Here is a 541,415-nt window from a genome sequence, read left to right on the forward strand (position 1 = left end):
CGGGGCCTCGGAGCGGAGCAACGGATGTGGACAGCACAGGGAGTGCTGTCCGCATCTTTTGCGGCCCCATTGAAGTGAATGGGTCAGCACCCGAGCTTCAAAAACTGCGGCTCGGATGCGGACCCGAAAAACGGTTGTGTGCATGAGGCCATAGGTCCATGAAAATCACTGACACAACACTGATGGCGGCCATGTTCTATCAGTAATTTTCACTGACCATTGCTAGGAGATGCTCTGGAAATTAATTTCAGCCTAGCAGTGTCCGTGGAACACGGATGACACATGAAGGGCGAAAAAAGGGACAGATGGACCAAACATGGATCCTTCATGGACATCTTCACAGAAGCAACACTGACTGACTTGTCGCGGATATTATCACTGACACGGACATGTGAATAAGGCCTCATGCACACGACCGTTTTATTCCGTGTCCGTTGCGCCGTTTCTCGTGATTTTCTGCGGACCCATTGACTTTCAATGGGTCCGTTGAAAACTCGGCTAATGCACCGTTTGTCATCCGCGTCCGTGATCCGTGGTTTCAGTCCGTCCAAAAAATATAACCTGTCCTATTATTTTCGCGGAAAATGGTTCGCAGACCCATTCAAGTCAATAGGACCACAAAAAAACACGGAGGCACGCAAAAAAAAAACGGATGACGTCCATATGGCATCAGTTTTTTTGCGGATCCGTTTTTTTTAGCGGATCAATTGTAATAATGCCTATCCTTGACATGCACTATTTTTCTTGCGGGGCAATGGAACGGACATACTGATGCGGACAGCACATGGTGTGCTGTCCGCGTTTTTTTTGCTAGAGTGGAAGCGGCTGCTACGGGGCCCAAACCGAGAAGGGGCCAATCCGAGAGGAGGGCTGAAAGATTTTCTTGTCAGGGCCCTCTTAACAGTATTATACATTTCTTACAGTCGTTTTGCGCCATTAGCCTGAGGAAGCGAATAGCGCAAAACAGCCGTTGCTGCTGTTTGTTTTTGCCTGTGTGGCGTTGCCCGCCTATGCCATGTAACTTGCCCTCTTTTCTTTTGATGGAATAAAAGAAGATGTTGAACTACAATGGTGAGTGCCGTCCTCCTATTTCTTTATGGATTACAAGACATCTTGTTTGAGGCTGAGCACCGCCAGTAGTGACAAGGAGGCCCGCTACCGTAGTGTAGGAGACAGGGGAGATAGCTAGCAGGGCCCCCCCCCTTCTACTCTATATATATATACATATATATATGTATAGGAAAAGGATGGGGCGGCTGCTGGGCCTGGTCTGAGAGAGCTATCTTGACTAGCCGCAGGAGTGAGGGTTGCACACGAGGAGGGGGTTTGCTGGGGGGGGGGGGGATCGGCATTCAAAAATTTGTTGTTGGACCCAGTGAGTTCTAGTTACAAGACTTCTATAGGCACTGCCCTACAATGTAAATGCTGATGGCTGCTTATAGCTACTCTTCTTTCATTGCTGGTATTTTCCCGAGAGAGCTAAACTTGTACTGTGGAAGAGATAACCAAAATCCGCACCCTTCTGCCGGCCATACCTGTTGAGCTTCTGTGGCACTGGTCAACCCTCTAGTATATATGGGGGTATCCCAGAAGCAGATGTCAAGGTAAAGAAGAATCGGGCAGCTGGATTTCAACATGCCTGATCATTTGTTCTCAAGATCAGTCTGGAGAGGACAGATCATTAGGAAGGAGCCAGAGAAGTCTGGAGAGGACAGAGGACTCTGGAGGGGACAGCTGGGTCTTTGTAGAGAGAACAGAGGGGCCTGGAGAGGACAGAAGATTTTAGAGGAATAGATCACTGTGGAGGGAAGCAAGGAGTGTAAAGGATATAGAGGAGCCTGGAAGGGACAGAGGATTCTGGAGTGCACAGATGAGTCTGAAGGGAAGGGAAGAGAGGAGTCTGGAGGGAAGAGAGGAGTCTGAAGGGAAGAGAAGAGTCTGGAGGGAAGAGAGGAGTCTGGAGGGGAGAGAGGAGTCTGGAGGGAAGAGAGGAGTCTGGAGGGGAGAGGAGAGGGAAGAGAGGAGTCTGGAGGGAAGAGAGGAGTCTGGAGGGAAGAGAGGAGTCTGGAGGGAAGAGAGGAGTCTGGAGGGGAGGGGAGAGGGAAGAGAGGAGTCTGGAGGGAAGAGAGGAGTCTGGAGGGAAGAGAGGAGTCTGGAGGGAAGAGAGGAGTCTGGAGGGGAGAGGAGTCTGGAGGGAAGAGAGGAGTCTGGAGGGGAGAGGAGCCTGTAGGGGACAGAGGAGTCTGAAGGGGACAGAGGAGTCTGAAGGGGACAGAGGAGTCTGAAGGGGACAGAGGAGTCTGGAGGGGACAGAGGAGTCTGGAGGGAAGAGAGGAGAGGGAAGAGAGGAGAGGGAAGAGAGGAGTCTGGAGGGGAGAGGAGCCTGTAGGGGACAGAGGAGTCTGAAGGGGACAGAGGAGTCTGGAGGGAAGAGAGGAGTCTGGAGGGAAGAGAGGAGTCTGGAGGGGAGAGGAGCCTGTAGGGGACAGAGGAGTCTGAAGGGGACAGAGGAGTCTGAAGGGGACAGAGGAGTCTGTAGGGGACAGAGGAGTCTGGAGGGAAGAGAGGAGTCTGGAGGGAAGAGAGGAGTCTGGAGGGGAGAGGAGCCTGTAGGGGACAGAGGAGTCTGGAGGGAAGAGAGGAGTCTGGAGGGAAGAGAGGAGTCTGGAGGGGAGAGAGGAGTCTGGAGGGGAGAGGAGCCTGTAGGGGACAGAGGAGTCTAAAGGGGACAGAGGAGTCTGGAGGGAAGAGAGGAGTCTGGAGGGGAGAGAGGAGTCTGGAGAGGTCTGGAGGGACAGATCACTCTGGGGGAGAGAGGAGCCTGGAGGGAGGGCAGCGGGGTCTAAAGGATATAGAGGAGCCTGGAGGGGACAGATCCATCTGGAGAGGACTGAGTTGTCTGGGTTGTGTAGAAGACAGAGGGGTCTAAAGAGGGCAGAGGAGCCTGGAGGGGACAGGGGAGTTTGGGGAAGACAGAATCTGGGGGGGATAGAGGCGTCTGGCAGTGGCTTACTCCCTCTCTCGCTATATAAGGCAGTTTTAGAAGCGAAATCCCCGTACCACCTGAATGTTATCTGCGCCGGTTATAACACGGCTGCATTATTAATAGTTGCCCATTGTAGGGTAACCCTCATGGCCCTCATGGATGAAAAGGTATAAAAGCAGAATCTGTTCTGTGGGGGCAGGGTGCCCGGATGTGAAGGACAACAGTAGTAAAGAACGGGCTCTAACACCCAATGTAAAGAATACAAATTTAGAGACTGAAAAGATATTTACCGTAACTCTCAAATATCATGGCAGCCATCGCTGGAGATTTGTTTTGCAACTAAGCTGCAGAACCGGAGCATGAGAATTTTTTTTAAAAAGGGGCCAAAAGGAAAAAAAAACAAAAAAACGGGAAGTTGTGAGCGAGCAAAATACATGGAGTCTGCTCTGCAAAAACCAGTCAGAGCAGGCAGCTGTGTCTCAGCACGCAGGCCCGGCCGTGCCAACTTCCCTCTATAGAGTCCTGAAATATCTTCAGTTTCATTTCACTACCTGTATATCCCTATACTGTGACCACATCGAAACCCAGGTTGGGTGAGCAGCACCTCAGTGCAGACATTTGTTGGAAGTTCATCTTCTGCTCGCTTCCATCCGAGCTAATTTTGCTCCATTCTGAACCTGAAAGTATGAAGGAGAAGCCTGTGGGGTCTTTGGATCCTGTTTTTGCAGTTTCTTTATGATGGGTCTCCAAGCCACAAAAGCCATGTTTACCTTGGCACATGGTGGGGACAGGTGTGAACTGTGCTGACGCAAGGCTCCTTCCTGATCTCAGAGTAAACCCTAAGCTTTAACCCCAGCCTCCTCTGGCCCCTGATCTAATTATGGCCGAAATGAGAAAACCGCATTAAGAAGGGGCTGCAAGAGCGGAATTGTAGCCGCTGACACCCTGCATCAAGGAGACATATTACAGCCTTAAAGGGAACCGGTCACGTTGAACATGGTGTCTGAGCTGCAGGCGGTATGTTATAGAGCAGGAGGAGCTGAGCAGATCGATATATAGATTTATAGGAAAAGATTCAGTAAAACTTGTAATTTATACATTGTAGCAGGGCGCGGCCAGAGGTGGGAGAACGGAGCCTCTAGGAGCAGGAACAACGCCCCCCCTGCACCTAGAGGCTAATTAGCATATTATAAAAGTTAGATTTCTGGAGTAACGGGGGCATAGATAAAAGTAGGAATGGGCTAGTTAGGTTCAGCTGATATTAACACATCGCTAATGTCAGCTAGTTTAATAGGGTTAATTCTGGTGACAGAAACCCTTTAACTTCCTGCTCATTCTGGGCTTTGAAGTCCCGGAGGCGGTCCTATCAGTGATTGACAGATACCTCTGAATACACCGCCATAGAGGGAAGGATGTCAATCACTGATAGGACCGCCTCCTGGACTTCAAAGCCCAGAATGAGCACAAATTTAAATGTATAAATTACAAGTTTTACAGAATTTTTTCCATAAAACTATACATCAATCTGCTCAGCTCCTCCTGCTCTATACCATGGTGTCTGTAGCTTACATTGCATTTTCATGTTGACAGTTTCCCCTTAAGAGCATTGTGAGGAGAACCACCCTGGCCACCGTCGGCAGTGCCCCTGTTGTTGGGACCGCACCCCCCCCCCCCCCCGCATCTTTCTTACAGACTGCTTGATTGGCGTCTGAAGAAACATCAGCCGTATGGACCAGCTGTAGTGAGGAATGGGCTGGTTTTGGAGATATATGGTCCCCAGAGCACATGACTTTATATAGGGAATGCAGTATATCGGAACGTCCATCTAGAGTCCTGCAGTGTGGATCCAGAAGAAGATAGCCTAGCTGACTAGTGACACTCCAGCTCTGCTATATGGGGAGCTCCGGGCAGCTCCTAATTACACAAAAACAGTTACTTCTGAAACTAAAAGAGATTTCACTGAAAAACATTTACTCCAAATTAATGTCATTTCCAAGAAAAGGGAAGTACAATGTGGACGATACAACATGGAGGAAGGGGTCAGTGACGCAGCATTAGAGGGTCCAGGGCTGCACCTGCTGGTCAGTGGCATCTCCACCCAGGACCATCAGACACCGTGCTTGGCGGATGTGACCCTTCAACACCCCCCGGTAAACCACACCCACCATTTAAAACAGGTACAAACTGGTTAATGAATATGAGCTTTTGTGTTTCAATTCCTCAGCGTTTCCAAGATTTCTGCTTGCTGTCAATGAATGGATGCATTCTTGTTTACATTCAGAGGCTGGGGCTACACTGCGATCTTTGGCAATGGAATATGTCACTGTGTATCCTCCCCAGCCATAGCCCTGCTCATTCAGCTCAGGATCTGTTATAATGTATCAGTGCATGCAATAGATATCAGCCTGGAGTCCAGCTGAGGATTAAAACATAACTTTTATTTTATTTATTAAGAGTAGTATAACATAAAACGGGAGAACAAAGGAAAACTCTAGCAGGATAGCAATCTATAGCAGGATTCTATGGGCAGAGATAGGGGTTACCTCACCCATATATTCTGCCTCCATAACATCCATCCATCTGCTTTTGTTTTATGTTTTGGCGACACACTTTATCCGCCTTGATGGAATTTATGTTAGGAGGTCGCCTATTCAGTCGCTTTCGATCGTTTGTTTTCCGTCTTTGTCTATCTTTAGCGCGACTCTCCGCCACTTATGGTCATGGTTTAGAGGGGTCTGCAGTTACTCCTCGCCGTGACAGAAGTCCTACCTAACCTAATCTAAAATCTCAAGGCTAGAGCTCCCCCAACATGTTTCACCACTGAACGTGGCTTCTTCAGGGGAATGGAGCTACTATCAACAAGAATGATCTTCAAAAGTGCTCTTTTAACCTCTGTGGGTGTACTGCAGCCAAACGCTGCTAAAGCATCTTGATTGACAGTCTAGTGGCCTAATCTGAGCATTAATTGCTATGTTTTCGTCATATAATCGCGTCTTGCGTTCAAACCTGCACACTGCGCATGCGCAGGAACTTATAGTTTTATAATCGGAGGTATGACAGTACTGAGCATGCGCCTATACTTAGGCATTTCAGCTATGTTTTCGTCATATAATCGCGTCTTGCGTTCAAAACTGTACACTGCGCATGCGCAGGAACTTATAATTTTATAATCGGGAGATGACAGTACTGAGCATGCGCCTATACTTAGGCATTTCGGCTCACATTCATACTTATATATTCGAGGTTGCGCATGCGCGGAAACTCTGAATTTATTTTCATAAAACCTTCGGAGATGTGATGATACAGCGCATGCGCCTAGACTTAGATTTCTAGTTGCATTAATCCTTCACTAGTATATACAGCGCATGCGTAAATACTTTAACATTTTTAATCAGAGATCTAGTTATACTGGGCATGCGTCTGAAGTTGCGCATGCGCAGGAACTTATAATTTTATAATCGGAAAATAACAGTACTGAGCATGCGCCTATACTTAAGCATTTCGGCTCACGTTCATACTTATATATTCGAAGCCTAGACCTAGATTTCTAGTTGCATTAATCATTCAGTAATATGTACAGCGCATGTGTAAATACTTTGACGTTTTTAGTCAGAGGTCTAGTTATACTGAGCATGCGTCTGAACTTTAGGTTTTTAGTCTCTCCTAGAAATCTCTTTTCAGATATGTACTGCTTATGCATGAAGACTTTAGTATTTTGATCAGAAGTATAACTATACTGGGCATGCGTCTATGTTTTAAGTTGACCGGAAACGGGAGTCTACTAGTCTAGGAAACGAGGCTATTTGAACTATATATAATTTGAATTTCCTGGGTCCAAAGGGTCTTTGAAATATTAAAACAGCTGAGGATTAGCTACACTGATACAATGTAACAAACCCTCAGCATGATAAGCATTAGGTCAGGACTTCCATCTCTGAATATAAATAAGAATGATCCTGTTCACTGACAGTAAGCAGAGATCATGAGAGATTGAAACACGGCATGCATTATACGGTTGGAGGACATTTTCTTGTACTATGGTGTCGTTCTTTGTAGCTTCCACTACACGCCGTCCATGGTCCTCTTGTCCCCTATACGTCGCTCCACCTGTCGCCGTAGGCTTTGTAAGGCAGCGAGTAGTCCGTCTGGGGCCGATTGATCCAGCGGGTTTGGGTTTGCCTCAGTTGCTCTTTCTGCTCTTGTTCAGACAGTAACTTGAGGACTTTTTCCTGATCTTTGAAGGGGCTTCTCCCATATTCCTGCAGCAGCCACATTCTGTACTGTAGGGGCGAAAAACAGGGACATAATCTGAGATTATAACAGGGACTGGAGAGGCGTCAGGATTCACAGCCCTGACGGCTTTGTGATAGAGGTCCAAGAGGGTCCACCAGCCCAGGGCCACGATGTCCATTCATACCACTGGTTTCTCTGATCTCTCCTTCACTTTTACTCTGAAGTGTGGGGAAAAAACCTGCTTCTTCTTGGAAACCATCAGCAGGAAAGCTAGCTGCTGACGGATCTCGGCGTCTTACCGAGGATGGGCTACCACTAACCTATACCCGTCTATAAAACAACCAAATCCTATAGTAATTGTGTATGACGCTACATAATGAGATAGAAGACACTTCTGATTCTTGGCGTCCTTGGGACAGCCTGCTTTGTGAAACTTTGGGTCATTTCTCAGCTGAACACTTTGAACCTCCAGATCCCGGACGTCCCTGTGAATTAGGTGCCGATCACAGGAGACATTTATACTTGGGGGATGTGGTCACTACCCCAGTACACATCATGCCTCGTGCTGGGTCATCATGGTATAAGCTGGGCTGGACAGGACTTTCCCCACGAGTATCACACCCAGAGCCGGTAATGTGCACCTACCATTATTAGTTCACAATAATCCCCATCCTGACACCTCCTTCTGGCTCTTGCTTTGATGGACCGCTGGCCTCCATGCATTAATGCTGGATTCATGCAAACCATCATTTTAGGCCACAGGTAAATCTGCAACCAAATTCATGTCCTATATGCAGATTTAGATGTGGATTTGCTGCAGATAACTTTGCAATGCGTCAAATCTGCAGCAGTTCTGTAGCAAACTCACATCCAAATCAGCATCAATATCTGAATGCAAGACATGCAAACCTGGCAGCAGCAGGAGAAGTCAGTCTCCTCACTACTGTAGCATCCCTGCCGCTCTCCTGTCTGGCTATCGCAGCCCCTTACTTCTAAGTAATTCCAATAAGATTCCTGCCTTAGATGACATTTGGTCCAGGCGGTGAGCTGAATCCTGCAGATAGGAGATGGCTAGGTAGGTGTAGCTAAAGGCTCATGGGACCCAGTGCAGAAGTTCAGTTTCAGCCCCCCTAACCTCAGTGCTTTGGGGCACCGGTGCAACCAGCCTTTCTACTGCCTGAGGCAAAAACTGAAATGGCACTCTACAACTCTCCCCCCCCCCCCCCTTCATGCCAAATTCTTAACATACAGGTTAATACTGCGCCACATACCTCTTACATCCAGTGACGTCTCCTCTGACCAGACCACCATGATGATTTCTTCAGCCATTTCTTGTCTTTGCAGAGTTTGACAAACAGACATCTTAGTTTCCTACTTTTCCCATCATCATCCCATTTACCACCTTCTGAACTCTTCATCCTGCCCCCCAATACTGTGCCCACTGTGCTCCCCAATCCTATGCTGCAGAAACAGTCCCCCTGAAACAATAGTAACATGCAGATAGTTCCCCTTCAATAATTATTGCCCTAAAAAAATAACTGTGCCCAGAAAATAGTGTCCCTGACACTAAGAGCTCATTCAGACGGCCGTATGCTGTCCGCAAAAATGCAGATCTGGTTTTTTGCTGACCCATAGACTTCAATGGGGCCATGTCCATGTACAGGACATGTTTCATTTGTTTTTGCTGAGCCGTGCAATGGAAGAAAAAGCCCCATAGATGTGAATGGGACAGCATCTAATCTGCAAAAAAACAGATCCGCATTTTTGCGGACAGCATACGGCCGTCTGAATGAGCCCTAATAGTGTAAACATGATGTCCCCCAAAAATAATTCTGCTAAGCTGATACTGTGCCAGGGAGGCCCCCACATAATAGTGCTCCCCAAGGACTCACCAATAGAAATGATTATCTCCCAGAATGCACTTTGTGTTAACAGTGCCCAAATATTAATAATGCCCCCATTGTGCCCATACTAGTAATCATGTTCCCCATAGTCCCCCAGTAGTAATAATTCTCCTTATAATGTGTGCTATTAGAAAAATGAACCCTAATGTGTGCCAGTACAAAAAATACCCCCTTACAATGTGCGCCAGTACATTAAAAACCCCATTGTAATGTGTGCCAGTGCAAAAAAAAATACTCCTTTACAATGTGTGCTAGTACAAAAAAAAACAACTTACAATGTGCCCCAGTAAAAACAACACCTCTTATAATGTGTGCCAGTACAAAAATACCCCCTTATAATGTGTGCCAATATAAAAAAGACCCCTTTATAATGCGCAACAGCACAAAAAATGCCCCCTTATAATGCGTGTCACCACAAAATGCCCCAAATTTAGTGCCCGTCATCAAGCCGCCTGTGCCGGCCTCTGATAGGCTACAAACACTAGGCCTGAAGCCTTTCATAGGTAACGGTGGGGCACCACAGTATCTAACTGTATTCCTATCCTCAGGACAGTGACACCTAATTGGCGGTGCGCTACTGGCAAAGGGGCCAAGAGCCCCCGAGCTTAGGGGCCCGGTCACAATTGTGACCGCTGCAAACCCTAACTACACCTCTACTGTCAGGACCTTCCACCTGAATGACATCACCAGAGAACTACAGGTTCCAGAGATTCCATAGACTGAAGACTTCTTGGTATTTGGCTCCATGTTCCAGTGTGCGGTGGTGGTACCACAAGTCAACTGGTTACCATCATTCAGCGTCTTCCTTTTCTAGGCGCACTGTATGTTGTGGTTTCTTCCCCCTTCCTGTCTACTCAGCTAGCCATTTTGCTGGTGTTTAGCTCAGCCACAGTCTTGGTATTTCTCTTTGCTCATCCTCAGAGCCTCTGACACGCGATGCTTCTCCCAGCAAAGGGTGGAGACACCAAGCAACTGCGGATCTTGAGGTAACCGTGATTAGAATGCAAACCCTACACTTCAGTGATTATATATATATCTGAGGGGTTAAATGGCCAGGTTCGGATGTATCCCTAATCCTTGCCATTACAGACAGTGAGGGTACAGCTCTTGTGCCCGTGCCATCCAATGGACATGCAGTAAGGAGAATTCCATCATAAAGGGAAACTCCTCATTTGAGCTACAGTTTATAACGTTTCATAGTTAGGGAGTGTGAGACGGCACCATTCAGACAGTCTCTTTTCCCAGGGCTTATTGGGCATACACAGCAAAACGATGAAGGCTTCAGCAAACAAAATAACAGTTCATGGAAATATAAGCTTCTCACCAGCTTGTAGGTTTTCACCTAGAGATTCCACTTTGCATAGTGGTCTTTTCCGTGGGTCTTCCTCTCAGACCAGCACACACACACTGCTCTCTGGCCACGTGGTCTTGTCCGTGGGTCTTTCTCTCAGACCAGCACACACACACTGCTCTCTGGCCACGTGGTCTTGTCCGTGGGTCTTTCTCTCAGACCAGCACACACACACTGCTCTCTGGCCGCGTGGTCTTGTCCGTGGGTCTTCCTCTCAGACCAGCACACACACACACTGCTCTCTGGCCATGTGGTCTTGTCCGTGGGTCTTCCTCTCAGACCAGCACACACACTGCTCTTTGGCCGCGTGGTCTTGTCCGTGGGTCTTTCTCTCAGACCAGCACACACACACATTGCTCTCTGGCCATGTGGTCTTGTCCGTGGGTCTTCCTCTCAGACCAGCACACACACACTGCTCTCTGGCCGCATGGTCTTGTCCGTGGGTCTTCCTCTCAGACCAGCACACACACTGCTCTCTGGCCGCGTGGTCTTGTCCGTGGGTCTTCCTCTCAGACCAGCACACACACACTGCTCTCTGGCCGCATGGTCTTGTCCGTGGATCTTCCTCTCAGACCAGCACACACACTGCTCTCTGGCCACGTAGTCTTGTCCGTGGATCTTCCTCTCAGACCAGCACACACACACTGCTCTCTGGCCGCGTGGTCTTGTCCATGGGTCTTCCTCTCAGACCAGTACACACACTGCTCTTTGGCCGCGTGGTCTTGTCCGTGGGTCTTCCTCTCAGACCAGCACACACACTGCTCTTTGGCCGCGTGGTCTTGTCCGTGGATCTTCCTCTCAGACCAGCACACACACTGCTCTTTGGCCGCGTGGTCTTGTCCGCGGGTCTTTCTCTCAGACCAGCACACACACACACTGCTCTCTGGCAGCCTTTTAATTAGTTTTCCACCTGGTTGAGGTAGGAACACCCGGAATGGAGTATGGGAGTGACCTTCCCACCCAGGCTCTTCAGTCACTCCGAAATCCTGGACCCAAACTCCAGCTACCACAAACTCAGTGATCTTCACGGTGGCATCACTGGTCACAACCTACCTCCAGGACTTATATCACTGAGAGTAGCAGCCTCAGTGATACATGCCTGCCTTCTATCACCTCACCCATTGAATGCTTACAGGAGTTACAGAGATAGTCTACCATAGAGAGGTCTACCATAGACCAGTGGTCAGCTGTAATTGTGGATAAACCTGTCAGTAAGTGCTCAATCTTCCTGCAGCGCCCCCAGAGGGGAAATGAAGGATTTCACAGTGTCCATTCACATCTAGGTATTGGCTGTGCAATGATATGTTAGTGGTACTCTCCCTTTTAATCTTCATATAGTGAGCTTGCACTGGAAGGTGTAATCTTTCTCATTTCTCTCATCAAAATCTAATTATTTATGGTCAGGGGCCACGTTTCTTATGCTATCATGGGCCCCCGCTGCTCTGTTTTTCTCTCACTTGTTACTTTGTTTCAATCTGGTCTGTAATGCGGCAACACAAAGCAGGCCATGAGGAACAGATACTGTCCGGACCTCGTACACAATATATACAGGTAGCAAAAGAGAAACAGAAGGACAACAGCAAAAGCTTCATCTCACCCGGACTGCGACATTGCGAAATGCTGCAGAGCGGGATTCCTGGGAAGACATCTGACAACCGCTGTGATGCTGTGGTCACACTAATCATGAGCTGCTATCTTCTCCGTCGGTGTAACTGTATACACTGTATGCCATGTCACTGTATATAATGTCATTGTCTAATACTGTAGAGGGGGCCTTGACAATAAAATCTTTTACTCCTCTTCCCGGTTGAGTTTGGGCCCAAAAGCAACCGCTTCGCTCATAGCTACGCCCCTGCGCCGATTTTTCGACAGATGATCACTAATGAACATTCGTAGTAACACTCCTTAACGATCATCTGGCGGTCTAATACTGCTGCCAACTGCCCCATGAACAAGCAAACGTTCGATCATTGGGCAATCCAAATCTTTTGACAGATTAAAAAAAAAAATGCATCGTTTGCAGGCGGCAGATCGTGGTGTCTACTCACGATCTGCTGCCGCCTGCCAGCAAACAATGATTCAGTATAGAAAAGAGCGATGATATATACATCACTCCTCCCCATTCCCCATACTGTGGAGGAGATCGCTGCATGTAATAGCAGCAGTCTCCTCCGCTAGCAAGCAGAAGATTGCCAGGAAGGAACGCTTCCTTCCCGACAATCGTCTGCCGCACCGGGCTCTTTAATACACCCTTAAGAATTAGGCTTGTTTCACACTGTCAGTATTTGCTCAGTTTTTTGTAAGCCACAACATTGCCAATGCCATCGCTCGTCCCCAAACTGAGTTCTTGTTTGCTGACAGCCGATCGTTGATTTTTAAGCCTGCCTAAAAATCTAGATTGTCCAATGAATGAGTGTTTGCTTGTTCATCAGGTATCAGCTGCATGTTTAGGGCTGTATTACAACACCAGATCATCGCCCGTTTATTGTCCTGTGGTTTGTGCAGGCCCCTAAATTATCATTTCTGGGCAGCAGATTGTGGTGTTTAAACAGCCTCTACTGCACAGAAACAATGCAGCTGTATGAGGACGAGCGATAGCAATAGCGACTGCTCCTCCGCATACTGTGGAGGGGATTGCTGCATGTAAATGGAAAGCGTTACCCTCACTGAGCGAGCAGCTGAACACTTCCTTCCCGACAATCTGCTGCTCATCTGCGCGTGTAAATACGCCTTTAGGCCTATTGCACACGACTGTGGGGCTTTTTCAGTATTTTGCGGTCCGCAAAAAACGGATCCGCAAAAAATACGGATGACGTCCGTGTGCATTCCGTATTTTGCGGAACGGAACAGCTGGCCCCTGATAGAACAGTCCTATCCTTGTCTGTTATGAGGACAATAATAGGACATGTTCTATCTCTGACCAGAACATAAAAACGGAAATACAGAAACGGAAGGCATACGGAGTAACTTCCGTTTTTTTTTGCGGATCCATTGAAATGAATGGTTCCGTATACGGAACGCAAAAATCAGGAACGTAAACAGAAAAAAAAAACGTTTGTGTGCATGAGGCCTTAGTCCTAGGACTGGTGGGAGATATTCCCCTTGGTCAGGTGACTGGTTGGCAATTGGAGATGTTCCCCTTAGACCTATCACTGTATGACAGGTTGGAGATGTCTCTTGGTCATATGACTATTTGGAGATGTCCATCTTAATCCTATGACTGGTTGAAAACGTTATCCTTGGTCATATGACTGGTTGGAAACGTCCCCACTGGTCATATGTCTGGTTGGAGGTTTTCCCCTAAGTCCTATGACCAGATGGAGATGTCCCCTTTCTACTATGACCAGTAGTGTTGAGCGCGAATATTCGAATTGCGAATTTTTTTCTCGAATATCGCAATTTCGAGATTTTGCGAATATTTAGAATATCGTTCTATATATTCGCGAAATAGAATATTCGTTTTTTTTCTTTTTTTTTTTTTATTATATTTTTTTCTTTCCCACTTCCCTAAAGTTGTTCTTACCTGTCCTTTGGATTCCTGGCTTACTGGCTGCTCCAGTCAGTGGCGTTTTCAACTTACTGCTATATTCCATATTAGCTAAATTACAATCTAATCTATATGTGTATTTTACGAAATTTCGCAATAGTCGCAATTGCGATGCGAGTAATATAACACGAAATATTCGCATGAAGATTTCAACTTAGCACTGCTATACTCCATATTAGGCTAGAATATGGAGTATAGCAGTGCTAAGTTGAAATCTTCATGCGAATATTTCGTGTTATATTAGTCGCATCGCAATTTCGACTTTTTCAAATGTTCTTAATATTGCTCTAACTTCGTCTTTTAGAAATTTCGTAATATTGCTCTAACTTCGTCTCTTAGAATATTACGAATATTCTAAAAGACGAAGTTAGAGCAATATTACGAAATTTCGTAAAATACACATATAGATTGTAATTTAGCTAATATAGTGCTATAATCCCTTTTTTTTCCTGTAATTTTTTTTGCCTCTTCTGAACTTAAGTTTTGTAAAATATGTACACTATTAAAAATTATTACTATAGCAGTATATTAGCTTAAATACAATCTATGTGTATTTTACGAAATTTCGTAATATTGCTCTAACTTCATCTTTTAGAATATTACGAATATTCTAAAAGACGAAGTTAGAGCAATATTAAGAACATTTGCAAAAGTCGAAATTGCGATGCGAGTAATATAACACGAAATAGTCGCATGAAGATTTAAACTTAGCACTGCTATATTCCATATTAGGCTAGAATATGGAATATAGCAGTGCTAAGTTTAAATCTTCATGCGACTATTTCGTGTTATATTACTCGCATCGCAATTTCGACTTTTGCAAATGTTCTTAATATTGCTCTAACTTCGTCTTTTAGAATATTCGTAATATTCTAAGAGACGAAGTTAGAGCAATATTACGAAATTTCGTAATATACACATATTAGCCTAGCCATAGTCATTAGCATAGGAACGTTGCCTTATACTATCAAGATAAATTTTCGCAATATGCGAAAAATAATTTCGCGATAATTGGAATAATTGCGAATATTCGATTTCGACGAATATAACACGAATATTCATGCGAATATTCGCGAAATATCGCGAAACCGAATATGGCACCTCCCGCTCATCACTAATGACCAGTTGGAGGTGTCTTGGGCCTATAACTATTTGTAGATGTCCCTTGGGTTATATTACTGGTCGGGGATGTCCCTCTTGAGGTTTATGTCCAGTTGTAGATGTCCCTCTTGATCCTATGACTGGTTGGAGGTGCCCCCTTGGTTGTTATGACCATTTGGCAGTGTCCCCCTTAGTCTTATGACTGGATGTAGATGTCTTATTCTGACTACAGCATGCACAGTACAGGACATGGGGCCCCTGGAGCAGCTCTCACACTGTGTGACTTGGGATGCAGGGACAGCGCTGTGTGTGGTCTGCGGGGACATCCACAAGTGTCACAATGACAGCAGGGGTTAATTTAAATGGTGTTGCAATCTAAGTCAGCAGTTCCTTCTGCATGTGATGTGTTCAGTTGTTGATGGACACATCATGACCTGGGAGAATTTCTAGGTGATGACCAAAGCTTGTGTGAATGAGAAAAGTGCGGTGTCAGAGTCCTGTGACCCATCACCCTGCCCGACGTGTGACCTGCCAACACAGAACGGCAGGAATACAGCCACCAATGTCACTCAGCACAATCAGGACACACATGACTCAGCACGCAGTGTATGTAAGGTGTGAACGAGGCGCTGTGCAGCCAACAGAGGCCCCCATAAGTATTAGTCCTGGATTCATTACACGCTGCTCTTACTACTGCCCCCAGCACCCCTGACTGGATATGGCAGAGCGGGACGGGGGCATGTGGAGGACATGGGATAGACGGGCATGTATTCTGGTCACTTCTAGTGAGCCCCATAGTATCAGCCTCATCATAGTCCCCATAGTATCAACCTCATCATAGTCCCCATAGTATCACCCTCATAGTAGTCCCTATAGTATCACCATCATAGTAGTCCCTATAGTATCAGCCTCATCATAGTCCCTATAGTATCACCCTAATAGTAGTCCGCATAGTATCAACCTCATAGTAGTCCCTATAGTATCAGCCTCATCATAGTCCCTATAGTATCACCCTCATAGTAGTCCCCATAGTATCAACCTCATAGTAGTCCCTATAGAATCACCCTCATCATAGTCCCTATAGTATCAACCTCAGGGGGTTCCTCCCGGCCATTATCACATTATTACGTTACCTCTTTCACTAGGGTCATTTCATATTCCTGCAGCTGCTGCTGAAACCCGAGGTTCGGCCCCACATAAGACCTCGCGGCTCTCACAGCCGACAGACATTCCTCCCAGCCAAACGTTGTCACCGTCATGAGATAGGCAACCAAGATGGTGGTGCTGCGAGACACCCCTGCCAAACTGAGAGAAGACAATTCAGTGCACCCCGATACCCACAGCACACCAGTACCCAGATTATATACATCCACTGGCCTCGTCAGTGTCCGAGCCGCCACCTCAGGGGTTACACAAACAGCATTGTTTCTGTGCAAACTATCAAATATAAACCGTCTCCTAATAGGCTCCTGCTGAGAGTCCATCGCATCCAATATCCCCCCCTACAAATAGTGCCGTTGGTTCGTGATATAAATCACTCCTACCGGCCTGTTCCTTGGATAGTCCAGCCGTGGTAGAAGCTCCAATGGCGTGGCTCAATCCCACAATTTAGTTCTTTTTTTCAGATGGGAGCGTGCCCCGGCCGGGGTAGGTAGGAGTGATCTATGTTACGAACCAACTGCACTATTCGTAGAGGGGAATATTGGATGCGGTGAAATCTCAGCAGGAGCCGATTAGGAGACGCTTTATATTTCATCGTTTGTGCAGAAACAATACTGATTTTATATTATTTTAGTCGGTTGCGGTACCGGCAGTTTCTGCAGCACTATCAGTCTGCGTTGCAGAATAGAGCCAGTGATTACTATTCTTGTTGATAAGTTACACAAACGTTTTGGAATCGTCTAATAGACTCTGTGTCCCAAATGTCATCATTGACAAGATCTCTGCTACATGTAAGTGAATGGGAACATTCACAGGGTAAAGAGATCTAATGCAGGAGAGAGATTTGTGCAGCTGATGGATTTATCACAGAGGATTGTCTAGACTGGATACAATTGTAACAAACCTTCAGTATTAGGTATGGCTTTATATAGATATGCTCCCATTCACTGACTGCAAGCAGAGATCTTGAAATAGTGATGAAGCGAAACACAAAATCAATCAGAAAGTTACAGAACTTTTCATTATACACTGATAAAACTGGACACCGGCCCTTTAATATTCTCCTGCATTTTCACTGGATGTTATATTTCCAATAAATCCTGGTCTGAAACTAAAATTTAAACTGGTTTATGAATGAGGCACTGCCCAGTGTATGAGGCACTGCCCAGTGTATGAGGCACTGCCCAGTGTATGAGGCCCTGCCCAGTGTATGAGGCACTGACCAGTGTATGAGGCACTGCCCAGTGTATGAGGCCCTGCCCAGTGTATGAGGCACTGACCAGTGTATGAGGCACTGACCAGTGTATGAGGCACTGACCAGTGTATGAGGCACTGACCAGTGTATGAGGCCCTGCCCAGTGTATGAGGCCCTGCCCAGTGTATGAGGCCCTGCCCAGTGTATGAGGCACTGCCCAGTGTATGAGGCATTGCCCAGTGTATGAGGCACTGCCCAGTGTATGAGGCACTGACCAGTGTATGAGGCACTGACCAGTGTATGAGGCATTGCCCAGTGTATGAGGCCCTGCCCAGTGTATGAGGCACTGACCAGTGTATGAGGCACTGACCAGTGTATGAGGCACTGCCCAGTGTATGAGGCCCTGCCCAGTGTATGAGGCACTGCCCAGTGTATGAGGCATTGCCCAGTGTATGAGGCACTGCCCAGTGTATGAGGCACTGCCCAGTGTATGAGGCACTGACCAGTGTATGAGGCACTGCCCAGTGTATGAGGCACTGCCCAGTGTATGAGGCCCTGACCAGTGTATGAGGCCCTGCCCAGTGTATGAGGCACTGACCAGTGTATGAGGCCCTGCCCAGTGTATGAGGCACTGACCAGTGTATGAGGCACTGACCAGTGTATGAGGCCCTGCCCAGTGTATGAGGCACTGACCAGTGTATGAGGCACTGACCAGTGTATGAGGCACTGCCCAGTGTATGAGGCATTGCCCAGTGTATGAGGCCCTGCCCAGTGTATGAGGCACTGACCAGTGTATGAGGCCCTGCCCAGTGTATGAGGCCCTGCCCAGTGTATGAGGCACTGACCAGTGTATGAGGCATTGCCCAGTGTATGAGGCCCTGCCCAGTGTATGAGGCACTGACCAGTGTATGAGGCACTGACCAGTGTATGAGGCACTGCCCAGTGTATGAGGCATTGCCCAGTGTATGAGGCACTGCCCAGTGTATGAGGCACTGACCAGTGTATGAGGCACTGCCCAGTGTATGAGGCCCTGCCCAGTGTATGAGGCACTGCCCAGTGTATGAGGCACTGACCAGTGTATGAGGCACTGCCCAGTGTATGAGGCCCTGCCCAGTGTATGAGGCCCTGCCCAGTGTATGAGGCACTGACCAGTGTATGAGGCATTGCCCAGTGTATGAGGCACTGCCCAGTGTATGAGGCACTGCCCAGTGTATGAGGCACTGACCAGTGTATGAGGCACTGACCAGTGTATGAGGCACTGACCAGTGTATGAGGCACTGCCCAGTGTATGAGGCACTGCCCAGTGTATGAGGCCCTGCCCAGTGTATGAGGCCCTGCCCAGTGTATGAGGCACTGCCCAGTGTATGAGGCATTGCCCAGTGTATGAGGCACTGCCCAGTGTATGAGGCACTGACCAGTGTATGAGGCACTGACCAGTGTATGAGGCATTGCCCAGTGTATGAGGCCCTGCCCAGTGTATGAGGCACTGACCAGTGTATGAGGCACTGACCAGTGTATGAGGCACTGCCCAGTGTATGAGGCCCTGCCCAGTGTATGAGGCACTGCCCAGTGTATGAGGCATTGCCCAGTGTATGAGGCACTGCCCAGTGTATGAGGCACTGCCCAGTGTATGAGGCACTGCCCAGTGTATGAGGCACTGCCCAGTGTATGAGGCACTGCCCAGTGTATGAGGCCCTGACCACTGTATGAGGCCCTGCCCAGTGTATGAGGCACTGACCAGTGTATGAGGCCCTGCCCAGTGTATGAGGCACTGACCAGTGTATGAGGCCCTGCCCAGTGTATGAGGCACTGACCAGTGTATGAGGCACTGACCAGTGTATGAGGCACTGCCCAGTGTATGAGGCATTGCCCAGTGTATGAGGCCCTGCCCAGTGTATGAGGCACTGACCAGTGTATGAGGCCCTGCCCAGTGTATGAGGCCCTGCCCAGTGTATGAGGCACTGACCAGTGTATGAGGCATTGCCCAGTGTATGAGGCCCTGCCCAGTGTATGAGGCACTGACCAGTGTATGAGGCACTGACCAGTGTATGAGGCACTGCCCAGTGTATGAGGCATTGCCCAGTGTATGAGGCACTGCCCAGTGTATGAGGCACTGACCAGTGTATGAGGCACTGCCCAGTGTATGAGGCCCTGCCCAGTGTATGAGGCACTGCCCAGTGTATGAGGCACTGACCAGTGTATGAGGCACTGACCAGTGTATGAGGCACTGCCCAGTGTATGAGGCCCTGCCCAGTGTATGAGGCCCTGCCCAGTGTATGAGGCACTGACCAGTGTATGAGGCATTGCCCAGTGTATGAGGCACTGCCCAGTGTATGAGGCACTGCCCAGTGTATGAGGCACTGACCAGTGTATGAGGCACTGACCAGTGTATGAGGCAGCCACCGCCATGTAAACGACATTCATGGATAAACTGGATGCTCTTCTTAAAATGCTGGATCCTGGAGAAGAAAAAATACATTATAATAATGACACATGGTTGTCACAGCTCCGCCCCCTGTTGATGACATCACTGATATAATGACATTAGGGATGAGCGAATCGACTTCGGATGAAACATCCAAAGTCAATTCCAAGTGGTACCTTGGAACCGAACCCGAGTTCGGGAAATGGTTTTTTACAGTACAAATAAATTTAGGAAGTTTTTACGCGAAGTCATAACTTCTGCTCATAGGAGCCAATACATTCTAATACTGTACGGAGCGCTTGCTCCATACAGTAGTAAAACAAAGTATTATGCAAATCGACTTCGGATGTTTCATCTGAAGTCGATTCACTCATCCCTAAATGATATCCACACACCTTATACCACAGTGACATCTATTCATCTATTACTGCTGACAACCTGCCTGTATATCCTGTCTGAGAGGTTGTCACAGCCCCGCCCCCCTGTTATGAATAAGAGAATAAGGCCGCTTTCACACGAGCGAGTTGTACACTCTGGACTCGGAGCGTGAGTATAAGACAGCTCCTGTCCTGAACCTCCAGCACTGCCAGGGTCGCATAGCATTATATTGATTTATGATGCTATTTAACCCTTACAGTTCTGAAAAGTATTGTATAACACTGACAGCATTATTTCAATGTTATCCAATACATTTCAGACCTCTAAGGGTTAAATAGCATCATAAATCAATATAATGCTATGCGACTCCGGCAGTGCTGGAAGTTCAGGACGGGTGCTGCGCTGCAAATCCGCAGAGTGACACTCACTCATCTGAAAGGGGCCTAGGAATATACACTGTATCTTTCTAATTAAGTTTTGTTTCAGTTTCTCACTGCTTTCAAGATCTATGCTTGCTGTCAGTAAACACAAACATTCTTGTTCCCACCAGTGCTCCTGAGTATAAGTGAGTGCTGTTGCAGTGTAGGTGAGTGCTTCAAAATTAAGGGGAGTGCTCCTGAGTGTAGGGGAGGGCTGCTGAGTGTAGGGGGGTGCTGCTGAGTGTAGGGTTGTGCTGCTGAGTGTAGGGGAGTGCTGCTGAGTGTAGGGGAGTGCTGCTGAGTGTGGGGGAGTACTGCTGAGTGTGGGGGAGTGCTGCTGAGTGTGGGGGAGTGCTGCTGAGTGTGGGGGAGTGCTGCTGAGTGTAGGGGAGTGCTGCTGAGTGTAGGGGAGTGCTGCTGAGTGTAGGGGAGTGCTGCTGAGTGTAGGGGAGTGCTGCTGAGTGTAGGGGAGTGCTGCTGAGTGCTGCTGAGTGTAGGGGAGTGCTGCTGAGTGTAGGGGAGTGCTGCTGAGTGTAGGGGAGTGCTGCTGAGTGTAGGGGAGTGCTGCTGAGTGTGGGGGAGTGCTGCTGAGTGTAGGGGAGTGCTGCTGAGTGTAGGGGAGTGCTGCTGAGTGTAGGGGAGTGCTGCTGAGTGTAGGGGAGTGCTGCTGAGTGTAGGGGAGTGCTGCTGAGTCTAGGGGAGTGCTGCTGAGTGTGGGGGAGTGCTGCTGAGTGTGGGGGAGTGCTGCTGAGTGTAGGGGAGTGCTGCTGAGTGTAGGGGAGTGCTGCTGAGTGTAGGGGAGTGCTGCTGAGTGTAGGGGAGTGCTGCTGAGTGTAGGGGAGTGCTGCTGAGTGTAGGGGAGTGCTGCTGAGTGCTGCTGAGTGTAGAGGAGTGCTGCTGAGTGTAGAGGAGTGCTGCTGAGTGTAGGGGAGTGCTGCTGAGTGTAGGGGAGTGCTGCTGAGTGTAGAGGAGTGCTGCTGAGTGTAGGGGAGTGCTGCTGAGTGTAGGGGAGTGCTGCTGAGTGTAGGGGAGTGCTGCTGAGTGTAGGGGAGTGCTGCTGAGTGCTGCTGAGTGTAGAGGAGTGCTGCTGAGTGTAGAGGAGTGCTGCTGAGTGTAGGGGAGTGCTGCTGAGTGTAGGGGAGTGCTGCTGAGTGTAGGGGAGTGCTGCTGAGTGTAGGGGAGTGCTGCTGAGTGTAGGGGAGTGCTGCTGAGTGTAGGGGAGTGCTGCTGAGTGTAGGGGAGTGCTGCTGAGTGTAGGGGAGTGCTGCTGAGTATACTTGAGTGCTGTTGCAGCTTAGGTAAGTGATGCTGAGTGATCGTGCAGCGTTTAGCCCACAGTTGCAGATAAGGCCACTTTCACACTCGCGTTTGGTGCGGATCTGTCTTGTATCTGCACAGATGGATCCGCACCAATAATGCAAACGCTTGTATGCGTTCATAACGGATCCGTTTTCAATATTCATCAATAAAATGTCTAAGTCAATACAGATCCGTCTTGACTTACATTGAAAGTCAATGGGGGACGGATCCGTTTTCAATTGCACCATATTGTGTCAGTGAAAAACGGTTCCGTCCCCATTGACTTACATTGTGTGTCAGGACGGATCCGTTTGGCTCCGCATAGTCAGACGGTCACCAAAACGCTGAAAGCTGCGTTTTAGTGACCGTCTAAAAAACGCAACGGAGACCAAACGCAGCCAAATTGATGCATTCTGAACGGATCCTCATCCATTCAGAATGCATTGATCCGTTCTGGGACGCTTGTGAGAGCCCTGAAACGGATCTCAGAAGCGGACCCAGAAACGGCAGTGTGAAAGTAGCCTAAGCCATGGTTTTAACCCTGGGATGTCAACAATGAATGATCCTATTCAGTGACAGGATGCACATATCTTAAAAATGGTGAGAAACTGAAACACAAAAGTTTATTAGAAAGTCGCAGTTTTATTTCCAGTATCTTCAGTCAGGAAGCTGAGCTTTTCTTCTGCTGTCTCTGTGGTTTCAGATCATATGGCAGGAGGCAGCCGTGCTGGCTGTGAAATGCTGAATGTAAGGGCTCGTTCACACGAACGTGCGATGCCTGTTGCTGTATTGCGGACCGCATTTGCAGATCCGCAATACATGGGCACCGTTCCATGTGCATTCCGCATCACGGATGCGGACCCATTCACTTCAATGGGTCCGCAAATCCGGAGATGCGGAACGGAAGCACGAAACAGAACACTACGGAAGCACTACAGAGTGCAATACCCTGGGGTTTGGTTACGTGCCTCCGCACCGCAAAAAGATAGAACATGCTCTATCTTTTTGCGGAACCATTCAAGTGAACGGGTCCACGATCCCCATGCGGCTAGGCAATTTGCAGTCCACGGTTCGGGCTTCACACGGTCGTGTTAACGAGCCCTAAGCTGTGCATGGAGGCGAGATGAGGGGGCACGGACAGAAAGTCATATTCCAAAAAGAAAGAAAAAACTAGTGCCCTCTGACCCCTGAGTGTCCAATCTACCTATCATACAATGCTTCGGGCACACAGATAACCAGCAGCAGAAATCTGTCTGTCCTGATTGTTACAATGTATCAGTCTGGAGTTCAGGCTGTCTGTATCACAGGGGATTGTCTAGACTAGATACATTGTAACAGACCCTAATAGGACATGAGCTGGGCTGGGTCTGTGCAGGTTTTCAGCCCCTGGATGTGAACACATTTAGTGACTGCAAGCAAAGATTTTGAAAATCATGAGGAAATTAAATATAAAGTCAGAAAAAGGGGCAGAACTTTTCACTAGATGATGATATGGCTTCAGTCACATAGGACCCAGCTGCAGTGTTCATGAAGGGGGGCTTGAGGATCGTTAGGGGATATTATTTTACGCCTCATACATCGCACAGCAGCCTTAACGCCCACGTATACCGGTGTGTAAACCCCCTGTGCGTTTCGCTTACTACTCCTGTACACACTATTACTGCTCGATGTTTCGCAGTTTTAAGATCAATTAATTTCCTGTACTAAAGGAAAAAGTCTGAAGATTGAGGCCTCGTCTCAGAGAGGTGATAAACCCACTTCCTCCTCAAGGGTCCGCAGAATGGACGATGTACCGGCAGTGAAGACTGTACAAACTGCCAGCGCATGAGAACATGCAAAGGGGCTCACCAGAAACCTGCACTGACTCATTGTAACAAACTATCAGGACAGGAGAGAAATTTGTGCTGCTGATGGGATCAGCAGCGAGTTCCTGTGGATTCAATTGTAGCAAACTCCGCTATAATGAGTAATTATTGTTTATTTTGGAGAAGTTTTATCAAAAACATAAAAAAATATTTGCAGAGATCTATCAATGTCACTGCGCCTGGAAAGTCTCTTGATTGGCAGCAGAATGTGTGGCGGACGCTAACCGCTAATATATGAAGTGTATGCAGCGCAATTTATTTCTTTTGCAACATACTAGACACAAGTACAAGTTGTTTTTTTTACACAACTTTTGCGCCATATTTTTGTCTGTGCCTATTTCCCTGTGTTAAATCCGCAGCACAGTTTCCAATATGGCAGGACTAGCAGGGAGGCTGGAAGACATAAGGGCGCCTTTTGTAGCAGAAAAACCGCGACGGATAATCAGTTCCATTCAGAAACCCTTGTGCTTGCCGCCCCATTCAAATGAATGGAATTTATTGCCACAAAATCTGCCGCGTGTGAAGGCACTATAAGATCTGAAGGTGGAGAGAGGCTTCTACACGTCACAGAGCGTTGTAATGGTCTGCAGATCTGAAGCGAGGTCAGGGGTGTAATAATCTGCAGGATGTATCACTGTATCAGCAGGTAGAGAGGACAGAGCGATGTTCTGCAGATCTCTAGAGAGGTCAGAGATGTAATAATCTGCAGAATCTATCTCTATGTATCTGTCAGGAGGTAGAGAGGACAGAGCGATGTTCTGCAGATGTCTAGGGAGGTCAGAGATGTAATAATCTGCAGGGTATATCATTATGTATCTATCAGGAGGTAGAGAGGACAGAGCGATGTTCTGCAGATCTCTAGAGAGGTCAGAGGTGTAATAATCTGCAGGGTCTATCTCTATGTATCTGTCAGGAGGTAGAGAGGACAGAGCGATGTTCTGCAGATCTCTAGAGGTCAGTGGTGTAATAATCTGCAGGGTCTATCTCTATGTATCTGTCAGGAGGTAGAGAGGAAAGCGATGTTCTGCAGATCTATAGAGAGGTCAGAGGTGTAATAATCTGCAGGGTATATCATTATGTATCTATCAGGAGGTAGAGAGGACAGAGTGATGTTCTGCAGCTCTCTAGAGAGGTCAGAGGTGTAATAATCTGCAGGGTCTATCTCTATGTATCTGTCAGGAGGTAGAGAGGACAGAGCGATGTTCTGCAGAGCTCTAGATGTCAGTGGTGTAATAATCTGCAGGGTCTATCTCTATGTATCTGTCAGGAGGTAGAGAGGACAGCGATGTTCTGCAGATCTCTAGGGAGGTCAGAGATGTAATAATCTGCAGGGTATATCATTATGTATCTGTCAGGAGGTAGAGAGGACAGAGCAATGTACTGCAGATCTCTAGGGAGGTCAGAGATGTAATAATCTGCAGGGTATATCATTATGTATCTGTCAGGAGGTAGAGAGGACAGAGCAATGTACTGCAGATCTCTAGAGAGGTCAGGGGTGTAATAATCTGCAGAGTTAACCATGGCAGGGGTGGCCCAGATTTGCAGGCGGCAGGGGGGGTTGTTTTGGAGAAGCGGAAGTGGTTGGAGGGTCAGACAGTGAGGCTGAGGAGCAGCAGATTCGGAGGAAAGGCGAGGAAGTGTTTGTTCTTGGAAGCAGAGCCACTTATTGGGTAACCGTTTCTCTGCCGTCACCTGCAGCCCCCACAGAGCCATAGAAATACTGACAAAGGGGGGGTTCGGGCCGCGTCCTGTGAGGTCTTAAAGGGATTGTCTGATTAAGATACCCCAATGTCCTATTAGGAGTGTATATATGATGGGGTGACTGCCCCTTTAAAAAGTGTCCAGAACAGGATAATGGTCAGGTGTCTGGTGTGTGGCCCCTGCTGGTCACCGTAGGCCTCCAGCCTGCAGCCATATATACAGATGCAGCAGGTCTTCACTTAACCCATTAAATACTCCACAAAATGCATTGAAAGTCAAGTTAATGTTTACCACATTGGGGGCCCCTACTTGGCCCCGGATCACAGATAGGAGAGAATCGCTATATTGGAATTTCCTGCATATTGCGGCATCACAGTAACATTAGATTACAAGCTCTTGAGGCCAGAAGCTGCCCCAGCACTCTCAGCCTGTCATACTGATACTGCAGGAAACACCAGTTCAGATTTCCACTGAAACTGACAACCTTCCTCCAGCAAGTGGCTGCGACAACCGCAGTGACTACAGGCTGAAGAAATGAAACTTATCTGCAGTGACATGAGGAGGCGCAGGGGGTCCTTACAGGTTCTGCCGCTCGGAGTCCGAGGCCGCTATACACAGATAGGTCATGTCCTGCAAGACAGAAGGGACACATCATGGAGATCTATGTGGGGTCACCTGCCCCCCACAGTAAACAGACACAAAGCTATACAGACCATAGAATTCCTGTAATCCGGCACAGGGACGGACCCAGAGCATCACACATCCCAGATTATCAGACCCCCCCCCTCTGGTAACACAATGAGCATGAAGCACAGACAGACCGATACTGATCACCAAAAAATAGGGGGCTGCCTCCGCTCTCAGAGCAGTCCTCTGCTACCCATCTTCTGGAATATAGCTGCCGGATTAAAGGAATTGTACTAGAGGGTAAAACACCGATATATAAAATTCTCCATCAGCACAAGCCGAGTATCGGATGATGTCTGCCTGATGTAGAAAGCGAAAAGCTGCAAAATAACATGATTGTCACTGTTATGGGGGCGCTGTGGATGTCACTGTTATGGGGGCTGTGGATGTCACTGTTATGGGGGCACTGTGGATGTCACTGTTATGGGGACACTGTGGATGTCACTGTTATGGGGACACTGTGGATGTCACTGTTATGGGGACACTGTGGATGTCACTGTTATGGGGGCGCTGTGGATGTCACTGTTATGGGGGCGCTGTGGATGTCACTGTTATGGGGGGGGCTGTGGATGTCACTGTTATGGAGGCACTGTGGATGTCACTGTTATGGGGACACTGTGGATGTCACTGTTATGGGGGAACTGTGGATGTCACTGTTATGGGGGCACTGTGGATGTCACTGTATGGGGGCACTGTGGATGTCACTGTTATGGGGGAACTGTGGATGTCACTGTTATGGGGGCACTGTGGATGTCACTGTTATGGGGGCACTGTGGATGTCATTGTTATGGGGGGGCTGTGGATGTCACTGTTATGGGGGGGCTGTGGATGTCACTGTTATGGGGGGGCTGTGGATGTCACTGTTATGGGGGGGCTGTGGATGTCACTTTTAGGGGGGCACTGTGGAGGTCACTGTTATGGGGCATGTGGAGGTCACTGTTATGGGGGCACTGTGGATGACACTGTTATGGGGGCACTGTGGATGTCACTGTTATGGGGGCACTGTGGAGGTCACTGTTATGGGGCATGTGGATGTCACTGTTATGGGGGCACTGTGGATGTCACTGTTATGGGGGCACTGTGGATGACACTTATGGAGGCACTGTGGATGACACTTATGGAGGCACTGTGGATGTCACTGTTATAGGGGGCTGTGGATGTCACTGTTATGGGGGGGCTGTGGATGTCACTGTTATGGGGGGGCTGTGGATGTCACTTTTAGGGGGGCACTGTGGAGGTCACTGTTATGGGGCATGTGGAGGTCACTGTTATGGGGGCACTGTGGATGACACTGTTATGGGGGCACTGTGGATGTCACTGTTATGGGGCACTGTGGAGGTCACTGTTATGGGGCATGTGGAGGTCACTGTTATGGGGGCACTGTGGATGTCACTGTTATGGGGCACTGTGGATGTCACTGTTATAGGGGGCTGTGGATGACTGTTATGGGGGGCACTGTGGATGTCACTGTTATGGGGGCACTGTGGATGTCACTGTTATGGGGGCACTGTGGATGTCACTGTTATGGGGGCACTGTGGATGTCACTGTTATGGGGGGCTGTGAATGACTCTGTTATGGGGGCGCTGTGGATGTCACTGTTATAGGGGCACTGTGGGTGTCACTGTTATGGGGGCACTGTGGATGTCACTGTTATGGGGGCACTGTGGATGTCACTGTTATGGGGGCACTGTGGATGTCACTGTTATGGGGGCACTGTGGATGTCACTGTTATGGGGGGGGCACTGTGGATGTCACTGTTATGGGGGGGCACTGTGGATGTCACTGTTATGGGGGGCACTGTGGATGTCACTGTTATGGGGGCACTGTGGATGTCACTGTTATGGGGGGCTGTGGATGTCACTGTTATAGGGGCCTGTGGATGACTCTGTTATGGGGGCTGTGGATGTCACTGTTATAGGGGCCTGTGGATGACTCTGTTATGGGGGCTGTGGATGTCACTGTTATAGGGGGGCTGTGGATGTCACTGCTATGGGGGGGGGGCTGTGGATGTCACTGTTATAGGGGGCTGTGGATGACTCTGTTATGGAGGCACTGTGGATGACACTGTTATAGGGGGCTGTGGATGACTCTGTTATGGAGGCACTGTGGATGACACTGTTATAGGGGGCTGTGGATGACACTGTTATGGGGGATCTGTGGATGTCACTGTTATGGGGGGGCTGTGGATGTCACTGTTATGGGGGGCTGTGGATATCACTGTTATGGGGGGGCTGTGGATGTCACTGTTATGGGGGGGCTGTGGATGTCACTGTTATGGAGGGGCTGTGGATGAATCTGTTATGGAGGCACTGTGGATGACACTGTTATAGGGGGCTGTGGATGACTCTGTTATGGGGGCTCTGTGGATGTCACTGTTATGGGGGGGCTGTGGATGTCACTGTTATAGGGGGCTGTGGATATCACTGTTATGGGGGGGGCTGTGGATGTCACTGTTATGGGGGGGCTGTGGATGTCACTGTTATGGAGGGGCTGTGGATGACTCTGTTATGGAGGCACTGTGGATGACACTGTTATAGGGGGCTGTGGATGACTCTGTTATGGGGGCTCTGTGGATGTCACTGTTATGGGGGGGCTGTGGATGTCACTGTTATAGGGGGCTGTGGATGTCACTGTTATGGGGGGGCTGTGGATGTCACTGTTATGGAGGGGCTGTGGATGACTCTGTTATGGAGGCACTGTGGATGACACTGTTATAGGGGGCTGTGGATGACTCTGTTATGGGGGCTCTGTGGATGTCACTGTTATGGGGGGGCTGTGGATGTCACTGCTATGGGGCGCTGTGGATGTCACTGTTATAGGGGCGCTGTAGGTAACTCGCTCATGGATAGTATCTCATTCAGCTGTAGTTTTGCATTGTTCTGTTATTCCTTTCTTACAGTTTTCAATAGCTCTGCTTGCTGTTGCTGAATATGAATCGATCCTAGCCATGTGGTAATCACCCAGGAGCTCAGCATATTATAAGACACAGTTCTGACACACTGTAACGAGCCCTGCCCCTGTGTGTCCATCACAATTCAGTGCTCAGGGAATTGCTGCAGAAGTATTAATAACCTGCCCCGAGCTGCCGCATCTTACATCATGCCCCCGGTGTGTGGCAGGAGAAATAGGAACAGGAAGGGGTGGCTGGTTGAGTAACACATCGAGCAGAGATTGAGGGCAGGGACCGCAGAATCGTGGTCGTGAGGATGAGACGCAGCATCCTCTCCAGATGTCTCTGCTTCTCCCAGAGACAGGAGGGAAGGAAACAGCTGCAGGGGCTGAGAGCAGAGGAGATGCTCCGGGGAGGACCGCAGGACACTGACCCCAATCACAACTAACTGAGCTCCCCAAAATAATCGTCCTACAGCTGTCCCCCAAATACAGCAGCAGGTATTTGGGGGGACACCTGAGGGATGTTCAAGGAGAGCAGACATTCCTGATAGTCACTGCCACCCAACCATTCATCTCTGGATCTAGTTAGATGGAACAGCTTAAAGGGGTCGTCCTATTTCACATCCCCTTTGATCAGGGGCACGTTTTGTGGGATGTTTAGCAGGAGAGGAGAATGGCTACACTGAGCAGAGCCTGGCACCTCAGAGTGCTCGTCTTAATGAGAACTGGGTGATACTCCCTTTCTCCTGCAGGGGCGCTGCTCAGCTACACATGGTCACTGGGATCCCGGCAGTAGAATATCCTGTGCTCAGCCCTTAAAATGGTGATTTCTTCATATAACATCTTTCCATTGAAATAATCCTCATCAGTCGCACCATCAAGAAATCAAAGATCGGCGACTGAAAGGATATGACCCTGCGCTGCCTGCTCCATGACACTTGTGTCTGAACGTCTCTATGCTTCTGCCTATAGTTCTTATCTGCAGCTTGTGCCGGGACTTCTCCATTGAAATCATATTCTATGTCTGTTATTGCAGAGGATTACTGCCCCGTAGTGGCTGGAAAGCACTCTGCAGTAATACCGCCTTCTAGCGTCCTGAAAACAGTACTATTGTGCTGTAATACCATCTAGTGCACAAAAAACACTCTGCAGTAATATTGTGCTGTAATACCGCCCTCTAGTGTCCAGAAAACACTCTGCAGTAATATTGTGCTGTAATACCGCCCTCTAGTGTCCAGAAAACACTCTGCAGTAATATTGTGCTGTAATACCGCCCTCTAGTGTCCAAAAAACACTCTGCAGTAATATTGAGCTGTAATACCGCCCTCTAGTGTCCTGAAAACACTCTGCAGTAATATTGTGCTGTAATACCGCCCTCCAGGGCCGTCTTTTACAAGGGGCAGCTGCCCTGGGCCCAGTTGCTCCTGGGGGGCCCAAGGCAGCTGCCTCTTGAGCCCTGCTAGCCACTGCCCCGGGTGTCAGGCTGTCAGCTACACAGGGGGTGCTGCCATGCCTGCCGGCACTCCAGGCAGCGTACTGTGAGAGCTGTGATTCTCTAGGACCTTAGATGACATCATCACCGTGTGACCAGTAACCTAGCAATATTACTGGTCACATGGCTATGAGGTCATCAAGGTCCTTTCTACTTGGAGTGTTGCTGTAGAAGTTTGCCTTAACTGTGGAGCTTTTTTTGTGAAGATTACATCAGAAAAAGGTGACAGGGGCTGTTATGCTAATATACTATAAACTACTGTATAGTGGCGGGCTGTATACTGTGGGGGCCTGTATAGTGAGGGGGGCTGTATAGTGTATACTGTGGGTGCTTTATATTGTGGAGTGCTATACTGCTGTACTGTATACTGTGGGGGGCTGTATACTGTGGGGGGGGGGGGGGGCTGTATACTGTGGGGGGCTATATACTGTATACTGTGGGTGCTGTATATTGTGGAGTGCCACCCAACCATTCATCTCTGGATCTAGTTAGATGGAACAGCTTAAAGGGTCGTCCTATTTCACATCCCCTTTGATCAGGGGCACGTTTTGTGGGATGTTTAGCAGGAGAGGAGAATGGCTACACTGAGCAGAGCCTGGCACCTCAGAGTGCTCGTCTTAATGAGAACTGGGTGATACTCCCTTTCTCCTGCAGGGGCGCTGCTCAGCTACACATGGTCACTGGGATCCCGGCAGTAGAATATCCTGTGCTCAGCCCTTAAAATGGTGATTTCTTCATATAACATCTTTCCATTGAAATAATCCTCATCAGTCGCACCATCAAGAAATCAAAGATCGGCGACTGAAAGGATATGACCCTGCGCTGCCTGCTCCATGACACTTGTGTCTGAACGTCTCTATGCTTCTGCCTATAGTTCTTATCTGCAGCTTGTGCCGGATCTTCTCCATTGAAATCATATTCTATGTCTGTTATTGCAGAGGATTACTGCCCCGTAGTGGCTGGAAAGCACTCTGCAGTAATGCCGCCTTCTAGTGTCCTGAAAACAGTACTATTGTGCTGTAATACCATCTAGTGCACAAAAAACACTCTGCAGTAATATTGTGCTGTAATACCGCCCTCTAGTGTCCAGAAAACACTCTGCAGTAATATTGTGCTGTAATACCGCCCTCTAGTGTCCAGAAAACACTCTGCAGTAATATTGTGCTGTAATACCGCCCTCTAGTGTCCAAAAAAACACTCTGCAGTAATATTGAGCTGTAATACCGCCCTCTAGTGTCCTGAAAACACTCTGCAGTAATATTGTGCTGTAATACCGCCCTCCAGGGCCGTCTTTTACAAGGGGCAGCTGCCCTGGGCCCAGTTGCTCCTGGGGGGCCCAAGGCAGCTGCCTCTTGAGCCCTGCTAGCCACTGCCCCGGGTGTCAGGCTGTCAGCTACACAGGGGGTGCTGCCATGCCTGCCGGCACTCCAGGCAGCGTACTGTGAGAGCTGTGATTCTCTAGGACCTTAGATGACATCATCACCGTGTGACCAGTAACCTAGCAATATTACTGGTCACATGGCTATGAGGTCATCAAGGTCCTTTCTACTTGGAGTGTGGCTGTAGAAGTTTGCCTTAACTGTGGAGCTTTTTTTGTGAAGATTACATCAGAAAAAGGTGACAGGGGCTGTTATGCTAATATACTATAAACTACTGTATAGTGGCGGGCTGTATACTGTGGGGGCCTGTATAGTGAGGGGGGCTGTATAGTGTATACTGTGGGTGCTTTATATTGTGGAGTGCTATACTGCTGTACTGTATACTGTGGGGGGCTGTATACTGTGGGGGGGGGGGGGCTGTATACTGTGGGGGGCTATATACTGTATACTGTGGGTGCTGTATATTGTGGAGTGCTATATTGCTGTACTGTATACTGTGGGGGGCTGTATACTGTATACTGTGGGTGCTGTATATTGTGGAGTGCTATACTGCTGTACTGTATACTGTGGGGGGCTGTATACTGTAGGTGCTGTATATTGTGGAGTGCTATACTGCTGTACTGTATACTGTGGGGGGCTGTATACTGTATACTCTGGGTGCTGTATATTGTGGAGTGCTATACTGCTGTACTGTATACTGTGGGGGGCTGTATACTGTGGGGGCTGTATACTGTATACTGTGGGTGCTGTATATTGTGGAGTGCTATACTGCTGTACTGTATACTGTGGGGGGCTGTATACTGTGGGGGGCTGTATACTGTGGGGGGCTGTATATTGTGGAGTGCTATACTGCTGTACTGTATAGTGTGGGGTGCTGTATCGTGTATAGTTTGGGGTGCTGTATACGGTGAGATGCTATACTGCTCTACTGTATACTGTGAGGTGTTGTATACTGTGGGGTGCTGTATACTGTGGGCTGCTATACTGCTCTACTATATACTGTGGGGTACTGTATAGTGTGGGGTGCTATACTGCATACTGTGAGGTGCTGTATACAATAGGGTGCTATACTGCATACTGTGGGTTGCTGTATACTATAGGGTGCTATACTGCATACTATAGGGTGCTATACTGCATACTGTGGGGTGCTGGGGTGCACTGTAACACTAGGGTGAGCCGAGCCCTGGTCTCCTTCCTGCAGAGCGGTGCCCACTTCCAGCCTGAGCCCAGCTGCCCAGAGCACTGATCCTGAGCCGCTGGAGTCTTCAGAACTGGAAGTATTTACAGTCATTCACTGTACTCTACCAGGTGTGTGGATTTTTCGTGTGTGTGTTGTGGTGGAGGGCGTGATTGCCTGCTAAGGTGTGGGAAGGCGAGATCCAGGGGGCCCAAGTAAATTTTTGCCCAGGGTCCAATCAATATTAAAGACGGCCCTGCCGCCCCCCTAGTGTCCTGAAGGAACTCTGCAGTAATATTGTGCTGTAATACCACCCTCTAGTGTCCAGAAAACACTCTGCAGTAATATTGTGCTGTAATACCGCCCTCTAGTGTCCAAAAAACACTCTGCAGTAATATTGTGCTGTAATACCACCCTCTAGTGTCCAGAAAACACTCTGCAGTAATATTGTACTGCAATACCACCCTCTAGAGTCCTGAAAACAGTCTGCAGTTATATTGTACTGTAATACCGCTCTCTAGTGTCCAGAAAACACTCTGCAGTAATATTGTGATGTAATACCGCCCTCTAGTGTCCAGAAAACACTCTGCAGTAATATTGTGCTGTAATACCGTCCTCTAGTGTCCAAAAAACACTCTGCAGTAATATTATCATTAATTTCTAACGATAATTTGTTTTCCCTTAGTCCTAACAGCAGCACAGCTGGGGTATTACTGCCCCTGTGGACAATCAGGACAGGTGGAACTTTTATTAATTAAATCTAAATAAAGTGATAATTAACCAATTAGGCACCTATAAAGGCCTCCCCAAACACACACACCGTGCGAAATGTTAAGTAATAAACAAACAAAAAATTAGAGGGAGGGATATACGTGTGCTGCTGTTAGGACTAAGGGAAAACAAATTATCGTTAGAAATTAAGAATTCCCTTACATCCCAACAGCAGCACAACTGGGGACTTAGGCAGTGTGTTCTGAACTCCTTAAGTCAAGCCTATAATGGCTTACAAATGTAGAGTGGGAACTCCCTGAGGCCGCAGCACAAATGTGCTCCAAAGGTACTGGGCTCCTCTCAGCCGCAGAGGCAGCTATCGCTCGGGTAGAATGAGCGTGGATAAAAGCCGGGGGCGCCAATCCCTGAGCGACAAAAGCTTCTCTGACGGCTTCTTTGATCCAACGGCTTAATGTCGGTTTAGACGTTTTAAGACCTTTATTCCTTCCGGAAAAAAGAATGAAAAAATTCTCGGATCTTCGAAAGTCTTTAGTTCTTTCTAGGTATATTCTCATACTTCTGGCAACGTCTAGGGTCTGTAGGACCTCCTCTTCTTCCGACACTGGAGACGGATAAAAAAACAGGTAAAGAAATTACCTAGTTTAAATTGCGGAAATAAGGTACCTTAGGAACAAAGGTAGGGAGAAACCGCAGGAGGACTCTATCTGGTAAGAATAGAGTACATGGCTCCACAGCAGCCAAGGCCTGCAATTCTCAGATTCTTTTTGGTGAAGTAATGGCCACCAAAAAACTGGTTTTCCAAGACACACTCTGAAGGGGCTCAAAAGGGGGAGAGCATAACCCACTGAGCACGACTGACAGATCCCACTGAGGTATAGGGCTCAGGATCCTAGGTTGCAGTCTTTTGGCTCCTTTAAGGAACTTTTTGATTAGACGGCCTGAGAAAAAGGCTTGCCCAAAACTGCAGACAAAGCTGAGGTATGTACCCTTAAGGTTGAAGGTTTGAGACCTTTGTCTAATCCATCCTGTAGGAACTGAAGAACGGAAGAAAGAGTGGGAACCAATGAGGACACCTCATTTAGGGCACACCACTGCAGAAAATCTTTCTGATTTTGGAATAGGCCTTGTTGGTAGATACCGATCTGTAATGAGATAAAGTCCACAGGACGCTTGCAGAAAACCCTCTAGACTCTAGAAGGGGGTGATCAACCTCCAGGCTGTCAGGTTGAGACTCTTCAAGTCTAGGCAGGACCCTGCCAGATGTACTAGGTCCTGCCTCAGGGGAAGCTTCCAATATTGCCCCTGGCTCATGTGCCTGAGCTGGGTGAACCAAGACCTCTTCGGCCAGAAGGGTATTATGGCAATCACTGAGGTCTGGTCTTGCCTGGGTTTCATCAATACTGTTGGTATCATGGAAACTGGAGGGAATACATAGGCCAGCCTGAACCTCCATGGAATGGACAGAGCATCCACCGCCCAAGGATTGTCCTCCCTGTATAGGGAGCAGAATCTGTCCACCTTGGCGTTGAACCTTGTCGGCATAAGATCGATCTCTGGCATTCCCCACCGTTGTGTAATCTGATGGAAGACTTCTTAGTTTAGGGACCACTCGCCTGGTACCGGAAGATCTGCCACCACATTAAGAGTTCCTCTGATGTGAACTGCGGCTAGGTGGGTAAGGTTCTTCTCTGCCCAAGACAGGATTCATCCCACTTCCTGGAGGAGAGGTTAAAATCTCGTTCCTCCCTGTCTGTTTATGTAAAATACTGTCGTCATATTGTCTGAGTGAACTCTCACTGCCTTGCCCTGGACTTGAGGTGCGAAGTGTAGGAGCGCCAACCGGACCGCTCTTAATTTTCTTAATTTTGACGACATAGAAACATAGAAACATAGAATGTGTCGGCAGATAAGAACCATTTGGCCCATCTAGTCTGCCCAATATACTGAATACTATGGATAGCCCCCGGCCCTATCTTATATGAAGGATGGCCTTATGCCTATCCCATGCATGCTTAAACCCCTTCACTGTATTTGCAGCTACCACTTCTGCAGGAAGGCTATTCCATGCATCCACTACTCTCTCAGTAAAGTAATACTTCCTTATATTACTTTTAAACCTTTGCCCCTCTAATTTAAAACTGTGTCCTCTTGTGGTAGTTTTTCTTCTTTTAAATATGCTCTCCTCCTTTACCGAGTTGATTCCCTTTATGTATTTAAAAGTTTCTATCATATCCCCTCTGTCTCTTCTTTCTTCCAAGCTATACATATTAAGGTCCTTTAACCTTTCCTGGTAAGTTTTATCCTGCAATCCGTGTACTAGTTTAGTAGCTCTTCTCTGAACTCTCTCTAGAGTATCTATATCCTTCTGGAGATATGGCCTCCAGTACTGCGCACAATACTCCAAGTGAGGTCTCACCAGTGTTCTGTACAGCGGCATAAGCACTTCACTCTTTCTACTGCTTATACCTCTCCTATACATCCAAGCATTCTGCTGGCATTTCGTGCTGCTCTATTACATTGTCTTCCCACCTTTAAGTCTTCTGAAATAATTACTCCTAAATCCCTTTCCTCAGATACTGAGGTCAGGACTGTGTCAAATATTCTATATTCTGCCCTTGGGTTTTTACGCCCCAGGTGCATTATCTTGCACTTATCCACATTAAATTTCAGTTTCCAGAGTTCTGACCATTCTTCTAGTTTTCCTAAATCCTTTTCCATTTGGCGTTTCCCTCAGGAACATCAACCCTGTTACATATCTTTGTGTCATCAGCAAAAAGACAAACCTTACCAGCGAGGCCTTTTGCAATATCACTTATGAAGATATTAAACAAAATCGGTCCCAGTACAGATCCCTGTGGAACCCCACTGGTAACATGACCTTGTTTTGAATGTTCTCCATTGACTACCACCCTCTGTTGTCTGTCACTCAGCCACTGCCTAATCCACTCAACAATATGGGAGTCCATGCTCAATGACTGCAGTTTATTGATAAGTCTTCTATGTGGGACAGTGTCAAAAGCCTTACTAAAATCTAGATATGCGATGTCTACTGCACCTCCACCGTCTATTATTTTATTCACCCAGTCAAAAAAATCTATAAGATTTGTTTGACATGATCTCCCTGAAGTAAACCCATGTTGTTTTTCATCTTGCAATCCATGTGATTTTAGATGTTCCACAATCCTATCCTTTAATAGGGTTTCCATTAATTTGCCTACTATTGATGTCAGACTCACTGGTCTATAGTTGCTCGATTCCTCCCTACTACCTTTCTTGGCTCTCTTGGGGAGTCCAAGTACCGTGTACTGGAACTTCTTCCAGATGGGCTACCCAACCTAGAAGGGATGCATCTGTGGTCAACATGATCCACCGGGGTGGAATCAAGGACCTTCCATCTTTCAGCTGCTTCCACCACCTGAGGGAGCGGCGAACCCGAAGAGACAGGAAGCATTTCTTGTCTAACCCAGTAGGGTTGCGGTACCACAGGCCCAACACTTCTGACTGAAGAGGGCGCAAGTGTGCTAGGGCCCAAGGGACTGCCTCTGCAGTTGCTGACATGTGGCCCAACATCTTCATCAAGGTTCTGATGGAAACCACACTGGGGACCATTAGAAACACTGCGGCTCTGATTACCTTCTGGCGTCTCTCCAGAGTGAGGGAGAGAGTCATCCAAGAGGAGTCTATTATGAACCCCAAGAATCTTTTTGATGTTGCCGGTATGATTTCAGATTTTTCCCAATTTATTATCCAGCCTAAATGCTGGAGAAAAGTAAGAGCCCGATGAAGATGGTTCTGCAACATATCTAGAGACTCGGCTTTTAGTAGCCAGTCGTCTATATAAGGAATAATCTCTAAACCCTCTAGCCTCAAGGCTGCCACTATAGGGACCATAACCTTTGTAAAGGTGTGGGGGGGGGGGGGGGGGGGGGCAGAAGAGATTCCAAAAGGCAGGACAGCAAACTGAAAATGTCTGACAGTGCCCCTGAGAGAGACAGCAATCTGTAGGTATCTTCTGTGATCCCAATGAAGGGGTACATGAAGATAAGCATCTTTGAGGTCTATGGTGACCATGAGTTCCCCTGGTTGTAGAGCTTCTATGACCGAGCGAATGGTCTCCATTCTGAACCGCTTTTGGGTTATAAAACTGTTCAGGTAACGAAGATCTATTATCATTCGCCAGCTCCCGTCCGACTTGGGTACAAGAAACACGGGGGGAGTACACTCCGGATCCTTTCTCTGCAGAGGGCACCTCCTCTAGCGCTTCCTTTTGTAGGTAAGAAGGATGGATTGTTCTAAGCACGCCTGTTTACAAGAGAGAGGAGTGAGGTCCTCATGAACATTGAAGGAGGAGGAGCTGAAAAACTTATTCTGTACCCTTCTCTTATAACTTGAAGGACCCACTGGTCCGAAATTCTGTGTTCCCAATTTTTTGTGAAATGGCGGAGACGTCCGCCTATAGGAGTGAGCAAGCCGGGGGGAATAAGAGGGTCTACAATAAGATCTGCTAGAGGAGTAGAGATGGCGTCAAAGGCTCGACTTCTTTTCCTTAGGGTCCTGGGTGCGAGGATTTCCTCTGCCACGAGAGCTTTGTCACCTGCGGGATCTATGGTAGGGTTGTGATCTGGATCCCCTAAATTGCCTACCTCTCCCTGTAGAGAATTGCTGAGGGTGACACATTCCTTTTTTTATCAGAGAGTCCCTCCATAATCCTATCTAGCTCAGACCCAAATAGTCTCCCTGGTTCGTAAGGGAGGCCACAGAGATTGTACTTAGAGGCATTGTCTGCCTTTCAGGGTCTGAGCCAGAGGGGTCTTCTACTGGCCACAGAAAGATCCATCGACTTTGAAGCCAACCTAAGCTGTTGAGAAGCTGCCTCACTCAAGAAATCAGCTCCCAAAAGAGCAGACCTGAACTGAGAACTGATATCAGTTCTAGCCATACCAGAGTCTACATCTGTTTGAATTTCCAGGAGCTTCTTCCTGAGAAAGTTAGCAACCTCCGAAGATGCAACTGCAACTGAGGCGGAAGACTAGCTTCTTCTTAAAGTGCATTCCACTCTTCTATCCAGTGGATCCTGGAGATTAGAACCATCTTCAGAGGGAACCACAGTGTGTCTTGACAGCTTGGATATGGCTAAATCCACCTTGGGAGGAGGACCCCATTGGTCCAGTTGACTTTGGACTAGGGGGTATAAGGTTCTGAACCCTTTAGATATTACCGGTCCCTTCTCTGGATGCTTCCATTTAGTTATCATCAAACATTTGAGCTTCCCCTTTAAAGGCCCTAGGCCCCCTAGAGGTGGATGTAGAAGCTTCCCCGCGATCAACATCCTGGTCCCTTGACCTGATGGATCTCAATAGTCACTCAACCTTTTCCACCGGGAATATCTGGGTGGTAGAGTCCTCATCTTCTTCACTATCTGAAGCCGAGGAATGGGCTTCATCAACAATCATCAGGTCTTCTCCAAAAGACGAAGATCTCCTAGGAGAACTATGTCTAGGTCTTTTCTGGGTTAATGCGTCAGTTATGGACTTGCCCACGAATTCTTTTACCCAGTTTATCATGTCCAGAGAATGGGCCACAGGATCTGGAGGGGGGGGCGACAACTCTGACATTTGTTATACAGTAGATATAGTCGTCAGGCAGCAGCCCCGACACGACAGGTGCCTGCGTTTGGAAGAGGCCTTCCGTCCCGAAGAGGGCATCTTCCCTGAGCCCGGACAAGACATTAGAAACAATTCAGAAAAAACTACTGAGGAAAATAGCGGATAGCAGCAGCAGCCGCTGCGGCTGGAGAATTAGCAGGTAGCGTCAGCTAGGAGTGTTTCTCAGAAGCGTCAGCATAGTATCGTGCGTGAGCACAACCGTGTCAGCACTACGGCATCAGCAACTCTCAGAACAAGGAGTGAACGGAGGGACAACTGAAGGAGAATGAGCTTCTTAAATAGTAGAGAGGGGAGGAGACAATCTTACTCCACAGAGTAAAAAGGAGAAAAGAAAAAACTCTGCAGGGAAAGATACACTGAGTGTAATAGAGGTAGATAAGATGGTGAACTCCAGGGGTCAGGGATGATAGGAGTGATGATACACTGTGTGTAATAGAGATAGATAAGAAGGTGAACTCCTGGGGTCAGGGATGATGGGAGTGATACACTGTGTGCGAGATAGGAAAATTAGATTGTGAGCTCCTGGGGTTGGGGATGATGGGAGGAATACATTTAGCTTGCAATTAGAATGTGCACTCCTGGATAGAGGAATAATAGGAGTGATCACAGCTTGTGTATGGTTGGGCACAATTTAAACTGCAGGAAATACAAATGAAATGCCGCCATTGCGGATGGCGGCGGATACTCACCGGCAGGAGGGGCTTGGCGTTGTTGTGGACAGACACGATGTGTGTGACCCCGTGTCTGCTCAGAGACGCCTTGTCCTCGGCATCTAGAATGAGAAATGACCCAGATAAGATAAAGCAGCGCAGTGATCACTTCACAAGAGAAAACCCACCTAATGGTGCCCAGTGCACTCCACCTATACAGAGTGCTCCGTTTGACATGGTATATGTTTCCAATGGAGGTATTATTGGAGGGCACTATATATACTGTATATATGCCCATCATTGGGGTGGAGTTATTATTGGAGGACACTATATATACTGTATATACACCCATCATTGGGGTGGAGTTATTATTGGAGGGCACTATATATACTGTATATACACCCATCATTGGGGTGGAGTTATTATTGGAGGGCACTATATATACTGTATATACGCCCATCATTGGGGTGCAGTTATTATTGGAGGGCACTATATATACTGTATATACACCCATCATTGGGGTGCAGTTATTATTGGAGGGCACTATATATACTGTATATACACCCATCATTGGGGTGGAGATATTATTGGAGGGCACTATATATACTGTATATACACATCATTGGGGAGGAGTTATTATTGGAGGGCACTATATATACTGTATATACACCCATCATTGGGGTGGAGTTATTATTGGAGGGCACTATATATACTGTATATACGCTCATCATTGGGGTGGAGTTATTATTGGAGGGCACTATATATACTGTATATACACCCATCATTGGGGTGGAGTTATTATTGGAGGGCACTATATATACTGTATATACACCCATCATTGGGGTGGAGTTATTATTGGAGGGCACTATATATACTGTATATATATACCCATCATTAGGGTAGAGTTATTATTGGAGGGCACTATATATACTGTACATATACACAGCATTAGGGTGGAGCTATTATTGGAGGACACTATATATACTGTATATACACATCATTGGGGTGGAGTTATTATTGGAGGACACTATATATACTGTATATATACACCCATCATTGGGGTGGAGTTATTATTAGAGGGCACTATATATACTGTATATACACCCATCATTGGGGTGGAGTTATTATTGGAGGGCACTATATATACTGTATATACACCCATCATTGGGGTGGAGTTATTATTGGAGGGCACTATATATACTGTATATACACCCATCATTGGGGTGGAGTTATTATTGGAGGGCACTATATATACTGTATATATATACCCATCATTAGGGTAGAGTTATTATTGGAGGGCACTATATATACTGTACATATACACAGCATTAGGGTGGAGCTATTATTGGAGGACACTATATATACTGTATATACACATCATTGGGGTGGAGTTATTATTGGAGGGCACTATATATACTGTATATACACAGCATTAGGGTGGAGTTATTATTGGAGGACACTATATATACTGTATATACACACATCATTGGGGTGGAGTTATTATTGGAGGGCACTATATATACTTTATATACACCCATCATTGGGGTGGAGTTATTATTGGAGTGCACTATATATACTGTATATACACCCATCATTGGGGTGGAGTTATTATTGGAGGGCACTATATATACTGTATATACACAGCATTAGGGTGGAGTTATTATTGGAGGACACTATATATACTGTATATACACACATCATTGGGGTGGAGTTATTATTGGAGGGCACTATATATACTGTATATACGCCCATCATTGGGGTGGAGTTATTATTGGAGGGCACTATATATACTGTATATACGCCCATCATTGGGGTGGAGTTATTATTGGAGGGCACTATATATACTGTATATACACCCATCATTGGGGTGGAGGTATTATTGGAGGGCACTATATATACTGTATATACACCCATCATTGGGGTGGAGGTATTATTGGAGGGCACTATATATACTGTATATACACCCATCATTGGGGTGGAGTTATTATTGGAGGGCACTATATATACTGTATATACACCCATCATTAGGGTGGAGTTATTATTGGAGGGCACTATATATACTGTATATACACCCATCATTAGGGTGGAGTTATTATTGGAAAACACTATATATACTGTATATAAGCTCATCATTGGGGTGGAGTTATTATTGGAGGACACTATATATACTGTATATACGCCCATCATTGGGGTGGAGTTATTATTGGAGGACACTATATATACTGTATATATACACCCATCATTAGGGTGGAGTTATTATTGGAGGGCACTATATATACTGTATATACACCCATCATTGGGGTGGAGTTATTATTGGAGGGCACTATATATACTGTATATACACCCATCATTAGGGTGGAGTTATTATTGGAGGGCACTATATATACTGTATATACACCCATCATTAGGGTGGAGTTATTATTGGAGGGCACTATATATACTGTATATACACCCATCATTGGGGTGGAGTTATTATTGGAGGGCACTATATATACTGTATATACACCCATCATTAGGGTGGAGTTATTATTGGAGGGCACTATATATACTGTATATACACCTATCATTAGGGTGGAGTTATTATTGGAGGGCACTATATATACTGTATATACACCCATCATTAGGGTGGACTTATTATTGGAAAACACTATATATACTGTATATACACCCATCATTGGGGTGGAGTTATTATTGGAGGGCGCTATATATACTGTATATACACCTATCATTGGGGTGGACTTATTATTGGAGGACACTATATATACTGTATATACACCCATCATTGGGGTGGAGTTATTATTGGAGGACACTATATATACTGTATATACACCCATCATTGGGGTGGAGTTATTATTGGAGGACACTATATATACTGTATATATACACCCATCATTAGGGTGGAGTTATTATTGGAGGACACTATATATACTGTATATACGCCCATCATTGGGGTGGAGTTATTATTGGAGGGCACTATATATACTGTATATACACCCATCATTGGGGTGGAGTTATTATTGGAGGGCACTATATATACTGTATATACACCTATCATTGGGGTGGAGTGATTATTGGAGGACACTATATATACTGTATATACACCCATCATTGGGGTGGAGTTATTATTGGAGGACACTATATATACTGTATATACACCCATCATTGGGGTGGAGTTATTATTGGAGGGCACTATATATACTGTATATACACCCATCATTGGGGTGGAGTTATTATTGGAGGACACTATATATACTGTGTATATACGCCCATCATTGGGGTGGAGTTATTATTGGAGGGCACTATATATACTGTATATATGCCCATCATTGGGGTGGAGTTATTATTGGAGGACACTATATATACTGTATATACACCCATCATTGGGGTGGAGTTATTATTGGAGGACACTATATATACTGTATATACACCTATCATTGGGGTGGAGTTATTATTGGAGGGCACTATATATACTGTATATATGCCCATCATTGGGGTGGAGTTATTATTGGAGGACACTATATATACTGTATATACACCTATCATTGGGGTGGAGTTATTATTGGAGGACACTATATATACTGTATATACACCCATCATTGGGGTGGAGTTATTATTGGAGGACACTATATATACTGTATATACACCCATCATTGGGGTGGAGTTATTATTGGAGGGCACTATATATACTGTATATACACCCATCATTGGGGTGCAGTTATTATTGGAGGACACTATATATACTGTATATACACCTATCATTGGGGTGGAGTTTTTATTGGAGGGCACTATATATACTGTATATACACCCATCATTGGGGTGGAGTTATTATTGGAGGGCACTATATATACTGTATATAAGCTCATCATTGGGGTGGAGTTATTATTGGAGGGCACTATATATACTGTATATATGCCCATCATTGGGGTGGAGTTATTATTGGAGGACACTATATATACTGTATATACACCCATCATTGGGGTGGAGTTATTATTGGAGGACACTATATATACTGTATATATACACCCATCATTGGGGTGGAGTTATTATTGGAGGGCACTATATATACTGTATATACACCCATCATTGGGGTGGAGTTATTATTGGAGGGCACTATATATACTGTATATACACCCATCATTAGGGTGGAGTTATTATTGGAGGGCACTATATATACTGTATATACACCCATCATTAGGGTGGAGTTATTATTGGAGGGCACTATATATACTGTATATACACCCATCATTGGGGTGGAGTTATTATTGGAGGGCACTATATATACTGTATATACACCCATCATTGGGGTGGAGTTATTATTGGAGGGCACTATATATACTGTATATACACCCATCATTGGGGTGGAGTTATTATTGGAGGACACTATATATACTGTGTATATACGCCCATCATTGGGGTGGAGTTATTATTGGAGGGCACTATATATACTGTATATACACCCATCATTGGGGTGGAGTTATTATTGGAGGGCACTATATATACTGTATATACACCCATCATTGAGGTGGAGTTATTATTGGAGAACACTATATATACTGTATATACACCCATCATTGGGGTGGAGTTATTATTGGAGGGCACTATATATACTGTATATACACCCATCATTGGGGTGGAGTTATTATTGGAGGGCACTATATATACTGTATATACACAGCATTAGGGTGGAGTTATTATTGGAGGACACTATATATACTGTATATACACCCATCATTGGGGTGGAGTTATTATTGGAGGGCACTATATATACTGTATACACCCATCATTGGGGTGCAGTTATTATTGCAGGGCACTATATATACTGTATATAAGCCCATCATTGGGGTGGAGTTATTATTGCAGGGCACTATATATACTGTATATACTCCCATCATTGGGGTGGAGTTATTATTGGAGGGCACTATATATACTGTATATACACAGCATTAGGGTGGAGTTATTATTGGAGGACACTATATATACTGTATATACACCCATCATTGGGGTGGAGTTATTATTGGAGGGCACTATATATACTGTATATATACACCCATCATTGGGGTGGAGTTATTATTGGAGGACACTATATATACTGTATATATACACCCATCATTGGGGTGGAGTTATTATTGGAGGGCACTATATATACTGTATATACACCCATCATTGGGGTGGAGTTATTATTGGAGGGCACTATATATACTGTATATACACAGCATTAGGGTGGAGTTATTATTGGAGGACACTATATATACTGTATATACACCCATCATTGGGGGGGAGTTATTATTGGAGGACACTATATATACTGTATATACACCCATCATTGGGGTGGAGTTATTATTGGAGGGCACTATATATACTGTATATATATACACATCATTAGGGTGGAGTTATTATTGGAGAACACTATATATACTGTTTCCCTTACGTCCTAACCAGCAGCACATGTTGGGGTTTATCCGCCCCAGTGAAACTGGTAGGACAGACAGAATATTTAATGAAGTAAAGTAATCAAATAAATCCACGCCCCCACTACCTCACTATAAGAGGCCAAACCCCCCATACATCAGTGTGTTTTTTTCTGTCCTTGGGACTGCAGGACAGGCAGGGGCAGCCATTTGGCTGCCGTACTCTTAGATTACAGGCTAACCTTGTGTTTTTCTTTCAGGGTTGCAGCTTATCTGATGGAAGCTGGTTCTGCTGTGCAGCGTGGTGGTGGCAGGCAAGCTCCTGTCCTAGGCACGGAGCTCCTGTATTCAGCTTCCTGTTTGGCTTCCTCTCCTCACCTGCGGTAGCTGGTGTGCCAGCGCCCTCTGGTGGTCTGTCGGTGAACAGCAATGATTAAAGTTTGTTCAAACCTGGCGTCTGACGTCACTTTTGGGCGCCAAATTTGAATATATAAAGCCTCCAGTCCTTCCAGGCTGTGCTGTTTGCAGCTTTGGGTTAGTTACTGAGGCAAACTACTTTAGTTACCAGCTTTCCTGTTCCTGGTAGGTTTGCTGCTTCTTTGTTTATCTAATAAATAGACCTTGTTCATTCATTATAACTTTTTCTCTGCAGATAATGTCCTCTGCCGGTGATGGAGATCGGTCTGGGCGCAAGACGTCATCCAAGCGCAAGCATTTGGCGTGTAGGGATTGTGACACCCCTCTAGCAGACTCCTATGAGTTTAATAGGTGTCCCTCTTGCCGTCCTCCTCCTCTGCCTCCTGATACGGAGCCTACCATACGGGACGTAGTAGTCTGGGTAAAGGACTTTGTGGAGTCCTCAATGAACACCCTAAGGGATTCCGTGTCATCCAGAAGACCCAGTGTCCGATCTCCTCTGAGACCCACTCCTATGCAGGAGGAAGCCTACCATACCGTGGACGAAGTCCATTCCTCTGAGTCTAGCGGGGAGGAAGAAGAGGCTGTAAGGTACTTCTTTCCTGTAGAGAAGACCCAGAGGTTACTTAGATCCATCCGGTCGGGGGACCAGGATGTTGATCCCGGGGAAGCTTCAGAGTCCACCTCTAGGGGGCCAAGGGCCTTCAAAGTGGACGAGACTCTGTCTCGGTTAATGAAGCTAGAATGGAAGCATCCTGAGAAAGCGCCGGTCATCTCAAAGCGCTTCAAATCCATGTACCCGATTGTGACATCCCAATTAGACCAGTGGGGCACTGTGCCCAAAGTTGATTTGGCAATTGCAAAATTGTCTAAGAGGACTCTGGTCCCGGCTGATGACGGCTCCAACTTACAGGACCCGATGGACAGGCGGGTAGAATGCACCTTGAGAAGGTCTTACTCCACCGCTGCTGCATCTGTGGCTATATCCTCTACGGAGGTAGCCGTCTTCCTCCAAAGACGCCTCCGACAGGTGCAGTCGGATATCGACTCTGGCATATCCCGTGATGACATCCTGGCGCAGTTTAAGTTCATTCTACTGGCCGTGGAATTTCTGTGTGACTCCGGCCCACAGCAGTTAAAATTAGCCTCTAAGGCTATGGCCCTCTCTTCAGCGGGTAGGAGACCACTATGGCTAAAACCTTGGGTGGCAGATAATGCCTCCAAGTATAATTTATGCAGCCTCCCTTACGAGCAGGAAGGCTTTTTGGGGCTGAACTAGACCGCATTATGGAGGGTCTTGCCGATAAAAAAGGTAAATGCATCCCTCAAACCCCTAGGGGTAGGGGTAGGCAGGGTAGAGGGTCCAGACCCTTTCAGGGCAAATCCAGGCCTCAGCGAGGCCGTGGGTCCAGAAGGGGAGGATCATATCGTTCCGGTGGGAACAAAAACAATAAAGCCGACCAGTGACGGCCCTCCCCTTCCGTCAGATCCAGTCATAAATTTGACTCCTATTCTTTCAGACCTCCCAGTCGGAGGCCGTCTAACTTTTTTTCTAAATACCTGGACAGAGTTTGTTCCAGATCCCTGGGTCCTGAATATAATAAGGACAGGGTACAGGATAGAATTTTTATCTGTTCCCCCAGAAAAATTTGTTTTGACAAGATTACTTCCGCGCGAGAAGCAAGCGGTGTTGGAGGAGTCTATACTGGAATACAGGCGGAAAGGAGCCTTGGAGGAGGTTCCTCCAGAAGAGATTGGATCCGGCGTTTATTCGCCAGTTTTCCTTGTTCCCAAAGCCACAGGAGGTTGGCGCATGATCATAGATCTCCGCTACCTCAACCGATTCATAAAGAAAAGGCGGTTCCGGATGGAAACCATCAAATCGGTAATCAGCATCCTGAACCCAGGGGACCTGATGGTTACACTGGATCTAAGGGATGCCTATCTCCACATCCCTGTGTGCCAGGCCCACAGGAAGTATCTACGAGTGGCAGTGAGTCTCAGGGGGACGGTGAAACATTTTCAGTTTGCCGCGCTTCCCTTCGGCATCACAACCGCGCCCTACATCTTCACCAAAGTGGTAATAGCTGTAGTAGCTCCCCTCAGATTGAGAGGCCTGGAGATCATTCCATATCTGGACGATTGGCTTCTAAAAGCCCACTCGGTAGAGACGCTTCATCTTCATCTGCTGCAGGCTCAGTCCTTCCTCCAGCGCTTGGGCTGGATTATCAATTGGCAGAAGTCAGAGATTTCTCCCTCCACCACCAGGAGGTTTCTAGGGTTCATAATAGATTCTGCCAACATGACGCTCTACCTTTCTCCGGAAAGGAAGTTACGCATTTCCAAGACTGCAGATCAACTCATGGTTCCCCGCCGGGTAACTATCAGAGTATTGATGAGGATGTTAGGCCTAATGTCAGCAGCCGTGGATGCGGTTCCTTGGGCCTTGTGGCATATTCGCCCTCTTCAAGCGGAAGTTCTGAGTCTATGGGATCGAACTCCCAGAGGGCTAGAGACAAAGTGCTCCCTGTCATCTCAAGCTCGCCGCTCACTGAAGTGGTGGAAACAGGTCAAAGATGGGAGGTCCTTGATCCAACCTTGTTGGATCCTGTTGACGACAGATGCATCCCTTCTAGGCTGGGGTGCCCATCTAGAGGAACTTCAAGTTCAAGGATCCTGGAGCCCTCAAGAGCGTTTGATGTCATCCAATCTGAGAGAACTCAGAGCAATCCGGATGGCTCTCTTTCATTTTTTCCCCCTTATCAGAAACAAGGCTGTAAGGGTTCGCTCGGACAATTCTACTGCGGTATCCTACATCAACAAACAGGGAGGCACCAGGTCTCAGAGTCTACTCTCAGAAGTAGGTCTAATTCTGTCTTGGGCAGAGCAGAATCTTTCCCACCTTTCAGCAGTCCACATTCGGGGGTCCCTGAATGTGGTTGCGGACCAGCTCAGCAGAGGAGTCCCAGCTCTGGGAGAAATGTCTCTGAACCAGGAGATCTTTCATCAGATCACTCTCCGGTGGGGTCGCCCAGACATAGATCTCATGGCGACAAGATTCAATGCCAAAGTGGAAACGTTCTGTTCCCTGTATCGGGAGGACAATCCCTTGGCAGTAGATGCTCTGTCAATTCCATGGGAGTTCAGGCTGGCCTACATCTTTCCTCCCATCGCCATGATACCCAGGGTATTGATGAAGATTCGGCAGGACCAAGCCTCAGTAATAGCCGTGATTCCATTCTGGCCCAGGAGGTCTTGGTTTACCCTGCTCATGCAGATGAGCCGAGGGCAATATTGGAAGCTTCCCCCAATGCAGAACCTGGTGTCCCGGGGCACTCAGCTCTGCCTGGATCCATCCAGACTCAATCTGACAGCCTGGAGATTGATGAGTCCATTCTAGAGCCTGAAGGGCTATCAGCAGCGGTCTTAAGAATGATGTCTCATTCCAGAGCTCCTGCGACTATCAAGGCCTACGCCAGGGTAAAGCGCATTTTTCTTCTATGGTGTGCATCTCATCAAGTACCATCTCAGGATCCTCCAGTATCTGCTATTCTCCAGTTCATGCAGGATGGACTAGATAAGGGCCTCAGCCCTTCTACACTTAAGGTACAGATCTCTGCTCTGTCAGCCGCCTTTGGCAGATCTTTACATCAAGACCCTCTGATTAAGAGGTTCCTTAAAGGAGCCGTACGTCTTAAGCCTAGCATTTCAAGACCTATACCGCAGTGGGATCTCTCAGTGGTGCTTAAAGGGTTGAGTGGTCCCCCCTTTGAACCCTTGGAGGAAGTGGACTTTAAGTTTTTATCCTGGAAGGTAACCTTTTTGTTGGCCGTAACTTCAGCCAAACGCATTTCAGAGCTTCAGGCTTTTTCGGCGTATGAGCCATACACTTTATTTTTACCGGACAAAGTCCTCTTACGTTTTTTACCCACCTTTTTGCCTAAGGTGCCCTCTGTGCACAACATTAATCAAGTTGTGTCTTTGCCTGTGTTATGTTCCTCTTCTTCCTCTGCAGAAGAAAGTTCTCTCCATACTCTGGATGTGGCCAGATGTTTGAGAATCTACATTGAGAGATCCCAGGAGTTCAGAAGGTCAGAGAATCTTCTTATCCTGTTCTTTGTCAGGAATAAAGGGAAGAAGGCCTCTAAGCCTACTCTAAGTAGATGGATCAGAGAGGCCATCAGAGAATCTTTCGCTTCCCAGAATAGACCTCCTCCTGCCTTTGTCACTGCTCACTCCACCCGAGCAGTCTCTACTAGTTGGGCCGAAAGGTCTCTTATTCCACTGAAACAGATTTGTTCCGCGGCCTCCTGGAGCTCACATTCTACCTTTGTGAGCCATTATAGACTCAACCTCAGGGGTTCAGAAGACACTGCCTTTGGGCGGTCTGTTTTGAGTTCCATTCAGCATTGAAGTCCCTACCCTTTAGGCTAACTTCTTGCTAAGTCCCCACATGTGCTGCTGGTTAGGACGTAAGGGAAGCGTTAATTTCTTAACGTTAATTTGTTTTCCCTTAGTCCTAACAGCAGCACACAAATATCCCTCCCTTTGTTTTTTGAGAGTTTCTTGTTATGACACACTGATGTATGGGGGGTTTGGCCTCTTATAGTGAGGTAGTGGGGGCGTGGATTTATTTGATTACTTTACTTCATTAAATATTCTGTCTGTCCTACCAGTTTCACTGGGGCGGATAAACCCCCACATGTGCTGCTGTTAGGACTAAGGGAAAACAAATTAACGTTAAGAAATTAACGCATATACACCCATCATTGGGGTGGAGTTATTATTGGAGGGCACTATATATACTGTATATACACCCATCATTGGGGTGGAGTTATTATTGGAGAACACTATATATACTGTATATACACATCATTAGGGTGGAGGTATTATTGGAGGGCACTATATATACTGTATATACACAGCATTAGGGTGGAGTTATTATTGGAGGACACTATATATACTGTATATACGCCCATCATTGGGGTGGAGTTATTATTGGAGGGCACTATATATACTGTATAGACACCCATCATTGGGGTGGAGTTATTATTGGAGGGCACTATATATACTGTATATACACAGCATTAGGGTGCAGTTATTATTGCAGGGCACTATATATACTGTATATATGCCCATCATTGGGGTGGAGTTATTATTGGAGGACACTATATATACTGTATATACACCCATCATTGGGGTGGAGTTATTATTGGAGGGCACTATATATACTGTATACACCCATCATTAGGGTGGAGGTTTTATTGGAGGGCACTATATATACTGTATATAAGCTCATCATTGGGGTGGAGTTATTATTGGAGGGCACTATATATACTGTATATATGCCCATCATTGGGGTGGAGTTATTATTGGAGGGCACTATATATACTGTATATACGCCCATCATTGGGGTGGAGTTATTATTGGAGGACACTATATATACTGTATATACACCCATCATTGGGGTGGAGTTATTATTGGAGGGCACTGTATATACTGTATATACACCCATCATTGGGGTGGAGTTATTATTGGAGGACACTATATATACTGTATATACACCCATCATTGGGGTGGAGTTATTATTGGAGGGCACTATATATACTGTATATACACCTATCATTGGGGTGCAGTTATTATTGGAGGGCACTATATATACTGTATATACACCCATCATTGGGGTAGAGTTATTATTGGAGGGCACTATATATACTGTATATACACATCATTAGGGTGGAGGTATTATTGGAGGGCACTATATATACTGTATATACACAGCATTAGGGTGGAGTTATTATTGGAGGACACTATATATACTGTATATACGCCCATCATTGGGGTGGAGTTATTATTGGAGGGCACTATATATACTGTATATACGCCCATCATTGGGGTGGAGTTATTATTGGAGGGCACTATATATACTGTATATACACAGCATTAGGGTGGAGTTATTATTGGAGGACACTATATATACTGTATATACGCCCATCATTGGGGTGGAGTTATTATTGGAGGACACTATATATACTGTATATACGCCCATCATTGGGGTGGAGTTATTATTGGAGGGCACTATATATACTGTATATACGCCCATCATTGGGGTGGAGTTATTATTGGAGGGCACTATATATACTGTATATACGCCCATCATTGGGGTGGAGTTATTATTGGAGGACACTATATATACTGTATATACGCCCATCATTGGGGTGGAGTTATTATTGGAGGACACTATATATACTGTATATACGCCCATCGTTGGGGTGGAGTTATTATTGGAGGACACTATATATACTGTATATACACCCATCATTAGGGTGGAGGTTTTATTGGAGGGCACTATATATACTGTATATAAGCTCATCATTGGGGTGGAGTTATTATTGGAGGGCACTATATATACTGTATATACACCCATCATTGGGGTGGAGTTATTATTGGAGGACACTATATATACTGTATATATGCCCATCATTGGGGTGGAGTTATTATTGGAGGGCACTATATATACTGTATATACACCCATCATTGGGGTGGAGTTATTATTGGAGGACACTATATATACTGTATATACACATCATTGGGGTGGAGTTATTATTGGAGGGCACTATATATACTGTATATACACCCATCATTGGGGTGGAGTTATTATTGGAGGGCACTATATATACTGTATATACACCCATCATTAGGGTAGAGTTATTATTGGAGGGCACTATATATACTGTATATACGCCCATCATTGGGGTGGAGTTATTATTGGAGGACACTATATATACTGTATATACACCCATCATTGGGGTGCAGTTATTATTGGAGGGCACTATATACAGTCTTGTGAAAAAATTAGGACACCCTTTGAAAGCATGTGGTTTTTTGTAACATTTTTAATAAATGGTTATTTCATCTCCGTTTCAACAATACAGAGAGATTAAAGTAATCCGACTAAACAAAGAAAACTGAAGAAAAGTCTTTTCAAGATCTTCTGTAAATGTCATTCTACAAAAATGCCTATTCTAACTGAGGAAAAAGATAGGACACCCTTGCCCCTAATAGCGAGTGTTACCTCCTTTGGCTGAAATAACTGCATTGAGACGGTTCTTATAGCCATCTACCAGTCTTCGACATCGGTCTGAGGAAATTTTACCCCACTCCTCAATGCAGAACTTTTTCAGCTGTGAGATGTTTGAGGGGTTTCTTGCACGTACAGCCCTTTTCAAGTCACCCCACAGCATCTCAATAGGATTCAAATCTGGACTTTGACTTGGCCATTCCAGGACTCTCCATTTCTTCTTTTTCAGCCAATCTTTGGTTGATTTACTAGTATGTTTTGGGTCATTGTCATGTTGCATGGTCCAGTTCCGCTTCAGCTTTAATTTTCTAACTGATGGTCTCACATGTTCTTCAAGCACCTTCTGATACACAGTAGAATTCATCGTGGATTCTATGATGGTGAGCTGACCAGGTCCTGCTGCAGCAAAGCAGCCCCAAACCATGACACTTCCACCTCCATGCTTCACAGTTGGTATGAGGTTCTTTTCTTGGAATGCTGTGTTTGGTTTACGCCAAACATGTCCTCTGCTGTTGTGTCCAAATAATTCAATTTTGGACTCATCTGTCCAAAGAACATTATTCCAGAAGTCCTGGTCTTTGTCAACTTTATCGCTGGCAAATGTCAGTCTGGCCTCGATGTTTCTCTTGGAAAGCAAAGGTTTCCTCCTTGCACACCTCCCATGCAAGTTAAACTTGTACAGTCTCTTTCTGATTGTAGAGGCATGTACTTCTACATCAACAGTAGCCAGAGCCTGCTGTAGTTCTCGAGATGACACTTTAGGGTTTTTGGATACCTCTTTTAGCATCTTGCGGTCTGCTCTTGGGGTGAACTTGCTGGGGCGACCAGTCCTGGGCATGTTGGCAGTTGTTTTGAAAGCCCTCCACTTGTAGACTATCTTCCGGACAGTGGAATGGCTGATTTCAAAATCTTTTGAGATCTTTTTAAATCCCTTCCCAGACTCATAGGCTGCTACAATCTTTTTTCTTAAGTCCTCTGACAGCTCTTTTGCTCTCACCATGGTGCTCACTCTCACTTCAACAGTCAGGAGCACACCAAACTAAATGTCTGAGGTTTAAATAGGGCAAGCCTCATTCAACATGCAGAGTAACGATCTACTAATTATGTGCACCTGGTGTGATATACCTGTGTGAGATCTGAGCCAATTTAAGAGGGAATACATGTGAGGGTGTCCTATCTTTTTCCTCAGTTAGAATAGCCATTTTTGTAGAATGACATTTACAGAAGATCTTGAAAAGACTTTTCTTCAGTTTTCTTTGTTTAGTTGGATTACTTTAATCTCTCTGTATTGTTGAAACGGAGATGAAATAACCATTTATTAAAAATGTTACAAAAAACCACATGCTTTCAAAGGGTGTCCTAATTTTTTCACATGACTGTATACTGTATATAAGCTCATCATTGGGGTGGAGTTATTATTGGAGGACACTATATATACTGTATATACACCTATCATTGGGGTGGAGTTATTATTGGAGGACACTATATATACTGTATATACACCCATCATTGGGGTGGAGTTATTATTGGAGGGCACTATATATACTGTATATACACCCATCATTGGGGTGGAGTTATTATTGGAGGGCACTATATATACTGTATATACACCCATCATTGGGGTGGAGTTATTATTGGAGGGCACTATATATACTGTATATACACCCATCATTGGGGTGGAGTTATTATTGGAGGGCACTATATATACTGTATATATACACCCATCATTGGGGTGCAGTTATTATTGGAGGGCACTATATATACTGTATATACACCCATCATTGGGGTGGAGTTATTATTGGAGGGCACTATATATACTGTATATACGCCCATCATTGGGGTGGAGTTATTATTGGAGGGCACTATATATACTGTATATACACCCATCATTGGGGTGGAGTTATTATTGGAGGGCACTATATATACTGTATATACACAGCATTAGGGTGGAGTTATTATTGGAGGGCACTATATATACTGTATATACGCCCATCATTGGGGTGGAGTTATTATTGGAGGACACTATATATACTGTATATAAGCTCATCATTGGGGTGGAGTTATTATTGGAGGGCACTATATATACTGTATATACGCCCATCATTGGGGTGGAGTTATTATTGGAGGACACTATATATACTGTATATAAGCTCATCATTGGGGTGGAGTTATTATTGGAGGGCACTATATATACTGTATATACGCCCATCGTTGGGGTGGAGTTATTATTGGAGGACACTATATATACTGTATATACACCCATCATTAGGGTGGAGGTTTTATTGGAGGGCACTATATATACTGTATATAAGCTCATCATTGGGGTGGAGTTATTATTGGAGGGCACTATATATACTGTATATATGCCCATCATTGGGGTGGAGTTATTATTGGAGGGCACTATATATACTGTATATACACCCATCATTGGGGTGGAGTTATTATTGGAGGACACTATATATACTGTATATATACCCATCATTGGGGTGCAGTTATTATTGGAGGACACTATATATACTGTATATAAGCTCATCATTGGGGTGGAGTTATTATTGGAGGACACTATATATACTGTATATACGCCCATCATTGGGGTGGAGTTATTATTGGAGGACACTATATATACTGTATATACACCCATCATTGGGGTGGAGTTATTATTGGAGGACACTATATATACTGTATATACGCCCATCATTGGGGTGGAGTTATTATTGGAGGACACTATATATACTGTATATACACCCATCATTGGGGTGGAGTTATTATTGGAGGACACTATATATACTGTATATACACCTATCATTGGGGTGGAGTTATTATTGGAGGACACTATATATACTGTATATACACCCATCATTGGGGTGGAGTTATTATTGGAGGGCACTATATATACTGTATATACACCCATCATTGGGGTGGAGTTATTATTGGAGGGCACTATATATACTGTATATACACCCATCATTGGGGTGGAGTTATTATTGGAGGGCACTATATATACTGTATATACACCCATCATTGGGGTGGAGTTATTATTGGAGGGCACTATATATACTGTATATATACACCCATCATTGGGGTGCAGTTATTATTGGAGGGCACTATATATACTGTATATACACCCATCATTGGGGTGGAGTTATTATTGGAGGGCACTATATATACTGTATATACGCCCATCATTGGGGTGGAGTTATTATTGGAGGGCACTATATATACTGTATATACACCCATCATTGGGGTGGAGTTATTATTGGAGGGCACTATATATACTGTATATACACAGCATTAGGGTGGAGTTATTATTGGAGGGCACTATATATACTGTATATACGCCCATCATTGGGGTGGAGTTATTATTGGAGGACACTATATATACTGTATATAAGCTCATCATTGGGGTGGAGTTATTATTGGAGGGCACTATATATACTGTATATACGCCCATCATTGGGGTGGAGTTATTATTGGAGGACACTATATATACTGTATATAAGCTCATCATTGGGGTGGAGTTATTATTGGAGGGCACTATATATACTGTATATACGCCCATCGTTGGGGTGGAGTTATTATTGGAGGACACTATATATACTGTATATACACCCATCATTAGGGTGGAGGTTTTATTGGAGGGCACTATATATACTGTATATAAGCTCATCATTGGGGTGGAGTTATTATTGGAGGGCACTATATATACTGTATATATGCCCATCATTGGGGTGGAGTTATTATTGGAGGGCACTATATATACTGTATATACACCCATCATTGGGGTGGAGTTATTATTGGAGGACACTATATATACTGTATATATACCCATCATTGGGGTGCAGTTATTATTGGAGGACACTATATATACTGTATATAAGCTCATCATTGGGGTGGAGTTATTATTGGAGGACACTATATATACTGTATATACGCCCATCATTGGGGTGGAGTTATTATTGGAGGACACTATATATACTGTATATACACCCATCATTGGGGTGGAGTTATTATTGGAGGACACTATATATACTGTATATACGCCCATCATTGGGGTGGAGTTATTATTGGAGGACACTATATATACTGTATATACACCCATCATTGGGGTGGAGTTATTATTGGAGGACACTATATATACTGTATATACACCCATCATTGGGGTGGAGTTATTATTGGAGGGCACTATATATACTGTATATATACACCCATCATTGGGGTGCAGTTATTATTGGAGGACACTATATATACTGTATATACACAGCATTGGGGTGCAGTTATTATTGGAGGGCACTATATATACTGTATATACACCCATCATTGGGGTGGAGTTATTATTGGAGGGCACTATATATACTGTATATACACCCATCATTGGGGTGGAGTTATTATTGGAGGGCACTATATATACTGTATATATGCCCATCGTTGGGGTGGAGTTATTATTGGAGGGCACTATATATACTGTATATACAGTTGCAAGAAAAAGTGAACCCTTTGGAATGATATGGATTTCTGCACAAATTGGTCATAAAATGTGATCTGATCTTCATCTAAGTCACAACAATAGACAATCACAGTCGGCTTAATCTAATAACAGACTAATACATGGTGTGTTCAATAAAAACATGGTAACATTTAACTCTTTGTGTGTTATTACTTTAAGCCGACTGTGATTGTCTATTGTTGTGACTTAGATGAAGATCAGATCACATTTTATGACCAATTTGTGCAGAAATCCATATCATTCCAAAGGGGTTCACATACTTTTTCTTGCAACTGTAAGCCCATCATTGGGGTGCAGTTATTATTGGAGGGCACTATATATACTGTATATACACCCATCATTGGGGTGGAGTTATTATTGGAGGACACTATATATACTGTATATAAGCTCATCATTAGGGTGGAGTTATTATTGGAGGGCACTATATATACTGTATATATGCCCATCATTGGGGTGGAGTTATTATTGGAGGACACTATATATACTGTATATACACCTATCATTGGGGTGGAGTTATTATTGGAGGACACTATATATACTGTATATACACCCATCATTGGGGTGGAGTTATTATTGGAGGGCACTATATATACTGTATATATACACCCATCATTGGGGTGCAGTTATTATTGGAGGACACTATATATACTGTATATACACAGCATTGGGGTGCAGTTATTATTGGAGGGCACTATATATACTGTATATACACCCATCATTGGGGTGGAGTTATTATTGGAGGGCACTATATATACTGTATATACACCCATCATTGGGGTGGAGATATTATTGGAGGGCACTATATATACTGTATATACACATCATTGGTGAGGAGTTATTATTGGAGGGCACTATATATACTGTATATACGCCCATCATTAGGGTGGAGTTATTATTGGAGGGCACTATATATACTGTATATACGCCCATCATTAGGGTGGAGTTATTATTGGAGGACACTATATATACTGTATATACACCCATCATTGGGGTGGAGATATTATTGGAGGACACTATATATACTGTATATATACACCCATCATTGGGGTGAAGTTATTATTGGAGGACACTATATATACTGTATATACACCCATCATTGGGGTGGAGATATTATTGGAGGGCACTATATATACTGTATATACACATCATTGGTGAGGAGTTATTATTGGAGGGCACTATATATACTGTATATACGCCCATCATTAGGGTGGAGTTATTATTGGAGGGCACTATATATACTGTATATACACCCATCATTGGGGTGGAGTTATTATTGGAGGACACTATATATACTGTATATACACCCATCATTGGGGTGGAGTTATTATTGGAGGACACTATATATACTGTATATACGCCCATCATTGGGGTGGAGTTATTATTGGAGGACACTATATATACTGTATATACGGTGCAGTTATTAGTGGAGGACACTATATATACTGTATATACACAGCATTAGGGTGGAGTTATTATTGGAGGGCACTATATATACTGTATATACACATCATTGGGGTGGAGTTATTATTGGAGGGCACTATATATACTGTATATACACCCATCATTGGGGTGGAGTTATTATTGGAGGACACTATATATACTGTATATACGCCCATCATTGGGGTGGAGTTATTATTGGAGGACACTATATATACTGTATATACGGTGCAGTTATTAGTGGAGGACACTATATATACTGTATATACGCCCATCATTGGGGTGGAGTTTACACGGCTGTGACAGCTCCAGGTATATTGGACCCGAGTGGTTTTTTAGTTCTCACTTTTGGGTTATACTCACCCCGTATGTTCCCCAGATATAACCCGTCCAGGATCTGCAAGACACAAAAGTTACGCTGATTCCAGATTAAAGGGCTTTCCTGGGACGTTCACCTGAGGTAGTGGGGGTCCGACCACAGGGAACCCCACCACATAGCAGAATGAAGGAGCCCCATCATTGTACAGCACAATGTCATTCATAAGAGCGCAGCCGCACCGAGCACTGCAGCTCAGTCCATTCATGTGAACAGATCCCAAACTGATGGCTGAACCTAGTGCTCCGCCATTAAGTGCACTGACACCCATTACACATGTATTCAGGGTGACACCCAGTGTATATAGAGCTCTGTCTGATCACTATGGCAGCGCTGACAACACCTGGACCACCCAGACCGTGATAGATGTCCCATGTCCACACACAGCGCACTCTTAATCCGTGTGGGGGCGACGCTCTTCACTTTACTGAGGCTATTTTTATGTCTTGTTTATCTGAGGAAGAAGCTATTAATAAAGCTCCAGAGCTGAGATTCACCCGGGCCCATTACACAACACTATCCAATACCATTTTGTCTCTTAAAGGGGCCTAACAACTGTAATGTGCTCATTTACCTCAATGTCAGGCATTCCACAGATATAATGTCCCTAAATAATGAAGTCACCAGGTCCAAATAATCCTGTACTGAGCCTGAGTTACATCCTGTATTATACTCCAGAGCTGCACTCACTATTCTGCTGGTGCAGTCACTGTATACATACATTACTTATCCTGTACTAATACCGAGTTACATCCTGTATTATACTCCAGAGCTGCGCTCACTGTTCTGCTGGTGCAGTCACTGTGTACATACATTACTTATCCTGTACTGATCCCGAGTTACATCCTGTATTATACTCCAGAGCTGCACTCACTATTCTGCTGGTGCAGTCACTGTGTACATACATTACTTATCCTGTACTGATCCTGAGTTACATCCTGTATTATACTCCAGAGCTGCACTCACTATTCTGCTGGTGGAGTCACTGTGTACATACATTACTTATCCTGTACTGATCCTGAGTTACATCCTGTATTATACCCCAGAGCTGCACTCACTATTCTGCTGGTGCAGTCACTGTGTACATACATTACTTATCCTGTACTGATCCTGAGTTACATCCTGTATTATACTCCAGAGCTGCACTCACTATTCTGCTGGTGGAGTCACCGTGTACATACATTATTTATCCTGTACTGATCCTGAGTTACATCCTGTATTATACTCCAGAGCTGCACTCTCTATTCTGCTGGTGCAGTCACTGTGTACATACATTACTGATCCTGAGTTACATCCTGTATTATACTCCAGAGCTGCACTCACTATTCTGCTGGTGGAGTCACCGTGTACATACATTACTTATCCTGTACTGATCCTGAGTTACATCCTGTATTATACTCCAGAGCTGCACTCACTATTCTGCTGGTGCAGTCACTGTGTACATACATTACTTATCTTGTACTGATCCTGAGTTACATCCTGTATTATACTCCAGAGCTGCACTCACTGTTCTGCTGGTGCAGTCACTGTGTACATACATTACTTATCCTGTACTGATCCTGAGTTACATCCTGTATTATACTCCAGAGCTGCACTCACTATTCTGCTGGTGCAGTCACTGTGTACATACATTACTTATCCTGTACTGATCCTGAATTACATCCTGTATTATACTCCAGAGCTGCACTCACTATTCTGCTGGTGCAGTCACTGTGTACATACATTACTTATCCTGTACTGACCCTGAGTTACATCCTGTATTATACTCCAGAGCTGCACTCCCTATTCTGCTGGTGCAGTCACTGTGTACATACATTACTTATCCTGTACTGATCCTGAGTTACATCCTGTATTATACTCCAGAGCTGCACTCCCTATTCTGCTGGTGCAGTCACTGTGTACATACATTACTTATCCTGTACTGATCCTGAGTTACATCCTGTATTATACTCCAGAGCTGCACTCCCTATTCTGCTGGTGCAGTCACTGTGTACATACATTACTTATCCTGTACTGATCCTGAGTTACATCCTGTATTATACTCCAGAGCTGCACTCACTATTCTGCTGGTGCAGTCACTGTATACATACATTACTTATCCTGTACTAATACCGAGTTACATCCTGTATTATACTCCAGAGCTGCGCTCACTGTTCTGCTGGTGCAGTCACTGTGTACATACATTACTTATCCTGTACTGATCCCGAGTTACATCCTGTATTATACTCCAGAGCTGCACTCACTATTCTGCTGGTGCAGTCACTGTGTACATACATTACTTATCCTGTACTGATCCTGAGTTACATCCTGTATTATACTCCAGAGCTGCACTCACTATTCTGCTGGTGGAGTCACTGTGTACATACATTACTTATCCTGTACTGATCCTGAGTTACATCCTGTATTATACCCCAGAGCTGCACTCACTATTCTGCTGGTGCAGTCACTGTGTACATACATTACTTATCCTGTACTGATCCTGAGTTACATCCTGTATTATACTCCAGAGCTGCACTCACTATTCTGCTGGTGGAGTCACCGTGTACATACATTATTTATCCTGTACTGATCCTGAGTTACATCCTGTATTATACTCCAGAGCTGCACTCTCTATTCTGCTGGTGCAGTCACTGTGTACATACATTACTGATCCTGAGTTACATCCTGTATTATACTCCAGAGCTGCACTCACTATTCTGCTGGTGGAGTCACCGTGTACATACATTACTTATCCTGTACTGATCCTGAGTTACATCCTGTATTATACTCCAGAGCTGCACTCACTATTCTGCTGGTGCAGTCACTGTGTACATACATTACTTATCTTGTACTGATCCTGAGTTACATCCTGTATTATACTCCAGAGCTGCACTCACTGTTCTGCTGGTGCAGTCACTGTGTACATACATTACTTATCCTGTACTGATCCTGAGTTACATCCTGTATTATACTCCAGAGCTGCACTCACTATTCTGCTGGTGCAGTCACTGTGTACATACATTACTTATCCTGTACTGATCCTGAATTACATCCTGTATTATACTCCAGAGCTGCACTCACTATTCTGCTGGTGCAGTCACTGTGTACATACATTACTTATCCTGTACTGACCCTGAGTTACATCCTGTATTATACTCCAGAGCTGCACTCCCTATTCTGCTGGTGCAGTCACTGTGTACATACATTACTTATCCTGTACTGATCCTGAGTTACATCCTGTATTATACTCCAGAGCTGCACTCCCTATTCTGCTGGTGCAGTCACTGTGTACATACATTACTTATCCTGTACTGATCCTGAGTTACATCCTGTATTATACTCCAGAGCTGCACTCCCTATTCTGCTGGTGCAGTCACTGTGTACATACATTACTTATCCTGTACTGATCCTGAGTTACATCCTGTATTATACTCCAGAGCTGCACTCACTATTCTGCTGGTGCAGTCACTGTGTACATACATTACTTATCCTGTACTGACCCTGAGTTACATCCTGTATTATACTCCAGAGCTGCACTCACTATTCTGCTGGTGGAGTCACTGTGTACATACATTACTTATCCTGTACTGATCCTGAGTTACATCCTGTATTATACTCCAGAGCTGCACTCACTATTCTGCTGGTGCAGTCACTGTGTACATACATTACTTATCCTGTACTGATCCTGAATTACATCCTGTATTATACTCCAGAGCTGCACTCACTATTCTGCTGGTGCAGTCACTGTGTACATACATTACTTATCCTGTACTGATTCTGAGTTACATCCTGTATTATACTCCAGAGCTGCACTCACTATTCTGCTGGTGCAGTCACTGTGTACATACATTACTTATCCTGTACTGATCCTGTGTTACATCCTGTATTATACTCCAGAGCTGCACTCACTATTCTGCTGGTGCAGTCACTGTGTACATACATTACTTATCCTGTACTGATCCTGAGTTACATCCTGTATTATACTCCAGAGCTGCACTCACTATTCTGCTGGTGCAGTCACTGTGTACATACATTACTTATCCTGTACTGATCCTGAGTTACATCCTGTATTATACTCCAGAGCTGCACTCACTATTCTGCTGGTGCAGTCACTGTGTACATACATTACTCATCCTGTACTGATCCTGAGTTACATCCTGTATTATACTCCAGAGCTGCACTCACTATTCTGCTGGTGCAGTCACTGTGTATATACATTACTTATCCTGTTCTGATCCTGAGTTACATCCTGTATTATACTCCAGAGCTGCACTCACTATTCTGCTGGTGCAGTCACTGTGTACACACATTACTTATCCTGTACTGATCCTGAGTTACATCCTGTATTATACTCCAGAGCTGCACTCACTATTCTGCTGGTGCAGTCACTGTGTACATACATTACTTATCCTGTACTGATCCTGAGTTACATCCTGTATTATACTCCAGAGCTGCACTCACTATTCTGCTGGTGCAGTCACTGTGTACATACATTACTTATCCTGTACTGATCCTGAGTTACATCCTGTATTATACTCCAGAGCTGCACTCACTATTCTGCTGGTGCAGTCACTGTGTACATACATTACTTATCCTGTACTGATCCTGAGTTACATCATGTATTATACTCCAGAGCTGCACTCACTATTCTGCTGGTGCAGTCACTGTGTACATACATTACTTATCCTGTACTGATCCTGAGTTACATCCTGTATTATACTCCAGAGCTGCACTCACTATTCTGCTGGTGCAGTCACTGTGTACATACATTACTTATCCTGTACTGATCCTGAGTTACATCCTGTATTATACTCCAGAGCTGCACTCACTATTCTGCTGGTGCAGTCACTGTGTACATACATTACTCATCCTGTACTGATCCTGAGTTACATCCTGTATTATACTCCAGAGCTGCACTCACTATTCTGCTGGTGCAGTCACTGTGTATATACATTACTTATCCTGTTCTGATCCTGAGTTACATCCTGTATTATACTCCAGAGCTGCACTCACTATTCTGCTGGTGCAGTCACTGTGTACATACATTACTTATCCTGTACTGATCCTGAGTTACATCCTGTATTATACTCCAGAGCTGCACTCACTATTCTGCTGGTGCAGTCACTGTGTACATACATTACTTATCCTGTACTGATCCTGAGTTACATCCTGTATTATACTCCAGAGCTGCACTCACTATTCTGCTGGTGCAGTCACTGTGTACATACATTACTTATCCTGTACTGATCCTGAGTTACATCCTGTATTATACTCCAGAGCTGCACTCACTATTCTGCTGGTGCAGTCACTGTGTACATACATTACTTATCCTGTACTGATCCTGAGTTACATCATGTATTATACTCCAGAGCTGCACTCACTATTCTGCTGGTGCAGTCACTGTGTACATACATTACTTATCCTGTACTGATCCTGAGTTACATCCTGTATTATACTCCAGAGCTGCACTCACTATTCTGCTGGTGCAGTCACTGTGTACATACATTACTTATCCTGTACTGATCCTGAGTTACATCCTGTATTATACTCCAGAGCTGCACTCACTATTCTGCTGGTGCAGTCACTGTGTACATACATTACTCATCCTGTACTGATCCTGAGTTACATCCTGTATTATACTCCAGAGCTGCACTCACTATTCTGCTGGTGCAGTCACTGTGTATATACATTACTTATCCTGTTCTGATCCTGAGTTACATCCTGTATTATACTCCAGAGCTGCACTCACTATTCTGCTGGTGCAGTCACTGTGTACATACATTACTTATCCTGTACTGATCCTGAGTTACATCCTGTATTATACTCCAGAGCTGCACTCACTATTCTGCTGGTGCAGTCACTGTGTACATACATTACTTATCCTGTACTGATCCTGAGTTACATCCTGTATTATACTCCAGAGCTGCACTCACTATTCTGCTGGTGCAGTCACTGTGTACATACATTACTTATCCTGTGTTCCTTACTCTGCTTCCTATATCTGGTATGTATACAGTGCAGCTTGCCGCCCTCTAGTGGATGTGTCCTGTATACACAGCTGCTCCATCCTTCCATGTGACTCAGCTCCTTGGATGGATTCTCCTGCAGAAAGCACAGGCACCTGTAATACACGAGCGCCGTCCCGTCCCAGACGTACTACATGCAGTCATCATCCAGTTCAGAGAATGGTCTGAGAGCTGAGCCTATGCTGATACACTGCTGCAAACTTTCATCCTCTAGATATTAACATATGTTTCCATTCACTGACAGCAAGCAGAATTCTAGACAATGTCCTGGTTGTACATTAGTAAGCTGCAGAACTTTTCGTTCATCTGATATAAACACAGTTGAGTCTATCTGTAGCCCCCTCCACCCCAGTACCTGGCTCATTCCTCCACCCATGGCTCTCAGAAGACGCCGGCTGCCAGAATCAGCAAGTAATCACAGAACGGGGGGCGCCTGCAGGGAACACGGGGTACAGAGGACTTGGAGTATTATGGGTCAGCGATGACGATGCAGAGCAACACTGTTGTCACAAACAGCACAGGACTGAGGCATCAGGTTACGCTGCGCCTCACATCTCCCAGCCAATGTGAAGTGACAGGAGGAGGGACTGAGGACAGATCCCAGGCAGCCAGGTGACAGGCTCTAGCTATTATTTCCCTCACTCATATAGCGCTGACATATTCTGCATCATCAGCACTAGCTGTCCCCAGGAGCTCACAATCTAAGGTCCCATCAGTTTATAAGGAATATATCGCACGTCACGTGACAGAAGTGAACGGAACGGCGGTCAGGCTGAGCACCAGATTTACACCCCCGCCCCCGCTGTGGTGAAGCGTCCGGAAAAGGGGACGAGGACTTTATGGTGCATGAGGGTGCAATGGCAGGAGTTTGGTTCTGTTGGAAAAAGTCGTAAATTTTGGCGCATGTGACAAACATTCTGTGACTTTCTGCATTTTTCTGCTATGTTTGAAAAGTAGGAGGGCGTGGCTAGCTATGTAAATGAGGCGTTCCGCGGATCCATCTACGACTTTTCAGTCACAACCTCCCTCCGGTGGGGGAGGGGGATCATCCTCCAGCACTTTGGCGGCATATCCCAGTTTTGCAGCTTTTTAAATGCCATTGTGACTTAGGCTCCTTTCACACTAGCGTTTCTATTTTCCGGTATTGAGATCTGCCATAGGGTCTCAATACCGGAGAAAAACGCTTCCGTTTTGTCCTCATTCATTGTCAATGGAGACAAAATGTAACTAAACAAAACAGAATGCACCTAAATGCATTACGTTCTGTTTGGGTGCGTTCCCATACCGGAGAGAAAACCGCAGCAAGCAAAACGGATCCGGCATGATCCACAATGCAAGTCAATGGGGACGGACACAATAGAAAACGGATCCGTCTTGGCTGTTACAGATAACACAACCGGATCCGTTCATAACGGATGCAGACGGTTGTATGATCAGTAATGGAAGCGTTTTTGCTGAGCCCTGCCAGATCCGGTAAAAAACGCGGGTGTGAAAGTAGCCTAAATTGCGTCACAGCTGCTGTTTTTACGCCCCAGCCAGTTCCTATAAAGGGAACATTGTGAGGACGGGACCACAAGGTGTGGACATAGCACACGCCGGCCGTGATAAATCACAGGGCGCCTTCACACACTGGAGATTTTGTTGCAGAATTTTCTGTGACTGGAATTCCGTTCCATTCATTTAAATAAGGAGGCGCAAGCACGCGGATTCTGCAAGCCTCATTCCGGCGAATAGAACGGATTTTCAGTTGCCGAGATTTCTGTAACAAAATCTTCCGCGTGTGAAGCCTTTAATAAATATTCCTTTCATTCTGAAATTCCTTTCGTTCCATTTTTCCGCAGTTGAGATCAGGTAGGGGGCGCCGCAGGCCATGGGGCACGTGGGGAAAGAAATCCAAGTAGTGTTGAGCGAAGTGAGCGTCAGATGCTTCATCCGAAGTCGCTTCGTTTAAACCTTCGGAATAATACTGTACGGATATCCGTCTCCATACAGTATTAGAATGTATGGGCTCCGATGAGATGAAGTCAGGCTACTTTCACACTGGCGTTTGGGCTTTCCGTTTCTGCGATCCGTTCAGGGCTCAGCGGTCCAAAACGGATCAGCTTTGCTCTAATGCATTCTGAATGGAAAAGACTGGAAAACCACTTTAAAACCGCACTCGGCTTCAGAACGGAAGTGGTTTGCCACTTTAAAAATCAATTACCGAAGTTATTCAACGGAGTCACACAGAGCCCATACATTCTAATACCGTACAGAGTTGGATCTCCGTGTGGTATTATTCTGAAGTTTCGGATGAAGCACCTGAAGCTCGCTTCGCTCAACACTAATCACCCTCCTGATATAAAGTCCCACCGGCGAGACTCCTGGGCATCTGCAGGACACTCCGGACCTACGCGTCTGGTCAGAGGTGGACCCCCGGCCCGTGAGGTTTAGACCCAGCGTATCACCACCTACACCGTCAGAATATTCTATCCTGGATCTTATTTCATTTTAGCGGTGTTGGATCTTCTCCATCCCTGTGAGCCTCACCAAGGCAGGAGACAGATTACTCAGGGTCACCTTTTTCTGGACGGCAGGCACATTGATGAAGTTCTCCTCCTATGGCGGGGAGCTGTACCCGCCCTATCTCCTTCATACAACAACCAAAATCATTTGCTTTGCATCTCCTCCCGCTCTTTCCCCAGCAATCAAATCCCACTCTTTGCATTTAGTGAGGTAAGTCGCTGTCTGCGCACATCCCATTATAGGAGACCGCAGGTAACGCCATTCTTCATGCGATCCACACATGGTGCAATCCATTCCAGCTGGAGAACCGGCGGATCCGCACCTGGAGAGTGCGCTGCGGAGCCAGATTTCCAACAGGAAAAAAATAAATAAATCAGTTAATGAAGAGTCCACCCCATGCAGATGCCAAACCGGGGAGATCATGGCTCTACTAACCGATCTAAACCGCACCTGCGACTGTCTCTGCGCACGCACCGTCTCATTAGAGAGCTGTTTAATCAAATAATCAGGAAATATTTGCCTATTTTATACGCAGCCCAAGTTTTGGAAGAACCTTTGAACGGCAGCGTAAATTTCGATGCATTAGTGCACCGACTGTTGCTCGTCATTTCCCCTACTAACAATACAGCTTGGTTACACTGCCCTGGTTTTTTATGAACGTGGCTCTCATCCTTAACCACCTCAGCCCCCAGTGCTTAAACACCCTGAAAGACCAGGCCACTTTTTACACTTCTGACCTACACTACTTTCACCGTTTATTGCTCGGTCATGCAATTTACCACCCAAATGAATTTTACCTCCTTTTCTTCTCACTAATAGAGCTTTCATTTGGTGGTATTTCATTGCTGCTGACATTTTTACTTTTTTTGTTATTAATCGAAATTTAACGATTTTTTTGCAAAAAAATGACATTTTTCACTTTCAGTTGTAAAATTTTGCAAAAAAAACGACATCCATATAGAAATTTTGCTCTAAATTTATAGTTCTACATGTCTTTGATAAAAAAAAAATGTTTGGGTAAAAAAAAAATGGTTTGGGTAAAAGTTATAGCGTTTACAAACTATGGTACAAAAATGTGAATTTCCGCTTTTTGAAGCAGCTCTGACTTTCTGAGCACCTGTCATGTTTCCTGAGGTTCTACAATGGCCAGACAGTACAAACACCCCACAAATGACCCCATTTCTGAAAGTACACACCCTAAGGTATTCGCTGATGGGCATAGTGAGTTCATAGAACTTTTTATTTTTTGTCACAAGTTAGCGGAAAATGATGATTTTTTTTTTTTTTTTTTTTTTCCTTACAAAGTCTCATATTCCACTAACTTGTGACAAAAAATAAAAAGTTCTATGAACTCACTATGCCCATCAGCGAATACCTTGGGGTCTCTTCTTTCCAAAATGGGGTCACTTGTGGGGTAGTTATACTGCCCTGGCATTCTAGGGGCCCAAATGTGTGGTAAGGAGTTTGAAATCAAATTCTGTAAAAAATGACCTGTGAAATCCGAAAGGTGCTCTTTGGAATATGGGCCCCTTTGCCCACCTAGGCTGCAAAAAAGTGTCACACATCTGGTATCTCCGTACTCAGGAGAAGGTGGGGAATGTGTTTTGGGGTGTCATTTTATATATACCCATGCTGGGTGAGAGAAATATCTTGGCAAAAGACAACTTTTCCCATTTTTTTATACAAAGTTGTCATTTGACCAAGATATTTATCTCACCCAGCATGGGTATATGTAAAAAGACACCCCAAAACACATTCCTCAACTTCTCCTGAGTACGGGGATACCAGATGTGTGACACTTTTTTGCAGCCTAGGTGGGCAAAGGGGCCCATATTCCAAAGAGCACCTTTCGGATTTCACTCCTCATTTTTTCCTGAATTTGATTTCAAACTCCTTACCACACATTTGGGCCCCTAGAATACCAGGGCAGTATAACTACCCCACAAGTGACCCCATTTTGGAAAGAAGACACCCCAAGGTATTCCGTGAGGGGCATGGCGAGTTCCTAGAATTTTTTATTTTTTGTCACAAGTTAGTGGAAAATGATGATTTTTTTTTTTTTTTTTTTTTTTCATACAAAGTCTCATATTCCACAAACTTGTGACAAAAAATAAAAACTTCCATGAACTCACTATGCCCATCAGCGAATACCTTGGGGTCTCTTCTTTCCAAAATGGGGTCACTTGTGGGGTAGTTATACTGCCCTGGCATTCTAGGGGCCCAAATGTGTGGTAAGTAGGTAAATGACCTGTGAAATCCGAAAGGTGCTCTTTGGAATGTGGGCCCCTTTGCCCACCTAGGCTGCAAAAAAGTGTCACACATCTGGTATCTCTGTATTCAGGAGAAGTTGAGGAATGTGTTTTGGGGTGTCTTTTTACATATACCCATGCTGGGTGAGATAAATATCTTGGTCAAATGCCAACTTTGTATAAAAAAATGGGAAAAGTTGTCTTTTGCCAAGATATTTCTCTCACCCAGCATGGGTATATGTAAAATGACACCCCAAAACACATTCCCCAACTTCTCCCGATTACGGAGATACCAGATGTGTGACACTTTTTTGCAGCCGAGGTGGGCAAAGGGGCCCATATTCAAAAGAGCACCTTTCGGATTTCACAGGTCATTTTTTACAGAATTTGATTTCAAACTCCTTACCACACATTTGGGCCCCTAGAATGCCAGGGCAGTATAACTACCCCACAAGTGACCCCATTTTGGAAAGAAGAGACCCCAAGGTATTCGCTGATGGGCAAAGTGAGTTCATGGAAGTTTTTATTTTTTGTCACAAGTTAGTGGAATATGAGACTTTGTATGAAAAAAATAAAAAAAAAATAAAAAATAAGCATTTTCCACTAACTTGTGACAAAAAATAAAAAATTCTAGGAACTCGCCATGCCCCTCACGGAATACCTTGGGGTGTCTTCTTTCCAAAATGGGGTCACTTGTGGGGTAGTTATACTGCCCTGGCATTTTCCAGGGGCCCTAATGTGTGGTAAGTAGGTAAATGACCTGTGAAATCCTAAAGGTGCTCTTTGGAATATGGGCCCCTTTGCCCACCTAGGCTGCAAAAAAGTGTCACACATGTGGTATCGCCGTATTCAGGAGAAGTTGGGGAATGTGTTTTGGGGTGTCATTTTACATATGCCCATGCTGGGTGAGAGAAATATCTTGGCAAAAGACAACTTTTCCCATTTTTTTTATACAAAGTTGGCATTTGACCAAGATATTTCTCTCACCCAGCATGGGTATATGTAAAATGACACCCCAAAACACATTCCCCAACTTCTCCTGAGTACGGCGATACCAGATGTGTGACACTTTTTTGCAGCCTAGATGCGCAAAGGTGCCCAAATTCCTTTTAGGAGGGCATTTTTAGACATTTGGATACCAGACTTCTTCTCACGCTTTGGGGCCCCTAGAATGCCAGGGCAGTATAAATACCCCACATGTGACCCCATTTTGGAAAGAAGACACCCCAAGGTATTCAATGAGGGGCATGGCGAGTTCATAGAAATTTTTTTTTTTTGGCACAAGTTAGCGGAAATTGATATTATTAATTTTTTTCTCACAAAGTCTCCCGTTCCGCTAACTTGGGACAAAAATTTCAATCTTTCATGGACTCAATATGCCCCTCACGGAATACCTGGGGGTGTCTTCTTTCCGAAATGGGGTCACATGTGGGGTATTTATACTGCCCTGGCATTCTAGGGGCCCTAAAGCGTGAGAAGAAGTCTGGAATATAAATGTCTAAAAAATTTTACGCATTTGGATTCCGTGAGGGGTATGGTGAGTTCATGTGAGATTTTATTTTTTGACACAAGTTAGTGGAATATGAGACTTTGTAAGAAAAAAAAAAAAAAATTCCGCTAACTTGGGCCAAAAAAATATCTGAATGGAGCCTTACAGAGGGGTGATCAATGACAGGGGGGGGTGATCAATGACAGGGGGGTGATCAATGACAGGGGGGTGATCAATGACAGGGGGGTGATCAATGACAGGGGGGTGATCAGGGAGTCTATATGGGGTGATCACCACAGTCATTGATCATGCCCCTGTAAGGCTTCATTCAGACGTCCGGATGCGTTTTGCGGATCCGATCCATCTATCAGTGCATCCGTAAAAATCATGCGGACATCTGAATGGAGCTTTACAGGGGGGTAATCAATGACAGGGGGGTGATCAATGACAGGGGGGTGATCAGGGAGTCTATATGGGGTGATCACCACAGTCATTGATCATGCCCCTGTAAGGCTTCATTCAGACGTCCGGATGCGTTTTGCGGATCGGATCCATCTATCAGTGCATCCGTAAAAATCATGCGGACATCTGAATGGAGCTTTACAGGGGGGTAATCAATGACAGGGGGGTAATCAATGACAGGGGGGTGATCAGGGAGTCTATATGGGGTGATCACCACAGTCATTGATCATGCCCCTGTAAGGATTCATTCAGACGACCGGATGCGTTTTGCGGATCCGATCCATGTATCAGTGCATCCGTAAAAATCATGCGGACATCTGAATGGAGCTTTACAGGGGGGTGATCAGGGAGTCTATATGGGGTGATCACCACAGTCATTGATCATGCCCCTGTAAGGCTTCATTCAGACGTCCGGATGCGTTTTGCGGATCCGATCCATCTATCAGTGCATCCGTAAAAATCATGCGGACATCTGAATGGAGCTTTACAGGGGGGTAATCAATGACAGGGGGGTGATCAGGGAGTCTATATGGGGTGATCACCACAGTCATTGATCATGCCCCTGTAAGGCTTCATTCAGACGTCCGGATGCGTTTTGCGGATCCGATCCATCTATCAGTGCATCCGTAAAAATCATGCGGACATCTGAATGGAGCTTTACAGGGGGGTAATCAATGACAGGGGGGTGATCACCACAGTCATTGATCATGCCCCTGTAAGGCTTCATTCAGACGACCGGATGCGTTTTGCGGATCCGATCCATGTATCAGTGCATCCGTAAAAATCATGCGGACATCTGAATGGAGCTTTACAGGGGGGTAATCAATGACAGGGGGGTGATCAATGACAGGGGGGTGATCAGGGAGTCTATATGGGGTGATCACCACAGTCATTGATCACGCCCATGTAAGGCTTCATTCAGACGTCCGGATGCGTTTTGCGGATCCGATCCATCTATCAGTGGATCCGTAAAAATCATGCGGACGTCTGAATGGAGCTTTACAGGGGGTTGATCAATGACAGGGGGGTAATCAATGACAGGGGGGTGATCAGGGAGTCTATATGGGGTGATCAGGGGTGATTAGGGGTGATCAGGGGCTAATAAGTGACGGGGGGGGGGTGTAGTGTAGTGTAGTGGTGCTTGGTGCTACTTTACTGAGCTACCTGTGTCCTCTGGTGGTCGATCCAAACAAAGGGGACCACCAGAGGACCAGGTAGCAGGTATATTAGACGCTGTTATCAAAACAGCGTCTAATATACCTGTTAGGGGTTAAAAAAAACACATCTCCAGCCTGCCAGCGAACGATCGCCGCTGGCAGGCTGGAGATCAACTCTCTTACCTTCCGTTCCTGTGAGCGCGCGCGCCTGTGTGCGCGCGTTCACAGGAAATCTCGCGTCTCGCGAGATGACGCGTATATGCGTGACTGTGCGCAGCGCTGCCACCTCCGGAACGCGATCCTGCGTTAGGCGGTCCGGAGGTGGTTAAAATACACAGTGCCACTCCAGGGCTCTAAAACACGTGGCCCAAGGCAGGTATGGTTTGGTCCCTTAACCAATGGTCCTTTTACACAGACGATATAACCACTCGTTCCCGATGATCTGCCAGTGTAAAAGGTGCCGGTAATCACCCGATGAACGAGCAATCGGCTCCAGTCACTTCTACGTGCTAGAATATTAGTACCAAGAAATAAATTCATTTAAATGTATCCGCGCCATACACAAGCGTGAACGCAACATAAAGGCTTATTCAGACAAACGTATGGCCACCGTGCTTGTGTGAAACGCCGTGCTGCAGACCCATTGACTTGAAAGGGTCCGTGATCTGCAAAATACAGCAAAAGAACGCACATGTCCCACCTTTTGCAGTGCGGAGACACAGACCAGAAAGTCCGCGGAAGGGCTTCCGATCCGTAAAATATAGGACACATCCTATCTTTTGCTGTATCTTGCGGATCGCGGACCCACTCAAGTTCAGAGTTCACACAGCAGGTGCCCATGTTCTGTGCACCACTGTTCGAGGTCCTCAACATGGGCATGACCGCCAGTCGTGTGAATGGGGCCTGTTATATAATGTAGGAGGAGGAGGATACAGCCTCTACGTATCTCATCAGACGGGGGATACACGACCCACATTCCTTCACTCTCAGGGTGGAATAAATGACGGGAGGAGTCAAGTAAACGGCAATTTATTATGAGACAAGCGGAGACTTTCCAGTAGCGATGAGGTATTTGTGTGAATGGACCACAGCAACATACAGGGAGCGGCGGCAGCTTACTTCTTCCACTCGCCCTTTTCATAGTCCCATTTGGAGGAGAAGCCTTCGATGGGGTTGATCCTCATGTCCAGCATCCTCTTGGTCTGCATGGCGATCCAGTCGTCCGACAGAGTGTGAGGAATTTCACCGAACACTACGAGAGGGAGAGACGTTAATGCAGGCGAGACGGCGGCGGCAGCACCACAGCACCCTGGGCCCACCCGCAACGCTGGGCGGCTCTTATTCTCTGTCCATGCAGCCATTTGAGGCCTTGTTTTTTGTGGCCGATTTGAATTCTTAGTGACACGGTTTTGGGGTACAAATAACTTAACTTACATTACCTTTTTCATGGTGGTAATGGGGGGGGGGGGGGCTAAGCAGTCCCACCATTGTTTTTCCGCACTTTTTATTTCGCTGTTAACTGTGCGCCATATTTAGCACGTTACCATTTCAGGGTTCGGTATGATATTGCCGATACCAAATGTGTAGCTTTGTGCGTTTCCTACTTTAGCACAATCATTGCTCATCGAAACCTCGCTCTGTAACATCACGTTGCAGATCTTTTGGATGCACTGACCCTGCGGCACCCACAGGTCCCACCTCTTCAGGTAATGCAGTGCTGCTCTGCCGCGATGTCGCCAGAACCTGTTCATTTCTACTATTTTTTTTATTTGCACGCGGTGCGACATGGTCTTCATTGATACCACTTTTTGGGGGTACGTGGGACTTAACATTTACTCTTTTTTTTGGAACAGGGTGAATAGGAAAAACAATTCCATATCTTTTGCATTTTTACCTTCTTCACGGGGCAGTTTAAACAACGTTCTCTTTATCCTGTGGCTTTCAGCAAACACGGGAAATCATTTGTGTCTGCAGATTTTTAAAACACTTTTACAAAATAAAATCACCTTATGGATTTTTTTTTTACTTAAACTTTATTAACCTTTATTTTTTCTTCACTAGTGAACATCGCCTTTATAATGCAGCAGTGGTACACCTTGTATACCAGTGACAGACATACAGCCATGGTAGACCCCCAGAGACCCTGCAGACCACGGCATCTCTGACCCTGCCCATTACAGCAGGAGCCCAGCGTCAGTCAGAGCCGCGCACCTGAGGGGATTGAGGCTTGTTCAGGTCCTGATGCCTGCACCAGAAACTGAAAAGGCTACACACGCTGCAGCCATTCACTGGCCTCTGCTGCGGCAGACGTGACCCGGTCTGGAAGTTTACACACCGTGGGGCCTGAAGGAGCCAGACCGGAACAACGAGGAGCAGGCATTTATGTACAGTGAGGTCCTGGCCAAATTACAAACTAGAGTTAAAGCTGGACAACCCCTTTAAGTGCAAGACCTGAAATCTTATGTCATTTGACTACAAGTTGCTGAGTAGCCCCTATTACACTGGAGAGGCGGACATCAGCGATGATGAAACCCCTCCGCGTGCATCATGGCGCCAATGAGATGTTATGGCCATAGTAGCATCTATACAGCTGCAGTCACTGTGGCCCCTGGGCTCTAGACCTTACAGGGGGGCGGGTGCCAGCCTGGACGACAAGGAGGATGCCAGGCTCAGGTTATTCTGCCCTTTTACTTCAGGGGCAGTGGCCTGAACACCAAGAACGCAGCAGCCATAACGGAGCACGTCCGGTCCCTTCCTAACCTGGTTTGACAATAAAGGGAGATTCTATAAAAAGAATTAGGATCCTACAAGTGGCTTATTGCAGGCCTCGCAGGGGATGATGCAGTCCAGATGTCTCCACTGTAAACGTCTCCTATTCCAGCTTCATCACCATGTAAGGTCTGGGCGATTAAAGCAATGCCTTAAATATGTGATGTCATTAGAAGGGGTGTGGTCATCACGAGGGAGGAGGGGCTCAAGTAGAACTCCGATTCTCAGGAGATCCTAATCCTGTAGATCTAATAGTGACCTGCACACGTTTAACCCTTCCGGGGCAGCAGCTACAGTAGAGTGCGGAAAATCAGCTTGCTATCAGACTTGGGGCTCATACCCACGAATGTAAGGGCTCCGTGCTACGGTCCGCAAGGCACGGGCACTGGCCGTGAGGCATGCGCAGTGGATCGCGGACCCATTCACTTGAATGGGGTCCGCGATCTGCATCGCAAAAAAGTAGTGCATGCACACCGTAGTGCTTCCGATCCGTGCTTCCACACAGCTTCTCCCGGATTGCGGACCCATTGAAGTGAATGGGTCCGTGATCCGGCTGCACACGGCCGGTGCCCCGTGTATTGCAGACCCGCCGTATGCAGGCCGCAATACGGCCACGGGCAGCACATGGTCGTGTGCATGAGCCCTTAGGATGATCAGAAATTCTGCACTGTAATGTTACCTTCAGTGGTGAAACCCCCCCCAGTGGCCTACAAAGGGTTACTATGAGGTCAGAGATGTTCATGTGCATAAGTGTGAAGAGGACCATGTACAGCTCTTTAATATGGAACTCCCCGCAGGTCCACGGGATGATTTATGATGGCGGCCTGTGTCTGCCACCTGAGAGTCATCACCCACTTCTGCCTCCCTTACCGTATTTCCTCTGCCACGTGATAATGAGGGCAGTGAGGCCGATTACGATGAGTGTGCCACCGACGACCGTCTTCCACTCGCTTGATCCCCGGTTCATATCAGCGTATGTCAGGTCGAACTTGATGCGGTACACTAGAGGAGAACAAGGCGGCAATCTTAAAGCAGCCAACAACGGCGCCATTCCTGCCCATGTGTCCCCTCTAATCTCATTAACCATTAAACCCAGTCACATGAGGCCATCATGGCCGCAGCCACTCACATTGCACCTTCTCCTGTGCGCTCAGAGACGCCCACGCTCCCTTCTCTTTTTCCTTCAGAGCCTTCAGGTCGGGGGTGAGGTTTTCCTGGTAGGGGATGTCAGGCAGGGGGACGGAGCGGATGTCATGGTATTTGGGGAGGGTGTACTCGGGGACGGCAATGGTGGCTGTGGATACAAGAAACAGAGCAATGTAAATCCCAGCACGACTTACCAGCCTGAACCTACCCTAAGACAACACCCGCTTTTATCACTGAATCTTCTAGTCTTGAGAAATTCATGTTCTTCACACTGTTCTGGATTACAGGACGCTGCCGTATCCGACGCACGTTCATCGAGCTTCAGGACTGCGACGTCTCCCTGTTCTCTGACCTCTTACCACTCATGGCCTTCAGTGACCTACTGGATCTCCAACCCGAACAGCACACGGCCCACTGCACTTACCCCCTACATAGCCTGGCCAATGGACCACCGCAAAAGAGGCGCAACCTCTGTCCTGAGGCACTGCAGCCCTGTGGCCACCCTCCTGCTTCCTGTCACACAGCTGACAGACGGTACCTACCATGACTCTGCAGGCAAGCAGAGGTAGACAGCGCCCTCCTCCCAACCAAGCCAAGCACTCGTGAAGACAGCATTCTGCAGGAGAGGAGGCAATTATTACACACGGGACGGAAGCATTAGCCGACACTGAACTATTATAATGATATTACAGATACAGGACTCCAACTCCCATCATCAGGACGGAAGAGGGGTTGTCAGAGGAAATAGGAGGAGCAAAGAGTGTCCTGGACCTGCCCGCGGTGCACTTAACTGCTCATCTGCATATTGATTAAAAGCATTCTTTGCTCCAAAGCCGTAGATAGATGTCATCGGTGTCATTACATTCAGCTGATCTGGCAGCGTGCCCGGTGCCGCAGAACTCAGACGCCCCCTAATAAGGACAATCCACAGGCACCACGGCAGGTTTGACCCCTCACACCCACCGTTAAAGGGACACTCACATATTAATAATAACCTATATGTGAACATTCAATGTAATTTGTTTTTATAAATAAAGGGCGGACGGTTTCTGGATACGATTTTCTGAGATCGCTCCGTGTTTTCTACATCCTGCTCCAACGTCCTCTTTGCTTAGGCATTTAGCACAGCAGGCAGTCTCCATTAACCCTCGGTCAGACAATCACTGGGACCAGAGAGCGCCCCCTGTAGTAGGTGTGTGTAAGGATACTTTCACACTAGCGTGTGTTTTTTTCTTTTCCGGCACCGAGTTCCGTCCTAGGGGCTCAATACTGGAAAAGAACTCATCAGTTTTATCCCCATGCATTCTGAATGGAGAAAAACCCGTTCAGGATGCATCAGGGCGTCTTCAGTTCAGTCACTGAACGGAGTTTTGGACGGAGGAAATACCGCAGCGTGCTGCGGTATTATCTCCAACCAAAATTCCAGATTAGTTGACATTAATTTACATTGAAATGCATTAAAAATACTGCAATGCCGGATCTGTGCTGCATGCGCAGACCGGTAAAAATATATATATTTAACTGATCTGTTTCTCCGGATGACATCTGGAGAGACGGATCCGCTCTTGCAATGCATTTGTAAGACGGATCCACATCAGTCTACAAATGCTGTCCGACTGCCGGATCACTCTGCCACAAGTGTGAAAGTAGCCTAACAGCATTACAATAGAGCAGTCATACTGTCATCCCAATTCTACACCTACTATTACTGAAGAGGATTACCCTTCAAATGACATCTTCCCCTCACAGCAGCAGTAAACTGACAATGGATAACCTATCAGTTTCATCTTTCTGTGCCGATTGCTACAGGAGGGCAAGATTTTGCACTTAAAGGTGTATTCCGATAATATAAAGTTATCCCCTATGCACAGGAGAAGTGAACACTTAGATTAATGGGGGTCCTACAATCATGAGAACAAAGGCCCATTATATAACTGGAAGACCCCATTAATTCTCATTTACATAGTGATAGAGATTATATATATATATAGTTTTTTTCTATGAATATTAATAAAATAAAAAACCCAGTCTCAAGTGTCCCTTTAAGGTCACCCACTCAGGAAGGTCACAGCGCCTTTCACGGCTCAGGGAGACCCTCCGAGGCATCAGCCTCCGCACATCGATGCGGTGACTTCCCCTTTAAGGCGGTGTGCAGGCTCCATAGGGCTGGATGCCTCTCTACAACATGTCCACACACAAGAGACACCAGGAACCCATCCTGTGCCCCCAACTACATAAACTGGGGGTATTCACCGCTCCTGGGCGCCGCAGTAACACGAAGGTGACAGACGGGACAGGGTCTTCTAATCAATACTTATCCAATGAAGAATAACCTGATCTGAGGCCAAAACATGCATCTCAACAGAGAACTACAACCCCCAGCAGAACTACATGTATGTGTATGCTGGGGTGGTGGCAGCTCACCATGTGATGATAACCCCCAGCATTGTGGATATATATATATATATATGGGGCTGATACAGATGCAGTTATAGGGAGATGTCACCCGTGCAGACAGACTGCGGGGTGTACGGGAGTCACACAGACCGGCATGGCCGCCTCCCTGTACCGGGCAGTCACACCCAGGACACCCCCGGGCTCAGCCCTGCCCGCCCCGAGCCGTCAGCCAGCGCTCACCTCACCAGCGGCCGCCTGCCAAGAACAGAGAGAGGACACCGGAACCAGCGAGAGGACGATTGTGGACAGAGAGGAGGCCCCGCCCAGCGCCGCACTGCACGCCGGACCTTCCCCGGAGGACTCTGTAGATAGAGATCGCTGTAGCCCCGCCCTTAGCTGATGTCGCCTGGAGTGCGGACACGAGTGGAGCTTTCCTCGGATATCACTGAGAAGTGACGGTCCTAGAGACAAAGCTACACCAGCGAACTAGTATACTGTGAAAACATGATGTGCCCTCAGTAAAAATGGCCGCCGGTGGTCTGCTCCGTACCATGTGACCTGAGCTTGCTTTACGCCTGTGCTGCGTGTACGACGCTTTACGGCTGTGTGTAAGACTGCTCGCGGTGACAGACGGTTCATTCCCTGGCAGAAAGCACCGGGAGCAACCAGGAGGTGAGGGACTGGGACACTGAGGGGAGGACCGGTGTGATAAGATCTTTGCTACCTGTCACTGAACGCCCCCTCCCCAGCACAGCATGACCGGAGATTCATTGTTCTATCAATTTATACCGAATGATTGTTTTCTGGATGGATAAAGGGTTAATTCTTAAAGAGGCCCCCAATATTTATAAATCAGGGTCCATTAGAAATAACCAGATATGTCTGCGCCCCCCCCGAACTGCCTCCGCGCCTGCGTCTGTCCCCCCCCCTACCGAGCTGCCTCCGTGCCTGCGTCTGTCCCCCCCCCCCCGAGCTGCCTCTGCGCCTGCGTCTGTCCCCCCCCGAGCTGCCTCTGCGCCTGCGTCTGTCCCCCCCCGAGCTGCCTCCGCGCCTGCGTCTGTCCCCCCCCGAGCTGCCTCCGCGCCTGCGTCTGTCCCCCCCCCTGAGCTGCCTCCGCGCCTACGTCTGTCCCCCCCCTGAGCTGCCTCCGCGCCTGCGTCTGTCCCCCCCCCCTGAGCTGCCTCCGCGCCTGCGTCTGTCCCCCCCCCCTGAGCTGCCTCCGCGCCTACGTCTGTCCCCCCCCCCGAGCTGCCTCCGCGCCTGCATCTGCCCCCCCCCGAGCTGCCTCCGCGCCTACGTCTGTCCCCCCCCCCCCCCCGAGCTGCCTCTGCGCCTACGTCTGTCCCCCCCCCCCGAGCTGCCTCCGCGCCTGCGTCTGTCCCCCCCCAAGCTGCCTCCGCGCCTACGTCTGTCGTCCCCCCCCCGAGCTGCCTCCGCGCCTGCATCTTTCCCCCCCCGAGCTGCCTCCGCACCTGCGTCTGTCCCCCCCCGAGCTGCCTCTGAGTCTGTCCCTCTGCCTCCGCGCCTGCGTCTGTCCCCCCTGTGCTGCCTCCGCGCCTGCGTCTTTCCCCACCGTGCTGCCTCCGCGCCTGCGTCTTCCCCCCCCCTGTGGCCTTCGCACCTGCGTCTGTCCCCCCCCTGCGGCCTCTGCACCTGCGTCTGCCCCCCCCCCCTCCCTGCGGCCTCTGCACCTGCATCTGTCCCCCCCCCCCCCCACACACACAAACATGCTGCCTCCGAGATATTTTTGACCAATGACATATCCTCTGGATAGGCTATCACTATCTGATCGGTGGGGGTCTGACATCTAGGACCCCCGCTGATCAGCTGTTTGAGAAGGCACTAGAGCTCGCGGTATTGCTGTGGCCGTCACACAGCCATTCCTAGGCGGGTGACGTCACGTTCATCGGTCACATGACCCAGGAGCAGCTCAGCCCCATAGAAGTGAATGGAACTGAGCGCGATACATCTGCTATACAATGTGCGGTGCTTGTAAGTGCGGAGAAGGCCGTGGTGCTCACAGGAGGGCCGCTGCCTTCTCAAAACTGCTGATCGGCGGGGGGGCCGGGTGTCGGACCCCCATCGATCAGATACTGATGACCTGTTCTGACGACAGGTGATCAGTATGAAAATTTGGAAAAACCACTTTAAACTATATTTATTGGAATACAATTTCTGAATTCCTGAAACCTTCTAATTTTCTGTAGGTTAATATTTAATAACTGGAAAATACTGTTCTACACTTCATATTTAGTATGATAATAAGACATTAGGAATTTGTCCTCAGAAGACATTAGAAAAGCTGTGCATGTCTGTCCTGGAGATGCAGAGACTCATGTGCAAGTCTAAATGGGAATGAAGGAACCTGTAAGAAGTGCGGCTGCTGTATTCAGCGCTGCCATAAAGGGTTGTCTGGGAATAAATAATTCTTCACAGGAGACAAAGCCTCCGCTAGGGGAAGACCTCTATCCGCAGGTCCGCTCCTGCACACCGGCTCCATGAATCTATATTCCAGTTCACAGCTTGCTTATTTCCTCCCCGACATGGGCATGATCATGTGCTCCACTGCAGCCAATGACTGGTGTTCACAAGAGACACATCACCGATGAAGCCAGTCATTGGCTGCAGCAGAGCAGGTGATCTTGTCCATGCCAGGGACAAATTAACCAAGCCATAGAGTGGAAGATGGACATACGGGAGCCAGCACGCAGGACCAGAGCGACTGGGAGCAGGTAAGTATGAATCCACAGCAGATGCTGCAGGCTCCTGTGAAAAGTTACCTATTCCCAGTAATAGTTATTAGATAAAGGTTACAAAACAGAAAAAAAACAAAATAAGGATAGAACACATCAAAACCCCTCAACAACGAGCCGACTCCATATAAACAGAACAACCTGAGTCTCTCTAGCTCAAAAAATATAATAATCTTTATTGAATAAATATACATAACATGATAAAAAGAGATGAATAACATCAGTATAAGGTGCGCTACCACCTGAGGGACAATATAAAAATGCAGTCACAATAGAGGGTGGGTATGAATAGTAATTATTAAATTGTCCAATATATGGCAAATAATGAATTCACTAATGTTACAGTGAGTCAATAGCAAATGCTAAGACATGCGTCAATCATGTCCTATACATAAACCCCTCCCTCTATGGTAAACAGTACATGAGCCAAGATGGTCGTTACCTACCCATAATAAGTAATCACCTCAGGAGAGCCGCACACCCCAACACGCATTTCGGCAAAACCTTCATCTGGGGGCCATCATCACTAGAACACCCTGCTTATCACTGTGTATAGTATATGGACAGGAGAGGTGAGAACTGATCATCTATCATCACTAGAACACCCTGCTTATCACTGTGTATAGTATAAGGAAAGGAGAGAACACAGGAGAGGTGAGAACTGATTATCTATCATCACTAGAACACCCTGCTTATCACTGTGTATAGTATAAGGACAGGGAGAACACAGGAGAGGTGAGAACTGATTATCTATCATCACTGGAACACCCTGCTTATCGCTGTGTATAGTATAAGGACAGGAGAGAACACAGGAGAGGTGAGAACTGATTATCATCACTGGAACACCCTGCTTATCACTGTGTATAGTATAAGGACAGGAGAGGTGAGAACTGATCATCTATCATCACTAAAACACCCTGCTTATCACTGTGTATAGTATAAGGAAAGGAGAGAACACAGGAGAGGTGAGAACTGATTATCTATCATCACTGGAACACCCTGCTTATCACTGTGTATAGTATAAGGACAGGAGAGGTGAGAACTGATAATCTATCATCACTAGAACACCCTGCTTATCACTGTGTATAGTATAAGGACAGGAGAGGTGAGAACTGATCATCTATCATCACTAAAACACCCTGCTTATCACTGTGTATAGTATAAGGAAAGGAGAGAGCACAGGAGAGGTGATAACTGATTATCTATCATCACTGGAACACCCTGCTTATCGCTGTGTATAGTATAAGGACAGGAGAGGTGAGAACTGATTATCATTACTGGAACACCCTGCTTATCGCTGTGTATAGTAAAAGTAGAGGCGAGAACTGATTATCTATCACCATTGGTACCCCCTGCTTACCAGTATTTTTGATAAATAGCAGCCTTATGGCAGATTCACACTGCAGAATTGTGCTGCCAATTATCGGGAACAAACATTCCTTCATTTGATCTAATGTGTTTCATCACATATAATAAATATGGAAGGGGGCGTGGACCATTATAATTGTGAGGTGGTAAAGAATGATCCCCGTTATCTTCCGACCCATAATAACTGTCTTCCCTTCTTCCTGCACAGAAGATGCCTGTCTTTAAGTTGACGACACAAGCGTACTGCAAGATGATGCTGCATGGCGCCAAGCACCCAGCCTGCTCCGTGAACGGCATCCTGGTGGCCGAGAAGCAGAAGCGTAAAGAGGCTTCGCAGCAGCCGGTCCTATTTGTGGACTGCATCCCGCTGTTCCATGGCACAATTGCCCTGTCACCGGTGTTAGAGGTGGCGCTGACGCTGGTAAGAGGGGATGTGACGCTCTGCTGTGGTCAGACACGGCAGTTATTAATAATGGCGCAGTCACCAGGGCGTCTGGTGATACGTGAACACCGCTGCCTTCACACGAGTGGAGTATTCTGATACAGAGCTAATTTTAATTCTATAAAATGTGTGCGTATGCGAAGAATGCATTGGGAAAGCCCATTGAGGTTTATTTGATTGATGCGTCTGCGCGTGATCCGTGCTCTGGTGAGGCTGTCACCCATGTGAATGTTTCCGCTGTCCCGGACAGTCCACGTTTATCTATCCAAGGACATTCCTGAATGTCCTTGCAGAGATGGCAGCTGCATGCTAAAAGTGCAGGAGGCCATGGCTCCCCATAGAGAAGGCAGAGGCGCTTTATTACTGTCCCTGATTCCCCATTGCTGGGTCCAGGTCAAGCAGCGGTCAGTGCCGCTTCCTGTTTCGACCCAAGTGATCACTTGATGATCGGGTCCCAGGTAACTACAGGAGCCGCTGGGTCTTGGGGGACACCGGTCGGCTCTGCAGTACATATCAGGGGGCTGTATTCCCCCCTGTAACTGGGCTCAATATGTTATCCCCAATTATAGGAGAAATCTGCAATAAAAACGAAACAATGTAATGCTAAATGCACGTGTGGGAAATAAAAAAAAAAATAGAAATAAAGAACGTCACTGCTAGCCACACCTCCAGCTTCTAGCCCCGCCCCTCCCCCGTATTTTGTTTGTCCCCAGATCAGAAAAAGGGCACAATTTAAATGTTTATAAAATTGGGAAAAACAGAAAATTCCCCCCCCCCCCCCCAGGAATAAAGATAAAAAAATAGACTTCTAGAATGTATAGGTGCTCACCCGTCTACGTGCTCAAGGTCTGGCTGATGTATGTAGGAATAGGTTTTGTTAATAGACCGGCACACTATATCCGGTAGCAAGTAGAGAGACAATAAGTGTTGTAAAATAAGTGATATTTATTATCTCAATTACAGTTAAAAGTATGGAAAATAGGGATATCTAAGTAAATGGGGAAAAGGTTAAAATTAAGAAAAAAAAATATACAGTTAAAAGGTAACAAAGTCAAAATAGAAGTAAAAATTTAAATTAAAAAAATTGGCTAAATCCGCTTGCACAAAAAGAAGTTCCTTGTTAGGGATCTCTCTGTTACTGGTGACACAGTCGCTGTATATCCACAGTGTAGTAACAACACAATATGTTCTGCTGGGTGGTTCTTTGTTGGGTATTTAAATACTGCAGATATTGTATATTAGTTATATGGCGCCAAATCAAATTCACAAGTATCGCAGAGTAGAAAACTTTTCAGCCAATAATTGTCAGATTTTTATAGTACAGCTCTCTGTTTCATTAAACAATGCAGCCGCTACATCAACTAATAAATGATCTAAGTGAAGCAGCCGGAAAGTGCCGTTTATATTCCTCCCGTGGCGTCCCACAAGGAGAAAATGTGCTGCCGGCAATAGAGTCTTCCCGTGAGTTCACTCCTGTTCTCCGTGCGTCCTCCTCTCTCAGCGTTCACGGCAGGTTCGGCGTCTCACGTGATATTTTGTTGTATGTACCCGGCGTCCCACGTGGTGTAGAGTCCCACGTGGCTGTATATACCGGGGAGGTTGGGGCTGGTATAGTTTAATGGAAGCGCTTCCAGGGCTCCAGATGGCGACCAAAACGGTCGCCAATGCGCCTTAAAATTTGCAGATGGCGACAAGACTTTTTAGTCTTGTCGCCATTTGCGACTGTACCGCCGCGATCCTGTGCAGCCTAAGTTCTCTTCACTAGCACCTGGCACAGTGGAGAAGGAAGGAGTCCCTCCCTCGCCACTGTGACGCGGCTGCCACTACCACCAATGGGGAGAGAGCAGGGAGGAGGAGGGGAGGAGCTGTCGCCACTGCGCCACCAATGAATGTAAAACATAAGTGTCTGCAGCGGTATCACAGACCCAGCACCCGGCCTCAATAACAGGGCATGCAATCCGCGGCCATTAACCCCTCAGGTGCCCCAGATCGCATGCCCTGTTATTGAGGCCGGGTGCTGGGTCTGTGATACCGCTGCAGACAATTGTAGGACCTTTCGTGGGGCCAAAGAATATGAACTTAGTAGCAGGCTGCATAGAGCGGCGCCCAGGGATCTAAGTGCACTTACTATTATTCCTGGGCGCCGCTCCGTTCGTCCGCTGTGGCCCCCGGTATTTTCAGCATTCAGAGGAAGGAGGAGGAGACGCCAGTGTGTCTCCGTCTCCATAACAGCAGCGCTGTCCAATCACAGCTCAGAACTCAGAGCCAGGGAGAAAAAAAACCTCCCTGGCTCTGAGCTCTGCGCTGTGATTGGACAGCGCTGCTGTCAGGGAGAAGGACAGACACTGGCGTCTCCTCCTCCTTCCTCTGAATGCTGAAAATACCGGGGGCCACAGCGGACGAACGGAGCGGCGCCCAGGAATAATAGTAAGTGCACTTAGATCCCTGGGCGCCGCTCTATGCAGCCTGCTACTAAGTTCATATTCTTTGGACCCACGAAAGGTCCTCTTTAAACATTGATTGGTGGTGCAATGCGCCCCCCCCAAAGCCTCTTCCCCCCCCCCCCCCCATTATCACTGGCCACAAATCGTCGTTGTCCCCCCCCCCCCCCCCCATTGTTATATGGTGGCCACAGGGTCCCATCCCCTTCATTGGTGGCAGTGGCAGATTACACTGCTGGGGCTCAGATCGTTACCATGGCAGCCAGGACGCTTCTGAAGCCCTGGCTGCCATGTTCAGCTCCCTGCTGCTGTGTGCACAGAGCCCAGGGCAGCAGGGAGATGTGTGAGGTCCTATTCACCCTGATAGAGCTCTATCAGGGTGAATAGCACAAGGGATGACACGATCCAGGTTCTAGTCCCTAAGGGAAGAAATGGTTATTAAATAAAAAGTTTAAAAAAAACAAACAAAAAAAACACCAATATACTAAAAGTTTAAATGGCCCCCTGCCCAGTTTTACATATAAAATTTACAAACAATAAAGAATAAACATATTACATATCGCCACGTCCCAAAAAGTGTGAGCTATTAGAATATTTAAAAATATTTCCGCTCGGTAAAGGCTGTAACAGAAAAAAAACCTCTAAACCACGCAATTCGCCATTTTTAGTCACCTTGTCCCCCAGAAGATGTCCCTGGATGTGAGAGGCATGTGGTGCTGTTTTCTCCTATATGTAGTGCACCTGCGTCTCATCTTCTCAAAGTCCTTTTTTTTAAATTATATGCATTTTAAATTTGGCGACTAAAAAATGTAATTTGGCTCCTAAATTTTTTCATTTAAGGGCCAATGGCTCCTGGTCATTTTTTTTTGTCTGGAGCACTGGCTTCCAAAGCAGTTGATATGTTATCCTTTAATGTCTGAACAGGCGGGTAACGTTGAATCACCAGACGCGTTTCGGGGTCTCATCTGACCCCATCCTCAGTGGTGACCCGCCACTGGTTGTAACGCCCTTTTTATCCACTTCCTCCAAATTAAAGGGTGATTATTTCTCATCGGGCGCAGCTGGGTTCATCGATACAATCGGGATGAGTATGTCCCTTGTTGTCCGTGGTCGAGCTTATCCTGCATGTCATCGCTGAGAGGCCCATGATGTGTCTCTTATCTTTCAATACATTAATTGAGAAAAAAACAATAAAAAAAACATAAAAATGCATCAAATATATATGTAAAATGGAAACAAAAAATGTATAAAAATAGAAAGTATATTTATATGTAGACTGTATAGATGTGTAACACGGGGGTATATTTGGGGAGGACTATACAAATGAGCTGTATAAGTGGACTATATGAAAGGGCAGGGTATTTGGGGAAAACGATACAAATATGTATCAAGTTTAAGGATATACTATATGTAAAGAGGCCCTCATAGGATTAATGTCTATTAAAGGGGTTGTCCAGGTTAAGAGCTGAACAGGGACAAGCCTCCATTTTCACCCCGGCAGCCCCCCCGGCTTGAGCATTGGAGCAGTTCATGCTCCGATACTCTCCTTTGCTCTGCGCTAAATCGTGCAGGGCAGAGGCATTTTTAGGAGTTCCGGTGACGTACCGGGCTCTCCATGTGACCTCACCGGCACTGATGGGCCAGTAAAACAGCTAGGGCAGCGCTAAAGCCCGCCAATCAAAGCCGGTGACGTCACCAAACACACTGCCGGGCGGAAGCTTCCGCCCGGCAGTGTGTTATGATAAACAAAAGAGCCCGTGCCCTGCGCGATGTAGCGTAGGGCAAGGGAGCGCATCAGAGCATGAGATACTCCGATGCTAGCCTCAGGGGGGCTGCCTGGGTGAAAAATAAGGGTATGTCCAGGTTCAGCTCTGAACCCGGACAACCCCTTTAATGAATGGCGTTTTCACAATTAACTAGGGGTCTCCTGGATAGGTCTTTGATGGTAGGACTTGTGGACAAGTTTTCTACTCTGCGATACTTGTGAATTTGATTTGACGCCATACAACTAATATACAATATCTGCAGTATTTAAATACCCAACAAAGAACCACCCAGCAGAACATATTGTGTTGTTACTACACTGTGGATATACAGCGACTGTGTCACCAGTAACAGAGAGATCCCTCACAAGGACACTTACTGGTACCACGTGTGGGCCAAACCAACTTCTTTTTGTGCAAGTGGACTTTGCAAATTTATTTTAATTTTTATTTTTACTTCTATTTTGACTTTAACCTTTTAACTGTATTTTTTTTTTCTTAATTTTAACCTTTTCCCCATTTACTTAGATATCCCTATTTTCCACACTTTTAACTGTAATTAGGATAAATATCACTTATTTTACAACACTTATTGTCTCTCTACTTGCTACCGGATATAGTGTGCCGGTCTATTAACAAGACCTAAAAACAAAAAATACTATAAGAAAAACGGTAAAAGAATAACTCCCAGCACGTCACCGATAAACGATGCAAAAATAGTTAACTCAAAAAAAAGTTACGGTTTTTAAAGCTACATGAACTGAAAAGAATCCGTGTCTGTTATCAGGACCCCGCCGGGGAATGGACTTCAGATGCAGCAGTGCTTAGTGAGTACATCCAGCGCCACCTCCTCTTCTCTCCGCTGGGCTTCGTGTGCCGCTGCAGTGGTCATGCGCGTGGATGTGATGTCACCGCTGCAGCCGGGCGAGTGGAGGGAACAGGATCGGTGTCGCTGGATGCATTGTGAACGTCATTGAGAGTAAATAAAACCGCCCCAGAATATGTTTTCTGCTCAACCCCTAAAACGGTGCGATGGCAGCAAGTCCTCGGTAAGTCCTGCGGCTGTGATCCGATGAGTGCTGCGGGGCTCCGGGGTGTCCCTGTGCCGCACCTGACACCTGCTGTTCTGTCTTCTCAGATTGACACGTGGTGTAAAGAGAACAGTTACGTGATCGCCGGCTACTACCAGGGGAACGAGCGGCTCAAAGACAACAGGTCAGTGCTGCGCCCTATTCTTCACACCGCAGATTCACGCAGGCTGAGGTCATGTGACTGCTGCGCGACAACCACGTCCGATTACATGGCGGTGCAGAGCAATCCATTCCTGTGACCGCCCCGCAGCTGTAAACCGTGTCTTGTGCATCCAGTATAGACAGGATTTGTGTATCGGATGGAACCTGGACAATCCGAATGAAAACCTCCGTTCTTTATGTATTTTTATTTGTTTTTCAGTCTTAACACGGTCGCTGAGAGAATCGCCTCCCGGATCGCAGAGGGCTACAGTGACGCAGCTTTAATAATGGTACAGAAATCCATGATATCCTCCAGGGGGCAGGTCATAATGATGGAGTGTGGGGGATGGAGTATTACATGGTGGGGTGGTGGAGTATTACAGTGGATATAAAAAGTCTACACGCCCCTGTATGTGTCCTCTATATACACAGTGGATATAAAAAGTCTACACGCCCCTGTATGTGTCCTCTATATACACAGTGGATATAAAAAGTCTACACACCCCTGTATGTGTCCTCTATATATACAGTGGATATAAAAAGTCTACACGCCCCTGTATGTGTCCTCTATATACACAGTGGATATAAAAAGTCTACACGCCCCTGTATGTGTCCTCTATATATACAGTGGATATAAAAAGTCTACACGCCCCTGTATGTGTCCTCTATATACACAGTGGATATAAAAAGTCTACACGCCCCTGTATGTGTCCTCTATATATACAGTGGATAGAAAAAGTCTACACGCCCCTGTATGTGTCCTCTATATATACAGTGGATATAAAAAGTCTACACGCCCCTGTATGTGTCCTCTATATATACAGTGGATATAAAAAGTCTACACGCCCCTGTATGTGTCCTCTATATATACAGTGGATATAAAAAGTCTTCACGCCCCTGTATGTGTCCTCTATATATACAGTGGATATAAAAAGTCTACACGCCCCTGTATGTGTCCTCTATATACACAGTGGATATAAAAAGTCTACACGCCCCTGTATGTGTCCTCTATATATACAGTGGATATACAAAGTCTACACGCCCCTGTATGTGTCCTCTATATATACAGTGGATATACAAAGTCTACACACCCCTGTATGTGTCCTCTATATATACAGTGGATATAAAAAGTCTACACGCCCCTGTTAAAATCTCAGGTTTCTGTGTTGTAAAAAAAAATGAGACAAAGATAAATCAGAACTAATCAGAACTTTTCCCACCTTTAATGTGACCTATAAACTGTACAACTCAACGGAAAAACAAACAGAAATCTTTTAGGTGGAGGGAAGAAAACAAAGCACTAAAATAATGTGGTTGCATAGGTGTGCACACCCTCTTATAACTGGGGATGTGGCTGTGTCCAGAATGAAGCAATCACATTCAGAATCCTGTTAGATAGCAGTCGGCATACACCGGCCGTCATGTAAAGGGCCTCTGATCTAAAGCTGCTCTAGTTGGTCTCATACTTTAACAGGGGCGTGTAGACTTTTTATATCCACTCTATATGGAGGGGGATCATCCTATCAGTGTGGGGGGTGAAGTATTATATGGAGGGGGATCATCCTATCAGTGTGGGGGGTGGAGTATTATATGGAGGGGGATCATCCTATCAGTGTGGGGGGTGAAGTATTATATGGAGGGGGATCATCCTATCAGTGTGGGGGGTGGTGTATTATATGGAGGGGGATCAGACTATCAGTGGGAGGGGTGAAGTATTATACGGAGGGGGATCATCTTGTCATTGTGGGGGTGGAGTATTATATGGAGGGGGATCATCCTGTCAGTGTGGGGGGTGGAGTATTATATGGAGGGGGATCATCCTATCAGTGTGGGGGGTGGAGTATTATATGGAGGGGGATCAGACTATCAGTGGGAGGGGTGAAGTATTATACGGAGGGGGATCATCTTGTCATTGTGGGGGTGGAGTATTATATGGAGGGGGATCATCCTGTCAGTGTGGGGGGTGAAGTATTATATGGAGGGGGATCATCCTATCAGTGTGGGGGGTGGAGTATTATATGGAGGGGGATCATCCTATCAGTGTGGGGGGTGGAGTATTATATGGAGGGGGATCATCCTGTCAGTGTGGGGGGTGAAGTATTATATGGAGGGGGATCATCCTATCAGTGTGGGGGGTGGAGTATTATATGGAGGGGGATCATCCTATCAGTGTGGGGGGTGGAGTATTATATGGAGGGGGATCAGACTATCAGTGGGAGGGGTGAAGTATTATACGGAGGGGGATCATCTTGTCATTGTGGGGGTGGAGTATTATATGGAGGGGGATCATCCTGTCAGTGTGGGGGGTGAAGTATTATATGGAGGGGCATCATCCTGTCAATGTGGCGGATGGAGCATTTTCTGGGTGGATCAGCCTGTTAGTGCAGGGGTGGAGTATTATATGGAGGGGGATCATCCTATTGGTGTGGGTAGTGGAGTATTATATGGAGGGGGATCATCCTGTCAATGTGGGGGGTGGAGTATTATATGGAGGGGGATCATCCTGTCAATGTGGGGGGTGGAGTATTATATGGAGGGGGATCATCCTGTCAATGTGGCGGGTGGAGCATTATCTGGGTGGATCAGCCTGTTAGTGCAGGGGTGGAGTATTTTATGGAGGGGGACCAGCCTGTCTGCATGAGGGGGGTGGAACATTATATGAAGGGGGTGTCCTCCTGTCATTGCGTGGGTGGAGTATTATATGGAGTATTTATCCTGTCATTGTGTGGAGTGTTATATGGAGGGGGATCAGCCTGTCAGTTGTAAAGTGGGACTCCCCAGCAACAGCTGAAATACATGGTTTAGGTAAGATTCTGGGAGCCGGGTCCAGTTCTGAGCAGCGCCCCCGGTGGCAGCAGTTATCAGTCAGAGATGGGTGTCCGTTATGTTCTGGCCGTAACGCTGCGTCTTCTGCTCTGTGTCCTCAGGTGGACAACTCTAAATTCTCCATGGACTGTATAATCCCTTCCATCCACGTGTACGAGTCCCATGATAATAGATGGAAAGCCAAAGACCCTCACGAGTGAGTACCCGTACAGACGTCCGCATCCTGGAAAGCTGGGTAAAATCCCATATAGTTGCTGTTACAGCTCCCACAGTCACCCAGCTTTCTTGGGGTCTGGAATATATTGCTACACACCTAAGCAATCTCTCCTCTCCGTAGTCTGAGAAAGCTGGGTGACAACTTTCCTGGGAGCCATATTGTCCACCACCCAGCTTTCCCAGAAATGGATACATGTAAGGATGGGGGTGTTGTGGTTTTGGGGTCCGGGCACTGAGGGCTTCTCATGTTCCCCTCCAGAGATGTCTTTGAAGACTGGCCAGAGGCTCAGAGGATCACGGCGTCTCTCATGGACGGCCGCTCGTACGAAACCCTCGTGGATTTTGACAGCCACCTAGACGACTTGCGTAACGACTGGGCCAATCCTGAGATCAACAAGTCCATCATTCATCTATGCTAAGGTCAGGGGGCCGCCGCCAGCCCGCACTATGCAAGATGACCGCCGAATGTAGAAGGAGTCAATGACAGCCATTTCTACTGCCGGGCAGATGTCTATCTGTGAACAGACCACATTTTTATGGGGGCCCCTCGTACATCCAGACGGGACCTGTTGAGGGAGTGTCCCCCCGGGTGATGCCCGTCCACGTCTACAGAGCGCTCTGTGTTTTCTAGAACGGCGTGGAGATGATTTATACGGAGAATCTCCCGCTTTGTGTTGTTTTTCAGATGATTTTCATAGAGAATTAATAATGAGACATTTTATCGACCGAAACTCTACAGAAATGTACCCAAAATTTAACCTGAGTCACAGACCAATGCCGACCCCTGCCGTCTCAAACGCGGACGCACAATTACTTAGTTTTTTTTTATTTTTGGTGCTGGGACAGAGACTAGAGATAACCTTTTTATAATGTGATTACGGTTCCATCCCTGCTGCCTGTCAGTGAATAGAAGAGCTGTTCCCTCCTCTTCACCACTACTATATCTTTTATATCTTGTTCGCAGTCTGCCACCCTGGGTTCCCGCGTAGCAGTAGTGCACCATCTGGCGAAACCATGCCCACGGCGCTGTGAATCGCCGTGGTTTTGTGATGCGTTTTTTTTGCCACGCAGTTTTCACACGCGACAAATGCTCATGTGCGTTTGACACGCTGCACTCTGTGTGAACCCGGCTTCGTCGTCCGGAGCCCCCCCGCAACGTCTTATGCTCACTTCCCCGTTTCTCGCCTTCTCCTTGCGGTCCAGGACTTTGCACGGTATTTTGAAGAGACACAGAATATATTTTAATTTTTTTGTTCCGGTGTTTGTTTCATGAAAATAATAAAAAAAAATAGAATTCTGACGTTTCTGCAGTTTTCTCTCGGCCTCGTCTCATTTTACAGCTTGCTGTAAGGAATCCGACCTCGTAGGAGTCTAAAGGGGTCGCCCGCAAAAAGCGTTTGTGATCTGTCCACGGAATAAGTGTGAATGTGTAATAGGCGGGACCCCCGGCAGTCCCCAGAACAGAGGCCGCAGTGAGTGTCACTTCTATGGGACGACTCCACTCCATAGCCTTCCCCAGGACCTCCGTTCTCATCGCTGGGGGGTCTCAGTATTGCACGTTTATCACTTATCTCATGGACAGGTCATAGAAGTTGTTCATCGGACGACCCCCTTTAATATAATGTTGGAAAAAATGAACTTACTTTATTCTGATGTCCATTACTCCAGTCACATCTAAAGCTAAATCCTGGATTCTGCAGGTTTCCTGTTCCCACAATGCACTGCTCTCCGGAACTCAGGTGAACCGATTGTAGGTCACATGACTGATACAAGGGTGGAGTGGGACCCCTATGGGTTAGCCTTTACCCCCTGACACTGCCCAGACATCTGATGTAGAGAATGGGGAGCTGCCCACAGGCTGTTTCCAATAGCAGCCAGCAGGATGTAACTGCCACTTTGGTGTATCATGCAGGCGCTGATGGAATCCAGGCTACATGTGGCAGAACTGGGAATGCAGCTCTGGGTGTGAGTGGAGTATATTAGTAGAAAATAGTATTTAGAGATTCTGAACATCTCCTCTGCTCTGGATACTGCTCAAGAGCGGAGAAGTCATGTCAAGGAAATCTGCAGGCCGCATTCTGTGCATGGACTGTCAGCTATTGCTCCCTGTTATCAGGCCGTCTGTAGTGTCCTATAAACGGCAGGAAGTAAAAGACAAAGGCATGGATGCAGCCTGCAGTGTAAAGAATAGAGAATTGCACAGAATACTGTATCTGGTAGACATAGACAGAATGTTGGGCATAGTTATGACAACTAGAGCAAAAACCTCCATTCTTTACACTGCAGGCTGCATTCAGAGTAATGGAAAATGCTACGAAACAGAATTGCATTTGTCAGAAGGGCTCCCTGGCCATGTGTTGTCAGCATCCTTCCCCCCTCCTCCCCTCCGCGAGCTGCTGTAAAGTGTTCGGATCCTCTGCAGCGCCTTCACAGTGGGTGAAAAGCCCCTCTGGGGGGGGGGGGGGGTCGCTCAGGGGGAGTTCCCTAACATTGCAGTGTGCTATAAGCCGGACCCCTCCCTGGTAGTGCACCTCAGGACATCGCTGCAGTCACATGAATCTTATCTCCTGTTTAATTTTCCAGTAAGTGATCTCCTGGCAGAAGCTGCCGCCTCCGACGCCGCTGCGGAGATTAGCTGCACAGTTAATACGTCCGCCGAGGAAGGAATGCATTGTGGGTGCGCTGCTCTACAGGCTCCTCCCACTTATTGGGGGCCATTGCCTCAATGGTGGTTTAGCTACTTGTAGGTTATAGCCTTCGATAGTCTCTCCATGTCCTGCTGAGATTGCACTTATACACAGGACTGCAGTGTAAAGCATGGAAGAAGGGCAGAGCCACATCTTGGGCCTCTGATGATACAGGGGATGGATAACCTCATACTCCAGACACCATGCAGCTGAGCTCTAGTCACGGATCAGAATTATGTCCTAATGGAGCAGAACTACAGTGTAAAGCATGGGAGGTGATCGAAAAACATAAACAAAGAAATATACATAAATATGAGAGATAGTAATGGTGTCCCTGAAAACTAGACAATATAAATTGCAAATAAAGGACCCTTAAAACGTTAATTTTATTAGGATGGAGTTAAAATCACCCCGTTAAACCCACATAGGAAAGATAGTTACCATGGGCAAAAAGTGGCCCCACAAATACTGTGCATGTAGTATCCAATTGATGGCAAAAATAGTGACAATAAATTAATAAAGGGGGGACAGTGCGAGTAGGTAGTAACGAGCGGGGAGCACTTTCCCCATGGAGGCCCTAATTCAACCTCAGCCCAGGGGCAGCCCCTAATGGTGGGGTTTCCCTGTCCTATAAGACCCTGGAATGTCCTAGATCAGGCATGGCCAACCTGCGGCTCTCCAGCTGTTGCAAAACTACAACTCCCAGCATGCCCAGACTGTCTACAGCTATCAGCCTGCAGCAGGGCATGGTGGGAGTTGTAGTTTTACAACAGCTGGAGGGCCGCAGGTTGGCCATGCCTGCCCTAGATGGTTTGGATTATTAGTAACACCCGGCGCGTTTCCCCCGGATGGGTTCCTCAGGGGGTCGGTACTAGGGATCGACCGATTATCGGTTTGGCCGATATTATCGGCCGATATTGAGGATTTTGAACGTTATCGGTATCGGCATCTATTTTGCCGATATACCGATAACGTATGGGGAACACAGAACGCGCTGCTCTCAGCGCTCTCTGTGTTCCCTCTGCAGCACAGGGGAGAAGGAAGCAGTGTCTCCTCCCCCTGTGCTGCCGCTGCTGCCACTGCCGCCAATGACAGGACAGAAGACAAGAGGAGGGGAGGGGCTGTGGCCGCTGCGCCACCAATGAAGATAAGCCTTTCATTCATTCATATACAGGAGGCGGGAGCTGGCTGCAGAATCACATAGCCGGCTCCCGGCCTCTATGAGCGATAGCTGCGATCCGCGGTAGTTAACTCCTCAGGTGCCGCGGATCGCAGCTACCGCTCATAGAGGTCGGGAGCCGGCTATGTGATTCTGCAGCCAGCTCCCGCCTCCTGTATATGAATGATTGAGAGACTTATCTTCATTGGTGGCGCAGTGCGCCCAAGCCCCCCAGTATTACTCATTGGTGGCAGTGGCCACAGGATCCCCTCTCCCCTGCTCCTCCGATCGGAGCCCCAGCTGTGTAAGCCTGGGGCTCCGATCGGTTACCATGGCAGCCAGGACGCTATTGAAGCCCTGGCTGCCATGGTAAGCAGGGACAGTGTGAGATCCTATTCACCCTGATAGAGATCTATCAGGGGGAATAGGACAAGGGTTCTAGTCCCTAAGGGGGCTAAAAGTTAGTAAAAAAAAAAAAACACAAAAATATTAAGTATAAATGAAAAAGACTTATAAAAAAAAAATACACATTAACAATAAACAAAAAATACACATTAACAATAAACATATTAATTTTCAGCAGATTTGTGTAGGAATTTTTTTTTTTTCTCAAAAATGAAAATTCCCAGAATATCGGTATAAATTATCGGCTATCGGCCTGAAAGTTCACAAATTATCGGTATCGGCATCGGCCCTAAAAAAATCAATATCGGTCGATCCCTAGTCGGTACGCTTGATATAGTAAACTGGAACAATTTCTGCGCACCCGTAGGTACTGGCCCCTCGGGATACCCCTTATCTGCGAGACTGGATGATGACTATCCCAATGTTTCCTGAACATAGTAGTGCTGAGTCTTTCCCTTTATAGACCTTCACGTCCAGGAAAGTCATACATTCTGTCTGTATTTCGGAAGTGAATTTGAGGCCGACCTCCTTGTTACCAGAGCACAGGGCTACCCTTAGACAAGTCCGCCTAATCTGTCGCATTTTGTGTTCATCTTACTATATCAAGCGTATTATCAATAGATATGGGACTATTTCTAACGGTTCCCTGAGGAACCCATCCGGGGGAAATGCAACGGGGTGTTACTAATAATCCAAACCATCTAGGGCATCCAGGGTCTTATAGGACAGGGACACCCCACCATTAGGGGCTGTCCCTGGGCTGAGGCTGAATTAGGGCCTCCATGGGGAAAGTGCTCCCTGCTCGTTACTACCTACTCGCACTGTCCCTTAACCCTTTCCCCCCCTTTTTTATTAATTTATTGTCACTATTTTTGCCATCAATTGGATACTACATGTAGAATATTTGTGGGGCCACTTTTTGCCCATGGTAACTATCTTTAACAGGGTGATTTTAACTCAATACTTAATGTTTTAAGGGTCCTTTTTTTGCAGTTTATATAGTGATATACTGACAGAGGCTCGGGCTGTTTTTCTATCTGCCTTGGCACCAATAGACAGTGCAGCGAAGTGGAGTCACGGATCTGGTGGAGGCGCATATACTGATCAGAATGTATATCAGGTAAGTACCCCTCAGAAGGTGAGTGCCGGTAATGACCATCTGCTGAGTGTTTGCCGTTTTATACTATAGGACATGCACAGAAGAGCGGGGAAATGGAGATGATCTGCAGGAGCCACGCTGTCTGCAGGACACGTCCTTGATGCCTCCATGTACAGCAGCGCAGACTCGGCCGGCAGGTACTGATCCCATAGTCATATAAAAGGTAATAGAAACAGAAAACTGGATGGGGTGCAACTCTCTAATATGCACCCGATTCTGCTGCTCTACACCATTTTCCTGATATAGTTCTCAATCCACTGCCTCCTATTGTACAGCCACTGAAGCACATGAGAAAATTCTGACTACCTCTACCTACCACTAGGAGGAGCTGGCTGCTCGATAAGCTCCCCCTAGTGGTGGGTGCAGATATTCAGTCTCTTGAGATTCCGCTAATGCAGTCTCATGTGCAGCTCCGCAGGCTACATTGCCCGTCACACCTTTGGCTGTAAAGAGGCAGAGGGGGCAGAGTCTTATAACACTGTACGTGTTCTGCACTGAGATAAATCCATGGGCTGCACGTGATAGATCAGTGACATTGAACTGCTGTCCCCTGCGTCATAGGATACAATGGAGATTCTGCAGACAGTACTCAAAGTATAGACGGGAGGTGTGGTGTGAGCCAGGGGAGAACAGCGAGAAGCATTGTCTCATATAATGCACTGGAGACCCCACACAGCACCAACAGGTGAAAGGGAGGAGCAGTGTGAAGCTTTCATCTTATAGGATACACTGGAGATCCTGTCCTATACATAGCATACACAGTATAGAGTCTATACTATAGACAGTGTGAGTCAGGGAAGATCAGTGTAAAGCTGAATCCTATAGGACACACTGGAGATTCTGCACACAGCATACACAGACAATATACAAAGGGAGAGGAAAGCAGTGTAAAGCTGCATCTCAGGAGATGCTGGAGATTCTGCACACAGCAGACACAGATAGTGTGAGTCAGAGGAGAGCAGTGTGAAGCTGCATCTTATAGGATACACTGGAAATTCAGCACACAGCACTGATGGATACATACAGGCAGTGTGCGTTATGGCAGTTTTATAGCTTCTATGGATTGTATGGACCCTCGTATTATATCTTTAGCAATACTCTGTGCCGCGGGAACAAGCAGGACTGCGCTTGGAGGGGAGGTGTCTGATTGCTGCCAGGAGAGATTTGATGATGATGTCATCCTGTATTTTACAGGAGAGGCTGACAACCTGCCTGCACAGAAGAGCAAGCTCTGGACCGGTGGTCAGACTCAGCTGTCCGTATTGGAAGGGTCTGAAATGGACGGATTTGATTACGCTGCTGGGATATTCCTGGTGAGTCGTCATTATATGTGCAAAATCCTCGTGAACATGACCTGATGACACAAGGCGGACACTGAAGTCCGGCAGTATAACCCCCAGTAATGTAAACGATGAGGGTGGTGGTGATGATGTCATGCTGTTTGCCTTCGGTGACAGATATTTGGAGCCTGGCTCGATGCCTGTTATCAGTCACCCTCCGGAGACCTTCAGGTTGTTAAAATTTAACTACGTATTTTGCTCTCTGTTCCTCAGAGTCGGGGGTTATGTGTGAAGCTCGCACCGGGGGAGGGGCATTACCGTAAAACACCCCGGTACACGGCGAGGGGCGCTCAGACAACGGAAACCTGCGGAGTCTCGTCCTCATTGTGGATTGTTATTGCCATCAACTAAGATTTTGCTGACACTTTGGTATCTGCAGCCTCTGTGAAATGGAGAGTACTACAACCCCCAGCATGGCAGCATAACATAATACAAGACTGGCTACAACTGTAACAAAACCTCAGCGGTGAGCAGCATTAGGGAGTGGTTTCAGGGTGATATCATGCGTTACTCCCCCCCCCAATGTGCTGACAGAAGTAGTGGTGTTTAGTGCCACACACATTCCCATCATCCTGGCTCTCTTCTTACACATCCCATTAATGTAAAGTATATATGTCTGTCAAGTTTCCTGTAATGCGCTGTATGAGTGATGAGCGGATGGGAGCGGAGGGTAATAGGATTACTGCAGCTGAATGGGAGAAAAAACTTCCCCGTGTTCCCTGCAGTCGTGGGGAGGAGGCAGCTGATTGGTCAGAGGTGGTCGCCCCGCGCTGCGCTCCGAGGACTAAAGCTGTGCTGCCAGGTGAAGTCAGCAGACCGGGAGCAGGACATGCGGGATCCACACCGCCCAGGTGAGACGCCCCCCACACTGTACACACCGTCCAGGTGAGACGCCCCCCACACTGTACACAGCACCCAGGTGAGACGCCCCCCACACTGTACACACCGTCCAGGTGAGACGCCCCCCACTCTGTACACAGCACCCAGGTGAGACGCCCCCCACACTGTACACAGCACCCAGGTGAGACGCCCCCTACACTGTACACACCGCCCAGGTGAGACGCCCCCCACACTGTACACACCGCCCAGGTGAGACGCCCCCCACACTGTACACACCGCCCAGGTGAGACGCCCCCCACTCTGTACACACCGTCCAGGTGAGACGCCCCCCACTCTGTACACAGCACCCAGGTGAGACGCCCCCCACTCTGTACACAGCACCCAGGTGAGACGCCCCCCACACTGTACACAGCACCCAGGTGAGACCCCCCCACACTGTACACACCGCCCAGGTGAGACGCCCCCCACACTGTACACACCGCCCAGGTGAGACGCCCCCCACTCTGTACACACCGTCCAGGTGAGACGCCCCCCACTCTGTACACAGCACCCAGGTGAGACGCCCCCCACTCTGTACACAGCACCCAGGTGAGACGCCCCCCACACTGTACACAGCACCCAGGTGAGACCCCCCCACTCTGTACACACCGCCCAGGTGAGACGCCCCCCACACTGTACACAGCACCCAGGTGAGACCCCCCCACACTGTACACACCGCCCAGGTGAGACGCCCCCCACACTGTACACAGCACCCAGGTGAGACCCCCCCACACTGTACACAGCACCCAGGTGAGACGCCCCCCACACTGTACACAGCACCCAGGTGAGACGCCCCCCACACTGTACACAGCACCCAGGTGAGACGCCCCCCACACTGTACACACCGCCCAGGTGAGACGCCCCCCACACTGTCTGCTGAGCTGTGTATCTAATCCTGTCCTGTGTGATACTGTCTGCTGAGCTGTGTATCTAATCCTGTCCCGTGTGATACTCCTTGCTGAGCTGTGTATCTAATCCTGTCCTGTGTGATACTGTCTGCTGAGCTGTGTATCTAATCCTGTCCTGTGTGATACTGTCTGCTGAGCTGTGTATCTAATCCTATCATGTGTGATACTGTCTGCTGAGCTGTGTATCTAATCCTGTCCTGTGTGATACTGTCTGCTGAGCTGTGTATCTAATCCTATCATGTGTGATACTGTCTGCTGAGCTGTGTATCTAATCCTTCCCTGTGTGATACTGTCTGCTGAGCTGTGTATCTAATCCTGTCCTGTGTGATACTGTCTGCTGAGCTGTGTATCTAATCCTTCCCTGTGTGATACTGTCTGCTGAGCTGTGTATCTAATCCTGTCCCATGTGATACTCCTTGCTGAGCTGTGTATCTAATCCTATCCTGTGTGATACTGTCTGCTGAGCTGTGTATCTAATCCTATCCTGTGTGATACAGTCTGCTGAGCTGTGTATCTAATCCTGTCCTGTGTGATACTGTCTGCTGAGCTGTGTATCTAATCCTATCATGTGTGATACTGTCTGCTGAGCTGTGTATCTAATCCTCCCCTGTGTGATACTGTCTGCTGAGCTGTGTATCTAATCCTATCCTGTGTGATACTGTCTGTTGAGCTGTGTATCTAATCCTATCCTGTGTGATACCGTCTGCTGAGCTGTGTATCTAATCCTATCCTGTGTGATACTGTCTGCTGAGCTGTGTATCTAATCCTCTCCTGTGTGATACTGTCTGCTGAGCTATGTATCTAATCCTATCCTGTGTGATACTGTCTGCTGAGCTGTGTATCTAATCCTATCCTGTGTGATACTGCCTGCTGAGCGGTGTATCTAATCCTATCCTGTGTGATACTGCCTGCTGAGCGGTGTATCTAATCCTCTCCTGTGTGATACTGTCTGCTGAGCTGTGTATCTAATCCTATCCTGTGTGATACTGTCTGCTGAGCTGTGTATCTAATCCTCTCCTGTGTGATACTGTCTGCTGAGCTGTGTATCTAATCCTATCCTGTGTGATACTGTCTGTTGAGCTGTGTATCTAATCCTATCCTGTGTGATACTGTCTGCTGAGCTGTGTATCTAATCCTATCCTGTGTGATAATGTCTGCTGAGCTGTGTATCTAATCCTATCCTATGTGATACAGCCTGCTGAGCGGTGTATCTAATCCTATCCTGTGTGATACTGTCTGCTGAGCTGTGTATCTAATCCTATCCTGTGTGATACAGTCTGCTGAACTGTGTATCTAATCCTCTCCTGTGTGATACTGTCTGCTGAGCTGTGTATCTAATCCTATCCTGTATTATACTGTCTGCTGAGCTGTGTATCTAATCCTATCCTGTGTGATACAGTCTGCTGAGCTGTGTATCTAATCCTCTCCTGTGTGATACTGTCTGCTGAGCTGTGTATCTAATCCTAGCATGTGTGATACTGTCTGCTGAGCTGTGTATCTAATCCTATCCTGTGTGATACTGCCTGCTGAGCTGTGTATCTAATCCTATCCTGTGTGATACTGTCTGCTGAGCTGTGTATCTAATCCTATCCTGTGTGATACTGTCTGCTGAGCTGTGTATCTAATCCTATCCTGTGTGATACTGTCTGCTGAGCTGTGTATCTAATCCTCTCCTGTGTGATACAGTCTGCTGAGCTGTGTATCTAATCCTATCCTGTGTGATACTGTCTGCTGAGCTGTGTATCTAATCCTCTCCTGTGTGATACTGTCTGCTGAGCTGTGTATCTAATCCTCTCCTGTGTGATACTGTCTGCTGAGCTGTGTATCTAATCCTGTCCTGTGTGATACTGTCTGCTGAGCTGTGTATCTAATCCTATCCTGTGTGATACTGTCTGCTGAGCTGTGTATCTAATCCTCTCCGGTGTGATACTGTCTGCTGAGCTGTGTATCTAATCCTCTCCTGTGTGATACTGCCTGCTGAGCTGTGTATCTAATCCTCTCCGGTGTGATACTGTCTGCTGAGCTGTGTATCTAATCCTCTCCTGTGTGATACTGCCTGCTGAGCTGTGTATCTAATCCTCTCCGGTGTGATACTGTCTGCTGAGCTGTGTATCTAATCCTCTCCTGTGTGATACTGTCTGCTGAGCTGTGTATCTAATCCTATCCTGTATTATACTGTCTGCTGAGCTGTGTATCTAATCCCATCCTGTGTCATACTGCCTGCTGAGCGGTGTATCTAATCCTATCCTGTGTGATACTGTCTGCTGAGCTGTGTATCTAATCCCATCCTGTGTCATACTGCCTGCTGAGCTGTGTATCTAATCATATCCTGTGTGATACTGCCTGCTGAGCTGTGTATCTAATCCCATCCTGTGTCATACTGTCTGCTGAGCTGTGTATCTAATCCTATCCTGTGTGATACAGTCTGCTGAGCTGTGTATCTAATCCTCTCCTGTGTGATACTGCCTGCTGAGCTGTGTATCTAATCCTCTCCGGTGTGATACTGTCTGCTGAGCGGTGTATCTAATCCTATCCTGTGTGATACTGTCTGCTGAGCTGTGTATCTAATCCTATCCTGTGTGATACTGTCTGCTGAGCTGTGTATCTAATCCTATCCTGTGTTATACTGCCTGCTGAGCTGTGTATCTAATCCTCTCCGGTGTGATACTGTCTTCTGAGCTGTGTATCTAATCCTCTCCTGTGTGATACTGCCTGCTGAGCTGTGTATCTAATCCTCTCCGGTGTGATACTGCCTGCTGATCCGTGTATCTAATCCTCTCCGGTGTGATACTGTCTTCTGAGCTGTGTATCTAATCCTATCCTGTGATACTGTCTGCTGAGCTGTGTATCTAATCCTATCCTGTGTGATACTGTCTGCTGAGCTGTGTATCTAATCCTATCCTGTGTGATACTGTCTGCTGAGCTGTGTATCTAATCCTATCCTGTGTGATACTGCCTGCTGAGCTGTGTATCTAATCCTATCCTATGTGATACTGTCTGCTGTGCTGTGTATCTAATCCTATCCTGTGTGATACAGTCTGCTGTGCTGTGTATCTAATCCTCTCCGGTGTGATACTGTCTGCTGTGTATCTAATCCTCTCCTGTGTGATACAGTCTGCTGAGCCTCTGTATCTAATCCTATCCTGTGTGATACTGCCTGCTGAGCTGTGTATCTAATCCTCTCCGGTGTGATACTGCCTGCTGAGCTGTGTATCTAATCCTCTCCTGTGTGATACTGCCTGCTGAGCTGTGTATCTAATCCTCTCCTGTGTGATACTGCCTGCTGAGCTGTGTATCTAATCCTCTCCTGTGTGATACTGTCTGCTGAGCTGTGTATCTAATCCTATCCTGTGGGATACTGTCTGCTGAGCTGTGTATCTAATCCTCTCCGGTGTGATACTGCCTGCTGAGCTGTGTATCTAATCCTCTCCTGTGTGATACAGTCTGCTGAGCCGTGTATCTAATCCTCTCCTGTGTGATACAGTCTGCTGAGCCGTGTATCTAATCCTCTCCGGTGTGATACTGTCTGCTGAGCTGTGTATCTAATCCTATCCTGTGTGATACAGTCTGCTGTGCTGTGTATCTAATCCTCTCCGGTGTGATACTGTCTGCTGTGTATCTAATCCTCTCCTGTGTGATACAGTCTGCTGAGCCTCTGTATCTAATCCTATCCTGTGTGATACTGCCTGCTGAGCTGTGTATCTAATCCTCTCCGGTGTGATACTGCCTGCTGAGCTGTGTATCTAATCCTCTCCGGTGTGATACTGCCTGCTGAGCTGTGTATCTAATCCTCTCCTGTGTGATACTGCCTGCTGAGCTGTGTATCTAATCCTCTCCTGTGTGATACTGTCTGCTGAGCTGTGTATCTAATCCTATCCTGTGTGATACTGTCTGCTGAGCTGTGTATCTAATCCTCTCCGGTGTGATACTGCCTGCTGAGCTGTGTATCTAATCCTCTCCTGTGTGATACAGTCTGCTGAGCCGTGTATCTAATCCTCTCCTGTGTGATACAGTCTGCTGAGCCGTGTATCTAATCCTCTCCGGTGTGATACTGTCTACACCGCGGCCCGCTCCTCCTATTTATTATAGAGGGGCCTTTTCCGATGCGACTGCTAGCTGCATGTTTGTATCGAAGATTAGTAGGAAATACAACCCTCATCTTCCGCATGATCTGCTAGGAGTCCTCCCCGGCACTGAGGATTGGGACATGTATTTTGCTGTAGATTTCATTCTCTCTATTACAAAGTGCAAAATCCAGTGTGAAGCTGCGAGACACGAGGCGCTCAGGTCAGTCCTGACTGTGTCCATATGACCCGTGGTGGGGCGTGTTTGTTACAGTGTATCAGAACTCTCGTGTCACGAGCCGTGGACTTGATTAGAGCCGTGCATCAGGGTATGAACCAGTGGCTGTGGCTCTTCAGCTGCTGCACAACTACAACTCCCACCATTGCCCTCACAGCATGCAGCTATCAGCACATGGGGGGAGTTGCAGTTCACAAGAAAGGGTCTGGGCATAAAAAAAACTGTGATACGAATGGATTTGGTTTATTTCATGTCGCATGCATCTTTTATGGCATGTTTTTAGTGGAGTTTTTTTTCTTCATGTTTGAATGGAGTTTTTTTTTTTTTTTTCTCCCTATAAAGGAGGTAAAAAAAAAATCGCCATTACTACAACGTGCTGCATATTAAAAAAACAAGTGCCATGGAGACAAATGAAAGCACCGCAATGAAAAAAAACGACACTAACAAAAAAAAATCATGTGCCAAAGAAACCAAAAAGGTCTCAAAAACGCCATGAAAACCTATTTCTTGTACATTTGTGGCTTTCGCTCTCCAGCCTTTTGGTGACGGTATTTACTTGACAATACTTTTTTGAAAGATCTTTTTTTTCTATTTTGGAGGAAAAAGTGCAAAAAAAATTATAATTTAAACTTATAGCAGAATCCGTAATAAACCGTTTCTCCTTGGCACAAAATACGCAAACTAATAGGTGGTCTAAACATAGGGGGGAAGTTATCAAGTGGTTTTGGCCAGGATTGTGTTGCAGACAGCGGCGCACGCCATTTAAGCACAAACTACTTTTTTGTGCTTTTGCGCCTCACTTGCCGCTGTTCCAGAAAGTGGACAAGGCTCAGGAAGCAGGGCTGTGGCCCCCAGCACCTCGGTCTGAGGGGCTGTTCACATAAGCAGATTCCGGGCGCAGTATCCGTCAGACTCCCAGCATCATGGAAACAGTGGTTGGAGGCACGGGATCGGCGCTACCAGGTAAGTCTGGATACAGATCGGTATTCTTTATTAATTAGATTTCTCTTAAAGGCAACACGCTTCAGCGCCGAACAGGCCCCTTCTTCAGACCAAAAGCTCTCGGTCTGAAGAAGGGGACCCAGAAATGCGTTACCTTTAAGAGAAACATAATAAGAATACCGATCTGTATCCTGACTTACCTAGTTGCGCCACGCCGATCCCATTCCTATGACCACTGTATCCTGACTGCAGAGAGAAGCCTGGCGGTACCAGCTACTGGTATCTTGCATGCCATATTGGGTGTTGCGCTGGGAGATGAGCCTCTGTGACCAAGCACGCTTGCCCCTTCTGTAAAGCGGTCCTACCTATGAGCGCTGCTCTCCTCTCTTTCAGCTTCATAGACACAGCAGTGCAGGGTAATCCCTGCTACGTGCCATTTATGTGACAAGGATGAAGCTGCATTGTCAAGTAATTTGGTGAGAACCGAGACCGAGCCTGGAATCTGCCTCTTCAGGCAGCAAGAAACTGACTTCTATGAACACATCTGTTTGCAGAAAGCCAGGTGAATGAGAAGTTCTTTGGTGAGCACAGAGACTGCGCCCGGAATCTGCTTCTTCATGCAGCAGAAGACCGACTGTGAAAAGATTAGTGGGTGAGTGCAGAAACCAAGCCCAGCATCTGCCTCTTTCCGAAGCACAGGTCATCTGATCTTGATGTAGTGGCCATTATGTCATCACCTTCTGCTGGTCTTGGGAGCTCACACAATTTTGACAGCATCTGAGTCTGGGTCGGATGGACAATTCAAGCTCTCATTGGTGCTGAGGACCAATACTTCCATAGGCTACTTTCACACTTGCGTTCGATGCGGATCCATCTGGTATCTGCACAGACGGATCCGCACTTATAATGCATACACTTGCATCCGTTCAGAACGGATCTGTCTGCATAAACAGCTTTTTCAGATCTGAGTTTTCACATCGTGAAAACTCAGATCCGACAGTATATTCTAACACAGAGGCGTTCCCATGGTGATGGGGACGCTTCAAGTTAGAATATACTAAGAACTGTGTGCATAACTGCCCCCTGCTGCCTGGCAGCCCCCGATCTCTTACAGGGGGCTGTGATCCGCACAATTAACCCTTCAGGTGCCGCACCTGAGGGGTTAATTGTGCGTATCATAGCCCCCTGTAAGAGATCGGGTGCTGCCAGGCAGCAGGGGGCCAGAACCCCCTCCCTCCCCAGTTTTAAATTCATTGGTGGCCAGTGCGGCCCCCCCTCCCTCCCCAGTATTAAATTCATTGGTGGCCAGTGTGGCCTCCCCTCTCCCCCCCCTCCCCCCATCATTGGTGGCAGCGGAGAGTTCCGATCGGTGTCCCAGTTTAATCACTGGGGCTCCGATCGGTTACCATGGCAGCTAAGACGCTACTGCAGTCCTGGCTGCCATAGTTACTTAGCAATTTTAGAAGCATTATACTTACCTGCGCTGTCTGTGGCCGGCCGGTCGCTCCTCTTACTGGTAAGTGAAAGGTCTGTGCGGCGCATTGCTTATAGCACAGACCTGTCACTTACCAGTAGGAGGAGCGCCCGGCCGGCCACAGACATCGCAGGTAAGTATAATGCTTCTAAAATTGCTAAATAAGTAGTACTGCAGTAGCGTCTTGGCTGCCATGGTAACCGACCGGAGCCCCAGCGATTAAACTGGGACTCCGATCGGAACTCTCCACTGCCACCAATGATGGGGGAGGGGGAGATGGGAGGACGCACTGGCCACCAATGAATTTAATACTGGGGAGGGAGGGCCGCACTGGCCACCAATGAATTTAATACTGGGGAGGGAGGGGGGGCCACACTGGCCACCAATGAATTTAATTCTGGGGAGGGGGGGGGGGCCACACTGGCCACCAATGAATTTAATACTGGGGAGGGAGGGGGGCCGCACTGGCCACCAATGAATTTAATACTGGGGAGGGAGGGCCGCACTGGCCACCAATGAATTTAATACTGGGGAGGGAGGGAGGGGGGGGGGGGCCACACTGGCCACCAATGAATTTAATTCTGGGGAGGGATGGGGGGCCGCACTGGCCACCAATGAATTTAATACTGGGGAGGGAGGGGGGGCCACACTGGCCACCAATGAATTTAATTCTGGGGAGGGATGGGGGGCCGCACTGGCCACCAATGAATTTAATACTGGGGAGGGAGGGAGGGGGGGACGGACTGGCCACCAATGAATTTAATACTGGGGAGGGAGGGCCGCACTGGCCCACCAATGAATTTAATACTGGGGAGGGAGGGGGGGCCACACTGGCAACCAATGAATTTAATTCTGGGGAGGGAGGGGGGGGGGGGCGGCCGCACTGGCCACCAATGAATTTAATACTGGGGAGGGAGGGGGGTCTGGCCCCCTGCTGCCTGGCAGCACCTGATCTCTTACAGGGGGCTGTGATACGCACAATTAACCCCTCAGGTGCTGCCAGGCAGCAGTTATGTACACAGTTCTCAGTATTTTCTAACTTGAAGCATCCCTATCACTATGGGAACGCCTCTGTGTTAGAATATACTGTCGGATCTGAGTTTTCACGATCTAACTCAAATCTGATGGGAACGCTTCAAGTTAAAATATACCATCGGATTGGAGAAAACTCTGATCTGATGGTATATTAATAGGGACTCCTGACTTTACATTGAAAGTCAATGGGGGACGGATCCGTTTGCAATTGCACCATATTGTGTCAACGTCAAACGGATCCGTCCCCATTGACTTGCATTGTAATTCAGGACGGATCCGTTTGGCTCCGCACGGCCAGGCGGACACCAAAACGCTGCAAGCTGAGCTGAGCGGAACGGAGGCAAACTGATGCATTCTGAGCGGATCCTTATCCACTCAGAATGCATTGGGGCTGAACGGATCCGTTCGGGGCCGCTTGTAAGAGCCCTCAAACGGAACTTACAAGCAGAACCCCGAACGCAAGTGTGAAAGAAGCCTTACAGGGGTCACTGGTGAGATCAGGTGGTTGGACTCTGCACCTCAATTCTCTAGTACAGGATCCAATCTGCTGCCATGTTCTTCATAACCCCAGGCTATTCTTCTCCAGGAACGGTGACTGGTGGATGATACATACTGGGGCCCAAGCTAGTTATATAGATCAGAAGACAATTGTACCAGGGTCAGTATTGGTAATCTGGACTTGTGTAGGGTCTGCAGTTCTGGTGACACAGAGGATCCTAGGTCTGTCTTGGGTCATGTCAGACTGTATGTTAGGGCAATCTATTGACCCATCGTAGACCTAAATGTCTTCCTTGAAAGCATGGAGTCACTAACTGATCTTTATGGGAAAGCCTATGATCATGCTGTTCTGCAGGCAAGATATTAGGTGGTCTCTCATCATCTGTGGGTTCACCGCCATCTTCCAGAAACACTTAATCAAGTGCCACGGCGACCACCTCACAGTTGTAAGTGTTCCAGAAGCTCATGGACCACTGCACTGTACATGTTCTTAATCTGCTCACGGATGGATGAAGATAGATTGATTGTTGGTCTTGATGCCACCAGGATGTCTCCACTTTTGAAGCACGTTGTCAGTGCACTCTGTCCTTATCGTAAGCATGACCTTCTTTAGTACACTGTAACCTGGCACCAGACGAGTAGTGGTGGGCTGCAGGCCATCAAAGCCCCTAAACGGCCTCTGCAGGGACTCCTGGGCTTTGTTGATAAAGTCATTGTCCAGCATGCCTTCAAGATGTAGACGTGTCCTGGAGACATGTTCTATAGCAGGCATGGCCAACCCGAGGCTCTCCAGCTGTTGCAAAACTACAACTCCCAGCATGCAAAGACTACCTACAGCTGTCAGCCTACAGCAGGGCACGGTGGGAGTTATAGTTTTACAACAGCTGGAGGGCTGCAGGTTGGCCATGCCTGTTCTATAGTGTCCAGGAATAGGCCGTCTCCACTTGTGGTGTTCCTGACTTTGGACTTCTTGTTGATGGAGCAGAAATGTTTTCTGCCGCAGTTCTTTCGGCTGGTGGGAATCTCCCAGGCGGACCGTCCACGGAGGCTGTTCTTCAGTTACCAGCTATAACTTTCTCTCTGAACTTTGAAAATAAATCTGTCTTGTTAGACCAAGATGGACTGCCTGCTCACTAAGGGATCAGGTTACATAATGCCATAGAAGTCTATGGAGAGGGAAAAGGGAGGAGGGTGGAAGTTCAGAGAGAAACAGAGGGACTGACACGAGACAGACATGATTCAGCAACTAATAGTAAGTGTTATATGTCACCTCAAGTGCTTAATTCACATTTATATTGCTCTTTCCACCTCTTGCTCTTGCCCGTGTTCCCCTCTTGCCCTCACTCCCGTCCTCCCCCTCCTTGCTTATGCCCCAGTATTCCCCCCTTGCTCTCACCCCTTTATTCTCCCCGTTGCTCTCGCCCGTGTCCCCACGCTTGCTCTCGCCCCTGTGTGTCCCCCCCCTGTTGCTCTCGCCCCTGTGTGTCCCCCCCTTGCTCTCGCCCCTGTGTGTCCCCACGCTTGCTCTCGCCCCTGTGGTTCCCCCCCTTTGCTCTCGCCCCTGTGTTGCCCTTTGCTCGATGGGTAAACATTTGGCAAAGGATGAAAGCAGAATAACTGTCTGCAGGAAGCTGAGCTACATCGTGCACCCTGCCGACAGAGAACGCGGTGGCGGTGGAACAGTACGAAGGTGGAGAGATGAGCGAGCGCTGGGGTTTCCTGGCTGTAACTTTATTTTTGTCAGAATTTGTGGTTTTCTGTGTCACAAGATTCTGCTGTCAGATGAGTGTCTGATATCACCAGAGCCGCTCATCACTGCTCCGGCCTGACCCGCTGCATTGTCTTACAGGATCTGAGGAGCCGAGGGCAGAATGATAGCATGGGCCTCCACGTCTCCTGTCTGAAAGGTAAGAAATGCTGGGTCCCCAGCAGCACAGAGGATTTCAGGAGAGGAGCTTGCTGATCTTGTGGAGATTGCAGGCCGAGAGTTACATAGTGGAAGGAGCAGGGTCCCAGCAGCACAGAGGATTTCAGGAGAGGAGCTTGCTGATCTTGTAGAGGTCAAAGGGGGAGAGTTAGACCTCTACAGTCGAGCGTAAGCGGATGCGTTCAGTGACAAATGCGCAATTTCACGAGCAAGTTCATTCAGTAGTTCAGTTTTTTCTGTGCGGGTGCAATGCGATTTAATGCGTTTTGCACAAAGACTGAAGGTTTACAAACAACATCTCTTAGCAACCATCAGTGAAAAACGCAAGTGCAAATGCGGATGTGATTTTCACGCAGCCCATTCACTTCTATGGGGCCAGTGTTGCGTGAAAAATGCAGGATATAGAACCTGCTGCGATTTTCACGCACAAGTAATGTGTGACAAACAACACTCATGTACACAGACCTATTGAAATGAATGGGTCCGGATTCAGTGCGGGCGCTATGCGTTCTCGCGGAATACTCTCTTGTCTGCAAGGGGCCTTACATAGTAGAAGGAGCAGGGGCCCCAGAAAGCAGTAATGGTGGTTGCCCGTTGATAGGATCCTGCGCTCTATACATTGGGCAGACTTCTAATCCTGTGTAATATTTGGACATTGTACATGTAGCAGGAATAGATCATTTAATTTGCACCAGAATTCTGGACAAAAAGTTGCAGATTTTGGCACATTCTATTTTTTGCAAAAAATGTTGCTTTTTTTCTGATATAATGCTACTCCTGCCTTAATTTTTGAAATGTGTGACAAGCAGTGATGGTCAGTTCGCAGTGTTCGCCATCGAACACATGCGAGCTGCCATCTTTAGTAAGGTAGACTCACCCCGTCCGGCGATGCACAGGTAAGCCCTTACCTGTGCCGGGAGCCGGCCTGAAATCAAATGCGGTCACCGGGAGCAGGCAGTTCCGAGAACAGCCCGATGAAGGCCCCCGGTGACTGTTCTCGGAACTGCCTGCTCCCGGTGACCGCATTTGATTTTAGACAGGCACAGGTAAGGGCTTATCTGTGCATCGCCAGACGGGTGAGTCTACCTTACTAAAGATGGCAGCTCGCATGTGTTGCGAACTGACCATCACTGGTGCCCAGTGGGCGTGGCTAGCTACGTTAATTGGATTTAAGAAGTTAACAAAAAAGCACAATCTTGTGAATGGTGCGTAAGAAGGTGCAGTAACCTCAAAGGTGTTAGGGCTCTTTCACACGAGCAGATGCCGTGCGGGTAATCCCCGGTCCGGACAGCAGAGACACGGAGCATGGACATGACTGAGAACGCTCCGCGCCCCTCCGTGATCTGAGATAAAGTTGTCACCGTGATTTTGTAGTAAAAAGATCACAGAGAGGCGCGGAGTGTCATCAGTCATGTCCATGCTCCGTGTCTCTGCTGTCTGGAGCGGGGCTTGGCTCGCTTTCACGCAGCGGATTACCCGCACCGCATCCGCTCATGTGAAAGAGCCCTTATGATAAAAGATGCGCCAGATTTGTCAAACATTGTGCAATGCTTGATGTGGCAGAAATGACAGCGGCACCGGCTGGATGATGGGTTTGGAGCATCTTCAGACACTTTTGTCTATTTTTACACCCCCTGTTGTTTTTTGGTACATCTTAACCACCTCAGCCCCCAGTGCTTAAACACCCTGAAAGACCAGGCCACTTTTTACACTTCTGACCTACACTACTTTCACCGTTTATTGCTCGGTCATGCAACTTACCACCCAAATGAATTTTACCTCCTTTTCTTCTCACTAATAGAGCTTTCATTTGGTGGTATTTCATTGCTGCTGACATTTTTACTTTTTTTGTTATTAATCGAAATTTAACGATTTTTTTGCAAAAAAATGACATTTTTCACTTTCAGTTGTAAAATTTTGCAAAAAAAACGACATCCATATATAAATTTTGCTCTAAATTTATTGTTCTACATGTCTTTGATAAAAAAAAAATGTTTGGGTAAAAAAAAAATGGTTTGGGTAAAAGTTATAGCGTTTACAAACTATGGTACAAAAATGTGAATTTCCGCTTTTTGAAGCAGCTCTGACTTTCTGAGCACCTGTCATGTTTCCTGAGGTTCTACAATGCCCAGACAGTACAAACACCCCACAAATGACCCCATTTCGGAAAGTACACACCCTAAGGTATTCGCTGATGGGCATAGTGAGTTCATCGAACTTTTTATTTTTTGTCACAAGTTAGCGGAAAATGATGATTTTTTTTTTTTTTTTTCTTACAAAGTCTCATATTCCACTAACTTGTGACAAAAAATAAAAAGTTCTATGAACTCTCTATGCCCATCAGCGAATACCTTGGGGTCTCTTCTTTCCAAAATGGGGTCACTTGTGGGGTAGTTATACTGCCCTGGCATTCTAGGGGCCCAAATGTGTGGTAAGGAGTTTGAAATCAAATTCTGTAAAAAAATGACCAGTGAAATCCGAAAGGTGCTCTTTGGAATATGGGCCCCTTTGCCCACCTAGGCTGCAAAAAAGTGTCACACATCTGGTATCTCCGTACTCAGGAGAAGTTGGGGAATGTGTTTTGGGGTGTCATTTTACATATACCCATGCTGGGTGAGAGAAATATCTTGGCAAAAGACAACTTTTCCCATTTTTTTATACAAAGTTGGCATTTGACCAAGATATTTATCTCACCCAGCATGGGTATATGTAAAAAGACACCCCAAAACACATTCCTCAACTTCTCCTGAGTACGGAGATACCAGATGTGTGACACTTTTTTGCAGCCTAGGTGGGCAAAGGGGCCCATATTCCAAAGAGCACCTTTCGGATTTCACAGGTCATTTTTTACAGAATTTGATTTCAAACTCCTTACCACACATTTGGGCCCCTAGAATGCCAGGGCAGTATAACTACCCCACAAGTGACCCCATTTTGGAAAGAAGACACCCCAAGGTATTCCGTGAGGGGCATGGCGAGTTCCTAGAATTTTTTATTTTTTGTCACAAATTAGTGGAAAATGATGATTTTTTTTTTTTTTTTTTTTTTTTCATACAAAGTCTCATATTCCACTAACTTGTGACAAAAAATAAAAACTTCCATGAACTCACTATGCCCATCAGCGAATACCTTGGGGTCTCTTCTTTCCAAAATGGGGTCACTTGTGGGGTAGTTATACTGCCCTGGCATTCTAGGGGCCCAAATGTGTGGTAAGGAGTTTGAAATCAAATTCTGTAAAAAATGACGAGTGAAATCCGAAAGGTGCTCTTTGGAATATGGGCCCCTTTGCCCACCTAGGCTGCAAAAAAGTGTCACACATCTGGTATCTCCGTACTCAGGAGAAGTTGGGGAATGTGTTTTGAGGTGTCATTTTACATATACCCATGCTGGGTGAGATAAATATCTTGGTCAAATGCCAACTTTGTATAAAAAAAATGGGAAAAGTTGTCTTTTGCCAAGATATTTCTCTCACCCAGCATGGGTATATGTAAAATGACACCCCAAAACACATTCCCCAACTTCTACTGAATACGGAGATACCAGATGTGTGACACTTTTTTGCAGCCTAGGTGGGCAAAGGGGCCCATATTCCAAAGAGCACCTTTCGGATTTCACTCGTCATTTTTTACAGAATTTGATTTCAAACTCCTTACCACACATTTGGGCCCCTAGAATGCCAGGGCAGTATAACTACCCCACAAGTGACCCCATTTTGGAAAGAATAGACCCCAAGGTATTCGCTGATGGGCATAGTGAGTTCATGGAAGTTTTTATTTTTTGTCACAAGTTAGTGGAATATGAGACTTTGTATGAAAAAAAAAAAAAAAAAATCATCATTTTCCACTAACTTGTGACAAAAAATAAAAAATTCTAGGAACTCGCCATGCCCCTCACGGAATACCTTGGGGTGTCTTCTTTCCAAAATGGGGTCACTTGTGGGGTAGTTATACTGCCCTGGCATTTTCCAGGGGCCCTAATGTGTGGTAAGTAGGTAAATGACCTGTGAAATCCTAAAGGTGCTCTTTGGAATGTGGGCCCCTTTGCCCACCTAGGCTGCAAAAAAGTGTCACACATGTGGTATCGCCGTATTCAGGAGAAGTTGGGGAATGTGTTTTGGGGTGTCATTTTACATATACCCATGCTGGGTGAGAGAAATATCTTGGCAAAAGACAACTTTTCCCATTTTTTTATACAAAGTTGTCTTTTGCCAAGATATTTCTCTCACCCAGCATGGGTATATGTAAAATGACACCCCAAAACACATTCCCCACCTTCTCCTGAGTACGGCGATACCAGATGTGTGACACTTTTTTGCAGCCTAGATGCGCAAAGGGGCCCAAATTCCTTTTAGGAGGGCATTTTTAGACATTTGGATACCAGACTTCTTCTCACGCTTTGGGGCCCCTAGAATGCCAGGGCAGTATAAATACCCCACATGTGACCCCATTTTGGAAAGAAGACACCCCAAGGTATTCAATGAGGGGCATGGCGAGTTCATAGAAATTTTTTTTTTTTGGCACAAGTTAGCGGAAATTGATATTTTTAATTTTTTTCTCACAAAGTCTCCCGTTCCGCTAACTTGGGACAAAAATTTCAATCTTTCATGGACTCAATATGCCCCTCACGGAATACCTGGGGGTGTCTTCTTTCCGAAATGGGGTCACATGTGGGGTATTTATACTGCCCTGGCATTCTAGGGGCCCTAAAGCGTGAGAAGAAGTCTGGAATATAAATGTCTAAAAAATTTTACGCATTTGGATTCCGTGAGGGGTATGGGGAGTTCATGTGAGATTTAATTTTTTGACACAAGTTAGTGGAATATGAGACTTTGTAAGAAAAAAAAATAAAAAATTCCGCTAACTTGGGCCAAAAAAATGTCTGAATGCAGCCTTACAGAGGGGGGGGGATCAATGACAGGGGGGTGATCAATGACAGGGGGGGGTGAATCAATGACAGGGGGGGGGTGATCAATGACAGGGGGGGGTGATCAATGACAGGGGGGGGTGATCAATGACAGGGGGGTAATCAATGACAGGGGGGTGATCAGGGAGTCTATATGGGGTGATCACCACAGTCATTGATCACGCCCCTGTAAGGCTTCATTCAGACGTCCGGATGCGTTTTGCGGATCCGATCCATCTATCAGTGCATCCGTAAAAATCATGCGGACATCTGAATGGAGCTTTACAGGGGGGTAATCAATGACAGGGGGGTGATCAGGGAGTCTATATGGGGTGATAACCACAGTCATTGATCACGCCCCTGTAAAACTTCATTCAGACGTCCGGATGCGTTTTGCGGATCCGATCCATCTATCAGTGCATCCGTAAAAATCATGCGGACATCTGAATGGAGCTTTACAGGGGGTTGATCAATGACAGGGGGGTGATCAGGGAGTCTATATGGGGTGATCAGGGGCTAATAAGGGGTTAATAAGTGACGGGGGGGGGGTGTAGTGTAGTGTAGTGGTGCTTGGTGGGACTTTACTGAGCTACCTGTGTCCTCTGGTGGTCGATCCAAACAAAGGGGACCACCAGAGGACCAGGTAGCAGGTATATTAGACGCTGTTATCAAAACAGCGTCTAATATACCTGTTAGGGGTTAAAAAAAACACATCTCCAGCCTGCCAGCGAACGATCGCCGCTGGCAGGCTGGAGATCAACTCTTTTACCTTCCGTTCCTGTGAGCGCGCGCGCCTGTGTGCGCGCGTTCACAGGAAATCCCGGCTCACGCGAGATGACGCGTATATGCGTCGCTGAGCGCAGGGCTGCCACCTCCGGAACGCGAATCTGCGTACAGCGGTCCGGAGGTGGTTAAAAGGGGTTGTCCAATGACCAGGCACCTCATATAGGTTATACTTACCCCACTCCTGGTCCCCGCCGCGTGGATCCAAACATCCGGTAGGGGACGGAGAGTGTCAGCCAATAGCAGGCCGCGAAGGGAACGAACCTCCCTAACAGCCGTGCGGGGATCAGGAGCGACATGGGTGCCAGTGAGCGGGGAAAGTATAACTTGATGAGGTGCCCGGGCATTGTGGCGGGTCATGATAGGGGTTGGATGACCCCTTTAAGCCATGCCCACTCCTGCCCCTTGGTCCGGGGAGGCACAAAAAGTGTATAAAACCTATAATAAATATCATGTGTTGCCAGAATTCCAACGTTTTTTCTGAAAATCTCTGCCGTTTGTGTTTTTTTTTTACGGCAGGTTTATCGGAGATCTGGGGTCATGTGACATCACACAGATCTGGCCCCGCCTCCCTGTCCCTCTGGGATTCGGAGCTTGTGACTAATGGGAGGAAACTTCCGGTCGGTGCTTTTCTGTGGGCGGCGGATGTCACATGGCGTCAGAAAGCCTCTGTATACATATATATTACAGTGCCAGATCCGCCCGCCCTGCATGACTTTACCCACAGATAATGCTCATCAGGGCGGCGGTGTCCACCATAAACTGTCAGAGAATGTTTTGTTCACTTTTTGTTTAGACCTCTGCTTGCTGTCAGCAAATAATAACATTAAATGGGTTGAGCCCACATGTAGAATTCTTACAGCTGAGGGTTTGTTACAATTGTATCCAGTCTGGACAATCCTCCTCCTGGACTCCCAACGGATACAATGTGACTCTCAGAGCAGGAGGTCTGTGCTGCTGGATAGAGGATTGATTGGATACAACTGTAACAAACCCTCAGCTGTGATATCAGGAGAGGTTTTTAGCCTCTGTAAACAAAAAAGTTTCTATTCAGTGACAGCAAGCAGAAAATCTATGTAGCCGTTAATGACATGATGCTCATCACTATGATGTATAGCAGATGTCAGCCAACCCTGTGAAACCACAACTCTTCTAAGGAGTGCATGCTGGGAGTTGTAGTTTTCCACTGGCTGTTGTGTGGAGATATATACGTTCTCTATAATGTCTCCTCAGCGCTGCAGATGTGTAACAGCAGCGACGAAGCTTCCAGAAGATTCCCGGACAGACACCTGAACGTCCCAGACATCATCATCACCCCTCCCACCCCGACTGGGACCTTGAATGCCAAAACAGCAGTCCAACATGGCCGCCCGGCCTCCCCCGCGAAGAGACGCAGATGATGGGGGAGGGGCGTTAACCCTCAGAGAAGGCGAACGTCTTGTGCAGACAGCACAGGGTGACTGCTGCGTAATACAAACGATAAAACTTTATTGTCCAAGTGCTGAGACAAACACATTTTATATATTTTTATTATAACGTTCCCCCCCCCCCCCCCAGGACATTTATCTAAGTGATGGAGCACCGCCATCATCCTGTCCTTCCTCGTTACTGAGATCTCTAGAACGGGAAGAACCTGCACTAACGAACAATAAAAATGTGAAAACCGTCTGTTAATCTCTTCCTTCTGATCCCTCTATGTTCCAGGCCCAAAACCTGAGGCTGCACTACTGAGGGCATCTGATACGGCAGTGTGGTCATAGAGACCTGTGTGGATCCAGGTCACCGCGCACATGCATCTGTCCAGCCGATGCTGACCCTGACATAACCCAGCATGGCGCCGCTCCAGTGCGCCTGAGGCTTTGGTGTACGGATGTATACGGCCGCGCAGATGCCACTAGAGCACACTATAGGTGTGTGTCAGGAAGGCGGACCCTACAGAGATTTCCCAGGGGCTCATCATGGCCGCCAGTATATAATCGATAATTTGTTTTCCCTTAGTCCTAACAGTGGCACAGATGGGGTATTCTGCCCCTGTGGACTGGTTAGGACAGGTGGAAGTTTTAATGAATTAAAAGAACTGAACATATACACGCCCTCCCTGCCCCCCAATAAAGAGGGGCATGACCCTCAGGACATCATGTAATTACAAGTAGACAAAAATAACCAAAATTACGATAAAACTAAAAAAAGGGGGGGAAATTTGTGTGCCACTGTTAGGACTAAGGGAAAACAAATTGTTAGAAATTAACGATTCCCTTACGTCCTAACCAGTGGCACAGATGGGGATTTAGCAAGTAGAAACCCCCATGGGAGGGTCCTCATGCCTGGCGGAAGATAACACTGTCCGGCCAAATGAGGAATAACTATGTATTCTAGCATCCACTCTATAGTGTGAGATAAAAGTGGAGTGAGAACTCCAAGAAGCCGACTTTCAGATCACGTCCAATGGGATCGAGCTTCTCTCTGCAAAAGAAGTGGCCACTGCTCGAGTAGAGTGGGCCCTTACAAATTCAGGGGGCTCCGAGCCCTGAGACATATAAGACTCCCGAATTGCCTCTTTAATCCAACGACTGATGGAGGGCTTAGAGGCTTTCCTCCCCTTATGGGTACTGGAAAAAAGGATAAGGAAGTTTTCATGCTTCCTAAATACCTTGGAGCGTTCCAGGTAAATCCTAAGACGAAATGTCGAGGGTATGGAGCCCTCTTTCCTCAGAGGAGGGGGGTGGAGCCAACGTTGGCAGGGAGATCACCTGGTTAATATTGTCAAAGGAAGGAACCTTTGGGATGAAAGTTGGCAAAAATCTGAGAAGTACCCGATCCTGCGGGAACTTTGTATAAGGCTCAAAAGGCAGAAAAATCCTGGAGTTCCTCAACTCGCTTTGCAGAGGTAACAGCCAACAAGAAGGTGATCTTCCAGATCAGGAACTTGAATCCCGCCTCCTCTAGGGGCTCAAAGGGGGGAGATGATAACCCCCTGAGCACGACCGACAAATCCCAAACCAGGATAGGTCTGATTACTGTAGGCTTTAATCTTGAGGCTCCCTTCAGGAATCTCTTGATAAGGGGGTCTTGAGAAATAGCTCTGTTGAGACAAGCAGAGATTGCTGAAATCTGCACTTTAAGGGTAGCGGGTGATAGCCCCTTGTCCAGACCGTCTTGTAGAAATTGGAGAATTAACGGGATGGAAGCTTCAGCGGATGTTTGCTGATGCCTAGTACACCAGGATGAAGAAATCTTCCAGATTCTGGAGTAGGCCTTATTGGTAGCTTCTGATCTGGAGTGCTCTAAGGTTCTCAAGACAGACCCCGATAGCCCTTCTATCCTTGGAAGGGACTGGTCAACCTCCAGGCCGTCAGGTTGAACATTTGAGGAGATCTGGGTGTCCCCCGACACCAGTACTCTCTCTGGGGGAAGCCTCAGAAATTGACCCCGACTCATCTGTAAGAGTTGGGTAAACTAAGCTCTTTTCGGCCAGTATGGGATAATGGCGATGACTGACGATTGGTTCTGCCTGATTTTCATCAAGACCCTTGGTATCAAGGAAATTGGAGGGAAGATGTAGGCCAGCCTGAACCTCCATGGGATTAACAGAACATCTATTGCCACCGGGTTGTCCTCCCTGTAAAGGGAGCAATACCCCTCCACCTTGGTGTTGAACCTCGTTGCCATGAGATCGATCTCTGGCATGCCCCACCTGAGCGTTATCTCCTTGAAGACCTCTAGATGAAGTAACCATTCTCCGGTTGGAAGACCTCGGCTCAGGCGGTCCGCGATCACATTGTGAACTCCGTGGATGTGAACGGCTGACAAGTGGGTGAGGTTCATTTCTGCCCAATCCAGTATCACCCCTATCTCTCTCAGGAGACTTTGTGACCTCGTGCCTCCCTGCTTGTTGATATACAGCACAGCGGTCATGCTGTCTGATTGTATCTTCACAGCCTTCCCTCGAATGGAGGGAGCAAAATGAAAAAGAGCTAGTCTGATTGCTCTGATCTCCAGGAGATTTGATGACAATAACCTCTCCTGAGGTGCCCAAGTTCCCTGGACTGTCTTGTCCTGAAGATGCGCACCCCAGCTTACTAGGGATGCGTCTGAAGTAAGTATGATCCAAGAGGGCTGGATCAGGGACTTGCCGTCCTTGAGGTGGGACCACCACCTTAGAGAGGATCAGATTTTGTAAGACAGGGAGAGCACGGAATTAAGTCCCACTGGACTGTGATTCCACTTGGCTAGTACTTCCGACTGGAGCAGACGTAGATACCATAATGCCCACGGTACCGCTTCTGCGGTTGAAGACATTAGTCCCAACATTTTCATCCATGTTCGAATCGTTACCTGTTTTGGTATAGAGAGAGAACGGGCTGTTCGTTGCACGGATTGCCTTCTTTCTGGAGTGAGATGAATAGTCATCCTGACTGAATCCACCATGAACCCCAGGAACCTTACCAAGGTGGCTGGTTGAAGTTGGGATTTGTCCCAATTGATTATCCATCCCAACTGATGCAGGAATGTAACAGCCTGTTGGATGTGTTGGGACAGGATCGCTTGGGAAGGAGCTCTGAGGAACTATACTCAGGCCCTGAAGCCTTAGACCGGCCATCACAGAGACCACCACTTTGGTGAAAGTGTGTGGGGCTGAAGAAATCCCAAACGGGAGGGCTACAAACTGAAAATGTCTTAGGACCCCCCCCCCCCCGATGTTTACTGCGATACTTAAGAATCTTCTGGACCCAGGATGGATGGGAATATGGAGATAAGCATCCTTGAGGTCTAAGGTTGCCAAGAAATCTCCCAGGCAAAAGAAGATTGGTCACCGACTGGATAGTTTCCATACGGAACTTCTTTTGTTTTATGAAACGGTTGAAGAACCTTAAATCTATAATCATCCAACAAACCTCCGGTATTCTTGGGTACCAGAAAAACTGGGGAGTAGATACCTGTTCCCCTCTCTTGGAGAGGAACCTCTTCTAAGGCCCCCTTCTGAAAGTATTCTAGCACGTAATTCTCTAGAATCTCTTGCTTGTTGCTGGGAAGAAGCTTTGTTTGGATGAACTTGTCCGGAGGCGGACTGCTCAAGTCCACAAGGTAGCCCTGAGAAATTATGCGCAGGACCCAATTGTCCTGGATATAATCCTGCCAACAAGGTAGAAAATGTTGTAGGCGACCGCCTAGGGGAATGTGGGGAGAAGGGAGCCTGGGATTTCCAGTCAGACCGGCTAAATACCAAGAGCCTCGAGGAGGCCCGCAATCAGAGCGCCGAGGACTTCTTGGATGGGGTCTAGAACCCCGAGAGGATTTTCCTCCTCTACGGGAGCCCCAATCCCTCTGGGTTGAGGTTCCGACCTGGAACCAAACCTTTTGCCCCGACCACGAAAGGACTGCTGGGGAAGGGACTTGCCCTTTTTGTCCGACAGCCCTTCCATTATTTGGTCAAGCTCTGCACCAAAGAGTTTGCCGGGTTCGTATGCCATGGCACAAAGATTGTGCTTCGAGGTTGTATCGGCCTTCCATGGTTTCAACCAAAGCGGACGCCTGCCATGGACTTAGATGCCAGCTTCAACTGTTGTGGAGCTGCGTCACACAGGAAGTCTATGGCAAGGCTGGCCGTTTTACATGAGGCCAGAATGTCGTCCCTAGAGACCCCCTGGTCTAGGTCAAACTGAATTTGGGCGAATCTTGTCTTTAGGAAATTCGCCACTTCAGAAGAAGAAATCGCGACGGAGGCCGAGGCATAAGCGCGTCTAAGGGCGCTATCCGCCTTCCGATCAATTGGATCTTGCAAACTTGACCCGTCGTCTGATGGGATTAGGGTCCTTCTTGATAGTTTCGAAATCGACATGTCCACTTTTGGGACAGGCCCCCAGGAAGATACCTGATCCTCTTTGACCGGAAATACTGCCTTAAATCTTCTGGTCAACACTGGACCTTTCTCCGGCTTTCTCCATTCCGTCTTCATCAGAGACAGGAGAGAACTATCTGCTTTAAAGGCCCTAGGCCCCTTAGAGGCAGAAGATGAGGCTTCCCCCGGATCAACGTCCTGGTCCCCCGACCGGATGGATCTTGGTAGCCGCTGGGCTTTTTACGGCAGAAAAAAAATACGAAAAACCGTCCTCCTTCTCAGAGGAAGAGGCTGAACAGTCTCTCGCCTCCTGAATCCCCGATACCTCCATCGCCCGATGGGGAGAGGAGGGACGACGGCGTTTAGAACCCAGGGCATATTTCAACTCTTCTATAGAAGCGTTCACTTGGTTCATATTGGTCTCCATATAGCCCTTTACCCAATCGACAACGTCGTGGACCGTCGGCTCCTGCTGGGGGAGTGTCTTGGACCTACAGGGTGGGCACTGGGAAAAGGCGTAGTTGTCCTCCAGCACGATCTGGCAGTCATGGCACTGCAGGTGGCGTCTCTTGCCAGAGGACTTCCTGCTGGGCTCTCGCTCACCGAAGACATGGCTGAAAATAGAAGAGATATGAATTCAGCATAAATTCAAAGAAAAAAACAAAGACCTTTAACAGCAAGCTTCAGGATCTTTACCCAGAAGATCCTAGCAAGGTCAAAGAAAAAAGGCTTATTAGCAATAACAGAGGATTGCAAGTAAACAGCACTAGCAAACCAACACACACGGACAATCTCAAGGTTGACAGAAATCTGCGCTCCAGGAGACTGAACCTGGAGCCTCACCACGCTTAAATAGAATGTTTGGGCGCCAAAACATCCTCTGGGACCCCAGAGAGGGCCCCCTAAATCTGATAAAGGCGCAAAAAAAGCCCAACACAGAAATTATTCCCCGGCCGAAGCTGCTGCAATCGGCCGGAGAAAACCGGAAGTGACGTCACTTCTGCAAGATGGCGGCGCTCAGCAGAACATGCGCGATGCCGTTACTGCCGCTTTAGTCCTCGGAACGAGGTAAGGCCGAACGCTCCAGAGACTAAGGGAGCCTTAGACCTCAGGCGGCATAGAAGGAGCGGAAAAAGCGCTCCCAAAAGGGAAATAAAAACACTCTCCACTGCTAGGGATGGAGTAGACCACCTGTCCTGTCTGCAGGACAGAAAAAAACACGATGTCCTGAGGGTCACGCCCCTCTTTATTGGGGGCAGGGAGGGCGTGTATATGTTCAGTTCTTTTATTTCATTAAAACTTCCACCTGTCCTAACCAGTCCACAGGGGCAGAATACCCCATCTGTGCCACTGGTTAGGACGTAAGGGAATGATCGGATGCTCTCAGCATCAATAATGTCGGAGTATCAGGCGCCCCCGGCCCGCAGGAGCCCTCCCATATGTCAGGGCCATGATACGGCTCCATACTGCGGGGCGGGCGGCAGCATTGTGTGCTGCACTATGGTATCTGGTTCTGCAGGGGCGGGATATAGCTCTGCACTGCGGTATCACTGGCCCCACCCACTTCTGTTAATTAATTTGGACCCGTCTACAACATGAGGCCACTTTTAGATTTTTCCAGTTGATCCCCAAGCGGCCATGATGCGACCCCATCTCAACTCCTGTATGATGTCCATAAGACCCGGGGGGGGGGGGGGGGGGGGGGTGTCAACGTCCCTCACGTAATGTAAAGCTAACCTGGGACCACGTTATGGGCCCTCAGCGGCCACACCCCAACAGGTCACATACAGCAAAAAAAACTAAAAACAAGAATGATGATGATGAGAGGTGAGGACGACGTGCTCTACCCTGAAGGTCACAATTAAGGGGTTAACAAGGTAGACGGCTACTACTGGAGGGAAAAGGAGTCATCACTGAGGGGTTTAGGGTGGGCCTGGCATTAATGTCTATAACGAGCCGCTGCATTCACTGGTTTTTAGGCACGTGATCTACAAGTACAGTATGCCGGTGTCCTAACAACAATCCTTCGTGAAAATACCTTACCCCTCGTGACTTCCAGGCAAGCGCACTACCACGGCACGGGTAAGGTAAAATTACAGGGAGCGCTGACTCACGGACACCGCGCGTGCACCCTCAGGGGTATGGAGATCGGACGGCCTTTTCTCCTTACCCTCACAATGCGTACACGCGTACACAGCACGCTTTAGATGCATTGCTGGCTTCGATCAGGTCAGTCTCTCCCTGCACTATCAGCCAGCCGGGGGTGGGGGTTCTGCAGTACATCGGTGGGACAGTGTATTGGATGGAGGGGCTGCGCAGTATATGAGGTCTGTGTGCAACATTAGTTTGACAACAAAATATTTATTTCCAATATCTCAAAGCCTTGCCATACTTTTTACAACAAAAGCCCAGCCATCGAGTCACTCGCTAGGGACGGCTGAGAGACTGCACCCCAATCTATCGGTCACTGCCCCACATCTGTCCCTGAATTCTGTAATCTCTATTTTACTATGCATTGTTTATGTATAGCACTCCTAATTATTTTATTTAATACGGTTTAGCTCCCACAATCCTTGTGTCTGTCTGCTGTATATACGTTGCACGCAAATCTGCATACACTGTGTCTGTCACGCCATTAACTATTATATATATATATATATATATATATATATATATATATGTAAAAAAAATTTTTGTGTGACAACTCGGACAAGCATGTTCTCCTATGGAACACGAGGCGGGTGAAGAGGCCCATCTTTGATGCTCATGTCAAGTATCATCTGGCATGTGAAAAGCTGTTCCAGTTTGCGGAGAGACTTCACCATTGTGTGCCGTGATCACGGTCTAGTTCAGAGGTTGGTAACATCAGGCACTGCAGATACTGTGAAATACATTTCTCCTAATGCTGGAGCACCATCATGGGAGGTGTAGTCCAAAACAGCTGGAGCACCATCATGGAAGGTGCAGTCCAAAACAGCTGGAGCACCATCATGGAAGGTGCAGTCCAAAACAGCTGGAGCACCATCATGGAAGGTGCAGTCCAAAACAGCTGGAGCACCATCATGGAAGGTGCAGTCCAAAACATCTGGAGTACGAAATGCGTATGAATGGTCAGTAGCAACGGTTGCAGCCTTGATCGCATCGGCAGCAGAGTAAACTACATTCTGGTGTTTCTTCAGCACTTTCTTTGCATACATCATCTTATGCTTTTCCTTCGACGTGTCAATATTTTTCTTTGTTGTTTCCTGTATCTTCTCCATTGATGTTTTCTGCTTATTTACAAAAGTAACATAAGTCTTCTCCTCCGGAAGAATGATGTTCGACAGCTGTGAAGAACATTTTTTTAAAATATTATAAAAATACACCCACACAACCTTTAACACAGACTTACCTCCCAGCCACCACACTGAGACGCTACACTCGAAACACCCCATCTACTTCACCCCTCAACCACCAAGTTACTATAGGACTACAGTAGCGCCAATCACACTACGAGGAGGTTTACCCCCCCACTTTCACCCCCCACTTTCAAAAAGAAGCAAAACCATACGCTTGGCACGTAAACCAACCAGAGCACCTTCCGTGGCCTTATATGCCCAGAAGCAACAGGGACATACACATGAACATGCCATAACCACGACTCTGCAACGTGATTCATACAACTGACCAATGCCTTGTTATACATGCAATCTGTTAGCGCAAGCGTTTAGCCTCAAAGCGGAAGCCCCTTCCCCTTTTCTTCATTCTGTATCCCTACCATGAACACAAATACACCAAATAGTAAATTATTGAAATTTTGTATTGATAAATAAAAGTACCATTTGTTGTACAGTCACAGCTATTAATAATTATCACTTCTGATTTCCATTAAGATTACAATGTTTATGAATAAAGAAATCTATTTTGATTAGTTACATGTGTTCATCTGCACACCATCTATAAATACGGTTACGGCAGAAAACAGTTAACTAACACTTATTTCTGGTTCAATGTTATGACAATTTTTTGTGCCACTTATGTTGAATAAAGCAAGCAGAACGAGGCGAGATCAGTATTCATTATTACATCTACTAAAACAGTAACAACTCACCGGCAGTTCAACAGGAACCTCGGCGGGGAAAACCGCCTCCCTCCCGTACATCAAGAGAAAGGGTGAAAATTTGGTGGTTGTTTGGATCTTCGACCTTATGGAAAATAATGTTGCATCTAAATACACGGCCCAGTTATTTTGTTTGTCATTCACCAATTTTGTGAGAGCTCTATAAAGGAATAAAATAAGAAGAAAGAAACACATTTACAACGGTCTCACAAATAATGTGGAATGTATAGCCCTCAGCTTAATGTAGTTGTATTGGTGTCTATAAAAGCAGGGATAGGCTACAGAGTTCTTTCCTGGGCCAGCGTCTCCACGCCATTGACGTTCTCCATAGAGATCTGCTGATTCAAAAGCACCTCTATGAGGAGATGCTGAGTGCAGCGTTCTGCAGAGCATGTGCATTAGCCTCCCATACTTTCATATGAGAAGGCACTGAATTGGCTGAGATCAGCAGATTTGATAATCTCAACCAAAAAGGCAGAGCGTGGACGGGGCTAGCCGCGAGGAGACAAGCTTGCCTCTTTATGTTATCATTCATCTTCTCATCCAGGCCGTTGCTCTGTGGGTGATATGCCGCTGTCACGCTTCTTTCAATCCCCAATAGACTGCACATGTGGTTGTTGAGCTAAACGAAAATCAAATTTTAAAAAAAAATTATATTATTATACAATTCTAATAAACATACATATTACAAAATATTTGTAATAACAGCAATAGGAAATTGATTGTACACATACTTGATTGACAAATTCTCCACCCTGGTCTGAAAGTATTAGTTTGGGACAACCATATCGGTAGATCATGGAGCAAACATGGCGTCCCACCTCAGCAGCACATTTTGTTTTCAGAGGAAAGGCCTCCACCCACTTGGAAAAATAATCCGTGGCCGTCATAATATACTGGAAACCATCCAGTGTCTTTGTGAAAGGACCCGTCAGGCCAATCCCAACAAGCTCCCAGACAGCAGAGACCTAATGCGATGAAACAAATAGATTTTATTTGTAATAAACCAATGTACTAATCTGTTAGGCAATACTATAGGAGACATTTACCTTCGTGCACTGTAACGGCTGTGGAGCGGATAAAGGCTTCCCAAACCTCTGGCATTTATCACATTCCTGGACCTGTTGGAAATGAGCCGTTAACCTGTGTACAGCTTTCCTAATTATTGTACAATCTAAAGATAATTAGTGTGTACCCATTTATCAATATCCATGGTCATTCCATGCCAATAGAATCTCGAGGAGACGGCCGATCGTGTTCGATTGATGCCTGCATGTCCTCCAATGGCCGATGCATGAAATTCAACGAAGATCCTCCTTGCTTCTTCCTCGCTTTTTATAACTCTTCTTCCTCCAACAAAGAGCTCTCCTTCTGTAATGAAAGTAGAAAATTAAAGAGCAACATTCATTGCAAAGCTATCTTTACAAACAAATAAGACCGACTGTACGTCCGATAGTCACCCTTTATTGTAAATTTAGCAGAGGTTTGCCTGAAGTTCTGTTTCTGGGACTTGCTACACCAGGATGGGTATTCTCCAGCAATGAGGAATTTCAAGATCTCGTTGTACCTCGTCTCCATTTCTATAAAAATAGAACACAATTCTCATTCTACAAGTCTCTAAAATCAATAAAAACTTACATAACTAATTAACATATGTAACCACAAAAAGAAAATAGAACTTTCCCACAGTAAAAGGAACAATGCCGCACCGTGCAGAGTAAAATACGACCGTGTCGACGGACACCGGACACCACGGTGCAACCGATAGAATAAAATGCAAAGCAGTGAAAATGATAAAAGGTCGTAATAATATTGTAGTAGAGGCTGCAGGATACCTAGAAACATCTGAGACACGTGGTTAGAAGCTGCAGTGCTTCCCCTTTTGCTCAGCGCATGTGCAGGAATGCTAGACATGTTTACTTCTAGGAAATACTTGTGGAGAGATCAATACACTTGTTATTGGGTATTATGTTGGGAGGTGACGAAGGTGGCAGACGATCTTGGAAATGCCTCAGAGCCATATGACTAAATACAGGACAAGAGCGGTACATGGTCAGGACCTATGTACAGGAACGCTAAGAATATTCATGCGCAGTATAGTTGGAAAGGAATAAAGTAATAGTTAAGACGCTTTCTGATTGGTTATTAATTGCTGCAGGAATGGGAGTAACCCTTCGTTATCTGGCTTACGTATGAATTACATCATTTATGGTTTACAAGCTCTGCTAACTGAAGACAGTGGCCAGAGAATTTGGGACGCGAGTCCAGACTGTGTGAATTCTGTGCGCAGTATAAAAGGTTTGTCTTTCCCAGTGAGCCGCGTCCTGCGTGCTTTTGGGATTTGATTCCTGGAACTTCTCTAAGGCCCCTTTCACACGGGCGAGTATTCCGCGCGGATGCGATGCGCGAGGTGAACGCATTGCACCCGCACTGAATCCGGACCCATTCATTTCTATGGGGCTGTTCACATGAGCGGTGATTTTCACGCATCACTTGTGCATTGCGTGAAAATCGCAGCAGGCTCTATATTCTGTGTTTTTCACGCAACGCAGGCCCCATAGAAGTGAATGGGGTTGCGTGAAAATCGCAAGCATCCGCAAGCAAGTGCGGTTTTCACGCACTGTTGCTAGGAGACGATCGGGATGGAGACCCGATCATTATTATTTTCCCTTATAACATGGTTATAAGGGAAAATAATAGCATTCTGAATACAGAATGCATAGTACAATAGGGCTGGAGGGGTTAAAAAAAATAAAAAAAATAAATTTAACTCACCTTAATCCACTTGATCGCGGCCCGGCATCTCCTTCTGTCTCCTTTGTTGAACAGGACCTGTGGTGAGCATTAATTACAGGAACAGGACCTTTGGTGACATCACTCCGGTCATCACATGATCTTTTACCATGGTGATGGACCATGTGATGACCGGAGTGACGTCACCAAAGGTCCTGTTCCTGTAATTAATGCTCACCACAGGTCCTGTTCAACAAAGGAGACAGAAGGAGATGCCGGGCCGCGATCAAGTGGACTAAGGAGAGTTAAATTTGAAAAAAAAAAAATTAACCCCTCCAGCGCTGTTTTACTATGCATTCTGTATTCAGAATGCTATTATTTTCCCTTATAACCATGTTATAAGGGAAAATAATACAATCTACAGAACACTGATCCCAAGCCCGAACTTCTGTGAAGAAGTTCGGGTTTGGGTACCAAACATGTGCGATTTTTTACACGCGAGTGCAAAACGCATTACAATGTTTTGCACTCGCGCGGAAAAATCGCGGGTGTTCCCGCAACGCACCCGCACATTTTCCCGCAATGCCTGTGTGAAAGAGGCCTTACTATATCACACCACGATCTGGGTATTACTCACCGTCGGGGGAGTCTGATGAGACCGGACACTGAAGGCAAGCGAGCAAATCAAATGCCAAACCTGTAAAGGAACAATAAAGACTAAATTATAAAATATATTCATTGTCTCACCACAATATGGGTACAACTTAGCACAGTGTGTTCTATTCTACAGTGCAGTGTTTAGTAGTAGTATATAACAGTATGAGATATATATATATACACACAGTACAGACCAAACGTTTGGACACACCTTCTCATTCAAAGAGTTTTCTTTATTTTCATGACTATGAAGGCATCAAAACTATGAATTAACACATGTGGAATTATATACATAACAAACAAGTGTGAAACAACTGAAAATATGTCATATTCTAGGTTCTTCAAAGTAGCCACCTTTTGCTTTGATTACTGCTTTGCACACTCTTGGCATTCTCTTGATGAGCTTCAAGAGGTAGTCCCCTGAAATGGTCTTCACTTCACAGGTGTGCCCTGTCAGGTTTAATGAGTGGGATTTCTTGCCTTATAAATGGGGTTGGGACCATCAGTGGCGTTGAGGAGAAGTCAGGTGGATACACAGCTGATAGTCCTACTGAATAGACTGTTAGAATTTGTATTATGGCAAGAAAAAAGCAGCTAAGTAAAGAAAAACGAGTGGCCATCATTACTTTAAGAAAAGAAGGTCAGTCAGTCGAAAAATTGGGAAAGCTTTGAAAGTAAGGGCTATTTGACCATGAAGGAGAGTGATGGGGTGCTGCGCCAGATGACCTGGCCTCCACAGTCACCGGACCTGAACCCAATCGAGATGGTTTGGGGTGAGCTGGACCGCAGAGTGAAGGCAAAAGGGCCAACAAGTGCTAAGCATCTCTGGGAACTCCTTCAAGACTGTTGGAAGACCATTTCAGGAGACTACCTCTTGAAGCTCATCAAGAGAATGCCAAGAGTGTGCAAAGCAGTAATCAAAGCAAAAGGTGGCTACTTTGAAGAACCTAGAATAGGACATATTTTCAGTTGTTTCACACTTGTTTGTTATGTATATAATTCCACATGTGTTAATTCATAGTTTTGATGCCTTCATAGTCATGAAAATAAAGAAAACTCTTTGAATGAGAAGGTGTGTCCAAACTGCAGGGTCTGTACTGTGTATATATTTGTGTTACACAATATTATCAGACAGATGGCCCCCGGCGGTGCAGGCAGGTCCTCTGTATACGATTAGGGAGACGGAGTGGAGTCTGTTCACTGGATTCATTGTTTCCCCCGTCTGATGTATTATATCGACGATCATTTGATAACAATGTTTTCCTAAAACGTACCTGCACTGCCGGGGGTGATCTATAAACCACTGTCCCAGAAAAAGATAACGAAATTTAAAGACAATGTTACTTTATACTAGATTAATCCTGAATGCGATGTCTGTAGACTCTGCTCATACACACAGCGAATCTGCAAATGAAATTAAAGGGGTTCTGCAGTTTGTTTTCACTGATGATCATTCCTCTGGATAGATCATCAGCTTCTGACCGGCGGGGGTCCGGCACCCGGGACCCCCGCCGACCAGCTGTTTGAGAAGGTAGCAGCACCGCGGCCTTCTCACCGTTTACCACCGGCCCAGTGACGTCACGACTAGTATCACTGGCGCGGCTAAGCTCTGTTCACTTGAATGGAGCTTCCTTCTCAAACAGCTGATCGGCGGGGGTCCCGGGTGTCGGATCCCCGCCGATCAGAAGCTGTCGATCTATCCAGAGGATAGATCATCAGTTTAAAGTTAAACAAACTGCAGAACCCCTTTAAAAAAAAAAAAAAAAAGGGCAAGGAATCCCCCCCAATATACTGCTCAAATCCCACCCCCCGGCTGTCTGATAGTGCTGGGAGCAGGGAGAGGCCGACCAGATCAAAGCCAGCCAGCAATGCCCCCCAATATGCTGCACCCTCCACCCCGAATGAAGCATTGCCCCCCAATATGCTGCACCCCCACCCCCCGATGGCTGATCCGTGCCGTACGGTATTTTCACAAAGTAAGGCTTTCCGTTAGAGCACCGGTGTTCCGTCAGACTACTATACCTTATTCCATCAGATCTCCCTACCCCCGAGTGCGCACGCAGTGTAATCCTGATATGTGTGGCGGGAGGAGGATATAGCCGCGCGTGCGCACCCTGTTTCACCCCCTCCTCCAGCTAATTGTAGTCACTTCCGGTGCGGCCCTGCGTTCCAGGCCTCAATTTCATGAACAGCCATATGATTTTTCAGAGTGAGGTTTAGGACGCAAACATCGCGTCATACACTGATCTCTGTTCTGATTGGCGAGGACGACAGCGCGGGAAATCTGTGGGCGGAGGCTGCGGGGCAGGAGCGGGGCGAAGGAGATGGACGCTTCTGAGGTGGAATTTTTGGCCGAGAAGGAACTGGTGACGATTATCCCCAACTTCAGCATGGATAAGGTGTACCTCATCGGGGTGAGAGGCGTGTTTCTTCTGGGGCGGCCAGGTCATGTCGCAGAACTACAAGTACCAGCATTACACTGGCGGTATCCTGAGGCTTGTGGTTCTAGGACGCGTCATAAATATTTGAGATGTCAAGGCGAGTAGTGACGTCATATTCTGTATATTGACAGGTGTATGGACAGTGGTGACGTCATATTCGGTATATTGACAGGTGTATGGACAGTGGTGACGTCATATTCTGTATATTGACAGGTGTATGGGCAGCGGTGACGTCACCTCCTGTATATTAGGACAGGTTTATGGGCAGCGGTGACGTCATATTCTGTATATTAGGACAGGTGTATGGGCAGCGGTGACGTCACCTCCTGTATATTAGGACAGGTGTATGGGCAGCGGTGACGTCATATTCTGTATATTAGGACAGGTGTATGGGCAGCGGTGACGTCACCTCCTGTATATTAGGACAGGTGTATGGGCAGTGGTGACGTCACCTCCTGTATATTAGGACAGGTGTATGGACAGCGGTGATGTCACCTCCTGTATATTAGGACAGGTGTATGGGCAGCGGTGACGTCACTTCCTGTATATTAGGACAGGTGTATGGGCAGCGGTGACGTCACCTCCTGTATATTAGGACAGGTGTATGGGCAGCGGTGATGTCACCTCCTGTATATTAGGACAGGTGTATGGGCAGCGGTGATGTCACCTCCTGTATATTATTTGAGGTGTATGGGCAGCGGTGACGTCACCTCCTGTATATTAGGACAGGTGTATGGGCAGCGGTGACGTCACCTCCTGTATATTAGGACAGGTGTATGGGCAGTGGTGACGTCACCTCCTGTATATTATTTGAGGTGTATGGGCAGCGGCGACGTCACCTCCTGTATATTATTTGAGGTGTATGGGCAGCGGTGACGTCACCTCCTGTATATTATTTGAGGTGTATGGGCAGCGGTGACGTCACCTCCTGTATATTAGGACAGGTGTATGGGCAGCGGTGACGTCACCTCCTGTATATTAGGACAGGTGTATGGGCAGCGGTGACGTCACCTCCTGTATATTAGGACAGGTTTATGGGCAGCGGTGACGTCATATTCTGTATATTAGGACAGGTGTATGGGCAGCGGTGACGTCATATTCTGTATATTAGGACAGGTGTATGGGCAGCGGTGACGTCACCTCCTGTATATTAGGACAGGTGTATGGGCAGCGGTGACGTCACCTCCTGTATATTAGGACAGGTGTATGGGCAGCGGTGACGTCACCTCCTGTATATTATTTGAGGTGTATGGGCAGCGGTGACGTCACCTCCTGTATATTAGGACAGGTGTATGGGCAGCGGTGACGTCACCTCCTGTATATTAGGACAGGTGTATGGGCAGTGGTGACGTCACCTCCTGTATATTATTTGAGGTGTATGGGCAGCGGTGACGTCACCTCCTGTATATTAGGACAGGTTTATGGGCAGCGGTGACGTCATATTCTGTATATTAGGACAGGTGTATGGGCAGCGGTGACGTCACCTCCTGTATATTAGGACAGGTGTATGGGCAGCGGTGACGTCACCTCCTGTATATTAGGACAGGTGTATGGGCAGCGGTGACGTCATATTCTGTATATTAGGACAGGTGTATGGGCAGCGGTGACGTCACCTCCTGTATATTAGGACAGGTGTATGGGCAGTGGTGACGTCACCTCCTGTATATTAGGACAGGTGTATGGACAGCGGTGATGTCACCTCCTGTATATTAGGACAGGTGTATGGGCAGCGGTGACGTCACCTCCTGTATATTAGGACAGGTGTATGGGCAGCGGTGACGTCACCTCCTGTATATTAGGACAGGTGTATGGGCAGTGGTGACGTCACCTCCTGTATATTAGGACAGGTGTATGGGCAGCGGTGATGTCACCTCCTGTATATTATTTGAGGTGTATGGGCAGCGGTGACGTCACCTCCTGTATATTAGGACAGGTGTATGGGCAGCGGTGACGTCACCTCCTGTATATTAGGACAGGTGTATGGGCAGTGGTGACGTCACCTCCTGTATATTATTTGAGGTGTATGGGCAGCGGTGACGTCACCTCCTGTATATTAGGACAGGTGTATGGGCAGCGGTGACGTCACCTCCTGTATATTAGGACAGGTGTATGGGCAGCGGCGACGTCACCTCCTGTATATTATTTGAGGTGTATGGGCAGCGGTGACGTCACCTCCTGTATATTATTTGAGGTGTATGGGCAGCGGTGACGTCACCTCCTGTATATTAGGACAGGTGTATGGGCAGCGGTGACGTCACCTCCTGTATATTAGGACAGGTGTATGGGCAGCGGTGACGTCACCTCCTGTATATTAGGACAGGTTTATGGGCAGCGGTGACGTCATATTCTGTATATTAGGACAGGTGTATGGGCAGCGGTGACGTCATATTCTGTATATTAGGACAGGTGTATGGGCAGCGGTGACGTCACCTCCTGTATATTAGGACAGGTGTATGGGCAGCGGTGACGTCACCTCCTGTATATTAGGACAGGTGTATGGGCAGCGGTGACGTCACCTCCTGTATATTATTTGAGGTGTATGGGCAGCGGTGACGTCACCTCCTGTATATTAGGACAGGTGTATGGGCAGCGGTGACGTCACCTCCTGTATATTAGGACAGGTGTATGGGCAGTGGTGACGTCACCTCCTGTATATTATTTGAGGTGTATGGGCAGCGGTGACGTCACCTCCTGTATATTAGGACAGGTGTATGGGCAGCGGTGACGTCACCTCCTGTATATTAGGACAGGTGTATGGGCAGCGGCGACGTCACCTCCTGTATATTATTTGAGGTGTATGGGCAGCGGTGACGTCACCTCCTGTATATTATTTGAGGTGTATGGGCAGCGGTGACGTCACCTCCTGTATATTAGGACAGGTGTATGGGCAGCGGTGACGTCACCTCCTGTATATTAGGACAGGTGTATGGGCAGTGGTGACGTCACCTCCTGTATATTATTTGAGGTGTATGGACAGCGGTGACGTCACCTCCTGTATATTAGGACAGGTGTATGGGCAGCGGTGACGTCACCTCCTGTATATTAGGACAGGTGTATGGGCAGCGGTGACGTCACCTCCTGTATATTAGGACAGGTGTATGGGCAGCGGTGATGTCACCTCCTGTATATTATTTGAGGTGTATGGGCAGCGGTGATGTCACCTCCTGTATATTATTTGAGGTGTATGGGCACTGGGCAGCGGTGACGTCACCTCCTGTATATTATTTGAGGTGTATGGGCAGCGGTGACGTCACCTCCTGTATATTATTTGAGGTGTATGGGCACTGGGCAGCGGTGACGTCACCTCCTGTATATTATTTGAGGTGTATGGGCAGCGGCGACGTCACCTCCTGTATATTAGGACAGGTGTATGGGCAGTGGTGATGTCACCTCCTGTATATTATTTGAGGTGTATGGGCAGCGGTGATGTCACCTCCTGTATATTAGGACAGGTGTATGGGCAGCGGTGACGTCACCTCCTGTATATTAGGACAGGTGTATGGGCAGCGGTGACGTCACCTCCTGTATATTAGGACAGGTGTATGGGCAGCGGTGATGTCACCTCCTGTATATTATTTGAGGTGTATGGGCAGCGGTGACGTCACCTCCTGTATATTAGGACAGGTGTATGGGCAGCGGTGACGTCACCTCCTGTATATTAGGACAGGTTTATGGGCAGCGGTGACGTCATATTCTGTATATTAGGACAGGTGTATGGGCAGCGGTGACGTCACCTCCTGTATATTAGGACAGGTGTATGGGCAGCGGTGACGTCATATTCTGTATATTAGGACAGGTGTATGGGCAGCGGTGACGTCACCTCCTGTATATTAGGACAGGTGTATGGGCAGCGGTGACGTCACCTCCTGTATATTAGGACAGGTGTATGGGCAGCGGTGACGTCACCTCCTGTATATTATTTGAGGTGTATGGGCAGCGGTGACGTCACCTCCTGTATATTAGGACAGGTGTATGGGCAGCGGTGACGTCACCTCCTGTATATTAGGACAGGTGTATGGGCAGTGGTGACGTCACCTCCTGTATATTATTTGAGGTGTATGGGTACTGGGCAGCGGTGACGTCACCTCCTGTATATTATTTGAGGTGTATGGGCAGCGGCGACGTCACCTCCTGTATATTAGGACAGGTGTATGGGCAGTGGTGATGTCACCTCCTGTATATTATTTGAGGTGTATGGGCAGCGGTGACGTCACCTCCTGTATATTAGGACAGGTGTATGGGCAGTGGTGACGTCACCTCCTGTATATTATTTGAGGTGTATGGGCAGCGGTGACGTCACCTCCTGTATATTAGGACAGGTGTATGGGCAGTGGTGACGTCACCTCCTGTATATTATTTGAGGTGTATGAGCAGCGGTGATGTCACCTCCTGTATATTATTTGAGGTGTATGGGCAGTGGTGACGTCACCTCCTGTATATTAGCACAGGTGTATGGGCAGCGGTGACGTCACCTCCTGTATATTATTTGAGGTGTATGAGCAGCGGAGATGTCACCTCCTGTATATTATTTGAGGTGTATGGGCAGTGGTGACGTCACCTCCTGTATATTATTTGAGGTGTATGGGCAGCGGTGATGTCACCTCCTGTATATTATTTGAGGTGTATGGGCACTGGGCAGCAGTGACGTCACCTCCTGTATATTAGGACAGGTGTATGGGCAGCAGTGACGTCACCTCCTGTATATTATTACTGTGTTTCGGACATTACTTTGTGCACGTCCCTTGTGCTGTTTGTGCTCTGACCCATATTTCTGCTCTTCTCCAGGGTGACATAGGTCCCTTTAACCCGGGTCTCCCTGTGCAGGTGCCTCTGTGGCTGGCCATCAACCTGAAGCAGCGCCAGAAATGCCGCATTGTTCCTCCGGAGTGGATGGACGTTGGTGAGAGACGGTTCTGTCCCCCTCTATTAATACACATCACCGTACCGTCAGGATGCAGAGACATGATTAATGCTCGGACCTTGGGACCCCTCTGCGCCCTAGAATGACAGAGCAGGGGCCCGCTCCGCTTTTCTGCTCTGCGGTGTCATCCCAGAGCATGTTGTGCATCACGGCTGCCTTCACATGATGAGATCTGAGCTGAAGTGCTTTTAGTTCTGCCACGCCACGTGGACTCCCTTATAGTGAAGATTTCTGGATGTCTCCTTGCACACTTCTGCTTTGGGGGGGGGTCCCAGTTTAAAGACCACCAAGGTTTCATCATCTAATGTGCAGACACCATGTGATCAGGACTCTTCATGTCATACTTACTGTGGTCGCTGCAGTCCTGAGTGTGCGGACATTTCACCCCCGGGGGCACGTGGGGCGGCTGGTTTACATGCAGACACAATGTGTTAATTACAGATATCGTTATTTTAGAAAAGCTGGAGGAAATCCGAGACAATGAACGGAGGGAGGAGACCTTCACACCGATGCCCAGTGCCCACTACATGGAACTTACCAAGTTATTGTTAAATCAGTAAGTAAAGCAAATATGTGCCAAGAGCGTGGCAGAGGTGGGGTTTCAGACCATGGTGTGTACACGCATCCTCGGCAGTCCATTTCATTTTATCTCCACTACTTGGGCTACTTTCACACTGCCGTTTCTGGGTCCGCCTGTCAGATCCGTTTCAAGGCTCTCACAAGCGGCCCCAAACGGATCAGTTAAGCCCCAATGCATTCTGAATGAATAAGGATCCGTTCAGAATGCATCAGTTTGGCTCCGTTCCGCCTCCATTCCGCTCTGGAGGCTGCTTGCAGCGTTCGGGTGTCCGCCTGGCCGTGCGGAGCCAAACGGATCTGTCCTGACTTACAATGTAAGTCAATGGGGACGGATCCGTTTACATTGACACAATATGTTGCAATTGTAAACGGATCCGTCCCCCATTGACTTTCGATGTAAGTCAGGACGGATCCGTTTGACTTGCACATAGACTTAGATTTTTTTTGGACAGAATAATGCGGACGGATGCGTTCTGAACGGATACCAGCGTTTGCATTTATAGGTGCGGATCCGCCTGTGCAGATACCAGACGGATCCGCACCTAACGCAGGTGTGAAAGTAGATTTACTTAGTTTCCTGTCGTTGCTTTTATTGGATGGATCGTTCTCCTAAATGGCGCAGGTCTGTGGTAAATGGATAATATTGTACACTGGTAACATATGCAGCTTGGGCCCTGGCGGCTATTCCTGTAACATCCTGCAATGCCGTATCCAGAGAGCTCGCCTAACAGCAGTTTGAAACTAGCCCTGGGCCTCATTCATGAGTAAACTGCAGCTGTTTGTCAGGGCCACGTGTGAATCCACTGCTTATTGCAATCACTGGGCTGTCCGTGTTTGGCCTCATTCACTTTAACAAATCTTATTTTTTCATCACCATATTCTGACCCCTAGAACTATGAAGCTGTGTGAGGGCTCTGCGAACGCATAGCACCCGCACTGAATCCGGACAAATCTGTTTCATAAGCGTTGTTTTTCACACATCACTTGTGCGTTGCGTGAAAATCGCAGCATGTTCTATATTCTGATTTTTCACGCGACGCAGGCCCCATAGAAGTGAATGGGGCTGCGTGAAAAATCGCATCGCTTCTGCACTTGCTTGCGTTTTTCATTGATGGTTGCTAAGAGATGTTGTTTGTATACCTTCATTTTTTTATCACGCGCGTGCAAAACACATTAAATCGTATTGCACCCGCGTGATAAAAACTGAACGCGATCACATACAAAACTGAATGAATTTGCTTGCGAAATCGCCATCAATGAACACGGCATTTTCAACATAACAGTACAGTGCTACCACCTAGTGGCCTGTATTGGTATATTCCTGTAATAGACTCCGAAGCTTGCTTCAGGCTCTGGACTATTAGTGCAGTGTAACAGAATCAGAATCAATTTATTTGGCCAAATAAGTTTGCACTTACAAGGAATTGAACTTGGCAGTTGCTTGACGGACAGCATGGATAGTGCAGGACCGGGACAGACAGCATGGATAGTGCAGGACCGGGACAGACAGCATGGATAGTGCAGGACCGGGACAGACAGCATGGATAGTGCAGGACCGGGACAGACAGCATGGATAGTGCAGGACCGGGACAGACAGCATGGATAGTGCAGGACCGGGACAGACAGCATGGATAGTGCAGGACCGGGACAGACAGCATGGATAGTGCAGGACCGGGACAGACAGCATGGATAGTGCAGGACCGGGACAGACAGCATGGATAGTGCAGGACCGGGACAGACAGCATGGATAGTGCAGGACCGGGACAGACAGCATGGATAGTGCAGGACCGGGACAGACAGCATGGATAGTGCCGGATCGGGACAGACAGCATGGATAGTGCAGGACAGGGACAGACAGCATGGATAGTGCAGGACAGGGACAGACAGCATGGATAGTGCAGGACAGGGACAGACAGCATGGATAGTGCAGGACAGGGACAGACAGCATGGATAGTGCAGGACCGGGACAGACAGCATGGATAGTGCAGGACCGGGACAGACAGCATGGATAGTGCAGGACCGGGACAGACAGCATGGATAGTGCAGGACCGGGACAGACAGCATGGATAGTGCAGGACCGGGACAGACAGCATGGATAGTGCAGGACCGGGACAGACAGCATGGATAGTGCAGGACCGGGACAGACAGCATGGATAGTGCAGGACCGGGACAGACAGCATGGATAGTGCAGGACCGGGACAGACAGCATGGATAGTGCAGGACCGGGACAGACAGCATGGATAGTGCAGGACCGGGACAGACAGCATGGATAGTGCAGGACCGGGACAGACAGCATGGATAGTGCAGGACCGGGACAGACAGCATGGATAGTGCAGGACCGGGACAGACAGCATGGATAGTGCAGGACCGGGACAGACAGCATGGATAGTGCAGGACCGGGACAGACAGCATGGATAGTGCAGGACCGGGACAGACAGCATGGATAGTGCAGGACCGGGACAGACAGCATGGATAGTGCAGGACCGGGACAGACAGCATGGATAGTGCAGGACCGGGACAGACAGCATGGATAGTGCAGGACCGGGACAGACAGCATGGATAGTGCAGGACCGGGACAGACAGCATGGATAGTGCAGGACCGGGACAGACAGCATGGATAGTGCAGGACCGGGACAGACAGCATGGATAGTGCAGGACCGGGACAGACAGCATGGATAGTGCAGGACCGGGACAGACAGCATGGATAGTGCAGGACCGGGACAGACAGCATGGATAGTGCAGGACCGGGACAGACAGCATGGATAGTGCAGGACCGGGACAGACAGCATGGATAGTGCAGGACCGGGACAGACAGCATGGATAGTGCAGGACCGGGACAGACAGCATGGATAGTGCAGGACCGGGACAGACAGCATGGATAGTGCAGGACCGGGACAGACAGCATGGATAGTGCAGGACCGGGACAGACAGCATGGATAGTGTTCGTTTTCAGTTCTATGCTGATGTCATGATGGGTTCGATGATCGCGGTGTAGAACTGCACCATTCATTTGTGTGGTAGGCCAAACTTTTTCAGCTGCCGTAGGTGGTACATCCTCTGCTGCGCCTTCTTGATGATGGGTTGTTGAATGACTCTACTCGGGTTACTGTAGATCCATTTATGATTAGGGGGAGATCTCCTAAAGTCTATGATCATCTCCATGGTCTTAAAGGGATTCTGTCACCAGGTTTTGTGCTATAGAGCTGCGGACATGCACGGCTAGATCGCCGCTAGCATGTCAGCAATATACCTGTCCCATAAAGCTGTGTGCTTTTATTGTGCTTAAAAAAGGATTTTATAGATATGTAAATGAGTCTTGTATGTGTCCAAGGGGCTGTACGAACCTTCCTGGAGCCCAGCCACCCCCGCCTGTGAAGGAGCCCAGCACCGCCTATGTCCTCCGAATCTCCTCCTTTCATCAACGATAGATCGCCGTAATCTCGCGATCTATCGTTGATGAAAGGAGGAGATTCGGAGGACCTAGGCGGTGCTGGGCTCCTTCACAGGCGGGGGTGGCTGGGCTCCAGGAAGGTTCGTACAGCCCCTTGGACACATACAAGACTCATTTACATATCTATAAAATCCTTTTTTCACACATCCACAGCAGAAACCCAGTGCAACCAGACGCCACGTTTAAAGATCCGACTTCTGCCGTACATATACAGCAGAGGTCATGAAGGTGTTAACCTGCACGATTGGAGACTGGGGGGAGGGGTCTTTTATGAAAATTTTCACACCAGGTTTTCGTGTTAAAATAGATGCAAGACCCTTTTTATATCTTTTTAAACTCCCGGGAGACAATATTTGGACGCACAGGTGTTTTTACACCGTCCTCGCCACTTGGGGCTTGGACTTTGGCAGATTTATTAAGATTTACATGTAAAAAATAAATAAATAGGGCTGCAACGATTAATCGAAGTTATTGATAATATTCGATAACTCCTGCTTCATTCATAAAGTGGGCGGAGCAGGCGTGTCACGTGAGTGAGTGACGTTACGCCGCCGCCCGCTCTGCCTGTTACCGGAGCTTCATTGTATTTGTAAGGTAATAAAGATCATAACAGTGCCATCCACAGATCGTCCCCCCCTCCCCATAACGGTGCCATCCACAGATCGTCCCCCCCCTCCCCATAACGGTGCCATCCACAGATTCCCCCCCCCTCCCCATAACGGTGCCATCCACAGATCGCCCCCCCTCCCCATAACGGTGCCATCCACAGATCGCCCCCCCTCCCCATAACGGTGCCATCCACAGATCGTCCCCCCCTCCCCATAACGGTGCCATCCACAGATCGTCCCCCCCTCCCCATAACGGTGCCATCCACAGATCGCCCCCCCCCTCTCCACATAACGGTGCCATCCACAGATCGCCCCCCCTCTCCACATAACAGTGCCATCCACAGATCGCCCCCCCCCCCCCCCCATAACAGTGCCATAGCGGTGCACGGATCCCCCTCCCATAGCGGTGCACGGATCCCCCTCCCATAGCGGTGCACGGATCCCCCTCCCATAGCGGTGCACGGATCCCCCTCCCATAGCGGTGCACGGATCCCCCTCCCATAGCGGTGCACGGATCCCCCTCCCATAGCGGTGCACGGATCCCCCTCCCATAGCGGTGCACGGATCCCCCTCCCATAGCGGTGCACGGATCCCCCTCCCATAGCGGTGCACGGATCCCCCTCCCATAGCGGTGCACGGATCCCCCTCCCATAGCGGTGCACGGATCCCCCTCCCATAGCGGTGCACGGATCCCCCTCCCATAGCGGTGCACGGATCCCCCTCCCATAGCGGTGCACGGATCCCCCTCCCATAGCGGTGCACGGATCCCCCTCCCATAGCGGTGCACGGATCCCCCTCCCCATAACTGTGCCACTGCCATCCACAGATCGCCCCCCCCCATAACAGTGCCACTACCATCCACAGATCGCCCCCCCCCCATAACAGTGCCACTACCATCCACAGATCCCCCTCCCCTATTTGTCTTGTCTATCCCAAGTACATCCACACCATCGGAATGCCTCTTCTCTGCAACAGGCAACCTAGCGTGTAAGAAGAGGGCTAGCCTCAGCCCTGACCATGTGGACATGTCGTCTTTTTTACATTGTAATACCAAATTTTTATAATTATGTAACTCCTAAATTTGTTTTAATATGGCCTTTGAACATAATTTTTCAAGTAAAATCATATAAACCTCTTTTTTTGTCATTTTGGTGTTTTTTCCGGATCGATGAATATATCGACAACTAATTGATTGTTCAAATAATCGTTAGCTGCAGCCCTATAAATAAAGGCTACTCTAGTCAGGGACTGGTTTAGTTTTACCTCAGGCACACGGACTGCTGGAGGTGCGGACGAGGCGCCCGCCTTATCAATTAGGCAAATCCTCCAGCTGAGGAAAAAATGACCAGCGTAAAGAGCCGGTCTTTGTAAATGACCCCCTGTGAATCCGGATTTTTTGTTGTATGTTACATCCGTATCCACGCCATGCCTGTCATTGCCACATGTACACATGATCGTTGTTTCCTCCTCTTAGTGCCTCTGACAACATCCCAAAGGCTGACGAGATCAGGACGCTTGTTAAGGACACGTGGGACACTCGAATCGCCAAGCTCCGATTGTCTGCTGACAGCTTTGTGCGGGAACAGGAAGCCCACGCCAAGGTACAGACGGGGCCTGAACTGTGATTTGGGGAGATTGTTCTCTGTTTGCTCATTACTGAGGTTTAATGTGCAGAAAATCAGAAATGTAAATGTTTGGTTATTGCTGCGGAGCTGTCACATTACACAGCCGACGGCGTGAAGAGAGTCACGTGGACGGGAATGTCTGCTCGGAGAGCTCGGGCCGCTGCTCAGATTTGCTAGTGAAGCGATTTCTCATTTTAGAGATTGATAGACAACTGTGATTCTCTGAGCCTTTGTCCAACTTGGCGGAGTAACTCTGCATCCGGCTAAGCCTCCTCTGATTAAACGCGTCTCATTGTCCACCTGCCTGTGCAGGCCCTGCTGTTACAAGTCTCTCTCTCTTCTCATTTGCCAGCTGGATAACTTAACGCTGATGGAAATTAACACCATTGGAACTTTTTTAACGGAGTCCCTAAACCACATGTACAAATTACGAACCAGCCTGCAGTACTCGGAGGATGGACAGTCCCAGGAACACTGACCCACCCACTGGGCCAACGTAATTAAAAAGGCGAATGGAACTAGCGGCTTGCCGAGGTCATTGTGAAGAGCTTGCTTCCCTGGCATATACAGATATCGTCTGTGATGCTGGCAGACAAGAGAGACATGCTGCTAGTGACAGGTGCACCTCCTGCGCTTCAGGTGAGACCACAGTGCACTCGTGCTGCCGGCCGGTGTAGACACGGGAATGTCCTGTCACCAGAAACCAGCTCTGTCCAGAAGAATGACACTGCTGCATTCTCGAGATATCGAGCGCATGGTATTAACCCTATTCACTCTTGGAAAGAAGCAGCGGGTTCTCGTGTCGGACTTACCTGTTCACAATCGTGAAATAAACAAATGCTTATTACACCCCTCTGCTCCCTTCATTTCCCGCTCATCTGGCGCTACTGGAGTCTGTTATTACAGTTTTTTTTTTAAAGAAAGAGATAAGTATTAGGGCACAGCGGCATCTGAAAATGAGGTGGGTGCCCGCGACATTGGTGGATCGGAGACTAGAATCAGGAGCCCCCTTGGTAGATCATCTTTATGCCTGCCATTCATCTTACTGTGAAGCTAGCGGAGTGACAGTTGTTAGATTACAATGGCTTTGGTGGTCTTCTGAGGGATCGGGGAGTAATGCTGTGGCTTTCCATCATTATAGTAGATCACACAAGATCTGCTACTGGTCTTAAGATAAGTTCCACTGAATGAACAATGTAATATGTATGGGGTCTCCCAATGGCTTATATTTCAGAGGAAGGAAAGATCTGGCACGCCCAATCCTTCGCCCCCATGGGAGCTGTCATAGCGGGCCTGGCAGCTTATTTCACTTGCAGAAATTCTGCTGATGTCCATAATGGCCTCAGTGCGATGTATGTGCTGGGAAAAGCCCCGCCACATACCTTCAGCAGAGACCTCGGCGTACAGTGCGATACGGTGTCCATTGCTGAAGATAAAAGTGTAACGTGCAGTATGAGCTTGTTTTCTTCCACTGTGCCCATTGTATGGAATAAAGCAGTCTACGTACTGGTCCATGCTATTTCCCCTGCAGAGGTCAGAAGGACATTATTTTGTCCTCTGAATATATGGATGTTTCCCTTTGTACACACTAAGTGTAGGTCAGAACCGTGATCTGAACAGGGCTTTACCGCACGGAGCCGCGTCTCCTGTATAACAGCAGGTGAGGACGTTTTGTTGGCCTCATGGCCCTCGCTGTCTGCAGATCTGATATCGTAGTAGCTGATTTGTCTGCTTTTCACAGTATTAGGGCACCTTCACACGCAGCAGATTTCTGCAACTGAAAATCGGTTCCATTCACCTGAATGATGTTTGCACAAATCCATCTGCTTGCCACTAAGACAACCCCATTTACATGAACGGATTCTCAACTGCATAAATTTCTGCAACCAAATCTGCTGCGTGTGAAGGCGCCCTTATATTTGTGAGCTGTAGCAGTCCAAGTCCGTAGCTGCCGGACTATACTGGAAGGGCAGTGTTCTGTCCTGTGTACCAGGGTTGTTTGCATTTTTACTTTTAAAATGTGGGGAATTTCTTAACCAAGTTACTGTATTTTGACTGTGACTGCAAAAAAAAAACACTGAAACTTTCTACAAATGCAGCCTGTGTAAGAAGCCAGGAGCTAGTGCCCCCTCTTGTGGTGCATCTCTACAATAGCAGGTTTAAATATTATTTGTCATTTTATGGAATGTTTTATAGTTTTTTTTCACAAACCATTGCAGAACATTGACATTTCTTGGCCAGTCTATTATTGGCTTGCTGCGCTTTTTATTTTTTTCAGCTGCTTTTTATTTTATTGTATTCATACCTGTCAGAAGCTGCTGTGGTGTTGGGCATTAATGTTTTAGCCAATAATGAACTAGACTGTCACATCCATATCTTGTAGCCTTAGGCTAGGTCTACACGACGACATTTGTCACGCGACATCTGTTGTTGTGTAGACCTAGCCTAACGTCGACCCTACTGCCGTCATAAAGCCTTTTTATCTCTCCCAACAGTCAGAGTTTTGGACTGTAGACGCGTCCCGGACGATGAGGGGGTTTTAGCATCACCCTGTAAGAAATTCTATTTGGTAATTTAGATAGCCACGCATGAGGTAAGGAGAAAATCATGTGTAGTGTGATGCTCTAACCATTGTGATCCGTGACTCTACATGCGAGTGACGTCCATTACTGTTGAGTACAGTCCGGTCCCCTGCAGGCTGTTGATAATGGGTGACGGCGCAGTAGATATGAATGATCTGGTACCATTACCTAGAAATGTTTCTCAGGGGTCCTGACCATTTCTGTGGGATCTGTGTCTGTAGTCTATAAGAAATGCCCGAGAACGAGGGTCTGACTTGTTAGATTTCTAACCTCGCTCCTTTCTTTCCTCTGTGATAAGTGGCGACTGTTTTACTTTGTATTGTCAGTTCTGGAAAGGAAACTGTCCCCTATTAGTAAAGTATCACGTGTAATCCAGTAACTGACCACGGGCGACCTGTCTGACCCTATAGAAATGAAGACCAAACTCTTGCGGAAACCATAACGGAGACCCAGTGGACCCCATTATAGTCATTGGGGGTCTGTCATTTCCCACATTCAGCAGGTTCATCTTTTTTCATATTGTTCCTATACCAGAACAGGTAAACAGGAATGTGAACTCTGAGTCCATCGGGCCCCTCCAATACACTTTAGGGTCATTGGAGCTGATAGCACAGGGGTCACAACCATGTCTGAATGAGTGACCGAGTTTTCAAAGCCCAAAATTCTGTATGTGTGCGTGCTCTGTCCCATTCAGCTTCATGTGAGGCCGTAATCGTCCAGTCTTCGGTTTCTTTTAGGTAAATTCACATGTGACAGATTGGTTGCAGAAATATCTACCACTGAGCAACCGTTTCATACGTGAATGGGTTTGATTCTGCAGCAATCACACTGATTCCTGTAAGCCCCGTTCAGCTGTATGCTGGGAAATTGTATCTGTACTTCTCCCCCATTTGCATTCGGATGACCGTAATGGAGTCCTCTTTTATGATGTGAATGATGGTGCAGATGTACATTAATAGGAGCTGATTACTGTAGTGCCATAGACAGAGCGATAACCTATGAAATCATCCAGGCATGTTGTACTGTCCTAAAAGTCAGGTGGATTTTGGTTTTGTCCTTCTGCTTTAGGGTACTTTCACACTTGCGTTAAACTTTTCCGGTATTCAGTTCCGTCCTAGGGGCTCTATACCGGACAAAAACTGATCAGTTACATCCTAATGCATTCTGAATGGAGAGCAATCCGTTCAGGATGCATCACGATGTCTTCAGGTCAGTCACTATACGGTTTTTGGATGGAGAAAATACTGCAGCATGCGGAACACAAAATTGAAATGCATTAGGCTACTTTCACACTTGCGGCAGAGAGATCCGGCAAGCAGTTCCGTCGCCAGAACTGCCTGCTGCATCCGGCAAAACGTGTGCCAACTGATGGCATTAGTAAGACTGATCAGGATCATGATTAGTCTTAAAAATGTCTGATCAGTCAAAAAAATGCATTGAAATGCCGGATCCGTCTTTCCGGTGTCATCCGGCAAAATGGATCCGGCATTTATTTTTCTCACCTTTTTTTCGGTCTGCGCAGACCGGAAGGACGGAGCCGGCATGTCTTCAGTTTTTTCCGCCGGAGGTAAAACCGTAGCATGCTGCGGTTTTATATTTTGCCTGATCAGTCAAAATGACTGAACTGAAGACATCCTGATGCATCCTGAACGGATTACTCTCCATTCAGAATGCACGGGGCTATGCCTGATCAGTTATTTTCCGGTATAGAGCCCCTGTGACGGAATTGTATGACGAAAAAAAATAAAACGCTAGTGTGAAAGGACCCTAAGGACCTTTCACACGGGTGAGAATTCCGCACGCGTGCAATGCGTGAGGTGACCGCATTGCACCCGCACTGAATCAGGACCCATTCACTTCAATGGGGCTGTGCAGATTTAGCGGTGATTTTCACGCATCACTTGTGCATGTTCTATAGTCTGCATTTTTCACGCAACGCAGGCCCCATAGAAATGAATGGGTCTGCGTTAAAATTGCAAGCAAGTGCGGATGCGGTGCGATTTTCAAGCATGGTTCCTAGGAGATAATAGGGATGAAAGCAACCCCGGACCCCATTAAAGTTTATTCACTGTATGCTATAAGGGAAAATAATAGCATTCTTAATACAGAATGCTTACTAAAATGTGGCATGAGGGGTTAAAAAAAATTTCATAATTAACTCCCCTCATCCACTTGATCGCGCAGCCGGCATCCTCTTCTTTCTGGACCTGCAAAAGGACCTTTGATAATCTTCTATCTTCATTCAGCAAGACCTGCGCTGACATCACCGCACTCACCACGTGATTACATCATCAGAGGTCCTTTTGCAGATCCTGAAAGAAGACAGAAGACTTTGCCGGCTGCGCGAACAAGTGGATGAATATATATAATTATTATTTTTTAACCCCTCAAGCAACATTTTACTAAGCATTCTGGATTAAGAATGCTATTATTTTCCCTTATAACATGGTTAAAAAATAATAAAATGAATAGAACACCGAACTTTCTCACGCAAAACGCATTGCACTCGCACAGAAAAAACTGAACATCGGAACGCAATCGCAGTCAAAACTGACTGACTGCAATTGCGTGCCTACTCGTGCGGTTTTCCCGCGATGCATCCGGAGCAAATCTGGGACGCCCGTGTGAAAGAGGGCTTAGTTCCGGAAAAATGGATCCGGTTTTGCGGTCTGCGCATGCACAGACCTTTAAAAATGTGAAAAAGAGAAATACCGGATCCGGTTTTCCGGATGACAACCGGAGAGACGGATCCGGTATTGCAATGCATTTGTGAGATGGATCCACATCCGGATCCGTCTACAAATGGTATCTGTTTGCATACGGATTGCCGGATCTGCCAGGCAGTTCTAGCGACGGAACTGCCTGCCGGAATCCAACAACGCAAGTGTGAAAGTAGCCTTAAAGAGGTTTTCTCACCTCAGACACTGGTGGCATAGCGCTAGATAGATGTGGGTCCCATTCCGGAGATAGGAGCAGGTAGCAAAGTGAATGAAGGGCAGCTGCACATGTATTGTCACCCTCTGCTACTTTCAGAAGTCCCATAGAAATTAATAAAGTGCTACCCCCTCTGTTCCCAGCAGTCCCACAGAGGTGAATGGAGCGGTGGTTCTGCTTGTGCGGTGCGCTCTCCATTAATTTCTATGGGACTTCTGAAAATAGCTGCGCGCTCTCCCTTGGCTATTTTCAAAGCTTCCATAGAAATTAATGGAGTGCGTGCCGCACATGCATGGTGCACTCACTTGTTGGGGCCTGCTCTGGGGAGAGGTGTGGGTCCCACCCATCTGATATATCCTTATATTTATTTATTTTATGCCCTTATATAGCGCTACTATATTCTACTGCACTTTACAGATATCGCTCACAATCCAAGTTCCCGATCAGCGTCTTTGGCGTGTGGGAGGAAACCCATGCAAACATGGGTAGAACATACAAACTCCATGCAGATGTCGTCCTTGGTTGGATTCAAACCTAGGACCCCAGTGCTGCAAGGCAGATATGCCACCAATGTCTTTAATTGTGGGTTGGCTTATTGGTGACTTGTGCCGATTCCCTCAGGGCAGCATCTGATCAGCCCTGGGCAGAGGAGCGTGGGACAGTCTGATTTCTAGGGACACGTTTCTATATGGAAGACTGTAAATCCATTGCAGACAGACTCTGTTGAGAAAGCTGTCATAGCGTGGTGCTGCCACCAGAGGGAGCCTGACAGTCCCCATTTAGGTTTCACTTTTCTGGTACAGTTAATGGGGAATCTGATTAAGTTGGAGGGACACCCAGTACCTATGGTCATGCTATTACCACGGGTCCCTGGAGCCAGACTTGAAATACAGACCCTTCTTGTCTGACCAACATCAGCCGCAACTTCAGCTTCGTTCACATCTGCATTGGAGGTTCTGTTAGGAGCCTTCCTCGTAGAATCCATAAAAATACCGGACATGATGTTATCATAGGATACTGCTGTATACAGACTCTGCATTTTTGAATGAAAAAGACATTGTATTGTTTTAAAATAAGATGCTTTTTATTTGATCAATAAAAATGATTTGATAAAAAAAAAAAAATAACGGACATAATGAGCGCAGCATGTTACACCATTTTGCCAGAGCCCATGAAAGTTCTGTCATTTACACGACCCAGTACTGATGTTATAATGGGGGGGGGGGGAGATGGAAATGATGCACATGTGAACAAGGCCTAAGGCTGTATTCACATCAAGTCATGGTGCTATGCTTAGTGTATATAGATGAAGCATATCCATAGGCCTCCAGTCACCCGACAGACTGTTATTTTTGGCCTCCGTCAGGCTCAGCTCGATCGATGTAGAGTAGACTGCGCATTTCCATCGTCTGATCCCTGAAAGAAGAGACAAAGCTGGAGATTCTGCGTGTGTTCTTTGTGTGTGTATATTATATAGATATTTAGAGATGAGTGAATTTCAGGTTATGAAATTTGTTCACGCTATGTTTACTGGAATAAGCTGAATTGCGCTATGGATTCCGTTACCAGAGACCATAACGCGATTCTATGACGGAATGCCTTTAGAGGTATTCCGTTATTCATTCCATCATAATAGAAGTCTATGGGCTATGAGAGGACTCCCCTGCATAACGGAAATGGGACGGATCCATTTTGCAGATCATAGACTTCTATGATGACGGAATGTCAATTGCGTTATGGTCTGTGGTAATGGAATCCATAGCGCAATTCACCTTTTACCAGTAAACAAAGCGGGAGTGAATTTCATAATGTGTTCATGCATCTCTATATATAATGTAATACACATGTGTGTACGGTTTTCTAGCGTCAGGGCGGCGAGTTGCTCCTGTCTCCAGCAGAACACGAGCACTAACGGCGTAGATCGCGGAGTGTCTGGCTCCTCATGACTTATTCATGAATTGTGATGTGCTGGAGTCTCTCTTAGGATATAGATCAGACACACGGCTGTAATTTTGGTTAATAGCTCATTATTGTGATGCAGAGTATCCAAGCGTTGCGCTGATTGCGGCCGCGCTGGCGGCACGTTCACTAGGACTTAAAAGAGAGCAGCAGCTCAGAACCAGACCTACAAAGGAGGAAGCCGCCCGCCCCATCCATTTCCATAAAAATAAGGCCTGGCCGCTTCATAAATATTACTTCCATCACAGCGCCGGAGGTTAATTAGCATTGTTTGAATTGAGCCCAATTACCAATAACGGGAAGGAGAGACGACAGGAGGAGGGGGAGGGGGCAGCTTAACCCTTTCATAGTCCTGAGGATTGATGTTGGGTTGTTGCCCAGCAGTGAGGATGATCTCTGTAATCTATAACAACTTCAGTGGATCATAGGAGAGTTCTATTATCTGATGTGTAGGTTCAGCTTTTGAGATCTCTGCTTGCTGTCAGTAAATGGAGACCTTCATTTTTTTACATTGTGAATGACAACTTGTACTCGTAATGTCTCATGGACCCTGCTGCATGGGTCTTCACTGGATTAATGCTCTCCTGTAACGTGCCATGTATCTGTTGGCTGGACTAGATCCACTAACTAAAAACATTGGATATGTCTATTCACTGACAGCCATCCAATGTAGTAAACTGAGGAACTAATACACAATGTATATTGGAAAGTTCCTATACAGTGATTTAGCCTTACTTCTATGAAGCTGGGTGGCAGCACACAGGCCCGAGGCCTTACCCATCAGGCAGACCGCCCCAGCCCTCCTCGGGGTGAGCTGCAATGTATTTGTGCCTTCAGTGATCGGCTGGAGAAGACGCTTCTCGTGACTCATCGGACTCCTTGCAGCAGAATAGAAGATGTCTGCTCTAAAAAACAACAACTCCATAATTCCACAGAAGTGACCGACCTCAGAAATCAGTGTCCGACGCTGCACATGGAGCGAGGGGGCAGCATACGGCCCCTGACCGTTTCCCTTCCCACAGCCTGGATAGAGGGGTATTCGGCCTGGTCACGGTGCCGTTCTTTACTCCCTGCAGCAAACCATTTCAGCATGGCCTAGCAGTCCAGATGGCAGGGGCTCAAATCCCCCGATGCGTCAGGCGGACGAGCCGGGTCCGGTATGTTCTGATTCATAAGAGATTTCCTCACATTCACAAATTGTGACATGTGAGGAGGTCCCTGCGCTGGGACAACCATGGATCTCAGAACTGAAGAGCACTGATTGTGCCATCGAGACTTCTTCAGGACAATTTCAACATTTTATTCTCTGCCCGTTTCCCAATTTTAAAGATGGCTACAGCCACAGTGCTTTTTGTAGTCTTTACCATTGGTGGGGAGCTAACGACACCATCAGGTAACGGGGGCCTAGAGATACATGAGATGTGCCCAGTGCATGCAAACTCAATGCAATTAGTTCTAGATATAGCATGTGGCCCGATCCAGACAGCCATATTACGGATGCAAAACGTGGACAGCTTTTATGCTGGTCAACTGTACTTTGTTTCAATATCTCTGCTTGCAGTCAGCAATTAGGAAAGATATTCCTTCTGTTGTGTTCCTGATAGTTTGGCATCTTTAGGACTTTCTACACTAAATGGTAACCACTTGCTTTCCCCACATTCTAACAATTCTGGAGCATCTATTCTTATGTTGAGCCATTCCTCTATTATTGCTATTAGATTGTTAAGGGACACCCCCCCCCTTCCTTAAACAAAAAACAGGTAAAACCCATCTGGACCAGTAATTCATTCATAACTTCTAGCAAGAATAATAAAGGGATGGCACTAGGGATGCAGCTATCAATTATTCCGATTAATCCAACAATTGAGTACTCTAAAAAAGAAAAAACTAATTAAAAGCACATGTCCCCCAGTCCCATCAGTGCCCAGCCGCCGCGCCAGTAAAATCAAATACTGACCTTTCCTGTAGAGGCGCCGCCGACACTCCAGAGATCTTCCATCCTCCTCTTCACACAATGCACTGGGACCTGAGGTCACACAGCATCAGGTCATAGTGCGCGCAAACGACATGTGTACGTTGGGAGGACAGTGCAGCGCGGTGCCGGCCAGCGGGAGACCATGGAGCAGTGAGTAAGTACTTCACTCACGCTCTGGGGTCACATGGTACAAACGAATACTTGACACAATTTTTTTTGCATTGTGGATTTTTTTGTGTTGAGTTACTCTATTAATTTGAGTAACCATTTCAGCCGTATATGGCACAACAGTCATAAGAACAGATGCTCCAGAATTATTACACGGGGATTGCAAGTAGTGGCGGGAGAGGTGAGAGCTCCTCCTTAAAGAGGCACTGACCTGTTAGAAAGCTACATGATGTAAACTGTAGCGAAGGTAATCTTACCAGTGACTGTATTTGTGAGTTATAACCTCCCTTCTGATCCTCAGCCGTGTCATGTGAAATCAGACTTTCCAGTTTAACACGGCATCTTATGTGAGGACAGGGAGTATTCCTCTGGGAGCCTCATAGGAATGAATAGAGAAGTAACTGACTTCCTGTCCTGTGTCAGTTGGAGATCAGAGGGTTGGTCACATGACACGGCTGAGGATCAGAAGGGAGGTTATAACTCACAATTACAGTCACTGGTAAGAAGATTACATTTACTACAGTTTACATCATGGAGTCAGAGAATAAAAATGTTTGTGGGAGTGCTACTTTAAGGTATAGCCACAAGTAGCACCGATACTCCATGCTGTCCTGCACTGCTCTATGTGGCGTTCAATCTGAGAACCACGTCAGTGCGGCCTCGCCCTTTCAGCTAATAGCGACATGGTGTTACTGCTCCACCTGCACCTGGCACAGGTAGCTGTATGGACATGGCCTCCATTACAGCATCATGGGTGACACCCCTTCTCCCTCCCTATAGATACAGGTCTATGAGTCGGTGTCAGCACCAGAGCCGACTATGTGTGCAGATCCTCCCTATTGGATGTATATTGGGGGGGCTCTGTCCCCTGTTCCATCTTGTGTCGGGCAGCGTCCTGTCTCCCATTGAAGTAAACCCAAGCCATGCAGGCAGTGATCTTATAGGTGAGGTCAGTGTTACCAACCCCCCCCCCCCCCCCCCCCTCCCAAAGTAGGAAATCGCACTCCATTCATTGACAGGCAGCACATTCTGCTTTCAGTTTGTTTTTGAACTTTTAATTTTCTTTAAAAAAAAAATAAAGAAAACACTTGATATATTCCTGACCAGCAGCGGATCACAGACACAAAATAGCAATTTAAAAGGGGGCAAAAAGGGGTTTATTACCCCCTCCCTGGGCTGAAAAAAAAGAAAAAGGAAGAAGCGATAAATGGCAGGCGTTTCTCTTTATAACAATAATTAATATCATAAAAACATACAAAACCCTTATTTTACTATGTACAGTAATGGGTGGTGAAAGCACCTGATTATTCCGTCTCCGCTTCCTTGTGTTCGTGTGTACGAGGGAGGTTCTGTAGCAGCTTCGCAATGATAACCTCAACCATCCGGCAGCTAATAATATAAAAGGTACCTTTAATCGGACATCCAGGCGTAAGTGCATTCCTGTTGCAAGCTGCAGAGCTTCGCAAGGATAAATCTTTTTACGTAGGTTAAAAGTCCTTCAAAATCTCCTTAAGTTTATATTTTTTTTTTAATTAAAAGAAGTCACAACGTCCATATCCTGGCAGAAAAAAATAATATATATCATAGGAGACGATTTTGGTGGAGTCAATGGTCAGTAAAGAAGAAGTGATAAATAAACCCGCACGTGGCAGCTTCATACGACAGCACGATGGCGATGGAGGAAGGAAGGCACCCGCAGTGCGGGGGTAGACGGCGCGCTCAGGCAGCTCTGCTACAAGTGAGGTCGGGTCTTTCCTTGCCGCGCTCCCTTGATCCTTTGAGTCATGCATGGCACATTCATATATATATGTATAGTTTTGTCTTATTTTTCTCCCCCATGATGTGCAGGAAGTAAAAGAAACGGGTGGCAATTTTTTTTTCTCCTTTTTGTTCCTCCCAGTGAAAAATATTAAATATCAAGATAATAAAATAGATATTTCTATACTGTACGTTCAGACCTAGTGCAAGAGGAGGGGGTGTCACCTGGGGTGGCCTTTGAAATAACCCCTGGACCATGGCGAGGGGAGCAAAACAAGGCACTTTCTAAAGTGTTCAAGTTCAGCCTGTAACCTCTCCCTCTCGGAGGCCACTTTCTGCTTCTGGCTCATCAGATCCTGTGGAGGGGGGGGGGGGACAAGGGAAAAAGCACAAGTTACAATCAGCAGAGAGACGTCCAAACACAGACCGCCACGAGTAGCTCGTCTATACGGCGTATATACCCCACCCCCAAACAGCTCGTCTATACGGCGTATATACCCCCCCACCCCCAAACAGCTCGTCTATCTGGTGTATATACCCCCCACCCCACAACAGCTCGTCTATCTGGTGTATATACCCCCCACCCCACAACAGCTCGTCTATCTGGTGTATATACCCCCCACCCCACAACAGCTCGTCTATCTGGTGTATATCCCCCCCACCCCACAACAGCTCGTCTATCTGGTGTATATACCCCCCACCCCACAACAGCTCGTCTATCTGGTGTATATACCCCCCACCCCACAACAGCTCGTCTATCTGGTGTATATACCCCCCACCCCACAACAGCTCGTCTATCTGGTGTATTATACCCCCCACCCCCAAACAGCTCGTCTATCTGGTGTATTATACCCCCCACCCCCAAACAGCTCGTCTATCTGGTGTATTATACCCCCCACCCCCAAACAGCTCGTCTATCTGGTGTATATACCCCCCACCCCCAAACAGCTCGTCTATCTGGTGTATATACCCCCCACCCCCAAACAGCTCGTCTATCTGGTGTATATACCCCCCACCCCACAACAGCTCGTCTATCTGGTGTATATACCCCCCACCCCACAACAGCTCGTCTATCTGGTGTATATACCCCCCACCCCACAACAGCTCGTCTATCTGGTGTATATACCCCCCACCCCCAAACAGCTCGTCTATCCGGTGTATATACCCCGAACAGCTCGTCTATACAGTATATATACCCCCACTAGTGTTGAGCGAAGCGAGCTTCACGTCTCCGTACAGTATTAGGCCCAGTTCACACATCAGTTATTTGGTCAGTTATTTCCAACAGTTTTTGTGAGCCAAAACCAGGAGTGGAGGCTACACAGAGAGCAGGTGTAATGGAAAGATCTGCACCTGTTCTGTGTTTTTGACCCGGCCCTGGTTTTGCTCACAGTAATTGATGGAAATAACTGATAACTCGCGCTTCGTTGAATAACTTCGTTAATTGAATTTTAAAGTGGAAAACCACTTTAAAACTTGAAACCGAACTTCGGTTCGGTTCCAACTAGTACCTCGGAACAGAAGTGGCTTTCCACTTTTAAAAATTAATTACCAAAAGTTATTTAACAGTCACACGTGACTTTGTGAATAACTTACTTTGACTCACCGTAACCATCACATTCTAATACCGTACAGAGTCGGATCTCCGTCCAGTATTTTTCGGAAGTTTTGAAGGAAGTGACTTCGGATGAATCATCTGAAACTCGCTTTGCTCAACACTGACCCCCACCCACGAGCAGCTCCTCTATACGGTATACCGCCCAGCAGCTACACTATATATATATATATATATATATATATACACATACATACATATATACACACACACACACAAGCAGCTTCTCTATACAGTATATATACCCCACAAGGAGCTTCTGTATATGGTGGGTGTGTGTAAATATATATATATAGAGAGAGAGGTTTGCTGCATGTGACGATTTTCTTCCTGCAGTGGGATAGCGTCTGGCTGTAGATAGGACGCCCTCCACAGGGTCGTGCATCTCCCTCATTTGGGGCCGATGTCATTTACAGTCATTCCTGACGTCGTAGAATCAGCTTTGTGTGTGCGGTGACAACGCCGTTACTTACCGCCATGCGGTGTGAGATCTGCTCAGCCGTCAGACTTAAGTTATAGTGCTGAGCTTCTAGTCGCTTGCACTGCGTCTCCAGAACTTGGCGTTCAAGGTTTTGTTCTGTAGAGTAATGAAAATACATGAGAGGCGCGGACTATAAAGGGGATTATTACATGGGGAAACGTACTGCACAAGAACACCCCCCCCCCCCCCCCCCCCCCACAGACCAGAACTGCATTATTGATTCGTAATGACAGCGGATGTGCTCGTGTTGTCGTGACTGTGACGCAGGTTGTCAGAAATCTAGCAGATTTGGATTACTGGCAAGTTGTGTTTTGTGGTCGCGGCGATCACGCTCACTTATGTTGCATGTACAGTCCTAATACTGCGCCTTACTTGCCAAGCGGCCATAGTTGTCGTGTAGCCCTAAAGGGGTATTTTGGTTACTACAAGCTGTCCACTGGATAACCAACTGATTGGTGGGAGGCTGACCCCCAAAACGAATGGCGCGGCTGGTCAGGCAGTTTATTCCCTATGGGACATCGCTGACCTACCCCCAGCAGTCCCCGCACACATCCATTTCAGGGGATGGGCCCCTGGTCTTGGGATAGGTGGGCTCCCACAACAAGCAGGAATTTCCCCTCCAGTGTTTAGGGGACAACTTCTAGTAACTATAATAATGGGGATGACCAGGTGCATGAAGGGGAGCGCTGGGTCTATTCCAGTTAATGAGGCCCATCCGCCACCGGTGTCTGATTGGTTGGGAGAGTACGCCTACCCCAGGAGGCTACCCCGATGCACATTTTCTGCACCTCTTTCCTCATATAGGTTTTATTATTTCCTTCAGCTTAATGACACCACACACTACCCACCTTCTATGTGTTCTTGGTAAGCTTCAAATATTGCCTCAATTCCCTGCCATTTCGGTCTCGGTGGTTCATCGGCCTCATCCTCCTCCTCGTCGTCGTCGTCTTCATCAGACGTCTCTTCCTCTGAGGTTACGTCAGGATGTATAGTCCCCCGCACCACCCCCGACTGCCCAGGGCCCTGCGGACCATTCTGTTGTGGGGCTGGGGGCCGACTGGACTGCTGCAGCTCAGGAATGTTATAGTGGACGGAGGCATCGGGTTTGTGGTTTTGCTCTGCACAGTTCAAAGCAGACGCCCCTAGAAAAACAACAAAAAAAGCCCTTGAAATTAGCAACCATCACCACACCCTTACATTACTCTGCATTTTTAAGAAATTATGGCAAAAAGCAACAAGTTTGACATGTTTGAATACACCCTTAAGGACTGCAGCGTTATATGCTGTCCGGGAGCCAATACTGAAAGAGCAGCCCCACCCCCGCTGCATGTTGACACTACCACCCCCATGATTAATCATCCTCCTTCCTAAAAAATTGTGAGGAAATGTAAGAAAACAACCACATTGTATTGTATATACAGAGTGTGAACGCGTCATCCCACCGCATCGTTTACTGGCGGCACACTGTACACAGACCGAGCTGAACCTACAGGTGACGTAAGGAAGTGTCTGCCATGTCTACTAAATGCCCCAATTCTGTCACACAGCATTAGTTATGGAGATACATTTGGAGCAGGTTCTGCCTGGTCTGGTTTTAGGGCAGTGACGCACGTCTCGGCGTCCACGTACGATGGTCAAATGCTGCAAGGGTTTATGGGTGAAAGTTAGGTGTTGTCTTCCGAATTATGCAGCTTTAGGTCACTGCAAGCGTGCGAAGTTCAGCTGCACAAGGACGCTGCAATCCATGACTTTACCCTTATAGGGGGTTGGCTTCATTTTGGGAGTGCTTTTGGTAAATCCCCTCCTGGCCAGACCTGCAAAGGGAGGCCTACTTACCTGCAACCTGCCGCTGGGTCCTGGCTCCTTTGCTCCCTGGCCTAGGCTGCCAGTGACGCACAGCAGCCCAACCCTCATCACACGACCACTTGACATGACGCAAGGGAAGTGGTCACTGCAGTGGGGTCAAAAGTAGACAGCGGGAATCCTGAGCGAGAAAGCCAAGGCCAGGGAGCAAAGGAGCCAGGACATAGCGGCAGGGAGCAGGTAAGTAGACTTCCCTTTGGTAACACCCCCCCTCACTTTGCAGGTCTGGCGTGGAAGGGGGAGGTGAGGAGGTTGCCAAAAAAATAATCCCAAGGGGTTGTGTCAAGACTTACTGGTGGGGGTCCGACTGCTGGGACCCTACCAATCATCAGTACTGGGATCCTGTGTCCCCCCCCCCCCCCTTGTGAATTGAGTGGGGGTTGAACATGCATGCTTGTGCTCGACTCATGTCCATTCACTAAGGAGATTGCAGAGTACAGCACTCGTCGGGCATTGTGCATGCACAACCACCGCTCCATTCATAGGAGGGACACAGGACCCCAGTTCTTGTGATCAGCGGGGGCCCTAGCGGTCAGACCCACAGGACCGGGGACATGTTTAAATCTTGGTAAAACCCTTTAAGCCGTCTAAATACAAGACCGTAATCTCCCTGTGTGCACGGCATTGCCCTGTACATACTGTGTGTGTCCAGTTGGGGGCAGTGCGGCAGGCGCCTCTTACCTTTGTGCTTCTGTAGGGCCTTCTGGGTAGACTGTAACACAGATTCATGGAACTGATGAGCAAACTCCTCGGCTATGAAGGGCTCCCAGGACTTGTTCCTGCCATTCACGCTCTGAGACGCTTGGACGGGATTCTCTTTGGCTGGATGCCCTCGAACAATGTTTAGGATGCTCAAGCTCTTTTTCGCAGGAGCAGCGGCCTCGTTCTGCCTGACTTTTTCTGTGCTTACAACATTGGACGAGGGAGCTGGCACCGCAACCGGCAAAGGGGCTAACCTGTCCGAGAGTTTGGGTTGCTCTTGACGAATGAGTTCTGGAGGCTTCACGGGTTCTGGTGCCGTGACTGTGGAGGAGGAGGTGGAGGGGACCGGAGCTGAGGCCTCCGGCTGCATCGGGGGTTGAACGACGGACTGATCCTCCGAGGGTGCGCCTGAATGGGAGGCAAGTGTAAATATGGGGGTCATTATCAGGAGAGCGGGTTAGATCAGGATAGTCTTGCTCAGAGGACACATAGCATTTCTATGCCCTGCAGTAGAGACCTGACAGACAGCTGCCCTGGGTGCCCTTATGTCTTACCTGTGGGCAGAGGAGAGCTGCCCCGACATGAAGTCAGCGGGGGAATCTTCACTGCCTCGGGCGCCGCGCTCTTCTGTTTCATTGTTTGCAGCATTTCAACCAGCTTCTCCTTGTCTGCCAAAATGAAGACAGACTGTTAGTGAGCAGCAGATTTCTCGGTCCTCCAGACAGCATGTGGGGAGGCTCTGTCATCGCTTCAGTCTGTTCTGCGTCTAATATCCGCCAGGAAGATCATACAACACGACCGTTCCAAGCCGACGTTCACTTTTGGACATCTACTTCTATTGTAACAATCAGCAGTTTTGCAGATTAGTTTACTGAACTCAGTCACATCTGGTCTTATACTCCAGTCGTCCTGCAGACTACATGAGAGCTGTCAGCACTGTGCCGCCGGCAGGTAATAAAGGTGGCCATGCACCCTAGATGGCTGACCGCTATTCCTCCCGAATCCACATGCACGTGGTCTCTACAGGGGGTGGGGAATGTGCCTTATAAGACGTCCCTGGGAGCAGTTTATCTCCCGTGAGAAGGAAAGGATCAGGCATGCTGGATTCTAACTGCAGTGACACACAGCGATCCTTGGTCGCACGCCGCTTGTTGTGTGGCCCCAGCCTTACACAGATTCTCACCTTTTCTCTGCTCCACGCTCACATGTGACAGATCAAAGAAAGTCAGGAACTTCTTCTTCTCTTCTAGGTTGGGGCTGTTGTTGAGCTCATCAGGACTGAACCGCGTAGACAGTGGGGAGTGCGGTGATGGGGTCTGCCTTTTGCTCTGGATGGGAGGCGACTGACTCCTTTCCCTCAACATTCGCCTTCTCTTCCGTCTTTTCTGCTGCAGGATCCGCTCCTTTTCCTGTTGGGTAGTGAGGCTGAAGATCTGCAGGAACTCCAGTTTCTGTTGACAGATAGAAGGGTCTTGAAGAATGGCCCGGACTCATTGCTTATATAAGGGACAATGGGATATAACTGCAGTAAGGCTGGCAGCGGCCCCAGCGCCTCCTGCGGTGGGCCCCTACCTCAGATGACGTGTCCAGTTTGAGCGGCGGCTGTTCAGCGACTCGGCGGAGATGTGCTCTCACTTCCTCCTCATCGCTTTCATCATAAGAGTCATCAAGATCGTAATAATATCCTGGGGAAAGGAACAAAACATTGAGCATCGGCAGGACCTGGACCGAGGGGGCAGCACTGGGTAAGGAGTCATGGAGGGGCGCTGAACGCAAGAACCGAACGAAAAATCACCCTAGAATTAAAGGGGTTTTCCAGGATTACAAAAACATGGCTGCCTTCTCCCAAAAAACAGCACCAACCATGTCCACGGGTTGGAGCTCTGCCCCATTGACTCCAATACCACACACAACCCATGGGGAGGGGGTGCTGTTTTAGGAAGAAAGCAGTCATGTTTTATCTAACCCTGGACATCCCCCCTTTATCATCAGCCAGTCTACAGCTGTCGGCTATTCACATCCTCTCCATACACATGCATGCTGGGCGTGGGCGAGCATGCATGTGTTCTCAATAGGAAAAGGGGAGAATCCTGCTGCCAGACATCTCGGGGTGACTTATCTGGCATGTTGAGTGTATTTGCTTCCCCCCTGGCATCTACTGCTGGGGGAGTGTTGGGACACCCCAGTACACATTAGACGGTCGGCCAGTCCTGCTGGTGTATGACCACTTTGTGGTTGTATTGTGTCCTAGCATGCTAGAGCAGTGTACAGCAGCCTGTATTCTGCACACAGCGGATTGGGGCTCACCTTTCTCACGGGCCTCTTTCCGCCTCCTCTCTTCCAGATCCAGCTTACTGACCAGCCTGCGATGCTGCTGTAGAAACTCGTCGTATATATACATAGGGTCACGAGTCCTTGTAGGGGGGGGTCTGTGCGACAAGTTCGGTTTGTGTAGGAGTGTGGTCTCTGCCATCTGGCCGGCCTGCTGGAGCGAACTCCTCTGCTGGTTTAGGAAAGACTGTGTTGACTTTTCAAGTTCAGCCAGAAAAGGGGCATGAGAATAAGCAGTGTGCTCCAGACAGGATTCCCGGATGGGTTGGTACTTCTCCGTCTGCTCCTTCCTCCGTGGCAGATCTTCCTCCTCCAGCTGCTGCTTCTCAAAGCTGTATGGACGCTCCAATTTGACAGGGGCCAAGATTGGTCGGCTGTGTTCATAAATAGTAGCGGTGTGGTTATGGATAGAGGCAGGTTCCTGGCTACGACGTGACTCAGAGGGGGTGTCCATGAGCGACACGGGGTTCCAAAGTGAAGTGGGGACAGAATGCTGTGGGGGTTTGGGTGAAATGAGGGGTGGCGGCCCTCCGAAATGCTGCAGTGGCTCCCGAATGGTCCCTTCATTACGTGTTGGCAGAACCCTACATAAAGGGAAGACGATATATAACATGATGCATCTAGGTGCAGTATATGATATATAACATGATGCCTCTAGGTGCAGTATATGATATATAACATGGTGCATCTAGGTGCAGTATATGATATATAACATGATGCCTCTAGGTGCAGTATATGATATATAACATGGTGCATCTAGGTGCAGTATATGATATATAACATGGTGCCTCTAGGTGCAGTATATGATATATAACATGGTGCCTCTAGGTGCAGTATATGATATATAACATGGTGCCTCTAGGTGCAGTATATGATATATAACATGATGCCTCTAGGTGCAGTATATGATCTATAACATGATGCATCTAGGTGCAGTATATGATATATAACATGATGCATCTAGGTGCAGTATATGATATATAACATGGTGCCTCTAGGTGCAGTATATGATATATAACATGGTGCCTCTAGGTGCAGTATATGATATATAACATGATGCATCTAGGTGCAGTATATGATATATAACATGATGCCTCTAGGTGCAGTATATGATATATAACATGATGCCTCTAGGTGCAGTATATGATATATAACATGGTGCCTCTAGGTGCAGTATATGATATATAACATGGTGCCTCTAGGTGCAGTATATGATATATAACATGGTGCCTCTAGGTGCAGTATATGATATATAACATGATGCATCTAGGTGCAGTATATGATATATAACATGATGCATCTAGGTGCAGTATATGATAGATAACATGATGCCTCTAGGTGCAGTATATGATATATAACATGATGCCTCTAGGTGCAGTATATGATATATAACATGATGCCTCTAGGTGCAGTATATGATATATAACATGATGCCTCTAGGTGCAGTATATGATATATAACATGATGCCTCTAGGTGCAGTATATGATATATAACATGGTGCCTCTAGGTGCAGTATATGATATATAACATGATGCCTCTAGGTGCAGTATATGATATATAACATGATGCATCTAGGTGCAGTATATGATATATAACATGGTGCCTCTAGGTGCAGTATATGATATATAACATGATGCCTCTAGGTGCAGTATATGATATATAACATGGTGCCTCTAGGTGCAGTATATGATATATAACATGATGCCTCTAGGTGCAGTATATGATATATAACATGATGCATCTAGGTGCAGTATATGATATATAACATGATGCATCTAGGTGCAGTATATGATATATAACATGGTGCATCTAGGTGCAGTATATGATATATAACATGATGCATCTAGGTGCAGTATATGATAGATAACATGATGCATCTAGGTGCAGTATATGATAGATAACATGATGCATCTAGGTGCAGTATATGATATATAACATGATGCATCTAGGTGCAGTATATGATATATAACATGATGCATCTACGTGCAGTATATGATATATAACGTGATGCATCTAGGTGCAGTATATGATATATAACGTGATGCATCTAGGTGCAGTATAGGATATATAACATGGTGCATCTAGGTGCAGTATAGGATATATAACATGATGCCTCTAGGTGCAGTATACGATATATAACATGGTGCAGTATATGATATATAACATGATGCATCTAGGTGCAGGATAGGATATATAACATGGTGCAGTATATGATATATAACATGATGCATCTACGTGCAGTATATGATATATAACATGATGCATCTAGGTGCAGTATATGATATATAACGTGGTGCATCTAGGTGCAGTATAGGATATATAACATGATGCATCTAGGTGCAGTATATGATATATAACATGATGCATCTAGGTGCAGTATAGGATATATAACATGATGCATCTAGGTGCAGTATATGATATATAACATGATGCATCTAGGTGCAGTATACGATATATAACATGGTGCAGTATATGATATATAACATGATGCATCTAGGTGCAGTATAGGATATATAACATGATGCATCTAGGTGCAGTATATGATATATAACATGATGCATCTAGGTGCAGTATAGGATATATAACATGATGCATCTAGGTGCAGTATAGGATATATAACATGATGCATCTAGGTGCAGTATAGGATATATAACATGATGCATCTAGGTGCAGTATAGGATATATAACATGATGCATCTAGGTGCAGTATATGATATATAACATGATGCATCTAGGTGCAGTATATGATATATAACATGATGCATCTAGGTGCAGTATAGGATATATAACATGATGCATCTAGGTGCAGTATATGATATATAACATGATGCATCTAGGTGCAGTATAGGATATATAACATGATGCATCTAGGTGCAGTATATGATATATAACATGATGCATCTAGGTGCAGTATATGATATATAACATGATGCATCTAGGTGCAGTATACGATATATAACATGATGCCTCTAGGTGCAGTATATGATATATAACATGAGGCATCTAGGTGCAGTATATGATATATAACATGATGCCTCTAGGTGCAGTATATGATATATAACATGATGCCTCTAGGTGCAGTATATGATATATAACATGATGCCTCTAGGTGCAGTATATGATATATAACATGATGCATCTAGGTGCAGTATATGATATATAACATGATGCATCTAGGTGCAGTATATGATATATAACGTGATGCATCTAGGTGCAGTATATGATATATAACATGGTGCATCTAGGTGCAGTATATGATATATAACATGATGCCTCTAGGTGCAGTATATGATATATAACATGATGCCTCTAGGTGCAGTATATGATATATAACATGATGCCTGTAGGTGCAGTATATGATATATAACATGATGCATCTAGGTGCAGGATAGGATATATAACATGGTGCAGTATATGATATATAACATGATGCCTCTAGGTGCAGTATATGATATATAACGTGATGCAGTATATGATATATAACATGGTGCCTCTAGGTGCAGTATATGATATATAACATGGTGCCTCTAGGTGCAGTATATGATATATAACGTGGTGCCTCTAGGTGCAGTATATGATATATAACGTGATGCATCTAGGTGCAGTATATGATATATAACATGGTGCCTCTAGGTGCAGTATATGATATATAACGTGGTGCCTCTAGGTGCAGTATATGATATATAACGTGATGCATCTAGGTGCAGTATATGATATATAACGTGATGCATCTAGGTGCAGTATATGATATATAATGTTATGCATCTAGGTGCAGTATATGATATATAACATGGTGCCTCTAGGTGCAGTATATGATATATAACATGGTGCCTCTAGGTGCAGTATATGATATATAACATGATGCATCTAGGTGCAGTATATGATATATAACATGGTGCCTCTAGGTGCAGTATATGATATATAACATGATGCCTCTAGGTGCAGTATATGATATATAACATGATGCATCTAGGTGCAGTATATGATATATAACATGGTGCCTCTAGGTGCAGTATATGATATATAACATGATGCCTGTAGGTGCAGTATACGATATATAACATGGTGCAGTATATGATATATAACATGATGCCTCTAGGTGCAGTATATGATATATAACGTGATGCATCTAGGTGCAGTATATGATATATAACGTGATGCATCTAGGTGCAGTATATGATATATAACATGATGCCTCTAGGTGCAGTATATGATATATAACATGGTGCCTCTAGGTGCAGTATATGATATATAACATGATGCCTCTAGGTGCAGTATATGATATATAACATGATGCCTCTAGGTGCAGTATACGATATATAACATGGTGCATCTAGGTGCAGTATATGATATATAACATGATGCAGTATATGATATATAACATGATGCATCTAGGTGCAGTATATGATATATAACATGATGCCTCTAGGTGCAGTATATGATATATAACGTGATGCATCTAGGTGCAGTATATGATATATAACATGATGCATCTAGGTGCAGTATATGATATATAACATGATGCCTCTAGGTGCAGTATATGATATATAACATGATGCATCTAGGTGCAGTATACGATATATAACATGATGCATCTAGGTGCAGTATACGATATATAACATGGTGCAGTATATGATATATAACATGATGCCTCTAGGTGCAGTATATGATATATAACATGATGCATCTAGGTGCAGTATATGATATATAACATGATGCCTCTAGGTGCAGTATACGATATATAACATGGTGCAGTATATGATATATAACATGATGCCTCTAGGTGCAGTATACGATATATAACATGGTGCAGTATATGATATATAACATGATGCCTGTAGGTGCAGTATACGATATATAACATGGTGCAGTATATGATATATAACATGATGCCTGTAGGTGCAGTATACGATATATAACATGGTGCAGTATATGATATATAACATGATGCCTGTAGGTGCAGTATATGAGGTTTTACACATGGCAGTTGAGCACACACTGCACCCATGACCTACCTGAGGTTCTCTGGCCTCGGCTCAGCCTCTTGCGGATTGATCGGGCGCCCGCTAGCGTCCAGCTGCTGTTCTAGAACTTGCTGCCGAAACTCTGATACCTGGTACTGCCGATCCTCCTTCTCTTGCCGTAGACGTCTTTGCCGTGCTAACCACTTCTCCTCTTCTTGCGTCCTCTGAGCCAACATACTAGCCGCCATGGCGCTGTTTGCAGGAGGGAAAACCGTATGGTTGGAGATCAGACTGGGCACTGAATGGTGCGTGCTGGGAGGTTGGTGCATTTGGTGTTGGACTGGCTTTGGAGTCTGTACAGACTGTTCTTTCAGCTTTTCTGTAAAAGGCAAACAAACCATAAACTTATAAAGAAGACAACACGATAATCTCTGGTCTACGACCTGACGGAGAGATGATGATAATTACCCGGTCTGGTTGGCGCAGGCTGTTCAGTTGGCTTCACCCGCTCTTCTTGGTGCATTCGGAGGGGGTGAACCTCGGCCTCTGCCAGATACTGGCTCTCCATGCTTTTAATGAGACTGGCCTCCTTCTCTCTTGTGCGCTCTCTCTGCCGTTCTAGTTCTCGCTCCCTTTCTCTCTCCTTCTCCCTTTCCATCTCTTTCTTCTCTCGCTCTCTCTCTCGTTCCCGTTCTTTCTCCCGTTCACGGTCAGCTTCTCTTTCTTTCTCGCGCTCCCGTTCTCTTTCCCGTTCTCGCTGCCTCAACTCTTCATCCATTTGAAGTCTATGAATAAAAAAAAAAATACAGAACAGTCATTTAACGGCAAGGACTTCTACCTGCCCCGGAGCCCAGAAGTAAGGAGCAGCGGCAGACACAAGACTGTGACCCGTGTACTGAGGACGCACGCACAGATTCACATTACCTCTCCGCTGTAAGGCGCTCGGACTGCAGCGCAGACAGTGACGAATGGGCGAGATCTGCAGGGTATCGGACTCCTGACAAGTGCAGGTGCATGGCTGAAGGGTGAAGAGGTTGGAGCGATCCGGGGCTGTGGAGGGGGTAGAAGGGGGACCTCAGTGCAGATAAACAGTATGAATCCTCCATCCTGTAAGGACAAAACAAGGGGCCATTAGCGCTCACTAACAGAAAGCGGACACCCACTCTCCAACCAAGTCTCTTTACCTGAATGCCGGGTGAGTGAAGGTGTGGTGCGCCAAGTAGCTGTTGTGATAATATGCCGCCGCCGCAGTGGGGTCCAGTCCGAGGTGGGGCAGCGATGGCATGCGCAGGTCCTCAGCCGTGTGGTATGGACGGAAACTGCGTAAGTATTCCTCAGTAACTGTGCTCGGGGGGACCACATGATGGACCTGACGCTGCAGGCTGGAGAAAGGTGGAAACCATTCATTACTGAACAACACTTTACAAACCAGTCAGACTCCAGACTGCGCTCGCCAACCACGCGCTGCTCTGTGCGTCAATATGGTGTCCAGAGCGAGCTGTAAGGCCGACCGGACACAACTCTTAAAGGAGAGCTACCAGATTTAATACATAAATCGTTTTGTGGCCTTTTCTGACAATTTAAAGGGGTACCCCACTTATGATATTTATGGCGAATCACCAAGTGCAGTTGCTTGGCCGTTTCTGCGACATCCGAGAAACATAGACAGGCGGGGGTGCTTTTACCAGAACTGGTCCAAAGAAAACTGACTTAGGCTACTTTCACACTTGCGTTTTTTGTGCGGATCCGTCATGGCTCAGTTTCGTCAGACGGACACCAAAACACTGCAGGCGGCCTCCAGAGCGGAAAAAAGACGGAACGGAGGCGAACTGACGCATTCTGAGCGGATCCTTTTCCATTCAGAAGGCATTAGAATGCAAACTGATCCGTTTTGGACGCTTGTGAAAGCCCTGAACGGATCTCACAAACGGAAAGCCAAAACGCCAGTGTGAGAGTAGCCTTAGTCGCCCAATCAGGTTAATCCTTTCATCCTCATAAAAATGAAAGGTGGCGTCTGATTGGTAGCGCTCCTCATCTTGTGAGCTTGGCCGCAGCGGGTCCCGGCAGAGCCCAATCCCTTTAGAGAATATTAATAATCCAATCTGCTTTCCGTAACTCACTTTAAGGGTTGGAAGCGGGAATCCTGAACGACAGAGCTTGGCGGGATGGCAAAGGCATATGTGCTTCCCAGCAGGTGTGCGGGTACGGCAGGGGCGCCCGTCTTCTCAGAGGACAGCTGGGATTCTGCAATCAACCGCTCTCTGCTGATGCTGTTTGCCCGAGACGAGTTGTCAGACTGCTGTGAAGAGAGCACATACGTCACAGAACAGAAAGGGGCCACAACAGCACTCTTCCTCCAAACTCCAGAGCTACCATCACAGTTCTGCTGGTTGTCGTTGGAGACAGTCAGATTGTTGACATACCGGCCTCCATCAGGCTCAGGAGCCAGGTGTAACGATGACCCTTCCCAGAATGCAAATCCCATAGCAAGCTGTGCGCAGACGCTGAACAATCAGGAAATGCTGACAGAGCTCTGAAGCTTGCAGAATAGCGAGTGCAGCTCTGGCTGCAGCACATGATCAGTATCGTTAAGTAATATACTATGTTTACAGTGACTCTGCGGTAATTATATATTCTACATGTAAAATACATAGGTCGTAACTGGAGCCGTAATAGAACCGTGAAAGTAGAGAAAGCGAGTCGTTTTAATTTGGGCCATAATTCAGCACGTTCCATTGTTGCAGAACTAAAGGCTAACCCCGGGCCAGACGGCTCTCTCGGGCCCCTTTAGAAGGATGGATGGTTTGTAATGGGCCGAGGAGCGAGGCGGCAGCGCAGCAGAGATCTGCGTGTTTGCTGATCTGGTAAAAATGCAAGAAAATGTCAGAGAGGATGAGTAGCCGAGAGCCGGATGAGCGCGACTCCATGAGGGTCCAGAGCCCGACTGGGCTGCATCATCCTTTACCGCGGCCACAAGTGCATCTGCTGCCGGAGGAAATGAGAGATGTAATTGTGTTTTTACAGGTCAAGTGTCTGCATCTGGAAGGAAAATATTGCTGTCAAAGGTATCGCTGCTGCCATACGGCTACTGCGCGAGCCGCCACACGTGTGCGCTCACAGCAATGAACAAACCGGGGCCTCCGACAAAAATGTATTTACTAAGCTGGAAGAAGCCGGGTTCATTGAGCCGCAGAGAGCGAGAGACTCCCTGGGAATTCATCCTCTCCTCCACCAGACACATCAGCCATAATTAATTGAAAGAGATGGGGCCCCGTTGATTGGAATTCTTAATGAGCAGCAACATCTGTTCACTTTTCAGGCTCTTGTGTGCAGCGAGCTCCCCTGCCTCCTCCCATCCACCCTGCTGCCGGCTGAACATTCGGCCTCCTCTGAACTGTGCCCTACCCCCGGCCATCCGGCATTGGAGGGAGGTCAGAGGGACACGATCACAACAGCAATGGGGGCGCAGCCCACCCGCCCGCTCACTGTACGCATAGATTAACGGATGCCAGCCAAGGTTAGAAGGCATCAAAGACTGCGCCGGATCCGGGCAGGAGCAGAATTTGCATCAAAAAGCGTAAAGCAGTCTTTCAAGCCTCTCACTTTTTGTAAATCTCTTTCTCTAATCTGCCGATGATTGGTAAAGCTATATACCTGTATATACTGTACATCCAGGGCGAGGTAGATGGCACCGCAGGGGCATTATACAGCAACAGGGGCCCCACAGTCATCACTGTGAACTGGTTACAATGACCAGAGTGTCCCCCACATCTGATCTAACGGGGGCTGCACTTTACTAGGCCGGGGACACGTTACTGCTCCTGTCTTGGGGGCCTTTGGCCGATGGTCGGGTACGAGCGATCATCTCCCCAACCCCTTGTGATCATGTCGCCAGCTTCAAAGACTGAGATTTGCCGCCGACAATAACGGATGCGCCCAAACCCTGCATCATGATCTGTCAGGCACTTACATAAAAATACTTGTGAAAGTAGCCTTAAAGGTGTTTTCACAGTGAGATGGGACTATGCTCCAGCGGGCGGGACGGAGATCTGCTGCTTCCGTAATCCCGGAATTTAAGATTAATTTTGGGCTTCTTGACAGTTTAGCGGAAATGTAATTTGTATGGTAGAGCTGAGATTACCTGACGCGCTTCACTCCTCCACACTCCGTTCACGGTTTTAGTTGGTGCAATGGTCACCACCGGTGGGGTGTTCGGCACAGTGTGGCCTGCTGGGGGGACTATGATGGACCCCATTGGACCCCTTTTGGGTGTGCTGGCAGGAGAACTGTGATTTGTAGCCGGGGATGAAACTGGGGAAGACTCGCTGCTTATCGATGATCCTGCAAGAGACAAAAGAGAAGACTTATTATCACTCCTACGGCGACTACGGTAAGACAGTCGTGAAGCTGCCCCTACACATTAGACGCTCCTACTCTTCTGATCTACCCTGCAGCTTCTTCTAGATTTCTGCATAAGTTTGATTTGTTCTTTATCCACTTCTAGGACGTTTGTAAAAATTTATGCAGAAATATAGAAAATTGTGAACTTTCAAGCCGTGCTTTACATCGGCCGAACACATCCAATGTGTATAGGGATTCCCCACTCTCCCATGGGGGTAGGTAGAGATCGGGCCGATGGGATTTCATCTGCCCGATCTGTTTTGAGACTTTTAGAGGCGTCTGGCAGCGGCTTTCTCCGCATGCACTAGATAGGAGGATCGGGAGACATCATTCAGCCGACTGCTTCAGAAATACTTGTTACCAGATGACTATTAATGGGCCCTCCAGGGCCCCGTGTGTGTCTGATATCATCCATGCAGGTGTGACTGCACACAACCATCATTAGCAGGTAAACCTCATGCTCATGGACACCGTCCTATACATTTTACTGTGGGGGTGACGGCTGTGACCTCCCAGCACAGGACTGTGGCATAGCGGGAGCCGTAATGGTTTCACAGGGGGATGCAGGATCTGCACACAGCCAGGATGGGATGTGTGCAACTCTAAATAGTTCCCCTTATGGTTCTGAGAAATACTGTGTTGTAATCCGTGTATCGTCATCTCTATAGACAAGTAGAGGAAATTATGGCCTCGAACACGTGGGAAGCTGGATGATTACAAGGCGATTGTGGGAGCCTTTTATACAGAAGGTCTAAGCTACTGGAGTACATGGGTCCCTGCATTAAGTGCCAACTGCTCGCTGCTTGATTACCTATCTGTAAAAAGGACGTCCTGTCAGTAAACTTATTAATTTACTAATTGCCATGCCACACACATACACTCACCCACACAGCATGGCGCCACCTGGTGTCCATTTACGTAGACAGCATGGCGCCACCTGGTGTCCATTTTTACGTAGACAGCATGGCGCCACCTGGTGTCCATTTTTACGTAGACAGCATGGCGCCACCTGGTGTCCATTTTTACGTAGACAGCATGGCGCCACCTGGTGTCCATTTTTACGTAGACAGCATGGCGCCACCTGGTGTCCATTTTTACGTAGACAGCATGGCGCCACCTGGTGTCCATTTTTACGTAGACAGCATGGCGCCACCTGGTGTCCATTTTTACGTAGACAGCATGGCGCCACCTGGTGTCCATTTTTACGTAGACAGCATGGCGCCACCTGGTGTCCATTTTTACGTAGACAGCATGGCGCCACCTGGTGTCCATTTTTACGTAGACAGCATGGCGCCACCTGGTGTCCATTTTTACGTAGACAGCATGGCGCCACCTGGTGTCCATTTTTACGTAGACAGCATGGCGCCACCTGGTGTCCATTTTTACGTAGACAGCATGGCGCCACCTGGTGTCCATTTTTACGTAGACAGCATGGCGCCACCTGGTGTCCATTTTTACGTAGACAGCATGGCGCCACCTGGTGTCCATTTTTACGTAGACAGCATGGCGCCACCTGGTGTCCATTTTTACGTAGACAGCATGGCGCCACCTGGTGTCCATTTTTACGTAGACAGCATGGCGCCACCTGGTGTCCATTTTTACGTAGACAGCATGGCGCCACCTGGTGTCCATTTTTACGTAGACAGCATGGCGCCACCTGGTGTCCATTTTTACGTAGACAGCATGGCGCCACCTGGTGTCCATTTTTACGTAGACAGCATGGCGCCACCTGGTGTCCATTTTTACGTAGACAGCATGGCGCCACCTGGTGTCCATTTTTACGTAGACAGCATGGCGCCACCTGGTGTCCATTTTTACGTAGACAGCATGGCGCCACCTGGTGTCCATTTTTACGTAGACAGCATGGCGCCACCTGGTGTCCATTTTTACGTAGACAGCATGGCGCCACCTGGTGTCCATTTTTACGTAGACAGCATGGCGCCACCTGGTGTCCATTTTTACGTAGACAGCATGGCGCCACCTGGTGTCCATTTTTACGTAGACAGCATGGCGCCACCTGGTGTCCATTTTTACGTAGACAGCATGGCGCCACCTGGTGTCCATTTTTACGTAGACAGCATGGCGCCACCTGGTGTCCATTTTTACGTACACAGCATGGCGCCACCTGGTGTCCATTTTTACGTACACAGCATGGCGCCACCTGGTGTCCATTTTTACGTAGACAGCATGGCGCCACCTGGTGTCCATTTTTACGTACACAGCATGGCGCCACCTGGTCAGCATAATGGATGCAATAGATAAACAAGTGAAATGACCCGCCATCAGATGGCTGGATGTGCTGCCATGGGGTAAATGGGTGTGGACAGATGATTAAACTGCTCTGCGGTAACCATTTACATACCGATATTCTTCTAGGGTGCAACCAATTCTCATCTTTCTCATCTGTTAAAGGGATATTCCTAACTGAGGGTGGGACATGTCACACCAGATAGGACCCCTCTCCAGAATGGGGCCCCGGAGTGAAGGGAGAGCTCGCCTCACAGGCATCACCCCCCTCCTCCATTCACTGCTGCTCGCTCGGGAATTTCATAGCACGGTTCACTCTCCATCCACTTTGGGGCCCAGGTCATATCCTAGCAATATGCCATAAATGCCCCAAGAGGCAAACCCCTTTAAGACTGTCCTAAAATAAAACCGCTCTCTTCTGAGGAATGGAGTCATCTGTTTACACCAGTGGCGTACATAGAGAAGTAAGGGCCCCATAGCAAGAATCAGACCGGGCCCCCCACAGGACAGATGGGTTTCCGCCTAAACCCCTTCCAATCGCCCTTGAGCCATTTTCCCACTGCCTCATTTACTGAAAGTTGTAGAGTCCTGACCAAGTGTTCACCTCCAGTAGATGATCCCAACTAAGACCGGGCCCCCTCTGGCCCTGGGCCCCATAGCAGTCGCCTGGTCTGCGCTATGGTAGTTACGCCCCTGGTTTACACCCTGCAGGCATTAATCAGCTTGGCCGAGCATGCATGTGTCCAGAATGGGGAGAAGGGAGAAAATCGCTGCTAGACACCTCAGCTTATCGCCCCAAGATCAAAAGGATCAGGCTGCTAAAATCTAACGTCCCGTTCTTGGGGAGGGCCCATTAAAATGGTCAGGTTCATCCAGTACATATGGCGGAGGATCAGACGGCTGTGCCACGTGCACACAGGGCCCTCAATCAATGATGTGCTGACCTGGCGGCCACATCTGCACCATTAGCCCAAGCAGCTAGGAGCCATTCCCAAGACGCTGGAATAGGGAGAAGAGGCGGCTGATTTCATCAGAAACCTCTTCCCATTAGCCTGCAGATGTGAACAGGGGAGGAAGGGGCTGCTTATTACAGGCCAGCAGAGCCGAGAAGGTTCAGAGCGGCTATTGAAGCGAATCTTGTTAACGGAAGGCCAGGAACAATTAGGGATGTAATTCTTTCTGAGCTGGGGAGCTGTCCCCGACCCTTCAGAATCAATAGCTTCCCAACAAGTCAGGCAATTAACGGCACGGCAGCTCCGAGCAGCGCAGCCTCCAGCTCTGCTGTGCAGCTTTACACAGGGCGGCAGTGTGATCATTGTAATTAACTGCTGGCATTCTACGAGGACTTGCTCAATAAAATTAATTGGGATTAGAGTTGAAAAGTCCTAGCGTGGCGATGTCACCTTTATTGTCTGCCCCCTGCTTTCCACTTCATGATGCCATTTTATCTGTCCACCCCGGTGAAGGTGTGCAATTAACAACTCTGCAACCAGTCCACCCAACAGCAAATCGCCTGTGGTGACAGGAGGCGGCCTGCTGGAAATCTAGGATTTGACCATAAAACATTTTCCACTAGGATGCAATTGGCTCCGGCCAGCACATCCAGCAGAGGGGCATGCCCCCCGAATCACTGCTGGAGGTACAGACGTATTCATGACAGCGGTTAAGATGACTGTTTCATGAAAAGGCTTTAAATATTTCAGTAGTTTGGATTCGGTCATGGCAGTGCCATAGGCCAGCTGCTGTCATTATAGGGCTGCGACCGCATGGCGTGGTCCTCAGTTTGAGTAGGGCCCTGTACGGCTGCGCAGTACCCAACCATCGTGCCATAACACGACCGCGCTGTGTGGTCATACGCCAATGCCACAGAATTAGAACATCCAATACAATCCTGGCTAAAGGGTTATCGAAAGTCGCCACCAATATAGGAAGAAGCAGACACGGAGAGGCGGCCAGAATACACACAAAGGATGAATCTGTCTCTGCGGGAATGGAACAAATGGGTTATTGAAAGGGTCCAGAAGGAACACAAAGGCCTATTCTACGGGCCGTCCTCCTCTGTGACACAGCCACGACTCCCAGTTCCTCGGCTTCTGCTCAGGTCGTGCTCCCAGTAACCAGAATGAAATACTGGGCCAAATGGTGTTCCCTGAAGTCACCGACCCGATCGCGTATGGACTGACGGATTACACAGAGGTCGCTGTGGAAATGAAGATCACGACGTTCACTAGTCTGGATCACTACAAGGCTATGCTCAAACATGGCGGAACTGCTGCAGATCTCTACAGAGGACGACCTCACTTCAAAAGCAGCCTTAGGCCAGGTTCACACTTGCGGTACAGCTTACCGGATCTCTCTACATTCCAGCCACATTGCCGTCTGGCCTCATTCACTATGATGGGGAGCGGCGGAGATCCGGTCACAACCCAGCAAATATGCCAAGATGGGCCAGACGAATACCGATGCGTTCCTTGCCCGTTTGCCGGGTTGTGGCCAGATCTCCACCGGTCCCCATTATAGTGAATGAGGCCAGTGGGCTTCATGTAGCATCGGATCCAGACGTCTCCGACAGGCTGCAGAGGTGTGTGTGAAACTCGCCTTAGGGTTATGTTCACACCTGATTAAAACCCCATTCACACGGCACTGTTAGAAGCTGGGTAGTCTTGTTTGCAGTGAGTTGGGGGGGGGGAGGGAGCATCCTAAAATCGGTCATGGAGAACACAGGAGGCTTGATTTCCCAACATGTCCCATCTCCTTTGTTCTGCCCGGCCTCCTTCCACCAGGGAGAAGCAGCTTTGCATCTGAAGTTTATTCGGTGTAATTACCTATGCCCGGTGGTCGTGGACATTTACAGCAGTGTCCTAGACGGTGGGAGAGCGCAGGGACAAGAGGAGAGTCCACAGCAGTCCGCGCAGGATAGACACCCCCTGCTTAGCTGAGGCTGCTCATCCTCCCATGCATCACCTCCCCCACCCTCTCTACATCCTCCATATGTAAAGGTTAAAGCACTTAATCATCCCCTGCACCACCCTGAGCATTACTACAACAACACGCCAATCGCCCATCAAACAGGCAGCGACAGGTCCTCCTGTGCTTCCATATACACCCAAGGGGGGCGCCCCACAGACTGGAGCCACAAGATGGAAACCTGCAAGTGAGGACAGGAATCATCAGGTGTCCTGCATCCTTCCCAGGTACTGGTGATGGGTCACGTCAGATACCAGTCTGCATCAGTGCATTTCCCCGTAGATGTTGGCGAGATTGCAAAATCATTATAGAACAATTACAGCTATCTATACTCCACAAGCTGAAATGGACGTGAGGAAAGCGGATAATGCGGGAGCCTCCTGATCTGCTCCAGAGCCGCCGCCGCCAGCTGCAGAATTACAAAGGATTTTGTTGCGCCCCCTCCGCCCGCCCTCCCTGTGCATCATCCAGCCTAGCACCGCGCACATCACATAAATGGGCCACTTATGAGATTAATGTACTCTGCAAACGACCGGTAATTTCTACCTTAATTATGAAATTAATTTGCTGCTGTTAAAATCTCCTTCACTGGAAAATAGGCTGTCATTTCAGAGAGTCGTGTCACCCACCCTGGAGAGCAGGAACACGAGCGGTGGTCCATCTCCGCGGGGTGGTCTTTTATTCCATATGGACAATGAAGATTGTGGCGACGAGCTTTACGTCCATGGTCCAAAACAACTGGATCCGACAGAACAGAATCTTTAAAACCCTTCATACAATATACGACACGTTTTAAAGGAGGAGACCTAAACCTTCTCAGACTGCTCTGCACCTCCAGGTTTCTCCGGCTCTGCTCACCTCTTCCAGCATGCGGGGTACAAACCTATAGAAAGTATAGGGGATCCGCGCACCACACGCTGGAATAGACGAGACTATGAAACCTGTTCTGAGGAGCGATGCTGCACCCTCATGATTTCAGGAAAGGTTCCCTTTAAGAAACGTCTTGACTTCCACTGTGTAAAAGTGACAAACAGCGATCCAAGTCCTTGAGGTCGCCTGAGGCCGGGTCTAGTAGCCCGGATTAGACTGACCCCTTATGTTATTAGTCATGGGTTTAACAAGTCATAATATTACCAGGCAACAACTTAGTGGCCTAAGAAGCACTAACCCCACAGTCTACGCCTTACACACTGAACAAAAATATAAACGCAACACTCTCGGTTTTGCTCCCATTTTGCATGAGCCGAACTCAAAGATCTGAAACATTTTCTACAGACACAGAAATCTGTCTAGATCTGTGTTAGTGAGCGCTTCTCCTTTGCCGCATCCATCCCACCTCACAGGTGTGGCATATCAAGATGCTGATTAGACAGCATGAATATTGCACAGGTGTGTCTTAGACTGCCCACAATAAAAGGCCACTCTGAAATGTGCAGTTTGATCACACATCACAATGCCACAGATGTCGCAACGTTTGGGGAGCGTGCAGTTGGCATGCTGACTGCAGGACTGTCTACCAGAGCTGTTGCCCGTGCAATGAATGTTCATTTCTCTACCATAAAAGCCGTCTCCAAAGGAGTTTCAGAGAATTTGGCAGTACATCCAACCGGCCTCACAACCGCAGACCACGTGTAACCAGCCCAGGACCTCCACATCCAGCATGTTCACCTCCATGATCGTCTGAGACCAGCCACCCGGACGGCTGCAGCAACAATCGGTTTGCATAACCAAAGAATTTCTGCACAAACTGTCAGAAACCGTCTCGGGGAAGCTCATCTGCACGCTCGTCGTCCTCATCGGGGTCTGGACCTAACTACAGTTCGTCGTCGTAACCGACTTGAGTGGGCAAATGCTCACATTCCATGATGGCGTCTGGCACGTTGGAGAGGCGTTCTGTTCACGGATGAGTCCTGGTTTTTCTGTTCAGGGCAGATGGCAGACAGCGTGTGTGGCGTCGTGTGGGTGAGCGGTTTGCTGACGTCAACATGGTGGATTGAGTGGCCCTTGGTGGCGGTGGGGTTATGGTATGGGCAGGCGTATGTTATGGACAACGAACACAGGTGCACTTTATTGATGCCATTCTGAATGCGCAGAGATACCGTGAGGAGATCCTGAGGCCCATTGTTGTGCCGTTCATCCACGACCATCACCTCATGTTACAGCCTGATAATGCACAGCCCCCATATTGCAGGGATCTGGACACAATTCCTGGAAGCTGAAAACTGAAAACATCCCAGTTCTTGCATGGCAGCATACTCTCCCGACGTGTCACCCATTGAGCATGTTTGGGATGCTCTGGATCGGCGTAGACGACAGCGTGTTCCAGTTCCTGACAATATTCTGCAACTTTGCACAGAAGAGGAGCGGACCAACATTCCAGGGGCCACAATCAGCAACCTGATCAACTCTATGCCACGGAGATGGGCTCCACTGCGTGAGGCAAATGGTGGCCACACCAGATACTGACTGGTTTTCTGACCCCCCCCCTCCCCAGTAAGGCAAAACTGTGCACATTTCAGAGTGTCCGTTTATTGTGCGCAGTCTAAGACACACCTGTGCAATATTCATGCTGTCCAATCAGCACCTTGATATGCCACACCTGTGAGGTGGGATGGATTATCTCGGCAGAGGAGAAGCGCTCACTACCACAGATCCAGATGGATTTGTGAACAATATCTGAGAGTAATGGGTCTTCTGTGTCTGTAGAAAATGTTTCAGATCTTTGAGTTCAGCTCATGCAAAATGGGAGCAAAACCGAAAGTGTTGTTTATATTTTTGTTCAGTGTAATAGTGCTGGAGCGTTATAAGAGGAGCGGCTGATATCAGTCACATGTGATGTAATGTCTCTAGAGGTTATATCAGTGCTGGAGCGTTATAAGAGGAGCGGCTGATATCAGTCACATAGGATGTAATGTCTCTGGAGGTTATATCAGTACTGGAGCGTTATAAGAGGAGCGGCTGATATCAGTCACATATGATGTAATGTCTCTGGAGGTTATATCAGTCCTGGAGCGTTATAAGAGGAGCGGCTGATATCAGTCACATAAGATGTAATGTCTCTGGAGGTTATATCAGTACTGGAGCGTTATAAGAGGAGCGGCTGATATCAGTCACATGTGATGTAATGTCTGGAGGTTATATCAGTACTGGAGCGTTATAAGAGGAGCGGCTGATATCAGTCACATATGATGTAATGTCTCTAGAGGTTATATCAGTGCTGGAGCGTTATAAGAGGAGCGGCTGATATCAGTCACATGTGATGTAATGTCTCTAGAGGTTATATCAGTGCTGGAGCGTTATAAGAGGAGCGGCTGATATCAGTCACATATGATGTAATGTCTCTGGAGGTTATATCAGTGCTGGAGCGTTATAAGAGGAGCGGCTGATATCAGTCACATGTGATGTAATGTCTCTAGAGGTTATATCAGTGCTGGAGCGTTATAAGAGGAGCGGCTGATATCAGTCACATAGGATGTAATGTCTCTGGAGGTTATATCAGTACTGGAGCGTTATAAGAGGAGCGGCTGATATCAGTCACATGTGATGTAATGTCTGGAGGTTATATCAGTACTGGAGCGTTATAAGAGGAGCGGCTGATATCAGTCACATATGATGTAATGTCTCTAGAGGTTATATCAGTGCTGGAGCGTTATAAGAGGAGCGGCTGATATCAGTCACATAGGATGTAATGTCTCTAGAGGTTATATCAGTACTGGAGCGTTATAAGAGGAGCGGCTGATATCAGTCACATGTGATGTAATGTCTGGAGGTTATATCAGCGCTGGAGCGTTATAAGAGGAGCGGCTGATATCAGTCACATGTGATGTAATGTCTCTGGAGGTTATATCAGTACTGGAGCGTTATAAGAGGAGCGGCTGATATCAGTCACATATGATATAATGTCTCTGGAGGTTATATCAGCGCTGGAGCGTTATAAGAGGAGCGGCTGATATCAGTCACATATGATGTAATGTCTCTAGAGGTTATATCAGTGCTGGAGCGTTATAAGAGGAGCGGCTGATATCAGTCACATAGGATGTAATGTCTCTAGAGGTTATATCAGTACTGGAGCGTTATAAGAGGAGCGGCTGATATCAGTCACATGTGATGTAATGTCTGGAGGTTATATCAGTACTGGAGCGTTATAAGAGGAGCGGCTGATATCAGTCACATAGGATGTAATGTCTCTAGAGGTTATATCAGTACTGGAGCGTTATAAGAGGAGCGGCTGATATCAGTCACATGTGATGTAATGTCTCATCCTGTTGAACAACCCTGAAGTAACTGATGACGAAGCAATAAACTGCACAGCAAATGGAGAGGAGACAGACTTCAGATTACACCGCCGACAGACAGCACATTTTGTAATGGATTACACCAGTTTCTTCCCCAAACCCATATCTGCAATCTTGGTTACAGTTTGACATCTGAGGGGAAGATTCTCAACTTTTGTGGCATAAAAACCCTTCAGATTAGGGCACTTGCCAGATTTGTAGCATCATTTACAAGTTTTGGTTCTCACTACTTTTCGGGGGCAGAGCCTTCCACGGCCGGATCTACTAGGATCTACACCAGAAGGCAGCATGAAGTCAGCGTATGTTTCCAGGCCACGGAGCACCCAGGAGGTACAGACCGGTGCAGACTCCCACAGGTCAGGGTGGCGGTCACCTCTTCTCTGCAGAAAACCAGGACCTGCGTATATCACAATGATAAGGACGCGGGGATGACCAAGCAGTCTAGGACTGTCTGCAGAGTCCACTGCTCTGTACCTGCCCTGGGGCAGTGGGTAATCTAAACTACATGCAAGAGGGAGGCCGGACCAGCACTGGCCACATGGACAGGACACCCACGTCTTTTTTGCTTTATTACAGAAGACCACAGGGGACACTGCCATATTGGACCTTTATGAAGACTGCCGTAGTGAACGTTTTGGGAGAGGAAACTACTATACAGGACCTTGTTGGAGAGGACACTGCAATGTAGGACTGATGAAGGGGACACGGCCATGTTGGACCTTTATTTGGAGGACACGGCCATGTTGGACCTTTATGAGGAGGACACTGCTGTACAGGACCTTGTTGGAGGACACTGCCATGCAGGACTGATGAAGGGGACACGGCCATGTTGGACCTTTATGAGGAGGACACTGCTGTACAGGACCTTGTTGGAGGACACTGCCATGCAGGACTGATGAAGGGGACACGGCCATGTTGGACCTTTATGAGGAGGACACTGCTGTACAGGACCTTGTTGGAGGACACTGCCATGCAGGACTGATGAAGGGGACACGGCCATGTTGGACCTTTATGAGGAGGACACTGCTGTACAGGACCTTGTTGGAGGACACTGCAATGCAGGACTGATGAAGAGGACGCTGCCATGTTGGACCTCTATGAGGAGGACACTGCTGTACAGGACCTTGTTGGAGAGGATGCTGTCCTATTGGACCTTTTGGATGAGGACAATGCCATAGTGAACTAGCAGTTGGTGGTGAGGAGTGGTGCTCTCCACCAAGATGGCATGCTGTGGTGATCTGGGGGGTAGACATGCACAAGACACAGGTTCCAAGCATCATATCTTACCTCTTGGCTCCTCTGCCTGTTTTGCAAGTTTACGCAGCGCTGCAGCAAAGCTGGAGGAGGGTGCGGACTGGACTGATATCGCGCTGCTGGCCGCCGGGCTGCCATTGGGTACCAGGGAGCCATTGAGAGGGGAGGGAGTGAGGGGGCTGACAGTGGCCGTGGTCCGGGTGGCTGTAGAAAGCATTCCTATGGAAGGTGACTTTGGCTCATGGTTCATGCCTGGAATAAGGAAAATAAAAATGGGACATAAAGCTTAACAGAATAAATGATCGAGAAGGAGAAATGAAACGAAAATACACACATTACAGTGGTTGGCTACACAACTATAAAGGAAGGAGCCCGTCATGGAACTCATTACTAGTAGTTCTCCAAGATGCCTTGTAGATCAGGCCCTGGTCTATGGGGGACACAGATTCTCTCCTGAAGAAGTGGCTCGTCTCCGGAGCTGGACTTCCGTATCTAGGCCAATGTGTTCCCACCCACCAAGGCCTTCTTATTCACTTATGGAGGCCTTACACATTAGATAACAGCTGCCTCTCCCAACCGCATCATACACACGAGCACTCGGCTGAGCAATGCAATCCTTCTGAAAAGGGAGAAAGATACCCCCAAAAATAAAGGATCTGGTAGAGGGAGGGGGAGTCATGAGACCCCCTTGCACATGTATCTACTGTGTATGGCCCACTTTACAGGGACTGTGCTGGACAGAACACCATCAGCTAATTAGTCGTTAACATAATTACACAGCAGAAAGACAAGGGGAGATGTAGGACGATAAACCACACAAACCCTTGGTGGCCACAAGCATGATCATCTATGTAAATGGGGTAGAGGCGACTTATCTCTAGGGCACAAGTGATTCCCTCTCTCCAAACCCCGAACCCCCACATTCTCATTGGGGAAAACTGTGTGTGTGCACCTCTCCATAGATTTTCTTTTTTGGAGGGGTGGGGTGGTATTTTTGAGATGAGAATTCTACACATGGTGCAAAATTCTGTTTGGTTAAGACCTTATCTAACATACCTTGAGAAGAAACTGCAAATAGTAGGTGAGGGACCCCCATGCAACAGCAGCAATAGGTAATATAGCCTATGAGGGGTACAGAAATCGGTATCCAGAAATGATGGAGCAGAATAGACCGTGATCTGTCTAACCTGACCGTTCAGGGGCCGACCTCTGCACCTTTGTAATTGCATAAACCATTCACTGGACACAGTACTGGATCTGCCAGACCACAAATCGTGCGACTACCAGACTCTTCTCTACCAAACGAAGGCTGAAGCAAACCAACAATCTGCTCCAAGACCAACTACAATGTAGGACAGACTGACGGGAGCACAACTGGGTCAACCACTGCCGTCTTCAACTTTAGAGGAAAAGAAGTTTCTTCCCATGTAATTCCGGAAACATTTTCCAGTGTACACATTGAAGTAATACAAGACCCTTTATCAGCAGAAGGAAACTCACTGACCCAAACAGTGCATGCCAATCAGACAAGGCCACTGAATAAGTCAATAATCATGTCAAGGCCTGTGGTCACGTGCAAGGCCTATACATGCAATACTGTATGGGAAACCCTGGCCTAAAAACAAGCCCATTACAAGGAATACCGAGGGTGTGCTGAACTCACCAGCGCGATTCACAAGCAGAAAAAACATTTCCTCATCAGATTATAGATGCAAGATTAAAAAACACGAGTACATACAGCACAGAAGCCGACAGACGCCTTGACGGAGAACCACAGGGCATTCACATATCCAGTGCACAGAGACAGCAATCCAGTCTGATCCTCACAGCAGCAACAAGGGAAATGCGAGGCAGCCGGGGCTTCAGCTTAAAAGATCCATCTAGTCACTGAAAGGCATGCAACAAAGAGGAAGGAGCAAGAATTTCCCAGAGGCTAAACCGCCTGCCAACTGCATGCTTGGCTGGACCTGATGTGTGGAGATCAGAAGCCCTCGTGTCTGTATCAACAAGACTGAATCAAAAAGAAAAAGCCCTGCTCTGAGAATATCACCGGGGCTGGAGGATAATTGAGAGGAAGGAAAGCGACCAAGGAGGAAAAGGAAGCACCGGGGGTGAAAGATGTGGGAAGGAACAATAAATCTGAAAAGAAAGAGAAGACTCCGAAAGTGAGATGATGTATGAATGAGATGAGGCTATGACACAGACAAAGGGATGGAAAGCAGAGCTACACAGACGGCCGCCGGCGTCACCTTTACCCCACCGTCCAGCATGGAGAACGCAGCTTACTATGGGGCATGGCAGAGGGTGTCCGTCATCAAGCTTCTGTCTTCCGCTCTTTTTTTTTGGCCTAATTTCTGCTGAGTCGATGGAGAAAATAGCGCAGTCCCCAAATAAAGGCTCCAGGACTCAGCATTCTCCTCCAGCAGCAGCGTCCCAGGCTTATCTAACAAAGCAGCAGCACACTTGCCTTGTGAAAACAAGCTGATACTCAGCCTCCAACAGCTGCCACCAGCGTCACATGGGCTGGCCCCGGCTCCACAGCCCGGCTGCCTGCAGATAACACTGACCGTTTTGTCATCAGACTCACAGCAGAGGAGTCTATTCAAAGCCCTGATCAGGGGGCGTTTGACCCCGCTGCGTCCTCCCGGCTTTCCTCTGGGGAAGGGGGGGGGGGGATGTGGCAGAATAAAAAAAGGAAGATTCCTACTCACTAATACAGGGGGTTCCCTGGTTATTTGGAATACGTGCTCTGCTTAGCGACAGGCGGTCTGCACGTCCAATCTTATAATATCTATTAGTCCTATGGACTGTATATACTGATTGTATAGGATACTGCATACCCCCCTCCCCCGAAACCTTCATGCTGGCCAGAGACCAATTTTGGGTGGACCTCTCACCATTACCCATTTGGGCTATAGTTTTTAAAGCTATTCCTTTGGGTATAAAACATACCAGTTGCACAACCAGTACTGAAGGTGGATTTATAGGAAGGTCACATCTTGACCCAGATCAGGTTTTAACACCTCTTCCGAATGTACTGACCATCCCATCTGCGGTCTGACCATTACCTCAACAGGACAACCATCCTTGTGTATCCTGAGAAGAACCCAACTTCTTATGGGCGCCTTCAGTGGTTCTTGGCTGACGGCCATCGCTCCCACTCCCCCATACACAGACATAATTGGCTGATGTATTTTAAGTAGGGGGGAGAAAGCCGCTGCCAGACGCCTCTGATCGTTGGGGAGTAAAAAAGGATCTGGCGGTAAAATTCAGTGCGCCGATCGCTCCCTCCCCAACATCATGCATCAGGGAAGACCTTCCCACACACATTATAGGTTGTCAGCCGGTCCGGCCGGCAATAGTTTAATGTGTATGGAGGCCTTAAGGATCCTTTTACACATGGAAATAGATCGGTAAAAACAGGCGCCGATCGTCCATAGAGCGATGCTCAGAAGACATTTATATGTGACGATCTATGACTTTGTCATTACGTTCACTCATGTGGTCTGCTGACGACCATCAGATGCCGGTGTACATGAGGGGCCATCACCACCACCAGCAATCATTCTTAGGCCCTCATACGGGATTCAGAAAAGCAGCGAGCGGATCATGGAAGCACAATCTCCCCGTGTAAACAGCCCTTAACCCCACCACTGATTGCACCTAATTGTGGCCTAATTGACCAGTTTTGGGGCAGACTGAGCGTCTTCTCCGCCCTGACCGTGAAGATTCAGTGTAAACAGCATCTCCTGTAGGTCGGATGATTTATACTCTGCATTATAGATTGGCCTTCAGGAAGCTCCAAGGAGTCTGCTCCATCGGTTTATTTATGACACGGAGTCCGTCCCTCCAGAAGCTACAATCCCCGACAGGACGGACGCACTATACCAGAGAAGATTTCCTGTCCATTAGAATTTCTAATCCAAAACCCTCTTCATCTTAGAAATGAAGGCAAATGGTTCATTCCGGGGAGAAATGTTCCGAAATGTTGCAGTTATCCGAGCACATTATTCTTTGTATTCCACATGGACCCGGAGAAGTAGATAAACAAAGAAATAATGAGAGCAAGAGTCACTGCTGGAGTAGGCTGACGAGGCAGCGTTATAATTACCGCAACGCTCTGTCAGCCGTGGCATCCTGCGCAGGTCTTCTGCTAGATATTGAATTCTTTGCATCGACTGCAGAGCGCACTACAAGTCACGGTCTCCTGAGAACAGATGAGGTTCATCAGATCCCCCCCCAACGTGTCTCCAGATAAAGCAGAGCTCTGTAGCTACATTAATCTTCCAGTGACAGTGGCCCAGGTGCACTTGTCATGGCAAATCATCCATGCAAAATGGCTCTGCTATGTAATATATAGCAGAAAAAAAGTGGAGACGGCTGATGGATGTCGTCCTACAGAGCCGGGCGAACAAATACCCAAAAAGTCATCCTTGTATCTCTCGCTCGTCTCATGTCCAAGAGTTTGGCGCATGAACACCACGCATGTACAAAAGATGGACGACCCGTAGATCTGCCCAATAACGTCAACATTACAGTGTAAGATGCAATCCGGTGCCATGATAACCGCAGACCTCAGATAGCGGCTGGGACATTTACCTTCCTCACTGATGTTTGCGTCGCTCGTTGTCGCTGTTCTCCTCTGGAGCCGCTTATCTCCAGGATCCAGTCCGCAGACATTAGACCAGCAGAGTCCACAAGCCACAGCCTGACATCTGCTTCAAGTCTACCAAATACAGTGCTCTAAAGGGGGCGACCAGTTACAAAGACCATCCCCCCTCCACAGGATAGCGGGATAAGTGTCATGTGAACAGGGGCCCCGATTCCCCCATTAGAATGCAGTAGCTGAGCACGTCTACTCCGCTATATCCGGCAGTCCTGTAGGGTCGTATGGAGCGACAGCACAATATTGTGACCGCTGCTTAGTGGGGAGAGCACAGGACCCCTGTTCTAGTGGCCGATCCGACACGTATCCCCTACTCTGTGGATTGGGATACGTCTTTGTGACCCGTCCCCTGATGGATTCTTGCAGATCCGGCCGCTCTTCCTGATCTCCTTGCACATCTTCAATCTTCGTTTTCAGCACAGGATCCTTTACTCTCAATGGAGCGTCTTTTGCAGCATCTCTCTACTGAATATAGGCAGAGAAGACGCCTCGTGGAGCTTTACACAGCGGCAGGCCCGGTCTGGACAGTGGGCTAGGCCCATGACGTATGGGCCAGGTAAACTACAAATTTTAGGATGTAAATGACCTCACCAGACTTTTAGACCCAAAATGTGTGCAAGGATGTGACAGGTGCTTACAGCCGCCAAATACATGTGTAATATCCCGCATCACCAGCAGGGGACACTGCGGACCCAGAGGATTATCGACACGCCGCAGCTAACGAAGAAGAGGAGATTAGTGAAAGGGAGTGAGGACTGGAAATCCTGAGCTGCCTCATTAGAGGAGAGGATGGAGATAAGAGGAAGTCATGAGTGAGCTGGAGTTTATTAAAGAGGCAGCCCCCCATCCATATCTCATGCATGCTAAATGCTGAAAAGCCCTCCCTCATCAGCGCCGAGGCACACACGGCAGCTGCAGGGTTACAGGCCATCTCCACCCCAAATGCAGAGAATGGCGATGGCGTAGCTGGATGAGGATAATAAGCACCCAGATACGAATCGCTTCCTCTACTCCGATAGATTGACGGCGCCGAAAACCACCAAAAGAGAAAAGCTGGATAGGAATGGTACGTGTACAAGGCCGGACAGAAAGATCGGACCGCTCACACTGCACAACAGCTGATCGCCGTGGCCATACGTCTTCTGGGGCGCCGGGAACCTCCGTTTAAAGGAAGATCGTTCGTGGCTGAAATATATATATATTATTTTTTAAATATGGTCATATCTTTTGTTGCCCCATTGAAATAAATGGGTCTGTATCCAATCCAAAGGCCTTAGTCTTATGCTTATGGTGACCTGTAGAAATATCAGACCCTCTGTCGGACCAGCGCCATCGCACCACACATGCAGAAGCCGATTACAACCCAATTTTCTAATGGCGAAAAGTGGATAGCAAAAGTGAGAGGATGCAATAAAAAAAAAAAGCTGAATATTACCAAGGTTATCAGGAAGGGGAGCACAAGGTCCCCCCCCCCCCCCAAAAAAACTAAACATTTCCATCAACTGTCCTGGAGCTAAACCAGTGACGACCATAAAAAGGGTCTAAGAGGTCGTCATTTCACTTCCTAATGGAGGACAGAAGACCCCAGTCCTGATGCAGGTGCCTCCCAGGGGGGGATGGAGAGCTCTGAGCATCGTAGAACGCACAACAGCTTGCAAACCCAAATCGTCCCACCACCTAATTAACCCTTACACCTGCATTCATCACGTTACATGGCGAGACGGATCCAACATGTCTGATCTGAACGACCTCTCCATCTACCGCTGCCAGTCGGTGTACTACATCCCCATCCTGCCAAGCCTCATCAGTATCAAAACCCAACACACAGATTTGGGGGATTTCGCTCTGGGCTCGTTAACGGCTGAGAAGGCCTTGAATGGCCCACTTCAGCGATGCAGTGCTAATTAGCGGTGGCACACTGATGATAAAGTAGACCTAGGCCGCCACGGCCTGTTCAGCGTGTCCTCGGCTCCTCTCCTTCCACAGCAATCACTAATCAGCCCTCTGCCTGCCTCCTGCAGATTCGGTAATTACTGTCTCCTTTCATCGGCGGCCCCTCTGACACCAGACCTCAGGCCCACTACCTCCCTTCTCTGTAATTACAAGCTAATAGTTTCAAGGGTTTTTTCTGTCGGGTCCCAGTTCAAGCACCAATTGCCTGCGCTGCCTCCACCCACCTCCTGAATTTGCTCCCCTCTCCTGACTAATGATACCCTGCAATGTTCAGCACAGCTTGAGCTCGGGTCAAGTCACAGGAGTGCCAGGACAGCATGTAATACCGCTCATCAATGCTGCGCAAATGTCTCTACAGGCCACAAATGTCACCCTCTCAGCGCCAGAAGGGCCCGCAACACATCGCTGAAAAGACCACTAGGATGTGCAAAGCCCAGCAGCACCGGGCCAAACCCCATCAAGCTGTGCCAAGATCACAGGGAGGGGGAGGGGCGGCAAATTGCAAAGCAATGCATTGGAGAGCGCGTCCAGTGGGAATACACGGGGAGTGAGGGGGCAGCTGTTAATGGAAGGGAATCCATTATTCTTTCATTGGACTGAAATAAGCAGATTGGCAGTGACAGCGGGGAGCCCGTATGAATGGTCAGCGCTGCCTCCACGCTGCCAAGAAATCCTACTCAACACAACCAGACCATGCCACGGCGCGCACAAGCCACTTTTGGACACGATATTGATGAATGTGGTGCAGAAAAGGGCTGGAACGTGCAAGAACCTCTTTTTTTTTCATGGTTTCTGTGCTTTCGTTTCCATTATAGGAACAGAACAACAAAAATAACGGAAATGCTGACATGACTGTCTCCCATCAGGCCCCACTGATTATAATGGGGCTCGGCGTCTTACCAGACAAGCCACGGAGGTGTCACGCAGGTGTGAACAAAGCCTTAGAAGCTGAATGCAAAGTGGCGGTTTTATTAATGTGCTGCTCCATGTAAACGTGTCAGGAGCTGCAGATGTCAGGACTTATGCAAACTTCCTACCTAATCCGGCCATAAAACCTGAGACGGGCTTATCTGCTGGGACGGAAATTACCATAGCAAAGGGGTCCTCCCTCCTATCACCACACCTCCTCCTGGGCTGGCCCCACCCACTCATTTGCATAGTAAACCGCTGATTGAAATGATACATTGAGTCGTGGATGTGAGGGCCATCCTGCGCCGGACACATCTTAGGTGACTTTCACACCATCATGGATCTGCAAAAACGCTTCTGTTACAATAAGGCTCCATTCACACAGCCGCAATGCCGCTCCGCATTTTGCAGAACGGAATTGCGGACCCATTCATTTCTATGAGGCCGCACGATGTGTGGCCCCGATCCGAAAATGCGCACCCGCACTTCCGGGTCCGCATTTCCATTCCTGAAAAAAAATAAAACATGTTCTATTCTTGTCCGCAATTGTGGACAAGAATAGGCATATTCTATTAGTGTCGGCGATGTGCGGTCCGCAAAATGCGGAACGCACATTGCCGTGTCCGTGTTTTGCGGATCCGCAAAACACGTTATGGACGTGTGAATGGACCCTAATCCAGCCTTTATGTAAAGCAGGCCCTAATATACTTTATGCGTCAATTCCTCACCATTTTCAAGTTCTCTGCTTGCTGTCAGTAAATGAAAACTTCATACTGATCACAGTTGAGATTTCAGCCTTTAAAACTGTATCAAATTCTGTTACATTTCACCTACACTGATACATTGTATCAGTCTGCAGCCCAGGATGTTCACCTCACACAAGATTTCTATGCTGGATACAATGGTAACAAAGCCTATAGATAATAAACAAAGGTTTCTACTCACCAACAGCAAGCAGAGATCCTGGAAGTTGTGAGAAACTGACAAATGATAACGATACTGAATAAAGCTTTAGCTATGTAAAATCCCTTTAGGCGCCGTTCTCGTGTTGAATTTTACGCGGGTTTCAGTCTGCATTCCGTGCAAATAAATCCACAACCTCGTTCACGTGCAACGGAGAGTTAGGCCTGAAAATCACGGATACGCAAAATATGGATGCCGTCCATGTGCATCCCGCACTTTTGTAAAAATGCCTATTCTTGTCTGCAAAACGGACCGTATTCTATAATTTAGTGAACGGGTCCACGTGGACTGAAAATACATTTGTGTGAATGTAGCCTTATTTCAGATGGAAACGTGGAGGGGATTAGCTTTACTGAATGAGAATCGGGCTAGAGCCGGCCATAAAAGACTCCCCTATACGCGTGCATGCTCGGCCAAGCATGCATGTGCTGTGGAAGGGAAAAAGCTGCAGCCAGACACCTCTGGTGATCGCTCATCTCTCCAAGAACAAAAAGATCAGGCAGGTTGTAATCCAGGCTGCCCAATCCTTCTCCCCTCACACACTGTATGGTCCGCCGATAATGCCGACGGCGCAGCTGAAATCCAAGGCCCCTACCTAGCAGCAGGCGGAGCCCCTCCGGATTCTCTGTAAGTGACATCATCGCTCCCCATATCGCACATGGTAATCTATGCCGCCTGACGGTAATTAGCAGTTTACTGCGGTGACATCACGGCTCACCTGACATCAGGATGTATTGTACAGGAACGGCTGCCATTTAACGGCGCCTCGTCTGAGGCCTGGAGATACGGGAGACTAAATATCATAATGAATAATTCAGGCGTTTAATCGCAGACGTGTTTGTTGCTCTGGATCCGGCCGGATTGGATTTTATCCTTCGGCACAAGCGGCGGTTATTAAAGCTTTGTGTCTGCCTCCACATCATCACCCGGCATATGACTCTCAGATGATGCCATGAAAATGGGGAGATCTCTATAAGACGCTCATTGTGCAAAGCGCCTGCGGCATGTTCTGCTGCTGACACCGCGTCTCATGTCCTCTGTGCGAGGTGCGGATTGTCGAGCCAGCACCAATGTCAGAGCGTGAAAAATACCAACCCCCGACTCATGTCCGCGCCGATTCCCAGAGCCCAGCAGGTACAGGCCGCAGCACAGGCGCCATCGGCCTGTTCACACCACATTACAGCCCTGGCCTGGGCCGACCAGCGCATCCATCGGCTGAAAACGAGATGTGTACCGCCACTCGGAGAGACCCAGACGTGGCCAAAAACCACACCGCAGCTGCTTTCTATAGGTTAAAACAAAACAAACAAAAAACTACAAAACTGCGCAGCGAGCAAGTGACTGACAATTACGAACGATCGATAGAAAACAACCGCGGATTACGGTGGCATCATGGCCATGTCAACGGATTGCGCCTGGTCCTACCGTAACGCCGTGCTCACACACGGCACTGATTTCAAGAGGAATCCGCGTCAGACACGCCAGCGTACGCCAGCCAGACCGGGAAACTTCAGCGTGTCATCGACGCACAACACACATCCCAAATACCTGCCGTACTGTGTATACAGCACCAGTGCACACCCATGTGTCTCCATGGTTACAGATAAATTAGCGCGTTAGTGCCTCTCATTGATTTTGCTGCTGCAAAAATGGTTATTGGCGGGACAGTCGGTAAATGACATGAGAAGAGGAGCATCATGGCGGGACGGTGATCGGGGAGGTCAGGGTCCGGATCTGGGCATCGTTATGGACTCGGAGGCATAAACCCTTTATAAAATGACAGGAATAGAATATTTATGGGGTTGTGAACCAGCGGATATGAGCGAAGCCTCGTCAGTCACCTCCACTCGTGTCTAATCAGGACTGAGCGGCGGATGATCAGCGACCTGATGGATGAAAGCCATTGTAATCATCCGCGCAGCGGGAGCCTCCGCCACCCCACCCCCCCAGGTGAGACGACAGATTTTACATCTTCATGTTCCTGCATCACCTCGATATATGATCCGAAAGGGATAATAATCTGAAAAGCAGATGGACGACCGGGCTGACAACACGGAAGAAGAGATCAGTCATCTGACAACAGAGGGCAATAGACGGATCTCTCCCCGGCCCCGTCTTCATTCTCACGCTTGCACCATGAACCGCTGACGGGCACATGAAGCCTAACCATAGGCCGCCGGCGAGACGAGCCATGACCGCCATCACTGTGGTCTCCAGCTGTCAAAAACCTGCAGCTGGCATGCTGGGAGTTGTAGTTTTGCAACCGCTAGAGAGCCACAGGTTGCAGACCGCTGCTGTAGGGGTAGATAAATGGTTTTGCTACCGATCGCTGACCTTTGCACCCCCTCCACCTTCTCCGCTACCTCCGCGCTGCTGACATCTGCTGCTAGTTATCAGAGGGGTTAACGACAAGTTCAGCAAAGGAACAGGGACATCTGTGAGGATCAATACCTGTCAGGGCGCAGAGGTGCTGATGAGGCTGCAGCGCATTAACCCCTGCACATCCGCTGCGTCCTCATGTCTAATAGACACATGGAATATGTAACGCTGGGTGGCTGAGGGAGGCGCTGCAGGGTTAGTGCCTCCTGGGCATCCACGGGGTGGGGGCAGGGAGGCGGGGGCATGTCCTCCTCAGCTCTCTGTCACACACATTCCAATTAACTTCTCCACAATAGGATCAGGGGAGCAGACACACAGCGGGTCTCTGGCATCTGTGATGTGCCCCGCAGGCAGAGCAGGGGGTGGGAGATGGGGGAACTTCTTCATTTTAGGTCAGCATCACCTGATATCTGCCACCCAGGCTCTCATTACAAGCTCCGCCATGCAGGTGTATGTGAAGGTCTCCAGCACGGAGGATGAAGGGGGCTTCGTGTCATACTATGGGGGCCCCAGTGACCTCTGCAGCGTCAATGACTAACAGAGCAGAAGGCGACTTCCTGCGATGAGCGGAACCTGGGGAATGGCATCTCGATGGCCCATCATGGTGGACCTCCCCACCGGCTGTTATCACTGTGACCCGGCCATAAATCAGACACACTTCTGCTGACCCCATCAATCTGCTCATTGTTCCCTAATCTGCCTCCCTCCACCTCCCCTTTCTTTTCATGGACAGTCAATGAGGCATCTGGAGAATGAGGGGGTCACACGTGCAGGGCCACCCAGAGGGGGGCCCAAAAAGAGTCACCCATTCTACATATAGAAAACTAAGTGAGGTGACTGTTTGGGGGCCGCAACCAAATCAATTACCGGATGGACAATGGGGAGGATGGGCTGGAAAACCGTTCAAGACCGAGATGTGTGGAGAACATCCAAGGCACCCCAGACCCGTCAGACAAATGAGCATCTTATCGTCCAGATATAATGGACGGTGGGCAGCCCCCTGAACCAGGCATCACCTTTACAGGCCAGAGGGGGCCCCCCCGACACTGCCTTTACAGGCCAGAGGGACACCCGGCACCGCCTTTACAGGCCAGAGGGACACCCGGCACCGCCTTTAAGGGTGAGGGACTCTCCGGCATCGCCTTTACAGGCCAGAGGGACACTGCCTTTACAGGCCAGAGGGGGCCCCCCGGCACCGCCTTTACAGGCCAGAGGGACTCTCCGGCACCGCCTTTAAGGGTGAGGGACTCTCCAGCACCGCCTTTACAGGCCAGAGGGACACCGCCTTTACAGGCCAGAGGGACACCGCCTTTAAGGGTGAGGGACTCTCCAGCACCGCCTTTACAGGCCAGAGGGGGCCCCCCGACTAGGCCTTCAGCATAAGACCTCCACACCTGATGGGTCCACACAGGAGCAGCTGGGAGGTATGAGGCATGGACACGAGGCACTGATTCTCTGGTTTCTCAGATCCCAATCTGTCCAGTCATTAATACTTAATTACCACTTTGGCGCAGACACCAAACCACGCGCTCCTCCCAGAACCACGTGGGAGGTGCTGCTCCCTCCAGACTATAACTACCTCTAATGTAAGAGCAGCAAAACCTTTATTCATAGGTGTCAGATCCCTCGAGCCGCCGGCCATCCATCCATCTGGACCCTTCTACTGGTCCTGGTAGAAGATGAGCTCTAGGACTGCGCAACAGATCTATGCAATGGACACAGTCTGTAAGGGGTTAACAGGCCACGGCTGATACAGGATATATTACACATGGGTGGCAGGAAACCACAGATATAGGTCGGCCATGTTCACCCCCATTAGAAGACTGAGTGGAAACCAAATACGTATGAAATCCCTGGAGCCATCCATGAAGATCAATAGGACATAATATACAGTACACACAGGCCTAGTGCCGCACCGAACGACCAGCCTACCCATCATCACAACATCTGCTGGGAGTTATAGTCCCATAGAATCCAGGAAGCTGCAAATCAAGCAACTCTGCTCCAAAATATATTCTAGCAAAGGACATTAAAGTCTGTGCCCCCAGCCCTGGGAGAGGAGCTCACCTTTCATGACCAGCGAGGAGCCTTTGTGTCACATCCCCCGGCGCAGAGCCATCGCAGCAGCACACACCTAGCAGCACATGTCTCCTGCAGAGCAGAGGTGGAGTCTGCAGCACAACACCTGCTGCTCCGCACACACCCAGCAGCCTCCTCCAGCCAAACCTGTGGCCAGAAGACTGACAAAAGGCATCGGATTTCAGCTGCTAAAACACTAACTCCCTCACCAGTCATTAGGCTTCAAAGGGATCTGTTTAACCCCTTGTGTGCGGAGGAGATTGCACAATTCCTGGAGACCAAAACAAAGCCGTGCCCCCCAGGAGTGATGGCACAGAATTAACCCCCCCGATCACACACACGGCTCCGAAAACTATTACAAGTTAACATTGGCCCAGGCCGGCGGCAGAAGGCCAATTTCTCACCATCGCGTTTTCCTTCCGGACGCGTTCTGTTTTGTGGACCCTGACCGCTATGTGCACACCAGCATTTTCTGGCACTGACCATCTGTCCGTACAGGAAAAGTCGCTGCTAGGGATGAGCGAACGTGTGTTTTCAAGTTTAGTGTACAAGGTTCGGGTTATCTTATAGGCTACTTGCACACTGGCGTTTTGGCTTTCCGTTTGTGAGATCCGTTCAGCGCTCTCACAAGCGTCCAAAACGGATCAGTTTGCATTCGAATGCACGCTAAATGGAAAAGGATCCGCTCTGAATGCATCAGTTCGCCTCCGTTCTGCTCTGGAGGCCGCCCGCAGCGTTTTGGTGTCCGTCTGACGAAACTGAGCCAAACTGATCCGTCCTGGCACACAATAAAAGTCAATGGGGACGGATCCGTTTTCTCTGACACAATCTGGCACAATAGAAAACGGATCCGTCTTAGCTATGTTACAGATAATACAAACGGGTCCGTTCTGAACGGATGCAGACGGTTGTATTATCTGAACGGATCCGCACCAAGCGCGAGTGTGAAAGTAGCCTAAGAATTCAGTTATGGATTCCGCTACCACCGACCATAAGTTATAGTCCGTGGTAGCGGAATTCATAAATTAATTCTGATAAAACCCGAACCCGACCTTGTACGCCGAACTTGAAAACACAAGTGCACTCAACACTAGTCGCAGCATCTATCTATCGTCATCCGTTTTTCACACAGGACTGGTCAATTCAAGTCAATGGGTCAGTGAAAAAAAAACTGAAGGCACACGGATAGCATCCGGATCCCGACAGAAAAAAATGGAGAACTAAACACAATCACGGACAGAAGTGATTCAACTTGCACAGACCCTACATGTCCCATGTTCACACACTGCAGATCGGCTGCAGTCATTTCTCCAACAGCCCCATTCGAACTTCATAATGAAACCACCCCATTCAAATGCAGAAATTTCTGCAAAAAAAATGCCACGTGTGAATTCACCCTAAGAAAATATTCAGCCCACACTGGTGGGGTCTACGATGATGACATACGATGGTGGGATCTACAATGACGTACGCGGCACACTGGTGGGATCTACAATGACATACGCGGGCACACTGGTGGGATCTACAATGACATACGCGGGCACACTGGTGGGATCTACAATGACGTACGTGGCACACTGGTGGGATCTACAATGACGTACGCGGCACACTGGTGGTGTCTACAATGACATACGCGGGCACACTGGTGGTGTCTACAATGACGTACGCGGGCACACTGGTGGGATCTACAATGACATACGCGGGCACACTGGTGGGATCTACAATGACGTACGCGGGCACACTGGTGGTGTCTACAATGACGTACGCGGGCACACTGGTGGGATCTACAATGACATACGCGGGCACACTGGTGGTGTCTACAATGACGTATGCTGGCACACTGATGGGGTCTACGATGGTGACGTATGCTGGCACACTGGTGGGGTCTATGATAATATATACGGGCACACTGGTGGGGTCTATGATAATATATACGGGCACACTGGTGGGGTCTACGATGGTGACGTATGCTGGCACACTGGTGGGGTCTATGATGACGTATGCTGGCACACTGGTGGGGTCTATGATGACGTATGCTGGCACACTGGTGGGGTCTATGATAATATATACGGGCACACTGGTGGGGTCTACGATGGTGACGTTTGCTGGCACACTGGTGGGGTCTATGATGACGTATGCTGGTGGCAGAAGCCACTAATATTGGCTGGACGTGCCACCAACCACCTCATGTTTGTGGTCACCATGGGCAAAGCATCGTTGAAGGACTCTCTGTTGACTCCTCCACTGCATTCGATGCATTCGAAGGACTCGGGTCACAGCCATAGTCGCTGACCAGCAACAGACTCTGGGACAGAGCGGCCGCGGACATGCGCTGATGTGTGAGGAGCCGAGGATTCAGCTATTGCTCTCACCTGTCTGTCACTTGAGGACGGTTGCAGCAAATTCAGGGATTATTGGGGCAGATTTACTAATCCTGTAGATTCTGGCACACATTATGGCAAACTCTAGGTTCACTCATATTAGTAAATGTATAAATGTAGGTCACTTTGCATTGTACCTGACAGGAGGAGCTATCTTAGGGATATACAGGCACCTTGGACACAAGTGAATAGCATGGAAGAGTCTGTGTGCACATGGCGGCGGTGGTCCGGCACCATCAGGGACCAGTCCTCCCACAGGATACACATCAGATTTCCCAACAAGGCATTTATCTCACATCACAGAGGTCAGAAGACTCAGTCAGTGAAGGAACCAAGTGTAATAAGTGTAAAACTCCACTGGGAGGCAGCAGAGAGTCACAGATCGCATCCTCTGCTGTGGATGAGACCGTCCCTATACAGACCTCCCCACTGCTCATCTATAATCCTTTATGGCCAAAGGAGCGTCCATAAAGAAGGAGACGGCGACCGTCGTCTACGATCTGATGCTGCGACCGTAAACTTCATTTAATGTTCTCAATGTTATCATTTAATAGTGACTTGGAATCGCCTGACGTGTGCGTTATAATTTACTTAACACAGCAGTCCAGACAGACATACAGACACAAAGCTCAGGTATGGCCTCGTTTATAGGACACGGTTACTTTCAGTGTTCATAAAAAAATACATCGTCAGGAAGAGATCACGCAGGGAGTTAATATAATTACATTGCATTATAATCCAGAGCTGCACTCACTATTCTGCTGGTGCAGTCACTGTGTACATACATTACTTATCCTGTACTGATCCTGAGTTACATCCTGTATTATACTCCAGAGCTGCACTCACTATTCTGCTGGTGCAGTCACTGTATACATACATTACTTATCCTGTACTGATCCCGAGTTACATCCTGTATTATACTCCAGAGCTGCACTCACTATTCTGCTGGTGCAATCACTGTGTACATACATTACTTATCCTGTACTGATCCTGAGTTACATCCTGTATTACACTCCAGAGCTGCACTCACTCTTCTGCTGGTGCACTCACTGTGTACATACATTACTTATCCTGTACTGATCCTGAGTTACATCCTGTATTATACCCCAGAGCTGCACTCACTATTCTGCTGGTGCAGTCACTGTGTACACACATTACTTATCCTGTATTATACTCCAGAGCTGCACTCACTATTCTGCTGGTGCAGTCACTGTGTACATACATTACTTATCCTGTACTGATCCTGAGTTACATCCTGTATTATACTCCAGAGCTGCACTCACTATTCTGCTGGTGCAGTCACTGTGTACATACATTACTTATCCTGTACTGATCCTGAGTTACATCCTGTATTATACTCCAGAGCTGCACTCACTATTCTGCTGGTGCAGTCACTGTGTACATACATTACTTATCCTGTACTGATCCTGAGTTACATCCTGTATTACACTCCAGAGCTGCACTCACTATTCTGCTGGTGCAGTCACTGTGTACATACATTACTTATCCTGTACTGATCCTGAGTTACATCCTGTATTATACTCCAGAGCTGCACTCACTATTCTGCTGGTGCAGTCACTGTATACATACATTACTTATCCTGTACTGATCCCGAGTTACATCCTGTATTATACTCCAGAGCTGCACTCACTATTCTGCTGGTGCAGTCACTGTGTACATACATTACTTATCCTGTACTGATCCTGAGTTACATCCTGTATTACACTCCAGAGCTGCACTCGCTCTTCTGCTGGTGCACTCACTGTGTACATACATTACTTATCCTGTACTGATCCTGAGTTACATCCTGTATTATACCCCAGAGCTGCACTCACTATTCTGCTGGTGCAGTCACTGTGTACACACATTACTTATCCTGTATTATACTCCAGAGCTGCACTCACTATTCTGCTGGTGCAGTCACTGTGTACATACATTACTTATCCTGTACTGATCCTGAGTTACATCCTGTATTATACTCCAGAGCTGCACTCACTATTCTGCTGGTGCAGTCACTGTGTACATACATTACTTATCCTGTACTGATCCTGAGTTACATCCTGTATTATACTCCAGAGCTGCACTCACTCTTCTGCTGGTGCAGTCACTGTGTACATACATTACTTATCCTGTACTGATCCTGAGTTACATCCTGTATTATACTCCAGAGCTGCACTCACTATTCTGCTGGTGCAGTCACTGTGTACATACATTACTTATCCTGTACTGATCCTGAGTTACATCCTGTATTATACTCCAGAGCTGCACTCACTATTCTGCTGGTGCAGTCACTGTGTACATACATTACTTATCCTGTACTGATCCTGAGTTACATCCTGTATTATACCCCAGAGCTGCACTCACTATTCTGCTGGTGCAGTCACTGTGTACATACATTACTTATCCTGTACTGATCCTGAGTTACATCCTGTATTATACTCCAGAGCTGCACTCACTATTCTGCTGGTGCAGTCACTGTGTACATACATTACTTATCCTGTACTGATCCTGAGTTACATACTGTATTATACTCCAGAGCTGCACTCACTATTCTGCTGGTGGAGTCACTGTGCACATACATTACTTATCCTGTACTGATCCTGAGTTACATCCTGTATTACACTCCAGAGCTGCACTCACTCTTCTGCTGGTGCAGTCACTGTGTACATACATTACTTATCCTGTACTGATCCTGAGTTACATCCTGTATTATACTCTAGAGCTGCACTCACTATTCTGCTGGTGCAGTCACTGTGTACATACATTACTTATCCTGTACTGATCCTGAGTTACATCCTGTACTATACTCCAGAGCTGCACTCACTATTCTGCTGGTGCAGTCACTGTGTACATACATTACTCATCCTGTACTGATCCTGAGTTACATCCTGTATTATACTCCAGAGCTGCACTCACTATTCTGCTGGTGCAGTCACTGTGTACATACATTACTTATCCTGTACTGATCCTGAGTTACATCCTGTATTATACTCCAGAGCTGCACTCACTGTTCTGCTGGTGCAGTCACTGTGTACATACATTACTTATCCTGTACTGATCCTGAGTTACATCCTGTATTACACTCCAGAGCTGCACTCACTATTCTGCTGGTGCAGTCACTGTGTACATACATTACTTATCCTGTACTGATCCTGAGTTACATCCTGTATTACACTCCAGAGCTGCACTCACTCTTCTGCTGGTGCAGTCACTGTGTACATACATTACTTATCCTGTACTGATCCTGAGTTACATCCTGTATTATACTCCAGAGCTGCACTCACTATTCTGCTGGTGCAGTCACTGTGTACATACATTACTTATCCTGTACTGATCCTGAGTTACATCCTGTATTATACTCCAGAGCTGCACTCACTATTCTGCTGGTGCAGTCACTGTGTACATACATTACTCATCCTGTACTGATCCTGAGTTACATCCTGTATTATACTCCAGAGCTGCACTCACTATTCTGCTGGTGCAGTCACTGTGTACATACATTACTTATCCTGTACTGATCCTGAGTTACATCCTGTATTATACTCCAGAGCTGCACTCACTGTTCTGCTGGTGCAGTCACTGTGTACATACATTACTTATCCTGTACTGATCCTGAGTTACATCCTGTATTACACTCCAGAGCTGCACTCACTATTCTGCTGGTGCAGTCACTGTGTACATACATTACTTATCCTGTACTGATCCTGAGTTACATCCTGTATTATACTCCAGAGCTGCACTCACTATTCTGCTGGTGCAGTCACCGTGTACATACATTACTTATCCTGTACTGATCCTGAGTTACATCCTGTATTATACTCCAGAGCTGCACTCACTATTCTGCTGGTGCAGTCACTGTGCACATACATTACTTATCCTGTACTGATCCTGAGTTACATCCTGTATTACACTCCAGAGCTGCACTCACTCTTCTGCTGGTGCAGTCACTGTGCAGCATTCACTCTATTACTCTATAACTGAAGACCTAGCATCCAGTCGTCGGTGAGATGATGGCGGTGCGGCCTCACGTTTCCATCTGGACACCTTGATCTGATTTTTTCTCCTGCTTTTTCAGAATAATGGAGTTCCTGGCAATCTCTGCGCTCTTGTAAAATATGGCCGGGCAGGGAGAGGCCTGACATCAATTATCCGGAGTCTGCGCTCCGCACTGTGCAGATGGCAGCACCAGGATTTATGGCCCATGGAAGATGGAGGGAAGAGACACCCAGATGAATCACGCTGATGGCTCCCTGCTCGCCCAGCATTTTATTGTCTTGGCCTAAGATGGCTTCAGCACAGATTAGGAGGGTGTCGGAGGGGCCCCCTCTCTGCAGGGTCTAGTCAGATGGGGTCCCCTGGGGTGGATGGCGATCGGGGGGGACACAGCTTTCGCCCATAAATCCGCCATGCACCCTTGTGAATGCCCCTCTTACCCAGCTTTCCTGGAGCCCTGCAGTTCAATCCTCATGATCTACAACACTCAAAAAGCCAGCTTGCTGTCAAGGAATGAAAGTATTCATTGTTTACATCCAGTTATTTTCACAGCTGAGGGTTTGATACAGTTGTGTCCAGCGTAGACATCATCTGTGCATTAAAGAGCCTTGATACCCTTGTAACAAACCTTCAGCTGTGAGAAGCACTGGGGTCTGTGCAGGATGTCTCTGGGCTTTCTCAGTATGACTTGTGCCACCTCTCGGCTCAGGGGAGGTCGTCACCTCTGAGGTGTTTGGCTGACGGGGGCACTTACTGTCTCGGCCGCTCCCGGCTCAGGGGCGATGATAACGTCGGAAAAGTATTTGGAGGTTTGACAAGGTTATCGCACAGAGGTGTGAAGGGGAGGCAGGGCGAGAACCGAGCCCACCTCACGCCGGAAAATGTGACGGCGCATCACACCCCGAAAATGTGACGGCGCATCACACCCCGAAAATGTGACGTCTCGTCACACCCCGAAAATGTGACGGCGCATCACACCCAGAAAATGTGACGTCTCGTCACACCCCGAAAATGTGACGGCGCATCACACCCAGAAAATGTGACGGAGCATCACACCCCGAAAATGTGACGTCTCGTCACACCCCGAAAATGTGACGTCTCACCACACCCCGAAAATGTGACGGCGCATCACACCCAGAAAATGTGACGTCTCGTCACACCCCGAAAATGTGACGGCGCATCACACCCCGAAAATGTGACGTCTCACCACACCCCGAAAATGTGACGTCTCACCACACCCCGAAAATGTGACATCTCGTCACACCCCGAAAATGTGACGGCGCATCACACCCAGAAAATGTGACGGAGCATCACACCCCGAAAATGTGACGGAGCATCACACCCCGAAAATGTGACGTCTCGTCACACCCCAAAAATGTGACGGAGCATCACACCCCGAAAATGTGACGTCTCACCACACCCCGAAAATGTGACGTCTCACCACACCCCGAAAATGTGACATCTCGTCACACCCCGAAAATGTGACGGCGCATCACACCCAGAAAATGTGACGGAGCATCACACCCCGAAAATGTGACGGAGCATCACACCCCGAAAATGTGACGTCTCGTCACACCCCAAAAATGTGACGGAGCATCACACCCCGAAAATGTGACGTCTCGTCACACCCCGAAAATGTGACGGCGCATCACACCCAGAAAATGTGACGTCTCGTCACACCCCGAAAATGTGACGGCGCATCACACCCAGAAAATGTGACGGAGCATCACACCCCGAAAATGTGACGTCTCGTCACACCCCGAAAATGTGACGTCTCACCACACCCCGAAAATGTGACGGCGCATCACACCCAGAAAATGTGACGTCTCGTCACACCCCGAAAATGTGACGGCGTATCACACCCAGAAAATGTGACGTCTCGTCACACCCCGAAAATGTGACGTCTCACCACACCCCGAAAATGTGACGGCGCATCACACCCAGAAAATGTGACGTCTCGTCACACCCCGAAAATGTGACGGCGCATCACACCCAGAAAATGTGACGGAGCATCACACCCCGAAAATGTGACGTCTCGTCACACCCCGAAAATGTGACGTCTCACCACACCCCGAAAATGTGACGGCGCATCACACCCAGAAAATGTGACGTCTCGTCACACCCCGAAAATGTGACGGCGCATCACACCCAGAAAATGTGACGGCGCATCACACCCAGAAAATGTGACATCTCGTCACACCCCGAAAATGTGACGGCGCATCACACCCCGAAAATGTGATGGCACATCACACCCAGAAAATGTGACGGAGCATCACACCCCGAAAATGTGACGGAGCATCACACCCCGAAAATGTGACAGAGCATCACACCCCGAAAATGTGACGGAGCATCACACCCCGAAAATGTGACGGAGCATCACACCCCGAAAATGTGACGGAGCATCACAATGAGATCCCCAGGTCACGAAGGCTACAGCTGACTGTAGTGACACCATCCTTACACAGGTTGCCCAGTTTCATGCATCTCTTCCTGTTCACAGTTGCAGGTTTGTTACAGTGTATCAGTGTAGACAATCCTCTGTGAAATACCAGCAACCACTGACCTCTCTCCAGTTCTGGCCTTGGGGCTGATCTCCTTTATCCACACGGACACATCCTAACAAACCCTCGGCTGTGAGTGGGGCTAGGTCAGGGGGCAGTGGGGTACCTCCAATAGAGGCAGACCACCAGCTGCCATGGGGCCCGTGGGGAAAAGGGGCTCACAGTGAACCAAAGGCCATGCCCCAAAATTACACTCATTACTGTCCAGCTCCGGAATAGTATCCCTATCATCAGTGCGGAAAGCTATAGGACCTGTGATGATGTCATCACAGGTCCTGTATATCTAGTAAAGGAACTGCACAGCGCATCATCACAGGTCCTTCAACCCCCAACAGCCTGAAGAACTGCGGGGTGAGCGACCCACGGAGACTAGTACGGAGCGGTAAGAGGAGCTCCTCCTCTGCTTTTCTCTTCATTTCCCTATTTTTACTCATTTCTCAGTCATATATATATATAAACGTACAGACCGTTACAACCACTATTACACACAGCGGCCATATATCCGTGCTGTGCATGCTACATACTATTAGTGTGTGTGTATTTATATACAGCAGTGTACTGATATTAGGGGTGGGCGATATATACGATATAAATTCGGGCACCGCTCCGTGGCCTCCAGACTCTGCACCGCGCTGGCTGACTATCTGTGTGACGTCAGGTCCCACCCAGTGCATGCTGGGAAGAAGACGCCGTCCGTCTCCTGCAGACTCCATCAGCCAGCTGCGCACCCTGCAGGAAAGGTAAGTATGTTAGCGGGGCCCGAATCTACCAGGGGGGCAGGATGGCGCTGGCTGGCGGACATGGATGATTACAAATAGCAATGGCATGGGGCTGATGGCAATTTGTATACATACAGAAGAAAATAATATATCGTGATATATCGTTATATCGCACATGCTTCACATTATATTGCGATCTAGATTTTAGGCCATCGCGCCCAGCCCGAGCTGTAATTTATACCTCATACCTCACATACCAGTACACTGCTGTATAGTATATGGGAGGCGCTAGGAATGGGGGCAAATTTAGATTCTTGCTATGAGGCCCAGTGATTTCTATGTATGCCCCTGTCAAGGTGTGAAGTAGGTTTCCATTCACTGACAGCTAGCAAATATTGTGGAAATAGTGAAGAATTGGGGTCGGGGAGGTGACATCACTGCGGCACGATGCTTGTATACACCGGGTACTGACTGGGGCATTTGCATCCAGAATTCACCTCCAAGTAGAAATTTGCATCAATGTCACAGGGCGCGGTCAGATTATCTCTCCTCTTCCATACAATAGACAACCAACCGCCGGGGCCACACATCCAGGGGCCAGAGGCATCTACAAGGGCTGCAGCCCCTCAGGTTCCAGCTCGGGGGGGGGAGCATTAGATCAGCATCAGGGGCTGTAATCCTGCAACTTCCTGCTAGGCTCCTCATACTCTGCAACAATGTATCAGTGCAGGATTCAGTGGATACAGTTGTAACAAACCCTCAGCCATGAAGTAATAATACAGAACGTTAGAAGGCTTGTCCTGGTGCAGTGGCGCCAGGTAGATGGCGGTATCCCCCAGGATGTGCTCCCCCTGGAGATACTGCCCTGCGTCTGCCTGTATTTATATAGTGGGTGTGGGAGATACTCGGCTGGGTAAACACGGATCTGCCATTGTTTGTGGGTGACAGGAGCCGCAGCCGGGGATTAGGATGTGACGAGGCCTCCATCCCCTCCCAGGCGCAGGCAGGGTGTAAAATTTTAATGAGCGAGGATCTCACCCAAAACCAGCGCCGCAGCGGCAATTAACCTCTGCGTGCCACCAAACCTGCCATTACCATCAGGTGTCTGCTACGGAGAGCCCCAAAAATGCACGGCCGGGGGAGGGGGCACTCGCCGAGACTTTTAGTACTACAACAGCTAAGGGTACTTTCACACTAGCGTTTTTCTTTTACGGCATCGCCGAGGCATAGAGTTCCGGCATTTCAATGCATTTTTTCGACCGATAAGGATCCGGATCAGTCTTGCTAATGCCATCAGTTGGCACACGTTTTGCCTGATCCGGCAGGCAGTTCTGGCGACTGAACTGCCTGCCGGATCTCTCTGCCGCAAGTGTGAAAGTAGCCTAAAGAGCCAAGGGTCAGCCTCAGAGGACGGTTTCCATGTCGAAAACCCACTCAAGTTTCTGCCGCATCAACTACTGCGGCTCCACAAACCGATGTGCCCCAATCTTTGGGGCTAATTCACATGCAGCTCTCCTGGCGCAGGTTTTTAAATTTGCTTCTTGATGAAGCTTCTGTGCGGAATCCATGGCAGGGTAGCCACATGCGGATTATCCTCTGAAAAAAATCGGTGGAAGTGCGAACAGGGGGTGCGGAGCAGGAAATCTGCGTACATTTTCCACAGTGTGAATTAGGACCCCATTACTGGAGGCAGACTTCCCACAGCAGAAATCCTGCACCCGCCCTGCGCGAGTTACATGTGGATTTCACCCCGCGCCCTGCCAAAGGCCTCATGCACACCACCCTTGTTATGGTCCGCATCCGAGCCGCAGTTTTTGCGGCTTGGATGCGGACCCATTCACTTCAGTGGGTCCGCAAAAGATGCAGACAGCCCTCCGTGTTCTGTCCGCACCCGTTGCTCCATTCTGTGGCCCCGCAAAAAAAATATAACCTGTCCTATTCTTGTCAGTTTTGCGGACAAGAATAGGCATTTCTACAATGGGCCGCCTGTTCCGTTCTGCAAATTGCGGAAGGCACACGGACGGCTTCCGTGTTTTGCGGATTCGCAATTTGCGGACCGCAAAAAACGGAGCGGTCGTGTGCATAAGGCCAAAGAGTGGAATCCACACCACAGTCGCGGATGGATCCGATTTTGTGCTGATGATGCGATATGCCGCAGATCTCCTGCCCTCCGTTCATACCTCACAGTGACGCGCCATCGCACATCATACACATCTTATAGCTGCCGAGGTCCGCTCCAGATGACATCACATGCAGCGTAAAGACCTATATAATAGGCGTCCTGCGCCTTTAAATGGTCTCACCTCACAACCCACCTCTTCACAAGTATAAATCGTGACGCTGTCGCCCCCCTCCCCCCACCATATTTCCATTATAATTGCAGACTATTGTGGTTGGGGGGGCAGGGGGTAGTTGATGACATCATCGCACTTCATACACACGGCGCACTGGTCCTCCCGTAGGCACACATGGCGTTTCGGCGGCGGCGGCGCGGTCACAATCTGGTTTGCATATACATGTAACATGAGCTCATAAGAGAACGGAGCACAGACTTTATAAGGTGTCAAACCTCTGCCGGCGGAAATGGGGGAAACCGGCTTCAGCCTCAAGTGCGGCTGTTAACACCTTCCAGTGCGAAGACTTAACCCTTCCTTTACCTGCTGCCGGATCATTCATTTCCCAAAGGTTTCGTAGAAAGAGGCGCTAAAATCCGGTATCCAGAGCACAAAAGAGCGATCACGTGGAACCATCCAAGAGCTATAAAAGGCCGTGATCACAGAATAAAGTAAATGCATCATATGCCCGGATTCATGTCCATCAGAGTGTGGCCCCGTAGGAAACTCAGGGACTCGACTGCTTCTCTTCTCATGCTTTACACTGCAGCCCTACTTCATTAGAACACCACAATGATCAGTGACTGCAGCTTAACTGCACTGTCTGTTGGAGTCTGAGGTCCTCTAGAGATCTGCCTCTTGTCTCATCAGATTATTAAGATGCTATGCTCCCCCTCCTTCATGCTTTACACTGCAGTTCTGCTTCTTCAGATGGCCCTGGAAGCGGCTTTTTCTGAACCGACCACGGACACAATGCAAGCGGCAGGACAGACACTGAAGAAACTGAGATAATATCAGGCGACATCTGTACGACTATCAGCTCAGGAGCTGGAATCAAACATCTGTCAGTGAAAAGATCCCGTCCTTCGAGATGAAGCATGCAGAGGCTGGAGGAAGGCTATGGCTGCCCCCTGCTCCTCACTAGACGGTGGCGCCCATTGTGGATAGGATAATGATCATATAACACCTAGGTATAATACTGCCACCATAACTTCCTGACAAACTGCCATACAGTGCTCAGATACTGCTAAACACTATATAAATATCCCTATAGAGTTACCAAACACTGACAACATAGCCCTTACATAGTATGCAATACAGCGGAGTACCTATACAGATTCTAAATAATACTGACATATAGTATCCAAAAACCTCCATGTAGTCTCCAAATACTGCCATACTGTGCCAAAATATCACTGTGCAGTCCCCAAATAATTCTGTCGTAGGATGCCCAGATACCACTATACAGCCACCTAATAATACTACCATAGTGTGACCAATTACCTTTATAAAATCTCCAAATAATACTGCCATAGAGTTCCCAAATACCACAATATGGTGCCTAAATAATACTTCCATAGAGTGCCCAAATAATACCACCCATGTGCCCAAATTCCACTATATAGCTCTCACATAATACTGCCATAGAGTGCCCAAAGACCACTACATACTCCCCAAACAATATTGCCAGACTGCCCAAATATGACTGTGTAGCCCCCTGTAAGAAGGTACAAGGAATCATCGTGGATGGAAGGTACGAGTCACCAAGGTTCCTGGCTCGGTGGAGTAAGAGCCGGTTTTTATGTGTCAGCAGCAGTTGCTGTTTGACACCTTGATAGCTGATCCGGGACGGCTCTTACTGGGAGTAGTCAAAGTGCTGGGTGGGTGACTACTCCCCATGTTCCAAGCCAGGTTTTGCCAGACATAAAAACCAGCCAGCACTGCCAGGTGGGGAGGATTACCTCCATCTGACAGTGGAGCTCAGGAGTCTGTGTGCTGTGTTGGGATCCGCGGCTCAGACCCCTGTGAGGGCAAACAGTCCGCTAACGCCTGTGGACTTGACCAGGCAGAACTTCCAACAGGGTGTGAGGTAACACCCAGGAGAAAAGGGGACTGTTCTGTATGTGAACTTTTCATGTGTGTGAACGATCACCAAGCTACTTAGTAACATAGTAACATAGTACATAAGGCCGAAAAAAGACATTTGTCCATCCAGTTCGGCCTGTCATCCTACAAGTTGATCCAGAGGAAGGCAAAAAAAACCTGTGAGGTAGAAGCCAATTTTCCTCACTTTAGGGGAATAAAAAATTCCTTCCCGACTCCAATCAGGCAATCAGAATAACTCCCTGGATCAAACTTGCGGTTTTGTTTTGCTTTCACGTGTGAATAAACCCGGATGTTTTGAACCAAGAACTTGTACTTTGCTGCACCCGCTAATCCTAACTACCAGAGCGAATCCCCACATTTGGTAGAGGATGCCGGCAAGCGCAGTGAGGCTGGCGTCAACGCCGATATATTTTGGTTGGCATTTTTGGGCAGGGTTGTATGTCATACAGCGGTAGATCACAAAAAGGTTGTAAAATCCAGCTTCCCATAAAAAAAGGTGATCTTTATTCACTTGCGATAAAATCCAGACATCAAACACAATACAGTCTTCGCGTTTCGGACCTCTGCATAGCGGTCCTTTATCATAACAGGACATCAAACCAGCGGTATTACAACCCGTACCCCATGACAAAACGGAGGCTGTTGTGAAGGCCCACATGGAGGCCAATCTACAGCAGCAAGAGACCAACCTGCACCAATGCAAGGCTAATAAGCAGCAGCAAGAGACCAACCAGTCGCTGCTACAACACATGATGGCTTTGTAGACAGCAGGAGCAACCCCAAGCGTCCACGATGCCTGGAAAGCAGTCTGTGCCGCGATCCCTAAGATGACACCCACAGACAACATCGAAACCTACCTGGTGATGTATGAGAAAGTGGCCACCAGGGAAAAGCTGCCCTGAGACCAGTGGGCTGAGGTCATCGCTCCTTTACTGGCATCAGAGTCCCAGCGCGTATATTTCGACTTGCCGGACGATCAAGCGGCCGACTACCCGAAGTTAAAGGGTGAGATTTTGGCAAGATTGGGGGTAAATGCGTTGGTCCGGGCCCAGCGGGTACATCAGTGGGGGTTTAAGTCGGCTGAGCCTGCGAGACCCCAGTATTATGACTTACTCCACCTTTTGCAAAAGTGGCTACAGCCTGATGTGCTGAGTCCTACGGCTATGCTGGATAGACTATTGGCTGACATATTCTGTAGGGCTCTGCCACCCCCTCTCCAGCCCTGGATCGGCCACGTGTCTCCTGGAATTGGTAGTCCTGGTGGAACGCTATGAGGCCACTAACAATCTTAAGCGGCGTTCTTTCGGGAGGGGGGCAGGTTAACCCCAGAACTCCCCGCCCCAAGCCTAACGGCATGAGCCGGTGAAACCCACCTGGGAGGTGTTTCCCCGTTTTGTGGTCAATATGCTATATCGGGTAAACCCATTGAACAGTTCGTGGTGCCCCGGGCTTATCGAAAACTCATGTTAGAGTTAGCCCACCAACATGTTCTCGGGGGTCATCTGGGACTGCAGAAGACACAGGACCGGATATACAACTGTTTTATTGGCCCAGTGTGTTTAGAGAGGTGGATGACTTTAGTAAGTCTTGCCCGACCTGCCAGATAACCAGCCCCCAGCACCTGTTCCACAGTCCCTTAGTACCTCTCCCGATTATCGAGACTTCATTTGAAAGAATCGCTATGGATCTCGTAGGCCCAGTACCGAAGTCCGCTAGGGGGCACCAACACATCTTAGTAGTCCTAGACTACGCCACTCGTTACCCAGAGCCAGTGCCACTGCGACATACATCGGCCAAACTCATAGCTATGGAGTTAATGGAGATGTTCTCCAGAGTGGGGCTACCTAAATAGGTTCTAACTGACCAAGGGACCCCTTTTATGTCCAAGGTGATGTGGGAACGCTGTAAGTTGCTGAACATCAAGCAGATACGGACGTCCATCTATCACCCGCAAACTGATGGCCAAATAGAAAGGTTTATTAAAACGTTAAAAACCATGTTAAAACGAGTAGTGTCTAAGGACGGGAAGGACTGGGACCTCCTTCTGCCCTATCATGTTCGCAGTGCGAGAGGTGCCCCAGGCCTCTACTGGGGTCTCGCCCTTCGAACTCCTATATGGCTGACATCCACGTGGTCTGTGGATATAACCAAAGAGGCGCGGGAACAGCAACCCACACCATATAAAAGAGTTACTGAATATGTTACCCAGATGCAGGAACGTGTGGAAACAGTGTTGTCGCTGGTAAAGGAGCATATGGAGGTCGCTCAGCGAGCTCAAAGTCGGGTGTATAATTGGCAGGCTCGGGTCCGGATCTTTAACCCAGGTGATCGGGTTTTGGTTCCGATACCAACAGTGGACAGTAGGTTACTGGCTAGGTGGCAGGGACCCTACGAGGTACTCGAAAAGGTTGTAGAAGTAAACTACAAGGTACACCAGCCAGGGCGGCGGAAGCCGGAGCAGGTGTACCTTGTGAATTTACTCAAACCGTGGAAGGATAGGGAAACCTGTACAGAAGACCGCGGCCGGGTTTTCTAGGAGGCGAGGTACCGGCCCCTCTGTCTGATGTAAGGGAAGCGGTTGCCACAGTGAAGTGACAGCCTCTCCTCTAAACAGACTCAGGAGGCCAGGGAGTTCGTCAGCAGGAACACGGATGTGTTCTCGGACCTCCCTGGACGCACTTCCATAATCCAGACATTGTCACTGAGCCTCAGGCCAAAATCCGGTTGAAACCATACCGGGTGCCCGAGGCTCGGCGCCAAGCCATATCGGAGGAGGTGCAGCTAATGCTGCAACTAGACGTCATCGAGGAGTCAAAAAGTGATTGGGCCAGTCCGATACTCTTAATACCAAAGCCAGATGGGTCGTTACGATTCTGTAACAATTTCCGGAAACTAAATGAAATCTCCAAGTTCGATGTGCATCCCATGCTTCGGGTGGATGAGCTCATCGAGAGGTTAGGACCTCACCAAAGCGTACTGACAGGTGCCCTTAACGGAGGCTGCCAAAGAGAAAACGGCCTTCATCACACCGGAGGGGTTGTACCAATATAAGGTGTTACACTTTGGCCTGCATGGCGCCACTTTACAAAGGCTAATGGACATTGTGCTGCGACCACATCGTCGGTACGCTTCGGCTTACCTGGATGATATTGTCATCCACAGCACCGACTGGGAAAGTCACCTACCCAAAGTGCAGGCCGTAGTGGACTCCCTTCAAAAAGCTGGACTAACCGCTAATAAATGTGCGATAGAGTTAGAAGAGACTAAGTACCTGGGGTATGTCATTGGGCGCGGAGTCATCAAACCCCAAGTAAACAAAATAGAGGTGATATGGAATTGGCCCCGACCTGTCACCTCTAGGTAAATAAAGTCCTTCCTGGGAATGGTGGGCTATTACATGAGGTTTGTTCCCCACTTTGCTACAGCGACCGCACCATTGACAGAGTTAGTGAAGGGACGCAAGTCGGTGATGGTTCACTGGAATGACCGGGCGGAAGAGGCTTTCTCCGCTTTGAAGTCAGTCCTGTGCGGGTCCCCGGTTTTGGTGACGCCCGACTTCAAGCGGGAATTCATAGTGCAGACAGATGCCTCTTAAGTAGTCCTCGGTGCTGTACTTTCTCAGGAAGTCAACGGGGAGGAGCATCCAGTTGTCTTCCTCAGCCGTAAGCTGACCCCAGCCGAGACCGGTACAGTATAGTGGAGGGAGAGAGCCTGGCCATCAAGTGGGCACTCGAGTCTATCCGCTATTATCTGTTGGGGAGAACATTCTGCCTGGTGACCGACCACTGCCCTCTCAGGTGGATGAGCCAGGCCAAAAATGCCCGGGTCACCAGGTGGTTTATGTCCTTACAAAACTTTAAATTCTCCATTGAACACAGGGCAGACCAGTTACAGGGAAACGCGGATGCCCTGTCCCGAGTATACTGTATGGCATGTGTTCACCCCCTCAGGGTTGAACAAGTGGGGGGGATGTAAGAAGGTACAAGGAATCATCGTGGAGTAAGAGACGGTTTTTATGTGTCAGCAACAGTTGCTGTTTGACACCTTGATACTTAGTATGGCTGTAATAGCTGATCGGGGACGGCTCTTACTGGGAGTAGTCAAAGTGCTGGGTGGGTGACTACTCCCCATATTCCAGGCCGGGTTTTGCCAGGCATAAAAAACAGCCAGCACTGCCAGGTGATGAGGATTACCTCCGTCTGACAGTGTTGCTCAGGAGTCTGTGTGCTGTGATCTGAGGGCTGTGTTGGGGTCCGCTCAGACCCCTGTGAGGGCGAACAGGCCACCTAACGCCTGTGGACTTGACAAACAAGTAGAAAGTACCGCGGCACTCCAAATCTTCAAATGATTTCCATATTTATTTTCACCAGAGAAGCAACAACGTTTGGACTCTGAGTCTTTCTCAAGCTTTCCAAACGTTGCTGCTTGTCTGGTGAAAATAAATATGGAAATCATTTGAAGATTTGGAGTGCCGCGGTACTTTCTACTTGTTTGCCACTTTGGGGGTCCAACAGGCCGGGACCCAACACTGCAGGCACCGCCACAGAATGGACATGCTGTCTGACCAGGCAGAACTTCCCATACAGGGTGTGAAGTAACACCCAGGAGAGAAGGCGACCGCTTTGTATGTGTGTGAACGATCACCAAGCAACTTGCGGTTTTGTTTTGCTTTTACGTGTGAATAAACCCTGATGTTTTGAACCAAGAGCTTGTACTTTGCCTCTGTGCTGCACCTGCTAATCCTAACTACCAGAGCGAATCCCCACACCCTATATCTCACTGCCATAAACAATTCCCACTACATAGACGCCAGGCGTTCCCCTCCCATAATACCGTAGTGAACTGCATACCGCCAGTACCATGGAGCCGGCCTCACCCCATGCACAGTAATAAACCTCGGCATGTGGAGCCGGCCGCCCTGCTGCAATGAAATGAATAATCGCCTCTCGGGGAGGAGAGGAGCGTCACCGATAACTGAAAGGGACAGACACAATGAGCAGAGGAGAATGGGGTGAGCGCCCCGCACCCGCCTGTCCCTACGCCCCCTTCAAGCGGGGCCCTGTACTCCATCACCAGCATTATGGAGACGGCGGCACCCCATTAGCTCATTCAGTTCCCATCATCCCTTTCATCGATCAGCGGCCATGCACCATTGATCTGGGAAATGACAACAAGCCAAGTTACAAGAGCTCGTTTGAATCCTGCCAGCGTAGGAAGGAAGCGGCAGTCACGGGGTTGTCAGGTGCCCTGTCTGACCCCAGGTGTGTCAGCACCAGCTGCTGCAGGGAAGATAGTGCTGCCACCCTCATATGACAAGTTCTGATACACTGCGACGAGTCCTGCACCAGTGTGAACTGGATAGGATTAGTAAGAATGTTCCAAATGTTTTCAAGATCTCTGCTTGCTGACATTGATTGCAACGCCCATTCTGACCTGGTCCTGCTCTGACAGCTGAAGGTTTATTAGAAATGTATGAGCGGAGGGAATCTTCTGTGAGCAGCAGAAATCTTTCTCCTCTGTTAGACTGATGCATAGGAACAAACCCTCAGCTACAAGCAGCTGAGTCAGTGGCATAAGCTATAAATACCTTCTGTCACATGGAAACCACCTGGGCTACCTGCCGACTGCCATGGAGGAGAACACCCACCATGCCTGCAGCTTGTAATTGCTTTATCAGAGGCAGTATAATGCACCTCCCACTCCGGCCCTGGGAACACGAGGGTTAATGGAGCTGGCATCAAAAAAGGGACCAGCATGTGTGGCGGGCGATACCCCAGCCCTGTGCGCCTATGACAGCCCGAGGCTCCTCCCCATCCCTCCCTTAGTTCTCCCTGGCAGACGGTCTCAGAGAGAGAACCAAATTCTGCCATTGTTTAACCCCGTGCAGGAATGATCCTTCATTTCAGATCCTTGTCACCCCCCAAAACACGTGCTCTGGGCCGAGAGTCTGCTGGGTCCTAAGGAATCTTAAAATCGGGCGAGTCTGTAAATAAAAAAAAACTCATAGAAATCTAAAATTCCTCTTCTGGTGGCTCCAGTGTGACATCGCCCTCTGTACGCCGCTGTTTTTTTTTCTTTTTAACCTTATTTGAACAGGTGGAGGGCAGACCGGTGCGCGGTGCGGAGGGCAGACCGGTGCGCGGTGCGGAGGGCAGACCGGTGCGCGGTGCGGAGGGCAGACCGGTGCGCGGTGCGGAGGGCAGACCGGTGCGCGGTGCGGAGGGCAGACCGGTGCGCGGTGCGGAGGGCAGACCGGTGCGCGGTGCGGAGGGCAGACCGGTGCGCGGTGCGGAGGGCAGACCGGTGCGCGGTGCGGAGGGCAGACCGGTGCGCGGTGCGGAGGGCAGACCGGTGCGCGGTGCGGAGGGCAGACAGGTGCGCGGTGCGGAGGGCAGACAGGTGCGCGGTGCGGAGGGCAGACAGGTGCGCGGTGCAGACAGGTGCGCGGTGCGGAGGGCAGACAGGTGCGCGGTGCGGAGGGCAGACAGGTGCGCGGTGCGGAGGGCAGACAGGTGCGCGGTGCGGAGGGCAGACAGGTGCGCGGTGCGGAGGGCAGACAGGTGCGCGGTGCGGAGGGCAGACAGGTGCGCGGTGCGGAGGGCAGACAGGTGCGCGGTGCGGAGGGCTGACAGGTGCGCGGTGCGGAGGGCAGACAGGTGCGCGGTGCGGAGGGCAGACAGGTGCGCGGTGCGGAGGGCAGACAGTGCGCGGTGCGGAGGGCTGACAGGTGCGCGGTGCGGAGGGCAGACAGGTGCGCGGTGCAGAGTTTACAAACCAGCGCCGCAGTCCCGGGGATCACTGACAACATCTGCTGAACAGCAAACGTCCGTCACCCCCTCAGCGTATCCTCCGCCGGACTGTTTCATATACGGCTTTTATATAAACCAGCGCAGGATCCACACCATTTTCCCACCTCTCCAGAAACAACACATTTTCACCGTCCGCATCTGATCCATATTCAATTGCTGAATCAATGGGGCCACAAAAAATGTGTATGTCCTTCCCGCAGCCCCGCAAAAAAGATGAAACACGTCTTATTCTTCTCCATTTTGCAGACTATAAGACATTTTTACAGGAGGTAAAAATAAAGTGGCGGCGTGATCCGACCTGTGTCCGTGTTATTGTGAATTCACGGTTTGCTACACAAACACAGTCATGTGCATGAGGCTTAAAGGTTAGACACAGACTCCACTGCAGACCCCTCTGTCCCCTCATCCAGATTCGTCACACTCTGCCTCCAGACTCCTCTGTCCCCACCTCCCAGACCCCTTTGTCCCCGCCTCCAGACTCCTCACACCCTGCCTCCAGACTCCTCTGTCCCCGCCTCCAGAATCCTCACACCCTGCCTCCAGACCCCTTTGTCCCCGCCTCCAGACTCCTCACACCCTGCCTCCAGACTCCTCACACCCTGCCTCCAGACTCCTCACACCCTGCCTCCAGACTCCTCTGTCCCCGCCTCCAGACTCCTCACACCCTGCCTCCAGACTCCTCACACCCTGCCTCCAGACTCCTCTGTCCCCGCCTCCAGACTCCTCACACCTTGCCTCCAGACTCCTCTGTCCCCACCTCCCAGACCCCTTTGTCCCCGCCTCCAGACTCCTCACACCCTGCCTCCAGACTCCTCACACCCTGCCTCCAGACTCCTCACACCCTGCCTCCAGACTCCTCACACCTTGCCTCCAGACCCCTCTGTCCCCGCCTCCCAGACCCCTCTGTCCCCGCCTCCCAGACCCCTCTGTCCCCGCCTCCCAGACCCCTCTGTCCCCGCCTCCCAGACCCCTTTGTCCCCGCCTCCCAGACCCCTTTGTCCCTGCCTCCAGACTCCTCACACCCTGCCTCCAGACCCCTCTGTCCCCGCCTCCCAGACCCCTGTGTCCCTGCCTCCCAGACCCCTCTGTCCCCGCCTCCCAGACCCCTCTGTCCCCGCCTCCCAGACCCCTCTGTCCCCGCCTCCAGACCCCTCTGTCCCCGCCTCCCAGACCCCTCTGTCCCCGCCTCCCAGACCCCTCTGTCCCCGCCTCCCAGACTCTTCTGGCATTTAATTATCTACCAAAGGATAATGTGCAGCTGAAAGTTGAGTGAAGAGCCGGGAGGCCACATCATAAACGGTCACCAGGCCACTAACATCGGAAGGTTTGGGAGACCTTTATCTGATGATATCAGATTGCCCCCGGCAGACCCTGCAGCAGCAGGAGGTGAAGGAAGATTGTTTATGTGCGTTCCCTCCGTGTCTGCACAGTGTGAACAGGATACCTATGGGGCCTCATGTAGACGGATCAAGCAGTCTGGTAAATATAGGAGATGCACATTGCCCATGCCAGGGTCAGAATATTGCCCCCCTCCTGTTGTTACCCCAAGGACGTACACAGGACACACAGAGCGTGTAATCTCCGCATTCTCATGAAACGCGTGCTATATCGGTGACATTGCCTCGAATTCCCGCATTCGCCCTTGTTTACTTATGCTCCAGGAAATTGGATTTATGTCTGAATGACTTAATTGCTTTGCTCGGCGCGGGGACGGCTATTCGCTCGGTTTGACCACTTGATCTCTTAAAGGCAAAGGTTCGAAGACCAGGCTGACGCGGAAAAAAAAAAAAAAAGGAAAAAACCTGCGAGCAGATGGAACGTGGAGCGCGGCAGCTTGCTGTGGCCAAACCAATTATTTATCTAATTATGATTTACCACTTAACCACATGATCTTTCCGCAGAGTAGTGGGCAATTAAAACCAGGGTGATTATGTGGATTATGCTAATGAGCTGGATGCAAGTGAGGAAAATTGGAGATTACATATTGGCACAAGCCGGGGGCTGGCACCGGGCGGAGGGGAGCAAAGGACAAGCGAGGTTATTAAAACAAAGGCAGGGCCCAGGTGATTTGGGCCCAGAGAGGACCAAGAGGAGACGGATAAACAGACTATTAAACTAAAGGGCGAGGTCACAGCGCGCCCGAGAGCAAAGGGAACGCCACCACGCGCCACAATTTATTGAACTCGCTCTGGGGTCACTCGGGGTTCAGCTGCTCCAGGGCAACGCAGCAATAATGGCCTCCATAATCACAGAGGAAGGTCGTGGACAGGATGTGCTGATGTGGAAGAGGAGTCGGGCGGCTGCGCAGGGGTCTCCAGCAAGGTCGCGTTAACTCTGCGACTGCCGGCATGGAGGTAACATCACAGCCTCTCTAATGGAAATCTTCTAATACCTCAGGATCCCAGAAGACGTGCTATGAGGCGGTCTAATGTGACCGGCGGCCATTCACTCTGCTGCAGAGACACCATTAAAGTGTTATTTCCGGAGGTCTGAGCACAAAGCGCTCGGGGGTCGGAGTCTACGGGAGGACAACAAATCAGCGGCCATTATTTGTTACTAATCCCAGGTCTTACGTTCCTGCAGTTCTACTGATTTCCATCAGGAGGAGGAGAAGTTAGCTACTTCAGTCGTGTCCCACCTTCTCCCAGCATTCCCTGCAAAAAAGAAACGAGGAGGAGAGTCCATCGTGTCTGCATCAGCACATAGAGCCGTGGGGGGCGAAGATCGAGGCCGAGCACCCCTAGTGGCAGTATGTCCCATGAGAGCAAACATGGCCGACAGGAAGTCCTAAGGCAGCCACTTCCTGTGACGGAGACTGAAAGCTGCGGTATAACACACTCCATACTGATCAGACGTCTTCATATAACTTTTAAACCAAAGGCAAAGCTATGAAAAAAACTGCGCCACGAGGCTACCAGATTACAGCTGCAGCATGGCCGCCACGCACATTCGAGGCGCAGTTTTCATCTCCTACTAAAAAAAAACAAATACAAGGACATTTAGAGAGTACAGAACAAAACGAGCTGTAACTGTACGCGGCGAGGTCAGGGGAGTGGCGAGCGCTGCCGCAGGACACAAAGGGTCACCCTGTGCAGGTGATCACATAGGCTGGAGCCTGGCTCCTTACAGCTGACTAGGACGCTTCCGTTTTCAGACTTCCATTCACTGACATGCAAAGTATATACTAATTAAACATAAGAGCGTCGAGAGAAGTGGGGCCCCCGATAGTCAAGGTCGTGGCCGGGCCTGCGTGCACCCACAGACAGGGGCGTAACTACCATGTGACTGCTATGGGGCCCAGGGCCAGAGGGGGCCCGGTCTTAGTTGGGATCATCTCCTCTTCTACTGGAGGTGAACACTTGGTGAGGACTCTACCCTCTAAAGGAAAGATGGCCCAAGGGTCATTGAAAAGGGTTTAGGCGGAAACCCTTCTGTCCTGTGTGGGGGCCCGCTTTGATCCTTGCTACGGGGCCCTTACTTCTCATGTACGACACTGCTCTCAGATCTGTACCCCCTCCAGCGCAGGGCTGCATGTGTTAGCAGAGCCGGGTGCCAGGATCAGCAGGGTAAACAGCAGCTGCTTATCAGCCGCCCTCCTGCCTGGCACACAAAAACCACGGATAAAAGATTTCCATGGCAAATGTAACCTGACAAACAGAGGCGGCTTTAATCTGCGGAGCAGGAGAAGTGCCCGGCAGGTCTCTGAAAAGACCATTAATCAGGGAGCATGTACTTGCCTGACCCAGACGCAGGAGATAAGCTGCAGCCGCCATGCACGGTGCAAGACACCGGCGGACGGCGGCAAACGCACCCTCGGCGATAAAATGTTCGTGCAGCTGCTGCAGAGTCTTCAGGTCATGATACACTGTGACGAACCGTGCGCCTGTGTCAGCAACACATGATCAGACTCTGGAGGTAAACAATGAGGGTTTCCATTCACCGTCAGCAACCAAAGATCTTGAAAATGCTTTATTTCACACATAAAATGTCACTGCGGCTGTGTGGGACTACAAGTTGCAGCACATCTGATTAACAGTGCCAGAGTGTATCTGATGGCGGAGGAGTATAATAGCACTTATAATGGAGGCTCCACAACCAAGATAAATGCCCGCCATCCATCCTCCGGCGCAGGGAAGAAGTCGCGATTCACAGCCGGCTCATAAATCAGACAGGATTAAGGAGAAACCAGCAGAAGCCGCACCGTTCCCTTACAGCCTGTAATGCGCAGCAATCATGTTATCCACTTAACCCCTTCACATCCACAGCCGCGCCAGTTAGCTCTATCACACCTCCCATACACCACTAAATAGGCCAAAGAGGGCGACAGGCTGGTATATACCCATAGACAGGCATGCTGCAAAAAAACGTATCCCAGGCGGTATACTATTTCAAATGGGAGCCTGAGGAGGCAAGGAGTGTCAGTGCAGGGCCTGAGGAGGCAAGGAGTGTCAGTGCAGGGCCTGAGGAGGCAAGGAGTGTCAGTGCAGGGCCTGAGGAGGCAAGGAGTGTCAGTGCAGGGCCTGAGGAGGCAGAGCACGACAGTGCAGGACCTGAGGAGGCAAGGAGTGTCAGTGCAGGGGCTGAGGAGGCAAGGAGTGTCAGTGCAGGGCCTGAGGAGGCAGAGCACGACAGTGCAGGGCCTGAGGAGGCAAGGAGTGTCAGTGCAGGGCCTGAGGAGGCAAGGAGTGTCAGTGCAGGGCCTGAGGAGGCAAGGAGTGTCAGTGCAGGGCCTGAGGAGGCAAGGAGTGTCAGTGCAGGGCCTGAGGAGGCAAGGAGTGTCAGTGCAGGGCCTGAGGAGGCAAGGAGTGTCAGTGCAGGGGCTGAGGAGGCAAGGAGTGTCAGTGCAGGGCCTGAGGAGGCAAGGAGTGTCAGTGCAGGGCCTGAGGAGGCAAGGAGTGTCAGTGCAGGGCCTGAGGAGGCAAGGAGTGTCAGTGCAGGGCCTGAGGAGGCAAGGAGTGTCAGTGCAGGGCCTGAGGAGGCAGAGCACGACAGTGCAGGACCTGAGGAGGCAAGGAGTGTCAGTGCAGGGGCTGAGGAGGCAAGGAGTGTCAGTGCAGGGCCTGAGGAGGCAGAGCACGACAGTGCAGGGCCTGAGGAGGCAAGGAGTGTCAGTGCAGGGCCTGAGGAGGCAAGGAGTGTCAGTGCAGGGCCTGAGGAGGCAAGGAGTGTCAGTGCAGGGCCTGAGGAGGCAAGGAGTGTCAGTGCAGGGCCTGAGGAGGCAAGGAGTGTCAGTGCAGGGCCTGAGGAGGCAAGGAGTGTCAGTGCAGGGCCTGAGGAGGCAAGGAGTGTCAGTGCAGGGCCTGAGGAGGCAAGGAGTGTCAGTGCAGGGCCTGAGGAGGCAGAGCACGACAGTGCAGGACCTGAGGAGGCAAGGAGTGTCAGTGCAGGGCCTGAGGAGGCAAGGAGTGTCAGTGCAGGACCTGAGGAGGCAAAGAGTGTCAGTGCAGGACCTGAGGAGGCAAGGAGTGTCAGTGCAGGACCTGAGGAGGCAAGGAGTGTCAGTGCAGGGCCGGAGGAGGCAGAGCACGACAGTGCAGGACCTGAGGAGGCAAGGAGTGTCAGTGCAGGGCCTGAGGAGGCAAGGAGTGTCAGTGCAGGACCTGAGGGGGCAGAGCACGACAGTGCAGGACCTGAGGAGGTAAGGAGTGTCAGTGCAGGGCCTGAGGAGGCAAGGAGTGTCAGTGCAGGACCTGAGGGGGCAGAGCACGACAGTGCAGGACCTGAGGAGGTAAGGAGTGACAGTGCAGGACCTGAGGGGGCAGAGCACGACAGTGCAGGGCCTGAGGGGGCAGAGCACGACAGTGCAGGGCCTGAGGGGGCAGAGCACGACAGTGCAGGGCCTGAGGGGGCAGAGCACGACAGTGCAGGGCCTGAGGGGGCAGAGCACGACACAGGAAGTTTCCCTGGTGTGCTTTGAATGCCCGTGTCATGCTCCGCCCCTCAGAGCTTGCACCAGACAGAACATATAGTATCAGTATTTCACTTAATAAAGATTATAAATGTTGGGTTTTCCAGCATACATCATGTGTATATACCACAGGACAAGCCTATGCACTGCCATAGTGAGGAGGAAAGTGGTACAACCTCCATCATCAGAGGTGACTGCACCGCCAGACCTGTGCAACTGCTGCCTAATTATCAAGTAATCACCGTCATTAGCCGCCAGGCTCAGGGGCGGGACAGAATGCTTCCTGTCCGCATTCCTAACACACCTATAGGACATGTAGCTGCACCAAGAACATTCCTCATTATCTCCTGTCAGATAGTCCAAGTGGAAGTCCAGCGTCAGCGCACAGCCTTAAAGGGACACTTCAGCTCCTAGAAATAAAGCCACCAAGTTTCTGCAACTTTCTAATTACCTTTGTGTTCCAGTTCCTCACCTTGCAGTCAGTGAATAGAAACATTGTTTATCCAGAGACTGTAACAAATCCTCAGCCGTGAAGTTTTTTTTAAAATCTATTAACCTGGTGATCCTCCAACTACAAACCTCTCTTCTGTCCTGATAACTTCTACAATCACTGATGAAAAGCGCTGTAAAAAAACATTTTTTTTGTGCCTGTGTGAGGTTGACACACAGGGTTTTGTCCGCTGGGCTGCCGTTTCGGACGTGGGTTTTCAAGAAGACCCGCTCCAGGTTTTGCTCTGGGCCTGCACTGCAAAAATCATCGGCCGCATGAATAGCGGTGTGGCCTCCCTTTGAAAACAATAGTCTGAACATACCCCAAAAGGGATATGTGCACAACTGAACCCCCCCATACAGTATGGCGCCCCCTGGGTCATAGTACAGCTCCACCTGGCGTTCGGAGTGTATAATAATGTGAGCGGAGTGCTGGCGGTCATGCATGCCCGGTCTCTGCATACTCTCCCCCGTTTACTGCAGGATAGATGAGAAGACTCCTTCAGTAAAGGAGATGTGGAGATATATTATCAACTGCCAGAAGGGGAAGGAGACTGATTCCAGTGAGAGCTGCTCCCAGCAGCACAAGGAGACACATGGAAGCCAAAAAGTTATTTTTATGCTAGTAACACTAAAACGGACATTATACCGACTATTATCGGCATTTATGGACTTCTAGTATGAGGCTCATTCATGAAATCGCCATGAATTGTTCGGCAGCCGATTGGCATTTGCACTGAAGTGGATTGTGGATACAGCCTGCGGTCCGGACCACCAGATCGCGCCCCATATACTCCCATTATTGGAATCGCTCCTTATGACGGGTCTGATCAATGAGGAACAACAAGAGCTGTGGGAAGCTGGTCAGGACGTGCTTCCTACCAGAACTAAACTGCGCACTCGTATCTGCTGCTCCAGCTGGGGGTGACTGCAACACAGGAAACCCTGTTGTATGATGAACGCCTTCAGCCTTAGAAGTGGACCACAGAGATGATGGGGAAGTGGTGGATCATGTCACCGCCAAGAGGAAGCCCTGGCCGATAAAGAGCTCAGGCCCTCCCCCACATATAACACACACGTCTCCACTGCTCCTGCACAGATGGCACCACCGGGGCTGGCACAAAAGGCTTCACTGCCAAGCAAGAAATTAACATTGGCAAATAGCAAATTTCGTGGATGTATTTCCAGTCTCCGAATACGCCTGCCATCTGTTTACAGTCCTCACGACGTCACGTTCATGGCTGCATCCCTCACATGGGCAGCTACGATCGGGGTGAGGCCGGTCTGCACAGGGGCATGAGGATGATGAGGGTTATATACAAACTACATAATGCAAGGAATCATCCTCATTCTACAAGACAACATATCAGGGTTTGGAGGAGTACGGGCAAAGGGGGTGCAGGGTAGCAGTGGCAGAGGATAAAAAAGTGCAAGCTCCAGAGACTAGCAGGACGCAGGAAGTGCAGCCACGTTTACAGCACTCAGACATTTCCACACATCACATGAGCTCTTAACGGACAACTGCAGAAAGCGCTGCCCCAGGGATGAACCGTTCAGGACGTGGCAGGTGCGTCACTCCTGTGCCCTCGGGGATGTGTGTCTGGGGGGCAGGGACAGGTGTTTGCCACGAGAAAGTGCTCCGCAGCTTCTCAGCATCTCCTCAGGCCACAGCCAGGGCTGCAAGGGTTAACCAGCTACAGGAAAAGGTCAATTTGCCTGGATAGTTCAGCAACTGCTTATCTGCCCCAGAATGACTGAGCCTCTGCCAAGAGTCGCCGCAGGGCACGAACTGGCACAGGTCACATGTAACCCTTTCAGGAGCAACATCTACCGTCCCTTCACTACACTGTGCACAATCCAGGCAGAGCATCACACACAGGCTAAGTGCACAGTACCACTTCTCCTGTCCTGTATATATGGACACTGCAAAGTACCACTTCTCCTGTCCTGTATATATGGACACTGCACAGTACCACTTCTCCTGTCCTGTATATATGGACACTGCACAGTACCACTTCTCCTGTCCTGTATATATGGACACTGCACAGTACCACTTCTCCTGTCCTGTATATATGGACACTGCACAGTACCACTTCTCCTGTCCTGTATATATGGACACTGCACAGTACCACTTCTCCTGTCCTGTATATATGGACACTGCACAGTACCACTTCTCCTGTCCTGTATATATGGACACTGCACAGTACCACTTCTCCTGTCCTGTATATATATATATATACACACACACTGCACAGTACCACTTCTCCTGTCCTGTATACTGGGTGTAATCCTCAGTATCTGCTCTTATTCTGTATATATATACACTGCACAGTACCACTTCTCCTGTCCTGTGTATATATACACTGCACAGTACCACTTCTCCTGTCCTGTATACTGGGTGTAATCCTCAGTATCTGCTCTTATTCTGTATATTTATACACTGCACAGTACCACTTCTCCTGTCCTGTATACCGGGTGTAATCCTCAGCATCTGCTCTTATTCTGTATATATATACATACACTGCACAGTACCACTTCTCCTGTCCTGTATACTGGGTGTAATCCTCAGTATCTGCTCTTATTCTGTATATATATACACTGCACAGTACCACTTCTCCTGTCCTGTATACTGGGTGTAATCCTCAGTATCTGCTCTTATTCTGTATATATATACACACTGCACAGTACCACTTCTCCTGTCCTGTATACCGGGTGTAATCCTCAGTATCTGCTCTTATTCTGTATATATATACACTGCACAGTACCACTTCTCCTGTCCTGTATACTGGGTGTAATCCTCAGTATCTGCTCTTATTCTGTATATATATACACTGCACAGTACCACTTCTCCTGTCCTGTATACCGGGTGTAATCCTCAGTATCTGCTCTTATTCTGTATATATATACACTGCACAGTACCACTTCTCCTGTCCTGTATACCGGGTGTAATCCTCAGTATCTGCTCTTATTCTGTATATATACACACTGCACAGTACCACTTCTCCTGTCCTGTATACCGGGTGTAATCCTCAGTATCTGCTCTTATTCTGTATATACACACACTGCACAGTACCACTTCTCCTGTCCTGTATACTGGGTGTAATCCTCAGTATCTGCTCTTATTCTGTATATATATACACTGCACAGTACCACTTCTCCTGTCCTGTATACTGGGTGTAATCCTCAGTATCTGCTCTTATTCTGTATATATATACACTGCACAGTACCACTTCTCCTGTCCTGTATACCGGGTGTAATCCTCAGTATCTGCTCTTATTCTGTATATATATACACTGCACAGTACCACTTCTCCTGTCCTGTATACCGGGTGTAATCCTCAGTATCTGCTCTTATTCTGTATATATACACACTGCACAGTACCACTTCTCCTGTCCTGTATACCGGGTGTAATCCTCAGTATCTGCTCTTATTCTGTATATACACACACTGCACAGTACCACTTCTCCTGTCCTGTATACTGGGTGTAATCCTCAGTATCTGCTCTTATTCTGTATATATATATACACTGCACAGTACCACTTCTCCTGTCCTGTATACTGGGTGTAATCCTCAGTATCTGCTCTTATTCTGTATATATATATATACACTGCACAGTACCACTTCTCCTGTCCTGTATACCGGGTGTAATCCTCAGTATCTGCTCTTATTCTGTATATATATACACACACTGCACAGTACCACTTCTCCTGTCCTGTATACCGGGTGTAATCCTCAGTATCTGCTCTTATTCTGTATATATATACACACTGCACAGTACCACTTCTCCTGTCCTGTATACTGGGTGTAATCCTCAGTATCTGCTCTTATTCTGTGTGTATATATACACACTGCACAGTACCACTTCTCCTGTCCTGTATACCGGGTGTAATCCTCAGTATCTGCTCTTATTCTGTATATATATATATACACTGCACAGTACCACTTCTCCTGTCCTGTATACTGGGTGTAATCCTCAGTATCTGCTCTTATTCTGTATATATACACTGCACAGTACCACTTCTCCTGTCCTGTATACTGGGTGTAATCCTCAGTATCTGCTCTTATTCTGTATATATACACTGCACAGTACCACTTCTCCTGTCCTGTATACTGGGTGTAATCCTCAGTATCTGCTCTTATTCTGTATATATACACTGCACAGTACCACTTCTCCTGTCCTGTATACTGGGTGTAATCCTCAGTATCTGCTCTTATTCTGTATATATACACACTGCACAGTACCACTTCTCCTGTCCTGTATACTGGGTGTAATCCTCAGTATCTGCTCTTATTCTGTATATATACACTGCACAGTACCACTTCTCCTGTCCTGTATATATACACACTGCACAGTACCACTTCTCCTGTCCTGTATACCGGGTGTAATCCTCAGTATCTGCTCTTATTCTGTATATATATACACTGCACAGTACCACTTCTCCTGTCCTGTATACTGGGTGTAATCCTCAGTATCTGCTCTTATTCTGTATATATACACACTGCACAGTACCACTTCTCCTGTCCTGTATATATACACACTGCACAGTACCACTTCTCCTGTCCTGTATACTGGGTGTAATCCTCAGTATCTGCTCTTATTCTGTATATATACACTGCACAGTACCACTTCTCCGGTTACAGTCATACACTTGCCCTCAATGCCCCAGCATTACATCTGCCCTCTCCTGGCATCCCCTTCATTTCAGCTACAGTAGGACGTAACGGGCATATTGTGATTCCACCACAGAAGGAGTTAATGGCACGCAGAGCAGAGGGCATCTTCTTCTTGGCAAGAGGAGGCACATTCACAGCTGCTTACTGGGTGGCAGCAGCCAAACCTTCAGCCTGCCAACCATATGCCCAGCTCTGCCAGCCAGTTTCCTGCTGCTCTGCCCACTGGGATACTCTGCATGCCACAAGAAAGGACAGGAGATGACAGGCTTGCTGGTACGAGGCGGCGGGGGTTAAAAGGACCCTCTCTGGGCGGCCCAGCTGGTGACTCTGCGCACAGGGTACATCCGCTGAACCAGCCGGGTCTCCCAGGAGCACCAGATGAGACGGAAAATGATGGGTCTTAAGATATCAGGGTAATTAGGAGTGACTGAGCAGAGCCACAGGGGAGCTTACTGGAGCTGGCACAGACCAGGCCCAACGACTCCCAGCATCTCCAGATAATAACCCTCAACAGACTCCTATCCAATACACCCAGGGCAATCTATACAGCTACCAGGCAACGCAAACATCTGTGCCCGCCCTACTGTCTGATAGATAGATGAGGAACGACCTGCCTGGTGTGCAAGGGAAGGGGGGAGCTGACGGGCATGTGCCAGGGGGCGCCAACAACTCACTCTACCCTGGCAGGGGTATTCAGATACAGGGCGAGGGCAGTTAACTGAAGCTTGGGCATCACTGGTCATGGCGTCTGCCTGATGTACACCAGATCATCATCAGGCTCACCTGCAGAACCAGAACATCATGTAAACGGATCCAAGCATCCTAAAGACAGAACCGGATCATGGCGGATACAATAGACAGGGTTCCTTTTAATAATTGGCTCAACCATCAAAAACCGTGCATCGAAACGCGCGGTGAACGGAGCCCTACATGGCCGTGTACACAGAGGCTTACACTGCTCAAGGTATACATGCAGCTGACATGGGGCCCCTCTGACATGGGGCCCCTGATGATGGGGCCAGTCTAGTTTGGTCTCATCCACTTTACTATTGGGGGGTGAGCTCCTATTTATACCCCATATTCCCCCAGATTGGGGGCCATTTAAAGGCAGGCATTTTCCCCTGACCTAGATAGGCATTACTCCTTTGTTATGCCCGTTTTCAGTACATTTTCCGGGGTCGGGACCACTTCCGAATGGCGAGCAAGAATGCCGATGTGATAAAATATTGTTGCACGGGCGTTTAAAAAGTCGCAAAATGACGTCTTGCAACTTTGTTAATTGCTAACTGGTGTGGCGCACATTGGAAATGACCCCCATTGCCTTCCTCCTGGGCGCCCGCCGCTGTCATCTGCGTGTAATTTCACTCCCTTCGCCTCTAGTAATCTTCTGACTTCATTGCAAATTATTAAAATTCCTTCCTATTTAATCTGCCTCCTGGAATTAATTGAATTTTTACGCTCTGCAAATGTCAGCGTTAGCGCAGCCGGGGAGCGCGGACCCCTGACGGCTCCGTGATATTGCACCGGCGGAGGTTCATACGGATCCTGCCCCGTGACGCTGTGTCCAAAGAGCTAATTAATCCAAGTCTGGGCCACAGGGAAGGCGGCAGACTGACAGGACGGAGCGGGACCGTGGCCCCCAATAAACGGGTCCACCAGAAAGGCCTGGAAGAAACAGGTGACTGGAGGCATCAGGGATCCATTCTAACATCTCAGCGGTGGTCTGGTACAATGTACCAGTGCAGGAAAAACGTATCCACCTAGAGCCCAGGCTGCTCACCTCACAGACAACAGCTAGAATGGATACATTGTAACAAACCTCTCAGCCTCCACATGTAAATATGGATGTTCCCATTCACTGACAGCGAGCATTCTACAATGGACACTCCCAGTACAGCTTTAGGCGCTCCTCATTGTAGAGTGACTTCTATATTTTCATCATTAGAACATTTTGGGGGGGATGTATGCGGGACCCCCTGTATTGCGGGTGGTGCCCCACAGGATCCAGGAAATGCATCCTGTGCCCCCTGTGCCTGGCTCTCCCCTCAGTGCAGGAATCCAGCAGGCAGACTGTGCTAACATTATCTCCTGCTGTAAATCAAGCCGCAGGCGCCAGCAGCTTCACAGCTCTCTCCCTGACTTAACCCCTGCAGGGGCGGCAGCTTCCACCCCCAAAACATGTACAGCCGACTCTGCAAATGTGCAAAATGTCATTCCAGCAGGATGGGCCAGGAGCCATGGACCCCAGCAGGACGAAAGGGCCCGGGCCAGGAGCCTGCAGGGTTCAGCAGCCTGCTCCTGACAAAGCACCACTGTCTGCTGAGGGGCTGATCAAGAAGTCATTGTGTCAGAGTGATGGAGCACAGGCCAGGGGGGTTCTGGGCACAGAGGGCAGTGCCACCCCCTGCCAGAGGCATACAGCACTGGGTGATGACAACCTCACAGTAAGGAGACCTGCTCCTGTGTCAGCCGGACAGCCTCTGGATGTAATCAATAAGCGTTTCCATTCACTGACCGCAAGCAGAGAGTTTGTCAGAAAATGACACTATTTGAACGTTGCAGAAGCTTTATGTTAAAAAATCCCAACATCACAAGTAATAATGGCAGAGGAAGGGGGTAAAGGTAAGGGTAATACCCCAGTACTACAGCATCAGATACCACATTAGGTGGGGAGACACCAATCAGGATACAAATAAGGGGTGTGAACCACTGTAGGACACAAGTGGGGGCTACTGCTCCAGTAGGATATAAGTAGTAGGGGGGGGGGGGTTCCGCTCCAGTAGGATATAAGTAGTGGGGGGGGGGTACTGCTCCAGTAGGATATAAGGGGGGGGGGGGGGAACTGCTCCAGTAGGATATAAGGAGGGGGGGGGGGGGTACTGCTCCAGTAGGATATAAGTAGTGGGGGGGGGGGGGGGGGTACTGCTCCAGTAGGATATAAGTAGTGGGGGGGGGGGGGGGTACTGCTCCAGTAGGATATAAGGGGGGGGGGGGGGGGAACTGCTCCAGTAGGATATAAGGAGGGGGGGGGGGGTACTGCTCCAGTAGGATATAAGGAGGGGGGGGGGGTACTGCTCCAGTAGGATATAAGTAGTGGGGGGGGGGGTGTACTGCTCCAGTAGGATATAAGTAGTGGGGGGGGGGGGGTGTACTGCTCCAGTAGGATATAAGTAGTGGGGGGGGGGGGTACTGCTCCAGTAGGATATAAGGGGGGGGGGGTACTGCTCCAGTAGGATATAAGGAGGGGGGGGGGTACTGCTCCAGTAGGATATAAGGAGGGGGGGGTACTGCTCCAGTAGGATATAAGGAGGGGGGGGGGGTACTGCTCCAGTAGGATATAAGTAGTGGGGGGGGGGGGGTACTGCTCCAGTAGGATATAAGTAGTGGGGGGGGGGGGGGGTACTGCTCCAGTAGGATATAAGTAGTGGGGGGGGGGGGTACTGCTCCAGTAGGATATAAGGGGGGGGGGGGAACTGCTCCAGTAGGATATAAGGAGGGGGGGGGGGGGTACTGCTCCAGTAGGATATAAGGAGGGGGGGGGGGTACTGCTCCAGTAGGATATAAGTAGTGGGGGGGGGGGGGTGTACTGCTCCAGTAGGATATAAGTAGTGGGGGGGGGGGTGTACTGCTCCAGTAGGATATAAGTAGTGGGGGGGGGGGGGTACTGCTCCAGTAGGATATAAGGAGGGGGGGGGGGGTACTGCTCCAGTAGGATATAAGGAGGGGGGGGGGGGGTACTGCTCCAGTAGGATATAAGTAGTGGGGGGGGGGGTGTACTGCTCCAGTAGGATATAAGTAGTGGGGGGTACTGCTCCAGTAGGATTTAAGGGGGGGGGGGGGGTACTGCTCCAGTAGGATATAAGGGGGGGGGTACTGCTCCAGTAGGATATAAGTGGGGGGGGGGGGTGTACTGCTCCAGTTGGATATAAGTGGGGGGGGGGGTACTGCTCCAGTTGGATATAAGTGGGGGGGCGAGGGTACTGCTCCAGTAGGATATAAGGAGAGGGGGTACTGCTCCAGTAGGATATAAGGAGAGGGGGGTACTGCTCCAGTAGGATATAAGGAGGGGGGGGGGGGGGGTACTGCTCCAGTAGGATATAAGTGTGGGGGGGGGTGTACTGCTCCAGTTGGATATAAGTGGGGGGGGGTACTACTCCAGTAGGATATAAGTGTGGGGGGTACTGCTCCAGTAGGATATAAGGGGGGGGGGGTACTGCTCCAGTAGGATATAAGGGGGGGGGGGGGTACTGCTCCAGTAGGATATAAGGGGGGGGGGCTACTGCTCCAGTCGGATATAAGGGGTGGGGGGTACTGCTCCAGTAGGATATAAGGGGGGGGGGTACTGCTCCAGTAGGATATAAGGGGAGGGGGGGGTACTGCTCCAGTAGGATATAAGGGGGGGGGGGGGGGGTACTGCTCCAGTAGGATATAAGGGGGGGGGGCTACTGCTCCAGTAGGATATAAGGGGTGGGGGGTACTGCTCCAGTAGGATATAAGGGGGGGGCTACTGCTCCAGTAGGATATAAGGGGGGGGGGGCTACTGCTCCAGTAGGATATAAGTGGGGGGGGGGGGGCTACTGCTCCAGTAGGATATAAAGGGGGGGGGCTACTGCTCCAGTAGGATATAAGGGGTGGGGGGTACTGCTCCAGTAGGATATAAGGGGGGGGCTACTGCTCCAGTAGGATATAAGGGGGGGGGGGGGGCTACTGCTCCAGTAGGATATAAGTGGGGGGGGGGGCTACTGCTCCAGTAGGATATAAAGGGGGGGGCTACTGCTCCAGTAGGTTATAAGTGGGGGGGTACTGCTCTAGTAGGGTATAAGTGGGGGGGGGTACTGCTCCAGTGGGATATAAGGGGGGGGGTGTACTGCTCCAGTAGGATATAAGGGGGGGGGGGTACTGCTCCAGTAGGATATAAGGAGAGGGGGGGTACTGCTCCAGTAGGATATAAGGAGAGGGGGTACTGCTCCAGTAGGATATAAGGAGAGGGGGGGTACTGCTCCAGTAGGATATAAGGAGGGGGGGGGGGGGTACTGCTCCAGTAGGATATAAGTGGGGGGGGGGGTTGTACTGCTCCAGTTGGATATAAGTGGGGGGGGGGTACTACTCCAGTAGGATATAAGTGTGGGGGGTACTGCTCCAGTAGGATATAAGGGGGGGGGGTACTGCTCCAGTAGGATATAAGGGGGGGGGGGGGTACTGCTCCAGTAGGATATAAGGGGGGGGGGGCTACTGCTCCAGTCGGATATAAGGGGGGGGGGGGTACTGCTCCAGTAGGATATAAGGGGGGGGGGTACTGCTCCAGTAGGATATAAGGGGAGGGGGGGGTACTGCTCCAGTAGGATATAAGGGGGGGGGGGGGGTACTGCTCCAGTAGGATATAAGGGGGGGGGGGGCTACTGCTCCAGTAGGATATAAGGGGTGGGGGGTACTGCTCCAGTAGGATATAAGGGGGGGGCTACTGCTCCAGTAGGATATAAGGGGGGGGGGCTACTGCTCCAGTAGGATATAAGTGGGGGGGGGGGCTACTGCTCCAGTAGGATATAAAGGGGGGGGGCTACTGCTCCAGTAGGATATAAGGGGGGGGGGGGGGGCTACTGCTCCAGTAGGATATAAGGGGGGGGGGGGGGGCTACTGCTCCAGTAGGATATAAAGGGGGGGGGCTACTGCTCCAGTAGGTTATAAGTGGGGGGGTACTGCTCTAGTAGGGTATAAGTGGGGGGGGTACTGCTCCAGTGGGATATAAGTGGGGGGGGGGGGCTACTGCTCCAGTAGGTTATAAGTGGGGGGGGTACTGCTCCAGTGGGATATAAGTGTGTGTGGGGGGGTACTGCTCCAGTGGGATATACGTGGGGGGGGTGGTACTGCTCTAGTAGGGTAAAAGTGGGGGGGAGGGGGGTACTGCTCCAGTGGGATATACGTGGGGGAAGGGGTACTGCTCCAGTAGGATATAGGGGGGGGGCTACTGCTCTAGTAGGATATATGGGGGGGGGGGGCTACTGCTCCAGTAGGATATAGGGGGGGGGGGCTACTGCTCCAGTGGGAAATAAGGGGGGGGGGCTACTGCTCCAGTGGGATATACGTGGGGGAAGGGATACTGCTCCAGTAGGATATAAGGGGGGGGGGGGGGGCTACTGCTCCAGTAGGATATAGGGGGGGGGGCTACTGCTCCAGTAGGATATAAGGGGGGGGGCTACTGCTCCAGTGGGATATAAGGGGGGGGCTACTGCTCCAGTAGGATATAAGGGGGGGGGGGGTACTGCTCCAGTAGGATATAAGGAGGGGGGGGGTACTGCTCCAGTAGGATATAAGGAGGGGGGGGGGGGGGGTACTGCTCCAGTAGGATATAAGTAGTGGGGGGGGGGGGGTACTGCTCCAGTAGGATATAAGGGGGGGGGGGGGTACTGCTCCAGTAGGATATAAGGAGGGGGGGTACCGCTCCAGTAGGATATAAGGAGGAGGGGGGGAGGGTACTGCTCCAGTCGGATATAAGGGGTGGGGGGTACTGCTCCAGTAGGATATAAGGGGGGGGGGGTGTACTGCTCCAGTAGGATATAAGGGGGGGGTGTACTGCTCCAGTAGGATATAAGGAGAGGGGGGGTACTGCTCCAGTAGGATATAAGGAGAGGGGGTACTGCTCCAGTAGGATATAAGGAGAGGGGGGTACTGCTCCAGTAGGATATAAGGGGGGGGGGGTACTGCTCCAGTAGGATATAAGTGGGGGGGGGGGGGTGTACTGCTCCAGTTGGATATAAGGGGGGGGGGGGGGTACTGCTCCAGTAGGATATAAGTGTGGGGGGTACTGCTCCAGTAGGATATAAGGGGGGGGGGTACTGCTCCAGTAGGATATAAGGGGGGGGGGTACTGCTCCAGTAGGATATAAGGGGGGGGGGCTACTGCTCCAGTCGGATATAAGGGGTGGGGGGTACTGCTCCAGTAGGATATAAGGGGGGGGGGGGGGGTACTGCTCCAGTAGGATATAAGGGGGGGGTACTGCTCCAGTAGGATATAAGGGGGGGGGGGGTACTGCTCCAGTAGGATATAAGGGGGGGGGGGGGGCTACTGCTCCAGTAGGATATAAGGGGTGGGGGGGTACTGCTCCAGTAGGATATAAGGGGGGGGGGCTACTGCTCCAGTAGGATATAAGGGGGGGGGGGGGGCTACTGCTCCAGTAGGATATAAGTGGGGGGGGGGCTACTGCTCCAGCAGGTTATAAGTGGGGGGGGGGGTACTGCTCCAGTGGGATATAAGTGGGGGGGGGGGGTACTGCTCCAGTAGGATATAAGGGGGGGGGGCTACTGCTTACTGCTCCAGTAGGTTATAAGTGGGGGGGTACTGCTCTAGTAGGGTATAAGTGGGGGGGGGGGGGTACTGCTCCAGTGGGATATAAGTGTGTGGGGGGGGTACTACTCCAGTGGGATATACGTGGGGGGGGTGGTACTGCTCTAGTAGGGTATAAGTGGGGGGGAGGGGGGTACTGCTCCAGTGGGATATATGTGGGGGAAGGGGTACTGCTCCAGTAGGATATAAGAGGGGGGCGGCTACTGCTCCAGTAGGATATAAGGGGGGGGGGGGCTACTGCTCCAGTAGGATATAAGGGGGGGGGGGGGCTACTGCTCCAGTAGGATATAGGGGGGGGGCTACTGCTCTAGTAGGATATATGGGGGGGGGGCTACTGCTCCAGTAGGATATAGGGGGGGGGACTACTGCTCCAGTGGGATATAAGGGGGGGGGGCTACTGCTGCAGTAGGATATAAGAGGGGGGGGTACTGCTCCAGTGGGATATATGTGGGGGAAGGGGTACTGCTCCAGTAGGATATAAGTGGGGGGGTACTGCTCTAGTAGGATATAAGTGGGGGCTACTGCTCCAGTATGGTATAAGTGGGGTAGGGGGGTACTGCTCCAGTGGGATATAAGTGGAGGGGGGGTACTGCTCCAGTAGTATATACGTGGGGGCACTGCTCCAGTAGGATACTGGGTTCCTGGGGTGTGGGAGGCTGCTGCATGTTTCCGGGCCCTGTGTTTGACCCCATAATCTGACATTCGGGCCCCCTACGGTTGGGGCCATGAGCGAGATGTCAGATCCAGGTGGTCTTCACACAGACTGAGGGGGCACAGCTGGCTCGCTGCTCTGAAGATCTCAGAATGCCACAAACCGCACACAGAACAAAATGATATTCCAAATTCAGGAGCAGCGCCCCCCCCCCCCCCCCCCCTCATGTGAGACGGAACGAGGAGCCATCTCTGCAATTAAGGCCTTTTCTGCAGCGCAGTGATAATTACCTAATTATACTATTAATGACAGAGCAACCTGCTCAGGAGCCGCCGCCGAAAGCCAAGATAAAGGCGCCACTTCCCTCCACATCTCGCTGCCAGCTGCCTCTCACAGATGTCAGCCTTCTTTTATATGCGAGAGGCGAGAGATTTATTGTATGGCGCCAGATTCGGCGCAGAGCCATCCAGAGCAGTTTGCCGTCGGTGTGTGACACCATGTGACCTTTCACCTCTGTGGCTGCTGCCGCCATAACTGCGCCCAGAGGCTGCCGGGACCGTAAAGCGACGCCCCGCCATTAGCAGAAAAATGCTGAATGATTCTGAAAGGTTCAAAAGGCAAATGTGACGAGCGACTGACAATTTCAGATATTCATTCTGAAACCTGACCTCCCACAACGTCGCGGCCGTCCGTCCCGTCAGCTCTTATTAAAGGGCTTGTCCCACGAAAAATAGTCTACGTTTTGCAGACAATCACCTGGATCTGAACACTTTTGTAACTGCATATAATTAAACATTTAGTACAACCGCTGAGCTATTCACTGAAATCTGGCTGCACAGCGCCACCTGCTGTTTGCTCTTCTTCTAATTTCTCTGTCCTGCTCACTACCGCACATGCTCAGTTCCATCCTTCAACTGCCACCAGCTGTAGTACAAAGGACACGCCCCCTGAGGAAGTGCACGCCCCCTAAGCTGACAGCTTGAAATAAATCTAGCAGAGCAGTTGGAGCAACGTGTGGGGAGATCTCGGGGCCCATGTGAGGTGCTGCTGTCATGTGCTAGGAGATCTCGGGGCCCATGTGAGGTGCTGCTGTCATGTGCTGGGAGATCTCGGGGCCCATGTGAGGTGCTGCTGTCATGTGCTAGGAGATCTCGGGGCCCATGTGAGGTGCTGCTGTCATGTGCTGGGAGATCTCGGGGCCCATGTGAGGTGCTGCTGTCATGTGCTGGGAGATCTCGGGGCCCATGTGAGGTGCTGCTGTCATGTGCTGGGAGATCTCGGGGCCCATGTGAGGTGCTGCTGTCATGTGCTAGGAGATCTCGGGGCCCATGTGAGGTGCTGCTGTCATGTGCTAGGAGATGTCGGAATTTTATTTTTTGCATTAATCATGGGACTCGTTACTACAACAGGATGAGGCAAGACAAAGACTCGTCCCGACCTAATACTTCTCACAGCTGAGGGGTTGTTACAGTGCATCCAGTCTAGACAATCCTCTGCGAGCTAAAAGGCATCAGCAGCGCAAATCTCTAATATACGAGCAGTTTGCTACAATGTGTCAGCGCAAACAAAATGTATCCATTTGGAGTTAAAGGGGTGGTGCCAAGTTTTAAACTCATTCCCTATAGGGCAGAAGCGTCCTACCTGAATGGGGGTCCGGTGTACCCCTGTATGGGTGGCGCAGTGGTCAAGCATTGTTCAGGCGGTGTCCATGCATCACGTAGAGATCCTGTTCGCTTAGGGCCCACATTATACTTTATCCTACGTGACATCGGACGACGCCAGGGACTTGGGGGACAGCTGACCAACACAATGCCACGAAAACGCAAAAGCAGACGACTAAGCATTCACATGTGCTGTAATACTCCCATCATCCTGTACAGGACCTCATGCTAACACGACAATGGCAAATTTATTTCCACCCTCATTAAAGTTTTTGCCATTTTCAAGACCTCTGCTTGCTGTCAGTGAATGTCAAGCAAGTATTACAAGCTGCAGAATGTCGCATGGCTTTCACCGACGGCCGCTCAGTGCACGTTTCCACTGTCGGCTCTGGCGGTTTAGCAGTGTGCGGCGGTGGTCTCCATGGAGCCCTGATGGCAGCCACAGAAAAAAGGACAATGCAGCGCTCTCAGTCGCCAGGTCAAGAAGAACCAGGTTTATAAATATGTTCGCCATGTACACCGGCGGCGCTCGCTTATATAATGGCCCCCAACAGTGCGAGCTGCAAGTGACAAGGTCGCCCGCCCCCCGCCTGCGCTGTCACCTGCCCCCGCCGCCCCCTCCTCTCAGGGCTTCACAGTTAATCCATAAATCAGATGAGAATATTACTTTCCTGACTCCCGGGGACGGAGCTGCTGAAATGCCAAATAATATTAGCATGGCGAAAGCGGGGAGCGATTCCCGTGACACGCCGCTCCGGTCAGACAGGGATTAGCATGCTAAAGAGCGTCCGGCGACTGCGCTGATCTGGGGGCGCACGTTATCCGCTCAGATGCTGCGACGTGCGTCTCCTTCTCACATCCAGACTGTATAGGGGTCTATATACATGAAGGTGCAGATGGACCCGGAACCACACCGCCGCCAGCCGACAACTACAGCTGTCATGGGGGTGACCCTCGCCCGGGCTGACGGCACACAGACCCCTAATCCAGCGCAGCCGAGAGGAAGTAGCTAGCTTCTCCGCCTGTCTGGGTTTCAGAACTCCATGAAGAAGTGAAGGCCGAGGATTAATGAAAAGGCGTCAGCTTCATAAAAGGGCAGCAAAGCGGATCATGGCGACGGCTGCGCGAAAATAATCAGCATCAAATACCCCCGAGAATTCATCATCTGTGAACGGCATCCGTGTCAGCGGCCGGTCATCATCTCCCCATAGTGTATATTACATGTCCAGGTACTGCCCGGCTTTACCGCAGCATACTGACACTATTCTGCTGCCGTCATCTCCCCATAGTGTATATTACATGTCCAGGTACTGCCCGGCTTTACCGCAGCATACTGACACTATTCTGCTGCCGTCATCTCCCCATAGTGTATATTACATGTCCAGGTACTGCCCGGCTTTACCGCAGCATACTGACACTATTCTGCTGTCATCATCTCCCCATAGTGTATATTACATGTCCAGGTACTGCCCGGCTTTACCGCAGCATACTGACACTATTCTGCTGCCGTCATCTCCCCATAGTGTATATTACATGTCCAGGTACTGCCCGGCTTTACCGCAGCATACTGACACTATTCTGCTGTCATCATCTCCCCATAGTGTATATTACATGTCCAGGTACTGCCCGGCTTTACCGCAGCATACTGACACTATTCTGCTGTCATCATCTCCCCATAGTGTATATTACATGTCCAGGTACTGCCCGGCTTTACCGCAGCATACTGACACTATTCTGCTGCCGTCATCTCCCCATAGTGTATATTACATGCCCAGGTACTGCCCGGCTTTACCGCAGCATACTGACACTATTCTGCTGCCGTCATCTCCCCATAGTGTATATTACATGTCCAGGTACTGCCCGGCTTTACCGCAGCATACTGACACTATTCTGCTGTCGTCATCTCCCCATAGTGTATATTACATGTCCAGCTACTGCCCGGCTTTACCGCAGCATACTGACACTATTCTGCTGCCGTCATCTCCCCATAGTGTATATTACATGCCCAGGTACTGCCCGGCTTTACCGCAGCATACTGACACTATTCTGCTGCCGTCATCTCCCCATAGTGTATATTACATGCCCAGGTACTGCCCGGCTTTACCGCAGCATACTGACACTATTCTGCTGCCGTCATCTCCCCATAGTGTATATTACATGTCCAGGTACTGCCCGGCTTTACCGCAGCATACTGACACTATTCTGCTGTCATCATCTCCCCATAGTGTATATTACATGTCCAGGTACTGTCCGGCTTTACCGCAGCATACTGACACTATTCTGCTGCCATCATCTCCCCATAGTGTATATTACATGTCCAGGTACTGCCCGGCTTTACCGCAGAATACTGACACTATTCTGCTGCCGTCATCTCCCCATAGTGTATATTACATGTCCAGGTACTGCCCGGCTTTACCGCAGCATACTGACACTATTCTGCTGCCGTCATCTCCCCATAGTGTATATTACATGTCCAGGTACTGCCCGGCTTTACCGCAGCATACTGACACTATTCTGCTGTCGTCATCTCCCCATAGTGTATATTACATGTCCAGGTACTGCCCGGCTTTACCGCAGCATACTGACACTATTCTGCTGTCGTCATCTCCCATAGTGTATATTACATGTCCAGGTACTGCCCGGCTTTACCGCAGCATACTGACACTATTCTGCTGCCGTCATCTCCCCATAGTGTATATTACATGTCCAGGTACTGCCCGGCTTTACCGCAGCATACTGACACTATTCTGCTGCCGTCATCTCCCCACAGTGTATATTACATGTCCAGGTACTGTCCGGCTTTACCGCAGCATACTGACACTATTCTGCTGTCATCATCTCCCCATAGTGTATATTACATGTCCAGGTACTGTCCGGCTTTACCGCAGCATACTGACACTATTCTGCTGTCATCATCTCCCCATAGTGTATATTACATGTCCAGGTACTGCCCGGCTTTACCGCAGCATACTGACACTATTCTGCTGCCGTCATCTCCCCATAGTGTATATTACATGTCCAGGTACTGCCCGGCTTTACCGCAGCATACTGACACTATTCTGCTGCCGTCATCTCCCCATAGTGTATATTACATGTCCAGGTACTGCCCGGCTTTACCGCAGCATACTGACACTATTCTGCTGCCGTCATCTCCCCATAGTGTATATTACATGTTCAGGTACTGCCCGGCTTTACCGCAGCATACTGACACTATTCTGCTGCCGTCATCTCCCATAGTGTATATTACATGTCCAGGTACTGCCCGGCTTTACCGCAGCATACTGACACTATTCTGCTGCCGTCATCTCCCCATAGTGTATATTACATGTCCAGGTACTGTCCGGCTTTACCGCAGCATACTGACACTATTCTGCTGCCGTCATCTCCCCATAGTGTATATTACATGTCCAGGTACTGCCCGGCTTTACCGCAGCATACTGACACTATTCTGCTGCCGTCATCTCCCCATAGTGTATATTACATGTCCAGGTACTGCCCGGCTTTACCGCAGCATACTGACACTATTCTGCTGCCGTCATCTCCCCATAGTATATATTACATGTCCAGGTACTGTCCGGCTTTACCGCAGCATACTGACACTATTCTGCTGCCGTCATCTCCCCATAGTGTATATTACATGTCCAGGTACTGCCCGGCTTTACCGCAGCATACTGACACTATTCTGCTGTCATCATCTCCCCATAGTGTATATTACATGTCCAGGTACTGCCCGGCTTTACCGCAGCATACTGACACTATTCTGCTGCCGTCATCTCCCCATAGTGTATATTACATGTCCAGGTACTGCCCGGCTTTACCGCAGCATACTGACACTATTCTGCTGCCGTCATCTCCCCATAGTGTATATTACATGTCCAGGTACTGCCCGGCTTTACCGCAGCATACTGACACTATTCTGCTGCCGTCATCTCCCCATAGTGTATATTACATGTCCAGGTACTGCCCGGCTTTACCGCAGCATACTGACACTATTCTGCTGCCGTCATCTCCCCATGGTGTATATTACATGTCCAGGTACTGCCCGGCTTTACCGCAGCATACTGACACTATTCTGCTGTCATCATCTCCCCATAGTGTATATTACATGTTCAGGTACTGTCCGGCTTTACCGCAGCATACTGACACTATTCTGCTGTCATCATCTCCCCATAGTGTATATTACATGTCCAGGTACTGCCCGGCTTTACCGCAGCATACTGACACTATTCTGCTGTCATCATCTCCCCATAGTGTATATTACATGTCCAGGTACTGCCCGGCTTTACCGCAGCATACTGACACTATTCTGCTGCCGTCATCTCCCCATAGTGTATATTACATGTCCAGGTACTGCCCGGCTTTACCGCAGCATACTGACACTATTCTGCTGCCGTCATCTCCCCATAGTGTATATTACATGTCCAGGTACTGCCCGGCTTTACCGCAGCATACTGACACTATTCTGCTGCCGTCATCTCCCCATAGTGTATATTACATGTCCAGGTACTGCCCGGCTTTACCGCAGCATACTGACACTATTCTGCTGCCGTCATCTCCCCATAGTGTATATTACATGTCCAGGTACTGCCCGGCTTTACCGCAGCATACTGACACTATTCTGCTGCCGTCATCTCCCCATAGTGTATATTACATGTCCAGGTACTGCCCGGCTTTACCGCAGCATACTGACACTATTCTGCTGCCGTCATCTCCCCATAGTGTATATTACATGTCCAGGTACTGCCCGGCTTTACCGCAGCATACTGACACTATTCTGCTGCCGTCATCTCCCCATAGTGTATATTACATGTTCAGGTACTGCCCGGCTTTACCGCAGCATACTGACACTATTCTGCTGCCGTCATCTCCCCATAGTGTATATTACATGTCCAGGTACTGCCCGGCTTTACCGCAGCATACTGACACTATTCTGCTGCCGTCATCTCCCCATAGTGTATATTACATGTCCAGGTACTGCCCGGCTTTACCGCAGCATACTGACACTATTCTGCTGCCGTCATCTCCCCATAGTGTATATTACATGTCCAGGTACTGTCCGGCTTTACCGCAGCATACTGACACTATTCTGCTGCCGTCATCTCCCCATAGTATATATTACATGTCCAGGTACTGCACGGCTTTACCGCAGCATACTGACACTATTCTGCTGCCGTCATGTCCCCATAGTGTATATTACATGTCCAGGTACTGCCCGGCTTTACCGCAGCATACTGACACTATTCTGCTGCCGTCATCTCCCCATAGTGTATATTACATGTCCAGGTACTGCCCGGCTTTACCGCAGCATACTGACACTATTCTGCTGCCGTCATCTCCCCATAGTGTATATTACATGTCCAGGTACTGCCCGGCTTTACCGCAGCATACTGACACTATTCTGCTGCCGTCATCTCCCCATAGTGTATATTACATGTCCAGGTACTGTCCGGCTTTACCGCAGCATACTGACACTATTCTGCTGCCGTCATCTCCCCATAGTATATATTACATGTCCAGGTACTGTCCGGCTTTACCGCAGCATACTGACACTATTCTGCTGTCGTCATCTCCCCATAGTGTATATTACATGTCCAGGTACTGTCCGGCTTTACCGCAGCATACTGACACTATTCTGCTGCCGTCATCTCCCCATAGTGTATATTACATGTCCAGCTACTGCCCGGCTTTACCGCAGCATACTGACACTATTCTGCTGCCGTCATCTCCCCATAGTGTATATTACATGTCCAGGTACTGCCCGGCTTTACCGCAGCATACTGACACTATTCTGCTGCCGTCATCTCCCCATAGTATATATCACATGTCCAGGTACTGCCCGGCTTTACCGCAGCATACTGACACTATTCTGCTGCCGTCATCTCCCCATAGTGTATATTACATGTCCAGGTACTGCCCGGCTTTACCGCAGCATACTGACACTATTCTGCTGTCGTCATCTCCCCATAGTGTATATTACATGTCCAGGTACTGCCCGGCTTTACCGCAGCATACTGACACTATTCTGCTGTCATCATCTCCCATAGTGTATATTACATGTCCAGGTACTGTCCGGCTTTACCGCAGCATACTGACACTATTCTGCTGTCGTCATCTCCCCATAGTGTATATTACATGTCCAGGTACTGTCCGGCTTTACCGCAGCATACTGACACTATTCTGCTGCCGTCATCTCCCCATAGTGTATATTACATGTCCAGGTACTGCCCGGCTTTACCGCAGCATACTGACACTATTCTGCTGCCGTCATTTCCCCATAGTGTATATTACATGTCCAGGTACTGCCCGGCTTTACCGCAGCATACTGACACTATTCTGCTGCCGTCATCTCCCCATAGTGTATATTACATGTCCAGGTACTGCCCGGCTTTACCGCAGCATACTGACACTATTCTGCTGCCGTCATCTCCCCATAGTGTATATAACATGTCCAGGTACTGCCCGGCTTTACCGCAGCATACTGACACTATTCTGCTGTCGTCATCTCCCCATAGTATATATTACATGCCCAGGTACTGCCCGGCTTTACCGCAGCATACTGACACTATTCTGCTGCCGTCATCTCCCCAAAGTGTATATTACATGTCCAGGTACTGCCCGGCTTTACCGCAGCATACTGACACTATTCTGCTGTCATCATCTCCCCATAGTATATATTACATGCCCAGGTACTGCCCGGCTTTACCGCAGCATACTGACACTATTCTGCTGCCGTCATCTCCCCAAAGTGTATATTACATGTCCAGGTACTGTCCGGCTTTACCGCAGCATACTGACACTATTCTGCTGTCATCATCTCCCCATAGTGTATATTACATGTCCAGGTACTGTCCGGCTTTACCGCAGCATACTGACACTATTCTGCTGCCGTCATCTCCCCATGGTGTATATTACATGTCCAGGTACTGCCCGGCTTTACCGCAGCATACTGACACTATTCTGCTGTCATCATCTCCCCATAGTGTATATTACATGTCCAGGTACTGCCCGGCTTTACCGCAGCATACTGACACTATTCTGCTGCCATCATCTCCCCATAGTGTATATTACATGTCCAGGTACTGCCCGGCTTTACCGCAGCATACTGACACTATTCTGCTGCCGTCATCTCCCCATAGTGTATATTACATGTCCAGGTACTGCCCGGCTTTACCGCAGCATACTGACACTATTCTGCTGCCGTCATCTCCCCATAGTGTATATTACATGCCCAGGTACTGCCCGGCTTTACCGCAGCATACTGACACTATTCTGCTGTCATCATCTCCCATAGTGTATATTACATGTCCAGGTACTGCCCGGCTTTACCGCAGCATACTGACACTATTCTGCTGCCGTCATCTCCCCATAGTGTATATTACATGTCCAGGTACTGCCCGGCTTTACCGCAGCATACTGACACTATTCTGCTGCCGTCATCTCCCCATAGTGTATATTACATGTCCAGGTACTGCCCGGCTTTACCGCAGCATACTGACACTATTCTGCTGCCGTCATCTCCCCATAGTGTATATTACATGTCCAGGTACTGTCCGGCTTTACCGCAGCATACTGACACTATTCTGCTGCCGTCATCTCCCCATAGTATATATTACATGTCCAGGTACTGCACGGCTTTACCGCAGCATACTGACACTATTCTGCTGCCGTCATGTCCCCATAGTGTATATTACATGTCCAGGTACTGCCCGGCTTTACCGCAGCATACTGACACTATTCTGCTGCCGTCATCTCCCCATAGTGTATATTACATGTCCAGGTACTGCCCGGCTTTACCGCAGCATACTGACACTATTCTGCTGCCGTCATCTCCCCATAGTGTATATTACATGTCCAGGTACTGCCCGGCTTTACCGCAGCATACTGACACTATTCTGCTGCCGTCATCTCCCCATAGTGTATATTACATGTCCAGGTACTGTCCGGCTTTACCGCAGCATACTGACACTATTCTGCTGCCGTCATCTCCCCATAGTATATATTACATGTCCAGGTACTGTCCGGCTTTACCGCAGCATACTGACACTATTCTGCTGTCGTCATCTCCCCATAGTGTATATTACATGTCCAGGTACTGTCCGGCTTTACCGCAGCATACTGACACTATTCTGCTGCCGGTCATCATCTCCCCATAGTGTATATTACATGTCCAGGTACTGCCCGGCTTTACCGCAGCATACTGACACTATTCTGCTGCCGTCATCTCCCCATAGTGTATATTACATGTCCAGCTACTGCCCGGCTTTACCGCAGCATACTGACACTATTCTGCTGCCGTCATCTCCCCATAGTGTATATTACATGTCCAGGTACTGCCCGGCTTTACCGCAGCATACTGACACTATTCTGCTGCCGTCATCTCCCCATAGTATATATCACATGTCCAGGTACTGCCCGGCTTTACCGCAGCATACTGACACTATTCTGCTGCCGTCATCTCCCCATAGTGTATATTACATGTCCAGGTACTGCCCGGCTTTACCGCAGCATACTGACACTATTCTGCTGTCGTCATCTCCCCATAGTGTATATTACATGTCCAGGTACTGCCCGGCTTTACCGCAGCATACTGACACTATTCTGCTGTCATCATCTCCCATAGTGTATATTACATGTCCAGGTACTGTCCGGCTTTACCGCAGCATACTGACACTATTCTGCTGTCGTCATCTCCCCATAGTGTATATTACATGTCCAGGTACTGTCCGGCTTTACCGCAGCATACTGACACTATTCTGCTGCCGTCATCTCCCCATAGTGTATATTACATGTCCAGGTACTGCCCGGCTTTACCGCAGCATACTGACACTATTCTGCTGCCGTCATTTCCCCATAGTGTATATTACATGTCCAGGTACTGCCCGGCTTTACCGCAGCATACTGACACTATTCTGCTGCCGTCATCTCCCCATAGTGTATATTACATGTCCAGGTACTGCCCGGCTTTACCGCAGCATACTGACACTATTCTGCTGCCGTCATCTCCCCATAGTGTATATAACATGTCCAGGTACTGCCCGGCTTTACCGCAGCATACTGACACTATTCTGCTGTCGTCATCTCCCCATAGTATATATTACATGCCCAGGTACTGCCCGGCTTTACCGCAGCATACTGACACTATTCTGCTGCCGTCATCTCCCCAAAGTGTATATTACATGTCCAGGTACTGCCCGGCTTTACCGCAGCATACTGACACTATTCTGCTGTCATCATCTCCCCATAGTATATATTACATGCCCAGGTACTGCCCGGCTTTACCGCAGCATACTGACACTATTCTGCTGCCGTCATCTCCCCAAAGTGTATATTACATGTCCAGGTACTGTCCGGCTTTACCGCAGCATACTGACACTATTCTGCTGTCATCATCTCCCCATAGTGTATATTACATGTCCAGGTACTGTCCGGCTTTACCGCAGCATACTGACACTATTCTGCTGCCGTCATCTCCCCATGGTGTATATTACATGTCCAGGTACTGCCCGGCTTTACCGCAGCATACTGACACTATTCTGCTGTCATCATCTCCCCATAGTGTATATTACATGTCCAGGTACTGCCCGGCTTTACCGCAGCATACTGACACTATTCTGCTGCCATCATCTCCCCATAGTGTATATTACATGTCCAGGTACTGCCCGGCTTTACCGCAGCATACTGACACTATTCTGCTGCCGTCATCTCCCCATAGTGTATATTACATGTCCAGGTACTGCCCGGCTTTACCGCAGCATACTGACACTATTCTGCTGCCGTCATCTCCCCATAGTGTATATTACATGTCCAGGTACTGCCCGGCTTTACCGCAGCATACTGACACTATTCTGCTGCCGTCATCTCCCCATAGTGTATATTACATGCCCAGGTACTGCCCGGCTTTACCGCAGCATACTGACACTATTCTGCTGTCATCATCTCCCATAGTGTATATTACATGTCCAGGTACTGCCCGGCTTTACCGCAGCATACTGACACTATTCTGCTGCCGTCATCTCCCCATAGTATATATTACATGTCCAGGTACTGCCCGGCTTTACCGCAGCATACTGACACTATTCTGCTGCCGTCATCTCCCCATAGTGTATATTACATGTCCAGCTACTGCCCGGCTTTACCGCAGCATACTGACACTATTCTGCTGCCATCATCTCCCCATAGTGTATATTACATGTCCAGGTACTGTCCGGCTTTACCGCAGCATACTGACACTATTCTGCTGCCATCATCTCCCCATAGTATATATTACATGCCCAGGTACTGTCCGGCTTTACCGCAGCATACTGACACTATTCTGCTGCCGTCATCTCCCCATAGTATATATTACATGTCCAGGTACTGTCCGGCTTTACCGCAGCATACTGACACTATTCTGCTGCCGTCATCTCCCCATAGTGTATATTACATGTTCAGGTACTGCCCGGCTTTACCGCAGCATACTGACACTATTCTGCTGCCGTCATCTCCCCATAGTGTATATTACATGTCCAGGTACTGTCCGGCTTTACCGCAGCATACTGACACTATTCTGCTGCCATCATCTCCCCATAGTGTATATTACATGCCCAGGTACTGTCCGGCTTTACCGCAGCATACTGACACTATTCTGCTGCCGTCATCTCCCCATAGTATATATTACATGTCCAGGTACTGTCCGGCTTTACCGCAGCATACTGACACTATTCTGCTGCCGTCATCTCCCCATAGTGTATATTACATGTCCAGGTACTGCCCGGCTTTACCGCAGCATACTGACACTATTCTGCTGCCATCATCTCCCCATAGTGTATATTACATGTCCAGGTACTGCCCGGCTTTACCGCAGCATACTGACACTATTCTGCTGCCGTCATCTCCCCATAGTGTATATTACATGTCCAGGTACTGCCCGGCTTTACCGCAGCATACTGACACTATTCTGCTGCCGTCATCTCCCCATAGTGTATATTACATGTCCAGGTACTGCCCGGCTTTACCGCAGCATACTGACACTATTCTGCTGCCGTCATCTCCCCATAGTGTATATTACATGTCCAGGTACTGCCCGGCTTTACCGCAGCATACTGACACTATTCTGCTGCCGTCATCTCCCCATAGTGTATATTACATGTCCAGGTACTGCCCGGCTTTACCGCAGCATACTGACACTATTCTGCTGCCGTCATCTCCCCATAGTGTATATTACATGTCCAGGTACTGTCCGGCTTTACCGCAGCATACTGACACTATTCTGCTGCCGTCATCTCCCCATAGTGTATATTACATGTCCAGGTACTGTCCGGCTTTACCGCAGCATACTGACACTATTCTGCTGCCATCATCTCCCCATAGTGTATATTACATGTCCAGGTACTGTCCGGCTTTACCGCAGCATACTGACACTATTCTGCTGCCGTCATCTCCCCATAGTGTATATTACATGTCCAGGTACTGCCCGGCTTTACCGCAGCATACTGACACTATTCTGCTGCCGTCATCTCCCCATAGTGTATATTACATGTCCAGGTACTGCCCGGCTTTACCGCAGCATACTGACACTATTCTGCTGTCGTCATCTCCCCATAGTATATATTACATGTCCAGGTACTGCCCGGCTTTACCGCAGCATACTGACACTATTCTGCTGCCATCATCTCCCCATAGTGTATATTACATGTCCAGGTACTGCCCGGCTTTACCGCAGCATACTGACACTATTCTGCTGCCGTCATCTCCCCATAGTGTATATTACATGTCCAGGTACTGCCCGGCTTTACCGCAGCATACTGACACTATTCTGCTGCCGTCATCTCCCCATAGTGTATATTACATGTTCAGGTACTGCCCGGCTTTACCGCAGCATACTGACACTATTCTGCTGCCGTCATCTCCCCATAGTGTATATTACATGTCCAGGTACTGCCCGGCTTTACCGCAGCATACTGACACTATTCTGCTGCCGTCATCTCCCCATAGTGTATATTACATGTCCAGGTACTGCCCGGCTTTACCGCAGCATACTGACACTATTCTGCTGTCATCATCTCCCCATAGTGTATATTACATGTCCAGGTACTGCCCGGCTTTACCGCAGCATACTGACACTATTCTGCTGCCGTCATCTCCCCATAGTGCATATTACATGTCCAGGTACTGTCCGGCTTTACCGCAGCATACTGACACTATTCTGCTGTCATCATCTCCCCATAGTGTATATTACATGTCCAGGTACTGTCCGGCTTTACCGCAGCATACTGACACTATTCTGCTGTCATCATCTCCCCATAGTGTATATTACATGTCCAGGTACTGTCCGGCTTTACCGCAGCATACTGACACTATTCTGCTGCCGTCATCTCCCCATAGTGTATATTACATGTCCAGGTACTGTCCGGCTTTACCGCAGCATACTGACACTATTCTGCTGCCGTCATCTCCCCATAGTGTATATTACATGTCCAGGTACTGTCCGGCTTTACCGCAGCATACTGACACTATTCTGCTGCCGTCATCTCCCCATAGTGTATATTACATGTCCAGGTACTGCCCGGCTTTACCGCAGCATACTGACACTATTCTGCTGCCGTCATCTCCCCATAGTGTATATTACATGCCCAGGTACTGCCCGGCTTTACCGCAGCATACTGACACTATTCTGCTGCCGTCATCTCCCCATAGTGTATATTACATGTTCAGGTACTGCCCGGCTTTACCGCAGCATACTGACACTATTCTGCTGCCGTCATCTCCCCATAGTGTATATTACATGTCCAGCTACTGTCCGGCTTTACCGCAGCATACTGACACTATTCTGCTGCCGTCATCTCCCCATAGTGTATATTACATGTCCAGGTACTGCCCGGCTTTACCGCAGCATACTGACACTATTCTGCTGTCATCATCTCCCCATAGTGTATATTACATGTCCAGGTACTGTCCGGCTTTACCGCAGCATACTGACACTATTCTGCTGCCGTCATCTCCCCATAGTGTATATTACATGTCCAGGTACTGCCCGGCTTTACCGCAGCATACTGACACTATTCTGCTGCCGTCATCTCCCCATAGTGTATATTACATGTCCAGGTACTGCCCGGCTTTACCGCAGCATACTGACACTATTCTGCTGTCATCATCTCCCCATAGTGTATATTACATGTCCAGGTACTGTCCGGCTTTACCGCAGCATACTGACACTATTCTGCTGTCATCATCTCCCCATAGTGTATATTACATGTCCAGGTACTGCCCGGCTTTACCGCAGCATACTGACACTATTCTGCTGTCATCATCTCCCCATAGTGTATATTACATGTCCAGGTACTGTCCGGCTTTACCGCAGCATACTGACACTATTCTGCTGCCGGTCATCATCTCCCCATAGTGTATATTACATGTCCAGGTACTGCCCGGCTTTACCGCAGCATACTGACACTATTCTGCTGCCGTCATCTCCCCATAGTGTATATTACATGTCCAGGTACTGCCCGGCTTTACCGCAGCATACTGACACTATTCTGCTGCCGTCATCTCCCCATAGTGTATATTACATGTCCAGGTACTGCCCGGCTTTACCGCAGCATACTGACACTATTCTGCTGCCATCATCTCCCCATAGTGTATATTACATGTCCAGGTACTGTCCGGCTTTACCGCAGCATACTGACACTATTCTGCTGCCGTCATCTCCCCATAGTGTATATTACATGTCCAGGTACTGCCCGGCTTTACCGCAGCATACTGACACTATTCTGCTGCCGTCATCTCCCCATAGTGTATATTACATGCCCAGGTACTGCCCGGCTTTACCGCAGCATACTGACACTATTCTGCTGCCGTCATCTCCCCATAGTGTATATTACATGTTCAGGTACTGTCCGGCTTTACCGCAGCATACTGACACTATTCTGCTGCCGTCATCTCCCCATAGTGTATATTACATGTCCAGGTACTGCCCGGCTTTACCGCAGCATACTGACACTATTCTGCTGTCATCATCTCCCCATAGTGTATATTACATGTCCAGGTACTGTCCGGCTTTACCGCAGCATACTGACACTATTCTGCTGCCGTCATCTCCCCATAGTGTATATTACATGTCCAGGTACTGTCCGGCTTTAAATCTTCTGTATATGAATGGAGCTGTGGATTTCCGCTTTGCTCTCCATAGGGTGAATTAATTGCAGATTTTGCGTCAGAATCATTGCAAAATCCATGATGCAAGTTCTGCATAAAATCCCTGATACCTAAGAGAGGTGGACCTGAACACTACATATATAGGGGCACTCTGGCAGGTGAGAAGTGGACCTGAACACTACATATATAGGGGCACTCCGGCAGGTGAGAAGTGGACCTGAACACTACATATATAGGGGCACTCCGGCAGGTGAGAAGTGGACCTAACCATCTACATATATAGGGGCACTCCGGCAGGTGAGAGGTGGACCTGAACACTACATATATAGGGGCACTCCGGCAGGTGAGAGGTGGACCTGAACACTACATATATAGGGGCACTCCGGCAGGTGAGAGGTGGACCTGAACACTACATATATAGGGGCACTCCGGCAGGTGAGAGGTGGACCTGAACACTACATATATAGGGGCACTCCGGCAGGTGAGAGGTGGACCTGAACACTACATATATAGGGGCACTCCGGCAGGTGAGAGGTGGACCTGAACACTACATATATAGGGGCACTCCGGCAGGTGAGAAGTGGCGCTCGGACTGATAATTCCTGCATCTGTAGCGATCAGTGACTTTTCACCAGGACAATTGCTATAAACGTGGCTCGTTATCGATACATTGTGATCTCGAAGAACAGTCGCTGATTATCTGTCTGATCCGAGGGAGATCCCGCTCGTCTATGACCGGCGCGGTTACAACAGGTCTCTGTTCATCCTCTGAAGCCCCGGAGGCTCGCGGGTGCTAAAAGCCCTGGCACGCCTGTCATATCGCCAGCACTGGATTAACTTCAGACCTCAATAGTCCCAAATTCTGTTGTCTTGGAAACAGTGTCAACCGTGGCCTGTTTTTCCCAGAGAGCAGAAGAAAGGATTTGGAGGGCAGGGGGATATAATGGATGGAGAATAGGACGTGGGGGGGGGGGGGGGGGGGGGGGGGGGGGATCGTTCATCAGTCTAATTACTACAGAGATACCAGGCGACAGACCATTAACGCGCTCCCTAAGCTGCCGAGATATTCCGGGTCACTGGGGGATTACTATAAAGATTTCCATCTATTTGGCCTCACACCGTGTATTGTACCGATAACTGCAAGTATTGCGCCTATGACCTTTGCTCTCGTTTTGCACGGTTTCACTTAAGTGCACAGTTGTCTTGAAGAACGCACATAGGGCCTGGCGCCCTCAAAAAGCAGATCCCAGGACCAGCACTGTCCCACTGCCACCTGGAGACATGGCGTCCGTCCTGACGTTGTATCCAGGGACCTTTCCCTCCTTACAGCGAGGAGCAAATATTTGTGCTGTCCCTTTATGTTCTCGTCTCTCGTGCCCGAGAAATGCAACGCCGCCCGTTCCCCAACGGCTAAGGAGTCATCTCGTCTTTCGCTTTATCCATTATTGCCCAAAATCGTGGTGATGGAGGGAAGCTGGGACGATCACAGGTCAGCCCCCTATAAGACCCTAATCAGGACTCGTCCGGCCCGACAGCGAGCGCTACAAACAACGTTAACAAGGAGACAATGGGGAAAGGAAGTCGTCGATAGAGCGCAGGCCTAATGGCACCGAAGGTGCTGAGATGTGGCAGGACGAGGTCCTTCTGTCGAGCCTGGGGCAGGGTAATAGGGGGGCTTCTACCCGCCAGATTATTGTCACAGCTCCCCAACTAGGCCGAGATCCTTATGTCGAGCCTGGAGCAGGGTAACAGGGGGGCTTCTACCCGCCAGATTATTATCACAGCTCCCCAACTAGGCCGAGATCCTTATGTCGAGCCTGGAGCAGGGTAATAGCGGGGCTTCTACCCGCCAGATTATTGTCACAGCTCCCCAACTAGGCCGAGATCCTTATGTCGAGCCTGGAGCAGGGTAATAGGGGGGCTTCTACCCGCCAGATTATTGTCACAGCTCCCCAACTAGGCCGAGATCCTTATGTCGAGCCTGGAGCAGGGTAATAGGGGGGCTTCTACCCGCCAGATTATTGTCACAGCTCCCCAACTAGGCCGAGATCCTTATGTCGAGCCTGGGGCAGGGTAATAGGGGGGCTTCTACCCGCCAGATTATTGTCACAGCTCCCCAACTAGGCCGAGATCCTTATGTCGAGCCTGGGGCAGGGTAATATGGGGGCTTCTACCCGCCAGATTATTGTCACAGCTCCCCAACTAGGCCGAGATCCTTATGTCGAGCCTGGAGCAGGGTAATATGGGGACTTCTACCCGCCAGATTATTGTCACAGCTCCCCAACTGGCCGAGATCCTTATGTCGAGCCTGGGGCAGGGTAATATGGGGGGCTTCTACCCGCCAGATTATTGTCACAGCTCCCCAACTAGGCCGAGATCCTTATGTCGAGCCTGGGGCAGGGTAATATGGGGGGCTTCTACCCGCCAGATTATTGTCACAGCTCCCCAACTAGGCCGAGATCCTTATGTCGAGCCTGGGGCAGGGTAATAGGGGGGCTTCTACCCGCCAGATTATTGTCACAGCTCCCCAACTAGGCCGAGATCCTTATGTCGAGCCTGGGGCAGGGTAATATGGGGGCTTCTACCCGCCAGATTATTGTCACAGCTCCCCAACTAGGCCGAGATCCTTATGTCGAGCCTGGGGCAGGGTAATAGGGGGGCTTCTACCCGCCAGATTATTGTCACAGCTCCCCAACTAGGCCGAGATCCTTATGTCGAGCCTGGGGCAGGGTAATATGGGGGCTTCTACCAGCCAGATTATTATCACAGCTCCCCAACTAGGCCGAGATCCTTATGTCGAGCCTGGAGCAGGGTAATAGGGGGCTTCTACCCGCCAGATTATTGTCACAGCTCCCCAACTAGGCCCAGATCCTTATGTCGAGCCTGGAGCAGGGTAATAGGGGGGCTTCTACCTGCCAGATTATTATCACAGCTCCCCAACTAGGCCGAGATCCTTATGTCGAGCCTGGGGCAGGGTAATAGGGGGGCTTCTACCCGCCAGATTATTATCACAGCTCCCCAACTAGGCCGAGATCCTTATGTCGAGCCTGGAGCAGGGTGATATGGGGGGCTTCTACCCGCCAGATTATTGTCACAGCTCCCCAACTAGGCCGAGATCCTTATGTCGAGCCTGGGGCAGGGTAATAGGGGGGGCTTCTACCCGCCAGATTATTGTCACAGCTCCCCAACTACGCCGAGATCCTTATGTCGAGCCTGGGGCAGGGTAATATGGGGGGCTTCTACCCGCCAGATTATTGTCACAGCTCCCCAACTAGGCCGAGATCCTTATGTCGAGCCTGGGGCAGGGTAATATGGGGGCTTCTACCAGCCAGATTATTATCACAGCTCCCCAACTAGGCCGAGATCCTTATGTCGAGCCTGGAGCAGGGTAATAGGGGGCTTCTACCCGCCAGATTATTGTCACAGCTCCCCAACTAGGCCCAGATCCTTATGTCGAGCCTGGAGCAGGGTAATAGGGGGGCTTCTACCTGCCAGATTATTATCACAGCTCCCCAACTAGGCCGAGATCCTTATGTCGAGCCTGGGGCAGGGTAATAGGGGGGCTTCTACCCGCCAGATTATTATCACAGCTCCCCAACTAGGCCGAGATCCTTATGTCGAGCCTGGAGCAGGGTGATATGGGGGGCTTCTACCCGCCAGATTATTGTCACAGCTCCCCAACTAGGCCGAGATCCTTATGTCGAGCCTGGGGCAGGGTAATAGGGGGGGCTTCTACCCGCCAGATTATTGTCACAGCTCCCCAACTACGCCGAGATCCTTATGTCGAGCCTGGGGCAGGGTAATATGGGGGGCTTCTACCCGCCAGATTATTGTCACAGCTCCCCAACTAGGCCGAGATCCTTATGTCGAGCCTGGGGCAGGGTAATATGGGGGGCTTCTACCCGCCAGATTATTGTCACAGCTCCCCAACTAGGCCGAGATCCTTTAAATAACACATCAGAAGCAGCACAAACAAGAGGCGTCTCAGCCGCCCTCCCCGGCAGGATCCAGCTGTCTAAATGACACAAAATGACAGGGAATGAGATGCAATCTAAGCAGCGGGCTATCCTTTCTGACTACTGGATGGGGGGAGATCAGACCTTGGGGAGTCGGGAAGGAAAAAAGACTCGAGGAAGAAAAAAACCGGCCACTTTGATTCGCAGCAGATCACAGCCTCTCATTACTGCCTCCCTTTGCTCTTTTCGAGCCTTTCAAGAAAGAGCCTCACTCCTTTGAAAAGGGCCCCAGGTAGCTGTAAAAAGCTATCCCGAGAGGCCTGCCTGGGAGGTGGCGTTTCCAAAGGCTGCTGCGCAATTTCTGTTGTCCCTGGGTGGTTGAGAGCTTGTTCACCGCATGGTCTCACAGCTACTGATAACGCCTTGCTATTAAATAATAACGGTAATCACACAGGAGACGACGTCTGCATTAACTCCTTAGGGGCGACTCCAGAGCTGAACTCTGGGTTTTCTTCTTCCCTTGAAGGAGACGCATTTCAGGCCAAATATATACACTCGGTGGGATGCGCTTCGGTTTATACGTCTGGTGGGTTTGAGTCCTCAACCCAATACAAGACTAAAATAATTCAGCCCATGACGAGCGTTCATGATCAGCGAGATTTCAGCCAGAGAGGATAGTCTCCAAATGATTGCAATCTGATTCATCATTCGGAAAATTTAGCAGCCGGAAGAATATTTTTCTCTGCAGATGGTCGCAGTCATCAGTCGCAGCTACTTACTATGCGGACAGTGCGTGCCCAGAGATCAGAGACCTCTTCTGATGGCACCAAAAATGGAAAATCTGCTTATTGCACTAGAAAAAGGGGATCTGAAGACACAAACGATTCTATACAGACTCCTCACAAGAAAGGTCCAAGAGTCCTCATGGCAATCAGTGCTCCGTATGCCGGGACCTAGGGGGATGGGATGAACCTTTGAGGTCAAACGGAGGAGGATTCGGCTGCTGCTTCTTCTGCTAAAAGTGCAAAAAAATCCCAAAAGAAACCACCTTACATCGTGTTCTGCGATATAGCGCGCTGGTGGCAGGGTCTAGCTTCTTGGGTCAGGATCTGACTCGGGAGGGTGACTCTGCAGGTCAGAAGGCTGCAGAGTGGGGGGAGTAGTGGTGGTGGAGGATAGGAGTGTTTTCCTGCCTGGAGGAGCACATGCACAGGGCTTCCCTGGCTGCTCTGTCGGAACATCACTCAGCAAACACCTACTCACTTGTGAGGAGAGTCTGGAAGAGGTGGGGCGGCGCGCAGAGTCCTAACTGAGGGCGTCACACCTGCCCCAAGACCCCATACACTGCACCATTCTACCGTTAGAGGGACCCCTGACTCCGCCATTAGTGACGGCGTGTCCTCATCCATGGGCGCCCACCTAAGTTCATAAGAAGAGCGCTGCTATGTATGGGCTCAATGGCTGATAGAGGGGGCCCCGAATGGAGGACAACTTCTCTAGTCCACGACTTCTGCTGCCCAAGGTCCAACCTGCCGCTGTCTACCCTGGGAGCACGCTGGGAGTTGTAGTTTTGCACCATGTGGGGAGCCACAGGTGCGACTGAGCCGGGCTCTCCTGTTCCATTGAGTTGCCCACAATCTGCACCCCAACATGAACCTTGGGGGAGTGCTCCTGGGGTGAACCAGCACATGGTGGGAGTTGTGCTCCACCGGAGGAGTCTCGTCTGGCGCTCCAGTAGGGAGAGGTTAAATCCCTGACACAAGGCGTGGGTGGAAAGAGAATGATCACACCGCTGGGAAAACCTCCTCCTCCTCCAAGACCTTGATGACTCCATTAACCCCTTCCCACTGTACATGGCGGCCATCAATGACATCAATGTGCTGTGACACACGGGAGACTCTATAGGCACGCGGCCTCCGGCGCTCGCGTCGCTCCAGTTTTCCAATTGACATAATCTGAGCTGAATTACAGTAGCTGAACTGCTGCTCTGAAGGCTCTGACATAAATTGCTTAATTCGGACCAGGCTGATTCAATTAGAGGAGAAAACAGGAGCAAATACAAGTACAGTAAAGAGGGCCCCTGGCGGGTGACAGCGCGGCGCGGCGATTGTACGGTGCGCGGGGGAAGGGCGTCCCTAGAGCGGGAGGGGCTTATAGTGGTTCCTGTCCTCGGTGATGTCCTGCACTAACCCCATGTGGTCCATGCCCTGCGGCCTCTGAATCACAGGACGGAGACTCTCAGTCATTTCCATTTTAGGCAACAAAAGCCGCAATCTGGGGGAGATGAGAGATAAACCACGATGGAGGAGCGCGAGGTACCGACGAGGTACCGACACCAAAACAGCGCAGGAAATAATCTACAGCCAAAAGACACCGCTACAACTGCTGGGAGGTCCTGAAATGTGACCCCGCACTGTATACTGCGCAATCCTGATCCGCGACCCTGCAGTGTATACTGCGCAATCCTGATCCGCGACCCTGCATTGTATACTGCGCAATCCTGATCCGCGACCCTGCAGTGTATACTGCGCAATCCTGATCCGCGACCCTGCATTGTATACTGCACAATCCTGATCCGCGACCCTGCATTGTATACTGCGCAATCCTGATCCGCGACCCTGCAGTGTATACTGCGCAATCCTGATCCGTGACCCTGCATTATATACTGTGCAATCCTGATCCGCGACCCTGCAGTGTATACTGCGCAATCCTGATCCGTGACCCTGCATTGTATACTGCGCAATCCTGATCCGCGACCCTGCAGTGTATACTGCGCAATCCTGATCCGCGACCCTGCATTATATACTGTGCAATCCTGAACCGTGACCCTGCATTGTATACTGTGCAATCCTGATCCGCGACCCTGCATTGTATACTGTGCAATCCTGATCCGCGACCCTGCATTGTATACTGTGCAATCCTGATCTGCGACCCTGCAGTGTATACTGCGCAATCCTGATCCGCGACCCTGCATTGTATACTGTACAATCCTGCGCTGTATTATAAACTGTGCAATCCAGAACTGCGACCCTACATTGTACACTCTGCAATCATTATCTGTGACTCTGAACTGTATACTGTACAATCATGAACTGCAACCCTGCATTGTGTACTGCGCAATCCTGAACTGAGACCCTGCATTATATACTGTGTAAATGTGAACTGTGACTTTGCATTGTATACTGTGCAGGCCCGTACTGTGACCCTCCATCGTATACTGTGTTATTTTGAACTGCGACCCTGCATTCTATACTGTATCCTCTGCATTCTATACTGTATCCTCTGCATTCTATACTGTATCCTCTGCATTCTATACTGTATCCTCTGCATTGTATACTGTATCCTCTGCATTGTATACTGTATCCTCTGCATTGTATACTGTATCCTCTGCATTCTATACTGTATCCTCTGCATTCTATACTGTATCCTCTGCATTGTATACTGTGTAAATGTGAACTGTGACTTTGCATTGTATACTGTGCAGGCCTGGACGGTGACCCTCCATTGTATACTGTGTAATTTTGAACTGCGACCCTGCATTCTATACTGTATCCTCTGCATTGTATACTGTATCCTCTGCATTCTATACTGTATCCTCTGCATTGTATACTGTATCCTCTGCATTCTATACTGTATCCTCTGCATTGTATACGGTCTGTATTGTGCAGTATGACGTCCACACTGCCAGGTACAGCCCGCAGCTATGTCCAGACCAAAGTGTAGTAACTTTCCCATGTACCTGCAGTAGTGTCAGGCAGTAGGAATGGACGATGCGATCTCCGACCACCCAGTGGAGGAGCCTCGCTGCACAGGCGCATGCAAGAGGCTTTACCCCTATAGCGGTGCATGAGGGACTGTCACATGGGACCATTCGAGGAGCGCCTGCAGATAATCCCCTGCACATTATCAGACGTCCGCACGTGAAGTGACTGTAATTCACACACACGTCTGATAAAATTCCGTGCCCGTCAGATGTGGCGGTGACAAGGGGCTAAATTAAAAGCCGACCTCTGGGAAGCGGAAGACGATGATGGACCTCTAAGAAGCCGGTGAGGAGACGACACAGAGCCTTATGAACTGCTTACCACAATGCCCCGAAGACGAGCTCCTACCACCAGAGAGCAGCGGGCGCCAGGACGGCGACCTAGCGATAACACAAACCATCGGATGGCAGGGTCTGTATACAATGGGGGCATCACCTGTCCCTACAGCAGAGCAGGGCTCATGCACACTCACGTATTTTCTTTTCGTGTCCATTACGAGTTTTTTTTACGGACCGCATGCAGAATCATTCATTTCAATGGGTCCGCAAAAAAAAAATGAAGTTACTGTGCATTCCATTTCCGTATTTTCGTTCCGTAAAAAAATAGAACATGTCCTATTATTGTCCGCATTACAGACAAGGATAGGACTGTTCTACATGCACACGAACGTTGTTGGTTTCTGCGTCCGTTCCGTTTTTTTTGCGGATAGGATGCAGACCCATTCATTTCAATGATGTGTGCTGTCCGCATCGGTATGTCCGTTCCGTAGCCCCGAAAAAAATATAGAACTTGTCCCATTCTTGTCCATTTTAGGCATTGTTACAATGGATCCGGAAAAAAAATACAGATGGCATACGGATGTCATCCGTTTTTTTTTTTTGCAGATCTGCAATTTTCGGACCGCAAAACACATACGGTCGTGTGCATGTAGCCTAGGGGCCAGCTGTTCCGCAAAATACGGAATGCACACGGACGTCATCTGTATTTTTTTCAGATCCGTTTTTTTGGCGGACAGCAAAATACATACGGTCGTGTGCATGAGGCCTTATTCTATAGCTGCGGATCCGTCTCTCACACAGACCGGCAGGCAAGGGGTGCAAGTATCTGGAGCAAACCACCATGTCTGTGCGCAACAGACGCTTCCGGAATAAACAGCCCTTAATAGATGAAGAGCGCGCGGCCACAAAACCACCAAAACTGAAAATGTTATCTGAGGAGATGGAAGCTGCAGCTGCCACCAACCATGATTAACCACCGATATGCCAGAGGACACAGCCCTGACCCACAGAGCTGACAATCTAGTGAACCTCATGCAACCCACATAGAAGTTTCCTAGGAATCCCAGGATGCATCTGACAGTCTCCCTCACCCAATTATCAGCAATGGGGTAGCCATATTCCCCCCGCCAGAGACTGGGGGTGCCATGCGCGGTCGCCCTGCAGATTCCGTACTGTAGCGCCAGATGTGGCTGTCATCTGGCAGAGGAATACATACAGCCGCTTCCTGTGGGGAGGAATGTGCATTTCAGTAGCGCCAAGCATCGAAGGGGTTAATGCGGGGGGTCAGCCCTGGTAGCCTGTTAACAAGCGACCCCAAGCCTCCGCAGCAAATGTGTCAGCAGCAGTGCCAGGGGGTTAAGCACATGTCACAGCGCCCTGACAGGACTGGCAACTTCTCAGTGCATTAAAGCGGAAGGCGAATGTGAATAAATAAAACAGGAGGCGACTTCCCTATCCACAGAGGCGGCCGGATCCACCGGCGGAGTGTGCCCAACCGTGAAAACACGGGCGTAACATCACACCAACCCACCAGAGCGACACTAAAGTGCTCCAGAAAACATGGATCCGCACTTAGCGTCAGGCAAAGGCAAGCAAAGCTGGAAGCAAGCACTGCCTGCCCTGTCCCAAAGAAGGGTGCCAGGCACTACAGGAGAAGGGTGACCAGCACCCACCTATCACCCTGAAGATGCCAGGAAACACCGGGAGAGCAAAGCTGGAAGCAAGCACTGCCTGCCCTGTCCCAAAGATGGGTGCCAGGCACTACAGGAGGAGAGTGACCAGCACCCACATATCACCCTGAAGATGCCAGGAAACACCGGGAGAGCAAAGCTGGAAGCAAGCACTGCCTGCCCTGTCCCAAAGATGGGTGCCAGGCACTACAGGAGGAGGGTGACCAGCACCCACATATCACCCTGAAGATGCCAAGAAACACTGGGGATGGCACTGCCGGAAGCAAGCACTGCCTGCCCTGCAAGACCGGGGAGGGAATGTCCCAAAGAAGGGTGCCAGGCACTACAGGAGGAGGGTGACCAGCACCCACATATCACCCTGAAGATGCCAGGAAACACCGGGGATGGCACTGCCTGCTTACTGTACCCTACTACACCCCAAACTGTATTATTACACAATGTCGTCTCCAGCTGGATTGCATAACCCTAGACAGTGCCCAATAAGGTGCCATCCTCACCCCTCTCCTACACCAGGGTGGAAGCCCAACACCAAGCACTACAGGAGATCATTCTTACACACAATGCCAGGAAGCGCCCAGGCTGACACTCCAGCTGGAGTATACACGAGTGCCAACCACTGTGCCCAGCACTGCAGGAGGTGGGGGCTCATTACTTCCCACCATATATTACACAGTGACGCCAGGGGATGGCACAGGAGCTGAGCTACACATGACGTAAGTACCCAACAAGGGTGCCAGGCACCACAGGGGGTAGGAGATCAGTCTTACACACAATGCCAGGAAGCGCCCAGGCTGGCACTGCAGGAGGGGGGTCGTGTCCTTACCTGGCAGGTAGTACAGCGGAGGTTTTAATCCAAACATGATTAACACTGAAGTTTCCGAAAAGCCTGAGAGATGAGATTATTGTCCCATGATGTGCGGGGGCTTCACATGGGCAGCTGGGCGCTCTTCTCCTCTCAGCGGCTGCTGCTGCTTCTTCCGTGTTTGCTGCTTCCAGCCCAGAAATGCAAATAATTACATGAAAAAAAGAGAGAGAGACAGAGAGAGGAAGAAAGTGGCGGGGAGGGACAGAGGGAGTGCTGAGGAATCAGTGATCTGCCTCCCAGACAGCCCCTCATCCAGTCCTCTCAATGTCAAGGGCGAGGGGCAAGTCACTGCTGGGGTGGCGGGGGGCTCAGGGGGCCACGCTCACAGGCGTCCTGTTGCCAGGGAAAAAGCATCTATTGTTTTCCTTTCTTTGCTTTCTGGATTTGGGGGGGGGGGGGGGGGTGGGAGGAGGGGGGAGTTAGATAATAAAATGGGGAAAAAAGCAAGAAATTATCTCAATGCGACAAGGTGGTCCCGGGGAGAAGCTGCAGGCTCGGTGGCAGCACAAGAGCAATTGCTTCCCTCGAGCCCGGCCACTGAATGAAGGAGACAGGGGAAGAAAAGGAGAAGACATCAGCTCCCCCCAGGCTACAATAATAGAGGGCTGGAATAAGAGGAGGAGGAGGAGGAGAGCGGACCACCACCACCAATCTCCGTGTAATAATCATTGCTGGCAACGTGACCCGAGAAGAGGGGGCAGCACTCGGGGTCCAGACCGATAAATGGGGTCTAACCGTGACCAATACAGAAGTCTGCGTGACCCGAGAAGAGGGGGCAGCACTCGGGGTCCAGACCGATAAATGGGGTCTAACCGTGACCAATACAGAAGTCTGCGTGACCCGAGAAGAGGGGGCAGCACCCGGGGTCCAGACCGGTAAATGGGGTCTAACCGTGACCAATACAGAAGTCTGCGTGACCCGATAAGAGGGGGCAGCACTCGGGGTCCAGACCGATAAATGGGGTCTAACCGTGACCAATACAGAAGTCTGCGTGACCCGAGAAGAGGGGGCAGCACCCGGGGTCCAGACCGGTAAATGGGGTCTAACCGTGACCAATACAGAAGTCTACATGACCCAAGAAGAGGGGGCAGCACCCGGGGTACAGACCGATAAATGGGGTCTAACCTTGACCAATACAGAAGTCTGCATGACCCGAGAAGAGGGGGCAGCACCCGGGGTCCAGACCGGTAAATGGGGTCTAACCGTGACCAATACAGAAGTCTGCGTGACCCGAGAAGAGGGGGCAGCACTCGGGGTCCAGACCGATAAATGGGGTCTAACCGTGACCAATACAGAAGTCTGCGTGACCCAAGAAGAGGGGGCAGCACCCGGGGTCCAGACCGGTAAATGGGGTCTAACCGTGACCAATACAGAAGTCTGCGTGACCCGAGAAGAGGGGGCAGCACTCGGGGTCCAGACCGGTAAATGGGGTCTAAACGTGACCAATACAGAAGTCTGCGTGACCCGAGAAGAGGGGGCAGCACTCGGGGTCCAGACCGGTAAATGGGGTCTAAACGTGACCAATACAGAAGTCTGCGTGACCCGAGAAGAGGGGGCAGCACCCGGGGTCCAGACCGGTAAATGGGGTCTAACCGTGACCAATACAGAAGTCTGCGTGACCCAAGAAGAGGGGGCAGCACTCGGGGTCCAGACCGGTAAATGGGGTCTAACCGTGACCAATACAGAAGTCTGCATGACCCAAGAAGAGGGGGCAGCACCCGGGGTACAGACCGATAAATGGGGTCTAACCTTGACCAATACAGAAGTCTGCATGACCCAAGAAGAGGGGGCAGCACCCGGGGTCCAGACCGGTAAATGGGGTCTAACCGTGACCAATACAGAAGTCTGCGTGACCCGAGAAGAGGGGGCAGCACTTGGGGTCCAGACCGGTAAATGGGGTCTAAACGTGACCAATACAGAAGTCTATGACCCGAGAAGAGGGGGCAGCACCCGGGGTCCAGACCGGTAAATGGGGTCTAACCGTGACCAATACAGAAGTCTGCGTGACCCGAGAAGAGGGGGCAGCACCCGGGGTACAGACCGGTAAATGGGGTCTAACCGTGACCAATACAGAAGTCTGCATGACCCAAGAAGAGGGGGCAGCACCCGGGGTACAGACCGGTAAATGGGGTCTAACCGTGACCAATACAGAAGTCTGCATGACCTGACAAGAAGGGGCAGCACCCGGGGTCTGGACCTGTGACCTGACAAGAAGGGGCAGCACCCGGGGTCTGGACCTGTGACCCGACAAGAGGGGGCAGCACCCGGGGTCTGGACCTGTGACCTGACAAGAAGGGGCAGCACCCGGGGTCTGGACCTGTGACCTGACAAGAAGGGGCAGCACCCGGGGTCTGGACCTGTGACCCGAGAAGAGGGGGCAGCACTCGGGGTCTGAAACTGTGACCCGACAAGAGGGGGCAGCACCCGGGGTCTGAACAAGTAAAGGGGGTCTAAAGTTAACCACCAGCAGGTAGTGAGCACAAACATGTTCAGAATGATAATTATAGACAATGAAAATTTCTGAACTGACCCCCAATTATTCCCATTAAAATAAAGGGGGGGGGGGGTAGCAGTGGTTTAACATGTGGGATCAGGACAAGGGGCCGTTGACAATTATTTCTGGAGTCTCCACATTTTCCTTGTTTAGTCCGCGATATTGTGTGACCACTCCTAGCGCTGGGTATATTCACATGTGCAGGTTTTGATCAGGTTTTTTCTGCAGTTTTTGTAGCCAACACAGTAGTATCTGTCACACTTCCCCTCCCCCTTTATATTTCTTCATTTTGGCTTCAAACACATGATCAAAACCTGTAGGTGTGAACATGCACGTGCGACAGGCTGCATCTGCCCCAATGACTGCAGCACATGTAGTTTGTTACACTGTATCAGTGCAGGGTTACTGTACTTCAGGAGCCTTGTCTGGACTGATGCATTGTAACCAACCCTCAGCTGTGAGAATTAGGAGGTCATGACAGCTTTTCCTTCTCTAGATGTAAACAAAAAGGATTCCATTCACTGACAGCAAGCAGAGATCTTGGTGAGAAACTAACAACAAGTCAGCTGTAATCTGGTGTTTCCATGGTTCTGCTAGTAAGGTAATCTGAGCGGAGGGTGAGAGTGATCCCCCTTCGGGCCGGTCCCTGGGAGCACAAGCATGTCCCAGATAACGGGAGGATCGGGGCCCCGGCTGCAGGGGCCACAGACTGCTCTATCGCTCCTCTTATATCGCTGGCGGTGTCCGTGTCTTACTGTTCCCTGCGCCACAGTCGGGACCACGCAGCTCCCTGTGTCAATATTGACTCCCGGCCAGAACACGTCGCCGCCATTCTACACGTGAGACATTGTTGACATTGGAAAGAACGCTGGGCAGAAGACGCCTCGGCGCCCGGTATACCTGCGAGCAGCGCCCCCCGGTGATCGCGCGGAGGGCTAGGGTGTCACATCGCCGACTGCCGGATTATCAGCTTGCAAGAGGAAGAGAAGCCAAAATTAACCACTTCCTATCCCTGCGCGCCTCACAACGGCCGCCTAAAGCATTAACCCCTTGTGCAGCCATTCACATCCACTGCTCGTAACCATCACTGTTAACCATTTCCTGCCCATCTTATCGCCAGGCTCCCAGCAGCGCCTGTCTTCCGTGTGGTTTCCCCCCTCTCATCAAGGCAAAACCATAAGGGGCTTCCTGAGGGGCGGGACAGCGCTTTTAACCCTTTCCTTCTACAGCGCTGCAAATAAGTGGTGAAGCAGAATTCCAGTAAGGAGGGACGGTGATACCCAGCTGCAGACCCTGCGCTCTCATACATTCCCCAAAAATGTCAAGGGCCCCCCGTAAATCTAATAGTCAGTGTATAGCTGCTAAAAATAGGAATATTCGCTATTTCCAGGCACCAGTCCAGAGTTCTTTTACTTCCATAGCGTGGCGCCACCTGGTGTCCAGTTATCTACATAATATGCCACAACCGTGTGCTCAACATGGCGCCACCTGCTGTTCACAGTGTAAAGTAATCTGCATGTCCACCTCCATAGCCGAGTGGTGGCGGACACATGGTGCTCAGTCGCCTGGCGGACACACGCAAGCTCAGTCGCCTGGCGGACACACGCAAGCTCAGTCGCCTGGCGGACACACGCAAGCTCAGTCGCCTGGCGGACACACGCAAGCTCAGTCGCCTGGCGGACACACGCAAGCTCAGTCGCCTGGCGGACACACGGTGCTCAGTCGCCTGGCGGACACACGGTGCTCAGTCGCCTGGCGGACACACGGTGCTCAGTCGCCTGGCGGACACACGGTGCTCAGTCGCCTGGCGGACACATGGTGCTCAGTCGCCTGGTGGACACACGGTGCTCAGTCGCCTGGCGGACACGCACGAGCTCAGTCGCCTGGTGGACACACGGTGCTCAGTCGCCTGGCGGACACGCACGAGCTCAGTCGCCTGGCGGACACACGGTGCTCAGTCGCCTGGCGGACACGCACGAGCTCAGTCGCCTGGCGGACACATGGTGCTCAGTCGCCTGGTGGACACACGGTGCTCAGTCGCCTGGCGGACACACGGTGCTCAGTCGCCTGGCGGACACACGGTGCTCAGTCGCCTGGCGGACACGCACGAGCTCAGTCGCCTGGCGGACACGCACGAGCTCAGTCGCCTGGCGGACACGCACGTGCTCACGTTTATGACTGCGCTTTACAACTGTCCAGATCTGTCTTGTGTATACAGCCATCTCCATGGTTACAGACTACAATAAAAAGCCGCGTGTAGTCGTTCCCTCCGCGGCGTCAGTACCTGCAGGACGGGGCCACCAGGGCCGCCACCACAGGAGCTGCAGACACAAAATACAAGCCTTTCATTAACACTCTCTGCAGTTGCCTCATTTAGTAGATGCTACAGGGACAGGATGTGCCCCCTGGATGTGATGCTGCCCCCTCCTGGCGCTGCGCCCCCTCGCCCTCCGTCTTCTTGCCGGGACCGGTCTTTAATTGCAGGCTTATTGCCTGTACGGCTGCTGCATAATGACATGTTTGCAAATTAATTTTCCAGCGGCTGCCATTATCAGATACAGTAGAGGCGGTCGGAGCGATAATTACCGCGGCTGTACGTTTAATCCTGGGGAATTAACGAGGCCCGGGACAAGAATGCCAGGAGGAAGCAGATGTGAGAGGAAGGCGTCACCGGCGTTGTCACCCCACAGAGCGGCGCTCATGTGTCCTGTGTCCCCCCCCCCCCCCCCCCCCCCGACCCATTTCCTATTCAGTTCAATGGAGAAGCGCGGTTTTTGAATGCGGCCATGTTTTATTTATTTTGGGACAACCCCTTCTGCAGGCACTGAGACCCCCGAGTCGTCACATTGACCCCACATGCCAGTTACTACGGAAAGCTGCCATTATCATGTCCTATCGGACACAGACGCGACTTCCATGGAAAGGACAGGGAAGATGACCCCCGATAGATCTACTCCACGCAAGCAGGACCGCACCCAGCACAACCGGCTCAGCACTGCATATCCTCCGGCTCTGAATGCAACCTGCAGTGTAAAGCATGGTGGTTTTCATTCAGACTTTTGCAGGATATAACACTCATCAGCCGGAGATGCTTTGGCCTTTACCGAGGTTCCCACATTACAGCAGCTGTTGGCCGCCCGCCATCTCCGGGTAATGATTCGCCCACCTGTTCTGGGGCGGGCAGACCCTCGCGGCGCCCTCACCGCCTCTTCCCGTAATTAGCCTCCCACTATTGAATCAAGCAGCAATTTTCCATTTTTAATGAAAGCTCGAAGACAAGCGGCAGAATCCCGTGCGGAGCAGCGGTGTGATGTAAGAGGGGGGTCATTCTCTAGAGGTTGTATGCTCGCACGTTTACTTCACACATAGGCGGCTGCGCATCGGGGCAAGGACTCCACGGTCCCTGCAGGACTTTACATCATGGCGGCATTAGCCACGATCTGTGACTCCAGCTGCACAGTCTAGGAAATCCTCTCTCATGCTTTACACTGCAGCTCTGCTTCTTCAGACGGGACGCAGAGCCTGATCACAAGCTCAGAAGAAACCATTGCCAGCAGACTAAAGGGAGGGGCCTCAATAAGGGGGAGGGGCCTCAATAAGGGGGAGGAGTCTGAAGAATTGAATTAATTTCTCATGCAAAACAAAATTAAACACGTGAACAACGCAGAGATAATTCTATAGATACTGATGGAATAAGGCGGCCGCCCACACGCTGTAGTCACATGACAGACCGCAGGAATCGTCGCCCCCCTGAGAACAATGCGACAAAAACACAGCTGTGCTAAACACGTCACATGTGATGTCACTGCTGATCTCTAGTGACTGGATAGGCGGCATTCTCGGTGATGTCACCGCTGATCTCTAGTCAATGGATAGGCGGCATTCTCAGTGATGTCACCACTGATCTCTAGTAATGGATAGGCGGCATTCTCAGTGATGTCACCGCTGATCTCTAGTGATGGATAGACGGCATTCTTAGTGATGTCACCGCTGATCTCTAGTGATGGATAGGCGGCATTCTCAGTGATGTCACCACTGATCTCTAGTAATGGATAGGCGGCATTCTCAGTGATGTCACCGCTGATCTGTAGTGAACGGATAGGCGGCATTCTCAGTGATGTCACCGCTGATCTCTAGTGAACGGATAGGCGGCATTCTCAGTGATGTCACCGCTGATCTGTAGTGAACGGATAGGCGGCATTCTCAGTGATGTCACCGCTGATCTCTAGTGAACGGATAGGCGGCATTCTCAGTGATGTCACCGCTGATCTCTAGTGAACGGATAGACGGCATTCTCAGTGATGTCACCGCTGATCTCTAGTGATGGAATAAGGCGGCCGCCCACACGCTGTAGTCACATGACAGACCGCAGGAATCGTCACACCCCTGAGAACAATGCGACAAAAACGTCACATGTGATGTCACCGCTGATCTCTAATGATGGATAGGCGGCATTCTCAGTGATGTCACCGCTGATCTCTAGTGATGTATAGGCGGCATTCTCAGTGATGTCACTGCTGATCTCTAGTGAATGGATAGGCGGCATTCTCAGTGATGTCACCGCTGATCTCTAGTGAATGGATAAGCTGCATTCTCAGTGATGTCACCGCTGATCTCTAGTGAATGGATAAGCTGCATTCTCAGTGATGTCACCGCTGATCTCTAGTGAATGGATAGACGGCATTCTCAGTGATGTCACCGCTGATCTCTAGTGATGTATAGGCGGCATTCTCAGTGATGTCACTGCTGATCTCTAGTGAATGGATAGGCGGCATTCTCAGTGATGTCATCGCTGATCTCTAGTGAATGGATAGACGGCATTCTCAGTGATGTCACCGCTGATCTCTACTGAATGGATAGACGGCATTCTCAGTGATGTCACCGCTGATCTCTAGTGATGTATAGGCGGCATTCTCAGTGATGTCACTGCTGATCTCTAGTGAATGGATAGGCGGCATTCTCAGTGATGTCACCCCTGATCTCTAGTGAATGGATAGGCTGCATTCTCAGTGATGTCACCGCTGATCTCTAGTGAATGGATAGACGGCATTCTCAGTGATGTCACCGCTGATCTCTACTGAATGGATAGGCGGCATTCTCAGTGATGTCACCGCTGATCTCTAGTGAATGGATAGGCTGCATTCTCAGTGATGTCACCGCTGATCTCTAGTGAATGGATAGACGGCATTCTCAGTGATGTCACCGCTGATCTCTACTGAATGGATAGGCTGCATTCTCAGTGATGTCACCGCTGATCTCTAGTGATGGATAGGCTGCATTCTCAGTGATGTCACCGCTGATCTCTACTGAATGGATAGGCTGCATTCTCAGTGATGTCACCGCTGATCTCTAGTGATGGATAGGCTGCATTCTCAGTGATGTCACCGCTGATCTCTAGTGATGGATAGGCGGCATTCTCAGTGATGTCACCGCTGATCTCTAGTAACTGAACTCCTACATTCTCAGTGATGTCACCGCTGATCTCTAGTGATGGATAGGCGGAATTCTCAGTGATGTCACCGCTGATCTCTAGTAACTGAACTCCTACATTCTCAGTGATGTCACCGCTGATCTCTAGTGATGGATAGGCGGCATTCTCAATGATGTCACCGCTGATCTCTAGTAACTGAACTCCTACATGTATTATATACTGTAGACAGTGTTAGATTTTTTATATTTCAGGCTTTTTCCATTAGATTTTATAACCTTTTTTACTGGATTTTGGCAGAAACTACAAAAAATATTTTCCACCCAAATCTGCACATAAAATACATTCTAAGGTTTTACATAATAATGATGCTGAGAAATTGAGAAGATTTTGCAGATTATGACTGTGCTCTGCAGAACATCACTCCCTGACATTTATTCTCTGCAGATGACAGAATTTGCACACGGATCATCTGCAGAGCGTTCAGCCTGTCACACAGCTTATCTGCAGAGCGTTCTGCCCTGTCACACAGCTCATCTGCAGAGCATTCAGCCTGTCACACAGCTGATCTGCAGAGCATTCTGCCCTGTCATACAGCTCATCTGCAGAGCATTCTGCCCTGTCACACAGCTCATCTGCAGAGCATTCTGCCCTGTCACACAGCTCATCTGCAGAGCATTCTGCCCTGTCACACAGCTCATCTGCAGAGCATTCATCCTGTCACACAGCTCATCTGCAGAGCATTCTGCCCTGTCACACAGCTCATCTGCAGAGCATTCTGCCCTGTCACACAGCTCATCTGCAGAGCATTCTGCCCTGTCACACAGCTCATCTGCAGAGCATTCATCCTGTCACACAGCTCATCTGCAGAGCATTCTGCCCTGTCACACAGCTCATCTGCAGAGCATTCTGCCCTGTCACACAGCTCATCTGCAGAGCATTCTGCCCTGTCACACAGCTCATCTGCAGAGCGTTCAGCCTGTCACACAGCTCATCTGCAGAGCATTCATCCTGTCACACAGCTCATCTGCAGAGCATTCTGCCCTGTCACACAGCTCATCTGCAGAGCATTCAGCCTGTCATACAGCTCATCTGCAGAGCATTCTGCCCTGTCACACAGCTCATCTACAATCATTCGGTTGTTACATTTCATGCTGGTGACAATTGTAAAAGGTAACATTGTAGCCGATCGTCCAGGAGGTGACACAAGGGGGAAGGGGGGGTCGTGTACTCTGCACACCTGCCCTGTATTGTGGAGCAGGGGGGTCATATGGACCTGGGGGGGGGGGGGGGGGTACCTCCAGCTGCTGCTGGGAAAGACAAGGAGCACATCCAGGGGCTGGCAGGTGGGGGACAGGTGTGCAGGTGCAGCCCTCGCTCTACCCACAGGCTGCCGCAGCCATGTCCAGCCCTGTCAGTCAGTGGAACTACTTGTCTATTGTTTATAGTTAGCCTTAAAATGTGAACAAGTGTCTATATTCACTGACAGCAAGCAGAGATGTTGAAAACTTTAAGCAGTTGGAACTCACTTGCTGGTCCTGCTGCTTCTTATTCCGGAGTGGTCCCTTGTTGCTTTGCGCCAACAGCCTCTGAATGTAAAGCAGCCGCCACATTAGGCGCGATATTTCGGATCAGTATGAGTAATGAGCGCAGTGTGTGCGAGGATTGGCGGACGGCCTTGTGGCTCTGGAAGTGCGGGCCCTACCACCGCCGCCTGGGATCTGCAGAGATTGGGACCGTCATGATAAGAGCCCTGCGCCGGGCAGATAAGCAGCCTCAGCTGCGGGGAAGACGCGAGAGCCATTATCAGTCTATGTGAGGAATGACACTTGTCTCCTCGGCCTCGACCAGGGACGCAACAGGAAAAGCGACAAAAGAACAGAGCACAGAGCAGCCGCCGCGAACAAAGAGCGTGTCCTCTGCCGGCCCAGATAAACTCCACACAGAGGAGCCGGCGACTAACAGCTCATTAGTCTGTGCAGCGTGTGCCACATGCTGACTGGGCGAAAGCCGAGACGTCTATTGCCACACAGGAGGCGTCATCCCCCAGGAGCAGCCACATCACACCGAACACAGAGAGCGGGAAGCCGGAGGGTCGAAAAATCACCTGAGCGTCAAGGTGGCTTCTTTAGTAGAAGATCGTAACAAAGTGATATTATAATCTGCAGCGTGTCAATTCTGCACCTTCTGTAGAGAGGTTTACCCATAGACTTCAATGGAGGCGCTAACCAGAAAAGAGGGAGGGGATAACACCAAAAGACCGGAGCCTAGGCCTCAAAGCTAAGGGAGAGGGATGTGACCTCCGAGGAATCCCTAGACCTCTCCCTGACTCCTACCAGTACGAGTAGACCCTGAAGGTGGAAATACTCATACACTGGAACTTAGGCCCTGAAGACCCTTGAAGGCCCCAAGAGTGGTGGCGGGAAATGAGACTACGGCTTCCTTCCCAGATGAAGGAACCAGCGTCGCCCTGAGGCCTAGACAACAACACACACAAGCGAGCAACAAAATGAGAGACAAAATGCACTTTGCTGAAAGCAGAATGGAGGAGCAGGAGATCCAAAGGAACAACACACCGGCCCAACCAACGCCGGCAGGAAATATCCACCGCATGGTAACTAAATAGGGCCCCAGTAATGGGGCTGCAGTAAAGGATTATTTCAGTAATCGAGAGTTCTACCGATTGTTTTTACGATTAATCGAGTACTCTAATAAGAAAGAATGAATTAATAGCCTTTTTTCCTTTATAAAAACAAATCAGACCAAGCCCCCCCCCCCCCCCCCCGCCACCAGTCCCCAAAACTCTTCGTTCCCCCCAGTGCCATCAAGATGACATTATACCGCATGGGGCCACAAGGTGACATTATACAGCATGGGGCCACAAGGTGACATTATACAGCATGGGGCCACAAGGTGACATTATACAGCATGGGGCCACAAGGTGACATTATACAGCATGGGGCCACAAGGTGACATTATACAGCATGGGGCCACAAGGTGACATTATACAGCATGGGGCCACAAGGTGACATTATACAGCATGGGGCCACAAGGTGACATTATACAGCATGGGGCCACAAGGTGACATTATACAGCATGGGGCCACAAGGTGACATTATACCGCATGGGGCCACAAGGTGACATTATACAGCATGGGGCCACAAGGTGACATTATACAGCATGGGGCCACAAGGTGACATTATACCGCATGGGGCCACAAGGTGACATTATACAGCATGGGGCCACAAGGTGACATTATACAGCATGGGGCCACAAGGTGACATTATACAGCATGGGGCCACAAGGTGACATTATACAGCATGGGGCCACAAGGTGACATTATACAGCATGGGGCCACAAGGTGACATTATACCGCATGGGGCCACAAGGTGACATTATACCGCATGGGGCCACAAGGTGACATTATACCGCATGGGGCCACAAGGTGACATTATACCGCATGGGGCCACAAAGTGACATTATACCACATGGGGCCACAAGGTGACATTATACCGCATCGGGCCACAAGGTGACATTATACCGCATCGGGCCACAAGGTGACATTATACCGCATCGGGCCACAAGGTGACATTATACTGTATGAGGCAGCTGGGGACAAGGTGACATTATACTGCATGGGGCAATAATCCCCCCGACCTTCCAATACAATATCTATTCAGTGTCTGCATGGCATAAATAGCTGAGGGCTTGCTGGGCTTTGTAGTGATGCATACACAAAGCATCACCTACTTCAGGCAGTAACAGTGACGACCCCATGACCGCAGCTCGGGCCCCCAGAGCACACAGGGCGATGCGCTGCAGGTAGTCACCAGCCCCAGTAATGTACAGCAAGCCAACTTGAAACCACTACACATCCCAGTTGCGCTAAGCCCCGCCCCCAAACAGTTTATAGCCAATCAGCATTTGTCTTACCACTAACCAATCAGCAGGCCTGTCATGGCTGTTCTCACATTAGGTGTATATTAGAGAAACACTGTGATTGACTGGGAGCAGCTGCCTGAGGGATTGTCATACTGGTTTGGAGAGTGCCGGATCCTGCAATCGCTTCACTCCCACTCCGTGGTCACGTGACACAAATGAATCCTCGATGCAAAAAATTTGCATCAAGGATTTTATTGTGTCGAATTGCTCAATTTAATCGAGTACTCGTTGCAGCCCTACTCCGTAATGACTACAAGCTGCACCTGCCAAGAGGTGTAGTCATTACCGAACAACAACACTGCAAGGAGAAAACAGAGACTGTCAGATACCCTCACGTGCCGCCAGTCTCTCAGATCTTCTCACCTCTGTCATGGGAGGAACCGTGACAACACACCAAAACTGCGATATACAGTGCGAATTTGTGTGCAATTTTAGTGCAGACTTCAGAGCTGCACTCACTATTCTGCTGGTGCAGTCACTATGTACATACATTACTTATCCTGTGCTGATCCTGAGTTACATCCTGTATTATACTCCAGAGCTGCACTCACTATTCTGCTGGTGCAGTCACTGTGTACATACATTACTTATCCTGTACTGATCCTGAGTTACATCCTGTATTATACTCCAGAGCTGCACTCACTATTCTGCTGGTGCAGTCACTGTGTACATACATTACTTATCCTGTACTGATCCTGAGTTACATCCTGTATTATACTCCAGAGCTGCACTCACTATTCTGCTGGTGCAGTCACTGTGTACATACATTACTTATCCTGTACTGATCCTGAGTTACATCCTGTATTATACTCCAGAGCTGCACTCACTATTCTGCTGGTGCAGTCACTGTGTACATACATTACTTATCCTGTACTGATCCTGAGTTACATCCTGTATTATACTCCAGAGCTGCACTCACTATTCTGCTGGTGCAGTCACTGTGTACATACATTAGGAAAATTTGAGTGTTCACCAAGGTAACATCAAGGCTCCATACCGCTTTGGAACATTACATTTTTCGTTGAAGTCCTGAATAATGGGAGACAGACTGGTTGCTATGGATGAGTTACTTGACAACCACAATGGAAGAGACTGTGATGGTTACAATGTAACCTTAGTGACCAGACTGTCAGACAGGAGTCACCCATCAGGTAAAGGCTGGATAGTCCTGGCTGAACACAGAAGTCCTCAACTTATTCTGCAGTATTATATACATACAGTGCATTGGGAAAGTCCTCACACCCCTCACATTTTATCTCGCTCATTGTGCTATCAGTTCCCCCATAATGAGAAATTGAGAACAGAAGGTGAGAAATCTTTAATAAATAAATGAGAAGGAAAAACTAAAATCTCACATTGACATAAGTCTTCAGCCCCTTTACTCCGGACATAAGTCTTCGGCCCCTTTACTCCGGACATAAGTCTTCGGCCCCTTTACTCGGGGCATAAGTCTTCGGCCCCTTTACTCGGGACATAAGTCTTCGGCCCCCTTTACTCAGGACATAAGTCTTCAGCCCCTTTACTCCGGACATAAGTCTTCGGCCCCTTTACTCCGGACATAAGTCTTCAGCCCCTTTACTCAGGACATAAGTCTTCGGCCCCTTTACTCGGGACATAAGTCTTCAGCCCCTTTACTCGGGACATAAGTCTTCAGCCCCTTTACTCGGGACATAAGTCTTCAGCCCCTTTACTCGGGGCATAAGTCTTCAGCCCCTTTACTCGGGACATAAGTCTTCGGCCCCTTTACTCGGGGCATAAGTCTTCGGCCCCTTTACTCCGGACATAAGTCTTCAGCCCCTTTACTCGGGGCATAAGTCTTCAGCCCCTTTACTCCGGACATAAGTCTTCAGCCCCTTTACTCCGGACATAAGTCTTCGGCCCCTTTACTCGGGGCATAAGTCTTCGGCCCCTTTACTCCGGACATAAGTATTCCGCCCCTTTACTCCGGACATAAGTCTTCAGCCCCTTTACTCCGGACATAAGTATTCCGCCCCTTTACTCAGGACATAAGTCTTCAGCCCCTTTACTCGGGACATAAGTCTTCAGCCCCTTTACTCGGGACATAAGTCTTCAGCCCCTTTACTCGGGACATAAGTCTTCGGCCCCTTTACTCAGGACATAAGTCTTCAGCCCCTTTACTCGGGACATAAGTCTTCAGCCCCTTTACTCGGGACATAAGTCTTCAGCCCCTTTACTCGGGACATAAGTCTTCGGCCCCTTTACTCAGGACATAAGTCTTCAGCCCCTTTACTCGGTCCAGTCTGAGGTCCAGAGCTCTGGATCAGGTTTTCATTAACAATATCTCTGGACTCCATTCAGCTTTCCCTCCACCCTGACCCGTCTCCCTGTCCCCCTAGCATGATGCTGCCACCACCATGCTTCACTGTAGAGATGGTATTGGGCAGGTGATGAGCGGCGCCTGATCTCCTCCAGACATGATGCTGCCCCCACCATGCTTCACTGTAGGGATGGTATTGGGCAGGTGATGAGCGGCGCCTGGTCTCCCCCAGACACGATGCTCCCACCACCATGCTTCACTGTAGGGATGGTATTGGGCAGGTGATGAGCAGCGCCTGGTCTCCTCCAGACATGACACTGCCACCACCATGCTTCACTGTAGGGATGGTATTGGGCAGGTGATGAGCGGCGCCTGGTCTCCCCCAGACATGATGCTGCCCCCACCATGCTTCACTGTAGGGATGGTATTGGGCAGGTGATGAGCAGCGCCTGGTCTCCTCCAGACATGATGCTGCCCCCACCATGCTTCACTGTAGGGATGGTATTGGGCAGGTGATGAGCGGCGCCTGGTCTCCCCCAGACATGATGCTGCCCCCACCATGCTTCACTGTAGGGATGGTATTAGGCGGTTTCTTCCAGACCCGACTCTTAGGCCCCTTTCACACGGGCGAGTATTCCGCGCGGGTGCAATGAGTGAGTTGAACGCATTGCGCCCGCACTGAATCCGGACCCATTCATTTCTATGGGGCTGTGCACACGAGCGGTGGATTTGACGCATCACTTGTGCATTGCGTGAAAATCGCAGCATGCTCCTCTATGTGCGTTGTTCACGTAACGCAGGCCCCATAGAAATGAATGGGGTTGCGTGAAAATCGCAAGCAAGTGTGGATGCGGTGCGATTTTCACGCACGGTTGCTAGGTGACGATCGGGATGGAGACCTGATCATTATTATTTCCCCTTATAACATGGTTATAAGGGAAAATAATAGCATTCTGAATACAGAATGCATAGTACAATAGGGCTGGAGGGGTTAATAAATAAATAAATTTAACTCACCTTAATCCACTTGTTCGCGCAGCCGGCATCTCTTCTGTCTTCATCTGTGAGCAATAGGACCTTTGATGACGTCACTACAGGTTAGTGATGGATCATGTGATGGACCATGTGATGAGCGCAGTGACATCATCAAAGGTCCTATTGCTCACAGATGAAGACAGAAGAGATGCCGGCTGCGCGAACAAGTGGATTAAGGTGAGTTAAATTATTTTTTATTTTTTTTAACCCCTCCAGCCCTATTGTACTATATATTCTGTATTTAGAATGCTATTATTTTCCCTTATAACCATGTTATAAGGGGAAATAATACAATCTACACAACAACTAACCCAAACCTGAACTTCAGTGAAGAAGTTCGGGTCTGGGTACCACAGTCGGTTTTTTATCACGCGTGTGCAAAACACATTGCACCCGCGCGATAAAAACTGAACATCGGAACGCAATCGCAGTCAAAACTGACGGCAATTGGGTACCTACTCGCGCAGGTTTGCCGCAATGCACCGGGACGCATCCGGACCTAATCCGGACACGCTCGTCTGCAAGGGGCCATAGAATTAAGGTCAGAAAGTTCAATCTTGGTTCCCTCAGACCAGAGAATCTTGTTTCTCACAGAGTCCTTTAGGTGCCTTTTTACAAACTCCAGGCGGCTTTCATGTGTCTTTTACTGAGGAGAGGCTTCTTACCGGCCGCTCTGCCATAAAGTCCGATTGGTGGAGACTGCAGTCAACCTTATGGAAGTTTCTCCCGTCTGCACACAGGATCTTTGGAGACCACTGTGCTCCTGGAAACTTTCAGTGCAGCAGAAAGGTTTTGTCCTCTTCTCCAGATCTGAGCCTCCGCACAATCCTGTCTCTGAGCTCTACAGGCAGTTCTCTCCTCCTCGTGGCTTGCTTTTTGCTCTCATGCATTGTCACCTGTGAGATCTTATATAGATCGGGCTGAACTTACCATAGGTGACTCCAATCAAGGTGTAGAAACATCTCAGAGGATTCAGAGCAAAATGTCAAGTGTCACAGCAAAGGGTTTGAATACTTATGTCTGTCTATGTGATAGGGTTTGAATACTTACGTCCAGGAGAAATTTTAGTTTTACCTTTTGAACAAATTTGCAAAAAAAATTCTAAAATTCCCTTTTCACTTTCTCATTATGGGGGATTGAGTGCAAATTGATGGGAAAACCTGCATTTAGATTTTAACACAAGGAGCAAGATAACAAAATGTGAAGACGGTGAAAGGGTCTGAAGACTTTCCGAATGCATTGTACATTCAGATGGAGAAACCCTTTAAGGAGATCTTGTCTATGAGCGTGACTACAGCAGATGTGCTGCGCGGACGCTGCGTCGCTGCCCTTCTTGTCTCGTTATCCCTGTAAACACAAAGATTGCTCCCGACTATGTGCACTCAACAAGACATGTTATGGCGCGGCCTGATGGCCCGATGACCTTCAGCAGACGACTGGGTCACACATACCCCAGCATAAAACTAATGAGCTGGATCTGTCCTGCAACTGAGACACGTAATTGTTATCAGCGGGTAGATCAGGCTGCTGGGCATGGAGCGCTGCGCCATTCTGTGGAGCCATCAAAGCAATGGAGAGCAACGGACCACCAGATGCTGAGACTTCATTTCTCCCCGAGTTCCTGACGCCGTTGTGTCATTAGCCGTAGTGCGACTACGACACAACCGCTCGCTCCTGTATTAAAACTTTATGGGCTGTGAAGCCGGGAGGCAACAGGAGCGACCAAAAGGCTATTCAAGATGACTGCATCGGTTAACCCGTTACCAGTCACATTGTTCTATTAGGTCGTATCACATTTGGTGCGTTACATTACATCGTGTTACTTTACGTTACGTCACACTGACACCAGGTTGAAAACAAATCGATCCTCAACCAAGAAAACTGCAAAGTTCTGAACTGAGCGACGAAAAGGCGTTGGTCGCATGTCTGGGGAGGAAAGGACAAGTCACAGCAGAACTGGAAGTCAGGATATCTGCGGTCCGGCGACTGACCCTCAAGCCTTCACAGCGCTACGGCGCGCGACCACTTCTCTATTTGTTAACGTGTGATCCAGGAAATAAGTCACGCATAAGAGGTAGACTGAAGCACACGGAGATCAATGCATCTGAGAAACCGCCGGGTGCACGGTTCTCTGCGCTTGGGAAGGAGCTGTACGTAGCACAGAGCAGAACCTGGCGCTGCGGCGCTTCAACAGCAATACAACAAGCACTACAGTCTATAAGAAGGCGACCTCCATAATAAGGGCACTTGAGAATGTAAAGAGACCTCCGTCATCCAATCTACCCAGAGAAAGAACAGCACCAGACCTGAACTGTCCCTATTGTCAAGTTCGATGAGAAAACTAGCGGAATCTATTGGTGACTGAAAAATGGAATGAAGTCTCCGGCGGACGCGTTGCCGTTCTGTTAGTGCAGTCGTGTAATCAGGCGCCGATGACAGATTAGGTCAGTTTTTCGGTAGGCTGACAATGCAGCCAGGACGCCTTCAGAACCCATGGGAGAACATGCAAAACCCAAGAAGAGGAGACCCAGGGTCAGAGAAGAGGGTTAGGCGCCTCCCTGCAGGTGTGTGTGGTGGGGAAAGTGAAAACAGTGATGGAGGGGCTCATAGTATAAGAGGCCTAGGGAGCGGTGACCATGGATGGCGCTATTCATGATTCTGCTATGGGCGCCAGACAGCACCAGACTGTAGTGTGCACTGATGCATAAAGCGTACGAGACCCAGAGTGGCAGCACCACCTAAGGTAGAAACGCACTGGAATACTGTTTAGGAAAAATTTTACATGGCCGAATAAACCCAATTATTTTTTATTTTGATCTGGGGACTATTTTGCGGTCTGGACTGTAGTCTGATATCTGACTTTTGATTTAGGGCTCAGCATTTTCCAGTAATACCCCTGCTTTCTGCGTTTTCTAACCCTAGGGCACTTTTATGTTTACACTACAGCATTTGGGTGTATTGGGCAGCACAGAAGGTCATGTACTGAGAGGTTTGTGGAGCAGCAGAATCGGGGGTTGTGTTAGAGGATAGGGAAGTGTGACCCGAATCTCATGAGGCTCCACTGCTAAATGTATAAAAGGGCACCCATCTACTATGTCCCATTTAATGATAGTGATGTCGTCTTTTGTTGCACAGGGGCCTAGGCCTCAGGTGTGTCTGCTACCTCTGCCTGCCCCGGTCAAAGATGTCTGAGCAGTAGACTTCTTCAGTCTTCAAAAGAAGTTGTCATGGAGGCATGGGCTGCATGGAAATGAAAAGGAAGACGCTGTCATGGAGGCATGGGCTGCATAGAAATGAAAAGGAAGACGCTGTCATGGAGGCATGGGCTGCATAGAAATGAAAAGGAAGACGCTGTCATGGAGGCATGGGCTGCATGGAAATGAAAAGGAAGACGCTGTCATGGAGGCATGGGCTGCATGGAAATGAAAAGGAAGACGCTGTCATGGAGGCATGGGCTGCATGGAAATGAAAAGGAAGACGCTGTCATGGAGGCATGGGCTGCATGGAAATGAAAAGGAAGAAGTTGTCATGGAGGCATGGGCTGCATGGAAATGAAAAGGAAGACGCTGTCATGGAGGCATGGGCTGCATGGAAATGAAAAGGAAGACGCTGTCATGGAGGCATGGGCTGCATGGAAATGAAAAGGAAGACGCTGTCATGGAGTTCTGTGTTGCATAGAGAAGAAAAGGAAAATGAACAGCCCAAATCAGAGAATAGGAGAGGATCTGCATAGGGGAACCAAAACACATTGTCCATGCTCTCCCAAGACCCAAGTGCTAGAAGACCATCAATGAGGGAAAACAGGACCACCAGAGTCTTGGAGAACAAAGATGGCAGCAAACATGTGATGTTGGCGAGAAAGGGATTTGTAATAAGCAGGTGTCAATCCAACGTGAGATAAGATCAGAGGAAACACCGGCACCTGGAAAGGATAAGACCCTCCAGGAGTTGATGAAGCTGGAGGAAGCTGCAGGATCTGAAAGATTCAGACACCGACTTGTTCACTGCCGAGAAGTCAAAAATAAGAAGCGCGGAGAAGACCCAACTGGAGGGTGAGATGGATGAGATGACAGGCAGGTGAAGAGGGAGCGTTTCCACTACGTGAGTAGAACAAACAGGAGCTGATTACGAGCTGCCGGCTGGCCAACCTCACAGGGAGCAGGGCTAATAAATATCTAGCTCAGACCGGTCACATATCTGCGCTGCTCCAACAGGGGAGCACTACCATCCCCAACCCCGCCAAATGCCTGCTAAATTGAATCAATCCATCTCTGAAATGGTTCTTGTCAGCTTGTGTCAAGGAGAGGGGAGGGGGGTCGATAAGGAGAGCAGGAAAGTGGGGTTGAGGAGCGAACAGAGCAGAGCTTGGGGGGAGCCAGCCATCACAGCGGCATCGGTGCAACACAAAGCGCACGCAAGCCTTGTACAACCAGAGGGGGAAAATGAACATTCTGCCTTATTCATGTTAATGACTATTTAATGAGAAGCTCAGTCTGTGTGTGGGTGACAGCCAAGGGGGGGGCGAGCGGAGCGTAGAAATGAGCGAGTGGGAGGGAAGGCGCCTCATTCAGAGATGAAACAGAAAATCTGTCACTATGTGATTCTTATCCTTCCAGGGATCCACACGGCCCTTTCATTGGCTGACAGGTATGTCAAGAGGGTGATTATCACAGCCGAACGCCTGCGCCACAGCGGTAGCCGACTCTCTGGCCTTAGGATTAACTCCTAGGAGTCAAAGAAATTGGAGATTTGTGCAGGACCTCAGCCCAAGAGGGCTGCCAAATCTCCTCCTGGATTCTTACTAGGAAGGATTCGAGCGCCCAGCTTGTAGGAGCCAGAGCAGAGACAGATCCTACAAGACTGTGCGCCAAGGACGCCCATACACATGACATAGAAGTCACCCTCCAGTCCACCTACACAAAGCCAAGTGTACAAGTAATGGGAAAGGGATGAGAACAGCTGACAGAAAATCTAAACCCTCTCTCTCTCTCCAAACTCCTCGGGGCCCATACCGTCTCCTCCAGAGCCCCCTGTCCCCATCCAGACCCCCTGTCCCGCTACAAAATCCTCTGTCCTCCTCCAGACCCCTCTGCCCTCAGCAGACATCGCTGGCAGTTATCTTCTTTAGAACAAAAGGATCGGGCATGCTGAAATCCTCATCATCTTCCACATCTTCCATCAGGGAAGAGTTAGACAGACCCAGTGGCGTAACTACCGGAGAAGCAGCTGCTTCGGGGCCCGGGCTGCCAAGGGGGCCCGGCGCCCGGCAGCGTGTGTGACAGTTTTTTTTCAAGTTAGTTAAATATCGATTCTTGTCTTAATGTTCAGGGCCCCTTCACAGCAGCAGCGGCTGACCAGGCCCCCTCGCTAATGTGATCTAATCTTACTGTCTCCTAAAGTCTCCTGATGTGTCTGGGATTCGAACCCACAACCTCCAATGTATCAGAGGCAAAGCATTTACCCACACAGCCATAAAGGCTGCATTGCAACTGATTGAAAAAGCTGGCTAAGTGTACATCTATACACATGACAGCTGCCCCAACACACCCAGCACTGCTATATCTCTATATGACAGCTATCCCAGCACACTCAGCTCTGCTATATCTCTATATATGAGCAGCTGTCATGTGTATAGATGTAGACTTAGCCAGCTATAACAGTAGAAGTCTCATATTTTTTCAGTCAGCACCAAGGCAGCTCTTATGGTGTTGTGGTTAGATGCTTTGCCTCTGATACAGAAGGTCGTGGGTTCGAATCCCAGCAGAAACATTTCTGAAATACAAGCACTGACTCCATATATGGACATACAGGGCGGGACACAATACAGGGCGGGACACAGGAAGAGGCTGCATCGCATCGATGACATGGAGGTAAGTAGAAGTGTTTATATATATTTTTTTTAATACCCGACTGTTACTGCCATGGGGGGAGCGGGAGGCACTTGATACTGGCACATGGGGGGAGGGGGGTTGGCACCTGATACTGGCACCTGGGGGGTTGGCACCTGATACTGGCACATGGGGGGGGGGAAGTGAGGCACCTGATACTGGCACATGGGGGGGGGGGAGGCACCTGATACTGGCACATGGGGGGGGAAGAGGCACCTGATACTGGCACATGGGGGGGAGTGAGGCACCTGATACTGGCACATGGGGGGGGGGGGAGGCACCTGATACTGGCACATGGGGGGGGAGGCGCCTGATACTGGCACATGGGGGGGGAGGCACCTGATACTGGCACCTGGGGGGGAGGGGGGGGTTGGCACCCGATACTGGCACATGGGGGAGGGAGAGGCACCTGATACTGGCACATGGGGGGGAGGGAGAGATGCACCTGATACTGGCACTTTTTTGTGATACTGGGACATGGGGGGGAGGAGAGAGGCACTTGATACTGACACCTGGGGGGAGGGGGGTTGGCACCTGATACTGGCACATGGGGGGGGGGGCACCTGATACTGGCACATGGGGGGGGGTTGGCACCTGATACTGGCACATGGGGGGGGGAGAGAGGCACTTGATACTGACACCTGGGGGGAGGGGGGGTTGGCACCTAATACTGGCACATGGGGGGAGGAGAGAGGCACCTGATACTGGCACCTGGGGGGGGGCTTGGCACCTGATACTGGCACGTGGGGGGGAGATGGCACTATGATACTGGGACATGGGGGGGAGGAGAGAGGCACTTGATACTGGCATGGGGGGGGGGGTTTGGCACTTGATACTGGCACATGGGGGGGTTTGGCACTATGATACTGGCACATGGGGGGGAGAGGCACTTGATACTGCCACTTTTTGGGGGGGGAGATGGCACTATGATACTGGGACATGGGGGGGAGGAGAGAGGCACTTGATACTGGCATGGGGGGGGTTTGGCACTTGATACTGGCACATGGGGGAGTTTGGCACTATGATACTGGCACATGGGGGGTGGGAAGGAGAGAGGCACTTGATACTGGCACATTGGGGGGGGGGATGGCACTATGATACTGGGACATGTAGGGGGGAGGAGAGAGGCACTTGATACTGGCACATGATGGGGGGGCATCTATGGGGACACTTACTGGCACATTATTGGGGGGCATTATGGGGGACACTATACCGGCAGCCTATCAGAGGTCGGACACTGAGGGGCATCTACTGGGGCACTATATTTGGGGCATTTTATACTGGCACATTATGGGAGGCACTAGCAGGAAGGGGGGAGAGGAGCACTATGGGGGAATTACAGCTCAACTGGGGGCATTACAAGGGGGTATTTTTGCACTGTCACATTATAAGGAGAATTATTACTACTGGGGGGGGGGGGGGGGCATTATAGTGGGCTTTATTACTCCCCCATGGTATGACCCCCTAGTAGCTGCACCAGCCTCTCCCTGCTCTGCTATCCCTCTGCCCCTTCTCCAAATTCTTATTATGAAATCTTTCTCATTAGGATAAAACACATCATCAGCTCCGCCGAGCCCCCGGCCAAGTGTGGAAGGGGTGTCCGAGATCCCCAAGGGCCAAGCCAAGTAATTGTAAGTTTTCATGTGAAATATGTTTATGTTATACACATATAGCATCCACTGTGCCACACAATATACAGTATACCGCTACACTGTGCCCCACAATATACAGTATACAGCTACACTGTGCCGCACAATATACAGTATACCGCTACACTGTGCCCCACAATATACAGTATACAGCTACACTGTGCCGCACAATATACAGTATACCGCTACACTGTGCCCCACAATATACAGTATACAGCTACACTGTGCCGCACAATATACAGTATACCTCTACACTGTGCCCCACAATATACAGTACACCGCTACACTGTGCCACACAATATACAGTATACCGCTACACTGTGCCCCACAATATACAATATACCGCTACACAGTGCCCCACAATGTACAGTATACCTCTACACTGTGCCACACAATATACAGTATACCGCTACACTGTGCCCCACAATATACAGTATACCGCTACACTGTGCCACACAATATACTGTATACCTCTACACTGTGCACACAATATACAGTATACCTCTACACTGTGCACACAATATACAGTATACCTCTGCACTGTGCCACACAATATACAGTATACCGCTACACTGTGCACACAATATACAGTATACCTCTACACTGTGCCCCACAATATACAGTATACCTCTACACTGTGCCCCACAATATACAGTATACCTCTACACTGTGCCACACAATATACAGTATACCTCTACACTGTGCCACACAATATACAGTATACCGCTACACTATGCCACACAATATACAGTATACCGCTACACTGTGCCACACAATATACAGTATACCTCTACACTGTGCCACACAATATACAGTATACCTCTACACTGTGCCCCACAATATACAGTATACCTCTACACTGTGCCACACAATATACAGTATACCTCTACACTGTGCCGCACAATATATAGTATACCTCTACACTGTGCCACACCATATACAGTATACTGCTACACTGTGCACACAATATACAGTATACCTCTACACTGTGCCCCACAATATACAGTATACCGCTACACTGTGCACACAATATACAGTATACCTCTACACTGTGCCACACAATATATAGTATACCTCTACACTGTGCCCCACAATATACAGTATACCTCTACACTGTGCCACACAATATACAGTATACCTCTACACTGTGCCACACGATATACAGTATACCTCTACACAGTGCCCCACAATGTACAGTATACCTCTACACTGTGCCCCACAATATACAGTATACCGCTACACTGTGCCACACAATATACAGTATACCTCTACACAGTGCCCCACAATATACAGTATACCTCTACACTGTGCCCCACAATATACAGTATACCTCTACACTGTGCCACACAATATACAGTATACCGCTACACTGTGCCACACAATATACAGTATAACTCTACACTGTGCCACACAATATACAGTATACCTCTACACTGTGCCACACAATATACAGTATACCGCTACACTGTGCCACACCATATACAGTATACCTCTACACTGTGCCACACAATATACAGTATACCTCTACACTGTGCCCCACAATATACAGTATACCTCTACACTGTGCCCCACAATATACAGTATACCTCTACACTGTGCCACACACAATATACAGTATACCTCTACACTGTGCACACAATATACAGTATACCTCTACACTGTGCCACACAATATACAGTATACCTCTACACTGTGCCACACAATATACAGTATACCTCTACACTGTGCCCCACAATATACAGTATACCTCTACACTGTGCCCCACAATATACAGTATACCTCTACACTGTGCCACACAATATACAGTATACCTCTACACTGTGCCGCACAATATACAGTATACCTCTACACTGTGCCGCACAATATACAGTATACCTCTACACTGTGCCACACAATATACAGTATACCACTACACTGTGCCCCACAATATACAGTATACCTCTACACTGTGCACACAATATACAGTATACCTCTACACTGTGCCCCACAATATACAGTATACCTCTACACTGTGCCACACAATATACAGTATACCTCTACACTGTGCCCCACAATATACAGTATACCTCTACACTGTGCCACACAATATACAGTATACCTCTAGACTGTGCCAAAGGAGTGGGGTTTACACAGGAGGAGGGAGGTGCGAAGCGCGCTGGAGGGGCCCTTACAAATATTTGCTGTGGGGCCCAGTCACTTCTAGTTACGCCCCTGGACAGACCCCATACATCCGGTCAGCTTTAGGGTCATTAATCAGCTAATGTGTCGGACTTGATGACTGATTATTTCCAGTCTTCACCTCTCGTCCCTCTGCAAAAGTGACTTTGAGTCTGTCCTCCCGTAGATTTCCGGGATTTGCATGCACAGGGCTGGGATGAGCTTCTGCTTGGAATCAATATAGAGACAGTTACTTACAGCCTGTGATTTCATATCAATAATCTGTGGGAAGAATTGATGGGCTGTAATGCGGGAGAGCAATAAATCCAGCCATGCAGGAGCTCCTAAAGTGCTTGTCTTTGTGACATATTTGGTTGGTTTGGGTGTCTGGACGGGGAATCAATCACTCCACTCCCTCCACACCCCGCACCCACAACTCCATTTTAATTTGCCAGTCCGAGGGTTTTAGAGAGACGCATTCATCTATATTTGTGTCAGCTCAGATTGCCTTTGTCCTGTAACGTCGTCCTATAAATCTGAGGCAATATCTCTATTCAGCAACCCTGCCGGAATCAGGTTACAAATTAAAATCCTTCCTCTCTCAGGTTCAAGGAAAACATCAGTAAAAGGAAGAGAAAAATCCATAATGCTTTTTACTTTACCTTGCACAGTCCACCACCCAAGTGAGAAGAAGGTCACAACAACCACCCAGGTGAAAACAAGGTCCAACTGAGATGGTTCACCATCCAGACAAGGAGTTCCAATCAGGGATGACACATCATCCTGAAGATTCAACTAGGAACAGTCCACCATCCAGATAAGAAGGTCCATCATTAGACAGTCCACCATCCAGATAAGAAGATCCAACTGTGAATGGTCCACCATCCACATAAAAAGGTCTAAGCAAGGATGGTCTACCATCCAGGTTAGAAGAAAGTCTTAACAGGATAGTCCACCTTCTAGGTTTGAAGAATGTCCAACCTGGGATGGTCTACCATCCAGGTGTGAAGTGTCTACCAGGTATCTTCTAACACACATGGGAAGAAGGCCCAACTGGGGATGGTCCAACACCCAACCTTAGATTATATCAACTTCAACAGTTATTGTGTTAAGATTTACAGGGTGACCTGAAAATGCTAAACAGAGCCAGCTTGTATAAGAAGGTCCATCATTAGACAGTCCACCATCCAGATAAGAAGGTCCATCATTAGTCAGTCCACCATCCAGATAAGAAGGTCCATCATTAGACAGTCTACCATCCAGATAAGAAGATCCAACTGTGAATGGTCCACTATCCACATAAAAAAGGTCCAAGCAAGGATGGTCTACCATCCAGATTAGAAGAAAGTCTTAACAGGATAGTCCACCTTCTAGGTGTGAAGATTGTCCAACCTGGGATGGTCTACCATCCATCCAGGTGTGAAGTGCCAACCAGGTATCATCTAACACACATGAGAAGAAGGCCCAACTGGTGATGGTCCAACACCCAACCTTAGATTATATCATCTTCAACAGTTATTGTGTTAAGATTTACAGGGTGACCTGAAAATGCTAAACAGAGCCAGCTTGCAGCAAAGCCATGGTGGCCATATCTCATGGCAGGACGGCTGTGGAAGATATCTGATGCCTATCCTGCCGGCAGTGTGAACACAGCAATTTCTGGTGGTCACCGAGAAACCTCAAAAAAAGCTGCGATTTTTCATTCTTCTTTTTGATGCAACTGATTCCATTGAGACAAGTTTCCTGTGGTCCCATACCACTGGCCATTATGTCTTCAGAGGGTGGCTGGTTCAGGTGATCATCAGGGCAGGACTGGGAACTTAAAATGGCCCTAGAAAAGAAACTTAAAGTGGCTCCATGTTGTAGACTGGTCCAAACTGACAGAAGTCAGGGCCAATACAAGTAGGCAGGGCCATCAATACCATATTGCGGCAAAAAGTACTGCCCCAGCAGAGCCAAGTACCACAGTGCATCACAAAATAATGCCCCAACAGCATAAAAATACCTCGGAAGAAGCTGCCCCTGCGGTGGCCAGTGCCAGCTGCCATGTTCTGTCCTCCTACTCCAGTTTCCTTAGGAGCCAGGGCGCACCTGCGGCCACCGGCGGCTTACCTGGCAGCTTTGAGGAGGGCTTTAGTGGCCCCCTGGACATCAGCCCCCCGGGGAGTTTCCCTGTAGGTATATGGCCAGTCCGCACCTGCAGCCGATAATGGCACTCAGCGATGGACTGGCCATCGGGAGTACCGGGAGAATCCCGGTGGGCCGATCGAATTATGGGCCGGCCAGGGCCGCCAGGCATCAGGGGGGTAAAGCTCCAGTAACAGCAGGCAGTGTGGGGGCGGCGCTCACTCACTGACGTCACACGCCTGCTCCTCCCACTAGGCGGCGCAGGCGCGTGACGTCAGTGAGTGAGCGCTGCCGCCCGCACTTGTTACTGGAGGCTGGAGGCGGGAGCTGAATATGTAAGGTAGTAAAACTCTTTACTAAAGAGATGAGCGCTGTGCCCCCACGTGTAGTAGAATACCTACCTGGAGCCAGACTGTGCACAGAAAGGGCACTTTGTCACTGTGGACAAAGTATGGCACTTTCTGTGCACAGATTGGCTCTAGGTGGGTACAGTGTGGCACTGCAGTCACTAAGGGCACTATTTATCTGGGCATAGTAGGGCACTATCTGCCCACATAGTCAACATATGGCGCTCTGGGCACTGCCATATAATAGTGTGGGTACGGTACGGCGATATTTGGTTCTATGTGGGCACTGTATGATTGTGGGCAGATAGTGCCATACTATCCACAGATAAATGGCGCATTTAGTGCCTGTCGTGCCCACATAGTGCCATAAAGAACCCATACTCGGAAAGCGCCATACTTGTGTAGACAGAGTATAATTATAGGCAAAGTATGGCACTTTCTGCCCACGTTTTAGCTCTAGGTAGGTATGATATGGCACTTTGTGGGCACTGTAGACACTAAATACACAACTTATCTGAGCATAGTATGCCCAGGTCTTCCCACGGTCATACAGTGCTCAGATAGCGCCATGTTATGCACAGATAAATGGTGTATTTCTTGCTTATGGTGCCATACAGTACCTACCTAGAGCTAAAACCTACAGTACTTTGGCCACAGTCATACAGTGCCGACATAGAGCCAAAGTATGGCACTTTCTATGCACCTAGGTAGGTACTATATGGGTACAAATGCGCTATTTTTCTGTGAATAGGAGGGCACTATCGTGCTCTATGTGGGCACTGTATCACTATTAGGGCAGATAGTGCCATAGAGACAAAATGTCTCCCAGCACATTATACATGGCTCGTCATCATGGTTACGACCTCCCTGTAATCCAGCATTGGTGGTCGAAAAAAGCACCAAACTATGTGCACTCCCACAATCCCGGCTACTCCTATAGTGTGCAAGCATGACCACCGCTGCTGGATTACAGGGTGGTCAAAACCATGGAAACGAGCAGTGCATAATGTGATGGAAAAATGACTCCCGCCAGCAAAGGAAGCAATATGGACAATCACAATACATTAGTTTTTTTTTGAGTGTGTTTGGGAAAAATAAAGTGGGCCGGTCTGGCTGAAGTCCAGGGCCACTTTATTGTCCCAGTCCATCCCTGATGGCACTTCAGGCAACCCTTATAGGGTGCTCCTATAGAAGCATAATGGCTGCACCCCGGCATATTATTGGTAGGAGCAAACAGGGTGCTGTGGTCTACAAGACCATCATTCAGGGAAGTCAGTCCCAGGTCTAGGGGCATAATATATTATATATAAAGCATCACATACAAGGCGAGTGATTGTAGGAACCCAATACGACCTCCAGTAGCAGTACGAGTCCTGGTCCGCGAATACCTGAGAATTATTGTGGTCTCCATCTGTTTTCCAATAGCAAATTACTACACGACATGTGAAGCATGCTCATTTCAATTAACTTTATTTGCAAAATGGAGAGAGCTGCGAGCGCAACACAAATGGGTGAGAACTCGGCACCTCCCGGCTCACACCTTCACATTACATTGGGCCTGTAAGCAGCCGGGACAAATGAAGGGTGGGCACCCACGCCAGTGACCCCACGTCGATTCATGTTCATCCCAGGGACACCGCAGGGTTGGATGCAGATTACCGCGGGGGTCCTACTTAACATGTAATGTTATACAGGCGAGAGAATAGTGAAACCCCCAAGGTCCACGAACACAAGCCTAGTGACAGATAATTGTCCCGAGAGGAATCACAATCAGTTTTACAAAAAGTAGCATCAGGAATTCTACATTATCCATCGTTACATCTTATGGACTTCTATGAAAATGGCCAAAAAATGCTCAGATCCAAAGAATGCAAGAAAAAACTTCTCGTATTGATGCAACAGATTTTGAGGACCATGTCCCCTCACCGGACAGATCCTGCTAGATCAAGAGTCCCAATGGTCAAGCCCCTCTATCGGGCAATCCTGCTGGATGAAGAGGTTCGGACGGATCTTTGGGGCCTGATTTTCCTTCAGTGCTTCTTATCTACAAAGTAAGACATTTTGAGGCTGAAATACTCAAAGTGGCGATGAAGAGGAGCCCCAAAGCTGGTTACATCCATAAGAGAAGATTCTCCGGCACCAAGGTCTTCCTTCAGTGGATCCTTTCTGAAGGACAAGAGATTTGGAGGCTGACCTAGCGCCTGCCCTCCACTGGATGGCCAGATGACTCCTTCCACCAGTGGCGACCATGACGGCAGAGCGCGGCGCCTCTCCCCGCCCTCTGACCTCTGCTCCAGTCCTTGCAGTGCACGGTGATAGAATCGCCAATTTTAGTTATTTTTTCACATTTTCAAGCACAGGAACAGTCGGCATGAAAGAAGCGGGGACTAATCAGGGCAGCCAGTTGGATTAATGCACTGGATCTGCTCTGCCAACTCAGCAGCCAGCGTCACCCACTGGTGCCCTTCTCCGCCTTGTTAATGAGATGAAGGGTCCTCATTAAACCTGTCCTCCATTCCCCAACTGACCTGCTTGCAGGTATATAAAGTGCGGCGCTGGGGACAACAGGTGACGGCTCTGTATACAGTGGTGCACTGTGGGAAATCAGGGACCGAGGCTTACGCCTCAGGTGTGCACTGATGAAATAGGCACATAAAGATGTACTGAAACCCTCTGTGCTGCTGGGACCCTGCTCCGTTCACTATGCAACCTGTTACCGATGCAGAATGGCATGGCTAATGACACTGAAGTCCCCCCACAGCGCCCAGCCCCCACATCCTGATAATTACGGGAGCGCCACGTCACCCCTCGACCCTGGTAACAGCTTTTCTACTCAGTTGACACTGCTGGAAAAATCTCCGTTAGGAGCCCAATTTGCAGCCATACTAGAAAATGATGCTAATTATCGCTTCAGAGCATGGCAGGAAGAGAAGGCGCAGCGCGCGGGAGCGCGGGCCGCCGGCGTTCATTCTTTTTACCCTATGGAGCTGAAATGCTTTGAGCCGTCGGGTCTATGTTTTATTATACTACCAGGAGGGCAGGGAACGCTGCGACATTCGAGCAGAGCTGCTGGAGGCCTCGGCGCCATCTCTTCCGCGCCGGATAAAAATACACGTCGGGATAAGGCGCGCACAAACGTAATTTGGGTCACTGGTGTCTTTAATTAATTTAGATGGAACACTTTGGAGCGCTGGGAGGTAATTAAGGAAGGGGATGTATCGGGCTCGTTCTAACACATCGCCCCCTCCCGCCTTGCCTTTCATGAACTGTAATTTCACGGATCTACTTGAGCGACGCCTCCCTCCATCATAGAGCTACTGGCGGCAGAGGGAGGGGGTGCTCTTTATCATATTGTGACGGAATATTATCCTGCGCTGCGCCCGACACTCGGTGACCCTCCAGCTGCAGCGGATCTGAACAGCTGGGTAATTGGCGGGGACTTGCGGACAGGAGAACAACCCCCAACGTGGAAGCAAAGCTGAAGACGATGATGTGTACAAGCAAAAACGGAAGAATTCACCCGAAGGGGATGAAATTAACCCAATCTCAATCCCACATCTGGTGAAAAAAGATATGGAGACTTTAGGCCATCGGTGCCAGGAGCCGTGAACCTAAATCTGCTCCTAAATTGGCAGGTTAACCCCCGCAGGGCTCGACGTGAAGGTTTTTTTGTGTTTCGCTGATATTTTAGAGAAGGCGTCAACCACAAAATGAAAAATGTCCAAGCACAATCTGTAAACGTGGCTCAGATTCATCAGCGACTGCAGGGAAATGTGGCCACAGACGACGGATAAAATCCACCAAGAAACAGATTGAGCAAATAATTCACGGACAATGCGGCCATGCTGCTTATCTGACTAAGGGTGCCGTTTTTTGCGGTAATCCGGATCCGGCAAACACAGATGGCGCCCGTGTGCCTTCTGCAATTTGTGGAAAGGAACAAGAGGCCTATTAGGGCTCGTTCACACAAACGTATTTTGCGTTCCGTATACGGGCCGTTTTCCGTGTTCCGCATACGATCCGTATACGGAACCATTCATTTCAATGGGTCCACAAAAGATGCGGACAGCACTCTGTTGCGCCGTTCCATGGCCCCGCAAAAATTATGAGACCTGTCCCATTCTTGTCCGTTTTGCGGACAAGAATAGGCATTTCTATAATAGGCCTCTTGTTTCGTTCAGCAAATTGCGGAAGGCACACGGGTGCAGACCGCAAAAAACGGCACGGTCGTGTGAACGAGCCCTAAGCTTCAGTTGACATGTTATTTTATATACATCCAATATTCACGATAAGCGCCAAAACGTTCAGTCTACTGAACTCAATGGGTGACGTACGGATGACGGATTTACAGGTAAAGGCGATGTCAAACACGCATTTTCCTGACCGTATATGGCAAATAAACATGTGACAAAATGTATCAGAAAGTATACAGTGCAAACCTAGATAAATGTAAACATACGGATGAGAAGAGTTACGTTTTTGGCAGTTTATACATCTACGCCCATTGTATACAAAAAGCTCGATGTGAACTGAGCCTTACGTGCGTCTACTGCGAGACCAACTCGGGCGCAGCTCACTGCGGTTTACATACATTTATAGTAATAGAAATCCAAAGGAAAAATCTCTCCAGAGGACAATTATCTGCGACATCTAAGACCCGGAGAAGGCGATAAAATATCCGGAGTCTGCAGTGAAGGGAGAATGGCGGCTCCCCAGTGTCAGTCAATGCTTGGAGTCAGCAGAGCCTGAGCGTCCCCAGATCCTGTGCGCTGCAAGGTGTTAATGCCAAGACGAGCGCTGGCTCATTAATCAGCGTTACGTGACTCTCACAGTCTGCCGCACATCAGGGATCCGTGCAGAACCAGGTCTCACTACCGGAGAACGTATTTAACCTCTTAGCGGCTGTGAGCAGGATCAGCACGCCTCCAGGCTTAAATAATGACTGAACACCTGTAACATCTGTGCTCGGCTCATATCTGCAGGATCAGATCCCAGCAGGGACGGCTGCCTCCTCTTCTCCAATCACTTCCCCGTGCAGCGTCCTCCATATTCTCCCATTAAAGCCTTTAACGACTACATAAGAGGCACCGTAGGAGCGCTGATCCCGAGGTCTGACAAGTGTATCTCTCCTGTGGTCTTGAAAATAAAACACACTCCATAATGAGAGTAGTAGTCACTGCACGACTGCTTAACAGCCATGACTAACATTTTAAAACCAATAAAGAACTCAGAATTCAGTTTATATTATACTGATCCTGAGTTACATCCTGTATTATACTCCAGAGCTGCACTCACTATTCTGCTGGTGCAGTCACTGTGTACATAGATTACTGATCCTGTACTGATCCTGAGTTACATCCTGTATTATACACCAGAGCTGCACTCACTATTCTGCTGGTGCAGTCACTGTGTACATAGATTACTGATCCTGTACTGATCCTGAGTTACATGCTGTATTATACTCCAGAGCTGCACTCACTATTCTGCTGGTGCAGTCACTGTGTACATACATTACTTATCCTGTACTGATCCTGAGTTACATCCTGTATTATACTCCAGAGCTGCACTCACTATTCTGCTGGTGCAGTCACTGTGTACATACATTACTTATCCTGTACTGATCCTGAGTTACATCCTGTATTATACTCCAGAGCTGCACTCACTATTCTGCTGGTGCAGTCACTGTGTACATACATTACTTATCCTGTACTGATCCTGAGTTACATCCTGTATTATCCTCCAGAGCTGCACTCACTATTCTGCTGGTGCAGTCACTGTGTACATACATTACTTATCCTGTACTGATCCTGAGTTACATCCTGTATTATACTCCAGAGCTGCACTCACTATTCTGCTGGTGCAGTCACTGTGTACATACATTACTTATCCTGTACTGATCCTGAGTCACAGCCTGTATTATACTCCAGAGCTGCACTCACTATTCTGCTGGTGCAGTCACTGTGTACATACATTACTTATCCTGTACTGATCCTGAGTTACATTCTGTATTATACTCCAGAGCTGCACTCACTATTCTGCTGGTGCAGTCACTGTGTACATACATTACTTATCCTGTACTGACCCTGAGTTACATCCTGTATTATACTCCAGAGCTGCACTCACTATTCTGCTGGTGCAGTCACTGTATACATACATTACTTATCCTGTACTGATCCTGAGTTACATCCTGCATTATACTCCAGAGCTGCACTCACTATTCTGCTGGTGCAGTCACTGTGTATATACATTACTTATCCTGTACTGATCCTGAGTTACATCCTGTATTGTACTCCAGAGCTGCACTCACTATTCTGCTGGTGCAGTCACTGTGTACATACATTATTATCCTGTACTGACCCTGAGTTACATCCTGTATTATACTCCAGAGCTGCACTCACTATTCTGCTGGTGAAGTCACTGTGTACATACATTACTTATCCTGTACTGATCCTGAGTTACATCCTGTATTATACTCCAGAGCTGCACTCACTATTCTGCTGGTGCAGTCACTGTGTACATACATTACTTATCCTGTACTGATCCTGAGTTACATCCTGTATTATACTCCAGAGCTGCACTCACTATTCTGCTGGTGCAGTCACTGTGTACATAGATTACTGATCCTGTACTGATCCTGAGTTACATCCTGTATTATACTCCAGAGCTGCACTCACTATTCTGCTGGTGAAGTCACTGTGTACATACATTACTTATCCTGTACTGATCCTGAGTTACATCCTGTATTATACTCCAGAGCTGCACTCACTATTCTGCTGGTGCAGTCACTGTGCACATACATTACTGATCCTGAGTTACATCCTTTGCACAAACACCAAGGCGATATGATAAATATTACGACTCCTGGGTGAGGCATGAGGTTTGCAGCGTCTCCATGTTACTTGTACTAATCACTGTCAAAACTATGAAATATAGAGAGTCTGTGAGTTCTGGTCGGAATCAGGAAACGTAAGGTTAATCACTGCCTGGTACCATTCTCTACCCACATCAGTCTTTCGGCGGGCTGACACCTTCCAGCCCGCCGGGCGCGCCTCGGCTGGGGGCTAACAATGCTGACCCCGATCTGTGGAGGCGCGCGGGGTTAATTCACCCAAACACACACTAATCAGCGCCAGGCGCCAGGTTCAATGCTAATTGATTTCCAGCGGCTGCAGATTGATGCAAACGAGATTAAATGCATTTTATATTTTATACCAGAAGATCCGGAAAAAGCGACTGAAATCAATTGTAGTCCTGGAAGAGCGGGCGGCAATGATGGGAGTGATGTCACCTCAAGGGCTGGATCTAAGAAAGGTCGGATCAGAACAGAGAACCCACAAACCGACCCGACCGGGAGGAGGCGCCAACTCTGCATAACCGAGCGACCGTCAGTGTTATCAGAGGGAACAAGGAATGCAAATCTTATGTGTGCACAGAGATGGGCGGCATTCTCAGTGATGTCACCGCTGATCTCTAGTGATGGATAGGCGGCATTCTCAGTGATGTCACCGCTGATCTCTAGTGAATGGATAGGCAGCATTCTCAGTGATGTCACCGCTGATCTCTAGTGAATGGATAGGCTGCATTCTCAGTGATGTCACCGCTGATCTCTAGTGAATGGATATGCAGCATTCTCAGTGATGTCACCGCTGATCTCTAGTGAATGGATAGGCGGCATTCTCAGTGATGTCACCGCTGATCTCTAGTGAATGGAAAGGCAGTATTTACAGTGATGTCACCGCTGATCTCTAGTGAATGGATAGGCGGCATTCTCAGTGATGTCACCGCTGATCTCTAGTGATGGATAGGCGGCATTCTCAGTGATGTCACCACTGATCTCTAGTGATGGATAGGCGGCATTCTCAGTGATGTCACCACTGATCTCTAGTGATGGATAGGCAGCATTCTCAGTGATGTCACCGCTGATCTCTAGTGAATGGATAGGCGGCATTCTCAGTGATGTCACCGCTGATCTCTAGTGAATGGATAGGCGGCATTCTGTGATGTCACCACTGATCTCTAGTGATGGATAGGCGGCATTCTCAGTGATGTCACCGCTGATCTCTAGTGAATGGATAGGCGGCATTCTGTGATGTCACCGCTGATCTCTAGTGATGGATAGGCGGCATTCTCAGTGATGTCACTGCTGATCTCTAGTGAATGGATAGGCGGTATTCTCAGTGATGTCACCGCTGATCTCTAGTGATGGATAGGCGGCATTCTCAGTGATGTCACCGCTGATCTCTAGTGAATGGATATGCGGCATTCTCAGTGATGTCACCGCTGATCTCTAATAATGGATAGGCGGTATTCTCAGTGATGTCACCGCTGATCTCTAGTGATGGATAGGCGGCATTCTCAGTGATGTCACCGCTGATCTCTAGTGAATGGATAGGCGGTATTCTCAGTGATGTCACCACTGATCTCTAGTGATGGATAGGCGGCATTCTCAGTGATGTCACCACTGATCTCTAGTGATGGATAGGCAGCATTCACAGTGATGTCACCGCTGATCTCTAGTGAATGGATAGGCGGCATTCTCAGTGATGTCACCGCTGATCTCTAGTGAATGGATAGGCGGCATTCTGTGATGTCACCACTGATCTCTAGTGATGGATAGGCGGCATTCTCAGTGATGTCACCGCTGATCTCTAGTGAATGGATAGGCGGCATTCTGTGATGTCACCGCTGATCTCTAGTGATGGATAGGCGGCATTCTCAGTGATGTCACTGCTGATCTCTAGTGAATGGATAGGCTGCATTCTCAGTGATGTCACCGCTGATCTCTAATAATGGATAGGCGGTATTCTCAGTGATGTCACCGCTGATCTCTAATAATGGATAGGCGGTATTCTCAGTGATGTCACCACTGATCTCTAGTGATGGATAGGCGGCATTCTCAGTGATGTCACCACTGATCTCTAGTGATGGATAGGCAGCATTCTCAGTGATGTCACCGCTGATCTCTAGTGAATGGATAGGCGGCATTCTCAGTGATGTCACCGCTGATCTCTAGTGAATGGATAGGCGGCATTCTGTGATGTCACCACTGATCTCTAGTGATGGATAGGCGGCATTCTCAGTGATGTCACCGCTGATCTCTAGTGAATGGATAGGCGGCATTCTGTGATGTCACCGCTGATCTCTAGTGATGGATAGGCAGCATTCTCAGTGATGTCACTGCTGATCTCTAGTGAATGGATAGGCTGCATTCTCAGTGATGTCACCGCTGATCTCTAATAATGGATAGGCGGTATTCTCAGTGATGTCACCGCTGATCTCTAGTGATGGATAGGCGGCATTCTCAGTGATGTCACCGCTGATCTCTAGTGAATGGATATGCGGCATTCTCAGTGATGTCACCGCTGATGCCTAGTGATGGATAGGCAGCATTCTCAGTGATGTCACCGCTGATCTCTAGTGAATGGATAGGCGGCATTCTCAGTGATGTCACCGCTGATCTCTAGTGATGGATAGGCAGCATTCTCAGTGATGTCACCGCTGATCTCTAGTGAATGGATAGGCGGCATTCTCAGTGATGTCACCGCTGATCTCTAGTGAATGGATAGGCGGCATTCTTAGTGATGTCACCGCTGATCTCTAGTGATGGATAGGCGGCATTCTCAGTGATGTCAGTGCTGATCTCTAGTGAATGGATAGGCTGCATTCTCAGTGATGTCACCGCTGATCTCTAATAATGGATAGGCGGCATTCTCAGTGATGTCACCGCTGATCTCTAGTGAATGGATAGGCGGCATTCTCAGTGATGTCACCGCTGATCTCTAGTGATAGGCGGCATTTTCAGTGATGGCACCGCTGATCTCTAGTGAATGGGGCTGACAGAATTGTCCATACCCATTAGCTGTTGACCTACAGATTCCTCTTGACTTCACCGCACACTGGGCTCAGCCGAGCATACATGTGGTTACGGTCGTGTCAGCACACCGCCATATCTACATGGTGATTCTACTGCGAGCCCTCGCGGGTTTTCTACGTCCCAGAGCAGGGAGAAGTCTGCGCGGCGCTGTGGACACTGATCTCACACGATTCTTCACCATCAACCCTCAATTTATCAGTAGATTAAACGCCTCAAGGATCAGTGGATTCGTAATTGAGCGTTCCAGCCCCAGTCTGAAGGAGCTCAGTGTGGATTTCGGCACTGGTCATACTGGAGAGGAGGGGGAAGAAAGTGATGGGGTAAAACTGTGAGGATGTTGGCAGGACGTGCTCACCGGCCTCGGGAGAGCAAGAAGCAATTAGGAGAACAATTATAGAAACAGCGAGGCGAAGGCGGCCGCCCCTGATACTGAGGAGTGACAAAGCAGAGGATCAGCAGCTTTATAAGTAACGTGTGGAAATCTTTCAAGTGTTGATGATGCAGGACGGCTCATTAAACGCAGTCCATCTGTCCGTAATGCAGCATGAGAGGCAGCGAGCACAGCCGGGATACCTGACCCAAATCCACTTAAAGCCGCACTGGTCTGAAAGGGTTAAAAAGCATTACCCCCAAATGTCTTCACTGAGGACTCGCAGAAGAGAACATTTGATCCATGAGAATTCTCCAGTCTACTACAATAATACCGCCACCTATAAGCCCTACGAGAACAGGGCTGCAGCTATCGATTGTTCTAGTAATCAAATATTTGACCTATTAATCGAGTGCTCTAATAAGAAAAAACTAATTAAAAGAATGTTTTCTATAAAAACTCAGCACCCCCCCCCCCTTCCCCTCCATGCCATCAGTGCCCAGCTGCAGCGCCAGTCAAGTCAAATACTGACCTTTCCTGTAGAGGTGTCACAGACACTCCAGAGATCTTCCATCCTCTTCTTCACACAATGCACTGGGACCTGAGGTCACACAGCATCGGGTCATAGTGCGCGCAAACGACGTGTGTACTACTATAATACTGCTCCTATGTACAAGAATATAACTACTATAATACTGCTCCTATGTACAAGAATATAACTACTATAATACTGCTCCTATGTACAAGAATATAACTACTATAATACTGCTCCTATGTACAAGAATATAACTACTATAATACTGCTCCTATGTACAAGAATATAACTACTATAATACTGCTCCTATGTACAAGAATATAACTACTATAATACTGCTCCTATGTACAAGAATATAACTACTATAATACTGCTCCTATGTACAAGAATATAACTACTATAATACTGCTCCTATATACAGGAATATAACTACTATAATACTGCTCCTATGTACAAGAATATAACTACTATAATACTGCTCCTATGTACAAGAATATAACTACTATAATACTGCTCCTATGTACAAGAATATAACTACTATAATACTGCTCCTATGTACAGGAATATAACTACTATAATACTGCCTCCTATGTACAAGAATATAACTACTATAATACTGCCTCCTATGTACAAGAATATAACTACTATAATACTGCTCCTATGTACAAGAATATAACTACTATAATACTGCCTCCTATGTACAATAATATAACTACTATAATACTGCCTCCAATGTACAAGAATATAACTACTATAATACTGCTTCTATGTACAAGAATATAACTACTATAATACTGCTTCTATGTACAAGAATATAACTACTATAATACTGCTCCTATGTACAAGAATATAACTACTATAATACTGCTCCTATGTACAAGAATATAACTACTATAATACTGCTCCTATATACAAGAATATAACTACTATAATACTGCCCCTATGTACAAGAATATAACTACTATAATACTGCTCCTATGTACAGGAATATAACTACTATAATACTGTTCCTATGTACAAGAATATAACTACTATAATACTGCCTCCTATGTACAAGAATATAACTACTATAATACTGCTCCTATGTACAAGAATATAACTACTATAATACTGCCTCCTATGTACAATAATATAACTACTATAATACTGCCTCCAATGTACAAGAATATAACTACTATAATACTGCTTCTATGTACAAGAATATAACTACTATAATACTGCTTCTATGTACAAGAATATAACTACTATAATACTGCTCCTATGTACAAGAATATAACTACTATAATACTGCTCCTATGTACAAGAATATAACTACTATAATACTGCTCCTATATACAAGAATATAACTACTATAATACTGCCCCTATGTACAAGAATATAACTACTATAATACTGCTCCTATGTACAGGAATATAACTACTATAATACTGTTCCTATGTACAAGAATATAACTACTATAATACTGCCTCCTATGTACAAGAATATAACTACTATAATACTGCCCCTATGTACAAGAATATAACTACTATAATACTGTTCCTATGTACAAGAATATAACTACTATAATACTGCTCCTATGTACAAGAATATAACTACTATAATACTGCCCCTATGTACAAGAATATAACTACTATAATACTGCTCCTATGTACAAGAATATAACTACTATAATACTGCTCCTATGTACAAGAATATAACTACTATAATAGGAGCAGTATTATAGTAGTTATATTCTTGTACATAGGAGCAGTATTATAGTAGTTATATTCTTGTACATAGGAGGCAGTATTATAGTAGTTATATTCTTGTACATAGGAGCAGTATTATAGTAGTTATATTCTTGTACATAGGAGGCAGTATTATAGTAGTTATATTCTTGTATATAGGAGCAGTATTATAGTAGTTATATTCTTGTACATAGGAGCAGTATTATAGTAGTTATATTCTTGTACATAGGAGGCAGTATTATAGTAGTTATATTCTTGTACATAGGAGCAGTATTATAGTAGTTATATTCTTGTACATAGGAGGCAGTATTATAGTAGTTATATTCTTGTACATAGGAGCAGTATTATAGTAGTTATATTCTTGTACATAGGAGGCAGTATTATAGTAGTTATATTCTTGTACATAGGAGGCAGTATTATAGTAGTTATATTCTTGTACATAGGAGCAGTATTATAGCAGTTATATTCTTGTACATAGGAGCAGTATTATAGTAGTTATATTCTTGTACATAGGAGGCAGTATTATAGCGGTTATATTCCTGTACATAGGAGGCAGTATTATAGCGGTTATATTCCTGTACATAGGAGGCAGTATTATAGTAGTTATATTCTTGTACATAGGAGCAGTATTATAGTAGTTATATTCTTGTACATAGGAGCAGTATTATAGTAGTTATATTCTTGTACATAGGGGCAGTATTATAGTAGTTATATTCTTGTACATAGGAGGCAGTATTATAGTAGTTATATTCTTGTACATAGGAGCAGTATTATAGTAGTTATATTCTTGTACATAGGAGCAGTATTATAGTAGTTATATTCTTGTACATAGGAGCAGTATTATAGTAGTAATATTCTTGTACATAGGAGCAGTATTATAGTAGTTATATTATTGTACATAGGAGCAGTATTATAGTAGTTATATTCTTGTACATAGGAGGCAGTATTATAGTAGTTATATTCTTGTACATAGGAGCAGTATTATAGTAGTTATATTCTTGTACATAGGAGCAGTATGTACAAGAATATAACTACTATAATACTGCCTCCTATGTACAAGAATATAACTACTATAATACTGCTCCTATGTACAAGAATATAACTACTATAATACTGCTCCTATGTACAAGAATATAACTACTATAATACTGCTCCTATGTACAAGAATATAACTACTATAATACTGCTCCTATGTACAAGACTATAACTACTATAATACTGCTCCTATGTACAAGAATATAACTACTATAATACTGCTCCTATGTACAAGAATATAACTACTATAATACTGCTCCTATGTACAAGAATATAACTACTATAATACTGCCTCCTATGTACAAGAATATAACTACTATAATACTGCCCCTATGTACAAGAATATAACTACTATAATACTGCTCCTATGTACAAGAATATAACTACTATAATACTGCTCCTATGTACAAGAATATAACTACTATAATACTGCCTCCTATGTACAGGAATATAACTACTATAATACTGCTCCTATGTACAAGAATATAACCGCTATAATACTGCTCCTATGTACAAGAATATAACTACTATAATACTGCCTCCTATGTACAAGAATATAACTACTATAATACTGCCTCCTATGTACAGGAATATAACTACTATAATACTGCTCCTATGTACAAGAATATAACTACTATAGTACTGCCTCCTATGTACAGGAATATAACTACTATAATACTGCTCCTATGTACAAGAATATAACTACTATAGTACTGCTCCTATGTACAAGAATATAACTACTATAATACTGCTCCTATGTACAAGAATATAACTACTATAATACTGCTCCTATGTACAAGAATATAACTACTATAATACTGCCTCCTATGTACAAGGATATAACTACTATAATACTGCTCCTATGTACAAGAATATAACTACTATAATACTGCCTCCTATGTACAAGAATATAACTACTATAATACTGCTCCTATGTACAAGAATATAACTACTATAATACTGCTCCTATGTACAAGAATATAACTACTATAATACTGCCTCCTATGTACAGTAATATATCTACTATAATACTGCCTCCTATGTACAAGAATATAACTACTATAATACTGCTCCTGTGTACAAGAATATAACTACTATAATACTGCTCCTATGTACAAGAATATAACTACTATAATACTGCTCCTATGTACAAGAATATAACTACTATAATACTGCCTCCTATGTACAGGAATATAACCGCTATAGTACTGCCCCCTACAGACAGGATGGAAGTGTTTGATGTTTGCCTGGAATAGATGTAGTGCGTTATGTGTTGTTCCCGTTTTCTCCACAGAGGATATGACGGTAGTTTTATTTGGAGGGGGTAATAGATATTACTGTTGGGGTGCGGTTTTCATTTGGAAGAAGAGAAAATGCAGGAACAGCTGATGGGAGAGAAGACATATGGGGAAACAGGCGACGTGAGGGATGAGGTGCGGCTGGCAGCCGTCTAGTTCTGCACTACGTTAGCTCGGAGCCTGTGATCGGCGCCCCCTCCAGATCCGTCGTTTGCCGATCCCCTCACCAAGCAGCTGCAAGTTGCCACTTCTGAGCGCCACCAGGGACACCCAGCGAGGAGTACCTGCTCTTCCTCAGAAGTCTGTGTGGCGGTGAAGACGACGAGGCCCGGGCAGACAGTCTCCACGGCATGTTAGAGTGAGCGCCGCGCTGGCAGCAGATCAAAGCGCATTACGCTGAGTGGCGACGTGCGCTCGTTGTTCTTCAATTATTCAGGCAATAATTGCACCTTTATTTAAAGCCTGCTCTTGCACGAAGCGCGTTTCAGGCTGCCAGGCTCACTCTCAGCCGCTCTGCTCTTCACTGCCACCGACATTAATTAGCAGGATGCATTTGTTAACCTGATATCAGGTGTACTGCCATACAGGGCACACCGTGTCCTTTGTTGTCACCCCTTGGGTGACACTTATGGATGCCGGGGGAGGGGCGCACAGTACAAGGAGTATTCACACCAAGACGGCATAATGTGCAGCAGACCCTTCTGACAGGAGGTGTTAATTGATCTCGTTACACTGCAAGGTTTCTGCAGAACACGTTTCACAGTCCTGTAAGAGCCCCTCGCACGGTCATTATAAATCTGAGACTTCGTGTAACGCTTTCGCGGTGTTGAGAGCCATTACAAACGCCTTCCCGTCCCGTGTTCCCCGCCCGCTAATGTTGTGGACAGAGAGAAATGGCGCAGATCTTGTGTTATGGAGGAAGTTGATACAATAGTATCCATTGTGTACAGTCTGTGAGAGATACATTGTAGCCAACCAGGTCCTGATGACATCACAGCTGCCATAGGGGTGTGCCACCTGCGCAGTCACACAGGGCGCGCCGGCCGCCACCTGCGCAGTACTCTTATCGTGACCTGTATAGAGGCTCAATGTACTTACTGTACAGCACGGTAGGTACTGGTGTACAGGATGCAACTCTATGGCTGGTAGTGGGCATTGTGTGGCACTGCTATGCAGAAGGCTGGCATTTCTGTTACTGTTACAAAACTACTACTACTCCCAGCATGTTCTGACGGTCGCAGATAAAGCTACTTATCTGCATAACCCCCAGAACACTCCTGTCCCAGAGCTCACCAGCACATGAGCAGTGCCAACCATGGTCGCCCGCCGTTAGTGCCAGGGGCACAGCGTGTACAGAAGGAAAACCCCTTCCTGCTAATCCAAGGGAATCCCGACACGAGGTCGCCAAGATCACCCGAGCTGGAAGGGCGCTAATGAAGTCAGGCTGCAGTGTGCATCAATATTCATGCCCACAGTAACGCCCTGCGCGGCGGCTCCGGCTGCGCGTAACATCTGGCGCTCTTCTATCAGAATAAGGGCTCATTCACACAAATGCATTTCTCGCGGGTCGGATGCGGACCCATTCACTTCTCCGTGTCCCCGCTGGTGCCGGATTAAGGGAATCTTCCGGATTTTGTGCGCACATTACAGAGATGAGGTCGGTAAGTACTGCGGCTGACGAGCGGCGAGACATCAGGTTACAGCTGACACAAAGGATTATGTAAGGTCTCCAGGAACCGAGAGAGAGAGCAGCGGGCAAAGAGACAGGGAACGAATGAGAGTGACAGGGAGAGAGAGAGACAGAGAGAGAGAAGGCGGAGGAGAGAGCAGGACTAACACTGAGAGCACGCAACAGACAGACCTATAAGACAGCGAGAAAGGGAGAGAAAGAGAGAGCCCAAGACAGAATGAGAGAGCAGTGACCATCAGAGAGCGAAAGAGAAAGGCAGAGAGACACTGAGAAAATGAGGGTGACAGTCCGGGTGAGTGAGAGAGGGAGACAGGCATAGATAGCGAGACACATGGAGACAGCTAAAGAGTCATTTAAAGAGAGACAGGAAGAAAATGAGAGTGACAGGGACAAAGAGTGCAAGAGACAGAGAGACAGACTCAGAGAAGAAGGTAGAGAGTGAGACAAGCAGGCCGAGAGGTAGGAGACAGAAAGAGGGGCAACGACAGGAAAAGAGGCAGAAAGTGACAGACACAGAGAATGAGCGAGACAGACGGAGAGAACCGTGAAGAATGGAGAAAGATGCACAAGGCGCTCACGTCTGCTCCAGGCACCAAGTAGGACCCACATGGGACTGAGGATGGAACCGGCACCACGGGAAGGACACCACAATGGAGAACACCCAACATCCTGCTCCTGACACGTCCATGCGCTCTGCTCCCCCCTGGAGCGCTCACTTGGGGCCACGTGTCCACGGCTCCAGTGCGCAGCAACGTTCTGTTTCCAATCTCTTCCCGTTTTGTGTATAAAGCTACTATGATGATCTATGCGTCTCCACGGTTACAGACAACAACCCCCATGTAGTCAGATTCTGCAGTCGTGAGTTGTGCCTCCAATGACCTAACATGCAGACAGATGGACGAGTTGTTGGGGGATGCTGGGAGTTGTAGTTCTTGTATACCACTGTCTCAGACTTTCTTTGCTTGATCCGGCACCAAATGAGACCCCCGGACGCCGGATTACAGGAATTTTACATGAATGCTTCACTAGAGGCTGCAGTATATAAGGAGCCCAATGATATATGCAGACCAGCACCGACGGGCAGGTTATCTACAGCGCCGCGCCCCGTACATGCGCTCAATGTTAGCGCCATTCCAGGATCAGTACGTAATCTCCACAGGTTTGAGGAAACGTAGAAGAATTTCCCCCTTAAGGTAGCGTGCATTTTACAGGGGAAGATGAGCACCTGTCCGTGTCCATGAGAGCGGGAGCCCGGGGAAGCGAGCGCCAGGCGGGGGTCAGTTAATTCAGCTGGAAATATTATTGCAGAGGAAGATTTATCGCCAGGAGAGCACATTAGCGCTGGCACGGGGGGCACGAGGTTTGCGCCCTGAATGAGCGAGCAGATAAATCAAAGACGTCTGGAGGAAGGAGATTATTAATCCTGAGATGCAGAAGACGAGGTCTGAGCCTCCGATCCATAAATCAGGACCCGTAAGGATGGAGCGGGCGGCCATCACTCCCAGCCAGCAGGGGGAGCCGTACACAATGGGCAGACCCCCATGTCGTATCACGAAAAGAGGGCTTAGATACAGCAGCTCTGCAGACAGTATCACACAGGAGAGGATTAGATACACAGCTCAGCAGACAGTATCACACAGGATAGGATTAGATACATAGCTCAGCAGACAGTATCACACAGGATAGGCTTAGATACACAGCTCAGCAGCCAGTATCACACAGGATAGGATTAGATACACGGCTCAGCAGACTGTATCACACAGGATAGGATTAGATACACAGCTCAGCAGACAGTATCACACAGGATAGGATTAGATACACAGCTCAGCAGACAGTATCACACAGGAGAGGATTAGATTCACAGCTCAGCAGACAGTATCACACAGGAGAGGATTAGATACACAGCTCTGCAGACAGTATCACACAGGATAGGATTAGATACACAGCTCTGCAGACAGTATCACACAGGATAGGATTAGATACACAGCTCAGCAGACAGTATCACACAGGAGAGGATTAGATACAGCAGCTCAGCAGACAGTATCACACAGGATAGGATTAGATACACAGCTCAGCAGACAGTATCACAGGAGAGGATTAGATACACAGCTCAGCAGACAGTATCACACAGGATAGGATTAGATACACAGCTCAGCAGACAGTATCACACAGGATAGGATTAGATACACAGCTCTGCAGACAGTATCACAGGAGAGGATTAGATACAAAGCTCTGCAGACAGTATCACAGGATAGGATTAGATACACAGCTCAGCAGACAGTATCACACAGGACAGGATTAGATACACAGCTTAGCAGACAGTATCACACAGGACAGGATTAGATAAACCGCTCAGCAGACTGTATCACACAGGATAGGATTAGATACACAGCTCAGCAGACTGTATCACACAGGATAGGATTAGATACACCGCTCAGCAGACTGTATCACAGGAGAGGATTAGATACACAGCTCAGCAGACAGTATCACACAGGACAGGATTAGATACACAGCTCAGCAGACAGTATCACACAGGACAGGATTAGATACACAGCTCAGCAGACAGTATCACACAGGATAGGATTAGATACACAGCTCAGCAGACAGTATCACAGGAGAGGATTAGATACACAGCTCAGCAGACAGTATCACACAGGATAGGATTAGATACACAGCTCAGCAGACTGTATCACACAGGATAGGATTAGATACACAGCTCAGCAGACTGTATCACACAGGATAGGATTAGATACACCGCTCAGCAGACTGTATCACAGGAGAGGATTAGATACACAGCTCAGCAGACAGTATCACACAGGATAGGATTAGATACACAGCTCAGCAGACAGTATCACACAGGATAGGATTAGATACACAGCTCTGCAGACAGTATCACAGGAGAGGATTAGATACAAAGCTCTGCAGACAGTATCACAGGATAGGATTAGATAAACCGCTCAGCAGACTGTATCACACAGGATAGGATTAGATACACAGCTCAGCAGACTGTATCACACAGGATAGGATTAGATACACCGCTCAGCAGACTGTATCACAGGAGAGGATTAGATACACAGCTCAGCAGACAGTATCACACAGGACAGGATTAGATACACAGCTCAGCAGACAGTATCACACAGGACAGGATTAGATACACAGCTCAGCAGACAGTATCACACAGGATAGGATTAGATACACAGATCAGCAGGCTGTATCACACAGGATAGGATTAGATACACAGCTCAGCAGACAGTATCACACAGGACAGGATTAGATATACAGCTCAGCAGACAGTATCACACAGGATAGGATTAGATACACAGCTCAGCAGACAGTATCACACAGGGGAGGATTAGATACACAGCTCAGCAGACTGTATCACACAGGATAGGATTAGATACACAGCTCAGCAGACTGTATCACACAGGATAGGATTAGATACACCGCTCAGCAGACTGTATCACAGGAGAGGATTAGATACACAGCTCAGCAGACAGTATCACACAGGACAGGATTAGATACACAGCTCAGCAGACTGTATCACACAGGATAGGATTAGATACACAGCTCAGCAGACTGTATCACACAGGATAGGATTAGATACACCGCTCAGCAGACTGTATCACAGGAGAGGATTAGATACACAGCTCAGCAGACAGTATCACACAGGACAGGATTAGATACACAGCTCAGCAGACAGTATCACACAGGACAGGATTAGATACACAGCTCAGCAGACAGTATCACACAGGATAGGATTAGATACACAGCTCAGCAGACTGTATCACACAGGACAGGATTAGATACACAGCTTGGCAGACAGTATCACAGGAGAGGATTAGATACACAGCAGACAGTATCACAGGAGAGGATTAGATACACAGCTCAGCAGACAGTATCACACAGGATGGGATTAGATACACAGCTCAGCAGACAGTATCACACAGGATAGGATTAGATACACAGCTCAGCAGACTGTATCACACAGGATAGGATTAGATATACAGCTCAGCAGACAGTATCACACAGGATAGGATTAGATACACAGCTCAGCAGACAGTATCACACGGGATAGGATTAGATACACAGCTCAGCAGACAGTATCACACAGGATAGGATTAGATACACAGCTCAGCAGACAGTATCACACAGGAGAGGATTAGATACACAGCTCAGCAGACAGTCTCACACAGGATAGGATTAGATACACAGCTCAGCAGACAGTATCACACAGGATAGGATTAGATACACAGCTCAGCAGACTGTATCACACAGGAGAGGATTAGATACACAGCTCAGCAGACAGTATCACACAGGATAGAATTAGATACACAGCAGACAGTATCACACAGGATAGGATTAGATACACAGCTCAGCAGACAGTATCACACAGGATAGGATTAGATACACAGCTCAGCAGACAGTATCACACAGGATAGGATTAGATACACAGCTCAGCAGACTGTATCACACAGGATAGGATTAGATTCACAGCTCAGCAGACAGTATCCCACAGGATGGGATTAGATACACAGCTCAGCAGACAGTATCACACAGGATAGGATTAGATACGACGCTCAGCAGACAGTATCACACAGGATGGGATTAGATACGACGCTCAGCAGACAGTATCACACATCGTAAGCTTAGATACACAGCTCAGCAGACAGTATCACACAGGATAGGATTAGATACACAGCTCAGCAGACGGTATCACACAGGATAGGATTAGATACACAGCTCAGCAGACAGTATCACACATCGTAAGCTTAGATACATCAGTTCAGCAGACAGTATTACATGTGGCAGGTTAGATACAGCAGGTAAGTGTAGATATTCAGGGTTGTCAGACAGGGCACTGGTGCAGATCTGGTGATGCTGGCGGTTGTCAGGACAGCTGGATTTATTACACCCGACAATTAGTATTTTCTATATAGGATTTCTCTTTCTGAATGTAATTGTTTCCATTCACTGACAGCAGGCAGAGATTTGTATTGGTGGTTAGTGAGTGCCTCAAAGCCCCTCCCCCGCTCAGCACCGACACCTCGTTACGCGCCTTGTCTTTATCCCACCCGGAATCCTGCGTCCCGTCAGCGGGATAAATAACCGTCACTAATGTGCGGTGGGTGACACGGCCGATCCCCGCGCAGACGCGCGCGCTCCGAGCTTGGAGGAATCCAGCGACGTTCATTAACTAGAAGACACGCAGAGGCCATCAGGCGGCCTCCGCTGGGATCTGCCTCCATCACCTATATGAGGATTTCTATAGGAATCAACAATGAAATCCTGATCCATATGCGGTAATGACGCGTCTGACCACAGGGGGCGCCGTCATCAGAAGCCACATCACTCAGGTATATCAGATATACAGGCCTCATTATATAGGTGCAGCCTCCGGTGTATATCAGTACAGTATACGGGCCTCATTATATAGGTGCAGCCTCCGGTGTATATCAGTACAGTATACAGGCCTCCTTATATAGGTGCAGCCTCCGGTGTATATCAGTACAGTATACAGGCCTCATTATATAGGTGCAGCCTCCGGTGTATATCAGTACAGTATACAGGCCTCATTATATAGGTGCAGCCTCCGGTGTATATCAGTACAGTATACAGGCCTCATTATATAGGTGCAGCCTCCGGTGTATATCAGTACAGTATACAGGCCTCATTATATAGGTGCAGCCTCCGGTGTATATCAGATATACAGGCCTCATTATATAGGTGCAGCCTCCGGTGTATATCAGTACAGTATACGGGCCTCATTATATAGGTGCAGCCTCCGGTGTATATCAGTACAGTATACAGGCCTCCTTATATAGGTGCAGCCTCCGGTGTATATCAGTACAGTATACAGGCCTCCTTATATAGGTGCAGCCTCCGGTGTATATCAGTACAGTATACGGGCCTCATTATATAGGTGCAGCCTCCGATGTATATCAGTACAGTATACAGGCCTCCTTATATAGGTGCAGCCTCCGGTGTATATCAGTACAGTATACGGGCCTCATTATATAGGTGCAGCCTCCGGTGTATATCAGTACAGTATACGGGCCTCATTATATAGGTGCAGCCTCCGGTGTATATCAGTAGAGTATACAGGCCTCCTTATATAGGTGCAGCCTCCGGTGTATATCAGTACAGTATACGGGCCTCATTATATAGGTGCAGCCTCCGGTGTATATCAGTACAGTATACAGGCCTCGTTATACAGGTGCAGCCTCCGGTGTATATCAGTACAGTATACAGGCCTCATTATATAGGTGCAGCCTCCGGTGTATATCAGTACAGTATACAGGCCTCATTATATAGGTGCAGCCTCCGGTGTATATCAGTACAGTATACAGGCCTCATTATACAGGTGCAGCCTCCGGTGTATATCAGTACAGTATACAGGCCTCATTATATAGGTGCAGCCTCCGGTGTATATCAGTAGAGTATACAGGCCTCATTATACAGGTGCAGCCTCCGGTGTATATCAGTACAGTATACAGGCCTCATTATATAGGTGCAGCCTCCGGTGTATATCAGTAGAGTATACAGGCCTCATTATACAGGTGCAGCCTCCGGTGTATATCAGTACAGTATACAGGCCTCATTATACAGGTGCAGCCTCCGGTGTATATCAGTAGAGTATACAGGCCTCCTTATATAGGTGCAGCCTCCGGTGTATATCAGTACAGTATACAGGCCTCCTTATATAGGTGCAGCCTCCGGTGTATATCAGTACAGTATACAGGCCTCATTATATAGGTGCAGCCTCCGGTGTATATCAGTACAGTATACAGGCCTCATTATATAGGTGCAGCCTCCGGTGTGTATATCAGTACAGTATACAGGCCTCATTATATAGGTGCAGCCTTCGATGTATATCAGTACAGTATACAGGCCTCATTATATAGGTGCAGCCTCCGATGTATATCAGTACAGTATACAGGCCTCATTATATAGGTGCAGCCTCCGGTGTATATCAGTACAGTATACAGGCCTCATTATATAGGTGCAGCCTCCGGTGTATATCAGTACAGTATACAGGCCTCCTTATATAGGTGCAGCCTCCGGTGTACATCAGTACAGTATACAGGCCTCCTTATATAGGTGCAGCCTCCGGTGTATATCAGTACAGTATACAGGCCTCATTATATAGGTGCAGCCTCCGGTGTATATCAGTACAGTATACAGGCCTCCTTATATAGGTGCAGCCTCCGGTGTATATCAGTACAGTATACAGGCCTCATTATATAGGTGCAGCCTCCGGTGTATATCAGTACAGTATACAGGCCTCATTATATAGGTGCAGCCTCCGGTGTATATCAGTACAGTATACAGGCCTCATTATATAGGTGCAGCCTCCGGTGTATATCAGTACAGTATACAGGCCTCATTATATAGGTGCAGCCTCCGGTGTATATCAGTACAGTATACGGGCCTCATTATATAGGTGCAGCCTCCGGTGTATATCAGTACAGTATACGGGCCTCATTATACAGGTGCAGCCTCCGGTGTACATCAGTACAGTATACGGGCCTCATTATACAGGTGCAGCCTCCGGTGTATATCAGTACAGTATACAGGCCTCATTATATAGGTGCAGCCTCCGGTGTATATCAGTACAGTATACAGGCCTCATTATATAGGTGCAGCCTCCGGTGTATATCAGTACAGTATACAGGCCTCATTATATAGGTGCAGCCTCCGATGTATATCAGTACAGTATACAGGCCTCCTTATATAGGTGCAGCCTCCGGTGTATATCAGTACAGTATACAGGCCTCATTATATAGGTGCAGCCTCCGGTGTATATCAGTACAGTATACAGGCCTCATTATATAATATTATAGAGTCTCTGGGCTGCAGTTAATGAGGTGGCCTTGTTAACCCTCCGATAGCCTGCACCCGGCTATAATGGGTTAGGTATCCGGTAGATGCCCCTTGTACCCAGGACGGAGAGGGACGAGACGTGAGCTCCAGCCGCGGTTTCCTTCTCCCGCCAATTACTGGAGATCTCCGCGTCTCCAACTGCTAATTAGCGGGCTTAATAACGGTCCAGGAAGATAATGGAGGAGGGGGGCAGACGGGCACAGCCATAGTGGTGATCACCAACGTCTGCCATCACATGATCAGCGCCACCATGTGGAGAGAGACTGACCCTCCACATAAGAGAAGGACAGCGACACCTGCAGGCGAGGAAATGTATTACAAAATCAAGCGCCAATCAGAAGTCTGGAAAATGGCTGCCACATAGGCCCCTTGCCTGTGCCAGGAGGGGCCCCATGACTTACGCAGGGTTATTGGTTTGTTTTTTTATCTAACCCCCCTTTCTAGCTGCTCCCTCTTCTGTATAGTGTCAGTAGGCAGCAGGTAAAGGCAGTGAATCATCCTCTGCAGGTATCCTCGGTCAGGGCGACAGTCAGCGCAGTATATGGCACACATCAGACACCCAAGGGTTAACCACGTGCGCCTAAATCTTGTTCAGCTCTTCCAGAATTCCCGTGTGAAATCAATTCCTGGAGCCTCTGAAGAGACAAGTCCCGGAGGAAGAGCGCCGGGAGAAAGCGCACGCGCAGGAGAAATCGCCGCCATGTTATCTCTGCACACTGCGCCGGAGCTGGTTACATCAATACCCCCCAGAAATCCAGCGCTGGTCGCACACAAAGGGTACCCCAAAACTGGTGAAGATGCCCATGGCGGCCGTGCCATCGTTTGCAGCGCCAGTCCCGGAGATATCACCGCGCGTTTCGTGCAGGTTCATTATACATTCATCCTGTAGCGCAGAGCGATGGCGAAGGTGGATGCAGCGGGTACGAGTGGGTGAATGGGGGCCTAAAATATGTGGGTGACAGGAGAAAACGGACGGTACGAGGTTCGTGCCGCCCCCGGGATCTCCCAGAAGCCTCTGCAGCTTGTAACTTGGCCCATAAATAAGAGATAATAGCGGTGGAGGTGGCAGATGGCAGCGCCCGCTCAGTGCCCTTCCTTATCAGCTGCTCCGGGTGGTTGTGCGAGAGGAGCAGATTGCCGGCACATTCCCTTCCAGCGATTACACACAAGGACTCTCGGCCTCCATGGAGCTCAGCAGCCGCCGCCTCCTCCTCTGGCCGCTGATCATTTGCAGGGAGACAAGAGGCTCCTCAAGTCCTCTGCCCGCTGCGGGGGCACTGCCATCTGCCAGCTTGGCTCACCTCTGCTTGCCCAGGCTCTGCAGTTCCTCCATAAAATGCTTAACCCTATAAATGCCGGCACAGCAGTGCGGAGAACTACAAGTCCCAGCAGGCAGCCCAACGTCCGATTACCGCCTCATAATTGTGATTTCAATCCCTGATTAATGTCCTGACTAAAGACTATAAAACCCGCCATATACGGTACCCCACTGGTCGGCGACACGTCACGTGCTGTTCAAAGGGCCGGCGGCCAATAGGTGAAGCTTTGAATGTATAGGTCTCCATTTACAAGAACTCTGCTTGCTGTCAGTGTAAATAATTCCCTGTTCACACAGGTGCAAAGCTCATTACAGGACAAATTCAGTCAGCCTCCAAAAAATTATTCTAATGAAAGCAAGCAGAGATCTTGAAAATTCTGGTCTTTTTTGTATTGGACAGGGGCTTATGCTGGGAGTCACTGTGTAGCCCGGGCCTTCCAGAAAAGTGGGGGTACCTCTCGAGTGCCCTCTCTGCCAGGCCTCGTTTGCCCGGGTCCCCGACAGGTGATGCGGGGTCTTCCCAGGATGCAGCTCAGGGAGGCCCTCTCCTGGCCATGCATCACAAGCAGCTCAGAAGCTTCTGACCTCTGCCACAGGCCTCACACAAAGGAGCCTTTAAAGTTCCCAGGGGTCAGAGGTCAGCAAGCAGAGAGGTCAGGGGTCAGGACCCCAGGGGCCCCAGCTTTGTCGTCAGGTTGCATTAATTGAGTTTGCAAGCAGCCGCTGCTGAGAGGTCACAGACGTTAGATACAGAGTGTCGGCCATGAAGGAAACATTAGAGCGTCTCAATATCCACCATTACATTCGGGCTCCGACCCCTGCAGTCACCAAGGGCCCGACGAGCTAAGGTTACAGGGTCTGCGCCAAGGACGATGGATGAAAATCACCTGAGCCCTGCAATCTTTATAAGAAGATTTAGAGAAAGACTCCCGACTCGTGCAGAACTACAACCACCAGCAGTCTCCCGGACCCCAGCAACGAGCACAGACCCACGTCTCCTGGACCCCCACCACGAGCACAGGCCTACGTCTCCCGGACCCCCAGCAACGAGCACAGGCCCACGTCTCCTGGACCTCCACCACGAGCACAGGCCTACGTCTCCCGGACCCCCAGCAACGAGCACAGGCCCACGTCTCCTGGACCCCCACCGCCGAGCACAGACCCACATCTGCTAGACCTCCACCGCCGAGCACAGACCCACATCTGCTAGACCTCCACCGCCGAGCACAGACCCACGTCTCCTGGACCCCCACCGCCGAGCACAGACCCACGTCTCCTGAACCCCCACCGCCGAGCACAGACCCACATCTGCTAGACCTCCACCACGAGCACAGACCCACGTCTCCTGGACCCCCACCGCCGAGCACAGGCCCACGTCTCCTGGACCCCCACTGCCGAGCACAGACCCACATCTGCTGGACCTCCACCACGAGCACAGACCCACATCTGCTGGACCTCCACCACGAGCACAGACCCACGTCTCCTGGACCCCCACCGCCGAGCACAAACCCACGTCTCCTGAACCCCCACCGCCGAGCACAGACCCACATCTGCTAGACCTCCACCGCCGAGCACAGACCCACATCTGCTAGACCTCCACCGCCGAGCACAGACCCACATCTGCTGGACATCCACCGCCGAGCACAGACCCACGTCTCCTGAACCCCCACCGCCGAGCACAGACCCACATCTGCTAGACCTCCACCGCCGAGCACAGACCCACATCTGCTAGACCTCCACCGCCGAGCACAGACCCACATCTGCTGGACATCCACCACCGAGCACAGGCCCACGTCTCCTGGACCCCCACCACCGAGCACAGGCCAACGTCTCCTGGACCCCCACCACCGAGCACAGACCCACGTGTCCTGGACCCCCACCACCGAGCACAGGCCCACGTCTCCTGGACCCCCACCACCGAGCACAGACCCACGTCTCCTGGACCCCCACCACCGAGCACAGACCCACGTGTCCTGGACCCCCACCACCGAGCACAGGCCCACGTCTCCTGGACCCCCACCACCGAGCACAGACCCACGTCTCCTGGACCCCACCAACGAGCACAGACCCACATCGCCTGGACCCCACCACCGAGCACAGACCCACGTCTCCTGGACCTCCACCGCCGAGCACAGACCCACGTCTCCTGGACCCCCACCAACGAGCACAGACCCACGTCTCCTGGACCTCCACCGCCGAGCACAGACCCATGTCTCCTGGACCCCCACCGCCGAGCACAGACCCACGTCTCCTGGACCCCCACCGCCGAGCACAGACCCACGTCTCCTGGACCCCCACCGCCGAGCACAGACCCACGTCTCCTGGACCCCCACCACCGAGCACAGACCCACATCTCCTGGACCCCACCACCGAGCACAGACCCACGTCTCCTGGACCCCCACCGCCGAGCACAGACCCACGTCTCCTGGACCCCGACCGCCAAGCACAGACCCACGTCTCCTGGACCCCCACCGCCGAGCACCGACCCACGTCTCCTGGACCCCGACCGCCAAGCACAGACCCACGTCTCCTGGACCCCGACCGCCAAGCACAGACCCACGTCTCCTGGACCCCGACCGCCAAGCACAGACCCACGTCTCCTGGACTTCCACTGCCGAGCACAGACCCACGTCTCCTGGACCCCGACCGCCAAGCACAGACCCACATCTCCTGGACCCCACCGCCGAGCACAGACGCACGTCTCCTGGACCTCCACCACGAGCACAGACTCACGTCTCCAGGACCCCCACCGCCGAGCACAGGCCCACATCTGCTGGACCCCCACCGCCGAGCACAGACCCACGTCTCCTGGACCCCCACCGCCGAGCACAGACCCACATCTGCTAGACCTCCACCGCCGAGCACAGACCCACGTCTCCTGGACCTCCACCACGAGCACAGACCCACGTCTCCAGGACCCCCACCGCCAAGCACAGGCCCACATCTGCTGGACCCCCACCGCCGAGCACAGGCCCACATCTCCTGGACCCCCACCGCCGAACACGGACCCACCTCTCCCGGACCACCACCACCGAGCACAGGCCCACTTGCCCCGGACTCCTCACTGTCACTAGTATCCCATGACAGTCAGGCAGGAGGTGACGTCATCCCCCAGAGTAAGAGGTCAGCTGGGGTCACCCACTCCGCTCTGCACAGTACTACACCTCCCATCAGGGACATTAATGAGCAGGCAGCCATCACCTCGCTGGGGAAATGCTGCAGGAGAAGAATCAGGTCTATACAGGACACTGCATCCATTCACTGACAGATCTCAAACATAAATGAAACAAAGTGACAAAACTGCAGAACTTCACATTGCGAAGCTTCTTTACATAAACCTGAAAATTAACCCTTACACTGCAAGAAAGCCAAACAGCGCCACCATCTGGAATAAACCAACAACCGCCCCAGAACCAGCATAGCGTTAATTCGCTGGAACATAAAGCGGCCGTCACTTCGCCGCCTCTTGCGTTCTTGCTGCGGCTGCAGGTTTTCCTTTGAGTTCCTGCCCAACTTTATTCTGCAGATTATTCGTTTTCTGACTCGTGAGCAGTTTAGGGCACAATTTGCTTTTGCTGCACAAAAAAACAAAACAACAATATGGTTTAGACGTTACAACCGACCTCCACAAAGTGCACCGATCAGCCTGATCATCCCGGCCACACAGCCACGGGGGGCACTGCACTCACCTCCCTGTGCCCCCCCAAACCATCAGCCCAGGAGACCCCGTTACACCCCGCAGCATTCCAGGCCTATGGAAATCAGGCCGGGGCGGGGGCAGCTGTGGATTTCCATACTCTTCATGGTGGCCACAGCGCTCCAGATTACATATTTGCTTTGCTTTTCCAAACATCAGATGATCTGAATATTCATCCGGCTTTGTGTTGACTGAGCGCAGCGAGCGCCGTATCAGCCGCGCAGGGGACACGGCCCATAACTAGAAACATAGGGACCAAAGTACAACCGCAGCGGAAAGAGAGAGAAACATGAAAAACGGCTGTGCTAGAATCGGACACTGACGATAGGCCTGATCGCTCTCAGCATTTCTGCACTACTACTGTTATACACTGACGATAGGCCTGATCGCTGCACTACTACTCTTTTATACACTGACGATAGGCCTGATCGCTCTCAGCAGTTCTGCACTACTACTCTGTTATACACTGACGATAGGCCTGATCGCTGTACTACTACTCTGTTATACACTGACGATAGGCCTGATCGATCTCAGCAGTTCTGCACTACTACTCTGTTATACACTGACGATAGGCCTGATCGCTCTCAGCATCGCTGTACTACTACTCTGTTATACACTGACGATAGGCCTGATCGCTCTCAGCAGTTCTGTACTACTACTCTGTTATACACTGACGATAGGCCTGATCACTCTCAGCAGTTCTGTACTACTACTACTGTTATACACTGACGATAGGCCTGATCGCTCTCAGCAGTTCTGTACTACTACTCTATTATACACTGACGATAGGCCTGATCACTCTCAGCAGTTCTGTACTACTACTCTGTTAGACACTGACGATAGGCCTGATCGCTCTCAGCAGTGCTGTACTACTACGCTGTTAGACACTGACAATAGGCCCGATCGTTCTCAGCACTACTACTCTGTTATACACTGACGATAGGCCTGATCGCTCTCGGCAGTGCTGTACTACTACTCTGTTAGACACTGACGATAGGCCTGATCGTTCTCAGCAGTTCTGCACTACTACTCTGTTATACACTGACGATAGGCCCGATCGTTCTCAGCAGTGCTGTACTACTACTCTGTTATACACTGACGATAGGCCCGATCGTTCTCAGCAGTGCTGTACTACTACTCTGTTATACACTGACGATAGGCCCGATCGTTCTCAGCAGTGCTGTACTACTACTCTGTTATACACTGACGATAGGCCTGATCGTTCTCAGCAGTTCTGTACTACTACTCTGTTAGACACTGACGATAGGCCTGATCGTTCTCAGCAGTTCTGCACTACTACTCTGTTATACACTGACGATAGGCCCGATTGTTCTCAGCAGTGCTGTACTACTACTCTGTTATACACTGACGATAGGCCTGATCACTGCACTACTACTCTGTTATACACTGACGATAGGCCCGATCGTTCTCAGCAGTTCTGTACTACTACTCTGTTATACACTGACGATAGGCCCGATCGTTCTCAGCACTACTACTCTGTTAGACACTGACGATAGGCCTCATCGCTCTCAGCACTACTACTCTGTTAGACACTGACGATAGGCCTGATCGCTCTCGGCAGTGCTGTACTACTACTCTGTTAGACACTGACGATAGGCCCGATCGTTCTCAGCACTACTACTCTGTTAGACACTGACGATAGGCCTGATCGCTCTCGGCAGTGCTGTACTACTACTCTGTTAGACACTGACGATAGGCCTGATCGCTCTCAGCAGTGCTGTACTACTACGCTGTTAGACACTGACAATAGGCCCGATCGTTCTCAGCACAACTACTCTGTTAGACACTGACGACTGTACATACAGTCACTGCGGAGAGCGGTCAGGCCTACTACTCCATTCATGCTGGCAGCTGGTTTAGCACTGCACAGCACAGCTCTGACCCGAGACTCCGGCCTAGCTGCATTGTCTATTGGAGTCTGCGGTAGTCTGAAATCCATCTCCAGTGTCAGACGCAGAGGCTGCTCCTCTGTCCCTGTCTCATGCTTTACACTGCAGTCCTGCTCACTCAGATTGGCAGCTGTGTATAAGAAGGACATGGAGAGATGATTACAGTACAGTACGGACAGATGATTATAATCTACAAGGAGCAAACTCCCAGTGCGAAAACCAAGAAACTGCACAGAGACTGATGGGAGGAGCATCAATAAATAGGAGGGGCAAGGAGAGTCATCAGACCCGCCCCCGCGGGGTCAACAGTCAGAAACCAGCACACATGAGAAGGCTATCACACCCAGCCCATGCACCCCAGTTCAGAGGGACCGATCCCTCACGGGGCCATCGTGGACGGCGTCTGGGATGGAAGAGATGTCCGCCATCAGCACCGCGCCAAAACCTCTTAACCTACAGACTGCATCCACAGAACCGGGATTTGTACTGTAAAGTGTCTTTCCGTTCTACAATCCCTTTTAATCTGGGATTAGTTGGACCTCGCAGGTCCGGATTATCAGATCTTCTGGGTGCAGACATTTGATCCACGCCCGGACCAGGATGCCCGTCTCTGACTACCCACCGCGGTCTCCCCACTTGCCGGAAGCCACAGTCAGCTCCTTAGCACATTCTCCTGACACCCCACGCGCTTCTTACAGCTTCTCCGCTCTGTTGTCATGTCACCCCCGACTTGTTTTTAGCACTTACAGACGGAGAGAAGAAAACTAACCGTAGTCACAAAAACTCCATCTACAACCTCCCCAACTGTGAGCAGCAGAGCAGGAGAGCGTTACAGTGTGTCACCACCAGAGCAAAGACATTCTCTCTTTTCCTGCTAATGTGTCCACCAGGGGGCAGTGTATATGGACTCTAGTGTATCTGCAGGACGATGGCCATAAGATATCTGCATGTAGCGAATAGTAGTGTTCTTTAGGTCACGTCAGCATTTTCAACACCTCTGCTTCCTGTCAGTGAGTGGAAACGTTTCCATTTATTTCCAGAGGCTGAAATCCTGTTCTAACCTAAAGGCTATCTAATATTCTCACTGCTGAGGGTTTGTTACAATTGTATCCAGTCCTCTCTGAGCTAAACATCCAGGACTCCAGACTGATACAATGTAACAAACTATCATGACAAGAGAGCTTTGTTTCCATTCCATTACCAGCTCCAGAAGGTGGGCCCCTTTATTATGTGGGCCCCATGTGGTCCATCTACTGCAGCCTATCAAGCCACTAGGAACCAGCTACCTCAGTGAGGCACGAGGTTCTCTGCTCCTCCTCTGCATGTAGGTAAAAAGTTCACTTTAAAGCCGGCACTGCGGGTGTAAGTGATGGGGACATTAATCCGGGCTGCGCGGCCAGCACCTGCCTGAGATTCCTGACAGCAGGAAATTGTAAAGGCGTTCTGCGCCCGCGGCTTCTGGCTGACTACAGCAATAACTTGGCTCAGCCGCGCCGCTTCCTACCCGCCTGAGGGCACAATGCGGGTTATCATCTACGTTACGCCACAGGCAGCGGCGGCTCCTCCTGGTACCAGGGCCTGGGTACAGCTTGTGACCTGGTTCTCTCCCTCTGGCATCCAGCGACTCCTGCCGGGGTGTCAGGCGGAGCAGCAGTGCCAGCTAATGATGATTTAATGGCGGTGACTCACATGGAGGACGAGCCGCCGGCGCTGAGAGTCGGGTCACGTTTTTGTGCCTCACACAGAGGCTTTGTGCTGGCAAACAGCAACTGCCTCGCAGGAAGCGCCTGAAGCAGGTGCAGTGACCAGCTGTGCGGAAACTACAACTCCCAGCATGCTCGAGCCCCCTCACAATAAAACCCCCCAGTATAGAGAAGTCTGACAACCAAAGTGGATGCCGTTACAGCCACCACACAGGTTGTCACCCGGCTCCCTCTACTGGAGGAGGGGGATCCACCAATCAGGGGGCAGCATTACTTAAAGGGATAGTCCCTTTAATTTTAGCCCTGCCCACGGGCGTGTTGCAGCACTTGGATGTTCACCAATCAATGCCGACTGTAACAACACAAGAGGAATGGTAACATTGTTATGTATTCATTTCTAGGAGGAATAACAGAGAGACGTCACAATGTAGAGGGACCTGACAACATCACAGCGTTTCTAAGGAGCCGGGCGACAACCTCTGTGGCAGCTGTAAATGCATCTATATTAGTTGTCAGAACTCTAAACTGGGGACGTTATGGATTTACTGGGGAGGGGAGTTGGGGGTTGTAGATTCCGCACAGCTGTACCCCCGTCATCCGAAGCGGGTTGGTAAAGAGAAACGGCTCCCAATTTACAGCGACATTTAGATATCTTTCCGAAAATGTGAACAGAGCCTTATAGTGGAGCATGGTGTGACGCGGACGTCCTGCTGCCCTCTGTTATCAGCCGTCTTTTTGGTGCAGAAACGCACAGAAATCTGCACAAACAAAATGTACAGATTTTTAGTTCTCTCAGAAGTCAAGGTGACCGCATCCAAATCCCGACCCCTTCGTCTTGAGCGATGTCTCCGAGAACTGGGAAAGTCACCAGTGGCCTTGTAAAAAAAATCCCACGCTGCGTTCCAATTCTGGTGCATGTGCAGTAAAGCAGGGTGCACGTCACAGCGTATGCGCCATCAAAAACAAGAGATTTTGGGAAGACCATTGCCGAGGCTCCCTGTCCTTATGTACATCAGTCAAGACAGACGGGACAGGATTTGGTTGTGGAGGTTTTGACTTCTCTTCACATCGTCTACAGCTCCTTGACTGCAAACAGTTAATTTGCATACGGCACAGGCGCCATTAAGTAAAATGAGGCATCTGCTTGGGATACAAAGGACGCCTCCTGAAGGTAGAGGAGCAGTTTAGTGGCAGTTTAGTGGCAGTTTGAGGTATAAAGTGCTTCTGAATGTTTCCAAGATCTCTGCTTGCTGTCAGCAAAGAAAAACAAAGTATGAAGCAGTCCAATCAAATCTAGACAATCTATGAGCTAACTACAGCATTGTTACAATGTATCAGTCTGCAGGGCAGGATTACCCGGACTGGATACACTGTAACGAACCCTCAGGTTTTGGATAGAACAGGTGGTGCTTCAGAGCACTGGTCAGCCCCATGAAGTCATATCTATACCGGAGGACTACCCCCATCATCTTCCACAGTAAGGCAGGAGGTGTGCAGTGATCAGCGCACACACAGATTCATTACCTGCTCATTAACCTCGGATCTGATTAAGTCGCCATCTAACAAGACAAGGCGGAAGCCGTGCAGTTTCCTCAGGCACCAGACCATAAACCTAATGGGATTCTTAAGTCTATATTTAGCGCCACCAATTAACGATCATCTGTGATTAACAAAGCTGCAGGTAACGAGAGAAGCACGAAGGACCCCCGGGGTGACAGGCCCTGATGAGAGTTGTACCCCACATCTATGCTACCAATATGATCACAGCCAGCCACCTCCGACCCCTGTTATTATACTTCAGAGCTGTGCTCTCTATTCTGCTGGCTGCTAGTGGAAACAGTCAGGAAGCTTGTGGACAGACACCCCCAACAGCTTTACTCAAATGCTACAGGTAAACCATATGAGGTGCCACGTGTGGATGTGGCATAAACGGTAAACCAAGTGGGGCCCCTGATTGGAGGAGAGCTGCTGACGGACAGGTCTATCCTCCAGAGGCTCCGCCTTCAGTTTATTTTCAGAGGACTAAGAAAGCAGCTTACGGCCCCCAAAACTCTGGTACAACAAATGCTCTGCACCTGCTGCTCTAATGCCCCGTAGAAGCGCCCGGGCGGAGGCAGCCGGCGGCCCACCAGCCCCTTCAGAGCTCTACAGGACACCCGCCCCGGTAGCCTCTGCCACCTGTACAGATTGCTCTCGGGAACCATCAGTCATTACAGTTTACTCCTCTTGTTACACTGTATCGGTGCAGTGCCTCTGATCCTGGGGTAACTGCATCCTCTTGTTACACTGTATCGATGCAGTGCCTCTGATCCTGGGGTAACTGCATCCTCTTGTTACACTGTATCGGTGCAGTGCCTCTGATCCTGGGGTAACCGCATCCTCTTGTTACACTGTATCGGTGCAGTGCCTCTGATCCTGGGGGTAACTGCATCCTCTTGTTACACTGTATCGGTGCAGTGCCTCTGATCCTGGGGTAACCGCATCCTCTTGTTACACTGTATCGATGCAGTGCCTCTGATCCTGGGGTAACTGCATCCTCTTGTTACACTGTATCGGTGCAGTGCCTCTGATCCTGGGGTAACCGCATCCTCTTGTTACACTGTATCGGTGCAGTGCCTCTGATCCTGGGGGTAACTGCATCCTCTTGTTACACTGTATCGGTGCAGTGCCTCTGATCCTGGGGTAACCGCATCCTCTTGTTACACTGTATCGGTGCAGTGCCTCTGATCCTGGGGTAACCGCATCCTCTTGTTACACTGTATCGGTGCAGTGCCTCTGATCCTGGGGTAACTGCATCCTCTTGTTACACTGTATCGGTGCAGTGCCTCTGATCCTGGGGTAACTGCATCCTCTTGTTACACTGTATCGGTGCAGTGCCTCTGATCCTGGGGGTAACCGCATCCTCTTGTTACACTGTATCGATGCAGTGCCTCTGATCCTGGGGTAACCGCATCCTCTTGTTACACTGTATCGGTGCAGTGCCTCTGATCCTGGGGGTAACTGCATCCTCTTGTTACACTGTATCGGTGCAGTGCCTCTGATCCTGGGGTAACTGCATCCTCTTGTTACACTGTATCGGTGCAGTGCCTCTGATCCTGGGGGTAACTGCATCCTCTTGTTACACTGTATCGGTGCAGTGCCTCTGATCCTGGGGGTAACTGCATCCTCTTGTTACACTGTATCGGTGCAGTGCCTCTGATCCTGGGGGTAACTGCATCCTCTTGTTACACTGTATCGGTGCAGTGCCTCTGATCCTGGGGTAACCGCAGAGCGCTCCCCGTCCTCACTAATTTAGCATAGATCATGGATTTGATTCCAGCAGCTGAGGAACTAACAAGGGAGAAGAGAATTGATCTGATATGAATTCCGGAGACTGCGCCAATTAAACTGCATCTGTGAAGCTGGGTTCACTTTGGGAGCGCAGCGAGCGGCTGGTCCGGGGACGCCCGCCCAGGTGTTGTCGTGACATCCTCCTATAGACTTCTGTCAGCTTGTTAAAGGCCTGTGTTTACCACCCGCTGCCATGGCGGCATCAATCGAAGCTCCTCGTCCTTTCATCTGGCAGACATCACGATGCAGGGTATTGACGAGGAAACGCGTCCGGCCCTCTGGCGGATGTGGCCTGCAGATTAGCTGCAGAGAACCATTATGTAGAAAGGAGGCAAAAATCAAAAACCTTCAGGAGGAGATGAGAAAATCGGAGGGAGACCGACCCCTCCGGGCGGAGGAAGAATCGCTCGAAACTTCACCTTGTGTAAATGACGCAACACACGACTCAAGGCGGTCAAAGTGGGAACCAAGCCTGATATTATCTCAATAATCGGATGGCACCGCACAGGAATAATCCCAGCACATCAATCTCATCCCCTGCGCACAGAGCGGCCGAATCATAGTGCCAGCTTAACACAACACCCGGGCAAAAGCCACCGAAAACATGGCACCCGGGCAATGGAAAGAACCGTGGAAAACATGGCACCCGGGCAATGGAAAGAACCGTGGAAAACATGGCACCCGGGGAATGGAAAGAACCGTGGAAAACATGGCACCCGGGGAATGGAAAGAACCATGGAAAACATGGCACCCGGGGAATGGAAAGAACCGTGGAAAACATGGCACCCGGGGAATGGAAAGAACCGTGGAAAACATGGCACCCGGGCAATGGAAAGAACCGTGGAAAACATGGCACCCGGGGAATGGAAAGAACCGTGGAAAACATGGCACCCGGGCAATGGAAAGAACCGTGGAAAACATGGCACCCGGGCAATGGAAAGAACCGTGGAAAACATGGCACCCGGGCAATGGAAAGAACCGTGGAAAACATGGCACCCGGGGAATGGAAAGAACCGTGGAAAACATGGCACCCGGGGAATGGAAAGAACCGTGGAAAACATGGCACCGGGCAATGGAAAGAACCGTGGAAAACATGGCGCCCGGGGAATGGAAAGAACCGTAGAAAACATGGCACCGGGCAATGGAAAGAACCGTGGAAAACATGGCACCCGGGCAATGGAAAGAACCGTGGAAAACATGGCACCCGGGGAATGGAAAGAACCGTGGAAAACATGGCACCCGGGCAATGGAAAGAACCGTGGAAAACATGGCACCCGGGGAATGGAAAGAACCGTGGAAAACATGGCACCGGGCAATGGAAAGAACCGTGGAAAACATGGCACCGGGCAATGGAAAGAACAGTGGAAAACATGGCACCCGGGCAATGGAAAGAACCATAGAAAACATGGCACCGGGCAACACGCCCATTCATCTTACAGGTAAAAACCTGCGCTGATTGTTTCTTTTGCCTGTGAACGGGTCACAGAAATCCCAGAGTTGGATGGTGAGCGGATCTGATGGGCATTCTGGTTTTTCCAGCACCTTTGCACCCAGTGACCCGCAGCCTGTGCCGTGAGACAGTGGCAGATGGTGACTGGCACCTGTCGATCTGCAGTGGCCAAGTCAGGGAGAAGACATTAGGAGGAGCCCTCCCTGCACACGTCTTCCTCCAGCTCCATTTGCCTTTGTTCCCTGACATCCCCTTGATTACCGCGCTGACGGCTCAGCCGCGCTCGCCGCCTTGTGTATTATATAAATATTTTATTACAATATTATACTGCCTTGTCTGTGGCTTTGATAAAACCTGCCAATGGGGGAGGGGGAGAGAGAGCGCTGCTCATCGCGCACACACGCATGGTGCTCTGCTCGCCATCTCCCGGATCATGACCTAAAAGCACAATCCGCAGTCGGGAAAATACCAAAAACCGCTCTGGTTCATGTACTGCCGAAGGCTGTGGACTGTCAGCTCTTGCGGCCCTCCTATAGTAAGGGGGCACTGGTTCCGTATGGTAATGGCCTCACCCCTCCCAGTGGCCACAGGGATCCTCCAGACCCATCATCTCCGAGAGCTGCCACCAAGGGGGTCCCCACACACACCAGCTGGTCGGTGGTCCCGATATACTGTGGGGTTCAGTCATCTAACCCGTGTGGCCTCCTTTAGACGCCAGAAACCTCCTTGAGCCCCATACAAAATGTAGTCCAACAACTCCAGCCGGAGGCCGTTCATAGCACGGCAGCCTCGACCCCCCTACAAGTGCCCCCCCTCAGACTATGGCAGCCTCAGTACAGCGCCCCCCAAACTACATAGTGAGAATAGAGGAGTTTAGTGCAAACGTACGGATGGGCCATTAACCCTCTCCATGACTCCATCTCGCCACCTCCGTGGCAACGCCAGGGTTAAGTTAACCAAAGTGTCGTCATGATCAGCCATGAGTGCTCCGCACATCACTACTTCACCCCGACCGCCAGCTCATTAAAAGCGCACGCGCAGATGAGCGGCATCTTCTCAAGGTGCTCTGCGCTCGCAGCAGGGTACATAAAGCAGTCTCCCGACAAACCAGTAAATACGGTGTAGATCTGATGCTTGCTACGTTTCATCGGGAAAGGGGGGGGGGGGGGGCTGATGATTTGTCTGCGACTCACCGAAAGTGACAGCTGTGCGCACTGCGCAGGAGGAGAGAGGCCCGGGGACGGCGCTGCACGCGTTCCGCTCGGCTTGTGGAGTGATGGCGTGACACGGGACACAGCATCTGTTGGGCATGTGGAAGGAGAGCGCTTATTAATGTGCAGGAGCGGCAGAGCTAATGAAGCAGGTGCGCAGGAACAGCCTGCTCCGAATAATTATGTAGAGATATGGAGGCCGATACACGGATCTCATCCGGCTCCGAGCAGGTTCTGACAACCCCACAAGTCAATGGGTGTCTGTAGGACTGACCCCGGCAACGGCAGAGATGGTCTGCGCCTTCAATGTAACGTTCTGCAGCTTTCTAATAAACACTCTAATTTCCAAGAGGAATAATGAACGGAATCCCTAAAGGACTCCTAAGAGCTATCCACCTGCGCCGGTGACACCCCCAGCGTGCTCCCATGGGATGTCGGGGGTTGTAGTTCTGGAGAGGGACAGGTTGGAGATCGCGGCTGTGCGGACAATCTTCTGTGAGCCATCAAGAACCGCTCCCTCCTGTGCTGACAGTTTGTTACAATGTATCGGATAAAACGTATCAGTCCAGAGATTCGTCACAGAGGATGGTCTGGACTGCACACCACTGTAACAAACCCTCAGCTGAGTGAGAAGTGTTAGGAAGGCTTAAGCCTCTGCATGAAAACAAGTCTGTCTCCATTCACTGAAAGCAATAATGGTTAAAAACCTAAGCGATAAAAGAAATTCCAATATACGAGAGCGTTATCCTTTCAGTGGCCACAGCATATACTGTAGCGCTGTACAGAGCCTGGTCTCACAATGTAACCCCCAGACTTCACCATGTACATACTAGGGAGGAACATGTGCCGGCTTCATGTCTATGACCCCCAATAATACAGACGGGGGTCACACTGCCTCTGGGGGTTCAGCTGGGAATCTTGCTTTCTTCTGGCTGCTCATCAACAAACACAGCTCTGCTGTCCACAGACAGGATCTGAACTGCACAACCGTGTGAGCACCCCAGGGGCTGACAATCTATGAAGGCCTCCACTGCGCAGAGCAGCACAGAAGCTGCTCCATCAGACAGGACATTGCATAGCATATACATAGGGTCCCAGCAGCACAGAGGATTTCAGGAGAGGAGTGTGCTGATCTTGTGGAGGTCACAGGATGAGAGTTACATAGTGGAAGGCGCAGGGCCCCCAACAGCACAGAGGATTTCAGGAGAGGAGTGCGCTGATCTTGTGGAGATCACAGGCTGAGAGTTACATAGTGGAAGGAGCAGGGTCCCCAGCAGCACAGAGGATTTCAGGAGAGGAGTGCGCTGATCCTGTGGAGGTGACAGGATGAGAGTTACATAGTGGAAGGAGCAGGGTCCCCAGCAGCACAGAGGATTTCAGGAGAGGAGTGCGCTGATCTTGTGGAGGTCACAGGATGAGAGTTACATAGTGGAAGGAGCATGGTCCCCAGCAGCACAGAGGATTTCAGGAGAGGAGTGTGCTGATCTTGTGGAGGTCACAGGATGAGAGTTACATAGTGGAAGGAGCATGGTCCCAGCAGCACAGAGGATTTCAGGAGAGGAGTGTGCTGATCTTGTGGGAGGTTACATAGTGGAAGGAGCAGTGTCCTAGTAGCAGCACAGAGTGTTTCAGGAGAGTGCTCTGTATGTGAGAGTTTACACACATGCAGTTGCAGCAGCCATGGATGAACTACAATGTAACAAACTCCCAGCGGACGCTCGTTCTATTCAGTTCATATGCTTTTTAAATTCCGATAAGTGTATCCAATCAAAAAGGACGCGTTTTCGGCCTTCGTCAGCTAACATAATAAACTAATTTACAACCTTAAATTACAGTTCCCCTCTCACGTGTGATGACGTCAGACGCCCAAAATGGGCCGTAGTCTGGGAAACGTCAATCAAATTAGGGCATAAAACAATCAAAATACACAGGACAGAACACAAAGATAAATGCAGGAGCCGCTAACTGGCAGTGAATCACCGTGGATGCGGCGGCGCTACCTTCTACCAGATGGTAACACAGGGGCAGAGAGGAGTCTAGGGGTTACCCCCCACAGATCCTTAGGGACGCTACAGTAGCCCCCATACAGACTAATAATAGTAGCAAAGATCAGAAAGCCTCCGTTTGCCTCCGATCCGTCACCATTCTGCTCTGGAGGTCGCCTGCAGCGTTTTTCGGTCCGCCATGTGGTGCGGAGCAAGACGGATCCATCCTGACACACAATGTAGGTCAATGGGGACGGATCCGTTTTCTCAGACACAAAAGAAAATGGTTATAGAAGACATAATGCAACCGGATCCGTTCATGATGGATGCAGGCGGTTGTATTATGGTAACGGAAGCATTTTTGAAGATCCATGACGGATCCGCAAAAAACGCTAATGTGAAAGTAGCCTTAGCTGACGAAGGCTGGACGGGCCGAAACGCGTCCTTTTTGATTGGATATACTTATGGGAATAAAAAACCATCTTCCTGCATGGATGAACTACAAGCAGCAGCATGCCCAGCCCGCTGTAACCTTCCATCTCTCTGCTCACAATCCTTTGCATGCAGCCGCTTTCTGCGTCCACACAGGATTCGCCGACAGCATCTTCATCTTTTATTCATGCCAATAATCCTGGCGTTATTGCCCACCGCGCGGGATTAACCCCTTCACGCAAATCACAAGCGGACTGTGCACCAATCAGCAGGCCTGACACCAAAACCCTCGGATCGGGTCGGCGACAAATCTCAGCATTTACTCAGGGATAAGAAAGCAGCCGCTGCGGATAAAGAAACGTGTATGTAGCAGAGGCCACACTGCTGGAGGGGAGCGTGTGTCATGGCTGCCCGCCTCCAGACACCTGTCCACGGCTGTGTCTGCTACTGCAGCTCAGCATCAATGAAGTGGGTGAGATTGAGCTGCAATACCACACACAACCTGCAGACAGGGGTGGCGCTGTTTCAAATAAAGGAGGGAATGATGAGGCTGGATGGATTACATACAACCATCACCCGCTGCAGCAGAGGGCAGAGGTCGTTATCCATCTCTAGTCCGGGTTCCCATCCGTCCTGCATTAGGAAAGGGCGTGCAACAGGAGGTCGTCTCCTTGGCCTTTACGTATGGTGGATGTGCTGCTCGATTCCGCGTACCGGGGGTCGCCGCTGCACATGCAGAATCCCTAATCGCCCGCATTAGAGGCTGCAGAACGGATTATCGAAGACGTGTAATCAGAAGCAGTGCACCACAGAGCTGACAATTAGGGGCTAGTAATTACCGCCCTCGTGAACGCGGTGGACGACTGATGAACACCTAAACCACCATCCACAGTGCACCACCGCCAAAGAAAGGCGACCGAGGAACTACACATACATGCCAATCCAGGGAACTACAACTCCCAGTATTGCCAGCCATACTCCCAATGTAAATGCAGCTGCTGGTGAAATACAAGCCCCAAGATGCCCTTGCAGGACTGCGAGCATGCTGAGAGTAGTAGTTCTACATTGCTTGTCCTCCAGAGGGTAGAGGACGAGCAATGCAATCTATTCTGCTCCATGGTGATTCCTGCATCTGATGTGTATCTGGGGGGGGTCCTCGCATCAGATGAGGTTATTGTAGTCTCCCCGACACAGGGCGTGACCCTCTCCGCTCCTAGGCTCTGCCCTTTTCACCCTCTCCACACCTGCAATTAGAAAGCACAAAGACGCTAGAGTGGCACATGTTCTACTGCCAGCGATGCCAGGATCTGGGTTATGTGCCCCACAGGAGGTGCCACGGATCCAGAGACCACCTCTGATACCAGGGGTCTGATGATGATGGAGGAGATGGAGGAGGAGGAGATGGAGGAGGAGGAGGAGGAGGAGGAGGGGCTCCTGTGATGAGGAGGAGGAGGGGGGGCTCCTGTGATGAGGAGGAGGAGGAGGAAGGGGGCTCCTGTGATGAGGAGGAGGAGGAAGGGGGCTCCTGTGATGAGGAGGAGGAGGAAGGGGGCTCCTGTGATGAGGAGGAGGAGGAGGAAGGGGGCTCCTGTGATGAGGAGGAGGAGGAGGAAGGGGGCTCCTGTGATGATGAGGAGGAGGAAGGGGGCTCCTGTGATGAGGGGGGGGGCTCCTGTGATGAGGGGGGGGGGCTCCTGTGATGAGGAGGGGGGGGGCTCCTGTGATGAGGAGGAGGAGGAGGAAGGGGGCTCCTGTGATGAGGAGGAGGAGGAAGGGGGCTCCTGTGATGAGGAGAAGGAGGAGGAAGGGGGCTCCTGTGATGAGGAGGAGGAGGAGGAAGGGGGCTCCTGTGATGATGAGGAGGAGGAAGGGGGGGCTCCTGTGATGAGGGGGGGGCTCCTGTGATGAGGGGGGGGGGGCTCCTGTGATGAGGAGGGGGGGGGGCTCCTGTGATGAGGAGGAGGAGGAGGAGGAGGAGGAAGGGGGCTCCTGTGATGAGGAGGAGGAGGAAGGGGGCTCCTGTGATGAGGAGGAGGAGGAAGGGGGCTCCTGTGATGAGGAGGAGGAGGAAGGGGGCTCCTGTGATGAGGGGGGGGCTCCTGTGATGAGGGGGGGGGCTCCTGTGATGAGGAGGGGGGGGGCTCCTGTGATGAGGAGGAGGAGGGGGGGCTCCTGTGATGAGGGGGGGGGCTCCTGTGATGGGGGGGGGGGCTCCTGTGATGAGGAGGGGGGGGGCTCCTGTGATGAGGGGGGGGGGCGGCTCCTGTGATGAGGGGGGGGCTCCTGTGATGAGGAGGGGGGGGGGCTCCTGTGATGAGGGGGGGGGGCTCCTGTGATGAGGGGGGGCTCCTGTGATGAGGGGGGGCTCCTGTGATGAGGGGGGGCTCCTGTGATGAGGGGGGGGCTCCTGTGATGAGGGGGGGGGGCTCCTGTGATGAGGGGGGGGGGGGGCTCCTGTGATGAGGGGGGGGGGGGCTCCTGTGATGAGGGGGGGGGGGGGGGGGCTCCTGTGATGAGGGGGGGGGGGGCTCCTGTGATGAGGGGGGGCTCCTGTGATGAGGGGGGGGCTCCTGTGATGAGGGGGGGGGGGCTCCTGTGATGAGGGGGGGGGGGGCTCCTGTGATGAGGAGGGGGAGAAATACGAGGATCAGACTTGGATTTCTGTTGTGGAATCTGTGGCGTATTTTTCCAGCAGATACATGCGCTGTGGATCTGAAAATCAAGGCTGCTTTCTTTAAGGTGCCACCATGGGCCACGGGATGGGGGACAGACATCCAGACAGATATGGCAGTGTAGACTGGAGCACCTGTCATGCGGCCGTCCTGACTGTACGCAGCTCACCTGCACAGCGGGGGCTCCACCGTCCGGCGCTGTGTCGCTCAGGTGCAGTTTCCAGCAGCAAACAGGACGAAAAATGCAACGTTAGAATATAAGGCAGAAGACGATGACGCTCATTCACTGAAATAGTCCTGATACTACTCACAGCTGAGAGGTTGTTACAATGTAGCCACTCCAGACAATCCTCTCTGAGGTGGAAAGCCAGAAATCCAGACTGATACTTTGTAACCAAGACCAGCATAGAACAATGTAACAGCAGACGGATCACAACAAAGGAGTTCTGTGACCGAGGCAGCCAGGGCATGCTGACACTTGTAGTTCTTCAGCAGTGGCAGGCCGCTTAGTCCTGGTAAGCAGCAGGTTATGAGGATGGGGGTGGCTGGGGGAGGGGAGGACGACATAAACCTCTCACATTGATGGGATTGATCGGGGAAGGACAGCTTAATTGTCTCGACTTTCAGGTAGGGGCATTATAATACAATTACAGGCAGCAGCGCGGCCCCGCGAGGCAGCAAATTACCGCGTCCAACCGCAGAGCGCAGTCAATATCCACCCCGCAATCAAGACAAATGGATGGAGCAGGAAAAGATGGATGATGGCGGAGTAATGGGATCCAGTAATGATTAGAAGGAAATGGTTCTAGGAGAGGAAAATAGCATTCGGGCTTCAGATAGATAAGAGATAGAGAGAAGATAGATAGATAGATAATAGATAGATAGATAGATAGATAGATAATAGATAGATAGATAATAGATAGATAATAGATAGATAATAGATAGATAATAGATAGATAATAGATAGATAATAGATAGATAATAGATAGATAATAGATAGATAATAGATAGATAGATAGATAGATAATAGATAGATAATAGATAGATAGATAGATAGATAGATAGATAATAGATAGATAGATAGATAGATAGATAGATAGATAGATAATAGATGATAGATAGATAGATAGATAGATAGATAGATAATAGATAGATAGATAATAGATAGATAGATAGATAGATAGATAGATAGATAGATAGATAGATAGATAGATAGATAGATAATAAAATAATAGATAATAGATAGATAGATAGATAGATAGATAGATAGATAGATTGATAGATGAGTTAGGGAGACAAATAGAAAGAGTCCACATTTTGGAAGGGGGGGGGGGGGGGGGGGGTTTACAATTAGGCAATGAAGCGGTTAAGCGGATGCCAGCTCTCCGGGATGGCACATAATGGCCGTAATGGAATCTTCTTGCGGCGCTGATCTCAGATCTAAACAAGCAATTACAGGAGACGAACTTAATAAATATCAGGCAATTTCCGCGCTGACCCCTGAGAAATGAGGAGGGACCATTCCTCCCCTCCTGTCTGATTACCATCTCCTCTCCGAATCAGCGGGCGCCACATCCCTGGAAGAGCGCTCCATATTTAATAACGCAATTTATATTCCTCTCTCTCCGCATAAACTATAGTAAAGGCGCACTAATGTAAAAATACATCTGGCCTGTCGCCGCTTTATCTTCCTGCGCCGCGCCCGTATCCCCCTGCACCCCTGACTTATGGCTGCGGCTGGGCCTAATGAATAAAAAGGTGCAAATTACAGGAGCCGCTTTAATGCTCTTCATAAAATTACATGATGGAGGCAGGAGCTGCATTCTCCGCGCCGCAGCCCCGCGCCGCGTGTTATAAATAAGCACCACTTAATGGGACTCAGCGCCGCCACAGCGAATGTTATGGCCCAGATCTGAATCTATCCGCCACAGGTTGAATGGACTGATCCCCCCGATCCATCAAGTGAATTTATGTTAACTGTCTCCCAGAAAAGTCACGGCCCCGGCCCTGCAAATGGCGTCCAATCCTTCTAGCGCAGCTCGCCTGCCAATAAAACTGTCACATAGAGATGGGAATCGAGCAAGGGCAGCGAAGAGGGGGAGGAGGGGGATGCGGGCGGAGATTTAAAAGGACATTGCATTTGTCCAGCAGTGCAGGTGTTTATCAACCGGAATAATGAAGATCGGGACGCCTTCCGCCATTCATCAACGCCACTTTCCACAGGGGCAAAGGTCAACTTCATCCAGTTAATACCTGGGATCATATAGAGCAGCCGCCTCCTTAACCTTTGGTATACATTAAGGAGACCCTGGTGCCAGCGGATGCTAAGAAGTACAAGCGCCCTCAGAAATCGAGGTCAATTGTCTCCTCCAGACTGTGAAAAAAATCTATAAAGGTTAGGAAAGCGAGAACTGAGCGACTCCGAGATTAAAAGCATACATGAAAACAACGTAACGGCCTAGAAACACGGATAATACACGTACAGATACAGGGTATAATACACCTCGGATCTCCATACATAACCTACAAGAAATTACTGTAATTAACCAGGTTAATATACTGTATTATACCCCAGAGCTGCACTCACTATTCTCCTGGTGCAGTCACTGTGTACATACATTACTTATCCTGTACTGATCCTGAGTTACATCCTGTATTATACTCCAGAGCTGCACTCACTATTCTGCTGGTGCAGTCACTGTGTACATACATTACTTATCCTGTACTGACCCTGAGTTACATCCTGTATTATACTCCAGAGCTGCACTCACTATTCTGCTGGTGCAGTCACTGTGTACATACATTACTTATCCCGTACTGATCCTGAGTTATATCCTGTATTATACTCCAGAGCTGCACTCACTATTCTGCTGGTGCAGTCACTGTGTACATACATTACTTATCCCGTACTGATCCTGAGTTACATCCTGTATTATACTCCAGAGCTGCACTCACTATTCTGCTGGTGCAGTCATTGTGTACATACATTACTTATCCTGTACTGATCCTGAGTTACATCCTGTATTATACTCCAGAGCTGCACTCACTATTCTGCTGGTGCAGTCACTGTGTATATACATTACTTACCCTGTACTGATCCTGAGTTACATCCTGTATTATACTCCAGAGCTGCACTCACTTTTCTGCTGGTGCAGTCACTGTGTACATACATTACTTATCCTGTACTGACCCTGAGTTACATCCTGTATTATACTCCAGAGCTGCACTCACTATTCTGCTGGTGGAGCCACTGTGTACATACATTACTTATCCTGTACTGATCCTGAGTTACATCCTGTATTATACTCCAGAGCTGCACTCACTATTCTGCTGGTGCAGTCACTGTGTACATACATTACTTATCCTGTACTGATCCTGAGTTACATCCTGTATTATACTCCAGAGCTGCACTCACTATTCTGCTGGTGCAGTCACTGTGGACATACATTACTTATCCTGTACTGATCCTGAGTTACATCCTGTATTATCCTCCAGAGCTGCACTCACTATTCTGCTGGTGCAGTCACTGTGCACATACATTACTTATCCTGTACTGATCCTGAGTTACATCCTGTATTATCCTCCAGAGCTGCACTCACTATTCTGCTGGTGCAGTCACTGTGTACATACATTACTTATCCTGTACTGATCCTGAGTTACATCCTGTATTATACTCCAGAGCTGCACTCACTATTCTGCTGGTGCAGTCACTGTGGACATACATTACTTATCCTGTACTGATCCTGAGTTACATCCTGTATTACACTCCAGAGCTGCACTCACTATTCTGCTGGTGCAGTCACTGTGCACATACATTACTTATCCTGTACTGATCCTTAGTTACATCCGGTATTATACTCCAGAGCTGCACTCACTATTCTGCAAGTGCAGTCACTGTGTACATACATTACTTATCCTGTACTGATCCTGAGTTACATCCTGTATTATACTCCAGAGCTGCACTCACTATTCTGCTGGTGCAGTCACTGTGTACATACATTACTTATCCTGTACTGATCCTGAGTTACATCCTGTATTATACTCCAGAGCTGCACTCACTATCATGCTGGTTAAAGAAGAACATCCGCAAAAAGTGTTATTCTCTGACCTGCTAGAAAGCTCCATGATGTCATCTTCTTACCAGTGACTGTATCTGTGAGTTATAACCTCCCTTCTGACCCTCAGCCGTGTCATGTGACCAGCAATCAGACTTTCCAAATACACAGCATCTTATGTGCGAGAAGTCCGTTTTTCTATATATTCCTGTGGGAGCCTCAATGTCGGTCTCATAGGAAAGAATGACTGACTTCCTGTCCTGTGTCAGTTGGAGATCAGAAGGTTGGTCACATGACACGGCTGAGGATCAGAAGGGAGGTTATAACTCACAGATACAGTCACTGGTAAGAAGATGACATCATGGAGCTTTCTAGCATTTTTGCGGGAGTGCTACTTTAATGGAAACAGTCGACCAGACTCCAGTGCAGACCTCACAGCACATTATTTTTCCGCACATGTGATGATTTTGCCCCCACATTCTCTCTGGCAGATCGGTGGTCTCCGGGCCTCTTGTGGCCATGTTTTTCAGTCTGTCATTCCTGCCGCTGATACTTCTGCATCTGTCCATTGCAGGGAGCGGCAAAATCCAGAGCTGAAATCCTCAATAATTCTGCAGAAAAACAAATTCCACACAGGCTGAGGAGTAAATGTAGCGGCGGGTGCAGGCATCCGACTCGTGGAGCAACCGCGCACTGTCATCGGGGGTCACCTTATGGGAAAATATCCTACGGATTTGTTTTCAATGGATGAAAGGTTCTGCCCAGAGCGGAGACATTAGAGGAATCCGGCGCATCCACCTCTGCGGAGACGGATTGTGAGAGGATCGGTGGCAGACGGGCGCAGGCGCCCTGACTTACAGCAGGGATGCCCAACCTGCAGCACGCCTGGACAGCCTATTGCCAGGCGTGCAGGGCCACTGGCTGGGAATCCCCGGCGCTAAAGGAAATTTATCAAAGCACGTGCAACCATTTTCTGGCGCAAAAAAATCACCTGTTTTTCTGCACCTGAAATTTTGCCCCAAAATTTGGGATTTTTGACAATTTTATAACATAGGAAAGTGGGTGGAAGACGCCAAATTTATTAAGAGATCTTACAGCAGCACCTTTCTAAATAATACCAGTGAATGGAATCGCCCCTGTGTTCCTCAATTCCCAAACATCTCTGCTTGCAGTCAGAAAATAGAAACCTAATGTTTGTGGCTGGAAACCTCTGCTGGCCTAATACATCTCGCAGCTGATGGGGTCGTTACCGTGTATCACTGCACACTGGCAGATGTACACTGCAAGACACGGCAGCCATGTGACTGGGCCAGGACAGGTTTTCAGCCTCTGTATGCACAGCCAATTTGCCTATTCACTGACAGTAAGCGGAGATCCTGAACTTTGAGAGTGGGGGGGAACTCCAAAAAACAAAGAAACTGCAAATCAGAAGGCATGACGTGGCTGGATGAAAGTGAAGCGTCACAGGTGGTTCGCCGTCTCCTCCTTCCGTGAACTGCGAGGTGTCACCCTGTCCAGACCGCGGAGAGGGAGGCGTAATGTGCAGACGAAAGCACAGCGAGCCGGGAAGAGGAGCTGGCGTCAAGCGGATCCATGCATTATGGATCAGGCCTGATTTTACATCATTTCTGCTCCAACCTGTCAGGATAGAAGGGCTCTGCATTATTTATAGCGCCGGAGCCGCGCGCCTTCCTCTCCGCCGCGTGGGCCATTATCAGGGCTGCCGAGAGCTTTCAGGATCAAAATAGACAGGCGCGAACAAGGCGATGAGAGTCCGGGCCCTAACCTCGCCCCAGGAGGCGCAGACACGGGGTCGGATGACTTAATATCAAGGTCCTGAGAAAATCCATATCATTGCGACTCCTGGCAGCGCGCTCGGACGTGATAAAGAGGGGTTCAGTTAAAGGGGCAGGAAGGTGTCGGGGGCCCGAGGATGACGTCATCTGATGGCGAATGCTGCACAACTAATAGCTTTTCGCTCCTGGGTGATGGCGGCTTTCCTCCCCCATCCTGACATTATTACCGTATTAACGTGCTCTGTGCTTCCAGCGGGGGGCGCTCTTAATTCATTGAAAAGTAAGATTTTAATTAACAACTAATGGAACAAAAATAAATAAAAAATCATTGAAATGGAGTCGGAAACTTGTAACGAAGATTTACTGACAGTTGGTAACCTGTCACCCCTGCAGACCAATCACTGAGGTGGGGATAACCAGCTGCACTAAGGGGTTAATGACACCCGGTTTCAGGAGGGAGCCTCGGGGGGTGGGGGGGGGAGCTGAATGGGGGCTCACCATTTTCTATAAGAGAAAGCCTCCTACAGCTAAACATACTGGGCTCCAGCCTGATACTTCTTGTCTGCACTGATACATTGGAGCAAACTATCAGGACAGAAGGCATACACAATTTAGACTGGATACAACTGTGACAAACTCTCAGCTGTATGAAGTACTATGTCTCAACAGGTGTCCAATCTCTAGAATTAAATGATGTTGACAATGACATTCAAGCAGAGCTCATATTTCTGTTTGTTAGAAAGTTAAAAAACGAAGGTTGAGAAACAAAAGTTTCACTAGCTCCTTACAAATTAAGAGGAATCTGACTAATGGCTGCACATCCGGTTAAATATAAAGCAGAATAGTGAGTGCAGCTCTGGAGTATAATACAGGGTAAGTAATGTATGTACACAGTGACTGCACCAGCAGAATAGTGAGTGCAGCTCTGGAGTATAATACAGGATGTAACTCAGGATCAGTACAGGATAAGTAATGTATGTACACAGTGACTGCACCAGCAGAATAGTGAGTGCAGCTCTGGAGTATAATGCAGGATGTAACTCAGGATCAGTACAGGATAAGTAATGTATGTACACAGTGACTGCACCAGCAGAATAGTGAGTGCAGCTCTGGAGTATAATGCAGGATGTAACTCAGGATCAGTACAGGATAAGTAATGTATGTACACAGTGACTGCACCAGCAGAATAGTGAGTGCAGCTCTGGAGTATAATGCAGGATGTAACTCAGGATCAGTACAGGATAAGTAATGTATGTACACAGTGACTGCACCAGCAGAATAGTGAGTGCAGCTCTGGAGTATAATGCAGGATGTAACTCAGGATCAGTACAGGATAAGTAATGTATGTACACAGTGACTGCACCAGCAGAATAGTGAGTGCAGCTCTGGAGTATAATGCAGGATGTAACTCAGGATCAGTACAGGATAAGTAATGTATGTACACAGTGACTGCACCAGCAGAATAGTGAGTGCAGCTCTGGGGTATAATGCAGGATGTAACTCAGGATCTGTACAGGATAAGTAATGTATGTACACAGTGACTGCACCAGCAGAATAGTGAGTGCAGCTCTGGAGTATAATACAGGATGTAACTCAGGGTCAGTACAGGATAAGTAATGTATGTACACAGTGACTGCACCAGCAGAATAGTGAGTGCAGCTCTGGAGTATAATACAGGATAAGTAATGTATGTACACAGTGACTCCGCTGGTTATGTACATGCCCTTTAAATGCTTTGGTTTGGTGTGTGCTTCACTGTAGCAGGTCTTTCCCACAGCAGACTGTAATGTGTGAACATTGCCTTAGGAAATCAAGGGCTGCATCAATCACTACACTTGCATCCAAGAATAACAGAGGCCTGTAGGTGGCCCTCGGCTGGTGAGACACCCAGTCCTCCTCCAGCGCCGGGGGCTGAGCGCTGACAACAATGCCGGTCTGTGTGTTACTGTGGCGGTGCGGGGTCGGCTGCCGCACTCTGGAGTCAGGAGAGGAGCCGGGCCGCAGCCATCACAATTAATAGCTAATTCTCCCTTAACACCCATCAAATTAAAGCGCTGTCCGGGGCCCGCCAGGATTGGCACCGCTAAGTGCTCGCCATTAATGAGGTTTAATGGATCTGGCCTACATTTTACGGCACCTCCGGCTTCATTTACAAAGATTTAACTCACCGGGCCCCGTGTATTCCTCCTGGACAAGGAGAGTCTTATACAGGGCGCCAATCACCCATAACCCTCCCTGTACACAGCTGAAGATTTGTTACAGTATCAGTCTAGACAGAGATGAACACATCTATAGCACAAACCTCCCTCTTGTCCTGATAGTTTGTTACAATGTATCAGTCTGAAGTCTGGGCTCTCCAGACTGAATACAATTGTAGCGAGCATGTTGTCAGTAAATGGGCTACGAATTCCTTGCTGACCCGGTGCCGTTACAATGTATCAGTGCATTTGGTGATCATCCTGGAGCACGGTATACGCTGCCGCATGCAGTTCATAGAGGATTGCCTGCTCCGAATAAATTTGATCAATCTCATGTCATGAAGGGTTTTCAGCCTCAGAACAAAGGCTTCCAATCAATGACAGCAAGCAGAGATGAGGAAACGAAGCAGTGACTATTAGAAAGTTGCAGAATGCAGGCGCAGCTCTATTGACAGAAGACTGGGCACCGGCCCTTTAATAACCAAGACAGACTGACCGTTTCTGGTTAATGACGCGTCCGGGGCGTTGGCGACACATTATGGGACCGTAGCGATGGTTTCTCGGATCTCTGGAAACAGATAATTAATATACAATATTAATGTTGATAAAATATCACTGGAGGGGGAGGGGGGGGGGGGTCTTTAATTACAAGATCTCGACTTCTCCGTTCTTTTGGGAACAATATCCGAGGTCAGGGACGCTGGCGGCATGGGGGAGGGGAGCAGCCTCCAGCTATAAGAAGTGCTGGGATCTGCGGATAATGACGACGCCTCACAAATTATAAATGAGCGCGCGGCTTCCACCTCTCATTAAAGGGACGGTGGCTGCGATCCCCGGAGGTTACGTTAAGAGGGAGCGAAAAACAACTAATTCTTAGTAATTACAGATTTTGGACGATTTTCAATTGCCGTAAAACCAAAAAAAGAACGCAAAATAAAACATCCACACTTCAGTCAGACCACGGTGACTCGCCAGCAGGGGGCGCTCTGGGGAACCGCCGCAGTTTGTTACTTATGTGGTCATTTGTACGTTTTTTCCTGGCCGGGGATTAATGGAGGCTCTTCCCGCTGTACGTGCTGCGGCCCCACTAATAAACAACGTGTCTCCAATTATCGCCGCTTGATCCGTGCCGTTCCCCACATTACCGCGGTCTGCAGGCGCATCACATCTGGAATGCATCAGCGTCTCAGGAAGAGCCGCAACCCAGGCCTGCCACATTCAATACGGGTGAGGGAGGCCAGAGCCGCCGCCTGCGCCGATCCTATCGCCACCAGAGAGGACGCTGCAATTCAATAAGGGCAAACGAGCAGCGGAAATGGCAAGATTCAATTAATCGGAAGGTCAGATGGCGAGGAGATGCCGCTCACACCGGACGCATCACAGATCAGCTGCATTCTCTACTGCTCTGTCCCTCAGACCATGCTATACACTGCAGCTCTGCTTTCTTAGGGCTGCACTGTTGGACTGGTCAGAGCCCAGTTTGGATTCTCGGTATCTTTGGTCTCTTCTTCACTGTTGGGGGTTGTAGTGACCGCAGCTGACCGCACTCCGGCCTCGCACCACATGGAAATTCTGTCCTTACACGGCTGAGGACACGTGATGCTCCGTGTATTCACAGCGTGCGCTCGGCTAATGGAGTAATTACACGTTACAGGCCGCGCTCCGACCTCCCTCATTAGTGCGGATGTGGCCGCGACGCCGAGGAGCAACCGACTGCCGGTAATCCGGCCGTCAGGAGCCGATCCAGGGGTTAGGGGGAGTAGTGCGCAGTGGTACGCAGGACAGGATTAGATACACCGCTCAGCAGACTGTATCACACAGGATAGGATTAGATACACAGCTCAGCAGACAGTATCACACAGGATTAGATACACAGCTCAGCAGGCAGTATCACACAGGAGAGGATTAGATACACAGCTCAGCAGACTGTATCACACAGGATTAGATACACAGCTCAGCAGGCAGTATCACACAGGAGAGGATTAGATACACAGCTCAGCAGTATCACACAGGAGAGGATTAGATACACAGCTCCGCAGGCAGTATCACACAGGACAGGATTAGATACACAGCTCAGCAGACAGTATCACACAGGACAGGATTAGATACACAGCTCAGCAGTATCACACAGGAGAGGATTAGATACACAGCTCAGCAGGCAGTATCACACAGGACAGGATTAGATACACAGCTCAGCAGACAGTATCACACAGGAGAGGATTAGATACACAGCTCAGCAGACAGTATCACACAGGATAGGATTAGATACACAGCTCAGCAGACAGTATCACACAGGACAGGATTAGATACACAGCTCAGCAGACAGTATCACACAGGATAGGATTAGATACACAGCTCAGCAGACTGTATCACACAGGATAGGATTAGATACACAGCTCAGCAGACTGTATCACACAGGATAGGATTAGATACACAGCTCAGCAGACTGTATCACACAGGAGAGGATTAGATACACAGCTCAGCAGACTGTATCACACAGGATAGGATTAGATACACAGCTCAGCAGACTATCACACAGGAGAGGATTAGATACACAGCTCAGCAGACTGTATCACACAGGATAAGATTAGATACACAGCTCAGCAGACTATCACACAGGAGAGGATTAGATACACAGCTCAGCAGACTGTATCACACAGGATAGGATTAGATACACAGCTCAGCAGATTGTATCACACAGGAGAGGATTAGATACACAGCTCAGCAGACTGTATCACACAGGATAGGATTAGATACACAGCTCAGCAGACTATCACACAGGAGAGGATTAGATACACAGCTCAGCAGACTGTATCACACAGGATAGGATTAGATACACAGCTCAGCAGACTATCACACAGGATAGGATTAGATACACAGCTCAGCAGACAGTATCGCACAGGACAGGATTAGATACACAGCTCAGCAGACAGTATCGCACAGGATAGGATTAGATACACAGCTCAGCAGACTGTATCACACAGGATAGGATTAGATACACAGCTCAGCAGACTATCACACAGGAGAGGATTAGATACACAGCTCAGCAGACTGTATCACACAGGATAGGATTAGATACACAGCTCAGCAGACTGTATCACACAGGAGAGGATTAGATACACAGCTCAGCAGACTGTATCACACAGGATAGGATTAGATACACAGCTCAGCAGGCAGTATCACACAGGACGGGATTAGATACACAGCTCAGCAGACAGTATCGCACAGGACAGGATTAGATACACAGCTCAGCAGACAGTATCGCACAGGATAGGATTAGATACACAGCTCAGCAGACAGTATCACACAGGATAGGATTAGATACACAGCTCAGCAGACAGTATCACACAGGATAGGATTAGATACACAGCTCAGCAGACAGTATCACACAGGATAGGATTAGATACACAGCTCAGCAGACAGTATCACACAGGATAGGATTAGATACACAGCTCAGCAGACAGTATCACACAGGAGAGGATTAGATACACAGCTCAGCAGACTGTATCACACAGGATAGGATTAGATACACAGCTCAGCAGGCAGTATCACACAGGACGGGATTAGATACACAGCTCAGCAGACAGTATCACACAGGATAGGATTAGATACACAGCTCAGCAGGCAGTATCACACAGGATAGGATTAGATACACAGCTCAGCAGACAGTATCACACAGGATAGGATTAGATACACAGCTCAGCAGACAGTATCACGCAGGGGAGGATTAGATACACAGCTCAGCAGACAGTATCACACAGGATAGGATTAGATACACAGCTCAGCAGACAGTATCACACAGGAGAGGATTAGATACACAGCTCAGCAGACAGTATCACACAGGATAGGATTAGATACACAGCTCAGACAGTATCACACAGGAGAGGATTAGATACACAGCTCAGCAGACTGTATCACACAGGATAGGATTAGATACACAGCTCAGCAGACAGTATCACACAGGATAGGATTAGATACACAGCTCAGCAGACAGTATCACGCAGGGGAGGTGTAGATACACAGCTCAGCAGACAGTATCACACAGGATAGGATTAGATACACAGCTCAGCAGACAGTATCACACAGGATAGGATTAGATACACAGCTCAGCAGACAGTATCACGCAGGGGAGGATTAGATACACAGCTCAGCAGACAGTATCACACAGGATAGGATTAGATACACAGCTCAGCAGACAGTATCACACAGGATAGGATTAGATGCACAGCTCAGCAGACAGTATCACACAGGATAGGATTAGATACACAGCTCAGCAGACAGTATCACACAGGAGAGGATTAGATACACAGCTCAGCAGACAGTATCACACAGGAGAGGATTAGATACACAGCTCAGCAGACTGTATCACACAGGATAGGATTAGATACACAGCTCAGCAGACAGTATCACACAGGATAGGATTAGATACACAGCTCAGCAGACAGTATCACACAGGATAGGATTAGATACACAGCTCAGCAGACAGTATCACACAGGAGAGGATTAGATACACAGCTCAGCAGACTGTATCACACAGGATAGGATTAGATACACAGCTCAGTAGACTGTATCACACAGGAGAGGATTAGATACACAGCTCAGCAGACTGTATCACACAGGATAGGATTAGATACACAGCTCAGCAGACAGTATCACACAGGAGAGGATTAGATACACAGCTCAGCAGACAGTATCACACAGGAGAGGATTAGATACACAGCTCAGCAGACAGTATCACACAGGAGAGGATTAGATACACAGCTCAGCAGACTGTATCACACAGGAAAGGATTAGATACACAGCTCAGCAGACAGTATCACACAGGATAGGATTAGATACACAGCTCAGCAGACTGTATCACACAGGAGAGGATTAGATACACAGCTCAGCAGACAGTATCACACAGGATAGGATTAGATACACAGCTCAGCAGACTGTATCACACAGGATAGGATTAGATACACAGCTCAGCACCATGCTTCTTCTGGGTAACCACTCACATTCTCACAGCTGCCAGATCAACACCCTGGTGGGGGCTCTTAATGCCCCCAATACCGTATTACCCATTACCATACACTCCCCATTCCCAGCCAATAATACATCCCTACATCTGCCGCCTCCCTGGTTATCCTGGCATCACTCGTCTCACATCCAACACAACCAGAAATCCATCAGTACTGCCAAAGACCCAGTCCTTCCAGCCTTTCACTACAGCAAGTGTGGGACTTCAGAGGGGGGTCTGCACAAATAGCTGACCACATAATAGAGATTTTACATAGAATTAAAATGTTGAATCACTTTGCAAATGAACTGTACTGAGTGACATCCTGTATTATACTCCAGAGCTGCACTCACTATTCTGCTGGTGCACTCACTGTGTACATACATTACTTATCCTGTACTGATCCTGAGTTACATCCCGTATTATACTCCAGAGCTGCACTCACTATTCTGCTGGTGCAGTCACTGTGTACATACATTACTTATTCTGTACTGATCCTGAGTTACATCCTGTACTATACTCCAGAGCTGCACTCACTATTCTGCTGGTGCAGTCACTGTGTACATACATTACTTATCCTGTACTGATCCTGAGTTACATCCTGTATTATACTCCAGAGCTGCACTCACTATTCTGCTGGTGCAGTCACTGTGTACATACATTACTTATCCTGTACTGATCCTGAGTTACATCCTGTATTATACTCCAGAGCTGCACTCACTATTCTGCTGGTGCAGTCACTGTGTAAATACATTACTTATCTTGTACTGATCCTGAGTTACATCCTGTATTATACTCCAGAGCTGCACTCACTATTCTGCTGGTGCAGTCCCTGTGTACATACATTACTTATCCTGTACTGATCCTGAGTTACATCCTGTATTATACTCCAGAGCTGCACTCACTATTCTGCTGGTGCAGTCACTGTGTACATACATTACTTATCCTGTACTGATCCTGAGTTACATCCTTTATTATACTCCAGAGCTGCACTCACTATTCTGCTGGTGCAGTCACTGTGTACATACATTACTTATCCTGTACTGATCCTGAGTTACATCCTGTATTATACTCCAGAGCTGCACTCACTATTCTGCTGGTGCAGTCACTGTGTACATACATTACTTATCCTGTACTGATCCTGAGTTACATCCTGTATTATACTCCAGAGCTGCACTCACTATTCTGCTGGTGCAGTCACAGTGTATGTACATTACTTATCCTGTATTATACTCCAGAGCTGCTTGTTGGCTGTTTCCACAGAAAGGGGATTATTGTCTCTGTTGCAGCAGAGTTTCCAGTAATATAAAGGATTATTCAGAGGGGGAGGACTCTGACCGCCAGGTTCATACGCTCTGGACGACTAAGGCCCGGCGGTGTCCAGGTCTACATTAAGTCGTGACGCCTCCTCCCCGCCGTCTACTTACCTCTGAGGTCAATGCGAGGCGCCCTTCTCTGCATCTCGGCCCGGCCGAGGTTCCAGCATCGCCCGCGTTCTCCGTCTGAGGAGACCCTTCAGGAGCTTCCAAAGAAATGACAGGAAATGATGGAATATTTTGTGAACTTCTTACCCCCCAAAAAACACAAGGAGCGGCCGCTTCAGGTGAGGGCAGAGCCTGGAATCCTGCGGCAAACAGTCTGGAAACGCGAAGCGACATGTCGACGAGCGGAGGTTAACCCCTTCAAGGGCCTGACAGCTAAGAGGCACAATATATCGGGAAGTGGTGGCAAATAAAGATGGTGGAGGCGCGCGGCGCGATACCGCAGGGGGAGTCCTCAGCCACATCTCGGCCGCCATCTTCCATAGTCACCTCGTGTCCGGGAGCTTCACAGACGCGACTCAATGTCATGGAGAAGGTTTCCACATTTGGCGCAGACGACACATTTCAGGGTCTGGGGTCATGGTTCACACAATGCAGATTTTTCATGTTCTTTTTTTTTATTTTGCACCTAAACTGCAGCGAGAAACCTGCGCCCGATCCACGGTAATGAGCCCTCTTCACCGATCGGTGCTATATACCCCCTGCGATGACATCACTAACCTACCGTATATCATGTGGTGGGCGTTCCATGGGGACATTTTGTGCAGGTCACATGACTATGCTGCAATTTTTCTCTCGTGAACCGACGCCGATTGCGGCTAACCTATGATACAGCGCATGCGGTGCGGCTTGGGGTGCGCCGCTTTTGCGCTGTGTGACTTGCAACCTTCCAGGTCATCCTGGGTGACTGCGGCCACGCAAAGGGTGAAAGGGCCGGTGTAACGCGAAGTGGTCTCTAGTCGACCCAGGTATCTGTCAAATCCTCACAGTACCGGAAGGGTTAACCTCCCCGTGCCACAGACTTGGCGACTGCGCACAGGTTGGGCCGATCCCTCTCAGAAGCACCTGCCAAGGGCCGACCGACTCGCTGGGCCGCGGTGAGCCAGCAAACAAAAGCTTCCTGCAGCAGGAATGTGCCCGCCTGCGACGCCGAGGGAGCAGGTGAGAGGCGGCCGGGCCCCGCTCTCCAAAACAGAGAGACGCTTTTACGGCTGCGAGGCGAAATGATGGAAGGTTAACTCCTTCAGTTCCTGCAAAGGGTGAATATCAGGTCACAGAGGCAGGAGAAATTAAACGCCAACCTTGGGGCTCATTCACACCATATAAACTTCATGCATCCTCTGCAGTAAAACCATTGATGGCTCCCAATGCATCGGCGCATGCGCTGTACAGACACTGCCCAGCAGGGGGCAGCAGGGAGAGTGGAGGTCCTTCTGCACAGGACAATTCCTTGTGGGGTCCACCTATATATGTAATGACCCCCCCCCCCCCTGCAGAAAGGGGTTAACAGACTACCCAGAGTCCTCCCCCGCCGGTCCCTGCACACCGCACTCGTTAATCCTCGTCTGTCTGCGGCGCCTCAGTGAGGCCGCACCGGAAAGCAATCATCTGGTAAACCTTTCCCATCCATAATCCAACCAGGGAGCAGAGAACAAGAGCCATTAATCAGCGGCACGAGAGGCGCCCACGAGCCGCTGATGCTACAGAAGTAAAGCGCCATATTGCGCCCTCCATGCAGGGTCCCCGGAAAGCCTGGTGAATGCAGGCAACGCAGCTCCTGCATGAAAAACGTACGCCGCCTGCTCGCCCGGCTGGCACCGGGCTGCCCCCACCGCTGCTCACCCAGGTTTTAAGTGCAGTTTTTATGTGCAGAATAAACTCTGACTTTATTGCGGCTGTAAAACGCGTTCTCTGCGGCTCTTATCTGCGTGACACGAGCAGCAGCTGCCATATGGAGGAGCGGTGCCGGGTGACCGCAGTCTCATCAGTGACTGGGCAAGCGGGCACAACGCCCAGCAGGTGTAAAGGGCTCGTCCAGTCCTAGGTCAATAAAGCTGAATCATCGGCTAACCAGACACCCTGAAACTCACAGTCAGGATCTCTGCTTGCTGGGGTTGAATGTATTTACATGCAGAGTTCCAAAACCCAACGGACGATCCTTTATACAGTCCTCCATCAGCTAAATGCGTCATCTTCCTTCTGTCCTATTACGATGAATCAGTCTAGAGTCCACCTGACAGGAGATCGTCTGGACTGGATACAATTGGAACAAATCCTCAGCTGTGAGAGGCGGTAGGTCAGGGCAGGGGTCTGGCTTCTGGGCCGCTACAATCAGCTGTGATATAGACGGGCCCAATATGTACACATCTTACAGAAAAAGGGTCCACATCCAGCCCTGGCATAAGGGGTGAAGTGGGCAAGTAGCCAAGACAGGGAAGGGGTTAACCTGAAGAGAGGATAATGAATGGTGAAGGAACCACCAGGATGACGCCAGTGCCCACAATGTGGTTAGAAATGTGGGCCACGTGGCCTCCCCTATGGTACAGTGGTGCCCTCCTCCTCCCTCTCTTTGCTCCCAGGGAGAAGTAAAACACCATCTGAGCTCTGCCGCTGCCCCAGCATGTCAGCGAGCAACGAGCGCCTCTGTCATACCGTCACCTCTCCCACACCCCCCACTAGGGACACAGTGGGAAGACGGGCGCAGCGCCAAAGCCACCGTCTCCAATGTAATGCCCTGCGCCCTGCAGCCGTCAGGCTCAATGAGAATGAGGAAGACAAAGAATAGAAGGAAAAAACATAGGAGGAGGAATACGCACTGGAAGACCAAGAGGAGGAAAACAGAATAGGAGGAGAAGAGGGGAATGTAGGGGGGAAAAGGGAAGAGGAAAATATAGAAGAGGAGGAGAAGAGGAGAATGTAGGGGGGGAAAAGGGGGAAGAGGAAAATATAGAATAGGAGGAGAAGAGGGGAATGTAGGGGGGAAAAGGGGAAGAGGAAAATATAGAAGAGGAGGAGAAGAGGGGAATGTAGGGGGGAAAAGGGGAAGAGGAAAATATAGAAGAGGAGGAGAAGAGGGGAATGTAGGGGGGAAAAAGGGGAAGAGGAAAATATAGAAGAGGAAGACAAGGAAGAGGAGAATATAGAAGAGGATGAGAAGAGGAAGACAAGGAAGAGAAAGAAAACTGAAAGAAAAAGATGTGGAAGACAGAAAGATGAGGATGATGAAGAGGAGGAAAAAGCAAGTAAAGAGGAAAAGAACAGGAACATAAAAAAAGGGGGGGAAAAAATCATAAGAGAAGGAAAAGGGAGAAGCAGAAGAAAAAGAGGAAGAGGGAAATAGTGAGAGAAGAGGAAAACAAACAAGAGAATAAAACAGAAGAGAAAGAAAGATGTGGATGAAAATTTAAGGAAAAAAAAAATAAAGAGATGGAGGAAAAGGAGGATACAGAAGAGATAGTAGAAGACAAAACAAAAGAAAAAACATACAAGGAGGAGAAAAAGAAAAAGGTATGGAAGGAGAAGAAGATGAAAAGACGATAAGAAGAAAGATGAAGAGGAAAAAGAAGACAAGAGGAAAGAAGGAAAGATAAAGCGTGAGAGGCGGAGGGGGGGCGAGAGGCGGAGGGGGGGGCGAGAGGCGGAGGGGGGGCGAGAGGCGGAGGGGGGGCGAGAGGCGGAGGGGGGGCGAGAGGCGGAGGGGGGGGCGAGAGGCGGAGGGGGGGGCGAGAGGCGGAGGGGGGGGCGAGAGGCGGGGGGGGGGGCGAGAGGCGGAGGGGGGGGCGAGAGGCGGAGGGGGGGGCGAGAGGCGGAGGGGGGGGCGAGAGGCGGAGGGGGGGGCGAGAGGCGGAGGGGGGGGCGAGAGGCGGAGGGGGGGGCGAGAGGCGGAGGGGGGGCGAGAGGCGGAGGGGGGGCGAGAGGCGGAGGGGGGGCGAGAGGCGGAGGGGGGGCGAGAGGCGGAGGGGGGGCGAGAGGTGGAGGGGGGGGTCACACACACTCACCAATCAGGACCCTGGAGTGGAGGACGGTTCCGATTGGAGTTTTATATTACAGGTCGTTATCACACAGAGTCATGGACAATGAAGATGTCCGTGGTCTGTTCTAGAAGATTCCAGACATCTCCGTCCATCCGATACTTACAGCCACCATCCTGTCACACACATCACTGCGCTCTTTTTTGGAGAAGACTATTTTTTCAAGACCTCTGCTTGCTGTAAGTAAAGGGGAGTATTCTTAAACACCATCTAAAAACCATCCTGAGGCCTATCCACGCCAGCAGGACATGCTCTGAATCTGCTACAATGTATCAGTGCAGATAAAATGTATCAGTCTGAGCTGAACTGTCTGGACTTCAGACGGAGACATTTTAGGCGCAGTTCACACTGTGTTTCACGGACACGTCTGCCGTCAGCACCAGTGGAATGAATCCACAGGACCTTGCTCACTGAATAGAGGCCAATATTTGTCAGGTTGACATTTGTTGCTGCACTGCGCAGCAGCGTGCGCGACATCTGCATCCATGAAACGTCTATGTCCATGGTATCTGCAGGAAAATTCTCCCGCACTGACACACTGTAACAAACTATCAGGACAAAGATTTGCTTGGCTGACCAGGATACAGCAAACCCTCAGGTCTTTCAGTCTCTTGACGAAATCAAGAGTGTTTCCAGACCTTGACAGGAAGCAGAGATCTTGCATAAACAGCAAGACATTGAAACAAAGGCCTTTGGAAAGTTGCAGAAGGTTTTATTCCCCAGCCATAAAGCTTCATAGAGATAAAACCGGAGCAGCCTGGTCCTGGTGTCTCTGGCCTGGAGGCTGGACACAAGAGCTGGCAATCCAAGGATCCCGGACGAGCAGCACCGCGGGGGCAGCCATCCGGCTTAATGCAGTCTGAGAACCCAGAAGTGTTTGGCCATTTTCCTGGCAGACACTTGTGATGCCGTATGAATTATATACATCAAAACCTTCCCCAGAAGTTGCGGACAAGACTCTTTACTCCTGTAATGACAAGCGAGCGCCAAAGCCGCCCGATCCGGGAATTCAATTCTCTGCATGACAACCTCACACGAAGCGCCGAGTGGATTAAAAGGGCGAGAAGCCTTCACGAATGGATGCCCCATCCAATATCCCAGCTTATCCTGTCTATCAGCTCAGAGCCCTGGTAACCCCGCACGTCCCACTACAACTCCCAGCATTCACCACAAAGCATTTATATTTCACACATTTTATCGGACACCCCCTGCGCCATTCACGTCAGGGGCACATAGGTATAAATCCCAGCTCAGTGAAGGAATGCTGGGAGATTTCAGCTCTGAACATGGAGCTGTGTGGCAGAAGAGGATGGGGGTTATGGCAGGTGGATCAGGATGCTGCACTAGGTTCCCCTCCGCAGGGAGACGCGAGCAGTGCGGCGCACAGACGGAGATGAATGGAGAACTTAATGGAGCAGCGAGACCGAGTGAGACATTAAATGGCACATTAATAAGATGGAAGGAGCCGCTGACAGAAGTGTGACGGGAGCCGGAGCAGATGCAGAGGTGACAAGGAGCTAATTATACAGAGCGGCGCGCTGAGAGAGGGAGCGGCGCGCGCTGACCGGGAACATCACTAATGCCGGCTGAGACAGGGGGGTGCTGTGGGGGGGCACCATATCCGGCACTGGTGTTAGGACTCATTATCGCCTGTGGGAAATTGGGGGGGGGGGGGGGGTCGGCTTCATTCAAATCCCCCACCCCACTTTACAATCCCCCCCTAAAGCCCCGCCCCGTGTCCGTGATTATCCCCTAAGGCCCCTCCCCTTTTCACGACTCACCCACTCGGTGCATCACCCACGCTCGGCCGTAGCCCTCCATAGTATTACGAGGGTCCGATGACGCCAAAGCGAAACTCCCGAACTTCAGCTCCTCATCCCGCACTCCTGCTGTGCCCACACAAAGACATGAAGCGTCTCCCTCCCGGGGGTCCCCCCTTCTTCCAGGACCGGATCCCGACTCCGAGCAGCCACTTCCTGACCGCCTGTCTGTCTGGCGCGGCTCCTGACTCACAGCAACGACTAATTTATTGACTGCAAATTAGGACCATTTTCCTTCTCAGAGCCAAGAGAGGAGGGGAAGGAATGGCAGCTCATCGCACCATGCCAGCCGCAGCCCGGCTTAACCTCTGCAGCTCCGCACCGAGCCCCACCGCGTCCATAACCAGAACCCCGACGCTCCAATCATAAGCCACCTTAAAGGGGATCTCCATAGACGTGCCTGGTCATAAAATATCAAGACCTTCACCATCATAAACATTGTATCAACATCTAGTGTTTTCCTGTTCCCATAATCTAGCCTGCAGTGTAAAGAATCGAGGTTGCCATGGCTATGTCAAGGGTCATGTTCATGAATACATGTAAACAAAGAGTTAAAGCGAACCTCTCACCTCCAATCAAATTCTCCATAAAGAAACAATTAGGATCTCCGAAGCCTATATTCTTACAAATATCCCATTCCTCTGTTATTCCTCCAGGAAACATATGAATAAAATGTAAACTCCCATTCCCCTAGTCAATGGGACGCGTCCCTAAACAGCTCTGGTTGGACAATATCAGAGGCTATTGACCCCCCCCCCCCCCCCTCCAACGGGTGTCAATTTATCCCAGGAGGAATAACAGAGGAAAAGCACATTGCAAAATGATTATTACATGAAGAACAGAAGCATTTGCCATCATAGAGAGGGGAGGGTTCTTCTTTAAGTAAGGCTACTTTCACACTGCCGTTTCTGGGTCCGCTTGCGAGATCTATTTCAGGGATCTCACAATCGGCCCAAAACGGATCAGTTCGGCCCCAATGCATTCTGAATGGAGAAGGATCCGCTCAGAACGCATCAATTTGGCTGCGTTTGGTCTCCATTGCGTTTTTTAGACGGTCACTAAAACGAAGCTTGTGGAGCCAAACGGATCCGTCCTGACACACAATGTAAGTCAATGGGGACGGATCCGTTTTTCACTGACACAATATGGCACAATAGAAAACGGATCCGTCCCCCATTGACTTTTAATGTAAGTCAGGACGGATCCGTTTTTCACTGACACAATATGGCACAATAGAAAACGGATCCGCCTCCCATTTACTTTCAATGTAAGTCAGGACGGATCTGTATTTACTTAGACTTTTTTTTTTTTATGAATATTGCAAACGGATCCGTTATTAAGGGATACAAGCGTTTGCATTATTGGTGCGGATCCGTCTGTGCAGATACAAGACGGATCCGCACCGAACACCAGTGTAAAAGTGGCCGAAGCAATACTGTGATCAATATAAAAAAACGGAATCCTGCAAATTGAATTACACTTCATGATTTCATTACTCGCCATTTCCAAGAAGCTTGCTGTCAGTGAATTCCATCAGATCTAACCCTAATCACATGGTGCATGCTACAAGTGAATGGAGTCTAGGCAATCCTTGGTGTAACAGCTTGGACTCCAGACTGATACATTGTAACAAACTATCAGAACAGGAGAGAGATGGCTCAGAAGATTGCAGAGGGGATGCAACTGTAACAAACCCTCAGAAAGCTGCACAACCTTTTACCATAATGAAAAAGCTTTACTGTATGGGGCCCTTCAATCTTTAGGTCACTGGTGGGGCGAGGTCTCCTCGGACGAGCCGCTGCATACCGAGGGTCAGACCCCATGACACGGGCGACGTCACCAAAGAATCTGCCCGACACCAAGCACCTGGGGGCGCCACAGACCAAAGGATGGAAACAGGCAGGAGGATGGGGGTGCTCACAGCAGGGGGAGCCAGTGCTGACTGAGCACCCGCGGGCGACATTTCACTGGATGGATGTGGCTCTTACAGTGCAGACCGCCGCAGTGTGACCGCTCCTACAGTAGAGACCTCCGCAGTGTGAAGACCTCCGCAGTGTGACCGCTCTTACAGGAGAGACCTCCGCAGTGTGACCGCTCTTACAGGAGAAACCTCCGCAGTGTGACCGCTCTTACAGTACAGACCTCCGCAGTGTGACCGCTCTTACAGGAGAGACCTCCGCAGTGTGAGCGCTCTTACAGGAGAGACCTCCACAGTGTGAGCGCTCTTACAGGAGAGACCTCCGCAGTGTGAGCGCTCTTACAGGAGAGACCTCCGCAGTGTGAAGACCTCCGCAGTGTGACCGCTCTTACAGGAGAGACCTCCGCAGTGTGAGCGCTCTTACAGCAGAGACCTCCGCAGTGTGAGCGCTCTTACAGGAGAGACCTCCGCAGTGTGACCGCTCTTACAGGAGAGACCGCCGCAGTGTGAGCGCTCTTACAGGAGAGACCGCCGCAGTGTGAGCGCTCTTACAGCAGAGACCGCCGCAGTGTGAGCGCTCTTACAGGAGAGACCTCCGCAGTGTGACCGCTCTTACAGGAGAGACCTCCGCAGTGTGAGCGCTCTTACAGCAGAGACCTCCGCAGTGTGAGCGCTCTTACAGGAGAGACCTCCGCAGTGTGAGCGCTCTTACAGGAGAGACCTCCGCAGTGTGAGCGCTCTTACAGGAGAGACCTCCGCAGTGTGAGCGCTCTTACAGGAGAGACCTCCGCAGTGTGAGCGCTCTTACAGAAGAGACCTCCGCAGTGTGAGCGCTCTTACAGGAGAGACCTCCGCAGTGTGAGCGCTCTTACAGTACAGACCTCCCCAGTGTGAAGACCTCCGCAGTGTGACCGCTCTTACAGGAGAGACCTCCGCAGTGTGAGCGCTCTTACAGGAGAGACCTCCGCAGTGTGAGCGCTCTTACAGGAGAGACCGCCGCAGTGTGACCGCTCTTACAGGAGAGACCGCCGCAGTGTGAGCGCTCTTACAGGAGAGACCTCCGCAGTGTGACCGCTCTTACAGGAGAGACGTCCGCAGGGTGACCGCTATTACAGGAGAGACCTCCGCAGGGTGACCGCTCTTACAGGAGAGACCTCCGCAGGGTGACCGCTCTTACAGGAGAGACCTCCGCAGGGTGACCGCTCTTACAGGAGAGACCTCCGCAGGGTGACCGCTCTTACAGGAGAGACCTCCGCAGTGTGACCGCTCTTACAGGAGAGACCACCGCAGTGTGACCGCTCTTACAGTACAGTCCTCCGCAGTGTGACCGCTCTTACAGTACAGACCTCCGCAGTGTGACCGCTCTTACAGGAGAGACCTCCGCAGTGTGACCGCTCTTACAGGAGAGACCTCCGCAGTGTGACCGCTCTTACAGGAGAGACCTCCGCAGTGTGACCGCTCTTACAGCAGAGACCTCCGCAGTGTGACCGCTCTTACAGGAGAGACCTCCGCAGTGTGACCGCTCTTACAGGAGAGACCTCCGCAGTGTGAGCGCTCTTACAGGACAGACCGCCGCAGTGTGACCGCTCTTACAGGAGACACCTCCGCAGTGTGACCGCTCTTACAGGAGACACCTCCGCAGTGTGACCGCTCTTACAGGAGAGACCTCCGCAGGGTGACCGCTCTTACAGGAGAGACCTCCGCAGTGTGAGCGCTCTTACAGGAGACACCTCCGCAGTGTGAGGGCTCTTACAGGAGAGACCTCCGCAGTGTGAGCGCTCTTACAGGAGAGACCTCCGCAGTGTGACCGCTCTTACAGGAGACACCTCCGCAGTGTGACCGCTCTTACAGGAGACACCTCCGCAGTGTGACCGCTCTTACAGGAGACACCTCCGCAGTGTGACCGCTCTTACAGGAGACACCTCCGCAGTGTGACCGCTCTTACAGGAGACACCTCCGCAGTGTGAGCGCTCTTACAGGAGACACCTCCGCAGAGTGACCGCTCTTACAGGAGAGACCTCCGCAGTGTGAGCGCTCTTACAGGAGACACCTCCGCAGGGTGAGCGCTCTTACAGGAGAGACCTCCGCAGGGTGACTGCTCTTACAGGAGAGACCTCCGCAGGGTGACCGCTCTTACAGGAGAGACCTCCGCAGGGTGACCGCTCTTACAGGAGAGACCTCCGCAGTGTGAGCGCTCTTACAGCGGAGAAGGCCGACATGTAGAGGGATTACAGGGGAACAGTAATCAATGCGCCTCAACGACAGAAGAGGAGGGTAGAGGAATGATTAGCGCCCCCATCAGTCACAGGTGAGGTACTTGCTCTCCGCCGGCGCTGTGCAGGGTGCTTGCAGGTTGTGACGGTGGAGCACTGAAATGGCAGTGATATCTGCACGCGCAGGAGTCCGTCATTGGCCCCCAGTGATGTCCGTGGGCAGCATAAAGCCCAGAACTAGGGGAACAACCCTGCAAAACCCAAATGCATAAGTATTCACACCCCTCTCCTAATATGTTCAAAATGAGCCTTTTATTACAGAAGGAAGAAAGTATTGAGTCTGGATGCAACGCAACACAAGGTGGAGAACGATGCACAGAAAGGGTTAACCTGTGACGGCAATATCCTGTGGTGGGGAAAGAACTGCACGGTGATCTCATCTGCTGAACACGGAATAGATATTAAACCAGTGCAGCAGAACAGCATCCTACTGTGACACGTCAAGGAAATTTAGGAATCCCCCCAGAGGGTACGGTGTCGTCCATGATAGATCACAACTTATCACATTACAGTTGTGTGAACATCTGCATAGAAATTCTCATGCAAACAGCGCCACCTACCTGTAGTGCCTGGCTCTGCACGCTCTGCATCCGAGCAGGACTTCTGGATATGCGATAGAGTTGAGGGGTCTTTTGCAGTTTTGGGTTTCTGCTCAAGTTCTGTTACCTTGGAGGTCGAGCTGCTGGGTCCAAGAATGCGAGAGGCTGCGCTGCACTGATGGAAACAAGACAAGAGGACATCATAAACGACATTATATGTACGAGACCGTAAGCCAAAGGAATAAAAATAAGATACAGAAACACACAAAGAACATGGGGGAAGGCGGCTACTATACAACAGGATTTATTATACCGCACTGAAAGATACGGGACGTTATAGCTTCCCTGTGCAGACCATTCATAATACTGCCTCCTATGTACAAGAATACTACTATAATACTGCCCCTATGTACAAGAATATAACTACTATAATACTGCTCCTATGTACAAGAATATAACTACTATAATACTGCTCCTATGTACAAGAATATAACTACTATAATACTGCTCCTATGTACAAGAATATAACTACTATAATACTGCTCCTATGTACAAGAATATAACTACTATAATACTGCCTCCTATGTACAATAATATAACTACTATAATACTGCTCCTATGTACAAGAATATAACTACTATAATACTGCTCCTATGTACAGGAATATAACTACTATAATACTGCCTCCTATGTACAAGAATATAACTACTATAATACTGCTCCTATGTACAAGAATATAACTACTATAATACTGCTCCTATGTACAAGAATATAACTACTATAATACTGCCTCCTATGTACAAGAATATAACTACTATAATACTGCCTCCTATGTACAAGAATATAACTACTATAATACTTCTCCTATGTACAAGAATATAACTACTATAATACTGCTCCTATGTACAAGAATATAACTACTATAATACTGCTCCTATGTACAAGACTATAACTACTATAATACTGCTCCTATGTACAAGAATATAACTACTATAATACTGCTCCTATGTACAAGACTATAACTACTATAATACTGCTCCTATGTACAAGAATATAACTGCTATAATACTGCCTCCTATGTACAAGAATATAACTACTATAATACTGCCTCCTATGTACAAGAATATAACTACTATAATACTGCCCCCTATGTACAAGAATATAACTACTATAATACTGCTCCTATGTACAAGAATATAACTACTATAATACTGCCCCCTATGTACAAGAATATAACTACTATAATACTGCTCCTATGTACAAGAATATAACTACTATAATACTGCTCCTATGTACAAGAATATAACTGCTATAATACTGCTCCTATGTACAAGAATATAACTACTATAATACTGCTCCTATGTACAGGAATATAACTACTATAATACTGCCTCCTATGTACAAGAATATAACTACTATAATACTGCTCCTATGTACAAGAATATAACTACTATAATACTGCTCCTATGTACAAGAATATAACTACTATAATACTTCTCCTATGTACAAGAATATAACTACTATAATACTGCTCCTATGTACAAGAATATAACTACTATAATACTGCTCCTATGTACAAGACTATACCTACTATAATACTGCTCCTATGTACAAGAATATAACTACTATAATACTGCTCCTATGTACAAGACTATAACTACTATAATACTGCTCCTATGTACAAGAATATAACTGCTATAATACTGCTCCTATGTACAAGAATATAACTACTATAATACTGCTCCTATGTACAAGAATATAACTGCTATAATACTGCTCCTATGTACAAGAATATAACTACTATAATACTGCTCCTATATACAAGAATATAACTACTATAATACTGCTCCTATGTACAAGAATATAACTACTATAATACTGCTCCTATGTACAAGAATATAACTACTATAATACTGCTCCTATGTACAAGAATATAACTACTATAATACTGCCTCCTATGTACAGGAATATAACTACTATAATACTGCCTCCTATGTACAAGAATATAACTACTATAATACTGCTCCTATGTACAAGAATATAACTACTATAATACTGCTCCTATATACAAGAATATTACTACTATAATACTGCTTCCTATGTACAAGAATATAACTACTATAATACTGCCTCCTATGTACAAGAATACAACTACTATAATACTGCTTCCTATGTACAAGAATATAACTACTATAATACTACTCCTATGTGCAAAAATATAACTACTATAATACTGCTCCTGTGTACAAGAAAATAACTACTATAATACTACTCCTATGTACAGGAATATAACTACTATAATACTACTCCTATGTATAAGAATATAACTACTATAATACTGCCTCCTATGTACAAGAATATAACTACTATAATACTGCTCCTATGTACAAGAATATAACTACTATAATACTGCCTCCTATGTACAAGAATATAACTACTATAATACTGCCTCCAATGTACAAGAATATAACTACTATAATACTGCCTCCTATGTACAAGAATATAACTACTATAATACTGCTCCTATGTACAAGAATATAACTACTATAATACTGCTCCTATGTACAAGAATATAACTACTATAATACTGCTCCTATGTACAAGAATATAACTACTATAATACTGATCCTATATACAAGAATATAACTACTATAATACTGCCCCTATGTACAAGAATATAACTACTATAATACTGCTCCTATGTACAAGAATATAACTACTATAATACTGCTCCTATGTACAAGAATATAACTACTATAATACTGCCTCCTATGTACAAGAATATAACTACTATAATACTGCCTCCTATGTACAAGAATATAACTACTATAATACTGCTCCTATGTACAGGAATATAACTACTATAATACTGCCTCCTATATACAGGAATATAACTACTATAATACCGTCTCCTATGTACAAGAATATAACTACTATAATACTGCTCCTATGCACAAGAATATAACTACTATAATACTGCTCCTATGTACAGGAATATAACTACTATAATACTGCTCCTATATACAGGAATATAACTACTATAATACTGCTCCTATGTACAAGAATATAACTACTATAATACTGCTCCTATGTACAAGAATATAACTACTATAATACTGCTCCTATGTACCAGAATATAACTACTATAATACTGCCTCCTATGTACAAGAATATAACTACTATAATACTGCCTCCTATGTACAAGAATATAACTACTATAATACTGCTCCTATGTACAAGAATATAACTACTATAATACTGCCTCCTATGTACAAGAATATAACTACTATAATACTGCTCCTATGTACAGGAATATAACTGCTATAATACTGCTCCTATGTACAAGAATATAACTACTATAATACTGCTCCTATGTACAAGAATATAACTACTATAATACTGCTCCTATGCACAAGAATATAACTACTATAATACTGCTCCTATGTACAGGAATATAACTACTATAATACTGCTCCTATGTACAAGAATATAACTGCTATAATACTGCCTCCTATGTACAAGAATATAACTACTATAATACTGCTCCTATGTACAGGAATATAACTGCTATAATACTGCTCCTATGTACAAGAATATAACTACTATAATACTGCTCCTATGTACAGGAATATAACTACTATAATACTGCCTCCTATGTACAAGAATATAACTACTATAATACTGCTCCTATGTACAAGAATATAAGTACTATAATACTGCCTCCTATGTACAAGAATATAACTACTATAATACTGCCTCCTATGTACAAGAATATAACTACTATAATACTGCCTCCTATGTACAAGAATATAACTACTATAATACTGCTCCTATATACAAGAATATAACTACTATAATACTGCTCCTATGTACAGGAATATAACTACTATAATACTGCTCCTATGTACAAGAATATAACTACTATAATACTGCTCCTATGTACAAGAATATAACTGCTATAATACCGCCTCCTATGTACAGGAATATAACTGCTATAATACTGCCTCCTGAGTGCCTGTAGATTACAGTAGGTGGGAGAACTCTTGGATCTTGCTCTGCCGCCCCCAGTGGTGCAGAGCGGTAATGCCCTCCTCCTCCCCCTCACTGCTCCAGCAGCCACCTTGTGTTAATGCCCCTGTGAAGTCTGACCCAGATTACAGGAGCTGCCGGCAGTGTCTGTTGCGGGAGGGCAGCACCAGATGACGGGGGTTTAATGATGTCCCTGTGCCTGAGCGGAGTTAATATTCGGAGGGGAGCAGCTGGTGACCTTTGTCCCTGGGAGATTTGCTGGCTCTGTACAGTATCAGGCATTATCCACCATACACATGGTAATCAGCAGAGCCGGGGCCGCTGATCTCTGCCGTCAGGTACCAGAGACCCCTCAGCTAGCGGCGCTGTGGCCTCCAGTCACGTTATCGGACTACCACCCCCTCTATGGCGGTAACTCAGACTACTGATCCCATCATGGACCGAGGACTCCATCGTACACAGACTCATTAAACCGCTGCCCGATTTCTTAGATACAAATCTGTCGCTAAATCAAGTCAAACCCTGAAATAAATACAATCTGCCAAGAGGAAAGCATACAAACGAGGCACCCTGCTTTTCTGCTAGCTGTCAGTGAATGGAAACATTTTTATCCACTTCCAGATGCTGAAAACTCATCCAGACCCAACACTTCTCACAGCGGAGGGTTTGTTACTTTTGTATCCAGTCTGGACAATCCTCTGGGAGCAAAACCCATCAGCAGCACAAATCTCTCTCCTGTCCCGATTAGTTTGTTACAATGTATCAGTCTGGAGTCCAGGATGTTTAGCTCTAGCTTTACGTCTACCCTGGATACAATGGCGACGAAACATCAGCTGTGAAAAGGAATAGGCCGGGATGGGAAATACAAGGTTCTAGATGTAATAAAGAATGTTTTTATTCAAAGACAGCAAGCAGAGGAATTGAAACCTGTAGAACTTTTCCTAAGGATGCTTTGCATTAATGAAGCAGTCGTTAACCCCCTGCTCCCCAGACTGCAGCGAGGTGGCCTGTGTAGCTCCTGCATGTCTCGCGGAGCCTGGCAGAGGATGCCCCCCGCCCGTATGTGCCCCTCCCCCACCTTCCCGTGGTACTGTATCTGTCAGGAAATCATTCCCACTTACACAAATGAGGAATAATTGATTTAAAGAAGCCATCTGTTTATATACAGGGAGAATCAGCTCAATTAAGGCGGATCTGTCCCCCTCGATAAGAGCGCGTCTCTCTGCCCCCGTGGAAGGGACGTTTCGTGCCCAGATCGCGTCCTGGAAGAATCAGAACAAATTAGCGGCGGGATGAATGACGGTGGCATTAACTTGTTACCCAGCGCCCTTGGGCTCTTCAAATTAAGACGCCAATTGCAGCCACCTCTGGAAAGTCGCCAAGGTCACGGGGTCATCGTCAGGAGCTGCGGCAAATTGTGTTATGTTTGTGCCGTACCGGACCATCAATAGGTGGGGGGGGGGGGAAGACTGTCGCCAGGGAAACGGAAAATCTTCTGAGTGCGCAGCGACATGAGCAATACGCCAAGTAACGCTAAAGAACCAGGCTGCCGCATCGTATACATGGCGCCTCATCCGGGGGGAGAGGGGTAATCAATGGAAGACGGCGCTATAACAGCTGAAAGTTGTTACAACGTATCAGTCTGGAAGCCACGCTGTTTATATCAGACTGAATACATTGTAACAAATAACATCTGGATGTAAACAAGAATGTGCAGCATTTCCCTCTTTTACACCCCTATATTTTGTTTTTATAAGTGGGCGGGGAACGTGTAGGCCGGGGCGGGGCACGTGTAGGCCGGGGCGGGGCACGTGTAGGCCGGGGCGGGGCACGTGTAGGCCGGGGCGGGGCACGTGTAGGCCGGGGCGGGGCACGCGTAGGCCGGGGCGGGGCACGCGTAGGCCGGGGCGGGGCACGCGTAGGCCGGGGCGGGGCACGTGTAGGCCGGGGCGGGGCACGTGTAGGCCTGGGCGGGGCACGTGTAGGCAGGGCGGGGCCATGATATCTTGTGCCAGGAGTGTTATAAAGTGACGGGAGTTGAGTAACCCTTTAAGGCGGGGGCTGCGCAGACACTTTTGAGGTGCCGCCATCAGACGTGCCAACCGTCTGCCGCCCGCATCTCCCCATCTTGCGATCGCTGCCCTCACATATAAAACATTACACATGGGTAAATAACGCCATATCCGTTTATGGGAAAGCTGGGTGACAAATAATATGGCCGCCATTACAGCGAATAGCATGACACACGATGCAGAACTAGGACTGTACCCCAGGAAGCCTGACAACCCCCTGGGATTTGTAGTGGGGACCATATTGGTTGTCACCCAGCTTTCCCAGAGGGGATTACGTTAGGGGTCATTTCCCAGGCACTGATCCACGATTATCCAGATAATGCCGCCATAGTCCTCCCTCCGAACATTATCTCAGTCACTGTATATGGGGGGCGGCGGGGGGCTTGTAGGGTGGAAGCCACTTGTGGAATGTGGGATCCAGTGCGGTGACAGAGGGGACATCTCTCCCCCTGAAATTATAGGGGGGGGGGGGGGGTCCATTATACTGTTCTAAAGAGCCGCCTCACCTCGCCATTGTCGTCAGGGCAGAGCCGGCAGCTGCTCTAGGAGGATTATAATGGGCAGCGGGAGGAGAGGAGCCGCGGGCGCAATTACATGCGTGTTCCTGTCTGTCACTTTATCTCCCGCGTGGAGGGGGAGGGGGGCTTGGCCTCCATCTTGTGACAGTCCTCTCCATCTTGGCATGCACCGACTCATTTAACCCTTACATTCGCGCCCACCTTGCTAATTTTGGGCTCGCAGCTCGTGTGGTCGGGATGCCAGCCGTAAGCCGATCCTGGACCAGCAGTTATTTCGGCGCCCGTACAAATTCTCCACTTACAAAAATCACCAGGAAAAAAAAGCATCTACTATCAAGGAGAGTGGGGGTTGTGGTTAGGAGAGTGGGGGTTGTGATTCGGGGATGGGGGGGGGGCAGATAATTTATTTACTTAATGGAGGAAACCAAGAGCTCCAGAGCCAATAGGGAAGCGGCTGCGACCGCGCCGGAGTTAAGGCTGCATTGTTAGATCCTGGCAGCGTTCCCGGCACAGACTGGATGTCACTTGGCAGGAGAACCGCTCAGGCTTCCAGAAACCAGCGAGCGGCGAAAAGGTGCCAGGGGGCACGCTCCCGGAGATTAACCCTTACACTGAGGACTCAGGTCACGCTGGGCCTCATTCACACAAGTGTCACCTCCGTCTCCTGGCCGTATATCATCTCAGCATTAACCCCTTGACATATAAATAGTAACACACAGAATGTTCTGCCGTACGCAGACACAGAGCGCTATACGACCATGTGCAATATACATCGCACCGCGCAGTGCGGCCGCGTAATGTCAACCGGATTAGGCTACTCTCACACTGGCGTTTTGGCTTTCCGTTTGTGAGATCCGTCATGGGCTCTGACAAGCGTCCAAAACGCATGTTTTGCCCTAATGCCTTCTGAATGGAAAAGGATCCGCTCCGAATGCATCAGTTTGCCTCCGATCCGTCTCCGTTTCGCTCTGGAGGCTGCCCGCAGCGTTTTGGTGTCCGTCTGACGAAACTGAGCCAAACGGATCCGTCCTGGCACACAATGCAAGTCAATGGGGACGGATCCGTTTTCACTGACACAATCTGGCAAAATAGAAAACGGATCCGTCCTCCACTGACTTTCAATGGTGTTCAGGACGGATCCGTCTTGGCTATAAACAGATAATACAAACGGGTCCGTCCTGAACAGATGCAGACGGTTGTATTATCTGAACGGATCCGCAGCAAACACTAATAGACCAAAGTCAGTCACAAGCAGGAACGATGGATCCGTTCACAGACAACAGGCCGCCATGATGACACCTGCAGGGAGGAGGCAGGAACGTGAAGTCCCTACAGGGATATTAATGGAAGCGACCCCGCTCCTAAAGCGAGATAATCCCATAATAACAGCATGAAATTCCCTGTAATACCGAACACGGGGAAAGCTCAGATACAACCGCACTATGCACGTGTACCTCAACAATAATACCAGTAATACACTGCACAGGGGAGAGCACTCAAATAATCCGACAACTGGGGGAATCAAGAAAAACACAGACCCCAGAGTAGTAGACACCAGAGCTGCACTCACTATTCTGCTGGTGCAGTCACTGTTACATACATTGCTTATCCTGTACTGATCCTGAGTTACATCCTGTATTATACTCCAGAGCTACACTCACTATTCTGCTGGTGCAGTCACTGTGTACATACATTACTTATCCTGTACTGATCCTGAGTCACAGCCTGTATTATACTCCAGAGCTGCACTCACTATTCTGCTGGTGCAGTCACTGTGTACATACATTACTTATCCTGTACTGATCCTGAGTTACATCCTGTATTATACTCCAGAGCTGCACTCACTATTCTGCTGGTGCAGTCACTGTGTACATACATTACTTATCCTGTACTGATCCTGAGTTACATCCTGTATTATACTCCAGAGCTGCACTCACTATTCTGCTGGTGCAGTCACTGTGTACATACATTACTTATCCTGTACTGATCCTGAGTTACATCCTGTATTATACTCCAGAGCTGCAATCACTATTCTGCTGGTGCAGTCACTGTGTACATACATTACTTATCCTGTACTGATCCTGAGTTACATCCTGTATTATACTCCAGAGCTGCACTCACTATTCTGCTGGTGCAGTCACTGTGTACATACATTACTTATCCTGTACTGATCCTGAGTTACATCCTGTATTATACTCCAGAGCTGCACTCACTATTCTGCTGGTGCAGTCACTGTGTACATACATTACTTATCCTGTACTGATCCTGAGTTACATCCTGTATTATACTCCAGAGCTGCACTCACTATTCTGCTGGTGCAGTCACTGTGTACATACATTACTTATCCTGTACTGATCCTGAGTTACATCCTGTATTATACTCCAGAGCTGCACTCACTATTCTGCTGGTGCAGTCACTGTGTACATACATTACTTATCCTGTACTGATCCTGAGTTACATCCTGTATTATACTCCAGAGCTGCACTCACTATTCTGCTGGTGCAGTCACTGTGTACATACATTACTTATCCTGAGTTACATCCTGTATTATACTCCAGAGCTGCACTCACTATTCTGCTGGTGCAGTCACTGTGTACATACATTACTTATCCTGTACTGATCCTGAGTTACATCCTGTATTATATTCCAGAGCTGCACTCACTATTCTGCTGGTGGAGTCACTGTGTACATACATTACTTATCCTGTACTGATCCTGAGTTACATTCTGTATTATACTCCAGAGCTACACTCACTATTCTGCTGGTGCAGTCACTGTGTACATACATTACTTATCCTGTACTGATCCTGAGTTACATCCTGTATTATACTCCAGAGCTGCACTCACTATTCTGCTGGTGGAGTCACTGTGTACATACATTACTTATCCTGTACTGATCCCGAGTTACATCCTGTATTATACTCCAGAGCTGCACTCACTATTCTGCTGGTGCAGTCACTGTATACATACATCACTTATCCTGTACTGATCCTGAGTTACATCCTGTATTATACTCCAGAGCTTCACTCACTATTCTGCTGGTGCAGTCACTGGGCACATACATTACTTATCCTGTACTGATCCTGAGTTACATCCTGTATTATACTCCAGAGCTGCACTCACTATTCTGCTGGAGCAGTCACTGTGTACATACATTACTTATCCTGTACTGATCCTGAGTTACATCCTGTATTATACTCCAGAGCTGCACTCACTATTCTGCTGGTACAGTCACTGTGTACATACATTACTTATCCTGTACTGATCCTGAGTTACATCCTGTATTATACTCCAGAGCTGCACTCACTATTCTGCTGGTGCAGTCACTGTGTACATACATTACTTATCCTGAGTTACATCCTGTATTATACTCCAGAGCTGCACTCACTATTCTGCTGGTGCAGTCACTGTGTAAATACATTACTGATCCTGAGTTACATCCTGTATTATATTCCAGAGCTGCACTCACTATTCTGCTGGTGCAGTCACTGTGTACATACATTACTTATCCTGTACTGATCCTCAGTTACATCCTGTATTATATTCCAGAGCTGCACTCACTATTCTGCTGGTGCAGTCACTGTGTACATGCATTACTTATCCTGAGTTACATCCTGCATTCTCGGTCTCCTACTCCAGAGCTGCACTCAGGGCTGATTTCTGCTTGCATTCCCTTCTTGTTCGGGGTCTGCATCCTGTGAGCCCTTTATACTCTTTGCAGGCACTTAGTTTCCCCTGGGGTCTGACATCTTATTATGGGGGGGGGGGCATCATACTCTAGTAAATTAGATTGTGAGCTCCTGATCGCAGGGATGGATGTGAGAGGCTATAACATTTGTACAGCGCAGCAGCATATGTTGGTGCCATATAAAGAGTGATGAGACACTCGCTGCCGCGCCGCTCCCGCATCCTCCACGCGAGCGCAGCTGCTGTAATCCAGTTAAGCGCCAGGAGCTGACCAGATGGTTCATGAGCAGCTCTGGAAATGAACCCAGATGAATTTAATGGAAGAGTCACAGAGGAGGCGCGGAGCTGCGAACCTCCCGCGATACCTCACGACGCCAGCCATTAACCTCCTCCAGATGGGAAATATGATCCATCAGCCGCTACAGGCAGTATCACACAGGACGGGATTAGATACACAGCTCAGCAGACTGTATCACACAGGAGAGGATTAGATACACAGCTCAGCAGACAGTATCACACAGGAGAGGATTAGATACACAGCTCAGCAGACAGTATCACACAGGACAGGATTAGATACACGGATCAGCAGACAGTATCACACAGGATAGGATTAGATACACAGCTCAGCAGGCAGTATCACACAGGGCAGGATTAGATACACAGCTCAGCAGGCAGTATCACACAGGAGAGGATTAGATACACAGCTCAGCAGGCAGTATCACACAGGGTAGGATTAGATACACAGCTCAGCAGACAGTATCACACAGGATAGGATTAGATACACAGCTCAGCAGACAGTATCACACAGGATAGGATTAGATACACAGCTCAGCAGACAGTATCACACAGGATAGGATTAGATACACAGCTCAGCAGACAGTATCACACAGGATAGGATTAGATACACAGCTCAGCAGACAGTATCACACAGGATAGGATTAGATACACAGCTCAGCAGGCAGTATCACACAGGATAGGATTAGATACACCGCTCAGCAGACAGTATCACACAGGACAGGATTAGATACACAGCTCAGCAGAGAGTATCAAACAGGACAGGATTAGATACACAGCTCAGCAGACAGTATCACACAGGATAGGATTAGATCCACAGCTCAGACAGTATCACACAGGAGAGGATTAGATACACAGCTCAGCAGACAGTATCACACAGGATAGGATTAGATACACAGCTCAGCAGATAGTATCACACAGGAGAGGATTAGATACACAGCTCAGCAGACAGTATCACACAGGAGAGGATTAGATACACAGCTCAGCAGACAGTATCACACAGGACAGGATTAGATACACAGCTCAGCAGGCAGTATCACACAGGGTAGGATTAGATACACAGCTCAGCAGACAGTATCACACATGATAGGATTAGATACACAGCTCATCAGACAGTATCACACAGGATAGGATTAGATACACAGCTCAGCAGGCAGTATCACACAGGATAGGATTAGATACACAGCTCAGCAGGCAGTATCACACAGGACAGGATTAGATACACAGCTCAGCAGACAGTATCACACAGGACGGGATTAGATACACAGCTCAGCAGGCAGTATCACACAGGATAGGATTAGATACACGGCTCAGCAGACAGTATCACACAGGATAGGATTAGATACACAGCTCAGCAGGCAGTATCACACAGGATAGGATTAGATACACAGCTCAGCAGGCAGTATCACACAGGATAGGATTAGATACACAGCTCAGCAGGCAGTATCACACAGGGTAGGATTAGATACACAGCTCAGCAGGCAGTATCACACAGGATAGGATTAGATACACAGCTCAGCAGACTGTATCACACGGGATAGGATTAGATACACAGCTCAGCAGACGGTATCACACAGGATAGGATTAGATACACAGCTCAGCAGACAGTATCACACAGGACAGGATTAGATACACAGCTCAGCAGACAGTATCACACAGGACGGGATTAGATACACAGCTCAGCAGAGAGTATCACACAGGATGGGATTAGATACACAGCTCAGCAGAGAGTATCACACAGGATAGGATTAGATACACAGCTCAGCAGAGAGTATCACACAGGATAGGATTAAATACACAGCTCAGCAGACAGTATCACACAGGATAGGATTAGATACACAGCTCAGCAGACTATCACACAGGATAGGATTAGATACACAGCTCAGCAGACTGTATCACACAGGATAGGATTAGATACACAGCTCAGCAGACTGTATCACACGGGATAGGATTAGATATACAGCTCAGCAGGCAGTATCACACAGGAGAGGATTAGATACACAGCTCAGCAGACAGTATCACACAGGACAGGATTAGATACACAGCTCAGCAGACAGTATCACACAGGATAGGATTAGATACACAGCTCAGCAGACAGTATCACACAGGATAGGATTAGATACACAGCTCAGCAGACAGTATCACACAGGATAGGATTAGATACACAGCTCAGCAGACAGTATCACACAGGATAGGATTAGATACACAGCTCAGCAGACAGTATCACACAGGACAGGATTAGATACACAGCTCAGCAGACAGTATCACACAGGATAGGATTAGATACACAGCTCAGCAGACAGTATCACACAGGACAGGATTAGATACACAGCTCAGCAGACAGTATCACACAGGACAGGATTAGATACACAGCTCAGCAGACAGTATCACACAGGACAGGATTAGATACACAGCTCAGCAGACAGTATCACACAGGATAGGATTAGATACATAGCTCAGCAGACAGTATCACACAGGATAGGATTAGATACACAGCTCAGCAGACAGTATCACACAGGATAGGATTAGATACATAGCTCAGCAGACAGTATCACACAGGATAGGATTAGATACACTGGCTGCAGAAGGTATCACTTCTCGAGCAGTATACTACCATACTCGGTATCTGCTTCATACGTGTTACATACATACGACGTTGCGGCTTTTGTTTGGTGAAGGGTTAATACATAATACCCCCTCCCCCACGGTTCCTTCCGGCGGGCCCTAAGGGGTTAACGCCGCGTTTTCTTGCGGCGGGTCGGAAGGAACACACTGAAATGGATAATGACACGGAGGCTGAGATCTGACAAACCGCTGCAAAGTGTTTACGGTGGAAATGGGAAGGCGCTGCCCCCCCGCGCGGAGTATTGTGCAGGCGCCTCGCGCTGGGGGGGCAGAGCCGGGTTTTATGCCTTTCACTCCTCGCCAATTAAACGCTGCGCAGGCAGGTTCAGAAGCCGCTCGTTAGGACGAGAAGCTCGGAGAAAGCGTTTACCTCCAGGGTGCGGCGTACAATGGGGAAAGAGAAGACGTGCTGCGTTAACAGCCATCCCCGCCCCCAACCCCTCTCGCTAACGCACGCGCTCCCCTCCTCGTCTGAGCACTAACGTCAAAGAGATTAAATCCGCTCGCGTACAAGTTCGAGTCAAAGCAAAGAAAAGCCTCCAAGATTTGCTGAAAGAGACGCTTAACACTTACGGGGAAGACGCCGCTGCGCTTTCATGTGCGCCCAGACTCCAGCGACTGACGGCCGGGACACGGGGGGCATAACGTGGCGCCCCCTCTGTGGCCCAAAATGCGGCAATTACTGGCAGCTGAAATCCCCAATACAATCTGTGCTTCAATTTCTCACCATTTTTAAAAAGGCTGCTTGCTGTCAGTGAACAGAAAGCTCCATCAGAGGTTGAAAACCTGAGTTCTCACAGCTGAGGGTTTGTTACAATGTATGCAGCCCAGCTACTCCTCTGTGATCTACAGACTGACACCTTCAACCCGCACTGATACATTGTAACAAACCATCAGGGCAGGAGAGATTTGTGCTGCTGATGTGATTGGATACACTGTAACATAATACCCCCCCTTAGCCAGGTACGCAGATAAGAGGACCCACAGGACTCCCTCCTGCCCCTGAAGAGTCCCGAACCTCAGTTCTGTTTATAAAGAGGTTCTGCAGCAGCCACAAAAGAAATGTTGCACATGAACTGATGAAAACTGAGCAGCCCCGGTGTTAAGTGACCACGGACAGACGTTGATTTAAAGCAATCCCACCAAGGGTTAATAACATCTAAGCCCCAGACCCCAGGAGAGTATAGAATAATAATGTACAGCTGATTGCACTGCCCCTCCCCCACCATTCATCACATTCTAGTTTACTGCGCCCTCTAGTGGACAAGTGGAGGTAAATGACTCTTCGAATAATATGCTTGTAGCATGGTCTCTAATATCTATTCTCTAAGTGTAAGCTCTTATGGTCAGCGGGGTCCTCTCTCTCTCTTCTGTAGAGTGTAAGCTCTTATGGTCAGTGGGGTCCTCTCTCCTGTAGAGTGTAAGCTCTTATGGTCAGTGAGATCCTCTCTCTCCTGTAGAGTGTAAGCTCTTATGGTCAGTGAGGTCCTCTCTCTCCTGTAGAGTGTAAGCTCTTATGGTCAGTGGGGTCCTATCTCTCCTGTAGAGTGTAAGCTCTTATGGTCAGTGGGGTCCTCTCTCTCCTGTAGAGTGTAAGCTCTTATGGTCAGTGGGGTCCTCTCTCTCCTGTAGAGTGTAAGCTCTTATGGTCAGTGAGGTCCTCTCTCTCCTGTAGAGTGTAAGCTCTTATGGTCAGTGAGGTCCTCTCTCTCCTGTAGAGTGTAAGCTCTTATGGTCAGTGAGGTCCTCTCTCTCCTGTAGAGTGTAAGCTCTTATGGTCAGTGAGGTCCTCTCTCTCCTGTAGAGTGTAAGCTCTTATGGTCAGTGAGGTCCTCTCTCTCTCCTGTAGAGTGTAAGCTCTTATGGTCAGCCGGGTCCTCTCTCTCTCCTGTAGAGTGTAAGCTCTTATGGTCAGCCGGGTCCTCTCTCTCTCTCCTGTAGAGTGTAAGCTCTTATGGGCAAGGAGCGCTCTCTCCTGTAGAGTGTAAGCTCTTATGGGCAAGGAGCGCTCTCTCCTGTAGAGTGTAAGCTCTTATGGGCAAGGACCGCTCTCTCCTGTAGAGTGTCAGCTCTTATGGTCAGTGGGGTCCTCTCTCTCCTGTAGAGTGTAAGTTCTTATGGTCAGTGAGGTCCTCTCTCTCTCCTGTAGAGTGTAAGCTCTTATGGTCAGTGAGGTCCTCTCTCTCTCCTGTAGAGTGTAAGCTCTTATGGTCAGTGAGGTCCTCTCTCTCTCCTGTAGAGTGTAAGCTCTTATGGTCAGCCGGGTCCTCTCTCTCTCCTGTAGAGTGTAAGCTCTTATGGGCAAGGAGCGCTCTCTCCTGTAGAGTGTAAGCTCTTATGGGCAAGGAGCGCTCTCTCCTGTAGAGTGTAAGCTCTTATGGGCAAGGAGCGCTCTCTCCTGTAGAGTGTAAGCTCTTATGGGCAAGGAGCGCTCTCTCCTGTAGAGTGTAAGCTCTTATGGGCAAGGAGCGCTCTCTCCTGTAGTGTCAGCTCTTATGGTCAGTGGGGTCCTCTCTCTCCTGTAGAGTGTAAGCTCTTATGGTCAGTGAGGTCCTCTCTCTCTCCTGTAGAGTGTAAGCTCTTATGGTCAGTGAGGTCCTCTCTCTCTCCTGTAGAGTGTAAGCTCTTATGGTCAGCCGGGTCCTCTCTCTCTCTCCTGTAGAGTGTAAGCTCTTATGGGCAAGGAGCGCTCTCTCCTGTAGAGTGTAAGCTCTTATGGGCAAGGAGCGCTCTCTCCTGTAGAGTGTAAGCTCTTATGGGCAAGGAGCGCTCTCTCCTGTAGAGTGTAAGCTCTTATGGGCAAGGAGCGCTCTCTCCTGTAGTGTCAGCTCTTATGGTCAGTGGGGTCCTCTCTCTCCTGTAGAGTGTAAGCTCTTATGGTCAGTGTCCTCTCTCTCCTGTAGAGTGTAAGCTCTTATGGTCAGTGGGGTCCTATCTCTCCTGTAGAGTGTCAGCTCTTATGGTCAGTGGGGTCCTCTCTCTCCTGTAGAGTGTAAGCTCTTATGGTCAGTGTCCTCTCTCTCCTGTAGAGTGTAAGCTCTTATGGTCAGTGGGGTCCTCTCTCTCCTGTAGAGTGTAAGCTCTTATGGTCAGTGAGGTCCTCTCTCTCTCCTGTAGAGTGTAAGCTCTTATGGTCAGTGAGGTCCTCTCTCTCTCCTGTAGAGTCTAAGCTCTTATGGTCAGTGGGGTCCTCTCTCTCCTGTAGAGTGTAAGCTCTTATGGTCAGTGAGGTCCTCTCTCTCCTGTAGAGTCTAAGCTCTTATGGTCAGTGGGGTCCTCTCTCTCCTGTAGAGTGTAAGCTCTTGTGGTCAGTGGGGTCCTCTCTCTCCTGTAGAGTGTAAGCTCTTATGGTCAGTGTCCTCTCTCTCCTGTAGAGTGTAAGCTCTTATGGGCAGTGTCCTCTCTCTCCTGTAGAGTGTAAGCTCTTATGGTCAGTGTCCCCTCTCTCCTGTAGAGTGTAAGCTCTTATGGTCAGTGGGGTCCTATCTCTCCTGTAGAGTGTAAGCTCTTATGGTCAGTGGGGTCCCCTCTCTCCTGTAGAGTGTCAGCTCTTATGGGCAGGGACTCCGCCTATCTTACCTATGCTCTCCAGCAGCCCTGGCACAGACACTCTCATCCATCAGTCGGACAGCCCCGGGCGGGCGGCCATGTCACAGTGAAGCTGACCGCAGACCGTGCTATCCTGACCGCGGTGCTATCTCCAGGCAGGTCGTTCATTCCAGCTGGCTCCAAGGTGCTGGGCCTGTGGAGGAAGCGCCTGACCCCAGCCAGTGGAAAGCTGTCATTAGCTGCCAGGCTGCGCCGCACATCGCTCTGCCCAAAGGCAGACGCCACAAAAATCCCAGCCGAGTCTGGAGACTGAAGGAACAACGAGCTATTATAAAGCCTATATAATGTACAGCAGTGCACTATTATACACATATATACTCCATGTAACATACAGCAGTGCACTATTATACACATATATATACTCCATGTCACATACAGCAGTGCACTATTATACACATATATACTCCATGTAACATACAGCAGTGCACTATTATACACATATATATACTCCATGTCACATACAGCAGTGCACTATTATACACATATATATACTCCATGTAACATACAGCAGTGCACTATTATACACATATATACTCCATGTAACATACAGCAGTGCACTATTATACACACATACTCCATGTAATATACAGCAGTGCACTATTATACACACATATACTCCATGTAACATACAGCAGTGCACTATTATACACATATATACTCCATGTAACATACAGCAGTGCACTATTATACACATATATACTCCATGTAACATACAGCAGTGCACTATTATACACATATACTCCATGTAATATACAGCAGTGCACTATTATACACACATATACTCCATGTAACATACAGCAGTGCACTATTATACACATATATACTCCATGTAACATACAGCAGTGCACTATTATACACATATATACTCCATGTAACATACAGCAGTGCACTATTATACACATATACTCCATGTAACATACAGCAGTGCACTATTATACACACATATACTCCATGTAACATACAGCAGTGCACTATTATACACATATATACTCCATGTAACATACAGCAGTGCACTATTATACACATATATACTCCATGTAACATACAGCAGTGCACTATTATACACATATATACTCCATGTAACATACAGCAGTGCACTATTATACACATATACTCTATGTAACATACAGCAGTGCACTATTATACACACATATATACTCCATGTAACATACAGCAGTGCACTATTATACACATATATACTCCATGTAACATACAGCAGTGCACTATTATACACACATATACTCCATGTAACATACAGCAGTGCACTATTATACACATATACTACATGTAACATACAGCAGTGCACTATTATACACATATACTCCATGTAACATACAGCAGTGCACTATTATACACATATATACTCCATGTAACATACAGCAGTGCACTATTATACACACATATATACTCCATGTAACATACAGCAGTGCACTATTATACACACATATATACTCCATGTAACATACAGCAGTGCACTATTATACACACATATATACTCCATGTAACATACAGCAGTGCACTATTATACACATATACTCTATGTAACATACAGCAGTGCACTATTATACACACATATACTCCATGTAACATACAGCAGTGCACTATTATACACATATACTACATGTAACATACAGCAGTGCACTATTATACACATATACTCCATGTAACATACAGCAGTGCACTATTATACACATATACTCTATGTAACATACAGCAGTGCACTATTACACACATATAAACTCCATGTCACATACAGCAGTGCACTATTATACACATATATACTCTATGTAACATACAGCAGTTCACTATTATACACATATACTCCATGTAACATACAGCAGTGCACTATTATACACATATACTCCATGTAACATACAGCAGTGCACTATTATACACATATACTCTATGTAACATACAGCAGTTCACTATTATACACATATACTCCATGTAACATACAGCAGTGCACTATTATACACATATACTCCATGTAACATACAGCAGTGCACTATTATACACATATAAACTCCATGTAACATACAGCAGTTCACTATTATACACATATACTCCATGTAACATACAGCAGTGCACTATTATACACATATACTCCATGTAACATACAGCAGTGCACTATTATACACATATACTCCATGTAACATACAGCAGTGCACTATTATACACATATAAACTCCATGTAACATACAACAGTTCACTATTATACACATATACTCCATGTAACATACAGCAGTTCACTATTATACACATATACTCCATGTAACATACAGCAGTGCACTATTATACACATATATACTCCATGTAACATACAGCAGTTCACTATTATACACATATACTCCATGTAACATACAGCAGTGCACTATTATACACATATACTCCATGTAACATACAGCAGTGCACTATTATACACATATACTCTATGTAACATACAGCAGTTCACTATTATACACATATACTCCATGTAACATACAGCAGTGCACTATTATACACATATACTCCATGTAACATACAGCAGTGCACTATTACACACATATAAACTCCATGTAACATACAGCAGTGCACTATTATACACATATATACTCTATGTAACATACAGCAGTTCACTATTATACACATATACTCCATGTAATATACAGCAGTGCACTATTATACACATATACTCCATGTAACATACAGCAGTGCACTATTATACACATATACTCCATGTAACATACAGCAGTGCACTATTATACACACATATACTCCATGTAACATACAGCAGTGCACTATTATACACATATACACTGTGTGCAGAATTATTAGGCAAATGAGTATTTTGACCACATCATCCTCTTTATGCATGTTGTCTTACTCCAAGCTGTATAGGCTCGAAAGCCTACTACCAATTAAGCATATTAGGTAATGTGCATCTCTGTAATGAGAAGGGGTGTGGTCTAATGACATCAACACCCTATATCAGGTGTGCATAATTATTAGGCAACTTCCTTTCCTTTGGCAAAATGGGTCAAAAGAAGGACTTGACAGGCTCAGAAAAGTCAAAAATAGTGAGATATCTTGCAGAGGGATGCAGCACTCTTAAAATTGCAAAGCTTCTGAAGCGTGATCATCGAACAATCAAGCGTTTCATTCAAAATAGTCAACAGGGTCGCAAGAAGCGTGTGGAAAAACCAAGGCGCAAAATAACTGCCCATGAACTGAGAAAAGTCAAGCGTGCAGCTGCCAAGATGCCACTTGCCACCAGTTTGGCCATATTTCAGAGCTGCAACATCACTGGAGTGCCCAAAAGCACAAGGTGTGCAATACTCAGAGACATGGCCAAGGTAAGAAAGGCTGAAAGACGACCACCACTGAACAAGACACACAAGCTGAAACGTCAAGACTGGGCCAAGAAATATCTCAAGACTGATTTTTCTAAGGTTTTATGGACTGATGAAATGAGAGTGAGTCTTGATGGGCCAGATGGATGGGCCCGTGGCTGGATTGGTAAAGGGCAGAGAGCTCCAGTCCGACTCAGACGCCAGCAAGGTGGAGGTGAAGTACTGGTTTGGGCTGGTATCATCAAAGATGAGCTTGTGGGGCCTTTTCGGGTTGAGGATGGAGTCAAGCTCAACTCCCAGTCCTACTGCCAGTTTCTGGAAGACACCTTCTTCAAGCAGTGGTACAGGAAGAAGTCTGCATCCTTCAAGAAAAACATGATTTTCATGGAGGACAATGCTCCATCACACGCGTCCAAGTACTCCACAGCGTGGCTGGCAAGAAAGGGTATAAAAGAAGAAAATCTAATGACATGGCCTCCTTGTTCACCTGATCTGAACCCCATTGAGAACCTGTGGTCCATCATCAAATGTGAGATTTACAAGGAGGGAAAACAGTACACCTCTCTGAACAGTGTCTGGGAGGCTGTGGTTGCTGCTGCACGCAATGTTGATGGTGAACAGATCAAAACACTGACAGAATCCATGGATGGCAGGCTTTTGAGTGTCCTTGCAAAGAAAGGTGGCTATATTGGTCACTGATTTGTTTTTGTTTTGTTTTTGAATGTCAGAAATGTATATTTGTGAATGTTGAGATGTTATATTGGTTTCACTGGTAAAAATAAATAATTGAAATGGGTATATATTTGTTTTTTGTTAAGTTGCCTAATAATTATGCACAGTAATAGTCACCTGCACACACAGATATCCCCCTAAAATAGCTAAAACTAAAAACAAACTAAAAACTACTTCCAAAAATATTCAGCTTTGATATTAATGAGTTTTTTGGGTTCATTGAGAACATGGTTGTTGTTCAATAATAAAATTAATCCTCAAAAATACAACTTGCCTAATAATTCTGCACTCCCTGTATACTCCATGTAACATACAGCAGTGCACTATTACACACATATACTCCATGTAACATACAGCAGTGCACTATTATACACACATATACTCCATGTAACATACAGCAGTGCACTATTATACACATATATACTCCATGTAATATACAGCAGTGCACTATTATACACATATATACTCCATGTAACATATAGCAGTGCACTATTATACACACATATACTCCATGTAACATACAGCAGTGCACTATTACACACATATATACTCCATGTAATATACAGCAGTGCACTATTATACACATATACTCCATGTAATATACAGCAGTGCACTATTATACACACATATACTCCATGTAACATACAGCAGTGCACTATTATACACATATATACTCCATGTAACATACAGCAGTGCACTATTATACACATATATACTCCATGTAATATACAGCAGTGCACTATTATACACATATATACTCCATGTAACATACAGCAGTGCACTATTATACACATATATACTCCATGTAACATATAGCAGTGCACTATTATACACACATATACTCCATGTAACATACAGCAGTGCACTATTACACACATATACTCCATGTAATATACAGCAGTGCACTATTATACACATATACTCCATGTAATATACAGCAGTGCACTATTATACACACATATACTCCATGTAACATACAGCAGTGCACTATTATACACATATATACTCCATGTAACATACAGCAGTGCACTATTATACACATATATACTCCATGTAATATACAGCAGTGCACTATTATACACATATATACTCCATGTAACATACAGCAGTGCACTATTATACACATATATACTCCATGTAACATACAGCAGTGCACTATTATACACATATATACTCCATGTAATATACAGCAGTGCACTATTACACACATATATACTCCATGTAACATACAGGAGTGCACTATTATACACATATACTCCATGTAACATACAGCAGTGCACTATTATACACATATATACTCCATGTAACATACAGCAGTGCACTATTATACACATATATATACTCCATGTAATATACAGCAGTGCACTATTATACACATATACTCCATGTAACATACAGCAGTGCACTATTATACACATATACTCTATGTAACATACAGCAGTGCACTATTATACACATATACTCCATGTAATATACAGCAGTGCACTATTATACACATATACTCCATGTAACATACAGCAGTGCACTATTATACACATATATACTCCATGTCACATACAGCAGTGCACTATTATACACATATATACTCCATGTAACATACAGCAGTGCACTATTATATACATATATACTCCATGTCACATACAGCAGTGCACTATTATACACATATATACTCTATGTAACATACAGCAGTGCACTATTATACACATATACTCCATGTCACATACAGCAGTGCACTATTATACACACATACTCTATGTAACATACAGCAGTGCACTATTATACACATATACTCCATGTCACATACAGCAGTGCACTATTATACACACATACTCTATGTAACATACAGCAGTGCACTATTATACACATATATACTCCATGTAACATACAGCAGTGCACTATTATACACATATACTCTATGTAACATACAGCAGTGCACTATTATACACATATACTCTATGTAACATACAGCAGTGCACTATTATACACACATACTCCATGTAACATACAGCAGTGCACTATTATACACACATACTCCATGTAATATACAGCAGTGCACTATTATACACGTATACATTAGGCAGCCCTAGGTCACGGGTCCGGCGGTGCTCAGAGCCCCTGCGGCTGCGCTGTACACAAGGCTCTTCTCCAGGAGCCTGTACTGTGATCCTCCATAATCTGCAGATTAAGCTGAACAAACCCCCGTCCTCCCTACAAATCTAGAGGCCGGAAATAAAGAGGCAGAGGCTGCTGAGCGAGGACAAACATGGAGGCCAAAGGCCAGGACCTGACCCCAGCATCATTACGGCTGATGATGTCAGAGGGTGAGAGCAGTGACGTCACAGCTTGTGAATGGATGAGATCATGAGGGACAGTGATGTCATACCGTCTATGCCTCAGTTTGTGGATGGTGATGTCACAGGGTGAAGACAGTGAGGTCATGCAGCCTATGTAAAAGGCCAGTCCGTGATTGGATGATGTAATCACGGGGAGAGGACGCGCCTTGCAATGATCTCATTTGTCACAGTGCCGCCTGATGGTCTAGACCAGGGATCAACCTCCGGCACCCCAGCTGTTCTGAAACTACAACTCCCAGAATCTTTCACTTCTACGGGAATTACAAGAAAAGCCAAGTAAATGTGCATGCTGGGAGTTGTAGTTGGAGTGGCGAAGGTAGCTGATCCCTGGTCTTTACAGAAGCAGGGTAATTGGGCCGGCCTGAGGGGCACCAAATACTGGGGCATCTATTTGCCCAGAGGCATCTGGATTAGACTAAGGGGCGAGTCTGTGAAGCTGGCGATGGCGGAGCACCCCTATAATATGTGAAAGAAGCGAGACGTGGAGACGGGATCTCCTGGCGCCTCCAATGACAGGCGCAGGATTAGCACAGACGGCTGGCGTCCTAAGGCGGCCCATGACCTCGTCACATCTCCAGGAGCGGCAGCGGGCAGGGGACGCCCGAAAACACAAGGCATTACAGCAATCTCCCCCAGCCAGGGGCGTATCTATAGGGGGTGCAGAGGTAGCAGTCGCCCAGGAGCCCGAGGGGCCCAAAGACCCATTATAGAAAGCGCATGCTGGGAGGGCACTGGGGCCCAGAATCTGCTCACAGCTTTCAAGATCTCTGCTTCCTACCAGTGAATGGAAACCTTTGTGAAATCTAAAGGTGGAACCTCTGTACAAACCTCTCACAGCTGATGGGTTGTTACAATGTATCCACTCTAGACAATCATCAGCAGCACACATCTCTCCTGTCCTGGTAATTTGTTACAATGTATCAGTCTGCAGTCCAGCCTGCTTACAGAGCACTGTCTGGACTGGATACAATTGTCACAACCCCCCAGCTGTGATAAGTATTAGGCTTGTACAGGTTTTCAGGTTCCAGATTTCAATAAGAAGGCTTCCATTTATTGGTAGGAAGCAGAGATCTTGTGAGATATTTCAGGTCTGTACAGGATTTAATCCTGATCACACAGCTGATGGGTTGTTACATTGTATCAGTGCAGGTAAAAGCTCTTGTTCTGAAGTCCAGGACTGGAGAGACATTTGTGCTGCTGCTGCTCTCACTCACACCGATACATTGTAACAAACCCCTCAGCTGTGTGCGGTGAAGGTGGTTTATTAGGATTTTTCTGTTTATAAAAACTAAAATACACAAAAGGGGCACAAACCAGGGCATGGAAGGGGCGTCTAAACCTATAAGTGGATTACGGGCCCCACTCGCCCCGGACTGGGTCCAATGAAAGGTATCACAACCTGCAAAAGGTGCGATAAGACTTCAATCATGTGTTATGGATGGCCTGTCTGCCGCCATTAAATTATCTGGTGTGTGTGAGCCACAGGAGAAGGAGGATGGATGTGATGTATGCGGGCGAAGCGGGAGGGGGGGGTAATGAGATAAATGGGGGGAGAGGCGGGGGACGCCAGCTCAGCGCACCGGCCGTGATGAGGATTAAGCAGCTCATATAAAGCCGTCCCCGCGCACAAGATGCCGCTTTATCTCACAAATTGGCAGCGGCTCCTGGAGGTCAGCGGTTAATGCCGCAGGCCGCGCAGGTCGATGAGAGGTCAGCGTAAAAGGGAAAAAAAAGCCCTACAAGATGGCAGTGCCCTAACACTGAGGGTGGCACGATGTCACCATAGAGCAGCGGCGCGGGCAGCAGAAATACACAGTGAATAAAAGGATACTGTATACAGGGAAGACTCCCGTAATCGGATTACCAGATGTCGGAAATGTATGGAAATGGGATATACAAGGGGGTTAACAGCGCCTCCAGTGGTCACTTGGATTTAAAGGGCTCGACCCGCTAATTACCAGCATTAAGCGTTTTCCTATTACACCCGATAAACCTCCGATACTTGGTGATGTAACACAGCGCCCCCGCTCCTCTATGTAACAGTCAGTTACCTGCAGCTGCCACAAGGTGGCGACCTCTATGAAAGGCTGGCAGATATATAGCAGCTGCATACAGATTGCCCCCTAGTGGTGGCAGAAGGTAGGTGGGAATTTTACTAGCAGGAGAGCGCTCCAGGTCCTTTCAACCTTGCATATAATGGGGGGGGGGGGTGTTATAGAGAAGACGCTCAGTGGGGTGTAATCCAGCTCCAGCATGCAGGCGCTGTGCCAGGGCCGCCCTCAGCGTGGGATGTGTGGTCAGCCTGCGGCAGCCGGGCCCCTGTGATGTCACCCAGACTCTGCTTCTAGAATCCTAAACCCTCAGCACTTCTCCTTCCAGGCTGGACACAGGAAAGGATGTAGACGAGCGTCCAGGCTGACAACACAGGATAACGGAGAAGAAGCTTTGTGTTGAGGTTGTCAGGAGTCACTAAACCTAAAGATGTCCCAACATATGTGAAGGAAAGGGCACCGCTTATCCCGCCGCTAACTACTGCAGGAAACGTGAACCGCTCCGATATACGCTGGTGCCATACAAATAGTAACCATCACTTATCAGAGGCGGACAACGCAGGGGTCACGAGGATCTTATGATGGAACCTACACAGGTGAGATCTGTTACAGTGTGGCAGGTGGGGATCACTCACATACAGAAATAATCAATATTCGCCGCCCGATGGTTCACCACGTTCGACCGCCACGGGCTCCATACGGCTGGGCCCCCTCATCCAGCCTGCGGCGGTGAAGCAGTTAATGCGCCTGCCTCAGGCAGTGATTGATCTCGTCTTTCAAGCCGCTGATTAGATTGGCCCTTAGTACCGGGGATAAATCCAGCCTGATCTTTGTCAGCGCCGCTCCGTGACACATCGGATTAAATTAACAATGATTAATTGGCTCGTTGTATGGGAAGAACATGAAGCGCGGCCGCCGCAGTGATGTCTCCAACCGCATTACAGGCCAGGGCAAGACGGGGCCGACCCGCCACAGCAAGGTCACCTGCAGTCACTGAGGGGTTAACATCACACTGCAGGATATTAAAGTGGAATCACTGAATCATAAAAATTGCTACAACCTCCAGAGTCTGTGATTCAATTTCCCACCATTGTCAAAATCTCTGCATCCTGTCATTGAATAGAAACCTTCCTGTCTATAGCCAGAGACTACAACCCCATCTGGACCAAAGAAATCTCACAGCTGTGGGTTTGTTACAACGTATCAGTGCATGCAAATCTCAGCGATATAAGCAGCAGCACAAATCTCTCTCCTACCCTGGAGACTGACAGCTCTTCTCTTCACTGATACACTGTAACGAGGCCTGCAGCTTCCTGAGCAGGACTGGCTCTGGATTTTCACCCCTCTGCACTGGGATTAGCTCATTCCATGTAAATTAGGAGCAATGCTCCCTGGGAAAAATAGGCAAATTAGCTCTGCTGAAAGGAAGAGAAGTGTCTCTCTGTCGCCACCTACAGGCAGAAGCAGAGGCTTTCATCCTTCTGGAGCAGCGGCAATTTACATCCTGCTCCCAGGGTGCAGTACCTTGCAAGAGCTTAACCCCTGAGTGCCCCTAGCGTCCTGAACCTTGCAGTATACAGATATTCCTCTAGTGATGGATAGGCGGCATCCTCCGTGATGTCACCGCTGATCTCTAGTGAATGGATAGGCGGCATTCTCAGTGATGTCACCGCTGATCTCTAATGATGGATAGGCGGCATTCTCAGTGATGTCACCGCTGATCTCTAGTGATGGATAGGCTGCATTCTCAGTGATGTCACCGCTGATCTCTAGTGATGGATAGGCGGCATTCTCAGTGATGTCACCGCTGATCTCTAGTGAATGGAGAGGCAGCATTCTCAGTGATGTCACCCCTGATCTCTAGTGATGGATAGGCGGCATTCTCAGTGATGTCACCGTTGATCTCTAGTGAATGGATAGGCGGCATTCTCAGTGATGTCACCGCTGATCTCTAGTGAATGGAGAGGCAGCATTCTCAGTGATGTCACCGATGATCTCTAGTGAATGGAGAGGCAGCATTCTCAGTGATGTCACCGCTGATCTCTAGTGAATGGATAGGCGGCATTCTCAGTGATGTCACCGCTGATCTCTAGTGAATGGATAGGCTGCATTCTCGGTGATGTCACCGCTGATCTCTAGTGATGGATAGGCGGCATTCTCAGTGATGTCACCGCTGATCTCTAGTGAATGGATAGGCGGCATTCTCAGTGATGTCACCGCTGATCTCTAATGATGGATAGGCGGCATTCTCAGTGATGTCACCGCTGATCTCTAGTGATGGATAGGCTGCATTCTCAGTGATGTCACCGCTGATCTCTAGTGATGGATAGGCGGCATTCTCAGTGATGTCACCGCTGATCTCTAGTGAATGGAGAGGCAGCATTCTCAGTGATGTCACCCCTGATCTCTAGTGATGGATAGGCGGCATTCTCAGTGATGTCACCGTTGATCTCTAGTGAATGGATAGGCGGCATTCTCAGTGATGTCACCGCTGATCTCTAGTGAATGGAGAGGCAGCATTCTCAGTGATGTCACCGATGATCTCTAGTGAATGGAGAGGCAGCATTCTCAGTGATGTCACCGCTGATCTCTAGTGAATGGATAGGCGGCATTCTCAGTGATGTCACCGCTGATCTCTAGTGAATGGATAGGCTGCATTCTCGGTGATGTCACCGCTGATCTCTAGTGATGGATAGGCGGCATTCTCAGTGATGTCACTGCTGATCTCTAGTGAATGGATAGGCGGCATTCTCAGTGATGTCACCGATGATCTCTAGTGAATGGATAGGCGGCATTCTCAGTGATGTCACCGCTGATCTCTAGTGAAAGGAGAGGCTGCATTCTCAGTGATGTCACCGCTGATCTCTAGTGATGGATAGGCTGCATTGTCAGTGATGTCACCGCTGATCTCTAGTGATGGATAGGCGGCATTCTCAGTGATGTCACCGCTGATCTCTAGTGATGGATAGGCAGCATTCTCAGTGATGTCACCGCTGATCTCTAGTAAATGGATAGGCTGCATTCTCAGTGATGTCACCGCTGATCTCTAGTGAATGGATAGGCGGTATTCTCAGTGATGTCACCGCTGATCTCTAGTGATGGATAGGCTGCATTGTCAGTGATGTCACCGCTGATCTCTAGCGATGGATAGGCGGCATTCTCAGTGATGTCACCGCTGATCTCTAGCGATGGATAGGAGGCATTCTCAGTGATGGCACCGCTGATCTCTAGTGAATGGATAGGCTGCATTCTCAGTGATGTCACCGCTGATCTCTAGTGATGGATAGGCGGCATTCTCAGTGATGTCACCCCTGATCTCTAGTGAATGGATAGGCTGCATTCTCAGTGATGTCACCGCTGATCTCTGGTGATGGATAGGCGGCATTCTCAGTGATGTCACTGCTGATCTCTAGGGAATGGATAGGCTGCATTCTCAGTGAGGTCACCGCTGATCTCTAGGGAATGTTTAGATTGTGTCATCCAGCAGGCGTTGTGACAGTCGGTTATTTCCGGGTGTCGGCGTTGGCGGTTATGCCCGGGTGGGTGCTGCCCGCCTCATGGCTGAACCGTCAGGCTGTTAGGAGCCGAGGCAATGAGAATGTCCTGAGGCGTATTCGGGGGAGGGGGCGCTGTGTGTGTTCAGTCCCCAGGGTAGGTCATTAGCTTGTTCTCGCAGAGGGTTTGTGACTGCAGCGCAGTTAATAATGGATGACGCCTTGGTCGGGGGTTACATGTCCTGACATATGCAGAACACTGTTAACCCTTAGCCTTCCAGAGCGGCCCTGACCTTACAGTGCATCCAATTAAACAGAGCGCAGTGTGATATAAGGCTGTATATACTTTGCGCGTCTCTTTCGCCGCAGCGCTGCTGATCGCCCCCGGCACGATGGATGATTACAGCCTCATCCTCTCCTCCAGTCCGGAGGGACCTTTCAAAGGTCAATATTATCGAGGACGAAGAGAAGCGCTTTCTCCGTTTTGTGTCTTTTTTTTATCTGCGCAATTAATTTTGATAATTACGGAGACCGGATGGCAGTACGCGCCTCCAGCTCCGCTGACGGGAGGGTGGCACGGTAGGGCAGTAGTCGCCCATTTCCGGCAGAACCTGAGAAATAAATGGAAAGATTTGTATTGAATAATGAATCAATGAGATGGAGATCTCTGCTTGCTGCCAGTGAGTAGAGACTTCAATTCACAGGCTGGAAATGCTGCGTGCCACACAAAAATCGTGCACTAGGTCGCGGTCTATCGCAGGCCCTCTCCGTAAGAGAAGGGCCCCCCACAAACCATTCCCTATCCCTCCGGGGCCGAAGCTGCTGCATGGGACTGGGACAAGTGGCAACCCTCAGCCTAAGCCAAGGGTTCGCCCATCTATGATCCCGACTTCCACCCAGGAGCTCAACAAAGGTCTGGACTCTCCCCGGAGGGGGGTGAGGAACCAATATGGCCACACACACCCCCCTAGACCTCAAGGAGGGGGTAGCCGTAAGGGCGCCGCAACCCTGAAAATCCTAGTGGACACACAACGTGTAAAAGTGCACACAGTGAATGTCTGCCATGACAGCCCGGAGCAAAGAGAAGGGAGTGCAAATGTGCCATCACTCAGTGGGATCCCCCCCCAGGGTCACTGCTCACTTCGGGCTTCCAAACAACTCAGCCCCTGGCTTCCATCCAGCAGAGCCCCTCATCACCTAGCAAGGGTACCTGTAACCCCAAGCCGTACACGCTAGGGATGCCGTGTGGTTCACTGCTCTCCTCCATCGCATACTGCAAGCCTCAGGTATGCCCCGTATGGATGGAGTCTACAGTCCGGGAGAGGGCTCGCCGGACTGATGAGAACAGGGACTACACCCGATCTATCACTAGAGATCAGCGGTGCCATCACTGAGAATGCCGCCTATCCATCACTAGAGATCAGCGGTGACATCACTGACAATGCAGCATATCTAATCACTGGAGATCAGCGGTGACATCACTGAGAATGCCGCCTATCCATCACTAGAGATCAGCGGTGACATCACTGAGAATGCAGCCTATCTAATCACTGGAGATCAGCGGTGACATCACTGAGAATGCAGCCTATCCATCACTAGAGATCAGCGGTGACATCACTGAGAATGCAGCCTATCTAATCACTGGAGATCAGCGGTGACATCACTGAGAATGCAGCCTATCTATCACTAGAGATCAGCGGTGCCATCACTGAGAATGCAGCCTATCTATCACTAGAGATCAGCGGTGACATCACTGAGAATGCAGCCTATCTAATCACTGGAGATCAGCGGTGACATCACTGAGAATGCAGCCTATCACTAGAGATCAGCGGTGCCATCACTGAGAATGCCGCCTATCCATCACTAGAGATCAGCGGTGACATCACTGAGAATGCAGCCTATCCATCACTAGAGATCAGCGGTGACATCACTGAGAATGCCGCCTATCCATCACTAGAGATCAGCGGTGACATCACTGACAATGCAGCATATCTAATCACTGGAGATCAGCGGTGACATCACTGAGAATGCCGCCTATCCATCACTAGAGATCAGCGGTGACATCACTGAGAATGCAGCCTATCTAATCACTGGAGATCAGCGGTGACATCACTGAGAATGCCGCCTATCCATCACTAGAGATCAGCGGTGACATCACTGAGAATGCAGCCTATCCATCACTAGAGATCAGCGGTGACATCACTGAGAATGCCGCCTATCCATTCACTAGAGATCAGCGGTGACATCACTGAGAATGCCGCCTATCCATCACTAGAGATCAGCGGTGACATCACTGAGAATGGCGCCTATCACTAGAGATCAGCGGTGACATCACTGAGAATGCCGTCTATCCATCACTAGAGATCAGCGGTGACATCACTGAGAATGCCGCCTATCACTAGAGATCAGCGGTGACATCACTGAGAATGCCACCTATCCATCACTAGAGATCAGCGGTGACCTCACTGAGAATGCAGCCTATCCATCACTAGAGATCAGCGGTGCCATCACTGAGAATGCCGCCTATCCATCACTAGAGATCAGCGGTGACATCACTGAGAATGGCGCCTATCCATCACTAGAGATCAGCGGTGCCATCACTGAGAATGCCGCCTATCCATTCACTAGAGATCAGCGGTGCCATCACTGAGAATGCCGCCTATCCATTCACTAGAGATCAGCGGTGCCATCACTGAGAATGCCGCCTATCCATTCACTAGAGATCAGCGGTGCCATCACTGAGAATGCCGCCTATCCATTCACTAGAGATCAGCGGTGACATCACTGAGAATGCCGCCTATCACTAGAGATCAGCGGTGACATCACTGAGAATGCCACCTATCCATCACTAGAGATCAGCGGTGACCTCACTGAGAATGCAGCCTATCCATCACTAGAGATCAGCGGTGCCATCACTGAGAATGCCGCCTATCCATCACTAGAGATCAGCGGTGACATCACTGAGAATGGCGCCTATCCATCACTAGAGATCAGCGGTGCCATCACTGAGAATGCCGCCTATCCATTCACTAGAGATCAGCGGTGCCATCACTGAGAATGCCGCCTATCCATTCACTAGAGATCAGCGGTGCCATCACTGAGAATGCCGCCTATCCATTCACTAGAGATCAGCGGTGCCATCACTGAGAATGCCGCCTATCCATCACTAGAGATCAGCGGTGACATCACTGAGAATGCCGCCCATCACTAGAGATCAGCGGTGACAGCAGTGAGCGGCATTCCGTATAGGTTTTCTCCATACTTTCGGCGCTGTGCAGAAGGGAAGTGGTTAATTGTGTATTATACATTGGATCCCGCGGCTGCACAGGGGCAGGCATACGATCGGTGCCTGTACACGGCGGCGTCCGCGGCACATCTGGCGGCAGATTACCGGCAGATGTTGACTTGTCACTTGTCGTCCTCGGTGGGACGTTTGTCTCATTTCCTCTCCAGAACAGACCTGAGCGCGGCGGCGGCATGTGGCGGATGCGAGGGACGGCGCAGCCGGAGACGTCTCCAGGGATGGACGCATCAATCCGGCTGTCAGTCAGCGCTGCCGCCATCAGCGCACATCTAACAAACCCTCTGATCAGCAGCGAGCGGCAGACATTACTAGAGGAAGAGAACAGATACGCCAGGGGCCTGATGTGAGCACAACCTCCGGAGGCCTCCGCACAGCAGCCACTATAGAGCCGAAGATACAGAATACCGCGCGTCACACCTGTACCCCAGACCGATACACAGTGGAATAGACTGCAGATTATTACACCACTGACCTCTGCAGAACATCGCTCTGTTCTCTCTACTTTCTGACAGATAGTGATATATCCTGCAGATTATTACACCTCCGACCTCTCTAGAGATCTGCAGGACATTGCTCTGCTCTCTATAAACTGTGTGGTACTTTAGCTGCAGATCGTTGCGCAGGACCCCGACCGGTGAGCGCAGATCTCATAAAGCCCCTCAGCCTCGCCGCTGATCACATCACTAATCATCCAGGGCAGGAATACAGGTGAAGACGCTCAAGGTCACGCGAGGTCGGGGGCTGATTCCCTAGGAGAGACACTGATATAATACCGCCTAGTGGCTGGGGATCCCGCGGTGTGGGGGGGGGCGCTCTGCTCTGGATACACACTCCTTTCTATCACACCGCAGCGAGTGCACCGACAGGAGGCGCTGCTCTCACACGCAGCGCTGCACGCGGGTCATTAAGCAGCGTCTTCAGCGCACGTTCTCGCCGCCGGAGTAGCCGAGGTCAGAGCCACCGCAACTTGACAGCGAGGAGGAAAAAATCGCGTCTTTATGCGGCATTCAGTAATTCCTGCGAAGTCCAGTCCACAAATCAATTTACAATCGGAGCCGACGGCGGTGGAATACTAACCAAATCTCATGTAGGACAAAACGGACAGGACGCAGCGCGTTATCCCGGTGTCCGTGCTTATCCCGCACGTCACTCCCGAAACACAACAACTTACTGCGCCTCAGAAATCATCCAGTGTAAAGGTGATAAAGCAAAGAGATTCCAGGGAAGAGTTCTGATGTGGCGCCACCTGGTGTTCATTCACCGACAGTGGGGCGCCACCCAGTGGTGTACATAGAGAAGTAAGGGCCCCATAACAAGGTTCAGACCAGGCCCCCCACATAATCCCAACTAAGACTGGGCCCCATAGCAGTCGCATGGTCTGCCGCTATGGTAGTTATGCCCCTGGCGCCACCCAGTGTTCATTCACCGACATAGCCTGGCGCCACCCGGTGTACACAGTGCATAGCAATGTGCATGTCCAACTGGTGGTCGAGCACGTCTAGTCATTCTCCTAGGTCACTGCTTGTCAGGAGGAGCAGAGTCTCTGCAGAACATCGCAGGATAGATAAGAAGATCCCTTCTAGAGAGGAAGAAAGAAGATCTATAGTTCGCTGCCAGAGGGGGAAGGAGGCTGATTCTGTCCAGAGCAGTCACAACTGATAACATGAGCAGCAATGATTCCTCCCTCCAGCGTCACTCACAGAGGATTGATTATATCTAAAGGCTAAACAGAATACTTCTCACAGCTGAAGGACTGTTACAATTGTATCCAATCCTCTGCAGCACTGAACTGACACACTGTAACAAACTACCAGGACAAGAGGGAGATTTGTGCAGCTGATCACCACACACGGGATTGTCCACAATGGATACAACTGTGGCAGACCCCTGGATTGTAACAATGCATCCATTCACTGTCAGGAAGCAGAGTTTTACAAAAAGAATAATATGTAGCACTGGAGGACAGGCGTAAACTGGATTTACATGAATGTACTACTCATCCATCATCCAAGATTTCTCCTCCTGTTTCCCCATCCTTCCCTGCACTAGGGGTAAAGCCGGATTTGGAGCGATTCTGTGCCCCCCCCCCGCGCACCTCTGTGCCCCCCTCCCCGCGCACCTCTGTGCCCCAGCCCAGTTGTTGCTGCCGACCCCATGCACTGACCCCCGCAGCAGCAAGCCGTGTACAGCCGGGGTCTCTCCAGTTCAGTAGTCATCCAGTGATGAGAAGCGGCGCCTGTGTGAGGCGCCTTTGTCTGATCTTCCTACCTGCAGATGTATGAAAAGAAAGCAATTCCTTCATCCCGCCGCCCTCCTCTCAGCGGGGTCCTCCCTTAATGTTTGACTCTTTTTACCTGCTGCATTGATAGAAGACTCTGACAAATCCTTCAAAGTCCTTGAAATGCCCAAAGCTTAAAGCTACAGACGCCCTAATCCCAACTTCACGCCCGGCGCAGACAAATCAAACGTGATGATCAGCGGCGGCAAAAAAAAAAAGAAAAAAAGTCAATCACTTTTTATCCTGTAGCCGAATGGGTATTACCAATGTGATACAGAGAGGCGAGAGGGGCAACAACGGGCAGCACTGTGCCCCGGGACATGGGCCGTGAAGGAGACCTCCGCTCCCTGCCACCGCCCCCGACCAAATGATACCGGAGAAGACGACGACTAATCTCATCATCAGAGGGAAGGATCCAGTATAACCGTATTGATTGCAAGTTCCAAAGACAAGACAGGGAGCCCCGGGTATAATCATGCTCAGGTCCAGCTAATGCCCCCCCCCCCCCCCCCCCGCTGACTGTTATCTACTGTGTCCGTGGCAACTGTCTAGGGGACGGAGCAGAAGTTCAGGGGTCCGCTAGAGAGCAACTACACTCATCACTAGAGATCAGCGGTGACATCACTGAGAATGCCACCTATCCATTCACTAGAGATCAGCGGTGACATCACTGACAATGCCGCCTATCCATTCACTAGAGATCAGCGGTGACATCACTGAGAATGTCGCTTATCCATTCACTAGAGAACAGTGGTGACATCACTGAGAATGCCGCTTATCCATTCACTAGAGATCAGCGGTGACATCACTAAGAATGCTGCCTATCCATCACTAGAGATCAGCAGTGCCATCTCTGAGAATGCCGCCTATCCATTCAGTAGAGATCAGCGGTTACATCACTGAGAATGCCGCCTATCCATTCAGTAGAGATCAGCGGTGACATCACTGAGAATGCCGCTTATCCATTCACTAGAGATCAGCGGTTACATCACTGAGAATGGCACTTATCCATTCAGTAGAGATCAGCGGTGCCATCACTGAGAATGCCACCTATCACTAGAGATCAGCGGTGCCATCACTGAGAATGCCGCCTATCACTAGAGATCAGCGGTGACATCGGGCGCTTCCTTACGGTGTTGATCTGCGTGTCCTGTAAATCCAGGTGACAACCTGCTGTAATGGGGACTCTGGTTGTCACCTGTTGGCATTCTGTGACCTGGCCTTAGATACATTGTATCATTCAGTAGATACATGTCTTTGCATATATTTACATATCAAAGCCTCTCCCAGAGACAGAAGACAATGGGGGGGGGGGGTGTTATGCTATTAGTAATGGGGGGCATGGATACTACCCCCAGCCCTCTTCATGCCGCTGGGGTTATGGGCGAGAGGAAGGTGAGCGGGGAGGGAATCACTACAAAGAGCCACAACAAAGACGCTGGAGGAACAAAGCGCCATATGGCAGCGCTCACACGGGGCTATAAATTAAAGATAAAGGCAGATAATGCCCAGGTACGAGGGCAGGACTGAGGGGCTCCATCCAGTAAATCAAGCACCCCAAGCTGTGCTGTGTCACGCCCCCCCCCCCCCCCGCCGCTCGCTGGCACTGCCCGCATCTCTGTTTGCAGCCAGATTAATTAGCAGCCTGGTGCCAAGAGATGAGTGTGCCCACCTGCTGGCGACAGGGCATCCAGCTCACCAGCTGCTGCCAGGCACAGTCTCCGCCAGACCATAATGGGCTTAGCTGCCCGGAGGGGGGTGGGGGTCAGTCGACACCTGTAAGGAGCGGATGTTAGAGGATACGTTGTATCAGATTGTGTACATTACTGTTTGTATTGTGAACTTGTGTCACATGACCCCCCCCCCCCCCCCCCCCCCCCAGGATGACATCACTGGATCCTGATAAGGGTCTCACGTCATACGGGGCAACTATTTTATAATACACTGCGAAAATTTGTCGTACTTCACGCAAATGACGCCGCGCAGCTGTTAACACATTCCTGGCCCGGGACCGCGATTATAGAGTTACAGAGCCCCCTGGGAGACAGAAGGCGAGAACAGAGCCAGGACTGCAGCGCCATCTGCAGGCCGGTCCGTAAAATGTCAGACCGCGCTGTGGAATATATAGATAATAAAGGTCACATGGTCAGCGACGTAACTGCGAAGAACAGCTTCAATTCCTCACAATTAGGCCTCTTTCACACTACCGCTTTTTTTTTTCCATTTTGCGGGCCATTTTTTGCGTTCCATATACGGAACCATTCATTTCAGTGGTTCCGCAAAAAAAACGGAATGTACTCCGTATGCATTCCGTATTTCCGTTTTTCCGTTCTGTTGAAAGATAGAACATGTCCTATTATTGCCTGCAAATCACGTTCCGTGGCTCCATTCAAGTCAATGGGTCCGCCAAAAAAAAAAGGAACACATACGGAAATGCATCCGTATCCGTTCCGTTTTTGCGGAACCATTCATTGAAAATTTCATGCCCAGCCCAATTTTTTCGATGTAATTACTGTATACTGTATATGCCATACAGAAAAACGGAAAGGAAAAACGGAAACACAACGGAAACAAAAAGAAACGGAACAACGGATCCGTGAAAAACGGACCGCAAAACACTGAAATAGCCATACGGTAGTGTGAAAGAGGCCTTAACAAGATCTCTGCTTGCTTTCATTGAATGGAAACATCTCTTTTTTTTTTTTTTCATTTTACATCCAAGTGCTAAAAACCTCTCCCTAAGGCCGAGTTCACACGAACGTGTGTGACCCGTGCTGTGGCCCGCAAATTGCGGGCCGCAATGCACGATCGCCGGCCGTAGGTCAGCTGCATCGGATCGCGGACCCATTCACTTTAATGGGTCCGTGATCCGCACGTTCAGCAAAAAGATAGGACATGTTCTATCTTTTTGCGGAACGGAAGTACGGGACGCAACCACACGGAAGCACTCCGTAGTGCTTCCGGGGGGTCCCGTTCCGTAATTCCGGATTTGCGGACCCATTGAAGTAAATGGGTCCGCATCCGTGATGCGGAATGCACACGGAACTGTGGCCGTGTATTGCGGCCCGCAACACGGCCACGGATCACACACGTTCGTGTGAACTAGGCCTAACAAAGACTTCTGACAGAGGGTTTGTTACAATGTATCTATTCGTCTGGACTGCAGACTGACATTTGCTCACAGCTCGCTGCAGGTGGGTCAGTATACCTCTAATTTTCAGATGGGAGCATAGCACTGTACTGATACACTGTAACAAACCATCAGGACAATAGAGAGGTCAGTGCTACCGGTGTACTTCTCTACAATGATACACTGCAACAAAACCTTAGCTGTGAGAGGAATTTAAGGCGTGTCCAATTTCAGTCACTGGATGTAAAGAAGAATGCTCTCTGCCCCTGACAGCAAGCAGAGATGTTGAAATCGGCAAGAATTTAAAATCACAAAGTCTGTGAGAAGGACAGAGAATGTTTCCCTATATGACGAGGACAGGTGTCAGCGGTGTCACCAATGATGAGAGTATTGATTACTATGGGAACACCAATGGGCGGCAGCAGCTTTATGGGGCGACTCAACAGAGCGGCTGGCCGAGAGGCTCACAAGCTGCATCCCTCAGTCCCTGGCAAACCCATTATACCATCCCATGGTGCGGGTGGCAGAGAAGACAGCGGGCAAAGGTGACTGCATGCCAAACTTCTGTGCGCCCAGCCTGCGAGAGGCAAACTAAAGCAGCTGCTGCCACATCTCAGAGCCAGCAGCCTCCTGACAGCCACACTCATCAGCTCACAGCGCCAAGGTGGCTGCCTCCAGAAAACAACAGCGCTGGCAGCTGCACAGGAGTCACTGGAAATGGTTAATGGTTTTAACCCCGTCACCTCAGGCCAGTCATTACCAGGTCTGTGAACAGGTCATGTGCTGACATCTAGTGTGCACGTCCGGTACTGCGCCTTCCTAATTCAATAGTATCAGAGCTGCAGAAATCTAGGCTAACGAATCCGGGAGAACCAGGACCCAGCTCTATCCAGACAAAGGCATGCTGGGAGGTGTAGTGCTCCCCATATAGACTATAGTATCATGATGATGTGTCCAGTATAATAAAACTGCACCATTATAATTATATTATGGCCACTTCTCCGAACACGTAGATAACAGATATTAACCGAGCAGAACTTCAGTGTAAGGGGCTCATGCACATGAATGTTGTCGTTTTGCGGTCCATAAATTGCAGATCCGCAAAACACGGATACCGGCAGTGTACGTCTCGCATTGTGCAGAACGGATTGGGCGGCCCCGAATAGAACAGTCCTATCCTTGTCCATCATGCGGACAATATTAGGACCTGTTCTATTGATTTGTGAAAAGACACGAGGACACGGAAGGCACACAGTCATTTCCATGTTTCGTGGCCTCATTGAAGTGAATGGTTCCGCATTCGGGCTGCAAAAAAAAAACACAGAATGAACACGGACAAAAAATATGTTTGTGTGTATGAGCCCTAAAGCAATAGGGTGAGGCCATATGGATTGTGTCAGGATCGTGATGGTATTTCATGCACGTTCAATCAGTTTTGTCCGCGACTGCGTTCAGTGTGTGCGTTTTTCCTGCACGTGAAGAAAAACTGGAGAATAACAATCTACATCTCCCAGCAACCATCACGGAGAAACGCATTGCGTCCAAGCATCTTCTGTTTTTTCACACAAGCCCCATTCACTTCTATGGAACCAGAAAACGTGCGGCGATTTTTCCTGAATGCAGAGATGATGCGTGAAAAACGTGCCGGTACGCAGACCCATCACCTCCGGAGCGAATACTCCTAAAACCTCATCAATATCAGATTGGCGGGGTCTGACTGCGGTTTGAAGAGAACGCAGCACTCACACGAGCGCCGTGTCCTCTTCACCGTTTACCAGCTCGCCATCGACATCGCAGCAGCGTAATTACAGCTCCTCCGTCCCATTCACTTCAACTGAACAGGAAGAAGTAACCATTTAAAGGGAAGAGGACGGCGGAGCTGTAATCACACCTTTAAGATAGGAGGTGAAGGGGGTCATTCATTAAGTCCTGCGTTTCAGATGCCGACCTTAATAACCCCCATATCTGGCGGAGCTATAACTTCGGCGCAACCAGCGCCAGTATAAACGTAAGAAGCTTCCTAACTGTCTACACCTAAAACAGGTGTAGAAAATAGTGAACGAGACGCGCTTCGCGGCCCCTCCTCTTCCCCACCACGCCCACTTTTTTTAGACAAGGCGTGCGCGAGTCTCAGATTGTGACGCAAATAACTTTTGCGCCTCTGCTCCAGAAATACATCTAATATATGAGTATTTCTGTTTAATAAATGACCCCCGAAGTTCAGACTACCCCATAAGACAATATAGCTAGGCTGGAGCCACTGATCTAAAGTGTGTTCTAATTAAGTGCAGCAACTGTGTAAAGTATGGAGGAGAGAAGCGGCATACAGGAGAGCAGAGTACCGCGGTCAGGGATATCACTCAGATCCAATCACACTTCCGTAGCTCAGAGCAGGTTTTTATTTTATGGTGCTGAATCTCATACTGCACTCCCCTATCCCACAGCACCCCTGTACCCTGTCCTCCACGCCCCCCCTGTACCCCGTCCTCCGCGCCACCCCTGTACCCCGTCCTCCCCACCCCCTCTGCGCCCCCCTGTACCTTGTCCTCCGTGCCCCCCTGTACCCCACTGCGTCCCCCTGTACCCCGTCCTCCGAGCCCCCCCTGTACCACGTCCTCCGCGCCACCCCTGTACCCCGTCCTCCCCCTGTACCCCGTCCTCCACACCCCCTCTGCGCCCCCCTGTACCTTGTCCTCCGTGCCCCCCTGTACCCCACTGCGTCCCCCTGTACCCCGTCCTCCGAGCCCCCCCTGTACCCCGTCGTCCGCGCGCCCCCCTGTAACCCCGTCCTCCGCGCGCCCCCCCTGTAACCCCGTCCTCCGCGCGCCCCCCCTGTAACCCCGTCCTCCGCGCGCCCCCCTGTAACCCCGTCCTCCGCGCGCCCCCCTGTAACCCCGTCCTCCGCGCACCCCCCCTGTAACCCCGTCCTCCGCGCACCCCCCCTGTAACCCCGTCCTCCGCGCGCCCCCCCTGTAACCCCGTCCTCCGCGCGCTCCCCTGTACCCCGTACGCTCTGGTGTCATGTACTCAGCAGCATCTTTGAGCAGTCGATGAGTCGCTGTGAGGCCGACCTGAGAGACTCCGCAGTGTGGAAAATTGCTCCACAGCCGTCGTCCCCGCTGCGCGGCCGCTGATGCATCGTAATCTCTCCTCCCGCAGTGAGAAGGTCAAACCTGCTCCACATTCACAGCTCCAAAAACCAATTACAGCGAGGCATCCGCTCCCCGGGGCTCTGCACGCCTCAGCCTCTAAACCTATTAGCCGCTGTGCAATTATAAAGAAGACTGCAGGGAAGCCGCACAATCTGTCAGGTGAGGCGAGCGTCTGCAGCAGCGGAGCGCAGCCATAGCGGGGGACCGAGCAACACCCGAGGGCCCCGCACCAAAATGTACAAGAACGACACCCATCACTAGAGATCAGCGGTGACATCACTGAGAATGCCGCCTATCCATCACTAGAGATCAGCGGTGACATCACTGAGAATGCCGCCTATCCATCACTAGAGATCAGCGGTGACATCACTGAGAATGCCGCCTATCACTAAAGATCAGCGGTGACATCACTGAGAATGCCGCCTATTCATTCACTAGAGATGATCAGCGGTGACATCACTGAGAACGCCGCCTATCCATCACTAGAGATCAGCGGTGACATCACTGAGAATGCTGCCTTACCATCACTAGAGATCAGCGGTGACATCACTGAGAACGCCGCCTATCCATCACTAGAGATCAGCGGTGACATCACTGAGAATGCTGCCTTACCATCACTAGAGATCAGCGGTGACATCACTGAGAACGCCGCCTATCCATCACTAGAGATCAGCGGTGACATCACTGAGAATGCTGCCTTACCATCACTAGAGATAAGCGGTGACATCACTGAGAATGCCGCCTCTCCATTCACTAGAGATCAGCGGTGACATCACTGAGAACGCCGCCTATCCATCACTAGAGATCAGCGGTGACATCACTGAGAATGCAGCCTTACCATCACTAGAGATCAGCGGTGACATCACTGAGAACACCGCCTATTTATCACTAGAGATCAGCGGTGACATCACTGAGAATGCTGCCTTACCATCACTAGAGATCAGCGGTGACATCACTGGGAACGCCGCCTATCAGCTCTCTTTGATACTGATGCACAGCAGATTCGATGGTGTCGCTGTGTAATTATAATGTGATAATGACTGGATGGGCCGCTCTGCACTATACCGGGCTGGTGGGGATGCTGCCCTGGCTCCAGTCAGCGGTTTCTGACCCCACCACCACCTTCCTTCGCGCTCTGCACAGATCTCTTCATTACTCACAAGACACATCAGCAGTAATTCCTTTGTCAGCAGCTGGCAGGAGCGTGACATGAAGCGCACACCGCCGGCGGAGTGTCAGCTGCTGACGGGAAGGCACAGCCTGGTACACAGCTCCTCGGTGTCACACTGTAGAGGATGAGAGGAGCATTGTGCTGGGGGAAGATGCGAGGAATGTGGATACCTCATCCAAAATATCTCTGCTTACCACGTGAAGGAGTTTCTGCAAACAGGGCGGCAGTACTATCTGTGCCTACATCATTTACAGGCAGAAACAGGGCGGCAGTACTATCTGTGCCTACATCATTTACAGGGAGAAACAGGGCGGCAGTACCATCTGTGCCTACATCATTTACAGGGAGAAACAGGGCGGCAGTACCATCTGTGCCTACATCATTTACAGGGAGAAACAGGGCGGCAGTACTATCTGTGCCTACATCATTTACAGGGAGAAACAGGGCGGCAGTACTATCTGTGCCTACATCATTTACAGGGAGAAACAGGGCGGCAGTACTATCTGTGCCTACATCATTTACAGGGAGAAACAGGGCGGCAATACTATCTGTGCCTACATCATTTACAGGGAGAAACAGGGCGGCAGTACTATCTGTGCCTACATCATTTACAGGGAGAAACAGGGCGGCAGTACTATCTGTGCCTACATCATTTACAGGGAGAAACAGGGCGGCAGTACCATCTGTGCCTACATCATTTACAGGGAGAAACAGGGCGGCAGTACCATCTGTGCCTACATCATTTACAGGGAGAAACAGGGCAGCAGTACTATCTGTGCCTACATCATTTACAGGGAGAAACAGGGCGGCAGTACCATCTGTGCCTACATCATTTACAGGGAGAAACAGGGCGGCAGTACCATCTGTGCCTACATCACTTACAGGGAGAAACAGGGCGGCAGTACCATCTGTGCCTACATCATTTACAGGGAGAAACAGGGCGGCAGTACTATCTGTGCCTACAGCATTTACAGGGAGAAACAGGGCGGCAGTACTATCTGTGCCTACAGCATTTACAGGCAGAAACAGGGCGGCAGTACTATCTGTGCCTACATCATTTACAGGGAGAAACAGGGCAGCAGTACTATCTGTGCCTACATCATTTACAGGGAGAAACAGGGCGGCAGTACTATCTGTGCCTACATTGTAGCTGGCCAGCTAAGACCTGTCCTAGGTTGCTAATACACCTTTTATGTTTATACAGCTAAACCTGCCAATAACCTTAATATGTTTATGTGTTAAAGACAAAAGCAGAGTTATTTACAGTGACTTCATGTTTGGATGTCCTATAACTGTTATATATATTGTGTTCACAGAAACCAAAAAGATAATATACCTTTAAAATTCATTATATAATGTAAGGTAAGCTCAATGACACAGCAGAAACAACAGAAAGCATAGAGTTAAACTGTTGTTGCTGGGCAGGAGTCTTGACCAATCACAGCCAGCCTCACACACAGCAAGAGTTTTGTCCAATCACAGCCAGCCTCACACACAGCCTGTGTGGGAAATTCCCCTAGCTGCTAGAATCATTACACCATTCCACTAAGAGCTGTGTTTTATGGAAGCAGAGAGGCCAAAATAGGTATTTAAAACAGTTATATAATGTCCCTACTGTGTTCCACCAATTGCAAACTATAAAGTTCACGATCCAAATTCAAATTCCATATTGCAATCCAAATTGCATACAACCATACCAGATCATACTCAACCAATCTGCAAATAGTTACTGCATACTGCAAATTGCGACCAAAATCAGCAAGTGAACTATTAGTTAGACCTCAGATATACCCCTCAGAGAGATCATAAAGTGCTTAAATAACTTATAGTGAGAGAACAGATACTGAAGAGAGAAATATATCCACCAGTTTATGTTGAATGACAAGATTGAACAGTTGAACCACCATCTTATGCATACCGCCATCTTGTGATATCTTTTCAACATGTGTATGTACATGGACTATCTGCTGCGGAGGCGGCAGTGTTATATATGAAGAAAAGTTGAAGTTAATAAAGAAGTTATTTCAAGCATTTGGTGTGCTCTTTACACCTACTGTTTCCATAGAACGGGGCTAGAGGAATTACAGAGTAACAGACAGTCTGGTTAGACTAAAAGTCAGAGATATCAGAATTCTTCTAATGCCACAGCGCAAAAGGCACTTCACAGCGCTGCGCCTGCCACATACATCATTTAAAAGGGAGAAACAGGGCGGCAGTACTATCTGTATACATAGAACACCAAGACGGTGAAGGGTGCACTGCTTCTTACAGGAGGGCGACCAGTATCTGTAGAGTAAAAGCTACACCCCACCACAGTAGATGGACAAGATCATCGGATCCATGATGCCCTCTATCCCCCCCCCCACTCCATGGTATAAGCTCATGCCCATGATGCCCCTTCCATGGCATAGCACAGCGATGGTGAACATTTTAGAGACCAAGTGCCCAGACTGCAACCAAAACCCACTTATTTATCGCAGAGTGCCAACACGGCAATTTCCCCTGAATATTACAGTCCAGTACAGTATATCTTACATCTGCCTGCATTCAATGAGCTGCCCGTGCCGTACATGGTGCGCCCTGCGCTGCCCGTGCCGTACATGGTGCGCCCTGCGCTGCCCGTGCCGTACATGGTGCGCCCTGCGCTGCCCGTGCCGTACATGGTGCGCCCTGCGCTGCCCGTGCCGTACATGGTGCGCCCTGCGCTGCCCGTGCCGTACATGGTGCGCCCTGCGCTGCCCGTGCCGTACATGGTGCGCACTGCGCTGCCCGTGCCGTACATGGTGCGCCCTGCGCTGCCCGTGCCGTACATGGTGCGCCCTGCGCTGCCCGTGCCGTACATGGTGCGCCCTGCGCTGCCCGTGCCGTACATGGTGCGCCCTGCACTGATGAATGGCAGGAACAGTCCAAGTCATATTGGTCCACCATAGACTTTTTCCAGGGTGATGGTGCCCACAGAGAGGGCTCTGAGTGCCGCCCGTTGCACCCGTGCCACAGGTTCGCCACCACTGACATAGCACATATGAGGCACATGTGGGAGGGAGGAATCCCTGAAACCCGAGTCTCAGGTCCATTCATCAACCTCCAGGCAGATTACCGACATTCCAGCGCCTCTGCCTCCTACCAGGCCCCGGCCAGCCACAACAAAAGCCTGGCTACAAGCCCAGGGGAAGGAAGGGACACAAAGCAGGGCTGCTGAGGGTTCTGGGGGGATCAACAGGACGTAGGGGAGGCGCAGGGGCAGCAGTGTGCGCCAAAGCTTCCCAGAGCTCCTGCCAGCTGTCTGTGGTTAACACTAGGGGGCGCTGGAGAGGAGAGAGGCCCGGCCTCAGGAGAACCTGCTACTTTAAATCCATTCCTCATGTAACTTAGTAAAATGGACCTGATGATGTCAAGATCCGGCTGAAACACACAGAACCAATGCCACAGACAGACCGATAATCCCCCCTACAGGCCACAGCCAAGAATTCATTACCACGTTACTGATCCTGAGTAACTATCTGCATTACACTCCAGAGCTGCACTCACAATTCTGCAGGCTTCGGAGCTAAAATCTTCCAGCATTCCCTGATAGTTATGCATCTGCTCATAGCCTGGTGGTTTTCACTCTACCCCCTTATTGTAGCTTAATTTATTTTGGGGAAGGGGGGAAGGGAATCTGTCTACAATTTTGACGTTTCAAGTAACAACCAGCAGACTTGTGAATGCAGCTCCAAAGCAGAGGACAGGCCGTACTTTGGGATCAGAACGAGGTAAGTCATCTGATATATTCGTAATGTGACTGCATGTTATTTTGAACACTCATTTTCAGGAGGTTTAGGCTACTTTCACACTCGCGTCCATGACGGATCCGTTCAGATAATACAACCGTCTGCATCCGTTCAGAACGGATCCGTTTGTATTATCTGTAACACAGCCAAGGCGGATCCGTCCCCATTGACTTGCATTGTGTGCCAGGACGGATCTGTCCCCATTGACTTGCATTGTGTGTCAGAGCGGATCCGTCCCCATTGACTTGCATTGTGTGCCAGGACGGATCTGTCCCCATTGACTTGCATTGTGTGTCAGAGCGGATCCGTCCCTATTGACTTGCATTGTGTGCCAGGACGGATCTGTCCCCATTGACTTGCATTGTGTGCCAGGACGGATCTGTCCCCATTGACTTGCATTGTGTGTCAGAGCGGATCCGTCCCCATTGACTTGCATTGTGTGCCAGGACGGATCTGTCCCCATCGACTTACATTGTGTGCCAGGACGGATCCGTTTGGCTCAGTTTCGTCAGACGGACACCAAAATGCTGCGGGCGGCCTCCAGAGCGGAACGGAGACGGAACGCAGGCAAACTGATGTGTTCTGAGCGGATCCTTTTCCATTCAGAATGCAAACTGATTCGTTTTGGACCGCTGAGCCCTGAACGGATCTCACAAACGGAAACCAAAACGCCAGTGTGAGAGGAGCCTTACAGCTGCAGCCACAACCCACGGCCCAAACAAGACTGCGCGCTGTGACAAACACCTTGGCACTGCGCACTTTAGATGAGCGAGATGGGGACAATCAGCGTCCCTCGCCTCCTGTAATCTGTGAGCCCTCCACACATTTCAGAGCCCCTGCCCCCTCGGCTGGTCGGCCGGCACATGCATCCACTACCATTTCAGCCGCAGCCTCCGGAGCGGCCAGCAGGAATTCTCACCAGATGTGTGAAACCCCTCTCAGCTTTCCAGCAAGGTAACTCAAGGTCAGGGGAGGCAGGAAGACAATGTGGGGACACCGAAGGCCCCTCCACCAGATGTGCGCTAACAAGGCGGCTGACCTCCAGCTAATAAGGTCACTCGCTGGCTCCAGCAAGACGAGGGAACAACCAGGGTCTTGGCTCGGCTACAGAATTCACTTGGCACAGACCGAGACTGCAGCTTCCTAAATCCCTTCAGAGCAAGAGCTGAGAGAAGGAGGGGGAGATGATGGGGGTCCAGTGTGCTCCGCAGAGGGCTCATCCCACCCTGCACAAGGGTCAACTGACGAGGACCTACATCCCCAGACAGTAAAGGGTTAAGCGGCTCCCAGGGAGAAGACTTCCAGGCATTCTTCCAGTTCTGTGATCTCAGGGGTGCAGTAGGCCCACCGCCACCATGACGAGCGGCGGACTGAGGACTGCCGCCTGGGCAGGGAGACGTTAACCCCTTACTGGCTGCACGAGCCCACCTTTACCTGGAAGGGAGCTAGTTACTGATAAACAGGAGTACACAGACAGGAGGCTTGGAGCACAGACTGATCCGAAATCCTTCCACGCAGTAATAGTCAGCCCTTCCGAGCAGTCTGTGTCCTTGCCCAATCCCCCCGGTCCCAGGGCTGCAGTCTCATTAACGCGGGCTCCAGAATGTCTACTGGTCTGTGTGCGATATTGTCTCCGCTCCCTTCTCATTGAGGTGAACTCAGCGCAGGCAACATCTGAAACACAAACGTGAATAGCGAAATAATGTTCTCCTGTGCGGAGAAACATAAACAGCACATAAAGCGGAGCAAAGTCTGCCAATACCCCATAACCCCATCAGAATACGTGCCCCCGACCATACTGCCACTAATACCCTGCCAGGACCGCAAGACAAGCAAAGCCACTACTGCATAATAATGTACGACCCACAAACCTCTGACACTATAGAAGATACATCCTGTATTATACTCCAGAGCTGCACTCACTATTCTGCTGGTGCAGTCACTGAGTACATACATTACTTATCCTGTACTGACCCTGAGTTACATCCTGTATTATACTCCAGAGCTGCACTCACTATTCTGCTGGTGCAGTCACTGTGTACATACATTACTTATCCTGTACTGATCCTGAGTTACATCCTGTATTATACTCCAGAGCTGCACTCACTATTCTGCTGGTGCAGTCACCGTGTACATACATTACTTATCCTGTACTGATCCTGAGTTACATCCTGTATTATACTCCAGAGCTGTGCTCACTATTCTGCTGGTGCAGTCACTGTGTACATACATTACTTATCCTGTACTGATCCTGAGTTCCATCCTATATTATACTCCAGAGCTGCACTCACTATTCTGCTGGTGCAGTCACTGTGTACATACATTACTTATCCTGTACTGATCCTGAGTTACATCCTGTATTATACTCCAGAGCTGCACTCACTATTCTGCTGGTGCAGTCACTGTGTACATACATTACTTATCCTGTGCTGATCCTGAGTTACATCCTGTTATATACTCCAGAGCTGCACTCACTATTCTGCTGGTGCAGTCACTGAGTACATACATTACTTATCCTGTACTGATCCTGAGTTACATCCTGTATTATACTCCAGAGCTGCACTCACTATTCTGCTGGTGCAGTCACTGTGTCCATACATTACTTATCCTGTACTGATCCTGAGTTACATCCTGTATTATACTCCAGAGCTGCACTCACTATTCTGCTGGTGCAGTCACTGTGTCCATACATTACTTATCCTGTACTGATCCTGAGTTACATCCTGTATTATACTCCAGAGCTGCACTCACTATTCTGCTGGTGCAGTCACTGTGTACATACATTACTTATCCTGTACTGATCCTGAGTTACATCCTGTATTATACTCCAGAGCTGCACTCACTATTCTGCTGGTGCAGTCACTGCTGTACTCACTGTAGCATACAGTATGTACACAATGAAACCAGCAGAAGAGAGCGCAGCTCTGCAGTACAGTAACACTATCAGGAAAAGTGGCTCATAGGTTTCAGGAGAACTTTCTAATAAAATAGATAATTAAAAAGTGCAAAAACCGATCTTCTGTAACAAGTGATCAGACAGATTGTCTCTTTTGATGGTCGTCACATTTCTGCCAGAACATCATCATTCAATATATTTATTAATACTTTACTTATAGATTCGCATTTACATTCTACTCCAATCACATCCAGAGCTGTGCTCCCAATACTGACGGACTGCAGTGCCTACTGAAAACCAATGACAGTTTTACGGCCATGTCTTACTATAAACAGCAGTCTACTGCCAAGGTCAACCAGTAGAAGTTTGAGTGCTGCTCTGGATGTGGCTGGAGTATAAGCCAAGATGAAAGTCAAGATCTGTTTGAGATAAGCAAAGTCCATGTAAAGTGAGTCATCATCGTGTGTAGATTTACAGTATGTGCTTTGATGGATACTATGGGGACCCCCTGTGCTGTACGGAGGGGCAGCACAGGCCCGGACCCCCCGTTCTCCCCCTTTTCCAGTACCGGCGCCTATGACTTTCTTTGTTTTGATGCTATAAAACAAACCAGATGCCTCCCTAATCCCCACAGATGGAGAGGATTTGCAAACACATCCAGAGTGTTCCCGGTTGGGAGTCTGAGCGGCTACCACAAGTACAGAGCCCGACGGCAGGAGCCGAGGGGGGACCAGGCTGTCACATGGGGGGACGGGGGTGACACTGGATCCTTATGTCCAGGTCACAAACTGACAAGGTGTTAACGTTTGCATATGTGTCTCAGCTCACAGTGCAATTAACCCCCGGGAGACCAGCTCTGAAGACCATCCACCCAATGACAGGGGCCCTGCTCACCGTCAGCCATATGTAATGTCCCAAACAGCCTGGCATTGCATCGAGTACATAAGCTCTACTAGAAGTAAAAAATGTTTCCACTCAATGACACAAAGCAGAGATCTTCGGTGAGAAGCTGCAAAAATGTATTAGAAAGTTGCAGTTTCATAAGCCAGACACATCCATCCAACATGACAAGTGGAAGTGTCAGGGGAAGAGGAGCTGAAAACAGAAGGGTATGCAGAACATGGGGTGGTCCGAGGCGGTGGGGTCCCCTCACCCTCCATCTGCAGATACTGGAATTATCCTCCCTGGCTCAGCCACAGGCCGTCTACAGGGGAGCCCGGGGCAGCAGAGACTGGGTGCTTGGAGGGCTGCCAGTCCCAATGATGGCTGGTACCAGGGGACAGAGAGGTGTTCAGCCAGGAGCAGCAATAATCCAGTAATGAGGTCCCAGAGGAGACCCTCACCACAAGGAGGAACAGGGCAGAGACGTCTGCAGAAAAGGTGCGACTCCCGGAGACGCCTTCATCGACAAGACTAGAGACGCAACGGGAACGAGGAGCGTCTGATCGACTGCGTGTATGTGCAGACGGCACAGTACCACTTCTCCTGTCCTGTATATATGGACACTGCACAGTATCACTTCTCCTGCCCTGTATATATATATATACACTGCACAGTATCACTTCTCCTGCCCTGTATATATATACACTGCACAGTATCACTTCTCCTGCCCTGTATATATATACACTGCACAGTATCACTTCTCCTGCACTGTATATATATATATATATATATATATACACACACTGCACAGTAACACTTCTCCTGTCCTGTATATATATATATACACTGCACAGTACCACTTCTCCTGTCCTGTATATATGGACACTGCACAGTACCACTTCTCCTGCCCTGTATATATATACACTGCACAGTATCACTTCTCCTGCCCTGTATATATATATACACTGCACAGTACCACTTCTCCTGCCCTGTATATATGGACACTGCACAGTACCACTTCTCCTGTCCTGTATATATACATACACTGCACAGTAACACTTCTCCTGTATATATATGTATATATATATATATATATATATATATATATATATATACACACACACACACACACACACTGCACAGTACCACTTCTCCTGCTCTGTATACATATACACTGCACAGTACCACTTCTCCTGTCCTGTATATATATACACTGCACAGTACCACTTCTCCTGTCCTGTACACTGCGTGCAGAATTATTAGGCAAATGAGTATTTTGACCACATCATCCTCTTTATGCATGTTGTCTTACTCCAAGCTGTATAGGCTCAAAAGCCTACTACCAATTAAGCATATTAGGTGATGTGCATCTCTGTAATGAGAAGGGGTGTGGTCTAATGACATCAACACCCTATATCAGGTGTGCATAATTATTAGGCAACTTCCTTTCCTTTGGCAAAATGGGTCAAAAGAAACATAGAAACATAGAAACATAGAATGTGTCGGCAGATAAGAACCATTTGGCCCATCTAGTCTGCCCAATATACTGAATACTATGGATAGCCCCCGGCCCTATCTTATATGAAGGATGGCCTTATGCCTATCCCATGCATGCTTAAACCCCTTCACTGTATTTGCAGCTACCACTTCTGCAGGAAGGCTATTCCATGCATCCACTACTCTCTCAGTAAAGTAATACTTCCTTATATTACTTTTAAACCTTTGCCCCTCTAATTTAACACTATATCCTCTTGTGGTAGTTTTTCTTCTTTTAAATATGCTCTCTTCCTTTACCGAGTTGATTCCCTTTATGTATTTAGCAGTTTCTATCATCTCCCCTCTGTCTCTTCTTTCTTCCAAGCTATACATATTAAGGTCCTTTAACCTTTCCTGGTAAGTTTTATCCTGCAATCCATGTACTAGTTTAGTAGCTCTTCTCTGAACTCTCTCTAGAGTATCTATATCCTTCTGGAGATATGGCCTCCAGTACTGCGCACAATACTCCAAGTGAGGTCTCACCAGTGTTCTGTACAGCGGCATAAGCACTTCACTCTTTCTACTGCTTATACCTCTCCCTATACATCCAAGCATTCTGCTGGCATTTCGTGCTGCTCTATTACATTGTCTTCCCACCTTTAAGTCTTCTGAAATAATTACTCCTAAATCCCTTTCCTCAGATACTGAGGTCAGGACTGTGTCAAATATTCTATATTCTGCCCTTGGGTTTTTACGCCCCAGGTGCATTATCTTGCACTTATCCACATTAAATTTCAGTTGCCAGAGTTCTGACCATTCTTCTAGTTTTCCTAAATCCTTTTCCATTTGGCGTTTCCCTCCAGGAACATCAACCCTGTTACATATCTTTGTGTCATCAGCAAAAAGACAAACCTTACCAGCGAGGCCTTTTGCAATATCACTTATGAAGATATTAAACAAAATCGGTCCCAGTACAGATCCTGTGGAACCCCACTGTAACATTACCTTGTTTTGAATGTTCTCCATTGACTACAACCCTCTGTTGTCTGTCACTCAGCCACTGCCTAATCCACTCAACAATATGGGAGTCCATGCTCAATGACTGCAGTTTATTGATAAGTCTTCTATGTGGGACAGTGTCAAAAGCCTTACTAAAATCTAGATATGCGATGTCTACTGCACCTCACCGTCTATTATTTTATTCACCCAGTCAAAAAAAATCTATAAGATTTGTTTGACATGATCTCCCTGAAGTAAACCCATGTTGTTTTTCATCTTGCAATCCATGGGATTTTAGATGTTCCACAATCCTATCCTTTAATAGGGTTTCTATTAATTTGCCTACTATTGATGTCAGACTCACTGGTCTATAGTTGCTCGATTCCTCCCTACTACCTTTCTTGTGAATGGGCACGACATTTGCCAATTTCCAATCTTCCGGGACGACTCCTGTTACTAATGATTGGTTAAATAAATCTGTTAACGGTTTTGCCAGCTCACCACTAAGCTCTTTTAATAATTTTGGGTGTATCTCATCAGGATGGACTCATCAGAAGGACTTGACAGGCTCAGAAAAGTCAAAAATAGTGAGATATCTTGCAGAGGGATACAGCACTCTTAAAATTGCAAAGCTTCTGAAGCGTGATCATCGAACAATCAAGCGTTTCATTCAAAATAGTCAACAGGGTCGCAAGAAGCGTGTGGAAAAACCAAGGTGCAAAATAACTGCCCATGAACTGAGAAAAGTCAAGCGTGCAGCTGCCAAGATGCCACTTGCCACCAGTTTGGCCATATTTCAGAGCTGCAACATGACTGGAGTGCCCAAAAGCACAAGGTGTGCAATACTCAGAGACATGGCCAAGGTAAGAAAGGCTGAAAGACGACCACCACTGAACAAGACACACAAGCTGAAACATCAAGACTGGGCCAAGAAATATCTCAAGACTGATTTCTCTAAGGTTTTATGGACTGATGAAATGAGAGTGAGTCTTGATGGGCCAGATGGATGGGCCCGTGGCTGGATTGGTAAAGGGCAGAGAGCTCCAGTCCGACTCAGACGCCAGCAAGGTGGAGGTGGAGTACTGGTTTGGGCTGGTATCATCAAAGATGAGCTTGTGGGGCCTTTTTCGGGTTGAGGATGGAGTCAAGCTCAACTCCCAGTCCTACTGCCAGTTTCTGGAAGACACCTTCTTCAAGCAGTGGTACAGGAAGAAGTCTGCATCCTTCAAGAAAAACATGATTTTCATGCAGGACAATGCTCCACCACACGCGTCCAAGTACTCCACAGCGTGGCTGGCAAGAAAGGGTATAAAAGAAGAAAATCTAATGACATGGCCTCCTTGTTCACCTGATCTGAACCCCATTGAGAACCTGTGGTCCATCATCAAATGTGAGATTTACAAGGAGGGAAAACAGTACACCTCTCTGAACAGTGTCTGGGAGGCTGTGGTTGCTGCTGCACGCAATGTTGATGGTGAACAGATCAAAACACTGACAGAATCCATGGATGGCAGGCTTTTGAGTGTCCTTGCAAAGAAAGGTGGCTATATTGGTCACTGATTGTTTTTGTTTTGTTTTTGAATGTCAGAAATGTATATTTGTGAATGTTGAGATGTTATATTGGTTTCGCTGGTAAAAATAAATAATTGAAATGGGTATATATTTGTTTTTTGGTAAGTTGCCTAATAATTATGCACAGTAATAGTCACCTGCACACACAGATATCCCCCTAAAATAGCTAAAACTAAAAACAAACTAAAAACTACTTCCAAAAATATTCAGCTTTGATATTAATGAATTTTTTGGGTTCATTGAGAACATGGTTGTTGTTCAATAATAAAATTAATCCTCAAAAATACAACTTGCCTAATAATTCTGCACTCCCTGTATATATGGACACTGCACAGTACCACTTCTCCTGCCCTGTATATATGGACACTGCACAGTAACACTTCTCCTGTCCTGTATATATACACACACTGCACAGTACCACTTCTCCTGTCCTGTATACTGGGTGTATTCCTCAGTATCTGCTCTTATTCTGTGTGTGTATATATATATACACACACAGTACAGACCCTGCAGTTTGGACACACCTTCTCATTCAAAGAGTTTTCTTTATTTTCATGACTATGAAGGCATCAAAACTATGAATTAACACATGTGGAATTATATACATAACAAACAAGTGTGAAACAACTGAAAATATGTCCTATTCTAGGTTCTTCAAAGTAGCCACCTTTTGCTTTGATTACTGCTTTGCACACTCTTGGCATTCTCTTGATGAGCTTCTAGAGGTAGTCCCCTGAAATGGTCTTCCAACAGTCTTGAAGGAGTTCCCAGAGATGCTTAGCACTTGTTGGCCCTTTTGCCTTCACTCTGCGGTCCAGCTCACCCCAAACCATCTCGATTGGTTTCAGGTCCGGTGACTGTGGAGGCCAGGTCATCTGGCGCAGCACCCCATCACTCTCCTTCATGGTCAAATAGCCCTTACTTTTAAAGTTTTCCCAATTTTTCGGCTGACTGACTGACCTTCATTTCTTAAAGTAATGATGGCCACTCGTTTTTCTTTACTTAGCTGCTTTTTTCTTGCCATAATACAAATTCTAACAGTCTATTCAGTAGGACTATCAGCTGTGTATCCACCTGACTTCTCCTCAACGCCACTGATGGTCCCAACCCCATTTATAAGGCAAGAAATCCCACTTATTAAACCTGACAGGCACACCTGTGAAGTGAAAACCATTTCAGGGGACTACCTCTTGAAGCTCATCAAGAGAATGCAAGAGTGTGCAAAGCAGTAATCAAAGCAAAAGGTGGCTACTTTGAAGAACCTAGAATATGACATATTTTCAGTTGTTTCACACTTGTTTGTTATGTATATAATTCCACATGTGTTAATTCATAGTTTTGATGCCTTCATAGTCATGAAAATAAAGAAAACTCTTTGAATGTGAAGGTGCGTCCAAACTTTTGGTCTGTACTGTGTGTGTATATATATATATATATATATATATATATATAAATAAATAAATAAATATACACACACACTGCACAGTACCACTTCTCCTGTCCTGTATACTGGGTGTAATCCTCAGTATCTGCTCTTATTCTGTATATATACACACACTGCACAGTACCACTTCTCCTGTCCTGTATATATACACACACTGCACAGTACCACTTCTCCTGTCCTGTATACCGGGTGTAATCCTCAGTATCTGCTCTTATTCTGTATATATACACACACACTGCACAGTACCACTTCTCCTGTCCTGTATATATACACACACTGCACAGTACCACTTCTCCTGTCCTGTGTATATATACACTGCACAGTACCACTTCTCCTGTCCTGTGTATATATACACTGCACAGTACCACTTCTCCTGTCCTGTATACCAGGTGTAATCCTCAGTATCTGCTCTTATTCTGTATATATATATATATACACACTGCACAGTACCACTTCTCCTGTCCTGTATATATACACACACTGCACAGTACCACTTCTCCTGTCCTGTATACCGGGTGTAATCCTCAGTATCTGCTCTTATTCTGTATATATATATACACACACTGCACAGTACCACTTCTCCTGTCCTGTATATATACACACACACTGCACAGTACCACTTCTCCTGTCCTGTATACTGGGTGTAATCATCAGTGTGCAGGAGTCAGTGGACGGGTGTGGTCGTGTGTGCAGGAGTCAGTGGACGGGTGTGGTCGTGTGTGGAGGAGCTCCTGCTGATTGTCCAGCCGCTTCCAGGGATTTTTCCATCTATCCCAGCCCAGGCCCTGCCTCTCTCCCCAGGGAGGTGGTGGGGTCCTGGGCAATGAAGCGACTGAAGACCCAGGATCCTGCTTCCCGGGGTAGGCCGGCGGGAGGTAGGGGAGGTGAGCTACCGGCCTCAGTTCCATCTCCCGCCTCGGGGGTCAGAAGATCCAGCAGGAGTCGTGGTGCAGCGGCCCCTGCAGCCCCCGGAGGTGAAGCCGAGTCCATCGCCGGCAGTTCCAGGAGGGCGGACAGTAGCCCTCCAAGAGGTACGCGGAGTGCTCCTGGGGATGGGACGGTTCCGGTTGAGGCTGACTGGGGCAACATGAAGCCCCGGGAACTAATCGCCGTTTACAGCTCCCGGATCACGGCCTATCTCCGGGAGTACGAGGAAGCGAATAGGACCCTCAAGAAGGTGAGGGAGAACCTGAAGCTTGAGAGGGGGAAGGTGGACAAAGCGGAAAGAAAAAAAAAGGCCAGAAATATCAAGAAAATAAAATCTTAAAAGAAGTCATTAAAGAGCTGCAGGAAAGAATGGGGGCCATTCTGGATAACAGTGGTCCCTTCAAGGAAAAGCTCATGAACGATCAAAGGTTTAATGAAATGGCTGGAAACCTAAAGCAGCAAGAAGATGACTCCTCTAGTGAGGAGGAAGAGTCGGACATGGGGGGGCAGCCTGCGGAAACTGGCATCACCGCAGAGCAGGTATGCCTGCCCCCCACTAGCTCTGACGAAGAAGGCGGGTACAGTGAGAACAGCGGAGTTGGGGGGCAGCTTATGGCCGAGATACGCCACCTGGAGTCCCCCAAAATTAGTGAGGACATTTGTTTTGGTGACGAATTGCCTGAAGATGAGCCAATAGGAAAGAAGAGAAAGGCAAAGACATTAAAGCCAGAGGTGAGGTATGTCTATGTGACCCACCCTGCGTGCCCTGGGCCAGCTGAAAAGCCAGCTCAGGGCACGAACCCCACCATCCTCCCTGGCCCGGTCTCTGCTGTGGGATCGGTGCATAGGAGTGGGGAGACAGATGTGGCAAAGATGGCGCAGGACGCCGTCCCTGTTTGCGGTAACAGGGGCGGTGAGGAAAAGCTGGAGGGGCCAGACAGGAAGGCTCCCGGGGCGGGCGGCGAGGGGGACATGGTTGGTGGTCGGATGGCTCCGCCCGCCTCTGCTGGGGCACTGGACAAGTGCCGGGTGGAGGTGCGGCGGGGCGGTGTGGCTGCCACTGACCCCCTTGCAGAGGTTGTTGCCGGGATCCCTGTCCTGGGGTCTGCCTCCTCTGCCCCGGTCTGCTTCGCCGCTCCCGTGCGCCCTGCAGCCCCCCCCTGCCGGTTTTGGCATGGCGGTGGGGGACAGGGGGGCGGGGGTGGTGGGGACGGCTGTGGGTGGAGGGGGTGGGACCGCGGGTACAGCGGTGTCCCGATCCGGAGTTGCAGGGGGAGGGTGCGAGGTGGCTGCCTCCGCCCCTCCCAGTTTGGATGCCCAAGTCCTTGCCGGGGTTCCCGTCTCCTCTGCCCCGGTCTGCTCCGCTTCAGTCCCTTCCGCTGGTATTGTCGTGGCGGCGGGGAGTGGAGGCGCAGTGGGAGTGGTCAGGGGTGGAGGGGGTGGGGCTTCGGATGTCCAGAGAAGAGCTCAGAGCAGTGTGTGTGTAGGCAGAGAGGGAGGGGGCGGTCCTGATGAGAGTGTGGTGTGCACCGCCCCTCCCTCCTGCACTGTCGTCAAGTGGATAAGGCCGGCGTGGCAGGGACCAGTGGTTCTACAGCCCGCCGGCCCGAAAAATCAGGAAAGACTGAAAATCAGAAAAGACTGTTAAAAAATGTGTCAGCAAGGAGATGCTGGACAAAAACAAATAATGTGACCTCGGTCCCCTCTGGCCCAGCAGTGTGTGTGGGGGGAGGGGAGAGTGTGGTAGTGGCCACTGAAGAAGTGGTCACTTCTAGTAGTGTAAATACAGTTTCTGTTAGTGGTGTTGCCCTGGGCCCTGATGGAGGGGTGAATGTTGGAGGTCGGCCCGGCCCACTGTACAAGTGGCCGGTGCGCCTCATGTAGCCCTTCAGAGGGGTCTGGAGTGGCACCTGCTGTAGATAGGTCTGGGGGGGATGGGGGTGGGCCCCCGGTCCGGCTGCCCCTCCTGCGTCGGTTACGCCTGGCAGAAGTTATGCTGGTGTGGTTGCCGGCGCGGGGGGGAGGGGCGGTCCCCATTGTCCTCCCCATTACCAATGTCTGGTGACGGTAACTTGCAGCGGCAACTTCTAGAGGCTCTTAGGAGAGGGGAGAATTCCATTACAGTAGGGGGGCAGCAGGTGGATCTATCCTTCTGGATAGACAGGCATGGCCTGCGTGCCTTCCGAGAGCAAGGCGGGGCGAGACCACCTGGTCCTCACCCACAACCGGCCCCGGGTCAACCAGGCGGAATGTAGTCTGTCTGAAGTGGAGAGGCAATGAAGCGTGCCCTACCAGGAAGAGGGTGGCAGAGCTTCTCTTTCGGATGGGCATCAGGGCATGTGACATCTTTGCCCTGATACATCCGTATGGCACCCGGGAGTTTGATGTCAGTTTTGCCGGCCAGAGGGTCTTGAACTTTTCTGGTCTGGGTATGAACTGGCAAAAGACCAGCCGGACTGGCGGGGTTTTTTGTGCAAGCGATAACCCGCCAGAATGAGGTCAAGAAGGTGACCGTTCTCACCCGTAACGAGTCACTTTCTTGTGTTGACATCTTGACCTGGTTGTGCAGGTACGGGGACGTCCAGGGTCTTCCTAGCAAGAACCTGATGAGTTTGGCATCTGGTCGGGTGCCTGGACGTTTCAGATTAAGTTGAAACATTCAGGGGGGTCGGTTTCCCACATACCATCATCTGCTTTCCTTGGTCGGGATAGGATCATGGTGTTCTACAGGGGGCAGCCTAAGCTGTGTTACAAGTGCGGCAGCCCTTCGCACTTCAGCGCCAGCTGCCAAGTGCAGAGGTGCGCGTTGTGCGGGGGTGAAGGCCATCTAGCTGCATCTTGTGGCAGATTAGATGCAACCTGTGTGGTGAGCTAGGGCACCCGTTCAGTCGTTGCCCTCGCTCTGTCGCCAACGTGGCTCGTGCACGCGCGGAGGCGAGCCGGGAGGCCCCCACCGCCGAGGCGAGTGCTGGCGAAGGCGACAGGGCAGTGGGGTCGATGAAGAGAAAAGACGGCCCGTCCCAGCAGAGACGGAGGGAGAGGCGTCAGATGGAGAGGGGGCAGGTGGAACCCCCGTCCTGGGGTGATGCCTGTGCCCTCCCAAGAGAATGCCTCTCCTAGAGCTGAGACCCTGGGGGATATCGAGGGGAATGAGGAACTCAGGAGACTAGACCGTTCCGAGGTGACTCTGTCCTCTTGCTACGAGAGTGCAACAGAGGGGAGTGAGACAGAGTCTAAAAGAATAAGAAGGAAACGTCTGACCAAAAAAAGATCTAGCCCGACTAGAGTGCCTGTGGAAGGCAAAGCCAGCTCCCCCCTGGACCTCTCTAATCCTGACTCTCTTCCCTGGATCTTTCCAACCGGTACCTCACCTTGGATGAGATCTCCGCCTCCTCTTCTTCCGGGGAGGAGGTTCAAGGTGGGGAGCCGGAGGGGCAAGAGAAGGAGCCTCTGGAAGGGCCCGCGCCTCCCTCCGGTGAGGATGCAAGGTCCTCAGGAGGTGGGGCGGGTCCAGACACTGGGAATGGGAATGACAAGGGTGGTGCGGAAGGGGGAGGCGGTGGTGACTAATGAGATGGACACCACTGTCTCTCTCAAAAGAGATCGTGCCACCTTAGGGGGTAGCCCCAAGAGGGGTAAGAAGAAGAACAAGAAGGGGAAGGGAAGGAAGAAGGCCGTCTAACTTAATCACTCTGTATGGCGGCACTCACTCCGTTGACGCTGGCGACCATTAATGTCGCAGTATTAATCGGATGCGGCTAGGTTTGCAGCCTTTGATTTTCTCAGCCGGGTTGAAGCTGACATTTTATTTTTGCAAGAGACCAGGCTGCCAGATTTGGCGGCTGTGTATAAAGCAAAAAAGGAGTGGAGGTGTGGTCCATCATTTTGGTCTCTTGCGGCTGAGCCGTATAGCGGAGTGGGCGGTTCTTTTTACCGCACCAGTAGAAAGCCGACGAGTGATTGAGTTAGAAATGGGGAGGTGTTTGATTTTAGATGTCCTCATGAAGGGTCAAGAGCTTCGCCTGATAAACATCTATGGTCCCCAAACCAGGTGGATCGGAAGCGTCTCTTTATGAGGATCAAACCTTTCCTTTTTACGAGTCGGCAGGTGGTCTTTGGCGGGACTTTAATACAGTCACAAGGTCCCAAGACCGGGGAGGCGCCAGAAACCGGCTGGCTTATGATAGTGTATCCCTGAATAGCATAGCTAGCGAGGCTCGCCTGGTGGATGTCCACATTAGGCACACCCCAGGCCACGGTGGTTTCACTTATTATAGAGGTAGTCAGATTAGGTCTAGAATAGACAGGTTTTATTTAAAGGAGGAGACTACTTTTTCACCTTTAGAGGTGGTAGAGGTGGAATTCTCCGATCACTGTCTAATTATGTTCTCTTTGAATGTTGCCAGAATCCCCCCAAATGGGAAGAGGCTATTGGAAGGCTAAATTCGGCCCTCCAGGAGGAAGCAGAGGTGAGACAATCCTTTAAGGACTTCCTTCAGAGTCAGGTAGAGTTGCTGGATCTTTGTGACACTAAGTCTGAGTGGTGGGAGATATTCAAAGATCGGGTGGCAAAAATTCTTCCGCCAGCTCTCGAGGCCTCAGGTCCCTGGACAGGTACCGCTTGTATCAGGGTCTGAGGAGGAAACTCGAACAACTGGTCTCGACTGGAGGTAGCCGAGAGGATATCTCCAGGGTGAAATCTTTGCTTAAGAGGTGCCAGTATGATAGGCCACACATCTTTGGTTTTTGAGAGGGATTTCGGGAAGTACCGCTCGCCCCGACCCTTACAGAAACTGTAAGATGTCAGTGAAAAGTAAGTTGGTGACGGGACTGGTCGATGGTACGGGATCTCTGGATAGGTCCAGATCAGGATCTTGGAAATCGTCAAGTCCTTCTACTCGTGCCTCTTGAGGAAGAAGGATCTGAATCGGGACAGGATTTCGGCTTTCCTGGCTGAAACCATCCCTGAGTCAAGAGTAGACCTCTCTCTTGGCGTTTTGATAGAAGAAATCAGAGAAGAGGAAGTCAGCCTGGCGATCGAAGGGCTTGCCCTAAAGAAGTCGCCAGGCCCGGATGGCTTAACATCCGAGTTTTATAAGACCTTTAAGGACTCCTTGGTTCCCCTCTTGACTAAGGTATTCAATGAGTGCCTTTCCTCAGGTACTCTGCCGAAGTCAATGAGGAGGTCAGCTCTGATCCTTATATCAAAGGGTAAAGATCCGAGCCGTATTGAGAATTGGCGTCCCATAGCGCTTCTCAATACGGACAGAAAGATCCTGGCCAAGATACTGTTTAAACGGTTGGTGCAGTTTGCGCCCCGGCTCCTTTCGGAGACCCAACATTGCTCAGTTCCAGGCCGAAGCACGTTTAGTGCTGTGCTCGGTGTCCGAGAGGCAGTGGAGCAGAGTAGGCGGGTAACTGGAAGGGGTACATGCTGCTTTAGATCAGGCAAAGGCTTTTGATCGGGTTAACCACGAGTACCTCTGGGCAGTCCTTCTGAAATATGGCCTGCCGGGAGGGTTTGTCGATTGGCTAAAGATCTTGTATGCAGGGGCAGAGAGTTTCCCGCTGGTGAACGGTTGGTCTGGCAGCCCTTTTGAGGTCGGGTCTGGAGTCCGCCAGGTTGTCCATTGAGCCCGCTCTTATACGTGTTTGCGATTGATCCTTTTATTAGGAGGATTGATCGGGGACCGTTAGCGGGAGTCAGGATGAGTCTGGAGGAGCCAGAAGCCACTCTGAGGGTGGTGGCGTATGCCGATGACGTCACTGTTTTCGTGTCCTCGGGAGGGGAGGCGGAATACGTGATGTCGGAGGTAGAACGCTACTCGGAAGTCTCCGGGTCCATGATTAACCGGGATAAGTGTGAGAGTCTCTGGCTGGGAGGGGGTGATCCATCTTTCGGTCTCCCGGACACCCTCCCAGAGCCCCAGTCGTCAGCCAAAGTCCTAGGCGTTCAATTCAGCCATGGGGATTATCCCACCCAAAATTGGGACAGCAGGCTCACGATCGCCGCTCAGAAGGTTGACCAGTGGAAGGGTTGGTCTTTGACCCTCAGGGAAAGGGTGAACCTGATCAAGACTTACCTTCTCCCTTTGCTTATCTATTTGGCCAGTGTATGTGTCTTGCCAGAACCTCTCTGGACTCGGGTTTACAGTCTGTTCTTTCAACTGTTATGGGGGAATAGGCTGAACCTAGTCAAGAGAGAGGTGACATACCGTACGAGGAGATTAGGGGGGTTGGGTATGGTCAACCCAGTGGTGTTCCTTGTGAACACCTTTGTTAAGATCAACCTGGCAAACCTCTGGAAAGAGAGGGCTCCTCCGTGGGTAGTCTCTTGCAGGGGTTGGTTTCGGCCTTTCTTCCAGGAGTGGGAGACAGGAGGGCAAGTGAAGGATTTGCGTACACCTCACGGATATCTTCCGGCTTATGTCACCCCGATTCTGAAGGTGATCCGCCAGTGGGGTTTGGGAGTGAGGGAAATCAAGACCCAGTCAAGGAGATCCCTTGACGAGAGGGTCTTGTTGACCCACTTCTGGAAGCCCCTGGCCCTTAAGGATTGCCCAAGCCGGGATCTAGACAAGGGGTTACAGTTGTTAAATTCGGCAAGGATCCCCTTGAAGTTTTGGGACTTGGCTTGGCGCTGCTTTCACGGGAAGCTGTATGTAAGGGACAACTTGAAGTACAGGAACTCTGATGAAAGGGTTGTCCCCGGGAGGAGTGTGGCGACATACTGGAAAGTATGGAGCACTTCCTGCTTCAGTGTCCCTTTAATACAGAGGTATACAAACGGGTGGGTGCATCCATTGGCTGGCCTAGGCTAGCCAACCTCTCCTATGCGGAATGGGCTTATGGAGCATTCAAAGGTTTGGGAAGAAGGGACCCATGCACAGCTTTTATAGTTAGCATAGTGATCAGGTACTTCACATGGAACGCACGGTGTTTAGTTTCAACCCAGCAGAAAGTCCTCCCTGTGGAAGAGGTGTGTAGGAACATTCTAGGTGACCTGGCGAAGGTTCGCTCTCTTGAGTGCGAGAAGGTGGGTACGGATGGGGTCTCTTACCTCTGGAGAGGCTTCACCTTTGATGTGCCTTAGCCTCAGTAGCACTTTTCCTGGTGTTGGGCTGAGGCTTTCACATTAGGTTTTTGTTTTGTATTTAAGAGGAGTTTTTGAAGAAAGGTTTGCAAATGACTGAACTTGGGCCTTCGGGTGGATTTTAACATTGGTTTGTATAGATTGATATGGTTGTTATAAGATGTATATATTGTATGATAGGGTAAGTGGGGTGTAGTTAGGTTGGGTGGGATGGGGTGGGGGGGTTCATATTTTTGTGTGGGGAGACCTGCATCCAGCCCTGGACTATGCGGACATAGGAGGACATGAGGCGAGGGGCTGGGTGTGGGTGGTGGTGGAAGGGCTGGCCTCATGGAGGGACAAGAGGCGGAGGTTGGCCCTGGGTGAAGGTGATGGGATAGATAGATTGGTAGGGTTAGTATAGGTTTGTTTTCTCATATATGTGAAAAAAAAAAAAAAAAAAATTAATTAAAATTTAAAAAAAAAATAATAATAATAATAAAAAATAAAAATAAAAAAAAATTATTAGAGTTATTTGATATTTCTGTTATGATTATTTTATGTTTATTATTTTTTATTGTAAGAAGTTGTAATTTAGTTTCTGTTCTGATTAATTTGTATAAATTTGTATATAGTCGGGGCTCAGCCGGATCGGATGTTTACGTTAGGCTAAGTTTCATTTTCTTCATTTTTTTTAGTAGGTATGAATGAGATAGTATGCATGTAGCTGGGCCAGTAGGGTAAGTGTATATACTTTATACCTTGTTTTGAAAATTTTATGGCAACGTTTTTGTATTTTTGTATAAAATTAAAAAAGAGTTCCTCAGTATCTGCTCTTATTCTGTATATATATATATACACTGCACAGTACTACTTCTCCTGTCCTGTATACTGGGTGTAATCCTCAGTATCTGCTCTTATACTGTATATATATGCACTGCACAGTACCACTTCTCCTGTCCTGTATATATACACACACACTGCACAGTACCACTTCTCCTGTCCTGTATACCGGGTGTAATCCTCAGTATCTGCTCTTATTCTGTATATATACACACACTGCACAGTACCACTTCTCCTGTCCTGTATATATACACACACACTGCACAGTACCACTTCTCCTGTCCTGTATACCGGGTGTAATCCTCAGTATCTGCTCTTATTCTGTATATATATACACACACACTGCACAGTACCACTTCTCCTGTCCTGTATACCGGGTGTAATCCTCAGTATCTGCTCTTATTCTGTATATATACACACACTGCACAGTACCACTTCTCCTGTCCTGTATATATACACACACACTGCACAGTACCACTTCTCCTGTCCTGTATACCGGGTGTAATCCTCAGTATCTGCTCTTATTCTGTATATATACACACACTGCACAGTACCACTTCTCCTGTCCTGTATATATACACACACACTGCACAGTACCACTACTCCTGTCCTGTATACCGGGTGTAATCCTCAGTATCTGCTCTTATTCTGTATATATACACACACTGCACAGTACCACTTCTCCTGTCCTGTATATATACACACACTGCACAGTACCACTTCTCCTGTCCTGTATACCGGGTGTAATCCTCAGTATCTGCTCTTATTCTGTATATATATATATATATACACACTGCACAGTACCACTTCTCCTGTCCTGTATATATACACACACACTGCACAGTACCACTTCTCCTGTCCTGTATACCGGGTGTAATCCTCAGTATCTGCTCTTATTCTGTATATATACACACACTGCACAGTACCACTTCTCCTGTCCTGTATATATACACACACTGCACAGTACCACTTCTCCTGTCCTGTATACCGGGTGTAATCCTCAGTATCTGCTCTTATTCTGTATATATATATACACACTGCACAGTACCACTTCTCCTGTCCTGTATATATACACACACACTGCACAGTACCACTTCTCCTGTCCTGTATACCGGGTGTAATCCTCAGTATCTGCTGTATCCCGTATATACACTGCACAGTACCACTTCTCCCTCCCTGTCCCTATGCAGACACATTCTCATTTCCTATGGTCGTGGCGCCTTGCACAGGAGAACTTCTCCCTCGGCGGTATTAAGCACAGCCCTGGACCTCTGCCGGCTTGGGAAGGTGGCGGTCTGGTTACATCCCAGTGTTTTAAGCCAGGGTCCCAGCATCTGAATCCGGAAATCCCGGTAAACGTATGGCAGGTGTTCACAAACCACTAATCTCACATGTCCGTGCAGCCTCCCATGATGGCCGAGCTCCCAGAAAAGTGCTGTCCATCTGCTACCTGTGCCCGAGAACAGGAGCGCTGCTCTGGAGCTCTCCGAGAATTAGTGGATCTGTGATTTGCTCCATAAACAACCAAACAGGGCTCTCAGATTACAGCAATAAAGAGGTCTGCACACCAGACTGACACATTGTAACAAAACATCAGGGCAGCGCAGATATGGATTTTCTAGGCTGGACACAATCATGACAAACCCCCAGCTGTGAGCAGCATTAGGCCTTAACAGGATTTCAGCTTCCGGATTGTCACTGACAGCAAGCAGAGATGAAATCTGTGAACACCCTGTCTTCTGGGATACAGAACAGCCCTGGACTGTTAGCTCTTGGGACAAGCAGTTGCTGCTGTATCTATGAATTAGTAGATCTGGTTACTTTGTCTGCCAGACGAGTGTCCGCCCCGACAAGACAGCAGACCCCCAGGGAGCGGAAATATAACAGATCCCTAAAAATCAACCCCAAAATAGGACACTGGCCAAACGCACACACGTCAATCTAACAAGCAGCGGTTCTTAAAGGGACGGTTCAGTGCGGAAATTAAGCTTTACCATCGTTTAATGAAAAGTAATGCTAAATTGGTCGATACCCAGATTTCTCAGAAATTAATAGAACCCTAAAAGGGCTGGATAGAATTAAATGATATTCATAATTAGAACAGTGCCCCACCTGTCCACAGGATGTGTGCAGTATTGCAGTTTAGCCTAACTCACTTCACACGTGTGGCGCTGTTCCTGGAAGAAAGCAGCCATGTTGTAAGAGGCTGCCCGAAGGGGTTTGGATTTAGAAGGCGAAGATCGGCCCCAGTCACACCTCGTAACAGCAGCAGAATAGAGGCGAGATGTTTGCCTGTTCACGCGGCCCTTCATCACAGGTCTCCGGACACAAGCGACCAGTCTCACGTGTTTCCCTCTTGAAAGTTGACCTGACACCATAAATTTAACCAGATCCATCACTCAGAGACCTCAAGAGACGGTGGGGTTAAGACCTGATCACAGGCTGCAAGAGGAACAGCAAAACCTCCAGCAACACGGTCACAAAGTAAGGCCCAGTTCACACGAACGTGTGTGATCCGTGGCCGTATTGCGGGCCGCAATACAGGGCCACAGTTCCGTGTGCATTCCGCATCACGGATGCGGACCCATTCACTTCAATAGGTCTGCAAATCCGGAATTGCGGAACGGCCGCACGGAACGGGACCCCTCGGAAGCACTACGGAGTGCTTCCGTGAGGTTGCGTCCCGTACTTCCGTTCCGCAAAAAGATAGAACATGTCCTATCTTTTTGCGGAACGGGCGGATCGCGGACCCATTAAAGTGAATGGGTCCACGATCCGATGCGGCTGACCTACGGCCGGCGATCGTGCATTGCGGCCCGCAATTTGCAGGCCACAGCACGGGCACGGGTCACACACATTCATGTGAACTCAGCCTAACAGAGCTGCATACATTACTTATCCTGTACTGATCCTGAGTTACATCCTGTATTATACTCCAGAGCTGCACTCACTATTCTGCTGGTGCAGTCACTGTGTACATACATTACTTATCCTGTACTGATCCTGAGTTACATCCTGTATTATACTCCAGAGCTGCACTCACTATTCTGCTGGTGCAGTCACTGTGTACATACAGTACTTATCCTGTACTGATCCGGAGTTACATCCTGTATTATACTCCAGAGCTGCACTCACTATTCTGCTGGTGCAGTCAATGTGTACATACATTACTTATCCTGTACTGATCCTGAGTTACATCCTGTATTATACTCCAGAGCTGCACTCACTATTCTGCTGGTGCAGTCACTGTGTACATACATTACTTATCCTTTACTGATCCTGACTTACATCCTGTATTATACTCCAGAGCTGCACTCACTATTCTGCTGGTGCAGTCACTGTGTATATACATTACTTATCCTGTACTGATCCTGAGTTACATCCTGTATTATACTCCAGAGCTGCACTCACTATTCTGCTGGTGCAGTCACTGTGTACATACATTACTTATCCTGTACTGATCCTGAGTTACATCCTGTATTATACTCCAGAGCTGCACTCACTATTCTGCTGGTGCAGTCACTGTGTACATACATTACTTATCCTGTACTGATCCTGAGTTCCATCCTGTATTATACTCCAGAGCTGCACTCACTATTCTGCTGGTGCAGTCACTGTGTACATACATTACTTATCCTGTACTGATCCTGAGTTACATCCTGTATTATACTCCAGAGCTGCACTCACTGTTCTGCTGGTGCAGTCACTGTGTACATACATTACTTATCCTGTACTGACCCTGAGTTACATCCTGTATTATACTCCAGAGCTGCACTCACTATTCTGCTGGTGCAGTCACTGTGTACATACATTACTTATCCTGTACTGATCCTGAGTTACATCCTGTATTATACCCCAGAGCTGCACTCACTATTCTGCTGGTGCAGTCACTGTGTACATACATTACTTATCCTGTACTGATCCTGAGTTACATCCTGTATTATACCCCAGAGCTGCACTCACTATTCTGCTGGTGCAGTCACTGTGTACATACATTACTTATCCTGTACTGACCCTGAGTTACATCCTGTATTATACCCCAGAGCTGCACTCACTATTCTGCTGGTGCAGTCACTGTGTACATACATTACTTATCCTGTACTGATCCTGAGTTACATCCTGTATTGTACTCCAGAGCTGCACTCACTATTCTGCTGGTGGAGTCACTGTGTACATACATTACTTATCCTGTACTGACCCTGAGTTACATCCTGTATTGTACTCCAGAGCTGCACTCACTATGCTACTGGTGGAGTCACTGTGTACATACATTACTTATCCTGTATTATACCCCAGAGCTGCACTCACTATTCTGCTGGTGCAGTCACTGTGTACATACATTACTTATCCTGTACTGATCCTGAGTTACATCCTGTATTATACCCCAGAGCTGCACTCACTATTCTGCTGGTGCAGTCACTGTGTACATACATTACTTATCCTGTACTGATCCTGAGTTACATCCTGTATTATACTCCAGAGCTGCACTCACTATTCTGCTGGTGCAGTCACTGTGTACATACATTACTGATCCTGAGTTACATCCTGTATTATCCTCCAGAGCTGCACTCACTAGTCTGCTGGTGCACGGTGGGTCAGACAGATGTGACGCACACGGGGCCCGGCTCAGACGCGGGTATACACATGACGTGGAGAAATTCTCCTCACGTTGCCGGTAACTGAGTCACCGTATTCCAAAAACGGTGGAGTTAACCCATTAAGTGACGGCGGTGGTGAGTCAGCACAAGAAGAATGCGGCGTGAAGACTCCCCTCACAGCAGCACTCACTTCTGAGGAAGCCACGTGCAGCCAAGGAGGAAGCAGATTACAGAGGAACAGGAAAGTCGGGACAATGGGTCGCCCTCTGAAACTGGGGAGTAAAGGGCATGATCGGAGGCATGGGACATTCCTTGCTGCCATTTCTGAGAAATCTGGGTGGCATACGGCTGCCGTTAGGACTCCTACAGGGGCCAGCACCCAGCTTTCCAGAATCCTGAATACATCCAACACTTGTATCACTACAGAGGGGAAGTGACTGCTACTAAGGGTCTCACAGCTGTCATGTTTTATAGGCAGACCCATGTAGTAAGTCTTCACAGCTGAGGGTTTGTTACTAAATATTAGTCCAGACAATCCTCTGAGCTAAGCACACCAGCAGCACAAATCTCTCTTGTTACAATGTATCAGTGCAGGTAAAATGTATCAGCCGGTGTATGGGACTGTGTCATCTTGTGGCTCATCCCTGCGTCATCACAAAGACTCTCTGTGCAGGAAAGCGGGGTAAGAGTCCGGGACAATGACATCACCCACAGCAAGATAGCGACTCAACCCATGAATGGACCGATCTGTTCCCCTGAAATCCGGCCTCAAGGACCCGTTTGTTTCCTTGTCCCCATCCCCAGCCATATTTCACAATCACCTCTGAGTATGGCAGGCAGGATGGGAAAAGCCGTGCAGGAAAATCCCACCTATGTGGACCCCCCAAGACCCCCGCCATAGCAGACAGTCTCTCCAGATTAACCCTTTCCCTGCAAATAAGAAGCCAGGTACAAGTCACCGAGCTGTGCTTAAGTGCAATATGATGAGCCGCGATGGCGTTACCCTATTTGGGGAAGGGGGGGGGGGGGTCACATGAGGCACCTTGGGTACATACACCCCCACACATCAGCGAAGTCCCATAAACTGCAGTCTAGCATACAAAAATAATGATGCGTTAATCTGCCATGGAGCCCCGGCTAAAAGAAGAAATCTGGGTTTTATGTAAATGAAGCTCCACTGTTTTCAAGATCTCTTCTTGCTGTCAATTAAAGGAAACAATGGGGTGCTATGACAGTTTTTGGCATAAACTAAGTTGTAAGACTCCGTTTTGCAACTTTTTAAACGCTTGTGTGACAATATTTTGTTGCACAGTTGCTCGCCAATTGGCACAATCTACACACTGCTCCTGAGAAGTGTGCTACAATGTATCAGTCTAGAGCAGGGATGCCCAACCTGTGCCCTCCAGCTGTTGCAAAACTACAACTCCCAGCATGCCCAGACAGCCTACAGTTATCAGCCTACAGCAGGGCATGATGGGAGTTGTAGTTTTGCAACAGCTGGAGAGGGGCAGGTTGGGCATCCCTGCTCTAGACTGATACATAGTCGCCCTTTCTTCTAGGAAGGCCGATCCAGCGGACTATTTTTTAGGGTTATGGTCAGAAATGGATGAAGATTTTGTAGCTGCAGAACAGATGGGAGCCGACGCATCGAGACTCACAGCTGAGCGCTGTCACGGGTCATGCCACTTGGTGGGATGAGCGAACTTGTGTTTCAAGTTCTACGTACAAGGTTCGGGTTCTTTAAGAATTCTGTTATGGATTCCGCTACCATGGAGGATAACGGAATTCTTAGAGAACCTGAACCTTGAAACAAACACTACACAACACCCATCAACCTGGATCCTATGAGGCTCCCAGTATTACAGGGGGGCAATGATACATAGACAGATATATGGCTACATTGTATCAGTAAACACAGCCAGGACTACACCTGCTGCCACTACCCCCACCATTACCACAAGGAAATAACCAGTTAGGGCTCATGCACACGAGCATTTGTGTTTCATGTCACAGTCTGTAATGCACGGGCACCGTCCATGTGCACATCATTCGTGACTTGAATTGATCCGCAATCTGTAAGAGATTGTCCGAATTGCAAAAAAAAAATAGGACATTTTCTATTATTTTGTGGTGAGGAGGCACAGACTGAAATCCCCCGGAAGTGCTTCCGATCCATGCCTCCACTCTATATATTGAGAATCGCATCCCTGATACAGATTGCACACCCGCTGTCTGCGGTCCGCAATACCGGCATGGGGAACAGACGCTGGTGTGCATGAGCCTAGTAATCCCTTGGGGTGAGCAGTGACCATCCTGCACTAGCACTCCACCCGGAAGCATGGCAGTAAGCCATATCTGTTCCCAGCACTTCCAACAAATGTGGCTGACACCTGTGGATCTCTGGCAAAGCATCACCGCGGAGTGCACAACATCAGAGGTGGTAACTCTGGAGCTCCCCTTTAAGGATACCTTATGATGATGAATACAGGATCTTCCTATGCCATGTGCACCTCAGTACCTTCCAACACAGGTCCTATTCACAGAAAGTTACCTGCAGCTGGGGGGAGGGGGAAGACACTTTCCTGTGCACACCAAACTTCCTGCTCAGTAATTAAGGCTACTTTCACACTAGCGTTTTTCTTTTCCGGCACAGAGTTCCGTCCTGGGGCTCAATACCGGAAAAGAACCGATCAGGCAAATCCCCATGCATTCTGAATGGAGAGCGATCTGTACAGGATGCATCAGGACGTCTTCAGTTCAGTTTTTTTGACTGTTCAGGGCGGAGATAATACCGCAGGATGCTACGTTATTATCTCTGTCCAAAATTCTGGAACACTTGCCGGAACACTTTCCCATTGAAATGCATTAATGCCGGATCCGGCCCGAGTGCTCCGGTAAAACAGATCCGGCATTGCCGTCTGCGCATGCTCAGACCGAAATAAATAAATGCCGGATTCGTTTTTCCGGATGACACCGGAGAGACGGATCTGGCATTTAAATGCATTTGTCATATGGATCAGGATCCTGATCCGTCTGACAAATGCCAGTTTGCGTCCGTATTGCCGGATCCGGCGGGCAGTTCCGGCGACAGAACTGCCTGCCGAAATCCTCTGCCGCAAGTGTGAAAGTAGCCTAAGGCCACTGCAGCAAGCCTTGCACCAAATCAACAGCAAGCAGATAACAGAGAGCAACAGGAGGCATCCGGTCCTGCAATTATCTCTGCCATAACTCAATCTGCCCAGAGTCAACCAGGCAGTACCCACCCTCCAGCGGGTGATACCCAGCCTCTCCTTGATCTCCTGTTGCGGGTCAGCATCCGGCAGCTTCCCCCTGCCACATGCCACTCTATTCTAAGGATGAGGTCAAAGTGACAGCTGGGTTGGATTCTTTCCCAGTTTGGAGAGAGAACAAAATACCACCCGCCTGCAGATGGGATGACAGTGTATTCTCGGCGGTGCCCTCCAGTACATTTTGGCATTTAAAGGATAACACATGGCAGAAATATTTCTCCAACAAACGCTGCGTCCGGAATATAGCGAACATATAACACTCCTATCATCTAATGGACGTTATACTGGGAAATGAGAGCTTACAACCTGGTGCGCCCCCCCTGGGACTCCTCCGCTTGTGATGTCTATCCGAGCTGTTTTGATGGTGGAAATGTACATTCTATGTCAGGGATCAGCAATCTCCGGCATTCCAGCTGCAGTGAAACTACAACTCCCAGCATGCACACTTACTCAGCTGTTCTTGTAACTCCCATAGAAATGAAAGGAGATTCTGGGACTTGTAGTTTCAAAACAGCTGGAGAGCCGGAGGCTGCCGATTCCTGGGCTGTCATGGTTTTTTTCCAAGCTGCGGTTCTTGCCTCAATTTCTGTATTTATTTTTTTTACAAAACTTATATTTTTTTTACAGTTTTTGCAAAAAACTAAAGAGACTCCTGTAAATACACCCCAATGGAACTGCAATGTGTGCAGCCAGTGTGCATTCACAAGTGGCCAACTTGCGTTTTTGCATGGAAAAAACGCAGAATTTTGGGTAGCAAAAAAATGACCTGACTGCACTGTGTGAATGCGGCTTCTCCAGGTGGAAGCCATGCACTAATTAATTACAGGTTCATGTGATTCACAACTTCTAGGCCTCTGCTCATTCATCACAGGCTTTGTAAGCTGACATTTAGGGGGGAGATTTATCAAGGCCGGTGCTTTCCGCCCCTGCACTGCTGGAGGATGCACCCAACTTATGACAAGCCTCATCCTAAATTAGGTGCATCTTCCAGCAGTCTTTGCTCCTAAACAGAAACTTGTGTCAGATCTGAGCTTCTGTAGATTTCCGGCCTAATTTGCATCGGAAAACTGGTGTAAATGAAGAAAAATTTCTGAAAAGTGGCGGGGCAGTGTAAAAATGGAGACATAGGACAATTTAAGAAGTCGCATCTTGGCCCAGCAAAAGGAAACTCACAGTAAAAGGAGATTGAAGGCTGCTGTATGCTTTGCTGGAAGAAAACACAACATAAACAAAGGTAAGTTGTAGAAAAACCATATGTTTGTTTTTTGCTGCACCAAAAATGCAGCACAGCCTCCTTCATATGTTACGGTTTCCTGCATCAATTTTGACTTAATCGTCATAGTGCATAACCGTGAAAAAAGTATACGACGCCAAGTTAGAGGGGTATTCACATAACATGGCATAAGTGTCTGATTAGTTGGGCACCCGCTTATTCCCACTTTTCGGCTTTGTTGGGCTTTGGCCACAATTTCTGCATATTGCTGGCTTCACGTGCAGGTGTTTTTTTGGTGGTTGTCAGCACGCTGGTATCTTTTGTGGCATTTTGTTTTGCAGCTGCTTTTTTTTTTTCAGCTGCAGATGTTAGCTGATAGTCTATGGGAAATATGAAGTGCAGGACACGTGTGCGTCTTTATTTTTCATTTGGTCCTTTTTGTATATTTGACTTTATTTATATATTTTTTTTAATGCAGCACATCGAAGTGATGTGTGGTTGTTTGTTTGGTTTTCTTTCCTCATCCTCTATAGGGCAATAAAACCCAATATTCTCACATTTGTTGGAAAAGCTACTAGAGAAAAAAATTAGCAGTTTGGCATTTTTTTGTTTTCTGTTTAATGGTCAAAAAACAGTAAAGAAATAAGTGTGTAGGGGCCATAAGGGTCCTTATACACATGAATACAAAATATGTCTAGTGGGGGGGGGGGGGACACCAGACTAAGCGTTTCAATCATTTATTTATTTATTTTTTTTGCCATAGGCAGCATTTTTTAGGGAGAGTCACAAGTCTCTCGATAAGGGCTCATATGGTCCACAAAACACGGATACCGGCTGTGTGCCTTCCCCATTTTGAGGAATGGAACGCTCAGCCCCTAATTGAACAGTCCAATCCTCGTCCGTAATGCAGAAAAGAATGGGACAAGTTCTATAATTTTGAGGGGCCACGGAATGGACATACAGATGCGGACACCACACTGAGTGCTGTCCACATGTTTTGTGGACCCAATGAAGTGAATCCAAAAAATGCATGTGCCCTATATTTAGTACATTCCACGGAATAGATTTGAACTATCATCTACGCCGGTTTCTGGTGTAAAGCCTCATTTACACGTCCATGTCCGTGCTTAAATCCGTGAAAAGGTGGTCCAGGTTGCCTCCATGAAGAGGTCCGTGATGGATCCGTGCATCCGTTTTTTGCTGTCCGTGTGTTACTGACATTGCATCTCCTAATGATCCATGAAACACGGATGGCATCCATGGTTTTCAAGGACCCATAGACTATAATGGGCGTGATAGATACGTGAACACAAACAAAATAGAGCATGCATCCATGCTGAATGGGGACGTGTGCTGTCCATGTAACACTGACGTGTCAGGCCCCGCCCCTCCCACTAAGTCCCACCCACTTTTATAATTTGACTTTTTTTTTATGCCACGATAGTGGTGAACCCCTGGAAAATGCTCCTCAGTGTGTCTTAGGGTTCATGCACACGGCTAAATGTTTTATGGCCTGCAAATCGCAGATTCGCAAAACGTGGGTACTGGAAAAGTGCATGCCGCCATATTTTTTTTAATTACCCCTGCAGAAATGTCCTATACTTGTCCGCAAAACGGACAAAAAAACAAGTGAAAGCTGACTAAATTCCAGCAAAAAAAAAAAAAAACGTGCATTTTAAAACAGTGTGGCAAAAAAAAAAAAAACAGCGATACGACGATGTGTGAATAAGCCCATAAGGCAGGAGGGAGCATTTGTGTCTGTATGATATAAATGCTCCGACAGCAAGCAGAGATCTTGCAAATAGTGAGGAATCAAAACTTTTTTTTTTTTTTTAGACAACTGCAAAATTTTTAATTATAGCGAAGAGTGATTACACTTGATATTTTACCATAAACGGGGGAATTGCATGTGCGGGGTTAACGGTCAGGAAAACAGATGAATAGATGGGGTTTTTTCCCCCCGTTTATGATTGATTCCCAGTGGCGGCAAATGGTGCGATTTGGCCCATCTCATCTTTCCAGCAGCTGCATGGTCAGGAGGGAGGTTTAGGGTTGTTTTTTTCCTATTCTATAATAAGATTTTGGAGGCGTCGCGCCCCGGCTCCTCTGCGTTCTACGGATCGTCAGGGAAATCCCACATTCTACGCTGAGCAGCTGGGAACCCTGTGCACATCTGGCACGGTCCCTGTAATGTGGAGCCTCGGCACGGTCGGGTTACATCACGCTGTCACTGGCAGAGGACGGGAAGAGGGGGGATTCCTACAACAGTCCGCAAGTTGTGGCGCCATGTCCTGGACTGTCCTCGAACAATCCTCTAAGCCCGCCGCAGTGATTCCTCAGCCTGTATTCACACGCTGTGGTTTTCACCTCAATTTTTGCTTAATGGTGGCAATTCCACTGCGTATTACAGTTACAGTAAAAACTGCAATATGACCGCAAAGTGTGAACAGAAGAAAGTCTGGTCCACTTCGGGAAGAACCCCTGTACATTTCGCCCTGCAGCTCCCCAAATCTTATTTAATCACCAGATACCCTGAGGCTAGGTTTACACACTATGGCCATATTTTCAGAAAAGCACAGCAAAAACCGCACAGCGGGAGCTACATGGCTGCGACGTGTGAACCAAGCCTTAAGCAGGACCAAAAACCATGGCAAATACGTGTGATTTTGGCAAAATGTGTTTTTGGCTGCCATTTTCCTCATGTTTTACCTGACAAAACTGTGGCAAAGGCATTTAGTTTTGCCATTAAGTAGTCACCTGCGTATCACAATACTGTAATGTGTAAACTCAGCCTTATGTGGCACAGAGGCGTCCAAAATGCCTCCTAATTGGAGAAGCGGGTAAAAGGAGGGCCAATATCAGGACCCAAATTACTAGGCTGAATGTTGCACATTGCAGCCAATCAGAGCACAGCTTTCATTTCTCAACGTGCTCTGGAAAGATGAAAGCTGTGCTCTGATTGGTTGCTACGGGCAACGCAGAAGGATTTCCTGCCAGACACACAAAAGAAGGCCCATTACATGTGGTTTTCTGGAAATTAGAAAATTCTGAATCTTTTCCCTACTAAAAATGATAGCGACATCTATCTCAGGTCCATTGTTTTCAGCATGGAGGAGATGCAGAGCTTTTTCTTGTTTTTTTTTTGTAGGCCCCTTAAACTTAAGGCCTCATTTTTGGCCTTGTCCCTTAAGATGCCTTACAAAATCAAGAAAGAGTGCTGCATCTCCTCCGTGGTAAAAACAAGGGACCTGAGATAACTACATCTATTATTTTTCAGTTGGCAAAAGATTCCGAGTTTTTTTTCTAATTTCTGGAAAACTGCTTGTAATGGGCCTTCAGTTATGTGTCTGACAGGAAAACCTTCTGTGTTGCCATAGCAACCAATCACAGCGCAGCTTTCATCTTTCTAGAGCAAGTTGAGATAAAAGCTGCGCTCTGATTGGTTGGTCTGGAAGGAATTCCCCTTCAGACATCTTTGATAAATGAGGCCTGTAATGGAGGACGTATTAATACTGGTGTGTTAATGAAAGAGACTTTACATAAAAGTAGAAAAATGACAGAAAAAGTTGATAAATGAGCCACACACGACCCTTCTAAAACATTTGCATGTGTTGGAATAAGTGGCACAGGGGCTTCATGTACGTGGCGCTGGGCTTGAACATCACTGATATTAATGCATGGAGAAATCTGTCCCAATGTCTCAGTAAACAACTCATGTGACTGGTGATGGCGGCAGAATGAGCCGCTTATCTCTACACGCCCCCTTTAGTTTAAAACATGCATATCCTGAGGAGTGTCAGCTGAGCAACAAACGAGCCTGTTACCATGGCTACCAGGCCACTCGCCCCTCCGGGACCGTGTCTCTGTGCCACTTTAACATGTGTGGAGAATGTGGGACGGTGGATCCTAGAAGGGAAGTTCTGGACCTTTCTACAAGAATTACTAAGGCCTCATGCACACGACCGTTGTTGTGTTCCGTTCCGCAAAATGGGGTTCCATGATCCGTTTCCGTGTGTCTTCCTTTATTTTTGGAGGATCACCAGACATAAAGGAAAGTCAAAAAAAAAAATCTAAGACAGGTTTGCCATGCAAATGATAGGAAAAAAAACAGACGCGGATGACAATCTTGTGTGCCTCCATGTTTTTTAGCGGTCCCATTGACTTTAATGGGTCTGCGAACTGTTTTCCGCGAAAATAATAGGACAGGTTATATTTTTTGGACGGACTGGAACCATGGATCACGGACGCGGATGACAAACTGTGCATTAGCCGAGTTTTCAACGGACCCATTGAAAGTCAATGGGTCCGCAGAAAATCATGAAGAACGGAACAACGGACACAGAATAAAACGGTTGTGTGCATGAGGCCTAAGGGGAACGTTTCTAACGCCAGAGTTAACAGGAAAGCTCGGCGGCGGTGTACAATGCATCAAAGTTATTAATTTTGGTGCCACTTCTAAAATTGACGACAAAAGTCACAAATTTTGCTGCAAAACAAGACTTTTCTAAACAGTTGTGGCGTAAATCTAGTTGTGTGTAATATAGAATATAATTTTTTTTTTTTTCTCTTTCACATGTTACAGAGCCAAGGCACTGTTCACACTGTGACGTTGTGCTGCAAGACATTATAAGCCAATCATCCAATTGACTCAAGCGGATTTGACATACCAAAGGTCTGCTTCTTACAGCTGAGGGTTTGTTACAATTGTACTCCGACAAACCCTAAGCTGTAAAAAGGATTAGGTCAGGACAGGATATATATATATTTTTTTATGACTCTAGATGTAACAAAGGATGTACAGATTCCCTGACAGCAAGCAGAGATCGTGAACATGATGAGATTTTGAGACTAATGGCGTGAAGCTTGTATCACTGAGTCTGCGCAATGACACGCCTGTGCGTCTCATATACTGTACTGTTATATATCGTAGAATTCTGTGAGGGTCACACCCATTACTGCACCCCAAAATATTTCACTAAAGTGGAACAACTATAAAATCACACATCTTATAAGTGACCTGGTCCTCCCAGGTGTCAGCCCCGCTGTGGAGTCGGCCAAGACGCTCATTAAATAATTAAGGCCGTGCGTGGCCTCGGGACAGAATGGCACCAGACAGCCTGATCCGTGCCCCCCGCCGGGCCTATCACAGGGATGTTCTTACACAGGCTTCCCCCATAGGCCTCAATCAGCAGCTCCAGTGCAAACCACGAGCCTGCGATATGCGTACCCCAAACCTAGCCCTGGGGAAGAAGGGGGTGTTATAATAATCCAGATGAGGCGCTGGTCCAATCTGATGAATCATTGTATAATTACAAGTTCTGCAACTGTAGATTACACTTTATCAATTCCTCAACTTTTTGAAGATTTCTGCTTGCTGTCAGTGAAAGAAAACGTGTTTGTTTACAGTAAGAGGATGAAAACCTGTCCTGACCTATTTCTGACAGATGGTTCCTCCTTCGGTAAATAGCTGAACTCCATGCGCCATTCTTCTCATCAAAGTTATGGGAACCCAGTCAACGGCGTCCACTGGGCACTGCTGCGGCCTGTCATTGAACAGATCCACCACTCTGTTATGTTAATTCCTCTCCTCAAATGCCGAAGCAGAAAAACTGAAGATTTGATGGAAATGAGCATAGTCTTAACACACCTGGGGGTTTGTTACATTGTATCCAGTCCAGACAATACTCTGTGAGCTAAACAGGCTGGACTCCAGACTGATACATTGTAACAAACTATCAGGACACTGGAGAGATTTGTGCTGCTGATGTGATTGGCTCTGAGAGGAATGTCTGGACTGAATACATTGTAACAAACCCTCAGCTGTGAGAAGTATTATAAGTAGGGATGAGCGAATCGACTTCGGATGAAACATCCGAAGTTGATTCGCATAAAACCTTGTTCCAATACTGTACGGTGCAGGAGCTCTGTGCAGTATTAGAATGTATTGGCTCCGATGAGCCGACGTTATCGCGAGACTTCGGGTAATAACTACATAAATTAATTTGTGCTGTGAAGAACATTTCCTGAAATCGGGTTCAGTTCCAAGTGTTTTATACCGATGACAGTCCTCAGGACAGGTCATCAGTATCGGATCGGTGGGAGTCCGACACCTGACACCCCCGACAATCAGCTGAGGAGGCTGCGGCGCTCCAGTGACTGGTGGGGCCATCTTGCCCCAGGGTGGTGACGTCATGTTCACCGGTCAAAAGGCCTCGGCTCAGCTCGGACGCTTTCAAGTGAATGAGATACCAAGCACATCCGCTATACAACGTACGGCGCTGTGCTTGGTAAGCTGCGAGGAGTGCGCGGCCGCCTCTAACAGCTGATCACCAAAAGTAAGCAGAGATCTTGAAAATGATAAGATGGGAGATGTGTCAAAACTGGAAAAGTGGCGCAGTTGGCCAGAGCAGCCTACGGCGCGCGGCCTTCATGTTCGAGGCCCTGATTGGCTGCTCAGGCGTCTGCACCACTTTTCGTCAGCGCCAGTCTTGATTTTTCCCGCCAGTGTCTCCTTCACTTCTCAGTGATCACCACGGAGGGGACATTGCCCAGGAACCAATACATGGCATACACTATACAGACTGGCAGAGTCCTGGCATTGGACGTCAAGTGGTCGAGGACTACTTACGGTTTGGCTGGTGGCCGGTGAAGAGGTTGTTGATGCTCCGCTGTGTGCCACCACGTTGGTGCCCATCAGTGCCAGGGGTTTACATTCTGTACAAGCTCCAACGAGTAAGTGTTTTCCATCATCCACGAAGAGGCTGTAGGGCGTACGACGTGCCAGCAGGAAGATGGGCAAGCGGGCCAACTGAACGCTCCTCAGCCCCAACAGGCGCCGCTTCTCCTGCCTACAGAAGAAACACACAAAGGACTCCACCTGGTACTGCCGGGACCACGGGCTGCTGGGGTGCTGGGTCTTCATCTCGTGCTGGAACCACTGACCCAGGAGGTCGTGGTAGCAGAGGCCGCAGGTGGACACCAGGCCGGTGGAGTCGGCAGGCCGGGCCCTGGGCGCAGGGGGGTAAACGGTGAGGAAGGGGAAGAAGGGCTCCTTGTTGGCGAACTTGTTGGGGGGGTTGATGCTGAGTTGGTATTCACATCCTGGAGCCAGCTCAGCCCCACACACGTAGCAGACAGAAGGGGCACAACGCACCCCTGCCCTCCTGGTGGGGGTGCTACCTGGCGGACTGGCATCGGTGGAGCTGAAGACCTGGTGGTACCGGCTCAGGAAACTCTGGACTGAAGTGATGAGCTCCTCGCTCTGAGATGCCCTGTAAATGGCCCAGATGTCCTCCAGCACCCCATAGCACTTCCTGCAGCTCTGCGCCTCACCCTGATGGCTCAGCCCTCTGGACCCCGGTGGGCATGGCAGCTGGGTGATGAAGGGGAAGTGCATGGTGGACTTGGCGTTGCCGTTACTGATCCTAGAGCGCACCAGTCTACCTTGGTTGGCGCAGTCCTCTCCGCACAGGTGGCACAGCCCTGGACCCTTGGGGTGAGTGTCACTGAGTCGGGGTGGGGTGCCCTTTTCTGGCCCGGGGCTGGCAGTGAGGGGCACCACATAGAGGCGCTGTAGGACGGGCACATTGGCCATGTCAAAGCTGTGCCACTGCTGCATGAGGGAGGAGAAGCAGCTGTCACAGGCCCGGGCACTGCCCCCAGGGGTGATGGGGCTGGCACCGGGCGGAGGGCTGTGCAGCCACAGGAAGGGGAAGAAGGGCGCCTGGGGGTTGTGCTCCTGCTTCTGCACGTGCAGGAGGTGCCCGGGCCCTGGGGCCCCGCAGATGTAGCAGCTCCCCCCCGGGTGTCCGTTCTCGGTCTCCGCCCCCTGCAGGGCTCTGTCAGGAGGGGACGCCCCGCAGGGGGCGCTGTGTGGAGGTGCCCTCCTGGGCGGCTCGGCGCCCTCCTCCGGGTCACTCAGCGGGTTGTCGGACAGGTCGGAGAGCTCGGAGTCGTAGTTGGGGTTCCAGTCTCGGGGGTGCGCCCGGGCCCCGTCCCCCCCGCACTGGTAGGGCCTCTTCAGCCAGTACATGCGCTTCTCCAGCGGCGTCCGGCTGCGCTCGAACGCGTCCCACTGCGCCCCGAGGAAGCGCTGACACACGGCGCACACCCGGGCGCTGCCCCCGGGACTCAGCGGCTCCGCCCCGGGCGCCGGCTCCTGCTGCTGCAAGAAGGGGAAGAAGGCGCAACCCTCCCGGGCCGGGCACCGGACTGGCAGCCGGACCTCCCGCCCCCGGGGCACCCCTCCCCCGCAGATGAAGCAGTACAAGACCCCGTCACCCGCTCCAGGCGCCGCCGCCTCCTCCTCCACAGCTGCCATCAGCCGCTGCTTGCGGGACCTCGGGGCGTCAGTCATGTGCCCGCCGTGCAGCCCGGGGCATCTCCCTGGAGTTCGGGGAAAGTTTGTGCGGGTGTTGTGCACTGAGGACCCGCCCCCACTGGGGCTCCTGACGGTCGCTGCTCCCGGAGTTGTGAGCCCGGACGGAGGATCCGCCCCCGGCCCCGCCCCCTGGCAGAGCACATGGCCGGGCGCAGGGAGGGGGCGAGGGCCGCAGCAGCAGCCCCTGTAACCCCTGCCGTGCCGGCCACTGCAGCCTGCAGTCCCATGTAATAAATCCTGGACCCAGAGCAGGGTCCTCAACTCCCCTCAAATTTCTGGACAGTCCATAAAAACAGCCCCCTGTGTCCGCGATGTTTTTGAGGCTGGCGGTTCTTGGCGATTATTTTGGTGATTATCGTCATTTTACAGCTCGGACGATGCTGGTAACGACTCATTTCCCGTGTACCGAGCTGTGGACAGGTGTCGCGTCTCGTCCTCATCGTTCATTACGGATTAACAATTTGTCCGTAAGAAATGTCGGCTGTCCCATTTTTTTGGGGGGGGATAAGTTGTCAAGAAAAAAAGAAACATTCTGATTGGTGACCCTAATCCAGGGGCGGACTGGGAACCGAAAGTGGCCCTGGAAAAAGTACTAAAAGTGGCCCCTGATGGAGACAGGGCCGACAATACCAGATGGTGGTAGATTATACCGCCAAAAATCCCCGAAAAAGATACAAACCATCCTGCACGATGTAATAACTGAAGATGCAGACGAGCACGGCTACAGTTATAAAGAAAATCACAGAAAATAATGCCCTATAGATGTAAACATTATATATGGCCTCGGCCTCTGATCTAATATCGGAGACTCTCAGCCAATAGTCTGATCAAAACACATCTGTGCCCACCTACCAGCGCCAAGGTAGTCAGGCAGGTCCTACTCTAAACCTACCTATGCCCCTGGGCATCTACATTCAGGAGAGCAGACCCTGCGCATATAGTGGGCTGCTCCCTGTTACCTCCAGCAACCAATGAGAGGAGGAGCCGGCACAGCTATAGGTGCCACCTCATCAAGGGAACCTGTGGGAGCCGGCACAGCTATATGTACCACCTCATCAAGGGCGCCTGTGGGAGCCCGCACAGCTATATGTACCACCTCATCAAGGGCGCCTGTGGGAGCCGGCACAGCTATATGTACCACCTCATCAAGGGCGCCTGTGGGAGCCGGCACAGCTATATGTACCACCTCATCAAGGGAACCTGTGGGAGCCGGCACAGCTATATGTACCACCTCATTAAGGGCGCGGGGCACAGCTATATGTACCACCTCATCAAGGGCGCCTGTGGGAGCCGGCACAGCTATATGTACCACCTCATCAAGGGCGCCTGTGGGAGCCGGCACAGCTATATGTACCACCTCATCAAGGACACCTGTGGGAGCCCGCACAGCTATAGGTGCCACCTCATCAAGGGCACCTGTGGGAGCCGGCACAGCTATATGTACCACCTCATCAAGGGCGCCTGTGGGAGCCGGCACAGCTATATGTACCACCTCATCAAGGGCACCTGTGGGAGCCGGCACAGCTATATGTACCACCTCATCAAGGGCGCCTGTGGGAGCCTGCACAGCTATAGGTACCACCTCATCAAGGGCGCCTGTGGGAGCCGGCACAGCTATAGGTACCACCTCATCAAGGGCGCCTGTGGGAGCCGGCACAGCTATATGTACCACCTCATCAAGGGCACCTGTGGGAGTCCGCACAGCTATATGTACCACCTCATCAAGGGCACCTGTGGGAGCCCGCACAGCTATAGGTACCACCTCATCAAGGGCGCCTGTGGGAGCCGGCACAGCTATATGTACCACCTCATCAAGGGCACCTGTGGGAGTCCGCACAGCTATATGTACCACCTCATCAAGGGCACCTGTGGGAGCCCGCACAGCTATAGGTGCCACCTCATCAAGGGTGCCTGTGGGAGTCCGCACAGCTATATGTACCACCTCATCAAGGGCACCTGTGGGAGTCCGCACAGCTATATGTACCACCTCATCAAGGGTGCCTGTGGGAGCCGGCACAGCTATATGTACCACCTCATCAAGGGCGCCTGTGGGAGTCCGCACAGCTATAGGTGCCACCTCATCAAGGGTGCCTGTGGGAGCCGGCACAGCTATATGTACCACCTCATCAAGGGCGCCTGTGGGAGCCGGCACAGCTATATGTACCACCTCATCAAGGGCGCCTGTGGGAGCCGGCACAGCTATATGTACCACCTCATCAAGGGCGCCTGTGGGAGTCCGCACAGCTATATGTACCACCTCATCAAGGGTGCCTGTGGGAGTCCGCACAGCTATATGTACCACCTCATCAAGGGTGCCTGTGGGAGTCCGCACAGCTATATGTACCACCTCATCAAGGGCGCCTGTGGGAGCCCGCACAGCTATATGTACCACCTCATCAAGGGCGCCTGTGGGAGCCGGCACAGCTATAGGTGCCACCTCATCAAGGGCGCCTGTGGGAGCCGGCACAGCTATATGTACCACCTCATCAAGGGCGCCTGTGGGAGCCCGCACAGCTATAGGTGCCACCTCATCAAGGGCGCCTGTGGGAGCCGGCACAGCTATATGTACCACCTCATCAAGGGCGCCTGTGGGAGCCCGCACAGCTATAGGTGCCACCTCATCAAGGGCGCCTGTGGGAGCCGGCACAGCTATATGTACCACCTCATCAAGGGCACCTGTGGGAGCCCGCACAGCTATAGGTGCCACCTCATCAAGGGCGCCTGTGGGAGTCCGCACAGCTATATGTACCACCTCATCAAGGGCGCGGGGCACAGCTATATGTACCACCTCATCAAGGGCACCTGTGGGAGCCGGCACAGCTATATGTACCACCTCATCAAGGGCGCCTGTGGGAGCCGACACAGCTATATGTACCACCTCATCAAGGTCACCTGTGGGAGTCCGCACAGCTATATGTACCACCTCATCAAGGGCGCCTGTGGGAGCCGGCACAGCTATAGGTGCCACCTCATCAAGGGAGCCTGTGGGAGTCTGCACAGCTATAGGTACCACCTCATCAAGGGCGCCTGTGGGAGTCCGCACAGCTATATGTACCACCTCATCAAGGGAACCTGTGGGAGCCGGCACAGCTATATGTACCACCTCATCAAGGGCGCCTGTGGGAGCCCGCACAGCTATATGTACCACCTCATCAAGGGAACCTGTGGGAGCCCGCACAGCTATATGTACCACCTCACCAAGGGCACCTGTGGGAGCCGGCACAGCTATATGTACCACCTCATCAAGGCCGCCTGTGGGAGCCCGCACAGCTATATGTACCACCTCATCAAGGTCACCTGTGGGAGTCCGCACAGCTATATGTACCACCTCATCAAGGGCACCTGTGGGAGCCGACACAGCTATATGTACCACCTCACCAAGGGCACCTGTGGGAGCCGGCACAGCTATATGTACCACCTCATCAAGGGCGCCTGTGGGAGCCGGCACAGCTATATGTACCACCTCATCAAGGTCACCTGTGGGAGCCCGCACAGCTATATGTACCACCTCATCAAGGGCACCTGTGGGAGCCGGCACAGCTATAGGTGCCACCTCATCAAGGGCGCCTGTGGGAGCCGGCACAGCTATAGGTGCCACCTCATCAAGGGCACCTGTGGGAGCCGGCACAGCTATATGTACCACCTCATCAAGGGCGCGGGGCACAGCTATATGTACCACCTCATCAAGGTCACCTGTGGATGCCGCACAGCTATAGGTGCCACCTCATCAAGGGCGCGGGGCACAGCTATATGTACCACCTCATCAAGGGCACCTGTGGGAGCCGGCACAGCTATATGTACCACCTCATCAAGGTCACCTGTGGAGCCTGCACAGCTATATGTACCACCTCATCAAGGGCACCTGTGGGAGCCGGCACAGCTATATGTACCACCTCATCAAGGGCGCCTGTGGGAGCCGGCACAGCTATAGGTGCCACCTCATCAAGGGCGCCTGTGGGAGTCTGCACAGCTATATGTACCACCTCATCAAGGGCGCCTGTGGGAGCCGGCACAGCTATATGTACCACCTCATCAAGGGCACCTGTGGGAGCCGGCACAGCTATATGTACCACCTCATCAAGGCCGCCTGTGGGAGCCGGCACAGCTATATGTACCACCTCATCAAGGGTGCCTGTGGGAGCCCGCACAGCTATAGGTGCCACCTCATCAAGGGAGCCTGTGGGAGCCGGCACAGCTATATGTACCACCTAATAGAGGGCACCTGTGGGAGCCCGCACAGCTATATGTACCACCTCATCAAGGGTGCCTGTGGGAGCCCGCACAGCTATAGGTGCCACCTCATCAAGGGAGCCTGTGGGACCCCGCACAGCTATATGTACCACCTAATAGAGGGCACCTGTGGGAGCCCGCACAGCTATATGTACCACCTCATCAAGGTCACCTGTGGGAGCCGGCACAGCTATAGGTGCCACCTCATCAAGGGTGCCTGTGGGAGCCGGCACAGCTATATGTACCACCTCATCAAGGGCGCCTGTGGGAGCCCGCACAGCTATATGTACCACCTCATCAAGGGCGCCTGTGGGAGCCGGCACAGCTATAGGTGCCACCTCATCAAGGGCGCCTGTGGGAGTCTGCACAGCTATATGTACCACCTCATCAAGGGCGCCTGTGGGAGCCGGCACAGCTATATGTACCACCTCATCAAGGGCACCTGTGGGAGCCGGCACAGCTATATGTACCACCTCATCAAGGCCGCCTGTGGGAGCCGGCACAGCTATATGTACCACCTCATCAAGGGTGCCTGTGGGAGCCCGCACAGCTATAGGTGCCACCTCATCAAGGGAGCCTGTGGGAGCCGGCACAGCTATATGTACCACCTAATAGAGGGCACCTGTGGGAGCCCGCACAGCTATATGTACCACCTCATCAAGGGTGCCTGTGGGAGCCCGCACAGCTATAGGTGCCACCTCATCAAGGGAGCCTGTGGGACCCCGCACAGCTATATGTACCACCTAATAGAGGGCACCTGTGGGAGCCCGCACAGCTATATGTACCACCTCATCAAGGTCACCTGTGGGAGCCGGCACAGCTATAGGTGCCACCTCATCAAGGGTGCCTGTGGGAGCCGGCACAGCTATATGTACCACCTCATCAAGGGCGCCTGTGGGAGCCCGCACAGCTATATGTACCACCTCATCAAGGGTGCCTGTGGGAGCCCGCACAGCTATAGGTGCCACCTCATCAAGGGCGCCTGTGGGAGCCGGCACAGCTATAGGTACCACCTCATCAAGGGCGCCTGTGGGAGCCGGCACAGCTATAGGTGCCACCTCATCAAGGGCACCTGTGGGAGCCGGCACAGCTATAGGTACCACCTCATCAAGGGCGCCTGTGGGAGCCCGCACAGCTATAGGTACCACCTCATCAAGGGCGCCTGTGGGAGCCGGCACAGCTATATGTACCACCTCATCAAGGGCGCCTGTGGGAGCCGGCACAGCTATATGTACCACCTCATCATGGGCGCCTGTGGGAGCCGGCACAGCTATATGTACCACCTCATCAAGGCCGCCTGTGGGAGCCGGCACAGCTATATGTACCACCTCATCAAGGGCGCCTGTGGGAGCCGGCACAGCTATATGTACCACCTCATCAAGGGAGCCGGCACAGCTATATGTACCACCTCACCAAGGGAACCTGTGGGAGCCGGCACAGCTATATGTACCACCTCATCAAGGGCACCTGTGGGAGCCGGCACAGCTATATGTACCACCTCATCAAGGGAGCCTGTGGGAGCCCGCACAGCTATATGTACCACCTCATCAAGGGCGCCTGTGGGAGCCGGCACAGCTATAGGTGCCACCTCATCAAGGGCGCCTGTGGGAGCCGGCACAGCTATAGGTGCCACCTCATCAAGGGCGCCTGTGGGAGCCGGCACAGCTATAGGTGCCACCTCATCAAGGGCGCGGGGCACAGCTATATGTACCACCTCATCAAGGCCGCCTGTGGAGCCCGCACAGCTATATGTACCACCTAATCAAGGGCGCCTGTGGGAGTCTGCACAGCTATATGTACCACCTCATCAAGGGTGCCTGTGGGAGCCGGCACAGCTATAGGTGCCACCTCATCAAGGGCGCCTGTGGGAGCCGGCACAGCTATAGGTACCACCTCATCAAGGCCGCCTGTGGAGCCCGCACAGCTATATGTACCACCTCATCAAGGGCGCCTGTGGGAGTCTGCACAGCTATATGTACCACCTCATCAAGGGTGCCTGTGGGAGCCGGCACAGCTATAGGTGCCACCTCATCAAGGGCGCCTGTGGGAGCCGGCACAGCTATAGGTGCCACCTCATCAAGGGCGCCTGTGGGAGCCGGCACAGCTATAGGTGCCACCTCATCAAGGGCGCCTGTGGGAGCCGGCACAGCTATAGGTGCCACCTCATCAAGGGCGCCTGTGGGAGCCCGCACAGCTATAGGTGCCACCTCATCAAGGGCGCGGGGCACAGCTATATGTACCACCTCATCAAGGGCGCCTGTGGGAGCCGGCACAGCTATATGTACCACCTCATCAAGGTCACCTGTGGGAGCCGGCACAGCTATAGGTGCCACCTCACCAAGGGCGCCTGTGGGAGCCGGCACAGCTATATGTACCACCTAATCAAGGGCACCTGTGGGAGCCGGCACAGCTATATGTACCACCTCATCAAGGGCACCTGTGGGAGCCGGCACAGCTATATGTACCACCTCACCAAGGGCACCTGTGGGAGCCCGCACAGCTATAGGTGCCACCTCATCAAGGGCACCTGTGGGAGCCGGCACAGCTATATGTACCACCTCACCAAGGGCACCTGTGGGAGCCCGCACAGCTATAGGTGCCACCTCACCAAGGGCACCTGTGGGAGCCCGCACAGCTATATGTACCACCTCACCAAGGGCGCCTGTGGGAGCCCGCACAGCTATATGTACCACCTCACCAAGGGCGCCTGTGGGAGCCCGCACAGCTATATGTACCACCTCATCAAGGGCACCTGTGGGAGCCGGCACAGCTATATGTACCACCTAATCAAGGGCACCTGTGGGAGCCCGCACACCTATATGTACCACCTCATCAAGGGCACCTGTGGGAGCCCGCACACCTATATGTACCACCTCACCAAGGGCGCCTGTGGTATAGGTGGCTCAGAAGTGCACAGAAATGCTGCTCCCCAGATATTAGGAGCGCATTCACACCTGAAGGTTCCACTCCTGCAAGAACATAAATTTATCAAAAATCACAGAAAAAGAGACAAAACCTCCTGCACAATATGATAACTAAACTGCGGATGTGCATAGCAACATTTATAAAGGGAAAAATCACAGAATATAATGCACAATAGATGCAGACATTATATATGGACTAAGCCCTGACTCTGATCTGATAAAATCCGAGACTCTCAGCCAATATATTTTACAGGGCAGATGCTCTCCTGAATAGAAATGTCCAACGGCATAGATAGGTTTAGAGTAGGACCTGCCTGACTGAGACCACCGTGGCGCGGGTAGGTGGGCACAGAAGTGTTTTGATCAAAATATATTGGCTGAGAGTCTCAGATTTTAACAGATCAGAGGCAGGGCTGTGTCCATATATAATGTCCGCATCTGTTATGTTAGTGCATTACATTCTGTGATTTTTATTTTTATATTGTACCACCTCAACAGAGCCACATACCACAGTCCATTACAAAATACATCCCCAAAAACTTCCCCTGGTCGGCCGTGAGGAGGACTCGGGCATGCCGCCCCCCCCCCCGGAAATTTACCTGTAAGGTCTATGACCAATCTGAACCTGTCTGTACCCCCAGGGCCCAGAAATCCCTGAACAAATGCGACTACAGAGGTCTTCATAACTGTATTATCCACAAGATGCAACAAAGCTTCCCCTGTATATAATACTTCTCCTATGTACAGTACTATAATACTGCCTCCTATGTACAAGAATATAACTACAGTACTATAATACTGCTCCTATGTACAAGAATATAACTGCTATAATACTGCCTCCTATGTACAAGAATATAACTACTATAATACTGCCTCCTATGTACAAGAATATAACTACTATAATACTGCCTCCTATGTACAAGAATATAACTGCTATAATACTGCTCCTATGTACAAGAATATAACTACTATAATACTGCTCCTATGTACAAGAATATAACTACTATAATACTGCCTCCTATGTACAAGAATATAACTACTATAATACTGCCTCCTATGTACAAGAATATAACTGCTATAATACTGCTCCTATGTACAGGAATATAACTACTATAATACTGCTCCTATGTACAAGAATATAACTACTATAATACTGCTCCTATGTACAAGAATATAACTACTATAATACTGCTCCTATGTACAAGAATATAACTACTATAATACTGCCTCCTATGTACAAGAATATAACTGCTATAATACTGCCTCCTATGTACAAGAATATAACTACTATAATACTGCTCCTATGTACAAGAATATAACTACTATAATACTGCTCCTATGTACAAGAATATAACTACTATAATACTGCTCCTATGTACAAGGATATAACTACTATAATACCGCTCCTATGTACAAGAATATAACTACTATAATACCGCCTCCTATGTACAAGAATATAACTACTATAATACCGCCTCCTATATACAAGAATATAACTACTATAATACTGCTCCTATGTACAAGAATATAACTACTATAATACTGCTCCTATGTACAGGAATATAACTACTATAATACTGCTCCTATGTACAAGAATATAACTACTATAATACTGCTCCTATGTACAAGAATATAACTACTATAATACTGCTCCTATGTACAAGAATATAACTACTATAATACCGCCTCCTATATACAAGAATATAACTACTATAATACTGCTCCTATGTACAAGAATATAACTACTATAATACTGCTCCTATGTACAAGAATATAACTACTATAATACTGCTCCTATGTACAGGAATATAACTACTATAATACTGCTCCTATGTACAGGAATATAACTACTATAATACTGCTCCTATGTACAGGAATATAATTACTATAATACTGCTCCTATGTACAGGAATATAACTACTATAATACTGCTCCTATGTACAGGAATATAACTACTATAATACTGCTCCTATGTACAGGAATATAACTACTATAATACTGCCTCCTATGTACAAGAATATAACTACTATAATGCTGCCTCCTATGTACAAGAATATAACTACTATAATACTGCTCCTATGTACAAGAATATACCTACTATAATACTGCTCCTATGTACAGGAATATAACTACTATAATACTGCCTCCTGAGTGTCTGTAGATTACAGTAGGTGGGAGAACTCTTGGATCAGTCTTGCTCTGCCGCCCCCAGTGGTGCAGAGCGGTAATGCCGCCCTCCTCCTCACTGCTCCAGCAGCAACTGATCGATGTATGTCAATCTGATTCAGCGCCCCGCCACCCGCCGCACATGTGCTACAGATAATGTGTGACTGCTGAAAAAGGTCTATTCAGACCGAAACGTTTGGTCAAGGGTTTATGTTATTTCTTTTCGATGTAAAATATTGGGCAACTGGATCATGAAACCACTGTGTGAATAAATATGTTCTTTTGAAACGCAAAACCTGGCAATCTGTGGGCCTCAATTTCCATTACATAGATTGTGGCTAATTCTAGCCCTTGACGGGAACCGGGAGAAATAATAAAGTGCGGTTCTCCATTTCTCCACAACAATCTGACAGTACTATCTCTATATGTTACATGGTACATGTGTGTATATACTGGCTCTGTATGGTATGTGTGTGTATGTATGTGTGTATGTATATATATATATATATATATATATACACACACAGGCTTTGTATGGTACATGTGTACAGTACAGATCAAAAGTTTGGACACACCTTCTCATTCAAAGAGTTTTCTTTATTTTCATGACTATGAAGGCATCAAAACTATGAATTAACACATGTGGAATTATATACATAACAAACAAGTGTGAAACAACTGAAAATATGTCATATTCTAGGTTCTTCAAAGTAGCCACCTTTTGCTTTGATTACTGCTTTGCACACTCTTGGCATTCTCTTGATTGACTTCAAGAGGTAGTCCCCTGAAATGGTTTTCCAACAGTCTTGAAGGAGTTCCCAGAGATGCTTAGAACTTGTTGGCCCTTTTGCCTTCACTCTGCGGTCCAGCTCACCCCAAACCATCTCGATTGGGTTCAGGTCCGGTGACTGTGGAGGCCAGGTCATCTGGCGCGGCACCCCATCACTCTCCTTCATAGTCAAATAGCCCTTACTTTCAAAGTTTTCCCAATTTTTCGGCTGACTGACTGACCTTCATTTCTTAAAGTAATGATGGCCACTCGTTTTTCTTTACTTAGCTGCTTTTTTCTTGCCATAATACAAATTCTAACAGTCTATTCAGTAGGACTATCAGCTGTGTATCCACCTGACTTCTCCTCAACGCCACTGATGGTCCCAACCCCATTTATAAGGCAAGAGATCCCACTTATTAAACCTGACAGGGCACACCTGTGAAGGGAAGACCATTTCAGGGGACGACCTCTTGAAGCTCATCAAGAGAATGCCAAGAGTGTGCAAAGCAGTAATCAAAGCAAAAGGTGGCTACTTTGAAGAACCTAGAATATGACATATTTTCAGTTGTTTCACACTTGTTTGTTATGTATATAATTCCACATGTGTTAATTCATAGTTTTGATGCCTTCATAGTCATGAAAATAAAGAAAACTCTTTGAATGAGAAGGTGTGTCCAAACTGCAGGGTCTGTACTGTATATACACATGCTTTGTATGGTACATGTGTGTGTATATTTTTTTCAGTTTGTATATATAGAGATACCTGGAGATGTATAAACTCCAATTTAAATGTGTCTGTTCTCCATTTCGGGGCACCTGCGAGGCCCGGGCCCTATGAGCCAGTCCTGAGCAGGACTCGCAGCCTCCTCCCTCCTCCCTTTGTCAGTATGGTTCCATGCTGGAGGTAACTGGTGAGTTGTCTGAGAGTCGGACCTCATGCTCCTGTAATTCGCCCACTGGCCCCTGGTATTGCCCATACGGCACAGGTAGGTGAGTGTTAGGACCCGAGCTACTTGAGATACCTTGGCGCGGTGCCCGGGCTCAGACACGTCCTCTGCAGTAGGGTATGTTGGCTAATCTCTCAATGTTCTCATCAGTTTGAGGGTTCATTAACCCCGCGGGGGGCACCTGACTTTGCTATCATTATATTGTTCCATGTGTAGATACCTTTACTTTGGAGCCCAGGACGCGTCGTCTCGCAGCCCTGGTCGCTGTTCACATTGGGCGGTTCTCGGTCTCAGGTATGGCAGTTTGATACCTGCACATCCTGATTAAAGAGACAGGCGCCCCCAAATCATGTATAATGTCCAGAAGTTACTCAGACGCTGAGCCATCGGAGAAGCGACGAAATAGCAATTCCTCAAGGTGACGGCAGCCTTGTGCTGGCGCCGCGCTGACGTCTGCGCTCCGTCGTTCCTGTCATTGTGACTTCAGTTTCCCAGTTGCTCCAGTTTGATTGGTAATTGCTTGTTGAGCAATCCCTCATGTTTTCTACAAGGCAGTGGGGTGCAGAGCGACGCCCGGCAGATGAGGGGCGAATGGTCAGGGTCTGCGACATGCGGGAGGAGCACGAGTCATTAAAGGGGTCCTCTCACTTCAGCGGACGGCATTTATCATGTAGACGCAGTTAACACAAGGCCCTTCCTAATGTCCGGTCATTCTCCATGTTACTTCCTTTGCTGGATTCATTTTTCCATCACATTAAACACGGCTCATTTAATTAGTTACGACCACCCCACAATCCTGCAGCGGTGGTCGTGCACACTACTGGAAAAAGTGCTGACCCAGGTATCATTGTGACAACCACCAGAAGCCACTCCAGCGCCCCTGGACGCAGTCACCCAGCTTTCCGCAGCATTGATAATGATTAACCCTGACACCCATCATTTTTGGCTGCAGTTCTGCGCCCAGCAGTTGTCGGGCACTTACCTTGCTCAGAAGTATCTCATCTCTCCGTGTAGCGTCTCGCTTCCTCCATGTTGTCGCTACGTAGAGGTCCCCATGCCGGGCAGCAATCTGTGTGGACGCAGATGAGGCGCTCGGCAGATATTGGGAGCTGATCGCCCAGCGGGTCTAAGGTAACGCTCCTGGAGATGGGAGATAAGGGGCCGCAGCTTGGTTTCCTCTTCTGCCTGAAAGTTTATCTTTTATATCGTTTACACTGGAAGGAAGAGCAGGATCTTATCTGGGGTGAAGGGGAGAGCAGGGGACCCACAACCAGGACCGGGTCCGGACAGATTGGGTTTCTGCTTAAACTTGGGAGGTGCCGACGGCCGCACGGAAAATCCACCCTAGGATCAGATATAGCGTGTGTATCTAATCCTGTGTGATACTGTCTGCTGAGCCGCTGTATCTAAGCCTATCCTGTGTGATACTGTCTGCTGAGCTGTGTATCTAATCCTGTGTGATACTGTCTGCTGAGCCGCTGTATCTAAGCCTATCCTGTGTGATACTGTCTGCTGAGCTGCGTATCTAATCCTATCCTGTGTGATACTGTCTGCTGAGCTGTGTATCTAATCCTATCCTGTGTGATACTGTCTGCTGAGCCGTGTATCTAATCCTATCCTGTGTGATACTGTCTGCTGAGCTGCGTATCTAATCCTATCCTGTGTGATACTGTCTGCTGTGTATCTAATCCTGTGTGATACTGTCTGCTGAGCCGCTGTATCTAAGCCTATCCTGTGTGATACTGTCTGCTGAGCTGCGTATCTAATCCTATCCTGTGTGATACTGTCTGCTGAGCTGTGTATCTAATCCTATCCTGTGTGATACAGTCTGCTGAGCTGTGTATCTAATCCTGTCCTGTGTGATACTGTCTGCTGAGCTGTGTATCTAATCCTATCCTGTGTGATACAGTCTGCTGAGCTGTGTATCTAATCCTCTCCTGTGTGATACTGTCTGCTGAGCTGTGTATCTAATCCTATCCTGTGTGATACTGCCTGCTGAGCTGTGTATCTAATCCTGTCCTGTGTGATACTGTCTGCTGAGCTGCGTATCTAATCCTATCCTGTGTGATACTGTCTGCTGAGCTGTGTATCTAATCCTGTGTGATACTGCCTGCTGAGCCGCTGTATCTAAGCCTATCCTGTGTGATACTGTCTGCTGAGCTGTGTATCTAATCCTGTCCTGTGTGATCCTGTCTGCTGAGCCGCTGTATCTAATCCTGTGTGATACTGTCTGCTGAGCCGCTGTATCTAAGCCTATCCTGTGTGATACTGTCTGCTGAGCTGTGTATCTAATCCTATCCTGTGTGATACTGTCTGCTGAGCTGTGTATCTAATCCTCTCCTGTGTGATACAGTCTGCTGAGCTGTGTATCTAATCCTATCCTGTGTGATACTGTCTGCTGAGCTGTGTATCTAATCCTATCCTGTGTGATACTGCCTGCTGAGCTGTGTATCTAATCCTATCCTGTGTGATACTGTCTGCTGAGCTGTGTATCTAATCCTATCCTGTGTGATACTGCCTGCTGAGCTGTGTATCTAATCCTATCCTGTGTGATACTGCCTGCTGAGCTGTGTATCTAATCCTATCCTGTGTGATACTGCCTGCTGAGCTGTGTATCTAATCCTATCCTGTGTGATACAGTCTGCTGAGCTGTGTATCTAATCCTCTCCTGTGTGATACTCCCTGCTGAGCTGTGTATCTAATCCTATCCTATGTGATACCGTCTGCTGAGCTGTGTATCTAATCCCCTCCTGTGTGATACTGCCTGCTGAGCTGTGTATCTAATCCTCTCCTGTGTGATACTGTCTGAGCTGTGTATCTAATCCTATTCTGTGTGATACTGTCTGCTGAGCTGTGTATCTAATCCTGTCCTGTGTGATACTGTCTGCTGAGCTGTGTATCTAATCCTGTCCTGTGTGATACAGTCTGCTGAGCTGTGTATCTAATCCTATATCTTACATTATTATTTAAATATGGCTAAATCCTATTTGCTGAGGATGATGGGAGTATTCATGTAGGTCAGGACTATAGTATTACATGGAAAGGGTTGGTTGGTGAGGATGATGGGAGTGGTAGTTTAGGTTCAGTGACAGCACAGCCTGGATTTCGCACGCGGCGCGGGCGGTGGCGCTGCCCGTCACGGGCGTCTGTCATTACCTGCCGCAGTTACCTGGAGTTCAGCTGTTAATATTAATGGCCGCTGTAAGTGGAGCCGCTTCAGTGCGAGGTGTGAAATGAGCGCGGACGGTGCTGTCAGAGGCGGCGCGGGCGCGGGAGGAGAGCGGGTACACGTGTCCTGCCAGCACCAGACAAAGTGGGGGAGGACAGAGCCGTCATCAGATAGATATGGCAGAGCCGCCCTGCGCTGCAGCGTACGCAGGGGCCGAACGAGCGCCACCGCCATAATTACCACAAACGCCAGTTTATGCTGCGGACGTCCACCACGGATTTCATGCTTAGCTCCGCACTTTTGCCGACATAGTATCCGTAACTCCAGGAGGGGGCCCCGGCCGTGACCTCAGCCAGCACGATTGCTTATTTACGTATAGGGGCCCGCCAGCCGCAGGGGCCCGGCGTACCCGCCAGCCTTACTCCCCTGTGCAGCACACAGTACTGGACAGCGCCATAGCCGGGGGGGAATACCCGCCAGCCGCCCCCCCCCCCCCCCCCCTCTCCGCTCATGGCCACAGTGGAGAATAACCGGCTGCTCGGTGCACGGGCTGGAAAGTACCAAAGTCTCTCGGTCTTTAGCTGGCTGTGCATTAACCCTTTCCTTCCACCATACCGTTCTAATGGACAGGATGTATTAACATGCGGGTATGAGACGGTGTGAGCGCGCGGGGTTAACCCTTCAAAGTGCAGGAAAGTAGTGAGTTGATAACTTTGCATAGTGCCAAAGGGCAAATGTCTGCAAACATCCAAAGCCCCCCCTGCTCCAGGGCACAACAGTTATCTGTGGTGTTACATAGGACTGCAGGTGACATCTACTACATTATCTGTACTCAGTTATCACTGTGTTATCTGTGGTGTTACATAGGACTGCAGGTGACATCTACTGCATTATCTGTACTCTGTTATCACTGTGCTATCTGTGGTGTTACATAGGACTGCAGGTGACATCTACTGCATTATCTGTACTCTGTTATCACTGTGCTATCTGTGGTGTTACATAGGACTGCAGGTAACATCTACTACATTATCTGTACTCAGTTATCACTGTGTTATCTGTGGTGTTACATAGGACTGCAGGTGACATCTACTACATTATCTGTACTCAGAGAGTTATCACTGTGTTATCTGTGGTGTTACATAGGACTGCAGGTGACATCTACTGCATTATCTGTACTCTGTTATCACTGTGCTATCTGTGGTGTTACATAGGACTGCAGGTGACATCTACTGCATTATCTGTACTCTGTATTCACTGTGTTATCTGTGGTGTTACATAGGACTGCAGGTGACATCTACTACATTATCTGTACTCAGTTATCACTGTGTTATCTGTGGTGTTACATAGGACTGCAGGTGACATCTACTGCATTATCTGTACTCTGTATTCACTGTGTTATCTGTGGTGTTACATAGGACTGCAGGTGACATCTACTGCATTATCTGTACTCTGTATTCACTGTGTTATCTGTGGTGTTACATAGGACTGCAGGTGACATCTACTACATTATCTGTACTCGGAGAGCTATCACTGTGTTATCTGTGGTGTTACATAGGACTGCAGGTGATATCTACTACATTATCTGTACTCAGAGTTATTACTGTTATCTGTGGTGTTACATAGGACTGCAGGTGACATCTACTACATTATCTGTACTAGGAGAGTTATCACTGTGTTATCTGTGGTGTTACATAGGACTGCAGGTGACATCTACTACATTATCTGTACTCAGAGAGTTATCACTGTGTTATCTGTGGTGTTACATAGGACTGCAGGTGACATCTACTGCATTATCTGTACTCTGTTATCACTGTGCTATCTGGTATGTTACATAGGACTGCAGGTGACATCTACTACATTATCTGTACTCAGTTATCACTGTGAAATCTGGTATGTTACATAGGACTGCAGGTGACATCTACTACATTATCTGTACTCAGTTATCACTGTGCTATCTGTGGTGTTACATAGGACTGCAGGTGACATCTACTGCATTATCTGTACTCTGTTATCACTGTGCTATCTGTGGTGTTACATAGGACTGCAGGTGACATCTACTACATTATCTGTACTCAGTTATCACTGTGTTATCTGTGGTGTTACATAGGACTGCAGGTGACATCTACTGCATTATCTGTACTCTGTATTCACTGTGTTATCTGTGGTGTTACATAGGACTGCAGGTGACATCTACTGCATTATCTGTACTCTGTATTCACTGTGTTATCTGTGGTGTTACATAGGACTGCAGGTGACATCTACTACATTATCTGTACTCAGAGTTATCACTGTGTTATCTGTGGTGTTACATAGGACTGCAGGTGACATCTACTATATTATCTGTACTCAGAGTTATCACTGTGTTATCTGTGCTGTTACATAGGACTGCAGGTGACATCTACTACATTATCTGTACTCGGAGAGCTATCACTGTGTTATCTGTGCTGTTACATAGGACTGCAGGTGACATCTACTACATTATCTGTACTCGGAGAGTTATCACTGTGTTATCTGTGGTGTTACATAGGACTGCAGGTGACATCTACTGCATTATCTGTACTCTGTTATCACTGTGCTATCTGGTATGTTACATAGGACTGCAGGTGACATCTACTACATTATCTGTACTCAGTTATCACTGTGTTATCTGTGGTGTTACATAGGACTGCAGGTGACATCTACTACATTATCTGTACTCAGTTATCACTGTGCTATCTGTGGTGTTACATAGGACTGCAGGTGACATCTACTACATAATCTGTACTCTGTTATCACTGTGTTATCTGGTATGTTACATAGGACTGCAGGTGACATCTACTAAATTATCTGTACTCAGTTATCACTGTGCTATCTGTGGTGTTACATAGGACTGCAGGTGACATCTACTACATTATCTGTACTAAGTTATCACTGTGCTATCTGTGGTGTTACATAGGACTGCAGGTGACATCTACTACATTATCTGTACTCAGTTATCACTGTGCTATCTGTGGTGTTACATAGGACTGCAGGTGACATCTACTGCATTACCTGTACTCGGAGCCTGGGTGTACATATAGTCATATCACATGCAAGAACATTGTATATTTTGTTGGGAATTACGATCTGGCGGTTTTTGCTGTAATGTGGGTTTTCTGAACCGTAGCGCCATTATAGAAAGGCGTTGTCTGATATTTCTTTTCTTTTATTAGACTCGCACCTTTTTCATCGGTACTTACTGCATGGACTTACCTGCTCGTGCCTGTTTTGCAGCGGATTTTTACACTGCTTTTTACGCTTTGTTCAGGTATCCTGACGGCTCTGATACACTGTGACGAGCTGCACATCTGTGCAAGCAGTGCTCCCTCAGAACAGGTTCACAGCATCCAGATTTATGTCTGTTCCAATTCACTGACAGTCAGCAGAGATCCTTGCAGAATGTGATAGTGCTTCATTATTGCATTTAGCAGTGAGTGCCCCGATCATCTGTGCGTCTATGGACAGCGGTACAAATGTCTGATGTATATGACTGACCCCCGACATCATGGGGGGGGGGGGCGCATAGTCGGGAGCCCCCCATAACTCGCCTCCAGGGACCTTCAGAAACAAATCGCTCCTCAGCCGCTCTTCCTGAGCCGACCTTCTGGAGACTGGTGTTATTGTTGGCAGGGAGCCCTCTTCAGCAAAATATCCGACCCCCCCCCCCCCCCAATACAACCGCGAGGACAGCGCCGAGAAATGTCCTGCAGAACAGACCTAGATTGTTTATCCTTATACAAGACGTCTGCGGAGAAGAGCGAGAAGGGGCCGCCCTGCATTATACTACAGAGTGCCGCCTATCTATTCACTAGAGATCAGCGGTGCCATCACTGAGAATGCAGCCTATCCATCACTAGAGATCAGCGGTGACATCACTGAGAATGCCGCCTATCTATTCACTAGAGATCAGCGGTGCCATCACTGAGAATGCAGCCTATCCATTCACTAGAGATCAGCGGTGACATCACTGAGAATGCCGCCTATCCATCACTAGAGATCAGCGGTGACCTCACTGAGAAGGCTGCCTATCCATCACTAGAGATCAGCGGTGACATCACTGAGAATGCAGCCTATCCATCACTAGAGATCAGCGGTGACATCACTGAGAATGCCGCCTATCCATTCACTAGAGATCAGCGGTGACATCACTGAGATCAGCATCTATCCATTCACTAGAGATCAGCAGTGACATCACTGAGAATGCCGCCTATCCATCACTAGAGATAAGCGGTGACATCACTGAGAATGCCGCCTATCCATTCACTAGAGATCAGCGGTGACATCACTGAGAATACCGCCTATCCATTTACTAGAGATCAGCGGTGACATCACTGAGAATGCCGCCTATCCATTTACTAGAGATCAGCGGTGACATCACTGAGAATGCCGCCTATCCATCACTAGAGATCAGTGGTGCCATCACTGAGCATGCCGCCTATCCATCACTAGAGATCAGCGGTGCCATCACTGAGAATGCCGCCCATCACTAGAAATCAGCGGTGCCATCACTGAGCATGCCGCCTATCCATCACTAGAGATCAGCGGTGCCATCACTGAGAATGCCGCCCATCACTAGAGATCAGCGGTGCCATCACTGAGAATGCCGCCCATCACTAGAGATCAGCGGTGACATCACTGAGAATGCAGCCTATCCATCACTAGAGATCAGCGGTGACATCACTGAGAATGCCGCCCATCACTAGAGATCAGCGGTGACATCACTGAGAATGCAGCCTATCCATCACTAGAGATCAGCGGTGCCATCACTGAGAATGCCGCCCATCACTAGAGATCAGCGGTGCCATCACTGAGAATGCCGCCCATCACTAGAGATCAGCGGTGCCATCACTGAGAATGCCGCCTGTCCATCACTAGAGATCAGCGGTGACATCACTGAGAATGCAGCCTATTCATCACTAGAGATCAGCGGTGCCATCACTGGGTTTGTTATTTCGTACGTTTTGTGCCCCTCGGAGAATCCCCGGGTAGTTGGCGGATATTTCTGGCTGGATCCGCGCCCCGCTCCCTCCGCGCAGTCGCCACCTGTGAGGCTGCATTCAGCACATGATCGGTCACGCTGTCCCAGCTGCGCTCCCTTCCAGGATGATGTCACTCCTCGCCCGCTCCTCCACATATTGGGTATCAGGCCGGAGTGGAGATATTTTTAAACCCCCCACTTTACTCTGGCGGCCATTTTTAGAATGCAGATCGCAGACGGGGAGATGCGGCTATAAATACCAGGAGGTTACAAACAGACAGAGGCGGCGGCAGAACTAGAGCGCAAGCAGAAGGTCATGTGACCAAGTCACATGATGCAGTCATCAATGGTAAAGCTCTCGTTGTATTAGGTTTGTAGTGAAATTCCTGTAATCCGGCATCCCATAATCCAGAAGTTCCGGTAATCCAGCGCCAGTTTGCATCGAGTTAGCGCTTGTAGCTGACGATATCTATGGCGTCTGGCTTTTCGGTCAATTATATCTGTGGGGCTCATCCACACAGCACAGTGAGGGGTGGACTTGGGCTGCACCCCTGACACTACAAGGAAGCGGTTTGCAGCTGCTGGCAGAGCTCAGCCGCCACATCTGGCCTGTCAGACACAAACTAAACAAGTCCATGATGAATACAATAGGAGGGGGGCTGCGAAATGTCACAATACTGCCGCTCCCTGGGTGTTAACCCTTCAGGTCCTGGCACTGCATTGTAATGGAGGAGTCACAGGTCAGAGGCTCTAGATCACAGCGCAGAGTATTCACTGTTCATAAACCAGCAGCAACCCAAGGATTACACTGCACAGTACCACTTCTCCTGTCCTGTATATATGGACACTGCACAGTACCACTTCTCCTGTCCTGTATATATGGACACTGCACAGTACCACTTCTCCTGCCCTGTATATATATATACACTGCACAGTACCACTTCTCCTGCCCTGTATATATATACACTGCACAGTAACACTTCTCCTGTGTGTGTGTGTGTGTGTATATATATATATATATATATATATATATATACACACACTGCACAGTACCACTTCTCCTGTCCTGTACTGTATACCCCACTGCTGAAAAAATCTGCAGACCCAAATATGCCATAGGGGCAGAACTACATGTCCCAGCACAATTATATAAAGAACTTAAAACTGCTAAGACGTATATAGAGATATACTGTATATCCAGTCCGTATAGAATTGGAGTCTCTGTGTACATACATTACTGATCCTGAGTTACATCCTGTATTATACTCCAGAGCTGCACTCACTATTCTGCTGGTGCAGTCACTGTGGACATACATTACTTATCCTGTACTGATCCTGAGTTACATCTTGTATTATACTCCAGAGCTGCACTCACTATTCTGCTGGTGCAGTCACTGTGTACATACATTACTTATCCTGTACTGATCCTGCGTTACATCCTGTACTATACTCCAGAGCTGCACTCACTATTCTGCTGGTGCAGTCACTGTGTACATACATTACTTATCCTGTACTGATCCTGAGTTACATCCTGTATTATACTCCAGAGCTGCACTCACTATTCTGCTGGTGCAGTCACTGTGTACATACATTACTTATCCTGTACTGATCCTGAGTTACATTCTGTATTATACTCCAGAGCTGCACTCACTATTCTGCTGGTGCAGTCACTGTGTACATACATTACTTATCCTGTACTGATCCTGAATTACATCCAGTATTATACTCCAGAGCTGCACTCACTATTCTGCTGGTGCAGTCACTGTGTACATACATTACTTATCCTGTACTGATCCTGAGTTACATCCTGTATTATACTCCAGAGCTGCACTCTCTATTCTGCTGGTGCAGTCACTGTGCACATACATTATTTATCCTGTACTGATCCTGAGTTACATCCTGTATTATACTCCAGAGCTGCACTCACTATTCTGCTGGTGCAGTCACTGTGTACATACATTACTTATCCTGTACTGATCCTGAGTTACATCCTGTATTATACTCAAGAGCTGCACTCACTCTTCTGCTGGTGCAGTCACTGTGTACATACTTTACTTATCCTGTATTATACTCCAGAGCTGCGCTCACTATTCTGCTGGTGCAGTCACTGTGTACATACATTACTTATCCTGTACTGATCCTGAGTTACATCCTGTATTATACTCAAGAGCTGCACTCACTCTTCTGCTGGTGCAGTCACTGTGTACATACTTTACTTATCCTGTATTATACTCCAGAGCTGCGCTCACTATTCTGCTGGTGCAGTCACTGTGTACATTCATTACTTATCCTGTACTGATCCTGAGTTACGTCCTGTATTATACCCCAGAGCTGCACTCACTATTCTGCTGGTGCAGTCACTGTGTACATTCATTACTTATCCTGTACTGATCCTGAGTTACATCCTGTATTATACTCCAGAGCTGCACTCACTATTCTGCTGGTGCAGTCACTGTGTACATACATTACTTATCCTGTACTGATCCTGAGTTACATCCTGTATTATACTCCAGAGCTGCACTCACTATTCTGCTGGTGCAGGCACTGTGTACATACATTACTTATCCTGTACTGATCCTGAGTTACATCCTGTATTATACTCCAGAGCTGCACTCACTATTCTGCTGGTGCAGGCACTGTGTACATACATTACTGATCATGAACCCTTCATGTTCCTCCTTATGATGTAATATAAATCTTCTAAGGATCCTGTAATCTGTTGGCGGTTACAATGTATCACGGAGGTTCGGGGTAGAGATGAGAACTGTATAGATGAAGTGTTGGTTTTCTATGTGATTTGCTTCTCAGCGTTTTGTTGGAGCGATTACCAATAAGCAATTTCTTTATCTTTTCGCTTTTACAATACCTGCACATAAATGGCCGGAAAACCTAAAAAGAGACATTTGTGATGTACTCCCATCATTTGCTGAGGAGAAGACACTGAGAGTAGATATAAAACCAGGTTGTTGCTGCACTGTAGTCTGAGTAGTCGGGACGCCCCCTGACAACTGTACATGGCAGATATGGTTGTGTCCGGACAGTGGCATTGCTAGGGCTGGTGTCACCCGGTGCGGTAGAAAATGGTGTCACCCCCCCGAAGCAATAATTTTTTAGCCATATATCGGGGCTATGGGGGTGCTACTGCCGTAGGGGGGCATCCGTTAGCTCAGCAGACCCCCCCAAAGCTTAGAGCCCCAGCACCCCCTTTCCCCCTTGCTGGCAGCAGCTCACCTAGGTCAAGTGCACTCCACTTTCGCTGGCTGGCTGACCGAGACACCAAATGCTGTTCAATTTCTTCTGGTGACAGCTTCTTTGTGTGGTCATTGTGTTCTGACCTGTGCGGACGAGTCACATAGGGGTCGTCCATCAAGCTCCGCCCTGCCTCTGCGGCACTGCTGACGTCCCTTCACGTCCTTCACTGTGCCTGCTGACCGACCCAAGCGGTAACGGGGGGAGGGGGGGTTGGATAGTAAACAGACCGCTGAAGTGGGGGGGGCTAAGCAGATGGCCTAGTGCCGGCAGCCTATCAGAGGAACAGGGAAGGGACACGCCTCTCCCTCCCCTGCCCCGCCGCAGCATCCATCTGTATCGCTGTCCTGAGGACGGCGATACAGAAGACTATGGAGATGAGCGCTTCCACAATGGAAGCGCTCATCTCCCTGTGCCCTGCCGCAGCCGCCATCAGACTGGTGTCACCCCATCACTGGTGTCACCCGGTGCGGCCCGCACCCCTCGCACCCCCCTCGCAACACCACTGTGTCCGGATTACTGAGCCGACCTGCAGTTCAGCAAGGGCTTGGTTCTCGGTCAGCTCTCTGGGTCTGAGGAGGTTTGACCCCCCCCCCCCCCTCCATCATCACAAACTGATGGTCTGTGCAACTGTGTGCATGATGAGGGTCCTATCCCCAAAGGTCCTGCAGCACGGACTGGAGCCTCCGCTCTCCTGTCATGCTTTAGGGCTCATGCACATGACCGTATGGCTTTTTCAGTATTTTGCGGTCTGCAAAAAAACAGATTCGCAAAAAATACGGATGACATCCGTGTGCATTCCATTTTTTGCAGTACGGAACAGCTGGCCCCTAATAGAACCGCAGTATCCTTGTCCGTTATGCGGACAATAATAGGACATGTTCTATCTTTGAATGAAAATAAGGAAAAGAAAGGCATATGGAATACCTTCCGTTTGTTTTTGTTGATCCATTGAAATGAATAGTTCGGTATACGGTCCGTATACAGAACGCAAAAAACGGAACGGAAACACTGCACGATGCATCTGGGTAACTGTGCAAAAATTGACGTAAGGTTTCCATTACCCCCCCCCCCCCCCCCCCCCCCCCCCCCCCCCATTTCATGCACTTGTGTCTCTGACCCTTGAAGACCAGGGAATGGACGTTATCAGTCGTATCTATGTGAAGGTGAAATACGTTATTCTCTTCTGCAGGTAGCATCATGTGGCATTTGGGGCTCATCCCAGTAGTCGTCCATCTGACCCCCACATCCCTGTGTTCAGGCAGCTGGTTTAGGGCTCTTGCTCTTTAGGGCCCGAATGTGATGCTCATAGTAAACGCATGGCATCCGGGCTGAATCTTCACATATCATAACTGCACGTTCTGTATTGTGCGTTTTTCACGCCGCTCTGGTTCCATAGAAATGAATGGGGCTTGTGTGAATAACGGAAGGCGTCTGGTCTGGCGCCCCCTCCTCTCTGCAGAATATCTGGGGCCCCCTCCTCTCTGCAGAATATCTGGCGCCCCCTCCTCTCTGCAGAATATCTGGGGCCCCCTCCTCTCTGCAGAATATCTGGGGCCCCCTCCTCTCTGCCGAATATCTGGGGCCCCCTCCCCTCTGCCGAATATCTGGGGCCCCCTCCCCTCTGCCGAATATCTGGGGCCCCCTCCCCTCTGCCGAATATCTGGGGCCCCCTCCCCTCTGCCGAATATCTGGGGCCCCCTCCCCTCTGCCGAATATCTGGGGCCCCCTCCCCTCTGCCGAATATCTGGGGCCCCCTCCTCTCTGCCGAATATCTGGGGCCCCCTCCTCTCTGCCGAATATCTGGGGCCCCCTCCCCTCTGCCGAATATCTGGGGCCCCCTCCCCTCTGCCGAATATCTGGGGCCCCCTCCCCTCTGCCGAATATCTGGGGCCCCCTCCTCTCTGCCGAATATCTGGGGCCCCCTCCCCTCTGCCGAATATCTGGGGCCCCCTCCCCTCTGCCGAATATCTGGGGCCCCCTCCCCTCTGCCGAATATCTGGGGCCCCCTCCTCTCTGCCGAATATCTGGGGCCCCCTCCCCTCTGCCGAATATCTGGGGCCCCCTCCCCTCTGCCGAATATCTGGGGCCCCCTCCCCTCTGCCGAATATCTGGGGCCCCCTCCCCTCTGCCGAATATCTGGGGCCCCCTCCTCTCTGCCGAATATCTGGGGCTCCCTCCCCTCTGCCGAATATCTGGGGCTCCCTCCCCTCTGCCGAATATCTGGGGCTCCCTCCCCTCTGCCGAATATCTGGGGCTCCCTCCCCTCTGCCGAATATCTGGGGCCCCCTCCTCTCTGCGGAATATCTGGGGCCCCCTCCTCTCTGCGGAATATCTGGGGATGTTCACCAATGTTAATAGCACCATTTGCTGTTTGGATTCGCCCGCGTCGTGAGACGCTTTTTCGGGCTCCGCTCCTCTCGAAGAGCCTGATTCCGGCTGGCAGGAAGTCTTCGGAGCCTGGCGGCCTCCCAGGGTCTATTCCCAGCAGGAGATTATCACCTCCACTGAAGGCCAATGGGCAAAACAGATGTTTTCTTGCACATGCAGGAGCCATCCCCGGGCGCAGACGGAGCTGGGAGAAAGGGGCGACATTCCTCAGATTCCCACACACCCAGCACAAATCTCTCCTGTCCTCAAAGTTTGTTACAATGTATCAGTTTGGAGTCCAGTCTCTTTCTACAGTAGAGCAGCGATCCCCAACCTGAGCCTCTCCAGCTGCCATTCCATGCCGCGATAGCCTGCGCCTGAGAGTTGTAGTTCTGCAACAGCTGGGGATCCTTGTCATAAACAATTATCTAGACGAAATACAATAGTAGCAAATCCTCAGCTGTGGGAAGCATTAGGCAAAGATGAATGAAAATTAGAATGTTTCCACTCATTGACAGCAAGTGGAGATCTTGAATGTGTTGAAAAACTGAAGCCCCAATGTCTATTAGAAAGTTGCAGAACATGCTGGGGCATATTCTAACTTTATGATGGAAGGGGGTCCCCACTGATCCTGAGATTTAGCCATGCGACCCCCGTACCCTGATTTTCCCTGTACAGCGCTGCTCCCCATTGATTTGAATGGAGCAGTGCGGCCGTTTCCCTGCACAGTGAATGTTGGGGCTTCATTTTCGGGATAGGAGGAAAATGTCAAATTCCGGCAGCACACGTGTGCAAGCGTTAGTACGGATCCGGCAGGCTGTTCCCCTCCCGGACAACCCTAACGCCAGTGTGAAAGAAGCTGTACCCTATTACCTATACTAGTACTGACAACCCTCACATGCAGAGGGCCCCACAGCTGTCTACAGGAGGGGACTGGTATTTGCGGTCCCCTTTTGTCCTGGGTCTCTGCTGCCACCTAGTGGACAAACTAAAGGATCTGCCTGATCTGGTGATACAATGTGACACAAGGAGTCAAGAGAAGTAAATGAGAAGTGAAAAGCGCAGAATTAGGATGTGGAGCGAATATAAACCCAGCAAAAAGATGCACAAAATCATTCCGAGGATAGCACAACGTAATAATGATCTAGTTCTAGTACATTAGGAACTAAGTGGTTCAAGATACGTGCCAGTCAGCTGCCCAATACCAGGTGCACCAAGGAGCAAGGTCTATGGGAAGGACTGGTCCAGAGGAATAATACAGAATAAGCAAACGGTCTGTGTCTATTATGTGAGGCAAATTCAAGATCTGAGGTTCCTGTAAGTGAATGTGTAAAACTATTCTCCATACATCCAGAAGCTGAAAGTAGGTATTTACCTATTACTTTCCACAGCTGAGGGTTTGGTGCCATTGCATCCCATTTAAATAACCCTCTGTAGCCTGAATTTAAATGGAATAAAGCCAGAAAACCCCTTGAAAAGACAGGATGATGCAGGTTCCTCTGTGTATGAAAAAAATCACAGAAAAAACAAAGATAAAAACATCCTGCACGGTATGATCTATAAATGTGCGGATTATATAATACTGCACTTAGTAAAGTAGATGCAGGCAATATATATGGACAAAGTCCTCACTCTTATATGATAATATCTGAGACACTTAGCCAATATATTTTGATTAAAACACATCTGAGCCCACCTACCAAGCGCCAAGGTGGTCTCAGGTCAGGCGGGTCCTACGCTAAACCTACCTATGCCATTTGGCTTCTACACTGCGTGCAGAATTATTAGGCAAATGAGTATTTTGACCACATCATCCTCTTTATGCATGTTGTCTTACTCCAAGCTGTATAGGCTCGAAAGCCTACTACCAATTAAGCATATTAGGTGATGTGCATCTCTGTAATGAGAAGGGGTGTGGTCTAATGACATCAACACCCTATATCAGGTGTGCATAATTATTAGGCAACTTCCTTTCCTTTGGCAAAATGGGTCAAAAGAAGGACTTGACAGGCTCAGAAAAGTCAAAAATAGTGAGATATCTTGCAGAGGGATGCAGCACTCTTAAAATTGCAAAGCTTCTGAAGCGTGATCATCGAACAATCAAGCGTTTCATTCAAAATAGTCAACAGGGTCGCAAGAAGCGTGTGGAAAAACCAAGGCGCAAAATAACTGCCCATGAACTGAGAAAAGTCAAGCGTGCAGCTGCCAAGATGCCACTTGCCACCAGTTTGGCCATATTTCAGAGCTGCAACATCACTGGAGTGCCCAAAAGCACAAGGTGTGCAATACTCAGAGACATGGCCAAGGTAAGAAAGGCTGAAAGACGACCACCACTGAACAAGACACACAAGCTGAAACGTCAAGACTGGGCCAAGAAATATCTCAAGACTGATTTTTCTAAGGTTTTATGGACTGATGAAATGAGAGTGAGTCTTGATGGGCCAGATGGATGGGCCCGTGGCTGGATTGGTAAAGGGCAGAGAGCTCCAGTCCGACTCAGACGCCAGCAAGGTGGAGGTGGAGTACTGGTTTGGGCTGGTATCATCAAAGATGAGCTTGTGGGGCCTTTTCGGGTTGAGGATGGAGTCAAGCTCAACTCCCAGTCCTACTGCCAGTTTCTGGAAGACACCTTCTTCAAGCAGTGGTACAGGAAGAAGTCTGCATCCTTCAAGAAAAACATGATTTTCATGCAGGACAATGCTCCATCACACGTGTCCAAGTACTCCACAGCGTGGCTGGCAAGAAAGGGTATAAAAGAAGAAAATCTAATGACATGGCCTCCTTGTTCACCTGATCTGAACCCCATTGAGAACCTGTGGTCCATCATCAAATGTGAGATTTACAAGGAGGGAAAACAGTACACCTCTCTGAACAGTGTCTGGGAGGCTGTGGTTGCTGCTGCACGCAATGTTGATGGTGAACAGATCAAAACACTGACAGAATCCATGGATGGCAGGCTTTTGAGTGTCCTTGCAAAGAAAGGTGGCTATATTGGTCACTGATTTGTTTTTGAATGTCAGAAATGTATATTTGTGAATGTTGAGATGTTATATTGGTTTCACTGGTAAAAATAAATAATTGAAATGGGTATATATTTGTTTTTTGTTAAGTTGCCTAATAATTATGCACAGTAATAGTCACCTGCACACACAGATATCCCCCTAAAATAGCGAAAACTAAAAACAAACTAAAAACTACTTCCAAAAATATTCAGCTTTGATATTAATGAGTTTTTTGGGTTCATTGAGAACATGGTTGTTGTTCAATAATAAAATTAATCCTCAAAAATACAACTTGCCTAATAATTCTGCACTCCCTGTATGTTCAGGAGCGCAGACCCCGCACATATTGTGTGCTTCTCCTAGTCGCCTCCTCTGTGAATGGAGGTAAACGGCATAGGGAACTGATTAACAAATAGAAAGAAAATGGATCTTCTTTCCCAGAAATCACTTGTCCCCAAACTAAAGTGCAATCTGGACCTATTGAATCTGTCCCATTCTGTGCTGCCCCCTAGAGCACAAGTGCCTCCATGGCCGGCAGCCAGCACCCACCATGTGTCTGTCCAGATGCTTGAAAAGTCTATAAATAGTTTGGAAAGTGACCAAGTCAACAGCAATGGATGTGACCCTGCGAGAGCTGGATGTCAGGCTGGGATAAAAGCCCTTTAAAGGACAGGCTTGTAAAATGAGCTCAGACTGAGTGTTACATGCACAGCTGCGCCGAGATACGGATTTTCACTCTCATCCTGCAAAACTAATGGGCAACGTCTGCTGTCCTGCGCTCTACGCCAGGCTCGCATCTGGATTTAGACACCTCCATAATGAAGAGGATAGCGGCTGCCAACGATTTATATAGATTTAGGAACATAACATGTTAGCAACATGACAGCATATAACTACTATAATACTGCCTACTATGTATACGAATATAACTACTATAATACTGCTTCCTATGTACAAGAATATAACTACTATAATACTGCTCTTATGTACAAGAATATAACTGCTATAATACTGCCTCCTATGTACAAGAATATAACTACTATAATACTGCCTCCTATGTACAAGAATATAACTGCTATAATACTGCTCCTATGTACAAGAATATAACTGCTATAATACTGCCTCCTATGTACAAGAATATAACTACTATAATACTGCTCTTATGTACAAGAATATAACTGCTATAATACTGCTCCTATGTACAAGAATATAACTGCTATAATACTGCCTCCTATGTACAGGAATATAACTACTATAATACTGCTCCTATGTACAAGAATATAACTACTATAATACCGCTCCTATGTACAAGAATATAACTACTATAATACTGCCTCCTATGTACAAGAATATAACTACTATAATACTCCTCCTATGTACAAGAATATAACTACTATAATACTGCTCCTATGTACAAGAATATAACTACTATAATACTGCTTCTATGTACAAGAATATAACTACTATAATACTGCCTCCTATGTACAAGAATATAACTACTTTAATACTGCTCCTATGTACAAGAATATAACTACTATAATACTGCTCCTATGTACAAGAATATAACTACTATAATACTGCTCCTATGTACAAGAATATAACTACTATAATACTGCACCTATGTACAAGAATATAACTACTATAATACTGCTCCTATGTACAAGAATATAACTACTATAATACTGCTCCTATGTACAAGAATACAACTACTATAATACTGCTCCTATGTACAGGAATATAACTACTATAATACTGCTCCTATGTACAAGAATATAACTACTATAATACTGCTCCTATGTACAAGAATATAACTACTATAATACTGCCTCCTATGTACAATAATATAACTACTATAATACTGCCTCCTATGTACAATAATATAACTACTATAATACTGCTCCTATGTACAGGAATATAACTACTATAATACTGCCCCTATGTACAAGAATATAACTACTATAATACTGCCTCCTATGTACAGGAATATAACTACTATAATACTGCTCCTATGTACAAGGATATAACTACTATAATACTGCTCCTATGTACAAGAATATAACTACTATAATACTGCCTCCTATGTACAAGAATATAACTACTATAATACTGCTCCTATGTACAAGAATATAACTACTATAATACTGCTCCTATGTACAAGAATATAACTACTATAATACTGCCTCCTATGTACAAGAATATAACTACTATAATACTGCTCCTATGTACAGGAATATAACTACTATAATACTGCTCCTATGTACAAGAATATAACTACTATAATACTGCTCCTATGTACAAGAATATAACTACTATAATACTGCCTCCTATGTACAGGAATATAACTACTATAATACTGCCTCCTATGTACAAGAATATAACTACTATAATACTGCTCCCATGTACAATAATATAACTGCTATAATACTGCCTCCTATGTACAAGAATATAACTACTATAATACTGCTCCTATGTACAAGAATATAACTGCTATAATACTGCTCCTATGTACAGGAATATAACTGCTATAATACTGCCTCCTATGTACAAGAATATAACTGCTATAATACTGCTCCTATGTACAAGAATATAACTGCTATAATACTGCTCCTATGTACAAGAATATAACTACTATAATACTGCCTCCTATGTACAAGAATATAACTACTATAATACTGCTCCTATGTACAAGAATATAACTACTATAATACTGCCTCCTATGTACAAGAATATAACTACTATAATACTGCCTCCTATGTACAAGAATATAACTACTATAATACTGCTCCTATGTACAAGAATATAACTACTATAATACTGCTCCTATGTACAAGAATATAACTACTATAATACTGCTCCTATGTACAAGAATATAACTACTATAATACTGCTCCTATGTACAAGAATATAACTACTATAATACTGCTCCTATGTACAAGAATATAACTACTATAATACTGCTCCTATGTACAAGAATATAACTACTATAATACTGCTCCTATGTACAAGAATATAACTACTATAATACTGCTCCTATGTACAGGAATATAACTACTATAATACTGCTCCTATGTACAGGAATATAACTACTATAATACTGCTCCTATGTAAAAAAAAAACATAGTCAGGTCCATAAATATTGGGACATGGACACAATCCTAACATTTTTGGCTCTATACACCACTACAATGGATTTGAAATGAAACGGACAAGATGTGCTTTACCTGCAGACTGTCAGCTGTAATTTGAGGGGATTTACATCCAAATCAGGTGAACGGTGCAGGAATTACAGCAGTTTGCATATGTGCCTCCCACTTGTTAAGGGACCAGAAGTAATGGGACAATTGTCTTCTCAGCTGTTCCATGGCCGGTGTGTGTTATTCCCTCATTATCCCAATTACAATGAGCAGATACAAGGTCCAGAGGTCATTTCCAGTCTGCTATCTGCATTTGGAATCTGTTGCCGTCAACTCTCAAGATGAGATCCAAAGAGCTGTCACCATCAGTGAAGCCATCATTAGGGTGAAAAACACAACAAACCCATCAGAGAGATAGCAAAAACATTAGGCGCGGCCAAAACAACTGTTTGGAACATTCTTATAAAGAAGGAACGCAGCGGTGAGCTCAGCAACACCAAAAGACCCGGAAGACCACGGAAAACAACTGTGCTGGATGAGCGAAGAATTATATCCCTGGTGAAGAAAACCCCCTTCACAACAGTTGGCCGCCAGATCAAGACCACTCTCCAGGAGGTAGGTGTATGTGTGTCAAAGTCAACCATCAGGAGAAGACTTCACCAGAGTGAATACAGAGGGTTCACCACAAGATGGAAACCATTGGTGAGCCTCAAACAGGAAGGACAGATTAGAGTTTGACAAACAACATCTAAAAAAGCCTTCACAGTTCTGGAACAACATCCTATGGACAGATGAGACCAAGATCAACTTGTACCAGAGTGATGGGAAGAGAAGAGTATGGAGAAGGAAAGGAGCTGCTCATGATCCTAAGCATACCACCTCATCAGTGAAGCATGGTGGTGGTGGTGTCATGGCGTGGGCATGTATGGCTGCCAATAGAACTGCTTCTCTTGTATGTATTGATGATGTCACTGCTGACAAAAGCAGCAGGATGGATTCTGAAGGGTTTCGGGCAATATTATCTGCTCATATTCAGCCAAATGCTTCAGAACTCATTAGACGGCGCTTCACAGTGCAGATGGACAATGACCCAAAGCATACTGCAAAAGCAACCAAAGAGTTTAAGGGAAAGAAGTGGAATGTTCTGCAATGGCCGAGTCAATCCCCGGACCTGAATCCGATTGAGCATTCCACTTGCTGAAGACAAAACATGTATAACCCATGATATGCTGGACCCAGAGCGCGTGACCAAAAGCTGCACCTTGACGTACGTTTCACCTGGAGAGGCTTCGAGGACGAATACGAATAATGTGCATACTCTATGCGGCCGTCCCAGGTCTTTGGGTGGGCTAGTTTGCCTTGTGCTATTTGTACATTTTTTTCATTTTTCTTCCTGTGCATGCAGCGTACATACCAGTACATGTTACTTTGAGTGAACCTACAGTTCTCCCAATGTCCATGCTGATGTATACCCAGGGCTGTGACCTCTTTTCCCTGCCAGCTGGGTGTTTGGGGAGAGGTTCTATCTGACCTCCTTATATGAGGTCTCCCCCCCCCCCCCTCCTGTACACTTCTGCCTTATGTCTCATATAGTGTTTGTTATTTGATCATGTCTTAATAAATTACATATATTTTATATGTGTAACTACTATAATACTGCTCCTATGTACAGGAATATAACTACTATAATACTGCTCCTATGTACAAGAATATAACTACTATAATACTGCTCCTATGTACAAGAATATAACTACTATAATACTGCCTCCTATGTACAGGAATATAACTACTATAATACTTCTCCTATGTACAGGAATATAACTACTATAATACTGCTCCTATGTACAAGAATATAACTACTATAATACTGCCTCCTATGTACAAGAATATAACTACTATAATACTGCTCCTATGTACAAGAATATAACTACTATAATACTGCTCCTATGTACAAGAATATAACTACTATAATACTGCCTCCTATGTACAGGAATATAACTACTATAATACTTCTCCTATGTACAGGAATATAACTACTATAATACTGCTCCTATGTACAAGAATATAACTACTATAATACTGCTCCTATGTACAGGAATATAACTACTATAATACTGCTCCTATGTACAAGAATATAACTACTATAATACTGCTCCTATGTACAAGAATATACCTACTATAATACTGCTCCTATGTACAAGAATATAACTACTATAATACTGCTCCTATGTACAGGAATATAACTACTATAATACTGCTCCTATGTACAGGAATATAACTACTATAATACTGCTCCTATGTACAAGAATATAACTACTATAATACTGCCTCCTATGTACAAGAATATAACTACTATAATACTGCTCCTATGTACAAGAATATAACTGCTATAATACTGCTCCTATGTACAGGAATATAACTACTATAATACTGCTCCTATGTACAAGAATATAACTACTATAATACTGCTCTTATGTACAAGAATATAACTACTATCATACTGCTCCTATGTACAAGAATATAACTACTATAATACTGCCTCCTATGTACAAGAATATAACTACTATAATACTGCTCCTATGTACAAGAATATAACTACTATAATACTGCTCCTATGTACAAGAATATAACTACTATAATACTGCCTCCTATGTACAAGAACATAACTACTATAATACTGCTCCTATGTACAAGAATATAACTACTATAATACTGCTCCTGTGTACAAGAATATAACTACTATAATACTGCCTCCTATGTACAAGAATATAACTACTATAATACTGCTCCTATGTACAAGAATATAACTACTATAATACTGCTCCTATGTACAAGAATATAACTACTATAATACTGCTCCTAGGGTGTATTTCTGGAGTGTAATAATATTACAGGCTATAGTTACTAGAGAACGATTGTTGATCCAGGGAGTTATTCTGATGCCTGATCGGAGTCGGGAAGGAATTTTTTATTCCCCTAAAGTGGGGAAAATTGGCTTCTACCTCACAGGGGTTTTTTTTGCCTTCCTCTGGATCAACCTGCAGGATAACAGGTCGAACTGAATGGACGGAGGGCTTTTTTCGGCCTTATAAACTATGTTACTATGTTACTATGTTGGGCTCCGTGTAACTCCTCTTTCGGATCAGACGTCTTGCCCGGTTGCTCCCCTGTGCCCAGCTTGTCTCTCGCTCTTCTCCTGCAGGCAAGGGTGGGGGGGGGTCATTATTTGGGGGTCACCAGATTATATCTATACAGCGGACAGGGCCGGGAGATTTGTATTCTGGGTAATTATACTTCACTTCCTGTAGAACTTCTCTGGGATCTCATCCAAGGTTCCTGCATTGTTCTCCTCGTCTGCGCTTTTCTTATTATTAGTTTTATTCGCTGTTCGGTTTTGGGTAATTAGTCGGTTATTTTCTTGCACTGTAATTAGTGTTGAACTGCAAGGTCCCCCAAGACGACTGCGCAGACGTTTCCTGTTTTGGGGGTTTAATTACCTCAAAATAAAAAAAATTCCCACCTGATTATTTTCTTAACGCTCCCGTATCTGCTGCACCTTATATGATGAGTGGTGTAGTACTGTATCACACAGGACAGGATTAGATACACAGCTCAGCAGACAGTATCACACAGGAGGGGATTAGATACACAGCTCAGCAGACAGTATCACACAGGACAGGATTAGATACACCGCTCAGCAGACTGTATCACACAGGACAGGATTAGATACACAGCAGACAGTATCACACAGGATAGGATTAGATACACAGCTCAGCAGACAGTATCACACAGGACGGGATTAGATACACCGCTCAGCAGACAGTATCACACAGGATAGGATTAGATACACAGCTCAGCAGACAGTATCACACAGGATAGGATTAGATACACCGCTCAGCAGACAGTATCACACAGGATAGGATTAGATACACCGCTCAGCAGACAGTATCACACAGGAGAGGATTAGATACACAGCTCAGCAGACAGTATCACACAGGACAGGATTAGATACACCGCTCAGCAGACAGTATCACACAGGATAGGATTAGATACACAGCTAAGCAGGCAGTATCACACAGGACGGGATTAGATACACAGCTCAGCAGACAGTATCACACAGGATAGGATTAGATACACAGCTCAGAAGAGAGTATCACACAGGATAGGATTAGATACACAGCTCAGCAGACAGTATCACACAGGATAGGATTAGATACACCGCTCAGCAGACAGTATCACACAGGAGAGGATTAGATACACAGCTCAGCAAACAGTATCACACAGGACAGGATTAGATACACCGCTCAGCAGACAGTATCACACAGGATAGGATTAGATACACAGCTAAGCAGACTGTATCACACAGGATAGGATTAGATACACAGCTCAGCAGACAGTATCACACAGGATAGGATTAGATACACCGCTCAGCAGACAGTATCACACAGGAGAGGATTAGATACACAGCTCAGCAGACAGTATCACACAGGACAGGATTAGATACACAGCTCAGCAGACAGTATCACACAGGATAGGATTAGATACACAGCTCAGCAGGCAGTATCACACAGGATAGGATTAGATACACAGCTCAGCAGACTGTATCACACAGGATAGGATTAGATACACGGCTCAGCAGACAGTATCACACAGGATAGGATTAGATACACGGCTCAGCAGACAGTATCACACAGGATAGGATTAGATACACAGCTCAGCAGGCAGTATCACACAGGATAGGATTAGATACACAGCTCAGCAGACTGTATCACACAGGATAGGATTAGATACACGGCTCAGCAGACAGTATCACACAGGATAGGATTAGATACACAGCTCAGCAGTATCACACAGGATAGGATTAGATACACAGCTCAGCAGACTGTATCACACAGGATAGGATTAGATACACGGCTCCATAGACAGTATCACACATGATAGGATTAGATACACGGCTCTATAGACAGTATCACACAGGATAGGATTAGATACACGGCTCCATAGACTGTATCACACAGGATAGGATTAGATACACGGCTCAGCAGGCAGTATCACACAGGATAGGATTAGATACACAGCTCCATAGACAGTATCACACATGATAGGATTAGATACACGGCTCCATAGACAGTATCACATATGATAGGATTAGATACACGGCTCCATAGACAGTATCACACATGATAGGATTAGATACATGGCTCCATAGACAGTATCACACATGATAGGATTAGATACACGGCTCTATAGACAGTATCACACAGGATAGGATTAGATACACGGCTCTATAGACAGTATCACACAGGATAGGATTAGATACACGGCTCCATAGACTGTATCACACATGATAGGATTAGATACATGGCTCCATAGACAGTATCACACATGATAGGATTAGATACACGGCTCTATAGACAGTATCACACAGGATAGGATTAGATACACGGCTCTATAGACAGTATCACACAGGATAGGATTAGATACACGGCTCTATAGACAGTATCACACAGGATAGGATTAGATACACGGCTCCATAGACAGTATCACACATGATAGGATTAGATACATGGCTCCATAGACAGTATCACACATGATAGGATTAGATACACGGCTCTATAGACAGTATCACACAGGATAGGATTAGATACACGGCTCTATAGACAGTATCACACAGGATAGGATTAGATACACGGCTCCATAGACTGTATCACACAGGATAGGATTAGATACACGGCTCAGCAGGCAGTATCACACAGGATAGGATTAGATACACAGCTCCATAGACAGTATCACACATGATAGGATTAGATACACGGCTCCATAGACAGTATCACATATGATAGGATTAGATACACGGCTCCATAGACAGTATCACACATGATAGGATTAGATACATGGCTCCATAGACAGTATCACACATGATAGGATTAGATACACGGCTCTATAGACAGTATCACACAGGATAGGATTAGATACACGGCTCTATAGACAGTATCACACAGGATAGGATTAGATACACGGCTCCATAGACTGTATCACATATGATAGGATTAGATACACGGCTCCATAGACAGTATCACACATGATAGGATTAGATACATGGCTCCATAGACAGTATCACACATGATAGGATTAGATACACGGCTCTATAGACAGTATCACACAGGATAGGATTAGATACACGGCTCTATAGACAGTATCACACAGGATAGGATTAGATACACGGCTCCATAGACTGTATCACACAGGATATATACAAGGTATTTGGAATGTCTTCAGCCCCTTTGCTATGAATAGTGATGAGCGAAGCGAGCTTCGGATCCTAGGATTAATGCTGTACAGGGATCCCGAGTAAAGGGGCCGAAGACTTATGTCCTGGGTAAGGGTCCATTCACACGTCCGTGTGTGTTTTGTGGATCCGCAAAACACGGACATCGACAATGTGCGTTCCGCATTTTGCGGACTGCACATCGCCGGCACTTAATAGAATAGGACATGTACTATTTTTTTCGTGATCGGAATTGCAGACCCGGAAATGCGGATCCGCGCAGCACATCGTGCTGCCCCATAGAAATTAATGGGTCCGCAATTCCGTTCCGCAAAATGCGGAATGAAATTGCAGACGTGTGAATGGACCCTAAAGGGGCTGAAGACTTATGTCCGGAGTAAAGGGGCTGAAGACTTATGTCCTGAGTAAAGGGGCTGAAGACTTATGTCCTGAGTAAAGGGGCTGAAGACTTATGTCCTGAGTAAAGGGGATGAAGACTTATGTCCCGAGTAAAGGGGCTGAAGACTTATGTCCCGAGTAAAGGGGCTGAAGACTTATGTCCTGAGTAAAGGGGCTGAAGACTTATGTCCGGAGTAAAGGGGCCGAAGACTTATGTCCTGAGTAAAGGGGCCGAAGACTTATGTCCCGAGTAAAGGGGCTGAAGACTTATGTCCTGAGTAAAGGGGCTGAAGACTTATGTCCGGAGTAAAGGGGCCGAAGACTTATGTCCTGAGTAAAGGGGCTGAAGACTTATGTCCTGAGTAAAGGGGCTGAAGACTTATGTCCCGAGTAAAGGGGCTGAAGACTTATGTCCTGAGTAAAGGGGCTGAAGACTTATGTCCTGAGTAAAGGGGCTGAAGACTTATGTCCGGAGTAAAGGGGCTGAAGACTTATGTCCCGAGTAAAGGGGCTGAAGACTTATGTCCCGAGTAAAGGGGCCGAAGACCTATGTCCGGAGTAAAGGGGCCGAAGACTTATGTCCCGAGTAAAGGGGCTGAAGACTTATGTCCCGAGTAAAGGGGCCGAAGACTTATGTCCGGAGTAAAGAGGCTGAAGACTTATGTCCCGAGTAAAGGGGCTGAAGACTTATGTCCCGAGTAAAGGGGCTGAAGACTTATGTCCCGAGTAAAGGGGCTGAAGACTTATGTCCTGAGTAAAGGGGCTGAAGACTTATGTCCTGAGTAAAGTCCACTCTGCTGTATCCAATCCTCTCTTGATACATTTAGTTACATGTTGTTAGATTTTCTCCTGGAAGATGTAAATATTAACCTCTTGTTGTCTGGTTTGTTTTCCTGTTGCTCAGCCATGCTGTATTTGATGCTGGGCCCCTCCCCGGGGTGTTGGAGGGTGGGGTGTGCTCAGCACCCTGGAGACCTGTGCAGCCACCCGACTCTGCTGTGTTGTTGTTGTTGCCATGGAGCAGCAGAGTCGCTGGTGAAGAGGGAGCAGCAGAGCAAACACTGAACCTGCACCTGAGCCCCCACCCTGCATGAGAGACCTTCCTTCTGCTCCCCCATCTTACAGCGCAGACCCCCAGGATGAACATTGTGCTGTCCAGGTAAGAAGCCCCCCCTGCATGGCTGCATCTTGTAATATAGACCCTCATGATGTCACCAAGTGTGTCCTGTAGGCTCTGCTCTGAGCATCTGTCCCCTGTGCTGAGAGTTTGTTACAATGTATAGGTGCAGATGAAGTGTATCCGTCTGGTATCCAGGATGTTTAACGCACAGTGTTGTCTTCACTGGATAAAACTGTAACAAACCCTCAGCTGTGAGAAGTATTAGTTCTGTGTTTGTTTTCTCTGGATAAACATGAGAATGTTCTTATTCACTGACAGCAAGCAGAGACCTTGAAAATGATTTAGGAATTGAAACACTAATCTGTTTGAAAGTTGCAGAGTTCTTCATTACTTCATTGCTCAGTTCCATCCCCCGCCCTATCCAGAGATAAGCGGCACCAGCATCTCCTGCTCTATTAAAATTAACCATTTGCATTCTGGACGTGCTGGTTCCAGGCACCTTATAGCCCCCCCCCCCCCGACCATTCTGCTGCGTTCCTGGTAATCTCCCATAATGGATAATTGTACCTGTTCCGTGTCGTCACTGCTGGGAGCGTTTTGTGCGTTCCGTGCATTGAGGCGATTATTTCGCGTCTGATCATCTTGCACCTGAGGATGGGATAAAACCAGAGTATTGAGGTATTGAGGTTCATCCATACAGAGGTACTAGGAGCTGGGGAGGCGCCTCATGCCTCGCTGTGTTTAGGAACCGATTAGTGCAACTACAACTCCCAGCATGCAATATGCTCGGCTGTTCTTCTAACTACCACAAAAGTGAAAGGAGGATTCTGGGAGTTGTAGTTGCTGATCCCTGTATTAGTGGTACTCTCTATAGTTTCCTTAAAGGGGTACTCCAACTTATAAAGTGACCGCGTATCACTGGTATGATCGTGGGGGTCTGACCTCTGATGGTTCTGGGGTGCAGCGCTGATTCCGTTCTGTGCGGCCTCTTAATTCTCCGCGGTCTGACCGCTCCTCTCATAAACTAGCAGTGAGGTGGGCGCTGAAGTCTTGGCACTTGTCTTCCGCGGTGTCGTTTAGCTGTGTTGACCTTCCGTCGCGGTATAGCAGAGCTGTGTTCGTCTGTTGGATTAGCCCAGATATCACCCATTATTCGTTCCCTCTCCGCAGAGATGCTCAGGTCAAGATCATGGAGAACACGGTGTCCAACGCCGAGCATTATTTCGGACAGTTCTGCTCAGTGCTGGCGTCTTATACTCGCAAAACGGCCAAACTGCGGGACAAGGCGGACGAGCTGGTCAAACAGCTGATTGACTTCGGAAACACGGAGAACCCTGAACTGAGAAGCGCCATGAAAAACGTGGGGGAGGAGCTGGCGAAGATCCAGGACTACAGACACGCGCAGGTATACGTCGTCCAGTGTGCAGATATCGCGCCGCTTATCACCGTCTGTACTGTGAGCGCAGTCCGGATGGCGCCACGTCGTGCTCCGTCACCTATCAGCGGCCCCCAGAGACGCAATGGTGGGCTCAAGGGCCAAATGCAAATCTGTACTGGGGCCCCGATCTACCATGTGCCATTTATGACACCAGGGTCTTATGTGACGAAGGGGACATTGGGCCCCTCCGACTCCAGAGCCAAGGTGCAACTGCTATCTCTGCACCCCCTATAGCTATGGCCCTGGTTATTATCTCTGCACCCCCTATAGCTATGGCCCTGGTTATTATCTCTGCACCCCCTATAGCTATGGCCCTGGTTATTACCTCTGCACCCCCTATAGCTATGGCCCTGGTTATTACCTCTGCACTCCCTATAGCTATGGCCCTGGTTATTACCTCTGCACCCCCTATAGCTATGGCCCTGGTTATTATCTCTGCACCCCCTATAGTTATGGCCCTGGTTATTATCTCTGCACCCCCTATAGCTATGGCCCTGGTTATTATCTCTGCACCCCCTATAGCTATTGCCCTGGTTATTATCTCTGCACCCCCGATAGCTATACCCCCGGTTATTATCTCTGCACTCCCTATAGCTATGGCCCTGGTTATTACCTCTGCACCCCCTATAGCTATGGCCCTGGTTATTACCTCTGCACCCCCTATAGCTATGGCCCTGGTTATTATCTCTGCACCCCCTATAGTTATGGCCCTGGTTATTATCTCTGCACCCCCTATAGCTATGGCCCTGGTTATTATCTCTGCACCCCCTATAGCTATTGCCCTGGTTATTATCTCTGCACCCCCGATAGCTATACCCCCGGTTATTATCTCTGCACTCCCTATAGCTATGGCCCTGGTTATTACCTCTGCACCCCCTATAGCTATGGCCCTGGTTATTATCTCTGCACCCCCTATAGTTATGGCCCTGGTTATTATCTCTGCACCCCCTATAGCTATGGCCCTGGTTATTACCTCTGCACCCCCTATAGCTATGGCCCTGGTTATTACCTCTGCACCCCCTATAGCTATGGCCCTGGTTATTACCTCTGCACCCCCTATAGCTATGGCCCTGGTTATTATCTCTGCACCCCCTATAGCTATACCCCTGGTTATTATCTCTGCACCCCCCCCCCCCCTTATAGCTATGGCCCTGGTTATTATCTCTGCACTCCCTATAGCTATGGCCCTGGTTATTACCTCTGCACCCCCTATAGCTATACCCCTGGTTATTATCTCTGCACCCCCCCCCCCTTATAGCTATGGCCCTGGTTATTATCTCTGCACTCCCTATAGCTATGGCCCTGGTTATTATCTCTGCACTCCCTATAGCTATACCCCTGGTTATTATCTCTGCACCCCCCCCCCCCTTATAGCTATGGCCCTGGTTATTATCTCTGCACCCCCTATAGCTATGGCCCTGGTTATTATCTCTGCACCCCCTATAGCTATGCCCCTGATTCTTATCTCTGCACCCCCTATAGCTTTACCCCTGGTTATTATCTCTGCACCCCCTATAGCTATGGCCCTGGTTATTACCTCTGCACCCCCTATAGCTATGGCCCTGGTTATTATCTCTGCACCCCCCATAGCTATACCCCCGGTTATTATCTCTGCACCCCTTATAGATATGGCCCTGCTATTTACCTCTGCACCCCCTATAGCTATACCCCTGGTTATTATCTCTGCACCCCCTATAGCTATACCCCTGGCTATTACCTCTGCACCCCCTATAGCTATGCCCCTGATTATTATCTCTGCACCCCCTATAGCTATGCCCCTGATTATTATCTCTGCACCCCCGATAGCTATACCCCTGGCTATTATCTCTGCACCCCCTATAGCTATACCCCTGGTTATTATCTCTGCACCCCCGATAGCTATACCCCTGGCTATTATCTCTGCACCCCCTATAGCTATACCCCTGGTTATTACCTCTGCACCCCCTATAGCTATACCCCTGGTTATTATCTCTGCACCCCCTATAGCTATACCCCTGGTTATTATCTCTGCACCCCCTATAGCTATACCCCTGGTTATTACCTCTGCACCCCCTATAGCTATACCCCTGGTTATTATCTCTGCACCCCCTATAGCTATAACCCTGGTTATTATCTCTGCACCCCCAATAGCTATACCCCTGATTATTATCTCTGCACCCCCTATAGCTATACCCCTGGTTATTATCTCTGCACCCCCAATAGCTATACCCCTGGCTTTTACCTCTGCACCCCCTATAGCTATACCCCTGGTTATTATCTCTGCACCCCCTATAGCTATACCCCTGGTTATTATCTCTGCACCCCCAATAGCTATACCCCTGGCTTTTACCTCTGCACCCCCTATAGCTATACCCCTGGTTATTATCTCTGCACCCCCTATAGCTATACCCCTGGTTATTATCTCTGCACTCCCTATAGCTATGCCCCTGATTATTATCTCTGCACCCCCCATAGCTATGCCCCTGATTATTATCTCTGCACCCCCCATAGCTATACCCCTGATTATTATCTCTGCACTCCCTAAAGCTATGGCCCTGGTTATCATCTCTGCACCCCCTTTCCATAGTCCTGTTTATACGTTATTCTGCCTGCGCCCGGGGTTAATTTGCCGCTGTGGTAATCGGTTGCCGTCTCCACTGCTGAATCTTATGTATGAAGCCCAGATTCCTGCGGCTTAAGTGCCGGTTGGGTTTAATGCGGACTGTTCATACCGCGGCATGGCGATCTCTATGTGTAAGGCTGACGATGGCGGAACTATCCGGAACAGGGGAGTTGTGACATAACTTTTCGGATCCCTAGAAGTTGAGTTTGGTCAGCAGCAGGCAGCGATTATTGGCGCGGTCTCTCTGTCCCGGTTATATGGGCCCTATATAGTTTTGCTGATATCATTTACCATTACTCATCGGATCGCTATGCGGTGGCCGTTGCGTGTCGTTTGTCACATTTCTGTGGAAATCGGGGGTGAAATGAGCGAGCAAAGCTTCAAAATCCCGTATCGGAAAGAGGTCGCAGCAGCGGTAATGTCAGTGCAAGTCAATTACCAGAGCGCTGCGATCTTCTGCCGGCGCGTCTCATCTCCATATTCATACTCCTTAATCCTCAAAGCCGTAATCTGCATGTAATGATTTTCATCCTCTGCCCGTGGAAGGATGACCTTTACCGGGTGATCCGAGCCGCAGGAGCGCGCTAATGAATCCTGCACGCTGGCAGCTAAATGATCTCTCTGCGGGAAGGAGGAAAGCGCGAGAAGGTGAGGGCCGCCGCGCATCCTTCTTAATTAGCCACTCTGCCTGCAAACAAGGCCGCTGGCAAGCTAATTATTGACTCGTTAATTGCTGGCTGCCGATCACTGGGGAGTCCTCTCTTGCCCGGTCATGTCCCCATCCAGCACTTATCTCCTGAGCTCGTGGACAGAGTGAAACGCGTCGGGTCTACTGTCTTCTAGGCGGCATCTGGGGCCCAATAACTGATTATTATCCAGTAAACGCAGTGAAATGCGTTGGGTTTCAGAAATAATGTTATGTGCGCGTTTCATGGAAGCCATATTGAAGCAATAAACTTCTATAGACGCCCAGAAGAGCAATTGGGGCACGGTCACGTACTATGGGGCACGGTCACGTATATTACTTAAGGGCCACAGGTGCAGCAGGGCCCATGGCCCCCTTATCTGAGGCTAATTTCCTGTTCCTTCACAATTTATTAGGGGGTGTCTTGGCCTCCGTTGTGCGTAGATCCGCGCCCACCCAACTGTGGTTCAAAGCGTGTCATCTGAGTATTGTACGTTTTACATCTGCAGGTGGAGAGACTGGAAACCAAAGTAGTGGCCCCTATGAAGATGTACGGACCCTTAATAAAGGAAAGGCGGGTAAGATTATATTATATACGTCTATATTCTGAAGATACACATACATATATATATATATATATATGTGTGTAACGGACCGTTTCAGCAGACAAGGGGTTAAAATCCGTTTAGGCGATATGCCCCTTTTCTGAGAGACAGGCCCAGCTACTGCAGGACACCAAACTCCCGAACTGGATACAAAGTAGCACTCCAAACTGGAACCTCCCGAATAGCTGCTAGCAGACGAACAGGAATCAGCTTACACTCCTGGCAATCAATCTCTAACAGCATACAGCGGATCCCCCCAATAACGAGACAAGGCTCCGTGTTGAGGGTGAAGCAGTGGTCTGAGGTGCTGGCACACCCAGCCTGGTTTTTATTACAGTTGTTGCAAATACAGGTCCGCCCACAGGGGTTTGAAATACAGCCAATCAATATGTTACAACACATACAATGTAAGTACACGCCCCTAGGGGACCAGAAGGGAGACTTGTGACATAGGACAGATATGCAGCACTGTAGGACACACAGAGACAATACATCCCCACAATGCATCATGGTTTCCTCCTCTCTGCCCTGGAGACACCCGAGGCGTAATCCAATTATCTCTCAAGACAAAGAGAAGTCACCAATACACATGTGCAGACAACAGGACAGACATCACCATTTAAACACACAATGGGACAATGGCACAATAGAAACACACCCAGCTTTTTCCTCCCAAGCTGACAAGTTACACTTATTATAAATTGTTACAACTTTGTGAGTTTACATTGGCCATACATATAACTTACATCAATTTAAACAGTATAACTTGGGGACAAACCAATCCAAAATTCACTTGAATAGGTTCAGGGGTTTAAAAGTTAGTATATGGCCCATATCCTGGGGCAAGAGGCCAGCAGCCAGGCCTCTCCAAAACCCAGTGGCGAGGTTGGTTTCGCCACACATCTCCCCCCCCCCCCCCCCCCCCAGGGAAGACTAACCAGATACCTGACCTCACGCCGGTCGGTACCTGAGTTAGTCTGGCAGCCCACCCACAACCCAATACTGGACCTGTTGCATTTGGTAGCCTGTCTCTGTCCATTGAGTCCACCACGGTTATGTTGGAAGCTGGTACTCCCGGTCTCTGTGTTGCTCCCTGTCTTAGAGTCTGGTTGTTGGAGGGGGAGACCGACTGTCTCTACCCCCTGTGCTGTAGGTGCAGAGACCACGGTCCCATCTGCACTGTTGTGGGGCTTACTGTCTCCCCCTGGTGCATTAAGCTGCCGCTGGGGAGAGGGGGTAACGAGCTCCTCTCCCATACATACTTCCAGCCACTGGGGAGGGCGACCGACCGTCTCCGCTCCCAATACAGTGTCCTGCTGCTGGGGAAAGGAGACTGGGCTCCCTATATCCTGCTGGACACTCTGCCGCTGGGGAATGGAGACTGGGCTCCAAATTCCCCAAAAATCACTCTGCTGCTGGGGGGCAGGAACAACTACCTCTGCCCCCTGTAACTCAGCCTGCCGCTGGGGAGGGAGGACGCTGCTCTCCTCTCCCTGCACTTCACACTGCCGCTGGGGAATGGAGACTGGGCTCCCAATTCCCTGCAGGACCGGTGGAGAGACCTCGGTCCCATCTCTACCGGCCACCTGGGGTCCTTCCCAGTAACACTCTACAATATCTGCACAGCTGAATGGGTCTGGATCTGGGTCTGTCACCTTACCGTCCTGCTGAGCCTTCCCAATAGAGTGGAAGAGATCTCGGTAGTCCTGCTCCAGTTCCCACTCCAGGGTTGCTAGGTGAGCCATGTCTTGCTCTACCTCATGGGGGTCATCCCACTCGTGCCTAGCCTCCCTCTCATAGAAAATGTCCTGAAGTCTGGACTGTGCAGGGCTCCCGAAGTCAGGCTCTGCAAAGGACTCCCATAACAAGCCAGGACCATCAAACGCCTCTCCCTCTGGCTTGTCATGTTCGGCTGTCCAGGGTATATACTGTGCCATATACCACCAAAGCGCCTGGTAGGCATCCTCCAGCCATAGCTCCTGCCATACCCGGTGCTCTAGATCCTTCACCCATTCCTCCAGGGGCTGCTCTCCCAGGAAGGGCATCCGCAGGGCCACTTGCTTCTGCAACCGCTGCTCTTCACTGGGGAGACTCTCACCTCGCTGGTATTGTACATTATCCAGGGCCTGGTACCAGATGCCTTTCCTTAATGCATCCCGGCCATCCAGGTCCTCCTCCTCGTATAACACTGCTGGTTCCATCCTGTTGCTTTTAGGGTCGCTGTACTGGGACATGCGTTGCCTTTAAATTGTAGAATCCACAGAAATGGTGTCTCCTGTAGCTGTCCTTCTGGCTGTAGGAACGATCCCGCCGCTTGCCACCAATGTAACGGACCGTTTCAGCAGACAAGGGGTTAAAATCCGTTTAGGCGATGTGCCCCTTTCTGAGAGACAGGCCCAGCTACTGCAGAACACCAAGCTCCCGAACTGGATACAAAATAGCACTCCAAACTGGAACCTCACGAATAGCTGCTAGCAGACGAACAGGAATCAGCTTACACTCCTGGCAATCAGTCTCTATCAGCATTCAGCGGATCCCCCCAATAACGAGACAAGGCTCCGTGTTGAGGGTCAAGCAGTGGTCTGAGGTGCTGGCACACCCAGCCTGGTTTTTATTACAGTTGTTTGCAAATACATGTCCGCCCACAGGGAGGTATAAAACAACCAAGCCCATCTGGTGTACACGCCCCTAGGGGACCAGAATGAAGACTGTGACATAGGACAGATATGCAGCACTGTAGGATACACAGAGACAATACATCCCCACAATGCATCATGGTTTCCTCCTCTCTGCCCTGGAGACACCCGAGGCGTAATCCAATTATCTCTCAAGACAAAGAAAAATCACCAATACACATGTGCAGACAATAGGACAGACATCACCATTTAAACACACAATGGGACAATGGCACAATAGAAACACACCCAGCATATTCCTCCCAAGCTGACCAGTTACACTTATTATAAATTGTTACAACTTTGTGAGTTTACATTGGCCATACATATAACTTACATCAATTTAAACAGTATAACTTGGGGACAAACCTATCCAAAATTCACTTGAATAGGTTCAGGGGTTTAAAAGTTAGTATGGGCCATAATCCTGAGGCAAGAGGCTGATAAACAGGCCTCTCCAAAACTGAGTGGCGAGGTTGGTTTCGCCACAATATATATACACCCTCCTCGTCATTGAGAGTACACCCCAGGAAGGACCAGCCGTAATGTTACGTCAATCAAAGAAGTAACAGGCGTCGCTCAGATCTGCAGGTGATCAGATTGGAGCTAGGTGCTGGAAATCTGTGGCTCGTGGGAGGGGCATAAAAGCCAGATGGAAAGCAAAGTTATTAAAGGGGTTATCCAGTATCTACAACAGCCCCCCCCCCCCCATCTGCCGGGCCCCTCCGTGGGAATATCCTTACCCTGCTCCCCGCACCGCCGCTGCTGCTTCTCCCTGTACACGGATGAAAACATCCGGTGTCGGGGGGAGCAGCCAATGGTAGACGGGGACGAGCCTCCCTAGCGTCACCTGCGGAGCTAGGGAGGCTCCCCCCCGTCCCTGCCAGCCATTGGTTGCTACCCCCGGACACCGGATATTTTCATCCGTGTACAGGGAGATCCAGCAGCGGCGGTGCGGGGACCAGGAGCCGTGCAGGGAACGGGGTAAGGATATTCCCATGGAGGGGCCCAGCACATGGGGGTCTGTTGTAGATACTGTATAAACTCTTTAACCACATGAAACCTCAGAGCTCGGCTCATGGGGGATGATGGTGCCTTCAGTTCCCCCATGTGCCAGTTATTTCTACTTATCACAACCGGAGAGGAGTCTGAGAACGGAGGTCCTTAGTTTATCCCTCCGGTAGATCGCACTGTTACGTTGTGTGTCCCGGTGGTTGGGAGGACGACGAACTATAATGACAGCAAGAGAAGCAAAGAGGAGATCGTCTTGTAGAAGTTATCTATTCTGTACTGCAAGTGTCACATCCCAAACCGAGGACGGCAAACAGCGTCCACAAAAATCATCAGAGACGTCTGCACGGCACTGAGCGACACGCCATACATCTGACTACAGGTGTCCACTGACCTCACTCCACCGCTCTCAAAGGCTATCGTGGTGCATGACTGCAATGGAGGCTGGAATGGAGGCCTGTCCTCAGAGATGAGTCCCTTTTATCTCTGGCACAATGATAGTTGGAAATTGGTCTGAAGACCACATGGGCAATGCCATGAAGAGGCCTTCACAAGGGAACGTCACATCGGTCCTACCCCGGGGATTATGCTATGGGGCGCCCTAATGTACGTTAGCCGGACCTTTCAGTCTTCACTTTAGGTACAGTTAAGTGTTTTGGTGATTTGGTCGTGGAACCAGTGGTCCGACCATTTCTCTAAAGTGTCCCATAAGTTGTCTTTCAACAGCACAACGCCAGGCCACATGTTGCTCGTGCTACTGTGAGCAGTCTGCGGGCCAGAACGTGCCACCATGGCCTGCAGTATCTCCTATCGAGCACATCTCGGACGTCTTTAGTCAGCAATTACAAAGGGAGCTGCCAGCAGCAGATCTTGATGATTTGCGAGCCCAAGTGTATTCAGCGTGCAGAACATTCCTCAGACAACCATCTTGATAACATCCCAAGACATGGAAGTGCATGGATTTCTGCACATAGCGCTCATACTAAATACATCAAAATGTTTTGAATATTTTCAAAAAACTTTCATTTGCATATCATTAATATATCTACCGATCCTGTGATTTACATAATTCCATGACTTTTCCTTCTCGGTGCTGTAATTTCAATGTTGAGGAAAGTGTGTTTTCACTGCTTCCATTTATCTTTGTAAAAAAAAATAACTTCTCCTCCTCTTCATTATCTATTCCTCCTTTTATCCTACTCTTCTTTCTTCCCCTCCGCTTCCTCCTCCTCGTCCTTATTTATTTTTCCTCCTTTTTTTTCTTCTTCTTCCTTATTTTCCTTCACATCTTCCGTTTTCTCTACTTGCTTTCCTCCTTTCTTTTTTTTCCTCCTCCTGTTCTTCCTTTTTCTTCTTCCTTTTATTTCCCTTCCCCTTTTTCTTTTTCCTCCTCCTCCTTTTTTCCCTTTCTTCCTCCTCTTCCTCTTTTTCCTGCTCTTTCTCTTATTCCTTTTCCTGCTCTTCCTCTTCCTCTTATTCCTTTTCCTGCTCTTCCTCTTATTCCTTTTCCTGTTCTTCCTCTTATTCCTTTTCCTGCTCTTCCTCTTATTCCTTTTCCTGCTCTTCCTCGTTTTCCTGCTCTTCTTATTCTCAGGCAGAAATAAAGAAATTTAACACTGTGAGAAACAAAGAGATAAAAGAGCTGCAGAAGTTGGAGAAGCTGCGGCACCGCGCACCGTCCGACCGTCACATGATTGTATCCTTTGCACTTGTTACATTATCTTGAGATATCGGAAGTTCATGTGATACAATGTATACCGTCCATACTGAGTGGCTGCAGCCATGTGCATGAAAGCCACCCGTTACAGCTTCTGTGTGGCCCTAAAAGAGTTTGGGCCCCACTCTGGTTGGCCTGAGGGTGCTGAGATCCTGCACTGTCCCTGCAGCCCTCATTCCTACAGGTGAGGGGAAAGTCTCTGTTATACCGGCTCCGGTCATATTGTGTGATTTGTTCCTTAACTCTATTAATCCAGTCACAGGTAAGTGCCTGAGGTCATTCAGTTATAACAGAGGAGCAGGTCAGTGACCGTGATACAGCACGGTCTGCACGCTGGAAGATTGTCAGCTCTGGTGACCAACCCTGCAACAGACCCGGATTCTATGTTTCCACTGGATCAGTAAAGTACAGCTCTGGCTTCTGCTGTATATAATTATATATGTACAGCTGGTATAACCTGGGCATCTCCTGTATATAATTATATATGTACAGCTGGTATAACCTGGGCATCTCCTGTATATAATTATATATGTACAGCTGGTATAACCTGGGCATCTCCTGTATATAATTATATACCGGTATGTACAGCTGGTATAACCTGGGCATCTCCTGTATATAATTATATATGTACAGCTGGTATAATCTGGGCATCTCCTGTATATAATTATATATGTAGAGCTGGTATAAGTTATACATCTTCTTGTATATAGTGATATGGACCATGCCGGTATAACCTGGGTATCTCCTGTATATAATTATATATGTATAAGCTGGTATAACCTGGGTATCTCCTGTATATAGTGATATGGAGCATGCTGGTATAACCTGGGTATCTCCTGTATATAATTATATATGTATAAGCTGGTATAACCTGGGTATCTCCTGTATATAATTGTATATGTACAGCTGGTATAACCTGGGCATCTCCTGTATATAATTATATATGTACAGCTGGTATAACCTGGGCATCTCCTGTATATAATTATATATGTAGAGCTGGTATAAGTTATACATCTTCTTGTATATAGTGATATGGACCATGCTGGTATAACCTGGGTATCTCCTGTATATAATTATATATGTACAGCTGGTATAACCTGGGTATCTCCTGTATATAGTGATATGGAGCATGCTGGTATAACCTGGGTATCTCCTGTATATAATTATATATGTATAAGCTGGTATAACCTGGGCATCTCCTGTATATAATTATATATGTACAGCTGGTATAACCTGGGGATCTCCTGTATATAATGTATATGTACAGCTGGTATAACATAGGTTTGTACCCTTTCGCGCACATAGAGCTCTGTGTATTTCGGATGATATCTTGCTCCCTCGATTCTGCAGCATCGTTGACCTCGCTGTAGCTGGAACATTAGACCAAACGAGTGGGAATTAGCAGATAATAGTAAATTATCGTTCGCTCCTAATCTGCAGCTTGTTACGTTTCCATTATCGCCCAGTATGCCGACGCTTCGCCCGCAGTACAGGGATCCTCGTCTGATGAGTCAGATTTAATTTCCCAGCTATTATCGGCCACTTTGAAACTCTTAGGATAATAGAAACTGCATTTAAAGGGACCAGAACATGAATGCATTTAGCGTTTATGTGACGATGCAATGATCAGGAGATCCCGAAATCCTTCATCGGTCAGATCGATGCCTCCTATGGCTTCCTTTATTGGCCTAGAGAATTCAGAATAGAAATAACAATGATATTGGCCTCATGCTGGTGACCGCAGCAAGGCGCGAGGTACTGTGGACCGCAGTTATAAAAACTAAACTAAAAATTGTGAAAAAGTGTGGGCAGTATCCATGGCAACTAATCAGATCCTGGCGGTCAATGTTCTAGGGTCTGATTGGTGGCTACGAGCAGCGCCCCCTGCAGGCGATACCTGCTTATTACCCATCATTTCCAGGTGAATTGTTTCACTTTTGAGCTTTCATCATTTCTGTTCTTGTTGCTTTTCAGTCTTCCCATGATGTCGAAGACAAGGTAAATGGCTCCACGTGTAGAGAGTCTGGTATAAGTCGCCTATATTCCCGGTGTCTGAGAACAAACACCCCAATGTACATAGTCTGCCTGACCAGTCCCCGGATGGGGATGATGGTGGTTATCCTCTATACTGACTGGGTGCCCAGCATTACAGGGTCTAAGGACACCTGAGGGGCGCTGCAGACATTCAGTCCTTGCCAGAGCTGTAAAATGGTGATAATCGCCACCAAAATAATCTAGTCAAGAACCGCCAGCCTCAAAAATGATCGCGGACACAGGAATAAAGTCCCCTATTTTCACGGACTGGGCGGCTGGCAATCCTGTCTACTGGGATGAGTTGTTGCACCTGCAATAGGTGACTTATTCCAGACGCTAGATTCTGTCTGTACTGTAGATTTGGGGTCTCCAACCTGAGAGTTTACCATAGAGCATGCTGAGAGTTGTAGTCTGTTACCAGTTTGGAGGTCACGAGTGTAGACACCTCACCCCTTACATGTCATTTTCACAACTTTGCATTAGAGTAAATGAAGCAGAGAAAAACAATGTGACTGTAATTGATTTACAATGCCCTATAACTGAGACAAAGGCAACTGTGAAAATGATGTGTATGATCATGTGGTCTGCAGCCGCCGGGGGATGTTTGGAGTTGTTGTTTTACAGGACTTTTTATTTTATTTTTATATCTGACACGTTGTTTGTGGAGCTGGAGAATCAGACCTCAGGACATGTTCTCTACGTGTGGAGCTGCAGGTTCAGAGCTAATCACGTGTTTCCTGCTTATGGAGCTGCAGGTTAAGAGCTCAGGGTGTGTTCCCTGCCTGTGGAGCTGCAGGTTTAGAGCTCATTGCACATTCCCTGCTTGTGGAGCTGCAGGTTCAGAGCTCAGGGCAGGTTCCTTGCTTGTGGAGCTGCAGGTTCAGAGCTCAGGGCAGGTTCCCTGCTTGTGGAGCTGCAGGTTCAGAGCTCAGGGCACGTTCTCTGCTTGTGGAGCTGCAGGTTAAGAGCTCATCACGTGTTTCCTGCTTATGGAGCTGCAGGTTAAGAGCTCAGGGTGTGTTCCCTGCCTGTGGAGCTGCAGGTTTAGAGCTCATTGGACATTCCCTGCTTGTGGAGCTGCAGGTTTAGAGCTCATTGCACATTCCCTGCTTGTGGAGCTGCAGGTTCAGAGCTCAGGGCAGGTTCCCTGCTTGTGAAGCTGCAGGTTCAGAGCTCAGGGCAGGTTCCCTGCTTGTGGAGCTGCAGGTTCAGAGCTCAGGGCACGTTCCCTGCTTGTGGAGCTGCAGGTTAAGAGCTCAAGGTGTGTTCGCTGCCTGTGGAGCTGCAGGTTTAGAGCTCATTGCACATTCCCTCCTTATGGAGCTGCAGGTTCAAAGCTCAGGGCACGTTCCCTGCTTGTGGAGCTGCAGGTTCAGAGCTCAGGGCATGTTCCCTGCCTATGGAGCTGCAGGTTCAGAGCTCAGGGCATGTTCCCTGCCTATGGAGCTGCAGGTTCAGAGCTCAGGGCATGTTCCCTGCCTATGGAGCTGCAGTTTCAGAGCTCAGGGCAGGTTCCCTGCTTGTGGAGCTGCAGGTTAAGAGCTCATCATGTGTTTCCTGTTTATGAATCTGCAGGTTTAACACTCATTGCATGTTCCCTGCTTGTGAAGCTGCAGGTTCAGAGCTCAGGGCATGTTCTCTGCTTACGGAGCTGCAGGTTTATAGCTCATCGCATGTTCCCTGCCTGTGGAGCTGCGGTTTTAGCGCTCAGGGCATCTTCCTTGGTTGTGGAGATGCAGGTTCAGAGCTCCTCACGTGTTTCCTGCTTATAAAGCTGCAGGTTCAGATCTCAGTGGACATCCTCTGTGGCGCTGCAGGTTCAGATCTCAGGGGATGTCCTATGTGAAGCTGCAGGTTCAGAGCTTAGTGGGTGTTTCCTGTGAAGCTTCAGGTTCAGAGCTCAGTGGATTTCCTCTGTGGAGCTGCAGGTCCAGAGTTTAGTGGATGTTTCCTGTGAAGCTTCAGGTTCAGAGCTCAGTGGATGTCCTCTGTGGAGCTGCAGGTTCAGAGCTCAATGGATGTCCTCTGTGGAGCTGCAGGTTCAGAGCTCAGTGGATGTCCTCTGTGGAGCTGCAGGTTCAGAGCTCAGTGGATGTTCCCTGTGAAGCTGCAGGTTCAGAGCTCAGTGGCTGTTCCCTGTGAAGCTGCAGGTTCAGAGCTCAGTGGATGTCCTCTGTAGAGCTGCAGGTTCAGAGCTCAGTGGATGTTCCCTGTGAAGCTGCAGGTTCAGAGCTCAGTGGATGTCCACTGTAGAGCTGCAGGTTCAGAGCTCAGTGGATGTCCTCTGTGGAGCTGCAGATTCAGAGCTCAGTTGATGTCCTCTGTAGAGCTGCAGGTTCAGAGCTCAGTTGATGTCCTCTGTAGAGCTGCAGGTTCAGAGCTCAGTGGATGTCCTCTGTGAAGCTGCAGGTTCAGAGCTCAGTGGATGTCCTCTGTAGAGCTGCAGGTTCAGAGCTCAGTGGATGTTCCCTGTGAAGCTGCAGGTTCAGAGCTCAGTGGATGTTCCCTGTGAAGCTGCAGGTTCAGAGCTCAGTGGATGTCCTCTGTAGAGCTGCAGGTTCAGAGCTCAGTGGATGTCCTCTGTAGAGCTGCAGATTCAGAGCTCAGTGGATGTCCTCTGTAGAGCTGCAGGTTCAGAGTTCAGTGGATGTTCCCTGTGAAGCTGCAGGTTCAGAGCTCAGTGGATGTTCCCTGTGGAGCTGCAGATTCAGAGCTCAGTGGATGTACTCTGTGGAGCTGCAGGTTTTAGAGCTCAGTGGATGTTCCCTGTGGAGCTGCAGGTTCAGAGCTCAGTGGATTCCCTCTGTGAAGCTGCAGGTTCAGAGCTCAGTGGGTGTTCCCTGTGAAGCTGCAGGTTCAGAGCTCAGTGGATGTTCCCTGTGGAGCTGCAGGTTCAGAGCTCAGTGGATTCCCTCTGTGAAGCTGCAGGTTCAGAGCTCAGTGGGTGTTCCCTGTGAAGCTGCAGGTTCAGAGCTCAGTGGGTGTTCCCTGTGAAGCTGCAGGTTCAGAGCTCAGTGGATGTTCCCTGTGGAGCTGCAGGTTCAGAGCTCAGTGGATTCCCTCTGTGAAGCTGCAGGTTCAGAGCTCAGTGGATGTTCCCTGTGAAGCTGCAGGTTCTAGAGCTCAGTGGATGTCCTCTGTGAAGCAGGTTCAGAGCTCAGTGGATTCCCTCTGTGAAGCTGCAGGTTCAGAGCTCAGTGGATTCCCTCTGTGAAGCAGGTTCAGAGCTCAGTGGATTCCCTCTGTGAAGCTGCAGGTTCAGAGCTCAGTGGATGTCCTCTGTGAAGCAGGTTCAGAGCTCAGTGGATATTCCCTGTGAAGCTGCAGGTTCAGAGCTCAGTGGATGTCCTCTGTGGAGCTGCAGGTTCAGAGCTCAGTGGATGTTCCCTGTGAAGCTGCAGGTTCAGAGCTCAGTGGATTCCCTCTGTGAAGCTGCAGGTTCAGAGCTCAGTGGGTGTTCCCTGTGAAGCTGCAGGTTCAGAGCTCAGTGGGTGTTCCCTGTGAAGCTGCAGGTTCAGAGCTCAGTGGATGTTCCCTGTGGAGCTGCAGGTTCAGAGCTCAGTGGATTCCCTCTGTGAAGCTGCAGGTTCAGAGCTCAGTGGGTGTTCCCTGTGAAGCTGCAGGTTCAGAGCTCAGTGGGTGTTCCCTGTGAAGCTGCAGGTTCAGAGCTCAGTGGATGTTCCCTGTGAAGCTGCAGGTTCTAGAGCTCAGTGGATGTCCTCTGTGAAGCAGGTTCAGAGCTCAGTGGATTCCCTCTGTGAAGCTGCAGGTTCAGAGCTCAGTGGATTCCCTCTGTGAAGCAGGTTCAGAGCTCAGTGGATTCCCTCTGTGAAGCTGCAGGTTCAGAGCTCAGTGGATGTCCTCTGTGAAGCAGGTTCAGAGCTCAGTGGATATTCCCTGTGAAGCTGCAGGTTCAGAGCTCAGTGGATGTCCTCTGTGGAGCTGCAGGTTCAGAGCTCAGTGGATGTTCCCTGTGAAGCTGCAGGTTCAGAGCTCAGTGGATGTCCTCTGTAGAGCTGCAGGTTCAGAGCTCAGTGGATGTCCTCTGTAGAGCTGCAGGTTCAGAGCTCAGTGGATGTTCCCTGTGAAGCTGCAGGTTCAGAGCTCAGTGGATGTCCTCTGTAGAGCTGCAAGTTCAGAGCTCAGTGGATGTTCCCTCTGTGAAGCTGCAGGTTCAGAGCTCAGTGGATGTTCCCTGTGAAGCTGCAGGTTCAGAGCTCAGTGGATGTCCTCTGTAGAGCTGCAGGTTCAGAGCTCAGTGGATGTTCCCTGTGAAGCTGCAGGTTCAGAGCTCAGTGGATGTCCTCTGTAGAGCTGCAGGTTCAGAGCTCAGTGGATGTCCTCTGTGAAGCTGCAGGTTCTAGAGCTCAGTGGATGTCCTCTGTGAAGCAGGTTCAGAGCTCAGTGGATTCCCTCTGTGAAGCTGCAGGTTCAGAGCTCAGTGGATTCCCTCTGTGGAGCTGCAGGTTCAGAGCTCAGTGGATGTCCTCTGTGAAGCAGGTTCAGAGCTCAGTGGATATTCCATGTGAAGCTGCAGGTTCAGAGCTCAGTGGATTCCCTCTGTGAAGCTGCAGGTTCAGAGCTCAGTGGATTCCCTCTGTGAAGCTGCAGGTTCAGAGCTCAGTGGATGTCCTCTGTGAAGCAGGTTCAGAGCTCAGTGGATGTCCTCTGTGAAGCAGGTTCAGAGCTCAGTGGATATTCCCTGTGAAGCTGCAGGTTCAGAGCTCAGTGGATGTCCTCTGTAGAGCTGCAGGTTCAGAGCTCAGTGGATGTCCTCTGTAGAGCTGCAGGTTCAGAGCTCAGTGGATGTCCTCTGTAGAGCTGCAGGTTCAGAGCTCAGTGGATATTCCCTGTGAAGCTGCAGGTTCAGAGCTCAGTGGATGTCCCCTGTGAAGCTGCAGGTTCAGAGCTCAGTGGATGTCCTCTGTAGAGCTGCAGGTTCAGAGCTCAGTGGATATTCCCTGTGAAGCTGCAGGTTCAGAGCTCAGTGGATGTCCTCTGTGGAGCTGCAGGTTCAGAGCTCAGTGGATGTTCCCTGTGAAGCTGCAGGTTCAGAGCTCAGTGGATGTCCTCTGTAGAGCTGCAGGTTCAGAGCTCAGTGGATGTCCTCTGTAGAGCTGCAGGTTCAGAGCTCAGTGGATGTTCCCTGTGAAGCTGCAGGTTCAGAGCTCAGTGGATGTCCTCTGTAGAGCTGCAGGTTCAGAGCTCAGTGGATGTTCCCTCTGTGAAGCTGCAGGTTCAGAGCTCAGTGGATGTTCCCTGTGAAGCTGCAGGTTCAGAGCTCAGTGGATGTCCTCTGTAGAGCTGCAGGTTCAGAGCTCAGTGGATGTTCCCTGTGAAGCTGCAGGTTCAGAGCTCAGTGGATGTCCTCTGTAGAGCTGCAGGTTCAGAGCTCAGTGGATGTCCTCTGTGAAGCTGCAGGTTCTAGAGCTCAGTGGATGTCCTCTGTGAAGCAGGTTCAGAGCTCAGTGGATTCCCTCTGTGAAGCTGCAGGTTCAGAGCTCAGTGGATTCCCTCTGTGGAGCTGCAGGTTCAGAGCTCAGTGGATGTCCTCTGTGAAGCAGGTTCAGAGCTCAGTGGATATTCCATGTGAAGCTGCAGGTTCAGAGCTCAGTGGATTCCCTCTGTGAAGCTGCAGGTTCAGAGCTCAGTGGATTCCCTCTGTGAAGCTGCAGGTTCAGAGCTCAGTGGATGTCCTCTGTGAAGCAGGTTCAGAGCTCAGTGGATGTCCTCTGTGAAGCAGGTTCAGAGCTCAGTGGATGTCCTCTGTAGAGCTGCAGGTTCAGAGCTCAGTGGATGTCCTCTGTAGAGCTGCAGGTTCAGAGCTCAGTGGATGTTCCCTGTGAAGCTGCAGGTTCAGAGCTCAGTGGATGTCCTCTGTAGAGCTGCGGGTTCAGAGCTCAGTGGATGTCCTCTGTGGAGCTGCAGATTCAGAGCTCAGTTGATGTCCTCTGTAGAGCTGCAGGTTCAGAGCTCAGTTGATGTCCTCTGTAGAGCTGCAGGTTCAGAGCTCAGTGGATGTCCTCTGTGAAGCTGCAGGTTCAGAGCTCAGTGGATGTCCTCTGTAGAGCTGCAGGTTCAGAGCTCAGTGGATGTTCCCTGTGAAGCTGCAGGTTCAGAGCTCAGTGGATGTTCCCTGTGAAGCTGCAGGTTCAGAGCTCAGTGGATGTCCTCTGTAGAGCTGCAGATTCAGAGCTCAGTGGATGTCCTCTGTGAAGCTGCAGGTTCAGAGCTCAGTGGGTGTTCCCTGTGAAGCTGCAGGTTCAGAGCTCAGTGGATGTTCCCTGTGGAGCTGCAGGTTCAGAGCTCAGTGGATTCCCTCTGTGAAGCTGCAGGTTCAGAGCTCAGTGGATGTTCCCTGTGAAGCAGGTTCAGAGCTCAGTGGATTCCCTCTGTGAAGCTGCAGGTTCAGAGCTCAGTGGATTCCCTCTGTGGAGCTGCAGGTTCAGAACTCAGTGGATGTCCTCTGTGAAGCAGGTTCAGAGCTCAGTGGATATTCCCTGTGAAGCTGCAGGTTCAGAGCTCAGTGGATGTCCTCTGTGGAGCTGCAGGTTCAGAGCTCAGTGGATGTTCCCTGTGTAGCTGCAGGTTCAGAGCTCAGTGGATGTCCTCTGTAGAGCTGCAGGTTCAGAGCTCAGTGGATGTCCTCTGTGGAGCTGCAGGTTCAGAGCTCAGTGGATGTTCCCTGTGAAGCTGCAGGTTCAGAGCTCAGTGGATGTCCTCTGTAGAGCTGCAAGTTCAGAGCTCAGTGGATGTTCCCTCTGTGAAGCTGCAGGTTCAGAGCTCAGTGGATGTCCTCTGTGAAGCTGCAGGTTCAGAGCTCAGTGGATGTCCTCTGTGGAGCTGCAGGTTCAGAGCTCAGTGGATGTCCTCTGTAGAGCTGCAGGTTCAGAGCTCAGTGGATGTTCCCTGTGAAGCTGCTTTCTCTTTCTTTCATAGCTGTAGACTGTGTCTCTCCTCTAGCGTACTGACATTGCTGTGCAAGCCAGGATTTCTGGAAAAAAAATTACATTCAACATTATCCTTAGTGATGTATAATTTGTTGGGTGTACATTAACCTATAGGGGCTCTAGAGGAGTTTAGCTGAAAGTGAGGGAATAACACATGACATCAGGACCAGGCTGCACACATGGTGGTAGTGCACATAGGGTTGCAAAGGGGCTGGATACACAAAACGGGAGAAGATGTGTTAATAAAGTGTCGTTTCAAAAGGACTTTTTCTTTTTAATGCATTGGAGTAAAGACAAATTAGTTACATAGGTTCATATAGCCCGTCCGCTCACATTTCAGTGGGACAGCGCCCCCTACTGGAGATGTTATAGAATCATTCTCCAGGACAACCAACAATGACAATGCTGTAAACCCTAAAATCCTGACAAATCGGAGTTTATTCCCCTGTAACAAACAAGATCTGTGTAATTGTGTCACACGTCCAAGGCTTCATTAACAGCGCTGCTCCGGGATCAAACTGTAATCGGCTAATCGAGAGCTGAGCTCCAGAGATTTATACAACTATGGTAACATTGCATTGTAGTCACATGATTAACCCCTATATAACCGCAATCCGTTACCCAACAGTCCATGTGATAGCAGCAGTCCTGTAGGAAGGACGGGGCTAAAACCCCAATGGACCATGCCGGTATAACCTGGGTATCTCCTGTATATAATTATATATGTACAGCCGGTATAACCTGGGTATCTCCTGTATATAATTATATATGTACAGCTGGTATATAATTATATACAGGAGATGCCAGGTTATATGTACAGCTGGTATAACCTGGGCATCTCCTGTATATAATTATATATGTACAGCTGGTATAACCTGGGCATCTCCTGTATATAATTATATATGTACAGCTGGTATAACCTGGGCATCTCCTGTATATAATTATATATGTACAGCTGGTATAACCTGGGCCTCTCCTGTATATAATTATATATGTACAGCTGGTATAACCTGGGTATCTCCTGTATATAATTATATATGTACAGCTGGTATAACCTGGGTATCTCCTGTATATAATTATATATGTACAGCTGGTATAACCTGGGCATCTCCTGTATATAATTATATATGTACAGCTGGTATAACCTGGGTATCTCCTGTATATAATTCTATATGTACAGCTGGTATAACCTGGGCATCTCCTGTATATAATTATATATGTACAGCTGGTATATAATTATATACAGGAGATACCAGGTTATATGTACAGCTGGTATAACCTGGGTATCTCCTGTATATAATTATATATGTACAGCTGGTATAACCTGGGCATCTCCTGTATATAATTATATATGTACAGCTGGTATAACCTGGGCATCTCCTGTATATAATTATATATGTACAGCTGGTATAACCTGGGCATCTTCTGTATATAATTATATATGTACAGGTGGTATAACCTGGGCATCTCCTGTATATAATTCTATATGGACCATGCTGGTATAACCTGGGTATCTCCTGTATATAATTATATATGTACAGCTGGTATAACCTGGGTATGTCCTGTATATAATTATATATATATGTACAGCTGGTATAACCTGGGCATCTCCTGTATATAATTATATATGTACAGCTGGTATAACCTGGGTATCTCCTGTATATAATTATATATGTACAGCTGGTATAACCTGGGCATCTCCTGTATATAATGATATATGTACAGCTGGTATAACCTGGGCATCTCCTGTATATAATGATATATGTACAGCTGGTATAACCTGGGCATCTCCTGTATATGACTGTATGTTACCCTTGCTGTGGGGGCCCTGACTGCTGCATCCTCCTCTCCATAGGCTGAGTCCAGTGTGCAGAAAGCCTCCGTAGATGCCGCACGCACCACCCAGCAGCTCGAGGAGGTCATTGATAACTTCCAGCAGCAGAAAATCAAGGACATTCAGGTGACGACTGACAAAAGCTGGATGCTGCCTGCCTCTACGGAAACCCAGAGGAGCTTTGAAAGTTTTGTGTTTAATGTATAGAATCCTAGAACGACAGTTAGGACTGACACTCAAACGGCAGGGGATGTAGAGCAGTGGGGAGTGTACAATCTATGTAATCTGTGGGTGGCTGGGAGCCATTAGTGGTCGTCACTGGCATTAAAAAGGGTGAATTTCTGATTTTAGAAAGAAAATATTAATTTTTTTAGTTTCTGTTTTCTGCAGAAAATCTTCTCCGATTTCCTGACGATTGAGATGGTTTTTCACGCCCGGGCCCTGGAGGTTTATACCAGCGCCTTCCATGGACTACAGGACTGTGACCTAGAGAAAGATATGGAGGTAAAGGATGATCCATGCGTGAGACACAGCTACCCCCATCTGCTGGAGATGATGGGAGTTCCTTTTTTTTTAAATTTTTTTTAGAATAACGGTAGATATATATATATTTTTTCTTTCAGGATTTTCGGGCAAAAATTCACATAAACACCGGGATTCAGGACGCGCGCCCCGTCCCTGCGACCAACGTCTCCTCCAACACCACCTGGCACATGAGCAGTACGGTGAGATGGCGACCTATCACAGATTAGACTGTCTGCGGGAAAGCTGGGTTATAAAGGTACACAGGTGCAGGGGCAGAACACTGTCACCCAGCCGGCCCCGGGTCCTGGATGACGAATACAGCAGCCATCATGGAAAGCTGGGTGGCAGCCGGCCCTGGCCCATTAAAGGGGCTGCCATTAGTATTACAGGTATAATCAGATCTGCCTGTCCGTAGCCAGGAAAGCTGGGTGACAATTGATATGGCTGCCTCTAATGCTCCTCGGGGGTTGTCGCCCGGTATTTTTTTTTATTTCTTGCCATCCATGATAATGAGTGGCGACTTTTCTGGAGCATTACTCCGAGCTGCAGCCACTGAGGGGGTTAATATCGAAAAAGGAAAAGTGCTGACATTTCCGGCGCCTTGACTTTTCCCCTAAGGACAGCAATAATCCTCTCGGCATGAGCGGCCTCACATGAATCTCCGCTCCGGTAAGTGAGAAGGGTTTCAGGAAATTAAAAAACGTGCCACCACGAATTGATTCCTTGTCAGGCAGCTCGCGGTGTGAAGTCGTAAGAGACAAGACAAAGTCGCAGGACGGCGTTGGATTCACTGGTCTGGAACCGGCTCGCCCGCTGCTTGTAATTACTGCGCACACGCTGAGGGCCAGAGATCGGCGGCTGCATGGAAACGAGACGCTCTAATCCCCGGCCGCGCTTCTGGCTTGCTTTTATGATTATACGGCGCTGCGGAACATGGCGGCGACCGCGGGGCGTCGATACTGGGGGCGATTTGTTTCTTTTCTTCAGCTTTTCTATGTCATTAAATGGCCTGTTCAGGGTTCTAAAAACATTGCTGCTTTCTTCCAAAAACAGCTCCACAGCATTCGCTCCAATGGAGAGCAGCTGCAATACCTGATGCAACCTGTAGACAGGGGTGGCGCTGTTTCTGGAATGAAGCAGAGATATTTTTGGAATCTTGAACAATCCCTTTTAATGCTTAATGGATATATCCCCTTTTCTACTGCTCCGGTTAGACTAGTGCTTTGTCCCAGACTGCGAGCGACCCTCTGCTGCCTGCGGTCAGGTGTGCCTCCAGTCTCTCTGCCCCTTCTTCTTGTTACCGCCGGCAGCCGTCCATCCACCATTGGAAGACTTTTTATAATAGGTAAATTAGCCCCGAGGTGCAATGAAGACTGTGCTGTTGCACCCAGAGGGATCCCCTTTCCTGCCGGGCAGAAGTCTTGCAGGATCTCGTTCTGTACGTGCACAGTAAAGAGATGGGCAATCTACCTTCCCTTTACTGCGCATGTACAGAACACAATCCCGCAGGATTTCAGGGACTGTCTGGATGGTACATCAGAGAGGTGGGGGCGTGACCCTCTGGGTTCAACGGCACCGCCCTCATTGCACCTCGGAGCTAATTTACATATTATAAAAAGTCTGTATTCTTAGGATTGCCGGAACGCATGAAGATGCCAGAGAGGACGTGCGACTGGTCTACAAGCCGCCGACCGCGTCACATGGTGGTTTGTGGTGGCACTTTGGGGTCATTTATCAAACTGGTGTAAAGTAGAAGCGTCTAACCAATCAGATTCCACCTTTCATTTTGGGCAGCTCCTTTGGAAAATGAAAGGTGGAATCTGATTGGTTCCTGTGGACAACTAAGCCGGTTCTACTTTACACCAGTTTGATAAATGACCCCCTTTGTGTCTTATACTCTACTCACATCCAGAGCTGTTTCAACATCCTGCTGGTTTCTCTTGAAAACAGGCTAGAGCAGGGACAAGCACCAACCGTTGCTAAACTACAACTCTCAGCATGCTCCATTCACTTTCGTGTGAGATCTGGGAACAGCCAAGCAACTGTGCATGTTGGGAGTTGTAGTTTTACAACAGCTGGAGAGCAGGGTCCACATTCTGTAGATACTGCAGGGGCGCGTTTTACGCCGGTGATTGAAATCTGCGCTGCCGGGGGATGTTCCGAATTTCTAACGAGGTGCCTCCTCCGGCAGTCCGTGCACCAGAATGAAATCCACAGTAGCTCGGAGCTGCCATAGATTACGGTCTACAGTCTGAACACTGGCGCAATCTGCGGCGGACCCACAGGCCCCATCCATTCCTCATCACACTCCCTTCTCAGAAAGTGGCGAGGGCAGCGTAAAAACGCATCCTGCGACATTACGTGTTTTGTTTTTTTTGCCAGAAAAGATAAAGAGATGATAGGGGCAGATTTAACTGTGCAGTCTCAGCTCCCACAATGCACCATTCTCTGAAAACCAGCAGCATTCTGAATGCAGCTTTGGATGTGACTGGAGACCTGCTGGAAGTGTAAATCAGCACAGGATAATTAAAGCAATGCATTCATTTACAGCCAGAGCCTGCTGGGAGTTGTAGTTGACAATGGCTGGTTACAGACCTGTGTCCATTCTACGACGTTTGCCTTGCAGAGCCTGGCGAGCACCCTGCAGAGACAGCGGCCTGTGGAGGAGGATGATGAGGATGATAGTGAGGAGGATGAGGAGGAAGACGATGGCTACCGGGAGCCCAGGAGGCAGGATTACTCCAGAGTGCAGAAGTGAACACGGCTCCATCTTACCCATCACAGGACTGCGGGCAAATACCACCATAAGATCTCGTAGTGTCTGAAAGTCTCGCGGTGACCTGGGAAATCGAGACGCTCCGGTCACTGGGATGAACGCAGTTGTGACGCTCTGCAACTTTCTGATAGACTGTGTGTCTCAGTTCCTCACCGCATCTCCGATCTCTGCTTGCTGACAGTGAATGAGGAAATACTTTTTTTATATGGAGGCTGAACTCTCTTCTGATTTTATACCTGTCCCAGCTGAGGGTTTGTTACAATGTATCCAGTCCAGGCAATCCTGTGCCCTGGACCCCACCCCGATACATTTAAACAGTAACTGTTGGTTTTTCAGAATTGCTCCGCTATTCCCAGTACCTCTACAGACAAAGAACGGAGCAGCGGCGGTCATGTGCGGCCTTCCATGCCTTTTAGATCCCCGTTTTTGTGATCGGATGGGGGTTGCCTCCACCAATCAGACACTTCTCTCCTATCCTGACGAATGGGGATAAGTATTGTGTCACAGCAGAGTTTGTTACAATGTATCCAGTTTATACGCATCAGTCTGGAGTCCAGAGCACAAAGGGGTGGCAAGACTGGATACATTGTAACAAACCCTCAGCTGTCAGAACAATACTTGGCGGTGGTCTGGTTATTGGGTCTCCTACCAATCATAAAAATAGTGGATCCCCAAGGGTGGACTGTGAACTTAAAGTGGCCCCATGTTGTAGGCAGATCCATATTGACAAAAGACGTGTCCAACTTAAGAAGGGGCCAGCAATAATGTAGTGCAGCACGGAATAGCGCCCCCATCAGACGCAGAGACCACGGTATACGCAGCTGAACACAGGAGGGCACCGGCCCTCATACACCTAGCATTAATACTGAGAGCATCAGCTCGTGGTGTACTCGGAGGAGGGCTTTGGCGGCCCCCTGAGCATCACCAGTTCCCTGTAGGGTCTATGGCCAGTCCACCCCTGGGTGTCCCATTCTCCTGGATGGATGGAATGGTGGGTCGTTCATTGTCTGTTCACCTACTGGGAATAGCAGAGCACTCTAGCGCCACCTTGTGACCAGTGATTGAAGCCCAATAGTCAGATGCTTGTCCACATCCTGTGGAACTTGGCACAACCCCTTTAACCCCCCCCCCCCTTCCCGACCCTTGTAGTTCTACCTCCAGTTTAGTAGAGCCGGGGGGGTCCATGTGATAAAATATGGTCGTGTAAAATGAAATATGTCTTGGGGTGCAGGCTGCATACAACTGTACCAAACCCTCAGCTGTGAGAATAGATCAGGATGTTTTTTTTTTTTTTCAGCCTCTGGATGTAAACTAGAATGTTTCCATTTACTGACAGCTCGCAGAGATCTTGATAATGGTGAGGAATTGAAATTCTTCCCTTGCATTTTACTGATGATTGACCCAAGTGTGGGGCGATGCTGCACCATGTAAAAAATGAGGAAAACAAATATAAACCGGCAAAATCAGCACCAAAGATGGGATTAATTTGCATCATTTTGGGAATATTTTACTGATCTCATTGCATCAGGTTTTATGCTCCAATCACAGCCAAAGCTGAATTCATCATCCTCCAGCTCAATGCCGACAGATCCTGAGGCTCTGTTACTGCGGTGGAAACATTCTGCAGCAGCTTCGGCTGTGACTGGAGTGCAAGACCTAAGATCTGTGCAATTTGCAGTTTTTCTGAACATGATCTATAGATTTGCCCGATAACCGTGGAGTAATATAATATAGTGACTGCGGACAAGGGTCGTGTGAGAAGATCTCGCTGTCCTGACTTGTCGAGCACCATTTTCACTAGGAAGAGACACGGCCGCCTGCGCTGTCAGAAGTGGTGCCAGTGCTGGAGGACTGTGAGGAGAACTGTTTATTTTTGGAGGGATGTGGAAGTTCCTTGTGTATTTTTCTAGCTCGCTGTATAGAATTAGGTCTCATGGCCCCGAGAGGCGGGGGAGGGGGTGCAGCTCTTGAAGTCTGAAGGCCGAGCATCACTTTAGCGCCTGTCATAACACATCGCGGGCGGTGACGGAGCTGCTGCACAGTGTCAGGAGGGTGCAGATCAGCCTTGTGTGAATTTGTATTTTTTTTTGTGACATGTAAATTAAAATCAATCAGAAATGTTTCTTTATTTACATTTTGTGTCTTTAAAATGTAAAAATAATTTATTTGTATCAAATTCCAACAAAATTATAAAAAAAATCTAAATTAAAAAATCATAAAAGTGAGTTTTGTTCTGTACATTCAGGGGGTGACGCAGTAGCCAGGTATACATCCGGCGGCGCCGCTGCTCTCCCCTCATATCAGGAAGTTTTCTTCCACCATTGTTTGCATTGACAGATTCTTTTTTCCAATTTCTGATCGTAAAAACTTCACCAACTGCAAATCGGAGAAAGATAAATCAAGGTGAGGATAACTACGGGGCCGCGCATTTCCGGGGACCGCTGTACGGCCGGCGCCGAGTGTGAATGAAGTTTAAAAATGGGCAGATCCGGGCACTGGGTGCCGCAGTGACGGACGCGTAGGGAGTGTAGCGGGCACTGGGTGCGTTATACAGATGACATCCGCCGGGATCGGAGTTAACTCGGTTCATGGCTGTTTAACCCCTTAACTGCTCGTGTAAGGAGCGTGGGGGAAAAGAAGTCTCCAAAAATGCATTTTGTGAATAGGTTTTTATTCCTTTAGGGGTCTTAGTGAATTTTGGGGTCTCATGAATTGGACCTGAGTAACTTTGGGGTGTGGATGTATTGTGGGATCTGGGGTCTCATTTTAACTAAGGAGAAGTAGTGTGATCTGGATTAATATTGGGGTCTGTATACACCTCTGGGGTCTGGAGTTCCCCGGGCCGACATTGCCGTGTAGCCCCGACCCTGGAAGCCATATTGCGATGGGAGCATTGACTGGAGACTATAGACGTCCCTGAAGGACCAGGAGTGCGCAGACTTACCATCTGCACCACAAAGGTTATAATCGTCGCCAGCACGAAATTCTGTGTCCCCAAATCAATGACACAAAACAGGAGGGTGTCGAAGAGAAGCAGCACCAGCTCGTTACCGTAGAAGAGAGCGCGGCCGAAGCGAAGCCGCTCGTCTGGAATAGAATAAGGAGGATGAGAGGAGGCGCCGACCCCCGAAAACCTCCACAGGTGAGATGTGGGCAGGGGGTCTCCGTGGCACAAGGTGCGGCATGTACGACACAATACAGATGATCGATCTCATGGGTTGTCACCCAGCCGACCACTCACCGTTGTAAAATATGGACTTATCGATGGGCTGCTGGAACTCGAGGTCCAGGACGCTCTCCAGGAACAGCTTGTCCTTCACCATGTAATCCATGTCCTTATAGACCTGCGGGGCGACCAGAGGGACATCACAAGGTAAATGGATTGGGCTGTCCGATCTGTGAGGGGCTTCAGTGGAGGGGGACCACGGGGGTCCTCCTTACTTTCCTCTGTGACTTATGTGACCAAGGTCTGAATTGACCGAAACGTCAAGATTTAGAGTCACAAAAATAGATATTCTCCCTAAACCTAAGTATTCACTGGAGGCGATGTCACAATAAAGGCATTTTACTTGCCTGTTAACCCCGAGTGTGCAGTGGTATTTCTCTTACTATTAATTAGATCACAGACAGGGGCAGAATATACCTGAAGATCTCAGATATCCTCCTTATATCACACAAAGGGGCCTAATATGTCACATACAGGGCTATGTGCCCATATATTACGGCCCTCTGTGATATATGCCCATATAGTTCACATATCCTCATAACACCGCCGGGAAAATGATAGAAGGCGGACGTTAGGAATATTCTGGTATATTACACCCCTGCATGTGATATATGTCTGTATACTCCAGACACGGGTGTAATATGTCTGTATACATCCTTATATCACATACAGGGGTATTATATTCCCATATATTCCAGATACACCCCTGTGTATGATAGGACGACGGCAGGAATATTCGGGTGTATTGTGCTATATATACTCCTTACATCGCATACAGTGTAATATCCCGGAATATTGCTGCCATCCTCAGACAGGGGTGTATTATGTCCATATATTCCAGATACACCCCTCTATGTGATATTAGGAGCAAGTAGAGAATATTTCGATATTGCATTCTTCTATGTGATATAAGGAGGAGTATATTCCTATATGACTTAATGCTTCTCACAGCTGAGTGTTTGTTACAATTGTATCCAGCCTTAGACTATCTTCTGCCAGTTAAACAGCCAGGACTTCAGACTGATACATTGTAACAAACTATCAGCACAGGACAGGATTTACCATTCTTGTTTGCGGCCAGCGGTTGAAAGCTCCTCAACCTAGTATTTCTCACAGCTGAAGGTTTGTTAGAATTGTATCCAAGTTAGACGATCCGCCATCCGCTAAACCTCCGGTTCTTTAGACTAATACATTTTAGCACTGATACATTGTAACAAACTGTCAACCTCTGGCTACAAATAAGAATGGTCCCCATCACTGACAGCAAGCAGAGATCTTATAGTTTGATCAGGCTGTTTAACTCGCAGGGGATTTTGTAGACTGGACACAACTAACAAATCCTCTGCTATCAGAATAAGTCAAGTGCAAGATGGTCCCCATTCACTGACAGCAAACAGAGACCTTAAAAACATTGAGAAATTGGAATACAAAATATTAGAGACTTTGATAACGACTCATTGACGTCGCCCCCGTTACGCACAATTCTGTAGCCCCTCAAACAGCGAGGACTCACGTGATCCAGGAAGCCGGACAGGAAGCGGTTAATGGTGTAATAGGTTTTTATCCTTTGCTGTAGCATCGGGTTTTTTTCGTTCCCACTTTTTGGGCCCCTGGGAGCCTAGAACACAGACCACATCAAGGATCTACAGTAAAGTCTTTCATAATCTAAAAAAATCCGGCACCGAACTGCGCATAATCTGGAATCGCCATGAGCACAGGCAGACTGGACGACCCCTCTTAATATCCATCATTGTGTTCCCCCCTTCACATATAGGAGGGCCCCCGGCTATTAGGGTCCGGTGACCACTCTCCAGGGGATGTGGGTGGTCCGTTACCTCCATCAGTGGCTGCATGATCTTCTCGTACTGCTCCCGCACCCGCTCGCTCAGCAGCACCTCGAACGTCTGCTGCTCCGCGCCGGCCTCTAATCCTCTCAGGGGGCACAAATTGTCCTACAAAAATCATGTCCAATCAGCAAAGGGTTAAACTCGGGCGATATCCACTGTGTAACCCGTAGCAACCGATCGGGCACACTATCTGATTGGCCCAGGGGGTGGCACTTACCTCCTCCTTGCGCAGGTTCTCCAGCATGGTCTCCATACTGACATCGGCCTGACCGTGCACCGACCGCCCGTGAATATAATACCCGTAACACTTGTGAGTCAGGATGAAGACTGACACCTGGCGGAACATTATCACACATCAGGCTCTGCTGGGAGTTGTAGTGTGGCAAAGCTGGAGACCCCTGCCCTATAGAGGTAAACCTACAAAGAAAGGTTCAGCAACTTTCTAACAGACTTGGTGTTTGAACAGTTTGCTACAATGTATCAGTGTAGGAAATTCTTCATGTAAAACACAGCAACAGCACAAGTATCACCTGATGGCTCTTGTCTACACCGATACATTGTAACAAACCATTCCCCTCAATCTGGTAAGTCTTAAAGGGGTTGTCCAGGATTAGAAAAACCTGTCCGCTTTCTTCCAAATACAGCGCGACACCTGCCTGCTGGTTGTGTGTGGTATTGCAGCTCTGCCCCATTGACTCCAAAGGATCTAAACAGGGGCGGACTGGGCCCTAGAAAAAATGTAAAAAGAGGCCCCGTGTTGTGGGCGGATCCAGATTGACAGAAGGTGGGACAAGTAGGCGGGGACAACAGAAGTAGGCGGGGCCAGCAGTACCTTAGTGCAGCACAAAATACTGCTCCAGCAGAAACAAATGCCACAGTGCAGCATAAAATAGTGCCGCCCTGAGGATGTTGATAGCTAAATTCAGGGGGGGGGGGGGCGCTGCGGATGCTGGCTAGGAGCACAAGTACCTGATGCTCGTAGCATTAATTAACGCTGAGAGTATCAGAGTGTTATATACCCAGCCAAGGGCCGTGATGAGGGCTCAGGCGGTCCCCTGAGCATCTGCACACCAGGAAATTCAGGTCCGCCCCTGGATCTAAGCTGCAAGACCAGACACAACCCATGCACGGGTGTGTGCTGTTTTCTAACCCTAGACAACCCCTTTAATTTCCCCAGTAGCATAACATGGAGTCTACACGACTTCCCTTCTTGCTGTGACAGTGTGTGCTACCTGAAGCTGCCACTAGAGGGAGCTCACTGAACGCAGCACTGAAGTCAATAGGAGCAGTAAAAATCTAGCTGCAATATCCACGGAATTGGCTCCCTCTAGTGGGGGCTGTACAAATCCACGGTATTGGCTCCCTCTAGTGGGGGCTGTACAAATCAATGGTATTGGCTCCCTCTAGTGGGGGCTGTACAAATCCACGGTATTGGCTCCCTCTAGTGGGGGCTGTACAAATCCATGGTATTGGCTCCCTCTAGTGGGGGCTGTACACATCCACTGTATTGGCTCCCTCTAGTGGGGGCTGTACAAATCCATGGTATTGGCTCCCTCTAGTGGTGGCTGTACAAATCCACGGTATTGGCTCCCTCTAGTGGGGGCTGTACACATCCACGGTATTGGCTCCCTCTAGTGGGGGCCGTACACATCCACGGTATTGGCTCCCTCTAGTGGGGGCCGTACACATCCACGGTATTGGCTCCCTCTAGTGGGGGCCGTACACATCCACGGTATTGGCTCCCTCTAGTGGGGGCTGTACACATCCACGGTATTGGCTCCCTCTAGTGGGGGCTGTACACATCCACGGTATTGGCTCCCTCTAGTGGGGGCTGTACACATCCACGGTATTGGCTCCCTCTAGTGGTGGCTGTACACATCCACGGTATTGGCTCCCTCTAGTGGGGGCTGTACACATCCACGGTATTGGCTCCCTCTAGTGGGGGCTGTACACATCCACGGTATTGGCTCCCTCTAGTGGGGGCTGTACACATCCACGGTATTGGCTCCCTCTAGTGGGGGCTGTACACATCCACGGTATTGGCTCCCTCTAGTGGGGGCTGTACACATCCACGGTATTGGCTCCCTCTAGTGGGGGCTGTACACATCCACGGTATTGGCTCCCTCTAGTGGGGGCTGTACAAATCCACGGTATTGGCTCCCTCTAGTGGGGGCTGTACACATCCACGGTATTGGCTCCCTCTAGTGGGGGCTGTACACATCCACGGTATTGGCTCCCTCTAGTGGGGGCTGCACAAATCCACGGTATTGGCTCCCTCTAGTGGGGGCTGTACACATCCATGTTATTGGCTCCCTCTAGTGGGGGCTGTACACATCCATGGTATTGGCTCCCTCTAGTGGGGGCTGTACACATCCATGTTATTGGCTCCCTCTAGTGGGGGCTGTACACATCCATGGTATTGGCTCCCTCTAGTGGGGGCTGTACACATCCACGGTATTGGCTCCCTCTAGTGGGGGCTGTACACATCCATGGTATTGGCTCCCTCTAGTGGGGGCTGTACACATCCACGGTATTGGCTCCCTCTAGTGGGGGCTGTACACATCCACGGTATTGGCTCCCTCTAGTGGGGGCTGTACACATCCACGGTATTGGCTCCCTCTAGTGGGGGCTGCACAAATCCACGGTATTGGCTCCCTCTAGTGGGGGCTGTACACATCCATGTTATTGGCTCCCTCTAGTGGGGGCTGTACACATCCATGGTATTGGCTCCCTCTAGTGGGGGCTGTACACATCCATGTTATTGGCTCCCTCTAGTGGGGGCTGTACACATCCATGGTATTGGCTCCCTCTAGTGGGGGCTGTACACATCCACGGTATTGGCTCCCTCTAGTGGGGGCTGTACACATCCATGGGATTGGCTCCCTCTAGTGGGGGCTGCAGGCAGTCAGAATCAGGAATCGGGCAGACTACCCACATCTATTATGTCATTACTCCGCACAGGACTGTGGATGTAAATGCAGATAACTGGATAGGAGATGTAATAAAAGTAGAGTACATGAGGTGGCGCTCTCTGCGGGGCCCTTGCTATCGGGCCCTATGAGACACATTGACCAATGAAGGACTCACGTTACTCAGCGAACACAAATCCACAAACTGCTTAATTTTATCTTCAAAGAATCTCTCATAGATGAGGATGAAGAACAGGGCCTGAAAGACAAAGAGAGGAAGGTCCTGACCCGGTCCCAGACACCCCGCGGTGCAGTCCCATCATGGCGCTCTCACTGACCTGCACGATCCCTACGGCCAACCACATGGAGGCCGACAAGCCAAACCTCAGGAAAATACTCATGGGGGCCCGATAGCTCCCGGCCGCGGGGCTCAGCTCCAGGTTCAGGTCCGTGGTGGCGATGTTTTTCAGGCCCACCACCTGACGAGGAGAGAAACCGGAAGAAAAGAGAATTAACTGGAAGCGGCCATATTAACATCTCTGACTGTCCTAGGGCCTGAAGCTGCACTCTGATTGGTGAAGAGGCGTGGGAGGGCACAGGACAGGCTCCTCCCATTCTTAAAGCTGTATGGCGCCAGAATGTTGGTTTACCTCCAGGAGCAGCAGCACCGCAAAGAGCTGCAGCAGAGGACTCAGCTTCCGATGAGCCTGGATCTCACTCCATTCGTTGGCCACCAGGATGGTCCTCCAGATGCTGACGTTAGACCTTCCTGGAAAACATGGTGGTGAGAAGGAGTCTGTGCCGTTTAGGGAGCACCCCTCCTACAGGGCTTTGGGGTCCAGTGGGCGGTCCTGATCAGTGACTGGCATGTATTAGGACCGCCCACTAGGGTTGGACGATATCAAAAATATTCCCACGATAACGATATTAAGAAATTTATCGCGATAACGATATATATCGCGATAAATGCCCATTTAGAAGAAAAAAACACTTGGGGCCACAAGGAGACGTTATACTGTATGGGGGCAGCCACAAGGAGACGTTATACTGTATGGGGGGCAACAAGAAGACGTTACACTGTATGGGGCAGCCACAAGGAGACGTTATACTGTATGGGGGGCAGCCACAAGGAGACGTTACACTGTATGGGGGCAGCTACAAGGAGACGTTATACTGTATGGGGGGCAGCCACAAGGAAACGTTATACTGTATGGGGGGCAGCCACAAGGAGACGTTACACTGTATGGGGGCAGCCACAAGGAGACGTTACACTGTATGGGGGGCAGCCACAAGGAGACGTTATACTGTATGGGGGCAGCCACAAGGAGACGTTACACTGTATAGGGGCAGCCACAAGGAGACGTTATACTGTATGGGGGCAGCCACAAGGAGACGTTACACTGTATAGGGGCAGCCACAAGGAGACGTTACACTGTATGGGGGCAGCCACAAGGAGACGTTAATCTGTATGGGGGCAGCCACAAGGAGACGTTACACTGTATGGGGGCAGCTACAAGGAGACGTTATACTGTATGGGGGCAGCCACAAGGAAACGTTATACTGTATGGGGGCAGCTACAAGGAGACGTTACACTGTATGGGGGCAGCCACAAGGAGACATTATACTGTATGGGGGCAGCTACAAGGAGACGTTACACTGTATGGGGGCAGCCACAAGGAGACGTTATACTGTATGGGGGCAGCTACAAGGAGACGTTACACTGTATGGGGGCAGCTACAAGGAGACGTTATACTGTATGGGGGCAGCCACAAGGAAACGTTATACTGTATGGGGGCAGCTACAAGGAGACGTTACACTGTATGGGGGCAGCCACAAGGAGACGTTACACTGTATGGGGGCAGCCACAAGGAGACGTTACACTGTATGGGGGCCACAAGGAGACGTTATACTGTATGGGGGCAGCTACAAGGAGACGTTATACTGTATGGGGGCAGCCACAAGGAAACGTTATACTGTATGGGGGCAGCTACAAGGAGACGTTATACTGTATGGGGGCAGCCACAAGGAGACGTTATACTGTATGGGGGCAGCTACAAGGAGACGTTATACTGTATGGGGGCAGCCACAAGGAGACGTTACACTGTATGGGGGCAGCCACAAGGAGACGTTATACTGTATGGGGGCAGCCACAAGGAGACGTTACACTGTATGGGGGCAGCCACAAGGAGACGTTACACTGTATGGGGCAGCCACAAGGAGACGTTATACTGTATGGGGGCAGCCACAAGGAGACGTTACACTGTATGGGGGCAGGCACAAGGAGACGTTCTACTGTATGGGGGCAGCCACAAGGAGACGTTACACTGTATGGGGGCAGCCTCAACAAGACGTTACACTGTATGGGGGCAGCCTCAAGGAGACGTTACACTGTATGGGGGCAGCTACAAGGAGACGTTATACTGTATGGGGGCAGCCACAAGGAGACGTTATACTGTATGGGGGCAGACGGGCAGTTCCCCAGCCTCTGATCAGCCCCCCCAGCCTCTCCCTCTTATCAGCCCCCTCTGGTAACCCCCCCCCCCCTAGTATTAATCATTGGTGGCAGTGGCCACAGGGTCCCCCTCCCCATCATTGGTGGCAGTGGGCAGTGCACCCCCCCCCCCCCCCCCCAGTATTAATCATTGGTGGCAGTGGCCACAGGGTGCCCCTCCCATCATTGGTGGCAGTGGGCCCCCCCCCCCTCCCCAGTATTAATCATTGGAGGCCACAGGGTCTTCCCCCCGATCATCGGTGGCAGTCGGCCCCCCCTCCTCCCTCCCCAGAATTAATCATTGGAGGCCACAGGGTCGTCCCCCCATCATTGGTGGATGTGGGCAGTGCCCCCCTCCTCCCTCCCTCCCTCCCTCCCTCCCCAGTATTAATCATTGAAGGCCACAGGGTCGTCCCCCCATCATTGGTGGCAGTGGGCCCCCCCTCCTCTCTCCCTCCCCAGTATTTATCATTGGAGGCCACAGGGTCGTCGTCCTCCTCCTCCCCCCATCATTGGTGGCAGTTTGCAGTTCCGATCGGAGTCCCAGCAGTGTAATGCTGGGGCTCCGATCGGTTACCATGGTAGCCAGGACACTACTGAAGCCCTGGCTGCCATGGTATGTTAGTGAGCAGCATTATACTCACGTGCGTCGTGGCCGCCGGGCGCGCCTTCTTCTCATAGGTCTGTGCGGCGCATTGCTAATGCTATAAGCCTTAGCAATGCGCCGCACAGACAGAAGAAGGAGCGACCGGCGGCCACGACGCACGTGAGTATAATGCTGCTCACTAACATACCATGGCAGCCAGGGCTTCAGTAGCGTCCTGGCTACCATGGTTACCGATCGGAGCCCCAGCATTACACTGCTGGGACTCCGATCGGAACTGCAAACTGCCACCAATGATGGGGGGAGGAGGAGGACGACGACCCTGTGGCCTCCAATGATAAATACTGGGGAGGGAGAGAGGAGGGGGGGCCCACTGCCACCAATGATGGGGGGACGACCCTGTGGCCTTCAATGATTAATACTGGGGAGGGAGGGAGGAGGGGGGCACTGCCCACATTCCCGGCACCCGACCTCTGAGAGGACGCTGTGATCACCTGAGGGGTTAATTGCGCGGATCACAGCGTCCTCTCAGAGGTCGGGTGCAGGAAATGCGAGTGACAGAATTCCTTCCCTCCCCCACGCCGGCCGAACTGCTAAGAGCGCCGCCGCAAGCGGCCAGCAGGTATCGGGGACATTTGCACGAGTAGAAGTACTCTGCAAATGTCCCGTATCGGTTCATGCTGGGGCGGGCGGCCGCAGATTTAGAAGCGGTCAGCGTACATGACCGCTCCTATGACGTCACGAAATACCGCGGTATTTACAAAACGGCGATATCGCCATATCGCCGTTTTTTTAATACCGCGGTATATCGTGATACCGGTATATCGCTCAACCCTACCGCCCACTGGACTCCACCATAAAAGAACATTCAGAGATATAAACTACGGGTCACACTCAATCATCCCCCACAAAGTATATATCAATCTGCTCAGCTCCTCCAGCGCTGCCTGCGCATGGGGCACCAAGATCAACAGCGCAGATCCCTGTAAATCATTCTACCCCTAGGGCACCAGTGAGAACCAGTGAGAGGAACGGACCTTGGGCATTAGATGACCTTTTGTCTTTTGTCTTCTCCCAGTCGATCAGGAAGATGTTGTATGTGAGCTGCGAGATTAGCAAATGGACGACCTCCAACGCCTGCAGAAAAACCGGGCGAGAGTCAGAGCGGAGGACGGAAGAAGCGCAAATCTCATATACACCGACATACAGCTCAGCGCACCTTCAGAGAGAACGCCACGGATACGAAGGTGATGAAATCCGTCTCCTGCTGCCCCCCGGATAGCGGCAAAGCCACACTGACCACCGACGTCTGACCCTGCAAAACGGAACAAGTATTCTAGTACATAGGAGGCGGTATTATAGTAGTTATATACTTGTACATAGGAGCAGTATTATAGTAGTTATATACTTGTACATAGGAGCAGTATTATAGTAGTTATATTCTTGTACATAGGAGCAGTATTATAGTAGATATATTACTGTACATAGGAGCAGTATTATAGTAGTTATATTCTTGTACATAGGAGCAGTATTATAGTAGATATATTACTGTACATAGGAGCAGTATTATAGTAGTTATATTCTTGTACATAGGAGCAGTATTATAGTAGTTATATTCTTGTACATAGGAGCAGCATTATAGTAGTTATATTCTTGTACATAGGAGGCAGTATTATAGTAGTTATATTCTTGTACATAGGAGCAGTATTATAGTAGTTATATTCTTGTACATAGGAGGCAGTATTATAGTAGTTATATTCTTATACATAGGAGGCAGTATTATAGTAGTTATATTCTTGTACATAGGAGCAGTATTATAGCAGTTATATTCTTGTACATAGGAGGCAGTATTATAGTAGTTATATTCTTGTACATAGGGGCAGCATTATAGTAGTTATATTCCTGTACATAGGAGCAGTATTATAGCAGTTATATTCTTGTACATAGGAGCAGCATTATAGTAGTTATATTCTTGTACATAGGAGCAGCATTATAGTAGTTATATTCTTGTACATAGGAGCAGCATTATAGTAGTTATATTCTTGTACATAGGAGGCAGTATTATAGTAGTTATATTCTTGTACATAGGAGCAGTATTATAGTAGTTATATTCTTGTACATAGGAGCAGTATTATAGTAGTTATATTCTTGTACATAGGAGCAGTATTATAGTAGTTATATTCCTGTACATAGGAGGCAGTATTATAGTAGTTATATTCTTGTACATAGGAGCAGTATTATAGTAGTTATATTCTTGTACATAGGAGCAGTATTATAGTAGTTATATACTTGTACATAGGAGCAGTATTATAGTAGTTATATTCTTGTACATAGGAGCAGTATTATAGTAGTTATATTCTTGTACATAGGAGCAGTATTATAGTAGTTATATTCTTGTACATAGGAGCAGTATTATAGTAGTTATATTCCTGTACATAGGAGGCAGTATTATAGTAGTTATATTCTTGTACATAGGAGCAGTATTATAGTAGTTATATTCTTGTACATAGGAGGCAGTATTATAGTAGTTATATTCTTGTACATAGGAGCAGTATTATAGTAGTTATATACTTGTACATAGGAGCAGTATTATAGTAGTTATATTCTTGTACATAGGAGCAGTATTATAGCAGTTATATTCTTGTACATAGGAGCAGTATTATAGTAGTTATATTCTTGTACATAGGAGCAGTATTATAGTAGTTATATTCTTGTACATAGGAGGCAGTATTATAGTAGTTATATACTTGTACATAGGAGCAGTATTATAGTAGTTATATACTTGTACATAGGAGCAGTATTATAGTTGAAATAAGTGGCAATAATATTTTTTACTTTCACTGTTTTCATGGTTTTACCTTAAAGGCAATCAGCCAGTAGATTGCGATCCCATATGCCACAAGGAAAAATGTGTTTGCCAGTGTACCACTGAGGAAGGCCAGGAATTTAATAATCACCTGCAGGAATAGGATATAAACATTTATGCTCGGTTTGGGTGCTTTGGTTCCGTCACTTTCATAGCTTTTCCTAATGTCTATGTGGGCCGCTCCTCCACTGCAGCCTCTTCTGCTCTCGGTTGGCGCGTCCACTTGTTTACGGAGAAACCCAACCAATGAATGTCAGGTTTTTGGTGCACATGTTTTGATGAGTATATCTTCTTCAATGTCTTGTATTCTGCAGATTGCTCACCTTGTAATTATTTTAAGGTGGAATTTCCCTTTAAAGCGGTTTTCCGGGAGCGTATTGACGACCTATCCTCAGGACTGGTCATTAATATCTGATTGGTGGGGGTCAGTCTCCCGGCACCTCTGACAATCAGCTGTTTGAAGAGGCCATGGAGCTGCGGCCTCCTCACAATGTACCAAGCACAGCACCATACACTGTATAGTGGCTGATCTTGGTATTGCAGCCCAGGGTCGTTTACTTGAATGGGACTGAGCTGCGCCGAGGTCATACGACTCATGACCGTGACGTCACTGGGCTGGGAAGTGGCTGCAGCGCTTAGGCCTCTTTAAACAGCCAATTGGTGGGGGTCCTGGGTGTCAGACCCCAATCTATCCTGAGGACAAGTCATCAGTATTGTACTTCTGGAAAAGCTCTGTAAATGTGCGGTGAATATTTTTAAGGCCCGAAGAAGCACAATGTTGTCGGACATCTGAAATGGCTGATAACAGAGAGCAATAGACTGTATTGTATGACAGCCCTATATACCGTGCACGGTGATTGTAGAGATGACAGGCAGCAGTTGTAGTATCCCTTTACAATACGAGCGCTGTCTGCAGCCAGTAACCTCCACACTTACCATAACGCCAATGTTCTGCTGCCCGGATCTCCGCAGCCAACTGCTGGTCTCCAAAATTGCCAGTAAGGCGGCCAAAGAGCCCAACACCCCAAGGGAAATCTGAGGAAAACAAGCGATTTAGCTCAATGTTACCTGTGAAAAGTAGATCATGGCTGAAGACCTAAACTGTACACTATCTCTGCTTGTTGGCAGTGAATCTGAACCTACTCTGACCTAATACTCCTCACAGCTGAGAGTTTGTTACAATGTATCCAGTCTAGAGGCAGACATTCTGGACTCCAGACTGATACGTTTTATATGGAATGATACATTGTAACAAAGCGTAAAGTACAATTCACACAAGGACTGATATACAACAGGACAAAAAGGTTTTTTTTTTTTAGAGGATTCTCTGTTCCGTGCAGTGTGGGTGGCGTCACTTACGTCCGTGGCCTGTTTATATGTCCCGTCACTCTGCGTGTACGTGACCGCGAATGAAACCTTGAGGGGAATAAACACAGAAGCTGCATTATGACGGAAAAGCATAGAGCGATGACCAGACTTATACTCCAGCAAACAGAATACGTATGGCGGCACACTGTTATACATGCAAACAATAGAATAGGGATTAGTGTGGATTACAGCGGCACGAGAACTACTAAACAGGAAAAATGGAGGCTTCCAAAATAATCCCTAGTTCTATTGTCTGCATGTATAACGGGGTGCTGCCATACGCATTCTGTTTGCTGCCTGCATGTTAGCTTTATGGATGTGCTAGTCTGAATTTTCTTCCTAGACTTCTACTCCAGTCACACCCCGAGCTGCAGTCACAATGTTGATGATATCTTACAGGAGCAGTCTTCCTGTTTCCTCCTGCTGTCCCAGTGCACGCTGAGCTGTGGTGCATTGTGGGAGATGAACCGGAGAACATACCCCACCAAGCCAAGTGCTCTGTGAACACAGTGTTGAATAAATGCAGCTCTGGAAGTGACTGGAGTATAAGACATGTAACACAGGATCAATACAAGCCAAGGAGTTGTGACTGACTCAACACAATGCATATCAGTAAACATGGTGGATGGCGGCAAAGCATTCTGGGAAGCTTACCTGTGCGGCGGCCTGCAGACTCTGCCTCTGGTACTGTACAGTCAGCTGGACGGGGGGCACACTGCTCGGGGGGCTGAGCGGCAGGAACACACTGCATGGGAGAGGTCATGTGATTAGCGCTGGCGGAGGAGGGAAGCGGCTGTTTATGGGGTGGGATCACCACTCATCACCTCAGGGTCAGGCTTGTGGCGACGGTGACGTAGGTCGGCACGCTGGAGAGATTTAACGTTCTGCCGGAGATGCCGTCAACCAGAAAGAATCGCCTCAGAGCGCGGGAGCCGAGAGTCCCTGGAAGATCGGACACCAGTCAGCTATACTGCAGACCACCACAGGCCGCCATCGGGTGGCTGAAGGTCACTTACCCCCGCTGCCTTGGAGGTTGGCATTCCACACGGGTACCGGCCACAGCATGGTGGCACCGCTGGCGGAGGTGTACAGCAAGAATAGCTCGTAAAATACCGGCTCCGGCACCTTCTGGAAGAGATCGGCCACCTGCAGCGAGCACTGCGGACGAACAACGGCGGCGTTAGATTACAGTCTGTCTTCTCTGCTCCTCTGGGATCAGCGGCGGCACATCGGCTGCTGATCTTATTAAACATTACTGTCCCTTTGACGCTAATTTTCTATGGTCATTTATTGCACATTCTGATTGTATTCTGTGGTTGATGTTGGGTGCAGTAGTCCCCCATGTGCTACCTGAAATCTACTGCTACAGGTGCTGCAAGGTCTGACTTACCGACAGGCTGTAAAATGTTCCGAATTTAAAGACGGCATCCAAGGCGATCTGCGTGGACGGACACATCTGCAGGACACGAGGGGGAGGGGTCAGTAGTGGCAGTGCCCACCATCATGTGCCGTCCTCTGACTTACCTGTAACGTGTCCCCTCTAAGAATTTCCCAACCCAAGAAATGCCCACGGACATCGTACTTCACCAACCGGAACTGGATCTGTCAGGAAGAGAAACCGAGGTTGACATGATGGGACGGGCGGCGCTGCACTACCTCTGTGCGATGGCGACAAGGCCTGCTTGCTGTCTATGAATGACTTACTACTACTTTTAAATCCAGAATAGACCCCAATACACAGCTGAGGGTTTGTTACATTGCATACAATGTAGGCCAATGCTGTGAGGCAAACAGCCAGACTTCAGACTGACACATTGTTACAAACATTCTGCATTTATGCGGGCAGAGGTTTGCCTAGGATGGACACATTAGATCCATGCCAGTTAACATTTTGTGGATGTCAACAGGAATGTTTGTATTCACTGACAGCCAGCAGAGATCCAGAAGAACTCAAACACAAGCCGCAGATTTTCTTACGATTCACTAGATAATACTGGACTGTTCCTTTAAGAGCTCACCTGTGCGTTCTTCTGGTAGGACAGGTTGGTTGGCGCCGTGGTGCCCAGCTGAGTCACCGTACTGTAAATCACGGGTGGCAGAGATGGATTGGATGGACTGGGGGGGGGGAAGATTGGAGGGGGGTGAGATCAGTAGTCAACACTGTGGGGGGGGGGGGCACATGTTTCAGGTTGGTGCCCCGACTCACCTGATGCTGCTGTACAGCTCGAAGGCTTTGCTGCTGCTGGAGAAGGCGTTCATGGCGACCATATTGACGAGGACCTGGCAGGCGGTCACGTTGTTGTAGTCCTGAGGACACGAGCAGCAGATTACAGGGGGAGACAGCAGCAGACAGCGCGGCGGCGGCAGCATCGCCGGCACTCACCATACAAACCGCGTAGCTGGCGTACAGGTACAGAGACTCCCATAGTGTCACCGAGGTGAGGTCCTGCGGGTACACAGAGCGTTACTGACACCGCACTACATTCCCCATCATCCTTCATCTCGTCTTAAAGGGCCGCCGTACAGTTTTATTTAAATCAAGCTCCCTCGCAGTAAGATGTGTAATTTCAAAATGTCTGCTTGTTGTCAAGTGAAGGTTTCTATTGTTTATACTCAAGGTTTAAAAATCGGTCCTGACCTGATACTTCTTCCTGCTGAGGGTTTGTTACAATGTATCAGTGCAGATAAGCAGTTATATATATGGTCATATATTCTGGGATGTAATATTTTATATAGTTGCGGCTCTTCAGTAACTGTCGCGGGTGAAGATTACCTGTTTGGCGATGGGAAGACAGAGGCCTCCGCTCTGCAGAGAGATTAACGAGGAGTCAGTACAGAGAAGTCACAGACTGCGGGGCATTTTATCACGGGGACACTTACCTCGTGGTTGGTGGCACAGCTGCAGGTACTATTGAAGGTGGGAGGACACAGTTCACACCTGGCAGAAGGAGACAACTTGATACATTGTAACAAAGGGTGATTAAAGAAGCGCTCCAGCATGTCTAGTCTATATAGCACATTACTATAGAATAATGTAGGGCTCTTCTGTGCGCCGGGGCGAGCCGACGGGACATTCACAGGTTGCATCTAATGCAGCCTGCATTTCCCACGATACCTCCATCCTGCGGCAGGGGGGGGGACTCATCACACACGGGCAGGGGGGGGGACTCATCACACACGGGCAGGGGGGGGGACTCATCACACACGGGCAGGGGGGGGGGACTCATCACACACGGGCAGGGGGGGGGGACTCATCACACACGGGCAGGGGGGGGGGCTCATCACACACGGGCAGGGGGGGGGACTCATCACACACGGGCAGGGGGGGGACTCATCACACACGGGCAGGGGGGGGGACTCATCACACCCGGGCAGGGGGGGGGGACCCATCACACACGGGCAGGGGGGGGGGACTCATCACACACGGGCAGGGGGGGGGGACTCATCACACACGGGCAGGGGGGGGGACTCATCACACACGGGCAGGGGGGGGGGACTCATCACACACGGGCAGGGGGGGGGACTCATCACACACGGGCAGGGGGGGGGGGACTCATCACACACGGGCAGGGGGGGGGGACTCATCACACACGGGCAGGGGGGGGGGACTCATCACACACGGGCAGGGGGGGGGGACTCATCACACACGGGCAGGGGGGGGGGACTCATCACACACGGGCAGGGGGGGGGGGGGACTCATCACACACGGGCAGGGGGGGGGGACTCATCACACACGGGCAGGGGGGGGGACTCATCACACACGGGCAGGGGGGGGGGGACTCATCACACACGGGCAGGGGGGGGGACTCATCACACACGGGCAGGGGGGGGGACTCATCACACACGGGCAGGGGGGGGGGGGACTCATCACACACGGGCAGGGGGGGGACTCATCACACACGGGCAGGGGGGGGGACTCATCACACACGGGCAGGGGGGGGGACTCATCACACACGGGCAGGGGGGGGGACTCATCACACACGGGCAGGGGGGGGGACTCATCACACCTGCACTACTCTGAATCATATCTTAAAGGGAATCTGTCGCCCCGATTTTGGACCGTTATCTGCAGTGATACATAAGTAGTCCTGCACATATGGAGTCCAGATCACTATTAGTGACCGGCCTCGCGCTGACAGAGACGCGGTGCACTCCTCCATTCTGCCTCCCCTGCGATAGGCTTCCTGTCAGCTCTTACAAGCATTAGGCAGGGAAAAGCCGTGTGAAGCTGCATCCGGTGTGTGGTGGTATAGATAGCTAAATAATTCCTAAATAAACCCCCCCGACATTCTCGTGGCTAGCCATAAAATCATTGATCTTTTATTCCCAAAACCTGAACACAAAGTCTGTCTTAGGGCCACAAATAGCGGTTGTGTGCACGGTGTTTGCGGACCTTGAATGGGTCCGTGATCCTTAATAGACGGTCCGCATCGCAAAAAACAGGACATATTCTATTGTTTTGCAGTGGGGAGGCACGAAGCTAAATCCCACTGAAGTGCTTCCGTGGGCTTCTCATCCGTGGCTGTGCACCATTCCGTATCTTGCATCTGTGATACAGAGGGCACACGGCCAGTGCCCGGGACGGCGGACGGTCATGTGCATGGGCCCTAAACAAAACCAGGGGAGCAGAACAACCTCACTCAGAAAATATGTTACCTATCTGAGAGCCCTAGTCCTGGTGGAGCCACTGGAAAGGTCAGGTAGAGGATACCACGACCTGCAGTAGGGGTCAAGTATCAAAAGCCATCAAAGAAATGCTGGACCTAATTTGCTCCGGATTGGAATTAGGCCATCCACCGGCATCACCTGTGTGAACGTCACCTCAATCGATGCTCTGCAAGAGGTGGTAATTAAAGAACGCACCCACTACTGTCTCTTAACCCTCCATGTTTCATATACACAGATAATATAGACAGGCAGTGTCAGCCAGGGGAAAGTAGTGTGAAGCTGAATCTGGTGGAATACACTGGAGATAATGCACAAAGTAAAACACAGATCATGCAGACAGGCTATGTGAGTCAGGGGAAAGCAGTGTGAAACTACATCTAGAAGAATACACTAGAGATTCTGCATACAGCATGCAGAGATAGTATATACAGACAGTGTGATCAGGGGGGGAAGTAGTGTGAAGCTGCATCTAGTAGAATACACTGGAGATTCTGCACACAGCATGCAGAGATAGTATATACAGACAGTGTGATCAGGGGGAAAGTAGTGTGAAGCTGCATCTAGTAGAATACACTGGAGATTCTGCACACAGCATGCAGAGATAGTATATACAGACAGTGTGATCAGGGGGGAAAGCAAAGTGAAACTGCATCTGGTAGAATACACTGGAGATTCTGCACACAGCATGCAGAGATTGTATATACAGACAGTGTGATCAGGGGGGAAAGCAATGTGAAACTGCATCTGGTAAAATACACTGGAGATTCTGCACACAGCATGCAGAGATTGTATATACAGACAGTGTGATCAGGGGGGAAAGCAATGTGAAACTGCATCTGGTAAAATACACTGGAGATTCTGCACACAGCATGCAGAGATAGTATATACAGACAGTGTGATCAGGGGGGAAAGCAATGTGAAACTGCATCTGGTAGAATACACTGGAGATAATGCACACAGTAAACACAGATCATGCAGACAGGCTATGTGAGTCAGGGGAAAGCAGTGTGAAACTACATCTAGAAGAATACACTAGAGATTCTGCACACAGGATGCAGAGATAGTATATACAGACAATGTGATCGGGGGAAAGTAGTGTGAAGCTGCATCTAGTAGAATACACTGGAGATTCTGCACGCAGCATGCAGAGAAAGTATAGACAGGCAGTGTAAGTAAAGGGGAAAGCAATGTGAAACTACATCTAGAAGAATACACTGGAGATTCACAGCATGCAGAGATAGTATATACAGACAGTGTGATCAGGGGGGAAAGCAATGTGAAGCTGCATCTGGTGGAATACACTGGAGATCCACAGCAGGCACGTAATACAGGCAGTCACACCACAGCTCATCACTTACTGGTCTCCTGCTGCATTTGGCCTGGTCCCTCCCGTACAGAAGACACACGTGTATGTTTTATCTACTAAGTTTTCCTCTAAACATGAAAAGAAAAAAAAAAGGTGAGAAATCAGCTGGAGCCATGAAGCTGCTGAGGTATCACATACAGTTGCAGCAGCATGCAGTGCACCCGGGGTGGTGACACAGCTTTGTACCTGCAGCTTCGTTGCTGTTACAGGAGCACCCACTGCCGACGCACCGCAGGCAGCTCCTCCGGTCCACGGACACGCGCTCATCCTGCAGAGGGAAGCGGCACACTGGTGATTTAACCCTGTCAGCACTGGAGTCCTCCTCTCAAGTTCCTGCACTGCTTAATTCTGCAGTTTTTTTTAATGTTTTACTTATATCTGTATCTGGGAAAGCTGGATTACAGTTTACAGGGTTCTATGGATGCAAAATATAACAGCTGTACCGGCGGCCATATTGGTTGCCATCCAGCTTTCCCAGAAGCAGATATCCTGAAGAGACAGCTGAATGGAGGAGGATCTCAGTGCGGCTCCTCTACTTCTGACCACACAGTGGAAGGTTAACGGGTTACAGGCCACCATACAACAGTCCACGTCTGCAGCAGCAGAGAAGGAGAAGCGGCGTAGACCACCCTGAGCGCGGGTACTTACAGGCTGGCACTGACTACAGGTGACTTGTGGAGATCCCAGATCCGAAACAGCGAAACCCGTCGGACAGGCGCAACCGAGACCTAGAACCGGAAGAGATGCTCAGAACCAGGACATCAGACACAGCGAGGAATATACGGCTACAAAACAGACAACCCAAGTTCTGAGCCAGGTCACAGCGGGTGTCGGCTGAGAAGTACGGTCACAGCGGGTGTCGGCTGAGAAGTACGGTCACAGCGGGTGTCGGCTGAGAAGTACGGTCACAGCGGGTGTCGGCTGAGAAGTACGGTCACAGCGGGTGTCGGCTGAGAAGTACGGTCACAGCGGGTGTCGGCTGAGAAGTACGGTCACAGCGGGTGTCGGCTGAGAAGTACGGTCACAGCGGGTGTCGGCTGAGAAGTACGGTCACAGCGGGTGTCGGCTGAGAAGTACGGTCACAGCGGGTGTCGGCTGAGAAATACGGTCACAGCGGGTGTCGGCTGAGAAACACGGTCACAGCGGGTGTCGGCTGAGAAACACGGTCCCAGCGGGTGTCGGCTGAGAAATATGGTCCCAGCGGGTGTCGGCTGAGAAACACGGTCCCAGCAGTGGTCACTGGCTTGTCCAGCCCTCTATAGAGGGGATGTACTACGTTTGGAAGTTATATACACTGCTCAAAAAAATAAAGGGAACACACAAATAACACATCCTAGATCTGAATTAATTAAATATTCTTCTAAAATACTTTGTTCTTTACATAGTTGAATGTGCTGACAACAAAATCACACCAAAAAAAAATATGGAAATCAAATTTTTTAACCCATGGAGGTCTGGATTTGGAGTCACCCTCAAAATTAAAGTGGAAAAACCCACTACAGGCTGATCCAACTTTGATGTAATGTCCTTAAAACAAGTCAAAATGAGGCTCAGTAGTGTGTGTGGCCTCCACGTGCCTGTATGACCTCCCTACAACGCCTGTGCATGCTCCTGATGAGGTGGCGGACGGTCTCCTGAGGGATCTCCTCCCAGACCTGGACTAAAGCATCTGCCAACTCCTGGACAGTCTGTGGTGCAACGTGACGTTGGTGGATAGAGCGAGACATGATGTCCCAGATGTGCTCAATTGGATTCAGGTCTGGGGAACGGGCGGGCCAGTCCATAGCATCAATGCCTTCGTCTAGCAGGAACTGCTGACACACTCCAGCCACATGAGGTCTAGCATTGTCTTGCATTAGGAGGAACCCAGGGCCAACCGCACCAGCATATGGTCTCACAAGGGGTCTGAGGATCTCATCTCGGTACCTAATGGCAGTCAGGCTACCTCTGGCGAGCACATGGAGGGCTGTGCGGCCCTCCAAAGAAATGCCACCCCACACCATTACTGACCCAATGCCAAACCGGTCATGCTGGAGGATGTTGCAGGCAGCAGAACGTTCTCCACGGCGTCTCCAGACTCTGTCACGTCTGTCACATGTGCTCCGTGTGAACCTGCTTTCATCTGTGAAGAGCACAGGGCGCCAGTGGCGAATTTGCCAATCTTGGTGTTCTCTGGCAAATGCCAAACGTCCTGCACGGTGTTGGGCTGTAAGCACAACCCCCACCTGTGGTCGTCGGGCCCTCAAATCACCCTCATGGAGTCTGTTTCTGACCGTTTGAGCAGACACATGCACATTTGTGGCCTGCTGGAGGTCATTTTGCAGGGCTCTGGCAGTGCTCCTCCTGTTCCTCCTTGCACAAAGGCGGAGGTAGCGGTCCTGCTGCTGGGTTGTTGCCCTCCTACGGCCTCCTCCACGTCTCCTGATGTACTGGCCTGTCTCCTGGTAGCGCCTCCATGCTCTGGACACTACGCTGACAGACACAGCAAACCTTCTTGCCACAGCTCGCATTGATGTGCCATCCTGGATAAGCTGCACTACCTGAGCCACTTGTGTGGGTTGTAGACTCCGTCTCATGCTACCACTAGAGTGAAAGCACCGCCAGCATTCAAAAGTGACCAAAACATCAGCCAGGAAGCATAGGAACTGAGAAGTGGTCTGTGGTCACCACCTGCAGAACCACTCCTTTATTTAGGGTGTCTTGCTAATTGCCTATAATTTCCACCTGTTGTCTATCCCATTTGCACAACAGCATGTGAAATTGATTGTCACTCAGTGTTGCTTCCTCAGTGGACAGTTTGATTTCACAGAAGTGGGATTGACTTGGAGTTACATTGTGTTGTTTAAGTGTTCCCTTTATTTTTTTGAGCAGTGTAGGTCTGTACAGGTTTTCAGCCTCTGGATGTAAACTAAAAAATACCCTTTTACTTCCTGCAAGCAGAGATCTTGAAAATAAGGATTTGAAACTAATTCTTTAAAAAGTTACAGAACGTTTCATTAGACGCTGATAAAGCCCGATTTAAAGGGGCTGCGCCAACTTTTGAAGTTATCCCCTGTCCACAGGATAGAGGATAAGTAACGGATCGCTGGGACCCCACTGATCCCGCCCTGAGGAAGCAGCAGGCCGTGCACGTGCCCTACATTCATTCTCTAAGGGAGTGCCGGAGATAGCCGAGCGATGCGAGCTGTACAGAGCACGCTGGGACTTGTAGTCCTGATATACACTCCTGTCAGCTGTACAGAGCACGCTGGGACTTGTAGTCCTGCTACACACCGCTGTGGGCTGTACAGAGCACGCTGGGACTTGTAGTCCTGCTATACACTGCTGTGGGCTGTACAGAGCACGCTGGGACTTGTAGTCCTGCTATACACTCCTGTCAGCTGTACAGAGCACGCTGGGACTTGTAGTCCTGCTATACACACCGCTGTGAGCTGTACAGAGCACGCTGGGACTTGTAGTAGGTCTAACCTGCTGAGGGTTGTAGTGCTGCAGTTACTGCGCCATGGTTATTCTGATATTTGTAGTTCCACAACTCACTATGTGCGGCTCATGCGATCATAAACTTTGTTTACTGCAACCTGTGGCTCTCCAGACTACAACCCCCAACGTGCAGATGAGAGTAGTAGTGTCGGTGTCTCACCATCTGGAGCCCTCTGTCCGGAGTCGCAGCTGTCGCAGGAGAACCGCACCGCGCTGTAGTACTGGCCGCCGCCGCTGCAGTTCCCCGGCAGGATGAAGGGGATGGAGGTGGACTGGGGCAGACAGAACCGAGCCAAGCCCAGGAGCAGGAGGAGGGAGCGGGGAGAAGCCGGGGCTGAGGGCTGCATGGCGGTCCGTGCTGCTGCTGCTGCCGTCTCCATAGCAACCTGGAGACACAGCAACAAGCTCCGCACCTATTGGTCACCTGACAGCCTAACTGTAACAACACCAGCCACGTGAGTCACGTGACCACCCTCCATAGAAATACCGGGCAGTAACCAGGGCGGAGCAGTACTGTATGACGTCATAGGAAGAGGCGGGGCCTCCGATTACTTGGGAATTGGAAAGATCAGCGCCTGTTCACATGTGAGGTTTGTGGCGCGTCAATCAAGAGGACAGAAAAAACCTACAGAGTTCAACAGTGCGTGCTGGTCCCTGGGCAGGACCGAATAACTGCTGCCTCACTGCAAAGGAATCTAAACCTATAGAAAGGTATAGAACCGAATACTTTTTTTCCCATTGCAGTGAATCGGATACAGATGGAAACATAAGGCCGGGTTCACATCACGGTTTTCCCATCCGTTTAACGTATACAAAGAACGTGTACGTTAACGGATGCCTCGGACAGCGACCAGAGAGTAAAAAACGTAAAGTGACAATACACCTCCATCCGCTAAACGGAGACGTTTATTTCAGATTTCAAATCTTTAATTCTTTATTTTTTTTTGTAAAAAAAAGCTTTCACAAAAACGTATAGCTTAAAAAACGGATAGAAAACCACAAAACTGCCAGCACGGGGTATACAGTATATGAGGGGGGGATACAGTATATAAGGTAGGGGGGGGGGGTATAGTAGATAAGGGGGTATACAGTATATGAGGGGGGGATACAGTATATAAGGTAGGGGGGGGGGTATATAGTAGATAAGGGGGTATACAGTATATGAGGGGGGTATACAGTATATGAGGGGGGTATACAGTATGTGAGGCGGGGTATACAGTATATAAGGGGGGTATACAGTATATAAGGGGGGTATACAGTATATAAGGGGGGGAGGGTATACAGTATGTGAGGCGGGGTATACAGTATATAAGGGGGGTATACAGTATGTGAGGCGGGGTATACAGTATGTAAGGGGGTATACCGTATATAAGAGGGTATACAGTATGTAAGCGGGTATACAGTATGTAAGGGGGGTATACAGTATATAAGGGGGGTATACAGTATGTGAGGTGGGGTATACAGTATGTGAGGTGGGGTATACAGTATGTGAGGTGGGGTATACAGTATATAAGGGGGGTATACAGTATATAAGGGGGGATACAGTATGTGAGGGGGGTATACAGTATATAAGGGGGTATACAGTATGTAAGGGGGTATACAGTATGTAAGGGGGTATACAGTATGTAAGGGGGGTATACCGTATATAAGGGGGTATACCGTATATAAGGGGGTATACAGTATGTAAGGGGGTATACAGTATATAAGGGGGGTATACAGTATGTGAGGTGGGGTATACAGTATGTGAGGTGGGGTATACAGTATATAAGGGGGGTATACAGTATATAAGGGGGGATACAGTATGTGAGGGGGGTATACAGTATATAAGGGGGTATACAGTATGTAAGGGGGTATACAGTATGTAAGGGGGTATACAGTATGTAAGGGGGTATACAGTATGTAAGGGGGGTATACCATATGTAAGGGGGGTATACCGTATATAAGGGGGTATACCGTATATAAGGGGGTATACAGTATATAAGGGGGGTATACAGTATATAAGGGGGGTATACAGTATATAAGGGGGGTATACAGTATGTGAGGTGGGGTATACAGTATGTGAGGTGGGGTATACAGTATATAAGGGGGGTATACAGTATATAAGGGGGGATACAGTATGTGAGGGGGGTATACAGTATGTAAGGGGGTATACAGTATGTAAGGGGGGTATACCATATGTAAGGGGGGTATACCGTATATAAGGGGGGTATACCGTATATAAGGGGGTATACAGTATGTAAGGGGGTATACAGTATATAAGGGGGGTATACCATATGTAAGGGGGGTATACCGTATATAAGGGGGGTATACCATATGTGAGGCGGGGATACAGTATATAAGGGGGGTATACAGTATGTGAGGTGGGGTATACAGTATGTGAGGTGGGGTATACAGTATATAAGGGGGGTATACAGTATATAAGGGGGGTATACAGTATATAAGGGGGTATACAGTATGTGAGGGGGGTATACAGTATATAAGGGGGTATACAGTATATGAGGCGGGGTATACAGTATATGAGGCGGGGTATACAGTATATAAGGGGGGTATACAGTATATAAGGGGGGTATACAGTATGTGAGGCGGGGGATACAGTATGTGAGGCGGGGGATACAGTATGTGAGGGGGTATACAGTATATAAGGGGGGTATACAGTATATGAGGCGGGGTATACAGTATGTGAGGCGGGGTATACAGTATGTGAGGTGGGGTATACAGTATGTGAGGCGGGGTATACAGTATGTGAGGGGGTATACAGTATATAAGGGGGGTATACCATATGTAAGGGGGGTATACCGTATATAAGGGGGGTATACCATATGTGAGGCGGGGATACAGTATATAAGGGGGGTATACAGTATGTGAGGTGGGGTATACAGTATGTGAGGTGGGGTATACAGTATATAAGGGGGGGTATACAGTATGTGAGGTGGGGTATACAGTATGTGAGGTGGGGTATACAGTATATAAGGGGGGTATACAGTATATAAGGGGGTATACAGTATATAAGGGGGTATACAGTATATGAGGCGGGGTATACAGTATATGAGGCGGGGTATACAGTATATAAGGGGGGTATACAGTATGTGAGGGGGGTATACAGTATGTGAGGCGGGGGATACAGTATGTGAGGGGGTATACAGTATATAAGGGGGTATACAGTATATGAGGCGGGGTATACAGTATGTGAGGCGGGGTATACAGTATGTGAGGTGGGGTATACAGTATGTGAGGCGGGGTATACAGTATGTGAGGGGGTATACAGTATATAAGGGGGGTATACAGTATATAAGGGGGGTATACCATATGTAAGGGGGGTATACCATATGTGAGGCGGGGATACAGTATATAAGGGGGGTATACAGTATGTGAGGTGGGGTATACAGTATGTGAGGTGGGGTATACAGTATATAAGGGGGGGTATACAGTATGTGAGGCGGGGTATACAGTATATAAGGGGGTATACAGTATATAAGGGGGGTATACAGTATATAAGGGGGTATACAGTATATAAGGGGGTATACAGTATATAAGGGGGTATACAGTATGTGAGGGGGGTATACAGTATATAAGGGGGGTATACAGTATATAAGGGGGTATACAGTATATAAGGGGGTATACAGTATGTGAGGGGGGTATACAGTATATAAGGGGGGTATACAGTATATAAGGGGGGTATACAGTATATAAGGGGGGTATACAGTATATGAGGCGGGGTATACAGTATATAAGGGGGGTATACAGTATGTGAGGGGGTATACAGTGTGAGGCGGGGGATACAGTATGTGAGAGGTATACAGTATATAAGGGGGGTATACAGTATATAAGGGGGGTATACAGTATATAAGGGGGTATACAGTATATGAGGCGGGGTATACAGTATGTGAGGCGGGGTATACAGTATGTGAGGGGGGTATACAGTATGTGAGGGGGGTATACAGTATGTGAGGCGGGGTATACAGTATGTGAGGGGGGTATACAGTATGTGAGGGGGTATACAGTATATAAGGGGGTATACAGTATATAAGGGGGGTATACAGTATGTGAGGCGGGGTATACAGTATGTGAGGTGGGGTATACAGTATATAAGGGGGGTATACAGTATATAAGGCGGGTATACAGTATATAAGGGGGGTATACAGTATGTGAGGCAGGGTATACAGTATATAAGGGGGGTATACAGTATATAAGGGGGTATACAGTATGTGAGGGGGTATACAGTATATAAGGGGGTATACAGTATACAGTATAAGAGGGGTATACAGTATGTGAGGCGGGGTATATAGTATATAAGGGGGGTATACAGTATATAAGGGGGGGATACAGTATATAAGGGGGGGAGGGTATACAGTATGTGAGGCGGGGTATACAGTATATAAGGGGGTATACAGTATGTGAGGCGGGGTATATAGTATATAAGGGGGGGTATACCGTATATAAGGGGGTATACAGTATGTGAGGTGGGGTATACAGTATATAAGGGGGGTATACAGTATATAAGGCGGGTATACAGTATGTGAGGGGGGTATACAGTATATAAGGGGGGTATACAGTATATAAGGGGGGGGATACAGTATATAAGGGGGGGGATACAGTATATAAGGGGGGGAGGGTATACAGTATGTGAGGCGGGGTATACAGTATATAAGGGGGTATACAGTATGTGAGGCGGGGTATATAGTATATAAGGGGGGGTATACCGTATATAAGGGGGTATACAGTATGTGAGGCGGGGTATACAGTATATAAGGGGGGTATACCGTATATAAGGGGGTATACAGTATATAAGGGGGTATACAGTATATAAGGGGGGTATACAGTATGTGAGGCGGGGTATATAGTATATAAGGGGGGGGGGGGTATACCGTATATAAGGGGGGGTATACAGTATATAAGGGGGTATACAGTATATAAGGGGGGTATACAGTATGTAAGGGGGGTATACAGTATATAAGGGGGTATACCGTATATAAGGGGGTATACAGTATATAAGGGGGGTATACAGTATATAAGGGGGTATACAGTATGTGAGGCGGGGTATACAGTATATAAGGGGGGGTATACCATATATAAGGGGGTATACAGTATATAAGGGGGGGTATACAGTATATAAGGGGGTATACAGTATGTGAGGCGGGATATACAGTATATAAGGGGGGTATACCGTATATAAGGGGGTATACAGTATATAAGGGGGGTATACAGTATGTGAGGCGGGGTATATAGTATATAAGGGGGGGTATACCGTATATAAGGGGGGATATACAGTATATAAGGGGGTATACAGTATGTGAGGCGGGGTATACAGTATATAAGGGGGGGTATACCATATATAAGGGGGTATACAGTATATAAGGGGGTATACAGTATATAAGGGGGGGTATACAGTATGTTAAGGGGGGTATACAGTATATAAGGGGGTATACAGTATATAAGGGGGTATACAGTATATAAGGGGGGGTATACCATATATAAGGGGGTATACAGTATGTGAGGCGGGGTATACAGTATATAAGGGGGGTATACAGTATATAAGGGGGGTATACAGTATGTGAGGCGGGGTATACAGTATATAAGGGGGGGTATACCATATATAAGGGGGTATACAGTATATGAGGCGGGGTATACAGTATATAAGGGGGGGTATACAGTATGTTAAGGGGGGTATACAGTATGTGAGGCGGGGTATACAGTATATAAGGGGGGGTATACAGTATATAAGGGGGTATACAGTATATGAGGCTGGGTATACAGTATATAAGGGGGTATACAGTATGTAAGGGGGTATACAGTATATGAGGCTGGGTATACAGTATATAAGGGGGTATACAGTATATAAGGGGGTATACAGTATGTGAGGGGGGTATACAGTATATAAGGGGGTATACAGTATATAAGGGGGGTATACAGTATGTAAGGGGGGTATACAGTATATAAGGGGGTATACAGTATATAAGGGGGTATACCGTATGTGAGGCGGGGGATACAGTATATGAGGCGGGGTATATAGTATATAAGGGGGGGTATACCGTATATAAGGGGGGGGTATACAGTATGTAAGGGGGTATACCGTATATAAGGGGGGTATACAGTATGTAAGGGGGGTATACAGTATATAAGGGGGTATACTGTATGTGAGGCGGGGGATACAGTATGTGAGGCGGGGGATACAGTATATAAGGGGGTTATACCGTATGTAAGGGGGGTATACCATATATAAGGGGGGTATACAGTATATAAGGGGGTATACAGTATGTGAGGCGGGGTATACAGTATATAAGGGGGGTATACAGTATATAAGGGGGTATACAGTATATGAGGCGGGGTATACAGTATATAAGGGGGTATACAGTATATAAGGGGGGGTATACAGTATGTGAGGCGGGATATACAGTATATAAGGGGGTATACAGTATGTGAGGCGGGATATACAGTATATAAGGGGGGTATACAGTATGTTAAGGGGGGTATACAGTATATAAGGGGGTATATAGTATATAAGGGGGGTATACAGTATATGAGGGGGTATATAGTATATAAGGGGGGTATACCATATGTAAGGGGGGTATACAGTATATGAGGCGGGGTATACAGTATGTGAGGGGGTATACAGTATATAAGGGGGGTATACAGTATGTGAGGGGGGTATACAGTATGTGAGGGGGTATACAGTATATAAGGGGGGTATACAGTATATAAGGGGGGTATACAGTATATAAGGGGGTATACAGTATATAAGGGGGTATACAGTATATGAGGCGGGGTATACAGTATGTGAGGTGGGGTATACAGTATGTGAGGCGGGGTATACAGTATGTGAGGTGGGGTATACAGTATGTGAGGCGGGGTATACAGTATATAAGGGGGGTATACAGTATGTGAGGGGGTATACAGTATATAAGGGGGGGTATACAGTATATAAGGGGGTATACAGTATGTGAGGGGGGTATACAGTATATAAGGGGGGTATACAGTATATGAGGCGGGGTATACAGTATATAAGGGGGGTATACAGTATATAAGGGGGTATACAGTATGTGAGGCGGGGTATACAGTATGTAAGGGGGTATACAGTATATAAGGGGGTATACAGTATATAAGGGGGTATACAGTATATAAGGGGGGTATATAGTATATAAGGGGGTATACAGTATATAAGGGGGGTATACAGTATATAAGGGGGTATACAGTATATAAGGGGGTATACAGTATGTAAGGGGGTATACCGTATGTGAGGCGGGGTATACAGTATATAAGGGGGTATACAGTATATAAGGGGGGTATACAGTATATAAGGGGGGTATACAGTATGTGAGGCGGGGTATACAGTATATAAGGGGGTATACAGTATATAAGGGGGTATACAGTATATGAGGCGGGGTATACAGTATGTGAGGTGGGGTATACAGTATGTGAGGCGGGGTATACAGTATGTGAGGTGGGGTATACAGTATGTGAGGCGGGGTATACAGTATATAAGGGGGGTATACAGTATGTGAGGGGGTATACAGTATATAAGGGGGGGTATACAGTATATAAGGGGGTATACAGTATGTGAGGGGGGTATACAGTATATAAGGGGGGTATACAGTATATAAGGGGGGTATACAGTATATGAGGCGGGGTATACAGTATATAAGGGGGGTATACAGTATATAAGGGGGTATACAGTATGTGAGGCGGGGTATACAGTATGTAAGGGGGTATACAGTATATAAGGGGGTATACAGTATATAAGGGGGTATACAGTATATAAGGGGGGTATATAGTATATAAGGGGGTATACAGTATATAAGGGGGGTATACAGTATATAAGGGGGTATACAGTATATAAGGGGGGTATACAGTATATAAGGGGGTATACAGTATGTGAGGGGGGTATACAGTATATAAGGGGGTATACAGTATATAAGGGGGTATACAGTATGTGAGGCGGGGTATACAGTATATAAGGGGGTATACAGTATATAAGGGGGGTATACAGTATATAAGGGGGTATACAGTATGTGAGGCGGGGTATACAGTATATAAGGGGGTATACAGTATATAAGGGGGTATACAGTATGTGAGGCGGGGTATACAGTATATAAGGGGGTATACAGTATGTGAGGGGGTATACAGTATATAAGGGGGGTATACAGTATATAAGGGGGTATACAGTATGTGAGGCGGGGTATACAGTATATAAGGGGGGTATACAGTATATAAGGGGGTATACAGTATGTGAGGCGGGGTATACAGTATATAAGAGGGGTATACAGTATGTGAGGCGGGGTATACAGTATATAAGGGGGGTATACAGTATGTGAGGCAGGGTATACAGTATATAAGGGGGTATACAGTATGTGAGGGGGTATACAGTATATAAGGGGGTATACAGTATGTGAGGGGGGTATACAGTATGTAAGGGGGGTATACAGTATATAAGGGGGTATACCGTATATAAGGGGGTATACAGTATGTAAGGGGGTATACAGTATATAAGGGGGTATACCGTATGTGAGGCGGGGTATACAGTATATGAGGGGGGTATACAGTATATAAGGGGGGTATACAGAATAAGAGGCAGGGTATACAGTGTATTAGGCACAGTATATGAGGCGGGGTATACATACAGCACCAGAACCAAGCACAACACATGTACACGGCACCGGAACCAAGCACAACACATGTATACGGCACCGGAACCAAGCACAACACATGTATACGGCACCAGAACCAAGCACAACACATGTATACGGCACCGGAACCAAGCACAACACATGTACACGGCATCGGAACCAAGCACAACACATGTATACGGCACCGGAACCAAGCACAACACATGTATACGGCACCGGAACCAAGCACAACACATGTACACGGCATCGGAACCAAGCACAACACATGTACACGGCATCGGAACCAAGCACAACACATGTACACGGCACCAGAACCAAGCACAACACATGTATACGGCACCAGAACCAAGCACAACACATGTACACGGCACCAGAACCAAGCACAACACATGTACACGGCACCAGAACCAAGCACAACACATGTACACGGCACCAGAACCAAGCACAACACATGTACACGGCACCAGAACCAAGCACAATATATACATTCAGCACTGTATACGGTGCCACGTGGCCTGTGCCCAGTGTATAGTGCCATGTCGTGCTCCATACACTCTGTGCCCTGCCTCCGGTCCCATGTTCTGACCAGGTCTGCAGAACATTGCACCACTGCGCCACCTGCGTAAACATCTGCGCTGAGGCGACGCCCTGGATCGCCAGCATTACAGTCACAATGAGGATGACCACAGACAGCGGAGGGTCGGCAGCTCTGCGGCCTGTCATTCCACATCTGACCACCAGGCGGGGATACAACACAACATGTGGATCAACCTAACCTCCTTAACCCTTAATGCTCTGCATTTGTCTCTGTGAGGCCTGGAATGTTTAACCCCTCAGTGACCTGCCTGTTTTGAGCCCTAACGACCAAGGATTTGGGAGGCTATGTATTTTTTATTTTTTTGCAGGACAATTGGCGCCGCGGTATCATTTCGGGGCACATAGGATTGTGTGTTCGCCTTTAATTCCATCACGTTTTCTCACTTTTTTCCTACATTTTTTGTAGTTCCTCCAGGAGACCACGTGATCGCGCCTCGTACAGTATTTCGGCAGTGCAGTGTAATAATTACAATGATGGCGGATCTTCGGACCTTCGTCAGGCCCAAATGCGTAAACCCATTGGCACCCTGCCATTGTACCGGCTCCGATCCCCGCCATTGCAGCCCTTCTGTATGTCACAGCTGACGGTGCGGGCACAGAAGGGTGGGAAAGGGTTAAAGAGGACTCTGCGGCGCAGGTAGACCGAGTGATGCATATTGCAGGGCCTGAGGGGGCGCACACCTGACCCTCCGCTGAAGCTGCAGGCAGATCCGGTGACTGCTGATATCGCCCCTGAGTCATATGGAGCAGACGACGTGTGACGGGGCGTTACTGAACGCCATTATTATGATCCCATCATGCATCAGGGCACAATGGGAGAAGCGGTGTTCTGTGCCCAGTGTCGCCCCCTGATGGACAATGAATCTGCAAGAAATCCAACTACCCCCCCCCCCCCCCCCCCCCCCATCCCCAAGAGGACGATCCGTTAATATAAACTTACCGCACTGGGTACAACTCCTGCAGAAGGCCCGGGGCACAGGCTCCGTAATGGCTATCTCCAGGTCAGCTCTCTGCTGAGGCATTGGCGGATGATCTGGGTGACGTCACTTACCATGTCACCGCCAGAGTCACGCTCCTATCTCACAAGGTCCAGTCTCCAAGGGGTTAACACTGATGAAGCACTCATTAACCCCAGGGTTCAGAATGGGGGGAATCAATTAGTGACTGAGGAAAAGGGGCGCTAAGAACGCCGCGCCATCAGCCTCAGCGCAATGATAAAGCCTCATTCACACGTCCGTGTTCGGTCAGTGATTGTGAGCCAAATCCAGGAGCGGAGCCTCCGCAGACGTAAGGTAGAAGGGAAGGATCTGCTCCGGTTCTGTTTAGAGCCGCTCCTGGTTTTGACTCACAATCACTGACCGAACACGGACGTGTGTTGTGCGTCAAAAAGGTAACAACCGCACTGCGACATTCATGTTGCACAACATTTTTTGTAGCGACAGTCAATGGCGGCATTGCGACATGCGACTGCAACGTGACAGCTGCACAAAAGTCCAGCTTGGATGGATTTTTTGCGACCATCTTCGCGCAGCATGTTGCAGTGGAACGCCATTGACCATCATTATAGAAAATGTTGCGCGTGTAGCCGTAGCCTTAAGGCACATGTCTGTATGTATTTTGTAGTCCGCAAAAAAAAAACGGATGACAAATGTGTGACATCCATGTTATATCCATCCACTGTAACAGTGCCTGTCTTTGTCCGCAAAACGGACATACGGATACAGAATGCATGCGGAGTCATTTCCGTTCTTTTTTTTTTGCGGCCCCATTGAAATGAATGGTTTCACATATGGGCCGCAAACAAACGGGAGCGGACAAAAAAATGCACACCTCGTAATAACGTTGGCACATTTTGGACTGTCCTCAGGTCCCCCAAAAAATCTACGTCTCTCCTAAGCAGGGTGGGTGCGCGCCTTGTACGTTTTTCTAGGTTTAGTATTAATAAATCTAACCTGGTCATCAGCAAGCCCATGGGTCGTGTGGAGCGAGCAGGCCAAGACCTGTATGTGGCCCTTTAAGAGCCACTAGAACTGTATATGAATGCACCAGTCTCCTTGGTAGTTTGCCACAATGTATCAGTAGAGTTCAGGCTATTTACCTCTGGACTGTCTGGTCTGGATACAATTGTAACAAACACGCAGCTGTGAGTCCTATAAAGTCAGGACAGGTGTTCAGCCTCTGGATATTGTTCACACTGACAGCAAGCAGAGATCTTCAGTCATTTGGTTGGTTATTTTGAGGCACAGAACAGGAGGACATCTTCCATTACAGCTGGTCTCTGTGGAGATGGAAATGACTACAGCGAATCCAGCTTCAGAGCGTAGATTTTAAAATAGCAATCCGAAATTGGGTTTGGTACCGCGGTACCAGCCAGTACCAAAGCCGGACTTCAGATTCTGATGTAGAACTGAATATCGAATTCATTCACCGAAGTCTCGCGTGACTTTGGGTGAAACGAATTTTGCCTCAACGGAGGTAATAGATTTTAATGCTGTACGAAGTGTCAGAACGACAAGCCCAGAAATAACGGACCCAATCATTGAAGTGTGAACTGGGCCTAACTCAAAGGGGCACATTTACTAAAGTGTCGCCACCTGTAAAATCCTGTTTCTGACCGCTTCATTTACCAGCTGATTTGTGTCCGTTTTGGAGGAATTTACGCTGTTGCTCCTATTTTTTAAGTTTTCTAACTTTTGCACCCAATCTCCTTCCTCTAGATGAAGCTGTGCCTTATTTTGTCATAAAAACTGTCATTTCTACGCCACCCCAGGGCTGGCATACTTTTCTGCCTCTGTTTTGACTGGTGAGTTGCGCCACATTTTCTTGCACATACTAATTAGACACGTCTTAGTGATTATGAACCTGTCTTACAAGAAAACGACCACTAGAGGTCAGACTTCAAACCGGATTTATTAAGGGATAATAAATGAGGCGCAAAACGAAGGCAGGCTTTGCCAATACGCCCGTTTTTATTTTATTTACTCCAAACATGTGGCGAGCTTAGTAAATGTGCCCCAAAGTCTTAGAAAGCTGCAGAACTTTTCACGTTGCAATGAATGGGGACAAGGCCTGAACTCCTGAGGATGTGGGACCCACAAGAAATCAGAGTCGGGGGCTCAGACCATAGTTTATTGTTTTATATTCCAGCAACAAATAATAAATACAGTGACACAAAGCCCCCCCCCCCCATACAAAGTAACATCCCCCCCCCCCAAACTGCTCACAGGGATGAATGTCCCCCATCCAGTAAGGGTCACAAGGCCGAGGAGCCCCCCACAGCCATGTGGGGGGGAAGCCCCAAAACCCACATTACTGGCAGGCAGGGGGATGAATAAATTATTCACCTCGATCCCCACGATTATTTAAGACTCGCTGAGCTGCAGCTCGTCACTTCCCCGCCACACAAGGAATCCTGCGCATGCATCTTGGTTTCCAGCTCTGGTGCAGATCCTTCTCCCTTACCGCCGTCTGGATTAAACAATCTAATGCATATGTTCAGTAAACCAACGAGAAAAGAAGGCGATAACGGCCACGATTCTGTGCTTGCGCCACAGCAGGATACCAATGTGCATGCGCAGGATTTCATCTGAGAATTCATGGATTCAGACACAGGCAGAGATGTCAATACGGATGCACCACCCAGTCTACTAGTTACAGCAGCGACTACTGGGGGGGTTATGGTTTGGCGGGTGAAATGCCGATGACCGCACTAATCTAGTCAGTGGATTGGTCCGGCTCCCCCTACAGGCTGATATGGTATTACGCACAGTAACTCCAACCACAGCTGAAGACCCTGCCCCTTTAATAATGGAAACCATTGGTTGTAACCATTAGCCTTGATGGAGAGAGACCCCGGGGGACATTCACCAGCAAATAAAATGAAGCCAAATGGCAGCACACACTCCCCCCGACAACACAGATACAAAACGACTCAGTGACACTTCACATTTCGAGGGGGGGGGTCAGTCGTGGCCCCAGTGTCAAATACATTTTATCTAAAGAAAATACTGAAACTACAGGAGCACAAAACAGAACCGGACCACAGCACAGACACCAGAACCAAACCCACGGCGGTAATAACAGACGGAGGAGGCGGTGCCAGGAAGATTCTATGAATCCATGAGGAACTCTGTACCTCGTGCCTCACTGAGATCATAGAGGTATTGGCTTAGTGCAGAGAATGGCTGCCTCCTGTTTCCAGTAATACTTGGTCCATAAGGTGATGCCACGGCTGGCAATACTTGGGGATCAAATCCTAGACCCCTAGAATCTACTGATAGAGCATCAATGTCTGCCGCTCTTGTGGGGGGCGTCGCCGGCTGCCGCTCTTGTGGGGGGCGTCGCCGGCTGCAGCTCCTGTGGGGGGCGTCGCTGGCTGCAGCTCCTGTGGGGGGTGTCGCCGGCTGCAGCTCTTGTGGGGGGCGTCGCCGGGTGCAGCTCCTGTGGGGGGTGTCGCCGGCTGCAGCTCCTGTGGGGGGTGTCGCCGGCTAACCGCTCTTGTGGGGGGCGTCGCCGGGTGCAGCTCCTGTGGGGGGTGTCGCCGGCTAACCGCTCTTGTGGGGGGCGTCGCCGGCTGCAGCTCCTGTGG

The 541,415-nt window shown here is 48.6% G+C and overlaps 9 protein-coding genes across 18 annotated transcripts; 4 read left to right on the plus strand and 5 right to left on the minus strand.

Annotated features, from left to right (window-relative positions):
* Positions 1–6,856: 6,856 nt before the first annotated feature.
* On the minus strand, positions 6,857–65,949 carry LOC120980873 (dual specificity protein phosphatase 22-A-like). The gene is made up of 7 exons (XM_040410229.1): positions 65,826–65,949; positions 59,453–59,486; positions 40,281–40,363; positions 26,146–26,195; positions 19,863–19,937; positions 16,256–16,427; positions 6,857–7,266 (listed from the first exon to the last, which is right to left on the minus strand). The coding sequence occupies exons 1-7, from the start codon at positions 65,844–65,846 to the stop codon at positions 7,078–7,080; spliced, it is 624 nt and encodes a 207-aa protein (XP_040266163.1). The 5' UTR covers positions 65,847–65,949; the 3' UTR covers positions 6,857–7,077.
* An 8,396-nt stretch (positions 65,950–74,345) lies between these two features.
* Positions 74,346–79,968, minus strand: LOC120980421. 2 transcript variants are annotated; one of them, XM_040409527.1, is made up of 5 exons: positions 79,885–79,968; positions 77,790–77,863; positions 77,231–77,395; positions 76,972–77,103; positions 74,346–74,584 (listed from the first exon to the last, which is right to left on the minus strand). In XM_040409527.1, the coding sequence occupies exons 2-5, from the start codon at positions 77,860–77,862 to the stop codon at positions 74,448–74,450; spliced, it is 507 nt and encodes a 168-aa protein (XP_040265461.1). In that variant the 5' UTR covers position 77,863; positions 79,885–79,968; the 3' UTR covers positions 74,346–74,447. The 2 variants fall into 2 exon arrangements, with proteins under 2 accessions (XP_040265461.1, XP_040265462.1); XM_040409528.1 differs by lacking the exon at positions 79,885–79,968 and adding an exon at positions 79,733–79,858 and having other exon boundaries at positions 77,790–77,866.
* A 145-nt stretch (positions 79,969–80,113) lies between these two features.
* EMC8 (ER membrane protein complex subunit 8) lies at positions 80,114–93,983 on the plus strand. Of its 2 annotated transcripts, none has more exons than XM_040409525.1 (6): positions 80,114–80,316; positions 83,974–84,186; positions 89,550–89,626; positions 89,864–89,933; positions 92,571–92,665; positions 92,945–93,983. In XM_040409525.1, exons 2-6 carry the CDS (start codon positions 83,977–83,979, stop codon positions 93,102–93,104), a joined length of 612 nt encoding a protein of 203 aa, XP_040265459.1. In that variant the 5' UTR covers positions 80,114–80,316; positions 83,974–83,976; the 3' UTR covers positions 93,105–93,983. The 2 variants fall into 2 exon arrangements, with proteins under 2 accessions (XP_040265459.1, XP_040265460.1); XM_040409526.1 differs by having other exon boundaries at positions 83,977–84,186.
* A 5,334-nt stretch (positions 93,984–99,317) lies between these two features.
* Positions 99,318–118,753, plus strand: C10H16orf74 (chromosome 10 C16orf74 homolog). 6 transcript variants are annotated; one of them, XM_040410487.1, is made up of 3 exons: positions 99,318–99,408; positions 111,323–111,380; positions 118,319–118,753. In XM_040410487.1, exons 1-3 carry the CDS (start codon positions 99,373–99,375, stop codon positions 118,483–118,485), a joined length of 261 nt encoding a protein of 86 aa, XP_040266421.1. In that variant the 5' UTR covers positions 99,318–99,372; the 3' UTR covers positions 118,486–118,753. The 6 variants fall into 6 exon arrangements, 2 of the variants coding, with proteins under 2 accessions (XP_040266421.1, XP_040266423.1); XR_005774612.1 differs by lacking the exon at positions 99,318–99,408 and adding an exon at positions 99,868–99,901; XR_005774611.1 differs by lacking the exon at positions 99,318–99,408 and adding an exon at positions 100,060–100,320.
* A 13,915-nt stretch (positions 118,754–132,668) lies between these two features.
* GINS2 (GINS complex subunit 2) lies at positions 132,669–144,879 on the plus strand. Its single transcript, XM_040410242.1, has 5 exons — positions 132,669–132,827; positions 137,640–137,754; positions 138,232–138,331; positions 143,888–144,014; positions 144,391–144,879. Exons 1-5 carry the CDS (start codon positions 132,738–132,740, stop codon positions 144,514–144,516), a joined length of 558 nt encoding a protein of 185 aa, XP_040266176.1. The 5' UTR covers positions 132,669–132,737; the 3' UTR covers positions 144,517–144,879.
* A 10,610-nt stretch (positions 144,880–155,489) lies between these two features.
* On the minus strand, positions 155,490–439,273 carry GSE1 (Gse1 coiled-coil protein). 3 transcript variants are annotated; one of them, XM_040410726.1, is made up of 17 exons: positions 437,435–439,273; positions 358,018–358,171; positions 182,569–182,787; positions 171,513–171,712; positions 169,492–169,667; positions 168,556–168,753; positions 168,296–168,478; positions 167,840–168,156; positions 167,423–167,750; positions 162,383–162,990; positions 161,648–161,760; positions 161,259–161,526; positions 160,630–160,743; positions 160,055–160,483; positions 158,359–158,652; positions 157,503–157,606; positions 155,490–155,770 (listed from the first exon to the last, which is right to left on the minus strand). In XM_040410726.1, the coding sequence occupies exons 1-17, from the start codon at positions 439,160–439,162 to the stop codon at positions 155,636–155,638; spliced, it is 5,568 nt and encodes a 1,855-aa protein (XP_040266660.1). In that variant the 5' UTR covers positions 439,163–439,273; the 3' UTR covers positions 155,490–155,635. The 3 variants fall into 3 exon arrangements, with proteins under 3 accessions (XP_040266660.1, XP_040266659.1, XP_040266662.1); XM_040410725.1 differs by having other exon boundaries at positions 169,492–169,670; XM_040410728.1 differs by lacking the exon at positions 182,569–182,787 and having other exon boundaries at positions 169,492–169,670.
* Positions 439,274–442,977: 3,704 nt separating this feature from the next.
* LOC120980102 (flocculation protein FLO11-like) lies at positions 442,978–464,369 on the minus strand. Its single transcript, XM_040408974.1, has 4 exons — positions 464,344–464,369; positions 446,295–446,385; positions 443,544–444,024; positions 442,978–443,138 (listed from the first exon to the last, which is right to left on the minus strand). The coding sequence occupies exons 1-4, from the start codon at positions 464,367–464,369 to the stop codon at positions 442,978–442,980; spliced, it is 759 nt and encodes a 252-aa protein (XP_040264908.1).
* Positions 464,370–477,807: 13,438 nt separating this feature from the next.
* On the plus strand, positions 477,808–504,725 carry CIBAR2 (CBY1 interacting BAR domain containing 2). The gene is made up of 9 exons (XM_040409664.1): positions 477,808–477,971; positions 479,103–479,337; positions 483,167–483,235; positions 488,543–488,644; positions 488,922–488,927; positions 499,505–499,609; positions 499,874–499,987; positions 500,107–500,208; positions 502,635–504,725. Exons 1-9 carry the CDS (start codon positions 477,952–477,954, stop codon positions 502,764–502,766), a joined length of 885 nt encoding a protein of 294 aa, XP_040265598.1. The 5' UTR covers positions 477,808–477,951; the 3' UTR covers positions 502,767–504,725.
* A 139-nt stretch (positions 504,726–504,864) lies between these two features.
* LOC120980515 (meckelin-like) lies at positions 504,865–528,084 on the minus strand. Its single transcript, XM_040409663.1, has 28 exons — positions 527,770–528,084; positions 524,778–524,857; positions 524,316–524,397; positions 524,122–524,197; positions 520,976–521,033; positions 520,869–520,901; positions 520,479–520,541; positions 520,302–520,402; positions 520,114–520,210; positions 519,620–519,697; positions 519,486–519,551; positions 519,112–519,253; positions 518,920–519,037; positions 518,750–518,840; positions 518,087–518,143; positions 517,664–517,762; positions 516,720–516,818; positions 515,081–515,176; positions 514,899–514,998; positions 511,417–511,535; positions 511,105–511,245; positions 510,945–511,025; positions 508,075–508,191; positions 507,846–507,962; positions 507,524–507,628; positions 506,026–506,128; positions 505,729–505,871; positions 504,865–505,160 (listed from the first exon to the last, which is right to left on the minus strand). Exons 1-28 carry the CDS (start codon positions 527,987–527,989, stop codon positions 505,080–505,082), a joined length of 2,763 nt encoding a protein of 920 aa, XP_040265597.1. The 5' UTR covers positions 527,990–528,084; the 3' UTR covers positions 504,865–505,079.
* Between the last annotated feature and the right edge of the window lie 13,331 nt (positions 528,085–541,415).

Source organism: Bufo bufo, chromosome 10 (assembly GCF_905171765.1).
Source record: "Bufo bufo chromosome 10, aBufBuf1.1, whole genome shotgun sequence".
Taxonomy (NCBI): Eukaryota; Metazoa; Chordata; class Amphibia; order Anura; family Bufonidae; genus Bufo; species Bufo bufo.

What these genes read in the sequence shown, in the direction of transcription:
- LOC120980873 (XM_040410229.1), bottom strand. Translation starts at nt 65,846, where the DNA reads ATGGGTGGAGGAATGAGCCAG. An exon ending in TGGGTGGAGGAATGAGCCAG is followed by an intron (nt 59,487 to 65,825) that starts GTACTGGGGTGG and finishes TGTGTCTTGCAG; the next exon opens with ATCCTGGACGGGTTATATCT. An exon ending in GACTCCGAGCGGCAGAACCT is followed by an intron (nt 19,938 to 26,145) that starts GTAAGGACCCCC and finishes TTTCTTCTCCAG; the next exon opens with GATCCAGCATTTTAAGAAGA.
- LOC120980421 (XM_040409527.1), bottom strand. Translation starts at nt 77,862, where the DNA reads ATGCTGTCTTCACGAGTGCTTGGCTTGGTTGGGAGGAGGGCGCTGTCT. An exon ending in TGCTTGCCTGCAGAGTCATG is followed by an intron (nt 77,396 to 77,789) that starts GTAGGTACCGTC and finishes TTGTATCCACAG; the next exon opens with CCACCATTGCCGTCCCCGAG. An exon ending in CACGTGGCAGAGGAAATACG is followed by an intron (nt 74,585 to 76,971) that starts GTAAGGGAGGCA and finishes TCCCTCTCGTAG; the next exon opens with TGTTCGGTGAAATTCCTCAC.
- EMC8 (XM_040409525.1), top strand. Translation starts at nt 83,977, where the DNA reads ATGCCTGTCTTTAAGTTGACGACACAAGCGTACTGCAAGATGATGCTG. An exon ending in TAGAGGTGGCGCTGACGCTG is followed by an intron (nt 84,187 to 89,549) that starts GTAAGAGGGGAT and finishes CTGTCTTCTCAG; the next exon opens with ATTGACACGTGGTGTAAAGA. An exon ending in GTGACGCAGCTTTAATAATG is followed by an intron (nt 89,934 to 92,570) that starts GTACAGAAATCC and finishes CTGTGTCCTCAG; the next exon opens with GTGGACAACTCTAAATTCTC.
- C10H16orf74 (XM_040410487.1), top strand. Translation starts at nt 99,373, where the DNA reads ATGGACGGATTTGATTACGCTGCTGGGATATTCCTG. An exon ending in ACGCTGCTGGGATATTCCTG is followed by an intron (nt 99,409 to 111,322) that starts GTGAGTCGTCAT and finishes ATTGTCTTACAG; the next exon opens with GATCTGAGGAGCCGAGGGCA. An exon ending in CCACGTCTCCTGTCTGAAAG is followed by an intron (nt 111,381 to 118,318) that starts GTAAGAAATGCT and finishes ATGTCTCCTCAG; the next exon opens with CGCTGCAGATGTGTAACAGC.
- GINS2 (XM_040410242.1), top strand. Translation starts at nt 132,738, where the DNA reads ATGGACGCTTCTGAGGTGGAATTTTTGGCCGAGAAGGAACTGGTGACG. An exon ending in ATAAGGTGTACCTCATCGGG is followed by an intron (nt 132,828 to 137,639) that starts GTGAGAGGCGTG and finishes GCTCTTCTCCAG; the next exon opens with GGTGACATAGGTCCCTTTAA. An exon ending in TCCGGAGTGGATGGACGTTG is followed by an intron (nt 137,755 to 138,231) that starts GTGAGAGACGGT and finishes TCGTTATTTTAG; the next exon opens with AAAAGCTGGAGGAAATCCGA.
- GSE1 (XM_040410725.1), bottom strand. Translation starts at nt 439,162, where the DNA reads ATGACTGACGCCCCGAGGTCCCGCAAGCAGCGGCTGATGGCAGCTGTG. An exon ending in CACCGGCCACCAGCCAAACC is followed by an intron (nt 358,172 to 437,434) that starts GTAAGTAGTCCT and finishes TGTTTCCATCAG; the next exon opens with TGCAGCGCAGCCTCTCGCAT. An exon ending in ACAGGCAGAGGAGCCAAGAG is followed by an intron (nt 171,713 to 182,568) that starts GTAAGATATGAT and finishes TGTCTCTTGCAG; the next exon opens with GATCATCGATAAGCAGCGAG.
- LOC120980102 (XM_040408974.1), bottom strand. Translation starts at nt 464,369, where the DNA reads ATGGAATGGCAGCTGGAGAGGCTCAG. An exon ending in TGGCAGCTGGAGAGGCTCAG is followed by an intron (nt 446,386 to 464,343) that starts GTTGGGGATCGC and finishes ATGTTCTTGCAG; the next exon opens with GAGTGGAACCTTCAGGTGTG. An exon ending in AGCTGTGCGGGCTCCCACAG is followed by an intron (nt 443,139 to 443,543) that starts GTGCCCTCTATT and finishes AGACTCCCACAG; the next exon opens with GCGCCCTTGATGAGGTGGCA.
- CIBAR2 (XM_040409664.1), top strand. Translation starts at nt 477,952, where the DNA reads ATGAACATTGTGCTGTCCAG. An exon ending in ATGAACATTGTGCTGTCCAG is followed by an intron (nt 477,972 to 479,102) that starts GTAAGAAGCCCC and finishes CCCTCTCCGCAG; the next exon opens with AGATGCTCAGGTCAAGATCA. An exon ending in CCTGGCACATGAGCAGTACG is followed by an intron (nt 500,209 to 502,634) that starts GTGAGATGGCGA and finishes TTTGCCTTGCAG; the next exon opens with AGCCTGGCGAGCACCCTGCA.
- LOC120980515 (XM_040409663.1), bottom strand. Translation starts at nt 527,989, where the DNA reads ATGGAGACGGCAGCAGCAGCAGCACGGACCGCCATGCAGCCCTCAGCC. An exon ending in CCTACCAGAAGAACGCACAG is followed by an intron (nt 519,698 to 520,113) that starts GTGAGCTCTTAA and finishes TCTTCCTGACAG; the next exon opens with ATCCAGTTCCGGTTGGTGAA. An exon ending in TAAGTCCATATTTTACAACG is followed by an intron (nt 505,872 to 506,025) that starts GTGAGTGGTCGG and finishes ATTCTATTCCAG; the next exon opens with ACGAGCGGCTTCGCTTCGGC.